The 560050-nt window shown below is 41.1% G+C and overlaps 7 protein-coding genes and 2 long non-coding RNA genes across 44 annotated transcripts; 5 read left to right on the top strand and 4 right to left on the bottom strand.

The window, feature by feature from the left end:
• The first annotated feature begins 11544 nt into the window (after positions 1 to 11544).
• ETFBKMT (electron transfer flavoprotein subunit beta lysine methyltransferase) lies at positions 11545 to 19689 on the top strand. Of its 4 annotated transcripts, none has more exons than XM_030040437.1 (4): positions 11545 to 11607; positions 14392 to 14832; positions 17921 to 18051; positions 18771 to 19689. In XM_030040437.1, exons 2-4 carry the CDS (start codon positions 14513 to 14515, stop codon positions 19133 to 19135), a joined length of 816 nt encoding a protein of 271 aa, XP_029896297.1. In that variant the 5' UTR covers positions 11545 to 11607; positions 14392 to 14512; the 3' UTR covers positions 19136 to 19689. The 4 variants fall into 4 exon arrangements, with proteins under 4 accessions (XP_029896297.1, XP_029896296.1, XP_029896298.1 ...); XM_030040436.2 differs by lacking the exon at positions 11545 to 11607 and adding an exon at positions 11723 to 11807 and having other exon boundaries at positions 13584 to 14832; XM_030040438.1 differs by lacking the exon at positions 11545 to 11607 and adding an exon at positions 12053 to 13278.
• Positions 19690 to 20588: 899 nt separating this feature from the next.
• Positions 20589 to 47701, bottom strand: AMN1 (antagonist of mitotic exit network 1 homolog). 8 transcript variants are annotated; one of them, XM_030040427.2, is made up of 9 exons: positions 47565 to 47615; positions 46453 to 46545; positions 44251 to 44361; positions 40083 to 40215; positions 36252 to 36396; positions 33830 to 34047; positions 30112 to 30168; positions 24842 to 24953; positions 20589 to 24216 (listed from the first exon to the last, which is right to left on the bottom strand). In XM_030040427.2, the coding sequence occupies exons 3-9, from the start codon at positions 44313 to 44315 to the stop codon at positions 24143 to 24145; spliced, it is 804 nt and encodes a 267-aa protein (XP_029896287.1). In that variant the 5' UTR covers positions 44316 to 44361; positions 46453 to 46545; positions 47565 to 47615; the 3' UTR covers positions 20589 to 24142. The 8 variants fall into 8 exon arrangements, with proteins under 8 accessions (XP_029896287.1, XP_029896293.1, XP_029896288.1 ...); XM_030040433.1 differs by lacking the exons at positions 44251 to 44361; positions 46453 to 46545 and adding an exon at positions 41483 to 41587 and having other exon boundaries at positions 47565 to 47665; XM_030040428.2 differs by lacking the exon at positions 46453 to 46545 and having other exon boundaries at positions 47565 to 47636.
• A 64068-nt stretch (positions 47702 to 111769) lies between these two features.
• On the top strand, positions 111770 to 144290 carry RESF1 (retroelement silencing factor 1). 6 transcript variants are annotated; one of them, XM_041129629.1, is made up of 7 exons: positions 111770 to 112280; positions 116093 to 116175; positions 134281 to 134365; positions 135265 to 135408; positions 135771 to 141163; positions 141954 to 142028; positions 143230 to 144290. In XM_041129629.1, the coding sequence occupies exons 5-7, from the start codon at positions 135811 to 135813 to the stop codon at positions 143370 to 143372; spliced, it is 5571 nt and encodes a 1856-aa protein (XP_040985563.1). In that variant the 5' UTR covers positions 111770 to 112280; positions 116093 to 116175; positions 134281 to 134365; positions 135265 to 135408; positions 135771 to 135810; the 3' UTR covers positions 143373 to 144290. The 6 variants fall into 6 exon arrangements, with proteins under 6 accessions (XP_040985563.1, XP_040985566.1, XP_040985568.1 ...); XM_041129632.1 differs by having other exon boundaries at positions 111770 to 112284; XM_041129631.1 differs by lacking the exon at positions 111770 to 112280 and adding an exon at positions 113065 to 113177.
• A 26908-nt stretch (positions 144291 to 171198) lies between these two features.
• LOC115352830 lies at positions 171199 to 178515 on the bottom strand. The gene is made up of 3 exons (XR_003927276.1): positions 178145 to 178515; positions 172850 to 175122; positions 171199 to 171315 (listed from the first exon to the last, which is right to left on the bottom strand). It is a non-coding gene; the product is annotated as an uncharacterized LOC115352830 (long non-coding RNA).
• Positions 178516 to 186638: 8123 nt separating this feature from the next.
• BICD1 (BICD cargo adaptor 1) lies at positions 186639 to 371109 on the top strand. 6 transcript variants are annotated; one of them, XM_030040984.2, is made up of 10 exons: positions 186653 to 186936; positions 279363 to 279575; positions 316038 to 316190; positions 319752 to 320189; positions 326869 to 327963; positions 335817 to 335968; positions 342584 to 342901; positions 343856 to 344046; positions 358595 to 358670; positions 365265 to 365478. In XM_030040984.2, exons 1-10 carry the CDS (start codon positions 186724 to 186726, stop codon positions 365350 to 365352), a joined length of 2937 nt encoding a protein of 978 aa, XP_029896844.1. In that variant the 5' UTR covers positions 186653 to 186723; the 3' UTR covers positions 365353 to 365478. The 6 variants fall into 6 exon arrangements, with proteins under 6 accessions (XP_029896843.1, XP_029896844.1, XP_029896846.1 ...); XM_030040983.2 differs by lacking the exon at positions 358595 to 358670 and having other exon boundaries at positions 186639 to 186936; positions 365265 to 371109; XM_030040986.2 differs by lacking the exon at positions 343856 to 344046 and having other exon boundaries at positions 342584 to 342791; positions 358585 to 358670.
• Positions 371110 to 382309: 11200 nt separating this feature from the next.
• Positions 382310 to 497914, top strand: FGD4 (FYVE, RhoGEF and PH domain containing 4). Of its 8 annotated transcripts, none has more exons than XM_030041014.2 (17): positions 382310 to 382472; positions 454529 to 454693; positions 461794 to 461974; positions 464919 to 465405; positions 471833 to 471922; positions 473988 to 474133; positions 477997 to 478153; positions 479282 to 479420; positions 480352 to 480410; positions 481132 to 481278; positions 482772 to 482944; positions 485753 to 485783; positions 485957 to 486052; positions 486457 to 486582; positions 489084 to 489224; positions 491454 to 491594; positions 491777 to 497914. In XM_030041014.2, the coding sequence occupies exons 1-17, from the start codon at positions 382343 to 382345 to the stop codon at positions 492032 to 492034; spliced, it is 2667 nt and encodes an 888-aa protein (XP_029896874.1). In that variant the 5' UTR covers positions 382310 to 382342; the 3' UTR covers positions 492035 to 497914. The 8 variants fall into 8 exon arrangements, with proteins under 8 accessions (XP_029896874.1, XP_029896877.1, XP_029896878.1 ...); XM_030041017.2 differs by lacking the exon at positions 382310 to 382472 and adding an exon at positions 416452 to 416544; XM_030041018.2 differs by lacking the exon at positions 382310 to 382472 and adding an exon at positions 424223 to 424534.
• An 8512-nt stretch (positions 497915 to 506426) lies between these two features.
• Positions 506427 to 548708, top strand: DNM1L (dynamin 1 like). Of its 9 annotated transcripts, XR_005934190.1 has the most exons (21): positions 506427 to 506664; positions 518008 to 518155; positions 524045 to 524083; positions 525275 to 525321; positions 526464 to 526535; positions 527100 to 527186; positions 527690 to 527852; positions 529833 to 529953; positions 530578 to 530709; positions 531003 to 531209; positions 531407 to 531527; positions 532881 to 533036; positions 533148 to 533237; positions 534240 to 534332; positions 535912 to 535968; positions 537264 to 537341; positions 539568 to 539735; positions 540415 to 540524; positions 540662 to 540750; positions 540892 to 540979; positions 543096 to 543185. XR_005934190.1 is itself a non-coding variant. In XM_030040191.2 (20 exons), exons 1-20 carry the CDS (start codon positions 506563 to 506565, stop codon positions 544746 to 544748), a joined length of 2208 nt encoding a protein of 735 aa, XP_029896051.1. In that variant the 5' UTR covers positions 506427 to 506562; the 3' UTR covers positions 544749 to 548708. The 9 variants fall into 9 exon arrangements, 8 of the variants coding, with proteins under 8 accessions (XP_029896051.1, XP_029896053.1, XP_040985417.1 ...); XM_030040191.2 differs by lacking the exons at positions 540662 to 540750; positions 540892 to 540979 and adding an exon at positions 544692 to 548708 and having other exon boundaries at positions 543096 to 543255; XM_041129484.1 differs by lacking the exons at positions 506427 to 506664; positions 540662 to 540750; positions 540892 to 540979 and adding exons at positions 507313 to 507334; positions 544692 to 548708 and having other exon boundaries at positions 543096 to 543255.
• Positions 538965 to 539568, bottom strand: LOC121233886. The gene is made up of 2 exons (XR_005934191.1): positions 539475 to 539568; positions 538965 to 539042 (listed from the first exon to the last, which is right to left on the bottom strand). It is a non-coding gene; the product is annotated as an uncharacterized LOC121233886 (long non-coding RNA).
• A 1862-nt stretch (positions 548709 to 550570) lies between the features above and the next one.
• YARS2 (tyrosyl-tRNA synthetase 2) lies at positions 550571 to 556280 on the bottom strand. The gene is made up of 5 exons (XM_030040197.2): positions 555448 to 556280; positions 554327 to 554494; positions 552254 to 552409; positions 551747 to 551917; positions 550571 to 551282 (listed from the first exon to the last, which is right to left on the bottom strand). The coding sequence occupies exons 1-5, from the start codon at positions 556263 to 556265 to the stop codon at positions 551123 to 551125; spliced, it is 1473 nt and encodes a 490-aa protein (XP_029896057.1). The 5' UTR covers positions 556266 to 556280; the 3' UTR covers positions 550571 to 551122.
• Positions 556281 to 560050: the final 3770 nt, after the last annotated feature.

Below are 560050 nucleotides of genomic sequence, written 5' to 3'. Positions count from 1 at the left end.
GAAAAGCATTTGTACAGCCTAGGAAGAGGCAGTGACTGATAGGATTGTGCCGTGAGGCACATCTCAGATGATTGGAGGTAACTGGGTGGGATTACAAGTATTTTTTCCTTTCACCAACAAAGCATGTTAAAGCTCCACAATGGGCATGGATGGGCTGGATGTCCCCTATTCAAAGCATATTAACAATAATCCCGGGGAGATAAGTCTTGTCCCTGGCACAGCAGAGCACAAAGCAGCGTCAGAGCACTAGGAGCTTCTTACGTGTTCCTCCAAGGAACAGGGATAAGGTAGGATTCAGAGTGGGATGAGCACAGAAAAACTTACTGGCATAGACCAGATCTGCCTGGGACCTTTTGCTTTGATCTGCTGTCCTGTGACAACAGCTTTGTCCCATCACCAGCTGGATCGCCAGTGGTGCAACACAGCAAGGGAAGGTTTTTGGCTTGGTGGATTTGTTCTTCTTCCTCAGGTACTTGTGTCTTCAGTTGCAGTGAATATTTCTATCAATATCAAGTTGGTTCAGCTTTCCCTCTCCTTAACCTCTCAGCGAGCCTTTGTTTCGCAGAACCTGTTAGTTTAAACTGGGTCAAATGCTAACAAGCGTGTCAGCCCCCCCTGCCCTTAGGATCTGCCATAAAAGATCAGACTACAGGCCCGTCAAGCAATTTGTCCTACTTCTGGAAGGAGCCAATGCCCTATGCTTCAGAGAGGTGGAAAAAACCTGCTAGTTAAAGGTTAGATCCCTTCTCCTTGCTGTGATGCTCTTGCTTCACTTTTTATTTTCTTCAGCGTTCTTCAATGAATTGGAAATCATGCTGCTGGTGATGGATTGCTCAACTCCTTCACACAGCCCTACAGTTTCCTGTAGAAGATCTTTCACCAGCTGCCAAGCCACATTGATTTTCCATTGAAAGCCTCTCCTGTTTTGCTCTAATATCTATGGGGTCATGAGATCCTGTAGGGTGGAAGAGAGGGAAAAACCACTAAGATGCAATACAAATGTCTGTAACACTCAGAAGAAATTTTCTACTTTTGGCTGACTTTCAGTCAAGCAGTTCACAGTGCTGCTTCACAAGAAGCTAAGTGTGAATAGTCAGCTGAAAAAAATGGGATAAGGATGGGAAAAGGATGGACTGTAAGACTGAAATTGAAGTCATTCTGGCACAAAGCAGAGAAGAGGATATAGCAGAAGTGGGAAGAAAAACAACAGCAGAAGATTTTATAGCAAGGTTCATAAAGAAAGCAATTCTTATTCTCTGCAAGAAGACTACTTAAACCATTGGAAAGGTATTGGCTGCCTTAGGGTTTAAAACAAAATAAACCAGATCACTAGCCATAAGGTATAAAGCAAAGAACATTTCCTCCAGTGCAATTCATTGTTGCTTAGAAAGCAGATACTGCAGGCACATATTCTAATATTAAATCAAATTATAATACCATTAAAGCAAGTAGCTCATCTTCTATACTGGCCTCATATCTATAAAGATTAAGCTTGAATAAAAGCACACGGCTTTCCTCTGTCACATTGTGTAATTATTATTCATACAGCAGAATTATAGATAACAAAGTAAAAGATGACTACTTTTCCTGCATCTCTGCCATAGGATCTCTGAAGCTTTGGTGATTTAAAATTTGAAGGTTTAAAAATCTCTAATTCCCTGTTGTAGCTCATTGCATTTTATTCATTTTACGTACATCCGTGATACCCTCGCCCTTGCATTGCAAACACATATAGATACATTCTGCTCTTATCCGCTTTCAGAGAGGATCCTTCAGGGAGAGGTTTCACAAGGCAACTGAAATGATTTAATAGTTAATTGCACCTTCTTCCCCCCTCCCTGCCAGGACTGGCCCTGTGTTCCTGCTGCTTACTTCACAAAAAATCTGTAGCCTCGTCTGCCTCCTTGGTGAGTGCATCCAGTTCACCATCAGAAAACAGATCCTAAAAACATGGGCAAAGACGGAACTACGTTGCCTTTCATCATTTGCGTGGTCCTTGTGCTGCAAGCCAGGCTTCACAGCATGCAGCTCAACGCTCTGCTGAGGAGGCACCTCCTCTTCAGGGCTGGCCTCCTCTCCTGTGTTTCAAACCTCCCCCCAGCCTGAATCAGCCTTCTCAGGGGTTCAGATCCCAGGGGTGAAGTGGCAATGACACCCCGGGCAGATAGGGCACACAGACTTTGAGCACCGCCTCAGAAACAACTCCAAGGCAAACCCTGCAGTTGCCATGCCCGGTTTCTGGAGGTTCGTGTCCTTTGCCACCCTGCCCTTTCCTCACCACGTGTTCGGTGGCACAGAACGGCAAAAATCTGTGGTGACTCCTGCCATTTCGATCCACTTCTGCCTGTGATTTTATACTGAGCTTGTGAGGTGCCCCTCTTCCTGCCAAACAACTGATTAGGTGGGCTTTCCTCCCCCCCCACTCCCATGAAGTCAGGAGAAGGAGCATATGCAGCCACTACATTTTGTATGATTCAGTGCCAAGACCCTGAGGTCAAAGACCATATTTTGCTCAGTGAGGTACGCCTTCTGCTCTTTGGATGTAGGAGACACACAGACTGTTCCAGCCGCTACAGAGATAAAACCTAATCAGCAAAGTACGCTGCTCGGATAAATCACTAGCATGTCACACACTAATGGAGGTGGTGTGCTGCGACCATCAAGCTAAAGCACCCACACAGAGATTTCCATCCATCTCTGACAGCATCACTCACTCGCTGCATGACCTTGGCCAAATCGCTTGTAGCCTGACTTGCAGAAGCGTCAGCCTCTTGGAAATCAGGTCAGTGCACTCCCTGTGCTTCAACTGCCCCCAGGAAAAGAAAGCAAATACTGCTTCTCCTCTGCCCGAACATCTGCCAGGCACAAAGCTCTATTGTTCCCAAAGCTGGCCCCGATGGCATCGCACCGGGAGGCAGATGGACCTCTACGCAGGCAGCAGCCCCGATGCCGAGTCCTTCCAGACCACGCGTCCCAACGACTTCATCTGCTGACAGATGCCTTTCACACCGGGCCTGAGATGAGGCAGGTATTCGGTGTGGACAGCAAACCTCTGTTCTTCATTTTGAAATTATTTTTGCTCTCTGCTGAGGGTGTTTGTTTCCCTGCCTCTCAACTCCAATTCCTCTGTTTTCAGTGCTCCAGGATCCTGGCACCTTACTATCTGTCTGCTCCGGAAAACCCCAAGGAGGTAAAAGAGTCTTGCAACATAATATACCAGCCCACATAAAGCATAAGGAAAGGGCTGTGGCCTTTCTTTTAAAAACACTAGAGCTTCATAGGTACATACTGTGGCAAGGAGAAAGGCAAGAGGAGATCCTGGCGAGCTGCTTGGACCACATGCCCACAGCAATATTGTCTGCGGTGGCAGGGGCTCGGGCACAGCTGTGCCAGTGGTCTGTGCTCCCAGTTAGCTGATCTCTGGTGCTGGGAAAGCTTCCAGCTCACGCTGTCACATCTACCTGAGTAATGGCATTGTGTTCAAAGCCTAGTCACAAATATTGTTTTCCTTTATCTCGGTTTCCAAAAATCAGGCAGTCCCATATCTGCAGATACCAGTGGGAGCGTGAACCAACCCTACATTTTCATGTGCTCTGGACAAAATCTGTCCATGAACAGCAGGTAAGCTCTTTGTCAAAATGCCTTTGGCCTCTGTACAAGTATAATTAGAGTCTGATTTCAACTTCCCTGATTTCAATTTCCCAACTTCCCTTTGAAGCCTCATTCAGTAAGAAGTGCCAGACACCCTGCATCTACATTACAATGCATCCTAGCACACTTGAAAGCCCAAGGGCATGCTAAAGAAATCCAAATCCACCAAATCCATAGCCAATATACAACATGAGATCAAGGACAGATGAAAAGTATTTCCTGCAATGAATATGCATCGTGAATTGTTTTGTCATTTAGCAAGGACTGCTGCTTTGCTGCATGCTCTGTTATAACACGTGTTCACATCATTGCAGCAATGTTACATTATGAATCTAAAAGCAGTTCTTGCTAATCGAAGCACTAAAGGGTCTGTTTCAATTTCCTTACTAGCATTTTTAGCAGAAGTCTAAACATTTATGTCCATAGGTTCAGCCATATCTCTCTGCCACTTATTCTTCATGCCTGATGACAGCACATTGCCTTGAAGTACTTGCTGCTTAGGAGACTTACTACTGACAACAGCTAGATTGTAGCTTTTCTGCATTAGCTTACTGCACTCCCACTTTACTGGAAATCTCACTTTGAACAGAAGGAGAGAGATCAAAGCAGTTCACTTCTCCTTGAGGATCGTGTTTCTTAGCGACTTCCTTGCAAACCAATAGCCACAACTTATTTAAGCCTGGATCCATGCTGAGCAATTCCAGCAGTTCCCATCAAGCACATCCTTTGGGGGTGGGAGCATTTGACACTGTCTGATGTGGCGATGGGCTAGCTCAGCACCTCCCTCCAGGCTAAAATACAACTATTACTGGGAAATCCCAGTAAAAAGTATTTCCCAGGCTAAATCAAAGCCATCAGCTTCCTGGTGCTCAGCACTATCAGGCAGGGGTGAAGGCAAGAGAGCAGCAGTGGTCTTTGGTGCCTGGCACTGTCAGCATGTCCGGCTGCTCTGACTCTGATGCCAGCCCACGGGTGGGGGCCAGGATCAGACCCAGTGAGGGGAACCTGGCTGAGAACACAGCTCTGGGATGGCTGTGGGGAGGGGGATGGCTTAGTGGGGCCCATGGACGGGCAGGGCTGTGGGGAGCTGGAGACCAGCCCTGCTGTGACATTGCTGGGGCAGAGACCGACAGCCCCAGGGGTGCTGAAATAGGGTCCTGGGCTGTGGGCAGGGTGGGGGGAGCCCCAGGGAGTGGGCAGGGCCAGTAAGACCCATTAGTGCCCTCAAGGCCCTGACACCAGCACACGCAGCTGAGATGTGCCAATTTCAGTTGTAGAAGTGCTTACTTTCTGGTTTGGAAGATGACAGAGCCTGTCTGCTCCGTTATCCTTGGGAGGTTTATTCAGACTGAGGATTAGCCTGCCTGCAGATGCTCCCGCCCTGGTTCCCCCAGCACCAGTTCACGGTGCAGCAGCCAAAGAGCTGTGCTGCAGGGTCACAGCAACACTGCTGCTTCCACTCGAGCTGGATGCAGCTGCTTGCACGAAGCTTGACACCTCAGCTGATAAAATCCAAGATGCAAGGTCACACAGCATGATATTGGGGGTTTCTTGGGCTGCCTTCCCTGTTAGGAGCCCTGGGGCTGCGACAAGGAAGCATCCAAGCAGCTCCATGGGCAACCTGCCCAGCCCTGTGGGTAACAGGTCCAGGTAGAAGTGAGCCTGCTCCCAACAAGCCATTTGAGTGTTGCTGCACCATGTCCTCTACTGTGGTGAAGGAAATTGCAGCGCATTGCCGACACGCCAAGCCTGGAGAAGCTTCAAATGCGCAAAGACATTATGTATGGGCTAATGTCAGTTTAAGTTGTTCTGTAAACAAACCCTACAGCATCATTTAGGCTGGAAAAGACCTTTAAGATCATCAAGTCCAACCATGGATCTGGTCAGGTCTGTATCTGAAACCTGTTAATACAAAAGTGACAGAGTTGCATGTGTCCTAAAGAAGAGGTGTGCCAAATGCCCCTTTGGAGCGTATCCTGCATAAGTATGGATGGGAAAGCCAGTGAAACTAACGCTTTGTAGGATACCACTGAAAATTGACAAGAGGTCCAAAGACTGAGGCCTTTTCCAGCCCCTTGTGACTATTCCATGCCTCCATGTGTATAAACAGTAGCTATTCTGTCCTCAGTCACATTGAATTTAAGCTCCAGCCTGTTCATCATGTGAGGGACCTGGCTGGTGTTGCAGGAGAGCTGCGTTTCCATCCCTCCGGGCATCCTTGCAATGGTATCATTTATTTTCCATGTCCTCTGGATACTAGTGCAAAATAGTGAAGAGCAGAGGTCCTGACATAGCATAATCCTGACTCACAACTAAGTTGCTTGAGGACCCTGAAACCCTCCCAAGACGCAATAGCAAATATCAGCCAAAAGAGGAGGTGTATTGTATCAGGTCCTTGGCAAACAGCTTCCTCTAGGAGCTCTAGAGAGTAAGCACCACCTGTCTGTCTTGTCTGTCTCAGATCTCCATCGTTTCCTCTGTCCCCAGGTCCCTGGAAGAGTCCAAATGTTTGGCAGACTACCATGTGGAAGGCAAAAGGAAGAGTTCAGCTAGTGCCAAGCTCTGAGCACCAGCGGGAAACTAGGAAATTTGAATTACAAAATCAACCAGCTGCTCTTAACTGATGCAGCTCTTTGAAAACTTGATTTGCTTACCTTATCCCTGGCACCAATGGCTGTTAGCATGATCCTTGACATCAGATGACCATAGGTATTACAGCTTCAGGCGCTGTTTCTGGAGCAAGCTGGAGCAATTAATCTGCCTGAAGAGAAGGAATTAGTCATAGGTTTAAACACAGTAGTGAATCCAGCCTACCTGGCAACAAAGAGAGCTAAGCTTGGGAAGCATCACTTGCATTAAGGCCCTAACCTGTGGTCATGGTTTCATGCTCCAGACTAAATGTTGGCTTAGCACTGTTGTTTGACATTGTTTCTGCCTGTCTGGGAAAAGCTAAGGTCTAATAAATACACTGAATTCATGAGACTTGTGTATCGCCCTTGGTACATCACAGGTGGAGGGGATGTAGGACAAAGCCATGCGGGGAAGGCAGACAGGATGGATTTTCCTGTCATAGGAGGTCAGTAGGGACGAGGACATGGAGGATGTCTTTGTTTCATTCAGGAAAACTTAGGCAGCTACGGGCTTTCTGGAGACCAGACTGGAGAGGCTTCACAGTGCCTAAGCAGACCCTTTCCCTGGCTGCCCTTTTCACTCAGCTTCCACCATCTTCCTCTCTCAAAGCTTTGCAGGAAAACACAGAAAAAATCCAAAACAACAACAACAAAAAAACCCACCAAATAAATGCTGTAACACCAGGCACAGCCATTGCTTGGCTCTATTCCCAGTGCTTCCTTTTCCCCCCTGCGCGCGTGTCCCACCTTGGGCTGGCTCCAGAGCTGGCCCACACCTTGGGGATATCCAAAAACTTCCTGCAGACTGCTGTGACCCCAGACCCCTGGCCACCCAAGACAGGACACTGGCATCCAGAAAGCTATTACAGATGACCACAGTAGCATCCCAACAGTACAAAGAGTACAACAGGGATAGTTCAGTTTGCGGAAGACCGAAGGGAGCTACGAAAAAAGCCCACTGCAAACTTCCCACCACCACTACCTCTTTCAGTGTGCTCATACAGGTAGTTGTATCACCAGAAGCGGCTATGCCAGCGTGGTGGCTGCGTCCTCTTTGTTGCTGCCTGTGCTGCAGCCTTCTTGCCATGCAACTAAAACCACCAGAGCACCTGTTTTTACAGGACACGTCTCTGGACACGTTCATTAGCTACAAATATGTTAATCAGGCTGGACTGCTTTCTGTCTCATTTTCCTCCACAGCGAGCCTTCACTCATGCTAGCTGATTGGCACAAAATATTGCTGGACCTGAAACTTAGGAGCCCAAGCGTCATGACTCCAAGGGATACATGGGAGTCAAAGGCCCACTAGTTCAAGGAGACTTCACCTGTTCAAAAACAGGGCTTGAAAATACGTACCCTTTAGTTTTAACGTCAAAACAAGTATCCAAACAACACACCAGAGAGAAGCACAAACCGTTTGACGCTGTACATCTTTCCAGTCTTCACCTATGCTACAAAAATGCTCCCATGTCTGACTGTGCATGAACACAATCAGCCAGCTAAGGCCAAGCATGCTTTAATCGCACACATGGACAAAACACAAAATCAAGAACAAGCTCAGAGATGATAGTTTTCACCTTCTTGGTCTTACCATCAAGGCTCTAACAGAGACTCCTCGTGTCAGTAACACTAACTCTGCAGTGCCACAAGGGTCAGATTAATACAGCTTCTGTTCATTTCATCACCCCACCTCCACCCCCCAAAAAAGCCACACCTTGCAGATTCTCCTTCTTGCATTCACTGCCAAAAGGTACTTGATGACTTTATCTCTGCCAGCTGCTGCTCTTTCCTGCTCCTAACCTAATGCAGCTGGCAAGGCAGCGAGGAAAGGTAATCCTATGAAAAACACATCTAATGCTTTCGGGACGTATTACAGGTAATGTGTGATTTTTATTATGTTAGGATATCTATTCTTCAGCTGCAAAAGATGTACCGTGATTCTGAAATGAGTAGGTGTGGATTGTAGCTGAAGGCACAACAGAATAATTGAATTGCCTCTCCCTTACCTAGCCAGAGCTCTCATCTTCAATTTTACCTTACCTACTAGCTAATGCGTCAGCTACATTTTGATAATGACTTGCTCTCACAGCCTCTGGGTAACATAAATTGATCCTGATGTGCAAAAACCCTGACTGTGATATTGAGTTGTTGGGATGCTTTTTACAAATCAACAGTGCTCTGAATCCACCCATCTTCCCTTCTGTGAAATCGCACTGAGGCCCTACCGCTGCAGCAAACTGTGGCAGCTGGCCTTGCAAAAAAGAGTTCTGGAAACTGGAGCTGTAACAGCTAGAAAAGAAGGAATGAACCGGGGTGATCACCTGGCTGCCAAACCACGGGTCTGCCTTCCTTGAGTTAAATCTTTGTATCTACCTGTGAAAATTCATGAGTCGTGGGCTGGTTAATGTGAAGGTCCTCACTGCCTTTCCCTTCTCTCTGTCCTTGTGCAGTTCCATTTCTTTGTTGTTAATTGGCTCAAATAAGATTTCCCCCGAGACTTGGGCAGTTGTATCATCAGCCAGTAATCTGCTAATTCCCTTGAACATGCAGAAGTCCCTGGTGTGCTACTCTACAACTGCATTTTGCAAGTGTTGCACTCCTCCATGATGCGCCAAATCGATGTTATGTTGTGATCATGTCCTTGTCCTCAGAGCAAATTCCAGCACAGTTACGGTAGTTGGCTGCACAGTATACCGTACATTTGAGCAGCAAAAATTCTCAAGATGTCACCATCTAAAGCAAAAAGCCTTTGGAAATGAAACATTTTTTTTCTCACAGGAGACAGGCTTTGATACTTTGCTGAAGTAATCAGCACAAAGCATGTCCTGAAAGTCTAAGTGGTTCCCCTAGACCTCGCAAGAGGGATGGCAGCTATCATTGGTATCAGAGCTTTCTTATGTTGTGCTAGGAGTCTATACAATAATAACTAAATATTTGTAGTTAAACAAGAAAGAGTGGATTTCTGTTTTTAACATCCCAGCCAATGTTACTCGGAAGCAAGGACTTCACCCCTCCTTTTTCACCTAAGCAATCCCCGAGCTGGGAGCAGCCAGGGAACATTTTTTTTTAACTGCCTCAGCGTGATGTTGGTCTGTATTAGACAGCAGTGGCTTCACTGAGGTTCACATAGCTACTGAGTAATATCATATATCAGGAGTTCAGAAAAACTAGACCTGAGAAGTTGTTTGTTAAAATACCCAATCAAAGAGGCTGAAGATCCAAGTGAAAAAGTTTTCCTGTCAGATTTCTCTGAGAAACTTCTCAAGCATAAACCAAAATGTGCAAGGTAGAGGTGTATCATCACCTGTCAGTATGCTTAAAGCTGTTACCATGTCTTACATGGCATCCTGAGCTGATGTTGATAATGATTTTCCTGTTACATTAGGGAATTGTTTATTCCTAGCATGGTGGTGTGTATGTAGAGGGCACAAAGACCGGTGTCCTGAATTGCACATTTTGTGCACAGGTTTGGGTGTTATGAGTGTTTTCAATGTCTCCCTCCTCGCAGAGGACCAGCAAGAGCTGCTGAAGGACTCAAGACCTTTGAAACTTCATGGTTCCCCTCAGGGCTCCAAGAAATAACGTCCTTCCTGACCCTAAACCACAAAGGCCCACACCTTTATATAAACTGGGGGGGGGGATAATTTCTAAAAAGACTGAGCATGAGCCCTGCTTTACAAGAGTAAAAGGCACGCGAGTGTCCCTATAGCTTAACGTGTCCGTGGACTTCAGGTTCCTTCATGTGGTAGATGGACACCAGCTTCAGCCTGGGTGCTGGCCGTGCCCAGTGCATGCCTCCAGCCCGGCCTCTCTGCAGCCCAGCATGCCGGGGCCACTTCTCTGGGGACACTGGGGATCACCCACCTTTAAAGGTCCTGCCGTGTAAGCACCTTTCACACCCTGGAGAGCGCGTTTTAATTGTGCTAAGCCGGCAGATCACTAGATGGCCTCATAACCTCAGAGATTGGGTCAGGCGCAGGTTTAGGCTGCGCAATCGCCAGGTTGGTTTTTAAAAACCTGGCACCCCAAGTGCTGCAGGACTTAGGATCATCACCTCAGGCAACGCACAAGAGCCTTTTCAAAACGCAGCGTGAGGAATTTGGGACGCTTCGTCCCGCAGCGAAGCTAGAGAAAACCACGTCTGTCCCTCTCGTTGTCAGAAGCTGCTTGTGTTCCCTAAATCCCGGCGGGTGGGACCGGAGACCCAGCGGGGGCCGTCGGAGAGCGGCGGGCATCTCTCTCCCCAGCCTCCCTCGGCTGGAGCCGGCTCATACCGCAGCGAACCGAGCCCCTGCGGGCAGGACGGCCGCGGGATGGCGGCGGCGGGCCGGCCAGCGCCCAACCCGGCAACCGCCGCCAGCCCCGGCCTGGCCTGGCTGCGCCCGCGGCGGGGGCCGGCCCTGGCCCCGGGCCCGCCTGGGCCCCCCGCCGGGGGAGGACGGTGGCCGGGGAAGGGTTCGGTTCCTCGTCCAGCCGCCGGCGAGTCGCGGTCGCTGCCCGGTGCAAACGCACTTTGGGGCCTCGGGGGAAACGCCGCTTGTTTGTGGGTTTGTCCGGAGCAGAGCTGTGTCCTCCTGAGTAACACCAACAACAGCGCGGTGCTTTGAGGGAAGGCCTCTCCCTCCTGCCCAGCCGGAGAGGGTCTGGGGAGGGCAGAAGCGAGGGGGTCATTAGAGCGGTGGAAATACTAACGGGACGGCTGGAGCGCGGGGAAGAGACACACGCAGAGGGGAAGGCAGGCTCAGCTTGCCTGAGGAACAGACCCAGCACTGGAGCACTGGCTGGGGGGTCTTTTGGTGGCCGGCACCTGTTCGCCATAGCTGTTGCTGTCTCAAAGAGATTGGGAAACCTTGGTTAGGCCATGCCAGATTTGACAGTGGCCTTGATCTGATGTGCAAAGGAAGAAAAAAAAAAAAAATCTCATTTTCACTGCTGTCAAATTCGGGCATGTATTATTACTCCTCTTCCCATGTGGATTTGTATTAACGTTCTAAAACACAGAGCTCGTTTACACCGACGCAGGTCTTATAAAAGTGCTAGAAAAGAAGCAGGAGCAGAGCAAGCACACGACACTGATCAGCGGTCCGGATTTAGAGAGGGGCAGGCCCAGGCCGCTGCCCCGAAGCGCCGCGGTACGGAAAACAACGACCCCGAGCACCAGCCAAGGCTCCCCGGGGCCGAAGCTGCCGGGACCGGGACGGGGACCGGAGCCGGGGCCGCGGCGCTGCCGCTTTAAGGGCGGGCGGAGAGCGCGGCCCTCCTGGGCCCGGCCCGGCCCGGCCCCCGCGCAGCGGGGCGGAGCGGCGGTGGCGGCGGCCGGGCGCAGGTAGGTGTGGGCCGGGCGCTCCCCGGCCCCGCTCCTGCCCCGGTCCTGCCCCGGCGGGGGGCGGCGTGGCCGCGGCCAGGCCCTGCGGAGCGGCGCGGCGCGGCCGGGCCTGCGCGGGGTGGGACGGCCCAGGCGGCGGCCTCGGTGGCGGCCTCGCCCTCGGCGTCGCGCCGCTGGGGCTGTCCGTGCCCCCCGGAGGGGTGCCCGGCCCGGGGCGAGAAGCCGGGGGGGGTCTGGGCGGAAGCGGCGGCAGCGCTGGGGCCGCAGGGCTGGGTGACGGCGCGGAGTTTGCCTCCCGCGCTGGAGCGGGCGGCCCTCGGCCGCCGCTCGGTCTGGCGTCTGCCGAGGGGAAGCGCGGGGTCGGTGTGGTTATGCTGTGAAAGGCACCTGCTGCTTTCGAAAGAGCGAGCTTAAATCGCACGAGAATCGGGTTTGGTTTTTTGGGTTGGGGTTTGGGGTTTTTTTTGGTGGGTTTTGCTTGGGTTTGTCCCCTTTTCCAAGTTCTAGTCGCCCACTGGTTTTATTCCCGTAAGGTGGGAAGGCTAGGAGTGTCAAACGCAAGGCTATCTATCCTGATGCCTTCCAGCACTAAATGCTTAAGCTCAGTTTGACATTTTGAACACAGAGCTCTTGGCAGATTATTTCTCTACCGACAATTAATTTAAAAAGAGTAACCATCATGACAGGCGATGCAAAATGTATGCTACCGAATCTCAGTCCTGCTAATTTGCAGCAATTCATGGGGAAAAACCAGCATATGGCATTAGCTGACAAGATTTATATTTCTGATTGATTTCCGTTAACTTCATGCTTCCCTTAGGCAGATGAGGATTATATAGCTCTGCCTTCAAGAAGGAAGGCATTCATTAATTACATTCATTAATTACACAGACACTGCTGAATGGCATTCTCAAATGTGGAGAAATGCAAAACGTTCAGTCACATGTATTTATTTGTAATAAAAATACAAAGCCTTTAGCCAATGATTTAAAGAAAAGACTTAACTGGACTATCAGCCTAAATAGCCAAGTGTAACAGGAGGGAAGTTCACAGCTTAACATTTTAGTAAGCCATCAACCTAAACCCAGTACCTGAAGCAGAGGCCAGCACACAACAAAAATGCCACTAAATGCATACAAACTTCTACTAAAGATACAGACAAATAAAGAAAAACTGAAGTAATGAAATTTTATATAAAGTGTTAAGACTTTGTTTTATTAGCATATTTTTCCTGTTGTCCCTTTGTCTAGTTTTTGTAAGGACAGCCTGCACAGCTGTAGATGGCAAAGCTGGCCACAATTCTTCTGTTGTGACAAATTGGCAGGGGTGGGCTGAAGTTGATTTTCTTCACGCATCATTCTGCTTTTTCATGAAAACCACTGCAGAAGGGAGAAAATAATCACAAAACAGAGAGCGTGGTTTCTCTTGTATCTGTTCGTACTTGCAGTCTTGCTGTTGTGGAAGCGCAGGCCTTAAATGCTGCTCTGGTCATCAGTTTAGGGGGAGGTTCAAAAGCTGTGCCCTGAAGCAAGTCAGTCCGAGTTATTGAAAAGAAATTAGAGAGCAAGATGAGGAAGGAAAACAGATACGGAAATATTAAAGGATGGATGAAGGAGGAGATTTGAGCAGGAAGGCAGGAAAACCGTTGCTCTCTCTTCAGGCCACTGCTTGGTAAGTATACTCGCAGGATCAGCGTAAGAAAGACCCAGGGTCAGCAAGAGATGGTGGGTGAGGAGAGTGTGGTGATGAAGCGCTGAGAGGCTCTTCGTTCGCCTGACAGCTGAGTGCTGTGGCTTTCCACTCTCCATTCTCCTGATTCTTTAATGAGTCTAAACTCTGACATACCAATATTCCATTCTCCTTTTCTTTACTGCTTGTGACCTGAAAACTGGCCTTGAGTGGTGTCAGAAGGCCCCTGAGTGTGAGCTCATCCAGTCTGAATGTCTCACCTTTTAAAAACTTAATTTCTTGTAAAGGTGTTGGATTCAGGTTCTCTCTCTTTAGACAGCTTGGAGCATGTTTATATAGTTCCCTTACAGGGAGTGGGCTACAGTGATGGAGGTCTACTTTCTTCTACAGCCGAGAGCATCCACATGAGACTATTGCACCATAAGACTAACTGATCCTTTAAAATACAGACTGAAATGCAACAAATTGGGAGTATTCTGATTAAGATCAGTTCTTGGGGACTTTTTTAAAGGGTTTTTTTGTTTTGGTTTTTTTTTTTTCATTTTGGAGCTGGCAGCCTCACAAATCTGAGGGAGAAAGAGGAAAGTCTTTTGAGGAAATCCTTTAATTGTTTGCCTTTAAAAAGATGCTTTCATATAAAAGACTCATCACCATTATAAAACTTGTAATTAATGGCATCTCTGAAACAACCTACTGGTAACCTTTGCTTTGCTCTGCAATGCCAGAGCCCTACTACAAAATGTTAAGATTCAATGGAAGAACCTTAAATGGGAGTAGATTGCTGTGTGTTTATCTTCAAGGCAGAGGGAAGGAGATGTTAAAAGGCTGCACATTTAACTTTTAGCTCTACCAGCTATCCAGCTAACTGGTTGTTTCTCACTGGATATGTTTATAGCACTCTCCTGAATGGGTCTCTTGATAGCTTCTTTCTTAAATACCACTTCTTTTGGACTTCAGAGGCTCTTTGGGCAGGGGCAAGGCACGCGTTCATGGTCACACAACAGCATGTCGACCTCTTCTTTCTAAAGCCCTGGTGGTGTATAGCCTTGAAGTTACTGAAGAAACATCACTTACGTAGCATTGTTCTCCTTTCAGGAATTGTCATCCATCACTATGAAAACCAACATCCTGTGAGTTTGTTTCAAGCTTTCTGCCTCATCACCCACTTCAGATAAGCCTTGCTCCGAGCTCTCCTGGGGTTTGTCCTTGGGGAGACATGGCCTTCCGCGGCTGGAAGTGGCTCCTCCTCTTGGGCAGGCAGAACACCTTTGCCAAGGCTTGGAGGAGTAGGAGGGGAGGCCCCTCTCTGCGCTGGAAGCGCTGCTGCCATTGGAGCGCCAGCAAGTCTCTGGACCCCGAGGTGAGAGCGTTTTTGGAGGAGAACACGGAGGTCACCAGCAGCGGGCACCTCACGCCAGAGATACGACTGCGCCTCCTCACCCCTCGCTGCCGGTTCTGGAGGGAAAAACCTGACCTGTGGCCTTACGGGGACCCGTTCTGGGCAATTTACTGGCCAGGAGGCCAAGCCCTCTCCAGGTACGCAGCATGCATCGCCAGAGTTGATAAGTCCAGCCTGCTGCGGGCCAGAGTGTCAGACCTGGCTCTGTTTGTAGTGATGCCTAACGATGTGTGTTTGCCTTGTACGAGAGTGCATATCCATACTCCTCTCTGCCTATACATGAAGAGACAAAATCTCTGCTGGTTGGCAGTGAAGTTTCAGCACCTGCTCTATACAGAATAACTTACGGCTCTTAAGTTGAAATCTGTTGTCTTCGGTGGCGATGCATGTGTTGACAATGGGGCTGAATTTGGATCTGTGCAGTTGCCATCAAAACCTAGCGAGGTGTTTAATTTTATCACTCACTGTCGCTCCAAACAGGAGGATTGCTGTTTTGTCATAACACGTGGGGTTTTTTTTGTAGGAGACAGACAGGAGTGTGGATGTGTGTCTGGTCTGTTGAGAATAGTAGGTTTATGCTGATGCACTTGGAGTGCTGGTTAGCCTGAATCACTCTCTTCATTTAGGATTTCAGCAGCCTTATTGTCAAGCTTTATTGTGGCTCTCTCTTAGTCACATCAGAAGCCACATTTTTATTTTGGCCACTTACTGTCAAAATGTCTTTAATGTTCCTTTAATTTCCAGGAATTAGTTAGAGTTCTTTTATTCTGTAAATATAAAATCAAATCTCTCACTTTGAACAGCAGAAAAAGTTCATAATTGTTACAGCAAAGAACAAGCTGTCAGACATTCCCTACATAGATGAAAGGGAAGGATCTGAATTGGGGCTTTGCTGTTTTTCTGCAAGAAAGCATAAATAGGAAGGCATTTTTGACCAGGAAAAAGATGAGACTTAACAGTTAAATTGCGAGTTGATTAGCCTGCCATGTAGATGAACTAGAGTGCTCCTAAAGATTGCATAATTAAATTAGGCAAGGTAATCTCTACATTTTGTTACTATATGATTCATATGCCCAGATATTTGGGTAGCAATAATAATTATCTGTCATTTCACCACTTTATTGACTTATTGTTTATGCACTTGTTTTGATGTATTGGGAATGTCAGAAATTAGCTGCATAATCTGGAAAAGTAAAAAGAAAAAGGGAGCATGAAAACATGCTGCTTCCATAACTGTGTTCATTTCACAGTTGGCATTTCCACAAGATCAGGAGTCTCCTATTTCAAGCTATTCCTCTCAGTGTAACCAAAGATACCTCATTAACCCAGCAGGGCAGACAGCAGTCTCCAACAGCAGCCCTGTGTGTGTGCCAGGGGATACAGTCGGTTCCAGCTGTCCAAAGTCACCCCAGTCATTAGCGGTAACTGGAGAACCACTCAGCTGGAAACAAGGCACTTGCAGCATTAGGCTGGATCATGCTCTACACAAGAAGTTACTGCTGCAAAGTAGTTGCAAATCCAAGGATAGCCCCTAGAAAGCAGAAACGGAGCACTTTCCATGGAGGTCCCACCCCTGTCCTCTGCCCCGTTGGTAAACTAGGGGCTGTCCTCAGAGGCCTGACGGCCTCGGGGGGAGCGCTGCCAAACAGCAGAGCTGCTGAGCCTCTGTACAAATGTCCTGCCTGGGTGCCCTCAGGAAAGAGAGCATCTGTAGATCTTCAAAGTAGCAAATAATGCTGCAACATTAGGGTAACGGTGCCAGACCTCATAGGAGAAGGTGATTTTCATTAAAACTGAGCTAGTTGCACTGACCGGATTCATAACCACATACTCAAAAGCACCAAGCTGTGCATGCCCGTGCTGTCTGGTAGGATTCCTTGTGATGACATGTAGGACAAGAGGCATGGGATGTCTGGTCCTCCTCATGTCTCCTGGGTTTCTGATCTGGGTATTTTGCATCTTCAGTCCTGGTCTCGACCTTCCTGCTATCATCTTGTAATGGCTCGAACTGTTTAATTTGAGGGTAGGTTGTCTTTTGTTCTCCCAGTCTGGGCTCCTGGGAATCTGTATACAGATGTGCTGGGATCTAGGTGCCATCAACACTTGACACTCTTATTAGGCCTCCTTCTGCCATTCCTGCTGGTGCTTCTAGGCCCAGGCATTCCCATCCATCCGCTGGCCATTTACACCAATCTTAACATTTCCATTACAGTTCCCTGCACTGGAATCCACCTGCAAAAGCTGTGCTTACCAGTAGCCCTGCGTGAAGAGTCAGCCATCACCCTCCATGCCAGAAGACAACACAAATGTAGAATCCTTTCCTGTTTCTACTTTAACAGATAGTTACTAGTAAATGGTAGTAAATTTATGGCAATTTGCAGTAATTTATGTCACCTAGGGCTCTTCCCCCTGTCACTTAGGGCCTTCCGCTTTGCAGAAGATTGGATTTCAAGGCAATTGTTGAAGTTCTGAACCCTCAGTAACAGCTGTATGATTTGTAGTGTTTAACAATAACTGCTGCTTGCTTTCTGTCAGTTCTTCTCCCTTTCCAGCCTAGAGGTTTCTGCTTGCTGATTCCTCTTGGCAGGTGTCAGCAACTAGATGAAGATACTCTTTCTGCTCACCACTGCTCTATTCTCATTTTCCTGTTGCTACTCAGGAACAACATTAAGCAGACTAGCAGTATTTGCATCTGTGTCTGCATGGCTCAGGAAAAGAAAGAGGAGAAATTCCTCTTCTTCCAAGCAGTTGCATAAGCAGTATTTTAGGGCAATGGGTAGGCCTTGTCTTTTGAGGGGCACAATATTCACTGCAAATACATTTTCATATTTCTTCAGTCAGATTGCTTTTCATTTCTACAAACCCTTACCAACAGTTTACTTTCCTGTTTCTGATGCCAAGCATTTTAGTCACCTTGCAGTTTGTATCCAGTTATTAGATAAGCTCACCTGTCAGAGAAGGAGCTGATTGAAAAAAAATGTTGCTTACTTGGCTGGATTTCTTTCCATTTGGGGGGTGAGGGGAGGAATAAGGGAGAAAGATGGTGGTTCTTGATTTTTGTATCAGCAGAGACAAATAAGGAGCTATGTACCAGCTGCACATGTGGATAATGTTTTTAAGATACCATGCTTCATTACATGTATGACAAGAACTCTTACGTAGTGTAATGAAAAACTGACAAATCTGCATAATCTTGTTCATTGCTTTAACAGTTTTTCTTTTCAGGTATATTTTAGATAATCCACGGGTTGTTAAAGGACGATCGGTTTTGGATCTTGGAAGTGGATGTGGAGCAACAGCAATAGCTGCTGTGATGAGTGGTGCATCACAAGTCCTTGCTAATGACATTGACCCTAGTAAGGCCTTTTTTTGTCATCTCTGTGTAAAGATATTTATTATTTTTTTAAAGCACATTTAACATTGACTTTTCTTTGCTCCATTTGGGTGCAATTCAGGTTCTCAACATAGTTCTAAGAATGCTAAAAAGATGAATGCATTTGGCTGGCATTAGAAGCTGGGTTGTACCAGCCTTTCCTGCACTGAGTATATCTCCGTAGCTCCTTGGAATGAACAAACAGCAAAGTTTCTATCAAGTGTTGCCTATACACCACCATGGCTGGTTTGGAAGAGAACTCCAAGCGCAGGCAGCAAGTTGGCTTCTCTGTAGGACCATAGCATTTTTCTGCACTTTCATACCCGAGGGCCTAGATTTTGCCTTTTTCCCCCTGGACTTTGTTTTCCTGTAATTGATTTATGAATTCAGCTTATTCACAATTTAATTACTCATTGGTTAGGGAGGAAGTATATCCATAGATTAAGGCAGTTGGATATTCTGGTTTGATTCTGTGATTGGTTTCCATTGGTATCTATTCCAGGAATAGTTCTCTCCTGTGCAATGAGGATAAAATTCCATCACTTTATGCCAGATTTTGACCCATAACAAAAACTGTGGAAGTCCCTAGAAAGGATAAACAAAAATATTTCTGAGATTAAACTGAAAGATGTGTCAAGGAAACGTGTAAGGGGGCTGAATGGCAGAATCCTAAAATGTAACTTTTGTTTGACTTTTCTTCAGTTGCAGGAATGGCAATGATCTTGAACTGTGAACTGAACCACCTGAACCCCTTCCCCATCACCATTAAGAACATCATTAATTCAGAGGCTGGCAACTGGGACCTGATTGTTCTAGGAGATATGTTTTATGATGAACAACTTGCTGATGGTCTGCATCACTGGCTGAGGAAATGCATCAGGATACAGCAAACTGAAGTGCTGATTGGTGACCCTGGCAGGCATCAGTTTTTAAGCCACAGCATTCACAGTCAGTTGCACAAAGTTATAGAATATTCACTTCCCGAGTATACTAGACAAGAAAACAATGGATTAACATCAAGTATTGTCTGGAGTTACCAGCCCTCAAATAGCTTAGAAAACTGTTGAAGCTGGTTTTGTAATGAATTTTGTCTCACTTGGTTGGCTTTTTTGTAATTATGTAAAATGAAAGTGGGAATTAAACATGGAACGTATCTGTTGATGCAAAGTAGATTACCTTCACTGTACTGATTTCAGACATACTCAGAGGCTTTCGCTCCATTTGAGGTAAAAACTACATGCAAACTATATTCAAAGGGCCCTGCGCTGAAGTGCAAATCCAAAGACAAGTTACATGTAAGAGTTTGCATGCTTGATGTTTTTCATGTGTATTCATGTCTTGCTCTCTAACACTATTGTGAAATGTTTTGGACATCCAGCATACTGCTGTGGGGAGAAGGCGATGGCTGAAAGATTACTGTGCTGCTTTTGCAGACTTTTGCAGCTCATTTACAGAGAAAATTATTGCTGTCCTTCATAAAACTCACCACTAGATTATTAGCTCGTACTACGCTCAACTTAAAGTGCCTTGCTCTTTTTCTGGATATCTCTTCTGAACGTCAAAGTAACTAATCTGAATCTTCCCCCTTCCTCTCTATAATAAAAATTCACTCTTCCTTGAAGCTGCCAGCGTGATTATTTAGGAGTTGCACACAAAGCTAAAATACACTTCTTGAACTCTAGCCAAAGTTTTTACTAAGTGGAAAGTGACTAAATAGTAATAGCTATAGGCTAACTTCATCCCCTAGAGAATAGGGTCAAATGATCTACATTCTCTAGCTTTTCAGGGTAAAAAAGGCAATCTATCACTAAGGAAGCTGGTGAGGGATGAAGAAATCCTTCCATGATGGTAACAGAATAAAAGTTGGATATAATTTTTTTTCTCTTTCTCCTGAGGAGATGCTGGACAACAACTTCCAGAATCATTCAGCTACATCTGCCAAAGAAGAAACCTCTGCAAGGTGGGGGGGGGGGGGGGGGGGGAAACTTGATCCGCAGTTAAGAAGCTGTAAATGCAGCGATTTGAAGAAGAAACCAGTGTTCTCAGTTAGCTATTGAACAGTGATGGGGAACTAATTGCAGAATGGAACACAATGCACCTACAACTATCCAAATACCAGCTAATGTGGTGGAAGCTTATAAACTTGAAAAAGTATGGGGTACTCAGAAAACCATGTTTATGAAAAAAGAGGTTTAGGAGCACATTCAGATGTACATAGTCGTAAAATACGATTTAACAAGTTTTCAGAACTATCCAAACGGAAGATTTACAAACTTAAATCTTCAGAACAACGTGTGAATATTCTGCAGTGCTCACCCAACAATTTACGACAGTAACAATATCCAAACAATACAGAATATGAAGTGGTAAGTGCACACATTACATTCTTCTCCCACTTCACCCAGTGCTTGTAAACGTTTGTTGAAAATTATGTCACAACCGGGGCTGGACAGACCGGGGAGGGGTCATGGTGAGTTTGGAATTCCCTCAGGCTAAATTAAGGTGAAACAACACCAAACGATCAGTTAAACATTTTATTTACGGCAGAAGGAGCCTGAACTTGGAAGGCGTAATAGCAGGTGATGTGTTTTCTCAGAACAGGAACTGGCATGAAACTACATCAGTGAACTGTGTGACCCGTGGTAACCATATACATACCAATTCAGGGAAGAAGGCGATCCCTCCTGTTGAGTCACGAGGTTCAGAGCCGAGCCCCTTGCTTTCTAGACTCCTTCTCAGAGAGGAGCCCAGGGGCAGCTGGATCCACTCCTAGTCCCAGAGTTGGTCAATGGTCTTACCTCTAAAGGGATGAGGTGCAGGGATTGTGAAAAAAGGAGAGAGAAGAAGAGAAAAGAGGAAAAGAAGATAAAGATGTCACCAGTCCTGTGTCCAGCATTGGTCCAGCCAGTCTAGAGGTTCAGTTCCGGAGGGTGTACATAGTCTTCTTGCCCCTCCTTCGGGCAGGCACTTGAACTCATTAGGTGCCCTGCACAGTTTGTACCTTCAGAACCTTCAAGAAATGGGTCGGTGGGCTTGATGTTGTTTGGGGAGTAACTTCTCCGTCCCTGCAGGCATAAGCCTTCTTTGACCTCTGGCCATATCTGGTGAACTGCCCCGCTCAGCGTATCAGAGCAGGGAACTGCACCCTCCAGCACGCCCTCCATCAGCTTCTCACCTGCGGTTCATGCAGGGTTCATTGTTAGCCAGAGTTCGTCGTTATGCAGAACTTGCTCCACCACAGTGTTTGAGACATTAACTTGTTCAGTCTCTCACAAATTACTGATTTAACCTGAATCAAAAAATACTCCAGTAGAGTTATGCTAGTAATAAACACATAAGAGAGCAGACTCAAGATAGTGAAGGATTTAACGTGACTTACATTAAACTTTCAAACCGAAAAATACAGCGTTAATTCATTGCAGCATTGTACAGATTTTTAAGCACAAGGTGAGAATATACCACTAAGTTACACATTTAGAAGAGGCTATGGGAGAAGATGGTACATCTACATGCACATTTAAGAACACCGTATAAGCTGCATTTGCCTTCAACATGACAAATCCAAGGTTACATCAGAAAGGGGAAAAAGGACAACTTTGCCAGCGAGGTTAGCATTAGCACAGTCCCACAGATGGAAATTTTTTTAAGTGTCTTTTGCTGTTACAGATGGTGGTGGTCTTCCACCTTTAGCTGCTTTACATTATCTTCATTTACAATTTTCTTTCTGGATGTAGCACTTGAGATGAGAGTCTGGTGACCATCACCGTGCTATGTTACAGTTACATAAGGACCTATGAGCAGCCTGCCCACACCTATGAGGAGGTTGTTGGGATGACAACCAGGCTCTTCCAGCAAGAAAGGGTGTAAGTTACAACAAAGTAAGGTCAAACAGGATAAAAGAAAAATTTTCCACCATTAATACTGTCAAGCAGTGGAACAAGTTGCCTCAAAAAGTTGTAAAGGCTCTGTCATCTTCAGTTTTTCAAGACTTGGCTGGATAAAGCCCTGACTAAGCTGGTCTGTGCTCGGAGCTGGTCTTGCTTTGGGCAGGAAGTTAAGACTAGAAACCTCCTGAGGCCCCCTCCCACTTGAGTTAGCTTACAATTCTACTTACTCTCTTTGTGGCACCCTTCCTGAAACCAGGGCTGGCAGCCTGATCCTTATGCTTTACTTACCTGACACGATTACTGAGCATGTCATTGCTGCTGCCTGATCAGCTAGATGGATCAATATGAAAAACAGCACAAAACAAATTTATTGCCAACTCATGTCCAAGTGTTCAAAGGAACAATGGGTCTGATTGATACCAGGGATTCCACAGGGCGAAAAAATAAACTACTCTTAGCCAAAAAAGGGAATAAACCATGGTCGATTAGGTTCTTAGGCCTCTATCTGGTCCAAGTATTTGCTGCAATTACAGCCTTCAGATGCTAGTTGCTAATGTAGCAAAACCAACTTCTCCTGTTTGCAGGAATAGTTTGTGCTGGTGCAGCTATACCTATAGATGTCACAGGAACACATTCATCACTGGGCTGAGCCATGGTACTGCATGGAACAAGAGTTAGGGATTTAGGTAGGCACTGGCGTTTGAAAATTATGCCTTCAGTTACACTTGAGCAAGTTTTATAAACGGACTTGCTCTTCCATAAACCATATAATCAACAGAAGAACAGAGATTATTGTCAGACATCATAATATCCTTTAATATTACTGGATGCAACATATATTATTATCTTCCATGCAATTTGACCTGATTAGAAGACTGGTTTGTTTCTGCAACACTTAAAATGAGTGTGGCTATGACAAGTGTTAAATTATAAAGTAAACACTCCTTATGGTTGCCTAAACTTATCGGATTCTAAGTGTCATCAGATCCATGTAAGACCACACTAGCTAAACCCTGCTACTTCCAGATGCAGGGTATCAACATAGTGTGCTACCTGCCCTGTATAATGTTAAAATTGCTAGCGTTTTTTAAAGTTTAATGTAGAATTCATAGAAGTCTTACTAGAGGTTATGCTGTTTCAAGAAAGCCAATGAACATGACTTATCATTGTGATGAGACCACTGCTCCATCATGTAATAAACTCATTCTACACTTCTAATTTTTTTTTTCTTTTCCACATACAGCAGAACACATACTCTGCTGAACTCTACCACCCTGAGATTCATGTACTCAGACACTAAATTTGGTCCTATTTGACTCACAGCTATGCTTATGAGGACCAATGTTTTGTTCCCTAAAAGGATTTTCATGCAGGAACATAGGCAAAAGCCAAAGCAAGTAAGTACTTGCCCATATACAAGATTCTTTTAATTGGTCATAGCTACTACTCTGAAATTTGTTAAGTTACAACAATTTCAAAGCAAGTTTATGTTTACATGTTCACAGACTGTACTTCCAGATGTGTAAAAATCCAGGAAGTACTTGATGGTAAATAAAAACAGAAACGTGCAGCATCAGTAACATCAAAAGAAAGGTATCCGTGGTTGTTCTTCCAGACCTAGCAAAAGTACATGGTGAAAGGAGATTGCTTGTTACTACTTAAAATACATTTGCATTGCTGTTAATGTCACCTCCATTCACCAGTTCTGTCTGTTGACTTTTGTCAGATTAAAGTCCCAACTTTACAGACACTTCTGCGTAAGCGTTAATACTATGTTTGGGCTTGGTACTTTTAGTTGCAACTACCCCCTCAGACTACAAACTCATAACACAGACTTACTTAAATTGGGTTTGTATATGTAGCTAAGATGCTAAAAGATGCTAAGTAGTAACCAAATCTGATATTTCAAGGAGGCTGAGCGATGACAGTGTAACATTAATTATAGTTTAACTTTCCTCTTAATGAGGTATGATCAGTGATGCAAAGACAGGCAGGGCTCTAAGTAGAGACAATGGGGAAGCCCAGACTCACAGGCAAGGACTGGAATGATAATGGAGACCTGTGGTGGGAACAAGTAGGGAAGCAATCTGGTGGTACAAAAGTCACCAGCTATTTCTCCAAGGTGCTTGTTTTCTGAAAGAGGTCTTCCATCTGTAAACTTTACACTCATATGTACACAACAGATAATCAGTAAACAGTCCATGTTACTTGCTTGATTTTGTTTGATATGACTAGCTGCTCTAAAACATCTCGGGAACGATCTGCAAAAGAACCAAGCAATTTCTTGTTATTCATTCAGTATATAGGTGGTGTTTAGAAATTAGGTAAACAGCAAAATAGTTCAATTATGTATCTGCATTTATGTTTATCTTGCTATTACAATATCCCACTTCAGATATACCTGTAGTAATTCAAACCCACTTGGTTCTTTCTCCAATCACATAACTGTAAAGCATCGCCAACCAACCAACTGAACTTAAAAACCCAAGACAGATCTTACTCTCTTAAGTTTGGGTTCTTTTCAGGCTGACCAGTCCTACTCCATTCCACTGTTTCTTGAATGGATGCTGTTCTGTACTTTTGGAAAAGAGTAGGGGTTTAAGATGCTAACGTATTTTTCTGAAGTCTTATCATCAACTCTGGGTCTTCATCAACACATTGAGGGAAGGAAAATGGGAAAGAAAAAAAATCCCTCTCTGAAGGTTGCCATGTTTCAAAGCAAAACTCTCGCCTTGCTTTGAAAATCTCAGTGTCTGATTATTGTTTTATCTAGTAAGTTACTATATGTTTGGGATTATTTACAAAGTATAGTGTGCTTTTCCAGAGAGCAAGAAGATGCTGTAAGGAAGTAATTACTCTTCTTACTCCCTGCATGATTTGACCTACCTGTTACCAATGGGCATCCATGGAACAGAAAAATGTGTATCTTTGGACAACAAGTAAGGACTGCTTCCACAGCAACATCAGTCAGATTCACACAGCGTTCCATGTGGATCTCCTGTTATGAAAATAGTAGTAACAAAAGCCTGTCAGAGCACCCACAGTTTTGGAAGCAGAGCTTTCCTTTGCCCAACCATTTTCAGAGATCCCCACCCAGAAGAAATTATGACCTACTACTCCTCTGTGCATTGACCCCTTATGTGGTCCTGTACAGACCATGAAAATATCCTGAGGAAAAATAAGACAGCTTTTCTATGAAGAGTTGAAACTAAAAACATAAACTCAAGTTTTCCCAAAACACATATATCACTCAAGACAACTGAGAAAACTTTTCAGGGAGATTCTACAGTGTTTGAGTCCCATCAGTTTTCCTATGACATGCATTCTCCTAGTAATTTGTTGTCCAGGATAAAAGAACCCAAACTGAATTCTGCAGTTTCCCAAAACAGGCAGGATTCACGAGTCTCTGCTGTATTTCCTAATATCTATCTATATGTCTACATAGTTCCTAAAGGAAGTCTAAGAACTTCTTCCAAGATTAGACTAAAACCTGCTCTCTTCTTCATTTCTGTGCAGTTGTAAAACTAGTACCTGTTGTATGTATGTAAAGGGAACTAGGCCTTAAGCCTCATTGTTTCTAAGACTATTCATAATAGACATATAACTAATGATTAGAGATTGCCTTAGATGTGATTAATAGAATGCAGGTGCTTATAAAACAATATGCATAAGCTGCTTATTTGTCCTATGTGTAGCCCCCACCATGGCTGGCTTAAAACCCAGTCAAGCTGAATCAACAGAAGAAGGATCATACATCTTAGACCTAAGACATGGGAGTAAGTGATTAACCTTAGAGCAAGATAAATTAATAGAATAGCCTGAGTGATTTTCAGAAATTCAAAGGTGATCTTTGATGTGTAAGAAGATAAGTGACTGTGGTGACCAAAGACCTTCTGCCTACGACCACTAACTTCAGAGGAACCGGGACAGGAGAATTGATGAGATAAGATGATGAATGATAACGACATGGGAACTGAGATCAACTGGAAAATTACAAAGACTTTGGACTGGGATAATGCATGGTAAAAAGGTATATAAGACTGAGAAATTTTTGGAAGCTTGCCATTCACTGCGGTGGTGGCCCAGCTCTGAGTTGTTAATAAAGCAAACCTAGAGAAACCCACATTTGAAAATCCTTTAACAATGTGCTAGAGAAAGAATAAATGCAGAATAAATTAACAGATTATTACCAACTTTTTTTTTTCCTCTGAACCGCCTTACATATTAATAAATATAACATACAAGAAGAAATGCAGAAAACAGACTATCAAATCTAATGAAAATAGGATTTGGGAAAATATACTTCAGGGATCTTGGGATAAAAATAAAAAACTCCTATTGTTTTATTGTGAAAGAGTGTCTTTCCAAATGATAAACTCCAAGGATCTTGAAAGAGCACAGAAATGAAAGGGACCTTTTGTAATAAATCCAACTTTGTACAGAATGATGACACAGAAAACAAGAACTGTATTCACAAAAGCAAGATATACAAAAGCTGATATATTTATAGTTTTTAGTTCATTTTACTAAGTGAAATGTGGAATCTGAATGCCTCTAAATGAAGTAAAAAGATTTATAAATCTGCCTGCTAGTTACAGTTTGAGAATTTTAAAGACCCTACTGTTTTCACCGTGTACCTGACATTAGATCACTGTCTATAAACTTGCACTTCGACACGACACGAAACAGAGGTATGAGGATTGTGAGACAGACAAGGAAAAGTTACACTGAAGAAGAGATTGTAGCAAATAATTCCATATTCTCTACTGAATTTCTTTGCCTTACTGCTTGTAAATTAAAAGACTGAACCCATTCTAGCTGTCTATAGTGACAGAACACAACTTTTGTTTTTAAAATTGTCATTCCACAGAAAAACATTAAATTCTGCCTTACTAAAACTGCGCAGACTGCGCCCACCCCTCCACCCCCCCAAAAAACCCCACCCCAAAAACCAAATGCAAAAGCACTTAAATACATGGCTTTTAAGAAAGTGGAAACAAGTACTGAGCATAGGAAAACAAACAAGCAAAATCCATAGTACTATTCAGTCTGGCATGACTGAAATTTCTCACTAGTTCTTCTGAGATCAAAACCCACCACCTCAACATTACTTTCTTGAAGACTTATAGATGAAGCAGGTCTTATGTAAGCTACCTAACTTGTTCTTCCTGTCCCGGTACAGCTTCCACAGGCATCCATGCGCAGCACACACAAAAGAAAACCTGTGCACTTTCAAAGAACTAGTAACGACAGCAACCTGATCAGGAAACACCAAAGGCCACATTTTGTAGCTGGAAATTTTTATTAAAAATAAATGGCACTGCGTTTATATGGCTTGAAGAAAAAGGGCTTACGCACAAGAATATAATTCTCTACAAACTGTGAACAGCAATAATACAGAAGAGGGGAAGATAATACTGACAGAATAATTACAGCAATATTGCCGGAAAATAGTTTAAATCCCACCAGGAAACCTCTAGAAACTTTACAGAACCCCGGTCTACTCAATAGCAAACCCAAAACTTACTACAATAAACCTATGAAAAAACTTGTTATAATATTTGTGTTTTAAGACATGTACTGAAGACTTTTTGAGAGTGACTTAATCCGAATGACCTAATCCAAATCACAGTGATACACGGCTGAGACGGGGAGCCAAAGGAACCTTAGCAGATATAGTAGATATATGGATGTAGATAGGAACTGTTTAATAATTATCTAGCTTGTAATGAAGTTAAAGGAATTTCAATAGAGGTAGACACGGCCCAAGGGGATGAGAGGTGATGTTTAACGTTTGCATTGTTGAGGCTGGCTGGGGCAAGAGATAGTCCCTGATAAGAAGCAGAAGTCGACCCCAAGAACCAGCCAAGACCTGCCTTGTGATTTGGATAAATGCCAAGGAGCGACTGAGTCTGAGCAGGGACAGAAGGTTAAGAGTTCACCGCGAAGAAGACATACAGCCGTCATCTTCACGACCCCCGACGACCACCACAAGGAGGCACTGCGCAGGCGCAGTTGGGAAGAACTTAGGGAAATGACTTCTTGGAACTAATTTTAATATGAAGCGGGATAGGTCATGCCTATGTATAGGCGTATTGTGAAACTCTATGTATATGTAAGACTTGACTGTATAAATTTAAAGTGAGCTGCCGAGTCAGGTGCGCACGACTTTGGTGGGACTACCCCCTGTGCTGCCCAGCGCTGAATGAACATACCTACTTTACAATCTCACTGACTGTGGAGTCTGTTTCCGCACCTCAGTTGATTTACATTTGTAGGCTGGGTATGAGAGGTGCCTTTTGAAGACTACCTGCATAGTCTCAGGGTTGTTTAGAAAATCTGGAATCAATGTTTTGCTACAGCTATAGGTGTAACCAGCTAAAAGACAAAGACATTTTCAAGTCACTGCTAGTATATAAAAAAAAAATCTCTCATTGCTATGGTCTGAAAAATAATAATTTAATCTTGTACCGCAAGACTTAACAAGACTAAAAAGATTGTCCAAAATAGACAAGATCAGCTGGAAAAAAACAAAACCAAATCTAACTGTTCGCCCTCCAAATAATAACAGTTCTATTTTTTGCAGGTTATTAATATGTGAGAGACTGAAAGAGTTAGTCTCAAACATTGTGGTGGGGCAAGTTCTGCTTAAAGACGAACTCTGCATAACAAGGAACCGTGCACACCAAGGAACCACAGGTGAAAAGCAGCCGCTGAGCACCCATCAGCACAGACATAAGAGGAGGGCTAGCCGGAGGGTGGGAAGCTCCCTGTTCTGATAAGCTGTTCTGATACAAAGATCAAACAATGGTCATGTCTGCAGGGAAGGGGAATCTACTCCCCAAACGACCCCCAAGCTCACCCACCCATTTCCCGAAGGTTACGCTTAATGAGCTCGAGTGCCCGCCCAAAGGAGGGGCAAGGAGATGATAAAGGACACAAACTGAAGCCCCAAGCGCCCGTGCCCACCCGAACGGGGCCCCTCGGCTGACTGGACCAACGCTGGACCCAGGACCGGTGAAATCTTTCTGTCTTCCTTTTTCTCTCCCTGTCGTCTTCTCTCTTTCTTCTTCCACAGTCCCTACACCTCATCCCTTTAGACATAAACCACTGACCAACTCTGGGACTAGGAGTGGATCCAGCCGCCCCTGGGCTCCATTCTGAGGAGTCCAGAAAGCGAGGGGCTCTGCTCTGAACCTCCTGACCCAACGGGAGGGATCGCCGTCTTCCCTGAATTGAGGTACATGGTTACCGCGGGTTACACGGTTTACAGAGGTACTTCCATGCCAATTCTGTTGTGAGAAACCACGTCACCTACTGTTATGCCTCCCAAGTTCAGTTTGCTTCTGCCATGAATAAAATGTTTAACTGATCATTTGGTGTCATTTCGCCTTAATTTAGGGAATTCCAAACTCAACATGACTCCCTGGTCTGTCCAGCCCGTGTTGTGACATAATACTGTCAGTTGACCCAGATTTGGTATTTTGTTTAGGGTTGTTTTTTTTATTAAACACTATAAATTTGTTTCCCATCTTAGTTTCCAGATGAATAGCTTGGAATCAGAACCAGCCTTTACAAAAGCAAAAAACCCCACACAGATAAGAAATGTAATATATAGAAAAGTAGATAATTTATGGTAAGAGGTATGGGGTGCCTCTTCTCCATCTTTTTATCACTAAGTGCTTAGAGAATCTATATGCAAAGACAACTTCATTTTCACTGTTGCTTTCATGAGTTAGAGATTCACCTATCCAGAGGTGCTAATTTCTTAAATCCATGAAATTATCCACATTACAAATTCTGCCTCAGTGTTCAACAGAATCAATAACTCCAAAGAAATCAAGGGAAAAAGTTAAGCATTCATTTGCAATTATTATACAGCGCTCTAAACCAACATGAGTTAAAATAATCATATTACATTCAACAGAAGAAAACACATTTTGAAAAGACTGAGGGTCTCAAAAAGCTGGTCTGGGGCACTGCTACAGAGAGACAGAAAATATTCAATTCACAATCAAAATTGGGGCAAGTGTGTATACAAACAAAGGCAAAAGTCAGTCAATAAAAACCATCCCTCAGAAGTAATACTGATAATAATTTAAAAATGCAGGTATTTGCTTTTGTTCATTTCTTTGTTACTAGGTTAAGTAAGTTACCTTTAAATTCTTTGAACAAGTTCCACTCACTAGTGCTACAACGCCATCATCTGTTACCTAGAGAAAAAACCACGTTGTTACTAACAATGGATTAAAGCTCAACACAGCTATTTGGGGGGAAAAAAATTACATTCATTTATTCACTCCCTGCAGTCACTGAATACACTTAACATTACAGTATTTTCTTTCCAACTAAGCTGGTAGAGAAAATTATCCAAGTATGGTTTTTTCAGTCTATTAAACACTGCTGCATTTTACTGCCATGTGATACAGCCTGGCCTTCTACCTGGATGTTTCCAACTGTGTAACTGCTATTTCTGCAGCTTCCTTGTCTCACTTAACAGTGGGTATACTACTACGGTCAGAACATAGCACTTTTAATTTATAGGGTTTAAAGCATTTCTGCTATTCCTAGACCAATTTTTCTCCTGTTTTCAGGATTGCTGGAGATGTTCCTGAAGTTTCTTGGGTTGGGAAAAAAAAAGTAATCATAGCCATCTTTTATCTGCTGTCTTACTTTTACTTATCTTGAAGCAAACCAGTTACATAAGACAAAAATCCCTCAAACAAGCAGTCTTACAGCAGTCATCATATGCTCACACTAAAAGGTTTCTCAAAGTGATTGGCTACAGCCAGCCACGAAGCAATGATTACCTGCAAGAGAGAGGAGAGAGACAAAAGACATTTCTTTCCTTAGAAAGGCAAGAAAGGCCAATTTATTCATTTGCTTCCAGGAAGAAAATTCATTAAACTTCCTCCCCACTTCAAAAGCTAGATTGGTTATCAGATCCGTCACACAGGTTTTTTTCATAGAGTTTATATTAGATGGCAGGAATAGTAGTCATCACATATACACAGTAAGGCTCAGCCAAATTTGACAGCTAGAATCCAGAGGCCACAAGCTTCATTTCTGTTAAAGATTTGATTATTCCCATTGCACAAATTGTCTTACTGCCTTCTGGCCCTCTATTGCAAGTCTACCATACAGAGCTGTAATAGAAAGGGTCAGATCTGTTCAGATCAGTGCAAACAGAGAACAGAGGAACGTCCCAGCATGGATGCACATAAAGACCTGTAAGAATGGCAGGTATTGTCAGTACCTAGCTTAGCAGGTCATGAAGACAACAGCACATTTAGCTCCTCAAGACATCCAGACCAGGAGACAAAGGGCAGTAAATGAATAAATTCTAGTAACTCCCATAGGTGGGACAGAATGTAATCACTGTCAGTTCCTAAAGGGTATAAAACAGCACATTCAAAACCAGTGCATGGTCACCAACCTAAGACCAAGCCGAGTAAAGTGATGAAGATTTGATAACCTGTGTCCCTTATCCTCCATCTCATCAAAACAAACCTGGATCAGACTGCCTGGTTGGTGCATGAACACCAGGAGACCATCTGAAAGCTACTGTCCTGATGCTTGTGAGCATATGGTTATGACAGCGTGAGAGCATGAAACCAGTTTTCTATCAAAGTCCCCTGACTTCCCTGTATGAGCTCACAGCAACCACTGTTACACTATTACTAGTGTTGCAGTATTGTCTCCTACTCTGTTGCGTATCTACGTGCATTGTCCGTAATGCCACATCTGCCCATCCTCATCAAGGGATACACTCATATTGGGGATAAACCACCTGCAGTTAGTACCAAGCCACAAATACGTCAGCTTCTTGGTACAGACCAGTTGTTACCAAACTCTGTATGCATCTCTAGCAAAGGCTTACATAGCCCTGTACCAGCAGTTACGTACATTAGCAACCCAGCTCTGTTCTACATGAGAAGCATCTGCACAGATAAAACTGCTAACCTGCAACACTCCTGCTTTTGCCAAAACATTCTGCAGAGAACTAAACTGTCCCATACCCTACACAGAAAACTGCTACAGTCTGCACAGCCTTTTCAGGCAAGGTTCTTCCCACAATTATTTGCCATACACCGAGTCAATGAACATTAAAGAGGAAATGTACTGTTTAATTAGTGCAGGGATTTGGATTCTTGAGACTGTGTTTCTACCTGTTAATACTGCAGGATTTAGAGCCCCCTAGACGGAGAGTAGTAAGTACAGGGTTTATGTATAAAACCTACCTCCTCAGAATGGTACTATAGGCATAGGGATAAGTAAACATATATTTCTTATGGGGTCTTGGGCCAGTGTAGCAGAGTTCTTCAGGCCAAGCTTCCACTCACACTCTGTGTGCGTACAGGAGACACAGAGCTACAGCTCCTTCTTAGTTCAATCCTTCCCTTGCCTCACCCACCCCATTTCTTGTTATTTAGTACCACTTACATACCTTCTACTTATTGTATTTCATCTCTGCAGTCACCAGATGAGCCTATTTTTAAAATGGCTACATCACCTTGAGGCATTTGGCCCCTTTGTAGTCTAGCTCACATCTGCTTCCTTGCTCCTGCAAGTGAACTGTGCCCTTCTTTGCCTGTTCATTTATGTCCAACGTTCTCACTGTTTTACTCTTTCATACAGCTTTGCCAGTTCCACTTGATATTTTTACTATGCATTCTGGCACTCAAACACAGTATGGTTAGGCCTCGCAATCTCTACAGCATGAGCCATCCATAGTTTCTCTGCTTCATCCTAAACTTATTTCATTTATATCTAGTATATGTTTCCATGTATTTTTAGCCAAATGAAATTCAGAATTCTAGTGTATTGTCACCATATGATTATCAGAAAGGAAAAAAAAAATGTGGAAATGTTTAGTTACTCAAGAAGCTTTAATCTCATTTAAAACATATACAGGGAAACTTAGCTATTTCCTTCCTATAAAAGAAGAAAGACGCAAAGGAATAAAAAAAGTAATGAAATAAGTTTGAAGAAACAGAGTTAAATGATAATTATGAAAATTACAAAAAAAAAAGATTAAAACACTTTTGATGCCCTACTTCTGGAAAAACTGAAAGAAGAATAGAATCTAAAATAAGAACCTGCTACATGTTTTCCAGATCTGGCACTTCCATTATGAATGCTCTGTGCTTGACTCACATTCAACATAATCACTCACCATCACAGTCAACTGAACACTACACTTACTGCAAAAAATCCTTTCCCTCACTTCATTATCTTACTGTAATTATGAAGTATGTTACAGTATTGCTGTTGCAGCTGTCTTCCCCCTTCTCATGCTAAATACTAACTGTTGTTAAATCCTCTTACCTGCCCTTCCTGACATTGTAAATGTCATTCTTTCTGCATTGACTGCATAACATAACTCTGACAAGCCATTCAGAAGGCACAGTCACTCTTGAACTAGAACTAATTATGAAGTGTTCACTTCTAGGGACTTACATTGTTTGACATCCTATATTATTATTACTCAGGTCAGTTTGTCCTAACTGAAAGCAGACAATAATCTGTCCAAGATTCTACTTTTTTAAATGAAATATTTTGGATTACTTTACAACTTGAAGATAATGATTGCACTAAAGAAAGATACTGAAAAAAATCTCCAATATTAGGTATATTCTAATAAAAGTTTATCTTTGGTCCACAATACATGCTGTAATACCAAAATGTTTATTTTTCTGGTTACCAAGATGCAAAGTGTATCTTTCCTTTTCCTTGAGAGGAGGAAACTGGAAGTGAACTGTGGTCCTAAATCTTGTCAAGAGTAGAGCTAAAAAGATCCCCTTTCAATTTTATCATGACAATCTTAAAAAATAAACAAACAAAAGTCAAGCAGCCAATTGCCACCATAGTTACCCGAGTAGATGAAAAGTCCACACTGTGAAGAAATTTGCAGTTTTCTCCTAGTGCCTGCAGAGATGCATCCATGATGCCTGAACAGCTGCCCAAGTTCACTATTTGTAGGAACTGGCAGTTGAGCGCAAGAGCAAGAACTCCACTGTCAGTTATATCGCAGCACCTTTTAAAAGACGCTTCACACAAGTAAGGACAGGATAAGGCCAGTGCTATGACACCTGTCAAAGAAACAGAGCAATTTAAAGAATTATTCATTTTTTAACATAACCACCACGCTGAATCCAATATGCTGTCCCCTGGTCATTGACTGTTCCAACTTTCACCTCATGCGTGGCAGCAGGACTGTACAAGGAAATAATTTTGTGGTTGGTTTCTTTTAATTCAAGGATGAGAAAAAGAAAATTACAATGAACAATGCTAGAATTGATGAAAATTTCTAAATGCTGAATTCCCTTCTGTACTGCAGAGGGATACCAGAGGGATGTTACATACATGAGGTATCACCTCAGTGAGTGCATGAAAAAAAGCAAATGGCTTGAAAGTAGACTGATGATAATGCCAGTTCCCACTGATGGTGCAGTGAGTATCAGGCAAAAAGCAAGGTAAGAGGTCATGTCCGAGGTCAATTCAAGAAATCAAAACAGTAGTTCAGAAGCAGGACAGGAACCAGGTACACCTATGACACAGCTCAGGCCGGGACTGAAGGTCCATGGACAGCTGGTGTAGGTGGGCATGGCAGGTGAGACCAGTCATGGGAATTAGGGTCTGTTGGTGCCCTCAGAGCCCTGACAGTTAGTAATAATCAAAATATTTGCACAGAAGTGTCAGGAGGTAGACAATAAAATAAAAGTACGTGAACTACAGATGCAATTTGTGAAAGGAATTTATTTCAAGGATGATGGAAACATTATGATTACAGCGGTACAGAAAATTGCATCACTTACGGATAGATAGAAATAAAAAGTTGAATGTCATTAAGATATGTTACTATGTAAGAACTTCAAAGAAACATGGATAAAATCGTTCTTGCTTGGGTCAGAATCACTTTGCAAAGAATACAGAAGAGACAGCAGGGGTAGTTGAATTTGACAGAGAAGTACTACTGGATAGTGTATTGAAGGACGCTATATGTTCCACGTACAACCTACAGAGCAAATGTTTCCTAGTAATGTCAGGGCTCAGGTATTTCTGGATGTGGTAGCCAGCAGGTTTCTTAAAGAAAAAAACCCAACAAAACCACACAAATGCCCCCCCCAAACAAACTAACACCCCCCCACACCTGTTACTGAATTAGTAAAAGGTAACACTGTTTTAAAATGGGGTGGTTTGGGGTCCTTTTTTCTGTATGTAATTGAGATGAATGATAAAGAACTGTTCCAGCTTAAACTAATGGCTTCATAACTGATTCTCAGTTTAAAAAGGGCTCAGTTTATAAGTAGTAAAGTTGGATGGACTAGGAACTTGCCAATAAAGAACTAGACTTCCCAGTTTAATTGCAAAGTAATCTGGGATCTCTATCCAAAGAGATGAAAAGTATACCTAAAGAGCTCTAGGCTTAGCTGGTACCTTAAGAACCGTACGAGAAATCAGTGGACAGATGAAGACATGGCGGGAAGACTATTGCAAACTGTATCTTAGGAGTCAAAAACTATAACAATGAGGTGACACTGAAAATAAATAAAATCAATTTTTAAGAGTTTAACCAATTACTTAAGTAAAAAGATAAGTGTATCACTATGCAGTGGTAAGAAAATACAAACCAAGACTTATCTAAAGTACAGTATACATTAGCTCAATACTAAATTAATATTTTGCCTCAATTTTCAGTAAGGATGAGTTAATGATGGAGCAAAGGAGTAAGTATAATTAAAAGACAAAACAAAGCTTGTGGGAAATAAAACTCAGCAAGCTTAATTCTTTTAAGCTAATAGGTCCTGATACAACTTGAAATTGGAGGTTACAAGTAACACCTGAAATCTTGAAGTCCTAAAGCAAGTCAAGCCTTTTAAGTCAGAGAAGATGCTACAAGCTTACTTGATAACAAATACATTTAATTAAAAAAGGGGAAAAAAGTAATTTAGGAAATCACAAGCCTGAAACTTCAGCCCCAGTGGTACTGGTAAGGCTCTGGAACAAGTTTTGAGGAAGGAATAATTAAGGTGAAGTGGAAAATACAGTCAAATGTAGCATAGTTTTACCAGAAACCTAGCATGAGAATAACCTGATAGGTCCTTTCATAAGATAATCAGTGCTCTAGGCCTATAATTTACACCACTGAAGTGACTTTTAATTAGTATTGGTGTGGCATTGGGGATTTTTTTTAAGCAATATTTACCCTATATATTTTTTGCAATTTATTCCAATCTAACAAGAAAAATAAACCAGAAATAAGATCCCAGTTATCTGTGCACAGATAACATACCTTCTGAAGTGATTCCCAATCTGTTTTCTTTGCAAGAATTTAAGTTGATTTTTTTCAGTTGCTTGCAGTTATAAAGCTGCAATAATGCATTATCTGAAATATCACAGTCTCGAAGGTCTAGAGACTCTACAGCAGGGTGCAATACCTGTAATGAAAACCTACCATTTCAGTCAAACTCTGCTATGTCATAGAACATGCATATTTTTATCTAAAATACTTGTAATGTTAGACATCACATAGAACTTCTAAAAATATTCACTAGAGGATGGGGTTACCAGTCCTAGGAACTAAAAACTCTAAAGAAAATACGGTGTATTTGCCACAACAGTTCATCTCCTACAGCACGAACATTCAGTTTCTGTGATCACATCTAGAGTAGGAGCACATCAACAATACTATTTAAACAGTGGAAGTACTATTTTGATGGTACAGTTGCTAACACTAGTGCTTCTGCCAGCACAGATATGTTTACCAAGGATAATACCCTCAAACTAGCACAACTTTGATGGCAGAAATCTGAAGTGTAAAAAAAATACTGTGATCAAAACTTAAATCCACTCAACAGGTAAGGGTAATATTTGAAAGATGTTTTGTCCCAGAGTATTTTTCTCACCTACACACACTCTTTTTCACATAAACAAGCAATCTCATTATCATACCACAAGGAGTTACCAAATCCTCATTAAATAGGCTCTTTCACTCCCACAAGACCATAGGTTACAGTTTTTGTGAAATCTTCCCCAGGAGGACATTTATGAAATTTAGACCCAAAGCAATGGAAAGCCTCAGATTTTAATAACAATAACCATGTATCTTACCTCTAATTAAGTTTTCAAGGATTCTCACTACTTTTTAATAAATACTGTTTATAGCCCCCTCTTGTGCAAACAATCTATACCTTTGCTGAGCTGTCCTTCAGACCAATAGGCAAGCATTAGATCAGGTTTTCACATTACCTTATATTACTTCCTCCAGCTTGTCATTCCCTTCCTTAACTCACAAGGATAAAAGCATATGGTAAATCTCCATACACAAGGAAACATAACAGCATAGCTGACAGGCTTGTTAAAGGCCTACTCCTTTCTCACACTCACCATTCTAACAGGTACAATAAAGATATTACCAGCAATACTGTTTTTCTGTTTTGCAAATATAGAAGATGCTAAAATCTTTACTGAGAAAGTCAAATAAGCCTTTTGAAAAAAAGTAAAAACTTCTAGTAGATTATACCTGCAACCCTTCTGCAAAATGAATGGCAGACCTCAGACAACTTTGACAGCTTTTTCTCCCCAAATGTTAAAATCCTCAAATATGTCTCTTTATGCCACAAAACCACCAACATATCCCACAATACACTTGTGAGTAGTTTTCACAAGAAAACATTCAGCTCTTATTTCAGTCATATTTCTGAATTCCTGTCTAAGGAAGTAAACCAGCCAAACCCAGAGATGACGTGCTTAAAGCCAAAGTCACCATCAATGTTTTTTCAGGATGCTTTCCTTGACTGTTGGCTTTCTTTCACAATTCCAAATTGCCTAGGACACAACAAAAGTGAGCAAACTGCCGGTTTTGAAGCCACATGGGAAATCTTATGAGAAAAAGAACCATTAGATGCAAGGAAGTCTAAATGAGAAGCAACAATAGTATCAGAATACCGCCTATATAAAGTACCTAGAGTATTAAGCTTCCCTAGGTCATGATTCTTCACACACTCAGGTATTACTTAGAGGTTTGCTTTCTACTGTTATTCACAGATTCATAGTCACTGAATGCATATACTAAAATCTAATCTGTCTCAAAGAAGATGGAATTTTAGACAGAGTAAAGATTGTTTGGATGCAGAGTACAGGACATTAAAGTATAGACTTATATCCTGCGGACACATGCTGATTGGCTTTATAGATCTTTATGGTAAAAGTGAATTGGAATAAGGAGCTTAGCATGCGTGTCATGGAAGGTTGCTCCAAGAAAAAAGCAGAGTAAGGGGAAAAAAACCAAACATGGTAACACAAATCTGGGCAAGAACAGGGAGGTAAGAAACAAAATAGAAGTTTATACATAAGTGCAGGTTAACAGAATTTCAACTGGAAGAAATTTAACTTTAAGCAAAATGCTTAAAACACCACCAAAGAAAGGACATGCATAAAAGCAAATGAGATAGCATAGCCTGGAAAATTCCAAGAGAATAGGTCTAGCCTGTAGTGTCAGCAGTACAGCAATACTGTGGAGACTATGAAAGAAAAAGGTAGGACGGAAGCAATGGCAAAGAATAAACATTCCTTATCCACATGGAAGACTAAGTGAGACGTTGCAAATGTGTCACATGTAGAATACTTTGGTTATACATGATGTGAGCAAGGAATAGTAAGAAGAGCTAAACAACATATGCCATTTTTACTATGCTGAGCAACAAGAATATCTGCAAGATGAAAGAACAGGAAAACTGGGGAGCGAAATGGTATGGAGAAACAGTATGAATTCAGAATCCAAGACATGGCTAGCATTTTTTTAAAAATGCAAGTGAGATAGACCTGGAAACTGTTAGCAAAGAAAGCTAAGGTATAACATGCCCAAGAAAAGCAATGACAGCTAAGGATAGAATTGCAGGAAAATGCAGGAAAAAAGGAAAAACACATGAGAAAAAGAACCAGAACAGAATATCCCAGTGTCAGATGGAAAACAGGCTCCAAGAGAAAGCACTGATCAACTGCTGAATGAAGACAAAGACAGATGAGATTTTACAAAGAGACAGAAGAAAAGATTGGAACTTAAACCCTCTAGTTTGTTTCCAGACTAAAGATATACTAATAGGTTTTGTGCATTTGTACACACACAATCATATGGTTTTAATTACATACATCTCTTAGGATGCTTAGAAAGGATTACTTACTGAAAAGATAGCCTAAACCGAATTTTGTCAACTCAAATTTTCCAAAATAAGATAAATTAATAAGACTCTGAATTTTACTCAAAGACTTATTTTGTACAATCAAAAAGTAGTGCATACTAAAGATAATTTTTTTTGTTCATAAGTCTTCCACAGTACTTCTGATTCTGCCTCTAGTCTTGGCTTCACTATTCTGACTCTGAGAAACTGATACCATTTGCCTCTTCCAAGTTACACATCAAAGCAGGAATGAACAGGGAGTCATTCATTTTCTGTTTCACCAAGGCCAACCTTTAGCTTTCCTCAATTCTCATGCCTCCCTTTGAGGCTAAACAAGGTAACAGTACAGTAGATAGATACCAAAATAGATGTGCCCCTGAATTTAGAGCTAAAGAAAAGTCATTAACTGGTTTCATTTTGAAACACTGACACACATCAGTGAGCAAAAGGCATGAGAGAATTTGACCTATCAATTTCTAGCCCTAGCATCATTGTATTTCAAAGAATCAAGATTTAAATAAATTATATGGATATCATGTGCATAATATTAATAGATGATAACAGAAATCTAACAAGTTCCTGAAATCTTTTCATTACTAAATTATGCACTAGCTTCTTGAAACCATACTACATTCAGGAACAGAGACTGGTTTGCAATAGAGGCTAGTTTCCTGTACTGAAAGGGATAATATATGTCAGCTGATTACACAGAAGTCAATTATCACTGAAGAGAGAATGTTTTTAATTTACTTGTCACTACAAACATAATCATATTGCTACTAACACAGGACTATTGACATTATGATGTTTAAGAAAAAAACTGTAAAGACATGGACAGAGTAAGCAGGCCTGAATTTATCTGTTGTCTCACGTAAACAGTTTTAATTTAGTTCATCCTTGTGTATTAAGTATCACAGACAGAATAGTTTTGAATGGGTTCTTACCTCACTGATATTTGAATCAGTTATTTGCCCTTGCCTACTCATTAATGTAATCAGTTTATCCTTTATGTTGGGTGGCAATGACTTAATATCCGCAGCATATCTGGAAAGGTTCTTTGTCAAACACTGAAGGCATCTGAAATAAAGGAAAGTTACAGTACAGTCAAAAATAGGTGTCGTGGTTTAACACCAGCCAGCAACTAAGCACCACGCAGCCGCTCACTCACTCCCCCCCACCCAGTGGGATGAGGAAGAAAATCGGGAAAAGAAGCAAAACCCGTGGGTTGAGATAAGAACGGTTTAATAGAACAGAAAAGAAGAAACTAATAATGATAATGATAACACTAATAAAATGACAACAGCAATAATGAAAAGATTGGAATGTACAAATGATGTGCAGTGCAATTGCTCACCACCCGCCGACCGATACCCAGCTAGTCCCTGAGCTGCAATTCCGCCCCCCCACACTCCCCAGTTCCTATACTAGATGGGACATCCCATGGTATGGAATACCCTGTTGGCCACTTTGGGTCAGCTGCCCTGGCTGTGTCCTGTGCCAACTTCTTGTGCCCCTCCAGCTTTCTCGCTGGCTGCGCATGAGAAGCTGAAAAAAATCTTGACATTAGTCTAAACACTACTTAGCAACAACTGAAAACATCAGTGTTATCAACATTCTTCACATACTGAACTCAAAACAGCACTGTACCAGCTACTAGGAAGACAGTTAACTCTATCCCAGCTGAAACTAGGACAATAGGCATTACATTATTAGTGCTAGAACAATCAAACCATAAGATGTCATTTTCTGCATCCAGCTATGCTGCCTGCAAGCCTTATCAGTTCCAGCTGTTCCATGCTACCACCAATTCAGTCGTTACCCTTTTGGGTCAATCTGCTGATCCTTCTGTGCAAGTGTTCCCCAATCAACTGTAGGCAAAAATTAACCTCATTCACTGCAATCATGAACCAGCTCACAAAATGAGTTTGCTGGAAGTACATTCATGAGCTCTAAGAAAAGCGTTTTTCACCAGCTAACCCTCCACTCGGTAAGCAGTAAAATCTTTAGTTGGGACAGCTAGTTCCAGAGAAGAGACACCTCTCTTTCACCTCAGGTAAAAACATCAAGGAGATATTTTCAGATGTAGTATTTTGTTCACTGTCTAGTTTGTAGTACTCTTTTAATACAAATTGTGCTGCATAACCCTGTGCACAACCCTTTTAACTCTGTGCTTAAAACTAGATCTGATCACAAAGGATTGTCACTTGAGGCAGAAATTTTTCTGTCTTAGTGAGGTCCAGGAAATCTCAGATCAACAAGCTTGTGGTCCTACAAAATAGATTAGGCAAATAAAATAACAAGTGGACACGTAGACAATATAATATATAGGACAAAGTGAATCCACTTGAATTTTTACAAGGTATTCAAAAAGCCTCATCAGCAATGGTTCTTCAAGAAATTAAGCTGCCCTGGGATGAGAATGAAGGTTCTCACACAGCTGGTTGAAATCCTATCACAATCAGAAACATTTGATTGGTTTGACTCAGTATAGGCATTCCTTTTTAAATAGCAGTATTTTAGGCCTCCTTCCCCTTGCATGTTTATTCATAAGAACAATTTATCAGCCTGAAGGAAACAGCCTGATTATCATACACACGGGCTAGAGATTCTGAACTAACAATAATGCCAACATATACTGCATTGTCTATACATCATAAACACCCTGCTCTCCGAGCACCTTTTGTATTAGGGTCAAAATTGTTTCCCCGTTCTAAGCAATCCGTTCCCTTGGCTAGATACTGAAACTTGACTTACACAAAGTTTCTATCATGAGATACTGCTGAATGAAAAATTGCAAACAAATCTCAAAGACACACAGGCCTTAAGTATTCATCTGAAAAGGAAGGACTAAGCAGAAATAAATATGAATAGGCCTACTAGAATCACAGAATACTGGGTGATGCTTTAAGACAGGATTTGAAATCCTAGGATTTTTTCTGTGAGAATGCAAGAAAAAGGGATCATTTCAGTCAGAATATGTTAAGAGACTCCAGATGGAACAGAGCTTTTTGGGAGAAAACATTAAGAACTTCACTTAAGCAAAATAAACAAAGAGATCAATATTATCCAGATATATGTGGAATAGTACCCAGGTGGAACACTTGAAATAATGCTTTTCGAGATCAAATATACAGAAGAGTATTCGCCTATGCAATACTGAGTACTATAGAGGGACACAAATCATGCAATCCTATTTTTTTGAAGATTCCTAAGGCACTTTAATATCTCATAGGATACATAAAATGTTAGTGTTCCAACCTCTGCAACTTTAAATTACAATCACAGGCTTACTGAAACACCAGAGGAAACTTGGGGAAGAGTTTATGAATAGCTTCTAAGCATCCTGAGCATAGTGACCTTCAGAGCAATCACCAATCGTTAATATGGTAAAAGACAACTGCTGGTCCTTAAGGAAGAAATTGCAACTCTCTGAAGTGAGATTTTATTATCACTACAGCAAAACTAGATGGGACTAGGATTACACTACAGCAAAACTAAAATGGAGGGAAGTGAAATGGGGGAGGAAGGGTAACTCCTCACTGTCCCCCTCTTGCTTAGGAACCTAACAGGAGTCCACATAAGTGATGGAGTTCTTTGAATTGGAGGTTCTATTATCTGTTGATCATGGCTACCTGAATAGATGCCCTAGGCCAACTTTTCTTTTTAAATCCTATCCAAAATTTTGAAAGAAAATATTACTGTCCTACAAAACATTTTGCTTTTGTAGAATCAACATTTTTCCATTAACTCACCCTACTAGTAAACTCAGAGCAGCTACTGTAATTGCACAGTAACTCTCTACTGTAGTTGGCCTCTATACTTTTATGTGATCTGGATACACACAGCAATAACTAAGACTGGTAAGTAAAGACTATAATGCATTCACCTGGCAGACAGATTTTGTCCCAGCCTAACTTAACGAAAGAAACCACAAATCCTGTTTTTCATGGACAGGGAAAACTGAGTAGTGCTTTACTCCTGTAATGACCTGATAAAAGACCATTCCTTCTTCCAAACCCCCCAACTGCTTTTTCCCTGCTCCACATTATCAGACTTGTTACACCAGCTGTTTGTAGTTCAGAGTTGTCTATAAAGTGTCAAATGGCATACTCACTTGTCCAAATGTGTCAGGAGGTGCAGAACAGAAAAGGCCTATATGATCTTTAACCTTAAGCTTTATGACAGGGTTAAGGCCTTGTAAGAGGAGAAATGTGTATATTTCCAATACATAAAACAGAAATTAGATCTTTATGACTAATTATTCTACAAATAGTCTAACTTACATCAAGGTGTAGCTTATACTAAGTTATGTCACATGAAATATAATAGCAGAACAGATATTAGAAGCAGGACACATCAGAAGAAGAAAGGAACCAGAAGAACAGATACTACAATTGGTTTAATGGCAAATAACAAAATAGATACATCTTCCTGCATTCTTTAGGGATGGATAATTCATATTCATAGTAAGACCACAAAAGGAAGCTCTGTTTTGAAACTGCTGCTCTACTTCTGTCCTCAGTTTTTGTTCATGCAGATGTACCCATCTGCAAATGTTATGATGCCTTTGTAAGACACTGACAAGTTAGGTAATGCATTAGTCTGCAATAGGCTGGCCCCCTGTTAATGATATCTGTTACACAGGAGCTATCTATCAATGACGCATGGAATAATCAAACCTATGCAATACCTAACTACATACTCTTGTGAAGACTTACATGTGCAGCACACTTCTTTATCATGTAGTGACAATCTCAGCACACTTCTTTATCATGCAGTGACAATCTTAATTAAAACACCTTTAAATCTGATGTTTTATTTGTGGTGTTCCAAGAGTCTCATGTTTGATGGTAGAAACACTCTTGGTTCTGAGCTCGTGTCTGGGCATGAACAAGTCAGCTTAAAATACCTGCCAGGGCTCTGAGAGATTTGTAACAGCAGCCTCCTAAAAGTATGACAGCTAAAGCTGTTATCTGCCCCAGCTGCCTCTTCACCTCTCCAGCAAGCATCGTTGCTACCAGGCATCCACTCTATTTGGCAGGCCCTGCAACTCCTACACTGTCAGTTTTCAACCAAGCATAATTATGTAAACCAACTACAAATTTGGCGTACCTCAGTATGCTGGCCTTAAAAACTGCATCAGCTAGGAGTGCAAGTGTAAGTTGGTCATTTCTCATCTTGGGAACAGTAACTTCAGGAAACAGAAGCTAATATAAGACATAACTTGAGCAAAAAAAAAAAGAAAAAAGAACGTTTCTAAATATTTCCAATATGATGCTCTTGCGCATGTGACCTCTGGAGTACTAAGTTCTCTTTTGGGGCAGAGGGCAAAGGCCAACAAGCAGCAGACAAGCAGCAGACACACCTTAATAAATGCACTTTCTGTTAGGTCTGGAGATCTTAAAAATAATTTCCTTATCAAAAGGACTAGTCCACACACTAATAGATTTGTTTCAGCTTTTAGTTTCTGCTGTAAGATCTACTAGTTAAACAATAAGCCTAAGGGTTAGCATAGGTAAGAAGCTTAAAGTACAGTCTGGCATAAATAGATGGCCACCACCTGACTGGCAGAAGACAAGAAACAATACACTAAAATTACACACATTTGTTTAAAAGTTGTATAATTATTAGTTTCAAGTATTAGTCATACTGGTATAATTATATTGTTATATTATATAGAAAATCACTGCACCAGTACTAATAAAGTAGTGTAAAAAGATTAATAACCAATCAAAAGTAGAAATTGTTTATGGTATCAAGTGCTACAGTACATGTAAAGAGCAATTACTAGGTCTAAGATCTAAGGTTAATCATGAGAACATAAGCAGGTAGCGTAATATGCATCTTAAATATCATTTTAACAGGTTAATCATGCACAACAAAAAAAGTATGGGTACTGCAAAATGAGAAGTTATTAGCAAGACAGAACCCTTGTAATTAATTTCTATTAGCAGTCCAGCTGTCATTACACACCACTCTAACCAAATGTAAAGTCCAAACAGAGGTTGAAAAGGCTAGTTCCATGCCCCCCTTGTCTCCCCAAGCACTTTTTACTGCACCTTCCTCATGCAGATTCTGAAATTCACAGCTGCAGCGTGGCATCTGATCTGAATGAAAATTCCCTTGACTAAACTGTGAGGTCACAGAAATAATACTGCCAAAACAAGTAGCTGAGGGCAGGGGGCGGCAGCAGCCTAGAGTTAAGCCAAATTAGCTTTAGCATATAGCCACAACTCTGTAGTCTCTGCAGACAACGTTTTTGCAACAGAACCTTGTCTGGCACCAGAATGCCACCAAATCACAGCAAAATAAACTCATACAAATTAAAAACTCTAGGGAGGTCAAAATATTAAGGCTCTATAATCTGAAGCATAGCACAGATTTAAGCAATGAAAGAAGCAAGATTTCCAGTGTGGAAGCACATTAAAAAAACAACACTAAAGCTAGCACAGTGTAACAAGAGCACCTGTAGCAGGTCACTGCAAAAGACACTGCAATGAGGAGACAGCAATTTAAAGCAGAATCTGGGCAGAGTTTAACCACAGGCCTTGCTTGCAGAGACCTGTATGTCAGCATGAGTGACCATTACATAACCTGAGCACACACCAGGATTGCCTTTAACTTGTTCCCCTGGAGATGTGTAGGAATGCAGTGTTTTCACTGTACCTCAGTGACTGCTGGGTGAACTTGGTTGACTGACTGTAACGGAGAAGCCCGTACATGGTTCCGACTCAGTATACATAAAAGTAGATTACACCACCCACATTCTTTGTCTTGTCTTGAGATTAAACAGCATATCTACATGTAACTTTCCTTTACTTGACTGCAGAAATGAAGAATAATTGTTTACTTCTAAAAAAAAAAAATCTTATCAAAGCTCTAAAGACCACGAGTGTGAACCTCACCACAGACGGGATCTGTAGAGCATGCTGATCAATGTGAAGGGGCTTGTCTCATGATGTTATAGCCAGGGTCCTCAGTATCAGAAGTGACTTAAGATTGCTATCACATTTTCTACTACTACTATTCTTTATGCAATAAACCAGTTAACTAGCCTTGAGAGCCCACACCTTTCCTACTGAGATCCCAAATGAACCAGAACCTCCTGGGTGCAAAACAGCACCCTACCTTTGGCTAGGGTAGTCAAACAGACTTTCTGGGCCTTTGGGGGGCCTGTGTCCACCTACCATGAGACTGTTCCTGCTTCTATGAAGGATCTCTATTGAGTCATGTGAATGGGCAAGCAGTCCTTTGTCATACAAGGGCACACACTTCAGTTACATGCCAAATAGATATTTATCGTATGACACCTACATTTTGGCCACTGGGTGAATGAACTTTTCTGGTTTTTCATCCTGAAGGAGGCAGATTGTCACTGTATACTGTAGTACTTAAAATCAGTTGTATCTAAAAAATTAATATGAACTTAAGATTAATTTTTTTCTCTTGAAGACACTAAGTGGCTAATGCAGCCATGCTTGAATAGGGACCTGCAAATCTAGACCAATTACTTAGCTAAAATTTGCAGAAAATATTCCAAAAGCAATGCAGATACACGGAAATCAATGTGAGCTATGCCAAATCTTCTAGTTAACATTTAACTGTCTCTTGCCACAGAATTTTAAATTTAGCTTGAGAGAAGAGCTTATTAAGATTAATCGCATTCTTTTCAAAAAGGTGGTTGATATTCTCAGAGTATATGACTGATCTGCAGTTTAAATGATCATTTAAATTATAAATGTTTTCACTGTTATTGTACTTTATAGGAAACATTAAAACTTATTGGCTACACCATGGCAACTATAATCTTATCTTCAGTGCTTTAAAAGAAGAATAAAAGTCTAAGACTAACTGTATTGTTTACTAGCTATTTTCATCTGTCCACTCAAGTATTTTATCCCTATGCTGTCTCTAACTCCCTCCTAAGCACAAAGGAATGTAATATAATGAAAAACTCAAAGCAAAACACCATTCAGTGGATTCACTGGGGCCAGGTGAAGCCAGGGATCATCACCCATCCCTCCACGTCCAGGCCTGTCAGGGATCATCCTGTTATCTACCTGCCAAACCCCATCAGCCCCCCCAGACCCTGCCACCTGTCCTGTAACTCCTCCCAAACCGTCACCTCTGCCAAACCCTGTCACCTACCCTGCCACCACTACCAAACGCTGTCACCCACTCTACCACCCCCACCAAAGCCCTGCCAAACCCTGTCCCCTGCCCTGTCACCTTGGCCAAACCCTTCCTCCGGGCTTCCCCATAGGAGGGTCCCGAGGGTTGCCTCGCTGGCGCTGCGTTTACTCGAGGCCGCGGCCCCGCTGTAAGGCCAGCTGTCTGACCCGCCCGGCCGCCCCTGAACCCCCCGGACTTCCCGGAGGGAAAGGGGGCCGCCGGCCACGGGGGGAGGGTGTCGGGGCGGCACTCACAGGTCCAGGAGGAGCTGGACTTCCTCGCCGGCACGGTCCCAACCGCCGCTCAGGCGGCTCATGGCGGCGGCGGAGAGCGGGGAACGCGGCGCCGCCCCGACCCAACGGCTCCGGAGTACGGTGCCAAAATGGCGGCGGCCCCCTCCGGCAGCCGGGCATGACGGGAGATGTAGTCCTGCTCCCGGCCCGCCCCGGGATCGCCTCAGGGGTTGTGGCGGGAAACGGCAGGAGTGCCTCACGAAGCGGCCTGGAACGTTGTGAAACTCCCCAAATCTCGCACAAAGGGGTTGTCTCTCCCCACTTCCAGCGCTTAATGTCTAGGACAGAGTATCTTCCCAAGCCTGCAGGAAGTACAGGGGAGCTTAACAGCCTTCAGGCGAGCGGCACAGTTTTAACTGCTGTTTCCCTCATTGCTGCCATCAGTGGAGTCGTACCACAGCACTGGTTTTCCTAATCTCCATTAATCTGCAGAGACGAGACCCTGCTGTCTGCCAGATCTTTCTACCTGCAATTCATTTTCTCTCTTTCTCTTTTTTCCTTCTGTTTTTTTACATTTCTGCCTGGGTAGTGTGTTATAAATTGAGACCACACGGTCCTTAGGAGCTAACAATATTACTAGCGTATAATTGCTGTGTCATTATCTTCAGACCCAAGACCGATTCACCTCTCCCTACTGTAAAGAACAAGTGATCCGCTAAGATAAGGAAACCTCCGTTCTCACAAAATTAACTGAAGGATCCACATCCAAGAGAAACGGGGGTTGCTGATGATGCCTGATAACTTTGCTGAAGTCAATGACTGAAACATCTGGATTAACAGCTAAACCACAAGGATGCTGATGGGTGATGATGTTGCAAGACCTACAAAATATACTTTTTTTTGATTGGATAATTAGAAATATGCATTAGTAGGTAATTGGATGATGCATATCATACCCTTATAGTGTAAGCTATGATATGAAAGAAAAACCGCTTGGATGTGCCCAGTTTGGCTGGGGCACATCATGCACATTTACCTTTGTAATACTATTCAGTCAGCATGGGCCAGCTGTGAATTTTGTAGCAAAAGCAGGAGGCACACAAAGACAACAGTGAGCTTTGTTTTATCTTCCTCCTCGACAGCCCAAGCGAGGCGTCCCTGAGGATCCTGAGCACCAGGGAGGCTACAGGAGCAGGCTGGTCTCAGCCGCCATGGAGGGGTATTTGTACCTAAGGAAATGCAGGAGAGATGAGTTTCCCTGAGTGGCTGATGGCTTGGAGGGCTAGTTCCCTGGAAGGACATGGCATGGCCATGAACAAGAGGAAATGTGATGCTTGTGAAGAGGAAGAAGTTTCACAGAGCATGTGTGCAGACTGTGCCTTTTTACTCTATTACATCAAAATAATTCATGACATCCTTGACAGTTTAGGAAAACATTTTTCCAACAAAACATATTTTCAAATAAACACACTAAAAATATTTATTCTAGCATTGGGAAGGTAGAAACCCACATGCCGGTGGGAGGCACTGGGTTGAGCAGGGAGTACTAGCAGACCTCCCTGGAGATCCCTTTCCTGGGGTCAGGAGATATGATAAAGCTGCAGCAAACTGTGTGGTACGGGCAAATTCTGTGTGCCTGCATGATGGACCTAACCAGCAGATGCCCCTGGCTGACAAGCAACCAATTCTCTTGCTATTTTTCACAAGATTCGCTTTACCGTATTTGCTTCTCCCACTAGCTAGTCTGGCAGTGGGTAAAGCCTAGTGGGTAGCAATGAGGCTAGGGTTGTGTTGAGGGTAGGTTTACTATTCCTCAGCTTGTGGGCTGGAAGTAATTACTAGCCCAGTGAGAGCCTTTAACTGTTTAACCTCAAGATTTGCTTCTGAAACAGCTCATGAACTGCCAAACTTGAAACACTCGTGCTGTATCTCAAACTGAAACCAGCACCAGGCTATCTCAGGGAGCAGGTACATGCTGCTCTTACACCGATTTGACTGCAGGCAGCTGCAGAAAGGACTTCAGTCACATCAGCCTAAACATGGTGAGAAACTGTACTGATAAAAAACCAGGCTGTAACTGGTGATTCACAAAGTGCTTGAACATAGACTCTCTGCAAAGCTGCTTTTAGTAAGTCAGGCCTCAGCTTGTACTGGTACATGGGGTTATTCCTCCCCAGGTGGAGGACAGCACTTCCCTTTGATGAACTTCATGAGGTCATGAGGTTCCTCTCTGCCCATTTCTCCAACCTGTCAGTTGTCTCTGTTCAGAGGGACACCATCAAGTACATCAACCGCTGTTCCCACTTTTGGGTCATCTGCAAACTTGTAAGCATGCACTTTGCCCCATTGTCAAGGTCATTAATGAAGATATTAAGTGGTATGACCCTAGTATTGACCACAAGGGACTGGTCTCCAGCTTGTCTTTGCGCTGCTGATCCTTTCAACCCAGAAGTTCAGGCTGTTTCCAGTTTACCTCACTATCCAATTATGCAGCCCATACTGAGCTGGATAGCAACGTGATCTACTTGAAGATGTCCCTGCTCGTTGCAGGGGGGTTGGACTAGATGACCTTTAAAGGTCCCTTCCAACCCAAACTATTCTATGATTCTATGAAGTCTAAGGCAAAGAAGGCATTGAGGACCTCAACCTTTTCCAGTCTGCTTTGCAGTGTGAAATTCCAGTTCTGGATCTCAAGAAAAAGGCACAAGATTCTTAAGAGAAAAAGATGTTTTTAAAAGTTACAGTGAGAAGTCTTACATGTCTCTTCCAATGCTGGAAAACATGCAATGATACAGCACTGGACAGTCCTCTCTGGTAGATACACTGCTGTGCAGAATTCTTCTGTGGTGAGGTTCAATGGCCTCATTGTTCATCACATATATATGGTATTCTTCCAAGTAAAACAAAGACATCAGTCTCTTACTTGTACAATACTGAATGTTCTAGAGGGTACACTGAGGTTTGCTGAAAGTGTTATGCTTTTACACATTCCCATGGGAACAAGCTCTTACAAAGAATACACACAGGATGTATCATTAACGGCAGTACATACTACTGTCATGTTACATGCTCAGGTTTAGCAGTCACTCATGCTAACATATGCATCTCTACAATCAAAATCTACAGTTAAACTCAGCCTAAGTTCTGCTTGAAATCACTATCTCTTCTTTATAATGCTTTCTGTGGTGGCCCACTACAGTATTCTTTCTCACCAGGTCCCAGCCCCATTCAGGAGTGGGCCCACATTTTCTCTTGTAGAAGCACTTCTTGTTGCCCTTCGCATCCCCCACCAGCTTCAACTCCAGATGGATTTGGCTTTCCTAACCCCCATCCTTGCACACTTGGACAGTGGCTCTATTCCTTCTGGGTCACCTGTCCTGGCTTCTACCTCTCGTATGCTTACTTTTCATAGAATCATAGAATACCTTGAGGAACCCATAAAGATCGAGTCCAACTCCCTGCTTCTTGCAGGACTACCTAAAACTAAACCATACGACTAAGAGCATTGTCCAGAAGCATCGTGAGTTCTGACAGGTGCCATGCCCACTTCTTTGGGGAGCCTGTTCCAGTGACCGACCACCCTCTCAGTGAAGAACCTTTTCCTAATGTCCAATCTGAACTTCCCCTGACACAGCTTTATTCCATTTCCTCACGTCCTATCATTGGTCACCAGAGAGAGGAGATAGAATAGAATAGAATAGAATCATTAAGTTTGGAAAAGACCTCTAAGACCATGCTTGAGTTCCATCAGGATCTCCTTGTTCATCTATGCAGGCCCTCCTGCCACCTTTGCAGGTTTTTCTGCACACCAGAATGGACCATTCTTAAGCTTGTAGGAAGTGATTCTTGGGGGGGGGGGAAGTAAACCCAACCACCACCAGCTCTCCTGGACCTCTCTTCTCTTCAGGACCTGTCACGACCCACTCAGAAGAGGGGGGTGAGTGACTCAGATTCACAAATCCCCAGCAGCATGAACTAAGGTGAGACAACTCTCAAGGTCCATATACAAACATTTCTTAAATTCCCACAGTGATTAATATATGTCTTAAACTAGATTTTCCAATAATTGGTTAGGTATATAACAAATTATGGCAAGCAGTAAGGTTACACCTTACATTACTTAACAACTCTAAGAGAAAAGAGAAACGAGGGGGGAGAGAGATAACAAGTCACTGGTCCTGGTTCCAGCGTTGGTCCAGCCAGCAGGGGGTTTCTGGTTCATAATAGCACTCTTCTGCTGATTCCCCACTTTTTCTTTTTCAGTGGCACCTATCTTCCCCCTTTATGTTCGCCATATCAGTACGACCTGCCCTCCTGCTACGGTGGCAGGTTCATTTCAGGTTCTCCCCCCCTACCAGGTGATGTGTAGCATGATTTGGCTTGAGAGACAAGTGCTGTAGTCACATATGTTTAGCATGATCTCCCTAATTTTCACTAGCATATGCAGCGGTGTCAACTTTAATATGCATTTCATGGATAATGAGGCAAAGGTCATTCATCGGACACGATGGCCCCAAAAACAGAGAGTTAACAAGCTTCACAGGTTGCACCAGAGCAGAACCATTCTGTTTTCACAGGGCTTCCTCCTTCAGCTGCATCCTTTGCTATTCCTCCCGCATGGGTCAAGTGTCAGCCTTATCAGTTCATTGAACACCAGGCCTACATTACCCAGACTCCACATTATCCAGCCCATGATGATAGTTTTGTTTTAGGGTACTTTGTGAGTGTTTGAGACATTCCTCAGAAAGCCTCAGAGGGCCTCCACCCCCCTCCTCCCTTATTTTACCAAGTTTCATCTTTCACCATTGTTTGTGCTTCCCTCAGGCTGCTTCTCTCAATCTTTGTTTCAGGGAGTTACAAGTTGTTTCTTACAGGATCATACCAACTGAATTAATCCAAATACATTGAACAGGCTAAAGTCCAGCCTCTTGAAGACCAGGACCATGACCCTAGTTCTTGACTTCTTCCCTCCCTTCATGATCCTGAACTCCATTTCAAGGCTGCCCCAACGTTCACATTCCTGACTGTGACTCCAGCCTGCTTGTCAGGATCACTGCCAGCAGAGCATCTCCCCTCATCAGCTCCTCAATCTCCTGTGTTAAGAAATTGTCAAAGCGCTGTGGGATACTAACAGAAGATTGGCAAGGAGGGTTATAAACACGCTCAAGTGACCTGCAGCTGGGGTGTAGAAAAATACATATGTCATACTAATTGTTGTTTTTCCTTGTGTGCTTGACAAGTAGAACGTTTGTGTTTAGATAACATAGACCCATGATAGACTTAAAGGCACCCTATCGGACATGCTTGAAATTCCTGCCCTGCTACAAAGAAGATCAAAGCACAGGGGTAAACTACGCCTGCGCGAATCCTTGATAAAACAGGTGAAAACAGCAGGGTCTGCAATCCTCCGGCATGGACCGAACTCAGCTTGTGTACCTCTGCCCAGGTGCTGCTTTGGGGATCCCCCAGTTGGTGAGGTAACAAAAATATAAATTTACTCTTTGCATTTCATCTGTGATTTTGTGGTTGTTCCTGTGTCCTGCCTCTGCTGACACATTTGGTGTGTGATAGTCGGCAGGATTCAGGAACAGCCATGCCACAGCCAGCAAAAAGTCAGTGACTCCACCTGTTCCAGGATGGCCCAGTACTGAGCACTGGACCCCTGTGGCCTGTTTCCTGGCTACATTGGCTCTGCCAGAAGCATAGCCTGAAATAGATGACAGGATGGTGGTTACCCCCAGACAATTGAAATGGCTATGTGCGGATTGCCATGGAAAGCAGCATTGGACCCTTCTCGCAAGTTAGCAGGGAGATTGGGATGATTATGACTTGTCTTAGGGCTCGACCACGAAGTTGTAGCATTATGGAGTAAAATGGGAGAATTGGAAAGGGAAGTTGGGACTTCACAAGATGCAAAGGCGATTGTACAAAAAGTAATTACTACTCAAGCAGAGCGGTGCCATGGGCTGCAAGGTACTCTAGAGCAGTTGGTAGCACATATTGCTAACAAACAAAGGGACAGATATGGAAAAAATAAGGTTTCAATTTCGCAAGTTTGTGCTCTCACCACAAAACCTTCATGGGGTCCCAAGGAACAGGATAGAAATATTTAGAGTCCTTGGACTCCAAGGTTGAGTCTGAGTCAGATTTAGAAGGCAGAGAGGTGGTAGAAGCATGACCCCTCATACAAATGAGGGGGCAGCAGGAACAAGAGGATGGGGGAGTACAGCTCACATGTACTTACACCCTGAAAGAGTTAAGGGAATTTTTAGAGATCTACCAGAAAAGAGTGGGGAAGGCATACTGGCACAGGTTTTGCAAGCTTGGGATAATGGAGCTGCATCTATCCGTTTACTAATGGGTGAAAAAGATTTATTAAGCCCTATAGCCAGTGATGACCAGATACAATGAGGATACACTCAGTTGCAAAATATTAGAGATCCTGATGGGCAAGATATTATTGCACCTATGCTATATCAATGGTTGCGTGCAGCAGTTTTAACTGCATATGCTGAACCTGCCAAATTAGTGTTGACCCTCAGAAATTGGCATACAATGGAATAAGGTATTAGTTTGGTGTGGCACATGGGGATGGCTCATGCATTGATTACAGGATCCAATCCTGACAGGGTAGCAGTAACAAGAATTATCAAAGTACAGCTTTTGAGAGGAGCACCTGCCTCACAAAACTCCTTGATTTACCAGCAGCCACAAATGCTAATGGTAATGTAGGCACCCTAGCAACCACCTTGAGGACATTTGGGCTGTAACTTCAGGACCATCCGTGCAGGTGGCAGATAAAGGAAAGCTGGCAAAACCAAAAGGAGTTCTATCATGGGTGACAAGGAAACAAATGTGGAATGGTCCTGTACAAACCAGCGTCCCATTATCAGAAATAAATGGGATCACAACATCAGAAATGTTTTGCCGATAGCAAAAGTTAGCGCCTATGCAAAAGAACTACCAAATACCCTCAGGCCTGCCTGCCATCTCAAGGCAAGACACTACCTGGCAAATGCCAAGACAGCAGAAATGAAGGTTTGGTGGGTGCCCCAAAATTGCCACCACTGTAGCCTCTTACCATGAGGGGGACTGATGAGCCTGTGTTCCTTTAACTATAAAGTGGGGGATTTTACATGTGTTAGCTTTGGTGGATACTGGAGCTGAAGTTACTGTATTACACAGTAATATTAATAATAAAGAAGCCACATCACAGATCTGTGGATTAGTGGGAAATCCAACCTCTGCCCTCTGAGCTAAGATTACCTTAATAGGAAATGCCACTCCATTTACCACAACCGTGTTAACTGCCCCAGTTAAAGAATATATTTTGGCTATTGATATGTTGGCAGGACAAACAGTTGAAACTTTAAACAGTCGCTTCAGGACTTTGCAAGTGGGATTTGCTATTCGATCTATAACTGTCTTGTGTGGATTCCTGAAGCGGGATCCTGTTGTGCTGCCCATGCCTGCCTAGGTGGTTAACTGTAAACCAACATTGTATTCGAGGGGAGGAGGAGGAAATTACTCAAACCATTCAGGCACTTCAACAAGTGGGAATTGTTGAGGAAACCATGACTGCTTTTAATAGTCCTATTTGGCCTGTTAAAAAACCAGACCACACTGGGAGAATAACTATAGATTATAGAGAATTGAATGAAGTAACCCCCCCCACTTGCAGTTACGGTACCAGACATGGTTACTGTTATAGAAAATATTAGCAAAAATTTACAGCCCTGAAAGGTGGTGATAGATCTTGCTAATGCTTCCTTTTCAATAGCCATTGCTTCAGAAAGCCAAGACCAGTTTGCCTTTAACTGGCAACAAAAGCAATATACTTTCCAAGTATTGCCTCAGGGATACAAACACAGTCCCTCCATTTGCCACCAAATGATAACAGCTGATATAGCATTACGGTCAGGTACCGTTACTGTTTACCATTATATTGATGATCTATTGATTATGGCAGAGTCACAACAAGAAATTGAAGTAGCTGCCTAATCGCAGAAAATACATTTACAGAACCGAGGCTGGGCAATTAATCCAAAGAAAATACAGGGCTCTAGTACTACTGTACAATTTTGGGGAACAGTTTGGCATGGACAGATTAGAGAAATACCAAATAGGGTACAGCAAACAGTCCAACAATTTCCTGTACCAACCACAGTAAAACAGCTGCAGGCCTTCATGGGACTTTTAGCATATTGGAGAACTTGTATCCCACATCTGGCAGCATTAATGTGCCCTCTGCAGAAATTAACTAGGAAGAAGGTGGTTTGGCAGTGGACCAAGCAACAGCAAGAAGGCTTTGATGCCTGCAAAAATGCTTTGAGCATGGGCCATGATACACTCCTAGGCAAGGATATCCTTTTAAATCAGAAGTAACAATTCTAGATTATATAGTCTCATGGGAATTATGGCAGATGACTGGGCTGAAAAATCTGAAAGAACCTGTAGGATTTTGGTCCAAGGCATTACAAGGCTCCGCTATATATTATACCCCAATGAAAAAAAAAATTAGCTGTAGGTTGGGCACTACAAGAAGCTGAAAGAATCACAGGCCAAGATAGCGTGACTGTACACACACCCTTACTTATTCACACGTGGGTTACTGATGATTCTGTTAAGGCCCATGCAGGGGCAGCTCAGGCAGTCATGCATTGGAAATGGAAACATTATTTACAGCAGCAATTTCTACCGGGAAGACCACGTGTAACCACTCCACATGCCACTGTTCTAGTAATTGTATCATTTAATCATATGCCCACACCAGAGGAAACTCTTGCCCTTGGAGATATCCCTGTATCTCTTGTGGAGGAAGCTCCCCCTTATGACAAGTTAACAGAAGAGCACAAAAAAGATGCCTGGTTGACCGATGGAAGTGCAAACATACATGGCAACTGGACAAAGACAATGGAGAACAGTTGCATATGCTCTGGTTCCAGGAATTATATTATGGCAAACAGGTGTACAGGCATCTAGTCAGTGGGCTGAATTGATCACAGCATCTCCTGCCATCCTAGAAGGCAAGGCACATTACTTATGTACTGACAGTTGGGTTGTATACAAAAGCCTCACAATGTGGTTGCCCCGCTGGGCCCAAGAGAATTGGCATGTACAAAAATACCCTATATGGGGAGCAGATATACAGCAACAAATTAGGCAATATGTACAAAGGTATCCTTTAAAAGTAAGGCATGTCCCAGCTCATCAAAAAGATGATTTGCTTGAGTCACAAAATAATAGGGAACTAGATAATACGACCTCCACCAAAGTACATGCTCAAGGTATAAATGCACATATAGCTTGTGGACATCGGTCAGCAAATACTGCACATGCATGGGACACTGCTCATAATCAAACCCCTCTGCCATTACATATTTATAAAGCATACTATTTGTACACGGCTAAATTTAAGGGCATTATATAGATCATGGGAAAAGATAAAATGGGGTCAGCGGGCCTTGAATACCTGGCAGGTCAATTCCATGGGCCCCCTGCCCCTGTCGAGGAGGTGGCAATATGTATTCACTGCTCTGGATACAGTGTCAGGACTGTTTTTTGCTAAACCCACCAAATATACTAATCAATGTCACACAATTGAAGCGTTAAAACAGCTCATTCATCAATACGGACCTCCTCACCAAATACAAAGTGACTGTATTGGGTTTCTGTGGCAAGGTTTTGGAGGCAGGCAGGGGGGGTTCCAGGGGTGGCTTCTGTGAGAACCTGCTGGAAGCTTCCCCTATGTCCAACAGAGCCAGTGCCAGCCAGCTCCAAGTCAGACCTGCCGCTGGCCAAGGCCAAGCCCATCAGCAACAGTGGTAGTGCCTCTAGGATAATATATTTAAGAATGGGGGGAAAAAAATCTATGCAACTCAAGCAGCAGTCAGGAGAGAGAGGAGTGAGAATATGTGAGAGGAACAACCCTGCAGACTCCCAGGTCAGTGAAGAAGGAGGGGGAGGAGATGCTCCAGGCGTTGGAGCAGAGATTCCCCTGCAGCCCGTGGGGAAGACCATGGTGAGGCAGGCTGTCCCCCTGCAGCCCAGGGAGGTCCACGGTGGAGCAGATCTCCACCTGCAGCCTGTGGAGGCCCGCACGCTGGAGCAGGTGGATGCCCAAAGGAGGCTGTGACCCCATGGGAAGCCCACACTGGAGCAGGCTCCTGGCAGGACCTGTGGACCCACAGAGAGAGGAGCCCATGCTGGAGCAGGTTTTCTGGCAGGCCTTGTGACCCTGCAGGGGAACCACACTGGAGCAGTCTGTTCCTGAAGGACTGAACCCTGTGGAAGGGACCCACGCTGGAGAAGTTCATGAAGAACTGTAGCTTGTGGGAAGGACTCACATTGGAGAAGTTCATGGACAACTGTCTCCCTTGGGAAGGACACCATGCTGGAGCAGGGTAAGAGTGTGAGGAGTAAGGAGCAGCAGAAACCTGTGATGAACTGAACACAACCCCCATTGCCCAGCCCCCTGTGCCACTGCAGGGGGAAGAGGTAGAGAATTCAGGAGTAAAGCTGAGCCCAGGAAGAAGGGAGGGGTGGGGGGAAAGGTGTTTTAAGATTTTGTTTTTATTTTCTCATTTACCTACTCTGATATCATTGGGAATAAATTAAATTACTTTTCCCCCCAAGTCAAGTCTGTTTTGCCTGTGACAGCAATTGGCAAGTGACCTCTCCCTGTCCTTATCTTGACTCTCAAGCCTTTCATTATATTTTCTCTCCCCTGTTCAGCTGAGGGGAGTGACAGAGCAGCTTTGGTGGGCGTTTGATATCCAGCCAGGAGCAACCCACCACAGTGATCAAGGAACACACTTTGGTGGACATAATCTCCAAGATTGAGCTCAAGGGCTAGGGATAGATTAGATATTCCCCATTGCCTACCATCCTCAAGCTAATGGCTTGATTGAAAGCATGAGTAGGATGTTGAAAGAACAATTCAAAAAGCTAACCAGTACTAAAGGTTTACAACATTGGAGTTCACATCTTATTAAAGCAGGTTTTTTTGTTAAACAGCCAGAATATTCATAATCAAACACCCTGTGATCATATCACAACACCTCCAGTACAAAACGTGTTAAGAATTGAAATTCTTCCAGGTGGCGTCTCTCCCAAAATATTAACTACAGGGGAAATGGAATTGTTTACACCGATGGATTGCATGGTAGAACCATGAGCTATTAGTCTAGACATGAATATTCATATAATAGTCCCCAAGAATGCCATATGGTTCCATACCTCAACTTCTCTTATTTTACATCCTCTGTTGATATCAGATTCTCAAGTTCTTGTATTTCAGTTATCTTTGACAAATACCTGTGCCTTATCTAGAGGAGATAGCATTGAAATTATGTTATTGGTGTCACAAACACAACATCAAAATGAAATTCAATCTGAAAAAGCATGAGCCATAGGTCTTCAATCTGTGTGGGCAATTACCCCCCATTGTGTTATCAAACCTGGAGTAATATTAACTAAAGGAGCTGGAGCAATTACATATGTATTACTGGAAGGAGTTGACATTCCTGTTTTCCTCCCTTATCACAAGTGGCCTCATTGTGCTTTGTAGTCTTGTACTACAAGCACATGCCTTCGTAATGTATTTAGTAGCAAATATAGACCACTTGGCTTGTGCTCTACCACAAGGTTTAAATTGGACAAAGGCAATTGCTGCCTTGAAATTGGAGGTAATGGCTGTACGCCAAAGAACATTACATAATCGATAGGCAGTGGACTAGCTCCTTCCTCAACACCATAAATGCTGCTCTGATTTCAAAAACATGTGTTACTTCAACATAACTGATGAATCAGCCAGCATAGAGGACAACATTCAACATCTCCAGGACTTAATGCATCAAATAAAACAATCTACTCATGGTACCTGGCTAGCAGAGTGGTTTAATTCCCTGACAGAATGGGTGGGACACCTGATTCAAAGCATTATTGTAGGGATACATTTATTTCTTTTTCTATATGTGTTTATTATATGCCTCTGTAAATCACCCTGCCCTACACTCTTCAAGCCCAAATGAACACCTCCAGCTTTGCCAGCCCCAGCTGAAGTGGTCCCTTGAGTGAAGGGGTTGAATGTGGGTTAATGATGGAAGCTTGGCAAGGAGGATTATAAGCACACTCAAGTAACCTACAGCTGGGGTGTAGAAAATCACATATATCATACTAATTGTTTATCCTTGTGTGCTTGACAAGTAGAACATTTGTGTTTAGAGAACATAGACCCATGATAGACTTAAAGGCACCCTATCAGACATGCTTGAAATTCCTGCCCTGCTACAAAGAAGATCAAAGCACAGAGGTAAACTACACCTGCACAAATCCTGGATAAACAGGTGAAAACAGCATGGTCAGCAGTCCTCCAGCATGGACCAAACTCAGCAGTGCCTGCATCCCCACTTGTGTGCCTCTGCCCAGGTGCTGCTTTGGGGAAACCCCTGGTTGGCAAGGTAACAAAAATAAATACACCCTTTGCATTTAATCTGTGGTTTTGTGGTTGTTCCTGCATCCTGTCTGTGCAGGCTCATACACAACTCCAGATGGATTTGGCTTTCCTAACCCCCATCGTTGTGCACTTCGACAGTGACTCCATTCCTTCTGGGTCACCTGTCCTGGCTTCCACCTCTTGTATGCTTCCTTTTCATGCTTGAGTTCAGTCAGGATCTCCTTGTTCAGCCATGCAGGCCCTCCTGCCACCTTTGCAGGTTTTCCTGCTCACAAGGATGGACCAGTCTTGAGCTTGTAGGAAGTGGTCCCTTGGGGGCAGGGTGGGGGGTGCAGGTGGAGCAGGGAAGAACAACCAGTTCTCCTGGAACTCTCTTCTCTTCAGGATCATACCAAATGCATTTATCCAAATACATCCCTGAACAGGCTAAAGTCCAGCCTCTTGAAGACCAGGACCATGACCCTAGTTTTTGCCTTCTTCCCTCCTTTCATGATCCTGAACTCCATTTCAAGGCTGCCCCAACGTTCACATTCCTGACTGTGACTCCAGCCTGCTTGTCAGGATCACTGCCAGCAGAGCATCTCCCCTCATCAGCTCCTCAACCCTCTGTGTTAAGAAGTTCTCAAAGCACTCAGAAGTCTACTGGATTGCTCATGCCCTGCAACAGACACCAGGGTGGCTGAAATCCCCTGTTAAGACAAGGGCCTACAAATACGAGGCCTCTAGTTGTTGAAGGAAGGCCTCATCTGGAACTCCATCCTGAAGAGGTTGTCTTTAGCAGACATGCACCACATTGCCCATGTTGGTCTACCCCATTAATCCTGAGCCATAAATTGTCATCTGGCTTATTATCTGGCCCCAGGCAGGGCTCCATGCAATCCTGCTGCCCTCACATAAAAAGCAACTTCCCCTTCTCACCTTTCTAAAAAGCCTGTATCCATCCATTGTAGTACTCCAGTCATATGAGCTATCCCACCATGTCTCCATGATCCCTATGATACTGTAGTCCTATAACTGCACAGTTCTCTCATTGCTCCCATTTGTTCCCCATGGTGCACACATTAGTGTACAGACACTTCAGAGAAGCACCCAATCATGCTGACTTCCTGCGGAGGACCTCGGCTGGACCTTGGGGCCTGGGGAGGATATTGACCTTGACAAGATTGCAGTGTTCCCATGAGAGAACAAGAAAGGATGAGAAGCATGCCTGGGAAACTAAGTTTAAGGAATGTGTTGACCGTTTACAGTTGTAATAAGGAACCTGCAAAAGTCACCCAATGAGGGGTGAGAAAAACAACTTCTGACAACTTTCTGACCAATAAGGGACAGACATATGTACAAGGTAACAAGTATAATGGGTATAAATTTGCTGGCTTGTAGTAATAAAAAACCTTCTTTGCTTGTACTATAAGAATGCGTACTTGTCATTTGTCCATCTCGACCACGATGACTTCCTAGAAAGGGTATGAAAGCATTCCCTACAATGCTGTCCTGCAAGCACTTGTTTGTATGCATGTACTTGGGTGACACCACTTCAGCCCTATTTAGGTGATGATGAAGTCCCCTCTGTTCACACAAGCCCACACCCTTTGCTTGATAACCTGATCCATCACTTCCTCACTTGATTATCATCCTCTTTCCCCTGTCGTTCCTAGTTTAAAGCTCTTCTTACCAGGTTGACCATCCTATTGGCAAAGATGCTCCCCCCTGCCTTAGTCCAGTGAATCCCAGCTCTTCTAAGCAGTATTCAGTCCTCAAAGAGCATGCTACGTTCATAGAAATCAAAACCCCACCATTGTTGACCAGCAGGAGTCTGGAGACACCAGATGGGCCCTTATGCCCTTCACCATCACCCCAGAGCTATATGTATCATATTTGATACTTTCCAGGTCTCTGCGGTAATATCATAGATACCCATGTGAAAAAGCAGCAGGGAACAATAATCAGGGAGCCAGAGAAGCCTCTGCAGGCTCTCCATGATATCATAAATCAGAGCCTCCGGAAAGCAGCAAAGCCCCCCAGACAATAGGTCAGCAGACAGGCCTGTTCCCCACAGCAGAGAAGTCCCCATCTACTAACCCTCAGTGCTTCCTTCTGGTGCTCCTGCATGGCTCAGGCTCAGCCAGCTCAGATGTTTCACTTGACAGAGCTCCCAGCCTCTTTTCTCTAAGCATGGCACTGAAGGTATTTTGTAGTTACAAGTCTTCAGGCAGAGCATGAGCCTTCCCCCTAGTACCAGGGGTCACCAGCTTCCAACATCGTGGGAGTCTCTACTTCCCCCCCCCCCCCCCCCCCCCCCCCGACAGACTCAGCCTGCCTCTCCTTCAGTACATACCTCCATGGTTTCTTGAAGCTGTAGGGTCTCAGAGAAGACACAGCCAGCCTCTTTCATGATCTGATGACACATAGTGTGTCGACCTCCTCATGCAGCTCCTTTGCTTAATAAAACATCTCAAAAACTATGTATCTCCCTTCAGGCTAAAGGAGGATCTCCCCCTGCTCCAGACCAGCACCCTCCTTCTGACGTTCTGTCAGAGTTGAGACCTCCAATATTACAGGGGAATTTTTTGCAAGAGCTGCTGAGGACAGTACCTTGTAGTACACCCCCACCACTGCTGAGGAAGTAGTGCACTGTTAGGAGATAAAGCACTAGCCCATCCTACACCAGCCACATTTAAAGACATATACTTTAGGCCCAGCTCTTATATAGGCCTCTCCTGAGCACAGGCTGAAAGGGTGCCACCCTCCCTAACTAGTGTCAGCTGGAACAAAAACTCCAAGGGCTCTTTAATCAAGGACAGCTGACAGAGCTCTCTAGCCCTGCTAGACCTTGCTAGAAGCCAAGGCTTCCTGTAGTTAACGTATTCCCAACAGCAGCAGGCACCCTCAAGCTCCTCAAATACTTCTCAAAAGGGTTTCCAGAGGTCCTTCAACAATGATCCCAGAAGAAGGTCTCAGAAGATCTAGAAGAAAGAGCCCAGAAACTGCTGTGCTAACTATTCACTGCATCTCTTAGCTGTGCTGACCAAGGAAGACTTTTGTGACTATTAGATTTTATTAGCAATGGTATTAAATCTTGCTATTGCTCAGTATTAACATGACTGAGAATTAAGTAGGCAAGGAACAAGGTACCAGAATGCATGTTGGAATAGCAATTTAAGAAAAAGCCAGTCTCTGTTGAAGAGCAAGAGCCTGTCTAGTGAGCCATTCCAGCAGACACCATTTTTATTCTGAACTCTGTGTAAGGATCCACCTAGCCCATCATGCCAGCTGATACTGTGATAGTGGGAACTGTAAGGGACAGGCGTCAGACATTTGCCTTAAACATTTCTTGGCACCAAGGAAACCACAAGACTGTACAAACATTTCTTGGCAAAAAGGAAACCACAAGCACCAGTCTACGGAGCAGAGCCCTGCGGTCCACTTGTACCCCAACAACGACACCTGCAGCCTGGTGCAATCTCTCACAACCTCAACGGCGCAGATACAACAAAAGTTTGGCTGGTAGTCGTGGCACTTAATCGGGGCACCCGGTGATCCCTCAAGCATGCACAGTGGACTGGAGAAACGACAGGATTGTCTTGTGGGTCTCTGTTGCCTTAACTACTCAAGTTGGAACTGGGTGGAGATTTTGGGGACTTGGACTGCATAAAAGGGCACCATCAGGAACAAGGGTGGGATACCCTGCACCACCCAGCCAAGAAGTGGGGAGACCCTCACCACCATGACACCAACAAGGGTGGGAGATGCCCCACCATCAGGACACTGGCAATCAAGAGGACCAATGGGATGTTGCTGGATCCTATGGTGGTGATACCTTCTGTCTCTCTCTCTCTCTTTTCTATCTTGCTCTTCCTTCTCTTTGTGGTCAGCACCTTGTCTTGCTCTTTCTCTTTCTCGCCGCATCTACCTCACTTTATGTACATAGTTTGATGTTGTAGTCATCTGAACAGTTCATCCATAGAGTTAAAGTTTGATGTTGAATCATTTTGTAAAATTGGGTAAACTTTTCCCCTTCCCTTTCCCTTCGGTTTTGTGACTCGCCTGACAGACAGCAATATCTAAAGTTCTCACAATATCGTATAGGCTTCGTTAATGTTTGTGCTCAATAAACAATTTGATTGGTCGTTTGGCAACGTTTCACCTTAATCTACTCCAAAGGGATTTCGAGCTTTACACGACCTCCCGCGCTACCCAGGGTAGTTTGCTGATTGGGTCGTGACAGGAATGCCTGTCAGTTTTTATGCAAGTGAGAGGAGTACTATAGCCTAATCTTGGCCGAGGGTCGAGTACAACGCAAAGAGAGGCTGAGAGCGGTAAGTTGTAACAAATGGGACCGTGGAGCCAGAACCGAGCAGGAGCTGTGTTGACAACTGGTGACAACTGACAGGAGAACACATTAGCAGGAACAAAAGGTGTAACAGTGTATAGTGGGAACCATATCAGAAGACATTGTAATGAGGAGTTAGTGATCCTGAGGTATATGCAACTATGACTAGGCCTTCCCAGCTGGTGCCTGTATGTAGCACTGAATGTCCTGCTCCACTTAAGTGAACACTGAATGACCCAATCTGCTTTGGGCAGCAGCCCCAATCCATGTCCTGTTATGCTAGTTTACAGATGTTACAAGAGGAGGTATAGATGGTCCTGATTGATGTTTTGACACGTATGACCTGTCCTTCATGGAAATTTCTCATTCTTTGGACAACAGATTAATGGTTGTATTGTGAGGAAAAAGTCTGGTCCAAACAGTAATGGAGTCTGACAACAAGTTATAAAACAAAGCTTTGCTGAGGCAGTGAGAAAGACGAGCAGCAACACGCCCATACAGCAACTCACCCAATCACCAATAGCAAACACGGGATCATGAGTGATGCCATGGCTCCAGCTGACTGCCAGGGACACTTGGCATCCTGGTCATCTGGCAGCCACATCCATCGTACGAATGCCTTCTGAATGTGGGTAAGAGTCGTGCCACCCCATGGCTCCGGCAATGGCAGTGTGATTGGAGAGAATCGTAGCTCACATGGGTAATGTGGGCGGCATCCTGCCTACGCTGCTGGTGTTAGTCAAGGGGCAGGGTGTTAGGAGAAAGGGTGTCAAAGACTTTAAAAGCAGTACAGGCAGTGAGGTATTCTGAACTTCACCACAGCTGGGAATTCCACACACCATGCCATGGCCACCTTGAAGAGGTCTCAAATGCCACACCTTTGGCTTCCCAGCATGAGAAAGGACATGAGATTGACCCATTACTCTTAGATTCTCATTATTCAGTAAGTAGCATTTAACCACGTATACTTGTGAGCTGCCTTTTTTATTGAGATCTGGAAAGAACCTTACGCCTGGTCTGGTCTAAAACATAGCATTGTCCAGTGGAGGATAGAGGTTGTAAATGTGCAAACATATATGGCATGATCCTTTAATAGCCTAAGCATTCAATCACATAATTACTATAAACTATGTAAAGTGTAGCAACATATAATTATGATAAGTAAGATCTCAAGTTCTCCTAACTTGTTAAGGTGTGCAGGAATGCCAGTGTTGCCACTAGGGTCCATGTTTCTGGCACAGTGGCTCCCAGAGTGTCCTGTCTGGCACGTTGAAGTGCTCTAGAGGACAATATTTGCTTCCACAGCAGTTGGTCCCAAGATACTGGGGTCTTCAATGCTGATCTGCTGCTGCTGCTGTGACTCCATAGTTTGTGAATTGATGTTTTATCCCCTTTAGTTTCTGTGACCTGTGATCTTTTTACTTTCTTTTTTCACTCACACTGATGTTCTCAGGTGAATCGCAGTCGGTGAGACTGATCCGGAGATGGCCAGTCCCTTTGTATCCAATACCATCTCCCTTATGTAGCCGACTTAATTGTTACATTATTTACCATATATCTTGCCGAATGCTGAATGCATTTTTGCTAAATCGGCAATTCATTTATGCTAAACCAGTGACTCGCCTATTGTCTCAACACAAAAATTCTCTGTATATTTGTGCTGGGTTGACAATTTTCTTACTGTACCATCTCGGTGCAAAGGTTCCCATAACCACGAGCCCGTGACCTTCTGCTGCCTTTAAATTTCCTCCTACAGAACACTACTTGAAACTGCTGGAAAGGTATACTGCAGTATCGTCACGAACTGATCCGACTGGCAGTCCATGCTGACATCTGGGTACAAAACCCCCTTAGCAGCAGAGGTCCTTAGGGGGAGGCCTGACACTGAGCACAGGCAGAGGGTGCGAGGTGGAACTGTTACACGCCAGAGCCAAGTTGCTGCCCAAGAGGCTGACACTGAGCCAGGTCAGAGAGAGCGAGTGGATGGTTCCCCTGGGCTCAGCCGCACCGTCTGGTCGCAGTGGTAGATGGGGCTGGTCTCAGGTGACGGGATGTGTGTTCGTGTGTGTGAGAGTGAGAAGCTTTTCTTAGCACAGCCTATCCATCGCTTGGTCTGTTGAATTAATTGAACTTGTCAGTCATGTTGTTTGGTGTTCCTTTCCTCCTCCTGAGAACTAGGAACTCAATATTTTGTTTGACAGAGTTATCAACAATTACTGGGTTTCCCTGCTCCACTTAGAGATTTGTGTCTAGCTTTTTTAAGACCAACTTTATTTGATTAAAACCTGGTTTCCAAAATAATTTCATAGTTTAAGACAGAGGTCATGATTCTGGAAGACTTTCTTAGGTAAAACTGAAGAGATCAGAACTTCAGCTGTAAGAGAACATTTTCATCCACTGTGAAGCTATACCATAGTCCCAACATATCTGTTAAGAAATACTAGTCTTTTAGCTTAAGTAGTAGTCATTTAGCTTAAATAAGTAAGCTTTAAATAGACTCTCAGAGTCAATCATTTAGCATTAGGATGCAGGGGTTACAGCATAATGTTGTGTGATTCGGTATACTGTTTGTTTAGCATTACTTACTTAGCACGAGTAGCTAGATTTGCTGAAGCCTTAGGCTGCAAGCTGTGAACTTTCACCTAGATATGATGAACTTTTACCTAGTTAAGCAAAAGAGGGCCTCCAGAGCCAGCGCAAACCAGAAGATAAGGATGCTACATCTGTCAGCAGAAGCTGCAATTTGACAAGATAAGAACAGTTATGGGCCTGCCTGGAGACAGAGAAGGAATCCAATAAAATGTTAGAAGATCCCAGACCAGAAATCACCATTGGACCAAAAGGTGTGTGAAAGGCGCATGAAGAGCGTGTGAGGGGCGGGTGCGTAGATCGTAAGGGTATAATTGCCCAGGGATTTCTTTCTCCAGGGTCCCTCTTTGGAAGCACCCAGCTCGAGCTGCTCCTACTGCTGTACCACTCAATTAAATTACTTCTTTTATGGAATCTGGTGCCTGAGACTCTGCTGCAGGAAACCTAGGGTCCGAACTGCAGGGAACTGGATGCCTGGACGGTGTGAATTACCTTAACAGTATCCTAATCCAGTGTTGCACTCACATTGCAACGAGGCCTTAAAGCTGGATACTAGATCCTACACAAGCGTTTGTGGTTTGTTTTCTTTAATGATAGCAAGATAATACTTGCAAACAAAGCATTAAAGAATGCCAGAATGTTTGATTCTGCATACCTCGTTCTGAAACAATGTCACCCACATAACTAGTTCATTTTGTTGCAGCCTTGTACACAATCTAAAGATCATGTTGTTTCCATCAGTTACACAATTATTCTTGTTCAAAAGTTACATGACTCTTGTACAGTGGTTGGCTGATTTTCTAACAGTTCTCTTTTTTCTTAGACGTCCTTCAGGATACGCTTTTCTGATAACAAAAACAATGTTTTCCAGATGTGGCATCTTGACAACCTTTGCACATGCTACTTATAGAGAGCATACATTCTTGTTCTAGGGTCAGTGAATACGTTGTGCACACATTCTTGTTCAAGCTTCATTAAATTTTTTTTCTACGAAACAATGGTTCATTAAGAGAATATATACATATATACAATGCTTTTGCATTATACTTGTTATTACTATTTGTCTAATTATGGCAGTGTTACTGTCACATCGCTCTATCAGTTTTACTTAAATGTATTCAGTTCCCTTCAGGTTATGACACCAGATGGACCTATGTTGAAGTGAGTAATCATAAATCTTACTTCACTTGCACTTCAGAGCTCTGTTTAGTACTTAAGGAGTCAGGAGGTCACTGAACCGAAAAAAAAGGACGTTGACAGATTAGTTTAAATATCAGTAAAATGGTATTATAATTTCTACTGTGTTTTGTTTGACAGCAATTTTTTTTTTTTTTTCACTTAGTGACACAGCATTATGGCTTGGTTCTCCAGGCACAAGAGATGATGGGATTCACTCAGTGAGGACTTTATTTTCAATGATTTTGAACGTACGTGCTGTGTTGAAGAAGATACCAGAGTATGTTTCCAAAAAGACGACCTCTACATGAACAACTCTAGCAGAGTCATGTGTACCTTAGCAAACAATTGAAATTCCCTTTGTTTTTCCTTTCTCAAAACAAATGGTGCTGTGTACAAAACTACTACTTCATCTCTCTTGTCTAAGGCCTAAGAGGAAGCAGAAAAGGAAGGGAGACTGCCTTAATCGTAAAAAATGCCTGTTTGAGTTTAGAAATGTTTAGGGGTGATGATAGATAAGTGGCATCTTTCAGAGTTGCAATTTTAACTTGATAAAATTTTGACAGCCTCCTACAACTGACCATGTCTATCCTCACCCACAATTCATTGTTTCATATGAGGAAAGGATTTACCACAGTGCTTACGGTGTTGCGCATGTATCCATGAACACTGGTGCTGCCGTTCGTTAGGCGCTGAGGAGTGCTTATCGTAGCAAGAACCAAACGTGCCATCTGCAAGTTGCCTGGGAGCCTTCCCATTCTATATGCAGGAGTCCCTTACTAAATATCCCATGACTCCTTTCTCCCTGTCTTATGACCATCTTTTTAAGAGGTGACACTGCTTTAACACTATGGAAGCACCAGCTAGGTCTCTGTTTCCCAGTAATGAGTAATAACACACAACATTTCCCTTAGTTTTCTCATGTCACCTTCAAGCGCCTGCTTTCTGTCAATCCTTCCATGGAGAGGAGGAGCAGGAAGGAAACAGCTATGGCTTCTAGTGCAGATATTCTATGTTACGCTGCAGATATTTAGCCAGGGGTTCCAACTAGTAGAGTAGGACTGTGAAGGTGAGAAAGATAGCAAGATTGCAGTGATGACTCGGATTCTTAAAAACAGCTACAGTCTTAGTTCTCTCTTCTGAGTCTGATAAGCAAGTGAGGGGGCTTGAGAGGTAAGCTGTAGCCACCCCAGGGCAGCTGCAGAGCTTCAGCATGACAGACGTAATGAGGGACCCATACAGACATCTCTGTGTGGGAGACTGCAGTTTTCAGACACAGTTAATGCATCACGTGTACAGGGTGCCTTGAATACTTCATCGTAAAGGATGAAATCTTTTCCTGTCTTCGAATAAGATACACAGATAAGCACATCTGGCTAAATAGCCTTGCAACCAAAGAAGATGTATTTGGATATCCCAACGTAATTTTCAATTGATTATTTATTTACAACTGGCAGACTTTTATTACCCTGCAGATTACATCTTATTCATCTATGACACTCAGCTTGAAACCTTCAGAATGGCTTCCATTTTTTTTATACTACAGATCTTGTGACTGTTCACGATCTACATATTACAACATTTTTCTTACGTAGTGCCTTTTAGCCCATAGCATGTATTAAGGAATTTTTAATTTCTCATGGAAGTTCAGATTTTTCTTGGACTATCTTGTATAAAACCACCCTGAGTTCTTCAGAGAGATGCAGCCAGTTTAACGTGTTCAATTATGTGCTTTGAGGTCAAGCAGAGTGATCTCACTGCATAATTTCATTTTGAAAATAACATTTATGATGCTTCCATGGATAGTTCATCACAGTTCTTGTTAATGCAAATCACATGGCTGCAGCTGTGTTGGCCTGATGAATCAATAAGGCAGTCTTCACCACCCCTAGAAACATCATTGTAAGACAGTGCTTGAAGAACTAGTTGGAGTAGGAAGTTTAGTTTTATTTTTGTAATATAAAATACAAACAGGTCACCCTATGCCTAATTACTTCCTATGAGCCTACAATTGCTCTCTCAGTATCAGTGTCCTAATTTGATCTTTTATCACTTCTACTACCTTCTTAGCTCCATACTTTCTGGTCCAGGCAAAACTACAATGGTCCTGATTACGCTACATCCACTGAATCCACAGTAATGACTAGAGCTTTGAGAAAGGTGTCACTCAGCTAGGAAGTGATTTCAAAAAGCAAGAACTATAATAAGGCCTTTTCCCTTTAGAGAAAGAAAAATGTTGATTACAGTTCCCTGTAATCTCCAGGAAAGGTCATGTGATATGAAGAGTGAAAGAAGGCAATCCAAAAATGTTAAAATCCTTTCCAAGTACCCGCTTCTTTATTATTGCAATATACAATGATACAGACATAGCATTAGTCCTCTAGTAGAGTAATAGATATTTACCATGGAGACAATGACAGTTTATAGGGACTGTGGAAGAGAGTTTGTTTCACATTTACTTAGAGAAGCTAAACACCCATATAGGTTTATTGCTTTGACTTCCTAACATCGAGATTTGTAGTAAAAGTATTAAGATTACTGTGAATGGATTATGAATGGAAACATTTGCACGTGAAAGCAGCAGGAAAAACAATAGAGGAAGGGTTAAAAGAATGCCCCGTGTTGGTCCCTAACTGGGGAGAGGGCTAACAGCAATAAAAGTGGTAAGCCCTGAGGAGCATGCTGTTTGTATCACACCCGAAGACCTGCACTCTAACATGGCTATGACACATATGACTTATCAGCAGAAGACCTACAGTGTCAGGGCCCTGAGGATGCTAATAAGCCTTAATAGACCTGACCAACCTCACCTGAGACCTCCTCCCCACAGCATGGGCTCAAGAGCTCTATTTAAGCTGGGCCTTTACTCCTTGCCTGAGCTGTGTTGGAGGAGTGCTAGCTTCAGCTCAGCTACAGCTGTGCCGGGCTGTGGAGCTCCTTGACCTAGCCTTCAACGTGTGGACTGGCTTAGCCCTGAACCTGTATCATTACCATGATGTTGTCTCAAGCTCTGGACTCTCGGCTGATGTCTCCAGGTGTGACCTGCTTCCCTTGCCCAGGCACTGGGGTCCGGGGCCCCGGCCGGTGAGGGCGATGGCTGTAGGATCCCCCCAGCTCCTGGTGCTGGTCCCTTAGGGAGCAGCTTTGCTCTTCTTGCTTCCTGATGTGCAGTCTGGCAGCGGGAGGGTAGCAACAAATTTACAGCACGCTGCGCTGTACTCTTCCTGTTAGATCAACACAAAGACAAACTGTAGCCCTGATGATATTCCTGTTTTTGTCAGGATAGGCCTGACAAAATAGGAAAAAGATGGTAGGCAGTAACTTTACTGAAGGCCTAAGGATCCAAGGCGATTAATTGCTCTTGCTAGAATTCCTGGTGACTCCTATGTGATCCGTCCAAAAAGCAACAAAAACTCCTGTCATAGTCAATCAAGAGGAGCCCAAGAGATGCAGAGAAGACTCAATAGCTGGTTTGTGTCCTCCAGGTGATGTGCAGGTGATCCTGGTGAGTTCATTCTGATACATATATCTTTGATGCCTGAAGTATGAGAAAATGAGTAGAAGTGAAATAACTTTTAAAGTAAAAGTACCTTCCCCTTCCATAATGTCTCACAGTGAGTTTAGTTACACTTATTTCCTGTATTAATAGCTTATAACAGATAATGCATTTGATAAGTCATCTCAGTTCCTGGACACTTCCATAAGTGAAGAATATGGCAGCAATGTGTACCATAATTAATTCTTGAACATCTACTGCTGGGTGAGCTCTGTTAGACTGGCTTGCACTGACTCCCAATTACTGATAGCTAAAGGGTACGGCATGTGCCTTCTCTCCAAAGCCAGAAGGTTTCTTTGCCCAATAGTCACTAGCTGTTCCTGCTTTCTGGTTCATTAACCTGTATGAATTACAAGATCCTCTTTCCATGATAACAAGTGTACTATTTCTGTTAGGACACAGTATCTCACGTTGTTAGCCAGTGTAGCTTGTGTCTGATCAGTGGACTCTGTTGTCACTTGAAACTGGACTTGATGCATGTCAGTAAGAAAGCAGACCTTGTGTCCTGCTTTTGTCCCTTCAAAGGATGAATGTAAGGTATTAATACGCTAATCTCCTGATTTGAGTGATGGTGGGCCCAAATCACAGATGATGGGCAGGTAAGGGGAAGATAGTTTGTATAGCTCCCTTTTCAGAGCTGGAGCTGAGGTGGTATTTGTGTAGGAGACCACAAGCAATGCTGGGGTACAGTGAGTTCTATAGTGGGTGAAGTAAAAACAATGTTTCCTGTTCTTTGTCTCCAGCAATTTCAGAAATGGTCTCACATAGGCAGAACTATGTCAGTGAGCATATGAGAACCTCATTAGTTCATACTGGGAGGAAATGTGGAGAAGGAAAATGTGATGATATGGAATTTGAGGTGGAAGATAAGTGTTGAAGGCAGGCTGTGTCGTATTTCTCTCTGATTAGTGTGGAAGTTGGTTTGAGTGACTAGTTAGTGTGTTACTGAGGAGTCTGTCTACTCTCTAGTAGCACAGTTATTGGCTATCTGCATCACAAAAAATGCTCAGCTGCAAATTATAAATGCAGTAAGCCTTTAAGAGATTGATAGGTGTTGATAAATGGCAGGAGGCTTCTGAAAGACAGTGAAGCAAGATGTGTGAGCTAAAATGGTTCTGCTCAAGACTGGCAAGATCCAGGTTGGAGGCAGCTTTGGATATCTGGAGGCAGAAGCTCAGAGTTGGGAAGGATGAGTATCAGCGGTTTGCTAACTAGCAAGTACCTATCTGAGATGCTTTACCAGAGGCCTAAGGCTTTAAGGGAAGGGCTTGCAATTTTACAAGCTGCTGCATAGGGCTGGCTAGAAGATTTCACTTAAGAGACTCACTCAATATGCTGGCAAGAATTTACAATCAGATTGAGTAAATAACATTTGTTTTGCAGTCCTAGTATAAAGCTACTGGGACTCAAGTTTCTGCAGGCTTTTAAACCTTGTGTAGAAGCCTGCAGTTTGAAAGTGTGGAATAATTACTGGAGGTGACTTAGAAATTAAGCCTATATTAAAGGTATGGCATTGTTCACACATTAAGGAAAGGTATAACATCGAAGAAGCTTTCAGGGTGGAATGCAACTGGTATGCAAGGAATCCATTCCACAGTGGTTCCCTAGACAACATTGCCTGCAAAATGGCATGGAGGGTGGAGCAGAGTGAAGACTCTGTGGCCAGGCTCTGTGAATCACTGCAGAGATGGGAACTTCATGGTACTATGGTACTGATAAGCTGCATATTTGTCACCCTGGGCCAATAGTCTGTCGTATTTTGACAAAATGCCGTCCTTTGTGTGAACTTTGCTCATTATAATGTCATTATAATACCAAAACACACCTCCATCCCAAAGACTACCCGCCTCCAAAGTGTGACCACCCCTCACTGAGCCTGCACTCTGAATTTTTGTTAATCTATACCTTTAAAAGCAAAGCGAGAGACTTTTATACCAATCATAATAAAGGTATGTGTGACTAGAGTCACTAAAGCTCCACCCTGAAGGTAAAGAATTGTATAAAAATGGCCTAAGAAAGGGGGAATGTTAGGGAAGGCATCATTGAAAACAAGTCAGGGACGATACCATCCCAGACTACATCTGACTCCTGGGATCAGTTGATGGGCTGAGCCACTCTTCCCCCCTACAGGGACACCTTTGGGTAAGATCCAGACTATACTGAGTGCTTACTTGGAAAACTTATAAACCTCTATATAGAGAGTCGCTTTTCTGATTTCACGCACTGTATTATTCATAATCTCAATGTTTGCACTTGCTTTTGCCGACAGTGTATTTATCACCGGCAATCCATAAGAACCTGTATTTCTGTTGCTTCAATAAACTTTACTATTCGTTAAGCTGGCCGTAAAAGGTTCTCATTGGGTGCTGCCAAACTCTAAGTCCGACTGTGTGAGTCGATGGAGCAAGACTAAGCTGAAAGTGCATCTGTAATTGTGAGAGTTCAATAAGTTGAACGTGACCGGACTAATAGTGCCAAACTGGATATCACTCAGAATCTAAACCTAGCTGCCCCCAGCCCCTCTGATATCTGAGGATAAGCTGGAACTCAAGGGGTTTATTCTCTGCCAAATTACCCTTTCACACGACAGAAAGTTCTGGTTGTTTAGTATTGTGAATTTTAAGCAATATGTGCCTGTAAGCTTCCTGTAGACTAAGGGTACAGTGCATGCTTGCTTTGCAAGTTTACTTAATTAAAGCAGCTCTATGTAGGATTTATGCCAACCTCATTGACTAGTACATAGCAGACAATAAGAAACCGAGCACTAATGAGTTGCTTAACCCTGGATTGCTTACAGTGTAAAGAGTTCAGGTATGTAGTTAGGGCAAGAATAGTTCAGGGAGCCAAAGAGCTGAGGCTGGCCTGGAGAAGGTGCTGGGATGAGACCAGCAGCACAGTAGAGAAGTGTGGCACTGAGATGGATCTTGGGCAGGGCTGAAGCGGAGTGAGTGAAGGCTTTGCTGGGGCAGAAGCTGATCAGCCGTCCTGAGGCAGTGAGTGGTGTCACTGTGGCAAAATGTTTCAGAGGAGGTGAAGCTGAGGCTCCTGGAGTAGCTTTTCTCTCCTTTCCTTTTCACTCATTTTCCCAGTGCTGCTTGGGACATGTGCTGCACTATTGGACTCCTTTCTGCAGTTTTGTGTTCGCTCCACTGGTCCTGCCCACGTGCTGTATTTTGCATAATTTCCTTGCAATGGTCCAAGCAACATTTATCACCCTTGTGCATCTTCTTTAACAGACATTTTCCGGGTATTCTTGTTTCCTGTTATTTTACATGTGTTTGACCTCTCGTGCTGTAGCCCTCACTTAAAATGGTCTGCCTCCCTTGAACACCCATGTTAGGTTCATTCACAAAAAAAGCTGGAAGTGCTTAATTGCTTTGTCTAGGTAGGAATAAGTAATTACCTTAATTTCCATGACCACCCACTAATTCAGAAGCCCATTGATTGTTTTGTGTCTAGTAATTGACAGTATGTCTGAAATGATGGCAAGACAACTGTAAGTCTCAGGGGTGGATTGCATTGCAGATGTTTAGATTTTTATTTGAACCTGTCTGTTGGGGGTTGATCTGTACAGTCACTCATAAATCTTGCGAATTATAACAAGGGGTTAGGAAATAAAGCTTTATCACTGACAATAACAATGTAATTGACTATAATGTAAAAGGAGAACAAATTTGAGACAAAATGGTGTAAATGGGACAGAGGTGAGAAGGGGTGACATGGAAAGATGAATACCTATAAACATTAGAAGATTTGTGGTGTCCAGTGAGGGCTTGGAGCTGGTTGACATGTATCTCCTTTGCTCTGTGTGGTGATGGAAATGCTGGGGCTGCAGTGCCTGTCACCAGGAGAGCCCAAGAGGGGCAGCTCCACAAGACACTCCTCTCCCTGGCTGCAGGAATTGGCTTGGGTCATGGGCACAGCTGGTGGACATAAGCTACAAGTGCTGAGCAATAAACAAAGTTTTGTGTGCTAAACTCTGGTCTAAATGTGCCTAGGTGCTTCCTAATTTTTCCAGTGGAGTCACAATATGTCAGTGCTTGTGGTTGTTTTATGAGGCAGGTTAACTTAAGGTGAACAAGATGCTCCTGCCGCTCAGGTCTTTGTGAATGACAGAAGGTAGCAGTTAAGAAACTATTTGTGAGGCAAATGTGAGTCTTCTGGTTGTTTTGCAAGTCTCAAACACAAGCAAGGGAATACTGCTTCACGCTGGATGCAAAATAAACATCTGGGAAAGGACATTGTCTATTGCTAGGAGCTATGCAGGCAAAAGATGATTGAATAGTTTGCACACTACAAAGGCTCTTAAATGAATTAAAACTTGAAGGGTATACCATATAAATGTGTGAAGGAAGTGGAGAGTAATTGGAGCAATGCAGGTCTCTTAAGAAATGTAACTGTAGAGCAACATGGAAAAGCATGTCTAAGAACAATTTGAGGACCTGATACTGATCAAAATAACTCGCCTGCAACCAAAGTCTTTGTAACAAATCATTTCTTCATTCTGCTCTTTGTGCTTGATTTGGAAACTGTCAAAGGTGACAAAGCTTGAAAATTCCTGCAAATGGAGTTCTGTTCTTAAACTTAAAATCAACATAAACCAAACTTTCACCAAAACCCCTGGAGTTCACAAGTGATTGCAGGGTAATTTGGCTGACCAAGCCAGGGATACTGGATGTGCATGTGAAGGAGAGAAATATGCTCTCAACTTCACTGCTTCTCTGAGGATGGCACCCATCAGGAGCTGCTGCACTTGTCTCCACTCCCCGGTTCTCTGCCACAACAGCATTTCTTTAGCTTAAGCTTAACTCTTTGAGACTGCCAGCCTGGCTATCATGCTCTTGTCTTCCCCTTCAAAATCTGATTAGCCTGTGTGTGTTATGTAATTGAGAGAAATTGCATAAATATCAATTATACTTCCAGATTTATTTGTTTCTATTAAGCTGGCATTAAACTTGTAACACTTGCTGCTGAGGAAATAACATACTAGCAAGACACAAAGGGATGGATGATCCTGTCCATTCATGCCATACAGAAGTATGTATTCTGTGCCAGATGTTATTACAAACATTTTAAAACATTGATTAGTTTCTGGGATATTCTGTTTAATGCAAAAGAAAAGCTGGCAGAAACAGCTTCCATGGGATGTTTCATTAATGGTTGCTGTAGGAAAAGCAGTTGGGACATGCTTGTCAATAATTGTGTATGTCCTATACCAGGTGGGAGACAACAACAGTAAAGTGTGTCATAGGCAGAAATCACAGATGCTAGAGATTTGAGGATGAAGCTCAGAGAAGATATGCTTTTGGCTGCTTAGGTATCTATGAGATTTGTAATAACTAGTCTAATCTATTTTACCTTAAATCAGGGGAAACTTCGTTAACTATGTAGTTGTACAATAGTGAAACTGTTGAGAAGAATTTGTTTCAAGTGTCTTCCTCTTTGGTGTGGGGAGGAAAAAACCCAAATGAAAAATTTAAGAATTAAATGTAGCTTGCCAAAAACTAACCACAAAAAACAGAATGGAAAAAGGTTACTTCTACTTCCCAATAAATTCAGCCAACCTCATTTTAGAAAAATCTAGTCTTATTGTTAGCAATGGGAAGAAAAACTCATCTATACAAAGTAGATAAGCAGGCACTTCTTTACTGCAGCGCTGGGGACACGGGGGATAGCTCTGCCCAACGTGTCCACCTTAGTTTTGAAATCCATCAGTTTTTATATACTTTTTCTGTCAAGTCATTGTTACATAATTTCTTTTACATAAAAATGCATAATATGTTTGCTATTAAATTTAACCTTTATAATGGTTGGTTTTGTTAGTTATATAACCTTATCAATACTCTTACCCCAAAACAATCATTGGTCAGTTCTACCTCAACTCTGTTGATTGGAATTCTTCCTATTCAAATCAAGATGGGAAGGGTAAGGGGATTTTCAAGGAGCATCACTGGTGTCCATGACAATCTCCTTAGTTTCTTGAAGCAAAACATAGAAAAACCCAGTAACTTCCTGGTGAGGTTTCTATGGTTAGCTATTTTTAAACTTAATCTTGTACATTATGTTTCACAATTTTCTACTTCTTAATCAAACCTAACTTTTCTATGAGATAAAATTTTGATTACTTTATCAGAGTATTTACAACATCATCACTCAGAACCACCCAGACTTCCTCACACTTTGCTTTATCTGCTGCCTAGTTTTGTCTTGTGACAATGCTTTGTGTCTAAAAATTAGCAGAAATATTAATTGTACTTGTATTAAGTTACAAGAGTATAAATATAGTATGCTCAGATATTCTCAGGTTTACCCTGCAGCAATGGGATAATATGACAGATACACTTGGCTCCTAGCCATACTTTGGTTCAGGCTGACCAAGAAGCAACAGACCTCACATCCTTGGGGTGCGCTTGTGAGTCGGAAAGCCCCTGGCTCATGTACAAGGGAGTGAAGGTGTTTTGAAAAATATTTTGAAAGGTGGTTTCAAAACCCGAAGGTACAAGATAGCCAAAAGTACAGAACAAAATACCAGAGCTAAAACAAGACACCTGTCTTGTTTATACTATTGACTAGCTGCCAGCTATTTCACTGGACAGCCTGTGGAAAGCTTTGAGCTCCGCTTGCTGAAGCAGCAGGCTGCCCGGCAGTGATCTCCCCGGGAGCAGTGACACCTCTCAAGGTTACTCCTTGAGGTTGAGAAATCCCTCACCCATGACAGACCCTTGTAAAGTGAGAGATAGCATGCTGAATTAATACTATGAAGCATTACTAATCTATGCAGCTACTCAGGTCCTATAAACATTGTATGAATAATTCCACTAGACATGAACCACTGACCAAGTCTCAGACTAAGATTGGATCCAGCTGCACCTAGGCTTGGAAAAGGAGTTTAGAAAACAAGGGAGTCCACTCTGAACCTTGTGACTCAATGGTAGGGTCCTCTTTACTCTTCATGCCTCTGACCCCTGTATGAGCCATTCTAACTCAATTTTTCTGTGTATGTTTCTTCTATGCAGTAATTAATGAGGTGAACTTTGTTGAATTCCATCAAACTTTGTCAAATCACTGTTTTACCTAAACAAAACATTACTGCTTCTCTCTTTTGAGTGAGGTGCATCCCTCTTCCACAACAGAATCTTTAAGTGTTTAACTTAATCTTGGAAGGTGGACCTGGTTTGCTAGCCAGTCTGTTTCTAAATGGATCTACATGACACCTATTGTAAGCACAATAAAAGTAGTAGGTGAAGTTAGACATTTTATTCACCCATTAAAATAAAATTATTCTCCTTTGTTGAAAAAGGGTTTCCAAGATTAATCAATAGAACTGTAATCACTGAGTTGCAGAGCAGAGTTTATTGGGTGTTTTAATTAGTCCTTTTCTTCTAAGTATCTTAATTGCTTTTTAACAGTTATTGCATATAGTAACAGTGGCTAAAGATGGGGAGTCACTTTTCAGTCATGTTCTGTAGGGCCTGGGTCACCTTGAATCAAACAACCGACACCTGGTAATGTGGGGCAGAACTATCGGTTTTATTGATCGTGTCTGAACTTTACCGTATGAGCACACTGAAGTCATTTAGTGGCAAGAATCCTTCTCCTGATATATTGAGTTCACTGTAAGATCAGGGATGGATTCTTCTGGGCTCAGCCTCTTTCTCTGGCTGAGAAGAACTTTATTTGATCACACTGTTATGTGCTAGAAAGAAAGGTTGTACAATGAGCATCCCTATTGTTTTTCACTGTAGCTTGAAGCAGGTATTAATAAAACTACACAGCTAGCTTAAAAATTACCTTCCCTCACTGACCTCCCCCCCATTTCTAGATGCAGCACCCAGAAATGTGTCTGCTTCTTTTGGTTTCTCATTCAGTGTTGCTGGCCAGCATCACGTGTGCCCCAAGAACTTTGTATTTTTGCTTGACCATAGAAACATTGCAGAATACACAGATAGGCAAGGTCTATATACTTCTCAGTGTCTGTTCTCCCTGTCTTGCTGCTTGTTTGCTAACATCTAAAATTAGGTTTTAGGAAGGGAGCTATAGCGTACAGCAGTGCACGGGAATCTGCAGTTTTCCAGTTGATGCGAACATGGGGTAAATATATGTATGAGCAGAATGGAGATCACCGTTTGGAACAGAATGAAAATGTAACTCGTGCGAAACCATTTGCTAGCTGTGTAATGGATAAGTCTTTATGCTGGATATCAGGAAGTAGTCAGCTCTGGGTTTCTGATGCCTTCTCCTAATACAGATTAAATTGTTTTAACTGACAAGTCATAGCACCAGGAGTCATCGCTACTAACAGATGGTGCCTGCTATACAAAAACAGAAGTAAAGGGTAAATGAAGATATCACCTTTTTCATATCAGTAGAGCTGTCTGAATATAGATGGCTGTGATGTACAGGCTGATTGTCCTTCTAGCATTTAAAAGCAAGAACTTAGACTGAGTATAAACTTGCAGAATACCTTTTATTTACCCTGTTTCCTTCTGGCCTTGGCTTGTGGATGTGTTGGTATATGTTCATAAGACAGAAATACTGATTGAACTTCAGCATGTGGATACTGAGGACTCCCCCAAAACGTGCTCCATTCAGGTGTCTTCCATACTCAGAGCCCTGGTGATATCGTGGCAGATGCTGTTGCCACAGAGCAACCAGGTGTCCCGTCCCCCACGGAAAGGCCCTGTCGTGGATTCAGCCCAGCCGGTAACAAAGGACCACGCAGCCGCTCGCTCACTCCTCCCGCCCCCTCCGGTGGGATAGGGGGGAGACGGAGGAGAGAAAAGAAAAAAAACCTGGAACCTCGAGGGTTGAGATAAGGGCAGTTTACTGGGACAACGCAAAAAAAGTTACAACAACAACAACGGTACTAATGAAAGAGTATACAAAAACGAGTGATGCACAGTGCAACTGCTCACCACCCGGGACCCGACGCTCCGCCACTTCCCCCACCGAAAGTCGAGAGAGAGCAGGAGAGCTCTCCCCCCGGCCCACTCCCCATTTATATACCGGGCATGATGTCACACGGTATGGAATAGCTCCTTGGCTAGTTCAGGTCAGCTGCCTCGGCTATGCCCCCCCACCTCCCAGGTTCCTGTAAAAATTAACTCTATCCCAGCTGAACCCAGGACAGGCCCCCAGATGCCAAAGGTGATGACCTGGTGGGTAGAGGTCTTGCTGACCGAGGACAACATATTAAACCCCTCTGCCTTTAAAAAAATTAATGAAAGGGCTAGGACAACTTTCTTTTACATTGCTATTGCTATTGATCAATATGTATAATACAATTGAAATAACCAGGGAGCTGCTAAAGTCCTGTGTACAGCCCCCATCAGTTAATATTTAAAATAGGGAAGCAGTAACTAGACATGATTTAGGGTTTAGGAACTAACTGTTAGACAATGGGGCTTTGTAAATAAGTAGGATGTTTATGTCAGAAAAGGTAATGGGTTGTGGTCTGGTCAATAAACCTTCAAGAACCACTTGGAACTGCCAAGATTAATGAAGAACTAGGCAAAAGGTAATTCCTACAGGGGGAGATCGTGACCACCTACTCAAATGATACCACCTTCTCAAAAGAAGACAATGAAGGAAGAAGACAGAGTCTGGGCACTAATTTACATGAGGGGTGATGTAAAGGGAACTAGGCCTTAAGCCTCATTGTTTCTAAGACTATTCATAAAAGACATATAACTAATGATTAGAGATTGCCTTAGATGTGATTAATAGAATGCAGGTGCTTATAAAACAATATGCATAAGCTGCTTATTTGTCCTATGTGTAGCCCCCACCATGGCTGGCTTAAAACCCAGTCAAGCTGAATCAACAGAAGAAGGATCATACATCTTAGACCTACGACATGGGAGTAAGTGATAAACTTTAGAGCAAGGTAAATTAATAGAATAGCCTGAGTGATTTTCAGAAATTCAAAGGTGATCTTTGATGTGTAAGAAGATAAGTGACTGTGGTGACCAAAGACCTTCTGCCTATGACCACTAACTTCAGAGGAACCGGGACACAAGAATTGATGCGATAAGATGATGAATGATAACAACATGGGAACCGAGATCAACTGGAAAATTACAAAGACTTTGGGCTGGGATAATGCGTGGTAGAAAGGTATATAAGACTGAGATTTTTGGAAGCTTGCCATTCACTGCGGTGGTGGCCCAGCTCTGAGTTGTTAATAAAGCAAACCTAAAGAAACCCATGACTGAAAATCCTTTAAGAGGTGAAGAAGAAAGAACCAATCACTAAGGAAAATAACTATGAATATGTATTAGTTAAGTGTATAATTATGAAGATTTTTGAGACAAGGGTGTGCTTGTCTTAGAATTCATGCATGTCCATGAAATAAGTTTGAAAATACCTTGACTCTGTGTGTTATTGGCTTGCACACTGGGTAAATGAACCCCATTTGTGGGACAACAATATGTTTGGCTGTTTTCCTTGCAGTATTTGTTAATTGGTGTTGCCAGCTGGGTATCAGACTTCGGCAGTGGAGATAGTAAGACTACTGATTTATCTTTACAGTGATTATTTCTGCATTTATAAATGAAAAAGGAGGGAAGTGGCTTATACTTCTAATCTAAATGCCACTAAAATCTCACTTAACCTTACACAAGGTTAGGTTGGCACATAGACTTACCGCTTACACTTATATACAGTGAACTTCTAAACTTTCGCTTTGCTGATGTTAAGCCTTGACTTCTTGGTGGGTATGGAGCTCTTGGTATAGAATGCAAAACTTCACTTACGACCAATTTTCCTACTATGATAATAGCCTAGTAAGCATGCTCCGAATCTCTTTCTGGAACTGATAATAGGGATTTTAAAAATCTTCCTTCAGCAGCCACGTTTGAAGTGCTGATGAGATTGTTTCTTTTACTTAAATTGCAGCCTGACATTTTCCCTCCATGTGTTGCTCTTCCGAGTGAATCTGCTCTCTCTTCCTACTGCCCAGGCTTGATGTGTTTTATTCTAGACCATGCATTCATAGCTCTGGTTCTCTGCCATCCTTTGGAGTGAGCTGGCAACCAAGAGAAGTCAAGTTAATGGAGAAATAACTATTTAATAACTGATATACAAACGTTAATATTTTACCTTCACGAGGTAAATTAAGAAAAATACAGAATTTACTAGAGCAATGAAGTCATAAAAGACTACTTGGTTAACTTATTTACTTATTTTTTACTGGATGTTACACACACAGCCTTTTCCTGGCTGTTCTGGGGCTAAGTTCTTCAGTTTGAATGAGATCGTCTCAGGTATGAGCTGATCTCCAGGAGAGAGATGCCTTGTTTAAAATGCTCCGGTTCAATTAATTTATCAATTATAATATGTAGTGAAACAAATGGCCATGTGTCAGCCTTTTAAAAGACTAGTAACAAAAGTGGTTGGACATAGCATGAATGCTGTGACCTAAGTCGTAGACATCTCTCGCTTACTGACAAAATACAGGCATTTTCACTGTATTGCTTCAGCCTCCAAACGCTTTCCTCTTATTCTGCACTCCGGAAATACTGATATTCTTTCTTCTTTTATTGTTGCAGACCTGGCTGTAAACAAAAAGAGACGTATTGGGTTTGCCGCCCGCGGTTGTCCTCCCTCGGCAGGCACGGCAAACCGGCGTTCGGGTCGCAGCCCTGTAGGACGGTGCGGTGGTGCCGTACCCCCCTCGCCCCCGGGCCGCTGTGAGATCCCGGGATAAGCCGCGGGTGCTTTGGGAAGGACTCCCGTTGTGCTGTTATCTCGGCTGCAAGCGCGGTAGCCTGGGGCTGGGGTGGCCGCGCCGCGACCCCCCCCCCTCCCCGGCCACGCCTGGGCCGCCTGTTGCCTGAATTGTCTGTCAGAACGACTCGGCACAAACCGGGGCCAGAGCGTACAACGCTGACCAAAGCCAGTCTTCTCCCCGTAACGCGCGATCCGAGGTGAGGCCTGCGGGGCCCTCCGGGGCCGGCGAGCCCGCCTCTGCCGCCCGGGGCGGGCCACCGCGGGCCGGGCGGGCCGGAGAGCGCGGAGCGGTGCGGCGAGCGGGACCTGAAGGCCTGGTGTCGCCAGGGTCGCCGGCGAACGCAAGTGAGTACTTCGTGGAACTCACAAAAGGGAAATTGTACGCGCGTGTGTGGTTAAAATTTGGTTCAGAACTGGTTTATCTGCGCGTGTACGTTTGCAGTTTGGTTCGGAACTGTTTGCCCGCCTGCCTCTGGGTGATGTGGTTCAGAACCATATCTCGTCTGCCTGGGCGGGTCGGAACTGTTTCATCTGCCTGTGCGTGCGACGGGACTTAACCTCCACCCGCGTGTGCCACCCTGCTGTGAGTTTCAGGCGGTCCTCGACGTTTTCGAAACTTTAAGTCGCAAATTTGATTGGAACAAATTCCATCGAATCACTCTTAAATCTATTCCTTTTCCATCCACAATAGAAATCGACGCGGCTATCTTTCAGAAATGTCACTCTGGCACGCAGATATGGTACGACACAGAAGTATGGTTTCTTAGCCCATTTCAATCTCTTGACAAAGGCTTAAAAATTTAACGGTGATGTATTGATATCTTGAATACCACAGGAACTAACAGAGTCCCTGATAAGAGATCAGCTTGCAATGGGATTTCAGTGAAAAAGGTCAGAGAGGGACAATTAGATTAATCCCTGACAAAGCTGATTATCAAATTATTACAAAGATTTACGAAACATGGAAAGTCACAGCAAAGTGGTGTGGCTGCACTAGTATTAAAGTTTTGTGAAACATGTTAAAGATGACCTATATTCCAAAAAAGGAAATAAAAAAAGAGTCTTTGTGCTCTCTTACTGTTTCTTTTTCTGGTATAAAGGATTTCAGTGTCTTCCCTAATATGTTTTAGCTTTTTTACCTTAATATCTTACCTGAAAGTTGGAGATAATGATGGAGAAAGCATAATGATGACACACAAAATACGCTAAAACTAACATTGCAGGGGGAAATGTAAAACTTTATTTGTAGAATAATGGTTGTGTCATCAGGATGGAAAAGGGCTCCTCTGAAGTCAATTAAATTGAAGACAATTAAAAGATTGGATTGACCTCAAGAGGCTTTGGTCACAGGAAATACTGGTGCAATATTGCATGAACAATGTAGGAAATACGCTTGTGTGACCTTATAGGAGGTAACTTTGTTTAAAACAAACTGAAATGCACCTACTGTCATTCCCCCCCACGTGCACCAGTGTGTGGTGTCCAGAGTCTGCCCAGAATCCAGGCACCAGGGCATGAGTGTTCCAGCTATCCGACCAGCAGTCAGGCACCACGATGCTTGTGTCCAGATGTAGTCAACATCTCTCGTGATGACAGGGAGGACAAGTGATACTCCATGTCAAGTCCTGCTCGTCTCCTGGGTGGTCCTTAGGTTGCTGACCATGAGCAGGGTTTGAATATGTCTTTTTGCAGTTTTGGATCTTAAGTGATCAATACGTTTCCCTCCTGTTTCTATCTCATTACAGTTGTCTCCATGTCTCAATGTCCTGTGAAACTGGATGTGCTACGGTCTTGATGACCTGCTAGTTGGGTGCCGATGACCTGCTAGTTGGGTGCCCTTAACACAGGCCCCCTTCCCTGGTGGGTACACTTGGCTGCCTCCACACCCAGACATTCCCATTCATGCTCCATTCACACCAATCTTAGCCTTTCGATTACGCTAGTATAACTTTGCTCAGGTAAAAACGCTGAGGATGAAGGGTTGTGAACTGGGGTGTGACTCTGGTCAGAAAAGAGGAGTGTTGTGTTGATGGTGGCTCCCCTGGGATCCATGAAGGACTAGTGTCTTCTTGTTCCACTGCCAGGCTGAGATATGCATGGGCAAGGTGTGATGCCCCTTATTCCCCAAAAGCAGAGATAAGAAATGCTGCACTATAACAGTTTTTGTGGGAAGGATGTCAGCAGTTGTTCCTTCCAACGGTAACAGGACAACGCTTATGTATGTAGCAATACTGATCAGGATCCAGAGTTCTGCACACCCAGTTCTGAAGAGGATAGGAATCCAAGTGATGTTTCTTGTAGTCTCACACCCACAGTGTAGAGGCATTTCTGCCCCTGCTATGAGAATGATTGGTTGAATTTTCACTAGGAGGTTGGCCTTTTCTTTAACTTGGTATCCTGTTTATCTGTAGACCACCCATCAAGGTAGCTAACAGTCTTCACATATGCTTGCTAATCAAGATAAGTTTGTTTACTTCAGATGCAGACTGAGTCTTTCAGATGTTGCATCTGTGTGATGTTTTTCCAAGCTTGGTTCCAGATAGCCCTATTACATTCTTTGTCTTGTATGCATTTGTAGCTTAGTTCCCAGATTTCTCAGGGTTCCTGAATGTTCCTATTACACAGCAATGCAAAACCCCTCTCTACATATGCATATCTACATGGGTGTATGTGTTTAAAATGCATTTAAAACTATTTATTATTGACATCTATTTGCAGCAATGTAATTGGTATGTGTTTATGAGTCTTTTGGGGTTTTCTTTTCAAAAGTTTTGAACCATATCTGAGGAGGATGTTCAATACCATGGCAAATTAGATCCAACTTGAAGTAAACCTCATGAACTGGAAGGAATGAGGGGGTGAAGAGCCTCAAGACCACCATATTTTACTGTTCCTGTTGCACTGACTTCCTTGCTAATGTAGACAAACCCCAAATCAACACCACTGAATCTCTTTTAGGTCCTTCAGCCTATTTTTAAAGCTTTCCAGAAGAAAACAAGCATGTTTTGATCCTATTTGAAAAGAGCTATTAGAGATCTATTAATAGAAGTCTGTTGCTTTAAGTGCAGAGATTTTACTGTCAACTCACATTATTTTCATAACTGTTCTCATTCAAAAATGTAAAATAAAAAATTTTATCAGTCTCACTAGAGCATCGCTCAGCAGCACATCCACTGTGCGCAGAAAAGCACTGCCAGGAAACAGGCCTTGTAGGAGCTGCGTGGGTATGTTTATACAGTACATGGGCCTCACATCAAGTAACAATGGAGACGGTTGTACTAGAGGGATCACTCTCTGCCTGCATGATAAGGGTGTGTTGTTGATACACAGATCAGTATGTATTTCTGGTGCGAGGTGCCAGACTCTTTGAAATGCAAGGGAATATAATATACAACACCTTTCATCAATATGTAAAGGAAGAGCAAACAAAGCTTATAGTTTTTGTTGCTCTTGCTAGAGGCACGCAAGTGTTGATACCTTCTTGAGACAAATGTGTTGGTGCCTTGAAGCTGGCCAAGTGTTTGCTAGCAGAAAAAGCCTCCAGTTGTCCCTTCTGAAGACCAGCTTTGGAGTTTCCTGGCAGTGATCCAATGGTGCTGAGATCCCTGAGAGGAGTGTTACTCCTTGAATTCTAGTGCAGGGCACCCATCATTGTTAAAGAGAAGCAAAAAAGAATGACTCTTGATTTTTCTCATGCTTGCTTTTATTTTTAGTATTTGAGAGTCCTTTGCAATGTGCTTCATTCGGTGCAGCTATTGCTACAAGCTTCCAGTTTCTCCATTTGTTTCTGTAGGGATTTCTCAGAAGTGTGTGTGGTAAAATAATTTTTGGAACTAAAGTGGCTTTCTTTAACTACAGTACTTTAAATGCTCCAGATTGTTTAGGACACAGAGATCTAAAAGAGCCTTTAGAGGTAGCAACACTGGTCACTGGAATAGGATGAAGACTAGGTGCCAATGGAAGTGGCGCTTGGTGTAGCTTTTAATTAAATATTCCTTCGTTAAGTTAACTTGACCAGTTTCTGTTGCTGTCATTCTGATTCTGTATCAGCAGAAGTTATTGTAGCTTATTTGAGTCATAAATCGATATCCTTGTAGCCCAGTAAATATGATGATTCCTTCACAAGTTACAGGTGACAGGGTTTGTATTAAGGTAACATCGCAGGTCTCGGGACTTGTCAAGCTTTGCCCGGAGGGTTTGGCTTGCCCAGAGCTTTCTGTTAGTTTTTTTTCTAATATGTAACAGCATTTTTCTAATGACCAGTTGGCTATTGCCCAATTTATTTTATTTTTACTTAGTTTTGTATAATTGTGCAGTATAACCATAGTTTTTAAACAGATGGTAGTAACAAGTGTTTATTCTGAGTGGAATGAACTATCTACGGCTCTAGCCCAGAGATGGAGTGTGTAGGGGAGTATGTGCGCGGGATAACAGAGGCCTTGAATGTGTGCACAGGATGGTGCTAAAACTACTCACCAGTGGCCAGTTACTGATAGTTAAAGGAATGAAAACTTAGGAGCTGGAAGAAGAGCAAGTTGCAGGTTAGAAAACGTATAAAACAGTGCCAAGCAGACTGTAGGATGAGGAGGAAGAAACTGTCAACCTATTCACCATCAGACCTCTTGTCCACCATCAACATCATATCCTTCCAATGAAAGGAGGGCCTAGAAGGCTGACAATTTGCCATAACCCCTTTTCAGGCTGAAGCCAGCAACCTTAGGAGCCAGATGGGCAGTGAAAGGGAGAGCATAACACCAAAGAAAAGGGCTAAATGCTAGGAAGCTTTTGTGTAACAGTTTTAATTTTAGTGACAATTTTAATGACATTCTTAGTGAGACTTCTTCCATATGAAATAGAAAATTTGGACTGTGCATATGAATATAATTGCAATTTTTCCACACTAACAATAACCATTTGTTGCATTTTTATTAGATTAAGGGTTAATCATACTAACAATAAATTCTTGACTTTGCATTCAAGATACATTTTCTTTTGCCCGTTCTAGCTTATCTGACCTGCAGTAGTTCTAGTCAGAAGAACTAAACACCTGATTGAGGTAAAATGGGAGTAAGACAGAGATTTTGACTTTGCTGTGACTGTTAGGCACCTGAGAAATTTCTGAATAATGGTGAATTTTCCAATAATGCTTCACTTTGAAATGCAATCTGTCATTCAAACAAAAAAGACCTGGCACGGATTGCTTTCAATCTGACCTATTTTGTGAGGGAGTTTCTATTCTTTCAGGTGCGCTCCTTGTAATCGTCTTTCTATGACAAGGTTAGTACAGAATATGCAGTTATTTTTCTCAAATAGCCACATCTAATAACTTTATTCAGCATGCCACCACAGAGAAATGGAATATTTTTGCTCCTATTCAAAAGCATTTACCATTCTATTCCTTTGTGCTAAGCCTCACATTCTAGGATAATCTAGTTGTTTTACAATCACTTTGTAAATCAGAATAGTAAAGGAAATATTGTTACCCATCTACTTGAACAGAATGAAGTCTTCATATTCCTTTTTTTCTTAATCTGAAAGAGTCTAAGACTGTATTTCCTGAGCTTACACCACCAGCTCAGGAAAATGGAGAACCTATGTAGTCTCTCCATACACTGTTTCTATCCAAGAAACTGGTTGTTTTCTCAGTTTCTGCACTCTTGGGAGGGTTTGGGGCATATCTGTGTGGGCAGATACGTCGTTCACTGCAGTGCTGTCTCCAGCACTTTTTAAGTGAGGGGATCCCAGCAGCAAATATTGTAGTAGACTTACATGTGTGTACATGCATAACGCAATGGAGTTCTAAGGGAGCAATATTTATTGAAGGAAGGACAGTGTAGCTTATTCACTACCAAGCTAATACTAATGAGATTAGAATATTCATTACATTGGAAAATAGAAAAAAATGGCCATTACCCATCACATGACCTTTCAACTTCCTCCCATGAACCACTATTCACACTCCGTCAATGCTGTTACTTGTTAAACACTGTACAAGTTTCCATAGGTATTTTTCATGAATGCTGTTACAGAGTGAGAAGGCAAGCTTAGCACCTAAAGGAACTCCTAGCAGAAGTTACAAGGTCCTCAGTATGGCAATAGCCTTTTTTCCTGTTTTCCAATGTATTGAGGCAGAACTACAGAGGAAAAATTTTGATGAGATTTCTAAAATTTAGGCAGGGTTGGACCCCCCTATCCTCAAGGAAGGAAATGCCCCTTTCCTGTACATGTGTGGGCTTCATTCTCTGCTTATGTCTCATCCTGACAAGCTCCTTGCAGCTGTCCTCCAACACCGCAGTAGTCTCCCCTGGTGTCAGAGGGCTACGAACAACAAGGACTCTCCAATGTTTTGGTCACTTGCATGCAGAGATGACTCAGCTGATCCTTCTGCAAGCTCACATGGAGCATCTTGAGTCCCACCTCTTCACTTCTGTCAGCACATGTCTCCCAGCAGGTGGCCTCTGAATTAGACTTGCAGAGAATTTGGCACCTCTAGCTGGCCCAGCACAGAGCAGGAGGCTGTGCTTCTACTCCTGCCTTGCTTCTGATGCGTTTCTGTGTGTCCTTCCCTTCTGGGCTTCCCGGCCCTGATGCAGCGTGGAGCTTTAGCCACCGCCAGAAACATCCTGGCCAACTGAAAGTGAGGTGGAGGGGTACCTTGAGATGCTTCTCAAGTGTGCTACTTGTCTGTGAGGCTCTTGTGCTGCAGCTGTATCTGGAGCAGCCTCACTTCTCAGGATAGGAGCACGTCTCCCACTTGGCCTCAAAACAGCTGCCGATGTCTTTTGTCTTCTTGTACGCATAGGTTGAAGCATTTGCTGTAGACTGCGCTAATGCAGCTCTCAGTATAACTGTTTATATATTCCCACTGTAAGATGCAATAAGAAGCTGCACCTTTAGGGAATTTCCAGTGACCCCTTTCTGAACTGAGTCTTCTTACCAGAGATGAGAGAGAATGAGTACATCCACTTGGGACCACCTGGTCACAGTGGATAACAGGCTGGATGAGCCTGGCATGTGCCTTCCTGGAGATTATCACCTCTTTCAGAAAATGCTTAAAGCGTATGGGGGATGGAGGTACTCAAGCCTGTCATTTGCGTAATCCAAGTAGAAGGGAAGATTTTGGCAATGATCAAAAAGCTGTTGAGGACTGATGTCCACAGCTGTTTATGGTGGCAGCAGGAAAATAGACTACTACTACCTCCTTTCTCTAGAAACAGAAACTGTTTTACTGGCTTCCAGTGAAGACTTCCTTGGATTTCCCTTGGAGTATAGCAAGCAGGGCCTGAACATGTTTCTCTGCAGAAGAGGAGACGTTAGTATATATTCACTCCAGAGTGTTCAAGACGAGGCAAAGGCATGATCTACTTGAAACAGGTAACCCAGGCCAGTGTAACTCTGGCAAACCAACCAGGCAACACAGCAGAGTTGAAAAGGCAGATGGTCAAACATCCAACAGAAATTGATGGTGCTGTCTTTTTTTTTTTCAAAATTAGATATAAATTGCTGAACTTGCTGTTACTGCTTATCTAAAGGCATGAACCTGTATAAATCCGTAGATTTTACTCTTGAAACTTATCGCAGCTTTTACATGCTTTGAAAGTTCAGCATTGAGAAAGTTCTATTCATCTGCTTTTTATTCAGTGCTTATAAGAACATGTAATGCATCTTGGGGATAGATTCTTCATTTGGTGTAGAAAACGTGACTGTACACCTGCCAGAAATTTTGCTTATTAATTAAGTGAGATAGTAAAGGACTGTGAGAATACTGTCTATATATACATTTTAGCATATGTGCCAAGCATTCTAGCAATGTATGACATTTGATTAATGGTGCAAAAGCTTTAGATGGATGGATAGATGGGTAAACAGGGTTTAGCATGGAATAATTGGGTAGTTAATCTATGTTTAAACTGTCAGGCTGCTTCTCCTTCCCACCTGATCTGACTAAATGCTCTTTGCATGAGAAAAATGTCCTGCTACTGATTTGTCCTATTTTGATGGCAGTGCCTCCCTAATTATCTTCAACGATAATATGTATCCAGGAAAACACTGGGATTTTATTAGTTTGTTCCCAGGAGATACAAGTAAATTGTGGCTTTGCTGTGTGACCTTGCCTCCCCATCTTGTTTTTCTTCTATCAAGGCAGGATGGTTTACACTGTGCTTTGGGATAACTCATTTAAGGATGGATTGTGTTAGTTGGCCTTTAATGAGATGCTTATATTCTGGCAAAAGAGAAGCTATTCACTCATAAGAAATCACAGCCAAGACCATGGCTATCACTAGCATTACAGGAGTCATGAGCTCAATAAAAAAGGCCACCTCTGACACAGAGTGGTCCCACCAAATACTTGAAGCCCTGTCTTTCCCCAGCGGATCATCAACTGTTACATGTAGGGCTTTTGTATGTGACTAAAAGCCACACATACACTCAGAGAGTGCAAAAATGAAACTGGTTTGGGGAAATTAGTTCAAATGGTGCCTACATGTTTGGTATCTCCAAGGTCCTGAATAGCAAGCACACAGGCTTAAGGTTCGAATTCCCAGTGAGAGACACAAATCATGATGGTCAAATTCAGAGTCTTATTTGACAGAAGATAAAATACAGGAACACGAATGTACAAGCATACACAGTTTGCTGCAGGGCTCCTTAAAAATCGTCGCTGGTATATCAGGAATTATACTACAAAGCAGCATATCTTTAGTCCGTTCTTTGACAATTTAGGAACTCTCAATTCGATCAAAGAAGGGCTACATCCTCAGGAATTCCTGACAAAGCAGTCCCCCAGAACCTGGGAGGTTATCCAATTCCAATGTAAAGAAACTACAGCAAAGGACAAGGGACTAAAGACTCAAGTCTCTCAATGTTAGGAAGAGAGAAAGAAAGTGAGAGAGAATCAGAGTAAGGCAGCTTCACTTTCTCATATGAGTAAAGTGAGGAGAATTCATACCTGTCCTTAAGTTTGTGGTGAGTGGATTCAAGGTCCCTGGTGTACGATTCAGACCTGCCTGCTCTCCCTCCTTCCTTCTGCTATTTACATTGATTCTTATAAAGCCTTTTCAGGTTTACATGTGTTAGCAGAAAGGGGCTCTTCACTTGGAAGCGGTGTTTGGGGCAGCACCAACAGAGAATCAGGGTTGCTGTGAGTCCCGGACTGAAGCAGGGACTGGTGGATGGCTGCTTCTCCTGGGAACAGAAGGGAGATAGGAGAGAGCCATCACCCTGGAAAGGCCACCCAGGGCAGGGCATCAGCAGCTAACAGCTTTCCCTAGCTCACTCCAGGCACTTGTCCCCATGCCTGGAAGGGGAACCGCACCACGATGCATCCCCAGCCCACATCCCCAGCCCACGTCCATCACCGGTGCTGGGATCCCTGAGCTGCCACAGCAGAGGGTCCAGTTGATTCAGAAGCACTTGAGCCTGACTGCCCATCCAGCCAGTCTACTTTTCTTTATTGCCAAAGACTCCCGCCCACTCACCCTCGGGGTGCAGCTGGGCAACCCTTCCCGTTTAACCCTTGCTGCTTTGGATCTGACCTTCTGCAAGTCAGTGGATTGCCCACGAGCAAGCTGGAGCTCTGCATTACACAGCAGTTGTTTTCATCCAGGGGGTTTGTGGGAGCGTTCATTTCTCCTCCGATAAGGTGCATCTCCAGAATAGTGTTGTCAGGATTGTAATAATTTCTCAGTTTTTTATTTATTGATAAACATTTATTGTCTGATGTGCATAGCCCAAGTTTAGTATTAACCTGGTGTATTTAGATTCACTTAGTTTTCATTCTGCATTACCTGGCTTGGCCCTAGTGAGATGCCTGTACTACTGTGAAGGGGCAGAGGGACTCACACAGCCAGTAAGATCTACAGAAATATATACCTAGGACAGGTATTCTCACAGTTTTTCATTCATGTAACTAATAAGCAAAACTACTGGCAGTTGTGAAGTCATTTTCCCTACAGCACCAAAGAAGAACCTAGCCCAAAGATTAAAAGACTGTGGTCTGGCCAAGATTACTTCCATATGACAAGGACGACGAGGGGTACCAGCTAGAGCATGGTCATCATATCTCTTGAGTTGCTCTTGACTGGGGAAAATGAACTGGGGTTTTGTTGTGGTTTAACCCCAGTCAGCAACTAAGCACCATGCAGCCACTCACTCACTTCTCCCCCACGCAGTGGGATGGGGGAGAAAATCGGGAAAAGAAGTAAAGCTCGTGGGTTGAGATAAGAATGGTTTAATAGAACAGAAAAGAAGAAACTAATAATGATAGTGATAACACTAATAAAATGACAACAGCAATAATGAAAGGATTGGAACGTACAAATGATGCGCAGTGCAATTGCTCACCACCTGCCAATCGATGCCCAGCTAGTCCCTGAGCGGCGATTCCCCCCCCCCCCCCCCCTGTTTATAATAATAATAGATGTGACGTCACATGGTATGGAATACTTCATTGGCCAGTTTGGGTCAGCTGTCCTGGCTGTGTACCCTCCCAACTTCTTGTGCCCCTCCAGCCTTCTTGCTGGCTGGGCGTGAGAAGCTGAAAAATCCTTGACTTTAGACTAAACATTACTTAGCAACAACTGAAAACATCAGTGTGTTATCAACATTCTTCTCATACCTAACTCATAAACACAGCACTGTACCAGCTACTAGGAAGACAGTTAACTCTATCCCAGCTGAAACCAGGACAGTTTTGAATGTGTCTTTCACTCTTGGGAGGTACTTCTGGAGTTGACAGTGATTGTAATCTTTTGTCTTTTCATCCTGTTCCACCTTCCTGAACTACTTTGCTGATTTACTCCTCTTTGTGTCTCCCTCTCTGGGTATTGTATAGATCAAATCCTGTTCTTTTATCTTCCTGGCATTCTTTCTTCACATCTTCAGTTCTGTGATGGATTTTCCCACTATGGTCACTGATGTGTGGGGATCTTGATCTCTATGCCACCAACAATCGCCAATTTTTTTTAACCCTTCTGTTACTGTTTCTGCTGGTGCTTTCAGACACATAGGTATATTTACCAACCTTAATGCTTCTATTACAAATCTCTGCATCAATAGATCCAACCACTATATAGAAATTGGCTTTTTTTCTATAGCTAAATTAGCAGTTGCTGTGTGTGGTTCCTACCTTTTTTGTATTCCAGGGAATGGATCCAATCACTTCCTTTTACAACAAAGAGGCAGTGGTGGAAATGTTAAGGGACAAGCCGCTGCCCGAGCAGTCACACACCATTCAAGGAGCTGCACATATATCACCCAAGACTTTAACTGCTAGGACCGGAGTGCCTTCGCAGCAGGCAGCTCCAGTGAACTGATGGGTGCCCCTTCTGACTCCTCATACACACACATTCACCCTTAGGCGCTGCTTCTTCCCTCAGGCTCGACCAGAGGTTTCCCAAAGCAGAGTCTCTGACACATGTACGTCAGATGAATTCATTGAGTCGTACAGCGGTATAGAACAGCTCGAGCTGGGTGCCTCTGGAGAGGGACCCTGAACAAAGAAATCTGTGGCCAATTACACCCTCACAATTTAAGTTCCCTTCCCCTCATGCAATGGTTTGGTCTCATAGTAATATTTGGGTCTGGGGTCTTCTTGTTCCTCACTGGATCCTTTTTCTGTTTCCAGGCGGGCCATTCCTTTTCTTATCTCAAGGATGCAGCTTCTGCCAACAGATATGGCTGCCGTATTTTTCACAGGATGCAGCTTTTGCTGACAGATGTGGTTACCCTTTTTTTTTTTTTTTTACAGGATGCACCTTCTTGGGGCCTCCCTTCATGTAACTAAGTATAAGTTCAGCATAAGTTCACCACTTGCGGCGTAAGGCTTTAGCAAGTCTTTCTATTAATGCTATACAATGGATTTCGTTTGAGCTAGGAAGTGACTATACAATGGATTCCGTTTAAGCTACTATAACAGAAAGATTTCCTCTTACTTTCCCACCTTCGATTCTCTGCCAACTAATGTGGCAATTAATGAAACAAAACTCAATACAAGACCATACAGATAAGGAAAGTAATTTTTATTAAACTTTGTAAATCAGCTGACTCTGTTTACTCACATTTTCACCAACAGAAGTGTCAGGATGTGTGTGTCCAAGTAATCTGGCCAGGACGACTTGTACATGACATGTAGGACAAGACATGCCAGTACTGAATCCTCTCTACATGTCCCAAGATCCTCTTCATTGCTGAGAACAAACTGGTTTTGGATAGGCCTTATATAGGCTTTAAGAGTCAACAGTTATTGTGATCTTTTGCCTCAGTATCTAGTTTCACTCCATGTGAGTCTTAGGCAGCACTCCCGAGTCAATGCTCTGCTTTTGTTCTCCGTATCTAGTTATCTTCTGGCTCCAGGCCAGTTCTTTTCATCTTATCTTATGGTTTCATTTTCTTGCTATCTGGTTATTGAATGAAACCATGCGTAGGTGGCACTGTGATCCAGGTGAACTGCCAACCTTAGGTAACAATATATGCCATTATTTTAGTCCTTATTCTACTCTGTCTTCTCATGTTTCCACTTGCCCAAGCACATTTCCACTCTCACTTCATTCAGAACAACCTGAGTATTTATGGCGCAAATGTCTGCATAAGTTCCAAATAAAAGTTTGGAGTTCACTTGCAGATTAGGATTTCACATTGCTTTCTTTTTGTATGTTAGCCATCACTAACATAATGTATATAAGTTAAATTGCTAGTTTTATTTGTCTATTCTGTTGTCAAACAAGTTTTAGCTGGACTTACTGTAGGAAAGCTCTTTGCTTCTGATGGTTTTTGTCTGTTATGCTTTCCAGCTCTGCTGTATCTTTTTAGTAAGAATGCTTTCAGTATAGGCTAACATACTGTTATAAAGCTTGCTAACACATATTCAGTATTTATGGACATATCAGCCTAGGATCATGTAGTGTCTTAAGAGTTGAAGCTTATCAAATACCCTAGAAGTAGGCCTATGGTTTTCTTGCCTTGCCCCTCTGAAGAACAAACATGTGTGTCATGCACAACATTGCAGAGAACTTAAAACCTTACAGAAAGTTTTGTGACAAAACAAGAGCAAAACCAAACCAGTGACTGTCAGCTACAACAGTCCCACCCACCATTTGTTCAGCTCCTCTCTTGGGTTTCCATAATTTTCACGTGGAAGAGTCCCAGTCACAATATAGTCTGATGGAAATACTTAATCTCAAAACTAGGCTGGTAATGCCTTGCCCGTGCAGGGCTTGGTTCAGAGGTAACTTATAGATCTGCCCCTTTCCTGTGTACAAACCCTCTTTAACATACTTGATTTATACCAAAATGCTAAACAGCATGCTGTCTTACACCTGTCAGCTTGCAGCCTAGTTTATTTGCAAATTGGTCTCAGAGAAGAGTCTAAGGCTCTCTGGAGTACCCCAGTTCTGAAGGGTGCCTTTGCCGCTTATTGTTTCAAACAGGCTAAGCTTGCCTGAAGCATTTGCAGAGCCTCAGCCTTTGGGATCTGTGGTGATTTAAACGTTGTGGTTACCATTTTCCTTCAGGTTTTTGTAATGGTTTGATATGATTTCTCTGCGTTCCCATCAACTTGGGGATTATCTAGTACCACGTGTGGTGGTGCATTTCTTCCCCCTTTCTGGGCTGATCCACAAACTCGGGAAGTCTCGCTAGGCCTTAGCATGAGTGTAATGAGTTGGGCGGTTAAGCATCCCCTGACCGTACCGGGAACTCTTACATGGCTAAGACGGAGTCATGCTGACCACCTCAAGGACTCCAGCTACCCGGCAGAGGCAGGGGACGGGAGTAGAGGTAACTAGTTCTTTCCTAACAACCTTAAGACATATTCCAGCCCTCTCCTGACAACCTTGGAGCATGCTGTATCTGAATATTAACTCATTCTCTGACAGCCTTAGAGTCTTCCTTATCTGAATCGTAACTCATGTGAAATGGTACCAGCGCAGCTGGCATCCCAGTAATTTGCTGATGACTAAAGCCAATCATCGCACAAGCGTATAAACAGTGGTACTAAGTGAGACCCTTTGAGCTCTCCTGGACCGCAGCGGGCTGCGATCAGCACCTCCCTCTCAGAGCTCGCAAAATCTTCAGTTTGCGAAGATCGAAGGTCCGTCGCCGAAAGCTGACAAGACTTGGGCTGATATTCTTCGTTCCTTGAGGCTCAACCCTTTGCCTGTTCAGAAACATGCCAAAGTATTCGACATGAATATTTTCACTGAACTCGAGGGGAATTTTTAACAGGTATACCTCTTTTACTCACTTATGTATATTTCTTAGTGTCTTTATGCATGTGTGCGTACTAACCTGAATATTCTGTAGCAAGTATATTACAAGTTATTGCTTTTCAAATCTATACTTAATTTACTGTCGTGAACTTTATTCAACTGTGAATGAATTTCAGGCTGTTATTATACCCATAATCCCTTTAGATATAAACTGCTCCATTTCTTGACACCATGAAAGTGTGTTTTATAACCTGTTATTTACAAATCAGTTGAACTAATTCTTCTGTGAAGTATGATTGGGTTTTATGACACTGGAAGTGCCTTCTCTGGAAATCATGTATTCTGTCAGATATGAAAGTGCATAAACCTCTATGCTATCCTTTTCTATGAGAGAGTTTCAATCAAGTTGGTTAATGATATCAACAAAGACAAGTAAATAGTTATTTCCACTTGCTGTAGTTTGCAGGAACCCTGCATAAGTGATAGAAATGTTATGGTGATGACCATGGTTCTGGTGGTACTGAGGATGAATCTTTATTCTCCTTTGGCTCATTAAGGCTGTGGTTCATCTGATTAATTAAGCCTTGGGGCATTGGCGTATTTTTGGTTTTTTTCTGAGTATAGGTATTTAGTGCTAGTTTGGAGGATTTTCAGGATTATTGGATTAAAGCCTGCCTGCAATATAGAACACTTTATGGCCAGTACAACTAGCTTCCTGCTTTTGTATAGGGAGTACTGTTGCTTCTGCAAATTTCCTGCACTTCTGTGGGGTTTTAAAACAATCTGTTATGTGCACATACGTTATGTCATATAGCGCATTTATGATGAGTTCTTTTATATCATTTGACTAATCTTATGGTGTTTGTCACAGGCAAGCTTAACCACAAAGCACCTACTTTAACCACAGAACTTGAACAAATTACAGCAGTTGTAAATGATTTAGGCACAAAGTTCTGAGTAGATGAGCAACTGGAGGTGTGTGTGGAGGATATGGCAGGGTGTTTTATGTCTCTTGCCGTGCAAGAAGTTTGCATGAGAGATGCCTTCCTCTGGAGTCACATCAGGGACTCTTTGTGAGTTTGATGGTATAAGAGCACGAGTGTGAATGAAAACAGTATTGTTTAAAACAAAAAGCACCTTTCCTTTCTCATTTTGCTACATTAGCAGCAACGTTATCTGAAGGGTGGCTTACTGGATAAGGAAAATGATAGCTCTGGGCAGACCAGCTGTAGGTATTGGCTGGTAATAAATAGGTTTAGAAGTAAAGAAAAGAAAATAGAAATTACATGATGGAGCAACCATCCATTCTCCTGAAGATAATTCAAGAGCAGGGGCCTAGTCATTGGACTGATAAAATGAGACCAGGCAGTGCAGCCCTACCTGACACTGAGAAAAGTTTTGATAGATATCATACTTTATACAAAATAAGTGAAAAGAAGCAAATAGCTGCTTTATGCCATCCAAAAGGGTATCCCCTCAGAGGAAAAGAGTATGTGCTTACTCTCAGAGATGGAATAGTCAAATAGGAAATACAATAATGTAGTAACGACACTCTGCAGGTACCAAACCAGGGAATACAAGATGAGGTTATCGACCTGCAGGTACACTTAACTGCTATTGCACAGAAGATAACTGAGTTGCAAGACTATCGGAAGCAGGTGGCAAGTCTGCAAGTTTTGATTTAAAAAGCTGACCATAGAAACCCAAGATGATGGTACTACAACAGATAAAGCAAAATGAATTTTTGCTAAATGAATTACATTATTGTGTCTGAGTAAAGCAAAACATAAGCTATAAGGAGGCTGATATCTTACACCAGTCTCACCCAAACCAAATGAATTGTTAGGCGCTGGTCTTTCTGTAGGGAAGGGTGATTTCATGATAAATGGTTCTTCGTTCTTTTCTCTCTTCAGGGATTACCTTCTTTTATGTTAGTGTGTTACCATGTATGCATTAACTCCTTTGTGCTACCTCACTGCATGAATGGTCTTCTCTGTCAAGACAGTGCCATCCTACTTTCATGCTAGTTTCCTATCAAAGTTTTCTCATTTTAAAAAGCTAATGACTTTGTATCAGGAGGTGTCAGTTCCTTTTGCTTCTCGACAAGAAAGGCACAAACATGCTCAAGAAAAATAGTTATTTTATTAATATCCCAGAAAAGGTGATAGCAAGTTAAAAAATCTTACATCCCTTCTGATATTGGGAACCCTGAGATGATACAGCATGAGACAGATCTCTGGTGATGCCATAGCATGCTGCACAGATCCTATCCGTGGTGAGGTTCACCAGGTCTGTGCTGCCGGGAACCCTGAGATGGCACAGCATCAGGTGGTGATAGCATGGCACGCTGTGCAGATCCCGTCCATGGTGAGGCTGGCCGGCTCTGTGCTCACCTGCACTCTTACAGAGCTTTGCTCACAATACAGAGTCATGAGCCCCAATAGCAATCAGATCTGGGATGTGGACTTAGCTTTGAAAAGTCCCTTGGCAATATACCCTAATATCCTTATCACATTAATAAACCTACAGTTCCTGCAGGATTAATATATGCAATTGGTGATCAAACGTTGTCCCACAAATGGTGTTCGTTTACGTGATGTGCAAGGCAATAACACACAGAGTCGAGGTATTTTCAAAATTATTTCATGGATGTGCATGAATGGGTGCCTGTTTCAAGGCAGCACACCCTTGTCTCAAAAATTCTCATAATTATACACTTAACTAATACATATTCATTGTTACTTTCCTTAATGATTGGTTCTTTCTTCTTTGCCCCTCATGTAAATTAGTGCCCAGACTCTGTCTTCTTCCTTCACTGTCTTCTTTTGAGTAGGTGGTATCATTTGAGTAGGTGGTCAATGAGTCGGTGGTCATGATCTCCCCCTGTAGGAATTACCTTTTGCCTACTTCTTCATTACTCTTGGCAGTTCCAAGCGGCTCTTCAAGGTTTATTGACCAGACTACAATCCATAACCTTTTCTGACATAAACATAAAGCCCCGTGGTCTAATAGTTAGTTCCTAAACCCTAAATCATGTCTAGTTACTGTTTCCCTATTTTAAATATTAACTGATAGGGGCTGTACACAGGACTTCAGCGGCTCCCTGGTTATTTCAATCATACTATACATATTAATCAATAACACAAAGAAACACAATATTTCAAGTGGACAGAACAATATACTATACATGTGCTTGTGATTAAACACTTTGATTAATTACACAATGATTAAATACACATCTGCTAGGGTTCAGCAACGGTCACATGGTATTCATGATACAGGGGCAAACACCTGGATTTGATATTATGTGGATCGCTAACTCCTCTCACTATAGTCTTACGGGCTGCCCACTACAAGTGACATACGTAGAAATCCTATACATCAGCAAAAGAGTCTCTACAACTGTAACTGTAAGCTTAAAAAGTTTATGGGGCACATGGGAGACTGGACAGGGCATCTATCATAAGCCTATGCTAAGGCATAGGCCTGTGCAGGCAAAGGTAAGGCTTTAGCAGAGTTAGAGCTACAGGAGATATAAAGCAGGAAATATGAACAAGAACTAGCAGGGTGTTAGAACTGATCAAACAGAGCAAATTTAAAATCAATTGAAGTAAAGCCCAGTTAGTGCAGATGGACATCGGATGATTGGAAATAACAACTGTTACATCAGGAATGTCAAACAGTAAAAACAAAGCAAAACCAAAACTAAAAATGCCAGTCCCTGTAGGGGATTGCTGGGAATGGTATTGGGAGAACTGCACCACCGATTTGCACCTGCATACTTCTAAATATGCAGAAATACCCCATCTGCTAACACAGTTTTAGAGAAGGAAACTGAGTGGGAATGGGGTCCGAGGCAGGAAGAGGCCATAAGACAATTAAAATTGGCAACTTTCCAAGCTGCAAGGCTAAAAATGCTAGATTCAACACATCCTTCTTAGCTACCATGCCAACAGCATAGATTATAGTCTTGCCATGAAAAACATCAGAAAGGCAATCTGGTCCCAGCTACAAATCCAAATAAACAATCAGTACTGAATCAGATGATACAGTCCATGTTTGGAAATGTTTGGACAAAACAAATATTCCAGGTATATATGGTCAGAGATCCTAAAACCCCCTTAAAGGTATAGCTTATCAGGATCATTGGCAGGAAATAGAGTTTCTTAGACTTGTATTGCCTGAACCAGCAAATACTCCTGAAACCTTAATAAGATGAAACAGAAATACATAGCACTGTAGAATGGCAGGGATTGATTCTGCACGCCTGATTCTGAGGCAATGGTGCCTGTACCATACATAGTTATTATTATATTGGAATTATAACTATTAGCCTGCTGATGGTGTGTGGGGTTTCTTGTTATTGTTGCAGTCTTAGGTGCACATCTAAAGATGGTTCCAGTTCTGATATCAGTTACACGCATCCTCAACAAATTCTGCACATGGTTAAATTACATGTCCCTTATGCAATGTTTGAATCACAAGTTTTTGGTTTTCTTCAATATCAGGCTGCAACATGTACCATTTGTGCGGACTAAAGAAATACACTTTACTAGCACAAACAATTTATTGTTTGCATAACTAAAGTCTTAACAGCAAAGCATTGTTATCAGTCTGGTGACAATGCTACCAATATTAATAGTCCAATTCATATAATTATTACAGAAAAAGCCACATTAATTAGCAGTTAAAACAGTTGTACAGAAACTTCCTAGTACCTACCCCTGTTCTCTGGTGTAACACTTGCCCTTCCACTTCCCTTCTGGCCCCAAAGGTTGACAGTGACAACTCTTACTTGAAAAGGAGAGTTATGGTGATTCGTTGGTGTCCCTTGTTCTCCACTGGAAAGAATCTGATGTTGATGGTGGGAACTTCTTCCTCACTCTAGGGTCTGTGCTTGGATTTATTTTTATATATTTTGTAACATGTACCACATCTTCCTCTTTCTTTATTGCTTCACAGTTCCTTATTATAAAAAAATTCAGTCCCTGATTTAGTTTATATTGTGTTGAATACTTGCTCTTTGTTCTCTTTGTTATACTTAAATCCGGTTTTATCCAGCTCCCAAGGCTGCATTCCTTTAGTGATCAGTAATTGACCACCCGCTGATTTGTTTATAACCCCGGGGCATCTGGTATCATCTGGTGCCTGTACTTTCAAGGCGTCTGCTATCATCCTGCACTTGTACTCCTCTACACTTCTAGGACACAGACAGTTCCCTCTACACAGAATAATGACCTATTTTCACTAACTGTAGTTACAGAAATACATCAAAGCTACTATAACGGTATAGCACACAATTGCACAAAGCTAACTAAAGTTAAAACAAGTTAGGTAATATTGTAGGTAATCTGATTGTAAGGCAACTGCTGGTACAGCTAAACAAGGTAAGACAAAGACCCAGGCAGGCCAAGACAAGCCCAGACAAAGCAACTGTTGACAAATCCCAGCCTTGAAGCAGTACAAAACTAAATCGTAGCCTCTGGTCTCTGTACCAGCAATGGCAACACCACTTTACCTGGGCTACAAGGCTACACCATCAAGATGAAGTTTCCTGACAGCATTTCCATTTGTGACTCCATGAGTTTGACATCTATCAAGATATAATTCCTTGGTAGCATCGCTCATGTTTTCTCTGATGTAGCTTAACATACTTTAACATACAGTATCTTGATAGTGTTATCTGCATGTAGAGTCTGGATGTGTGTCTCAGCTCATTCCAATATGGTCCTCTTCTAGGGTTAATGACTAGATACTTTCCTGTTCTAGTGACGTGTGGAAACAGACTCCACATCAGTGAGACTGTAAAGTAGGTATGTTCATTCAGCGCTGGGCAGCACAGGGGGTAGTCCCACCAAAGTCGTGCGTGCCCGACGTGGTAGTTCGCTTCAAATTTATACAGTCAAGTGTTACATATAGATGGAGTTTCGCAATACGCCTATACATAGGCATGATCTATCCCTGCTTCATATTAAAATTAGTTCCAAAAGTCGCAAGGCCGGTCTTGGCTGGTTTTTGGGGTCGACTGCTGCTTCTTATCAGGGACTATCTCCTGCCCCAGCCAGCCTCAACAATGCAAATGTTAAACATCACCTCTCATCCCCTTGGGCCAACAATGCAAACATTAAGCATCACTTCTCATCCCCTTGGGCCAACAATGCAAACGTTAAGCACCACTTCTCATCCTCTTGGGCCACGTCTACCTCTACTGAAATTTCTTTAACTTCATTATAAGCTAGATAATTATTAAACAGTTCTTGTCTACATCCATATATCTACTATATCTACTAAGGTTCCTTTGGCTCCCCGTTTCACTAGCAACCTTCAAAATTCACTTTATACATTAATGGTAAAATAATACATGCATACAACACCTTCTTCAACTGCTTGTCCTTAATATGTATCTAACTATGGCATATTACTGGTATGAGTTTAAATCTGATTCTCTTCAGGTTATGGTACCATGCCCTTAGTAATGAAGGACCAAACCATGAATGCCCAACCACTGTAAAAGAATATCCTATGGGTAGGAGGCTTTGAAGCATGAAGGCATAATTTCAGCACAAGCAAAATTTGGTTCACTGTTGGAAGCTCAATGTTAAGTGGAAGATGGCACATTGGATGTGCAGCCCTGAACATCCATGGGGACAAACTTCTGGGCAGGTAATCCCAGCATGCAGGCCTGCAAGTGATTTTAGAGATCGTGAGGTGATAAAAAGATGAGTGGTTTGAGATTCTGATTATTGTGTGCAGGGAATACAATTCTGGATATTTGTTTGAGCCAAAAGGTGGTGGAAGTCAGGAGATGGGAAAATTATTTCAAATAAGGATCCGTGGAAAGAGATTGATAAATGGATAAGTCAGTCTGGGAACCATTTGTGGATCAGACGTGAAAGCTCATCAGAGGAATAGGATTAGGAAACTGAATGAAAGAATGGTGGATATGCCTGTTAGAGAAATTGTCAGCCTGAGGCATGCGATACAATCAGTAACAGCAAACATCAGTGCCCAACAGAAACATGAAAATCAAGAAAACAGGAAAGGGAAAAGAACAGAGGAATAAATAAACATATAATGTATTACATGATAACTGGAAACATACCCTATGTGTGCGACTCCACAAGTCACTGACTCAGCTGGAGGCCTTTGCTTCAAGGCTTTAGTGACCATGACTAGTCTCCAAGGTCTGAGGATGAAGGAAAGGTTGCAAGTGCTGAATGACCTTCAGTCATCCTGACTGCACAAGTGGTACATGAAAACCAAACCATTCCAGAGGCACTACGGAAGATAGTGAATAAGAGCATGAGGGACTGAAATTACCAGTTATCCCTGATCATGGTGGTTTTAAGATGCTCCCGTTGATTGGCCTCTGGGATTTAGTTCTTCCAAACCCTTTTTTGGAATGAAGATGCTGTTCATTATGCCCTTAACTTCACTGGAAACTCCTTCAGAGGGAGATATTTTAACCTGGATAACTGCGATGCATCAGGAATGGTCAGAGATACAAGAGAAAATAAAGGAGAAGATTGAAAGAGTAGGAATGATAGAAGTGAAGGTGCCCCTTTGAATATGTATATATGTCGCGCTTTCACTGTCTCGACAATCTAGGAGAAACGCCGCATCGTCAGGGACTCGCCCTGGGGAGAAAACGGACCAACACAGATACTGTGGATCAAGCGAATTCTCCGTTTATTTGCTGCACAACACTCGGTTATATACTATAGCCTAAACCGCCCCCCGTTAGACCGCGTAAGCATGACGTGTTAGTTTCGTTTCCTAAACATAACGTGTTGCCTTGTGCAGTTTCGTTTCCCCGTTTGTTCCTCCCATAATATATGCAGAGGTTGGGGACACGGTTTTGTATTTTTGTATTTGTGTATGAAGTTGTTGACAAAACACAAGGATAAAGGTGAAGGTCCATCTGTAACTATAAATAGGATGGGTCCTCTGTCTTACCAAATCAATGAAATGCCATAATGAAAAATGAGTACGTGCATCACAGTTCAAATGTATGGACTCCTAAGAATATTCTGCTGTTTTATATCCCTTAGACAGCAATGTTATTTGTTGCGAGATGAGGACTCGGAAGACTGGCGAGGAGTCAAGGACGTGGCTTGGTATGCAGGATCTAGTCTCAGTTCACAAAGCGAACATCCTGCCCTTGCTGATAATCATCAGTTCACAGTGACCCCAGCTTCTAATTACTGCAACATTGAATTGTTTGGTGTGCAACCACGTGAGCGTGATAATACATAATCTGCTGTCAAAAGGAAAAGAGTATATAAGCAGAGGCAGGGACATCCCTGAGCTGAGCCTCAACTGGACGCCTGCCCCGACTGCTTTTCCCATGGGCAGCCGGGCAGGGCTGGCAGCTGGGGCCGTCCCACCGCCCCAACTGGGGAGCAGGGCAGCCAGGGGCAGCCCCAGCCCCTGGCATCGGGCACCGCTGGGACATCAGCCCATGGATGGGGGTCAGGGTCAGGCCCAGGGAGGGGAACCAGGGTCAGACACAGCCCCAGGACGGCCGGGAAGGGCCCTGGGGATGGGTCAAGGCTGGGCCAGGACGTCGACCTGTGGCTTGGTGCAGCTCAGTGGGGCCCATGGCCGGGCAGGGCAGGGCTGTGGGGAGCTGGAGACCGGCCCTGCTGCGGTGTCGCTGGGACAGGGACCGACAGCCCTGGGAGGGCTCTGAAATGGGGTCCTGGGCCATGGGCAGGGTAGGGGGACCCCCTGGGGAGCCGGGCAGGGACACTCAGGGCTGCTGGTGCCCTCAGGTCCATGATATGGATCTAGGTAGTACAAAAAAATGGATCCAGTTTGATGGCATCTCCATCACAAGCGAAACACTGTTTCTTTCAGTGAAAATAGATTTTCCACCTATTACTGGTGATGATCATGGAAATAACGAGTGTGTCTGCCTTCACTACTCCGAAAATTATGGAAAGTCAGTGCAATAGGTCAGTAATATTGTTTGTGTTTCAAGGTGCTGGGAACAACACTGTTACTAATGGAGGTTTTTGACTGTGTGATAAATTAATTTAGTCTCAAACAGGATTCCAATCAAAGTTTACAATTTATTAAATGAATAAAGGCAAGCAAACAGCGCTGGGTGCGTCGGGAGTCTCTGCTCTACCAAGACGCACACTGTGAAAAACAACCCAGCTTCTTTTATAGTCTAACATTAGTTACATATTCATACTCGGCGTGTCCTTCCAAAAGACTCTCCACCTCCTGGTTGTGCAGGTGCAGTAGTTCTCCTAGAAACTTCTCGAACTCTCCTCATTGGCTGAGGGGTCTTCGGTTCTCCTAGAAACTTCTCGAACTCTCCTCATTGGCTGAGGGGTCTTCGGTTCTCCTAGAAACTTCTCGAACTCTCCTCATTGGCTGAGGGGTCTTCAGTTCTCCTAGAAACTTCTGGAACTCTCCTCATTGGCTGAGGGGTCTTCAGTTCTCCTAGAAACTTCTCGAACTCTCCTCATTGGCTGAGGGGTCTTCAGTTCTCCTAGAAACTTCTCGAACTCTCCTCATTGGCTGAGGGGTCTTCTATACAATGTATCTCCGACCAAGCTCCTCACTGCTAGGACAGGACAGCAGACAACCTGTGCAACAGGCGACACCCTGCACAGCACCAGCTGTGGCCATCAAAACCAGAGCAAGTTCGCAACAGACACCTCCCCCCCAACAAATGCATATAACAAATTGCTTACACGCTGCCACTTCAATACACCCTCTATTCATACATACTAAAGATCACCCCGTTCATAACCTCGCTTAATACTATGATAAATGCCTCAGTTCTCCCCTAGGATCTCTTGTTTAACACTGCGCAGTTAACAACAAAAACGGTTTTGGGCTGGCAAAAAAGAACTATATACATATCATCTGTTTCCTCCTGGCCTGTGGTTATACGAGGACCGACAAAATGGTTAAAGATTACATCTATACAGTGAGGGTCACATTTTATTATGCGGCCCTAGCATTGTTTATATTGACACGAATCAGATGAACACATTTCACAACTGGAAGAAAATGAACTCTGTGTGGACTGAAAATGATAGTAACCTGACTTGGAGAGTTTATTCAGACTCAATCTTGTTAAAAATCAATGTAACATAGAGCAATTATAATGGAATCTGGACATCTAGATGAGCTGAAACACATGAACAAAACATGCCATGAACGGAGATTAGAATGAGTGTGAGACCCCAAGGCAGAGTGGAAATTGAAACCGAGATGTGTTTAGTCCATGGTACCTCCATTTTTGAATACCACCATCGAGAAGCACTCGCAGTTCTAGTGCCAAAAGATCCCACCCTTCTTTGTTCTTTACCTCATATTATACTAACTACCCATTTTCTCTTTCCTTGAGCCCACCTTTTCACTGTCCCTACACTTATCTGCTTGTCTCTGCCCAGATTCCTCCCAAAATAAATGCCACTTCCCATATTACTTCTTCCTCATTGGCCTTAATTCTGCTACTCCTGCTTCTCAGCCTGGTGTTTCCAACACTGTTACCTAGACAATTTTAGTCCAATGCAGGGTAACTGATAAAATTGCTGGATTGTATCAGCCTTCAAGTTGAGCAGGCTTGCATCCTGACACTACCTTCCAACACTTAATTCATGGTGGTTATGTTTCATTTATGTTATATGCTTTCTAAACAGAATTATATCACTTTATCCTTCACTCCCTTACTTTTTCAGAGTGCTCTCCTGTCCATAGTTCAGCCATGGCACACACCAAGGCTCATTACACACAGTTCCTATTTGCATCATCCTGCTGGTCACACCTCATTATAGGTAGCTCCTGTTTGCATAGTGTACTCAGCTCTTGACCAAGGATAGGCCATGCCTTACAAGTGGAGGAAGGGGGCAAGGATGCCACACAAACAGCATTAGGTTGGGAGGCATGCGCTGGTAGCTTGGAATCTGGAGAAGGCAAAGGTCAAGGATCCTCAAAAGATTAAGCATTGAGTGACGAAAGAAACCATAAAGCCTTGGGCAACAAGAAAACCAATACATGATAAGCACCCCAAGCCCATCTGCTGCAACAGACTCCTGATCTCTTTGCTGTAATGGGAAGTTGTGAAATACGTGTGAGTGTGTGTGTATGTGTGCAAGAGTAATTAGAAACATAGCATGATATTGAGCTTGTCTTAATAAACAAGTTTGAATTCCTCATTTGCATTACATCTGTTGGGCTCATGAAACCTGCTTGGCATGTTGGGGTGGCCTGGAGAAGGATATTCACCTCTGTAGCAATTGATTTTCAGATCACAGAATCATAGAATATCTCAAGTTGGAAGGGACCCATAAGGATCATCGTGTCTAACTCCCTGCTCCTTGCAGGACTACCTAAAATTAAACAATATGACTAAGAGCATCATCCAGACGCTCCTTGAACTCTGACAGCCTTGGTGCTGTGACCACTTCCCTGGGGAGCCTGTTCCAGAGACCAATGAGCCTCTCAGTGAAGAACCTTTTCCTAATGTCCAACCTGAACTTCCCCTGATGCAGCTTCATTCCATTTCCTCGTGTCCTGCCGCTGGTGACCAGAGAGAGGAGATCAGCACCTCCTCCTCTGCTGCCCGCCTTGAGGAAGTTGTAGACTGCGATGAGGTCACCCCTCAGCCTTCTCTTCTCCAAGCTGAAAAAAACAAGTGACCTCAGCCACTCCTTCTGAGTCTTGCCCTCAAGACCTTTCACCATCTTGGTCACCCTCCTCTGGACACACACTAACAGTTTGATGTCCTTCTTATACTGAGGTGCCCAAAACTGTGCACAGTACTCGAGGTGGGGCTGCACCAGTGCAGTGTAGAGTGGGACAATCACCTCCCTCGACTGGCTAGCTATGCTGTGCTGGATGCACCCCAAGACATGGTTGGCCCTTTTGGCTGCCAGGACACACCTTTGACTCATTTTCAACTTGCCATCAACCCAAATCCCCAGATCTCTTTCCACGGGGATGCTCTCCAGCCTCTCATCCCCCAGTTTGTACATATCACCCCGGCCCAGGTGGAGAATCTGGCACTTGCTCTTGTTAAATTTCATACAGTTGGTGATTGCCCAAGCTCTCCAGTCTACCCAGATCTCTCTGTAAGGCCTCTCTACTCTTGAGGGAGTCCACAGCTCCTCCTAATTTAGTATCAGCAGCAAACTTACTTAATGTACATTCAACTCCTATGTCCAGATCATTTATAAAAACGCTGAAGAGCACTGGCCCTAAAATTGAGCCTTGGGGGACCCCACTTGCAACTGGCCACCAGCCTGATGTAACGGCATTTACTATAACTGTTTGAGCCTGACCTGTCAGCCAGTTGCTCACCGAACGTGTTATGGACTCGTCTAGCTGTGTGGTGGACATTTTGTCCAGAAGGACACTATGAGATGGTGGGGCCTTCAATGCCGATTCTCTGTTGCTGGTACCACCTCAGTCTCTGAGTAGCCCTTTAATGCTTTTTTTTTTTTTTTTTTTTTTTTTTTTTTTTAGTTTCTGTGATCTGTGCCCCTTGTACTTCCTTATATCCTTTAGATTAACTGCTAATTGTCCCTGGCAAATCACAATTTGCATAACCAGCCCAGAGATAATCAGAGATAATTGGTCACTGAGCCCTTATCCTGCAGCTTTCTTAACATGCCTTTCAGATGTTAAATAAGCAATCTTTTAAATGTGCTAAACCAGCATATTGGTCTTGGTCTCACCACAAGAACTGCTAAATGCGCTTGTGTTGTGCTGGGAGTTTGGTTACTGTCCTGTGGTGGCACATGGTCTCATTTCCCCTTCTGTGGGTCTGTTGCCTCTGGCAGTTCTTAGATTTCCTCTTACAAGTGGGACCAGAGAGATTTTGAGGTTGTTTTAAAGAAAATGGGGATGACGCATTGTTACCTAAGGTCAGTGGTTCACCTGGATCATAGCACAAGCTACGCATGGTTTCATTCAATAACCAGACAGCAAGAAAATGAAGCCATGTGACTGGTATCCCCTGCTCCTGACACCTGGTACAGGATTGTGCCAGGACATGGTGACACCCATTATGGAACAGCGAAGCGTAACAGTACGTGAGATACTCTGGATTGCAAAACCTGTGATCCCCCGGTGGCCAGGGATGTCTCCTGTGATTGCTCACTCAACTCTTGCTCAGGTTTTGTTTAACACACAGCTCGTGCTTAAGGCCTGATGTGTGCTAGGAGCAGCACCATTAGGTCAAAGCCAGAGCAACACCAGGTAGGCAGGATGCACTGGACAGGAAGAGATAAAGATCATTATGCAGCCATTACCACCCACAGCTTGCCGTCTCCAGCAGCCAAAATTCTTGCATATTGATTTTCTGGCAGCCTCTTCAGAATCTACTACTTTATGGAAGTGGTAAAGACCACACTCCTAAATCAAGAGGTATAAATAGATCAGCTTATCCGAGAGGTTTTTGAAGCGGATTTAACAGCAGCTGGACTGCTAAGGCCTTCGTGTTTCCCAGGGTGATACAGGCACAGGGAACACCGGCACCCTCACTGTCGCTGTCCTGGTTTAACCCGGCAAGCAGCTAAACAACACACAGCCCTCCGCTCACTCCGCGCCCCCCACCCACCCCCACCCTCCACGGGGTGTGGGAGAGAATCAGAAAAAAAGTAAAATTCCTGGGTTGAGAAAGACAGTTTAATAGGACAGAAAAGGAAGGGAAAATAATAATAATGATGATGATAAAAGAATATACAAAACAAGTGATGCACAATGCAGTTGCTCACCACCTGCCAACCGATGGCCAGCCAGTTCCCAAGCAGCAGTCCCTGACCAGCTTTCCCTCCAGCTTTATATGCTGGGCATGACATCACATGGTGTGGAATACCCCTTTGGCCAGCTGGGGTCAGCTGTCCCAGCTGTGTCTCCTCCCAACTTCTTGTGCCCCCCCAGCCTACTCACTAGCAGGGCAGTATGAGCAGCTGAAGAGTCTTTGACCACTGCTTAGCAACAACTAAAACATCAGTGTGTAATCAACATTATTCTCATACTAAATCCAAACCACAGCACTATACCAGCTACTGGGAAGAAAATTAACTCTATCCCAGCCGAAAGCAGGACAGTCAGCTAGAGTATTGGCTTCCATCGTTCTTCCTCTGCGGGTTGAGTGGGTGACTCATGTACTTTTAAAAGTCAGAGTCTAGATTATGATTACCGTATCGTGCACTGATTATTAAGAATTTGACCCGATCTGCAGAGGAGGTCCAGGTGACTAAAAAGTCTAGTTAACTGAAATTTTAGGTAATAGGAAAGCTATGCCAGTTGCTAGAAATTCTGTGTAAGAATAAGCTACGCTGATTGCTGAAATCTTTATATAATAATGAACTATGAACTTGTGGCCAGTCCTCACTCTACCAAGGATCCTTAAAAGAACCTGCCTGTCACCATAGGGTAGGGTGACAACTGGTCTGGAGCCAGAGGGTAACTAGAAAGGGAAAACAAAAGCACAGCATTGACTCAGCAACGTTGTGTCATGTGGAGGCAGAGATCACGGTAACTGTTGACTCCAAAAGATTATATATATAAGGCCTGTTGAAAAGCAGTTTGTTCTCAGCAAGGAAGAGTAACTTGGGACGTACAGAGAGGATTCAGCAGCTGCCATGTCCTCCGTCAATTGCCAGTCTCTTATCCTACATGTCACACCAGCCCGCTTGGAGACACGCACCACGTTACTTGTGTGAGTGAGTAAACTGAGCTCATTTATAAAGCTTAATAAAAATTAATTTCCCTGACTATACAGTCATATAATCAGCTTTGTTGCCCTAACTGCTACTCAGGATACGTAACTTAGGTAAGATCTATTCAGTATAGGCTTGTCACCTGTTTAAAGCTTAAACTTAGACCTTTTAAACAGATCATAGCTTTCTGGTAATTTTGTGATGTGAAATTTAAGTACTGTACTGCTTACACGTGTTTTCTTTGCACATTAAATACCTAACCCCCCCCCCCCCCCATCTACCCAGTTTTTACTACAGAGCCTTTGTATTTATCAGTCCCCAGCTCCTCTCTCCAATTGCAGGCTCCCCTTGAAGTCTCAGCTGGTCCTCAACTCATGGTGGGGGGGGTAAGGAACCACTGTACTTTTCCTAGGAATTGTGATGTGCCTGAAGCAGGGAGCTGCGGGAGTTCTCCGGGGCCCTGAGAAGGCGGGGAGGCCAGGCGGGGGGCCCAGGCAGGGGCTCGGCCTGGAGGGATTTGAGAAGCCGAAACCCAGATCTGATGGCGCTGCACAGCTCCCTGTCAACGGCCCGCCGAAACCACGACAAACTCCTGCTCCCGCCCGCCGAATTCGTCCTCCTAGGCGGCACCCGCCAGCCGCAGCGTCCCGACCGCCCACCGCTGCCCGGCCGCCTCAGGAGGCCCCCCCGGCCCGGCCCGGCCCGGCAGAGCGGCGGGGACCGGCCCCGCCTCCCCTGCCCGCCCCGGGGTGGGCCTTGGCGCGGGCCCCGAACCCCTGGCCGCCGGCGGTCGCGGCGGCGCTGGCGGTCGCGCTCTCCGTCCGCCTCTCGCCGGCGCCCGCTGGCTCCGCCTCTGCGCGCGCGGACCGACCGGCCGGCCGGCCGCGCCGAGCTCGGTGAGGACGGGCGGCGGGGAGGGGGGGGGGGCCCCCCGCGGCAGGGGCCGTGCCGCCTTCCGCCCGCGGGGCCGGGGACCCGGCGGCTGCGGGGAGCCGGGCGGGCGGGGAGGAAGGGAGGGAGGGAGCCGCCGGCTCGCCGGTAAGGGCCGCGCCGCCCCGCCGGCGGGGCCGGGGGCGGGCGGGGGAGCCGTCTCCTCGGGCCGTTCCCGCCTGCTCGCCTCCCGGGGTGGCGGGGGAGGCCGCGGCGGTCTGCCGGGGCGGCTGCGGGTCTCTTTTGGCGCGGCCGGCGGCCCCGTCCTGGGGGGCGGAGGCGGGGGTTCCCTCGCGTGGAGCGGGTCCGGCACCGGGACGCGCGGTGGTCTGCTGCTCGTCCCGCGGAGCCCGTGGACATCGATTAAGCGCCGTGCGAGTGGCCGAGCGGAGACGTGAGATCTGCAGGCGCGCTCTTTGGCCGAGCTGTTTGCCTCCAGAAACATCCCCCGCCCCGATCACCTTAAGCAGGGGTTTATTTACTGTCTTTCTCCACAGGGTATGGCAGTCCAGGGAGATAGGACTGAAAAACGTTATTTAAAAAAAAAAAAAAAAGCAATAGCTTTCAGGGTTGTGGGCTCGCAGTGTGGGGAAGATCAGGTGTTTCGAGCCCCCCGCGTTTAAGCTCTGCGATGGAAGTCCGGTGTTCGCTGGTGATTTTTTTTGCTTCAGCCTTTCAGGTAGGCATCACAAGGTACGCGGTAAGGAGCTGGTGCTCGGCCTTGTGTAAGAGGGACACCTGCAGTCGGGTATTGTGGTTGAACTGACAAACCTGTTCATATAACTAAAGAAAAAAAAATGGTTTTAAAGAGGCATACGTTGTTATTGCTGCTTTGGGTTGTCCGAGTAGTGTAGTTGAAAGAATTATTTGGCTTATTATGGAAATGTGAGAAAAAAGGCAAGTACCCCCTCAACACTTCTTTATCAACTTTTCTTTATACGCTCTGGGAAATACGCTTCATATGCTCTTGGTATCGGTGAAGACTAGAGGTGTCAGGTAGAACGTGAGTAGGTTTTTCCCTGAAGCACTGGATATGCTTCAGAAGCCCATAGGAATGATGGAGGTTGTTTTCCTAGAAGTTGTTATGAGGTTGACTCAACTCTTTCTAGGAGCTCTGTGGTAATGTTGGGCCTTTCCCTGCTCTTAACTAGCCTCCTGGGATGACTTAAAAATAGAACAAAACAAATCCAGCTCATTGTGACTCCTGGTAGATATTTTCTAGCTCTTGCATCTGAGAATGATGGGAGTAAAACTTGTTACTAACATCAAAAGTTCCTAACTGGGCTCTTATCACCTGTTTTCCTTGAATTAACCAGCCAGTGTCCCAAAACAGCTTTCTGGCAGAGAAAGCAGACTTGTGTTAATGATCACTTTTATATTACTGTCTACAAAATTAAATCCTTTGCTCTCGATAGCTGTGCCAGTATAAAAGTTCCCCTGAGTCTCAAAGCAAAGCCTTAACCAATGTGCTGAGGTAGTTCTGAAGGTGTTTATCAGGAACCATTAGTTCGCTGTCTTCGTGTAGCTCACTGCAGTGAGTTGGGTGCAGCTTCAAAGTTAAAGGATGAAGTGCTCTTTGTAGTTCAAGCTTAAACAGTATTTTTTTTTTTCCAGGAAATAGTATATTGTCTGATGTTTTGGCAGAAAAAAAAACATTACAGCATGCTTCTTATCAAGTCTGCTATGGGGTGTTTTGGTTTCCTGCTTAATAGTAGCTAAAACTGATTCTTCCAATTCATTGGTTTGGCACGTTTGTAGAACAACTTTTATTTTGTCATTTCGGTTCTGTTTTCTGCTTTTTTGATCTACAGAAGGCTGTCCTTCAAACACTGGCTTTTTAAAAGCCAGCAAGTTATTGACTTACATGTTTTCTGCAGGTAGTAGAATATTTTTGTAGGTTTCTAAAAATTACACAAAACAGTGTTTCCCAGCTCTTTTGTTTGCCTTTTTTGGTGAGGAGAAATGATCAAAAGGGACCCCATTGTGTTTGCTTAGTCACCTCTGATGGAGTAGAAGTGTGATGGTGCACCTGGCCAGATGAGGGTGTGTGCCTCTCAGGCAGTCTTTCTTGCCAGGCCTTTTGCACATAAGCAGCTCAGCTGGTGCTGGTCTGCTATGATGACCTTCTGAGCCACCACCTGGGTCTATTGACTCTTGGCTGTGGATTGCAAAAAAGGGAAGTGGTTTCTTAAATCATGTATGTGCTGAGCTTGCTCAGTTTCATTTGCTGCAACCATGAGCAACTTATCAGTGGGTTGGAGATGTGTGACTTTGTCACAGTGTTTGTGGTCTCTCCTGGTCCTAATCAACTCAATAATTAACCTGTTAGTTTCATGGTGAGCCTTTCTTCTCTTTGTTGATGACTAATAATCAACACGTGGGCACAGGAGGCTGATCAATACTCCCCACCCCTAATTTAAAAGGGGTCAGGAGGGAATGCTGAAGACAGCAAAGAAAGAGTAAAGGGAGCAGAAGGCTGAGAAGGTGCCATTCAGCTATCTTAATTCCTAGAGCAGCTCATGGTTTGCTAAGCCTGACTATGAGAGCTTGTGAGAAACTGTAGAGCCTGCTGGTGACTCTTAAGAGGAAAGAAAAAAAAAAAAGACAAGGAAAAAATGGTGAAAACACATTATGGTTGTTAGCATTAGATCATTGCTGTTCTTTGCATTCATGAACTGATACTGGGCACTTATAAAAGGAAGCTGTTGCTTCACAGCAAATTGGATTTCAAAACCTGCCAGGAGATCTGATGTATTATTACTAATAATCAGGGACATAGGAGACTGTCCATTGATATTGTTGGTACAGGTCATTGTTACTTTGGTAAAAGTAGCACTTGCAGCTTAATGACTCGCAGCTTAATGACTCTTGTCCCTTCTAGGACCAAAGCACAGTAAGGAGCTCCTGTTCTTCCAGTGGGTGCTACACATCTGTCTGAAGGGACACACTAACGAGATTGCTGAAGTAAGTGATCTTACCTATTATCTATAGTCTGGATCATCCTGAAGCACCACAAGTAGCAGCATCAGTGCAACTGAAGATGTAGAAATGGGGAAGAAAATGGGGTTGGAGAAAATATAAACCTCTCAACCTGTCTTTGCCACTAAAAATATTTCTAAGCAATGCTTAATACTGTTAAAGCCACAGTTTTTCAAAGGACTTTAGTACTTTCCCATTGCTGACAGGGAGTGGATTTTTGCTTTTTCACACATTTTATTGTTAGACACTACTAGGATCTTTATGACTGTTATTTGTGTTTCTGATAAACATGAGAGTTGTAGGTTCTTGAACAGTTTCAAAACTGCAATGAGCAGTGAAAATGTAAACCAAAAAAGCTGCAGGATTTTATACTTGGAGGAATTGCAAGGAAGATCATTTAATGAGTGGAAGCGTTGATAATGTAACTTACAGTGTACATGAAACTTCACAAATCAGCAGAGAAGAAAGGCATTATCACAGCTATAAATTTTTTTTTAAAAGCACTCCTGTGATCTTGAAGCTAGTAATATGCCTTATTGCTGGTATAAATGGTCTCCATAAAATGCAAATAAGCCAAAGAGCTCTTCTAATACGTGTTTGTGAAAGATTACTATTATTCTCCATGACTGAAATTCAATTAACTTCTTAATTTGCACTTCAGTCAGTATTCTGTACATAGATTGCAAACTTTTCTCCGATTAGTCGTCATTAGGTGTTGAATGATTAGAGAGCAATACTTCTAAAAGGAGATATTTACAACTACTGGAGATGTAAGATAGTTCTTTGAATGTGCCTTAAAACTTGGAGGGAACTTGGAAAGTCTTCAGAGATTGAAGAGCATTTCATGGTTTCTGTGCATTTCACTGATGTTTCCATGAAGTGTGACAAGTAGAAATCTGCAGCTGTAGCATGGGGGTGTAGGTATTTTCTAAAAAATGTCATTCCATCCAAGAAAAAGCAACTTTGGACTCTGCTTTATCATTAGCTGACCTTTTCCATCACAGTAATGGTCACAGCTAGAAAAGCATGAGCTATAGATGTATATTTATAGGTATATATTTCAATTATATACATGAACTATACTACATAGGCAAGGACATTCCTATATAAAGAGTCTGATGCTAGTATTAGAAAAGCTTCCATCTATAGGTTTCTGAATAGAAATATTAGGAGATATTAATTTGTGTAATGAATCCAGTCCCTGTTACTAATGCCTTTTCCCTGGAAATCTTCTGATTTTGTGTTAAAAATTGCTTTCTCATGCTTATGGCTCTTAGTCAGAAGTGATCATAATTTTTGCCCTGAGGACCATAAGCAATAAATGCTTGGTTAATACCATCAAGCAATCAAATAAACCAAAATCTTCAAAATTTGTGTTCTGAACGGTGATGTCTCTTTTGCTGATGTTGGTATGTGCCTTGGTACCGTGGAGAACTAGAATTCTAAAACTTCTTGTGAAGCATGGCTCTTCCAAATGCCTGGAGTCTGTGGTGCTTGCAGAAAATTCACTTTGGTCTTTCAGAATAATCTCTTTGAGCTTGGTTTAGGTGCTGCTTATGTCAAATTCAGATTTTTCTGTATCTAGCACTTCTGATTGTTGATAGGTGGCATGGTGTTTATCTGTATTATCTCATTCCTGGTGAGAAGAATGGCCTCTTTCCTGCTGCCCTTCTGGCTGTGACTGCAACTCCTATGACTCTTGTGGCAGTGTTGTTGGGTACGATTCTATAGCTGTAGGACTGTGGATCAGGTCCATTGCCAAGTGCCATGGAGTGCTTTTTCCTTGTTTTTTGATTTTTGTACTATCTGAATAAGTTTTAAAATTGAATTACATAATTGTAATTTCTCAACTGCAGAATTTCCAATTTCCCTCCAAGTTTTAAGGCACATTCAGAGATTGAAGTGCATTTCATGGTTTCTCTGCATTTCACTGTTGTTTCTGTGAAGTGTGATAAGTAGAAATCTGCAGCTGTAGCCCTGCTTCAAATATCCCTATTGAAACATAATTTCAGATTTGTAACATAAATATTAAAATTGCCATGACTGATATATCAATGGAAGTGCGTGAGAAAGCAGCAGAAGAAATAGCAGACGAAGGGTTAAAAGAATGACCTGCATTGGCAGTGAAGGAGCACCATTTCCAGGGCACTGTTTCCAGCAGTAAAACTGGGGAATGTATTGAGTGTTAAGGGTACGTGGAAGGTGAGAGCATCTGCTTCGTTAAGGTTATCTGCTTGTGGAATAATTGCTGGATGTGGCTTATTGATATGTCCGCCTCCAGAGTGGAATGCGGTGGATGTGCAAGGAATCTGTTCTGTAATAATTCCCTAAGCAGCATAACCTGCAACCTTGGATGTTAGCAACACCAAGGGAGCTTGGTATGCTGACTGCCAAGCGGAACAGCACGGAAGGTGCAGCGGGGTGGAAACACCGCGGCCAGGCTCTGTGATCTCAGTGCGGGGATGGGAACTGGATGGTACTATGGAACTGATAAACCGCATAGTTGTTAGCCTGAGCCAGCCCTGAACCAGCCCATCCATTTTCTGTCAAAATCGTGTCCCCTGAGTGAACTTTGCTTATTATAATACCAAAACACGCCTCCATCCTAAAGGCTGCCCACCTTCAAGGGGCGACCACCCCTCACTGAGCATGCGCTCTGAGTTTCTGTAGCTTATACCTTTAAAGGTAAAGTGAGGAAATTTTATACCAATCATCATAAAGGTATGTATGGCTAGAGTCACTCAAGCTCCACCTAAGAATAAGAAAATAATGTAAAATGGCTTAAGCGAGGAGGAATGTTAGGGAAGATACATCATAGACAAGTCAGGAGGACACCGCTGACTTCTGGGATCAGTTGATGGGCTGAACCCGCCCCTCGCATAGGGATGCCTGTTGGGTGTGATTCGGACACTCGGTTATAGTGAGTGCTTCCCCAGGAAACTTAGAAGTCACTATAGAGTTATTCCATAATTTAATGTGTTTGTAGTTGGCTGTATTATATTCTTGGTACTTGCACGTGCTTTGCAGACAGTGTATTTATCACCGGCAATCCAAAAGAATCTGCACTTCATTGCTTTAATAAACTGTACTATTTATTAATCTAGCCAGGAGAGTTCTCACTGAACACGACCAAACTTCTTAAGTCTGGCCATGTTAGTTCATTGAACGCAACTAGACTGAAAGTACATTGCGCTATTTGTGCATCTGTAATCGAGGTAGTTCAATATATTGAACGTGACTGGACTTACAGCGTCAAATTGGGTGTCACTTGGAATCTAAGCCTAGCCTCCCCTGCCCCTCTTGATATCTGAGGACAGGCTGGAGCACAAGGGGGTTTATTTTTTGCCAAACTTCTTTACTCTTTAACGCAGCACTGCTCAAGGACATTTTCAGTGCAAAAGGAAACAGTAAGGGGGAAGGAATAAACCAGATGTTCAGAGACACAAACCTGGTGGACAAACAATACTGAGGATAGTAACAAGAAGCAAACCTCCTCAGCTATGCTAATTGGTAAGAGTGTGTGGGATGTGAGAATGTTTATTTCAGCAAGGTTATCTGATCATGGACCTTGTCAAATGGGATTATAGGGAAAGGGGGGAAGCAATAAAGAAGACTTAGAGAGACAAACCTGGCAGGCAAATGTGAAGGAAATAGAAGAAACAAACCTCATCAATCTTGCTAATTGATGGGCCATTGATAAACTGTAGGCAAACCTAAGCTTTTAAACTGGTGAGAGTGCCAACCTGGGAGCCCCATGTGTGGGTGGGAGGAAGAGGATGGCAGAGGGGGAACAGATAGAAGAGGCTCTGTCTGACTGAGCCCTATGCCTGATCCCTGTGGCCAGTCCTACCTTATGCCCTTTCTTAACTATTTCTCTGCATAGTCTCATTCTCTATCCCTTGTGTGTGAGTGCTGCAAGGACTAGATTGCCAGCCACTGAGGAGACCAGTGTGAGTTGATAACTGGGCCAGCAAATGGAGTCAGACTGGAGGTGTGGGCACCCCTGGGCCATGATGCTCTCAAGTGGAGCGAGAGGGTGTCTGTCAGTAGTTGGAAGGACCATAGCTCTAGGGAGTGTCTCCACAGGTCCCACAGACTTTGTCTGGAGTGCCAGCTGCTCGGGGGACAGATGTGGGGTCAGACTGGGGGTGTAGGCACACCTGGCCTGCAGCGGCCTCACCGGGGTGAGTGGAGCAAGGGGCTCCGTGCTGGTGGCTGGAGCGGGACTGCGAGTCACAACCCGTGTGCCTGATGCCGGCTAGTGGTGAGGGTGCGTGGGGCGTATCTTCCTCAAACTGGGTCTGCGGGGTTTGCCTGTATAATTTGCTAGCAGACTTCAAGGTGGACTAGCTGGTGGGCAAGGAGGCCCTTGGTCCAGGCAGGGCTATCGGATAGGCAGAGGGTCCATGCTGGTATTTCGGGGGGATCTGTGAGTGTGGAGTGCTTATGAAACAAGTGAGCGAGTGTGTGCATCTGTTTGCTAGTGAGCATCAGGCTGGACCAGCTGGCAAGTCTTCGATCCTTCGAAGTGGGTAAGAGGGCCTGGTATCCATGCAGGGGTATTGGAAGGGCAGAGGGGCTGTACCGGTACTTGAGGGATCTGTGGATGTGTGTGTGCTTGTGACTGTAGAGAGTGTGGGTTTTAGAGAGAGATGTTCAGTCTTGACCAGCCTGTCACAACGTGGGCTGGACAGACCAGGGAGTTGTGTTGAGTTTGGAATTCCCTCATTCCCTAAATTAAGGCGAAATGACACCAAATGATCAGTTAAACATTTTATTCATGGCAGAAGCAAACTGAACTTGGGAGGCATAACAGTAGACGTGGTTTCTCACAACAGAATTGGCATGGAAGTACCTCTGTAAACCGTGTAACCCGCGGTAACCATGTACCTCAATTCAGGGAAGACGGCGATCTCTCCCGTTGGGTCAGGAGGTTCAGAGCAGAGCCCCTCGCTTTCTGGACTCCTCAGAATGGAGCCCAGGGGCGGCTGGATCCACTCCTAGTCCCAGAGTTGGTCAGTGGTTTATGTCTAAAGGGATGAGGTGTAGGGACTGTGGAAGAAGAAAGAGAGAAGAAGACAGGGAGAGAAAAAGGAAGAGAGAAAGATTCACCAGTCCTGGGTCCAGCGTTGGTCCAGTCAGCCGAGGGTCCCGTTCGGGTGGGCATGGGTGCGTGGGGCTTCTCCTTTTATCATCTCCTTGCCCCTCCTTTGGACAGGCACTCAAACTCATTGGGCTAATTAGGTGTAACCTTCGGGAAATAGGTTGGTGAGCTTGGGGGTTGTTTGGGGAGTAACTTCCCCTTCCCTGCAGATGTGACCATTGTTTGATCTTTGTTTCAGAACAGCTTATCAGAACAGGGAGCTTCCCACCCTGCAGCTCACCCTCCCCTCCTGGGTCCTGTTGCTGATGTCCTGTGCTGATTGTGCGGAACTGCTTCTTTTGACCTGCAGTTCCTTGCTGTGCAGGGTTCGAGAGTTCATCTTTAAGCAGAACTTGCCCCACCACAATGTTTGAGACTTTAACTCTTTCAGTCTCTCACCCAGCCAAAGAGGAGGAAGGGGACTTGTCTGTCTATACTTGTGTTTTAGGTCAGTCAGATGTGTAGGTGCTGTTGAAGGCAGCACCTTGTCTGTGGCTGGCTGTGTCAATGTCCTATGTGTGTCTCTGGGATGCATGCTCAGCCTTGCTACTGGTTGAACCTGCAAACAGGAAAACAGCAGCAGCTGTGTCCATGGCCCTGCAATGGAGCTGCCGGGGTCACCAGGCTGGGCTCCAGCCTCAGAGCGGGAGGAATCACCAAGCCACAGAGCTGCTGGAGGTGGTCACTTAGGGCATCCCTTAACAAGCACCAGGGCTATGCTAATGAGATAATTTGAAGAGGATGATTTTGATGGGTTTTGTTTTAATGGCTGTTGCTTGGACTGAAAAAATCTGTCCTGTTTCTTCATCTGTTCTGAAGAGGTCCTGTTTGTTCCGAGTGCTCTTCCTGCTGTGCTGATGGCTTTGAGAATGAAGTGTGTTCCGTTAAAAAAAAATATCCCCAAACAAACAAAAAAACCTGCTAACAAACTGACTCAGAAATACTGTTGGATAATACTGAATAACGTCACATTAAAAGTCCTGGTGGTTGGAGGAGACAATGCTAAAAACATGAAGGCTGGAAGGAAGAGCCTGATTCAACATGAAGTTCGTGGGCGTAAAACTAAAGCAGGCACATCCAATAACCATTTTTGTAACACTCATCTGTAGTAGCAGACAGCATTAGAACAGCAAAGCCAATAGGTGAAAGTGGGAAATGCATTGTTGGAAATGGTGGAGTGGGAATCTACAAAGAGAAGTGACTAGTCTTCAGGTGCTTAAAGTTAGTGTAACTACCCTGTGATTGACTGTCAGTCTGAGAGTTAATTTCTAACAAATTATCTCCTACGTAACTGCTAAGAATCCGTGTACCAAGAAACCCCCCTGTGCGCTGGTGCTGCTGTGACATCTAAAATACAGTTACAAACTGAGGAAAATGAGAATTCTTGGTGTATATGTACTGTGTATGTGCTCTTTCCTTTGGGCACATGTGTGGTTGATTCAGGCCATCTTGTACCACAGGTGCAGGTCTTGCCAAGCTGCTCTAATCTTTCTATGATACCATATGTCAAAACATATGATTCATTTTAAATGCTTTTGGTTAACGGAGATGGGCTGCTAGAAGTCTGGAAGCAGGAATGGGGGAGCAAAATTGTACTGGCCTGCAGCTGAACTTTTGTCCTTTCAATTCTTGGAAGCTTGTGTTTGCTGAGCTCCATGTCCTGGAGAGGTGAGAAACAACCAAGATCAGAGTGGCTGGTGTTGAAATACGTATGTTTGGTGTTTAGAGTTTTGGTCCAATTAAAGGAAGCTTTTAATAATACGAATATTTTATAACTCTTGTGAGTGCCTCAGTTACACTTGTTGCAGGGCAGCTTTAGACCGCTTAAAGAACCACCGCCAAAGGTAGCAGCAGAAGTGGCTTTACTGAAGTAAGATATTGTAAAAGTGAGGCTTAAGAAAGTCTGATGGCAAGGTTCAATCTACTATTTCCTGTACAGAGGATATAATAATAATTCAAAAATACCTATACAAGATCTTAATGCACTGTGATACAAGGTTACGTGCTGTATCAATCACCAAAGATCTGCAGTTGGTAAGGCATCTCTCAACCTTGAGGAGTAACCTTGTGTGACAATTAACTCTATCCCAGCTGACACGAGGACACCTTGAGAGGTGTCCCAATTCAAGGGGAGATCACCACTGTGCAGTCAGCTGCTTAGCAGGGAGAGCTCAAAAAAGGCTCGCTCAGGCTGTCACATTTATGGAATAAAGTGGTTGGCTCGTAGTCAAATTACATGCAATGGAAAAGGTAAGCATGAGACTCCTTGTACCCACAACTTCATTTGTTCCTTGACAAATTAGTCTTGGAAGAATGACCTGCTATTCATGTGTTAATCGCATGATCGGTGTTCTGGTTTCCCAGCTCATGTGCATCAAAGCGTACCATGTCACCCTGTTCTCTGTGGGTTTTCAAAGAACAGGTTGGAACTAGAGGAGTTCTTGACCCGGTCATGGCTTAGGCCTTCACTTCCTTGGGAGCCTGAACCAAACTATCACTAGTTTGGTCATGGAGGTGAGTGCATCCATCACACTCCACCCTGTGACTACAGTCAGTCCACTTTATTGACTCAGGGTGGTAGTACAGTTACCTCTTGCCCCTGTGTCATAAATATGCGCCATATTGCAGATCAATAGTAAGGGAACAGTTATTTGATAAGTTGTTTAGCTTAAGCGTTACAATTAATGCTAATTATATACCATTGCACATACAGAATCAGTTGATTGCATGTGTTTTACATGTTGGATTAACATAATTTGTTTCATTATTTGCCCAACTTTGATATACAGAATGATTATAACCAGTAAACACAATAAAATCAAAACTAACAAAGCCGTGACTGGATATAACATCAAATTCAAAGCTCCAGTTGCTGTTGGTGACCATTCAGGATCATAGACACACGCAGCCGTTGCTGACATACAGGAGTACTGTCTCAGCTTGTTCGTCAGAGTGTACTGAGAAATGTCAGACTCCCCCAGGGGAAATCCCTTCACACGAGCCCCATCCTAGATGAGGGATGCAAGCTTCAATGTCTGCCTGTTGTTGTCCTTTATTTCTCTGCCAGGCCTGTTGTCGATCCATGGCATGATGGATCACAGATCTGTCTCAGTATAAAGCCAGAGATATGACAGGCTAGATTCGTTCAGTAGTAGCATCTCCTATAGTCAATACATAGGCAACAGCTAAGTCTGTGTTTGCATTATGTGTAAAGTTTACCAAGAGCTGCCAGGCTTGCAGGTGTTACTTGTTATCAGTGGCATTATTCCGGACAACTTTTATGAGTTTTAGCAGGTGAGATTCTGCTGTCACCTTCTCTTAAGGTTCCAGCAACTGCAGCTTGCACCCTTGGTTGGGTTTGAAGGCAGCTCAGAGCTGAGCAAATGTTTGCTTGGGTTACCCCAAAAGGTTTAGTAATAACGTGCAATCACGGTGTTTTGGACGTTCCCATAAAGGTAAAGTGTTTGTGGTCAACCACTGTCCGAGTCCCAACTTAAGTAAAGATAACTGTAAGGGAAAGTGAAGATTTTGCAGTGAGGTAGTGATTGTGTCTAGCTTATTGGTTGGGGCTTCTGCATCCATACTGTTGAGCACTCCAAATAGCCTGTACGGCCAGAGCTGTCGTTGCTTTTGAGAATGGTACAAAGCAGGTGAAACACCCAGGTAAAAGACCTGGTCTTCATGTGTGTGTATGTTCTACTGAGGTAGGATACAGCTGTGGAGCCAGGCTAGCTATCCTTCATAAGTGGTAGACAAGAAGGCGGGGCATGTGCAGTCAGTCTAGATACATTGGTTAGCAGTGTTAACTAGCATGCAACAAGTGTAACTGAGGCACTTGCAATAGTGATAAAATACTCTTATTCATTATTAAAAGCTTTCTTTAATTGGACCAAAACTCTCTACACGAAATGTACTAGTGTTGACTAGATGGGGCAAGGCCCTGAAACAGTCAGTTCAGACACCTGCTGCGAGGCTGGGGCTGGTCACCATGCTGTGTGCTGCATCCCTCTGTTGACACTGGAGTGGAGGGGCTTGAGGCAGCCTGGTCGAGTTAGATTCAGGATATGGTAACAGACACCAGACCAGCAGCTTTAGGGTTAAACAGTTTGTCTCAAAATAACAGTACAGTAACAAGTATCAATCAGTAGTATACTTATCTGAGTCAAAATGACAGGAAATCCAGTAATTCACTAATACTGGGCTAAACTTAATTCAGTAAATCCAACTTACTCCAAAACTTAATATTGGTGTCTGCAAAGACTTGCATGAGCATGGTTATCAGGCAGGCCAGCAGGAAGCAGGGCAGGGCTGTTTCAGATGAGCGACTCGACCAGCCGGTGGGTCTGAGGAATTAAAATTTTTCTGGTTGGACTGTCCTGCTTTTATTGTTGAGTCACAGAAGTGCTAGCTGGACTTGCTGACCAGGCATCGCATCCCATCCCACCTCTACTCTCTTCTGTGCTTCTTCTTTCCTTTGTGTGCTCGGAAATACTGTATAATACAGTGCTAACCCGACATTTCCACCCCTTCCTTACATGACTCAGTGGGGGGAAGCGTGGACATTGTGTCCTGCCTGTGCAATGCCAGGACTGATGTCTATGCCACACACGCCTCTAAGGGTGTCAGGTGCAGAGAAGAGTTTGGAGTCTCTTTGTCTATAGTTTCTCTTTGAAATGGAAGTACCGTGTTCTTTTCACAAATTGTGACATCTCAAATGACTGAAACAGCAGGAGTCGTGGCAGGAGTTTGTAGGGCTAAAACTGGATGTTGCCTCAGAGAATTGATCTCTCTCCTGGTTGTGCTACAGAGTTCTGGTGGGAAGATAGGAAAGTGATGCAACTAAGCGCGTTACAGATGTTGTTAGTCTTGTATATTTTGTGAGGTTTTGTTCAGAGCTCCAGCTTGCTCGTGGGCAATCCACTGACTTGCAGAAGGTCAGATCCAAAGCAGCAAGGGTTAAACGGGAAGGGTTGCCCAGCTGCACCCCGAGGGTGAGTGGGCGGGAGTCTTTGGCAATAAAGAAAAGTAGACTGGCTGGATGGGCAGTCAGGCTCAAGTGCTTCTGAATCAACTGGACCCTCTGCTGTGGCAGCTCAGGGATCCCAGCACCGGTGATGGACGTGGGCTGGGGATGTGGGCTGGGGATGCATCGTGGTGCGGTTCCCCTTCCAGGCATGGGGACAAGTGCCTGGAGTGAGCTAGGGAAAGGTGTTAGCTGCTGATGCCCTGCCCTGGGTGGCCTTTCCAGGGTGATGGCTCTCTCCTATCTCCCTTCTGTTCCCAGGAGAAGCAGCCATCTACCAGTCCCTGCTTCAGTCCGGGACTCACAGCAACCCTGATTCTCTGTTGGTGCTGCCCCAAACACCGCTTCCAAGTGAAGAGCCCCTTTCTGCTAACACATGTAAACCTGAAAAGGCTTTATAAGAATCAATGTAAATAGCAGAAGGAAGGAGGGCGAGCAGGCAGGTCTGAATCGTACACCAGGGACCTTGAATCCACTCACCACAAACTTAAGGACAGGTATGAATTCTCCTCACTTTACTCATATGAGAAAGTGAAGCTGCCTTACTCTGATTCTCTCTCACTTTCTTTCTCTCTTCCTAACATTGAGAGACTTGAGTCTTTAGTCCCTTGTCCTTTGCTGTAGTTTCTTTACATTGGAATTGGATAACCTCCCAGGTTCTGGGGGACTGCTTTGTCAGGAATTCCTGAGGATGTAGCCCTTCTTTGATGGAATTGAGAGTTCCTAAATTGTCAAAGAACGGACTAAAGATATGCTGCTTTGTAGTATAATTCCTGATATACCAGCGACGACTTTTAAGGAGCCCTGCAGCAAACTGTGTATGCTTGTACATTCGTGTTCCTGTATTTTATCTTCTGTCAAATAAGACTCTGAATTTGACCATCATGATTTGTGTGTCTCACTGGGAATTCGAACCTTAAGCCTGTGTGCTTGCTACCCAGGACCTTGGAGATCCCAAACGTGTAGGGACCTGTGAGGAGATGATCCAGATCAAGTAGGGCCCTGGGCTTGCCCAGCAACAGTGAGATGACACTGCTAGGTGGTGACCGCAGAAAGCATCGAGGAGAGTGATGTATAAATTGTTCCATGGGAGCCCCTTTTGGAATGCTCCTGAGGAATGGCTGGCCTGTACCTTGGTGATTCCCCCCCTTACTTAGGATGCCAGATGGGGATACTTTCCTGGGAACTGAGTGATACCTATTAGGTAGATTATAAGGAATTTGGAATAGAAGCAGGATAGTCCTCACTTGCAGGGTGGTGTAATTGTTACCTACTTAATGAGTGCCTTATCCCCAAAAAACTCACTTTATGCCTCAGGACCTTATTCCTTCAAGGGGTAGATAGTGGCAGAGGATCTGACCATGACAGAAATTTGAACTAATTTCCTCACACCAGTTTCATTTTTGCACTCTCTGAGTGTACGTGTGGCTCTTATTCCTATGCATAGGGCTTGTGCGTGTGACTAGTGCCTGGAGAGAGACTACTTTTTAATGCTGTTGTACTGGGTGTTCAGGTTAACAGTTTACATAAGTAAACTCAGAAAAGTTAAGTTGAAGACACTCTCAGTTAAGTTGAAGATGCTTATTCTTAGTTTATATTCCTAGTTTTTTATATGTGTATATATACATAAACTTTTATGTCCAGTTTGACTAAAAAAAAAAAAAAAAAGCAGGAGCTCAAAACACAATTTTAACTTCAGTTCCCACATGTAAGTGAAATGCATAGCACCATTATCAGCAAAGCATATAGGCTTGAATGTGATGCCATGTGCAGTTACCTCCAGGCTCAAGCCAGATTTTATTTGGCTAGCTGAAAACACAGAGCAAGCTTAGGTCAGTCTGTACTTAGCCAGACAGACAAGGCTCAATACTTAAATGGAAATAAGTAGTATGTTTATTAGTTAACGATTACTTTTAAATTATCATTTTGCAAACTTGAGGCAGATGAACTACTTTTATTCATGTTGCTTTCTATGCCATGCACTACTTCCTGTCTATTTATGTCCCTGATAAATTTATTTATACTTGTGTGGCATGGGGAGATTGTTGTAGGACAGCCTCAGTGCTGTCTGCGTTCTCCGCTCTCCCACCAGCTTGTCCCAGGGCAGTCATGGTGCTGGAGCACAAGGATCAGTTTGTAGGAGTTGATGCCTTTAATGCCTCCAGCATGCTGAATTTCATCATGATATGCTGGGACAGTTGATTGATTAGCACAGAAGTGGTTATGCCAAGGAAAAAGATGAGCCCTTAATTCAAGTATCTGTTATCTAAAACTAATAAAACAGTGATTCTAAATAAAGCATATCAGACGTATGTGGTGGAAAAAGACTTAACTGCAAGGTTCAAGCAAATAATTTATTTGAACTTCACTTACAGACTTAACACGCCACTATTGCAGGTTTTACAGATACAATGGAGGAATGCACTATTGCAATTTTTAAAGCAAGAGTACTACACTATTACAACTGTGAAATGTGTTCATCTGATTCGTGTCAATATAAACAATGCTAGGGCCGCATAATAAAATGTGACCCTCACTGTATATATGTAATCTTTAACCATTTTGTCGGTCCTCGTATAATCACAGGCCAGGAGGAAACAGATGATATGTATATAGTTCTTTTTTGCCAGCCCAAAACCGTTTTTGTTGTTAACTGCGCAGTGTTAAACAAGAGATCCTAGGGGAGAACTGAGGCATTTATCATAGTATTAAGTGAGGTTATGAACGGGGTGATCTTTAGTAGGTATGAATAGAGGGTGTATTGAAGTGGCAGCGTGTAAGCAATTTGTTATATGCATTTGTTGGGGGGGAGGTGTCTGTTGCGCGCTCGCTCTGGTTTTGATGGCCACAGCTGGTGCTGTGCAGGGTGTCGCCTGTTGCACAGGTTGTCTGCTGTCCTGTCCTAGCAGTGAGGAGCTTGGTCGGAGATACATTGTATAGAAGACCCCTCAGCCAATGAGGAGAGTTCCAGAAGTTTCTAGGAGAACTGAAGACCCCTCAGCCAATGAGGAGAGTTCGAGAAGTTTCTAGGAGAACTGAAGACCCCTCAGCCAATGAGGAGAGTTCGAGAAGTTTCTAGGAGAACCGAAGACCCCTCAGCCAATGGGGAGAGTTCCAGAAGTTTCTAGGAGAACCAAAGACCCCTCAGCCAATGAGGAGAGTTCGAGAAGTTTCTAGGAGAACCGAAGACCCCTCAGCCAATGAGGAGAGTTCCAGAAGTTTCTAGGAGAACCGAAGACCCCTCAGCCAATGAGGAGAGTTCGAGAAGTTTCTAGGAGAACCGAAGACCCCTCAGCCAATGAGGAGAGTTCCAGAAGTTTCTAGGAGAACCGAAGACCCCTCAGCCAATGAGGAGAGTTCGAGAAGTTTCTAGGAGAACCGAAGACCCCTCAGCCAATGAGGAGAGTTCAAGAAGTTTCTAGGAGAACTACTGCACCTGCACAACCAGGAGGTGGAGAGTCTTTTGGAAGGACACGCCTAGTATGAATATGTAACTAATGTTAGACTATAAAAGAAGCTGGGTTGTTTTTCACAGTGTGCGTCTTGGTAGAGCAGAGACTCCCGACGCACCCAGCGCTGTTTGCTTGCCTTTATTCATTTAATAAATTGTAAACTTTGATTGGAATCCTGTTTGAGACTAAATTCATTTATCACACAACCATAAGCCATTCACAGACAGCCACAAGCACGCATGTGTTTACAAACTTAAAGCATAAACAATATTCACTTACCCCTTCAGGTAAGGGCTCTCAATCCCAGGGAAGCTACCTTGGCCAGTGTCCCGATCAAGGGGGGGAAGAGTCTCCTTCACAAGCCAACTGTATAGTTGGAGAAGTGACTCCCCAGTTTCCAACCTGAATCTTAGAGTTTTTATCCCCTAACTTGTGAATGGTGTGTATGACTATGTCTGAGTGGATTATGATATATGCCTAAGTGGATTAGGTATATCTGATTGGTGTTTCCCCTTATCTTTCCTTTGCTGGTCTGTGATTGAATACACAAGGTTGTCATTTGAAACTGAAACCTAGGGTTTTTTTGCTTTGCTTCCTCAGGCAACTGAATAGTGGTTGGATTGAGACTCGGGGCATACTATTTGTTATGGGATTTCAAGGCTCAGTTCAGGTTTTGGTTCTTTGAATGGTGCAGCCACCGCCCTGTTTAGTTTAGGGTTTATCAGACAACCCAGGGCTAAGCTGTCTACACAGCTCCCCGGGAGTCTTCTCTGCAGAGAGACAGGGCCTCAAGGCAATCCAAGGCTGGGTCGCTTTTGTAACCCCCCATGTGTGCGCTAGACATGTTGAAACTCGTTTGTGAACTATGAGCCGAACAATCCATACACCATGAGCTTTACAGTTCGGTGCCCTTTGCAGCCCTGTACTGGGTGTGGCTGGGATGGAGTTAATTTTCTTCATGGCAGCTGTATAGTGCTGGGTTTTGGATCTGTGGCTAAAACAGTGTTGGTAACTCACCAGCGTTTTGGCGATTGCTGAGCAGTGCTTGCACAGCATCAGGGCCTCCTCTGTTTCCCACTCTGCCCCCCCAGCGAGTGGGGTGCGAGTAGGCAAGAGGCTGGGAGGAGACACAGCCAGGCCAGGTGACCCAGGTTGGCAAAAGGGGATATTCTAGACAGTGTAACCTCATGCTCACCGATAAAAACAGGTGGAGGAAGAGGGGGGGATGGCTTCCAAGGTGGCTGTTGCTCAGAGACTAGCTGGGCACTGGTCTGCTTGTGGGAGGTGGTGAGTGATTTCCTTTGTGTTGCTTGTTTCCCCGCCCCCCCCCTTTCCTTTGCCTGTTAAACTCTCTTTATCTCGACCCTTGAGATTTCTCACTTTTTGTTCTTCCAGTTTTCTCCTCTGTCCTGCTTGGGGGTGAGCGAGTGGCTGCATGGGTGCTTGGCTGCTGACTGAGGTCAACCTACCCGCAAGCCCTGCTACAGTTACACCAGAGGAGCTGAGCTCCCATGGACCCATCCTGATAGGTAACTTGGGGGGAGGCCAGCCCTATGCTGGCTGTCACACTGGTAAATATGAGGTTTTGCTGACCACAGTTCAAATCAGGGTACAATGCTAGCTTCCTCCTTATCAGTGGACCTGGATGAAGTAAACTTCAATGCTTTTGAAAAGCGGTGAAGTCTACTGGTTGCTGTTTCTCCAGAGTGATCAAAGGATCTTCCACAGAGCTGGCTTTATGCTGAATTTATATTACTAGTCTCCTGATCCCAGAGTTATGTGGGTCACCTGATCAAATACTCCTTATTTGTCATCATTCCTTTCATCTTCTGTTGCTGGTTACTTCCTCATGGTACTTTTGGGTTACTGATACTGCTAATCTCCAGGTGGATATTGTTTATTTCCTTCTACTAATCATGCTTAAGGTCATTCTGTTAGCAGGAGCAAATGTATAGCAGTGTTACCTAGCAGAGGATTGAGACCATGACTATACAAACATTACAGTGATTTTTTTTTTTTTAATAGTCCAGGCACTACAGCGTACAATTGCAATTAAAAAAATTGCACAAATACAGTAAAGTACAGTTATGGTAAACTGTAGTAGAGAACTATTCTGTTCATGTAGTTTATTCAGGATTGAAGCAGTTGATTAAGAACATGTAATTAACTGGCACTCACTCAACTATATCTTCAGAAGGAAAATTGGTAATATAACAAATAAACTAGAAAATGTGACACTGCAAAAATGTTAGGCACCTACAGTTTCTGGAAGCACCTGCTGTTTCTAAACACCCTTCTTTTATCTCAGGAAGTTCTAATCTCTCTTTGTGACATGCATTGCTCGCTCTCCACATTGTGACTCCTATGTATGTGTTACAAGCGCAAGCTCTCTTCTTGCACACACCTGTGGGAGATGGGGTTGCTCCAGCTTTATGTGAGCATTTACTGTTCCCTATAACCTGCTGATCCCCATGCTGGTGAGGAAACATCCCATGAGTTTGTGTGCACACAGCTGAGGTGTGGGTCCCTACTTGTTGCACCCTGCACTGTCAGTCCTTTAGCTGGATATGGTCCACAAGATCCTTGTATTGGCCCTTAAGAGACCATGCTTATGGTGTGGGGGCTACAGGAACACCTGTCCTTGTGTGTTGACATAGCCTGGAGAAGGGTGTTTGCCTCCATAACTGTTGATTTTCCAGGTGGTGGGGATCTTCAATGTTATGATCCTCTGCTGCTGGTCTTAGCCCACGGTTGGTGAGCTATCTTTTTATACCCTTTAATTGTGGCAACCTGTTGCCTTCTGCATTTGCTCACTCCATTTGAACTGGTTGTCTGTGTTCCCTGGTGAACAACAGAATAGAAACCGATTGACAGGCGAGTAGTTTACCTGATGATCATCATGCAGGTGTCTTAGCTGCTCTCTTTTTGCATTTACCATTTAACCAAAATGCTAAATACATTAATGCTAAGTTAGCGGTTTGGTTACTGCCATGCTGCTCTCTGCAGAAATGGTAAATGGTTGCTCAGGGTTGACCATTCAGTTACTGTCCACAGTAGTTGGCACAGTAGTTCCCACAGCATGGTTCTGCGGCTTCCTGCTGCGTTTGTTAACTTTCTCTTCCAGCAATGTGTAGGATAAGGGATGTAACCTCATGAGTTTACTCCATGTCGTACTATCCTCTTGACTGGTGACAGTGAACTGGTTTTGGGTGTGCTTTCTGTACCCTTTAGGAGTCAACTGTTACTGTGATCTTGGTTTGCCTCTCACAAGTCTCACACAACACTGCTGAGTCCCATACTCTCCCTATGTTTGCCCTGTTCAGGTGTTTTCTGGCTCCATTATGCAGGTGTACAGACTTTAATGTTAAGTTACAGTGTTCTGTGAATGAAGCATTAAATCTTTGCTGGAATGTCTTACCCAGTCCAATAGATCAAAAGCCTGTAACAATTTATTCTGTGTTTTAGGCTTCGTTTACTTTCCTCTGTGTGTGTTTTCCTAGAGGAAGGCCTCTCAGAAATAGTAATTAATAACAAACATTGCCAATAAAAACTGAGGTCTTTCGTATCAGAAATGAATTTAGATGTTTTGTGTAGATTAAGGCTATTAGAAAACTGAAGGAAACATAGCCTTCCACTCTTTGGATGTATTGTTCCTTTTCCCCTAGAACAGAAACCCATAATCAGTGAACTTGCTGGCCTTTTATACAGATGGCCCAAATACCCCTCACATCTGTGAGGTGAATATGAGGTGTCTCCACAGAGTGATTCAGGGACATCACATAAGGCAGAGGCCAAAGACATGCCAAAACTATCTGATAGAGAAGTCTAGGTGTAGGCATTTTAGTTGTGTGATAGATTTGTTGAAGAGCTGTGCTGTTACTCTTGCGTTCAATGGGGGTGTCTCCATTCCCTTTCTATGCACCGTCAATGAAAAATTGGCAGTTGCCTGTGTAGTAGTTGCTGATGATTTCTGAGGCTTGTGGTCAAGGTGAGAAAGTAGTAGATGGAGTGAAGCGGGCATGTGTGAGGAATAGTCTTCTCTTTGTCTTTCGTAGTCCTGTACTGTTAACCGAACTTCTCAAATGTTCTTCTTAAGACAAGCGCTTTCTGCCAAATACCACTTTTTAAAGTAGCATGTTTTGTTGCATTAAAGTTATAAAAAAATTTTAAGGTTGTGACCACAGTTGCAAACTTAGTTTTCTTAATCCAGCTAATAATGATGGTGATCTAAGGCTGTACTCACTTTTATGGTCTTGACAGTGACAAGAATTGGGTTTTACTTTTGGCTAAGTTTTGTGTTGCATGTAATCAAAGCTTCTCCTCTAGCAAAGATTTTACAATTACTGCTAGTTGGCATCTTAGTCTTGTTTACATATCTCAATCATGTTTCTGGAATGTATAAATGTCTTAAATTTCTTCAGCAGTTATCTAATTCAAAGACATGATTGTTTTATCCCCTGATTATTTTTCAGGAAATACCCAGTGTAACATTAGCAGTCTGAAATCTGTAGCTTGGATGCAAAAGCCTGTTTTCTCATCTAAGATTTCTGCATCACTGTAAGTACTGCCTTAATACTGTTGTTGATGTTTTTTACGAATTTCATATGTGACTTTGTTTTCCTGTTTTCATTTGTTACTGGTGTCCTTTGAGAGCAGAGAAAGTAAGAGAGTGAAGAAGATAGCTCTATCTTTGAATTTTAATAATAACACCTGGAAGATTGTAACTTTGTGACTCTTACAAGCTAGTTCTGAGTGATGCTTCTAATTCCTAAGTTTGAAATCAGGAGAGTCTTAAAATCTAAAAGAGTCCATGAAAGAAAGTCAGGAACCTTGGGTGATCTGAGAGAAATGACCTGAAACATTTTGTTGAGAAATTGTCTAACACCCTGCACAAAGTGAGCTGTTTGTTCTGTCCTAGGTGGTTTTGACCACACTGAGAGGAACTTACTGAGATGCAAACAGCATTCATGCTTGTAGGTTGTTATGGGTTTTTTGTGCTTTTCCATTTTTGAAGACTGAAAGAGTGTTTGACTTTGAAGATGTTGTCTCTAACAACATTCCAGAGGTCATTCAGAAGTAACATGCTCACCCAGTTGGGCTTGTTGGTAATCGGTGTAAATTCTGGAATATAACACATAAAGAGTTAGAGATTTGTGACACTGTTACCTCTTGGAGGTGTACTGACTGAAATAGCAGAGGTGATGATGTCATCTCCATGCTTCATGCCTTCTGCTGACTAAGTTAACACTACCAAACTGAATTAGGGGTGGTTTGCTTGTAGCTACATGTGCTGTTAACTAGAGTCACAGACTCGTGTTTCTCAAAAATTAGTAACTGCCCACAGTGTCAGGGAAGAGCAAATGACATGTAGAATAAAAACAAGTGTGCCATGTTATTATGAGAGATCTTTACTGAACCCAAATTCATTTTCTCCTTTTTTTTTGTTGTATTTGAAGGTATAATTGAAGTCAAGTCTTGTCTGGAAACTCTGACCTGTATTATATTGTGTAGGTGCTTCTTATGCTCAGCTCTTAAGCATTGCTTATTGTATCATGTTATACAAATACATTGGGCTTTTTCCATCATTTTTGGATGAGAAGGTAAATATAGCAATCTTGTTAAATTAAAAAGTTGAATGATAATAGAATTAGGAGGGTAATGTGAGGATTTTGTTACTCATTAGACAGTCAATAGAACTGTTAGTTGCTGCTCTGTCGTCTTGTACCTTAACTGTGTTCTGGGAAACAATTTATGCAGCTTGACATTGACAACATCGATGTCCATGGGATGTGCCAATGGAGCTGCTCTGCCTAGCAATTTAAGTTCAATGGTTCTGTTCATAATGCATTCTGAATCACTTCTTGCTAAGTGAAATAGGATCTGATCAAAAGATTAAGGTTTGGTTTTTTGTTGTTGTATTTTTTTGTTTGTTTGTTTTTTTGTTTGTTTGTTTGTTTTTTAGCATTTTGGCTTTTGGCTGAAGAAAAAGAAATTAAAAAAAGATGGACTGGAATGTAAGACCATTCCAGAATGCTGATGTAAAGAAGAACCTGCAAAGTAAAGAAGCATGTTACACTCAGTCGCTTTCTAATGCACATGCTTTTCCTCTGACAAATGCCAGTTCCTCTAAAAATGTATGCACTGATGCTGGAAATAACCAAATGGTGTATCTGCCAACTAGCAATGCTGCCTTCCCTCTTGTTGATGCTGAAAGATTCAAAACTTCATATCAGGCTTTACCAGGAGCATCTGCAGCTAGTAATGATTTTTTCATCTCAAAATACTCACTTGTTCGACATCCACTGTCCTGTGTACCAGTCACTCCAAAACCTCCCAGTCAGACATCGCTTTTGCAGACAGAGATGACTCAGACTTCTTGGCCAAACTCCCATGGCTACATTTATTCCTGTAGAAAGTTACCTCACCCATCTCAAATGAACGCTGGAAATAACATGAGGAATGTACTTCAGGAACCTCAGTACGTCCCCAGAAACGGTTACGCTGTGCAGCCACAAATACAGCAGCATAATTCTGTGAGAACTACAATGTTGTATCAAAGTAACGTTCATTCCCAGAATAGTTCTATGTCTCTTGGTACATCTGGGCAATGTGTCCAAAACCAAATATATCGTTCCAACAATCAGTTTAAAGTTTTACACTCACTGAATCAAAATACTGAAGCAAATGTACAGCTGCTACAGTATCGACCAAGTCAGATGGGATCAGAAGCTCCTAGCGGATGTTCTCCACCATCTTTGTTGCCTGCCAACTGTGATTCAAGAGCTGCAACACAGTCTTTAATAGGTGTACCACAGGCAGTTCAAAATGTGCCTAATGGATACACCCTTAGCCAACAGAGGCGCCCATCAGATCCAGAAAATGCTTCTGATTTTAACAGTGTTCAGCAACACTGTCAGAAACAGCAATCTGGAGAAGTCAGTCAATCAGTTAGGAACGTCAGTAATTCAAGTGGAAATGTGACAGCAAATCAGCCTTTTAATGAAAAGTCTGTGCCATACTCTGGCATTTCCAAAGAACTGTATGATATTGTGAAAGAACTGGAAACTCTTTCTTCGGTGGCTGCTTCAAAGCCACTGAGTGATAGTGCTTCAGTTCAGGAAAGCCAGACTAGTAGTTTAATGAATGGGCCTGTTAATTCTCAAACTTCTTCAGCAGCAGCAGATGGAAGAACAATTACAAAGGACAGACTAGCTTGGGAAGCTCAAAAGCTGCTCACTATTAAAAAAAAATGTGTCCTGCTTGAAAGGATGCATCATTATAGAAGAAAACTCTTTGCAGCTTCAAAACATGGCAAAAGTACTCCCCCACTTCCTCCAAGTTATCAAGCTGCTCTTGCTAATTGTCTTTCACGGGCGCCCAAACAAAATGTACCACCTTCCCCATCTGAAACAGCGATGACAGAGAGTCCAATACTTAACTCTTCACCTGAAGAAAGAAATGACAAAAATGTAGCCAATGCTGATAACAGAGGATTAGAGGTGACTCGAAGTAACCCTCAGGTAGAGCAGGGAAGCCTTTCATCAAGCTCTGCTCCTATTCCCTCTCAAAGCAAACTCCCAGCTCAACTAAATAATCCCGAGAGTACTCCCATCTTGGAACAAAGGGAGGCATGTGCCTTGGCCTCTTCTCAAAAAACTGTGACATCCTTGAACAACGCTTCGTGTTTTAGTCAAGTGGATAGCTCTATCAAAATTGCATCAAAGAATGTGCCAGCTAACCCCAAGAATTCATCATTTCTTCAGTTTGTATTGAGCAGCACAAATATATTGAAAGAGAAGACAGCTGGTGCTATTGCTGATAAAATACTGACTAGTCTCCTGCGTAGTGAAAAACCACTGGTAGATAGATCTGCCTCAGGTGGAAGCTTACTAAAAGACACTACTGAGAAGAACATAGAAAGTTTGAAAAGTGAGCAGGCATTTATGGTTCACACAAACTCTCCTGCCGAATCTGGTGAAGCTAAATTCCAGAGTGATGTAGCTCAGAAGAAAACGCCATTTACTGAAAATACATCTGGTAATCAGAGCAATTATAGTTACTCTGTGGAAGAGCTAACTGCATGCCTGGGCTTGTGGAGAAAGCATCCGTCAGAATCTGTAACTGTGCAAAATAGCCAGTCAAAGGAAAGCCCCACAGCAAATCAGATTTCGTCTTGCAGCCAAAACACAAAAAATAGAGAACAAAATAATGTTCTGGTTAGTACAGATGAAGCAATTTTGCCTGTAACAACTGCTTCTGTAGCACAAAAACTTGATACATTGAGTTGCAATTTGATAAAAAGTTTTGAACTCCAAGTTGCAGTTGTCTCTCCTTTAGTACTTTCTGAACAGAGAACACAGAGTGAGCAGGCAGACAAATGTCCAACATCTGCAGGTAAAACCTATCCAGTGGTTGACTCAGGAAGCATATGTAGCTTGCAAGAACAGGGGAAAAATGTTTTAAGTGTGGTAAATACCGATAAAGGAACAATAGAAACTGTTTGGTCATCACCCAGTGATTGTGTTCTGGTACAGAAAGTGGACTCTCATTTGCAACAGACCAAATTAGCTGATGGAAACAGAAGAGTAAAAAGCAGTGTGAGTGCAAATAATTCATACGATGAAAACCAAGGGAAAGTTGGTCAATTGGCACAAGATACCAAAGAAAATCTGCAGCTTGGGTTACAAAACAAGCCTTCTCTTCCTGAGTTGGTCATGAATTTTTCTAGTAAAATCTTTCAAGAAAGTGTAAGAGACCATAAAGACAAGCAAGCTGTGTTAGAGACAGGAGATACGTCCACAGCTGTGTTGGAAGAACAGATGTTTTGTATTTCTAGTGTATGTTCTCTTGTTGAAGGTCATATGTTTTATAATCCACAAATAGCAAGTATCTTCAGGTCAGTCCCTGAGACATGTGCATTAAGCGATACCTCGTCAGAAGGAAATGCATCTGACCCAAGGCAAAAGGAACAACAGCTGGACTTGTCTAAAAATGAGCTGAGCAGTAACACTCCCCAAAGAGAGAGCTTCCTGCAAAATGTGTTGGAAGAATCATCAAACTGCATTAATAAAGCAGGTAAGATTTGGGATGGTATCACAACTAGTCATTTGGAGAAAGAAAGCAGTGGCGATCCTCTTAAAACAATTTCTACCTCAGAACAAAAAATGTCATTCAATGCATCTTTGAAGCATCCTGAAAATGACTTGGAAATTTTTGCTAGGTTAAACCAGCAGTTAGCTCAAAATTCGCTAGATTTCTCAATCAGTGTAACTGCTGAAACGAATGCGTTCACTGTTCCAAGAGACAACAGTAAACAAAATTACACGTCCAGTAAAAATAGTACAGAAAGAGAGATGAACATTTTTGGAGCAGAACCTATTAAATATCTAAACAATCAGCTGTCTGAACTAGTGGAAGAGTTTCCATATGGCATTGAAGGTGCTGATGGGCTAACAAAAGAACCCGTACAAAATGATTCTGTGGCTGAGTGGATGGAGAACAGACCTCAAGAAGAGACTCAAATTTGTGACAAGAATTCTCATTTGAAGGACCCAGTAGATCAGATAAAAATTGAAGTGTTAAACTTTGATCAGATACAAGAACTGTTTCCTGAACACAACTGGTGTTCCTCTAGTGACGGCGAGAGAGTAGCGAGTCAACAGTCAGGAGAGACTTCAGCTGAGAAGGAGAACTTTGAAGGCAGTATTCAGCCTCGTCAGAGTCTATGTGAGAAGAAAAAAAAACAACAAAAAACATCTAACCACAGGGGTGGGGAAAAAAAAGATTGTTCTTTAATGGGTTGGCTATCTGCAGCATGTAAAATGCCACAGTGTCCCTGTATATTTGGAACGTCTGGTGCAGAGAAAAATGATGGTCAGCTTTCAAAAGCTGAAAATACTAGCTCTGCAGAGAGGCAAGAAAAGAACAGTAAATCTGATGCCGTAATGAAGAAAAACTGTGCAGTGGGAAACCTGCCAATTTCTGAAAAAATCCCAAACAATGTTAGCAAAAAAGGTATTTGCAAATACACCTCTGCAATGAACAAAAAAGCTAGGCTAAAGGTGAATAATGAATACAAACCACTTACAACACAACAGGAAATAATTGGACCAGATAATTCCTCTGAAAACCAGGATGCTGATAAATCTAACAGGAGCAGCTTGAAGAAAGAGCTGCAAATTGACAGAGAAATCCCATTGTTAGGCAAAGAATTTCATTCTGACAAAAAAGAACATCAGACAGCTGGTCATACAGATGCAGACAACATGACAAAGGCATCCAAAAAGAAAGAGAGAGTTTTCAAAATGGAGTCCCTTTCAAAAGATAAAACCAAAAGAGATTTGGCCATGAAATCCAAAACAGACATTCACAAATTTACAGAGTCAGAGACTGTTGAAATTAAGCATGCTGAAGTCAATGAAGGACAAAAAATTAAAACCTGTGAAGGGAATTCAGCTGAAGAACAGAATGGTAGGAAACAAAAGGAGATACTTGGGCAAGATGTAGGAATTAACATCAAAGAGAAAGCCAAATTATCAGCAGAAATAAAACATAAAAAGCTGAATAGTTACCGTGCTGATGCTATAAAGTTCCCAAATTTTGGCACTGTAGACTTAAAGTCAAGAAACCCCAAATATTCTCAGCCTAAATCTATTAAAGTTCATCCTTCACAGGAGCAGTCATACAAACGGAAGAGGAAGGAAAATAAGATTGGGAAGAGAGACCCTAAGAAAACAAAAGTGGAAGAGGAAAGACTGAAACAATCTGAAGCAAAGAATTCCAAGCAGCTTTCACATAATTGCATGATAAACACTGACAAAGCTAAAAAATTGAATGGAGAAAATGGCCGGAAATCAAAGAGTTCATTAGCAGATCGCTCTGTGCTTAAACTACAGAGAAAAAGGGCTCGATCTTCTACCATCTCGAACTACTTTTCTAACAAAGAGAGGCGTCTGGATGCTCAAAACAAAGACAAGTGCTCTGAGAAAATGTTTCCTGATAAAAATCTGCTATATTTAAATAGAAGAAATAACAGATTAAAATTGCATCTTCAAAAGGAACCAAAAAAACACTACCTGAACAGAGTTGCATTTAAACGTACAGCACAGGAACGCATATATCTGACAAAATTAGAGACATCACCTGTCAGACCCATCTGGCCTATAAAGCCCAAAGTGTCACAAAACAGCCCAGATGTGAAAAGAGATGCTTCTGTCTCAGAAGTTGAGAAATCATGCAAACTGGAAGTACTTGAATTTAAGCTGTGTCCAGAGATACTGTTCAGAAATCCAACCGCTGATGAAGAGAGCTTAGCTGCAAAGAATTCCTTGGAAAGAGAGAAAGCCATTGTGGCAGGTATGATACTATCTTGATTATTAATTTGTAAGTAAATTAATTTGCAAGTAAAAAGCGTGCACTCCTTGAATTCATGTTACACAAAACTACGGACGGTGAAAATGTGGGACTCTAGAAGCTGAAGGCTGAAATAGCTTAGCTAGCTTTCTGACAGACTGTAGGTGTGTGTTAAGCTGAAAAAGAACATGAGACTTCCTTCAATTTTACATTTTATTCTTTTTTCCTTAAGTTTTACAGAATAAAATTGGAGTAGTTCAGAGCATGGCAGTTTGAAGTCACTTTGCGAGAAGACTTTCTAACCTATTTGTAGAAGATAGCTTGGCTTGTTCATAGAAAGCAGATTCCCTTGGCATAGTTACCAAAGGTGATCTAATTTGTATTCAGTGTTCACCTGGTTGTGTGTAAATCTGGCTGGGTAGACAGTGGAGGGAGAGATCTTTTGTGGCATTGAGGAAGAGAGAGGGCTTCAGCCAGACATACCCGGTACACAGTCTCTGTAACCTTTGCCATCTTTGCTTTAAGCTGCCTTTTTTACTTTCTCTTCTTCCCTATCCCCAATCTTTTGACATTTTATGTGGTGCATTGTGAAGCATGTTTGTGTCAAGTGCTATATTTGATTTTAAATAAAACCAAATCTTAAGTTATACATACCAGCCCTTGCAGTCATTTTCACACCAAAAGGAAATTCCCTTTTGTATGTGCTAGTATATGTGTTAAAACTTGATGCTGAATAGAGATCAGAACTTGTGATATAGGATCCTCAAAAACATTTTTGAAATTTTCTCTTTAGGTGTCAAGAGTAAAAAAGAAGATTGGTTAAAATGTGATCCAGTGAAGCAAAAAAAGCTGGAAGAGATCTCTAGAGGTGAAATGACTTCTGATTATCTGTTTTGAAATACAAGTTAAATACTCATTGCTTGGTTTTAAGTTTTCCTTTATAACAGCAAATCTTAATAAAGTATTTTAACTTATTCTTTACTTGCTCTGCTGCTGAAATGGATACTGTAGAGTAGACATGAGTTTCAAAGATTTGTGGAGATTTTTATTGCCATAAGAATATGTTGTTGGAGATTGTTGGAATTTTCCTGCATATGTGTGTGCAGTTGAATCAGAGGTAGCACTGGTGACAAGATTCAAGTACAGTTTTAAACTGTAGGTAAAGACTAAGCTACCTCTTTCCCACTTCAAAATGTAGGAAGTGATGTAACAAAGTCTAGTGTGAGACTATAAAAACAGAAAGTGATTTTTAAATTTTATTTGGCTTTCACAGTTAAGTTGATGCTGTCCACACATACACGCGTGCTCACAAGTACCAGGACCTGTGTGTCCCAATAGTCTGGACAGGATTACTTGTATCACACACAGAGGAAAAGTGGTGCCGCTACTACATCTTCCTTATTTCTCTTGATTGGCAAATTACTTTTTGCATGGTCTTTTGTACCCTTTAGGAGTCAACAGTTAAAACAGTGACATCTTTCATCTCAGGATCTTGGTTGTTCCGTCCTTTGTAAATCTTGGGCGAGGTTACTCCCTGCTGCCTTTGTTTCTTTGCTTTGGGTATCTTTCTAGCTATAGTCTTGTTTTCTTACTGGCCTAATAGGAAGCAAAATGGTACAGTCAGCATGCTGTAACCTTGTTGCCATCCTGTTCTTAATCAGAGTGCAAGTCCTCTGCTGACAAGTTACCTGTGTTGTAGTCTTGATGAAAGCAACATATTTGGCAGTGTTTACATCTTTTATTGCTGTTGAATGTGTCCTAGGCTATTGATGTCTGCTATTATTTTATCCCTTCCTCTTGTTTTTTCTCTTACTTTCACAAATGCACATTTTCATTCACACCTTTCTTAATATTCTTTAGAAATCTCTTAGGAAGACACCCAAATGACCATTTGGTGCTTGAAGGTGCATTGGACATTGATTTAAGTCTGAGGTGCTTGATGATTTAGGAAGGAAGTTTGTGGCATCCTTCTTGACAGTGGGTGGCCTGAAGTGCCACATGCATAAGGAGTAGCATCATTTGAGACTCTTAGACTTTTGCTTTAACCTGCTTCTCTGTCTGTCTTTCAGCTGAGTACAGTATTCCACTTGATACAGCTATACAGATCCTGGATGGAGATGGCAAGGCTCTTCACATTCCAATCAAAGACTCAAAAGAGGTGTTTCAGACCTACAGGAAAATGTATCTGGAAAAAAAGATGCAAAAGCCTTGATATCACTCCTGTATCATAGGTCTTATTCAGTATCACTAGGAAAAAAAATGCCAACACTAAAATGCTTTTTCCTGTTTACTTCATATTTCTGAATAACTGTAAAAAAAAAAAATTTTTTTTTGTGTTGGCAATTTTCCCCCCTATTTGCCTTGTATTTGTGAATGATTGAGATCTTAGTCTGTATTTATTGCACAAATACGCTTTGGTGCTGAAAATGCCATTGTCAAATGTACTGTTTTCTTTTTGGGATATTTGAGGGGTTTTTTTGTTTTTTTTTTTTTTTTTTTTTTTTAAAAGATACAGGAGTTAGTTGAATCTTGACCAAAAAACCTCAAACTTATTTAAATTGTCATCGCCTGTTTTGTTTTCTGATTCTGGAGAACTTGTACTTGTGGTACTTTCCATTGCTGGCAGTGGAAAAATACTCCAACTGGAAAGGGATTGCAGTGGATTCCCAAGCATTACACCTTTATTTTCTACTTATGCTAGTCTGATTGTTGTGCTTCTAACAAGATTTTATATTTTTGTAGAATTTTTTTTTAAACTGGGAATACAAATATAAAACCCTCAAATTAAACATATAGATTGGGGATACCATGAAGTATTTATGCTGCTACCCAGTTTTCTTACATTTCTTTTTGTGGAACTTGTACAAATTGAACTCTTGAGTTCTTCATCTGAACACAGTGCTGTAAACTGATAGTTGACTGAAGACTTCTCTTGTTTTTTTCCTCTCTCTCTCTGCTTTCTTTACACTTGAAAGAAAAGTGTGATTGTTAAAGTGCAGGGAGTTTGAATTCACTCGTCTGGACTATGTTGCTCACTTTAACCAGACTGTAATTAATTTCTTTGTTTATAAAGTTAGATAATGTTTGGCTACATGTTCACTGTGACATAAAGGTTATATTTGTTGTTGGATATCTTATGTTTAAGTGCCTTTTCATTTTTCAGAATTTTGAATTGAATCATATTTTTTCAGAAATTTGGTACTTGATTCTTTCTATCTGTTTAAACCTTTATACTGAAAGTAAAAACTCTGTAGATATTTCACTGAACGGTTTTTATACTTGAAATAAACTTTTTAAGGTTATGCCTTGTCTTTTTTTTAATTTAAAAGTATAAAGTTGTGTTTATTGCAGTTAGTTAAATAGGCATTGAAGATATTCCTGTAGATGAAAAGCAGCTTTAAAATAAGTGCCAGATCTTCTTTCTTAAAATGTTTGCAAGTGAGAACTGGACTTGAGTCCAAGCTTTTTCTAATGAACTTCTAACAGCATGTACTTCAGAAAACACATCAGGAATGTTTTTCTCTTCAGCACTTTTTTTTTTTTTTTCTCCTGCTCTGACTTGGGAATGGATTGGCATGAGTACTTAAAAAGCCTTCAGTACTACTCCATTGCTGAAGACGTATGCTTGTAGGCATCTTGGATATAATTACCCAGTGGAGCATAACATTAAAATTTCCTACCTTTATCTGTATGCTGAATTAAAAATTGGCTTTTTTGGGGAGAAAAGTCCTCTCCTTCCATCATGTGTACATTTCTTCTCTCAAACTAGGGAACTATTTGGGAGGTTTTTAACTCCCTTCCTGTCTGGCACAGCTGTCCTAATAACTTAGATTTTTTTTTTTTTTTTTTTTTTTTCCTGGCTGGATGCCCAACTATTAGTCTGTGGGGAATGTTCCACTGGAGAATTTTGTAATAATATTGGCAACTCTTGAGAAGGTTTTATTTTGCATTTTCTTGGGAGTTCAGCACCTGTATTATACTGCCTGCATTAGGGAAGATTCATTGTAGCTTTAAGTGTACCCAGTACAAACAACACATAGCCTCTGTCAAGAATTTATTTTGGGTTTTGTTCTGCATAGTGATACATGAAGCTGACTTAAATGCTTGAGTGAATTCTTTTCAATAGGAAATTATTCAACCCATTGACCCATGATGATTATATTCTAAATATTTGGAGAAGTTTGCTCACTGACCCTGTGCACCCGCTAAGTGAGAATGCCAGTTTTGAGTCCTAGTAGATACAGCTACGTCTTCTTCCTCTCTTATACCAAAGAGTGAATCTTGGCTCTGTGACTGTGTTTACACAGTGACTTGTGCTTACACTGCTTTGTTACGGCTGGGATCTTTGGGATAGACTGGCCACATCCTTTCTGCTCGGTTCATGTGGTGGCTCAATAGGTATCTTGTAAGCCTTTGCACTTAAAAGTACTTTGCCCTTACAAATGGCTTCTAGCCTATGCTATGATTATTGCGTAATTGTTGTATGCACCTGCATACTAAGGGGGCTGTGCCAGATGCTCTTACTCAGTTGCCATTTCTCCTGCTCCTTATGGTGCTGACTGAAGCCACGATACTACAGCAAGCCCTTGGCCTTGGACAGGCAAGATGCTGGCATTCACCTAGATGTGGCTACTGTGAGAAAATGAGTTATGTTGCTTGAAGCAAGCTGATAAATGTGAGCATGAGGGCATTCGCTAGCATTTAAGATACCTATCACGGATGTGATGTGTGCCCGTTGTCTTGTGTGTTGCCTGTGCTTGAAAGGACTTGTAACATGAATGTCACCAGTGGGGTTACTTTGTAAAAACCATGGATCCTGTCAGGGCTCTGAGGGCACTAATAGGTCTTAATGGTCCTGATCATCCATATGTGGGACCTCCACTCACACCCCCTGCTCAGGGGCCCAGGAACTCCATTTAAGATAAGCCAGGGCTTCAGTCCCTGCCTGAGCAATGTTCAAGGTCTACCTGTTTCTAGCTCTGTTACAGTCATGCCTGTGTGTGGGCATGGAAATTGCCCATTGATCCAGACCCTGACCCGTGGATGGTCTTCCTGCCTGGACTCAGATGTATGTTACTGTGAAGCTGCCTGTCAGTTGTGACTATGTCTGACCTTGGTTGCCATTACTGGATCTGATCCTGTCCTGCAATTGACTTCCCAGCTTCACATTGGCCCTGCTTCATCACTACAAGCTTGTCTGATGATCTGGACTCTGGCTTGACCCTGGTTACCATACCTGTCCTGCTTGGGTGCTGTGGGGATGGGGCCTTGGCTGGTGAGGCCCCTGCCTTGCCAGTTGTGGTATCTCCCTTGGTTTCTGGCCCCTGGCCCTTAGGGAGGTGCTGGTCCTTGCTGAGCCCTGACAGGTACAGAACTGTGGGATGTGGGCGTGCAACGTCCTGTCCTGTTGGTGTCTGTCTTTTCTGTCCTTCCCCTTCCCTTCTCAGAAACTTTCTGTGTCAGTAGGAAGAGCTACCACTTCTATCATTCTTGCCTTTGTGGCCCAAGAGAGTCATGGATGAGGTTCCTGATAAGTGTAAAAATGTAAATGTCATTTGCCACCCATTTTCAAAGGCAAGAAGATGACCCACAGAACTACAGGAGACTGATCAGCCAGCCTGATCCCTTTCTTTGGAACGATTATAGAACAATCCTCCCTGAAGCCATGACTACCCAAGTACAGTAAGGATAAGCTGATTTGGAATAGTCGGCATGGATTTACAAAGGGTAAATCACACCTGACCAACCTGATGGCCTTTTATGATGAGGTGACAGATTCTGTGGACAAGGGGACTGTAGAAAGTGTTGTTTACCTTTAACAAGGCTGTTGATGTGGTTTCTTGCAGTATTCTTGTAGCCAAATTGGAGAGAAATGGTTTGGATAAGTGACTTGCACGGTGGGTGGAAAATTAGCTGACCAGCTGGGCTTGGAGGGATACTGTCTGTGATCAGGGGTACAAGGTCCAGCTGGCATCTGATTACTACTGCATTCTTCAGCAGTTGGTACTGGGGCTGTCATTGTTCACCATCTTCATTAATAAATTGGGAGAATGGGATGTAATGAACCTTGGCAGGTTTGCATGGAGAAATGGGGTCCTCAGGAAACTCAAGAGTAACTGTTGTGGTTTAAGCCCAGCTGGCAACAAAGCACCACAAACCTGCTTGCTCACTCCTCCCCTGCACCTGGCCCAGGCGGGATGAGGAGGAGAAAATATAAAGAAATGCTCCTGGGTCAAGACAAGGACAGGGAGGGATCACTCACCACTTATGGTCTCGGGCAAAAGACGGACTCAACTTGGGGAAAAAACAAAATCAGTTGAATTTACTACAAATCAAATCAAAATAAGGATAATGAGAAGTAAACCCCAAATCTTAAAACACCTTCTCCCCACCCCTCTCCTGGCTCAAGTCCTCCTGATTTTCTTTACCTCCTCCCCTCAGCAGTGCAGGGGGACGGGGAATGGCGGTTGGGGTCAGTTCCTCACACGTTGTCTCTGCCGCTCCTTCCTCCTCAGGGGGAGGACTCCTCACTCTTCCCCTGCTCCAGCGTGGGGTCCCTCCCACGGGAGACAGCTCTCCACGAACTTCTCCGGCACGGGTCCTTTCCACGGGCTGATCTTCAGTCACAGACTGCTCCAGCGCGGGCTTTCCCAAGAGTCACAGCCGTCTTGGGGGCCATCTTGAGCCCTGCTCAGCGTGGGCTCCTCTCTCCCCGGGCTGCAGGTGGGCATCTGCTCCCCCGCTCCCCTCCGTGGGCTGGGGGGACAGCCTGCCGCCTCACCGCGGGCTGCGGGGGCATCAAAACCTCCTCCGGCACACCTCCTCCCCTCCTTCCTCACTGGCCTCGGTGTCTGCAGAGGGGTTCCTCTCACATCCCGCTCCCCTCTCCGCTGCAGGTTCCCCTTCCGAAATCTGCTCTCCCGGAGCCGCTACCGCCGTCGCTGAGGGGCTCGGCCTGGGCCAGCGGCGGGTCCGGCTTGGAGCCGGGGAAGCTTCCAGCACCTTCTCACAGGAGACACCCCTGCAGCCGCTACCAAAACACTGCTACACAAACCCAAACCTCTAAGTTTCTGTGGAAATTCAGGAAAGGCACACAGGGTGTCTCCCACAACACTTGCTTCCTCTCACTTCCAACAGGTGAAACTGGAGATACTCAGGAGAGCTGGTTTCTAATGGTGTGACGAGGCCATGGCCCCAAAGGATGGCCTGTCCAGCAGCTGCCTATCTTTGGCTTCATGCAGCAATGCTTGTGTGGAAACTGGGCTCACATCTGCTCCAGGACCTGATAAGGAGCCCCTGCCCTAACCATCCAGTGAAGTGGTGTTCGAGAAGGTCGATAGGATGGAAGTCTGTAACAGCAAGATAACAAATTTGACATGGTTAACTGCAACACTGTTATTTCCTTTGACCAGATATGAACACAGATGCCATAAATTCAGTGGCCATTTACTTCACATAATTGTCATGACATGTTGTAAATCACACCCATTGTCTTGCCATGTGTCCAGTCGTGCAGTGACCTGGCCCCTGTAAACTGAGAATTGAGCCAGTCATCAAGAAAAAAAAACCACGCAGGAAAACATCCATTTCAAAGTGCTGGGCTTGGGAACTTGGAAAAATGTTACCACCTGTCGTGAATGGAGTGATGCACTTCACTTGTAAGAGAGAAGCAGCAATAGGTTTATTGATATAAAACAGTGATTTAACCAAGTTTGATAGTAAATGCAACAGTGGTTTAACAAGATCTGATGGCAATATATCAGATAAGAGCCATTGGTTAGTTTGCAATGCTAATAGAGAAGACCACAATGTGTGTTCTAATTTGTTTAAATCACTTGTGTTTGTGCTCCGTTTACAGTAACATGAACACAGCATTTCCGTTTGCCATCCTGCAGGGTGCTGGAAGAGAAAATAGAGACTTGTTTCAGCAGGGAGAGTCTGAACAAGGTACCCCATTAAAAAGAAGGAAAAATCCATAATGCACTAATTCTATGTTTTGCACCACTGCTATCAGTAGCTTCCCGGCAAGTGGGCCATAAGGTTTAGTTAAGGTCAACTCCTGTTAGATAGGTATATCATTTTCTGATAGTGGGGTTTTGTGCAACTCCTTCTGGGGGAGCAGTCACGTTTAGGATTGCTTCTAGTAAATTAAATGGTCCACTGGTTTGCACAGGTTGTCCCTGATGTATTTCCTCCACTTGTTTAACTGCTCGGACTAAAGGTAAAAGTCCCTTTTCCCATTCAGAGTATCATTGTTCTGTTTTTTTAAATGTGGTTGAGCTAAACAATAAAGGTGGTTTTGGCCCATGGGGGCCAGTTTGGAACAGGTTACAATAAGTAGTGTGTTTGGCGAAACCTCGTTCGGCTATAATAGGGTCACCAGGGTGTACTGGTCCTAGTGACTGATATGTTTTTAATTTTTCAGTTAGAGTTTTGACCACCTCTTTATGTTCTAATTTCCACTCTGAGGGTTTGCTTTTCCATAAGAGTGAGTATAATGGATGGGAAATGATAGAAAATCTTAAGTATATGCTTCCTCCAATATCCTAAAGTTCCCATTAATTGTTGTAACTCCTTTCTTGATTGGGGCATTTGCAGCTCTTTGATTTTTCCTAAGGTATCTGGAGGAATCACTGCACAGCCTGCTATCCACCAAGTACTTAAAAATTTTACTTCTTTACTCAGTCCCTGACATTTTCCAGGTGGAATCTCAATTTCTACTTTATTTAGTGCTTGCCATGCTGCTGCTGCCGCTTCCCCCACCTTCTCGGGGAAGTTCTTCCAATCAGAATATCATCTATATATTGGTACAGTTTCACATCTTGGGGGAGCGAGACTGTAAAAGTTCAGCAAGTGCGGCATGAGCAGTTGTGGGTGAATATTTATACCCCTGTGGGAATCTGTTAAAGGTATATTGTATTCCCTCCCAAATGAAAGCAAACTTCTCTTTGTCCTCCTTCTTCAAGGGAACCATAAAGATCATGCCTTTTACATCTAGCACCGCTATCCATGGGTGTGCAGCTGCTTCCAAAGTAGCTGTTAGGTTTGCAATGTTTGGTACAGCAGCTGTTCGCAGGACTGTATTGGCATTCAGGTGCCGATAATCGATTGTTAAATGCCACCTCCTGTCTGGTTTCTGAACTGGCCAGGCAGATGCGTTATATGGGGAGTGGGTTCCGGAAATCATTTTTCGTTTCTCCAAATCAGCTAGGACTTCAGAAATTTCATTTCATGCCACAACAGAAATCGGATATTGCGGTACATTAGTAATTTTGAATCGGGGAGTGCAGGGGCTGCATGAAGTACACGCACTGTGGCCTCCCTATTTCTACCAGGGTTGGGATCGATTTTTGAGCTGAAAGACCACACACTGCCATTCGGCAGGCACCAGGTTCGTCCATTTAAAACATCGAAACCTAAAATATTTTCAGGATGATCTTTAATTGCAAAGCAAGTAGTCGACATACACTTCTCACCCGGGAGCCATAAATTGACATTGGCGATTTGACATATAGCACTTGCTCTGTTCACACCAGTAATCTTAACTCTTTGCCGTCCAGATCGCACACCCAGCTTCTTGGCATCTTGTTGCATTAGTATTGAAATTTGTGCTCCTGTTAAAAACTTCACCAACTGTCCCTGAGGACCAACTGGAATTAAAACGTATGGGCCATCATCACTTATCCACTGATAAGCCTCTGCTTTCCGAACAGGCAGACCCAATTAACTTCCAGGCATTACTCATATTTTGACTTCATGTCCTGCAGTTCCTCCCTAAGGGGGAGGAAGGGCTTGTCTCCCTTTCTAGGGACTGGTGCTGGAGGAGTTGAAATACACTCCTTTCTTTCACTGTTATCTCAATTCTGGAATGCTTCAGTCGGACTCAAGATAAGACCAGTAGGCTGACCTTGATTCTTGGTTCTGGGAATGCGTAGGGCAACAGCTTCCCAATTACACCAGTTGTCACAGGCCCATTCTTCTGAGAAGCTGGGACTCGGATTCACTCTATGCCTCCATAAACAATCGATGATACTACTTGCCATTGTGCCAACTATGACAATTTGTCCTGGATCGAGTGATGCACTTCACTCGTAAGAGAGAAGGAGCAATACGTTTTTTGATATAAAACAGCAATTTAACAAAGTTTAATAATAAATGCAACAGTGGTTTAACAAGATTTGATGGCAAGGTACACTTGAGTATTTACTGCATAGAGGACAGGGTCAGACAAAACTGTCAGGGAGACCCTCCCTTTGAGTCATGAGGTTCAGAAGGGACCCCCTTGCGTTCTAAACTCCTCCTCAGAGGGGAGTTTAGGTGTGGCTGGATCCAGACTTAGTCCCAGACTTGGCCAATGGTTTATGTCTAAAGGATTATATATGCGCAATCAATCCTTTATATCACTTAGCTAAGATTTCAAAGTTTCAGTGTGCTTATTCCCAATTCACTTACTGAGTATTTGGCGTGATAAGGATTCTCTCAACCTCGAGGAGTAACCTTGAAAGGTGTCTCTAGTCAAGGGGAGATCCTGGCATGCAGCCCACTGCCATGCAGAAGAGATCAACGGGCCCTGGGCTGTCCACTATTTATGAAGTAAGATGATGGACTCATAGTCGTATTTGCGTACCAACTAGAGACATTAGTTTCTTCCAAACTTGCTTGAGTCAGACATTGACCATGTCCTGGTTTCAGCTGGGGTAGAGTTAATTGTCTTCCTAGTAGCTGGTATAGTGCTGTGTTTATGAGTTAGGTATGAGAAGAATGTTGATAACACACTGATGTTTTCAGTTGTTGCTAAGTAGTGTTTAGACTAAAGTCAAGGACTTTTCAGCTTCTCATGCCCAGCCAGCAAGAAGGCTGGAGGGACACAAGAAGTTGGGAGGGGACACAGCCAGGACAGCTGACCCAAACTGGCCAAAGGGCTATTCCATACCATGTGATGTCATGCCCAGTATATAAACTGGGGGGGAGTGGGGCTGAGGGGAATCACCAGTCAGGAACTAACTGGGCATTGGTCAGCAGGTGGTGAGCAATTGCACTGTGCATCACTTGTATATTCCAATCCTTTTATTATTACTGTTGTCATTTTATTAGTGTTATCATTACTAGTTTCTTCTTTTCTGTTCTATTAAACTGTTCTTATCTCAACCCACGAGCTTTACTTCTTTTCCCGATTTTCTCCCCCATCCCACTGGGTGGGGGGCAAGTGAGTGAGTGGCTGTGGGGTGCTTAGTTGCTGACTGGGGTTAAACCACAACAGACCAGCACTGTAGTTAGGTGGGTGCATTGGTCAAATTAGCCCTTGGCTATTGTGTTGTTATCTGTCTCCCAGATGCAGTCATCACAACCAGACGCATCCATTACAACTGCCGCTGGTGGTTATCACTTGAGCAGGGTTGCAGTGGTGGTCATCACTTGAGCAGGGTTATGGGAAATACAGGGCAGGTTGGGGGCAGGGGGAGCACGCTGTCACACCACCACATTTGGTGTTGACAGTACTTTCCTTCCCAGGTGTTTTAAGTAATCTTTTTTCCTACTGGTGCCTCATTAGCTGAGTGCTAGACAGGTGTGTCTTCTGCTTTCCAATCAAGAGTGATTTTCATGGTGGCAGACAGGTGGGTTGTAATCTAGAATACAGCCTTTATTCTAGAAACCTGGTCCTTTAAACAAAGTCTTCCTTTAAACTTGACTGTAGTGGCTACACTTACTACATCCCTGTCTCAGTCCTTGTCTCTGTGCCTTCCTAGACCTAAATATTTTTGCCCTTCGTTTTGGAAACCTTGCCTTCATCATCACTTTTTTCCCCTCCTGGGACTTCTTGTCGAATTTGCAAGGTTGCCACTGCAACCCTATTTTTGAAAATCTTTTTCTCTTCTCATCTTCCTGGGCTCCAACTTGTCTTCCTCTGCCTGCAGGCCCCCAGCCTGTTTTCATCCCAGCAAAGCTCAGTCTTGAAACTTTTCCTGGGCTCTAGCTCCAGTGCTACCAGCTCAACCATGCAAAACCTATCTCATTTTTACACTTCTGCATTTAAGCCAGGTGTCTTTTTATTTTTACTTTGTTTGCTGTCTGTTCATCAGCATTAAGACTACAAGGGGAAAATGGTTCCCTGCTTCCAGCTCTTACACTCATTGCTCTTAACATCTTCTAGCTGACAAGAAAAGCAACTGAGAATATTTGCATCCTCCCTCTAGGCTTGGGCTGGAGCATGCCCATGGCAGTGGGAGCTTTGGAACACTTAGCTGTGAGTATCGGCAAGTCCCCTTGGGCACATGCAAACAGATTATACAGGCTAGGGTGCTCTGATTGTGTTTGCTTGCCCTTTTTTTTTAGATGGGGTAGTGGTTTTGGGGAAGACCAAAAGGCACACAGCCACACCAGGAACCCATGGTCCAGGTTTCCAGCCCTTCATCGTCAATCAATAGAAAGATGCTGAAATTTCCCAGTGAATGCAGCACAATATTTCTAGAATCTTTTTTTGAAATGGCTGAGCTATTTCTGAAGAAACTTTAAAAATAACCTGAAGCTAAGTTCCATTCATATGGCATTTCAGATAAGGCAGTTAAAGTTTGGTAATCTGTGGTGGGTTGACCCCCGCCAGCAACTAAGTACCCACCAGCCACTCATTTGCTCCCCACCTCACCCCCAGTGGGATGGAAGAGAGAATAGGAGGAACAAAAGCAAGAAAACTCATGGGTTGAGATGAAGACAGTTTAATAAGTGAAGAAGAGGAAAAAAAACCCCACAAGTGATGCAAAGACAATCACTCACCACCTCCCACCAGCAGACCAATGACCAGCCAGTCTCCAAGCAACAGCTACAGAAAGACTATCCTCTAGTTTTATTGCTGAGCATGACATCACATGGTGTGGAATATCTCTTTGGTCAGTTTGGGTCACCTGTGCTGGCTGTGTTCCCTCCCAGCCTCTTGCCCACCCCCAGCCCACTTGCTGTGGCGGCAAAGTGGGAAACAGAGAAAGCCTTGAGGCTGTGCAAGCACTGTGCAGCTATGGCCAAAACGCTGGTGTGTTAGCAACGCTGGTTTAGTCACAAATCTAAAACCTGACACCACGTGAAGAAAATTAACTACATCCCAACTAGGCACAGTATGTAGTCAAAGATTGACTGAAGTTTTCAGTCCAAAGCTATGACACTTGTCATAGGAAAATGAAGATCCACATGGCTCTCTGCAAGCACCTCAGACCAAGTGCTGAGACTCTGTGAGCAGGACACCTTGTTATCATTAAGGCCGTGATGGTGGAAACTGGTGTCTGTTGAAATTCAAATGAATGCAGGCCTTGCTGTTTTCAATGTTAAAGGAAAAATTCACCCCAGTGTTTTCATTTAATGAACAGTAGGAAGAGAAAATTTTCTACCTTTATGGTTATATCATGGCATAAAGTGAAAGACATCCATACAGTGTAATGGTGGACTTTGCCAAAGTATCTGTTTTCTGTAGTGTTGCTTTCTATGGCTACACGCATAAGCGTTTTGCAGTACTGATTAGTTCATATCACTCCTTGTGTTTCTCCATGCAGTGCTAACTGATGAGCATTGCTTGTTTGATCTTGTAAATCTGGCTTAGATGATTCATAAAATTATTTCAGTCTTAAAATGTAAAATTTTACACCTCAGTGTAAAATGACAGAGGTTTGCTGCTTTTGTTTCAGTTTTATGCTGCTATGGCACTAATAATTCTAGTGCATGGGAAACAAACCCATGTCTGAAAGGGCGTTAGGACTATAAAACAGAGCCTGCACCATTGGGCATGTCAAGCCCTCTTATGTTCCCTGGGGGACTATCCTCTTTCCTCCAATCATCAGTGCTATTAAAAAAATCATAAATAACATTCTCCTTAAAAATAAAATTGAAAAATAAAGTCCCTCTGCCATAGCAGCACTTGTTCAATAGACTACAAGCTGAAAGCCAGAAGCTATAATCTTTGCAACAAAATAATCCTGCAGGAGATGATCTTCAGACCACAGTGGGGAGATATAGCTAATAAGAATTAAAAAAATATACTCTGCATGTTAATTGGCTCATAGTGCCTTTCTCTTACATCCCATTAGATATTTTTCAGAAAGAAATTAGCCTGCCACTGTGCTCTCACCCAGTAACTTTGGACTCTGTTGACCAATATCAAGTAAAAACCATATACAAAAACCGGTAACATTGATGGCTAGTTTGAGATGAGAAAAATGATGAGTCCTTCCTTCCTTCCTCCAACACTGCAGTAAAGGCAAGGAGAACTCAGCCCTCAGGTTAGCCCACAAATTAGCACACGTGTGGCTGCCAGCTAGCCACAAGAGATGCTGACTTGTACCCTATGAGTGGGATGAAGTTAGGGTGCTGTGTTTGGGCCACGGAAAATACGGGTCTGAACAGGGGATACTGTAGAGAGGTTGCTGATGACAGCGGTGGGGGAGCATCTCTTTGGAGATACTGGATGCACTTTGTTTATCTCACTACTTACAGGACTTCTCTGCCTCTCTGCTTCTTTAATGATTTAACTGCATTGATCAAAAAATTATGTCTCTTGCACTTTGGAAGTACAGAGACTGTCCTGAATCTCAGGCACTGCAGAAACAAGATGCAGTGTTGCCAGAAGCAGTAGAAGAAGCCTAGGCAAGGAGAATTTATTGCAGGATTCACCTTTAAACTGAACCAAAATTAAGTTTGGCATAGAGGAGTGCTTGTTCATGCTTGAAGACATAAGGAACTAGGAAGAGCAGTACCAATACAAACCTGAAAAAAGTTTAGTCCATAGTGTTCTCTCAGGAGGACTTCAAGGAACAGACAAAACAATATAGATTGGAAATAACAGGCTATAAATACAATGGATATGAATGAAGACTAAGATAAATACTCTACCTGTGCATGCAATCATTTTGCAAGTAACAAGGAAAAAGAATGCTCTTTTTAGACCTCAGCAGGAGACAGATTGTGGCCCACCATGCAAATTCATCTTCTAGGACATTTAATTAGAACAAAAAAAAAGTAAAAAATATTTGATAGGCATAGCAGACATATTCTGTAGGTGGATGGAAGTTTTCCTAATACAAACCAGCAGGACCATGACAACAGCTCGTCAGCTGGTAGAACAGGCGTTTTCCTTTAAAAAGTTATCTGCAGAATCCTAACTGGATCTGGCAGTATGCTTTACAGGAAACTTCTGCAAAACTGTCCATAAATATAATGTATAAGAGATTTGTGTTCCTTGCTGTATCCAGTTCTTAGTGCAGGAGGAAAAGACAAGTGGAATCATCATACCAATATTAAGAATCCCTGTGTCAGTAAACCAGCAAAGATCATCTAATTCCAAATATGAGCAAATATCAACATGCTAAGAAAAAGATGACAGCAAGACAGCAAAAATCATATAGGTAGAAAAAAAAGCAGTTTTTTTCTGTTCATTATCACAACTGGCTTGCCGAGGCACATTGACAAAGGGAAAATTGGCTGATCTTATCAACATGGAATAATTAGTTCAGTGGCAGTTATCCTCGAGATATGTCAGGAGTTGTTATACATTTGTAATTTGTCAAGCTCCATAAGCAAATGTCCTTTAATGTAATTTGCAGTTTGGGTTCAATGATGCCATATTCAGCAGGTTGCTGTTATTTTAAACCGCTCTATGTAGTTCCAGTCTCCAGAGTATTAACTTCATAGTGATTTTGCCAATATTTGAATCTCTCTGATAAATTGCTGTGACTGATAAATTGGCCACTGTCCATTCAGACAGCTGCTCAGAGGAAAATAGCTGCAAGGGGCAGCGTTATGGCTACAAGGAGTACCTACAGGGAGCAGCATAAAAAGTCTGAAGATCATCTGCTCCATAGAATAAGCAGTCTGGATATGTGCACAAGTGTCGCATGTTAACATCAAACCTCTTATTGTGGTCATGCTGGCTTAGCACAGACCTGCATAGCAAAGGACCAAACACGCCTGTCTCTAGTACTGTCTGTTTTACCTGTGGGCATCTCCAGCAACTACAATATAAATGGGCAGCTCGGCAGAAGAGCCAACACAAAAAGCTTTCTGTAGGGAAACCTGATGTTGCTCCTCAGCATTTCTGCTCTGCATCTCATATAGCCAACTGTGGTTGAACCTGTTTTGATGTACAAGTACATCCAAAGCAAATTCCTTCTCTGATAAGACCATAAACAGCTACAGACAAGACTTAAACATGCACGAGTCCCTAAACTTCAAATTTTAAAATGTTGTTATGACAAAAAGATACTCTTTATAGAAAGAGTATGGGAAAGAGAGCGTGAATAAAGCACGAAATTATGACATGCTTTAATATTTAGATGCGACTATATATAAAAATAAGGTTAGTTCTAAGGGTTTAATGGCTCTGTGAACTTTGCTGATTTTGTGGTATTAATGTTGAAAGACATCTTTATACTCTGCTATAACAATATATATTCTGGGTAAGTCACTGCTGTCTCTCGCAGACATATTTTGAAAAAACTTCACCATGATATAATGAGCAATATGAAAGAGATGTTTAGTAATGACTGTATCCTGAGGATACTTGTACTAGATTTATTTGTGAAGACTAGTCCCAGAATGCTTTTGACTTGTATTAATTTGGCACTGAGATGATAGGTTTCCATACATAGTGTAAAGAAGGGCTCTCGGGGAAAAAAAACAGAGTAAGATGAGAAGTCCCACTGCTGTCTGGTAGGGACGCACTCTGTGCTGGGTTAGTGCAAGTGGCTTTCAGCTTTTCTGTACTCCTGGGATGTTTTGTTGCAAGTGAGATAAGAAACTGCAACACCTGTGAAACGTAATGCTTTACAGTAGAGTGAATTGGACACTTAGAACTCTACTATTATGATTTTTACTGATGTTAATTTATAGAGGCAACACTTATACTAAATTAGACCAGATCATACCAGTTGGAAATAGTGCAGTGGGACAGAGCTCAGAAATGAGACACATCAGAATTGAGAAATGGGCCAAGACTTCCCCCCACAAAAATGAGCTTAACCATAAGTAATTATATCCACTTGCCTTACTTGGGAGACTTGGTCTATGTATTCATGTTGAGATTATAGAAAGAGAATTCTGCTCTGAAATAATTTTTCTCTTGTCCTGAATTCTGTTACCCCAGTGGTCCTTTCAACAGGGACAGGTTTCTAGTAAGAGCTCGGTGGCGGGGCAGGTTAGCCATCATCTCCAGGAGAGCAGCCACCTGCTAGCAAGGTCTAACACAGACTTAATTAAGTCATATCTAGTACATACACCAATTTCTGAATTCCTTATGTCCTTTGTGCATCATATCCTGCTTAATTTACTTGTTATCATTAAAGTCCCTCTAAATTCTTGGAAGTTAATTGCTGAAAAAGTCAGGTTTCTCTAGAGCAGGTTGCCTGAACTCTGCACTTTTCTGTACACAGCTTTTATCTAGGAGTCAACCATGAATGTGGCAATGGGTCTCTTTCCCAGCTAGATCAATACCCTAGCCTCTGGAACAGACTTTTTCTCAGAGTTTTTGGCAGAGGGTCATTAAAACCGTTAGTAAACTGGAGATTTCTATTAAAAACACCCTCAGAATGCACTCATGCAAAAAGTTTTTGATAGAGCCTCTGATGTGAATGCAGAAGCACAGTTTTAGAGAAGAAAAGCTTTTCCAGACTATTAGCTGGTGGTTTGTAAACTGTTAGACTAAACAGTGTTTCAAGTCTCTCTCCCCTTTCTGTTGCACGTCAATGGCCTCATATTCCTCCTTTGCAACCTCTGACAAGTCAGTTCCCATTCTCTCAGTTTTTGTAAGAGAAAAGCTGGAGGCAGTGGGGGCGTCACAGAGCCTTGCTGCAGAAAGGGGACCATTGAGCCGAGATGGGCCAGTGGCAAAATTGCCAAACCAGCACAAACATATTTTCTTCTGATGGGACAGCAACTGGCCAAATCACTGACTTAGTATAACTGTAAAGCAGTAGTGGAATTGCTGACCGGGCATTGATATATTTAGCTAATTGCTGATTTAACATCTGGTAGACTGTAGGGTTGATGGTGTAAAATCACTGCTATTAAAAGAACTGCAGAGTGGGGGTGAAGTGGTTGGTTGTCTCTGGGTGAGCCTGGGGAGCTGACTCCTCAGGAAGGCAGCTGCGGGATGCAGATGGAGTGACGGGTTGCCTTTGGGATGGATTCAGAGCTGATTCCCCAGGGATGATGAGCAATCTGGCTGCATAAATGAGGAAGTACAGAAGGTCACAGGTCACTGAAACTGAGACAATAAAAGGGAAAATCAAAGACCGAGAGGTAGGCTCAGCAGAGTAGGATCAGCATTGAAGATCCCACTGTCTGGGAATCCACAGCTATGAAGGCTAACATCTTTTCCAGGCCACCTTGACACATGAGGTGGGACACCCCTCATGACTGTGGATCCTAAGGGCTAACAGCTGCATCTTGCAGACCTTCTTGAGCTGGGAGAACTCAGGATTTTGGGAGTGCTTGTCATGCTAATAACACCACTTGGCTAATATTTATCGTATCTGCATACTGCTAAGTTTATCGTAGTTACATACTTGTTAGGTTTAGGCAAACATAGCTGGCATAATTGTGTGTCATAATTTCCTTACCCCTGTAGTACTTGAGTTTGTTGAGCAATTTCTCAGAGTAGAAGACTGCAAGCAGTGTGGGGCTGGAGACTGAAAAGGCAGGGATGCTGTGTGAAGAGACAGACAGGCACCCAGTGTGTTCAGCTTGTAGAGCTGTCTTTGAAGACTAGAGGGGGTATCAAAGGGCACCTACACCACTTATAGTAAATCTATAAAGGGTTTTACTCTGTCTTTCACAGACAAGAAATTTATTTCTACCTTACTGTAAGGAAAAGAGTTATTTTCCTAAATGAAAGGAAAGAAGATATTGTGCAGTCACTGGCTGGCAGTGGGGAACTAGCCTGCCTGGGAATTACAGTAACCCAAAGAAAAAGGGTTTATTGTACAAAGGGATTAAAATGGAGAGAATGAAATTATTGTAAGAGGGGGATTCAGAAAGGAGCAATCCCAAGTGAACTGGGTGAGAAAAGGCAGAAACTGCACAGAAAAAAAAAGTGTTTTAGCTGCAGTGTGTCCAGTGAAATTACAAAATAGTACTAAACTGAGCTCTAGATATCACTGCTAAATCCACTAGATGACAGTGTGGAGACTGCATTCAGCCCCACAGCAACATCTGTCCTTTACAGGCCTGTTGGCATTGTCTCACTGCTTTGCTAGAAAATCAAAGTTTGCAGTGTGCTTCTGCTCGTACCCAGGGGCTTCGTGTGTGTCCGTGGAGAGAAGGTGGTCTCAGTTGATATTAACAGTAAAACTGACATGAAAGAGTCGGCTGTCACTTCTCCAGCACTGGCTGTTTTTTCCTAAGCCTAGAGGTCTGGGGGCTTGGATTAAGTTGGGGAGTGATGACAGAAAGTGAGCTAAAGGATGAAGGGACAGCCACCATCTCTCTGCTGTGCCTTGCAGCCTTGCAGACAATCATGCAGGGCGACAGACTTTTTAGTAGGGTGTGTTGCGATAGGACAAGGGGTAATGGTTTTAAACTAAAAGAGGGTAGATTCAGACTAGATATAAGGAAGAAATTGTTTACAATGAGTGTGGTGAAACACTGGAACAAGTTGCCCAGAGAGGTGGTAGATGCCTCATCCCTGCAAGCATTCAAGGTCAGGTTGAATGGGGCTCTGAGCAACCTGATCTAGTTGAAGATGTCCCTGCTCATTGTGGGGAGGTTGAACTAGATGACCTTTAAGGGTCCCTTCCAACCCAAACCATTCTGTGATTGTACGATTCTATGCTTCTCTTTGCACACCATGAGCTCTCCCCATTGCTGCCTCAGTGCACTCCCACAGCATGTGGTGCCTGGCTCAGCCATCCCCCAGGAACCACCGACTGATACAGCAAAAAAAAAGCTGAGGGAAAAGGAAGAGACTAGAAGACAGCAAGTTGACAAGGATTAGATGCACAGTACAGTTTTGGCTTCTCCAATTTTGTACAAGGTAATGGGCAAAGCAAGGTAAGAACACCTGGGGAACACAGCAAGTTTCCTTTCATAGTACTAGGTTTCTCCACACAGCCTCTTTCCAGCTAGGATGTGGTGTGACCCAGTGTACAGATATTAGCACTGTAGCTACAGTGTGAAGGACCACTAAAAGTTATGACTGAATATTTAATACTCAACTGGGATTTACACTACAAGAAAAAGAAAATTGAAGCAAAGACTGTATATGAACCAAAATCAGTGCAAACTAGTTTAATGTAAATAAATCTCTCTATATATGTATTGTAATTTTTATGACAACACTGTCTGTTTTGAAAATGTGCTGTGAGTATACAGGCAAGATTAAGTTAATGAGTCTGCAAACCTTGGTTGCTGTGATTAGCCTTGCTTTAAGGTGATCTGTATTGCTTAGTCCTCTCTAATATCCTTCATTTTGTAGGACACCACACATTTTCACCCCAATATTGTCTATGTTTCACACCCGTTCCATGGGTTGATCTCCATCCCTTTCTTGCAACGTTAATGGTTTTTAGTGCGCTCCTGCAGCCCAGCCCAGAGAGGTTACAGTGGTGTCTTCTCGTGGTGGCCTCCCTGGGGCAGGAGCGCTGTGGGGGTTACAAACCGTCCGGTCAGAGGGCACAAACCGTGTGATTGCTGGTTATGGGGCTAGGGTGGTCACCCCCTTCCCTTCTGCTCTGTCTCTCCCCTATTAAAAAATGCCTTCGTTTGAGAGATATGAAATATTAATCTGTTGTGCCATTTATTCTAGCGCAGTTTACCGTGCACTGGAATCCCAAAGCATCCTCAATTTTGTCTTAGCCTGATACAGATGCCTTGAAGCTGGCACTTAGCAGTTGTCCTGGTGATTTTATAACACCCAGGGTTTTAGGATTTTTGATTCATGTGCTGCAGAAACTTGTCCTTATAAGGGATAACATGAAATTCCACGAGTGAGAACGGGTGGATTTTCTTTTGCTCTGCTTTTTCTTTCCATCTAGGGGAAGATTTGTCAGTCTAATTTTCCTTACCGCCCTTTCTGTAACTAGAAAGGAAAATAAATACTGTGAGTGATCTCACTTAATAACTGCCGATCCATGAGTCTTTCACGGCCTTTGGATCAGATGGCTGTGCGGAGAAGGATTTAAAATCAGGATGTCTGTGAATCTTCCTTTTCTTCTAAATTAACCATATATTGCAATTTCATAAACAATTATTTCAGTCTCTTTACTTCTTAAACACAGTATTACTTATCATTAAAGGCCGATTTGAACATAAAACTATTAGGATGCCCTTTATTAGAGTGGCTTACTGCAGCTCTCTTTCTAATGAATTTTTTGCTTTATGACTTCCTGGCTGAGTTTGGGCTCTTACTTTAAATCACACAATTGATTCAGTGTTCAAAGTCAGTTTATCAGACCGTGTCTTCATGAAATTGCCTGCCAGCAGAGCAGCCTAGGCAATGAAAAATTAGGATGGAAAACAAAGTAACCCTGTCATTTTTTTAAGTTGTCAAACATTTGGGGTCTGCTTCTGCAACCCTTAAACTGTGGAAGGGGGGGGGAGCTTCTGATGCCAGCCCAACCAAGCCAAAAGCAAGCAGTCCTCTGGGGTGACACCGCTTCCCTCTGGAAGGGGCAATGAACAGCCCGGGACTGGGGCAGCTTTCCTGACGGGTTCGTCACGTGGCAGGCTCCCTCCTCCTATTTTTCCAGTGAGATGTCTGCAAACGCCAACACCGTAAATTCATTTTGTCAGCGGAGCGTACGGGGAACGTGGTAGGCCCCAGGAAAGCCATCGCCTGTGCTATGAACGATGCGTCGTGAGTTGCCATGCCTGTCTTATAAAACTATCTAGCAGTAAAAGACATTTTACAAGATATTGTAGTTGAAATGATGATGAGAGAGATCATCTGAGAGGATGAGGTTGTGGCGGACACTTAAAGAAAAATATTTGTCTTCCGTTAGCTAGCCCGGTCTCACCAGTGGTGCAGCAGACATGAAGGGACGCTGGGAAGGGGACGTAAAACTGTGCTGGACACAGAGCTGGGGGGGTGTATGGGATACCTGCAGTCCTGCCGTCAAGGGTAAAAGCTCACCTGCCTCTGGATTAGGCAATCTAGGGTCTCATCACCTGGATAATCAAGTTGCTTTTATTTTTCAGTGCATCAGTCACAGCAGCTTGGCTGGGCCAAGGCCTGGTTTCACGCACACCTCGGCGGTTCGTAGGCAGGAACAGAATTTGACCCTTTAACAAAATAAAATGCCACGTTGTAAAAACTGATTAAGAATTATCATGTACTTCCTGAATGTGCACATGCTTAATTTTGGGTACTTGGACGTTGCAAGGAAAGCCTTAATGTAATGCGGTGAAGTATAAACTTACAAATACTAGACTGCACAATGCTGCCAAAATAATTTTTAATCTGCCAGCAGAACAAAGAGTTAAACAAGTATCCAGAAAATCCTGTTTTTTGAAGAAATATCTCATTTTTTGTCATCTTCTCAGAGAAAAATTATTCATGTTAAATAGGCATCAGATCTTTATACAATTTTTAGTCACTTTTAATTGATTTTCTTTTCGTTCTTTTAGAAATATATTGAGGTTTGTTTAATAAAACTGTGTGTACTTCAGTCCCTTGGTGCTGAAATAAAAACCACTGGACTGCTATTTATGAAAATAACTTTATTTGTAAGCCACAGTAGAAAGAATAATGACGCAAACTGTGGTAAGAAAAGCAGCACTGCAACGCAGAGGAGGAGTCCCATGAAAATAAGTTGCTCTAATGAAGAGGAGACCGATAGCTACCTAGGATCTCAGGAAAAGTATTTTACTCATCAGTGGAAGCTTCAAGGCAAGTGTGCAGGTGGAAATGTTGACAGTCCCCTAGTTCAACTCACATGGCAGGCTTCAAGACTGTAAGAGGTAATTTCTAGAGCTGGGTGAAAAAGAGATCAAGAAAACCTGATAACACAGCATTAGTTTTGACCTAAATTAGAATGCAAATACATTTTCCCCTCAAGATTTTGTTCTAGAAATGCTGAAAGTTTGCATCAAAACAAAGCAGCCTGATGTTCCTGAAAGGGAAACACATTTTGCTGTAACTTCTTATGAAACTACAGTAACACAGACCAAATTCTGGTTTTAGATAAGCTAGTGCAACCCCACTTAAAGTCAATTTATTGTGACTGATAACAGAACGTGGCTCTACAACAAATGAACATTGCTGCGCTGTATAATAACCATGTGAATAACTTCAGGACCAAGTCATATTATCTGAAAAATAGCTCTTGATTTTAAAAATGCTTTGCTTAGAGCAATTTGTCACATACAGCTTTCCCAATATTGTGCACTACATCTTGGATGTTGCTTTTGAGCAACCTGATGCTCACTATAATGCAGAATTTCCTGGTCAGACACATTTTCCATAGCACTATGAGAATCCTGTGGCTCCAACAATGCACCATCCATGTTGTTTAAATAAAGAACACACTGAATTATGTCAGGGAAACCAAGACATTAAGGAAGAATGTAGATTGGCACTCTAATTTGTATCATAAAATGCACTGCAAGCAACAATTGCAGTTTATCGTAGAAGTGCTTCAGAACGAAACATTTTGGGTCACTTGGAAGAATATTGAACTTTACTCCAACTTAAGTACATTCCGCATGGAGTTCAATGAAGATAATATTTAATTTAAATTATTCTGATTGTAAACTGAAATTTTTCCTGGTGGAAAATTTTAATTCTGCAAAAGTTGCTTTTATATCAGGAAATGAGCTAACTGTTCAATCCCCAAAAGACTTTGCAATTGACTGTTTTGTTAGCAGTATACGGCCCATACTGCAGAAAATATGACCTGTTGTCATTGATCTTATTTGGGTTTCATCAGAAAGAAGGAAACACATGATCAAGACTACTCTGAACTGTAATTAAACTTTGTCCTCCTGTTGACCCAGTTATCAAAAGCTACTTCCCCATGTGAACTGGAAAAATCAAAGTAAGGTTAATATGACACAAGTGACACAGCTGGGTTCAGAAACTACCATGTAATAACCATGCCATTCTAATGGGCCAAAAAAAAAAAAAATCAGAAATATGTGAATTGCCAGTTTGATTGTAATTGATGAAAAATGTATACCAGCAAACCCAGAAATAGTCGTAATGAATTATTTTTAACTAGAACCTTAAATCTTTGGGTGTTGCTTTAATATTTTCTGAAGAGTAAATAAACAAAGAGCTAATTAAAGTAATCAGGATAATTGTGGCTCCTGTCTGAGGAACCTATCCAATTATCTAAGCTTGTAACAAGCCTTGCATTACCTGGCAAGGCATGGAAGTCCTTGAGGAAAGCCATCTGGTAGCAGAAGACATGGAATTTTTAAAAAGGAGTTCTTCAATGATCCATTTCAGGAGAGAGTAAGAAGGCAGAGATCTGGCCTGGAATCAGGTAGAGCAAAGCAGGTGGCTGCCTGGAAGGGTGAGGACTGGGGGGGTGGAATGTTGAAAAAAGTAGAGGAAAAAAATTGCCTGCTGTTCTTGCTGGCTTTCCTTAGCTTTGTATAATTTCTTGATCAGTCTTTAGAGTAAAGCTTGTATTTAGATATTCCTCTGAGGGCTCTGTGAGTGACTTGCTCCATCATCACATCACCCATGAACAGGGAGACCAGACACAGCCTGTGTTCACAGCCTGGGGTACCCTCGGGCTGTGCAGAAGCTGCAGGTAAGATATGAATGAGCCAGTACTTGTTTTCCAGGTTAGGTAGTTGAACTACATCAAGTTGTTGGCTACAGATCATTTATTGGACATAAGAACTACGAGCCGTGGACGTGAAGGACACAATGGTGAGGAACAGCCAGCCCTATTTGCACAAGATACAGAAAAATCAAAGTTTGGGGTCAGCATTGTAGCTTCTTCAGATGAAGCTTATCCAGGGCTTTACTAGTTGTATTAAAGTTTGTTCATTCTGGTAAGAAACTGGGAGAGTAGATGATAAATGGAAGAAGAGACAGGAGATGGCAAAAAACTATTAAAATCTGCAAATCATTATATGGGTGCCTGTTCTGGATTTAAATGTGTTAATATAAATTAATTATGAACTTGCAATCAAAGTGAAAAGTTGGAGTATTTATGGAAGGAGTACAAAGTGGTATAATCTAAAAATAAAATAGTTTGGGCTGAATAAGAGGAAAAATGGGGCCAAAAGCTTCCAGTGATCTATCCCCAGCTTCCAAGTTTTGATGATCATTTGACTGAGTTTGTTCTCCAGTGTTGCAGAATATTATGAGATCAAAAAGGCTGACCCATATGGAAATTTCTGTTGGAAAATAAAGCCTGATCCTGCTGCTTTTCTGACACCAGTGAGGTTTGATAACAATGCAAATCACAGAAGCACATAAAAATGCAGCTCAAGAAAACTATTTGAGAAGAACTTCTTCCTTTTCCAACGTATCTTTCAAATATACGTATACCCCTTCTGTCTGGGCACTGACAGCAAGGATACAGGTCTGTGGGGGTGGGAAAATCCCATTAAAAGAGGCAAATGGAATCTATTAGGATACCCTCTAAAGATGTATAAATAACCCCCCTCCCAAGCAAATATGCTGAATCCTTTCGGTTGAAATATGCTGAAAGAAACCCAAATAAAATATCTACCACCTACTCCTAAGTTTTAGACTATGAAAGGATTTAAAGAAATACAGACATTAAATGGAAGCAAAACTTTCCTTTGTATCTAGCCCAATTAAGTGGACATTGCATTGTATCAAGATATTACTTAGATCTTCATACATGGTAATGTGATTTAAGTTTCAGTAATATGCATAATAACAAAAATGATAAATAATGACCCTCTTTAAAGAACAACTTTCTAAAGTTGCAAGGCTCAGTGGGGATACAAAGAATCTCTAGTATGTACCTGAATAATCTGAAATAATTTTTAGATTGAAATAATTAATCCTAGGTGTCCTGTGAATGGAGATGAATATTAAAATCTGTCCTAGGCATGTATTATTTGAAGAATATTTTCTCTAAATCTGTTACAGAGACACTGAGGTAAAACAGTTTATTATTTTAGCCGAGGAAATAGATTTCTCTTCTAGTAAGACTAATTTCTTACATTATCTATCTGTCAGGATGGTCCTAGTAATTATCATTCCTTATCATAATGGAAATCAGATCTCTCATTGATCGATTTCCTAATACATTTTTGGCATTGGCTGAGATGTGAGCTGGAAGGTAAGTTAAATACTGATGCATAAGGTAGTACTTTGGTTAAAGTCGTCTTAAATTCCTTGGCATCACCTTTACAAACAATGTGAAGAAAATGACTGGCTGTACATGGGAGCTCCAGTCTTTAATTCACCTTGTCATTTCTGTGCATTTGCTTGGCTCATATGGTTTATCTATCAAATTCTGAGTTCAGTCAGTTTTGGGGAAAAAAAAAAAAAAAAAAAAAAAAAAAAAGAAATTCTAATTTTTCCTCCTACCCCTGGTTAGGGAGAGAAATGACAGATCTGATATTGTCATTATTTTGCCATACTGACTCCTCACAAAATGTAATCCTCCACATGAAATGCTAGTCTTGCTGCAAACAATGGAAAAACTTATAATTTCATTGGAGTACTGATTTCAACCTCACAGAGGAGATCTACTTCCTTGTGTTTTCTTTTTTTTCTCTCATTTGTACAGATTTCTATCGTTCTCATGCTTCCACTGCTCCAACTTTAAGATTTTGAACTTTTTTTATTATTCAAGATATGTAGATTATCTTCAAGGGAAAAGTAGTGTTGCTTCTGCATGTTTGATTGTCTCATTGAAACAACATAAATTATTCTAATGACTTCCTATTTCTGACTATATAGTGTTTGTAAATAGTCATTCTGACCAAATAGCAGACGAACAGCTGTAGTATATCAGAACAAAGGTCCATATACCCTATCTGATATATTATGCCTCTACTATAGCCAGTGGTAGATAGTGAAGAAAAAAAAGCCATAAAAGCAGGGCAATCTTGGATTCATATTTTTTCCAAGATACTCCTCCAGTTTCCAGCAATTTCTGATTTGGAGACTTCCTGATCTACAGATTGTATCTACATCATCTTGTCCAGCTGCCCTTGACAGAACTTTCTTTTATGAATCCATCTAGTAGCTTTTGGAATTTATTTCTACTTGGGCATCCAAACAAAACAGGATGTTATGCCCTGCAATGCAATTAGGCACTGCATGTGAAAGTGCTTTCTTTCATTTGTCTTTGACCTGCTGCCTGATGATTTCATTTAGTGCCCCATAGTTCTTGTCTCATGAAAAATAATGACTAATCATTCCCTCGCCACCTGCTCCACGTGATTTATTTTTTTCTAGACCTCTATCATGTCCTCAGTAATCTCTTTTCCAAGCTGAGGAAACCAAATCTCTTCACTTTCTCCTACAGTGGAAATAATTTCCTATTTCTGACCAATCTGACCCTCCTTATCTGTATACTTTCTAGTTGTAAAATCTCATTTTTGAAGTGACCAGAGCTTCACACAAGATTGGGTACACCGTGGCTTTATGGAGTACTAAATGATAGTTTCTATTCCCTTGCTGGTCTTTTTGATGGTTGGGGAGTAGGAAGCTTCATCTTCTAAAGAGCTATCTGTAATGACATAGAATACTTGGTGATAAAAGCTGACATGAGAACTCACTATGGGGAACGTAGAATTAGGGTCACTCTTCAGCATGTGCACTGCTTTGGACTGATCAGTGCTGCATTTCTTCTGCCACTTTGTTAGCCAGGCAGTACTGGGAGATCTTTCTGTAACTCCTGGCTAGCAAGTTCAATTCTGTCACTCCGAAGCACCAGCCCTTCTGGGAAAAAAAAAAAAAAACCAAATCCCAAAATGGTAGAGGTTTTTATGCGGCATCTCACATGTGAAAAATGATCATGTCCAAAACAGGTTTCTAATTAAAGTCTACAATTTATTAAATGAATAGAGGCAAGCAAACAGCGCTGAGTGCACCGGGAGTCTCTGCTCTACCAAGGCGCACACCGTCGGGTCTAATTGTGCAGGTTAAGTACAGGTTCTACATACATATTCACTAGATTTCTGAGAAATGTTACACATATTCATTAGTTTTCTGGGAAACTATTAGCATATGCAAATGTCCTTTATGTAGGCACATTGAAGGTCTCTGGTGGTCTTCAGGAGTCTTCTGGTGGTCTTCCATAGTCTTCCTCACTTGTCCGCTATTTGACCCTCCTCAGGTGATTCTGCGCAGTATGGTCCTTTACATGTTTCGATACATCAGTGCTTGTTAGTGCTCTTATTATCTAAGTTCTCATTAGTGGTATAGAACCATATGGCTAGTTTAAGCTAAATTATCTACAAGGACAGGAGCAAAGGCAGGAGTTCTTATCTTTTCTGGCCTTATCTATTCAAGCAAGGCCTCTACTTGTGCCTTCTTAACAAGATCGTAAATTCATCAAACACTTAATTAAGTCTTGTGATCGCTCATAGTTCCTTCTTGCTCATCATTCCCAAGTACCAGTCTCTGACAGGCTTAATCCTTGACAAACACCAGTCCTTGGTATGTAACGTTACAGAGAGACAATCATTAAGCAATAAGCAGTTTGTTCTCTATATCAATCCCCCCCTTTTCTTTAAACCTTTGCAAATTCTTTTGCAACTATAGGATTCCACTACTTCTGAGAGACCGTGTAAAGTATTTTCCGGTTTCTACTTGGTGTCTGATTTTATTTCGTTTCCAACTTTCATAATTTCACTGTTATATGGCTTTTGCAGGAAGCAAGAACTGTATACATACCCTCCTACTTCCCTTAGGCCTACGGTTATACAAGATCAAGCAAAACGGTTAAAGATTACATATGCAGAGAGGGTCACATTTCACCATGCGGCCCTAGCATTGTTTTATATTGACACGAATCAGGTGAATATATTTCACATCACAGAAGAAAGGTTTTTTTTCTTGTGTTTGCTTCCAGTTCTTAAACAGCCTCGAGTAAAAGAAACAAAAACAAATACAGGAATTCTTTTTTCTTAAATTACTTTGCCTCTCAAATTGTCAGGCAAACCATTTCCTTCAGTTATAAACCAAAGGCAGAGGCTACAGATAGGTTCCCTGACTGTGGAGTCTCCATGAGTAAAATTTTCAAGAACAGGCTAGGCAGACAGCTGTAAGGAATGGCAGAACAACTGCTGTCATGGGGGGAGATGTACGAGAGTCTGTCGGGGATGTCCTCCGATGCTGCGACTAGAATAGCCTTAAACATGGGATCGATACATTCACAATGAGTCCTTGCTGGCTTTGGCACATTTCATTATACTGAGTGAAAAGTAATTGGTCTCATTGGTATATACTTCTTTTATATGCGTTTTTAAGGATGGGGATACATCACATGTATGTTTTATCAGTGTCCTGTCAGTACATAGCAGCTGAACCCAGCAGTGATGACAGTATTATTTAGATTAGAATTTATAAATAGAAATGCTGTGAATTTTCACTTTATTAGCAGCTTTGCAAGAGACAGGCTTCTTGTCTTTTATTTTATGCTGTATAAATATGAAACTAAATTACCTGAAGAAGTGTAGCTTCTGTAGGGCAACTTAGTATTGTCAATGGCATGGTGGCAGGAGAAGCCTGAGGAAAGCAGAGAGTATAAAGGGGAACAAAGAGAGGACAAAAAGAAGAGCAATATGCAGAACAGAGTGCTACATAGTGTCAAAGGGGATTTAAGAAAAACAAAGCTACTCAAAGACCAAACAAGCAGATTTTTTGTCTCCCAGGAAACTAAATGAAGTTGCTTGGGAACTATTGACATACAAATCCACGAGGAAAAACAGAGAGCAGAAATCTAAAGCATTGATGCCTATGGCAAATAATTCTTGCAGTAGGCATGAGCTGTCCCTACCTGCTTCTACCTGTTCAGAAATGTCTGCAAATGATGCAGTGGGAAGTGCAGAAACACATCTGGGATTTACCACAGAAACCTACCTTCATCATTTGAAAGACCAAACACTCACCCTGGGCGTTGTACAGTTCTGCTGTCCCTGTGGGTCAGCACGGAGCTGCTTTAGTGGTTAAGAAGACGAGATGTCCTGTGGTCCGTGGAACACGTAAATGTGATCTTTCACGTATATCAGCAAGTCTGCAACATTCAGCATGAAGCATTGTTTAGAGGGGTACTGATTTATTTCAGACATCATTCCTAACTCAAGGAATAGACAACATTAATACAGAGCCATCCAGTGAAAACATCAGATCTCTGTGATGTGGAGTAAATGAAACAAAAGGCAGTACAGACCTTTATCTTTAAAGGCTTTTTTAAAAATTCACACTGCCAGTCAGTACCTCACGCTCCAAAGATTTAAGTATTTAGGTGTGTAGAGGTTTAACTGCAGTCAGAGGATGCAGTTTAGCCATGCTAAACTAATCCTCAATTGGGACAGCCTGTCAGGTTTAGGTGGGAGATGTTTGTGGAGCGGTGCCTCAAGCAGTGCCTGCTCCCAAAGTCCCAGCATCCCGATCCTCCCAGCTCCCTGAGCCAGCCTGGCAGCTTGTGATGCTGTGCACTGAACGGGGTCAGGGAAGTGGTCTGCAGGGAAATTTTGGTCACCTGTAATATTTTTTGCTTTTCTCTTTAAGCAGATGACTTGTTAAAAAGAAAATTGGGAATCTCAGAGCAGCTAATGTAACTTCTACCTACATTTAGTGCATCCAATCATTACAACCACAGCTGATTAATAGCAATAGTTTAAAAGAAATTTTGCTTAATAGTGACGTTTCTTTTCCCCTTAGGCTGCCAACAGCTTTCCCATATATAATCTCATTTTTCAACAAGTTTCATCTACCAGGCTGGCTATAATAGGGCTTTCACTACATTTTTTTTAGTGCTTAGTCACCTAAGTAAGTTTTCTCTTGATATTTTTATTCAAGTGTCTCTATCGAGACAGTAGAATCTGGAGCGCTTGAAGCCCCAGACTGGAGAGTGCCGCGCACCAGGGCAGGTGGCTGGCTTGTCATCTCAAGCAGCTCCTTTCCTGACATCTATTTCCCGTGAGCATGGGAGCAGCAATGTACCTGTCATGAAAATGAGTGGTTTGGGCCGCTTAAAGAATCACTGTCAAGGGTATTAGCAAAAATGATTTAATAGGAATTTATAAAAGCATGACTTCGCAAAGTTTGATGGCAAGGTTCACTCTATGACTTAATACATGGATAAAATGTACACAGGAAAATCAAGTTAGAATCAAATTAGAATTATTTATACAGAGACCAAAGACACAAAAGTGTAAGAGAGAAACATACAAAGGAAAATCAAGTTAGAATTGATTTTTCATCATTTGCACAGAGATTGGGGATGTAAAAAGGTAGGGGAGACCCTCCCATTGAGTTATGAGGTTCAGAGAAGACCCTCTTGCTTTCTAAACTCCTGTTAGAGCTTAGGTGCAGCTGGATCCACTCCTAGTCCCAGACTTGGACAACAGGTTATGTCTAAAGGAATTATGTGTGTTAGAGCAGTCTGAGGTTCATTCACAGTTTGGGGTGAATTGTAGGAAAAAGCAATATTTATACTATACTTGCTATAGGATATCTGAGTTAATTCACACACGCATGCACACTATATATATATATATATATATATAAAAATATATATATATATAAACAAAGCAAAGGTATACCTGTTAAAATTTCCCCTTGAGTTCAGTGAAAATATTCATGTCAAATGTCTCAGCATTTTTCTCAACAGGCAAAGGGTTGAGCCTCAAGGAACGAAGAATATCAGCCCAGGTCCCATCGTCAGCTTTCGGCAACAGTCCTCCAATTTTCACAAACTGGAGAGTTTGTGAGCTCTGAGAGGTGTCCCCCTCAGAGGGAGATGCTGGTCGCAGCCCACTGCAGTCCAGGATGGCTCAAAGGGTCTCACTTAGTACCGCTGTTTATAGGTTTGTGAGATGATTCATTTTAGTCATCAGCAAATTACTGGAATTCCAGTAGCACCGGTGCCGTTTTCACATGAGCTACAATTCAGATAAGGAAGGTTCCAAGGCTGTCAGGGAATGACTAATATTCCTGCTCCCATTCCCCACCTCCGCCAGGCAACAGGAGTCCTTGGTACGGTCAGTGCTGCTCCCCACCTTAGCCATGCAAGAGCTCCTGGTACGGTCAAGGGACGCTTAACCGCCCAACTCATTACACAAATGCTAAGGCCTAACGGGAATTCCTGAGATCATAGAGCGGCCCAGGAGCAGGGTGGAAATGCACCACCACAGTAGTTGGCCGTGTTTCCTGAAGGGCCAGGAAGGGAGGACCCATTTCACTTTCCTGTCATATCCCCAGGCACTGCTGACAAGGATCAGATGGCAGGTTGCCATTCCTGAAGGTTGTGGTGGGTGGACGAAGCCCTACCGCCCTCGGTTCTGTCTCTGATCCGCCGACAATTCCCTTCTCAGCCAGTCACTGAAGTCTCACACATTTCCCATACATTTTCTCATTTTCTTTTTATTTTCTTCTTATTGTCCTATTGCTAAAGTCATCCTTTCATCCCTCTTTCTCTTTTTCTCTATTTTTCTAGTTCCCATCTGTCATAGGTGGAAAAGAAACACCAGACAATGCGATATTGCCAAGCTCAACTTAGTTCACCAAGCAAAGGGACAGGCTGTATCAGGAAAAGCTACGCACACGGGCGCGTACACACACAGAATTAACTGAAGCCTTCACCGTGCACAGTGAGTTGGCACAGTCAAGCCCAGGGGAACATGACGCTCGCTCTGCCCAACCTGTCTCTGTGTTGGGCTCTGGGCAGCAGCTCAGCACCATGTGTGATGGTTCCATCTTGAGCAATCTGCTTCCACGAGGTGTTGCACATCTTCAGAGCAATGCCTCCGTCTAGTCTCTATTACTCTCTAGTGCTGGGGACTTATAGCCAGATGTCGACACAGGCTACCAGCCAAATCTGTCTACAACGATACCACTTTCCCAGCAGTTTCAGATGTTGTTCTCTAGTTGCTTGTTGGTCCATGGCCTGTCCCAAGGCTCATCACACTCAGTCATTTGCATTATCCCATCAACCATAGCTCATTATGCTCAGTAACTCAACCCTTGATCAAGGCATAGTCATGATGCTCCTGTAATAGCATTATTTATAAACAAGTATATAAGTAAACATGTGCCTGGCGGTGTTCAAGTCTTGTTTTGTATTTACTTAACACCAAATCTCAACTGCTTGTTGTAAAAGACAATGAAAAAATCATTCCGCTTGCCCTTTTCTTTGGATAACCTTGAAGCGTAGGTGTGAGTGTGTGTCTGTTCTGGCTTTCCACGGATTGGAGTCAAAGGATGCCAGCTAACGGCCATAGAGGTCAGCCAAGAGACCTGTTTCCCCTGACCATTCCTATGAGGAATTCCTTGTTCAAAACAAGTCCCTCATCCTGCTAATTCATTTTCAAAACATGTTTCTACTCTGACAGATCCCTTGCAGAGAGAATCTGTGACAAGTTTGTAAATCAAACTTCCTTTCTGCATCTAACATCAGTACATTGCCAAATCTCTTAAAATGCAGCAGCTGCCATTTTCTCACAGTATTAAGGAGAGGGAATATTCTTGAAGTAGGGAGGAGAGGAGGGTTGGTGTTTGGTGTTCTCCTTTTAGCTAAGCACTTGTGTTGTCTTCTCCATGCTGGTGAATTTTCTTATTGAAGGATGTTTCGTATTTATTCAGTTGCCTGTCAGCAACAGCTTTGAGTGATCGGCAGCAGACATCAGAGCAGCTGGAAGTCAGGCAGAAGCAGGACAATCAGGTGCCCACATTTATTTTCCCACAGTTGTACTGAATGCTCCAAAGTACAATCTTTCTTTCAGATAAGTTTATGTCTCTATCTGTGTTTGCAGAGCTTGTTCCATTCATATTATATAGATAAATGTGACGATAATAGCTGCCTGAGTTTTCAGACGGCCTGAAAATCAGAAAGATTCATGAACTTATTAATCTTAGAAGGAATAATAAATGGTAATCATCAGGCATCAATGGTAAATAATATCAAGATATATTACCTCTTTGCTCATCAAAGCAGGCACGAACAAGAGGTGCGATCAGAGACGATGTCAATAGCAGAACTGAGATGTTCTGCAGGACTGTACAGTCTGGTATCACAGCTATAGTATGATCTTTGTGTGGACTTTGCTTGTAACTAGGTTTTCAGAAGATATTATCACTGTCTATTCAATGTGGCACATCAGGGAGCAGTTACTTTGCGTGTTGTCCTATATAGCTCACTTGTTTTGGCTTTTCACAAGCCTATTTTGGGACTTAGCAAGAGCTGAGCAGAAGCACAGCTCCCCTTCTTGTCATGTCCCCTTCCACAAGCAGAATTACTCTCTCTTCCATCTTTGCCTATACAACCCACATTCACATTTGCCATTCACAGGCTGTCTCTGAGCTTTTCCACATAGTATCTCCAGGAGCTCGTGGGGAAGCAGTAGCAGATGGATTCCTTGCATCAAAGGAATTACCATCTGTTATTTCTCTTCCCAATTTTGTGCAAAGCTGGCAAGAATGTGATTGTTTCTCCTATTCTCCCTTGATCCTTTGCTGCCCAGTTGGGCAAACAAAGGTAGGCAAATAGCAGCATCCCTCTTGCCTTTTCCCCTGGTTATACTAGGATCTCCTGTAAGCGATGGTAACATTCAGCACCCAAAGGCGGTTATACCCCCACTTCACAGACTCCCCATGCCAAGCTCCACCTGCTGCGCTTTCAGAAACTCCTAATCATCCAACAAGAAATAAAAAAACCTTGGGAGATAACCTGACAGGAACTCCCAATTAACTTTATTCCCCTCCCAAATGGTAGTACATATCAGGAAAGGCTCTGGCACTGTGGGATTGGTTTACTCTACTCTTACACCGTATTACTGTTTCCAAGCTAGATACATTTGGATAGCTATTGTTAAAATACAACACAATACCTGTCTACATATCCTCATTGACAAGACTTTCTTCTGAAAGAAAAACGCCTCACCCAAAAATCTTACCATGTTTCCCACCAGGAGAGCTCTAGGAATTCAGTCGTGTTTTCTGGTCTGTAAGGTCAGGATTGGCAACTGCTGCATTCTCATTATGTCTTGCTAATTTGCAGGTTTAGTTACAGTCCATCTCTCCTGGACCTCAAAAGTTCATTCAGTAATCTGGGGTTTTGGGTTCTTTTTTTCAAACAAAGCTCTTGGTTGTAAGGAGAAGCTAGAACCAAATACCAGCCAGTTTTGACCTGGCTCAGAAAGCGTAATACAAATGAAAATAGCCCAAAATATTGTGGCAAAACAAACCACAAAGAAAATACCCTTAGGACTTTTTTATGGGTTTCAATTTTTTTTTTTTAATGGTCAGATTTGACAATACAGAATTAACATGAAATATTTCTATGCAGTACTTGTTTCAGCTATTCCAATCCTTGTGTGTGTGCTGAATAATGTGATTATTGTAAGAAGAAGCATTTCCAGTATAAATGCAATTATTGGAAAAAAGTTCTAGAGAGGTTTTTACATAGTTAAGCTTTTGATACCGTGCCTTATGATAGACCAATCATTTAATCCAAGACGTACAAAGCATGAGTGGGAAAATTCACACTGAAGTCAATCTCCAGTTCAAGATCTTAATCTCTTAATTGTGCTTTGACTCCTCTCTTACCTGTGGAAAATAATTGTAGGTTTGATCCAGATGCCTTCTTTGTAAGCCTTTATTTTAGCATTTTGAATAGACACCAACTATTCTGTATTAGGTATTGTGACAAAAAGCTAATAAACCCCAATTTTATAGGATAGCATCGTAGATCTGGCACCTTTCCCAAATGCCACACTCACTTAATAGAAATGTAATGTAATTTCTTTGTGTGGTGTGTTCTGCATTCATTGTAATGTGTGTTTAGCAGCTGCATTGGAGAGAAGGCCACAAACAACCTATTCCTGAGTGCTGAAGTATTAGCTTATAGCTCTTTAAAAAAAAAGCTAAATCATATGCCTTTTTTAGTATCTGAATAAATTTTCCTAATATTATCAACACAGCATTATAATTAGAGTCCACACAAAAATTTCAGTTTCTCTTTCAGCCATCATTGTCTGTAAATATTTTTAGTCATTGATGCATGGTAAGGAATGTAAGGCTAAATGCTAACTTTAGCAGAAATAAGTGCTTTTTGAAGCTATATTTAATAGGTGCACTGCAGATCCTAGACTTTCAATTTCAGGACAAGGCACATTGTTAAATACAAATTTGTCTCTCTCTGCTGGTTTGGGCTGGGATAGAGTTAATTTTCTTCCCAGGAGCTAGTATGGGGCTGTGTTTAGGATTTGTGCTGAAAACAGTGTTGGTAATTCAGGGATGTTTTTGTTCCTGCTGGGCAGTGCTCACCCAGAGCCAAGGGCTTTTCTGCTCCTCACCCCACCCCACCAGCGAGGAGGCTGGGGGGGCACAAGGAGTTGGGAGGGGACACAGCCGGGACAGCTGACCCCAACTGACCCAAGGGATATCCCACACCAGAGGACGTCATGCCCAGCATATAAAGCTGGGGAAGAAGGAGGAAGGGGGGGGACGTTTGGAGCGATGGCGTTTGTCTTCCCAAGTCACCGTTAGGCGTGCTGGAGCCCTGCTCTCCTGGAGATGGCTGAACACCTGCCTGCCCGTGGGAAGTGGGGAATGAATTCCTTGGTTTGCTTTGCTTGTGTGCGCGGCTTTTGCTTTACTTACTAAACTGTCTTGATCTCAGCCCACGAGTTTTCTCACTTTTACTCTTCCGATTCTCTCCCCCATCCCACTGGGGAGGAGTGAGCGAGTGGCTGTGTGGGGCTTAGTTGCTGGCTGGGGTTAAACCATGACACTCTCCCACACCAATCACTTCTGAGGAGAAAAATCAGTTAAAATGGGATCATAAGTTGCAGTTTGGTTATTATTTCATAGTCAGCTCTCATTTCAAACTGGGGATCTACCTATTAATCTGATTTTGCCAGCTGCTTTTGCCCATGCTGCGGTGGTAGGAGGAAGCCCAGGAACTGGACAGCTCAGCACATCCCCTCGCTCCAAAGATGTTGGTGGAGACTTGACATAATAAAAGGAAGGAGACCAGAGGAATAATGTACAGCCTCATTTCACTTCCCAGAAAAACACTAAAAATGATAGAACAATTGATTTGCAAGCATCTGGAAAAAAAATAAATCAAGTTTAAAAAGTGCCGGGGTAGACTTGCCAAGAAAAGAAGGCATCGGACCCATCCCATTCTGCTTTAAGGAGAGCAGCTGGCTGGGCAGGTAAGTGGCAGTGGGAGGCTTGGGTCACCGCTGCCGGAGCAAAAAGATGCTGTTGTGTGGAGGGACCGGGTGCTCCGGATGGCAAAGCCCCTCGCTAACCTCTACAGGTACTTACCTGTCTTGGGGAATTGTTACTGACGGCTTGATGGCAGTGTGCCATCTTCACCCAGGGGTGCTGGGGAGCAGCGGGTGGGCTGTCTGGCAGCCATGGGGAGGACTCCCGTGCACCCAGGGCACCGGTCTGGAGGCTGCCAGTGGGGCAGAGCCCCCAGCCTGGTGCTGGGCTGGTGGGGACTGGGGGCAGCTGCGGTGGGAGGGAGGTGGCCATTACCAAGCAGGGAGACCTAGGGGCTGCGGCCAGCGGGCAGGCCCTGAGAAGTTTGAATTACATGCAGATTTTGGAGTATTTCTGCTTAAAAACCCCTCAGGTGTCGTGATGGCAAAAAATTAACATGCTGTTATCATGCTGGATTTGAGTTAAATGCGGCAAACTCAACTGGGTGTAGTGAAGAAACTCCCTGACCTGATCCTGCTCTCTGGGAATGAAAAGTTTTTAGACAAAGAGCAGCTGATCACACATTTGTATGACTTTGTTGATGCCTCTGTACAAGAAACAATCATCGCAGGCCTTTTGGAGGAGGATATTAAAAAGGATCTTGACATACTGAATAAGTGATCCAAAATCAACAAGATGAACCTCAGCAGACATAAATGCAAAGACGTAAGTGGCTGGAAAAGCAGCAGGGCAAAAAAAGATCCTGAAGCTACAGTAGACTGCAAAATACATACTAATTAACAATGTGTTGTGGTTTCTTAAAACATAGGATGGAGTCCTAGGAGTGGTACACTGGCAATGTGGGAGATAACTGACCCATGTTATTCAGTAGCGGGGAAGACTTCACCTGGAGGGACTATGGTCAGCCTAGAAGAGCAAGAAATAAACCAGTTCATAACAGGCCATCCAGGACTCTGGATGGGATTAGAAGGGATGATTTACAAAGACAAACTGAGGGGTCTGAGGAAAAGATGGAAATTTGCTTAATGAAGAAAAGAGAAACGTGACCAGCCTTCAAACGTTGAAGAAACTGATGAAAAGGGCATGGTGCCTACTGAAGGAGAGGAACAGATCATTTTGATAAGGGGTGAAAAAAGTTTAAACTCTACATTAGAAAAATTTCCATTTGTGATGGTGATGAAATATTGGAAAAGGCTTTGTAGGCAGGAAAAGGCTCTGTAGGCATATTGTTGTATATCTGTCACTGGGGGTTTTAAGAACATATTAGATAACTCTAACCATGAAGGGTCTAGATGCATTTGATCTGACCTACATGTGGGATTGGACTCAACTAAGACATCTTCTAGCCCTCCACATCTCTAATGCAGAGACAGACAGGCTCGGGACTTCTCAGGAGTGAGTGGCAGGTGAAGATGCCGGGGGGGACGATACGAGGGAGGGGGAAGGTGCAAAGTGCAGACGCTGTCCCGTGCTCTGGTGAAGCTCAGCGGGAGGGAGTGGAGCTGACCTTGTCACTGCTGGAAGGACCCAGTCTCCCAAACATGAGCCGCCTCGCCTCTCCACGTCACCTGTCTCTCAGTGGGTGCAGCAGTGGGTGCCTGGCTTTCCGAGGCTCTGACGAAAGTAAAAAGGTGTTTCAGGATATAGTTATTTTGCCATCATCTCTCACAACAATCTGCTGCCCTAGACGGCCAGCTACTTTGCGGTTTGCCTGAGCCCTGATTCTGGTGGTTCTCTAGGCAATGGATGCTTCTGCTGTTCGTCTGAGATAACTGTGTTCTCCCCTCTCCTCCCAGTTTTAAATCTGTCCAGTAAGGAACTGTTTGCACTGTGACACTAATTTATCTAGGCTAAATTGCTGAGAAACTGTTTGGATAAAGTATTCTAAGTGGACATGTCTTCCTTGTGTCCCAGGAAAGTGCCTAGCAGTTTAAATAGGCATACTAATCCTTTCTGTGCTTCTTTCAACCTTTTTTTCTTTTGTACTGTGAGTCTCTCATACAGTGGAGGAGCTGTGTCCTGGGTCTTGAGCCCGGAGGCAATGCTGTCAATTAAAAGACTCAGCTGATGTCTGTGGAGCTGAATCAAGACCCATGTGCAACACTCGCTGAAAGCAACACCCTTGCAGGCTGAGGTGGTATTACTCAGTTTAACAGAATAATAATTCACATTCTTTGCTATAGTCTGTAGTTTTTCTATACTGCAGGTATCAGTTTGCCGCTTAGTTCTTGCTGACTGTTTTCTAAATGTCCTTACACTTTATTTTATACTAGTTTTCTTGTAAAATCATTTTTGGTTCTCCAGCCCCTGCTCATTACACACAAAAGATCCTGCCAACCATTTTTGTACAGTCCTTTTTTGTGATTTCCTTGTTAAAGTGTTCTGTTCTTCCTCTTGGATTCTATATGTTCTACAGTAGTGGTTTTCAAACTTTTCAGGTTTTTGGGGCCCAGAATTATTCTGGTGGGGATACAGGATCCTGTATACCAAATTTAAGTCTACCTGATAATAGGCTTTTTAAAAAAAATGTATTTATTTACCTTTGCAGATCCTTTAAAGGTACTTCATAGAGGACTCACATAAGGACACTACTGTTTGAAAGCCTTTCTTCTGAATACTGACACTCATGTTAATCAGCATAACATCATTACTTTTCATTATATGCATTATTGTTTATTAGCTCCTGTGTTTTATTTCTCTTAACATTCTCTATAAACTAATTTTCTTAAAACCTATTACCATTTCTATTGCACTAGGATCTTGAAATATCTTTTAAAATGTCATTTTCTTCTCAGTGCCTCCCTTTTATCTCTAGGATGGTCATTCATTACAAATGTGGTGCTTATATTCAGCACTCAAGAAAGATGAAGCTTTGGCAGTACAACAGCCACTTGTTTATTTCCAAACCAGACCCAGCACAGTTACCGAACTGCCTTCCCTCAGTGCTTTCCCCCTCTTTTCACTTTCAGGAAATCAATCCTATTCTTACTAACAGCAACAGATTGGTCCTCATAACTTTTTTTTTTTCCTTTGGTCACTCTGGTGAGCCTGCCAAACACTACTAATTAGCAGTTGTTAGATTTGGGCTCCGGTCCTCTGAGATGCTCCATACAAATGGACTCAAAGTGATTTCTGTGTATGCTGTAGGTGCAGGGATTCAGCCATCTGCAATATACACTACAGGGTGGCTTTTATAGCGGCATTTCCACGAAGATGTAGAACCAGTAGTTCATTTCATATAGGTCATTAAATGCTTCTTAAATGGTTTGAAATTTGGATAATATTCTCTGGAGCAAGATTTGAACTGTATCATTTTGCCTGTTCTTGAATATCCGATTGTCTCTGTATTGGCTTTGTGTGGCAAGGTTTTGGTAGCAGGGGGGGTTACAGGGGTGGCTTCTGTAAGAAGCTGCTGGAAGCTTCCCCTGTGTTTGAGAGAGAGCCAATACCAGCCGGCTCTAAGACAGACCCACCGCTGGCCAAGGCCGAGCCAATCAGCGATAGTGGTAACGCCTCTGTGATAACATTTTTAAGAAGGAAAAAAAGTTGGGACAGACAGAAAACGGCAGCTGGAGAGAGGAGTGAGAACATGTAAGAGAAACAGCCCTGCGGACACCCAGGTCAGTGCAGAAGGAGGGGGAGGAGGTGCTCCAGGCGCCGCAGCAGAGATTCCCCAGCAGCCCGTGGGGAAGACCACGGTGAGGCAGGCTGTCCCCCTGCAGCCCAGGGAGGTCCACGGTGGAGCAGATCTCCACCTGCAGCCTGGGGAGGAGCCCACGCCGGAGCAGGTGGGTTCCCGAAGGAGGCTGTGACCCCGTGGGAACCCTGCGCTGAAGCAGGCTCCTGGCAGGACCTGCGGATCTGTGGAGAGAAGAGCCCACGGAGCAGGTTTTCTGGCAGGACTTGTGACCCCGTGGGGGACCCACGCTGGAGCAGTGTGCTCCTGAAGGACTGCACCCCGTGGAAGGGACCCACGCTGGAGCAGTTCGTGAAGAACTGCAGCCTGTGGGAAGGACCCACATTGGAGAAGTTCGTGGAGGACTGTCTACCGTGGGAGGGACCCCACGCTGGAGCAGGGGAAGAGTGTGATGATTCCTGCCCCTGAGGAGGATGAAGCGGCAGAAAATAACGTGTGATGAACCAACCGTAAACCCCATTCCCCATCCCCCTGTGCCGCTGGGGGGGGTTGGTAGAGAAGCCGGGAGTGAAGTTGTGCCCGGGAAGAAGGGAGGGGTGGACGGAAGGTGTTCTGAGATTTGGTTTTATTTCTCATTACCCTACTCTGGTTGATTGGTAATAAAGTGAGTTAATTTTCCCTAAGCTCAGTCTGTTTTGCCCGTGACGGTAATTGGTGAGTGATCTCTCCTGTCCTTATCTCGACCCACAAGCTCTTTGTTATATTTTCTCTCCCCTGTCCAGCTGAGGAGGGGGAGTGATAGAATGGCTTTGGTGGGCACCTGTCATCCAGCCAGGGTCAACCCATCACAGTCTCCAAAAATGTGTAATCACAACAGCATTTTTGGTACTGGAACATACTATCCTTGGTTTATGAGTCCACTAGTATCACATGCCAGGAATTCAAAGGGCAATTTCTGCCCATGAAATGGATGCAGTCGGAAGGAGGCTCATTTTATGAGGGTATGTTGAATGTCACTAAATGACTATAGATTGGTTTGAAATATTCATGTGAAAGGGGTGCCGCAGGGCAAAATGAAGGAGAAATAACAATGCAGGGTGCTATGCCAACCTTTAATAAGATTGGGGCATGTTTTTTGAGCTGGGGGAGGCAGAAAAAGTAAGAGCATTGTAGCAGGACTTAAACCAATGTGAGATCATGCACACCCGGGCAGTGAAATTATCTAAAATGCCCATATCGTTGTTTAGGGCTATCTGCACTGATAAGTAGGCTCCTAAAGGTACCAGATCTGTGACTGAGATCAGCTCTTTGCTGGCACCACTGTATAGTCACTTGAATCCATGCATTATTATAGGCACTCCAGAAAGCAAGAGCTATCCATCGAAGGACGTCCCGTTGCTTCAGTTATGAGATCTTCACTAGGGAATGACCAGCTTTGAGTCATGCTGCAACACCTCCTTCTTTAATGATGTCTTTTCCTATAACTGTGATATTTTTTATAGCACTATCCATCTTTTCACATCTCCACGGAGTCAGGAATGAGGCAAACCAGAGCTCCTTATATCAGGGAAAGGAGGTTGAATATACCTCAGATCCATCAGCGTAGATGGAGGAGTCTTGACAGTAGAACAGAGGTGCTAGTTTTAACCCCTAAGAAAAGATACAGATGCGAAACGCGGGATTCATTTAATTAAATGTACATGTCTGAATGTATAGCTCTGTGCCTGTGCTGGCCACCCCAGGTCTTCTGTAGTCAGTGGAGAGAAACTGACAACTCTGGGGACTTTTAAAAGAAGACTTTTAAAGAAGTAGACTTCTAAAACAAAAACAAATATCACCAAAGGAGCCAGATTGGGTATGTTTAGGAGGCAAGATGCAGAATAAAGGGGTACTAACAAGCGCAAATCAAGGGCGTGCTGGGTGTTTTCAATTTAGAGTAGCTACAGGACCTCCAGTTTACAGAAAGTCTCCCACAGCCACTGAACTTCTGCACAGTTCACAATAGCTGGACTTCACTCCTCGCTTTCTTGTGAGGTATTGCAGAAATATTGACACATTTTAACATGCCAGATTTTCCCTCTGGGGTACGGATGTTCAGACATGTGGTGGGGCTGCCCTTGGGTTGTGAGTGAGATTGCCAACTAAATGATGTTAAGTGGAGTTACACCAAGGCTAGGTTAGCTGTAGGCATCTGGTTGCTTCAGCCAGTTTCCACACTGGGCTTGACCCAACCGCTCATTTTCAGCACTGGTCTTAAGCTCTTTGTTTTCCGATCCACTCCTGAATGAGTGTTCATGAAAGGCTTGCTTGCACAGTGGCCTAGGTTGAAAGCTGAGGAACACAGCTAGACTAGAACTTGTAAAAGCTCTTGAGACAACATTTTGCTCCTGCTTTGGGTTTGGTTGTTTTTTTTTTTCTTTTGATTTGTGGAATCTTTCATCCTCTTTTAAGAAAAAGATGTTGAGGTTAGGTGTACAGTTGGAATTACAGTTGGAGTACTGGTGTTTTCCTCTCTGTTTTGACCGTCATCGATGACAGCCACTCAGTCTCCTTACCTATTAATATTCACACTTGTTTATTTGCTATTAATATTCATGCTTGCTTCTACACTAGAATTTATTAAAAATGTGCATTTTTGGAAGCTGCTTTCAAGCTACAAAATTGACAGAACATCTATTACTTTGCTTCTTCCATTTATGTTCTCTAGGCAATGAGAAGTGTTTATGCCAGCTAGATTACAATGTTAGTCACTTATGCACGCACATATATGTATAAAATAAATATCTGTTATATACTGTATCCATATATTGTATAACTAGTGTTAGCGCTTCCAGTTGCAGATCTCAAAGCACTTTGCTGTGGAGTCTAAACATTTTTACCGCTTTCTTAGACGTGGGGAAGCTGAGGTAGAAAGGGGATGTGGCTTGTTTAAAACCGCATTAATAGGTCAGCAAGAAATGGAATCTATGTCTTTGATTTCCAATAGAGTGCTGCATTGGTGGGCAGCGATATCCATCTTCTATACGTAGCTTCTTTTTTTGAAAAACTACCTTCCTTTTCCTGGAAATTCTTACTCAGTTGTTAAAGACATAATTTTGCTAGTATTTTACAAAGAAAACCAAAGATGTTTGTAAAGCGTGAAAAGCTGATCCCACTAGCACTCAGAACAAAACTCGGTCGGTATCAATAGGATCAGGTCTCTGTTTGCAGGCCCTAGTTTGAAGAAACAGTAAATTTGGGTTTAATACTCCTAGTACCACACAAAAAAGGCTGTGCCATGGGACTTTATGACATTGATCCAGGATGAACTCACTTTTCCAGTTCAAATATGTAAACACACTGGATTAGGGGCGGTTAACTTTTTACTGGCAGGCTTTGTATGAGATCAGTTACTGTCTGTCTGCAGCACTCTAATTTTATGCTGGACAAGTAGCATCTGTCTCTCTGCAGCCAGCATAAAGCCAGCATAAAACTGACATAATCTATGCATCAGGTCCTCTGGTCAATTTGACAGAGAAACAATGGTGTGACCGCATCTGATGCGAATCAGTTTTGCCCTGCTGTCTAACCAGTAGCGCAGAGATCTTGCGCTAACTGACGGCCATGGAAGCGTGGCCTTAGCTCGATGCCCCGTCGCCGTTTCACACCCAGGTTTCCTCGCCCGTTCCCGTGCGCATTCAGGGGGACAGGGAAGGCAGCAGGCAGCCCTTCCTTCCCAGTGGCCCGAAATGGCAGGGGATTACCTGAGGCTGTCCTCCTGCTCCCGCAGTTTACCGGGCTGCGTCTCCCTTTCTATTTATACCAGCCTCGCCGCAACACGCCGAGAAAAACCGAGAGGCGCTAAAATTGCACCACGGCTGGCCAGCCCCGCTCCGCTGCCGGGAGCGCCGGGGGGGGGACGGGGACGGGGACGGGGGGGGTCAGAAGCGGCCCCGCGGCAGCGATGGCACAAGATGCCATCCCGGCGGGAGGGGCGCCGGGCTCCGGCTGCGTCCGCCGCTCCGGGCGCCTCTGCCTGCGCCGCCGCGCTTTAAGGCTGGTTTCCCTCCTCCCCGGCGGGGAACGGCAAACCTGAGGACGCTGTCGTCTTAAAGAGCGCAGGGGAGGGACCGCGTGGAAGGGAGGCGGAGGTGCCGGCGGCTCCCCGGGAAGAGGCGGGCGCCAGCAGCAGCATCTCCCCGGCAGCCGCCGCACCGAGGCGCGCTCCCGGCCGCCCCGCTCGCCGCCCCGGCCTCCAGCGCGGCCTCGCCGCCTCCGCGGGCAGCGGCGGCTCGCCCGGCCGGCCCAGGCGCCCCCGCCGCCGGCAGCCGGGGCCGCCGCAGGGCCGGGGGAGGCGAGCGCGGCCCCGCCGCCTCCCGGGCGGCCGGGGCGGGGGCGGAGAGGAGAGGAGAGGAGGCGGGGGGGGGGGGCCGCGGCTGCGGCGGGGCGGCCCGCCCCCGCGCTCGGCGGCGGCTGCCGCAGGCGGCCCCGGCCCCCGTCTCCATCCCCGGCCACGTCCCCGGGCCGGCGGCGGCGGCGGGGCCGGAGCCGGAGCCGGTGCCGCCCCTCGGCCGCGCCCGCCCCCTGGCTGCCTCGGCGGCGCGGCGGCGCGGCAGTGCCGGCGGGGCTATGGCTGCGGAGGAGGTGCTGCAGGGCGCGGACCATTACAAGAGCGAGATCGAGCGGCTGACCCGGGAGCTCTCCGAGACGACCCACGAGAAGATCCAGGCGGCGGAGTATGGGCTGGTGGTGCTGGAGGAGAAGCTCACCCTCAAGCAGCAGTACGACGAGCTGGAGGCGGAGTATGACGGCCTCAAGCAGGAGCTGGAGCAGCTGAAGGAGGTGAGCGAGCCCGGGCTTTTGTCTCGCCCCGCTGCCCCGCGCCTCGCAGGGGCGCGCAGCCCCGCCGGGTGCGGGGAGGTGCGGGGGCGCCCCGCGCGTGTCCCTCCCCGGAGCCCCGGGCCAGCCCCCTGCAGGCGGGCGAGCCGGGATGTCCGGGCCCCGGGGTGGCTGCGGGGATTCGTGCCGCGGGGAGGAGGGGTTTCCCGGGGCCGGAGGATCGGCCGGCACCGCGGGCGCTTAAGGACGGATTACACAAGGCTGCAACCCCCCCCCCCCCCGCCTCCCGCCCGGGGAAATTTCCCGGGAGCCGGGGCCGAGCTCCAGCCCCTGCCGCCGGCAGCCCCAACTTCTGGTACCGGGCGTTTGCAGCGCCGGAGGGTGGCTCCGGGCGTACCTGCATCGGCCGGGGCTCGCTTAGGAAGAGGGAGTGAAAGAGCCCGTGGGGTGAGCGCCGAGCAAACCCGGGAGGGAAGGACTCGGGATCTATGTAAACAGTTGTCTGCAGTGCGTGAGGAGGGAGACGGTTCCTTTCGAAGTTATTTATAGACCTGCTGTATTCTGCCAGGGAGGGCAATCGCTGCCGTTAAGGGGGGGCGAAGTAGCCATGCGATAGCCTCGAGGTCACCCCCCACCAGTGGAAATTAAACTTCTGCGTCATGCTGAAAGGATAAAATATTTGAGCGGAGCCGTGGGTTGGGTTTATCTTTCAAAGGCGTTTTTGTAACAGCCAAAGCATAAGGTGGGTGAGTGCTACACCTTACCTTTCAGCTTTGCTAAACATGACTCTGAAAAATCATCGCTCTTCCTCTGTTCGTCATTAAGGGAAGTAACTTGAGATTCATACAGGGCACGTACACGGGAGCTACAGAAGGGGTGTCTGTACACGCATATGCACCACTCGTAGCTCTACATTTTAGGGTATTTTTATACTGTCTTAGAATGTAAGTAATTACATATTTTATAAAGAGAAGACGAGTATCAAACAGATATTCTCCCAAATTTAGAAGGTATCTTTTCGTTCTACAAAAATATATTGCTGTATATAATGTGCAGAAATTCTCTTCGGTTAGAAATCATGAATGTATTCCATATTGAAGGAAGCCACTTAATAAACTTAGATTATATATGAATATATTCTTTAGAATACTAACTGATGCACTTTTAGAGGTATTTTTAATAAAATAAAGGTTTCATTTTACTTGCAGGTAAATGAGTTATGCTACAGACTTGGTTCAGTGTCCAGAAGAGTTGAAAAAATTTTATTTTCAATAAGAAGAATAAAGCTGTTTTTCAGAAAAACCTACTGATCTCCTTAAACTTGATCTCTGCCTCCCCCCCCCCCCCCCCCCTCAAGCCTATGCAGTAGGCTCAGGACTTTGAAACCAGTAATCACAGGTTGAGGGATAGAGATACATAACTTGCACTGGCATGAAGGCAGTGCTGTTTGAAATGACCTGGCAGTAATAGAGGAACAGAGTTAAGGGGGAAAAGTGCAATGCAATTTCTAGGGGGGGGGGGGGGAAGATAAGCGGAGCTGCAGCTAGCTGTTATCCCATCATAATAATCTACAAAAGAAGACTGATCAGAAACCAGGACGACACATGGGTGCACATGGTCACAGATAGAAGGGATAGTGCAAGGAACCGAGTTGAAATTATTAAACTAGAGGGATTGGTCAACACAATTAACTGAAAACAAAGATGGGCACAAGTTCTCTTCCTGTTCACCTCCCCTCGAAGTAAATGGGGTTGCATGCTCTGCAGCCCAGAATGTCTCCCGTGGGGCCGTGCCTGCATGCTGTGCCAACCACAGCATGGACACTGAGGATATCCACGGAGAGAGGAAGAAGTGAAATCCTGTAGCTCGCCTGATGCCAAGCAAGAGTGGAGCCTCTCCTGTTTCCAGTCCAGGCCCGGGACTCTCAATTCCAGAGCTCTCCTTAGCTGCAGGTAGGGCATTGCCATCCCCCACATAGGCTGCAAGAGATTTTTTTCTTGCTTCTAACCTTTATAGGAGAAACCACACTGATTCTTGCTGCACATGCAGCCCTGCAAAGGAGAATTTACTCATATCCCTTCCTGTTGCTGTAATGTGTTCTCTAGCTTCTCTGTTACCACCTCCATTATGACTGTTCTCTGAGCAGATCAGACTCGTAACTGTGAGACAGAAGCAAATGGTGCCTCTGATGACACTAGCGAGGCAGAATTCAGGTGGTTTGGGGAAACCGTCTTGTGGAGACTTGGGGGCGTAGATTTTGGGGCTGTAGGGTTCTGTCTGGAAGCTCTCAAAGTGGCAGAAGAAGTCCGAAGACAACTTTTCAATTAAGGCTCCATCCAAAATGTGTGGAGGAGGGTCTTTGTGTACCTTCTCCAGCAGGCCCTGCAGAGGATGTGCTGGACAACGGCCTGGGTGGACATCGAAATGCCATGACTGACTAACGGGAGCTAAGAAGACTCCCGGTATGTCAGGGGAGATCTGTGCTTCTGCTCTTACCTCGATACATCTCCAGCCTCTCTGAAGTCGTATTGGGGTATAGAAATTAGGCCTCAGGTTTGCACTGAAGCAAACAGTTTATCTATTCACGAGGAATAGTAGGCGCAAGAGTGTGGGCAGGATTATGCTTAGGACTATTACCTCTCCTTCTGTGCACCTTCTCTGAACAGATTCAATTACTGGAGTCGAATTTTATTGAGGCAAGTCTTCATTTTTTAACTGTTTCATTATTAAATTCTTGTGTTCTCTTGTTAGGAGCTCCTTGTATTTATTGCTCAGCAAACAGAGCTGCCCATCTTTAACTACTCAGTCATGGCTTAGCAGTCTGAGATCTGAAGTCTTCTTCCATTCTCCTTGGCAATTCAAAACTCCAGTGAACTTCAGCAGGGCCTTTTCCATATAGATTGCAATACAGAGCCTCAGCTATACAATAATTTCCATTGTTGGAGGGTGAGATGGGAAAGTAAGGCCATTATAGGATGTTGAAATAAAAGCAAATTGCAATACATTACATTAAATATTAATACTTCTATACAGGATATATGCTATCCACCATGCAATATGAATTGTTTTAGTAACCTCTGATGTTTCTTGTGCTGTATTCAGAGGTCTCTCCTTTAGCCTAAGACTTTGATGTTTTGGGCCATGAGATTGATTTACATTACAAAAACTTTGAAGTTTTAATCAGTGACTTAATAAGGACTTCTTCCAAATTAGAGCAGTTATTACACATGTAAGCTGTCCAGGAAAGAGTCGAGACATCTATTAGCTACCAACCTTATCTTTCAAAAATGAGCTGAATGGTAGGAATGTGAAAAGGTATACTCTGTTGTGTTGACTTTAACAGCTTTCAACGTTAGGAGAGGGAGTACTTGTGGTCCTGACGCTAGGCAAGATTGTAGTGTTAAACAAAGCATTATTATTTTTAAAGCTTTATTAATTTTCATAGGGTGGGGTTTTTTTTTCAGTCTGTAAATGACATTTCTGTGCCTCACTCAATTACATCTCAAACTAGTGGAATTTTGGGCCTTTGGTAAAAACGCTACAGTTTTAGGGCCCCTGTTCAGAAAGTTACTTTAGCAGATGTGCCTTTTAACCTGCAGTCCATAAGAATGCAGAGAATAAGACTCATTGGTATTAGTCACGGGATTGAAGGTAGGCTGTTTTCACTGTCTTGCTGAGTTGGAAGTTTAATTACCAGCATATTTCATGGAAAACGTTTTCCAGTGGTTTTAGTATCTGTGGTCTTAACATGTTCACATTGCATTTGCTGTAAGGATAATCATTGTTAGTTTTCATTCTTTTAATGAAGTGTAAAATGGCTTCATACTGATCTTCTTGCCTGGGCTATCAGGTGTAGCTGACCCTGCTTGAGCAGGGGGGATGGCTGAGATGATCTCAACAGGTTCCTTCCAACCTCAACCATTCGGTGACTCTGTGATTAGTTACTGTGCACTGGTGGCCTGTAATGTTTTTAAAGGGGAGAAATACCAGTCACATCCAGTCATGATAGAATGGGGATGGAAGGCAGCTTTGGTGTCCAACTCTGCAAGACATTTCGGCCTGGGAAATCCTAAGCAGAGATTTCTCTTTGGGAATCAAATCATGAACATAGCAGCTGAGTAGATCCTCAAGTCCCTCTCCTTGACTCCCTCTCTGACTAATTCAGGCAATATCTCACTTGGCTTCTTGGCTTTTATGTATTTCATTCTATGGAGACAAACTTCTGCTGGATTACACATAGCGCTGGCTATCTGATTTCCAGGTTGCAGATGCAGTTTGGTGTTTGCTTTACTTTAAACCCAGTTATCCTTGGTAAATTATTGGAAACCAGGCTGTTGGTGAGCAGCCCTATCCTTGGCAGGTCAAAAATTCTTGTTTTCTTTACGTCACAGAGATGTTGTATCAATTATTATGAAGTGCTTAGTTTACTAGTAGAGCTTCCACAAACAATTCTTGGTCTGTGACTGAGAAGGGTTTTTGAGGAATAGAGCTGAAGGTCTGTCTGGCAGCTGCTTTTCTGTTCTGCTCTTCCCTGTACTACTTTAATGCAGGTGACCCAAGCTCCATCTCCCCTCTCTTCTGACACAACGCTGCCCGTCCAGCTCCCCCACTGTTCACCGAAGCCTCTTGCATGCCTGCTGCCGGAGTCACCTCTGCCTCTTCCATCTTTGAAGTGTACAGTTGGTGGGACTTCTCTGGATCCAAAAAGGGCAGAAGAGGGGGAGACTCCCTATCCCAAATACAGCCCTGTTAACCGGGGATTGCTTTTCACACCTGTCTGCATCACAGGATGCTTAGAAAAGTGTGAAGCGGCTCAAATCCCAGTGAGATGTTCTGAATTCTCCCCAAAGCTGAATGTGTCCCAAATATGTAACTTGGGAGCCGTGAACTGATGCCATGTCAGTATATCTTACAGTGACAGCATCTGTGGGCTGGGGCTGGATGAAGCTGAACATTTCCAGCATCTCATCCTGATCTCAACACTCTGTCCTTGGTGTCTGTTCACGTCGTGTCACTCAGAAAGGCTGTGCTGCCTCGCACCCAGCTCAAAGATGAGGAAGGGCAAGGGTGAGTGAGCTGCAGACCTGGAGGGACAGTACTCAGCTGCTCTCTGCAGTGTTGGCTCCTCCAGAGCCCAGTCAACACTACCTTTGTCTCTAAGGCATACGCTGCTAACGGAAGAGCAGTTCATTTGGGGAGGTATGCTTATAAGGAACGCCTGAGCAAAATCAAGCAGCAGCTTGCAAAGCTTTCATTCAGTTATTACAGGCTGGGGACTGACTGGCTGGGGATCAGGTCTGTGGCAAAGGATTTGGGGATCCTGGAGGACAGCAAGCTGAACACGGGCCAGCAGTGTGCCCTGACATTGAAGACGCTAACAGCATCCTGGACTGTTATTAGCAGAAACATAGCCGGTAGGTCGAGAGAAGTGATTATGACTTTCAAATTGGCACTTATTAGACCCCACCTAGAAAACAGCATCCAGTTTTGGGCTCCCCTAATACAAGAAAGACATGGATAAACTGGGCTGAGTTCAGCAGAGGACCACCAAGATGGTCAAGAGCTGAAGCACTTGCCCTGTGAGGAGAGGCTGAGGGGGTGAGCTTGTTCAGCCTGGAACAAGAGAAGGCTGTGGGGGACCCAGCAGCAGCCTGCCCATACCTACAAGGAGGTTACGGAGAAGGCAGACTGAGGCTTTTCACAACGGTGAATGGTGGGACGACAAGAGACAACTGACATAAATAGAAACCAGAGAGGTTCAGACTGGATTTAAGATAGAACGGTTACCCTATGAGGACAAGCAGTGCCACGGGTTGCCCAGAGAGGTTGTGCGGTCTCCTTCCATGGGGGTTTTCAAGCCCCGACTGGATACAGCCCTAAGACACCCGGTCTGAGTTCAGAGCTGACCCTGCTGCGAGCAGGAGGTCGGACGAGAGAAGAAAGGAGGTAGACAGCAAGGGACCTCGAACAACGCAAGGTCTCTGAGGGTGCCCGCTGTGTTAAATTCCAGTAGCAGCTTGCTGTGAGTTACCCAATACATAACAGCGTGCTGCCTGGAAACAGTGACCATTAGCAGAGCTATAGCCTCACTTCATGCTTGAATTTCATTTTCTCTTACTTGTCATTAAGCCTGCATTGACCTGAGGTTACTAAGGGTGTAGTTTGATGTGCTCATCTCTAGCAAAGCAACCCCGCATCTCCCTTTGTCATTCCTGCCCCTGTTCTGGCTCTCAGTTGTGCAACTGTTTATACTGTCACACCAGGGTAGAAAACTGACCTCAGTTAAAAATAACCGAGGAGGGGGTGTATGCTATCTGTAACCCAGATTGGTTACCTGAGCTTGTTCACAATACATTCCCATAAACTGTTTTAGCCCTGTATTGCCAAAAAGTGAGCATGAGGCTAGGAATCCATGCTGAGGAAAGAGGGGGATGGGATGAACTGCTTAAACAGGTACTGATGTTAAAAGAGATGCTCATCAAATTATGGCAGGATTGCTTCCTCTAAGAGGAAATTAATCCTGTGCATTAGCCTACAGAAAACATAAACAGCTGAAATAATCTTAGGGGAAATTAGGGCTATTGTTGGAGCTTTGGCAGCATGCAAAGAAAAATGTAGATGAACCTTTTTTTCCTTTTTTTTTTTTTTTTGTTCCCAGGGACCTGTATTGCCGGTTGCTCTCAGTAATTGCGTTGTATCCTTATGAGCCAGTACAGATAAACATGTGATTTTAGTCCTAATAGCCATCCCTTAAACAATGATAGTCAGCTTTAAACTCTGGGGGCTCACATACTCCCAAAATAATCTAAATAGAGTTCAATTTGTTTTCTCCCAACAGTTAAATTTACTTTCACTCTTTCATCCAAGAAATCTAAGCAATCTCTCTCTAATCTGAGAGATTGTCATTGAATCAGTCATCTGGGTTGAATTCCTCAGAGGTAACTGGAAGTTGCAACTGGATTTTATGTCATGGAACAGTTAATTTTTTGTAGATTTTCTAGAAAATATTGGATTAGTACCAAATCTGAAATGACTGAGCTGTTAGTGGGTGAGCCAGGCATTATTATTGTGAAGTACTTCCTGTCTAAGGCTCGAGAATGTAAAATTAGGGCTCACTGAAGAGATTTTAATCTAAAGGTCCACATCTGGTTGGAATTAGGCCTTTTGTAATGGATTAAACAAACTAGTTTGCTACCATCTTTTCACCTTCCTTTAGGTGAAACATTTTTGCTTCCCTTCTGTATTGCATTGTGGATTTTCTTTCTAAGGGATGTGCATGCAGTCTGTATGCACAACAGCAGTCAGATCCAACACCTGGCTTTATTGAAAGTGCAACTAGGGGCAAAACAATGGGGGAGAAAGTCAGATTTGGCATAAAACAGTAATTCGTGAACATTCATCATGGTAAAATGAGGAGCATTCTCAAAGTCAGATGGATAGAGTAAATCTGCACCTGGGCAACTTTTATGTACCTTATGCAGTTGGCAGTTGGAGGGAAATACATGCAAGATCATACATTTTTCTGGCTGTATTGAGGGCTTCTAGAAAAAGAGCTTTCTTCCTGAACAACCTCTCAGTTTTTCACATGAGCTCAAATATGTTTGTTCTTCAGCACCTCATTTTCTCTCATGTTTTTGCATTGGTGTTTTGTTCAGCGTATGGAAAATGAGAATAAAATTTGATTCACTGCTTGTTCCTGCATCCCTCATGGCTCTGCTACATTGTAGGGCTTTGCTGCACAGTTGCCTTTGCTATGGATTTCCCTTCCATATTTGTCTGATACCTGAGGGGGTAATGTTTAATTCAATACAATTCTGTACCGTACATTTTTTCTTTGGGATGATTTTAATTTATAATGGCAGAGACTGAAAAGCATGCATTCATTTCTGCTGAATGTGGCGTGACTTTCATAGCCCTCTTCTTTCCTCATCTCCTTGTGAACTCGACACCACCCTATTTTATTGGGGAGGAGAGAGGGTATTTTCCTAATTTAGAGGAATTGATATGGCATGTAGAAGCATGAATGTGCCCTTTGTCCCTTTACCCACTTGCATCACTAGCAGCAGATGATTATGAGGAGAAACCAGCAATTTTTCATACTGTACTGTGAAAGCAGACCAGCTACAGATGGAAGTAGTTAGGACTAGTCAGAGGGTGAAAAATGTATCTCGGCAAGGGCAGGTGCCTAAAGCTGAAGTAAGCAGGTAGAAATAAAGCTAGATTGCAGATTAGTGTTTTAATGGGGACTCTACTTCTCTGTGGAAAGTAGCATTAAAAATAATTTCAGGATTATAGTATTTGTGTTTCTGAATTTCTCACTACCGAAGTTTAATTAACTTAATAGTTACAAGAAAAAGAAGGCCACTGTCCTAAATCTGTGGTTTTAAGACAGGCCTATGAAAACTATTAACACCAAAAGACTATCACTAAGACTGAAATTGGTCCACTCCTGTTTTTTTCTGCATCTCTCTTGTGGTTCCTCCCTCTCTGCAGCCCATCATTCTCTGCCTCTCATTCTTGTATAGCATTCATCTCCTGTCCATGATGGTTTATGTACTTTTAAATCTTTTTTTCAGTCCTTGCCCTACATCTTAATTAGTGTTGATTTGCTGCTCTGTAAGACATGGAGCTGAATTTTTTATATTAAAGACCCTTTTTGTCATTGTGTGAATGTAAGAAATATGGCCATTTGTGGCAGACTAGACCTTCCATACTGTGCTCAGATATTGCAATCACATGAGGGAATCCTAGAGATACCTAGAAATGTTGTTTTAACATGGGCTGAAAATGAAACAGCAGAGGATTTGTCAGCTCTGCTTTGTAGCAGCCTCACCATTAAAATCATCCTTGGAAAGATCACTTTCAACACAGCTTTAAAATTGGGTTGGCTGCATGTGTTCACATGAAGATACCTTTTCACAAGGTTTTGCAAAAATCAATCCTTTTTTTAAAATTATTGTATGGTTTCTGGGGTTGTTTATTTGTTGAACCCCAGAGGGGAAATTGATGCCCGGTGAGGTGAGATAATGCACTCGGTCCTTGTGATCAGCGCTGGGAGTGGGGCCCATTACCCACACAGTCGTGCCATACCCTTTCCATCGCTCTCGCTCCCCAGAATCACACCTAATTTGCCTCTGCGCTGTACAGCTGTGTTAAATCCATCTACACAGCAAGTAGTTTTCCAGTGCTAGCAGGAATATATACAACACTGTGCTTAACCAAGAAGCATAAAAGATGTCCTCGATGACCAGAGGTAGTCATCTTTCAGTTCAGTCAATCACTTCTGGGGACATTTCAACTAAGTATATAAACTTCATCTTTCCTTCCTGTTCTTTTTTGTCTGTGTTTGTTTATTTTTCATTTTGTGATCTCTCAGAGCTCACAGGTGACACGGGGTTAGCAGGGGCGATGCCATGCGTTCAGTATGCACTCTGGGAAGTTTATCTGCACCAAACAGCCTTTCCTTGGTTCCCGTAGTCCCTCTGGGTGGATTTAAATGTTTGGGTACTGAGAATGAACTGTGAAGTGCTGTTTGTCATCACTGACTAGTGGCTACATCCACTGAGGGAAGCTGGAAGTTGTTAACAGTTGCAGTTTTAACTCCTGTTTTGGATACTTAGAGGAAAACCGGCTCCTAGTAGTTGTAAAGCTCAGATAGGAAGACGGAAAAGGATTAGCAAGCCTCTAAGTATAAAGATAGGAATTTGGGTCAGGCAAAGGGAACAGGTGGCTTGGTGAAATAATTCATTTATAAAAGCTTGGCTGTTGGCCAAACATGAACACAGCATGATTTGGATTTAGTCTTGCTCAGGACTGGAGTCTTGTCTACTCACATCCACAAGGATGCCAAACTGCACTGAATCCTGGCCCCGTATTTCCAGCAAGACAGAGCTCTCAACCTTTTTGGCATTTGAGTTTTAAGAGAGCTAGAGCATTTGATATGGGGGTACATGGAGAGTTCACAATTGGGTTAAACTGTCTGTGTAGGCATAGCCTCTGGTTCTCAATTTGATGGCTAATCCAGGATACTTAACAACTATTGTCCAACTGAGTCTCTGATTCCTCTTATTAAAAATGTGCTCGCAATAGCTTGTAGTTCATGTAATTCATGGTATTAATAAAGACAAGTTGGGGTTTTTTTAAGTGGGTGGGAAAAGTTTTTCTCATACCCTGAATACCTCACAGAGTTTTTACAAAGCATTAGAAGGTTGCACTGTTCTGGATAATTCCAGGTGTCTGCACAGCAATGGCAAACATGCGGAGCTTGTCCGAGTTTAGTTGAGGGGAACATTTTCATTCAGTCCTTTCTTTCTTTGATAACTGCATGTGATTCCCACCTACAAAGAGGAAAGGTTTTATTTAAGCATCTCGTGAAAAATGCTGTCTCTAACAATAGACCCTATATTCAGGATTGCGGCTTGGGGTCATTTATAGCAGGTATGACTTGAAGACTGACGTTGAAGTCCTGGCTACATAGGTAAGTCAAAGATAAAATGGGGCCATGACTTAATTGTTAAGTCTGTGCCCACCACCTGCTGGCAAACAGCGCTGTCATCAAGATGTAAGTGATAAAATGTGTTATAAACTGAGAATTCAGATTTCTTCCCACCAAAGAAGGGAGAACTGGCGTTAACTATCATTACTGTGTCTCAAACATGTGATCTTATTCTTGCAGTTTAATGAATTGTCGTAACTCTGCTGAGCTTCAGTAACTGATCATGTGTGTGCAGTTGGCTAGCCCCAAATGTGTAAGGGCAAGGTAAAAAAAAAAACAACCCACAAAATCCAGCAGAAACCTGAAGGAAAGAGTTTTCAGCTGACATGTCTTCCATCCACAGTAAGCTAAAAACATGCACTAGATCAATTACTAATCCATAAAATCTCAGTCGTAAATCTGGGTCCTTGGTGACAAATTTTTAAGTAAAAGGTAAGGATATGGTAACAAGGACTCCTCCGTGAAATAAAGTGTATGATATATAACTATATATAAGAGAAACAGTGGTTAGATGGAATATAATTGTCTTTGTATACCAGTATGGGAGATGGAGGCACGTGATGTCTGTTAGGAGTGCATTACTTTGGGCATTAGGTAATTTCATTTCTTGGGCATTAGATAAGTTTTTATTTTTTCTGCCAGTTAAGGGCTGATGGTTGCCATCTGGCAATAAACTTTTGACTTAAGATGCTGTAAGCTCAGCTGTGTAAAAATAGCAAGTCTGGAACAACACAGTTGAGTGATAACATTTTTTTCCAAATGTGCTGAATTTGAAGTTACAATGATGCTATATATTCTTAGATGCTTACTATTCCTAAAAGAAAATCCATATTAAAGTGATAGAACTGAATTATCAAATTTAGATACCTGGAAATTTGGATCCTAAATGCTGTATTTTAGTTATCATGGAAAACATTGGGTTTGCTTTATTAAGCAGGCTGAGCAACCTCATATTGAAAGCTGTATGACTTTCTTTTTGCCCACATACTTTGAAATTACAGATCACACTTGGGATACACATTTATACTCCTGGATTTAAACATTTTTGCTGTAATCTATTTAACACTGCTTCATGATTTGTGATTTCAAGTATTTTCTGTCGTCTTGCTTGTGGAGAGAAATTTATTCAAGAACAGAAAATGCAGTGATGCTTTGAGTATAGCTTTAGCACTTGGTGTTTGAAAAGTACTGTACTCACTATTCCTTGGGCTGACATTAGAGACATTCAGAGTCATGCCTATGTTTAAGGCTGTTGAATTTTCTTTTGTAGCAGATTAGACTGATGAGAAGACACTTAAATCTAAAATGAGCATATAAGCCTTATTTGGGTATAAATAACCCTTTCCCTGGGTATAACAGGAAGAGTTGCAGTTAAAGACCATGCCATGTACGCTTCTTATTCTGTGAAGATCTCTTATTTGCAAGATTCTTCTTCAAATGTGGCCCCTGGTTTCTTTACTGGTGAGAACTAGTTAGGCACCTGCAGCTGAAGCTGGGCTGGGTACTGACAGTTGCTGCTTTCTTGCTGTTACCCAAGGATCTGCTTGTTAATTATTCCACTCTGAAGAACTGGGCTTGGAAATGGAGGTCCTGAATTCTGCCCCAAAACCCTGTGGCAGAGAGTCTTCTGCCAGGTTCCTCAGCTCAGCTGTTCCCTTAGGAAAGAAAGCTCTCTGGTTAAGAGCGAGAGGCCTCTATTTCAGTCTTTTATCACTTATTTTTTTTAGCAGAAAGCAATCTACCACTTGAAAAGGAGTCCAAAATCTGATAAGCAACATTTTTAGGAGCTTGCAGTCCAATACTTTGTGCTGTCTGTGGAGAAAGGAATTGCAGCTTTGCAAGTGACAGCGTTATGAATAGTCAAGCACTTACCAGAGCCCTGGCACTGGATGGATGCAGGGGAAAAGCCAGAGGGAGTGAGTCAGCATGACCTTGGCTGCTGCCAGAGGGATGGGTACCGCATCCAGCCTCCGTGGTCATTGACATTGGTTGGGGTCTTTAGCGGGAAGAGCCTCCGGTGAAATAGAATTCACTAGAGTAACCAACGCTGGTATGTTTCTGACAGGTGTCACGTATATAGTAGTTATGGAAGCATCAGCATAAAACAGTTTCTAGTTATTAAAAGATAATTTTGTCAGTAAACAGGTCTAGTTCTTTGTTACCCTGTGAAAGAACAGACCCCGCTCTGTTAAAGCAGAAACATTCTGAAAAATCAAAATACTGCTTATTTCATGAGCTGCTGTTTTGCCTACTAGGTCTGAGCAAGGTGGGATAAATTGTTATTTATTGCATGACAGTAGTACCTGGGCATTCTGTGATGCCTGGCACAGTGAGTTTCAGGCATAAAATAAAAGGTTAGAGATTTTACAGTGGAAATAGACAACCTTGTCAGGGATTTGCTATTAAGGAATAGTAAGGGGAATTTACAGATGAGTAGTGGAGGCCAAGAAGCTGTGGACGGGTAGCCTGTTCAGCTATGGTTTCATAGGAAATCTGTGGCTAAATCACAAAGAAAACAGGTTTTTCTCAGATCTAGTGCAATCATTTATCTTCCAAAGATCCTTCCATTTTAAAAAGCCGGTCAACCAGAAAGCCAAAGCAATCAACTGCCCTATACTCACTGACCAGTGTGTGCACTGGCAGTACCTCCCACTGGTGCCAGTGTGACCAGTAAGGCCATTTAGGAATGGTGTTGCTGGTAGTTTTGCTACTGTAACACAATCAAAACTTAAGGAAAAACAAGGATGACAAACTTACGGACAAACCTCTTTGGTTTCTTAATTCATTATTTGGCAGCATTTCAGTGGCGAAGCCCTTGTCATTAGAGACCATCAGTAGCTCTTCGCCTGCATCCTTCCCCTGTGGAACTGCCCCCTTTGCCTTACCATCCTTCTGTGGTCCCTCGCCCACGTACTCTGGTGATCCCAGAGCACATGGAAAGTACCTGGAATCCCAGAGCACATCACCATTCCTCACCCCCAGCTGCCCCTTCTGCTCTGTCTTCTCCCCCTCTGGAAGCTGACTGCTCCTGGCTGCCATCCCACTATTTCTAACAGTCTTCCTACTCCTTCCCACTTATCCCTTTCTGAACCATGACTCTTCTCTGCTGTGACTGAGATTTTCACATCAGCATTTACTAATCCCTACAGCTGTTGAAACACTTCATTTTTCTTTGCTCTTTCCCCACATCTAGTTGTTCTTTGTAGGGGAGGCCAGATTCCAGCCGCCTCTCCCTGTGAAGAATGCATCTCGCCTCTCCTCGCCCACTGTCTCCGGGTAGCCTCACCCCACAAAGTACCCCTTGTTCCTATTGCTGCATGGGGAAAAGTTAAATGACATACTTTACTGTATTGAGCTCTGGCATGTGGGATGCCCTTTATAATGAGAATATGTGGGAAATCTTCATTTAAATCTGTGAGGAGTGACTTTTGCAGTTCTTCGGGAGCTCGAGCTGGCTAAAATTTCACAGAGTGTGTTGAGCACTAAATCAGGCTTCTTGCAGAGCTGGCAATGGTTAATGTGGAGCTTGGACTGGGAGTTTGTAGAGAGCGAGCTCTGTGGGGCAAGGCCTGCCCTTGCCCTCCTGTTTGTATTGAATGTAACACAGTGAACCTCTATTCTTGTCTGGGACAATTAGGTTCTATGGCAATATGAGTAATTAATAATAATAATGGGGCCTCTTCTGTGGATGGGCTGTTAGAAATAATTTCCTTCTGCCAGTTGCTTCTCTAGAATGTGGTTTTGAACTTTGAGATCCTGAAAGAGATAATCGAAACACAAGCAGCTGTCACAAACCTTTAGCTTTGTTTGTGTAGGCAGTGGTGAAAATTGCCGAAACTAAATCGTCAGATGGCTCACTGGTTTGTACATCTTTTGTTGCAGCATCGAGCTCTTATGCAATGGACCCTTGTTTGATTAAGGACCCTTCTCACTAAGAGGGGGTTTCAACTGTCGCTATTTTTAATAAAGGGAAAAGAAGCAAAGTCATGCAAAGCAAACCATTGATCCCCTGTTGCTCTGCACCCATTTCACTTACGGAGCACTCAGAATTAGCTGTGCTGTGCACTGCCAATGCCGTGCCATCAGGGTGATCCAGCTGCTGCAGCTGCAAGAGGTAGGCTCTTGTTTCCAGGTGTGGTTTATGAGATGGTGGTGACTCTGAATCCTGCCTTCACCCGTGCGGCAGCTTGGGCCTAAAGGCAGGATGAAGCATTTGGTTGCTTTGGCACGTCACGGTCCTTTTTAGCCGTTCTTCATCCCCTTTGCAGGAGGGGTGGCGTCTGGCCCACAGGTTGCCATTTAGCTGAGCCTCGTGAGTGGTGGTAGTACAACGTAAGGAGCAATGTAACATGGGTCCTCCTGTCCACATGGTTCATCAAGGTCTGAAGGCTCCTTCTGTCCATCTTCTTCCTCATATGTAAGGGAAGCTGAACTGTAGAGGCTTTCAGAGACCTCTTCCACAACCATCTTTGCAGCCTTTGTCGGAACTCTGCCAAAAAAGGCATTAGTGACTCTGAAATTTAAAGTTAGGCATCCAAAAGATAATTTATTCCTCCAAATTTTTTACTGCTAATAAAAACCTTATTCCTTCAATGAATGCAAACCTGACTTTTTCAGGAAGCTGACAGCTGGTGACATGATGGTGAAGATGAGTATGACTGAGAATGTCACGTCGTAATTCAGGGTTTTAGAGTACTGCGTTCCCAGTAAGCAATGTAAGAATGCAAGTGCCCTCAGTAGATTGTTGCTAATGAGGAGGATAGTAATTTCTGAATTATTTTTTTTTCAATCCCTGTTCTATTTCTACTCTGGTAACCATAGTAATTACACTACAATTTTGTGGTTTTAATCTATCCATGACCAAAACCTCCTCTGGTGACCAGTTTGTTATTATAAAGATCATGTTGTGGCCTGCAGCCAAAGGCACTGGTACTAATACAGAATGTGATTTTTATCTGTCCTCATGAGGTATGCAAAGCCAGGTACAGCAAGTATTTTTTCAATTTCTTTTAAAAATAAAAATACTGGGCTCCATCACAACACTGTGAATTATGATCTGAATTCTCTGCTATTGCACCTCTCCTGAAATCAACAGAATTATGCTAGCAAAGAATTTGGTCCTTCGTAGTGTTAAGTCACACAATTCTAATAGTGACTGTCATGATGACATTCCCAGAACTATAGGGTATTTTGATGGGACAACTTGGCAGCAGACTAGAAGCACTGGTGACTCAGTGGCAGTGCTCTGCCTTCTGAGTCAGAAATGAGCTGGTGCCCCAGCAGTGCAGTTTGTAGTTTGTTTTTTGTGTTGTTCTTATGAGATGTACACCCATCTGTTTTCATAAAATTATTACATATTACTTTTTCAGAAAGAAAATTAGTATTCTTGCTACTTTTTTGTAAATTTAGTGTCAAGATAGCTACCCTTGGCTGTCTGTTTTTACTGAGCTGGTGGGAGACATTAATCACCTTTGCAATCTTTACCCTTCAGTCAAATTTGGTCATAATTAGCCAACAGATTCCAAGTTATTAGAAAAGGCGAGACTCAAAGAGCCCATAGGAAACAGTCTAAGACTTGCTGTTTGTTGTTTGCCCTGGATACTTAGGTGTAAATTTGTGTTACTGAACTTTGGTCACCTTCCATGCTGCAATGAACCCTAATGAGGTTTAAAGACAAATGTCTTTCTCATTTTCAGGTTTGGGATCCGTCTGCAGAAAGGAGATTTTCTTCTGTGATAGTTGTGAGAAGGCTTTTTCCTCAGTGCCGTGTGGCATGTGCAAGTGTCAGCTTTGACAAACCAGGCAGCTTCTTACACTGGAACAGATAAGAGCAGAATCTGGTCCTCATGGCTAATCGAGAAGTTGTGCCTTTTTGCAAATGTTAGCTGAAACATTTAGCTAACATATTTTAAAACTACCTCCAAGTGAACAAATGGTCTGCCAGCCAAATTCCTAACTCTGACATAAGAAGGAAACATAGGCACATCAGTCGGTCCCTAAGTTAATCTCTCATTAGTATGTCACAGTACGTCTTTCAGAATCTGTTCAACATAACTCGAACTAACCACCAGAAACATTGTATAGCTAGTCTTTTTCTCTAATACCTATATTGAGAGTTATTATGAAAATACTAAAGAAGTCTAATTTTAAGTTGTGCGAGCTGGGGGTGGGGAGCGGAGGAACTTCTATGTTATGTGGTTCGTGAAAGATTATTGTACAAGTTATGTCTGAAACCCACTGACTGTAGAAGCAAACAGGGATAAAATGTGCACTTCAGAGATCCACTTTACCTCAAAAGGTCTCAAATAGGTAAGGTTGCTTTAAGAGTCTTATAGACACAAGGCCTTTTAAAGCAACATTAAGTTAGCGAAGAAGTGTATGGTCTTGAGCAAAGAGCTTTGGGTGGCCATACTTGAGCAGGGGGTTGGACCAGATGACCTCCAGAGCTCCCTTCCCCCTCAGCCACGCTGTGAGTCTGTGAGTCTACGTAAAGGAGTTCTTAAAACTGGCTTCAGAACTCCAGGTGTACGTGTGAAATCCATGGAGGATCTTTGCTTCTCCATTTGAATTCCTTCATCACTTTCATAAAGATGAAATAAAGGAAAGCAAGAGATCAGATTTATAAAAGGAGCATCTCACCAGAGAAGGCTGCACACTGGATTGTCCTCAGCAGAATTAGCTTTAAAAACTTGTGGAAGACCTCCTGAACTACCTGCAACTGGGATACAGGTGTTACATAAGCACAATACATTCATTTGGTTTTGTTTGTATGATCTCATTGCTAAAGATTTGTTTAACCGTATCTTTGATGAAGTGTGCTGGGCTTGTTATTTTTCCTTTTAACTTTATCCAGTAATAAATGTAATCTAAATATGAAACTTCTACAAATGCAGGCCTCTGATCCCACAGGAACAGACAACATTAAGAGGGTAGATAGATACTCATGGAACAGCAGGACCCCTAAAATGTACATCCTCTCCACCGAGCTGCACAGGGTTGTATCTGCCATGTCCATAAACTGAGATCTTCTGTGGGGTCTCTGAACCACGACTGCCAGGAGCAAAGGGAGACAAAATGGAGAATGTTGGTTCTTTTTCCCCTAAAAGCAAACAACAACAAATAAACAGCAACTCCCCTGTGCTGTCTGTATGTACAGTGATTTATAAAAGTATATAAACATCAGCAAGACCTGGAATGAGGTGGCGTCTTAAATGAATGTAAAAATCTTATTGTTTGCAGCAATGATGGCTATATTTGTGATCACAAAAATTTTGGCCGTAATGTAGAAGTTAAACATGCATCCGTAACTGGCTGAAATGAAACAGTTTCTAAATTAAGCTTAACAAAAATTGCAGTATTTCCTTTCAATTCCAAAGGAAGCCTTTTTTATTTCCCAGGCTGTCTCAATTTTGTCTACATATCTATGTCATTCAGAGTAGGCAGGTTTTTACCTTCTTCATAACAGAGGTACAAAGTAGTTTGAAAAAGCATGGGGAGGGCAAAGTTTGCAGTAATTGTTCATCTAAATTTAAAATATGATTTGTATGTTCTGCAACAGATTTTTTTTTTTTGCTTTGGCCATAATTTCCTGATTTTGGCCATAATCACATAAAGTATTTCTAAAATATTTCTCCTGTCTGAAAATATTTTTAGTGACTTGGAATGAAAGTGAACTGCATTGCAAGATTTTATTTTTTATGATAGTCTTCATAAGATGTACAGGTAATTGTACTCTGTAATGTTTGCAACAGAGGAGAAGAAAGCAGCAGAAAAATAGTTGTAATTTACAGTTGGTAAATTGGACTGCCTCTGTCAGCATCAAAAAACGCTGTGTTGTTTCATATCTGCTAAAGTTCTCGTCCAAAATAAACTAATCAGTTATTGTAGGCTTTATAATATTGACATTTTAGTAAGGCATTTCTAAGTAAATATTACATTTCTGCATAGTGTTGTATACCTGTGGTAATTACCCTGGCTTGAAGAAGTCTTGTTCATAATTTATGAATGACACAGACATTCCCACAAGTTCTGAATGTTGAAGTCTTTTATTATAGGTATACGCAGACAGTCATGAAAAAGCTCATTTTAAATTCATATGGATTCAGTATTGCATAAAGTGACAGTTTTTAGTGCCAAACATGCAATGAGATGATCAGGGGAATATGCCTACACGTGTACGTGAAATCTGGTGGTGGCTACTGCTGCATTGCTGAATGCCTTACTGGAAGTGAAGTCATTTGTGTGCTGCTACAGCTGGGTCCCCCATTTTCTGGATGAAGCAATATCTAAAGACCCGTTGAATTTTGATGGCATTTTTTCTAGAGAGAGCACCTCAGGATAAGAGGCTGGTTCGAAGCATTTGAAGAAAACCAGGCTGACCCAGTTTTTCTGCATGATTGGGGTTTACAGGAATGAATTTATGGCAGTCCAAAGAGACCAGGTATTCTCACTCTCCTTGAAATCCCACCAAGAGAGCACAGGGATAATTAAGGCTGCAGTCATACACGTTCCTCCTGCTGTTGTTTTACCAGAAGAAGGGATTATTGCCTTTACCTATTGATCTTCCCTTCCTCATTCCTCACTGTCCGCTACCAATTGCATGATTGCTCCTTAATGCAGTTCTGGAAGAAGCATGTGAAAAGGGAAGTCTACAGCTCTTAATCACAGCGTTTTAGTAATATTGTGTGGAAAAATGTAGGGGATTCCTTTCTTTATGGGCTTGGCATAGCAACAGGATCAGACGAGGACTAAAACGGGCTGTAAAGGAGAAGGGAAAGGAGGTAGGTCTCGAGGGGTGGTTACAACAGAGAAGCCGTGTGGATCCTGATTAAAAAAGCTATAGATTGATCCTAAGCAACATTCAAGGAGCTATTTCCCTGACTCAGTTTTCCCACCAGTGCTGGTTAACTACGGCTTTGATCTGTACGTTTCCAGTGCTATGCAAAGTAAAGGGCAGCTGGTTTTGAAAGCTTGCGGCAGTCTATCTGGTTCAGCTGTGTGTCCCTGAGGGCCGGGCCAGCCCAATGTAGGCCAGCTGACAGCACAGGAGCTGTGATTAAGGGTGTGCTTTGGCTCAGGGTCTGTTGTGTTTATTCTGGAGGTTTTTGATGCTCCAGGGAGGTTAAAACAAATAAATAAACAATTCTGCACTTTTGCAGTAAAGAAATGAGGCAAAGAAGTCCCGGCTGCCTGCTCTGCTCGACTTCAACCTGCCAGTGCTGAAGTGATGCTGCAATGGCAGGGAGCAGCACTCGGAGCATCGGCTCCTATCGCAGGTGAAAATGGGTTCACACTAATGCAGTGGGTTGTAAATTTTGCTGTCTCTTGCAGGGAAGGCTGTTGGGGTTGCCTGCTTTTTAGTGCTGGAGTCCTGGGGCTTTTAAGAAGGTTGTGCTGCTTTATTAGTACTGGAACTATAAAGACCCATCTCCCTGTGAGAAAAGAAGTAGGGGTACCCAAGGAGAGTGGTGGAGCATGGATTTTGTTTCCAGCTGGGTAAGTGCCAGAGCAGTAGGGGTTAACTGGGTGGGATGCCTGGGGAGTGTTTTTAGGGCTGTGGCTTGTGCTTACCTTGGGAGAAAATTTTTCATTTTTCTTGGTATGTTTTTATTTGGCTTTGTATTATTTGCCATGTGGTCACAAATACTCCATGTGCAGGCTGCAGGGCTGTGGGAACTGCCTAGTTTTTTTTTTTTTTTTTTTTTTTTTTTTTGTATAAAATGTGCTGCTTCTGCTGCTACATCCTGGAAGACATCAGAACCTTCTCAGCCGTGTTTGGGTAAATAAGGTCCTGAATAATGCTTGTTCTTCAGTTCTACAATTGAGTAGTTCAGCTGTGGAAATGTAACAGAGGTGGTAACTGAGCTTCTTGAATCCTTTTTTCTGAGAGTGTTTGGGAAGTGGTGAACTCAGTGTGACTTTCACCTCTATTGCCAAGGAGTTGGGAGTGACATTTGGAAATGTCTTGGTTTTTTTCTCCTATACTGGTAGCTCTACCATAAAATTTTAAGAACAGAATCCTCAAATGTCACTTTTTCCTATCCTCTCTTCTGAGGGGAAGAGAGGTGGCAGTGGAAGAGAAAAAAACTTGGTAACTCAGCACAAAACTGTGCCTTTATTTTGGCTGCAGTCTTGGTTGATCCCACAGGCTATCCAAGTGTCAGACACATGGTAGAGCTGAGAGAGAGACCAACTTCTGTGCTTGTTAGCTGATAATTTAGTGATGTTTCTGTGTCAGTGCATTATTTGAACATTCATAGCCTATTCCCCAGGAGTGAATGTATGAAACTTAAGTATTTTGATGGATCAGTGTTTCCTTTTCCCTTTCCTTTCTGTGTTTTCCTGCCTTAATCTGAGACGTGAGGCTTCTGTATTCCATCGGGTGCTGGATGAGTTGGGCAAAGGGACTTTAGTTTAATGTTTAGTGTTATGTATCTCTGCTTGGCTGACCAAGGAGCTGGACACAGCTGTTGTTTCATCATTGTTGGTCTTCAAAGAGATTTCAACTGATACTTCAGGATGAGAAGTCTGTTACAGCCACCAAGTAGTCTTGTTTCTAGGCTTCAACTTTTTATATTGTGTGTGGCATGATTACGTTTTTTTCTGCCTACCTGTATATATTAAATATGTAAGGCTTGCCTTAAGGGCAGCATATGCTGCTAGGTTCGTGATAGTTTCTGCAAAAGAAAACGGGAGAGAATGCTTACAAATATTTAGAGTTATTGCCTAGCTGCAAATCTCTGTACTAGTGGCTCTGATTAAATGGAAAATATGCTGAAAAACTGTTTTCTGGAGTCATACAAACACCTATTTTCATTAAAAAATTAATTGTTCATAAGACAGGGTATTCTTCATAGAATGATACTACCAGGTTATGGCTCTGTCTCATTTTCCAGTTAATTAAGCCTGTGTTTTAGACTAGTCTATAGCAAAGCTCTTAACTTTAGTCCTGTCCTTACTACTTGACTGCATGCATCAAACTGCTAATAGAAACCTAAAATGCAATTGTTCTTCCAAATTATTGTTTAGATTAAAATGTCAGTGGGCACTATGAAGACCTCTAACACTGGAGGTATGAATTAAATGCAAATTCATCTTGTTTTCATTTCTATTATAGCAGGTTTTGCTAAACACCGGTTAGAAGGTAATTTTTGTAATCTCAGAGTTGTTAGTATTTCAGCATTGTTTACTGTATTGTCTGACTTTTTTATTTTAGTTTTTTTTCTGCCTCAAAAGCTGAGAGGAGATATCAGCTGCTCAATGTCAACTGATCATTCTTTGAAAATACAAAACACATTTGTAGCTTGAAAGAACTTAAAGAAAAGAATGTAGATTTTTGTGTGTGTTGCTGTGATTTTTTGTTTGTTTGTTTTGTTTTGTTTGGTTTTGCTTTTCTTTTTCTTTTTTTCAGTTGCAGCTGTATCCCAAAGCTCAGGGGCTAGAATTAAGAGAGCCCTCCCTGCATGAGTGCAGAAATGTGCCCTCAAAGCCAGATGTGCTGTGACTGTTAACAGAACTGGGCTTAACAGAAAACAATAATTTTCAGGTTTTAGACCTTACTTCACTTGTCTCCCTTAGGTCTGTGGAAGTTATCTACTATGTCTTTTTTCAAACTTGTAATGACCTGTATCTGTCCTTTAAAATTATCTCTAACGATCACATAAGATACATGTCTTATTTAGTTTCAAATCGCAGATAATTCCTGATGCATATATTATCTATCCATTTTTCCTGCTGTGTTACTTGAGTCTCTTAATTTCTTGTTCTTCAGTGGCTCTGTCCTCTTTTTCCAAATACTAGGCTCTTCTCTCTCAAGTGTTTGGAGTAAATTTCTGGAAAACTGCATCATGCACAGCTCTCTCAACTTTCCAAAATACTTCTTTGGCTTGTATTCAGAGACTACTTTAGTGGCAAATAAATTTATGGAATTATTTTAGAAGAGAAAACACTTATTCAGTAGCTATTTTTACATATGTAAAGGCATATTTAAAATTTTGCATTTAGCTTCGTGAGTTGTTACAGAAATGAGTTCTGTAAGGCAAGAAACAGCAAGGAGGGGGAAAAAAAATCACAAGGCTGTTGGATTTTGGGGGGGCAGGGAGGGAGGTTTTAAAAAAAAAATTATCTAGCAGTTGGGCTGGAAATCTGGGCTGTGGTGATAGCGCATCAGAAAATGAGCTGTCATCTTGCAACATCGCTATAGGTTACTGCTGTGAATTTTCTTCGTAAGGAAGCACTTCAGTTCAACTGCACTCTGCTACACATGTTAAATATTTAAATGTGTCATTGAAAAATAAATTCAAATTGCATGATGTTGAAGTGTTATTTTTGCTTTAACGGGTAATGCCTTGTAAAATGAATTCACCACGCACGTTTGGGAGAGATGTTCTGTACACCTCTGTGAGGAATCTCATTGTCTTCCCTTCGGTTCTTTTCACAGAGTCTTTCTTTGGAGTAACGCTGGTGCTGTTTGAACACTGTCTAACACATCAGCAATCAGTTCTGACAAGTACTCTCTGGTCGCTTCCCTTTGCTCCCCAATGCCCCCGTGTTTCTCTCTGCTGGCTCTCATTTTGGACTCTGAACCCCCTGGACGAGGGTTCTGCCTTTCCACTCTGAGGAGCACCCTGCCCCGTTGGATCCCAGGCTTTGAGTAAAAGACTAGTAGGTGCGACTGCCATACAAATAATTCATAATAGGCACAAAAGTCCTACAGTCGCTGAAGTCAAAGGCGAACCTCCCCTTGACTTAAGCCGGGAGTTTTCATTCCCAGCATCTGAGTAACCAATTCGTGCTTTTGTCTTTAGTAGTGTTACATACTGTCATGAAAGTTTTTTGGATTCATCTTGCTGACCTTCTGCCACCCAGATGTTAAGCGCGTAGCCCTTGGGGCTCCCTTCTTACCTAATGGAGGGAGAGGCATGGACAGACAGACAGTCAGACTGCAAGAGGTCGCTTCTGGAAGTGCCTCTGCTGTGAGGAGCTAGCAGCTTTTTTAGGGTGGGCAACAAAACTTTTAGATGACTTGATGTTGGGGAAGATAAATCCCATCCAAAGTGCTTACAGCTACGCCATTCAGATTTACTTTTGGCTGGATGAACAAATTCAGAGAGTTTAAGGGTAAAAAAAGTGCTTATGGTTTGCGTAGTCTGACCTCGGGAGTAAGAGCTGGAGTATAACTCTCCTATTAGCTTTGTGCTGAACCCTATGGTTTGCGTTTGTTTTGTGGGCATCTTCTGAAAAGGCATCCAGTCTGGATGTGAAGACATTGAAAGGCAGACTCTACCATTTCCTTGACAATTAATTTTAGTAGTTAACTCCATCTGTGATTGAAAAAAAATCTGTACCTAATCTCAGATTTCAATGTGTTTGGTTTACAGTTCCAGCTGGAAGTTCCTTTTTATGCTTTTCTCTGCTTGAATAAAAAGCCCCAAGGACATTGCAATTTCTGCCTGAGGTGATTTTTTTTTTTTTAAATTATTTTTTCTTTTGGATGTCATAGTCAAGTCACCCAGCCATTGCTTTTCAAACAGAGCAAGCTCCTTACCCTCAATGCTGAGTTTTCATGTAACCTTGAGACAGTATTGTAATAATTCTCAGCATCATCTCTAAATTTTCAGTGTCCTTTAAATGAAACGAGTTATTGGAACTCTCAGTTAATCCTGCATCGTGTAGATAATAACTTATTTGGGGAGAAAAATTGTATTCTTGCTTCCTAATTCCTTTCTATATATCTGAGGATTGTGTTTGCTCTTCTCTGACATAGAATCATATTGAGGTTTGTGCTGAATTGCTCATCCTCTACTATGTCTCATTTCTCTTTAGAGCTTTTGTAGCTGCCAACATTATTCATAAAAATACTGGATAGTGCCAGACCTGGACTTTGTTAATTAGAAACAGCCTCTGCAGTCTCTACTCTTCAATAGAAAATGGTGGCGGAAGTTTAATGAAAAAGCATATTTGACCTTGTGTTTTATCTCTTGTATATCATATCATCTGCCTGCAGTTATGCAATTTCATTTGGAAAATACTGTAAAATTAAGGGAATATGAAGATTTTGACAGCTAATTTCTAGTTTTTTAAATTGCTCTTCAGAAGAATGAATTATGAAAAAATTAACTGCTTCATATCTCTGAGATATAATGGGATGAGTCTGGTAGTAAAACCTTTCAAACAGCAGCATGAAAAATACTGATTCATATCTCCATTCTTCCTTATTGCATAGCTGCAGATAGTGGGTTTTTTTTTTAGAGTTTTGCAAAAATGCTGTGTGTTGTAGAGAATTCCAAGGTTGCAGAGTTTCTTTTATAAAGGTACACAATGAATTAAAAAACACAAAGAAACAAATAAAAAACCCCAAACCCCCAAAACAGCAGTATTCACAATCATATTGTTGAAAGTACAGTACTCTATGTTGCTTAACTAACCTAAGAGGGAAACAGCTTTTTGGGTACTAATGTACTTAAGCAAATCTGCTTTAAGGTGGGGGTGGTGGTGCGTGTCTGAGTCTGCATTCATGTAAGGTATTTGGATGTCAATGTAAAACACTGAGCAGGATTTAACTAGGGCTGTTTGGAAAGAAGAATTTAACTTTGTGAATATTGTAGCTTAAATCAGAACAAAGCTGAGCTTTCTGTGCAATTAAGTTTATTTAGGGGAGAGAAAAAAAGAGAGAAGAGGTGTCAAATGAGCTAATACCATAATGGTTACATCACTCCCAGGTGATCTGAAAGGTCTAGAGTCAAGTACTTCAAAATTAAGCAAAGTGCCAGCCTGAACAAAGGCCTCCATGTGCTATGTGAGTGGCTTGGCTGAGTAACTACTTCAGGGTGGGCCCTCTGCTATGCTCTTTTTTGGGTGGGAATCATTGTTTTCTGAGGAGGAGAGGAGATGGGGTGAAGGTTGAAAACAGTTTGACAGCTCTTTAATGAGCTTGTTTGTTCACAACAGAAGACCATTAGTGCTCATAAAATGCAAATTTTTTTTATTGGAACCGTATCTGTTTCAAATCAAGTCTACCAAAGTTGAAAATTATGGTAATTGAATGTGCAATTTCTTAAGCAGCCATCTTCTGTTGTTCTGAGAAGAAATGAATAAGGAGCAAGACTTGCATTGTGTTTGCAGTGAACTGCTTCAGCATGAAGCCTCAGCATGTGGCTGGTAGTATCTTAGGGAGGTGCAGTGCAGCCTCTGCTCTTTCTTAAAGACCTCAATCTAACTAACCTGGGCTACTTCAAATTAACAGTTAAGGTAGCTAAGACGATTAAGAGGATGCTACCAGATTCTGAGTGGAGGGCAGTTGTGAATGTTATGGCTAGGTAATAACCTGCCATTATACCTTTACTGGGTCTGTCCTGGAGTAAAACCTCAGGGCCTTTTCTACAGTTAGGTATCCCTTGGTGAAACCAAAAAATGTGGTAGTGAACAGGTGGTGGAAAAACACCCTTCTGCTAGTGAGGGCGATGGCCTGGGAGTGGCACCTCAGGTGGCAGCAGATGCTTCTGAAGGTCCTGCCGCCGGTTGATGGGAGTCCAACGTGGCATTGGCTCCCAGCGGCGTAGTGTCGTTTGGGTGGTGTCATCAGCACTTGCTTCCCCACAGCTAAGGTGTTTGACAGACCGCCGTGGAGAGGGTGACGTACCTGCTCAGCCCGCTGTGTCAGCTGAGTGCTTGTGAGCTCAGTGTGGCCAATTACACCCCTTCTCTGAGGCTGAACACCGCTCTAACCTTGGATCATCACCTCACGAAGGAGGTGCCGTTGCTGTTCTGCGGTTTGCCTGAGGTGTACGAGCGGGATATCAGCACCGTGATGGGGCTGTATCGCTGCTTTCTCTGTAGAGACTGTTTAAGGGAGTGACGGGTTCCGTGAATAGGAGGTCACCAGCCTCTGCTGTAGGTGAGCGCATCTCCTTATTTCACACCTACCTTTTTCTGCTTGGGAAGGTATATGGTATCATTGCTGTTTATTATTTGTGTTACTATGGCCCAGGTGATTCTTGGCACTGGAGCAGCACCTCACTGATCGAAACACTGTGCAGGCACAGAACCAGATGACGACTTCTGTCCCTGAAATCTTGCAGCTCTTCAGGGTATGAACTAATGGTGAAAACTGATGTAACTAGACTCAGGGGTTTTTGTATGAAAGCATTTAAACTTTGCTGAAATACTTTTTGCAGTATTGAAGAAACTGCAAGCTGAGAAAAATCCCATTTAAAAGATAAAAATGTTTTTTATTTGGAAACATTCAAATATGCATTTGATTTTAACAGAATAAATATATTTGTATAGGCAATCACGCAGATGTTAGGTTTGGAATTTTGTTGGAAAAGCTTTCTCGTTTATTCAAACTGATATTTTAGTTAAAATGTTACTAGTTACGCCTTACCACCATAATTTAGTTCTAGTCATACCATTTGCTCCCAGGAAGTGAACATAGGGCTGTAGGAGAATCACATTTCCTTACAAGTCATCAGAAAGAAGTTGTTTTTTTCCTTGTTATCACAGGAAATTCATCAAAGTTTTGATCCTATTTGAAGAAAGTTTGTATGGAGAGGGGTGTGGTGAACTTGTGGTATCTTTTCTTCCTCTCTCTATATATCAAAGTAAACTTTTTAAAATAAAAAGTGCTGTGCAATCTGATGCAGGAGGAAGAAAGATGAGGAAAATCTGTAAGTTTAGAAGACAGTTGTACTAGGGTGAAAGGCTTGTGGCCATCACTAACCAAGGTGTAAGCGTACTTAAGCAAGTGGACAACAAACTTGCTCAGGCTTTAGAATATTCCCCTTTGGATATACTGAAGGCATAACAACTCCATTGTGCTTTCTGTCAAGAGGCTGCGCGGGAGGAAAGAAACAATAGTGCGGCCGAGGTCCACCATTTGGCTCAAGGGGAATTTGCCTGTAAGGGGCTTGGGACGGAACAATTAATTGGAAAGTGCTAAGAGTCCTTTGGGAAGATCTCTTCTAAGTGACTATTTGCACGGGAGCAATTGCTTCCCTGCCTGAGTTGCAGAACAGGGTGGAAGCAGAAATAAATCTGTATAGTTTATGAACCTATGATTGTTATATATCCCTTTGAATACTAGTAGTTATATACTGGGAAAGCTCGGGGTAGGAGTCTGCCTGGCAGCTGGCTAAGTGTAGCCACATTGAATCTTTCATTTGCAAGGGAATGTGCTAGGTGTAATGGACTGTGGTGTCCTACCAATCCAGTGGGAATTATAATCCACTAAATGCAAGTGCTGTTGGTGTGTCTGGGTATCGCTACCACTGTGCATCACTCAGTGAATGGCAAGATGCACATTCTCCCTGAAACTCAGCCTGCCTTTATTGACCGTGTTTGACTAGGCTCTGGAGTTGCTAACCTTGCTGTTAGAACAGCGTATTTAACTCAAGTATCAACTTTTTTGATGTTTTGTTTTTTGACTTGAACTCATTGCAGGTGATGTTACCCACTGGATTTATATGCAGGTGCCATTTAGCCTGTGAGTCTAAAGATAACTGCCTGATATGTTCAGTGTGGAAACCCTGGTATGTTTTGACCTCTCTATAGCTAATGAACTTTGCAATCGGACCATAGTTTAAATCGCATAAATATGATGCCTTGTGGATGGATGTTTTGTTTGGTGGTTGGTTTGTTTGGTTTTTTAAATCTAGCATTCAAATTTGTCACTGAATTAAACATGGAATGTTAACTACAATGCCTCTTCCTATAGCCTGTTAATGGTTATTTCTGCTAAAACAAGGTAAAATATTGCAATTGTTTTGCTTCAGAAAGGACATAAACAGTTTAATTGGAAACTAATTACTTATTAGATTTCTAACTGATCAACAGCGTGTGATGCCAGAAACTAAGTGCTGCTCTTTCTCTGCATTTCGGTCCCTTAGTGAAGTCCTGGAGGTTAAGGGTAGGTAAGCCAAGGTACACCTCTTCACACCAGTAATTCTGTGTGTCTCCACGGTTTTCAAAATATCTTTTACAGGTGACAGCTGCATGCACCTAACTATATTTTAAAAAATGTTGATGTTGAATGGGAAAAATACTCTTTTCCTGTGGTGTGCATTTTTGTGAAGCAGTTTGATGTATAACAATGCTTCAAAGGGTTTTACTGGCAACACAAAGAGGAGACATTGATACGTATGTAACTCTTTTGTGACAAACAGGAGGTGCATTAACTTCATAGATTGAGATCATCTCAAGTGGAAGTAGCACGTTTCCTCTTCTAGCTTGGTTCAGCTGCAGCAAAAGGGGTTTTTACCTTGGCTGGTTCAAACTTCAGAATATTCTGATTTGGTTTTGATTTTGGGAGACGTAATAGATCCCCAATACTAACAAGAAGCTATCTGTAGTGCTCTTAAAATAACATGGCTATTTCAATGATTAATAGCATTGCACAGTACATCGGAGTGATAATACTAGACAGTGTGATTATTTTTTTTTCCCCCTCTGCAGTTTCAATGTTTTTTGTTTGGAATTCCTTTTTTTATTCAAGTGATACTTTTGTTGCTAGCAATTCAATTTTGTTAAGTATAGATTTTTATTTTCTTACAAAAATGTTTCATAAAAATTACTGAGTGTAAATGCAGGAGTAATCTGGGTCTGACCTGCATAAATGCTCACTGTTTCACCTACATCATGAAGTGATTGACTGCACAGGTAAGATGCACATCATCTCGGACTCCTGCAGAACTGTGTGGTTTTTTTTGTTTTTTTTTTTTAAAAACAAAGCACAAAAGCAAAACGCAAAGCAACTGTTCCCAGCAGTTGAGTAACTTAAGACATCCAGTCTCCATGGTCCAGAAGACCAGCAGAGAACAGGGAACAAAGGCTACCCAGAAAAAAATGAACTCTGAAGACCTGTTTAGGGTTGCTGAGGTGGAGGGAGTATGTATGAGCTTTTTGTGAAGGTTTTCCTCTTCTGGGCACAAACCGTTTCTTCTATGACCAGGCAGGAGCAAATCACAGATTGGTACCTTGAAGATATAATGCTGCTCAATGCCATGGCTGCTATTGAAAGACCCAGCTGTGCAAGGTGCAGTGCCCCTCTGAGTTTGGCTTGTTTTAACTACAGCGTGGTGTGGTTGCTGTGATGCTCCTGGAAAGTGTCATTATCAATTGGGTGGCCTGCATTTTTACTTTTTAGAAGTGTTATCTGTAAAGGCATCTTCTTATTTTCAATGGTGTTGGCAGCCTCCCCTCTGGTGCAGCTTAAGCTTCCTACTCAGGAGAGCAAAAACTGGCAGAAGACTTGTATTCTGACCAGACTGGAGACTTGGTGGGTAAGATCACGGCTGCCAGTCCGTCCCCTCTACCTTGCTCTGATGGCCAGCTCTCTGGGTTACCACTCAGGCTGCGCTAAGTTATGTTAAGGTCTGACTTGATTGGAGGATAAAGATGCCAAAAAAGTTGGCTTTAATGTGCCTTCTCTCTAGGGTCCTGTTCCCAATAATGATTAGTAGGTAGAGCAGTTGGGGCCCAGCAGGACTTGAGGAGCGCGAATCAAACCGCGCAGGCTGTGCTGGGATGTTTGCCTGACCAAGAACAAAGGGGAAGCAGGCACCTGAAGTTACTGCTGCAGACATTCTTGTGATGTTTTTCTCCAGGTCTTACTTTTTAAGTAAAAGATGTGCTTGCTTATGTCTTGCAAGCATAGTTAGTGTTAATATGGCCATTAATATTGTAGTTATTACCTCAGAAATGTCAGTCCTGCAGCCAGGATTGTAATAGATTGTTTATGATTTGGGAAGAGCGATTGACTGAATCTTTATACCTGAATGTCTAGATAATTAGCGTAGCTCAAGGGAAAGGATATCTAAAGTATACCACTTCTACAAGCAGTAACTAATTCCTTTCCAGCAGTTCTTGGATATTTATTTATTCCATACGATGTGCAGTCATTGATTTTTCTGCATTTACTGTCCCATCAGTTTAAAGATTGAAGTCGGGGAGAGACATGCGACAATGAAAAATATTTTATTATTACTTCATAAAGCAAGTCTAATTATTTTTTTCTTGTATAGAAATGTATTTTGCTTATTGAATGATCCAATATGCTATTAAGTACAGAACTTGATTATTTGCCAGGTTTTCATCATCATGGCTGATGTTACTAATACTTGTTAAGCAAAACTACTGTGAGCTTATTCTTGCTACCCTGCTGTGACAAAATACATTCAGTAGCATTGCCAAAATGTCCACGTAGAACTGCAAGCTGTTGTGTTAAGTTCTGTTGGGACTATTTATCTGCTTAAAGGTAGGCTTTTACTTAAATCAGCGATGAATATACTTGAGGCAGAATATAAACAGCGATGGAAATAAAGTATTAGAGCAACTGCATGCAAAAGTGTATACTATAAATTATTAAAAAGAGACTGCAGGGCAAATGGAAACTTTCCTAGTGTGCAATGATGAATTGCAAAAGGGATCATGCATAGATAGGTGTGGTGGTGGTGGCAGGATCTGTTTTAAGTGGTTTGTGTATAGCTCCAGGCCTTCCTTATTTAGGCTTTGGTCAAACCCAACCTTTTTAGCCCATGAGGACTGTGTGCTGTTGTCATCATCGTTTAGGTGGGAGTCCTCGTCGGTGTTAGGAAACACTCCGCTCTGTGAGGCTGGGCAGTGACTCCATTTTGAATGGTGGTGGGAATCAAGTCAAGTGGAAGATAACAGGACTGAATGATGAAAGCTTTAACTAGTTCATAGCTTTTTTTTTCTTTAATTAGGGTAGATCATAAAGATGCTAACTTTCTTTTTGGTGATACTGTATCATTCCTGTGCTGCAAGTCCTCATGCATCTGTGCGGAGGAAATGGCTTATAACGTGTACATCTCCAGTCAGACAGTAGCTTAACGGGACATAATGGGAGTCTGAGTGCTTCAGATTTGTTGTGGAGAAGGCAGAGTCTGTAACAGCTGTTCTTTGAAATATAACTTCTCCTTCCACCAAGATATGAAAGAGATGAGGAAAACAGTATGTGGAACTGCAACCCCTGCCAGTTAAATCCCATCTCTTACTGTAGTTTATTCTATGTTGAGCACCTTTGAAAGTGTGGATGCTTTATTTCTCCAGCTGAGGTGAATGGGATAATTTCTCTTGGATCAGACTGTGCAGTTTTAATTAACCAATAAGGTGATAATTGCTCTGCCTTTGGAAATCCCCCTCTCCTGGGGGGTGGAACATGATAGCCTCAGTGGTCGGGGTCCTCCTGGTTCCTGGCTGAGGGCAGAGGGATTTGATCTCCCTTTCAGATGAATGGTTTGCTGCGCTGCTAACGCAGAAGCTGGGTAAACTGGTTCTGCCCAGCTTTGTGTTTGCCAGGGGAGACCCCGATAGCTGTGTTGGTTATGCTTATGTGTTGGGGAGGGGTGGTTCCTCTCCCTGGCAGTGATGTTACACACCTCACGGCGCTTGCCCCAAATCCACACCTAGGTGTGGTGCGATATCCACCAGACTCTGAGGTTCTGCATTGCTCTTCTGCTGGTGACACCTCTCAGTTCAGAGGTCCCGCTTCCCCTGTGCTCCTCTGAAAGGTTGCTGCTTCCACCAGCAGGTCGGTTCAACTGCTTTCAGGGAGGGTCTGCACAAAGATCTGTTTTCACAGATGCTTCTCAGGAAGGTATTTTCTCTGAGTTGGGTTAAGACATGGCTCTCCGAAGAGCCAAAGCAATGCTGGTAGTGGGCAAGAGATGGGCCGGAGGGGCACAGCTGCAGGCTCCTCTCCACTCATCCTTTTGCTCTCCAAGGCTGTTGCTTACTCCCACTTCAGCAGGAGGAACCTTGCCTGCCTGGGTGAATTCCGTGCTTGCTCTGTCTCCTCTGTGGAAGCGTACCCATTTCTACCTGTGGCTGTGCAAGTGATACTGGAGGGATAAATCGGAAGGAAATCCTGAATTCATGAGAGATGGGAACAAATCTGCTTACAGCTCTCTTAATGAAGCTGCAGACCATTGTGCTGATGCCTGAGCTAGTGGTTTTGTGTATCTGCATGGGGCTACAGAAATGGGGGAAGGTAAAACAATCGTGGCAGCCTAACCCGTCTGTAGGTTTTCTATTTCTGTATTTCCTGGATCATTACCTACCCCCGCCTGGATCTCTTTGCTCGTCATCCAAACAGCTGATTTCCTGAAAACGGTTCCTGTCTGATTCCAGCCACCTCCAGCTCTCTTGCTTGGACGTTTCTGGAGAGGAGCCCTGCTCTCAGCAAGCACTTAAGGATTAACCACAGTGGCGGTGGCTTCTTGTCGGCGCTGAAGCCCCGAGTGGCGACTCCTCGTTTCCCACACCTTCAGCAAGGTTTTGCTTATTTCTGCCAGACGAAGGGATGGCTCTGTAATGGCACAAACCAGATCCAAGTCTTCAGTCTGGGATAGCGCAGTTACTCTCATCCTGTTATGCTGGCTGAGAGTGGTCGCAGGATTACATGCAGAAATAAGGCAGCTTCTGTTTCATAGCAACAGCTTGTTCTATGAAGTGTGTGCCTCCAATTTCTTTTATAGACTGGCTTTATGGAAAGGAGGAGAATTCAGCGATAACCTCCTTGTTTCTAGTGTTAACAAAAAGTATTCATGTATCTAGTTATTTAAGCTATTTAGGAACAATCTGGTGAGTGAACTGTTTAAAGGAGGATGATTAATGTATGCTAACCACATTCTCCAGCTGAAATTTGTTTACCACACTAAAATGTCAATATTATTATCCACTATTATCTTGAAGTGGTAGTATTTCCATCTTCAGACAATGCAGCATTTCTAGAATACCAAAGAGGCAGACGCAGTGAGGAGGCAGAGGACTTCTGAAGCTCGCAACTCCATAAGTAAATCTTTACTTCATACCTGTTACTTTGGGAAATAACAAATGAGGTTTTGGTGCATATTTCTTAAAGTACAGGCATTTTCTCTTCACTATTTCAGGTGTCTTTATTTACATAAGCAGGAATAAAAAACCCTATGGAACTTCAAAATAGTTCTTATATAGTAGATATGAGGATGTGATTCATAATCTCTAGGTGGGAAAACAATCTGTTTAAAATTATGGATAGTATTTGACGTATTCAGGGTCTAAAGTGGTATGTGTGGGTTTTTTATTTATTATTTTTAAATTTGGGCCTTGCCCTGGTTTTAGGGACAAAATGCTGCTCTGCTTCTTAAGCCTAAACCGTGAAGATACAGTCAGGAAACCAGTTGCCCGAATAACAGTAACAGAGTGGGTACTTGCAGATATCTTAAGGGCTCAGTTATTTAAAGGCCAGCCCCTGTTTGACTTGTCAACACTTTAAAAACTCTGGCCAGAAATAGTGAAACTAGTGAATGTTTGGTCGCAAAGGATGAAAGTAAAATCCCACTATGCATCAGAGCAGTTGCTGCAGTTGTGACAAACCTGTCTGTCTCTGCGGAGGCAGAGGAGGCTCCGTTGGGATTGTCCGACTGCCACGTCCCAGGAGGAGAGGTGAGGGCTGGGACAGAGCCCCTGCGAGCCCGCAGGAGGATGGCTGCGAGCAAGGGCTGCGTGCTGCTTCATAGCCTGGGTCTCTGCGCTAATATGTTTAGCGAGAAATTAATCTGAAAAGGCAGAGGTTTTTTGCTTGCCAGTTTTTACCTTGGCAAAAAACCCGTAAAGGTGTATTTGTGCAGGATGGGTGCTTGCTGACTGAGCGCTGCTCATTACAAATGACAGGCCAAGAGGGGAATTTGCAAAGTCTTTACTGGACTGATCCTTTGTCTCCTCGTGTGTCTGTGAGCACCCCAAACTGATTTGAAATAGTATTTCAGGAAATCAGTGGGTTTTGGGGGGATTGAATGGGAAGGGGAGGGTAGAGAGGAAGCATCTGAATTAGTGTTTTTTTTTTTTTTCTTTCTGTTCAGTAGCTTTTTCTGTTCCACAGTGCTGGATAATTTTCCAAGACCATCCCTTATAATAAGGGATTCTTTACAGTGTGGTATTTTAGGAGACTTTTAAACAATACTGGAAATTAATGGGAGATATTAATGGCTCATCATTATTGCTAATTTATATTCACTGCAAAAGCCTCTCATACTAGATATCTGGAATCCTAGTCGCCCTCTAACGTGTTTTATTGCATATCTGATCTGGAGGATAGATACTGATTATTTGTGCCTGCAGTTGTTATTACATACATATCTCCCAGCCTGATCTGGAGGTGAGAATCCAAGTTGTTTGAATGTAACACCCGGTTGCTGCAGGAACTTTGTGGCAACAAATTTTGCAAAAGAAAATGAAATCTTAATATCTGAAGGCTGAGCTGAAAATTGAGCCTAGTCTTATCTACCAGTGTAATTTTAAATCTTCTCAGACTTGTTTACCAGAATTGCTAGCTCTGGTGCAAGAGGCTGTGCAAGGCCCTTAAGTGCTTGGTCCTCTGCCTCCAAATCCTGTACTAGGGCTGCAGTGTGAACCCTCTGCCAGCTGGTAATAGCAAACACCTGTAAATGAAGAGAATGTTAGAGAAAACACCAACCCTCTCAACACTGCAGACATCAGGGCTTCTGAATGGTATGGAAGCTTCCAGATATTTCTATTGCATGATCTCATCCTGAACTGGGGTTTTTCTGTGCATGGTGCATGAGATGAGACGAGTGCTGGGGAGGAGATGCTGGAGTGCTGACTGAGATGCTGAAATGTGGTTTTAATGGCATAGATGCTCCCGCAGCCCTCTTCAGTTCAGTCTGCTCCTTAGCAATTGCTCTGAGGTGCCGAAATACGCTCTGCAGCCACTGCTGAACCACCTCCAGCCCAACTCAGCAGTTTTAAAGCCTCCAAGGGTCTCTTGTGATGCTTGCTAGCTATAGAGGGGTTTTTTGATTGATTCCTGCTTTAGTGCCTTTGTGTTCTTAGCCCACAAACCTCACTGAAAGGACAAAGAGAAGGGATGATATAGCTCAGTCAATGAATTAATTTTAGAAAACACATCTTTCAGAATGCTAGCTGTCAGCGAAACCTTTGCCTTTTGGAAATATCTCTTAGCCATCTCCCTGAATTGCTACTTCAAAGTATTTCCAAGGTTTCCACTCTAATTTTTTTTACCCATAATTAAACATCAGCAGTTTGCTCTTAAGTGCTTCCATGGTTGCTTTAGACAAGAATCAGTGTGTTTGAAATCAGGTGTTGCTATATGCAGTAAGGAGAATTGTGGGCATAAGTGGTCAGAAAACAACATCTTTGGTCTGAATATGAAGATTTAAAGATCCTTCTTGATGATCCTTCTTGGATGAAGTGTTGTTGTTGATTTATTCTACCTGTCTGCCTATATCTATCTTTTGATAACTTAGTGAAACATGGGACACTCTTAGTTTTGTGTTTCTAAATAGCATCTAGCACAAAGTGAGAGCTGCTTTGTGTTATAGTGGTCCAACTAGCAGCAATTAATAAAACTTCCTGAGCTTTCCCCCTGATTCTGCCTCCAAATGCCCTGAGACACTGAACCTGTTAAAAACTAGCATCTCTGTCTCCTTCCATTATTCATATAATATGCCTTTGCAACTAGTGATTTTTGTTGTTGTTACTGGGATATAAACCAAACTGTTGAAATGTTTTTTGCATAGGCTTTTCTGTATGATCTGCACTTGGCTCTCCTTGGGTAAGAGATTGCTTTGCTGAGCTGAAATATGCAATACCTATCAGAGGGGCAGAGGCCTTAGGGATGGCAGCACATTGGGATTTAGTTTGCTGTCTAAATCTGAATATTTGCAACATTTGGGAGTTTGGATTTTAAGGTTTGATACACACTGATATTTTAAACTAAAATACAGACAACGTTATAGGGAACTAAGAGGGGAGAATCTAATTAGATGTTAAATCTGAAGCATACTGGTGTGACTAATCCATCCAAGATGTGCATGTTTGGATTATTGCAGAGTGACCTTAGGGCATTATAAGGGCAATAAAAATTTGAAAACAATAAATTATATTGTGATTTGGCACACCTAATATACTTTAGCTGTGCACTGACTATTCCAAATGAGCTACCTTCTGTGTTTATAAGCCAAACAAACCCTTCAATTGTAAAATTTTCTCTACTTCATCTTCCCTGTTGTCTTGCAGATGTCTTTTTGAATTAGACTAGTATTGGGTAATTCTGTGTCAGTGATGAAGGGCTTGGTCCAAACTACTTAAGGTCTGATGGTTTTCATTCAATGCAACTGTATGCGGTAAACCCAAATGCATGTTTGGTGGATGTATGTTAGTTTGCAGCAGGTGATGTGGTCTATTTGTGCATACATTCAGTTATTTAAGAATTTGTAATAAACTGAATGGAGCTTTGTAAAATTCCTCTAATTTTCAGGAAGTGTTGCAAAGAAATTGCCACTATGAAACTAAAATTCATAAGCAGTCTTTAAAAAAAAAAAAAAAAAATCCCACAAAAAGTAATGCTTATTCTTCTGGGATTAGGCAGGTATGCACTCTCTATATCCTAACCACAGCAGTATTACTGGATTTAGAAGTTGCAGAAATGAGCTTATAACTTTCAGTAGGCTTTCAAAGAAGGCTATCACAGTTACAGTAGCAGTAGTAAGGCTGCAATAAGTGAGGCTAGGAAGGAAATATGACAGCTCCTGTTAGAACAAATGAAAAAGTGGTGAAAAGCAAACAAACTTTTCAAGACCAAAGCCTTTACTCAAGTCTGAAACCAAAATATTAACTTCAAGCAAGCTACTGACTGAACAGTTGTCTTGTGTTTAATTTAACTATCACCTCATAGCATCCAGTCATGCTGCAGTAGGAGTACTGGGAGATGTGCTACCTGCAAACAAGGAAGATATTTGTAGCATCTGGCAATATTTCTTACTGGGCTGACAAAACAAGGAGCCGTGCTGTACTCTATTGTAGAGTGCCTTCATGTGGCATTGAATTTGTTGACAATGTTGGCTGAACACCCACATAACTTTTTTTTTTTAAAGAATATGTAAATTTATTCAAGTGCATTCATTTCCCAAGAAAACTGTGACAATATACCTAGGAAGTTTTCAGTAGTTTATTTTGACTTCTGTTATACTTTTTATGATGTCTGTCAGTGAAGTGGATAATCTACATTATGCTTAGACATGTAGTTAAGTGGGGAACCCCAGGATTGGCCTGAATAGGGACTTTTAAAAATGAAATTTTAGGATCCAGCAGAAAACATTCTTGCTTACAAGTATGTGATAAATCACAGGCAGAGAGCAAATTGTAGTCCATTTTCTGTTTTCTGTAGAGATGACAAGAAGAGATATCTTTAAATTCTGGTGGTTTACATCTCTGCCACAAATAGATGTAACTTATGAAATTGAAAATTTGCCAGTAAGACCATTCCTAGGCTTTCTGAGCTGTATCGCAGCAATCTGCAAAAAAATAGACTTCAGGAAAAATGGTTTTAGGTCAACACTGAAAGCACCTTACCAAGACACTTTGATCCATTTGATTTAAAAGAAAAAAAAATTATAAACAAATAAAAAAATTCTAGTACTGTGCCTGCAACTTCATGTGTGGAAAAGCCTAGGTGCAACTGTAGTATGGTTGTTTCACAAGTGCAGACCATACTCTCATGTTTTAGTAGGTTGAGCAGAAGCCCCTTGGAAAATGTGGTTCAATCCTTTTACAGCCTTTGTGTTTAGCACATCATGTTAAATGTATTTGTGACCATCCGTATGGCAGTGACAAATGGCTTACTGGATCAGAGGTCTGTGATAAATTGATAAGGAAACTTCTTCTTCAGTATGCATGTATCTGCTGATACCTGGAGGGATGTTATTGAATATCAGAGATGAAGGAAGGAACTCTCTAACAACTGGCAAACTGCTGCTTTTATCAGATAGGTAGACAAGAGTCTTGGAGGCATTAAAAAAAATTAATTCTAAGCAATTTAGTTGTAAAGTAGATCAGTAATCACTTTGTGTAACATCTGTCAAAGAGTAAGACCTCTTGCCTATTTCTAAAAGCAAAAGTTCAGTGTAGCTAGTGGAGACTGCAAAGCTTCTCATCATCTAAGCAATTACCTGTGTCAGCACCTTTTTCTGCAGTCAGTAATATGAATAATTTAGTTCTTTGGTAATGGCGGTAAGAACTGTTCTCAAAGCTTCCTTTACATTACTTTCTGGTTGTTATATACAGGCTTCCCCCCTGCACCCCAAACTTACGTATATAGAGATGAAATCCTTCCTTAATGACAGCACCATTGGAGTGCAGGAGTTGCGGAGAAAGAAGTGCAGTGGTGGTGAAATGAAGTCCAGCTCCCATGCTTATTCCCTGAAGTGCTGATGCTGTGGCTTCTCTCATAGCAGCTTGGCTCTTTCTCTACATTGCTAATCTGAATTGCTTGTGGAAGATGTGTTGCTGTATATTTTTAGGGTGCTTTTATGTTGCTTGTGGTGATGGAATGCCATTATAATTTTTGTGAAAGATTCAGCATAGGCTGTCATTGGGGATTTAGGAGTATCAGCTGCCAGGCAAAAGTAGGGATATTTAATCTCTTTCATGTCTGTGCTTTCTAGCTTCCCTGAAACTGAGAAATCTTCCCTGAGTATACTCATCTGTGTAAAACACTGTCACTGAAGTTGTGTTTCTTGGTGCAGGAAAATGAGAGGAGGAGGGGGGTTGGAAAAAGAAGCTTTGTATTAAGGGATGAGAATCTTGTTCAAATTTGAGTCAGTGAATGTTGCTCAAGAGAACAAACATGGTGGCAATGAATCTGTCCATGGTCCCAAGCCAGATGAACTATGTATCTGCATTGTGGTCTTCCAGCTGCAGGTAATGTGATGTGTGCCTCTAGCAGGCTTGTTTTATTAAGCAAACCTAGGTAACCTGTGGAGATGATGTCAGTTCAGCTGTCTTCGGTATTCTCCTTCTCAGTGTATGAGATTCAGGTAATTCTGCATCTCAGAGCCATAACCCAACTAGAAAGCTAGTTGAATCCAAATATGTTGCGTGGTCAGAGGCTAGTAAGTTCTCACTCCCCAGTGTTGTCAATGAAACACGAAAATTGTAGTTAAAAGGATCGTGCAGATGCAGACTAAACTAGCAATGGTCTCCTCTAAATAAAATGCAGGCAGAAGGGCCACCAAGGGAGAAATAGGTTCTAAATTTCGTGCTCTGAGTTTCGAAGGCATGGTTTATCTTTGTTTCTGAGAATGGCTCAGGGCTCTCGGAGCCAAAGCTCTTCTGAGTTGAGGGTGACTGAACTAAAGGGAAGCAGGGGAACGGAGGGGCTCACTGACAGCACTGTTACAGGGCAGGGTCACTTTTAGCTAAGCAATGCTGATGTTGCTGAGGGAAGGGGAAATGAGACGGAGAAGCTCAGTGAGAAGCGTGTCGGGGCCTAAGGATGGCAGTCCCATCTCTAAAGTAGCAGCCCCAGTCTAACAGCAGGAGGGCAGTGACATGGTGGTGAGGAAACTGAGTGTAATAATGAGTCTTTCTCCTTGTAACATGTCCCATTGCACAGAAAATATCTTCCCAGACCTTTTGAAATAGGAGGAAATACTAAATTATGAGGACTATATTAAAAACAGGTTCTGTTATTCAAGGAAGGGCTACCTGGTGACTTGCTTGTTGGGTGTTGGGGTGATGGTGGGCATTACAAGGTGTTTGGACAGGCTGCTAGGAAGGAAAGGAGAGGACCCAGTGGTCAAGGTCTCTTGCCTGTATCCTTGTCACAGTGAATTCAGAGGTTCTGGAAACAAAACTGCCATGCTCTCTAATTCCTCTTTTGTCCCTTAGCAGTAATTAGGTAGGAAATAGAAGGGAAGAGTGGAACCAAATGGAATGCTGCTTAAACATGCAGAGGAAAATAAAACCAAAACATGGTATACTTTTTTCTGCACTAATACCAGAAACCTAAGTAGTAAAATGTGGAACTAAATGCTTGTCTTTAAAAGAGGATATCGACATAATATGCATCTTAAATGCGGTAGGAGGATGACAAATGCTGGGATAATGTAGTATCAAAGTACAGAGAAAGACAGAGTAGGCTGAGCCGACAGAGAAACTGTGCTGTATGTTAAAGCTTAAAGTCAAGTCAGATCAGCAGCCTACCACCAGTAACATAAAATCCCAGTGAGTTTAAGCATAGAAAAGAAAAATATGGCAGTAGGACTGTATTATTGCCATCAGTGAGGTTGTACCAACAGTGCTATGGAGGAAGATGGGAGAGGCTGTAGAGAGACGAGGTACGACGGCTGTGTTGTACCTCGTCCCATGTGCCTTTTAATGTCTGTCTGGATTGGGTACCTGTCAGATTGGGATGGGACACTGAAACTAAGCTTTAGACACTGTCAGTGGCATGGGCCAGCTAGTGAGGGGATTCATGAGGGGACAGGCAGCATCTGTTTCCTGAGTATTCCGAGCAATTTCAAAGTGTCACAGTAGAAAAGCTGCCCTGTGGTAGTAACGACAGCATCTCTGCAGAGCGCTAGCAGCATCAGGCATAACTGGTAGGCTACAGGTTCAAAGCATATGGTTTAAATCCTTTTCTGCGCAGTGTGGTTAGGCTGTGGAGCTTGTCATGTGGCACTCTGCATTGTTTCACAAAATGACGGAACAGGTTTCAGAAATATCTGTTGAAGGCTGATAAATAGGAAGACGGTATTTCTGGCTCCGGAGGTCCCAGATGCGCAAGCTAGCGTGTATTCTGAGGATGTCTTGGTGTGTGCTTTGCTTCCTTATGAGCAGCTTCCCTAGGGCTCTGCTATTGCTGGCTGTTGGAGAGCATAGGTGGGCTTCTGCTTGGCTTGTACGGCTTTTCATACCTCACTGAAAATAGGAAACAAGTGTATGTACAGACAAATATCTGTAAAATACACGAATGTTCTGTAGATTTTGGGTTTTTAATAGCACTTACAAATAAATCCTCTCTTCATCCCTTATATTTCTAGGGCTGCTTTTAGAGCTGCTGTCTTGAAAGAAGCAGGCAAGAGCTCGGCTCTGCTGTAGGTAAAGCGGGTAGGACTCTAGATCATGCCTGTTGACCTAGAGCAAGCTCACCAAAGAGTAGACAGGATCATTGGTGAATGAGAAGTGAATTAAATGCTGTTTTGTTTGGGGTTGGTTTGGAGTTGAGCAACAGCTTGGCTTTTTTGGATCCCTGATCTGGCAGTCGGCGCAGTTGCGTGCATCCTAGTGCTGATGGGAGTGTGAAAGTGGGAATGGGTGGTCAGGAGGAGGAGGAGGACCAGGGAAGGCTGTCCATGGAAGCAGACTGAGCTAGGCTTAGACTGTCAAGCTGTGCACCTTGGCCTGCTAATGGAAGGCATGCGCACCTAATCTTTGCGCAAAAGTTGTATTTATTCAATCAAAATTGTTTTGCTTTTTGGAAACTGGTGTAAAATCACAGGTAGAGTTTCATAAACCTATGTGATCCTGTTAGCTAATAGAATAGCCTGCAATAGCAAATAATATCATTAAGTTAAAATGTTGCTAACAATAATAAAATTATAATTAATGGCAAGAGGTTTGCAGCAGTTTTATGGTAGGAATTTTAAAAAAAGTAATTTGTAGGTTAGGCTGCAGATACATTGTGTCTGTATTGCCACATGGCTCAGAAGCCTCAGGAAGACTTCTTTAGAAATCTCTCGTGTTCTTTCATTGAGACTGTGACCCAGCAACTGTTTAAAGAGCTGGACTCTTTAAATTATTTCTATTTTGGGTGTTTTCAGGGCAGAACAGAAGAATAAGGTTAGCACCAGGAAATGTAGGAAGAGACAGGCCCTTTACTTCATACAAAATAGGTCAGTGTTCCCCGCTGCCCGGGGTAAGCTCTCGGCTCCCCAGCATCCGTATCCGCTGCAGACGGGATGGGGAGTGTAAACTGTGCATCGCCCTCTTGGCCAAAGGACTGAAGTGACGGAAATGGAGAGGGTCCTCTGAGGATGAGTAGCAGATGATGGAAGTTCACTGGTTAGCTTAAAGAATAACTGCATGATTTGCTGAACATTATAGTGGTTAAAGAAAGTCTATGCTGAGTTAACACACGCTTAGCAGTGTGAGAAGCAGCTTTAAATAATGCAAATACTGCCATCAGCTAATTAGGAATGGTGATCTATGAAGTTGTATGTGTTGGGGGTTTTTTTTGGTTGTGTTTTGTTTTTGTTTTTAAATAGCAAAGTGTTTTCCAGTACAGCCTTGAAAAACATGTTGTCTTCCCTCAAACATGTGGTAAAAGTCTGTTCCTGCTGGTGGATCTTCCTCTTTCTTTTCTGATGTGTATCAATGCCTTTGATCTCTCCTGCTCCCTTCATACAGCACATGGGAGTTGGTGTTTGTGTTCTTAATGATTTAGGGTACTGGAAACTGACCTGTACAGGGTATGTATGCGCAAAATGGATAACTTAAAATCCTATTTTTGAGCATACCTAATCACCATAATATCTTTTTTTAAAGGAAAAGAATGAAAAATAATATGTATTTCTTCAAAAAGCAAAATTTTTTGTTTTAAAGTATTGCAAAAAATGCTGACTATTTTTACTTAAAGCTAGTATCTAATAATGAAGACCTACAGAACAAAGTATTAATTGTCCAGGTCTAAAATAGTCATTATAGAAATTCATACCGTTAATATTATTAGTAGCTAATGCTTAACATATAATCAGCTTTGTAGTGGTTTTTCACTAATTCTCCTAGTCTAATTTTGTGTATGTTTAATTGAGCTAGCATGGCTAATTCAATTTCTTTTATCAACTCTACCCATGGCAAAGGTCTGTGAAGCTATTTACATTGTTGAGCTGGAATGTGAGGGAGACTCTTCCCTCTCCATAAACTGATCGGTTCCTTTAATGCTGCAAGGTGCCCTGAAACCCATTACTTGTGTTGCAAAGTACATCTTGATTGAATTACGCTACTTACATTTCTGCCTATGCAAGCTCTTTTGTTCCTTTTCATCTGTCCTACGAAACTACTAGAAATGTTTTCAGGTTTTGCTTTTTGTTTCCCCTTAGGTTTGTGATTTTTTTTAATTTTTTTTTTTTTTTTTTTAACCTTGTGGTTGCATGTGAAAGGGAAAAAAATATCTAAGGACTGTGTGGCAGGAGCTACCCAATTCCTGTTAAGCTCCTTCACATGCTGGATGGTAATCTCCTTCCTCAGTACTGTGGATGACCACAGTTTGGTGAAGCTCTTAGCTTAAACTATTACCATGATGCAATAATTTGAGGGGATACTGCTGTCAGGAGCAGGACCCTGCGTGCCTGTTAGGAGGCAAAGCAGCTAGAGAAACTGTCCACGTAGCGCCTGGGTGTTAGCACTGAAATCCTTGCCCCTGGGACTGTGTTCTCTGGGCTTTGGAGAATAAGTTTCCTGCCTGCTTGCTTAGCTTCTGTAGCATCGTTACTGTGCATGGAGAGGAGAGGAGGGACTTGTTTATTTTTCTATGTAATGTAAGCTTGAAAGGTGCCAGGAAGGTTGGAAATTGTGAAAGCTCTGAGGAATTAAAGAGCAAGAGTGAAGACTGATACTGCACTAGATGGATTTTTTTTTTTTTTTAAATTGCATTTAAACTTCCTTTACCGTAGAAGCACTGTGACTCAGCTCATAAATCGTGAAGGATAGAAACTGTTTAGAGAATCTTCTTGAATAAAGGTTCTTGGTTTATGATGAGTAGATTCATTTCCCTGTAGGTGTTCTGGCTCTGTGATGACCCAGACAAACTTTTGTACAAAATATTTCAATTATTCTTCTTTTCCTATGCTCACTTCAGTGAAAAAGGAATGGACTCTCTGAAACACTTGAGTTGTGATACAAAACAGGAATAAATCTGACTGATCTAACTAAAATGAAGAGGTAGAGTGCATTTGAGCATTCCCTGGTAGTATCTCCTACACAGACATGAACAAAAAACCAACCCAAACCAAAACTCTAAACCATTTTAAGATCACCTCAGATTTTAAGTGCTTGGAAGCAGAGATGGTACTCTGCAAATTTTAGTGTGTGCTTTAGATGTGTTTTTTTCCTGAGAAAAATAATTGCACCTAAAGTAATGAGTAAAATGGTTCAATAAAGTAAGGTTTTTTCTAAACTTCATAAAAGCTCTGTGGCTGTCATACATAGGATTGCAGGTCTTATGCTTGGAGCATAAACTTTTTTTACATTAATCTTCCTATAGAATCTTCAGTTCAGTGATAATGTAGCTATTCAGATAGTGTTTAAACAGCAAAGTAGATATTGTTTTATCTGTTTTCTAAAGTGGAGAGTATCAATACTATTACTTTTACAGCAGAAATTCCTGGGATCAATGAAGTCCATAAGGCTTTCTTTGCTTGAGAGTATTTGCCATCTTAAAAAATAAAATAAAAAAAAAAAATCCAACAAACAAAATCTTCCCCCCAAACTTCCCTGCGATAACACAAAATCCATGTCCTATATGTGAATATATGTTAAAGCTTCACTGCACTTGACTATTAATCTTAAATTATATTTCTGCATGAATATTTCTGAAGAAAATAGGACAGCTTATGAGTGGCATAGTTTTTTATGTATGTGTAATTTCTAGTAGAACTACATTTGCACAACTAACTACCCTCAGAGGTGAAGTGTATTCAACCCACTGCATCCTTCATTTTGGCCACCTGGCAGAGGTCCCTTTACTGGCAAATGATGATTACTTCCACCCCCATGGCTTTTACCTGTTTGCAGCTGGATAAAGTGCAAACAAAACAAAGCAATCCTTGTTTGTAGTGGGGATCATCCAAAAATAGTGTGTTCTAAGCCAGAGAACAAGGCAGGTTGCTATTTTAGAAAAGATACAGATTTGGCAGGAGGGTTTTATCTGAAGGAAAGTTGTATGATTTCTATATAAAGTTCCCAGCTTCGTGGATCTGACAGATGGGGGTGTCATTTTTCAGGATCATGACTCATCTCATATATTCTAACTATAGTTATAACACTTTTTGAGAGGCATTTCATAATTTGTTCATGACAGGAGTTTTTGCAGTTGTCTGCAGAATGAAGATTTTTCTCAGCAATTCAGAAGTGGGGCAACCACTTCTTTAAGTGGGATCCTGCTTGGGGCCCAGCTCTGGATTTTGGAAGAAAGGGGTAAATGGACCAAAGGTGCATTGTTATAGCTTTTCTTGTTATGTTAGCTTTCCAAACCTGCCAAGGTCCCTGCTGTTTGCAGAGGAAGTCAATGAGAGGGGTAGTATGTATCAACCGTGGGGGAGGAATAGGGGAATAACCTCAAATACACCATACTGAGGTGTATGAGATTATCCACTGCTTTTTGCTTAATGAGCTCATCTGCCTGCAGTTATGGTATAAAAGGCAAAGACGATGAATAACCACAAATGTTGCAGTTTTCAAAACCTGGACAAAAAAAGGAAGTTCTTTAGACACCTGGTAGGGTTGCACCCCCAAAAAATGAAGATGTTTGTCACTTCTCTTCTCCTTACTGGAAACATGATTCTATTAATCCTGATGATACAAGAAGGTGTGAGATGACAGATGAGAGCTGACTGTGATTCGAGGGAGGGAAAGGAATGGGACCAGAGCTTGTCCCTGTCCTACAGGGTATGGGGGAGAAGAAAAGAGCAAGAAACCTTTTGCCACCAGAATTTCTGTGATCATCCCAATCGGTTCTGAGTTTCCTGTCTCTGCAGCTTGGTAACAGAAATAATACAGCTCTCCTGAAATCAGTGGGAACTGGTGAATGTTCAGCATATGATTTAAAGCGGGCAATCTTGATGCTTAAATACAGTGGGCATACTGTTAGCCATTTGGTGGGACAGAGGTGGGAATTGTATTTGACTCGCATGGTGAGAAGAGATGGAAAAAAGAACAAAACCTCTGACCGCATGAGCACTGAGCACCGAAATGTTGATTTAGTGCTGCAGCACCTTGTTCTGTAACTTCTGCAGCTCTGCCAGTCTTGCCTGCTTGCTTAGCACATGCCAGCTACATTGAGGTGTCCTCTCCTTAGATGAGGTAAGACACAGTGACTGGAATTAGGCATGACCTGTTTTTCTCTCGGTGCTAATAATGTTAGCGACTGCCTTTTGACTGCAGGATTTTAAACACCTTTTGTTGCTTGAAAAAAAGCAAAACAAAACCCCCTTCATAATGATATTGGCTATTGTACTGCATGACCCTGAGCGTAGCTCACTGTGTAACAAAGAAGTATTTTGCTTCCAGATGCCAGCATGGAGGAACATTAGCGGAATCAATATCGCATTAAAGATTCAGGCTCCATTAGGTTGATATGACAGATTATTTTCTCTGAGTGCTGACATCATGCTTGGTTACGTTCATTCCTGGATTTTCACGAGGTAGCGATAGAGCTGACTCAGCCCTACTGAGAACTTCAGTCTCTCAGGAGATCCTCCCTTGTGCCTCCTCCCGCGGCACGGTCGCCCAGTTATCTTCACGGAGGCTGCAGCCAGTGCTGCAGCCGTCGGGATGTCCTAGCGCCGCGGTCTGTCCTGGTCTTGGTGCTGGCTGGGATGCTCGAGGCAGTCCTTGCAGCCCTTGCCAGGTGGCAGAGTTATCCAAAAGTGGAAGGTAGGTTGGAAGTGGTCTGTAGAAAGCCACCAAAGGAAAGGGTGATGTTGGGGAGGTCAACAGGAGAGTGGATTTCTTCATTGTCATTTCTGTAATGATTTGCGTGATGAGGTGTGCTGCGATAGCAGGGTACTGGAGTGGGACTAAAGAGCCTCAGCTTTGCTCCTTGGTTATGTCTATGGCCTTGAGAAATTTGCTCTCAAATTTCCCCATAAGTAAATCAGAAAAATAATGCTTATCTTTCTATAGTACTTTGAGATGCCCAATGGAAAGGTGGTGAGTATTATTACTCAGACTTGGTTCTTTTTCCCGTTTCTCTTATTAATTTTTGTACATTAAAATTAAATATTTACATCTCTTACTCTGGGAAGATTAATTTCTCACTTAAAGATGACGTTGTTTTATGCTTGCCAAATTATTTCTTTAATGACGATTACGCCAGTGTGCTGTAGGAGAGGCTACATCAAAGGAAAATGACAAAATGGTTTGAATTTCAAAGGCATGATGTTTACTGCATTGTTTGCAGTGGCTGGTAGGAAGGGACTTCCCTGATTGAGTATTCAGCTGTGTTTCTAGGAAACTGTTGGTCTCCATTAACACAGTTCCTTCAAAGCCCAGGAGTAAAAATTCGCGGTGTCATTTATGCAATTAAAGAGCTTTCATAGTTATATTAGCAGGTCTTGTAGAGCTTTATCAAGTAGGGAGGTAAGGCAACAGTTTGTAAAAGCAGCTGCATAAATTGTTCATCTACAAGTACGGTCAGTAATTTCAGTTTCTAACTATAGATTTAGATTGTCTAACACTATACTCTTGGTATTTAATTTTGGGTGTGTCACTGGAAAACTTTAAAATGTGATTTTTAAAATGTCTTATCAGCTATTCCTTCTTCAATTCAATTCTCCATCAATGCAGAATTTCATCTTCCCCTCACTAATGAAGTAAATAAATCGATACAAATGGCTTGCATCCATAAAGTCTACTGAGTTCTAAGCTTACGCAACACCATGAAGTCCACAAATGCATCATTTTAGTGCCCCGGCTCTGGCTTATGAAGCAGCAAATTGGTAAGGGAGGTAATAAGGCTGGCAGGAAAGTTAACAAGGCAAAATTTCCCTTCTGGAGTGGTCCATTTTGGACTCCTTCCTGCTGTTCTATTTGGAACGTGCTCTATGGGCTTCCCAGCCGTTCCCGTCCTCCTCTGTCGGGAAGCGTGTGAGCTGAGGCTCCCGGTGCCGGTGCGGGCTTCCAGCGCTGTGTGCTTCAGGCCTCTGCTCCCGCCGCCCCTGTCCTGAGGCGCTGGTCAGTGGTGGTAGTACTCTCCTCTCCTTTGGGACTTTATCATCACTTTCTGCTTCTGGTACGCTCAGTGGTTTTTTTTCCTTTGGAAAAAGGATCGCTTCTTTACAGAGAAATGGATTTAACAGTTGGGAGGAAGCAGGTGACCAGTCACCGTTATATACTATAAAATATATGTGAAGTATATGTATATATGTAAATTTTACAATACACAATATTTATAAAATTATAGATTATATATGTGTAAAACATGAATTTGGGGGGTGTGTGTGTGTGTATATACATATATATACAGCCATACATACATGGACCATATACAGGTATATAAATAAATAAAAGGTTTAAATCCTGTACATAAATGTTTAAAAACTGCTAAGATGAAGACATGCTCTGAATCTGATATAACTTCTCATTTTATTATTACCAATGTGTTTATTTTTCATTGGAGCCTGGAGGCTGTATGCAAGACTATGGCGCTATGTAAAATACATAGTAATTTCTCCAAGACAGGAACTGAATAAACAAGGTGAACTGAAGGTAGAAGACAGGCATGGAAGAGACACCTGGACTCTGCTGCTCTTTGCTTTTACCTACTCACTTGCATTAGCTTCCCAAAATTGGGATATAACATAATGATATGCTGTTAGCTCATAACATCACCTATTCTAACATTTGGTGATCTTTAGTTGACTGATTTTTTGTTTGTTTGTTTAGGTTTATTAAAATTATTTACTAAAACTTTTCAGTTGTAGTGAAAACAATTATTTTTTTTAATTAAACTTTTCTGTCAGTAAAGGAAAAACTAATGTGGTTTTGGAGAGCAGTATGTTACTTTGTTGATACTTCTGGCTTTAGAGATTAAATCAATGGGAATTATACAGTGCCCTGGGGAATTTATAGCTAGCAGTAACCAGGCAGAGACTTAAAACCTCCCCAAGAAGTTGCACATCTGCGTAAAGAGGTGGTGCAGTGCTGGAGGTGGAGCCCAGCAATGTGGCTGTGGCAGTGCACACTTCGTCTGCTAATTGGTCATGGTCTGATGGATTTCAATTTGTGCCTAGATTGGCTCAGCGGAAGAGCTGGGAAGGGAACTGAATTTTCAGTCTCATTCACTTAAGAAGCTTCAGCTTGATGAATACTAGAAATATTTGGGAGCTCACTTTGTCTCAGGGTGCTGTGATTCAAAAAATTATTTGATAGACTTGTCTGAAGGCAATTTCTCATTGCATTTAGTATGATGTGTGCCTAGCAGAGCTTGTGCTGTGACTGCTGAACTGCAGCAGCCCTACTCAGTCTGTCTGCCGATGAGCTGTTGCCTCCTCTAATTTAAATTTCGGATTTGGTTTCCTAAAATGGATGTTCCCTGACTTCCTAGGGCATGGCTCTATTTTTGAAGGAGTCGGTAAGAGACACTCGTGTTTGATTGCCTTTTGAGTTTCTTCCACAGTGCAAGCCAGTTCGCAACATAGACGGTTGTTCCCATGGCCTTTTGTACTCTGCCACAAAAACCAAACCAAAAAACAAATCGGAAAGAAATGCTGATTTACCAAACCCCGATCAGGAATTGGAAAACAAACAAGTGATGCAAAGGCAGTCACTCGCCACCTCCCAGCAGCAGACCGATGATGAGCAATGGCCGTGTTGGGCAGACTGTCCTCCGGTTTTATCGCAGAGCCTGACGTTGCGTGGTCTGGGACGCCCCAAAGCTGTCCCCGCTGTGCCCCCTCCCCTCGCTGGGGAGGGGCAGACTGGGAAACGGAGGAGGCCTTGGCACTGTGCAAGTACTGCTCACCAGTCGCCAAAACACTGGTGAGTTATCACCGCAGATCCAAAACCCAGCACCATAATGGCTGCTGTGAAGGAAGTTAACTCCATGCCGGCTGTACCCAGTGTACAATGATAGGATTAATTTGAAGATACAAATTACATCAGTATCTGTAAGCTAGTATTTAATTGAGGGCAATTTTTAACATTATCTACTTTCATTTAGCTTATTGTAACTGTGGGTAGTAGGTAGAAAATAAATACTTGGTTTCTTTTCTATTGCTCTCAGAAATAGAGAATTGTGGCAGATGAAATCTAAGGAATAGAAAGAAGAAATGGTTCCTTTTAGTAAAGGCAAGCTTTATACTTTTCTCTTGCCAAGCATGCAACTTTCATAGCTGGAATGTTTTTCCATTCATGCTATCTTGGGTACAGACAAACTGTTCATTGCCACAACTGAAATGTCCATATACAGCATATCTAACAGGCAAATTTGCTTCAGAGGGCTTTGTAAATGAATTTTACATGGAAAAGTTCAGATGAAAGAGCCCTGAAACACTGTCTTTAACATCATATTAATTCACCAGGACATGAGTTTGCCACATGTACACACATGTACAATGAAACTCTTTCTTAAGGTATGCTCCAATGATAACACCTAATATATTGTGTTTCAGTGGGACTCTGTTTCCACTCTTCAGTTCTCTGATGACTGTGGATATTACAGCGCTCTGCATGCCTTAACCAAGAAGTTACACTGCTGTGGTCTTGGTCTGCTTCATTGGTTAGACATTGAATAGGATTAAATTGGAGTTTATTGATGCAGAAGATATAGTGCTGTGTTCAGCAGCTGGATAAACGTCTATTTGGAGAATTGAATATAATGTTTTCTGGAATATGCCAGTATCTTTTTCTCTCTTTTGTTGTCCTTGCTTCTATTGCAATAAAAAAGGGAATTTGCATAAGGTTTAAAAAGCCATAACATTAGTTCAGAATTCATAAGGTAAGAGGGTAAAGTTACTGGCTTTTGCAGATTTAAGACCATCTATAGAAGGACAGATTCAAAGCAAGGTTAAATGCACCATGTCAAAGGAAACATACCACATTATTTGCTCCTTATGTTATTTATGCACTCTCTTGTTTCTGTTTAGTCATGTCTTTTTAGGCTGCGCTAAGGTGAATGGATAACTTTATTTGAGGGGAAGAAAAAAAATTGTTTGTGTTTTATTTAAGCTCTTCCAGAGAAGGCTCTTACCTGGGGAAGCAAGAGGAGGTAGTTGAAAGGGAGGAGGTGTATTTAACCCTCTGCCCAGGAATTCACAGCCTTGTCTGATCAGCAGGCAGATGCTCTGTGGATGTGAGAACCTGTTCTCTACATCTGTTCCTGCCTCATCCTTCCCTGTGGTACTCCCCTTGCATGGATTCATGGATTCCTCTACAGGCAGTGAGGAGGGCTTCATAGGACTTGGTCTCTTCTTGGGAAGATCAGTGGGGGATATAATGTCTGTGATGGGCACTGCAGAGTCCTCAAGAACAGTTCTGTGGGGGGTTCTTCGATATAAATTTTGGGGAAATTGTACCTTAGTGGCTGGCCCTACAGGTTGACCGAGGCAGAGAATCTATAGTTGAGTAGTCTACCGTTAGCAGACTTTCTACCACTTCCCCTGTTGAAATAGTACAGAATAGAAATTACATAGGAAATATAACATTGATCTAATTTTCATCAGCAAAAGAAGTAACGTGCTGCCAGATGAGGAGAAACAGATGCAGGGCTTCTGGAGATCTGGGCATACCATTCTAATGTGTCTTGAGAACATGCACTATGAATGCTTGCATTCTTCTAGATGGTGCTGCAAAACATTTAAGAAAAATGGGTCAGCTTTTTTTTTTTACTACTATGTCTGTAACTTGTTTAATATAATGATGCAAGAGATCCCTTGAAATAGGGGCTGATCCTGCATCTATTAAAGGAAATGGAGAATGAATCTCATAAGTAAAATCTTCCAGTATTTGCATCTTCTTGACTTTTATTGGTAATTAATTTTTATAAGCGTATGCGAGAAGCAAGTAATGATGAAATCAATGCCTTGACATATTGTCAGAAACTGTTTACGATACATCCAGGTTTCTTAAACTAGTATTTGAGTCTTGTGGAAAGATGGGAAGGTATACTCACCCAATTCATGGGTGAGGTAGAATGAGAAATTTAAACTGTTTAAGTATGTGTATAAGTCTCACTGGTGAGATGCAACTTCTTGTTTCTCTGCCATCTGTGTTGTAATTACTGCACTTTACCATGTGGTTGGAGGAGGTCTGTTTTTATTTCAATTTCATGAAGCAGTTCCATTGCTGCTTCAGATCTGGTATCCTCAGTAAAACATGAGGAGCTGTTCTTCCTGCAATTACAAGCTTTTAAAATGTTAATCTTTCATGTTTTCCTCTTCTTTTCTCTGCAGTTAAGTTGTTGCCATCATTCTTGGCAATTAACTGTTTTATTAGCAAGCTCAGTGTATGCCCTTAATTCCTTCTAAGCTTAAACAGTCCTTGATTTAAAGCTGTGATGGCAAATAATAAATGGGAAGTCATTCCTTCTAAATGATGATGTATGGTAGCCTTGCTTGGATTTATATCAAGTGTGGAATGACTTATCTTTTGGGACAGCCAATAACAATGTTATTCTATGCCTTCAAGTAAGTTTGAGATGGTCAAGTAAGGAAACTTAAAAAAAAAAAAAAAATAATCCTACCTGCTGCCTCCTCTCCCCTTGAAAGCTATGGGAATACTAGGCTGGATTTGAGTAGCCCACCATCCTCCCACCCCCTCATTGGCTGTACCTCTGAGGACAGCTTCAGATGACATGAATGAGGTAAAGCCTCCCTTTCTGTCTTTAGTAGTTTGGCAGTTAGTTTAGGCTTCAAATGCAAGTTTGATTTCTGACTTTTTTTTTCTTATGTATTTGATAATGTTCTCATGCTGAAAAGACGTACTCAAGCTAGTCTTTGATCTCAGACATTGTTAAAACAAATGGAAATTATTCTCTCAGGGGAAGCTGGAAATTACAGGAGACTAACTGTAGGTGAATATATATTTTGCAGGTGATTATTCTTTAAACATAATAAATTCCACTAGAGAGTAATTTTCAATGTATTCTGAATAGATTGATTTATTTTTATTTTTTTAAAAATCTGTCATCTGATATCTGGAACTCTCCATTTCATGCTCACCTGCTGGCTGGGGCCAGCAAGTGAGGATTTTTGCAGGTGAGGACCACACTGAGGCCTGAGTCAAGATCCTCTGAAGTCAGTCAAGTGACTCCTGCTGGCATCCACAATCTCTTGATCAGAGTGTATGCAAGTGGTGGTGTGATATATGATGTGCTCTGGATTTAGGTGAAATCAGTGTTTTCAGTGACTTCAGTGGCATTTTGGACTATACCTTATCCTGTATGGCTGAAGTTTGTTTTTCAGTGTATATGTGTGTACATGTACACAGATATTGTTCCATGCCTCAATGCCATCTAAACTGAACAATCTGTGACTGGTTAAAAATGTTTTTAAGTTGAACAGCTGTTGTGATTTAACCCCAGTCAGCAACTAAGCACCACGCAGCCACTCACTCACTTCCCCCCCACCCAGTGGGATGGGGGAGAGAATCAGGGCTGGGGGCAGGAAAGGTAAAACTTCTGGGTTGAGATACGGGTTTAATAGAATGGAAAGGAAGAAACTACTACTAATAATAACAATAATAAAATGACAGTAATAATAATAAAAGAATTGGATTATACAAAACAAGTGATGCACAATGCAATTGCTCACCACTTGCCAGCCGATGCCCAGTTAGGTCCCAACCAGCAATCCCCTCCAGGCCAACTCCTCCCAGTTTATATACTGGGCATGACATCACATGGTATGGAATATCCCTTTGGCCAGTTTGGGTCAGCTGTCCTGGTTCTGTCCCCTCCCAACTTCTTGTGCACCTCCAGCTTTCTCGCTGGCTGGGCGTGAGAAACTGAAAAATCCTTGACATTAGTCTAAACACTACTAGCAACAACTGAAAACATCAGTGTGTTATCAACATTCTTCTCATACTGAACCCAAAACATAATGCTATACCAGCTACTAGAAAGAAAATTAACTCTATCCCAGCCAAAACCAGGACAATGGGGAAATTCCATAGCTCAGCCTCCATTTCAAATTTAGTAGTGTTTTCCAAATGGTTAAAAGAAAGAGGAAACACTTTCATTACCATGGCCTCGAAGGGGAAAAAGTGAATCTCTTAGTCAAGAGAGAAGCAAACAGATTATCATCAAAATCCCAGTATTGGGCTGAAGCAGACTTGAGTGAGTACAAAGAGCTGATTTTCATCTCTCCTGCCTTTTTTAATCAAAATTATTTTTGCCTGAGTTGTGTCACAGACACTTCTACAAAGGGAAGGACAAAGTGTCAGGGCTGAGACTACTGTGGGGAGCAACAGCTGAAAGAGCAGAAGCACTTGAGGTGTCCTTGTGACGAGAGAAGTCCTGAGGATTGGTAAGCTTGCAGGGCAGGGTTCAAACCCAGGCAGACGCTAAATGCAGATTTGCAAACAAGAACTACTGGCAGCTCCGGGAAGGGTAAAGGGGAGGAAAGCCGAGTAGTGTATGACTAGAAGGACCCAAGGGATGCTTGTGTCCTTCTATCCAGGGATGCTTGGAGCAGCAGAGCTAACGTTACTGAGGGCTGCCAGCTCAGATCTAATGTCTTGAAAACTTACCATGCCTGGATTACCTTGTCAGAAGCCGTCACTGCAGAGCCTCAGGAACTAAAATTGGATTGGCATTTTGTCTTTAGTGATATTGAGGGTTGCATTTGTTATGGATGTGAGGATATCTGGTATTTTGGGTATAGAGAATGGTGCAGAGGACTGTTGCTCAAGAAATAAAAATAAGACACTCCCTGAATAATGAAATGGCTGAATTTTAGGCTGGACTTCAAGATGGCTTTCCATCTTGATAGTGTTAGTAACTGATTAACCTTGTTAGCTGAGGGATCAGTGAAGAGCCAGGTGGAAGCCTTCCCATGTCATTGAACAGTCCTTGGCAAGGCATTTTGACTTTTAGTCTGATTTTTATATGCTGTTGAGGGAAGGATTGCCAGTATAGTAAGAGTTTGGGAGAAGGAAGAAGTGACTTTAAAAAAAAAAAAAAAAAGCCTTCTAAGTGCCAAGTCTATCATCTGCTTTATTAGCATGTCATTTGCTGTGTTTACTGAAAACTCCAGTCGTGCTGGGAGTTATCCATCTGATATGATGCATGTGCTGTGACTGTTTCTCCTAATAAATCTGATTTTATCAGCTCTGTTTACAATATGGAAAATCGTGCAACTTATGCTAAAGCCTTTACTTAAAAAGAATGTCACAGTTAAGGTGTACACTGGAAATACCAGTTCTGAGAAGGTCTTAAGGATGAAAAGGAAATACAAATTTCATCCTCTGAGTGAGAGGAAAACCAAGTCATCGAGGTGTAGCTAGTATAAGTTCATGCATTTCTGTTGGATAAAATAACTGAGAGACATAAAACATAAGAGGACAACAGTAAGAGAAAGGGCTCCCTCTTCAACAAACAGACTGGAAACACATTAATACTGTGGTGGAAAGGACAGGTTTAAGAAAACAACAGGCTAGGAGTAACTTCAGGTACACTCCATTGCCATGGGCCCCTGAAGTGTGTAGCAGAAGAGGGGAGAAAGAAATACCCAGCTCCTCATCCACAAACTGAAATAAAAGAACAACTCGGAATTATTTTTGTGCAAGAAAGTCTTAGCATTATATTTTATTTTTTCATCTATGTTACTCTAAGCTTGAAGTATTGAAGTACAGTCTTTCAACTTAAAGACAGATTGGGCTGCAACCTACTTAAGGCAGAAGTTTATTCAAGACAATATATGTGAGATTAGCCTGTCAGTGCTATAATTACAGAAGTGAATCCTGTATTGATTGGTTGTTCCACCAGCTGCTGCAGATCTGTCCCCTGGACAGAGACTGCAGGGCTTCTTCCTTGCTTGCTCGCTCAGTTTTGTGCTAGTTCAGGCTAACCTTAACTCTTACTGCACTGCTTCCCTCTTGTTCAGTATCTGTGGGTTTGTTGGATGTGTTTTAAATTTGTTAAATATGTGACTGGGCAATAACTGTAGCACTCTAACCATCAAAACCTAGGTAACAGAAAAGCTGTTCTTACCTCTTTTTCCAGACGGAAGAACTGCCTACGAGTTCCTCATTTCATGTCTTTGTGCTTTTCCTGATGACTTCTTAAATCTTCAACTTATACAAACTAAACCAAGGTTTATGCCTATGTCTGGTAACAGGGCTTTGGATTTTGTAATCAAAACCTTCTTGCTTGTGAGAATGAATCGTGTTTTCATCCTTATTTTTGTCTAGTGCTCAGACTCATCACAGAAAAAAATGTGAGGGTAGAGGGCATTTGTTTTTTTTTAGGGGAGCACCAAGGTTGACTACAAAAGGATGCTGCTAACCTCTGTGTATGCACTGTCCAGCACAGGTTTTGTTGCTTATAGGATTTACAGCATGTTTCCCTGCCATGCTAGTTTAAACTGGTCCTTGAAGCCTGTAGAGATATTAGTACTGTGTCAGCAGCAAGAAATTTCCCTTGAGAGCTGTAAATAAGAGTCTCTGATTAGTGTCTGGTGGTGGAGACATTTATTCCCATGGATGCACCCGTGAGCTCTGTAATAAAGCTAGTGCTGTGGGCTGTGTCAGAGATGCAGTTGTTTTAGCCACTGATTTATCTCAATATTTTTACCTGTTCAAATCCCTTTATTTTGTTTTGAGTTTCTTTAGTTGTCCTGGATCATCAATGCGATTGCCAGGCAAAGTAGTCTTTGAGATGTGTTCAGTCAGGGCAGGTTAGCTGGGTCTTCCCACACCTGAAGAAACTCTCAGGTGATGACAGCCACTGTTCTTGGCTTTGCCAGCTGAAATGCCTTGTGCAAAGGACTGACACCTGTACAGGGCTGCACCTGGACAGCCTTGCAGGGCATGACTTCAACCAGATGCAGGTTGTGAAGCCACTTGCAGTTACACTGAGCATTTAAACAGTCTTTGCCAGTTCTTGGAATTAGGTCAGTAAAACACATCTTCTGACTGGCTTTTCTCAATTTTGGCAAGCTGAACGGTAGCGCAAGCTCAAGGTCTGGTATTTGCGCAGCTAGCGTGTGGGTTGGGACCAAAGTAGCCTCAGAGTATCCTGAGAGCGTTCCTGTTTCTTTGTGAGGTGAGAAGCCTTCGTGGCTTCAGACAGCCACAAAATACCTGATGGTTCAGGAGCCACAGCAGATCTGATGAGTGCATCCTGTCAGGAATTTGTGCCTCTTCAAAGTGGCTTAATGGTAACTTCATCATGTCTCTCAACCCAAAGACAGTGACACTTAAGTATGTTATGAATACTTAGGCAATGTTAGAAATACCTTTTCAGGCTTTAAAGTTAGCAGGATGTTTATATGCTCAGCTGAATGATGCAGAACTTCCATAATCTCAGTTCAGCTGGATGGATGCCCTGCTCTGGGCAGGACTCTGAAGATTTCTTCTCAGTTTTTTTTTTATCCCCCCCCGCCCCCGGGTTATTTTATTGCTTTGTAACTGTGGGGAAAAAAACATTCTGTCAGAGAACAGTATAAGTGATGAGCACGCATGTTGGTTGCTTAATGTTCTTGGTAGTTTGTTCCGTTTTTTGCAATTATAGGATCCAATAGCTTAGAAGTTGTTCTGAAAGCTTTCGGTTAGGGAAACTGATGAAATGCGGTAGAAGTTTGTGCTCACATATGGATACTACGTTTTTGATAAGTGTTTTTGTTGTGGTTTAACCCCAGCCAGCAGCTAAGCACCACACAGCTGCTTGCTTACTCCACCCCTCTGCAGCAGGATGAGGGAGAGAATCAGGAAAAAAAGTAAAACTCATGGGTTGAATTAAAGACAGTTTAATAGGACAGGAAGGAAGAAAATAATAATAATTGTAATAATAATAATAGAATATACGAAACAAGTGATGCACAGTGCAAATGCTCACCACCTGCTGACTGATGCCCAGCCAGTCCTGAGCAGTGGCACCCAGCCAGCTTTCCCCCCCAGTTTATATACTGGGCATGACATCACATGGTATGGAATACCCTGTTGGCCAGTTTGGGCCAGCTGTCCTGGCTGTGTCCCCTCCCAACTTCTTGTGCCCCTCCAGCCTTCTTGCTGGCTGGGCATGAGAAGCTGAAAAATCCTTGACTTTAGACTAAACATTACTTAGCAACAACTGCAAATGTCAGTGTGTTATCAACATTCTTCTCATACTGAATCCAAAACACAGCACTATACCAGGTACTGGAAAGAAAATTAACTTTATCCCAGCCGAAACCAGGAGAGTTTTTTATATTCTTTATCCTACTCCAGTAAATGCCAGTTCCCTCTTCCAAAGTGTTTGCTGCTGTTGTTGATGGCTGGAATTGAATCCTGTCATTCTGAAGTAACTGTGATGGAGAGGAATGTATGTTCCTTGTGATCAACAGTGGCCATACTGAGTATATCTCATGCATGGTATTTCCACAAACAGAATGTAGCCACTGTTTTGGTTTTTATACTTTCATGTTGCTAGCATCTTACTTGAAAGATTAACTTTGTATGAAGTTTCTTTTACTTCTTAAACACTGTTAATACAGACCTGGATCACTTGAAGCACAGAAGATTTTAGTTCCATAAAAATGCATAATACATTTGAGATAATAAATAATTAGCCTTCTTCACTTTGAAGTTAATATTCCCCCCCCACCCCCAAAGAAAAAAACCCAAAACAACAAACCCCCCCACGCCACCTTCAATTCTGTTGACTAGCAAAAGGTAAGATCTCACTTGCTCACGTGTTATCTCAATAATATCCCCCTACAGTTTTCTTGGGGGCCAACCCAATGCCTTTGCTGGAGCTGACTGACTCTAATCTTAGGTCAGAATTCAAAAAACAGGCTAAAAATAATCTTAGTGTAGATTTTTATTCCCTTCCACAAGCCATAGCAGCAATACTACATGAATATTAGTTATGTTAATAATAACTGAATAAAACATTTGAATCGGAGATCCATCTGATTTCTGTGAATTGGAATGGTGAAGCGTACAAGAATATTTGAAATATAATAGGATGCTCTTGGAGAGCAAGTTACTTTTAAATGGGTGGAATACATGCATAGGCAGCAACTGCAACTCTTCTGTTAATTGCTCTAGACTCCTGAATTAAAGATGCAAAGTAATCTGCACGTGCCTCCTTGGAAATATTAAAGGACAATGATTCATTAAGTGGTTTCTCAAGAGAAAGCTTTTCAGTTTGGGCCACTGTCAAACGCATCAATTCTCTCTTGAAGGAATTAGCAAGAATTTGCTTTTGCTTGTATATTTTGTTGCATTTTAAATAAAGGAGGGAGAAGGGGAAATATAGACATGTGCCAAAAGTATGCAAGTTGAGTGAGACATCCTGCCAGCTGACCAAAGGCTTTCTCTGATCCTGCTGAATGTGTATTAGTAAAATGCAAATATTTCTCATGCAATTCTATCTCTTAGCCTCAAGTTCTGTATTTTAGCTGACTCTAACACCAGAGAAACTGCAGTGGGATAAATCAACTTGGAAAAAAGCTCTCATCACAGGTAGGTGTTAGATAACTGAGAGGTGCACTAGAAAGAATCCTTGGACTGTGATCTCCAGGCAGTGGCTGTCCTTTATACTTTTCACTGTGCCTTTAATACCTTTATTGATTCATAGAGCTATTACATTTTCCACATTGCTCACTTTGAATCTGCTGCAGATTCGTCTGTGTGAGAGGTAAATGGATGATTGTACCAGAATGAGGAGCTTGACACTATCCTGTCTCTTATTATAGGAGAAGTGAAATTGCCGTTTCAGGATATATACAGAAAACAGGAAGTTTCACTGAGATAAACAAGCTTGGATTACATTAGAAATATAAAATATTCATGAGCCATATTGATGCAGCTTTTATTCTAGCGATTTACTCTAGATCTGCTCAGTGAAGACATAATAGACATATTAAGTGCTTTTCTTTTTAAAGATAATGTTTGGAATTGTCAAATACAGTGCTTCAAAATACTTTTTTTGCTTTATTAATCTACCTTATGAAAATATTTTTATTTGGTTTGTTATCACTGGAAGAAGCCAAAAAGGAACTCTGAAGCTGTTCTCTCAACTTTTGAGAGCAAAGTATAGAGGTTAAAGAAACCTTTTGTGTGTTTGAAGAGGCAAGTTGTTCTAGACTTTGGTTAAAAAACGACTCTCTTCAGGAAGAAAGATGCTCTATGATTTTTTTTTTTTCCTGGATCAACAGTTAAAGATAGAAGGATGATGGCAGCCTGGAATCACGCGTCTCAGACCCAAGCAATGCACAGTTATGAGTTACACTGTAGAGAAAGGCGTGGGGACCTACCATGTTCTGCCAGCCCCAGTCCCTGATTCGGGGTCCTTTTGCTGGCAGGTTACAGCCCTGAATGCAACATGCTGGATAAGAGGGATGCTCTGTTGTGGATGTCTGTTTCACTCTTATTTCTATCTTGCTTATCTACTCTTGGGTAGTTTGTGGAAGAGGGCTGCATAAGGACAGCTATTCAGGACTGCTCAGAAGAGTGTGGACCCCAAAAAAGTACTTGGCTTTGGCTGTGTTGGCACAGTAGGATAGACTGAGTAGAAACTTGAGTACATGTTTTACTCAGGATTGTTATGTTTCCTAAATTTGTTGCGGAAGCAAAACCAGTTGATTTGTTTTGAATTTTTGTGTTTACATGACTTTAGCTTTTTCTTTCAATTGAGCTTGACTAAGTTATGCTTTGGATACTAGTGCAGATGGCAAATAAAACTCAATTAGCCAAAAAAGATACTGTAGTCTTATGAGATCATCTAGCATTTCAGTGATGTTATTAAGCTTGATTCTAATGAGCACTGCAGTAGCAGAACCACAAAAACCAGCTGAGGTTATCTGGCAGGTGTGTGCTTCTGAATACGTTGCTGTGACATGCCAATGATTCGGCACGTCTTTAGAGAGGGGTGTGTTAGAGGAGTGGAAAAGTGTGTGTGTGGGGCAGGGGGAATCAGCCTTGGCAATGGATACGTGGTTGACTGGGATAGATTCCAGTGTTCATGAGAAATAAATCTGTGAAGCAGGAATCTGAATCAGAACTCTATCCATCTCTATCTCAACGGGCAGGGCTGCCCATTCGGCAGGGCATTTACTTTCCCTGCTTTACTAATAGCATGGAGTTCTGTTAAAAGCAGGTGTGCATTAATCTTTCTGTATTAAACAGAAACCTAAGCCTCACTGGGGGAAACAGACCAAGAACCCATTTCTTCTGTGAAATATTCATTATGGTATATTACTGTCTCTAAAAGACAGTTGGAAGATTGGCTGTTTTGAAAGAAGTTAAACAATTATCTGATCCTTCCAAGATACTATTGAGGGGAGACTAAAAGTACCCAGAATTCTGTTACACCACTTCTTATTTAATAACTTTAACAAAGGTCATTTATAGATGATACTGTATTACTTATACTGCATATTTAGAGTTTATGAAAGTTTCCTTGAAAATTGAATAACTGAGAAATTTTCAGTTTTAGAATTGTGAAATACACACAGGATAACATTGGTTGGTATATCTGACTGGTCATTTTTTCAGGTAATAGTGAATCTGTCTGTGAATATCCTAGACCTTATTCAGCCTGAAATAATTACCTGAGTAGCTGCAAGGAGAAAATAAGGAGTTCTGTCCTAATCCAATGAAACATCTTTTTTGTTATTAGTGCCATGGAAACCTGGAGGCCTATTTACATGCTAAGGTTATCACGTGCTTAAGTGCTTTCCTGGATTGAGACGTCTTTTGCATCTTTATTGAAAATCCACTTAAAAACCAACTAGATCAATCTTGTTGCTGTTTTGACTCCTAAAACAGGGTTTGCAGTGCTGCTGTTTTTCCTCTAATAATGCTGAGTCTCTTTCACACTGCTTTTATTCTTCATGACTTGAAGTGAACCCACTTCCTTTTTTTACCCCTGATGATTATATTGATGACAACGTCAGTGCAGGGAGCCTGGTAAATGTTTTTTGGATGTTTACATTCATCTTGCATGCTGAATAAAGAGTAAATCTCCAGCACTTCATATGACCATTAAGTTTGTGTATTTAATAAGTTAAGAGAGCAAATCTGCATCTTAAAACATCTGCTGAGATGCCTCAAGCTTCCATTTGAGTTTGGTAGGACTGAAACCTCTAAAATCTAGTTTAGTCCTGAGTATGAGATGCTCCAGTGTAGATGACATTCTCCAGGTCTGGGTTAAGATAAAAACCATGTTTGACAGAAACATTAGCTATATTTGGGGGGGGTGGGCAGATGAAAAGGAAGAATGGTTGTTTTCTAACACGCGAAACGGTGTCCTGAAGAAGCAAGATTAATGTGTAGATACTTATTCTAACATCTTGAGCCCCTAGGGACTTGAACAGCTGTTTCACTATGCAAATACAAAGCATAAGTATGGTTACTAGTCAAGATTTCTGAAAGTGTATATGACCTTGCCTGTGATTTAATGCTAGGCCTAAGCCAGTGGGATGAATCCAGCTCCCCCTAAAGACTTTGATCAATGTGATTATTTGAGTGTAGTAATTGCTACATCTGACTTGCTTTTGAAATGAGGTCTCTGTATCCATGAAAAATTTTATCTGCATATCATGGCTATATAGTGGAGGGGGAGTAGCTGTTTCTGTAGTAGAGAAGGAACACCTTTAATGGAAAGTTATCTGTTGGGAGAGTGGTTTTTGTTTGTGGTTGGGGTTTTTTGGGGGGATGGGGCGTGTTCCCCCAATGGGTAGACCATACCTCTGGAAAAGAATTAATCATACCTTAAATTGTGTCACCTGAACTTAGCAATTATTCATAATCAAACTTTATTTCATCACCTAAAGGAAAACATAGCAAGACAAAATCTGTGGAGCCCAGTAGCTTTTAACAATTTGCGTAATAATGTTTCATGTAATCCAGCCACCTAAATGAGAGCTTGTGAGTGGTTTTCAATGCATGATGTCTAGCAGCTCTGAAATGACTTCTCTTAAGGGGTGAATGACTAACTAACCTAAATGTAGACTTAATGTCGGTAGACTTAAATTCACTTTACAGCAAAGTTCTTGTAGGGATCTGGAAGAAGGCGGCGGCAGGAAATCACTTGCTTAGATTGATTCTCAGGAATCTCCAAACCCTATGGATGAATCTCCTGTTCCAGGACAGCAATATATAGGGTATAGTAAAAATAGTTTTGAATAAGCAATGAAGATATCTAAACCATGAGCAGATGTTCTATTTTCTTGTGTTATATAAAGTTCATATGACTAGGAAATCCATTTTTTTGGCAGGGATATTTTCTCATATAGGAACAACAATTGCCTGGCTTAATTCTCACCTTCTGTCTTGCCTTTCTGCAACTAGTTGGAAAAGATTTGTTTGAAACACCATTAGAAATTCTCTTTTCTTTCCTTGCCACTACATTCAGCTGCTCTGTCGCACCAATTATTTCAGATGGGCAGATGCATTTCCTTTTCTAAGGCTAGGCATCTTGCAGTCCATCCATCCCTTACCCTGAGCCCTGTAAGAATGTGGGCTGTAGGTAACAAACTGTACAATTTATCATTCACTTGAAAAATACTTTACACAAGAACCTGGAAACATCTGTGAGTATGAAGGGGAACAATATACCAAGCAAAGCTGAAAGTAGGTTATAACCTTATTTTCTTTAGCAGGATAAATGAAGAAGGCTTCAGGTGTACCTATCTTTAGTGACTGTTATACCTTCCCAAAACTGTTAGCTGACTTTTTAAGGGCAACCTGCTTTGCTTAATAAGGTCCAAATGACTGGAGCAAAAGATTTCATGAGATCCCCAGAAACTGGACAAAGGTCTGGATTTTGTGCTTATTGCTTTCCTTGAGGTTGTCCACTGGTAAAAACTGAATCATTTGTACATCAGCCTTTCTAAATCCACATCAGCTCTCTGGGAGACTCTTGTGTGATACATGCTCATGTAATGACTTAAGATAGCAAATCTGACAGTGTGGAGGGAAAAAGGCAGTCTTTATAAGCAACCTTTCTTTGTGGCTTTTAAGTACGTGGATGATGGACGTGCTTTTGAACATCCTTGGAGGTGACTTCCTTTCCCATATCAGCTGGAAGAGGCTGTCCATGGGGAACTGTAGGTACACCTGCACAACAAAGTGGCATGTGAAGATCCACATTGACTGAAAGGCTGTCATGGATCCTAGAAGCAGCACAGTACACCGATGTGGCATTCTACAAGGCAGCTAATTCATAGTGAGCTCTGAGTTGTGACTGGCTCAAGCTGTGCACCATGCCAGCACAATCACACTCATTCTAGTGCCTGAGCTAGCTCGTTCATGGCTAACTGGGTGCATTGGTATGGCACCAGACAGTGGTTTACTTATCACTTTGTTGTGTGCTATCAGACTAATATTCCCATGGACCCCATCCTGCTGGGGGAGGCTGATACAAGTACATTCTGTCTTTTGGAGCTGTAAGAAAGGCTTTTGTGCAAGTCACGACATACCTTCTGAGGATCTCTTTTATCTTTGGGATAATCTAAAAAATAAAAACCCAAATCCCCCAAACAAACAAAAAATCTAAGCTGACAGAAAAAACCAAGCCGCCTTTGCCCCGACTTCTTAGCAGGAGCTATACTTTGAGCATATTCATGTCGTGCCAGATTTTTATCTGTGGGTGGCACTTCATGCTCATCCTTTCCTTGGAGCCAGAAGGATGTTCTTGGTGGCTGTAGCTTTTCCCAGTGCAATAGGTCAGTCAGTTCCTTGGACCATGGGTCTCCTGTAGCCACCTGAGCAGGTACCTTACCACGCTGCTTCTGGTTCAGTGACTTGTTTTTCCTATAAAAACTTCTTTTCTTGCTTGAGACCTGGAACAGCTGAGCTAGTACCCTCTCGTCTTTCTCTGTGCTCCTTAGTTCATCCATGGTCAAAGCACTAGCTGGGAAGCTGGGGGCTGACAGGCAGCACGGGCTGGTCTTCCTGCCGCGGCGAAGGTAAGGCTGTGCCCTGTCTTCCTTTAGCAGGGCTAACTGCACAAAGACATGTACAGTAGTTGCTTGTAGCCTGTTTGATTCAGGACAATTGGTTTGACTTCTTAAGCCATACAGAGCTCCTTTTTACTGAACTACCTAATTCACTGAAGTATCAGGTTGTTTTTGTCATCTTATTTCTATAGCATTTATCAGTACATAAAATAACTTTCTGTCTTATCTTTTTTCCTGCGATTTAGCAGGAGGGGCATTCAGTCAGATTTGGTGTTGATGGCAGCCACAATTCACAGCTTCATCTCTCTTCTTGTTTGCCTGGAGCTGCTCTGCATTACTGAACAGAAGGCTGATAAATCCCTGCTGAATTTCCAGGACTGCTGAATGAATAAATTGTGTAGGGGAGTGAGTGGGAGGGGAAACACTTCTCTGTGATTGCTTTTTTTTTTTTCCCTTTCTTTAATGAAAAATGTATTATCTAAAACAGTGAAGCAAATCACCTACAAAAGTGAGCAGCACAAACTATAAAATTAGCCTGAAACGTGCAGGGTGTAACTTCTGAGTATGGCTTATCTACAGAACAACCATATAACTTTTTTTTTTCCAAAAGAAGTTAAAAGCAGTCCATCCTTAATATATGCATGGAAAATAATCTTTAATATTTCGTTTAGGCTACTTTGTATTACAGGCTGTCAACTTGGACAAAATCCAAGCAGGGAGGGGAGTTCTTATAAGCAGTCCTTCTCCCATCTCCCTCCCCTAGTTCAATAGAGTACAAGATCTAACCACCTAAATGTATTTGCATACTCTCATTGCAGTAAATATTCCTGTTCTTTATAATTACTACATATACATACTCACGCATATTAGTATTTAGAAATATTGAAAAGTATTCCTTACCATTGTCATAAAGCAACTACTTATGCTGTTACAACTTGGTTTTCCTAGGATGATGCTGATGTATACAAGGGGAAAAAAAAAAAAATCCCCAAACTCTGCAGAATTTGATGCTGTCAATTTGATGCTATAAAAATACAGGCTGTGCAGGCATGAAACCTCCATGGAATAATAGGACAGATCTTCTGAAGTAATACATAGAAAAGGATAGGTGATGGAAAACAGCTTGTTTAGTCGGGAAAGATGAATTCAATCCCAGACCTTTATGGAAGATATTGTGAATAAAACCAGAGGGCACCTGCAAAAGGAAATGAGATGTTTTCTGGCTGATAGTGTAAGTGGATTAATTAGGTGTGAAAGTACACTTATTACAAAGCAGCTTGAAAATATAATTGATGGGTCTCTAATTGGCTCCTAGAAAGGAAAGAAGGGACAGTAAATGGAAAGCAAAATAAGGGAAAGATTTTTTTGGCAGGGATTATTTTTAGCGTTAAAAAGACAGACTGCAGTCTCACGTGCCCACCATGCTGACACTGTGGGCTTATGTTCTATGTGGTGATTTTTCAGCTGACCCATATATCAGATGAAGTTTTAATGTAGGGGAATGATCATCTTTGTAGGAGCTTTTCATTTTACATAGTGTGCTGTGAGATTCCAGATGTAGGTTTCAGCTACCTATAAAGTCCACGACATGCAGGGAGTTAGTGGTGTTTCATAACGAAAAGCAGAAAACTAGTCTGAAATTGTCAGAAATGCACTTAGAATTACTGAGTGATTTTCTGTTTTATTTTTCCTCACATGTTTTCAGAAATGTGGTTCTTCAGTTCCTTTCAATAGGTTAAAATGAAATTAAAAACCTAGCCAGCCTTGAAACTGAATTTCCTTTTAGCTCTCTGTCAGTATCTCAGGTGCTTATAAGCAGCTGTCTAGCGCTCTGTTTTTCTGAAGAGGTGAAGATGCTTTTGTAGATGAAGAAATGTGACTTTAAATGTTTGAGCTTCACTCCTTATTCCACTTCAAAAATGATAAGAAATCTATGCTAAAGAGGCTTCTGGCATACTCAGCATTGATTGAACTTACTTAAAAGAAGCAGTTCAGGATGTTTCTTACAGATACAGTTTCGGAATGGACAGCAGCTTTGTTCAATAAAATTGATCAAGGTGTTAAGATGCACAAATATGCAGCTGTCCCTGTCGTGTCAGTAGATGAATTGCTGTTGCAGCATAACAGTCTGTGGATTCTGGGTAAGCAGTTATCACAAAATGGATGTTAGATACGCTATTAGTGAGAAAATGGGGAATGCAAATATATGGCCTTTGTAAAGGTAAAAAGACTGACTGCAGAAGAAAGGGTATTTGGGGTTTTTACAGCACCATGTATCTTTTGTACTCCAAAATTAAGACTGTTCTTGCTCAGAGCAGCTATCACAGCAGTGGGGAAGTTAAGAATCTGGAAGGATCTCTGTCTTAACATATATACTTAAACTGTATTTTAGGGAAACTGACTGTGCCTTCCTTATATGATTTCTGCATTAGACCTATCCGTGAATAATAGTCGTGTAAAAGCAGGTGGGACCATACTGAAAAAGCAGAAATAGCATCATTTTTTTCTGACCCATTCCAAGCTCATGTTTGTTTTGGATTTCTATTTCTTGCACTAGTTACTGAATGTGCTTGAACATATTTTTATACAAGCTGTGTAAGAGTTTTTGGGAAGCCTTGTAACTTCAACACTGTACTTCACAATAAACCCCAGCTTCAATGTCACCAGTGCTGGCTTTTAGTGCACCATCATCTGCTGATCTTTCAGTAGCCATTGTAAAGAACTTTCAGGTTGCACTAATGCGTGTTCCTTATTTCAGGTAGTGTCTTATCTTAAAACGCTTCTAGTAATGTACTGTTATTGACATAAGGGTTTCTTTCTGGTTCAGCAGAAATAATAGGGCAAGCAGCCAGGCCATCACTCACTGTCAGTGTTTTAACAGCTCAAAATCTAATTAGTTTATCTCAAAACTGCTCTCTATAATAGGGATTTGCCGATTTAAATTCTGTGTACAGAAATGCGCTAACTCTTATGGTTTGAGTAATAGTCACAGTTGACATCCATGGTACTTTGGGTGAAAAAACGTGGATATTTTCTGCAAATCGGGAGGCTATTTCAGCAGCATTAAAATGGGCTGTGTAATTTTACTGTTAGGATTTTGCCTACTTGTACCACAATTGTTTCAATGGAGAATTGTGGTAGCATTTCTGTCCTTCCTGCTATGTGATTTACCTTAAAATATTTATGTGGATTTTCTGAAGCATTCTGACAAGTCGGTAAAAATACACAATTGCAGCATCAACTGGTGACTTGTACGCACGCAAACTACTTATGAAGTAAAAATTTGGAGAGACTGAGGGAATGTAAAGCTTCTGGCTCTTTTTTTTTTTTAAGCTAAATGTTTTCTGTCTTCTCACTTATAAACAGCATATAACTGTTCTTTTAAAGTGTAAACATTTGTAATTTCCTGCCATTGCCACTAATAATGCTTATAGTGTGTGTCTATTTAAAAACGGAATGAAAACTTTTGCTTTGGGACTGCCTCTAACAAAAGTTCTGTAAAAAATTAAAGCAACCGTGTTGAAGATAGTAACACTGTCAAATCCAATTTGATAATTTAAACAACAAAATCAAAGTATGATAAATAGTATCCCCTGTTTTGAGAAATAAGAAAATGTTTACACAGCCCTGGATTGTTGAGATGAGTGTAGGGAAGGGATTTTGATTCTTTCCCTTTATCAGACCCCAGGCTCCTTGCTCTTCAAACTGGAAGGTTAGTATGTCTTTTGCATTTAAAAATATGAATTGTCCTAGAGCTAGAGAAGGCTTTCTGCTCCATTTTTGAGGGGAAATACTAACTAGAATTAATCTTTCCAGGAAGCTTCCAAAATAACAACAGTAATAAATTACTTATGAGTGCCCAGTTTGAAACTAGGTTACAAGGGACTTGATATTTAGAAAGCACTGACCTCCTACCTTTTATGATTTAAAGGCCTTTGAAGTATATAAATAAAGGTACTTGATACTCTGAAAAATGTTGGCTAGTGTCTTCACTTCAGTATTGAAAAACATTATCAAAATGATGTGGTGATGTTTAAAGCCATGATCGTTGTGGGTATCTACTTAATGTATAAAATGAACATTGATCTATCTCCACCATCTTCCTAACCAAATGAATACCATATTCCTGTCAGTATGCTATTATTTATTCATATTGAAGTGGTATCTATAAGTTCCAGCTATCTAGAAGGAAAAATAATCTTTATTAGTTGATGAATAATTAACTTAGTCAAGTAGTGGAGAGGTGGACTAATCCACACAGAAAGGTAATGTGAAATGAGTGTGGTTACATAGGAAGTTTTCCTGAGTTTACAATATAGTTTCTTGGTTTCTTTTTTGTCTGATTTGTAATTCCTGTCTAACTTTTAACTCTTTTCTGTGAAAACCCATTGGTGATATCCGATTTCTACTCAGGAAGTATTCTTTGCTTATGAGTTATGTTAGTATCTAAGCTAAAAGATGGGCTTCTGAAGACAGTGACAGTATAATTACAGGGCAGCACAAAACCGCTGCTTTTGGTTAACTGGAGTCAACTCAGTAGTTACCAGTGTAGGGTCTTCAGTGTTAAATTTATGAAAAGAGAAAAAGGATAATGCACTCCTTCCAGGTATGTTGTAAAAAGGCCGAGACTATTAAGAGAAGAATAAATCTGAAGGCCAGAAGAGACTGTTATATTAACTATCTTAATTTGCTGTTAAATACATGCTATAAAATTTCATAGTTGTTTTTCTGTTGAGCCCAAGAGCTTATGTTTGACTAATGCAGGTATTGCATTCAAACTTTACCATGTCTTCAAAGGCTGGGTGAAGAGACTGACCAGGCAAACATAGCCCCAATACTAGAAATATATATCCCTTTCAGTGGTAATAGGACAATACGTACATATGCAGCAATGCAGACCAGGATATCGGAGTACTGAGCACATATCCAGCTCTGAAAAAGAGTCCAAATGGTGTTTTTGCAGTCTCGTATAGACAGTCTAGAGGCAGCTCTGCTTCTGTCAAAGTAATCAAGATGTGATGTCTCGTTTTCTTTTCTTTTTCTGGATTTTCAGCCACCTCCAAATATTACTAATTGGGTGGGTATCACTTGGTTATCTGTGTGAGTGTAATTGTAGCATGGTAGGTGGACAAGGAGCAGGTGCATTTAGGAAAGCCTGTGGCCCATTAAGACAGTACTGCTTCCCTTGGAACAATCAAAGCAAATTTATAGTGGCATTATTCTACTAAACTTGCTAAATGTACTGCTGAATACCATTTTGCCCTTCCAACATTCATAGTGCTTTAGCTGCAGCTGGAGCCGTTTGTGGAGTTAAAACGTTTAGGGCTTGTTCTATTGGGTTTGGGACTATTTTGCGTATTTAGGATTCAGTCTACTGGCTGCTGCAGCACTGGCCAGACTAGAGAGCTGTGTGTAGTACAGAGCTGCTTGCTGATCTAAACTATCCCTAATAAACGGCAGCTTCTTCAGCTTCTGTTAGATATCTGTACTGGCACTGTGGGACTGGGACTGGACCAGTAATAAGTACTTCCACTTGGACATTCCCGTGTTTTTTGTTCTTTTGGGCTGGGTGCTATTATTGCCCAATAAGGGTGAACCATAGAAATCCAGTTCTCACTAACCTCATTCATAGACATCTGTTGGCTAAATCAGCACCAAATTATTGTCCCTTAAAAACAAGCTGCCTAGTGTGGCTTGTTGTGTTCCTTTGGGTCTGTCTTCCTTCGAACACACAATGGTCCTTTCCCTTGTTAATTATAATTTTTTTCTCCCCCCCCCCCCCCCCCCCAGCAGCTGTAACACCAGGCCCTTTACATGTGCTTCTGATCTGTGTGTGAACTACACCTACTGTCTGTGTAGTCCCTCTGATTCCCTTTGGTACTCAAGCCTGTTAAGTACTATTTACTCTGGCCCTGGAATCAGTTAACATAAAGGCGTGGTTCTGGTTGGCATTTATTTATTGTTTCCCCAGCCCTCCCAAAATAACAATTAACTTCTATCCTAATCTGATCATAAAGGGTTTTTTGCTGTATCTGTGGTCTTCAGTACTTCATGTCCCTCATAGTTTTCACTAAGCCTCTTTGCTAAAGCACTGGTTTCTTATGACAGCTGTATCCTCTCCCCATCCCTCTGCTCCCAGATGTTACCGAGTGTTTCTGTTTCTGGTATCCTTTAAGGACAGGGTCAGTCTTTTAATGCAGATTATAAGATATCTACATCTTTTTATTTTGGTTTCTTCTTCATCCGTGAATTTTGCTTGACTCTCTAGGCCTTCATTGTAATAGATTATCACTTAAATAGGCTCTTCTTCATCCTTATTAAAAGAGCATGCAAAAGTTCATTTCACAGTCTTCCTATGCAAAGTTTCAATCTTTCAGAAATTATCTACAAGCTCACTCGAGCTAGCTACTGCTATCTGGTGGGGCAATAATCAGCTTTAAGAGGTGACTTCATCCTTCATATACTGTTAGTTTGAAGCTATCTTCATTATAGTTATGTTCCCTCTTGTTCTCGAGCACAAATGCAGCTGCAGCTCCCAGTAGTCGCTTCCTTGCGAAGAGCAATAAGAAAATGAGCGATCTGAGGAATGTATAACGTTTAGGCAATCTTGATAATATAGCAAAGTCTTTAAAGCACTGCAAGACTCATGAAGTCCATCTTATCAGTTCATTTTTAGTTATTGGATTAGCTTGCATTTCTGAATTAAGCGCAACCCTGTCATCTACTATTCTGGTTGCTTGAGCAATTTGATTTTGATCTATATTTTACTCTTCTACTGCAAATCACTCATGTCTCCCTGTTTAAAAGCCTAATATAATTTGGTATGGTTCTAACTTGACTGGCATCTAATTTCATTTCAGTAATAATTTGCTCATTTCTGCTTTGCTCGTGATCCCTGGCGCTCTGTGTTTAATAATGCGCTCTGTCACAAAGTTTTTGCATTTGGTTTATTTCTTTTCTAAAGGAGTGCAGGGGGAGCGTGTACTATAGTCTCTAGGACACTCAAAGTCCTGCAAAATGTGAGTCACACTAGATGTTTCTGTTCCAGTTGTTTGAATTGTCCCCAACTTTTGTGGCTGTTACTGTACTGGTTTTCCTTGCTAACTTTCTGAAGCTGGTATTTGTTCGTTACCTGTTTTTGAGATGACAAGACAAAGGATGGAGATCCTTTCAATCCATATTTCCTGGGTATTTCCTGAGTATTACTGGTCAGGTCACCACCCCTTGGGTAATTCCGTAGCTCTCAATCATGTAGATTACTTGGACATTTGCTACCTTGCAGCGGAGCAGTGAAAGCAAAACAGCTTCCTTTCCATTAATCATTTACGCTGTAGACACTGCTGCAGACTGACAGTGAGATGGTGTTTTTGTCATCCGTGCAGACTTTCAGCAGTCCTTAATTGCTTAGGCTGTCAACATTCTCTATCAGTTATTTCATCCAAGCTTTACAACTAGTCTTCAGAAGTAGGTAACCAGACTGGTGAAGCGTAAACAGCAAACTTAAGATCAAATAGTTGAAATGCATTTTCTTTTTAATGATAATAGGACAATACTTCATAGAATTGTAGAATGCCAAGTTGGAAGGGACCTCAAGGATCATCTGCTCCAACCATTCTTGGCAGAGGCATGGTCTAGACAAAATGGCCCAGCACTGTGTCCAGCCAAATCTTAAGTGTCCAATGTTGGGGAATCCACCACTTCCCTGGGGAGATGATTCTGATGGCTGTTCTCATTGTGAAAAATTTTCCCCTTGTGTCCAGTCAGAATATCCCCAAGAGTAACATGTATCCATTTCCCCTCATCTTTTCCATGTGACTCCTTGCAAAAAGGGAGTCTCCATCTCCTTTGTAGCCACCCTTTAAATACTGGGATGTGGTGATAAGCCTTCTTTTCTCAAGGCTGAACAAACCCAGTTTGTATACTTCCATATATACTGATACAGACCAGGAAACAATTCTGTGGACCCAGTTTTGAAGGAAAAAAACAATGAAATGGTGTTTCTTGCAGTGTCTTATGGGCAGTCTAAATGTGCCATCAGACTGGTTGATTTATTTTGTTTTTTTCTTAGAGGTGCCTATTTTCATCAGCTTGTTTATCTGTAGACCACCCATCACAGTACAGGAACTTAGTGTAACAAGGCTCAATGAGATGCCTCATTGGAAGAGGAAGGTGATATTTATTTCACAAAATTAACTTAATTGGTTGAATAATTAACTTAATTGGTTAAATAATTAATGCACTTGCTTTTTCATAATTATATCTCACTTATGCTCTCATACCCGTGTGGTGGGTACACCCAGATGTGTATGCTAAGTGGTCTGGCCAGGGCCGCTCATGTGGAGCATAGAAGACAAGGGACTCCAGCTATTAACTGAGTCCTTGTCATGTCTGTTTGGTTCTTCATGATTTGTGTAGCAAACAGGTTTTAGTCAGGTTGTTTATTTGTTTATTTATGATGTGATATTCCTTTGTTCTTTAGGGTTCTCAGATTTCTTAGGTTCCCTTCGAAATGCATGCTACACAGCAATATCAAAAGAATATGGGTATACATGGGTATATATAGACAAATTCTTCCTAATAACTTCTTATTAACTTCTATCTGAATACTGCTATGGTACTGGTATTTTTGTCCTTTTCAAGTTATAATACAGTGACTCTACAATTTGAATGTTGAAGCTGCTGTTGTTGCTAGTGATTTGCTCCATTGCTGTCACTTTTTGAAGTATTCATGCTGCTTCTCATTTGGACTTGTCTAACTTTAACTTAATATCTTTCCCTTTTGATTGAATAGTTATTGTTTCATGGTATTTTCTATTCTTGAAATAGGTTCACTTCTTTAGGTAAATGACATATATTTGATAGACGGAGTAGATGAGTCCCTTTGCAATTGAAATTAATTGGGAGTAGTTTATATATAGTCACTTCTATTGAAGCAGAAATGAAAGGGCAGAAATGTGTTCCCCTCTGTTTGGTTCTTTGTTTTTTCTTTCATCCCCTCTTTAACATAGTGGTAGTCACGATGCAGTTGAAAAGAGGCCACAGGAAGAAAGTCTGGGTTTCCTCAGAGGTGCGATGGACAAAGAAGGTGGCCAGTCACAGGACTTGAGTGACCTTCAGTCCCTTGGAAGAGGCTTGGCCAGGTCCCTGCTGAAACAGGCTGGTAGCTCATGTGCAGTGCTGCTGCTGCTGCTTAGAGATACCAAGCGAGTAACACGTTTCCAGGTACTTAAGTTACCATTTTCCACAAGAGATCAGTGTTCCTAAAATCAGGATGTCTGTCGTAGGTGACCCTTCTACAAGGTAGCTAATAAATGACTTTTTTGTGAAAAGTTTTTCATTAGAGATGCACTTCTCCATGCCACCATTTAAACTCTTTTATGTAGGAAATGTTTCCAGCAGCACAAGTTACAAGTAAGAATCATTCAGTTTTTAATAATTGTTACAACAATCTGGTCTAGTTGCCTGGATAGTGCAGGACATATAAAACTTCGCTCTATGTTGAGCACACAATCTCAGTCTGAATAGTAGCAAATTTTATGATGGTATCACAAGATGAAATCTGGCCACTTTTTCTACTTTTTCTGTATTTATTTTCAGTGCTCTTTTTTCCTGAGAAGTATAGCCCATCAGAGCTTTCAACAAATGGCATTATTCTTTTCCTACAGAAAATATGCTGTCTTCTTACTCTGACCTTGCCAAAATCTGACCTTTCTCTGTGATATTTCGCTAAAGTTAAAAGCCAAATTCCCTGCTTTTGTTTCCAAACATACCTGTTTGTCACCAAGGGTTGCTGTGTGCTGTCATTCTAATATTATTTGTATTCTGTGCTGTATTGCCAGGGTCAGCAATGAAACATGATTATCTTGGGATCTAATGAAATAGTTTCCTGCCTTCTGTAATTCTCGCAGTGGCTCAGACATTTAACCTTTTGACCCATTGGGACTAGTGGCCTAATAAATATACTGCTATGACAGCAGAGCTGTCTCAATTGTTTGCTGTATTTCCAAGAAGTCAAATATTTTAAACTTTTAAATATTTTGCACTTCTTTTATTTCTCCCACATGATTTTTTTTTTTCGAACACAGCTCAATAAACCTAGTATGTGTTGAATTTGAGTCTTGCATAGTATCTACATGAATTTTATAGTAATAAGTTACAGCATGCCAGGTAATATCTGGAAGAACTTTTAAAGGCAATAATTAAAATACTTTCTGTTATACTACATCATTATTTCTTTTTTTACCATTTTTCTTTACCTTTATCATCTCTCTGTCTTTGGCATGTGTATTTAATCAGGACAGCATAAGTGGTGGATTTTATCTTAGACATGGCTCTGACAAGGTTCCAGATACTTGATTCCTCTCACTTTTATTACCATTCCTCTGATCTCTCTAGGCACAGTTTCAGCATGTGCCTGTGTTTCTCAGCTGTGAGATGCCATGCCACACGTGGCTGGCCCAGCTGAGCTACAATGCTGCTCCTGCTGAACAAACCTTCAAAAAATTGCTTGGAGCACATTAGCAAAAATGGATTGAGTAGGCCTAAAAAAAATGAGTTGCTATTTTCAAAGCAGCCTAAGGGTTTTGGACAGTCTTTTAAATCACAAATCCATCTCCATTTCCTGGAGTGTTATGAAATCATCAGCACTGGTGTGTGATTAGGTGTATGTAAATACACAACATAGTGTCTCAGTGCTATTTGGGTAATAAACAGCAGAGTCATGATGAGTTAAATTGATCTTTTTTTTTCTTTGAACTCTGTCCTAATCGATTTCTTTTTGAGATATAGCATTATAAATCTCTGGGTTCTATATATTGCTAGCCTTTTCTAATTTGCATTGGGCCAGAGATATATGGTAGCATAATACTATAAATTTACTAAAAATATTTCATTCGCTTCTCCTTTCCCTGATTTTTCCTTCCAAGCCATGCTTTATGAAATCTTGTCACAACTCCCAGTGATGTGTTCACAGTTTCTGGAGGTTGCAATTCATCCTGTAAAGGGAAACCAATGCTTGAGAAACTCTTGGAGGTAGCTTAGATTCACCGACTCAGACAGCCTTTTGTGCAAAAGGGGCAACTCCTGCCATGCGGGGCTAGCTCAGAAACCGGTAGTGTGGGGCAACATGGTACAGAGATGGCTGATTAGCTTTCTGCAGAGGCAGCCTGGGTTGGCTTGGCCAGTGTTGAATTGGGTGAAGAAAATATTGCTGGTTCTTACCGAGGCTTTTGACTGTGCTCTGCCATTTGAGGGCGTTCATCAGCTCAAGTGCAAGGTCACGCTTCCTGGACCTTCTAAGCCCAGCCTTTCTGTTTCACTAGCAAGCCCATGGAAAACCTGAAGTGCTGAGAAACATGGTGCAGAGCAGGCTGGCTGGAGCTGCAGTGATCAGGGCAGGTCTGGCAGGGCTCATTCATTCTGGTTCACAGCTGCCCACGTCCCGTCCCGGCTGATGTGAGAGTCTCCTCTCTGCTTTCCTAGGGATCCTGGTTAGGGGGGCACTGCACAGCCGCATGGAGTGTGTCAGTGTTGCTATACACGCAACTGTGCTTGCATGTAACTGTACTTACAGGATTTTCAGAAGTGTGTTGAGAAGCACATATCCTTCGAGTTTGCTAGGGTCATTTAGGTGGGGTACCCTTTGGGTACACAGAGACTTGAGAGTGGTGAAGTTTGACTTAAACATCGTCTGCATGGATTTTTATATGCAGTCACCACTGTCTTTTAAAAGACTGGCTTATAGATTCCCAACAGTAAAGGTAGTTATAACTATATCTTGACACAAAGGAGTATCTATGAATCTGTTGCAAAAGAAATGAGTCATTTGATGACACAATGTCTTCTTCACTTTGTGTATCTTTCTATTGGTGTGTGTTTCCTACAAATCTACAAATTGTACTTGTAGATGTGCTGCAGTTCAGGGGTTCAGGTTCAAGATGTTTTGTGGATATGCAGGCTTAAAAAAAAAAAAAAAAAAAAAAAAAACAGAAAAAAAAAAAAAGGAAACCATCAACCCTCTCAGGAGTTGCCTCAAAGTGGGAGTCAATAGGGAGCTCTCTGTCCCCTTCTGATGTTAAAACATTTCAATTAACTAACAGATCTTCCCAATGTGGAGTTGTCTGACATTCTCCAAAGGCTCTTTGTCTGTAAAGCAAGGAATGGAAAACAAGCATCCCTGTAGACAGCTTCACCATCTCTGTCAGGTGTCGTGTTGTGGTAGTATTTTTTCATCTAATGAATTGTTGAATATGATTCAGTGTAAATTGCAAATGTAGATTAGAAATGCTCTTCAAGTAATGGAGGTGTTTCATAACACAGAGTACGAGAGGCTAACAATAAAGGAAAACTGCTTATGATAACTTGTTTTGTGCTGAGGAGGTCCTGGTTCTTTTGGGATATCAGTAAGAAAGGCACCCAATGCTTAAAGCTGGTTAACTAAGTTATTCAATAAAGGATGGAAATTATAGAGTGCTAGCAATCTTGCATCCCTCCTGATGCTGGGACCCTGCCTGCTGTGGCATTGGATGAGCCCTGGGTGGCTCATGGCACGCTGTGTCACTTCCATCCATGGTGACTGTCACCAGCCTTTCTCTTCACTTGGTACCCTTACAGGGTCTTGATCACAATACACGTCCATCAATCACTGATGGGCAGTCAAGTTTGGAAGATGGATTTAGTTTTGAAAAGTCCCTTGGATAATATGGTCCACTACCTTATATCAATAAAGTTATAGTTCTTGTCCTTGAAATATGTGCATTTGTACAAGACAATGCTCTATACACGTATAATTGAGTATGCATTGTATGTATACACCTTGATTATCTGTGCATTGATTATGTGTACACAGATTAATCATACTATTGTGTAGAGCAGTCCCACGGTATCTGTGATATGGAGGCATACACTGGAGAAGTAGTCGTGGCTACTCTGCCATGGCTGGCTGGTATCACAGGCTACCCAGAGCGCACCTGCACACGTGAGAAGGAAGCAAGGGTGCGGATCACCGACTCCTTGTACCACAGTCTTCAGCCGCACCACTGCAACACTGAGGGATGAATAGAAACTTGCGAATGGTGATGTATGCCTTTTGGTAGAATACCACTGTGTTAGACTCATTTGCCCAGTGAAGCCAGTGTAGTTCAGGTAACATGAAGAGGTCTTGTAATGAGTTGTTAATGTTGGAGGGGTATACTTTTTTTTTTTTTAAAAAAAAAAAAAAAAAAAAAGCCATCTCCAAAGTAAGACATGCTGCTTCTGGAGATGTTATGGAGGGAGTAGGTGATGCTCATTTTACATAATCTCCAAGATGCCTGACTTCTACCTGCCACACTCACTGTTACAGATTTCATTCACTCATGTTCTCATACGCACATACTTTCAAGAACCAAGACATGTATGTGTGCACAAGTAGTCACATCGGGATCATTTGTGTGACGGGATGTTGGGTACTCATAATGTGTTTTGAGTTCTTATTGACTGGTAATGACAAACTTTTTTTGACTATATGCGTAAGGAGTGGATGGTGGTTTCGATATTGTGCCTCATTTTGTTTCATTCCTCCACAAAAATACTGAATTTCAGTTTTCTTTTTCCTTATCTGGATGTCTTATGACTCCAGTCCTGTTCTTCATTATCTTGACACCTTATCTTCAGTTATCTTAAGGTCAGTTTGTTCTTCCTTTTACACAAAATCACATATATGGCACTCGGTAGCAAATAACTACTAACTTTCCTTTTAACCCCTGTTCTGCTGTTTCTTATGGTGTGCATGTGAGCCCACGTGCACACATACACAAATATTTTCTTTTGCACTTCATTTGTACCAATCTTAATACTTTTGTTTTAAATCTCTTCAGAAACATAGGAAATCATTCACCTTAGTCATTTGTGGAAGGCATTGATATTTGCATTCTGATGTTGCAGCTGTGCAAATGGCCACCTGACTCGTACTGGAATACATTCCTTTACAGTTTGCTAAGTATCAAGTTCAGACATGTGTGAAAGCTTCCTTTCTGGAAAAGAAAAGGAAAGCTCCAGCATCCGGTGCCGCGACAAGATTTAGCTTGCTAGCTAAGCATTCCCTCGCTGGCTGCTGACTGGTGTGTTCTCCTGTCTGTGTTGCTGATCCTCCGCTCTGTGGGAGCATGGGCATCGCTCCTGTGGATGGGCATCAAGGGAGGAAAGACTACTTCGTTTTCCATGAAAACTGCTGTTGAGAGAAGGAAGACTCCAAAGGGAAAATTCTGATGATGCTGGTGAAGTAGTTTAAAAGCTTCTGCGAAAATAGGACTGCCTCTGAAAGAGCTGAGATTGATGGGTTTTGCTGATTTTCAAAAGTTAGTTGTTTAAACTGTTTGCAATTTGCTTGCAATTTCCACATGAAACAAATATAGTGAATCAGGAGCCAGAATACAGTATATCATCCAGAAATAAATACCCAGGGGTAAAATCTGGGCTTCACTGTAGCCAATGAAAGCTCTTGTTACTTTCTCAGTAGAACTAGATAAGTCATGGATGCCTGATTTGCATATACTTATGCAATTATTTTACAGTTTGGAAGATAGGTCACCCTGAGACAAAGCTGCTGACAAAGCAAAAGCATATTATCCTCTTAAACTTGTTATCCTTTGCAAATTGCTTATTGGGAGACAACTTATTTCACAAATGAGAGTTTTCATCATCAGGCAGTATTATGTATTTAACAATGTGTCAAAGAACAAGGCTGAGAACTACTTAAGATTTTGGCTGAGGCAAGATGGGCCCATCCCATAAACGTGCCTGCAACTCTGGATGTTGCCTGCTGATTCCTGATCTCACTGTTTTGCATGTGGTTTTCAAATCCTGTCCTCGCTGCAGCCGCCTTCCTCTGTGTTTGTGCAGTAAAAGGAAAGTACTGCTAGGGACAGCTGAGTCCTTAGGCAAAAGCACTGGGAGAGCTATGCCTGGACAAATGGCTTAGATTGCAGGTTTCTTGCTTATAAAGCTAAATCTTGGTTGAACTATTGCCTTTTGCTTATGTTGGGGTGCCACATGGGAGCCTGATGAGTCTGGAGCCCTGCTGCCCTAAGACAAGTAGGTATACAAATGCACAGCATGGGGCATGGTCTGCCTTCTTCAATTTATCATCAGGTTGGCTTTGGACAGATGTGTTTGGTGTGAATGCAGTAGTACTTGGAGGAGTGCCAGGCCATCTACCTTCTCATGCAGCCTCGTGTGTCAGACAAGTCCCTCTCCTCGTTAGTAGATCTGCTGGTCAGCAGTGTACACCAAACTCCTTTCCTCACTGTCTTGTCTTTGGTTGAATAAATGAGCAGGTTTTTTTGTTGGGTATTTTGGGTTTGTTTGGATTTTTTTCCTACTCTATACAAAATGAATTAAAGCTCCCTAAGGATTACATTGGGGACAATTTATAGCAATCCCATTCTTTGAGTCTTTTTTTTTTTTTTATTAAGTAGGCAAGCTGTTGTTGCTGTAACATGATTATCAGTACCACCATATGCCTTAAAATCTCACTTGCTCTGGAGGCATGAGATTATCCAGCACTTGCAGTAAGCACCCAGCTGCAATAGCATTGTGTGGAACAGGTGTGTGCACTGCATTGATCAATGCTGATGGAAGCATTAAAGTTCCCCATGGTAAATCTGTGGCTGGCAGCACTCTAATTAAACCTTCCTCTGAACATAAATGAGAGGTCTGTAATTTTGGTCTCTTGTTCTGAAGGTCACGCTTTTATTTAGAGATTTTTCCAACTTAAATTTTTAGGAGGTTTTATAAATGCATGAAGCAGCAGAAATCTCTGAATTGTCTGTCTTTCTCCTTTAAACCTTTGGTTTAGAAATTATTTTTTAAAAGCTAATGTGTGCCCTCTCTGAAACTTAAATATTCCAGCCCTAGGAACTAGAACGTGAAGCTCTTCCCTTGCACTCCATTGTCCAAGCTACTTGTGCTAAACCCAACTCTGGTTGACATATGCTGATGTTAAGTATGTCACGTGTGGTCACAAGGAGAGAGTCTGTTCTTATTAATCACATATAGAGTAGTCAGAACTGCCATGCTGACAATTCACAGAAAAAACTGCAGAGAATATGAATATAAGTTAAATACAGTTAAAACCACAATGGTCTTGCTTTTGGTCATCTCCATTTTTTAGACTGATGTTGAAAATACCTAAGAAAATGGCCAAGCATGAGTCATAGTGTTGTCCCAAAAGTGGGATCGTTTACCCAATGTTCAAAACGCCAATATACACACAGAGCAGAGGTATTTTATTCCAGTTCACGTTTGCACAAAGATGGGGGCTAGGTGGTAATCCACAAAGCTAGCACCCCTCATACCTAAACACGCAAGCAATTTATACAGTTAAGTTATACATATTTAATTTCTATACATATTTAATTTCAAAAGTTCTTCCCCAAAATTATTATTGCTAGTTACTTCTCTAGCATAGTTTCTACTGGGCTAAAGTTTTCCCTGCTTCAAATTAAAGATATAGTGTTCTTTTATTCTACAGCATGCTCAAGGAGAGTGGTGGGGGTAAGTCTTTTAGGTCTTGAATTGAGTCGGTGGTTGCGATCTCCCCCTGCCACCTTTACCTGTCCCCCAGTTACCGAAGATCTTTGCTGACTTCATGCCTATTAGCAATTATTCAACTTTCAGGCGTTCTGGGGTGTAGGATGTTCCCTTCTTATCAGTCTTTTAGTTCTTCTTCAGGGGCACAGTCCTTAGCAAGGCATGCCTTGTTTATACAAAGGGTATCCTGTTTCACAAGACCTTTGTGGCCTTTTTAAGGTGGCTTAAGTACATCAATAGCTCTTTCAACTGTATGGTCCCTGAGAAGTGTAGTGTGTACCAGTCCTTCCAGCATATGGAGTTGCTCCCTTAATCATAACATAATTTAGTTTGGAAGAGGTTCCTGAAGGTGATCTCGTCCATCCCCTGCTTGAAGCTCAAAGTTAGGTGTTGCTCAGGGTCTTGTCCCAGACAAGTTTTGAAAGTCTCCAAGGATGGAGATTACCCAGCTACTCTGGGCACTTATTTTGGTGCTGTGCCACTCTCAGGATGAATTTCCCTTTGTCTTGTGATAATTTCCTTGGTTTCAGGTTGTGACCATTGTCTCCTGCCCTTTCCCTGTGCACCTCTGAGAAGGGTCTGACTGTCTTTTGTATCCCGCTTTAGGCAACATAAGAATACAAGTAGGTCTCCCTTTCCTTAACTTCTTCTACTTGTGCTGAACATACTCAGTTACTTTAGCCTCTCCTTGTATGCCATGTGCTCCAGATCCCCAAACATCTTAGCCTTTGATCTGCCTTAATCCAGGCAGTAAAGCATGTACTTCAGTATTAAAAGTCTCAGACTGATACCGAAATTCACAGCCTGTAAAGAAATACTCTCTAAATATTAGAGAGTATTAGAGTTTTAGAAAGCACGCATTCTTTATTGCAGCGCTGGATGCAGGGGGATAATTCCACCTAGTGTGCATGCTACAGCTTCAGCACAAACAGATTATATGGAGTAACTAGTTACATATTAATCAGATTGGTATACATAATCATAAAAATTATTGTAACTGATTATCATAGTACCGCCTACATCTGATCATGCGCAATGAAGAATTCATTTGAGTCGAAGGGCTGCTTTTGTGACCACTGACCCATTTGAGATTCTGTTGGCTGTCCTTGAAGTCTTTGTTCTTGTCCTTGTTCTTTGATCTTGAAGCTTAATGCAGTTTCAATCACATGCAGTCAGTTTCAACATTGTTCTCATCTAGTGTACAGGAACATCCAGTCATAAGAGCAAAGAACTGTAAAACTTATGAGTAACTACCTCTACTAGTTAATTGCTTGGCTACACTTTTGTCTATTGTTTCAATCATAGCGTTAGTATAAGATTTCTAATAATTATTTACCTAATCTCACTTTTACAGTCATCTAGCAGCAAACTAGTTTCCATGGCTGGTACAAAATATTAAAACCATAAAAATATTTAGACTTACCATACAGAATGTATGGACATATGCTATCACTTTGAAGACAAGATTGTGCTTGTATTACTTGCTTTCTTATTCAAGAAGAGAAGTTTTCTGTTCTTAGAGAAGAAAATCCTTAATTTTGCTGCTTGGCAAAAATACTATCGCTTACCATATACTCAGAACACATAGGTTTAGATCTCTGCTTTTTTTTAATTGAAAGAAAATCATACAAAACATTAAGAGAAAAGGATCTAAATAAAATGGGTGTTCTATTGCTTCCAGGATATATGTAAATACAGCTAAGTGTTTTGCAGCAGCAGCATACCATTTTCGTCTAAATTTGAGACCAAACCTCAGAATCCCTCCTAAGGTGAAGCCCAGCTAGATTAAAGCTTTCAGGTGACTCAGTAAGCAGGTAACTTACATAGCTCTGTTTTTCAGGGGTGGTGTGGGAAAATAACAATTAGTTGTTTTATAAAATTGCATGAATGTACTTGAAAGGTAGCACAAACCTAATATTATGACAATGAAATTACAGTTTTCCACTCATCATTTTTTGCATCTGTGTTGAGGCATACTCCTTACATTTGCAGCAGACACTGATACAGTATTTCTCCATTGATTATATATTTTTTTTTTTTAACTCTAATGTGCAAAGAATGTTATTTTCTAAGCAGCAGCTTTCTCTCTCTTTGCTCCATCTGACTTCACTGATTGGTGTGCATCTCTGTCTAGGACGTGGTTGTCCCCCTACTCCTTATTTCCTGCCTTCTAAGAAGAGGGATTCTAGGCATGCAGCCTCTGCTTCCTTATATGCTGCTCTGGGATAGTCCTGATTTGTTGTGATTAGAGTCCTTCCTCCCCCTTGTGCCTTTGCAGCTGGAAATAATCTTTCCTTATAGAATACTACCATTGAAACTTTTCTCCAGCAGAAAACTATGGCAAAAGTAGTAGCAGCAATGTAGAATGCAGCTGGTATACTTCATGGGTTGTTTTTATTATTCACTAGCAACATGAGTTTTCTTAGACTACTCCTAAAATGTGCTGTAAAGGTGCTCTTACTATGGAATGTGAGTTTATATATGGGGAGCTAATGTGAAATGAAAATTGTCTCGGCAGGCCGACAAGTCTTATAGAATTGGTTTTTGGTGCGCATTCTTTGCAGCTTTATTCAAGCAAGCACAGGAGAAGGAATTACAATTATCTTGGCCATTTCATAGTTAGAAATGAAAGAAAAGCAGTCAGAAAAGAAAAAAAAAAATCAAGTTTTAGTTAAACATGGGATTTTGCCATTTACTGCAGAAGTAATAGAGCCTCCATGGAAGGCATGTTCCATCTCAAACTTTAGACACATTTTGTTTAAAAAACAAAACAAAAAAACCAACCAACCAAACAAAAAAAAACAAACCCCAAAAAGTTTACCGTTTCTGTGTTTGTTCTGGTAATGCTTCTATTGGTTTTAATTGGAATTTTGTAATAGCTGGAGGTTGGCCTGATAATATTGCAAACTCATATAAGCACCAATATAGACATTGGTGCAAGTTTTTAAGCCACCTTATCTTTCACTAATAATGTGTGAATTATTTTGTTTGTAGAAATAATTTAATTATTGGCCATATTCATTTTGAGCAGAGCCGCTTAAAAATTACCAGCATGAACATAATTAGTTGTGTTGTAGATAAGTGGTGCTCTTTGTTACAAGCTTCCCTTTTCTTGTATTTTCTGTGCCTGGAGGGAATGCTCAGGATGGGGAATTCAAATCCTCATCTAGAGTGCTGTTAAAGGCAATTAAATGGAAATTCTTACTCACTCCCCCTTTTACTGGATTGCTGATGAACAATGGAGGTTAGTATTGAATGTTCATTTTCAGGGTAGTGCTTTCTTCTTCTTGTCTATAAATATTTCCTAACTTTCACATTTAGGAGTATTTTTGTTCCTTATTTATAAAAAAGCAGCATGGTTGCCTAAGGTCTCACACCGTGGCATATTGATTGAAATCAGCACAATATGTACTGAGACTGCAGAAGTGCGGCTGTGTCTGTAACCGAGTTGAATGTAAATGCTCATCTCCCCCAGTATTTTCTGAAGGCTTTGTTGATTAGCATCTGATGTATGAGTTTCAACAGGCCTGTAGACACTGTAGGGATATACTGAGAACAAACAGAAGACGTCCACATTGTACACACTTTTATCCAAAGCTTCCTTGAGGAAAAGACTATGAATAGTTGACATTTGTCCTACTGCTCTGCATCTGTAAACAGTCTCAGTATTACTTTTGTTTTCCATGTATCTGATCTCCTCAGTATTTTTGGCACAGATAAAACCTCCAGCACGTTGGTTTGCAAGTCTTTTTGCAAGTTAACTCTCTCATGCAGATATTAACTTACATGACTTTACCATTGTACCAGCATTTGCATTGTTATTGAATTGAGTTCATTAAGTAAGCTGGTATTTGGAAATGAAGTTAAATGCTTTTTGCCTTTAGGAGACAATAAAATATCTTCTTAAAGTAACATTTATGGATTTATCATGGTTATGAGCACAGTATAGTTAACTATAGTATATTGTATCTCAGATTGTGAATGAGTGTATCGTAACAGTCGTTTTCACTGCGTAGCAGATACTGTCCTCTACATTTTTTAAGTGGGAAGTTGAGGAACAATTTCCTTAAGGTCATATCAAGTGTCTGTAGTAAAGCATGAATTGAAAACTACTGTCCTTTAAAGTTTAACCTTCACCTTTTTCAGAAGGCAGACCAATCTCATCAGAAAAAATAAGGAAAACCCAGTTTGTCATCTTGCTTTAAACAGAGTATAAAACATTTAGCGTTTTTTCTCCAAGATGGGGCATATGAAGTAAAAAACAGGTTGTTACATTTAAAAAACCAAACCAAAACAAAAAACCCCAAAAAAACAGCCAAACACACACACAAAAATCCTATTCGTGTTGTGTGGCATAGAGCATAAAACTGATCATCTTGAGTCTGGAAATTATGAAATGACTAATTCTTAGTTGCTTAGCTACAACTGAATTTTGATCAGTTATCTCATATTCCTTTTGACTGGGGGACTAGTTAAGTCTAGGAACCTTGTTTGCTATTCTGAGCTGACGGAGGAATTAGTGATGGGATCGAGCATCTTTCTGTCTTCTACCTCTTTGTAGGAGAGTTCAGCATCCTGCTTGCTTGAACACAGGAGGAATCAGACAAATGGGACACTCCTGTAGCTGTAAAACAGCAAGCTGTTTTCAGCTAGCATGTCAACCAAAAGTTCATGGTCTAGTTTTCTTGCCTGTATGCCCATGCTGATTCCGGCTGTGTTCTCAATCTGGTTTTGAGTTTCCAATCTGCTTCCCTGCATGGGCTGTCCATCTCACATGCACTATCCACATATACCTATTAATTTTTTTCTTCTGTAATCATTAAGCATGCATCTGTCTGTGTTTTGATTGCAACATGCCTATCATTTGCATTTGAAGACTTTAATCGCTTCAGAATTGGATTCCAAAAGGAAGCCTATTGACCTCTCTCAGCTGTCTTAAATTAACATCAGGAGGTCATGTCAACTACATAAAGATTTAGTCTAAATTATGAATAAATTTCAGAGGCATAAAACTTTACCACTTTTTAAGAAAACAGATATAACACGATTGGAGCCCTTCAGTAACTTCTGTAAGAGTGGTGGTGTTTGCTGTTGACACCGCAACGCTGCCAAAAACCACAAGTTGGGTTTAGACTCAGTGCTACCTCCTGTGTTCATCAAGAATAAAACATGGTCCTTGTCCAGGACCCTGGACAATCTGTGTACCCACAGTGTGAGGGAGCAGGGAACGACAAACAGCCACGTGATTGGAACTGAGCATATGCCTGTAAGAAAGCCCACGGAGATTCCCAGTTAGGCTGAATGCTGGCTTGGATTTACTCGCAAAGAAACTGCTACAGGCAGCGTTTAAGCGGGGCAGTTTTGTACCGGCTAGTTTTGAGGGAAGGGCTAGAAGCCTGCTCAGCCACTTGCTCCCCTGCTCAGCCTTGCTTGGAGGGGATTTCCTCCCAGACCTGTGTCTGCTGCTGATTGCTCCTTAGCAGAAGAATGTCACAGAACCATGAGCTTTGGATAATGAGTTGTGAAGACAGGGAAAAAAAAAATATATATAGTAAGTTTAAAAAAAAAAAAAACAAAATCTGAGACACGCGGAATTGCAAGTGACTAAAGGAATATTCAGTGATAAGTGGGCATTCAAGCTGTGCCACAAAATAAGGCCTGTCCCTGACATTAATCCCAGTTAGGCATTTCTAGCAAAGGTTTCCGTTTGTGGTGCCATACTGACGTTTGCCTAGGAAATACGCTACCCTCTTGGATAATCCCAAACTGATTTTTTTCCCTGCTTTTGTGTTGGGAATGGGGAGGTAACTAATACATAATACATTCTGCTTTGCAGCAAGTTAGCAGCTGAAATAGGTAATCATTTGAACAAGTTCAATGCTGTTGCATTATGCATCAGAAAAACTACATTAAGTGTCAAAGCCATAAAGGTAGGCTGCCTGCTTGTCCTGATAGCAGTCAGGTCGTGTTTTATTGCTTATTAGTCATCACAGACTAGAAGAGTGAATTTCTATGCAAACACTTCAGAATTCCTGCCCCAGGAGGTGGCTAGTAAAAATAAAACTGAAACTCAGAAATAGCATCCTTCATTACCTACTTATGTTTTTAGCTGATCTTTTGCATATGTGCTGCTTTCTACACCTAAATTAGACATCTAGTTTCTCTTTTTTCCTTTTTTTTTCCAAGTACTAAATATAATTTTCATTTTACAGACATCATTTCATGTCACCCACTGCTCATGAGCTTTCTATTGGTGTTTATATTTGTCATATAAATATTCTTACATATGTTGTTTGGAACAGTCATATTTTTCTATTCCTCTTTTACAAATCTGTGCCCATTTTATTCACTGCTTGCTTTCTTTCTTTCATGCTAGTTTGCTTCTGACACTGTAATTTCTATCTGGGGTTATTTAGAGTTCAATGGCAAATGGGCTTTTCCTCAGAAGTTACACCTTTCTCCGTGATCACACTGACCTCTTACCTGTGTGTGCCCACTGTTGCCATCCTTTATCATGCACTCAAATACTGATCATTATTTTATTGTTCTCAAAGTTCAAATTTTAAGAAACCCCCTAAAAGGTCATGATACTGTTATACAATTCTCAGCTCTCAGAATATATATACAACATTTAATGGCATCTTATTACTCAGCTTTTATGACCAACTTAGCAAAAAAGTATCTCCTAACTCAGTCGAGAGCATCCTTTCAAGCAAAGTCTTGAGAGAAGTACTGGGACTAGTGTAAGGTGAAATTCAGACTGGTTTCTGTTAGGACAGTCTTTGTCAAAACAGTAAATGTGCCTCAGTCTTTGTAGCTGACTTTTTTAAGCTATTGCGCCTACGCTGGGAGGGTGTTTCTCTGGGGGATAGAAGCCATAAAAGGCTATACAGCCCTGTCTGAGTCCTGACTTAAGTTTGGGAGATGTGCTTTGTCAGAAAAGCTCTGCAATGCGATTGCTGAAACTAAGGGCCACCAAGGCACCAGTAGTGATTTCTAAGTGGTTTTAATGAGTAGTCATACCAAGCAAGGCAGCACCATACTGAAAAGAACTGTGGTAATTAACTAACATGTCTGCAAGATACAGTACAGCACCCATCCAAATACTGTTGCAGAAACAGTGCAAGCGAGTTGGGCACCATTCCCGCAGTTACAACCACAGTTCTTTGCTTCTGCAGTTACTTCTTTGTGGCTAGCTCAGAGAACTCCGTAGCATATGTGGACGTACTTGTCCTAACCCATTTGAAAAGATGGAACAGAATGGAAGAGCCACCCCTGTGGTCCCCTCCCCTGCTACTAAAAAGACTCGTGCCACACAAGCCCATAACACACTGCTTTTACCATCCTGGCATCACCTGAAATTTGGGTTAGGGAGAAGCTGGTGTGGTACTAATATAGGTGACAAAGTACTTTTAGGCAGGAACAGTGTATCTCCAGGAGCCAAGCTATATACCTTTGCTATAAATACCTGACTAAAATATCGATATCTTCATCAATGGTGAACACAGGGAACATCTGCTCTTCATTTGCATGGTCCTCCTTCCTCTTCCTTGGTGTTGCATGGTGTCAAAGGAAAACTATTTCCCCAGTCAGGCTTCCATAGCAGGCTAGTATTTTCCCGTATGCAATACCATAAGATACGTTCAGCAAACTAGTTTGTACCCAACACTTGACCCAAATGCAGGTGAACTTTCTTTAGCTTGCAGTCCAGGTAGCCACCTTGTCATGTTTTGAGCTTCACCTGCTGCTTCTTCCTTCCATACCTGATACCAATACGTTGCATCCAGTTCTCACATATGAATGCCTCTGTGCTAAATGCTCGTCCAGTTCGTATCGATTACTGGCTTTCACTAATACGGATTTCCCAGCTCCTGGGGACCTTTTGACTCTTTACTGTCCAACCTGCTCAGGAGGTAATTGTGAGGACTGAAGTGGGCTGTTCCAGCTCTCGCAGGCTGCAGCCCGCTCGTGCTGTTGGCTGCGCGTGCTGTTCGTGCGAAGCGGTGGTGTGAGGTGTACTGCCCCTTCCAGACCTGGAAACCCGGAGTTGTTGGATGACAACACTTGCGCTTGTCATAAAGTTAGTTGACCTGAAAAGTTTTTCAGGTGACTAACTTTTCCTACTGCAGGGATGGCTTCAGGGAAATAAGTGAGCACAGTTAATTGAAATATTTCTATCATAGCAAGGTTATAAGGTTTTATAAATAAGTAAACATATTAAGCAAATTATTAAAACATAAAACCAAAATAGAACAAATATCTGGCTACCAGCTGAAAAATATTGATGTACGGCTGAATTTAAAAGTGATCAGTCTCATGGAAGGCCTTAAGTGGGTATGTCTGGAAAGTTTAAACTTTTTGGTGTTCTATACAGACCATGAAATACGGAAGCAGGACTTTTTACTTGCTTTTTAATTAAAAGACATCTTGTGTTCCTCTCTTTGTTGTGTGGATCTGCAGAATTTCCATCGATATGGAAAGAGAACTATGCTTCCTTTCTTTCCTTCCCCTGATTTTTAATGTTTAAGAAAGAAATTGACTAGTATAATATATGGTAATGTTCAAATTTACTTTCATAGAAAAAAATGTTTAAATTATTTTCTCTGACATTTTCTGTAGTCATAGCTACAAGAAAATGTTAAGTACACACTAATTTTCTGTTATGCTATGCACCCTCCCCAAAGTGTGCATTCATGGCTATTCTCAAACATCACGTGCTAAAATGCACCTTCAAAGTATGCTTGAGGAAAATATAGTACATACCTGGAAAGCCATCATCACTGTGTACTGGTATTTACCCATAGTGCTTTTAATTGTAGTTCTCAGGTAGAGAGGGCTCCAGCTCCCATTTCTTCATGAGCTTCTCCAGCCCTGTCAGTCCTACCTGCTGTTCTGCTGTGTTTTGACTATTTTTTTTTTTTTTTTTTTTTCTCCCCGCCCCCGGATATGTGGTGTTTACATTTGTCTTGTAGGTATTAGACTGGTGCTTTTTGCTCAGTCTCAACTTAGGAACAGTGAGCCATTGAATGTAAGTATGTAGAGTAAGATATAATTTATCAGTAGTGTTCCTGAAACAGTCGTCTTAGTCACAGATATAGTTACTGAATCAGTGCTTAACAGTTTCATTACACTGAATTTCTTGTTACTTGGAAAATCCTATTTGGCAAGTTGCTGATGCTTGCTATTTCAGTAACTTGCAGTCTTTTCAGAAGACAGCTGGGTTAATACATTATTGAATATTTTTAGAATCCTTTAATGCTGAGTTCACAGGATTCTCTAAGTGAATTAGACTTAAAAGCTAAAAAGTTTTTGAACAGGGTTTTGCTTTGAAGTTTCTAAGGGGTGGCTTCAGTTCTAGTGCCAGTAAAATGTAGAATGTGTTCTGAAAGGCTATAAATAGCGGCAATAAAACAATGGATTTCATTTGGCAAGTAGTTCTTATCGACGGGAAGGCAAAGGAGGCCACAGCTTACAGTGGGTACAAATGTATACTCTGCTTTGTGGTTTCATAAAGCTGGGTAGAAATTAGGCTTTAGGGGAGAATTTCCCACTGAAAGAACATATATAACCATGACATATCTTTCCTATATTGGGGAAAAAGAAATTTAAAATCATGGTCCTTCAAAAATACTGTCTTTGAATTAAGAGAGCTTTTGCCTACATTAGGCTAAATATTCTTAACACTAGAGGCCTTCTTTTGGCTTTTTCCAGAATTAGGCCATGTAATTTTCAACCAAATGTCTGTTTTTAAAGGCAATACAAACAAAACATGCTGTGCTTTTATTTTACTTTATATATTATTTCATTACTATTTTATTTTTATTTATATATTATTTTGTGTTATTACATTATTTTTTTGTGTTATTATATTATTGCAGGTTTTTCCCCTCTGTCTTTCATAGCTGAGTATCTCCATCACTTCTACTGTTGTGGCTTGTACTTTGCTTTCTTCTGGGTTGCTTCAGAGCTGTCCAAAATAACATCGGAAATTGTCACTGAGAAAATATTGCCTTATTAAACTAATCACTCTAAGCCAGTAACAAAAGGAGGAAGAGAACCACTGAAAATTACCTATGTATTTAGAAACTTCTTGAATACTTAAATATTGTTTCTTTTCAGTAGAAGCAGAAGACACTGTGTACAAATGAAATGAAGGGGCTTTCAAACTCTGTGTTTAGCTTACCAGCAGTATAAATGGCCACTGCTTGAAACAGCTCATTTATCTGTCTTTCGAGTTATGGGAAGCTTTTTTCCATACCATGAAGTCAGCTCCTATAATAAAAGAATGTTGAAAATGGAAAGCAATTTATAAAGATTTGTCAGCTACTTATGCTCTTTAAAAAAACCCAAACACCACCTTTTGTTTTGCAGAACTAGAAAAGAAAGGAATTGACGAATTATCAGCTGCCCTCATGCAGGAGAGTTAAACACTGGCACTAATTAATGGCTAGTTAACAGAGTACCATCCTGATCTCAGTGGAGGTCGCCTGGATAGGGGCCATAAATCCATACTGCAAATGAGAACAGCTTCAAGATGCTTCATTTCAGCTAAATGAGATGGTGGCCTTCAGCTGCTAGGAAGCTGCTAAGGCAGTATTTATTAGGTCAGAGTTTGGGACTCGCAGATCTATTTCATTCCTGCTGGCTATGCATCTGCTTGTTATTGTTGATAATTTTTCTAGGGCTTCAGTTGTTTTATACTGTGTACTGTTTTCCTCTTCCAGGCATTTGGACAGTCCTTCTCGATTCACCGCAAAGTGGCTGAAGATGGTGAAACACGTGAAGAAACTCTCCTCCAGGAGTCTGCATCAAAAGAAGCTTATTACCTCGGGAAGATTTTGGAGATGCAGAACGAGCTGAAGCAGAGCAGGGCGGTGGTCACCAACGTTCAGGCAGAGAATGAGAGACTCACTGCTATTGTCCAAGACTTGAAAGAGGTAAATGGGGGTGTGCAGGGAGCAAGGGGCTGAATTTTTTTGAGTATCATGGGTGGCATGGCTCTGAGTCATAAAAATACTACAAGAAGTAAAAATGCTCACCTACCAGTCTGTGATCATCCCAGAAACTACCTGGCCTGAGAGGCTTAGAATTTAGAAAGGAAAACATGTAACTCTTAAATTATTATATTTGTAGGGTTTTTTGTTCTTCTTTAAAAATAAAACTCGGTTCAGGAAGCTATAATTTCCAAAGCACTCTTAGCATTTTGTATTGTATTTTATAGCGCCTACGTATAAGTTAATGTTACATAAACACCTTTTCTGCACACTTCTAATATTCACGCAACTCCTGTCTTTCTCAACACTCGCGTAATTTCTTAGGTATTCTGGGTTGGCTAGAATTAGATAAAGCTTTCACCAGTTTTCTTCTACTGTAAAGCAAAATTAAAATGCATGCTCATGTTTAGAAAATGGGTAATGGTAAGGAAGCCAAATGTAGTTAGTGGCCATATGGGACACAGTGATTATTGATTAATTTCAATGGAGAATTTAGTAGTATTTAGTAACTAGTCTTTTTTCGCTTGAAATTTGGAAGTTTAGATAGAAGGTTTTTTTACTTACTATTGTTCCTATATCCCAGTTAGTGGAGGACTGATATAATTTTACTAGTTTATTCTTTCCATATTGATGGTTAGTTTGCACAATTCACGTAGCAAAGCTTAACACAAGACCGTACGTGAGAGGAAGGTGACTCTGTTTCCTTCAGCTTTGCTAGCAAATTAGCTCTTGCTCACTTTCTTAGACTCTTAGACACGCACAACTTAGACTTACTAAGATGCGTGTGTCCCACCACTCTGGCCAGCATTAATTATGGTGAAATGTAGGATAAGGAATACTGACTATCAAGTCCTCATCACCTGTCCTGGGCTCCTCATAGATTTGTGACCATGTGCTCATTTTGGATGTGCCTTTGTGCCCCTAAGGAGTTGACATTTATCGAAAACTTTTCTCTTCAGCTCATGCCACTCCTGTGAGTCCCTGTGCAACACTGCTGATGTATTTGTTGCTCTCTAGTCTCCTTCCCTGGGTGTAGGCTGTTTTTGCAATCTGGGTGTCTGAGAAATTGCACACGAGTCTGCTATGATTTTGATGGCCTGTTCATCAAGGTGCCTTCAATGCACACTTTTCTTTTATCCTTCTGCCATTCCTTCAAGTGCTTTCACACACACATTTATACCTCATTGATGCCAGTCTTACTGTTTCTCTTGCAAACCTCTACAGATTCAGTTTTTTAAGCAGAGCAACTACGTGCAGGGGAAGGCAGCACTTTGAAGTAACCCTACATCTTCCCTGCTTTCCCCAGGAATGCTTGGACGTAGGGGCTCTCCCGACTGTCCAGCTGCTGGAAGAGATCTTTCCTAGGTGATTCTGGAAAGTGATTCTTTCATGTGAATTTAACAAAGATTATCATGGGGAAGTGGTGCAATCACCATCCCTGGAGGTACTTAAAAGACATGTAGAGGTGGCACTTAGGGACATGGTTTAGTGTTACTTGGCAGTGTTAGGTTAACAGTTGGATTCAACGATCTTAAAGGTCTTCTCCAAACTAAATTATTCTATGTTTTCTGTAGCTGAGTGGAATGGCATCCTTTTAACCTACAGAAACCCCTGGGACAGGGTCTCCCTGGGACTGGGTCCTTTAATCCCATTGAACATTCTTATTTAACGGTTGCACTGGACTTGCCCATAATACAAATCAGGTTTCAGTAAGAAGTAAATATATGCAGTGTATTCACAAGTTCCAATTAACATATGTGATTGTAATTGCTGTTGCAGTGGTTAACAAAAAAATTAAAATCAAGTTTATATCTACTCATCCTAAAATCATATCCTAAAATCTTCTTGGTAGTAGGCAACCAGCTGCTGACACACCTACCTAATCATTTGGTGAGAGAATATACATGTTTGTTTTTGTAGTCAGTTCCTTCCTTTGGGATCTCCTTGGGATTCCTTCAAATGCAAATCTCCCTTCCATTTTCTACCATGGTTATTGATCTGGAAGTTATTCAGGAGGCAGTTTCAGTACCTGTCCTCCCTAGAGTATTGATTGTCCTCATTTCTTTGGAGATAATAGTAACCCATAGTGTGAGAACAGCTGCAATTATTTCCTGTTCCAATGCTAAATAGAAACAAGGCCTAGTAGTTAAAGTGCAAGAAAAGAATTTACTTGAATAAAAATAAGGCTGATAAACTGATTGTTATTATTAAGATGATGTTGGACCCTGTGTGTAAAGTCCTTGACTATGTTGAACTTTTATTTTGTGGAACTACAATCAATGTATTTAAACATAAATGGGATTAGTGCAGTTAGTTCATTCAAGCTTACACCACACATATTGTGATTAATTACCTGAACATAATAAGAGATAGAGGGTGGCTGACATCTGCCTCCAGGCTCTTGAGGATGTTGTCACACTGAATTACACTGGTATCTCTCCTTGTGCTCAAAGGAGTCTCACCCTTGTACCCAGCTCAGTATACCTTGGTCCAAACACATAAATCCTAAGGCTGTGATGTCCAAGTGCCTGCAGAAATGCGATGCCCTTCTACTGTAAGTGTTTATGAACTTTGCTTGGTTCTGGGTACTGCTAATAGAAAAAGGCAGGCCTAGCCTACTCCAAATCTTAACAAGCACCAAGGTGAGAAAAAAAAATATGAAATGTCTGGTACATTTTGGGGTAAAGACAGTCATTAGAAGCTGCCACAGGTAGATTGCTACAGTGAGAAAGTAATTTGTCTCTTTAACCAATATATTTAAAAATCTACTTAGAGAAAAAAATGGAAGAAGAAAGGATGGTCTTTATGTGAGCTACTGTAGTGAGTGATGTAAAGATAGATTCTGGATGGAAGCTACCTGGCTGTATACTGTCTCTTCCCCTCCCTGCCCCCCTCCCCTGCCCAAGTCAATATGCTTTATAGTTGTTTTTTAAAACTTACTAAGACATCTTATAAACTAAACCAAAAAATTATATTAAGTCTGAAGGCAAAAGGAGTGATTAAAAGTTTGAAAAACTGCTGTGTGGTTCTGGGAATAGCGTTTTTGCATAGATGATGGAAATTTATGGTACTTTATCCATGCACTCAGTCCCTTATGATACTGAAGACTGATAGCTAGGATTTCAAAAAGTGACCCCTGTTATTGGTACCACATCCCTAAATAACACAGTCAGTGCTTCTCCGTTCTCTCGTCTGTCGTGGGAGTTCTCTTCTGAACACACACTGCTTTCTCAATTTGCACAGAAATCCAATGTCATATGAATGTGTATGAGCATTTTGTGAACCATCAGAATACACTCGCATGAATGCTGATGGCTTTTAGGAATCTTGGGAATTCCATAGCCCCAGAGTTTAAAAATTCATGCCTTTTTGCAAGTATCTGCCATATAGTCACAGCTGATGTCTGCAGGGCAGCTTGACCTGGATCCCCTCTTGCTATTGAAGGGAATGTATCAGGCTCAGGTCTCTCGAGACTATGCATCGCAGTCTGGGAAAGCAAACAAACTGATTTCAATGCTCATCACTAGAAAAAGACATATATTTGAAGAACTTGAGCATTTTTTTCATCCTGATGGTGAAGGATGAACCAGGAATCTCTACAGAGATGGCTTTCTAGATTCATGTTAAAATGATCAAAAGAGTAAAACACTAGCAGCATTATTTTTGATGTAATAAAAATCCCTAGAGTTTTGGATAGGTATATTATTAACTGTCACCTACCTAAATAAAATATACATTTTGGAAAGTAGGTAGCCCTTTTCATTCTTTTCTACCACCAAGACCTCAGACAGGGGATGTAGAAGGTTATTTGGAGATTCTTAAAACTGTTGTAATCTGAACGAAAAAATACACTGATTTTAAAACTAAGGCCAGCAAGATCATTTTTTAACAGTCAGAGACCAGATTTACAAACTCTGTATGTTATGCATCACACAGTTTATGGTAGATGGCCTCTCTGTGTGGAGGGATCAGTATGGCAAATAGCTCATTTAACCTTTTCTAACTGCATATGAATTGCCTGCCTATAGTATCACTGTTAAAGAAATACTCTTTTTAAAACATATTTTAAAAACACAATCTTTTATCACTTTCTAACTCTCCAGTGTTTGGTTTTTTCCTATTTAAAAACACTGTGCTTACTTATAGTTGGGAGATAAGTGACTGGTTCTTCCATTTGTGCCACTGAAAAATCTTTCCTTATGGTAAACATAAGCACTTTATAGATGGGTAAAGAAGATGAAATCACTACCTTGAGAAGTTGATAACTGACAGAGGTGGTTATACAAGCACAGATGACCCAGCTCAGAAGTTGGAGCCGAAAGCTCTTGTGATGAGATCATACTCTTCCTTCATGAGGAGGCTGAATGCCTTGGAGCTCGGCATCTGACTCAAAACAAGTGGCAACTGGAGGGGAAAGCATGAAGCAAAGAGAGGAAGCAGGTGAAACTGTAGAAAATGGAGATGAAAGGTGATGGTACAGTTTGCGTCTTGTAGGTGTTATGAGACTAGAATTAGGAGTTGTGAGGTGGGTAGATGAATGCTGTTGTGTCTGAAGAGGCTGGCAGGTATGGGTCAGCTCTTTCTTCCCAACAAGACTAGTGAAAAGGAGGAATAACATAAAGCCAGGAAGCAAAGGGTTAAAACTCAGAACCTGTGCTACTAAATGTCACTGCAGCAGCTGCTGGCGTTGCAGAAAGAAATCAGCACCTGGGTACCTGCAGCCGAGGAGATAATAGATGAACAGGGAGGTTTATGTGATGGCAATGTTTATAGACCACAGCAACAGCACACACCTGTGCTTCTGGAGCACAAAAGCAGGGATGAGGGCAGTGGAAAAGTGAGTGGGGAGAAAAACACAAATTGGTGAGCCATTATGTTCTGAAAACAGGTGATAAAAAAACTAGGATGAAGTTGTGCAGCCCTGCTGCCCTTGAAATCAATAGTTAAACTCTTACTCATTTCAGCAGTACAAAGATCTTGTGGTTCAGGCTAATCAGGCAATGTATGGGTGTGATAGCCTGGACTTTTTCGGAGGGCAACCTATGTATGATGCAAAGCATGATCACTTGTGCTGTGTGAATAATTATAAGAACATTTACTGCTAGCTATGGCCATTTCAGAAATGTAACCTCATGCTAAGTGGCCACATCTCTATTCTGAAAATACATAGGAAACGGAAAAAATTTACAGGCATTGTGTTCAAGCTGACTTTCATCTAGAAAAATAATATTAAGAACTGGTATTTCTATACCATATTATCTTCAAAAAAATCCTAATTGGCTATTTGCCGTTTAGAATTTATCATTTCTCAGTCTGAAGACTTAGGGTGTTTCTCATTTTTGACAATTCGGGGTAAAGCCTAAAAACTAAGTGTGAGCACATGTCTAGTTAATACCCACACCAATTTCAGGTTCTTGTTTTGTTGCTCTAGGGTTAGACCGTAACAGGATTTGGGTACATAGTGCTTCCTGTTTAATGTAGGATGTAGTTAGGTCCAAAACTGAGATCCTCAATACACTCAATTGTCATCGACTCCTGGAGGCTCCTACAGTCATTAGGTGCCGAAGTTTCCTCATGTAAAATTTTCTGCCCGTGTAAAGGTCTGCTTCCAGATGCATTCAGGAAGACCTCTGGCTTGGACTGAGGTCTTACTACACTGTTGCTGGATATTGAACGCTGCTGTAGGTGCTACTGGGATCCTCCAAGGAGATGTTTCCCTAGCTGACCTCATCACCTAGTGATGTCCTTCCACCCTCTGGTTCTGTGGTTGTGGCAAGGTTTGGGGCTCCAATTTCTCCTCTGTCTGAGGGATTATGAATCCACTTCTCCCTCTGAAGAAAGTGCCCTAGCAGTCAGTTGGCAGGCTCTTCATTCCTTCAGATGAAGGTGTTCCACTTTGTTGGGGGATAGTTAGTATTTTGTGGGTCAGGGAGAGCGAGAGTGATCAAACTCATAAGAATGCCTGTAGCCTAAAGGCGAAGCCACTCAGCTGGGGAATATGGAACTAGTTCTAGTCCCTATTTCAATTAATGTTTAATAAGATATACTTAAATATTAATTGGGGCAAAGACTAGAACCCCAGTCTCTCCTCTGTGAGGTGACAGCCCTTAGCAAAGGCTGTCTCCATCCCTCAGAGAAAGCATGGTCTTTGGCCTGGATCTCCTGTGGCTACTGGTTTGACTACTGAGCTCTTGGAGGGAGGTAGCTCCAGATTACCAAGTGAGGTAACTTTCTCCAGCTCTGTGTTGAAGAAAGATGGAAAGGACACATCGAGGAAGAGGAATCACTGCTATGAACCATGTACTGCAGGAAGCACCTTTTAGCAGCCTGGCCGTAGTGACAAAGCTCTCTTGGAGAGTAGTGAACTCTCTTCGATGTTATTAGCTTGCTTTCCCTCATAGTTGTTTAATTCTCTTCATGCATAGAATGGGCAACCTGTGATTGTGCTTTGACGATTATCCTAGATGGTGAAGTGGTTTAAGTGACTACAGTATTGACTGTGACAATGCATGCAGCATCCTTCCGTGATCTCGCCCGCTCCCTCATTGTGTTGTCCTGTGCTTCCCAGTGGCCGTATCTACTGAAGAATGGAAGTTTCTTTTGGCATTTATACTGATTAAATAAAGCCTGCATTATAAATATATTTACCCTCTTACTAATATTATGCTGGTACTTGCAGCATGGCTTCATTTCTAGAGGCAGAATGAGTAAGGAAATACAGTGAAATATTCAGTGTAGCCATTGGTAATGGTGTCTTCATCTTGATATACCATCATGCAAACACTGCTTTTTGAAACAAAGCTGTAGGAATGTGATGCCAGAGCAGCCCACAGAGATGACTTGGGGGGTCAGAGCTGCCTGAGAAACAAAGTGCAGTCGAGGCCTGATAGGGAGACGGCAGAAGTGTTTCTTCTGTCAGGAGAGCTATCTCATCACATTTTAGGGTAGTACTAGCATGGTCAGTCTAATTAACTATATTTACATTCCTTTGTTTTGGAAGTTTCCTTCAGTTGGCTAGAACCGGCTCTAAATTAGGCTTAGAATATAAATTTGTTACTTTGCCCACAGGGAGGTGTTTTTCTTTTCTCTCTCCTGTTTTTAGAAAAGCCTGCTGAAGGGAGACTTTCCAGCTTGCTGGTGCCTAGCCACCCTCATAAATTTTTCTCCCTACTTTGCTGACAGTGCTAATGGGTGGGGGTTTTTTGTCCTCAGAGGCTTAAAAGTTTGCTAAAAATGTATTGTTTCCTTCTGCTTTCAGGAAAAGTTTTCAGATTGACCATAATCTTAACTATCATATAATAGCATAATGTTCTGTAACATGGGAAATTTTATTAGGTGTTGCTGACCTGCTTCAAATTGAACTCCAGTATATACTTGTGTCTTATCTGGACCTCTTTAAAAACATGTTAACAATTTTTCTGTAAGCAGTAAGGTGTTAATGCTTTTCCTGTGAAGGCACTTACTTGTCTATGTTCTATCTAACTGGAAAGAGCTGCAGGACCTCTGGGGGCTTTAGGCTGAAGAGGGTGGAGCGTGACCCTGTCTTTGCTCCAAATTCCTGTTCTCTTGACACTCTCTGTAAAATCAGCAGTGCGTGTTTGTAAGTGAAGGCCACTGGTGGGCCATCATTGCATTGACTGCAAGTGGTGCCCTTCGCTAGCACTGCAGGCCATTCCTTTAACCCTTGTTCTGTTTTTAATTTCTGACCCTTACACACACATTTCCATTCATACTGTGTTCATATCAGTCTCACTAGTTCTCATGCAAGCGCCTACACCTCCTCGCTTCAGAGTGATGTGGACCAAGGTGTAATCCCTGTAAAAGAGGTCCACTGCAGGTTTTCTCTTAACAGGCAATAAAGGCAGTTTGCAGATGGGTTTGGTGACTGTTGTCACCACTGGCTGTGATGGGAAAAGGTAGCAGCAGATCACCCTGAAGTGTAAAACCTGGCTTTGTGGCACGAGGCAGTCTGGAAGGTACAAAACTGTGGAGGTCATAGTCAATGGTGTTTTCTGGCAAAGATTTTTTTTACTAATTTTCACATAGTTTGTACAGCAATTTTGTGAGGGTGTTATTTCGTAGTGTTAGATACTGATGCTTGTTAAATGGTTTTCTCTGCCCTGTGCGTTTATTTTCCCTGTTCACAGAATTTTACTTCTGAAAAGAAACAAAGTGGCTTTCTTTATATCTTGGAGACAGAAAAATAAAGCAAGCTGTGACTTGTAATCCTACCAAATCTCTCCTCATGCGGTGAAAGGGATAGATATACTAGTAGCTGATACTGTCTATCTATCAAAGAGCAAGCCTTGAGTATAGGCAGCAAGACCTGTCCAGCATAGACTGCTTCTGAGTGCCCTTGTTAACAGATAAAGGTTTAATTATAAATCTGCCATTCAACTTCATCTACTACTTGTTTACCACCAAACGCTTTCTTGTGGTTCTTTTTTCACGCATTGACCAACAAACCACTTGCTTCTGCAGGTGAAAGCAAAGGTGGCCATGTGATATTCACCCTTTTATTTCCTGAAATATGGTTTATAATCCTATAATTGCTCATAAAATGATAGTGTTTCTAAGCACACACTCCTCATAAGCACCAACTGTAATACAATAGGGAGGTCAACAGTGCAGGATAAATGCATTTTGTTGTGGCACTGTTTCCTCAGGGTAATCTTCAGCTCCTTGTTCTGCTGTTCTTGCCCTCGAATATACCTGCAAGCTACCAAAAGCAGCTTTGGTTAGTTGTGTTTCCTGTTAATGAGCCTGGAACAATGACTTAGGATGTAAATTTGTGATCTGACATATGCATGACACTGTTTTCTTTGGCAAGGTTTGGGCATTTAGCTCTGCTGTGAATAACAGAGTCAAACAATGGACAGTAGGGAGGTCAAAAAAAGGCCAGGCAGGATAATGAAGCATAACCAAGGGACTGTTGCATAAATACATGTTGTGGTTTAATCCCAGCTGGCAACTAAGCCCAATGCAGCCACTCGCTCATTCCACTCTGGTGGGATGGGGGAGAGAATTGGAAGAGTAAAAGTGAGAGAACTCGTGGGCTGAGATCAAGACAGTTGAACAGGTAAAGCAAAAGCTGTGCATTCAAGCGAAGCAAACCAAGGAATCCATTCCCCACTTCCCATGGGCAGGCAGGTGTTCAGCCATCTCCAGGAGAGCAGGGCTCCAGCACGCCTAACGGTGACTTGGGAAGACAAACGCCATCGCTCCGAACGTCCCCCCTTTCCTCCTTCTTCCCCAGCTTTATATGCTGGGCATGACGTCCTCTGGTGTGGGATGTCCCTTGGGTCAGTTGGGGTCAGCTGTCCCGGCTGTGTCCCCTCCCAACTCCTTGTGCCCCCCCAGCCTCCTCGCTGGTGGGGTGGGGTGAGGAGCAGAAAAGCCCTTGGCTCTGGGTGAGCACTGCTCAGCAGTTATGAAAACATCCCTGAATTACCAACACTGTTTTCAGCACAAATCCTAAACACAGCCCCATACTAGCTCCTGGGAAGAAAATTAACTCTATCCCAGCCCAAACCAGCACAATACAGAATGCCTTATTATAATCACTCAAATTCCCAGCTTCTTTTTCTGAAAGAGTCCTTTGCAGGGCCTCAAATAGAAAATGAAAGAGGGTGTACTTTCAGCTGTGCTCCATAATCTCTAGGTGGTAATTAACCAAATCGGTATCTGGCAGTGCTTGTTCTTATATAAGATCTCTGAAATAATGACCCCTTATTTGTGCTGAGGTAATGTTTCAAAGCCCTTTATGTACACCCCTGTACAAGGTATTGCGTGAGAATGTGCTGAGAGCATAGCTGTGGAGACCAGAGGTATACCTGGGTTTAAAGAGGAGCGAGAGATTTCGTGGAGGGTGGGGCCATCAGTGCTGCTTATACCTGAAGACCCAGACCCAGTGCCCAGCTCAAAGTTCCTCAACCCCCTGATACAGGGGGCTGGGAGGGGATGCTGGGGAAAGCATCGTCGTATAACATCCCCGTTTCTCGTGTGTTACCCACCTGTGAGTGGCTGCTGCCAGAGGCAGGGTATTGGACTAGCTAGCAGCTCTCTGAACTGAGAAAATATTAGTTTTGTGCTGCCTCAACTTTCTTAAAAATACATAACTTTGCTAACTTGTTTTTGTTTCTAGATGAGGAAGCCCTCATAAGAACAGCTTGTGCTGACTTACTCTTTTCAGTACTAATTTGCTGGTTAAGAATAACTTGGGCTTTTGTCTGTTCAAGTGGTGCAGAGTAAGACGGTTTTTGGCAGCACTGGCATTGGCTGCGTTGCCAATTTTTAAAGGATCCTTGCAATGTGATCTGGACTCTCAGGAGCAAGAGCCCAGGAGCTGTGTTGACTTGCACCTTGTGACTTCATTCATTTGCCTGGGATTAAGCGGGAAAGGAAGAATGCCCTGGGTATTTCTGAAGCTCAAGTCCAAAAGCTTAAGCACTTTTCCAGATAAAGGAAGGTCATAACAAGAAGAAGGAGAAATTTTTGCTGGAAATCTTCACTGCCTGAGTGCATAAGCAAATAGAGCATAAGTTTCAGTGAGATGTGCCATGGATAAAGATTATTAAACAAAGAATGAAAGTAAGTTTGTTGTTCCTGTTCCAATTAATTCCCTTTGGTTTTTTGTTTTTTTTTTTTTGTTTTTTTTTTTTTTTTTTTTTAAATATCCTGAGTGGTTTCAAATTTAAAAAACAAAAAGAGTTAAAGCTTCTCCAAGAGACTGATGCTGTTCTTCCTAGTCATTCAGTGTTAGAATGTACCTGGCAATTGTTGAATGTTTTATGCCTTCAGGACTCGTTGGGGTTACAGAACAGTAATCTTGATGTATTCCCAGTTGTCAGTACACAAGCAGTGCAGTCGTATTTCTCTTCTCCTGGGAGTCCCTGTGTGCATTGTAGCTCTGTGTGACTTTACCTTCTGTTACTGACTTTCTCCTGTTCTCTGCATACGGATGCATCACTGCTTGTTTTCCTAACCTGCTTCCTCCTAAACTTTTGACATTGCTCATAATTAAGCAGTGCAGAACTGATGGCACTGGAGATCACCGATTCAGAGATGAGATCCACCAAACAAAACTGAAAAACCTAACGATCTCGTCTGGTGCTGTGATTAGTACTTGGACCTTGAGAGAAACTCATGCATGCTGATCACACGTGGACAATAATTGCCAGCGAAGGTACTTGAGCTTCCACATTTGCTCTTATTTGTTCAAAACCCACATTTATTTTCAGTGTATTTTTTCTTGTCCTTTAATCAATACTGATTTATTTGTAAGAGTTTCTCCCAGGATCTTCTAGGTAATTTTGGGAAACGGGGTTTACCTTTTTCTAGGGATGTCTTGGATACTAGGGCACAGAGCATTGCTGGTGCCCTGACCCCAGAAGTGGATGATTTCTGAGGTGCAATCAGAGCGAGACTGAGCATGACACATCTAATACATGCCTTTGGATAGTTAGTGACTACTAAAAACTTCCTTGGCAAAAAACCACCATACAAATAAAAAGAAAGAAACCACACAGAAGCAAAACCGATGAAACCCTGAAAAATATGAGAAAAGCAAGCATTTTGGGGGGTTGTATTTTTGTGCTCTGTATGTTGGCATCCTCTCATTTGGATTCATTCAGCCTGCATCTTACAAAACTGAAGTCTGCTCTGTGAGGCAATGTGATGCTATCCTTAAGTATGGTCCTCTGTGGAGTATGTACTCCTGTTCAATTCCCTTTTCTGCCTCAAAACTCATTACCAGTTTGGCCCTGGTATGAAATCATTAATAAGTTCTTGGCTCCCATCATCTGTGCTAATTGTGGTTTCTGCAACAAACTCTGTTCCCAAGGGGAAAAATATAAGAGGAGGATGACAGGAGGGTGAACAGCAAGAAACTCAAATATACCACCTCTTTTTCTCCCTTTGCCCTTATTACCATATATGAGACAAGCTGGTTATTTTTAGTTATTCTCAACAGTCAGTGCCAGTCAGCATCCAAGAGGAGGGCAGCAAGTCAGGCGGAGGTCAGACAGTGTTATCACCCTTTCATTGTGATGGTCAAATCCACTTTTAAGCTTCAGGATTGAGAGAAATGCACTTTTGCTGGCAAATGTTTTAGATGTGTACGTGCAGATGCTCATACATAATCAGAGCTTGTCTGCTTCTGTGACATTATTGTTCCAAAAACCCCATCAAATAGGTAGGACTAGATATGAATGCAATTTTTGTCTTCACTGCTTATTCATTCTGCCTGCATAGCCTTTCCTCTCCTTCTGAAGCACGGTACGTTGGCTCTTTCAGCCAAATGTGCCTTGAAGGCATCATCATGGATACGTGATTTTCACTTCGGTGAAATGGTCAGGATGTCTGTTCTGATACTGGCCGTGAACTATACGTGAAGAATGGCTGTAGCATTACGGTGTCGGCTTCAGAGTGAGGTGGGTTAAAAATGGGCTATTTCCCATCAGTCCTGCATACCTAGTCATGAAAAGGGGATGTAAAAGCAACTGTTAGCAAATACAGTACTGTGAGTTTCGGTTAATGATACAGGGTAGTTTACATTTGTTGCTCATATTCCCACCCGTCTCACTTTCTCAAGGGAAGTGGCAACACAACAGCATCGAGAAGATAACAGCTTCTGGTTCTGTGCTTAGTAGCTGTACATGATTAAAATGGCAAGGGCAAAATTCTGGTCAATGTGGAGAAAGGAAAGTGATTCTTTCCCAAATAGCTTCTCTCAAGTGGTATTTCATGTGCAGTGACTATCTGTCCCTCTCAAATAAGGCATGCAGAGTGCTCAAGACAGATTAAGAAAAGCAGGGAAGAAAAAGTAAAAAATCTGAAGAATAGGTATAGACAGGGGTTGGTTGTCAAGTAGTTAGGAATATATTAAAGAGAGAAAATCAATATTTTGGCATACATCACGTCAGCAACAAGGTTTCATAAACTCACTCTGCCTTGGCTTGCTCCAAAAATCTGAGAGGAAAAGGATGGCCTTGGTTCATTGTCCAAGTCTTCAAATGCAATGAAGAAGGGCTGAATCTGCAGACTCCTTTGCAAGATGTCAGAAAAGAAGTTCCAATCCACAAAGAGATCTAAGCATGTTTTAAAGCAGAAGCATAAAGGGTATCCAAGAAAGCCTATGGATAGGACTTTCAGACACATTCACAGACACTCTTTGGAACTGGTCCTCACCTTGTTTTGGCACCAATTCTCATAAGCATTTTACTGCGCAGTAAGTTGTTAAGCAGGTAGGAAATAGCTATAGATGTAGATTTATGTGATTAGTGTATTTTTTGACATTCATTTTATTGCAGATCTTTGAACCATCATCAGGATATTTTTGTTTTGGGAGCTAGGAGGTACAGCTGGTTTTTATATAACTTGGTTTGCCCATACTCTATAAATGTCAGTGGTGATTTGAAGTCAGTCCCTTGACAGCTTTCATATATTAGATTTTTGCATTGTTTTTATCCCTTGCAAACACTTTTAAAAAGCCCGTTACGAGTTTTCCATTACCACTTTTTTTGCCCTCTAAAAGTTATGACTGACTCTTCCTTCTAACCTGACTACATAATTTCTTCTCACCAAATTTGTTATGAGATGGAGTTATACACCAGAGCCATAACTCTGTTTTAAAATAAATCACTTTATAGGCTATAAATGAAATTAAACCTTAAATTGCTAATAGAGTTTAGAAATACTACTGTATTGTTAATCCACCTGAAATTGTATTAACGTCTTCAAGGGAAAGAAATAATGACAGTGCATGTTCTGAAGTTTAAAAAGTGAAAAAGTTTTAGAGCATTGGGAAGGAAAAAAACCCTACGTGGGTCTGGAAACTTAAAATAAGAAACGTACAACCTTGCTAGGTTTCTGTTTAAGAAATCCTTCTCCTTTTAGCATGTTATCAATAGTAATAAACTGTTCTTGTACAGTCAGCTCTAACAGGACAGCTACACCACCTGCCTCCTGCTGAATTCAGGCTGTGAATTGCCTGGGTGAGCTAAGGTCCAGATTGCAGAATTCGATGAATACTATTACCTAGCTTCTCACTGCAGCAATCAGAAAGGCAAGGCGAACCAACTACCAGCTCAGCTTCAGCAACATTTATGTAGATTAATCATTCTTTTATACCCATTTACTTTGGGCAACCATATTTCCTTTTCAGACCCAATAAATGCATGTTACAAACTGAAACTCTGAAGTCCCCCTAACACAGTCTACATTTTTGTTCTTAGCTGAAGTCAGAAATATCAGAGATATTGATTCTTTGCATAGTCAGGATAACCTGTGCTACAGCCTCTGTAACTTTGTGCCTTGAGGCAAAAAGAGCCATGATCATCTATTTAAAGGCAGGATAGTTAGCAAAAATTTTGTTCTTTGACTAAAACTGGAAAGCTTCTTGCTTCCAAAGGTGGCAAACTCATTGGAGATTGTTTCGAACCCTGTTGTCATTTGATTAAAAATCATGGCAATAACTTAGAGTGAATTGGAGACTTAATCTTTCCTTCCATCAAGAACCAAATGCAAAGACTAGATTATCATTGTGGTTTTCATATTGTATTGCACTGACCTTTTCACCGGGGGTTGTAAGCAAGCCCGGGACATTAAAAACAAAATAGGCTGGTTTCTTCTTTATTACATGCTGCTACTTAAGGAAATTTAGCCATGACTATTTCTTTCCTGTCTACCACTGCAGCAAAATTCTGGTGTGGGCTACACCATCTTGCAATGTTTGAAATATCAGAGCTCGTCTTATTACTGAAACCTAAAACCACAGTCAGTTTTTGTTATGTGTATTTAAGCATTTTTGTTTAACAGTTTTTTTTTATGCTGTGCTTCATAAGGAAACTCCCTCTCATAGTTGTGCCTTGAAGTAGTGGGGGCAGCTCTAAGCATCATTCGCATCTGAGGTCTGGAAGGTCAAGTTATTTTTAAAGCTCATGTTGCAGCTGAAAAACAGTTCAGGCCCTATAATGGTGTCATTCAGTGGTGTGGTAAAATGGGTTGTGAAAACAACAGTAAAGTAAAATAAACACGTGTCACTTCCTCCACTGAAGCACATAACTCAGGGGCTATTGGGGTGCAGAGCCATGTGCCTTCTCCTCTGGCTTTCTGCTTTCCATCTCCCATCTGTAATCCATTAGAAACTTTCATTATTTCAGCATGATTGGGGTTAACTTCTAAACGTGATTTATTGCTGCCTCTTCTCATGAATACACAGATGGAACCTGTGTTTTCAGCTATGCTGTTCTCCAGTTAGATTCAGATTTTTTTCTTGCTGTAATTTTCACTTTACAGTGTGGGGTTTTGTTGCACAGCCTTGATAGCCTATTATTGTTCAACCAAGGGTCGGGGAAAATGATTTGGTCCGAGAGAGATTGTATATAAAGTAAAAGACTTGCTTTCAGTTGTTTTGGGAACAACTTTCATGTTCTTCAGAAGACAGATTTTTATTATTATTATTTATTTAGTATTTTCCTAGAGTTTTTACTGCTTTTCTTTTAGAAAATAAGAACCAGCACTGAAGCACTAACTGGGCCCTTCAGCAAAGTGCACCTGTAATATGAAGGCTCTCTCTCTCCCACCTTTCCCTCTGTGCTGCAGCTTCTGCTGGTGCGTGTGGTGGTACCCTGTCCTTGCAGTTGGCCAGCTGAACAGCACATCCATGCAGTACCGGTACCTTGCATTTTCACACACCTCTGACTGAAAAGCTTCACTGAAAAATAAAAATGTCATTTATTTAAAGAAATTTTGTTATGTTATGCAGAATAGATAAAGAACAGACAAATTCTTTTAATAGCAGAAATAGTTTACCCAAGGTGAACACTTTTCTATATTTATGTACTTCAGTTTTTTTTCAAAAGAGGCCTCAGACTTCCTTTAAAACAAATTATTGTCGCACAGTCCAAGCCACATCCTACCCCTTCTCTTAAATCCAGCCAGATTTAAGATGTAGTTGTACTGGGAGGTTTAAAAATGATGACGGAGACGTGTCTGGGTGTGTGCTGAGCTCCCTTGTGCATGGCTGGGCTTTCAGAGGGCACCGACTGCAATCAGTGTGGTCCTGGTGGAGGTTTCCCATGCTGCCGGGTACCCGGCTGGTAGCTAGCGATAGCACTCGGGGCTTACGCAAAGAGGATTTTTCTCCCAGAGGAGACGGATGGATTTCCTGTGGCTCCAGCGTGGCTTTTCTGGGAGCGGATAAGCAGGGCAGCGGTCGAGTTATGAGGGGACGTGGATATGAAGGAACAACCAAAGCATTAATAGAGCATCTTCCCTGATTAAGATAATGAACATTAAGGGCTTGTATCTGGGCCTTGTACAAGCGTGCTTGTCTCTGGATTGATGGGTTGGTAGGCTTTTGTGTGTTTGCTAAGATCACTGCTGTATAAGGTGAGTAGGATTGGTGTTTGTGTTTTAAGAAGAGCTAATAAGGCAACAAACGTTCAGAGCTGATACCACCAGGGTTTTTTTCAGCCAGGAAATGGCTCTTGCAGATCTCACTTGCTGTTGTTTCTGAGTACAGGGAGAACTGCAGATATGTCTTCTCTTGTGTACTCAAACATCTTTTCTGTGCATCACCTCCCAGGACGACTCTATTCCTTTCTTACCTGTGCATTATTGACTTTCAGTATATTTTGTAGCCTTATACTTCTAATAATTTTGTGCCTTACTCGGGCCAGACACACGCATTTCAACTATCTTCGGTGTAGAAATAGCCTGAAGGCAAACCCAGGCATGCATTGCATCTTCAACTAAGTTAAGAAATCCCTTATAAGATTCAGGGAATGCAGTGGCTATACCCTCCAGCACTATGCCATCATAGAAAAGTCACCATCCCTCAGCTTTGTGCACTTGCCTTGATTCAAGGACATTCAACCTCATAGTTATTGTGAAAAAACGAATGCAAGATTTGCATTGGAATAAAGTTCTGCAACACAGAGAACATTTCCAACCTTCTTACACTGCAACACTTACCCTGGGAGGCTTTTTTTCTGTAAGGTACAGACAGCTGGCTACAGGAAGCATCTTACTTGGTGCCAGATCAGACTTCAGAAGCTCTGTTCCAGTCTGTGGCCTAATTTGACTTGCTCTTTTCAATTGCTTATGTGAGGGACAAGTTTCTGAGACCTTAAGTGCTGTGCTTTTTCTTTTTTTTTCTTGCCTTTTTTTCTTTTTTCTTTTTTTTTTTTCCCCAGAGCTGGTCTCATCTAGATATCAAGAGGCATCAAAGACCTGTTTGTCTGTATAGTATGTTTACAGACCTTGGCCAAAGTTAATCCCTAATGCATTACTGTTGACCTCAGCTGAACTGTATCTAGTATATATTTGCCTTATTGTTCACAAATTGCTACTAAAAATTGCTAAATTCTTCTTTTTAACCATTTACGTAGTGGCACACTAATTCAAAGTTAAAAAAAACCCAGACAAACCCTAAACAGAGACTCCACACTGCTCTATTCCATTCAGTACTACTGAGCTAATTTTCTCAGCCTCAGTGTGCAACGCTGCACTTAAAAACTCATTTGTGAGCTCTAGCTGCTAATGAAAATAGTGATAAAACCAATTCTTTTTCTGAAAAGGCTCTGCTGTGCTTTGTAGGTAGGGAAGTACTCCAGTAACTCCTGTAATTAAGACCTTTCTCCTTTGCTTTGGAACATATGGCAGGATAGGATAAATAAGCAGGAAGAAGGAAGCTTTGTTTCTCACTATGACCAAGGTATTTTTTTCCCTCCGTATGTTTTGTATGACTGTATAAATTCGACAGAGCCCAAAACCAACTGTGGTTTGCCCTCTGCGGGTAAAAGATTGACTCCCTATAAATGCTGTCATGCATGTTTTGGCTGGGCACACTAATCATGCTCTAAACCAGTCGTCTTTATGGGTAAGATAAAGGTGTGTGTGTAGTTCAAGATAATCTTATAAAAAAAAAAACAACAAACAAACTTGCCTACAAAGAAACAAAATAACCTGAAGCAGCTACCAGCAGACTGCATGTAGTTCACGTACATTCTGAATAAACATTCTCTATCAGGAAGTGGTCTTTAAAAAAGAAAGCCTACAAATTACCAGAAATGGGGTATCTCTGTATGTGATTTTGTTTTAGAAGTACTAACAGTATAATGCTGATGTCTAGACAGTCCATAATCTTCCATTCCAGGGGGAAAAAAAGGTAAATTTTCTGCCTCATCCTCAGAACATTGTATTTCATAGGTAAGTCATTTTCTAATGTTATGGAAATGATAAAGATCATCTGGATAAGCGAGGACTAGTAATTCCTGTTGCTACCTCAGTGGTGCTGCCATCTGTTCAGCTCCCTGCATACTTGGTGTGATAATTTAACCAGCTTGTTCTTATAGCGCACATTAATCTTATTCATACAAAAGATAAAATACTATGAAAATAAATTATGTTTGCAATAAGACTTTTTTTTTTTTAAACCAAGACATGTTTTACAAATTTCTTACCTCTTTATATAAATGCATGTATTGTTTTACCTGGTAATCAAATTTTTGCACTGTTTTAACTGCTCTAAGTTCTTAAGGTCAATAATTTTTACAAATTTTTTATAATTAGATGAGTTTTTTCCTCTAATGGGGAAGTTGAAACACAGAGGCTGAGATCCCAGTTTTTAATAACTGACTGCCCTCTTGCATTTTTTGGTTCCTCTGATGCTTGGTGATCTATGCAAGATGATGGAGGAAGTTTGTGTTGCATCCTGAAGCTCAAATTCCTGGGATTCTTGTATCTGCAGCACTAACTGAAATGTAGTTTTCCTTACCCAAGGTTCAAATATTGTAATTTTTTTCTGCAGTGCTTCTGATATTCAAGAGCTTTTAACAGTGCTAGTATGAATCTGTTGGGTTCTTTATATCGTGCAAAAGAAGACCCAGACTCTGTCACATAGCAGCTGTCTTTCACATCTATTTTGTGTGCTTAAACATAGAAAATACTAGTAACATTCTGCATTTTCCCTGATTGAGTATTTAAAGAACCTACCATACTTTTTGGTTTGCTATTAAATTTAGGGTATCATAACTTGCTTTCTCTTCAAAGAAAGGTTTTTTTCACTTTTAGAAAACCCTTCTTCTGCATCGACTCTGCATTTCCCAGTTGCTCTCAAAGCTGTGTACTGGTGCTAAATCCAAGTTTCTAATTGAGATTCTAAGCAGAAAAAATTGCATCATTGGCTTTTGTTCTGCCGTGAAAGCCCATATTAATGGAGACTGCCTTATATAAAGCAGTCCCCTTTCACCTTTGAAAACAAAGAAGAGTTCCTGTCTGAAACAAGTACTGAGGCATTTCAGTGGTTTTAAAGAGCCGTACTGAGCTTTAGCCAGAGCCTTGACTGTTCTCCTTACCAGTGCAATGCACAATCAGCACCAGTAACGGTGTGATGAAATATATGGTACAGTCAGAAGGAGCTCCATCTCCGAGCTGGTTCCCTGGGCTGGGAGAAGGGCAGCCTTTGGTCTTGGCACAGAGCCTGGCAGAGAGATGGTGCTTCACCTCAAGGCCACTGCAAGAAAATAGCTGTGCCACAGGCTGGCATATGCTTTGCGATCTCCTGCTCTCTTACCTACCCCTTCCAGTCCCATACTTGCCAGAAACGTGGGATCCGATTCAAAGCTCACCAAACCGATGGTGTTTTAAAGTTTCCTATCCATATTCTTCCCCTGATTACCCTGGATTTGGATCAGACTTAGGATTTCTGTAGCAGAGAAAGGGGCCGATGCTAGAGCTCATGGCATGGAGAATCTCTTACTGCAGTCCATTACACCAAAGTAAAAAGTGTGAAGGTAATTCTGTGGTAGGAAAAAAATAAGATTCAGGTGTGATTAGTCAAGCTCTAACTAACCTTTACTTACTACCCTTCATTTCAAGAAAACATTCAGGGCCTTGTCAAACATAGAAGAAAGAAGAGATGTATTTTTTTTCAGGTGTTGTCTGATAAGTGTTAAAATCCTCGTGCTAGCAAGTTACATTGGTGACCCCTGATGAGGCCGAACTCAGCCACGTTACATGCAAGGATATTATGACTGACTTTCTCTGTGGTACGCTTTTATTATGTGCTAATTAACATACACTAGCTAATATATGTTAAAATATGCATTGTCACCTAGGGGGGTCTGCACTGTGGAGAGAAAAATTTGTGTCCACTGTGGTTCCCCAGCCTCTCCTTCTGCCAAGTGGAGAGCCAAGAATATCACAAGTATTTTATTGACAGTTGGGTTTTCTTTTTCAAAATTAAGATTTGGTTTGGTTTTGTTGGTTTGGTTTTTTTTTTTTCTTAATTAGGTTTTTCCCATCAATATGAGAATATGGTCTTAAAATGAAGGGGGAATTTGAGAGAAAATTTTGATATAAAAAGAAAAAAAGACTTTGATTGCTAGAAGGTATCCTAAGGTTCATAAAGCTTCAGCGGAAAATGGTATTATAGACCAGTCTCTCTGCCCAAAAGACAGATAGCACAGTGGCATAGACTGCTGCTGTTGGTTTCTGTTTCTGATTTTTGTCATAGCGGTATGATACCATCTTCTTTTTTAGCTAATAAATAAACAGCTTAAAACATTTGTCATCACTGAGGTACTAATGCACTTTGTTGATGAAGTTTGGCAAATGAGCAGCCTGCAAGATTAGCAGTCTTTTTTATTTTCTTGCCACTTTGAGTTTAGCTATTATACATCACATTTGTATGTCTTTCGTTAACCCCTGTTTAACCCAAATGACAGGTATTTGAGAGAAATCAGTATTTGTTGCAATTCAGCACACTCATGCCTTTTGTTGAAGAAATGGGGAGTAAGAAGTAAGGATTGGAGAGGCAGAAGAAAGAAACATTTTGGCAGTCTTCAGTGGGGCAAAAAAGGACCACAAATGGTAGAGGAGAGAAAAAATTGAATTGTTAGTGTTATTAGGCAGGGTGGGATGTTTTTATTGCTGGGTATAGAACAAGTCAGGGCAGGAGAAGCTTTCAGTACAATGTTTACATTTGAGTAAAATGGTTTTAAAAGATTCGCTAGGCTTTCTCTGGGTTACCCAAACACTTCTCCAAGGGAATGAGAAGAAAGAAAATGAAAGCCTGTTTGGAACAGGAATGTTTAGTTTTGTTTGGGTCTGTCTGTCAGGAATCTGTCTCCTCTGTCAGGAAACTATCATGCCTACTCCTAAGTAGGTAGTTTACTGAGAAAAGCAGTCCCTAAATAAAACACCAGCTTGGTCAGGGTCAAACATCAGTCTGTAAGAACAGTGCTAAAGCGGCTCCAGTCCCTTAATGAGACTGACTGAGGAAAATCTTTATGCTACATTTAGTTATAAGAGCAAGCAAAAAAGGGCCCTGTTAGAAGACACAGTTGTGATACCATAGTGTGCTAGGCTAAAAACAAAGAGTACATCTGAATTCTGTCTTGATGCTCCTGAACCTCAACTAACATGATCTCTGAGGGGCCCAGGAGTGTGGGGAGAAAACATTTAGGATTCAGAGGCTGATGTCTTAGTCATCCTTTTATTGCTATGTGAGAGCTGTCTCCAAAAGCTTCCCATTTAGTGATGATAGCTGGTCAGGTCCACAGGGAAAGCAATAGTTCCTACTTTCTCAGGACCAAGGCCAGAAATAAAGTTAAAAATCTAACCTGAGGCTTTGAATTGCACCTAGAAAGGAATCCATGCTTTATGGAGACCCAGGGATTTTGACTTAGTACTTCCCACACCGTTAACGTCGCTGGTTCGTTGTGGGGATGTTTTTTTCCTAAAGTGGCTCAGCTCTCTTCCCTGTGCTTGCTGCAGCTATGCCATTCCTGCAGCAGATACTAAACTGCTGCAAAGTAATGCCTGCCATACTCTGGAACACCAAAATGGGTAGCACTTTTATTTCGTATACTGGGATCTGTCGTGGTTTAACCCCAGCCAGCAACTAAGCACCATGCAGCCGCTCACTCACTCCCCCCCCCACCCAGTGGGATGGGGGAGAAAATCGGGAAAAAGAAGCAAAACCCACGGGTTGAGATAAGAACAGTTTAATAGAACAGAAAAGAAGAAACAAATAATGATAATGGTAACACTAATAAAATGACAACAGCAATAATGAAAGGATTGGAATGTACAAATGATGCGCAGTGCAATTGCTCACCACCCGCCGACCGGCACCCAGCTAGTCCCCGAGCGGCGATTCCCCGCCTAGGCTGAAACTAGGACAGGATCACATAATGGGGCAGTTTGGCCACTCGATCATAAGGAGCCTCCATCAGTGGATGCAAGATGAGAGCAAAGAACAGACAGATGTGGCTGCAGGGTTAGTTTTTCCTGCTCATGGTTGCAGTCTTTCACAAGAGGTACTTGTACTCTGTACAAGTTCAAGAAAAATTACCTGTGCCACAGAAGCTTCATGTGATCAAAGGTGAAAGGTAGAGACTACTAAACAAGTGTGCAGCCTCTGACAGGGGTGTGCGTTGCCAAAAGTTGTGGTTACACCAGAAGTTTTGTTTGGGTTTTTTTTCCCATTCTGCCACTGTATTTGGCAATGTCCTACATTACACTGCACAAAGAGCATGGCACAAGTATGTAGATGTGATGCATATCCCCTGTCCCATTATATATATATATATATATATGTATGTAGGCACACAAGATCAGGAAGATGCAAGGTCGATTCTCTGGTTGAGATGCTGGGTGAACTAAGCCTCAGTATAATAAAGATCCCAAGGAATTGTTAGCAGTCTGGATCATCTTCCCAACAGACACTGGTAGCAATATTCCAAACATGAAAAACCTGTGAAAGGTCCACAACTGTGTGGGTATATGACATGGAATATATTAATCAATTAACAAAGGGGAGCTCATAAATCTCATCTTATTCCTGTTGCTTGTCTGAATTCTGACCTAGTTCAAGTGTGATGGTTTTTTCCTCCCTGAGGACAGCTGTTGTTTTACTAGATTGATTATTCTGCTGCACTTTTTTTGCAGTGTATAACTGAATTCAGTTGTGCTCTGTCAAGCCATTGGGCGTGCAACAGAATAAGAAGTGAAAAACTTGCATTTAGTTATTTGCTGAAACTGATATTGGATTTCATTAGTAACGATGTTACATCAAGGTCTTGGTTGAGTACTTAAACTCAGAGGAAAGTTAAGAACGCTATAATGAGCTTGGAGCCATCCTCTAGTGTTTTCTTATATTTTATATTAAAAGTCAGTCAGAAAAAACCAAAGGGAGGATGAGCTATCAATCAGCAGTGGCCTGCTGGGATGTTAGAAAGCAAAGGGAGCAATTAAGCCTTTGGACTGCAATCCTTCACTGTCACCTAAGTTTCTCACCAGTAGCTGGAGATTTACAGTCCAGCACTCCAACGTTATCCATGGGTGCGCTTGCACTCGGGGGGATCGCTGCCGAGGGCTAGATGGGGAGGCTGTAACGCTGCCGGCATCTCCCCCGGGCAGTCAAACCTGCCAGGGCTGGCCAGGCTGGCACCCCTGTTTGCCCCAGCTGCCGCCGGCAGGCTCGAGGGCTTGAGTGAAGGCTGGGTTCAGAATTTGGAAACACTGAGATAGATAAGGCTTAGGCGAACATGTCTTTGAAAAAAATGTTTTCCCCTCTACTTGTCACGTGGGCATGTTGTTCTGGATTTCCATAAATCTGTAAAAAGGGTGGTTCTTTGTTCATCAAGGTCCTTAAGCACAACATCAGCAAGAACAAGGAAACTGCTTCCCTCTCTTGCCGAACCTGGGACTTTGCAGCCCAGCTCCAAGAGCTGCCGAGTCCCTTTGCTCATGTGCGCTTTAACGATCACCGAAATCTCTCGGTATTTGCCACGAGATACTGTCCTCCTCGTGCCACAGGGTGTTCGTAGAAAATTATCGGTGCTTTAGGGAATATTATCTTTAGGTAAATAAAGGGCTGGTTTAAGATTTGTGTGGGCGTTCCGAGTTCAGTTCTTTTAACTGTATCTTATTAATAATTCAATAATCTGTTTCAGCAGAAGGCTCCTGTTATCAGACCAACACCCATCATGAGCAGGATGGAAGTCCAGTGGAAACATATGTTGAAAGGAAAACAGCAATGGCTTTAAAGGGGAATACAAAAGAATAGAAAAAAATAGATTTAAGCATCATTTTAATATCCAAAGTCAAACAATCCCAGAACTTGACTAATATTTTACTCTCTGAGTAAATATGGTATCTGATGGCATTTTTTTTTCTGTTTTGTTGCATTGCAGGCAGTGAATAATATTCAGTGTTTATTCAATTTCCAAAAGAATAATTTAATTCTAAGGCTGTGCTGCCAGGAGCAACATGCTTGAATAATCTCTGTGAGAGTTACAGCATTAATAGTCAGCCCTTGCACTGTGTTCTTATGGCATGTATTACATTTGTATTTCTGAACCATGTGCCGAGCAATGAGAATCTTGTTTCCTCAGCCTTTTAAGGACAACGGAGAAAACTGTCAAAGTAAAAATTACTACTGTTGATGGTAATATATATATGTGTGTATATATATATATATATATGGCAAATCTGTGAAATATGCAGTCTGTATTAAAATAAATAAAGGAAAGGGCAGATTATAAAAGCCAAGATCAGGTTTCAAACCAATTTATATTGAACAGTCAAGAGTACTACAACGTTAGAGACACTTTCTGAGGACAGGTGTTTTCGCTGTCCATATCAATGAATTCAAGTAACCTTTAGTGCAGTTTACTTTATCAAATCTTCTATGTAGGCATTCATATTCATGAATCACCACGTGTGCTGTAATGAATAAAAATTATGTGTAAAATTCAGTCCTAGGGGGTGTAGTTTTCAGACAGGTGATGTACTTATCTTTGGCTGTATTTGCCACCTAAGTCACTCAAATATATTGCCTAAAATAAAAATGCTAAGTCTTTGAGAAAAAAAGGCATTAGTCATCAAGCCATTTTCATCTTTTTAATATTAAACAACTCCTGTTTCTGAATTGATGTTTCTGCTCATGCCAGAAGAATAAGCAGGGGTGGGTGGGTGTTCTGCACACAAGGTCAAATAAGCTGCAGAATGCCGTGCTGCTTTTTGCAGCAGATGGGTAATGTTACATGGATTTTAATTATTGAAATTACTCCTGACTTTGAGGAAATACTCTCTCTTAATAATGACAGAATTGGCCACATGATAACATTTGAATTTTGTGGCACAGATATTTTTATTTAAAGATGTCATGTCTCTGTCCTTCTGGAGAAGATTTACTGATGTTTAACTTTCTTGTTGCTCCTCCTTTCTTAGCAACCTTTTTTAGCATATTGATATTTTTCAAGTGGAACTTGAAATAGTCTGTTGTCATTGGGTGGGCGGTGGGTGCAGATTCACAAAGAGCTTTTAAACACCTCTGCAGCTGGCAATCTGCAAGAATAATTTTGACAAGGGAAGCTCTGCTATGAGCATGGGCTTACAGAGCTGCTTTGATGCTGAGCTCTCACAGCTCCTCTGCAACCGAGGAGGAGAATAGAGAATGTCCCAGCAGATGACTACTTGAAATAGATTCGTACCTGTGAATGGTTTCTTTGTATCCTCTAGCTATTTATTCACACTACTTTCTAAAAAGTACTAATGGTTTCTTCTTTGTTTCTTTCAATATATTTCTTCTCTTGGTCCACTGTGAGGAACCAGGTGCTAGAGGGAATGCGGAATGTTAACTGAGGTCTCCTTTTTCTCGTTTGCTCTGTGGCAGGAGCTATCTGGGATCCTCACTTCTCAGGTGCTTTTCTATTTGTAGAGGAGAGAAAGGTGGTTGAAGATGAGTACGGTGGGTAAATGGAAGAATCCTGCAGAGAGAAATAGGTGCATTTATTTTTCGGCCTTTTATGACTGGAAGAAGTACTGTTTTCCAATTGCAGCGTGAAAGACTTGGGTTCAGATTAGACATTCAAAAGAGGTTTCTGACAAAGGCAAAAGTGAAGTCAGGAAACAGGTTTCTGGGAAAAGTGATGGGATCTGTCACTGGAAGTGTTTAAGAAGAGATTAGGTAGGTTCCAGGAATGACATAGGGGTGGTTACCCCTATCCTGGGAAAGACGAATGGACTAGCTGCTGCCATGGGGCCCCTTTGAGATCCATTTTTCTATTATTTTTATGATCTTTTATGAGCTGAGGACAGGGATTAATTGCATGTCTGATTAATTTGAACTCAGCCCCCTACTAATTTAGCTGCACTGTCCTGAGGACCAGATTTATTAGTACTGCTGCCCAGCCCTGGGTCTGTGTGTCGACATGCTCTCGGTTTCCTCAGCTCTAACATGGCACTGCAGCACAGTCCTCCCACAGCAGGAGAAGGCAGAGGCACTTGCTCACAGACATCGGTCTTGCAACTTCTAGCCTGTATTTACAAGACCAAAGATTGGTTCAGCGTGCAGATTGAAAAACCAGAGCTTGGATAGTATTGTAATGCAGTGCAGGATGGTGAAGCTGAGCTGAGATCCCTGGCCTGGCACGTGCATCCCTCGACAGCGTGGCTTGATTACTGATATAAGCAGTATAAGGAATGTAGGATTGAGCTAGCAGCGAGCTGTAATTAAAATAGCTCTGAGTCCTAAGGAGGGGAGGCAGTTGCCATGGGGAATGGAAAGCTTACAAGGAGCGTAGCTCCATGCCTGGAAGCGACACCAAAATTCATGGCCTGTAAAGGAATACTCTCTAAGATTCGTTTTGGAGTTTTAGAAAGCAGGCATTTTTACTGCAGCACTGGATGACAGGGGATAATTCCACCTAGTGTGCATGCCACAGCCTCAGTGCAAGCAGGTTATATAGAGTAACTAATTACATATTAATCAGATTAGTATACATATACATAAAAATTATTGTATCTGGTTATCATAGTGCTGCCTACATCTGATCATGCGCAATGAAGAATTCATTTGAGTCGAAGGGCTGCTTTTGTGACCACTGACCCATTTGAAATTCTCTTTGCTGACCTTGAAGTCTTTATTCTTCATCCTTATTCTTTGATCTTGGAGCTTAACGTGGTTTCAGTCACATATGGTTAGTTTCAATATTATTCTTATCTAATGTACAGGAACATCCAGTCATAAAAGCAAAGAACTGTAAAACTTATGAGTAACTACCTCTACTAGGTAATTGCTTGGCTACACTTTTGTCTATTGTTTCAATCATAGCATTAGTATAAGATTTCTAATAATTATTTACCTAATCTCACTTTTACAGTCATCTAGCAGCAAACCAGTTTCCATGGCTGGTACAAAATATTAAAACTATAAAAATATTTAGACATACCATATAGAATGTGTGGACATATGCTATCAGGAGAATGGAGTCACTGCCTGGCACGCTCAGAGACGAGTTACTACAGGGAGCTCTCAAACCATCCTGACATCAAAAGTTAGACAGCAGGAAGCAATGCAAAAGCAAGCAGTCAATAAACAGAGACATTTTTCCATGCCAACCAAGCATAATGGGTCCTAAAATAGTCAAGCTCACCCCTCTTATTTAGGTGCTTTGGTGTCTTTTCTCTTTCTTCTTTCCTATCCTCAGAATTTCACTTTACTGCTCCCTGCTCCTCAGCATTTCAGTGCATATAGTGAAATCTTAGTCCTGCTGAAGGCTATATAAATTTTACAATTTACATCGATGGGGCTGGGTTTCCCCCTCTAGTACGTGGAGTAGATCATATAGATGTTGCTGAGCAGCAAGCATATCAAAAATAGAAATGGCATGTCTTGCTATTCCCTACCTCCTGCTAGCACCAGTGTGTCCACGCTGTCAGCAGTGTCAGGGAGTTTAAATACCATTAAAAGTAACTTTTTGTTTGTTTGTTTTCTGGGGTGGCTTGCTGCCCCTGATCTGGCTGATGATGTGAAAGCTAGCGCTGGCCCAAGGGAGGGTCAGGACCTGGGAGCAGCAGCTGTGATGCTGCTGAGCTTAAACTGATCACAGCCCCATACCCCGTTAGCACAACTTCTCTTTTGTTGGTTAGCTGGTGCCCCTTTGGGTCTAGAAGGAAATTTGGCACTTTGCACCTGACAGATGGTCTCTCAAAGAGATACGTATAACTGGCAGATGCCTCTCCCAAGCGATCAGTTAGGCTTTAAAACCAGCTCTTGGTTTCTTGATGAGCTTGAAAAGGCCTGTGTGGCTCCTCCATCAAAAAGCCTGCCTTGAGGCATTGTTATGTAGAATCACTGCTGTTGGCTTCTTAAATTGTGGATAGAAAGAGACAACCTTCATAGGAAAGGTTGTAATTAAAAAAAAAAAAAAAAAATTGCCATTCAGGCCAAAATGCCTTAGATCCCCTCTCCGGTTTTTTTTGGGTTTTTTTTTTTTTTGTTTTTTTTTTTTTTTTTTTTTTTCTTTGAGCTAATCTGGCAAGAGCAATTTGGGTTTGGTATCTTTATAATAGTACCCAGTCAGCTGTGGGATAATCAGTGATGTAGAGTGGGCAACAGCCCTGCTTCAGAGAGTGCAGTCTTGAGCGTTTGGTACTCAGGCACTATTCAGTGCAGTGGGAATAATGAAGATGTGGCAAAATAATTCAGCTAAAGTGTGATGTTAAGAGGTAGTGCCCTGTCCACAGCTGGCTGTGCCCCTCTGCCCCGTGCTCTTCACCCTGACCAGGGCGCAGGGGTCCCGGGGGAGCCCGTCCTGCTCCCACAGCAAAGGGGTTGGGTGGATGGCAGCAGCAACGCGGCATGGGGGAAGCTGGTGGAGGGTCCAGAGCACAAGTCTTCCGAGGAACGGCTGAGGGAACTGGGGTTGTTTAGCCTGGAGAAAAGGAGGCTGGGGGGAGACCTTATTGCTCCCTACAACTACCTGACGGGGGGTTGTAGCGAGGTGGGTGCTGGTCTCTCTTCCCAAGTAACAAGCGGTGGGAGAAGAGGAAATGGCCTCAAGTTTTGCCAGGGGAGGTTTAGATGGGATATTAGGAAAAATTTCTTCACCAAAAGGATTATCAAGCACTGGAACAGGCTGCCCAGGGAAGTGGTGGAGTGACCATCCCTGGAGGTATTTAAAAGCCACGTAGATGTGGTGCTTAGGGACATGCTTTAGTGGTGGACGTGGCAGTGCTAGGTTTATGGTTGGACTCAATGATCTTAAGGGTCTTTTCCAACCTAAATGATTCTATGATTCTATAAGCGGGAGTGGGATTGGCCTTTAGGCTGCGGCTGGCCCCTGGGTAGATGTGGTTTTGTCCATTGGTACCTGGAGACATATAGGCCTGGATGGACTGAGGAAAGACTCTTTGTGGAGGGTGCTGCATTTGCAAGATGTTGTTATCAGCCTGCTCCAAGGCACAGGTATGTTGTCATCTTTCTTTTACCCAGTCAGCATGGTATTTAGAAATAAATCCTCCCACTTCTCAGAAATGTTTAATGCTACTAGAGCTGCAGGAGACAGATGAGTAGCAGAGTCTTAAATTTAAACAAAATGACCTCCACAATGTCTTTCTCATGGCAAAACTTTTTCCAGCCAATTGACATTTTGCTATTTGCAGTTATCATATGTTAACGTATGATGTCATTCTGCAGATATGCAGAAGGATCATATTAACTGAACTATGCTATAACCCTGGAGTCTGAATTTCCTCTCACACTGTTTTAAAATAGTTTAGTTCGGTAAAGTTTCTTTGCCTTTGAAGGAATTAGGAATATTACAGCAGTGTTTGTTACAGGGTGCTAATATTAATTAATTATAATTAATACATCATATAGAATTGATATATAATCAACGCATTAATTGCTATAAATGCAGTCAAATCAAAACATTACTTTTCAGATAAATATGTATGATTAGAGATTTGTAGTTTATATCAGTTTATAAAGAAGTCATTGTAATATTATGTGACCATGATACTCAGCAGGAAAATTAAATACCTAAGCAACCAGAACATTCCTTAGTTCTATCTTTTTATATATACTTACATATAAGAGTCAATAAAACAGATATTTTGTAGGGATTTATATGTAGCAGGATTTACAACATTAAATATTATGGGTTTCAAACTGTGATAACTACATCAATGGGCCATTTAATTGCCCTTGATAGAAATTCACCTTACTACTTTAGATTTAGTGATTCCAATTAAATGCATTGAGCATTTCAGATAATGAAATTATTAGAGGTATTGTAAATGCTTTATTTAAGAGCCGTTCCTGCTGAAGGAACTTGAAACGTACATTATCTTGATCTGGCTTCTATTCAATGTGCTATAGCTAACAAATATATGGGTTTTTTTCTTCCTTGTCTTTGATAGTGCTGTCATTCTGTAAGTAAATCCATGGAAGAGAAAGATTATAGGTACTTATGTTATTCTACGGATGTATTTTCAAAAATATCTCGTGCGCAGTAACATGTCTGCTTTTTTCTTGTTTTGAGACAATGAATGATACATCAAAAGCTAAGGAATGTCAGAATTGTACATCATTTCAAAAGTTAGTAGTTTCTGGTTTTGGACAACAGGAGCTGCATTTGTGCTCTTAAAGTGGTATGCCAATACAGCTGGTTAGATCGGATACAATATCATGAACTCTAATAATAATGCTACCTGAGTGAAACTTTTTGAAGGATGAGATCAGATAAATTCAAATTAAAAAGGAGGATGCAGACTTTTAACAATGAGGAAAAACAATCTTTGAAGTAATTTATTTTGGGATATAGAGATATCTGTGTATTGAAAGGGAAGCAAAGATGGTTCTGCAAGAGATAATCTGTCCCTGCTTAGCTAGACATCTACATCTATGAATCAGGAGGATTGGGCTGCAAATTCTGCAAAAGGGTCAGACCAGGTCACACTAGGTCATCCACAAAACCCATTATGGTTTTTAATATGTCTGGAAACACGGAAAATTTCGTTCTTTCAGTTCAAGGTGAGTATTCCTGTATATGAGAGAGGGAAAATTTAAGACTATTCTAGATGATCTTCTCTGGGGACTTAAAATAGTTGATGGTAAATAAAATAAAATGGTCCTTGCTCTTCTATTCCCCCTTCTGTCCTCTCTTCTCTCAACTTCCCTTATCCCTTCAGAATTAAAAATCAGGATCTGCTGGGGCAAGCTGGGTATTTCTGCAGTGTTCCCTGGCTGCCTCCTCTCTGGCATGGCAAGTCTCTTTCTGGGTCTTTACCTTGTACTATTTTTCTCTCTGGATTCTTCCATCAGTAGAAAGGAGGAGGGGTAGCTTTCCAGTGGTGTCCTAGTGTCCTGCTACATCCTGCTGGTGAGAAGAATTCTGTTTGTATGATGCAGAATTAGATTTTCCATTGTTTATGGAAACAAAGAATGTACTAGTAACTCACATTAGAGGCTTCTAAAGAGGATATATAATTGGGCTTTAAAGTTTCTAACGGTATATCTGTGTATTCTAAAAGTAATGAATCAAAGATACTTTAGGGTTTGGTTATTTTTTCCTCATTAATTTCTCATGAATTTACTTATACTTGCATGTTGCCAAGAAGATACAAACAATATATTTAAAAATAAGCCAAAATTATTTATAAGTGGGGTTAATTTTGTGACGGAATGATCCTGAAGGAAGCCCCAAACCTGGTTTTGGCCAAGGCTGTGCTGGTGGTGCTTCCCCATACGAAGTTAGTGTGTTTGTAATTAAATATGAGCCCCAGTTAAACTGTATTTTCTGTGATATGCCTATTATTTATCTTCATAAAAAATACACCTCTTATTTTCCTCTGCAGAGTAAAGTAAACATGACATACAAATTTACAGTAAGACTTGTCAACAAACACATGAGATCATGGATATTAGTCTAAGCATAAACTTTCTATTACATTCAATTTACTGCTAGTGCAATAAAACTGTCATCAGATCGAACAGGATTTTATACTGCATCAGCTATAATACAATGCCATTAAATTGGAAGTATATACATTTTCCATTGTTCTCTTACTCATGAATTATGAAAGTTAGAGAGTTATGCACAGCATCATGGTACAGCTTTCATATTCCAACAGATAAGTGGTGATTTAGTCAGGGTAGTTTGGGGCAGGTAATTAATTCCTGATTATAAGGCTGTTTTTCAGTGTGAAAAATAGTATGTTTTACTGCAGTAAGGACCTGAAATCTTTTCATGAAAATTTGTATGAAAAAAATGTAGGGAAAAAGCCCAAATACCAGTTCCCCATTTTTGTTTGGGACAAAATCCAGTAGACAGAACCCAGAAATAATATCCTTTATGTACTTCAAGATAGGGGAGAACCAAAATAGTTAATGGAACTGCATTCGCTTTAAGAAGAAAGCCTTAAAACACCACCGATTTCCAAGAAGGGTCCACAGTTCAGGAAATCAAGAGCCACTAGGGCTCACTTCTCACCTTGGAGATGAGAATACCCAACTTCAGGTCACTGTCCCTTGCCCAGTTTGCTTTCCTTAGGTATATTGATAGGACACAAGTGGCTTCCTTGGGCAACACTGGGGATTGACATAAAAATGATCCTGAGGGAATCATATATTTTTTCATAGTTCTTTCTCATCATTTTCAACATTAGATGTTTCCATTCTTTCATTTTAAAATAGCTTCTCACTTGCAATTATTTGATATTACACTGTGTATTACAATGTATCTACATACACAATTAATACAACATGCTCTGTAGGTAGCATATGGAATACAGCATTTTAAAAGTCTACACTGAATCAAAAATGAATAATATATTCATATATATTGCATTTAATTTTGGTAAGAAGTACAAAAGTTTAGTATTTAATATTTATAGTCCACTGATGCTCAGAGACCTATAAGAATTGAAGTGACGGTTGTACTATACAGGTACGGTCCTTGCCACTGTAAAACCTAGAGATGTCTTTCACTTTTCATATACGGCAAGTCTGAAAATATGTCTAAGTACTAGTGGATAGGTGACCTGAACAGACTTTATCTCAACTGAGCCTTCTGTTTTTCATTTCTCATCATCTGTTCCATTATGTGTAGGTTCATTAGACATGCTGTGTGACTGACGTCTTCCACAATTAGTGCTCACATATAATTAGATGCAATGCTGACAAGGACTCTGTTGTTTTCTATAGTTTCACAGAAAGGCCTTTTCCTTCTTCTTTGGCACCAATCCATTAAAACCGTCGCACCATGTTCAGCTGGTGACTGGGACTGAAAATAATTTACAGCCTTTAAAACATTGCTCATGTGTCATTAGCTCCACCTCTTGGATTAATTTTGTTTTTACAGATCCAGTAGTTAGTCCATAGGGGAATCCTCTCTGGAAATGTATGAAGTCCTGAGGCAGTGCCCTAGTAAAAGCATCTGGCTTTATTGCTCTATCCTGCAAGTTTCATGTGCAGTGCTTGATTACCAGTAAATTTTAATTACAAATTATTTTACTAATAATTTGGGTTACGTTGTCCTCTAGTGGCTCATATAGATAACTGCCCTGCTGACAGACTCCTTTTGCCTTGTGTTTTAAATCCTCTCATACTGTTTTCATACAAGTCCAAGTTACCTCGGAAGAGGACTGATGCAATGGCCAAATAAAAAGTTTGCTTCTTACTGCCACTGTACCTACACAGCAAGTTTTATCCTCTATAACTGCGCATTATCTGTTTAAGAAATAGGTATTTAAAATAGTTCAAAGAAACAATAGAGAGTTGTGAGAAGATACTGTATTTAATCAGAGCATTTGATGGAAACAAATATATCCTGCTTAGTGACAGTAACAAAGAATAACCTCAGCATGAATTTTTTTAAATAGGTTAAAGATTAGTTTACTTCCACAAAACGCGTCAAGATCTCATACGAAGGAAAACAGAACAGCCCTCCAGCACATCCTGTGGCTACTCACTCATAAACCTCAATTAACGCCAGGCTTTTGCCTTGTAACGTGGCAGCATCCCCTTTTATAGGAAGCAGCGAAAGCACTAGAGTGCTTTGCAGCTGGACGTTTGCCAGCATCATGCAGATGTTTGTAAATAAGAGGAGGGATCTGGGAGCATGGAGAAAAATGCCAGGGTGCCTGCAGTGACAAAACGCACATATTGCGTCACTTTGGGAAGGTGATACCATATTGTCTAACATGCTGAGTTTGTTTTGCCCCCGTGGCAGGGCGGTAGGATCGCTTCCAGCGGAGGCCTGGGCCCTGGTTCTGGGAAGCGCGGCAGGCAGCGCTGCCGCAGGCACGGCTGGGGGGATGCTCCGACTGGCGAGTCTTCCCTTCCCGTACTGCTGCTTCCTTGACCAAGTGCCATGAGTAATGAGGAGTAGAGGTTGCTCTGCAGAGAGAGCTTCTGTGTGTGTAAGAGGAGGAGGAGGAGAAGTGCTATAAATGCTTCTGTTTATGCCTCCAAGATTACATGGGAGAAGGAGCAGTTACAAGTGGTGAAGAAATGTGGTTTCTGTCTTCTTAAAGAAATCATGGTGCGCTCCAGCAAGATGACAGCTCACGTTTTCTTTTGCTGTTTGCAGTAATAGGAAAGACAAAGGAGTACTCTGACCTTACAGAGTTAATATGAGAGGCTTTTTCAAAGTAGTGTGCCTTGTACTCTTTCAGGGAAATAATATATCAGGATTCAGTAAAAATTCTTTGCTCAGGTCCTGCATCTCTGGCCACCTTCTTTCTTCCTCCCTTTTTGGAGAGGCCTTCCTTTCAAGCAGCAGTGTGACTGTGTGCCGGTTGCTATTCATTCCCTGGCCTCATCGTCCTCCAAACACCGGGAGAGTTGCCGAGTAGCTTAATTATACTTGACACAGCGGACTCGTGCATTTGGTGTTGTCCACGTCCTGCCTCAGACTCGCACGTATACCCACACCTAGCAAGCGTCAATAACTGCCACAGCTGACAATGTGCTGACAGAAACAAAATGTATAAAGGCAGCCCTGAGGTATAAAATGCCTTCACCTCCTGAAATCATCTGCTGTGCCATTCTTACAGTTCACTCAGAAGTTTATTAGGCAATGATGGATGTAGGAGTATTTGCAGAGTGTTACTTTTATCTAGTGCTCTGTGACTCTTCTGCCACTGGGGATCTTTTAAACCAAAGGCGTGCCTTCAGTTAAAAAAATTACATAGGGTCTTTATTTCTTCTTAATTAGCTGTCAGGAGGGGGAAGGTGATGGATTTTATTTTTCTTTCACAAAAAGCCTTCATTTTAAAAAGTGCTTCTGTAACTCTTACATCAACTTTTTTTTTTCTTTCATGTTTTGCAATGTTATTTTTCAGGGGTTTAGAATTGTTTATTTTGCCTTAGGTGCTAAGCAAAGTTCTGTTTACCCTCAATTCAGAACATGGGGTTTTGTCCCTTATGTACCAGAGGGTGAGTTGTACAGATTGATCTATTTAAAGCTCCCCGACTACAATTTCTACTGTAATGATTTCTTAAACATTTGACTATTTGCAGGTAGCTGTCAGTGGTTGCCCTCCCTCCACACGGGAATCTTTTACAGAAACCCATTACTGCTCTCCAGGTGTACCCTTTCTGACACGCCAGCAGCGAGGGGGCTCTGCCCCATCATTAAAGTCGCAGTAGTGCTTCCCTCCACCAGCTGGTGCGGCAATGCTTGGGTTCCTCCTGCACGCAAGGAGAAGATGTGACTGGTTATGCCTATTCCTATTAATCATGAAAATGCAGGCTTCTCTTCAAAGTAGAGGGGGAGGTTGCTCCTACTGACTGTGTCGGTCACTGTTCTCTTCCAGCTGCGTGTTAACTCCATCTTCCCGTAGTGCATTTTACATCGGGGTTATGTCAGCAGAGTCTTTCCAGACTAACCTGACCCTTGATGTCAAACTCAGTCAGAGCTGGAATCTGATGGAAGCAATTTTTCGTGAAACTGATCCCTCATGACCTCTCTCATAAGCTGTCTGGGAACCGTATATGCTAATGGGAAAATAAAAGTGGTGACCTTGTGTGTTCTCAGACTTGCAGGGTGTAATCCTGCTCAGCACAGCAACGCATTTGTCAGGTTTTTGGTGAGCACTTTACAGCCGTCTGCCCGGCGGGTCCCCCCTGCCTACCTGTGTGCCTCTCTAATGCCTGCAGATACGAACATGTGAGTGCACCTTGCTCAGTAACAGATGTCTTTCCAGAACAGATGCCATTACTCATTGCTTTTGTGTATGGATATAGAAAGCATCCTTCAGTGGAAAACAGGTGATAATTTTATTTAAATCCAACTGTTATCATAGGGCAATAAAACTAATGAGATGATAAAGCCTTGCCAGATTTTCCGTTTCAATAAGCATCTAATCTTGAAACTGTTTTAATCAAGCTTCCTTATCAGATGTTGTCATTTCTGCACTGCCAGCACACACCTGAAATTACGGCTTGGCATCAGATTAAAAGGTGATGCTGTTTTGATTTGCACTGTTAAATCATTTCTATTTGAGGATTAATTTTTTGTTCGGCCTTTTATAAAGGTAGTGTTCATCATTATAGCGGCCGTGCATGAATGGTAACGTACTTGCATTTTCTCTCATCAGAATAACGAAATGGTGGAACTACAGAGGATACGAATGAAAGACGAAATTCGAGAGTACAAGTTTCGAGAGGCGAGACTGCTACAGGACTACACCGAGCTTGAAGAAGAAAACATCACTTTACAGAAACTGGTGTCCACACTGAAACAGAATCAAGTAAGCATCGAAAGATTCAAGGCGCTATGCTGAAAAATGACACCATTTATCTCCAATTTCCATAATGTGATCCCGCAGACCACTTTGATAGGAGTTTCTCTGTATGTCTTTTTCAGTTGGGTTTTTGCTAAACACTTATTCTGAAACAGTGTTATTGGCCATTTTTGATGCATGGGGAGGCCCTTACCTCAGTTTTAGGAAAATCCTGGTGGAGTATTTCATTGCAGAACTTTGTAATAGCAGAGGAATTATGAAAATAGAGAGAACTGCATTTTTCACTTCCTGCTTTTCCTCTCCTCCCTCCCTGCACATTGAACTCAATGCCCAGCGGCAGAGTTCAGCCCTCTGTTTCCTCTCGGTTGGTTTCCTGCACGTCCTTTCCTCTTCTGAAGTGGATAAAAGGGGAAATAATCTTTTCCTCATTCTCCTTTTTTTTTTTTTTCTGCTCTTTGGGTTTTCCTGTACCAGTGTTGCTCTCTTCTCAGCCATGCTAACCCGCACGTTTAGCAAGCTTCAAAAGTAGGTGAAGGGATGTCATATGTTCCTAGTTTGTCTGTTGTGTTCCTCCTATTGCAGCTGATGACAAACCAGCACACTGTAATTGTCACTGCAGTGCTGAATGCACCCCGAGGAACCAACATAAACAACAGCCCCATTGCTTCCAGATGCAAGCGGTCGTGGGGTCTGTTCTCTCCCCCTTACAAAAGCACAGCTTCCTTTGCTGCGGGATATATATACTGCTGAGGAAGCAGTCAAGAACACAGTTGCCCTTTAAATTGAACCAGAGAGATTTGTTCTCATGTCAGAAGAGTTGACTTGCCATGATCAATAGTTAAGTATCCAGGTTGGACGATGTAACGCTTTCTGGCTTTTAGACACTGTCCAGCCCAGCGTAAGGTTGCGCTCCAGGACCCCATTTCCTTAACTGCTAGCAGATGGTAACAGCACTGTGTTGCAGCCCCTGCTTTACGTCCTAACCTACTGCCTGCTTCAGTTGGGGCTTTTATCAAATAGCCAAGACTTGTCACAGTTTCTAATGGCAGCCTGGTAACAAAGCTGCCTTATTCCTGCAGGAGTATGCAGTACTATTTCAGCTATCTTTTACTGCTATTTTACTGCTCTAGCACAAATGCAATTGAAACATTTAAAACAAAGGAGCTGGGCTGCAGGGAATACGCAGATAGTAGAAATGAGTACATGGTTTCCTTATTTATGAAGATACCTAGACTTTCACATTCCTGAAACTGAATTTATAGCAGATCATCCTTGTGTCAGAGTTATTTACCAAGGCAGCAAATTATCCCTTTGAGGCACAGATTTTTTTCCTCACCAACCTCATAGGAGGCATTTTCACACTATCAGGAAATTAAAGACCCCTTTATGGACTGTCCTAGTTTCCCCCAGAAGAAAATATGTTTGCAAGTGTTTATATTTGTCATAATATTTCATTCTTAATGAAACCAAATGCCAGCAGTCTGTGGAGAGAAAAAGCATTGCCACATTTTGAATGGCTTTAGAAATGAGACATTTTGCATCACTTATCCATTGACTTGTGATTCCTACAATAACTTTGATCTACAAGGTAAAATTTCAAGACCATTTTATACTTTAATGCTTTTAATTTACAAACCCATATGTTACAAGTCTTAGTGCTAAACTGTCATTATCTGGGTTGGGGTTTTTTTGTAGCTTTTGTAAGCAAGAATCTATGAGATAGTTACCATATAGACAACGTAGACCTTTGGTTTTCATATGGATCTAAAATTGAAAAAGGGTTGGTTTTTTTCTTTTTATGTCCTGAAGTTATAAACATAGCTACTTGATTGGATTTCATAATTTTTCAGATGGACCTGTCCCTCCAGCCAGAAAAGAGTTCAAGTTCCTAAATGTAGATTTGAAAATATAATGGATTTTCCTTTTCTGTTTAAGAATCCCAGTATGACTTTGGAACTTTCTTTGTTGTTTGATATGTTTCCATTTTCTGGGTTTGAAGATTAGTGCTTCAGTTTTTAAGTTTGCCTTTCCAAATGTTTATGAATACAAGACTTTTGACAGGTTGATAAATATTCTATTCCAGTAGGAATGGTGGATATTTCTATTTTCACCAGAACCTTGTTACATTTTGTTTAAATATCTATATATGTCAAATAAAAAAGTATTCTAGACAGTGCTTTAAAAGTGCAGATAGTAATGTATTTGAGTTATAAAAGCCTCAACTGCAAAAAGTTTTTTTTTATGGAAGTGTGAAAATTCAGTATTTCTTTTTCTCTTTCACCAAGCTATTAAATTATTTCACCTGATACGGGGATTTTTTTGCATTTAGAAATGAAAAGGTAGATGAGTAACATGATGAAAATTAAATTAAAAAATCAAAGCGTGACCATTTTTACCAGAAGAGTTCATCAAGCATGGACATGGATCTTTACAAAGCTCTTCCTTTTCATTGCTGTGGGATTTTCCAACAGTGAAAAGGAAGATGAGGAGGGCCAGAAAGGGAAGGCATTCTGCAGTGGGGATCTGCTGCACCATCTAGATATTGCCGAGCAAGTGGTTTTGAGCTAGATTGGGTTTTCCTAGGCTTTGCTTCTTGTTAGGGGCAATAGAGAGGACTGCGTAAAGGCAGCGGGAGCTGCCTTTAAGGAAGAGAGAAGCAGCTGTTGTTTTCCTCAGCCCACAATGCCTATAAATACTTCGATAAAATACTGCACCTTGGTGTAGGGTGGGAAGCCTGCCCTCTGAGAAGGAGAAAGACCAGCAAGTCCCTCCAAGCCTGGCAAGGCTGCACTAGGTCACTGGGACACACTTCAGACAACGCTGTCGGAGCAACAGGTTGCCGAGTGCTCCAGAATGGCATCCCTACATGCAGTTCTGGACCGCGTGGCTGAATGAGCTGGTTACTACATTTTTCTGGTAGTTTAAAAATCTCTAACAATTTGGGGCATCTTAGAGTTTAAACTGATTGTATGAATAGTTTGCTGTTTGATTTTTTAAATTAAATGCTTCTTGAATAATGGAGAGTCTTGTTTGACGCAGAGAAGAGAGTTGAGGCTCTTCTACCATCCATATTTTTGAAAACTACTAAGACACCAAGATACTCGAGAGTGTCTATGCCCGAGTGACTTTACATCTGGTAAGAATTTAGATATGAAGTCATCTTCAGAACACTTGCAATTAATAAATCGGACTATATTAACCTGAGATCTATACATACCATGATATACCAACATTGCTTATGGTAATTCATAACAAATCTATGGTTACAAGGACATCTGCTACTAAACAGCCTTCTTTCTGTGAAATATGTTATTTATCCTCATAAGCTACTCAGAAGAAGGTGTTATATTTCTTGATTCTCACATGCTGAAAAAGTGAGCAGTGGAGTATTTAACAGAGCGAGCTCCACTTGCGTTTTCTGTGCAGCCAGTTCTCTGCAGCCGCAGGCAATGTCTGGTATTTCAAACTATAGTTTCTGTAACACCTATTTCAATAGGGCTGATAAATGGCAGGTTTTCATGACTCAAGTTTTAGTATTATGAATGTTCTTTGTCTTGTCTAATTCAGGTTGAATATGAAGGCTTAAAGCATGAGATTAAACGATTTGAGGAGGAGACAGTGTTGCTTAATAGTCAGCTAGAAGATGCCATCCGGCTGAAGGAGATTGCTGAGCATCAGCTGGAGGAAGCCCTGGAAACTTTAAAAAATGAAAGGGAGCAAAAGAACAATCTGAGGAAGGAACTCTCCCAGTATATCAACCTCAATGATAGTATGTATAATAACCATATTAATATATCAGTAGATGGATTGAAGTTTGCAGAGGACGGGGGCGAGCCCAACAATGATGACAAAATGAATGGACATATCCACGGGCCTCTTGTGAAACTCAACGGTGACTACCGAACTCCCACGGGTAGGAAAGGAGAATCTCTGCACCCTGTCTCTGACCTCTTCAGTGAGCTCAACATATCGGAAATACAGAAACTGAAGCAGCAACTCATGCAGGTAAGAGCTGAATTTAATGTCCTAAAGTGTTTAGACACACATCCTATGGACCCTAGTGCCAGCTTTTGCAATGATTTCCCCTAGTAAAATTCTTGACCACCTACGTTCTGTGCTCCGACTTCTGCTTTGGTGTTTCTTCATATCCAGGTTTTCCTAGAAATATCCCTAGCAAACAGAGTATCTGTCTGCAAAAAGTCAGTGTGATCTGAGCAGATGTTTAGTGCAGAAGAGAAAGGGACCTAGTTGCTGTTGTTGCAGATGGTTAGATTCTTTTTTTCCTGCTTTGATAATGGGAAATGTCCCTGAAATTGCAAGTGGAATAGAGTACTCTTCAATATGACCAAAACTATCTGCAAAAAAAGCCCGCTAAAATACAGACAGACTTGATGATGCTCCCTTGCAAGTCAGAGGGAGGTTTTGCCGTTAAATTCAGTTTGAACAAGATTTGGCATACCATCAAGAGAGAACAAAAGGAGAGGAGCACTCCTCTTAGTAACTGTGCACTCGAAGAGCATGTGGTGTGTGAGATGTCACAGAGTGCCCTTGTCCACGCTGGCAGTCCCGGCGGATGCGCAGGCTGCAGGGGGTGCCTTGGGGACCGTACAGCGAGCGTTTGTTCTCTATTCATCCAAGCCCAGCCCAGGCATAACCAGAATAGGAGCCTGGGATGCAAGCCAGGTAAAAACTCAAGCTGCCAGCCCCGATGCTGACATCATCTTAGAAGGGGTACGGTGCCACACAGAAGAAGGGTCCTGCTGCCCAGGCTGTTGAGCATCTTCTCTGCCGCAAGAGCTTGAAAGGTTTTGGCACCATCAAGGAAACATCCAGCGTTTTCTAGCTGCAGGCTTCCAAAAAGTATTCCAAAGAGAGGAAATGTAAATCCTTTACTGCTTAAAATGTAAAAGGCAATATGGAAGTGAAGTAGAGCAAACCCAATTTTCAGTGCTTGCTAGAGAACAATAAATCCCTATGTGGTCTATCCTATATTTGTTGAAGAGTTAATTGTTTTATTTACTTCATTGCCAAACTCACCGTGGGAAGTTTTGATCTGAGCTCTGATGTGGCAAACACTGATGACATGTAGTGCTTTACACAAATAACTTTGATGCAAGACATACATAATTTAAGTGAGAAAGCTAAAATTCAGAATTTATTTATGTGAAAAATTCTGTCAAACTTTTCCAGTATTAAAATGTAAACAGTGTGTGTATTTTGTGTATATGTGCGTATATAAAAATACACATGCGTATGTATGTATACATTTGTGGATATAATATATGCACATATCTATTATATGCAACTTTTGATTTTATTCAGAAATACAATGGTAAAAATTAAAAAAACCCATGTTCAGAAGAAATGCTTTGAAATGTTCACGTTTTAAAATACAGCGTAAGCATTTTCAACCATAATTTACAATGAAATGTATGCAATATAAATTTGAGTGAAAGCTGCTTGGGAATGAAAAAATAAGATTGTTTGGGGTATGTTTTGTCTTGATTTTATTAAATTAAATATTGACCTTGATGAATCAGCAAGCTTCTACTTCAAAGATACTGCAACTGTATTTGTCACCTCTGACTTAAAAGCTTTTTTATCTTACACCTCTTAAACAAAGAGGCAGCCTTCTGACAGTCACTAGCTACAAACTTAGGACCCTAGAAGGACCCTAGAAAATAAACATGACCATTTTTTCGGTTACAACATTTTTCGATGCTGGGCCCCAGCACCCTCACACCAGTAGTCTCCACCATTGCTTGGCATTCTAATCCTGTTAAAAGGTTTGCAGTTTAAAAAGAAAGACTAGACCTAGGTGGAAACCTGATTTCTTTAGATACTGAAAAGGCTTACTGCAAAATGCTGACGTGTACTTTTTATAGAGTAATCATCTTCTCTGTTGAGTTGCATCAGGTCACCTTGGGTCACACAAATTAAATGTGAAAAATTCGCCCCAAAATTTTCCTCATAGTAGATGGGAGATTTAATTGTGTTCAACCTGACAAAAGGTAATTCTTCAGCAAAACTGGATTTTTTTTTTTCTCTCCTCTACAATGTCTTTGCCACGTGGTGTTCATTCAGCCATATCTCAATATTTGGTATGTGTTCCTCTTGTTTTCTCTGAAGAGGCTGTACTGTGACAGAGTTGCTGAAGGAACTGACCCTCTCTTGGGAACTATTTTTATGTCTATAGGACAGCAGGCTCCTTTTTTGAAAGAAGCAAACTTCAGATTTTGTATGTGTGTGGCAAATTTTTTCACTTCTCAGTCTCAAAAAGAAGCCTTCACTAAAACAGTTAGTATGACAGATATAATTCCTTCTGCAGCTTTAGAGTGCTGCTGCTCCATGATCTGTGCTGGTCCCTAGGAGAGATTTGATTGTAACTGTTCCCGTTCCATCTTTTCAATCCACTAGGTAAGAAATGTCTTGCTGAAAATTCTCATATTCCGAGATTTTCTTGGAAAAGCTCAAGGCTTTCTGCTCTTCCTTCATGTTTGTTTTCCAGTGGAAACAATTCTCTATCTCATCTTTAAAGCCTAGGACTCCTCTCTTCCTTCCATGGTGATGCCTTCCTTATTCCTGAGGCCAACATCATATTTGGAAAACTTAGATTAAGTTCTCTTAAAAAAAGAAGAAAAAAATAACTCATGCAGCCCAGTTTCTGACACTCTTCCCCAGCTGCCTGGTATTCTGACAAATATGATACAGCTGAGATTCAGGGTTCTTGAGCTGAATTTTCCTGTTAATTTGTTCCAGTCTCCACTAGGAACTGTTCACTGACATTCTGATGTTAATAAAAAAAAAAGGGGGGGGGGGGGGCAATAAATAGTAGTGGTAAAATTGGTTTCCATAATTGCAAACTATAGATCACATTGGGAAGGAAATCTCCTCAAACTGAAGTCTTTGAAGGGAAGGATGCATTGCAAATAGGTACAGCTACTTGTGAATTGCTTTTGTTTTAAGATGATAAAGATCCTTACTGCAGCTACTAATTTCAATGTCAAAAAAAACCCCACCAACTGGACTGAAAAATAACTGCAATTCCCCAAAGTTTGCTCTGTGTGGAAATAAGAGTATAGTGTTGTCTAGAACAAGAAATATAATTATCATACTTGGAAACAGCAGAGTCATTAATATGCAGAAAGTGTGCTCAGGGCTGAGTTGGAGCTTTGGGGTTTTTTTCCATTGGAAGTAGGAGCATGTATTTATAACTTTAAACAGAAGCGGATTAGCTTAATCCATAATTACTGGACCAGAATGAGTAAAATTTAGTAGATCTACATATTTAATTTTACCTACTGTCCAAGTTGGTATATAGGTTTTAAAAGTTGCATATTTTCTCTGGAAAGAATCCTTTCTATTTGTAAGAAGTATTTGCTTCCAGAACCCATTTATGTTCAGCAGAGAAATGATCATAAAGATCCCCATTAACTCTGTTATAGTTTTCCTTCATGGTAGAATATGATGGCTGAGATCAGTAATCTGGCAGGATCAATTCTGTCTGATTAATGTAAGCAGACACTGAAACACTGTGCTGCTTTAACACTGAGTTGTTTCCTCAAAGGAAAGGCTCTCTGGCTGGTAAGCCCTGTATTTATTTTTACACTACTGCAATCTACAGTTAATTTCCTACTTTGGTGTGAACATACCCACAGCGGAGCCATACACCTCAAAAAGCACAACTGCCTTTTATGTGTAATGTATGGATCTTTATTATCCATATGACTTCTCACCATAAGGTGAGGTGATCCTTTAAGTTAACCAAAACTCATATTTTTCATGCAAATGTGTAGCTCACCTTACCAGTCTGAAGGAATAAATACCTTTATTATCTGATGAGGGTAATGTAATTAACACTTAAGCCTGCTATACCAGGTGGTAACAACTAGAGTTCATCTGAAAGTTTCTGGGGAAAGCAGACCTGGGGCACACTGCTTGATGGAAAAAAACCAGAGGAAATGAGTGAAGAGGCTTCTGCTGGGTTGATCTCTGAGGCTCCCCAGGACAGGTCTGACCGAGAGATGTGTGGAAAGCGGTCACCTTTTAAGAAGATGCCCTTGGCAAAGGGGAAGGTTGCCCTGTTTTGGATTTTCTCAAGAAGAGTGGTTTCTCAACTAGAGCACGGGGGATGAGCAGTAAGGGCGATGGCCAGCAGACTGAGGCAGCAACAGGGGAACAATATCAAATGGAGAAAGGTACCAATATACTCATGGTACTCGTCTGTCCTCTTCTGCCCAGACTATGTAGTGCCTAAAATGGAGCTATGTGTAAGGAGACAGACTCTTCCTGGATCATAAAATAATGATGTTTGGCCCTGTTTTTTAATTCTTAAGCTGTCAGTCACCTGTACACAAAAAAACTAGGCTGATTTTTTTTTTTTTAGATGTTTTTAACATGGCTTCTATTTTTACAGTTTTTGCCTGCAGTTGATTGCAGGTTCTAATAGAGCCTGTGTTTTGAAAGCCTGTCAGTAAAACCAGGGGATTATCGCATGCTTTAGTGCCTTACTACTTCTGAGCAGCAGCCACTGCTCAAAAGCCTCGTTATGAGAAAATAGGAGTCTGAAGCACTGCTTGGAACATTTTGTGAGATGGCATTAATACCCTCTAGGTCTCTAAAAGGCTTTTCTTTTCCTTCAGTAAGATTTGTGGTGGCTGACCTGACTCTCTTCCAAATACTACCTGGGGGAATACTGTTAGGGAAGGAAAGGTTTTTTTAAAGGGTTTTTCACAACTGACAGGTTTGAATTCTCGAATTAGTAATTCAGCCACTCATAAAGGGAACGTGGAGCATGCCATTTTCACTGCATGTGTAAACATGGGGCTGAGATACTGAAACCATGGGAGAGAAAGAGCAGTAAAGCTGATAGGCTCAGGGTCCTATTGCAAAAGCCATGAAAGCAAGAAGGATCCCATCTCTGTGTGCCTTCCTCTGCTTCCCAATTGACAACTCGGAACAGGACAAAGGCACAGAAAAAAAGTTGGAGCATTACACTTCAAACTTGAAATAGGAGTCTTTCAGAGGTGTTAGCATGAGTAGCAAATACCTGAGCGCATCAAACTGTGTCTTGTTCACTTGCTTTAAGATGCTGTGTGGTAAAACTTCTGGTGGAGTCCTCCATGACATCTTCTGCTGTTCAACATCCACATATCTCTGTGGATATTAAGAAAGGAACTTACTAGGTCAGAACCAGTGGTTTGTTAGTTATACCACAAATTCTGTTTTTCCTGCCTTGTCCTTAAAAGGATGGATTTTGCTTACAGTTAAGTGCTGGGGATGGGCAGTCCTGGGAGTTGCACGTGCTTAGTGTCCTGATCTGTATTACGTTCCCACACAGTGGGTTATTTAATCTAATCTGTGGAAATGTACATGGACATTTGTTTACTGTATTTGCATTCAGTAATCAAGCCTTAATGAAGTTTGCAACAGTCCAAAGATATAAATAAATTTTGTGAAGGATTAGTAGAGCTATTCATGGGAAATGTAGATTCAAACTCCATTGAGAAATATATATGTACCAGTGGAATAGCTTATAGTTGACAGTGATGCAGTTCATATGTTCACGGAACGTATGTTGTAATAAATCCCATATCATCACTCTAGCTGACTAGGCACTTAGTGTTTGGGCACTAACTAATTCTTCAGCGGGCAACACGTACAATCATGACCTAGTGATGTTGCAAATTGTAACGGAGGCAGGGACTTCATAACCCTCTGAGAGTTTGTTGTGGTTTAAGCCTAGCTGGCAGCAAAGCACCACATAGCCGCTGGCTCACTCCTCTTCCCTGGTGGAATGGGGAAGAGAAAATATAAAGAAACACTCGTGGGTCGAGACAAGGACGGGGAGGGATCACTCACCACTTACGGTCATGGGCAAAAACCAGACTCAACTTGGGGAAAAAACAAAATCAGTTTAATTTGTTACCAATCAAATCAAAACAGGATAATGAGAAGTAAAACCAAATCTTAAGAACACCTTCCCCCCACCCCTCTACTCCCGATTTTCTCTACCTCCCCTCAGCAGTGCAGGGGGACGGGGAATGGCGGTTGGGGTCAGTTCCTCACACGTTGTCTCTGCCGCTCCTTCCTCCTCAGGGGGAGGACTCCTCACTTGTCCCCTGCTCCACCGTGGGGTCCCCCCCGGGCTGCAGGTGGGCATCTGCTCCCCCGCTCCCCTCCGTGGGCTGGGGGGACAGCCTGCCGCCTCACCGCGGGCTGCGGGGGCATCAAAACCTCCTCCGGCACACCTCCTCCCCTCCTTCCTCACTGGCCTCGGTGTCTGCAGAGGGGTTCCTCTCACATCCCGCTCCCCTCTCCGCTGCAGGTTCCCCTTCTGAAATCTGCTCTCCCGGAGCCGCTACCGCCGTCGCTGAGGGGCTCGGCCTGGGCCAGCGGCGGGTCCGGCTTGGAGCCGGGGAAGCTTCCAGCACCTTCTCACAGGAGACACCCCTGCGGCCCTTCCCCTGCTAACAAAACCCCGCCACACAAACCCAATACAGAGTTACACACATCTCTCTCTGACTTAATTTTATGGTTTAGGTATATATGGCTAGAATCTATTGGAAGCCCTCGAGTTGTGTACAGAGAGTGGGGGAGTGGAAGAGATGAATGTGATTGCAGAATTTTGTTTCCATCACGGGTAGGACGAGATCCTGGGTTTCTTACTTTGGCTCTGTTGCAGGTGGAGAGAGAGAAGGCCATTCTCCTGGCCAACCTGCAGGAGTCTCAGACGCAGCTGGAGCACACCAAGGGAGCCCTGACCGAGCAACACGAGCGAGTCCACAGGCTCACCGAGCACGTCAACGCCATGAGGGGGCTGCAGAGCAACAAGGAGCTGAAAGCTGAGCTTGACTGTGAGAAGGGCCGAGAGCCCGGCGAGGAAGCACACGACTATGAAGTAGACATCAATGGCTTGGAGATCCTAGAATGTAAATACAAAGTAGCTGTTACCGAGGTGATAGACCTTAAAGCAGAAATCAAAGCCTTAAAGGAGAAATATAATAAGTATGTAGAAAACTACACCGAAGAGAAGGCCAAGTATGAGAGCAGAATCCAGACGTACGACGAGCAGGTGACAAGCCTCGAGAAGTCAACCAAGGAAAGCCAGGAAAAAATGGTCCACATGGAAAAGGAATTGCAAAGGATGACAAGCATAGCAAATGAAAACCATAATACCCTCAACACCGCCCAGGACGAGCTGGTGACGTTTAGTGAGGAGCTGGCGCAGCTCTACCATCACGTCTGCCTATGCAACAACGAGACACCAAACAGGGTCATGTTGGACTATTACAGGCAAAGCAGAGTGACCCGCAGCGGGAGCCTGAAAGGACCGGACGACCCTCGAGGCCTCCTTTCCCCGCGGCTCGCCAGGAGGGGGGTGGCATCACCCGTAGAAGCCAGGACCCCGACCGAGCAGGTGACGAAAGAGGCCACAGAGCCTGGCAAGGAACAGAGCCCGACGAAAACACCTACCATTTCTCCCGTCATCACGGCTCCTCCTTCCTCCCCCGTCTCCGATACCAGTGACATCCGCAAAGAGCCGATGAACATCTACAACCTCAATGCTATAATAAGGGACCAAATCAAGCACTTGCAGAAGGCTGTTGATCGGTCGCTGCAGCTGTCGCGCCAGCGCGCTGCAGCTCGGGAGCTAGCACCCATGATCGATAAAGACAAGGAGGCCTTAATGGAAGAGATACTGAAACTGAAATCACTCCTGAGTACGAAGCGGGAGCAGATAGCAACCCTGAGAGCAGTGCTGAAAGCCAACAAGCAGGTAAGATGCTAATAAAGTAGTCAGTCGGGAAGGTCTGTTATTTATACAGGTCACTTACAAGCTTTCCCAGGAGTATTTCGGGGGAGAGATTTTACTCACAGGTTATTTAGCCTCTCACTCAATCACGGTGAGGGCAGACCTTTCTTCCCTCCCTCCCCACCTCCTCTTTAAGCTCTTCAGCTCTGCTTTTCTCAGCACCCACCATTCACTGAGGGCCCAGGCAGAAGAGCCTTTCCTGTGGAGCGAGAGAAAAGCAGAGGGGCAGGGTGGGAGCAGCTACTTCCCAGCCTGACGCACGGGCACGTTGCTAGCATTATTGCAAAATGCTAAGATTGCTGACGTCGGAAACCAAAATGGAGCGTGCACCGAGAGGCTCTCGGGGATGTGCTGACCCCTCGCCAGGGCAGGTACTGCTGGAGCGGTGGGGAGGGCAAGCGTAGGGGACGCTACCTGGGCCGGCACCTCAGCTGCTGCCGGTGGCCCGGCTGGTGGGATGTAGTGGAGCGGATGGTGTAAACAACCCGTTGTGTTCTTCTTGGCTCTTGGTAATGCTCCACAGGCTGCAAAACTTGAATGCCCCCCAGCAGGTTTAAGGGGATTAAAAATAAACCCCACAAAAGCGAAAGCACGCCTCAGGCAGAGAATGACAGGTGTAGGAGTGTGACCAGTGGCTTTGGACCATACAGAAGCTGGGCATTTCTTTGATAAGACAGCAGGTGAAATGCTGACTTATTTTCATTGCAGGTGGTTGGAATTTTTTTTAAATGATTTTTCTTTTTAGTCAGAAATAATTTCTCCTGCTGTTGTCACATTTTTTTATCCTTTCAGAAATAAAATAGGGTTTTCCTTTTTTTTTTTTTTTTAAGAAAAAGGACATCACTACATGATAAAGCTGACTGAAACAGTAACTGCAATTTTTTCTTTTGAGAAGGATTCATTATAAAGTTATATTTTAAGAGAATAAAAAAATTCAAATTATTATTTTGAAAATTTTCACAGCTTAAAAAAATCATCAAACCACTTTATTTTTGATGTTTCAGCAATGTAAATAAGCTGAGAATTACTGCATTTTATATCAAATGCCCAAAGAGGACCATGTAATGGTCTGTTTTTCAAGAGTCCTGTCAATTTTTTTGCACAGTATATCCTCCCAAGCCCTTTGTATCCATTAGATTCCAGGTCTGCAAACATTTAAAAAAGTTAAATTTAAGCATGCAAATAGTTTTATTTACTTCGGTGCACCTCCTTATGCCCAGAATTAAATTGGAATGCAAGAGGCTGCATCGGCAGTCATCATTCCAGATTGCCCGGGACTTTTCTCATCTAAAACCAGTGCAGTGCTCACCACATGGGGGCATGAATCCTGGTTAACAGCTTGGGATACTATTAACTGATGACAGTGATGGGATTTCAGTGTTAAAATTCCCAATTGTCAAGCAGTCTGAAGTTACAGTTTCAAGTTTAATTGATTGTTGGATCTGTAACTGCATGTCTAGAGTACTGGGGATTTTTAAATTGCAGCAATATTTCAATATACATTGAGTCTTTTATAGCATTTTCCCTCTCCAATACAGCACATGTTAAATATTAATTCAAGTAATTAAATACCATTTCTAGCTAAGCAATAATAGCTCTGAGCAATTATATGTGGATTTTCCATGTAATTAAAATGTAATTAAGATGTAATTGAGGTATATGGGTTTAGATTCCAAATTAAAGATTTTTTTCCATTAGCATAGAGCTATCGTTTATGTTTTGATACTACCAGAAAATCTAGCTCCATCTTGCTTTTTTATTGCTGTCAGAAATAAAGCATCATCCTAAAGCATGCTCACTGTAATGGGAAAGATAGATTGCTGAGTAAGGAGGTGCTATTAACTAAACTTTTATTTATCGGATGGCAGCATAGGTATTGGTAACTGTACAACTGGGTATAGAATCTTGCAATACAGTTAATGCAAACCAAGTATCAACATCCTCAAACTTTCAAGTTAAAAGACATAATAATAAAAGGGAAGGAGAAATTTAAAGTTACAGAAGGAGGGGGTGAGTTTTATTATATGCTAGCGGTACTGTCAGCCTCAAGTGATGGGTGGATCCTAGGACCCAAAGCACATCTCATGTTCAAAAAACAGGCGTCAAGATTCATCCCCTTGAGTTCTTCCCCTCCCAAATAACAAGTTTTTAAGCAGGAATAAGCTGGGGATATTTTTCCCTTGTGGGTTTGAGTTTAGATGAGCCTACAGAGGACATCTGGTTCAGTTTTTCACATTTGCTCCAGAGCCACAAGAGCTAGAATTTTGATTTCTTTAAAACCCTTCCTTGATCCCTAGTGAAGCTGGCATTAATACGAAACTAGGTCTTTTCCTGCAGCTGGCGGGCGGCTGGATGCCCTGGCCTGTCCCCAGCCCCCAGAGGGGCCACATCCCACCTCGCTGTGCTTTGTAGCAGTACTATTACAACACACCTGTATTTGTTAGCGCTCCGGAGACGCTTTAGGTGAAGCTTTTTTGGTTGGAGTAATATGGGAAAGCAAGATGAGCGCAACAAGATGCACTGTAAAAAGGGCAAGACCTGGCCTTCCTAGGGCAGCTCGCCATCCAGACCCGGGGGGGGGGGGCGGTGAAGAGCAGTAGCAGACCCCCGGGTCTGGTATTTCGGGCCGTGTTTCGGTGGTGAAGTCACACCCTTAACCAGGGAAGCACGGCTGCTATCTAGTGACCACCAGAAGTATTGCAACATCAGATTAAAACGAGAATCGTGCCGTTTTCCTGGCAATACAACTGGATCGCCGTGCACTGACATCCTCTGGTATCCAGGTACCCGGGAGCGAATGGCTTATCGGAAGAGAAAAAGAGCAAATGGAGTTTCTGCTTCCAGACTTGAATTGTGTTCACTTTTCTTCACAGTGACTCACCCGACTGCAGGACAGCCCTGAAGGAATCTCTCTTTCTGCCTCCTCCTTTGCCGTGGGCCTGGCACTCCAGCAGTGCAGTTGCACCTTTTAAATCTCTAACAGCATACAATAAATTTCTGTTTGAACTGGACAAGCTGTTGCCTAGTCTAAAGCACTTGGCAATATGTGATGATATTTCTTTTTATTCTAGCTGTATTTTCTTTAGTAATATTTTCAAATAAGCATTTTCCCGCTAAGCTGAGCTGCAAATAAACTACACAAAACTCTGTAACACAAAAAAGAGAGCAAGATTTGCTCTAAGAAAGTGCAAACCTAAGCCTGGGAAAATGAATTATTAAATCAATTGCTCAAGATAGCAAGGCACATATATCTTCCTAGCTTGCTTGCTTACCTTGCCTTGATTTATGTATCCATTTGTTTGTAGGCATAATTACTGTGTCAGCACCAGTTTTGTGGAGCAAACCCAAGTAACATTAGCATTAACAAGTAACATAAATTGTAAAGTAATATCAAATTAATGATACGACAACTTTTAGGACCAGTTCAATAATGGTTTGGATTTTGATTTCTAATAACATTCAGAAAGCAAAGCTGCCTATGAGGGGAATTTAATATCCTGAAGTTCTGACTGAAAAATGATCAGTTGTTCTCATAGGTAAATAGTTCGATGGGAAGGAGTTGAGTCAGCAAGACCTTCCCATCTGTATCGGCAGTAACTATGGTGTCTCCAGCTCCCATAACTGAGATACCCATAAAAGTCTTTCACAAAAAATAACTTGATAACCGCAGACATACAGTACCTTATCTATAAACAAATGCCCTATATAGACAGAGTACAGTAGAATTTCCGCTGGGGAAAGTGAGTGCATGGAAAGATCCAGTACCACGTATGATTTCTGCACTAAACTAACAGGCTACTGTTCTGCTTTCCTGTGTGAAAAAATAAAGTACTTACCACTGTAGGACTTAATATTCTTTCAGCAACATTTTTTTTCCTTGGTTTGCTTCTCACACTGCTAATGTAAAGTAAATGGGATATGAAGTTGTCTTAGAATGTGAATATATAGAGAAAATTATGTTTGTTCACAGATTTCAGGATTAAGGTGGCAACCTTTAGGCAGCTGGATTTGGGCAAACATCTCTTTGGTAAGGATAAGGAGGGGGATGAAAAGGATGTTAGTTCTGGCAGTGCCTGGGGTCCTGGGGCTCGGATATGTGCCCACCTCAGCCTGTGTGGCTCCGTGGCTGGGTTTTGAGGATGAGGGGGCTGAGCTCTGCATACCCCAGCTCGCTCTTCCCAGATAGTGTTTCACACTCTGCAGGAGTCCAGGTGTTGGAGCTCTCTGCTCCCTCCCAGCCTTGCTGTCAGCTCCAGGTGATGTCCTCTGCACAGCAAATGCTAAGTGGTCTGTGAGTAATTAGTCCTGTGTCTCCAGGTGGCTCACTGAGGGGCTGGGTAGTGTGTTCACCCAGTTCCTCTGCATGACTTGTCCCGTCAGGACTGTAATTAGCCCCTCTCCTGGCTTACTGCATTATTTACTTCACTGAAGAGTAGTCACATATTTTTCTGCATTTTCATCTTTTTCTTGTGCTCTCTATTTCCATGTGTGTTGCTCAGATGTTGCACTTTTATGTGGAGCGAAGGTTCTCTGATACATTTTTGTAGTTAACTACAGCTTAAAACTAAATGCTTCAGAAAGAGCTGTTGGAAGTCAAAGCCAGGTCCTGGGCATTTGCTTGCTTCTGGCACCCCCTACTTGGAGATGCAGACTTTAATTTGCCCCATGCTTCCCTTCAGAGCGCTCTCCGAATGCACCGTTTTCCCCAGGTCATTCAAATCTAGATTATCCTGCAGAACTGGTTTCGGGCACAACCACACATATACGGCTCAATGGGTACAATTTTGGAGACTGGCTGAGAGGGGGAACAAATAGAAATAATTTAGACTAGAGCTGGTGCTGCAGGAAGAGTAACATGAAGCTATGGCTTTGGTTCATTTTGTGCCTGTTACTCTTGGCACAGTCTAGCGGTACAGCTGAGGTGACCAGACACAGAGGTACCTCTGAGAGACAAAGTCCAAGTTCCCCTTCTCCCCTCAGCCCCACTCCCCATCACACATTCTGGCTTCAGGGTGCTTCAGGCGAGTTTTCTGTCTCTTCAGGCTCCCCAAACTGGCTCACAGTAAGCACAGAAGAAAACCGTCAGGTGTGCAAAGGGTAGGGATGGGGAAAGGCTGAGTAATTATTCTTTTGGTGGCAGCTAGCCAATATAGATTGACTTAGCTGCATTGTAAAATGGCCGCCTCTGAGGCGAGGAGTCTGACAGCAATCAGCTTCAGTCAGCATCCAGGTCCCAAACTGATGAGCTGTACGTAAACTGAGCATCTGCACCGTCTGGTGCCCGCTGGCTCTTACACGGACCTCTTGAGCGTGCTGTGCCTCCTGCTAAAGTGATACACCACTGCTCTGCTGGCCCTGGCTGCAGGTTTCCAACAGAAGCTTCCCCAGCTCGCTTCCCCCTTCTTTCCTTTGCCTATTAAACCCACATTTTTGCTAGTCTTATTTGCTTCTCTAGTAGAGCACTTGTACCCATCCTTTCTTCACTTAGGAGAGTTTCAGAAGGGAGACCCTCGACAGCCTGCAGAGGGGTGTGTTCAAAAGCTTGTCTGGTGCGTGGGGAGCCACCAGGCACTTCCAATAGGTTTTGCAGTTTATGCTTCATTTTCTATATGTTGTTTTATGGAAAACTGTAATGGGAAGAAAAAAAAGGTTTGAAGATTTCACACAGTCCTTCCTCTGTTACCTTTATTCACCAAGTAAATTATATTTCTAAGTTATTTTTCATCCTGCAGTGTTACATGTCCATTTAACTTACTCTGACATCCAGACTAAACCGTAGGGATCACAATGATCTGTCTGATCATTGTGCACAGTTTCAGTGATGTGTGAATTATTGGGTTTACATGGAATATATAATCCCACTGCTGAAACAATCTAACTATTTTTTTTTTTTAAAGTCTAGCATTAGGTGGCACATATCTTTAACTCATTTTCATTCCTAAACAAAGGAAAATCTTTGCATGAATTCTGTATTCAAAGATGAGGTATGATAGGTTAAGGAACGTGGGGCTGTATTTCTCTTACAAAGCAAAGACATCTGAATTCCTGCCTTAGAGGCAAAGCAGAACTCAATTTGAGCTATAGAGTCTACCTGTGCTCACATAAATCACTTCTGCCTCATTAGTGACCTGAAAATTCTTACAGATATGATTAAATCAGATTTATTTTAAATAGGAATTTGTCCTTTGATGCACTATTTCCTAGATTTCCCTTCAAAAAAAGTAGTTTTATTAAACATGGTTAATCCTTCTCCATATACATTTTTGCTTATGGCTGAAAGCAGAAAGCAAGCTGACAATTTCTGCTTTATCCTGCGAAGGTGTAGGATGGTGTCTACCATCCTATGTTGAGAAAAGCTGCATTCATTTGGATATACCCCTAAGTGATTGATTTTTTTTAACGTGTATTGCTGATGATTTCAAATTTGGCATGGAAAACCCCATCTATTTAAAATGACAGGTAGTTACTAGTGATTTTTAAAAATCTTTTCTCTCAATGTAAATTAGTGTGAAAGTAGAGAAAACATTGGTGAGTGTACAATTAAAAAAAAATTGAATTATTTTAATGCTGCCATTTCTAACTGTGCTATTTCCCCAGACACAAATGAATAAAGTTGTATTTTAGTAGGAGATGCTAATATGTCCTTTTGTTATGAGACATTGTTAGTGTGAAATGTATTGAGTTTCAGAAAACTGAGTTTAAAATAGGTTTCCAACTGTTTGGTTATCACCGTCTTTTATCACGTCCCCTTACTGGTTGCTTTAAACTAATGTTCTTCTACACTTCTCTCCCCTGGTGATGGCTCGAAAACCCACAAGATCAACACGGGAAATTGATTGCCTATATGAAATACTGCAACTTATTATGCACTAAATGAAGTGAAAAAACAACCATAACTCCCTCTTAGTAAATGTAAAAGGAAACATTTTTTTCTTCATCTCATTCAATGGCAATAACTTTAAATGTCTTATAGCAGCAGTAGGTATAAAGCCTCTGCAAAACTATGTATTTTGAATAACTTCAAAATGATACTAAACTTCATAGGTAAAGCAGAAGGTTCAACTCTTGCAAAAATAAGACAAATGTAACTGTTAAAAGCAGTAGAGCAGTAAATTAAAGAGATTTAATGGATGAAATTGAAAAAAGAAAGGAAGGAGCAGAAAAAATGAAGGGAATAGGATGACTACAAAGCCTTGCTTTCCTGTTAGGTGAAAATTGTAATTTACACTTTTTTTGTTCTTTTCTTGTAGTGGTTAAAACTGCCGAAATAATGCTGGTTTGCACAACAGTAGGCATGGCCAGTGTTCAGACGTAGAAGTAAGCTGTCAGGTCCTGGCAGTCACCTTGCCCAAGGAAAGCCTCAGCTGGCAGGGAGCATGAGGCGAAACACGTTAGTTCGCACCTTGGCTCCAGGGGCCGAGTCTCACGTGCCGTGCGTCCTGTTTGCAACACGGTCATGGGATGCACCTGGTCGGTTACTGCAGCTCAGATGACATGGTAGCAGCTCCTTAAGCTGTAGTAACTTACTTGCCTGAGTCCTCAATGTGCAGCTGCAGAGTTTTGCAGAGCCATTTAAGGTGTCGAGTTGGTGCCAGTGCATTTAAATTGGCTTTGTCCTTCCAACTGCTTTCTCCTTTTCCTGGTCTCATGGAGTGAAACTTAAAAGAAGACATTAAAGGGTGCAGTGCAATGAAGCTCAGGTCTAACTTCTTTTACTGTGTGAATGAAGAAGGAAATCAAAAGTAAAATCAAACATGGCATCTTAGCTGTTATCAGATATTCGTCTGATAAGCATATATCCTTGTTTGTCTTTTCAGACAGCTGAAGTGGCACTAGCCAATTTGAAGAATAAATACGAAAATGAAAAAGCAATGGTGACTGAAACCATGACCAAACTACGGAATGAATTAAAGGCTTTGAAGGAAGATGCAGCAACCTTCTCATCCTTGAGAGCAATGTTTGCAACCAGGTAAGGGAAATGGTTTCACCGTCTGGCTCAGCACTGTAAAAGTAAATATGTGTGTGCTAAGTGAGAACAGACTTAGCTGTGTATGTTGGGTGCTTAGGACGAGAGACAGAAATTATTTTCTGCAAGGTCAGAGGTTTGCTGGATGAAGGTGAGTGACTCTTAGAGTGCACACTGTGCAAAACCTGCAAGCTTTCAAGTGCTGCTGAGATGCGTGTCTTGGAAAATAAAGCTGGAGTATAGCAATGTCAATACAACCTTGAGTAAAGTGTTATAAATGCCAATATATGCCTCTGGTATATTTGCATTTATAGGGCTTTTTAAAGTGGAAATCAAATAGTAGATTTATGTGGCTGAGTTTCACATTCAGAAGTATGCAGTGATTCTTTCATGTAAAGCTATCGATGTAAAGTTAATGATGATCTTCAGAAACCCATGTTTTCATTATCGTGAGATTTATTACTTACCACTAGTAAAATCTATTTCATCAACCAGCCTATGCTGTAATCCAGCACTAATAATTGTGAGGCCGCTGCAATTTCCCACTCCAGCATGAATTCTTATTTTCTCCCTCTGTGATATTCAATTTATTATCTTCTCCTTCACAGGATAAAAGTTTCACTTATCTTCTGTAACATTGTTCCTCTTGGCAGGACAGTAATTAATCATCTCTCATCTTTCCTTCTCCTACACCTTCTTCAGAAGACCTTTTGGTTTTAGCTGCTTTTTAAAAGTTTACCTAAAAATTATTTTTTTAAAAGATCCAACATTTTAATCGATGAACTCTTAATTCCCAAATACGCAAGGAAATTAGTATCCTCAGGAAATTATTCTGTTATATCAAGGCTTTTTTCTCCCCTTATGGTCAAAGACAACATAGGTTCGTTGCTTGTGCTTTAGTCCATAAGTGATAAGATGTCTTCATGCCTCATGCCAATATCTCTCCAGTGTTCCCTGTGGTATATATAGGTGCCATCTCACCTCTTCCAGCCTTCTAAGGTCCTTGTTGCTTAGTGACAGTGGCAGCAGCAGCTGGGAGAGGTGGGAAGGAAGGAGAAGGGACATTGACATGCCATGACATTGGTGCTGTGTACAAATTCATCATAGGTCCATCGTCAGAAGAGTACGTGTAGTGCCATAATGGAAATGAAGAGCCAACTCAGCAGGTGGTGTGAACCAAGGTAGCTCCATTGATTTCATTGGCATCTAAAGATTTTCTTCAAGAACGGGAAGTTGTGTGTGTGTATTAGAAATGCATGTGTCAATCTTTATTTGCAAGCTTATTAGTCTAGGAGATACATGAATGTACTAACCCTATAGACTACTTGGAAGGCTACTAACTCCAGAGGAGAGGAGTGGCATCATGAGCATAAAGCAAAAAAGGGTCTTGCATGGACCATAAATCATCAACCTACAAGGTAAACGAAGTTTGCAAAGATTTAGAAGTTGTTACTTAAAGGGAATGTTAGGTTGTTGGTGTGCTGAATGCTCTTTATCCTATTTATGCATCCTGAGTGCACACTTCTGTTGGGTTTAAGGCTTAAGGTTGAATATCTTCTGCGAGAATTAGGCTTAAATGATGCCATTCATCTAGGTGCCTTTTCTAGGTGTCTTGTGTGCAGGACGCAATGAAGCTTCTGTTTCTCTTCTATGAACTATAAAGGGAATCTGGGTGACTTGCTGAGTTACAGATTTCCACTTTGTAAATGTCTAATATTAACAGAGATACCCGCCCCCCCCCCCCGCCCTCCCCCCAAGCATCTACTGCTGTTGGTAAACTCCATGCAGTAGTGATTAAACACTCAGTGCATGGCCTATGGAATGTATCCCTGCCCTTGAGGTCATAAGTTTTGCCCAGTATTTTCTGAGCACAGTTATAAAAAGTTATTCACTGCAAGGTCTTGTGCATCAGTGTGCTCCTATAGATTTTTCTGTTGTAAAATATTTCTTTTCCTTCCTTGCTGTGGAATATAATGGCCTTTATAATCAAATCAATCTTCCTAAATGTTCAAATCATTGACTCATTCTGAATAGTCCATTTGGAATAGCATTTGCTTAAATGACAGAGAGCTGATATACTCTAGATGTCTGTTGAAGAATAGAAACCTGTTTGAAAATACAAGACTCTAAGATTCTCTATGCCGTAACATTAGATGCAATAGCAACCTTCAGTATATAAAAGCAATCGTTTAGTCTTCTGTTGAATAAAACAGTGGTTTCCATGGTTATCCTGCATCGCATGGTCCTTACTCCTGAATTTGTACTGTAGGGAGTACATCCCTCTGATTGTAGAGTTATATTATAGATCTGAAAATAATTTCATATATTGTTTGATAGAGCAATATCCTTTCTCTTTCATAAACCATCCTTTTCTGTTCATTTGGTGCCCAAATGGATGTTCATTCTGGTGCTGAACTTGTGTGGTTTCTTCCTCAAATGCACTGGATAAAGGTCATACCACATTATAAGGAGAGCACAGCACATCTGTTTCCAGTCTGAACAGCGAAGATAACACTTTTCTCCAAAGCTTCTCTATGCAGAAAGCGGGAGCCATCTTTTTCTGTGTTTTTCCTTGACACTTGTGCATCCTTCCATTCCTTAATTTCTTTCTTCAGTTCTTCTCTCCCCCCCCCTCAGGTCCTTCCGTCCTGCTTGTACCTCTACTTTTGCTCTTTTTCCTTCAGGGACTGTTTTTTTTTCCCAAACCAAAAATTTCTGTGGTTCTGATCTCTACAGCTTCCTCCTTCCCTCTTTATTAGCCTTGTGATCCCTTTCTGAATTGATTTCAGACCTGTCAAGAATATGTCTTCAATACAGTTCAAACTCCCTTTTCCCCAAACACCTCTCAAAAAAAAAAGAAAGCAACAGCATATAAAACCTTCTTTTCTGTGGGATGCATGGGGTTGGCAGAGCAGAGTTGAAGTTTCTGAGCGATGCCAGGGCCATGTGCTGCCCATCAGATTTGCAGCTCCTGCCTTTAGCCTGCTTATTTTGTCCTGGGCTGCTTCTGGTGAGACCCTTTCCTGCCCCTCCTGTCATTTCCCTTCACTCCAACCCCGAGTCGCTGACCCAGGGTGGGAGCTGTGGGAGTGGGAAGCAGGGAGATGGGCAGCCAGCGCTCATCCAGTGGGAAAATGAAAAATAAATTCTTTAAAACATTAGTTTTCCAGTGTAGAGTAGGGGTTGCCTTGGGAGAGAAAGGGAAGTCTCATGCTGAAGGAGAGAAGGAACTACTTTTAAGGCAGGATCCTAAAAGGATTCAGAAAGCTAATTTTACATATCCCTACACATGCTTGCTTTCCCAGCCTAAACACAGATACTCAGAAGGAGAGAGCAAGAAATATTATTCATTATATTGTCACAGTCCTGACACTGCATGCACTGATTTTATTCTCTATCCATCAAGATGTTTTCTTATGGTTAAGAGTTAAAAAAAAAAGTGTGCTGAAGAGATGGACTAGGAAGTTTGGACAGGTCCTGGAGTTATCCTGCATGAGAAAACATTTATAAGCAGACGAGAATTATGCTTATATGGCTGGAGCAGGGACCTGTCATTGTCAGTGTCACTGGGTTTTAGCTCAAGCTCTGCTATGATTTATGTTATCTAAATTATGCATAAGCCTGACTCAGTATTTGGTTTGCATTCCTAGACGCAAGAGATAGATGGAACTAGAAATCCCTTAAACTCCTATATAAGCTTCTTGGATCAGTTCATACAAAATAAGTGGGCTTATGTGTTTGTCTGCTTCCTTTCTGAGACAAGAGAAATGAGAAATAGGCAATAAGTAGACCAGCAGACAGCAAGATAACAGTGATGTTTATTTAATACTCACTTCTAGCTTACACCCATCCTGGAGCAAGGGGGAAACTGGAAAAGAGCTCTGACTCAGGAGGACATAACCTACCTTCTGTTACTCACTACTATTTGAGTACTTCTGAACGACCTGTTCAGAACCCTGGTGCATCCTGGAGACCTGCTTGGTCCGCAATGGTGTGTGCCATGCCAGAAGTCGTCTCTCCTAGGAGCTCTTAACCTTTTTCTTCCTCGGTATGCTGTGAGCTTTGGATGTTTATAAAATGTGTGGGTAAAAGGCAATATGGATGTGTGTTATGCTTTTTTCTTCTTTAATTGGAAACACTTCTCTTTCTATCCTACTCTTGCATGTAGCAGGGAATATTTCAGTGAAGGGAAATGCTGTGGCTGCAGGAGTAGCTACCTCCCACTACATGGAATAACTTGCACTGCTGCAGACTTCAAGGAGATCTGAGGCTGTTAATTCAGCAGTTTCTAAAGTTTAATTATGGTCTTTACTTGACTGATTTAGGTTTAACCTTTCTGAACACTGTTTCTCAAAAAAAGCCCCAATGTGCTTGAGCAACAAAACACAGAGACAATAGACCATGTGTTTGTGAAAAATAATAGGAAACTTGGAGTCATGGTGGAGGTCAGATGACTGGAACCACCCAAACACTGCAGTGAACTGCCAAAAATGCGGGGTTGTTGTTATGGGGAGACTTCTAGGAAGGGCATGTAATTAATCAGAACAGTTGGAAAATGTTGTATTAACGAGATTGGCTTTTGTCTTGAGTTTGAGGCCAGCTAACAGCATCTAGTATATCCAGATTTCTAGGGCCAGCTTGTTATAGTTCATAGCAGATTACGAGAAGCAGGTTTGCCTAAATCTGCTTTAGTAATATCCATCTTCACGGAGCTTATGTTTCTTAACTGCTCGTAGCTGCTTTTACAAAGCAGATGTCTAGATACCAAGAACACGTCCTAAAGCCTGAAGAAAACCAAACTTTTTCCAAAAAGAAAATTGGCTTATTGGCGTACTAAGGCAAGGCATTTTGTTCCTCTAGCGGCACTGTGCAGCAGGTGTAGCTGCAGATGATACTTTCTTAAAATTTTCAAAAGAAAAAAAAAAGGTGTCTTCTAGACAAAGAGGAAAGCAGGAGGGAAGAGGGATGGATATGGGATCTATCTGCTTACAAGAATGAGTCTTAAAACTCTCATAACACAGATATTACAGTAATTCCTATTTCAAATGAATTTAATTTAATCTCCAGAATGCTGATTTCATTCTAATGTCTCTGTCAAAAACACTGCCTGAAGCATCAATAGACATCTCATGGCTTGGAGCAGAAATAGGTGTGCAAGCTGGCTTTAAGCCAACCAACATTGCAGAAATATCTTTCTTCTTCAAGGCTTGAATAAAGACAGTCATGCTTATTAAGGTCCTGTAGAGGAAAGATAATACTGAAACTGTCACTGAAACTATGGCTGACTTAGTCATTTTGCCTCCAGTGCCTGAATTATTCAAAAGGAGAGAGCAATATATAAATATGTGTGTGTTTGTGTGTGAAGAATAACTATGAATTTTTGAGTATACTTCATTTCTGTTTCCCAAGGAGAAGATTAAGGTTTCAGGGAAATTAGTTTCATCCCTCAGTTTGCAATAATTCAAAAGTTTATTGTGTCACACATTTTGAGGAGGAAAACTAAAATTATTTTCTGTGCCTGTTTCCCATGAGTGATACTGATTAAGTTAAATCCTCATGCATTACACTATTGTAATTACACAGCAAAGCTATTTAGATTTATTCGGATCATGTGGGGAGGAGATTTGACAAAAGGTGCATCATTTAATGTGAAAAATTCTTGGATGTTGCCACAAATGTCCGATGGTCAGACAGTACTGCTACCTGTGAATCATTTTACTACTGGTATACGTTTATCACTCTTGGTTCTTACTGATTAGATGGTCCATTTTTAACAAACTGAAGCTATTTTATTTCAAAAAGTGACTAAGACCAAGCTGAAATGCCTTGCTCTTCCTGTTAACTTTAGGAATTGAATTCAGTCTTAAATGCTAACAAAATCACGAGAAAGCTGTTTTTGTTTCAAAATCTGTCTCAGAGTTCTAAAGAAAATGAAAAAGATACAGTTTTTCATGCAGATAAAAGAGGCTGAGGGTTAAAAAAGAGTAGGTGACCATAGCAGTGGATACCTGAGCACACCTCCAAGAGATTCAACAGTAAATGTGAAATAACTTCCAGGCATGGGTTTTCCTGAATAGTACCTCTTTAATCAGTTAACAATGGCAAACAACTGAGGGCTTCTCACTTCACAAAATCTGAGTTGTCAAGTGTTCAAAGTACTTGCAGTCGTCTTTTCATCATTTTTGGTAATATTTTGCAGAAGTGGATATTACTGTCTATGGAAAATAGTATTATCTAATTAGTAGACGTTCTTATCCATGGTGAGTTACTAGCAGAACCAGCACCCAAAATTGTTATTTATGGTCTAACCTGGAGATAATCCCGAACTTCCCCTCTAATTACTTGTTATCTGCATTAGGAACGTATTATATTGTCATAGACTACTCTGATATTATAGATACAGGTTCTCCTGCTGAATGGGAAGTGTTGTCATTCAAATCCAAGTCCAAATTTATTCAAAGTGGGAACAGAAGAATTCAGGCTGTCTGCTTCCAGGATCAGATTTGGCAAAAGCTTGGATCTGAATCTACCCCTGCAACTGCAGCCCAGGAATATGATCACTGGTAGGGTTGGTTCTTGGACTGGTTCCCCAGATTTCTGCCTTGTTTGTTTTCCCAGGTGTGATGAGTACGTCACGCAGCTGGATGAGATGCAGAGGCAGCTAGCAGCTGCAGAGGATGAGAAGAAGACCCTAAACTCTCTGTTGCGCATGGCTATCCAGCAAAAACTTGCCCTTACCCAGCGGCTGGAGGATTTAGAGTTCGACCATGAGCAGTCCCGACGCAGCAAAGGCAAGCTTGGAAAGAGCAAGATCGGCAGCCCTAAAGTAAGTGAGGAGGCATCAGCCACCGTGCCAAGCATAGACACTTTCCTCCTGCATAGTCAGGGCCCACAGCAACCAAACTTACTGGTCAGCAGTGGCACTCAGAGGAAAAGGTATGCATGCAGTGATCTTTACAGTACAGTGCAGTGGCCAGACTTTCATTAAAGTCGTTCACTGAATTGTAACTTTTTTTTTTTTTTGTACTTTGACTGGGGAGAAGGAGGTGGGGAGGATATGAATATGAAATTCAAAGCCTGGCAACATGTGGTTCTGATCCACCTACTCACTATGTTATTTCCTCTTCCTTAATACAGTGTTTTGAACTATATTCTGTCAGTGTCTCAGTGCATCTTGTATGTCTTTAATATTAGCGTGAATGTATTTTCTTTAACAAGTTTTCCTTAAGTTTTCCTTAAGGTTTTCCATAATGAGCATCTGAAATAAAAAAAGGATTGTGGTCTATGAGCATTTCAGTGCTTAACACAAAAGAAACTGCATCTCTTTGTTAAGCTCTGGTGCTCACTTGTTCTTCATCAGTGCGAAAAGAATATGGATGCGTTCACTCAAATCAATTTTTCTACATGGGAGCAAGCAACCTTTTGAAGGGGGATGGCTGCCATTCATAACCTAATGCAAATATTTCGCTGTTCAAGCAGTGAGTTCTCATCTTGTCTTGTGACTGCCCTGCCAAAGCTCTATAGGTGTGGGGATCGCCACGGTTCTGAAGATGAAGAGGACTCTCTGTTAGAGAAGTCCTAGATAATCATTCCCTTTTCTTGTATGCTCTAGTCACAATGCAAAACCAAGAGAACATTCAGGGAGCCTTGTACATGTCGACTCCAGGATGCTGAGATATAACTCAACCTCATCTCCTCCTCCCCTGATATGAACCAGGATTTCCAATGCAGGCAAGGTGCCCTGCTGTGGAAATGACGTGGGGTGGCAACGCTAGTTGGTTTTTACCTGTTAAGCAAATTAACCTGATGTTGTCATTCATGAGGCTTTGAAAGGTAATTAAAGTAAAACTCTTTTGTTTCCATATGTATTTTTCTTGGATCTCCTGCAAGACTATTCTCACCTTCCCTTTGTGATCAGAGCCATCCCAGGACTTCAGGGACCTACCTCCAGAAATTATTAAGAGCCCCCCCTCATCCCGCCTCCACAGAATCATATCTTCTGAGGGGCCCCCCTTCCATGAGTGAATTCATCCATGGGCACCGTCTCAGCAAGGAAAAAAGGTTAACCGTGGCCACACCAGGTAAACATTTTTTCCTTGGGTGCATGTGGTGCTGAGTGGTTAGCAGAGCAGGGGACCCTCCCAGCACTGCAGATGCAATCTAATTTGGGCATTTTCTTGAGACCTGAAAAGCAAAATGTCTCCTCCTGTGTCACCTGTGGCAGGAGATGACATTGTGCCGGCAGCGGCCCAAACTGGTTCCAGATGCAGTGGGGAAAGTCCTGCTATGGTATAGGTGGGTGCAGTCCTGCTGGGATCCACAGAGGCTGCACCCCTGTGCCTGGGTGCTGCTTAGTCTGGTGGTTGTGGTGGTAGTCCCCATGGAAGACGCAAACCCAACGGGACAGAGGAGTCAGACGTGTGAGGACCAGCAAGGGAGTGATTGGCAGCATGCAGGAGCCTACGCAGCATCCGTCTTCTGTTGGCCCCGGAGCGTTCAATCAGGTTTTTCTAAAGGGTAACGTTAAGATCGCAGAAGGTTTAGTTTATATAAATTGAGTCATGAAGTTTATCTTTGCAGGAAGCTTTTGCTCTTCATTTCCTGCCAAAATGTAGTATCTGCTTCGAACAAGGTGTAGAAAGGAAATGCAGACTGGAATGCCATTTTAAAGGTTGTGACATCTTTCTTCTCCTGACAGACAAGCTAATAATTACTTTTCTTCTGCGTCTGAGCAGAACTTTTAGCATTTAAATGTGCACACTCTTGTCTGGTGGTAAATTATTTCATTCTATGTTCTGAAATTTGTTATACACACAAAGCATAAGTAGAAAATATAAAAGCTAAAACCCATAAAGTGGTTTCTGCTCAAGTAAATGTTCATTTTGGAGAGCTGAGCAATACCCTATAGTACATTCTATCTCTCACTCAGTGCCAGCAATATCACAGCTGCCTTTGAGTAGTGCCATACAAGTAACACCCACTCAGAGGACAAGTACGAAACTGCAGAGAGTCTAAACAAGACATTTTCCTAAAGAGTGTTGCAATAAATAAATAAAAGAGCTGGCTCCTGGGGACAAAAAGGTGGGGAGGGTGAAAGACACAGACTTCAAAATATACAAAATAAGTGGTACTGATCTTTCAGCAATTCCTTTGTATTTTGTTGGCAATTGAAGACCACGTGCTCGTTTTCTACCCCATAGACAGGATTCTATTTCCTAAACACTGGCAGCATCTATTGTATTCTTTCCTCTTCATTTTACAACAGAATAAGGATGATTTTCTTTCTGATGGACATCTCTTTAAGGAACTGGATTTTGCATTTTCTGTATAGTGAAAATCCCCAGTTTGGAAATCCAAGGATCTAGGCCCCAAAATGGTAATCTTCTAACATACAATTTACAAGACTCTTCTAATTGTAATTGTACTTCCCATATACAATTTACAATAGTGTCAGGCCAAGGAGAACCAGATTTTAATCCAAGGACTGGATGATCTGTATGTGAAGAACTCTTGACTATATATTGTAAATGCAGTTTAGTGGTTGGAAGAAGTAATGATTTTAAAAAAGAATTGTGCTCAACAGATAGGAAAACACAATTTACTGTATTGCAAAATTGTTAGTAAAATGGTAAAATATGAGATCTTTGAATTTGGGACTCTGAATCCTGAATGTCTTTGTGCATTAAATTTTTTTTCACCATTTTTGTGATCCAGCATCTGATATCTCACAGAGTATCACAGATGCACGGACCACAGATTGAGAAACACTGACACAGTCTCTGACTTTTTCCAGCAACAGAGGCCAAAGGATGAAGCAACCTGAAAAGTAGAATTGTCCAGAAAATAACGTTTGCCTGGCACTTTAGGTACATCTCTACATATTCAGAGTATAAGGGTCTTGAGACAGCATTATTGTTTTATCTTACAATTGTCCCTATGAATCTACAACAGTCCCAGCTTTCTGAATGCATTTGTTAGAATTTTATGCCATCACATGGCCTTAGTCTCAGCCTGTGAGACTGACAGGTTCAAACCAGAGATTCTTATGAGCACTGAGATTCGTGTATTAGCAGGGCCTGTGTTAGGATCAGGTTGAGGATTAGGTAGGGAATTTTTCAGCATTGTTCTTGCCAATTTCTGGAAGATTTCTTACTGCTGTTAACAGATCAAAGGAATGATGCACAACGTGGGATTTTTCTTGCTATCTTTCTAATTATCAGTTTCCTGAAAGTAAGGAACAGTGAAGGATGTTATTCTGCTGCTTTTATAGGGAATGTTTAAAAGCCTCATATCAGAAAGAGCTTCTTTTCCCAGATGATTTGTGCAGTCAAGCAAGCCAGCAAGAAACGTAGCAACCCACACCTGCTGCTTCATCAGAGAGGATGCAAAAGAACAGCATCCAAACTCGAACACTATGGAGCAGAGTATAGCTTGGCTTGAGGCTGTGTCCTCAGAAGTGGAGGAGCAATGAAGCCTAAATTAAATGCAATGAGGTTTGGGTTTTTTTCTTTTAAATTTGTGAACTATTTTCTTTAGATGAATATTTCACACACGTGATGTGCAGGCTTCCCTATCCTTTCCTTAGCTCCCAGTGTTGTGGGGACTGGGAGGCTGTAGCTGGGAATGCATTTGATGGAGAGGAAGAGCCAAAATAACTAAAGTTGGTAGAGGGAGAAACCGGGCAGGCTCCCCTGCCCCATGCTCCCCAGGCAGTAGGCAAGGTGTGCCTGTCTTTCTCTTGCACCTTCTTCTGGACTTGGTGCTTGACAGGAGAGGGTACCTTCACCGTGCACTGGCCCCAGCTTGACTGCTGCTGGATACCTGGTAGAGGAAACCTGGGATTACTTTTCACTGCCTTCATCAGAGGAAGACCCTGGCATGAAGACTGACTAGTGAAGATCAGCTGAGTTAACAATCTCTTTATTGAGAGGTCTTTATTTCCTACTTGGTGTCCATTTGGCTGCCTTCAACTTTAAATCAGCATCCATGTCCCTCTGACATCAAGCTGTGGCAGCATGACTTTATCTGAGCTTTCTAATTGAAGTAATAGTTCCTAACTGCTGCGGCTAAAAATACCACTCAGTCCATTTCCAAACTATCATGTTCCATTTCCCCTAGGTAGTAGTATGCATTAAGCTTTGCTGTGTGTTTCACTTCTTCCGTTATTTTCTATCATTTTTACACTGTAAAGTCTTTATTCTTCTGATAGAATCAGCCGGTGTGTGCCCAACACAGTTCCAGCCTGCTTTTGCATGTGGCTCTTTTCATAACTACATGAAGAAGTCAGGGCATATAGAAAGCCTAAGGCGGGGTTTTACAGTGTGTAACACTGTATTAGAAATTACCTTTCCTTTGCGGTTGCATTCAAACTCCTTGACTATAAAGTCACTAGGTGCCTCTTAATATCCCACAGTCCCAGATATGAAATACGCTTCTCTTGACTTGTTCAAGGAAAGAACAAGACAGAAAAAGTTTGCTGTAGGTGCCCTGATACCACTCTTTTCTCTAGTGGTTATTTTAGCATGAAAATTCTAAAAGTTCTCTAATTTTAGCTTAAAATTAAATCAATCAAGATCCTTGTGTGGATGATGCATCTGAAGAAAAAGGTTTCCCAACAGGCTTATGAGATGGAGAGTAACTAATGGCTGTAGCCATCTGCCTTAAACAGGGACGGTTAAAGGATCAACTATGATCTCCCTGAGAGTCTCTCCTTCGTTGAAGTGCCCCCCAAAACAAACTGTGGTAGATGCTTCTTTTCCATATTATTTACAATTGTAGGTACCACAGGGCAGATTTCATTATTTAAAATCCCACCCAGGAAAACACTTTGAATAGTAAAGTGTTTCATATTTCCTAGGAAATCAGATCATAAGAAGCAACCTTTTCCCTTCTGTACAGTCACATATTTTACTTTATTAGAATAGAAAAAGGAAAAGTAGCCTTAAAATGTGACAGATTTATCTCATATTCAAAGCCTGGCTGAGGTCAGATGCTTAGTTGACATAACCCAGGCTAGCCCCATGGGCTTCAACAGCACTATGCTAGTTTACTCCAGTCCCAAGCTTCTGTTTTGTAGGGTTTAGATTTTATTGTTCTTTATTGGTCTTCGTGTGCAAAACCACTGCAAAATTAGGTAATTTTGTGGAGTTGCTCATTTCTGAAAGCACATTAAGCCTGAAAGTTTTCTTGCTTTTCAGTTGTCTTTCAAGGCTGATTTACAGAATGGCATTTGATTCTCACAAGAGACTAATGTGGAAGATAAAGACAGCACAAGGAGTGACATATAATAGTACAGTAACTGCTCAAGCACTAAGCTCACCACCTCATCATACATAATTAAGAGTATATAGTATATACTTATATAATATATAAGTCATCCAAGATTAATTTCTGCTATAGATCTATGCTTACAGGCAAATCAACTATGAATAACAATATGATACAAATAACTAGCTTTTATTTGTTGGTTTGCATTCTTACCATAAAATTTAACTTAATATACAGAAATTCTATGCTGAAGGAAATTCCTATAGAGAGTTCTTAGTAGTGTTTCTAAGAGCTAACTTACAGCATCTGTAGGTAGAAACTATTTCTTAAAGCTAACAAGGAAAATGATAATGAAAAAACTCAGTCACCCGAATATGGAGGCCCTAAGAAGTCTTCCAATCAAGTCTTTAAGCTGGCACTCAAGGGGAATTGCTTAAGAGTTGTCTTTGTTAATTGCCCTTTATACTGAAAGTGGTTTCACCTGTGAAGAATAAGTTAGAAACCTTGGAATGTTTGATGTAGCACAAACACAATTTAACACTACAAGGAGCAGAGGGTCTGCTGTGTGGGGCGGTCCTTAGTATTACGGGGAGTTAAGGGCTTTTGACAGGCTATGCAAGCTGTTGAGGAACTTCTCCTGATACAAGGGATGAGTAATATGCTCTACTGCTATTTTAATTTTTTCTTTCTGGATTTTGAGTTTTTTTGAAGTGCGGTGTTTAGGATATGATTTTCAGAAATTTTCTGTAAAAGGTTATTCTTGGTGTAATCAGAAGCTCACGTTCTTTCTTACGTGTTTTTTCTTAAAAGAATGTTAAAGTAGAATTTATCGTGTGGGCCAAGATTCTTGGCTTTGGCTCCTGCTTCTTGCTTCTTGATGCTGTTTAGGCAATGTGAAGATATGGGAAAGTGTCTTCAAAAGGAATATTATGTGTAGAAGCCCTTGGTAGGAAAAGAAGCTGTCTTTACCCTCCCCTCTTGGATGAAGGGGTTGGGAAAATGACCACAGGAGGCTCAGGCTGACACTACTTTCCACAGCAGAGGCTGTCTGCAAAGGTGACCCTGTGCACCTTACACCATTGGAAAGGTAGGGGAAATAAATTTTTGATAGCGGGTTTGTGTCTTCTTTTGTTGTGTAGTGGAAAGAGTTTAAGTTCAAGGTCTTTGGTTGTGCACGTTTTTTGTTTATTTAGGAATATTTTGCTAAAGATAGTTCCAGCTTTTTTTTTTTTTGAGGTTAAGTACCAATGTCAGAAAGCTGCTCATGGATTTCTAAGCTTTGCTGCTATAGACGTTTTTTCAGTACCTCAAGTTTTGCTTTTTTATGAACTTCTCAATTTTGAAACAGCAGGACTGCTAGAAATCTGAACATAGAGGAAAGAACAGCTTCTTTTAAAAATGATTGTGGAGGAAGTCCTTTGAGGAATACTCTCAGCTCAGGCCTGAGTTTTGCTAGGAGGCTGCTTTGTAGATCTTTATGATTGTTCAGGTCACCCAGTAAGCAGTTTTAAATATTTCTTACTTCTCCTTTGTGAAGGAATTTTATAGATTAATGAAATGGAAAATCAACATGACTAGGATCTAGATACCTCTTTCTATGCTGATTTTTTGTTAAAGAATTTTATTCTGAATTCTAGTTCATGAACAATGTGGATTTATCTGTACATTAAGTGAAACAGTTTATTCTTGAAAAAACAGAGTAGGCAGTTAACTGAGCCACCACTACTAATTTATATATGTAGCCATATAATATTTAACTAGTCGGGCTCGTCTGCTCTGAATTGTTCAGTCAGGTAAGTTTGATTCGCTTCATCCAAGCAATGCAAAGCAGCTGGAGCATGAAAGTTCTTCAGAACCATTATTTTTAAAAACCCCTACAACTTTATTCTGATAACTCAGATTTATAATGCAAGTGCAGATTGCCTTTTGACTCATTAGAGATCCATGGATGATTCTTCTGAGTCTTCGGCTATGAACATGTTGTATTTTTATCTACCAAGAATGTACTTGTGTTGATGGTGATCCTGTGCCTGCAAGATGTCTCTGAGCTTGTGTAATTAGGCAGCCTACTAACTATTGCAAGACTCATGCGGTATTGGTCTAATCTGTCTCTGCTTTCAGTGAAAATTGGATTTTATGTGTTTTTAGCAGGGTTTTTTAAAACTAGGTGTAGTTGTGTTTTGGTTTGTTTTGTTTGGGTTTTTTTGTTGTTTTTTTTTTTTTTTACCTGAACATGATGCTCTTCACAAAAAGGATAATTCAGTCATTATTAACTTATTATCTGTGTTCACTTTTTGTTCTGCATTGTTCTATTTTCTGTGGGTTTTGTAAATGTGCCATATTTGTGTATATATGTGTTCATTGTTTAATGAGCGGTATTAGTGCATATATACAGATATATGTATATATCTTCCTGCTCTCAGGGCCATGTCCTGCATCTGATATGCTCATTTAACGAAGCTTAATGAGCGTTGCATATTTATGCCATTTCAAGCATGGTACATTGTCCTTGTGGAGGCCGTTTTGAATTTGAAGAACAGTATCCTTGCCAAGGACATTAGTTGGCTGTAACTGATGAAGAAGTCAGCTGGCTAAATGTACTTTTACCTCTTGGTGCCACTGTGAATAGGACCTTTTTGCTCTATGCTTTTCCTCTCTTGCATTTAGCTTCCCGGTTATCACTGATGAGGCCAAACCCATACATTTCATGCTGATCAATATAATTTAGCTACTTCGATATAATTTAGCTATTATGGCATGAATTCACTGCAGTTCTACAAGCTTCATTTAAATTCTATTTGTATTTTTCACTATATAAAGAAAACAGTTCCGAAATAAAACCCATTTTTAATAGAAGCCCCAATCTGTTTGTTAAAACATTTAAAAAACAAAACAAACAAAAATTGCAGTGAAATCCATGCCTTACTGTTGTATATTTTAATTAAAAAGTTATTGACATTTTTCTCTCTGTATCTAAGTTATGACATCATTGCTGGATGGAATGGTTAATACTAGCATCATTTGTTGAAGTTCTCTAGTAAAATCTTATTAGACTTCTGGTTGTTTCTAACTAAACAGGTATGCAGGTGACACATCATATCTTTGTGACGTGTTACCAGATACTTGTTGCTTTCTATGAAAATTTTGGGCTTTGGAATCCTGTCTTATCAATTAACTAAAACAGCTATTGAAATATCTTGACAATGTTGGTAATAAAAGCCATCCATCTCTATCTTCTTTTATGACAAGGTTTAATGTGGGTTCATGACTTATTGATTTTCACCATGAAATATACAGGAATATTCAATATTGTGCTTCTCATCTCATAAAATAGGCAAAGCTGAAGTGAGTCTCTGTTTAAATTAGACATGCCGATATTTTAGCTCTCTAATAGAGCAGTTCCTTGGAAAGTTGTGATGTATGGAGTAAGCTCACCAGCAATTCTTTAATCAAGACTAGTATCCCTGATTGTAAGTATCTCCCTGTCTGCATTTTTTAGGGCTATGAAACCTTATAGTTGTACCTTTATGTTGTTTCTTCCAAAGCCTACTAAAGTTACTGTTCCCACTGACTTCGACTTTTGGATCAGGCCCTTCTTTACCTGTAAAATAGTGCAAGTATTTTTGGTTTGGATGTATTTATGGCTATCTGAAATGGACCCTAGACACTTACATTTCCATGAAAGATGGGTAACCAACAAAACAGAAGTGTGATGATTTCTGTATTTTTAAGACCTTTCTTTTCCTCTTTTGAAATGTTTAAAATGTGTGTGTCTTTTAGTGAGTATCTCATCAATTATCAGACCTTTCTAAATGTGCTTTTTATGAACTGTATATAAAAGAAAGGAATATATATTTTCAGCTTCTACCATTTCCATTTCTGCTACTTTACTAACCCATTATTTAGCTTCTCAGTAGATTTAATGAGGAATTATTTAAAGCATTCACAGAAACCATTTGAGAAATAATTTAAACACATCATGATATAGAAAGTGTGAAAAAGCCTACAGACCTGACAAGAAACCTCTTAATGTTCTTAGTCTGTAACTGGAGAAAAATGCATTTCACTGATTTTGTTACTGACTAGGTTTTGTTTTTTTTTAATTATTCTTAATATGAGCTACAGTAAAGGGCAAGTCTGGGATATAGCTTCATCACTACACTTTGGGCTAGCAGTCACATTACCACTGAAGAACATGGAGTGATGGGGGAACAGCTCTCTAGCTTGGGGGTAATTCAAGTCTGAAAGAAAGTAGAAATCAAGTCATGCAGAATAAGGAAATAAGGGGGGAAAAATACTCCGTATAGTGTAGTTGTTGTATAGATGAAAGAACTCACTTGAACGTAGCAAAGAAACCTGACGTGTTCTGGAAAACCACTGAATCAGTGACCTACTAAACCATGTCTGTCTGTGTTATGTGTCAGGTAGCGCATGAAGTTGTTAGTGATGCTTCATGAGTTGGTTTGTGGAAATTGCCAAGACAGATAGCATTTCTCTAAATGCGATAAGAAAATGGTAATTAAATCCCCTACCTGTTCCAATAAGCTCAATCACCGGCTCTTATTCCCGAGAAGCATTTAACAGAAGGCTCTCTTGTATTTACTCTGTCTGACCTTGTCCTGAAGATAAAGAGCTGAGAGGAGGAGGAGCAGGAGGTGGCCTGTGTCAGGAGCTTGGGAGTGTAGGAACAGTGGGACATTCCCAGGCCACCGTTGCAAGAAAAAGAATGGACATGTTGCGAAATGGAGTGGTTTGGACCGTGGAGATGACAGGAGATGAGGATTTTAAATGCATCCTACTGCTGGCCTATTGCATCTTAGTGCAATATGTAGATATTGCTGATGCCTCCAGCTCTGTGTGCAAATTGGGGGTTCAGTAGCATGCTCGTATCTCTTAACCTTTATTCTTCAAATAAGTTTTGAGAAGACTAAGAAATAAGTAGTGGAAAAATTCATTGTTGAAACTTCTCCAACCAACAATAATCTAAGACACCAAGTTTCTCTGAATATTAAGCTTAAGATATGAGTTACCTGGATGTTTGCAAGACTTGACATAGGAATTTCATATTAAATCAGCTTTACCATGAAGTAAGCCAAAACTGATACTTGGCTGATGACTTTGTCTATCTCCAATCAACAATCCATTATTCAGTTTAATGGGAACAGAGGTGAAATTCAGACAGCGGAAAACCCAGAGAATGGGTGCTGGAAAAACGTCCGTGCACCAGCTAACTTGCGCCTGGTGAAGTTTATTAGGCTGCCTGCGTGCTAGCTGTGCCAGACTCGGGCTGGCTCTCACGGAGCTGTACCATGGCTCTGTACCATGGCTCAGTCCCCCTGCGCTGCTCGTTTTGCTCCCAGGCCAGGACAACCTGAGTCAGTCCTGCTCCAAGAGCGCTGGGATTAATAATGCCGGCCAGGCTCCACATGGAACCCATGTGGTTGCTCCACCGTAGTCCTCTCCTTCCAGGGACAGCCCACAGAAACACAGAGCTGCACCCAGTTTGCAGCTGGCAGACTGACCAGCTGGGGCTCTGCCTAGGGCAAAGGTAACTGTGTTATTTCCAGACCAAGCTGACCCTGGAAGCAGGAGAAGGGAGAGACTCTTCTAACCTTTGACCTGTACCATTGTTCATGCTTTTTTCCAAAGGTAAGCCATGGCTGTCCTCTCACCAGCTGTTCTTCGTAATAACCATTACCACTTAAAGTTCCTCTTGGCCTTAAGGAAGGTCAAAGTTTTCTTGGCATCCATTAGAAAAACAGAGATAAATTATAAGTGAAACCAGCTAGTCAAATAATAGTATAATGTCCCCATCACCCCTGGATATAAACAGTTTTGGGACTCTTATCCTGTCAGATTACAGTGTGAAAGCATTTCTACAAATCTCAACTCAGCAAGGTGGGCAGGTGTTTTAGTACCCTCTGCCCCGTTCTTCTTGACATCTCACGTTTGTCTTTTGGGTTTGGAAGTTTTCCTTGTTTCCCACCTTTGAGTAGAGAGGATTGATTTATTGTCTTTGTAGGACTTCCTGTGTGATGCAACGTTGCTGCCTCTGCACAAGACTACTGATTTGTTCTTTGCCCAAGACTTTTGACTCATGCTATTAACCATTCATTCTTTCCCAATAGATTGACCTCTTGTGGAAGAAAACAATTCATTACCATATAAATGGAGACAGCTTCTCTTCAAGTAAATTGCCAATAATATCTTCGTAGACATGTTATCAAATTCCTCCAACTTTATGGAGCAAGTTCAGTTGATGTTGGGTAGTATGACACAAAGTGAGATCACTTGAAAAATTTTAGCTAGGAAAGAAGGACTTTCTGTTGGCTCGGAGTGGTCAACAGGGTGCTAAGGAGAGTTTGTTTTAAAAGACTGAAAAAGCCTCAATCTCACAATTTGTCGTAAGAGTTTCTTGACAGCTTTTCTTTTATCAAGAACGGATTTTCCCCTATGTTTTTCATATCAGAAATACCAAATACGTAACAGTACCTGTAAAAAAAATGTTTGATTGGTTTGTTGTTTGACACTCAATTTTACCCTTTCAGATAAAAGGGAAAAAAGCTCTCCATTGATTAACTGAACTAGATGTGGTTAAAAGTAGGTTATATATCAGTTACTCATTCACAGCATCCCCCAATGCTTATCTTGGGATTCTTACTAGTCTCTGTCTTTGACAGCACTGTGTAGAGATTAGTAATTTACTGAGTGTCAAAATGTGCTGAAATGTTCCATTGCAGTATGCTGGGCCCTGAGCAGGTGGGACTGAAAATGCTTGCACGTAGGTTTTTCACTGAGGACATTGCTGATGTCAACAGAAGGCATGCCCATCTCTCGGACGCTAATAACCCAGTTAAGCAGGCCTGTGTTGATTGGAGTCACCCAGTTCACAGACTGGGGGGCAGAGCACACCTTGTGACATGAGGGAAATGCTTTGTTTCTGTGGCTGAGCCAAAGGGAAGCACAGGAAAATGCCTTTTTTTTTTTTTTTTTTTTTTTTTTGTGAGATTTGCTCTCAGCAGATAATTTATAGCAGCACATTTAGTCCTCATATGAGCAGACGTAGCTTCTCTGATCTTCGTATTTTTAATGCTCTTGCATCAGGATCTGATTAGCCTGATTAGGACTAGGCATTAGATTCCAAAAGAAAACCAGCACTGGCTAATCTGTGATTATACCAGATTTATAATCTTTATACCACCATTGCCAGTGAATGGCTTAAATATTAAGAACTGGAAAATTGGAATAGGCCTAAAGTATAGCATGAGTCAAGCCTCAAAGCTCCAACAGATGCAGTGGTGATACTGCCACAGGACTCTGTACAGACTCGAGTCCTGCTGAATTCAGTGAAAACTGGCACATGAATTTTTGTGTACAATAGCTCCTCTTTGCCTTTTGTGGTTGAAATGGTCACTGAACTTCATTCCTTGGTTATAGGTTCACAGAATCATGAAAGGACTCTGAAGAGATCAGCCAGCATCCACCCCTACCCTTGGCCTCCAGTAGTTTATTTTCTCACAGCAAGTGGAGATGATGGAGAAATAAGATAGTTTGTATTTAATAACTTTATTAATCATTTTGTTGGTCGTGGTCTCGGAAAACATACCAAAAAAGTCCAATCTGTGTCTGTCCCCCAAGTGTCTTCTACACAAATGACTAACTGTCCTTTCACTCTGTAGCTTGACTGACACTCCCCGAGATTTGAAAAATACTTGGAACAGGGTTCTTCCAATGTAAATTTTTTTATTTATTTTTATTTTTTAGTAAAAGAGAGCATGTCTTTCTCGCCTTGTCATTATGGTATGTGACATTGACCACAGAATCAGTAAAGACATCTTTGAAACTTTTAACCTTCAGCAGAGTGTTTCAGAAAGAAATATTTACTTGGTAGAGGCAGGAGTTCCTTAGTAGAAAGGAAGGACTGAATGTTGTCTGCTAGTTCACCTTTAAACACAACATAACAAGAAGTCATTTTATGATTGTCATGACGTTAGAGACTAGCGTTATAAACCCTCCAAAATACTTAAAAGGATTGAATATAGAAGGAATAAAGTTAGCTCTGGCACAGCTACTTGGACAGAAGTAGATAAGAGCTTCTTTGAATTTGAAATGCGTATATGTAAGCCATATGCATTCTGCTTAGCTCTTTCATAGCATAATCAAAAACTTCACTCCTGGAGGATGTAGGAGGACAATTCAGCCATTTTAAGTCACGTGGATCACTAGATTTCATGCTGATGTGTGAGCCAAATTGTGCGATGCCAGGTAGAACTGTTGTTTCATATGAAGTCACGGGATTTTCCTCACATCAAATAGTTATTTTCCAGCTTGCATAATGCTTGCAGAATCTGGTGCTCTATTCACGCATTCTGCCAAATCTAGTAGATGAAGAGGCATCATAGAATATTTGCAGGATGTTTGAGATATTAGAGTAGGATCATAAATTGGGCATTTGCGTTGTTCTGGAAAAGCCTGTCAGAACAATTTCTTCTGTATTTATGAAACCTGTCCGCACCTTTTCATCACACAGCATTCTGTTCTGTATTCCTTTTTTCACTGACTACCTTCTATAAGCTGTCAGCAATGACTTTGCTTTGGACTTCTGCAAACTAGTTTGTTTAGCATAAGACATTACTTATTTTTTACAATCATTTTCCGTCTGCAGTTAGACTGCTCTGTCTGTCCCCCCAGACACCTTTTCTTTTAATTTAGCTTTGTGCAGAAATGACAGACCCTTCTATTCATGGCTCAAATATATTGCAGACTCTTGCACTTCTCTGCTAAAAGACGTGCCGAGGACTGTAGTGACCACCCTGGTAAATGAGAGAATGGCACGGCAGCCTTTCTCATTCCATTTCTGCTTCCTGACACAATGGTGCCAGGACTGGCTGTGCATATTTTTTTTCTGATGTAGATACCTCTGCACTTGGAAATAGGTCCAAAACCCTCCCTTGGCTGAAGCAGGAAGAAACTAGTGATTTGGGTACACTTGTTTCCACCCACTGGAGGTCAGCACAGATCTTCATAGGAAGTAGGAAGAAGCGCTCTGGGCCTGTAGTGGATATGATGCTCAGTGTTGCTAGGAAGGTGTGTTGCTCTGCATTGTACCTGATGTCATCTCAAGACTCTTGACAGCAAATTACTTGTGCGTTCTTCCACTTGATTGAGATAAAGAAAGAATAGAAGTGGGTTTTGGAAAACATCTACATTGTAAAGAGAAATGATTACTGGTGTTGAGCTTCAAGTAGCAACCAACTGAAAAAAAAAACCAGAATCAAATTCTTCACAAGTATGTGAAGTCCAGTTCTCTCATTTTTAAGGTTCAGGGGAAAGTAACTCCTTTCCACTGAAGAGTCAGGTTGAGAATCAGGTTGAAGCGGTCAGAGAGGATGATAGGTCTGCAAACCTTGCTGGAGACAAAGTAATCTCCAGTAGTTTTCCAGATGGTCAGAATTTCACCCATAGATTTTAATTTTAGAAAGGACCCTGATGACTCTATTGTCTGACAATCTGAATCACACAGGCAGTGGAATGAAAGGTCAGACTGCTGTGGGGAAAATGAGCAAATCTTGAGATCTAGAAATCTTGGTAGAAGCTAGTGAGATAGAAAGCAGGCTTGTCTTGTTCAACTACTTTCATAAAGTCCCATAAATATTATTGAGTTTAAAGCTGTCTTCATATTCCAAATGTCACAGTAAAAATGTAGCAACAAAGGATTATTTGGGTTTACTGTTATTTAGTGATTTAAGAACTAGAATACAGCTTTGCAAGTGATTAATGTGGAAAATGCTTTGGCAGAGAACTGATAAAATAATCTACACAGAACAGTGAAAAACAACTGTATCAAGTCTTCCCTTTTCCCTGCAAAAAACAATCTCACAAGCACTATTCAGAAGTTGCAAAGACTTTCTTGCAAGCTTTTTCTCAAAGGCCATAATAACATGGCATCTGTAATTGTTGTTATATGGGTTTAAGTTCTCTGGAGAAATTTTGAGTAGCTTTATTGACACTTTTTATATTAGATGTAAGCAAAACAACTTCATCACCAGCAGAAGAATGAGAAGTACAAGGTTTAAACCAGATCCTGAATACAGCCCATTATTGTCTGTTTAAACAAAAATTTGCCAATGCTAAGGGAAGACAAACAGAAAAATGTCTCCACTGCTGCTTCTGAAAAGAAAAAAAAAAAGGCAACAACTAATGTTATTACTATCAGAAAAAAGGTGTTTCTGTCAGATAAGGAATCAAGAACACATTCCTCACTAAATCTCTCCATCAGATGCATAGCCTGTGTACTACTGTTACTAACCCCTTGCTCTGTAATCTCTCTGTATATATGTCTAATTTATCAGTTTCTTGTAGATTGTCAGCAGCCTGCTGCCTCCATACCGCCACACGGCTCACAACTAGCCAGGGGGCCAGATTGCCAGACTGTCAGGTAAACTTAACTAACTCTCTTCTCTTTGCACATAGCTGCATGCACGTCTGCAACTCCTCTCCTCTTCCTTATACAAAAGCTCTTCCCTACACTTTTTCACTAACAGAAAACTTTTAATAACTTGAGGAACAGTGATAATTTCTGCAGTGACAGTGCAAACATGAATCACAGCATTCACACACTTATATCTGTGCAAAAAAATGGAAAATAACACCAAGTTGGATCTTGCAGTCCTCATTTGGTCTTTTGATGCAGACAGTTTCTTAATGATGCCAAGATAGTAATGGTTTTAACTTGTTGCTAGATAAATTTACGTAAATGGGGGACTTTTATTAATTTTAGGGGTAGATGTAGGCTTCTCTTTTTGTAAGGTGGTATTTTAAAGGCATTTGCGAGATTTTAGCAGAAAGCTCTCCCTGACCTGGAAACTCGGACTCACCACAGTCGGTTCTTAATCTTGTTGTTAAAAGTAAACTCCCGGTGTCCTTGCTCGTAGGTGGTGCAAAGGCTAAATCACGCTTCTGAGATGGTTGAGTTAATCAAGGCACAAAGACAAACCAAAGCAAAATGAGATTACCATACTTTTCTTTATCTGTTCATGGTATATTCTGTGCATATATCCACTTATGCCTATACTCTCATTTGAAATAGGTTACATTATTTTTAGACGTTAGCCTGATCTGTAGTGACCAAGTTGATCTATAGCCCTGCATACAATGAATTTATTCCCTGCCCAGCGCTGAACTTCACGTGCGTGTAAGTCTGCAGTGGTGCCCACGGGGGAATGGGTGTGCTATAGCTTTCAGACTGCACATCAGGCATTGCTGAGTACTAGTTCTGTGAGTCACAGGGGATCTCTCAGTGGCCTTGGAGCAGCCGCTTCATTTGTGCCTTTCTTTTATTGCCTATACAGCAAGCGGCTGCGTGCTGCTTAGTGGCTGGCTGGGGTTAAACCATGACAGGGTATTACAACATTTTTACTGAGAAGCTGGTGAAAGCTCATTATAACTGATAAGTACCAATTACTGGTTTGCAGTTTGGAGTTTTACAGCACTGAAAAAAAAGTTACTAGTTCCATTTAAAATCCTTAAAATCCCTGTCAAGTGGTTTCTGCTGTACTTTAGATGTTACAACAATTTGAGAATGTCATTAGGTGCTTTGAATACATGGAAATTTAACGCCAACAAGTCTTATTTTAACCCTATTTAATTTACCATCACAAAACCAAAGCCTATTCTGTTCCCTCCAGAGCAACTCTCCTGGTAGAGAATATACTCTAATATCATCCTTCTCTAAATGCTAACATACAATTGTTCCTGCTATTTCGAACATTCTTACCAGAATAGAAGACCTAACTGATCTAGTCCTGCTATACATTTGTCTGCAAGCGTTACCTTGTTCTGCTAACAAACCCACAGAAAGGGATAAGGTCCAAAGGAACATCTCAGACTTTTCTGTTTTATCCCCAAATTCTTCCTCAGTTAGGAAGACCTCATTAGCTACAACCAGAACTGGAAGTATTGTTCAAGACTCCTTTCTTGCCATGTTTCCAAATCAAAACCATTGTATATGGAAAACAATAATAATTAAAAAATATGGTTAACATTTTGAAAAAGTCAGATCAGTCATCCCACAAACAACACACAGCTGTATACTTAGCTAAACTATTGAATTTCAAATTACTATGGGCTTTTACTGCTAGATTGATACCCTTCTGGTGAAGTGAACACACTATTTTTGATATATTAACACTGTTGCCTGGCTTGTCTCAGCCGCATAGCTGCACAGCCTCATAAAGCATTGAAATGTAACTACAGATTTAATGCAAGTCAGCATGATGGCATAAGTTGCTGAGTACTTTAAATAAAGTAATTGAAATCTGGAGTAAAATTTGAAGGCATTTAAAGAACCAGGTAGACTTATTGAGGTTCAGATTTTCTAAATCCAGCGGAGGAGGAAGACAGGAGCTTGTATTGCCCTTCCTCATCCTCTGAGAGTCCCTCCTGGTATGGCACATATGCTTTCAATCAAATGGTCATGGCAAACGAGGCAGATTAAAGCTCTGCCCAGCCCTGAAGTCACCCATTTTGAGAGTGAGGTATGCTTGTTTATCTTGCAGTAATGTGATCTCTCAGTGGCATTTCACCCCGGATTAAACAATAGCTTGTTAAGACTTATAATTCACACAGATGTTTTCCGCATCCTGCAATATGCCTAATCATGTTCAAACAAGTTAATATGCCTGACCATACCACAGATAGATTCACCCTGAACTTTAACATCAAATACAGAGTTTTCCCTCATCCATTATCTATACTGAATCTTAAGTGGGACTTGTGTAACTCTGGGTTTTCTAGTAATTGTGATTCCAGTGCATATGCTTTGGTGAATCTCACTGGATAAGCTATGAACAGATTCAAGCCAAATGAAACTCTAGGACACCTCTAGTCAATTTATTTAGCTATACATCTGTCTGTGTCTTTGCTTAATTCTGCATATTTCAGCTGGAACCTGATTTGGAGAATCTTAAGAATCTTAAGAAACTTTTCTAAAGAGATTTTTTTTTAAGTAAACTGATGCAACAATGCATGAAAGTCTTGCTCTGCCTTCCGTGCATCACCTTAATTTCTAGGTCCAGGAGTGTGGGGCAAGCAACCAAATTTAGGCCTACCCTGAAAATTACTGGCTGATGTTCACCCTCCCTAGCATCTGTAGCTGCCTGTCTGATGGACTATATTGGACAAGGCTAAAATCTTGCCATCATCCAATATTAAAAAGAGCGTGTCTGTCTCTGGAACGTATTCAGGTTTCTGCTGAATGCAGTGAAAACCTCATTTTCATTATCAGAGGCCAAACTCTAGACCAAAGTTATCTGTTAATAAAAACAAAAAACAAACCCCCAAAACCTGATACTGCAAATGAAATTAATATTAAATTTTAGTAAGAAATAATGCTTTTATTTCATATAAAATAGGAAATAAATTTAAAATAAGGTAAAATATTACTGCATGCAAAATGGTTGCATTCTGAAAATATCACTGGTCTGTTTATATTTTCCATTGCTGACTTGTTAAAGTTACAATCAGTGCCAGACAATATTGCATGCGAATGGCATCTTTAAGACAGAGAACAGAGTACTTACTAACACTGAAGGGCTTTGCATGCTATTTTCCAACTGATTTTAGAAATACATGATTAGCATTTTGAGTGCTGGGGAAAAGAAGAGCTGCTTAAAAACAGACAATAATACTAACACAAAAAATGACACAGACTTCATTCATTAACTGAATGAATAGATCCCCAAATGATCCTGGCCTTTAAGGAGAGGTTTACAAAAATGTCTGTTAAAATCAAATGTTTTAAAAGCTGCACATATCCCATAGGGGGAATGTAACAATGTTCTTCCTTATTCTCAGTTAATACTCAACAGCTTCAGGTTCTTCCATGTCTCTCTATTTCTTTGTGTTATTAATCTCACCTGCCATCCTCTACTGCCTGTGACTGTCTATGTGCCTGACAGCTCAGCTCCAGGACCTGCTGCCACGATCACCTATACTGCCATAAAAAGCACACTGAATGCCATGTGTCACTTGCTAATTCTGATGTAATTTTTGTTTATATACTGCTACAGTAATCTGCATTAATGAACTGGATGTATTGTGTTTCTGAGGAGAGGATGGTATAACAGTAGCATTTTAGGAAAAGATTCAAATCTACTGGGACTGCAAGTGATGGGTGTATATATGTTGCTGCGAAGGTGCCTGATGATCTTGTAAATTTTTTTCTCTTCCTAATGCCCCTAATATTTATAATTGGTTGAATGGGGAATGGTGAGACAAAGTTTTACATTTCTTCTGTGCATACAAATGTGTTTATATTTCAAAGTGAGAAGAAATGCAGAATTACTATGAAGAGAAAACGAATATAATTCTACACACAGTGCTTTCTAATCTGAGCGTGGTCTGGGATAGTTTGTATTACAGTATTTGCAGTCAGGGCTGGCTTTGTACTGAAGGTCATGCCAAAACATTATTATGGTTGTGCATATTTGTGTAGAGGAGACTCTTATGTGTCTCAGAGAGGCCCTTTCCTCACCAGTCCTCTCCCTCAGAGCACGAGTATCTTGTGTTGCTTATTTTTAAAGCTGGGAAGGAAGCCCCAAAAGACAAACGCCTCTCTGCTAATGAGCAAGGAAAATGTCTGTCGAGTTTCTGTTCCTTTCTGACAGTTACAGAAGTCCTTTGAGAAAAGAAACGGGGCAGCAAGGGAGGAGAGTAAGGCAGTCTTTGTAGAGTAACACGACCACCTCCTTGTTTGTCTTCCCCAAATGTGATGTTAAAGTTCTAATTCACATTTATTTCTCTGAAGGACTTAAGACTAGTGCTGCTCCTAAGCCTATCTTGAAAACAGGAGGTGCTGAAGCCAGGAGCTGGCTCTTGATGAGTGGAAAAGTTTGAGAGTAAATGGAGATCTTTTGGGTCCATCTGCAGTCACTCCTGATGCAGACTCATTTGAGTGGAGTAGGCAAAGATCTCACTCAGATCCCTCTTTAGATGCTGTGTTTTCATCTGTATGTGGCAGAATATGGCAGAAGAAAAGGATAGTTACAGCCATGGAAAGAATTACTTAGAGAAGATGGGTTTGGTGTCTTCTCAGAGTGTTTGATTAAACAAGTTCAACTACTAAGCTTCAAGAAAATATTTTAGATGATTAAATATTTATGCCTAGGTGCTTAGGGTTAGACTAAATCTATATGTAAACTGAGGAGTCATAGTCTATAACACTAAACAGTTTGGGACTGACCTGCTCGGGCAGCTGAGCACAAAACAAACCTTGTGAGGTCCTGAGCTCCTACAACCCACTCTCGCCAGCCATTTTGCAATCAAGAAACTCATCTTCAGGAGCATTAATGTGAAACAGAATCTGACTTAAGACGTACAAGTCTATGATCTTGAAATAAGCCCAGAGGTGCACAGACTGTAGCTCCTGCTGAATTGTCATACCTGTGGATTTGTGGTCGTAGTCTCCTAGACTTCTCTGATTTGAAAATGTGAACATTACCATCTACTTTCTTAATGGTGATGGTGCACACTTGTTTCTGGCTTCAAGTAAGCGCAATGTCGTTTCTTTGTTTTCCTAAGTAAATGCTCTATATGGAACTACATTTTTAAGGGCAGATTTTCAAATACCTCTGGCATTTCAAATTGATTCATTTTCAGCAATAGACTAATTGCATTCCTTCAGCCAACACTCCAATAGTCTGTGCTGCAGAGATAATATGTAACGGCACGCTTTCTAAAAGAGAATGGAAAAGGCAAATTTTCTTGAAGGCAGGGACATAAATGATTGTGCTTCATCATACATCACACTGTTGAGCTTGGACTAACTTCAAGACTGTAGAACATCTGAAACATTAGGGAAAAAACTCTTCCCACACACATTAAAGAACTGGCTTTTGGGGTGGTTTTTATAAATTGCATTTACTTTCATTCTAGTTTGGTATCCTGTTTTGCCACATGCTTTCCTTGAAAGTTTAATGGCTGTCACTTAGCTTGACATTGGCAAGATGAGCTAAGTTCACCCTTTTAAAACAGGACAGGCCAAGGCTGAGGAATCGTACAGGACTCACTTAAGCTGTGTCCACATTACCTACTGCAGTGTAGCATAGGCTGCTGAGCTGCCTTTAAATGAGCAAACCTGATTATCCGAAGCTTTTCTAGCAGGAGCACCCTGGAACTCTGCACCAAGAAGCGGGGTACGTTTGCATTAGCTGCCCCTTATCTTTGTGCTGGCACTGCTAGGCTGCTACGCCAGCCCCACCTGGTTTGCTGGGAGCTGGTTCAGACCTCTCTGCGCTATATGACAGTGTACACTATAAATGCACATTTAGAGGCTGAAGGAGTGAATGCTGTTATCAGACAAATTGTACGTGAAAAACAGTCAAATGACAAAAGTATACGACAGAATTGAAGAGGATTCAAACAGTGCAAAACCAAAGGAAAAGAAAACACACACACACACACACACACACACACACACACACCCCCCTTTGGAAGTGTTGATTACAAAATATGTAATACTTATGTTGCCTGACGAGGAAGGTTACACTGTATTTGTGTGAATGTACTAGTAAATAGGTCACATTCAGTAAGAGATCACATTTTCACAAAGTGACGAAACCCGCTTTCCAGACTGGCACCATCCTCCATTTCGAACAATTCGTCAGTTGCATATAGAAAATCTTTAATGCTCACAGAAAGATGGCACCTGTATTTTGTCATTCAAATTTGCTCCCCCATTTGCACATGCATTCATTTCTCTACACGGCATTTTTCATCAGAGCATGTAAACAGCAACCGTGTACATGAACTGGCAAGCAGGATATCTGTGCTACTTCATGTGTGCATCCAGGTGTCACTGAATGTGTGCGCGCTGAGGATTTTCTTTATGTATACTGTGTATCTGGGGATACAGGTTTAGAGATGAGGATTCATCCCCTTTTAAAGTTTGTTTCCAGCCCTGTACTATTTACGTGCATGTAAAAAGTTTGCCATGTATTTTAAGCACTCTTTCTCTTTTCTTTTTAATTTTCAGTCCTAATGCTCTTCCAGAAGAGCAGCCACATTCCAGCTCTCAGTGTGCCCCTCTCAACTGTCTCTCTAAGCCTCCTCCTTACCCCTAATCTTCATATGCAACGTAAGAGAAAACGCAAACAGAGTGGAGTTCATGCAACAAAGGTTGGGGTTGTTCCCAGCAAGCCGGTAGACAATCCTGCCTTGTTGCTGCATTGACAAGTCTGGATTCATATCCCCTGCTCTGGCGACTGAGGGAAGGTTGAGAAGAACAACACAAAGCACAGAGCCCAACCTATCAAGAAGACTTTTTATGGTTCCTCTGATTGTATTCAAACTTTGCTATCACAACTAAAGTGTAGTGAAATTTAACATCCTGAAAAAAATGTTCCTCCCAGCTGCTTGGCTTTACCTCCGAAATAATGAGAGACTTAAGCCAATATTAAAAAAAGTATGTTAGAAAAATCCTACCCTCACATCCTCTAAGTTCAGCCATAGGAACCAGTTCAAATTTCCTTTTGTCATTAAGGGTGTGATATTTATTTCTTACTTTATTTGGACCAGAATTTTGTGTTTATAAAATACAGTCTCTTTTTTTTTTTTTTTTTTTTTGAGAGAGAGTTGTATTTAATTGATTTTATTTTTAAAAAACAAGCAGAAATAGCTTAAGTGAAGAATGACTGTGTTAGTATTAAAAAGAGGCTTGTTGCATTGGCCAGTATATGGCCAATTTTTATTGCACAAAAATGTTGGAAATGGGTTGAATTGGAATGTTAACATGACTGTATATTTTGCTGCTGCACTGATATTGTTTATGCACTTGTTTTTTTGATTCCTATTACACTAGCTTCTGGTTTTGTTGTAGCTCTTCACTGAAAGATAATTATTAAGCCTAAGAAGGAGATGAAAGGATGATGTATTGATTTGTTTTCAGTTGTTTGCTTGCATTGTAATTATAATTTTGCATTTCAGACAAGTAGATTAATTGGTGCTGTTTTTTGAGGTTACTTTCTATTTGGTACCTGAGAAAGAAAATCTAAAACAAGTAAAATGCTGTGTGCTAATTAAAAACATTCTTTCCTCCCACTCCCATATTCAGGATACTAGCTCGAGGCCTTACCGTGAAAGGCTAGTACGAATGGCGAAGTCGTATGTAACTCATGTGAAGTATTCTGTGGCGAAAAAACTCATGCAGGTAGGGTTAATGGTGTGGATCAAAGTTAGTAGGACTTTACTGTAGTGCATTTTTTCCTTGCCAAAAATCAACAGACACAGAACCTTAGCTCATGTCAGTTTATGACAAATACTCAGGTGATCTACGCTACGCAGACTCTATCGCAACAGTGCACAGTGTTCCTAGTTAAAGATTCTTTCCTGTAAAAGCTGAGTAAGTCTGGGCTTTTTCTTAAAATGTAGTGGGTTTCAGAACAAAATCAAGGATAGAGGAATTTATTTTGCACAGTACCTGACAGCAGGGCAAGTAGCTAAGTATGGGGTCATGGTTCAGCATCTATGGGCTTCCCGTCTGGTCATCAGCTAGAAAAAAAGTCTGCAGTACTGCCTGCCTGCCTACTTGTTGGTAACTAGCAGACTCCTTGCTTTGTCAGGTGGCCTTAATTTATTTACAGAAGAAAGGCTTAGATACTACCACATGTCTTTATTCCTTTTCTGCAGCATATGTATGACCTACAAGCGGGAAACACAGGACAGCCTAAGGTACAGACCAGCTGGGGAAAAAAATTGCTGCAGGTGTGGTTGGAATAATTCTTTCATATTCTGCCTGAATCTGAGAAAATGAAGTTAGTCTTCTGTTAGTAACAGTGCTTACCAAATGTTACGACACAAAACATCAGCAGAGGAAAGAATCGGTGACCACTCAGTGTGCCTAACAAATCATTATTACCGTAGTACCAGTAACGAAGGTGCTGTAAATACAAATACTCTATGTCATCAACAACGTATGTCGTGTAACCTTGGCAAAGCAGCTGAGCTATTGTAACAAAACATTCAGAGTCAGAGGTGGAGAAAATGGGAATAAACTGATATCCAGTTCTGATCTGATCAAACAGATGACACTCGGCAGTGTTTCGACTTCAGTTTCCATGCGGTTCGCATGAGTCTTCTTGTATACATTTACATCGCTATTCAGTATCATACTTAACCTACCTGTTGTCTTGTCATAGAAAAGTCAAGTGAAACCCCGTTCAACTCTATCACAATGTCTGACACTGAGATTAGCTGCTATTTTGATTTTTACTTTTAAAAACCCAACATTTTGTCTGAGGCAAATGCTGCCTTCAACAAGCATCTCAAAATTCCTGACCTTGTCAGACTGGTGTATGAATATTGTACAGTGGCCATGTCTGTGTCCAACAAAGACAGCTACTGTATATTGTTAAGAAGAAAAAGAATTTGCATTGCACTTTGAATACAGTTACTGCAGGCTGCACTTGGAATAGTTTTTTCCTATTTTCATATGCAAATCAAATGCATTTTCCTCAAATTTAAGTTAAATTAAACAGAAATTCAGTGAAATATATTTCCTTTCTATATAGATACGAATTTATTGGAAAAAATGTTTTATCGGAACCATTGTTTAGAAATGTATTTGTTTCCAGTCGTGATTTGCAGATCAGCTTTGAGAAATAGAAATGTTGTACTGGTATGTCCATGTGGATCAAGAGTTATGAAACAGCATCCAATGGTATAGAAATTGTGGCCCTGTTTTATAGAAGTAAGTGGGTTTATTAAATTTTTTATTCTCTTAAGCTTTAAATTCTTCATTTCTAAGTTTTCAATTTACATTTTTTTATATATAATAAAACTTAAGTGTTGGAAATGTAAGAGAACTAGAAACAAACCTACTTAAATGTACAAATGGCTGTAGTTATTGCATTGTAAGTTATAAAACTGTGTAGGTCCCTGGGACAACTTTTGTCCGTTAACCAGTACAAAATAAAGTATATATCTTGAACTTGAGATGATAAATTCTTCTTTATTATGTAGTGATTGATAACATACACCTTTATGAGAGATTTTGTAGGAAATATTTACATGCAGACAAAACCAGAAACAAAAGCCTGAATTTTTAAGGGTTGCAAAATACTGTATTTTGCCCATTTAAAATTAATTTATGATGTGTTGATACATATTCTGATTTTTAAAGATTCAGAAAAACCAGCACATATATTTTTTAATCGTTGAGTATACTCAGAAAGTCTGGAATGTGTCCTACACAGTAAAGAAGAAATTCAAATCCTGCTCCCACTTTCACATCTGAAATGCATCTTTCGTTCTCTGTGATGGCCTTGAAACTTCTTTGGATTTGGAATAGCCTGCTCAGTTCTGAGGCATTCTGGCTTGGGTTTTGTTTTCTGACGTAGTGAAAAAAAATATTGCTTTTTCAGTGACATGATCCACTTCTGGGAATCCAGTTTATAGGAAATGTGTGGGGAAAAAAATAGGAAAAAAAAAATCAAATATAAGGGGAGAAAAAGTTGAATAAATAAATTGTAAAATGTAATAATATGGAAAATATATTTTCTATCAGTCAGAAGATAAATGGAGGTTTTACAGAAGAGGAAATATTACCATTTTTCATGCTAATCGTATAGAAGTTTCTGCCTTTTAGGTGGAGGCAATAGTGTTATTCTTTCTGATTGATCTGATTGACAGGTTGGTATCTCTGTGCTTTCTCCATTCATGTTTTTCACAGTAAATTAATGTAATCATAGCTGTACAGTAGGGTTCATAGAATGAAACTGTAATTAACGCTGCAAGTTTTAATGCCAAGGTGACTTTCAGTTTATTTTTTATTTTAAAAACTGTGAACTTGTTTAAGCCATTTGCCATATTTAAGTGTGAACAGAAAGGACATGTTATGAAATATAACCTCACTTATGATATATGACCTCACCTATGAAGGCTGCTCATGATAGTTATGTTGGAAATACTTAAGTAAGCTGTTAGTAAAATAAGACCCAGTCCTTACCACACTGGGAACGACACCCACGAGCCTGGGCCCTTATTTTGATACCAACCTTATCGTTCAGCGCGCGATGCCAAAGTCAGTAGTTGTGCTACCAATTCCACTATAGCTGGATTGATCATCATCATAAGGTATAGATTATATCAGCCCTTCTGAGGTCTGTTCCTTTCTTTGGCAGAAGATGCATATCCACTAAGGTTACAGTAAATTTCTTTCTTTTGTACTTCAGAAATCTTTGTTTGAGAACGGCAGGCACTGAAGTTTTACCTTTGAAGTATGATAATTGCTACAGTTACCTCTTTAAAATTTCCAGTCTTCACTTTTCTTCAGTTTTCCTTTGCTGTGTGTGCAGTGAGTCTGAAAGGGATATACAGTATTCAGACTTTTTTAGCCATTAAGGGTTTTTTTAGTATAATTAAGCATCCTGTGGAAAAGAAACAAAAAAGCAATTGCCTTTCGCCTTCTGGCACAAATGCATCTAAATATGCAATGTAAAATGTGTGCATGAGATTCTTAACATCGTGTAGCTTTCCCATATCCATAACTAAGCTAGAACATTCTTATTTCTTGTGCGATCTGCATATTCCTCTTGCTAGAAAGGTAAGAGGACTATCACAGAGAGTCTGTATCTTTCTTTTGGAGGTGCATGGCTTAAATCCTTATTGGATTTGAATCTGTTTCCTATGCAGTTCTTGAAAATACCCTTCATGAAATCTAATGGTAACCAAGTGACAAACTGATAAAAGGTAAAGGAAAAATCCTATATTTCATGACTGGAGTTAATGTGTGGGCAGACTCTGGGTGATAGGGCCATGTGTTTCAAAAATGTCTTTCTACGAAGCTCTGTATTTGTTTTGATTATCATGATTTGCTGTAAAAGAAAGAGTGGAGAAGAGTGTATGTTTTTTCTCAGCATTAGTAATCTGAGTTAAACAGTTTTTATTAAGTATATGGTTATTTGATTTCAAAAATATTTTGGAAATCAATAAACACAAGTGATTGATAAAAGTTTTAAGTAGACTGGCTTGCTAGCTGAGTTGTTATTTTATCAGCTATGAAGAAGAAATAAGAGTAATCTAGCTTTTTTTTTTTTCCTCCTGTTCACAGATATGGCTATGTGTGCTATGCCAGTGGATAAATTAAGTCCATTTTATTAGTTACTGCCCTATTGATTTTCAGCCCTGTGGTTTGACTGTTAAAGGGTTAATTAACTTGATCCTTTGTAAACAACTAAAAAAAAAAGAAAACTGATGTTTTGTGACTTTTGTAATCTATTGAATGTTTCTGTTTGCATGATGTTCTGTATCTAACGAACCATACAGATTGCTGTGTTCCTTTCAAGAGTTTTAACATTGGTGGAGTTTGTGACAAACACAAATTTGTATACTGTATGTTTACTGCTGTAATAACTCAGCTACTCCTATGTTGAATTGACATTATGTTGTCCTGCCTTCTTGGGGTTAAATGATGGAGTGTTTCTAGGTGGTGAAGAATATAAAAGTATATATGTTCATTTGCTAAAGACTGAATATTGGAAACTCTTCTTGTTGCTACTTTATGCTAAAAGCAAAAAAGTTAAATAATTCTTGTTTCCAAAAATGCATAATTTGTTTTTAAAATTGAAGTAATTCCCATGTTAACTCTTTCTTGTCCTTGTAGACAATCCTAGATTAATGCCTTGTGAGGGATTCATAAAGTCTGTGCTTGTACATGTGTAATATGATCATGCAGTCAAATGGTTGGGAAAAACACTCTAGTGCTGAAGAAAATAATTAAAAGAAGCCAATATACTGATTCTTACATCTTTATGTTCCAATTAAAATTACAGTGTAATGCATAACTGTTCCAGTGAATAAACTGGCCATTTTTGTTCATTTAATGCCATGCTGTCTGGTCTACTTCTATTTACATCAGTTTGCAGTGCGTTGGCTTAGATTATACTTTTACATTTATTTAGTTCTTAAAGAGCCATAATTGTAAGTTTAAAAGGTATCAGACAGGAAATTGAGAAGGGAAATCAACATTAAAGGAAAAGGCAATCGGAATTAAAGCAAAGATGCTTCCTCTGTTTTCTGAGATCGAGGCAGATACTAAAATACTGATTCCCCATATAGTGTTTCCAACAGATTTGAGTAATCTCTGAAGTGCTGCAACATCTGCATAAAGTCTCAGTACAAGAACGCTTTATAAGATGCAAATCTCCACCCTCAGGGGATGTGGAAGCAAAGGAAGAGCTGAAGTCAGCATAAAATTAGCTTGGGAGTGCTGTGTACAGTACAGTGTACCATACCTGCTTTTTAAAGTAAGAAACATCCTTTTCCCTTGGGGAAGAGCCTTGCTCTGACAGCAAGGGGGTCAAAATCCTCCCCCCGCAGCCAGTCCCGCAGTTGTCTGGGAGCTCGGCCCGGGCAGGCGGGTGGCTGCTGCAGCTCCTCCGGTCAACTTTGCTGCTCGCAGGGTCTCTGAGGGGTGGGTAGCAAATGTCCAGCTTTTAGAAATGGGCCAGGAAAAGGGAAGAGCCTGGAGGAAGGATTGCACCTCCAAGCCTGCTGCCATGTTTGACTCCATGGGAACTATTGGAGCGCTGGCTTTGTTTTTGGCTGGCAAGGTGCTTTGGATTGTAACAGGATTTGTGAATGGTGACAGAAATGCAGTTCAAGAGCTGTTACTTGTCCAAGTTCTTCCTACTTATCTCTTTTCTTCCTTTTTCTCATCTAGCAGGGATAGGTCTCCCACCATATCTGTGTTCGTTGCAGAAGTGCCTTTGGCAATGGTGTTGCACGATCATTTTAGCAGAAGTGTGACTGCTCAGGATAGAATTTTCTTATACCGGGTGATCCTCCCCTTTGATTTTAAATTATGAGAGTCTCTGAGAGTTAAAAAAAAAAAGGAGGAAAGCAGACTTTTCTTCCTCAGCGTATTTTTTTCAATAGCAGTTTCACAGAGGGTTGCCCCTTGTGTGAACATTGATTTGAGAAGCTTGTAACCCATATTGCTCCTTCCCCTTCCTCTGTATCGTCCCTTCAGCTGGTCCTGTGCAGCTCTCTGAGAGGCAATGGTATGAGTAAGGTCGCTGAAATAGTCTGGGTTAAAAAAAAAACAAAACTACTCCAAAAAAATGTATCTTTTGTTTCCAAAGAAAACGTTTGTGTAGTATCTGCCTTGAGAAGCACCGTTACCCCTTGTTCTGGAGCAGGAGGTAATTTCTGACGAACGAACTATCGGTTTTCCTATAGGAATATGGGAAATGATAATGGAAAAGATCCTGAAGCTAAAGTTTACAGGAACTGCCACTGCAAGCCTTTGTTTCTGGATGCCTCCCTTGATAAATCTTCCAGTTACACTTAGAGAAATGCAGAGCACTCCCAGTTATACCTAAAGGCAGCAGGAGCCATAGTTTGACTCTCTTAACACCATAAAACACTGACAGGCCACTGGCAACTCAGGTTGAGCACAGAAAATTACTGCATAATTTTTGAACAATGTTGAAACCTATATTTCATGGGACTAATAATAAGAACAGAGGTACTAATTATGAAGAGGGCCATATCGAAGGGCCTCACATCCACACCTTCTAGCAGCCTGTGAATGATAAACATAGAAGATTTTATATATAGAACAAACTACATGGGGGAAATGGAGCTAAAATAGATAATAATAATAATAATGTGCATCCTGGGAAAAAATATTTGGAATAAAGCCAGCTCTCATCTATTTGTGTATGCTAAAGGCACAGGCACAACTACTTTGCTCTCAGTGGAAGGTTTGAGTGATTGCCTGAATGAAAGAAGAAAGTCCTAACCTTGCAGAAAAATAAAGCTCAATACTATAGTTGGCAACTCAGCAGAAGCTCAATAACCCAGTAAAAAATATTGACCTTTGCAAGAATGATTCCTTCCTGACTAGAGCAGTATATTAGAAAACACACAATTCACTCATTATTTATAAATTCTCTTATATCATATTGGAGTTACCTAACTTCAGGAATAAGGTTTGGTGGCTGGTTTTAGAGGAAAAAAAAAAAAGCATTTAAATAATTGTTATAATAACACATGATTGAGAAAATGTTATTTGTAAGAAAGCTTCATATGAGGTGGGGGAAAGAAGCCCTTTCATCTTCCTTGAGTGAGTTATCCAGCAAACTTCGGAAATAAATAATGAGACAGTTGTGTCCATTTAAATTAATTAATAGGACTCCCTATGTGGGAAGGGCTGTCATCTTTTTAAGTGTTGATCACCTCTCTCAAGGAAATTGATATTTGCTATTCAATGCTGTCATATTGGTTAAGGTATTAAAACTGAGGCTATTTACTCAGATTAGGAATATAATATGGAAAGCTACATGAGTACAGAGCTCCCTTGATGATCAGATTCTGAATGCAGAGGATGTGGGCCCAATATTTGGTTTTCCCTCACAGAGATGGGAAAGGCCTATGATCGCAGGAGAAAAAGACCTGCTGTTTTTATAGCACACAGGTCTTCTGTCCCCCTATACAAGACTAAATGGCTTTGCTATAGCAATAAGAAACCTCTATTAGAGATAGACGACCTCTGTAAACTCAGATGGCTCAATGCTGATCCATCCAAGGTAGCTCTTTCTATAGTGATACAGCTTGTTAGCGCTCTAAGATGAAGCCGCAGCTGTCCTTCATGGCTATATGGATGCTACCATCAGGCCCTCGACCAGGGAAGTTACTTTAGAATCAGGTGGGGTTTGACCCACGCCATTCACGGTTGGGAAACTTGCTTCGACCTGAATGAATGGACCTGCCATTCAGTTCATTCCTTTCAAATCTGATTTAAAGAGATCCCTGGGTTGGAGCAAAGCACCACAGACTTTAGTGGATAACATGGAGTATCTTGTGCAATTTGAAGATGTGACGGACGAGTGCTTTTGTGACCAGCTTGCATGACTTCAGCCATGCGAAACGTAGAATTAGAACTTAGATAAATGCACTGCATACAAATACCAGCCATCTCAAAGTCCTACATTACTTAAAAAGAAAATGCCTCTGTGAAGCCACCACTGCTTTCAGAGGTTTTTGTTATCTAAGCCAAATGCAAAGTAGCTCTTTTTATCTTCAGAGCACACTATGCATATTAATTCATTCCCAAAACATTTTTGCAAAATGGGTACTGTTATCTCTCACCTACAGATAGACAAATTGAGACTGTGCAACGGGAAAACATCAACACTCAACAAAGTGAGCCAAGTTTCTTTACTTGTAACCCTTCATCTCTCCATGAACATCCACCCTGCACACACTGGAACACCAAAGTGGGTTTAGAGATGGTAGCCAGGTGCTCTCAGCAAGGTGAGTTATTTAGTCCATGTGTTACATACCCTGCTCCAGAACCTGCATTGCTCGAGTGCTTGAGTTGGTTCAGAACTCATTCCCTATTTCTGCGGTGCTTGGTATTAATAGAGCCTCAACATAAATAGCTGAGGTTTAACATCCACTTTCTGGTTTTAATTTCCTTAGACCTATGCCCTCCTTCTGACTGTCTGCCAGGCCTGTAAACCAAAAAGGCAATTTGACTCACTAGGCCTAAGATGAAAACGTTGCCTCAACATGGGCAAACTTTTCTTCCCCCAACAATGTTAGCTCAGTAAAATATAGATGTTCTTTTTCTGGTGGAGAACTTGGATTTCCTTTAAAGTGACTACATCCCTTTAAAGACTCTGTTCAAAATCATGAATATAAATCTGCGACAGAGCCCAAATTAAGGTTCTGGAGTTTCTGAAGGTTCAGACCCCTCGTCTACGCAGTTTAGCTTAGTGCTATTTATGCTTGAATATAAAAGCATGGCACATTTCGGTATGGTGAAGTTACAGCCATTTGCAGTGCATAAACCCTCAGATATATACTGTAAAGCTTGCTTGAAGTAATGAGTTCCAAAATTAGACAATGTTAGGTCTCTGGAGATAAAAATACATTTTAAAAATTATAAATATGAATGGAATGCTATTTTTGAGATTCAGGAGTTTAAGTGGAACAGGAGCAGCATTTATATCCTTTTCACAGCCTTTGCTCCAAATAATCACATTTCAGCCCCGAAAGATCCAAGGGAGTCTGTGGAACGCGGAGCAGAATGAAGGAAAACAAAGGTGGTTGAAGCTAACTTAGAGGAGTCAGCAAATGCAGCAACAGCTTTGAAGTCTCTCTGGTGTAAGTCACTGTAAATTATTGAGAAGCATGCTGAAACTCCTGTGCATGTACCATATGCCTCATTAGAAGAGATCTTAAGTACCCCACAGCTTGGTTTTTACAATAAGGAAAAGAAACAAAGTTATGGGAGTATTGCAATATTGAGACTGGTATATTCTCTTCCAGAGCTGGAAGTAATAATTATGCCTTTCTTTTCACAACATGTTTTATCAGCCAATTGCTCTCCAGGTGTTGATTTGTTAAGGAGAGAACCAAAATATTTTGCTTTACTGTTTAGGTAAGCATTCATAGAGAGACAATGGTTAACATTTAATGTATACAGCACCTTAGCAGTACATGGCTTTTTAAACAAAGTATGATCCCATACGTTACAGCCCCAATGAAAGAGAACGGACCTTGGCATTGGGAATAAATGCAAAGCAATGGCAAAGAGCACTGTGTTTCATGGTCGCACATTTCTACGCGGACAAAGGCCCTGCAGCCCTTCCCGGAGCTCGGGCGTAGGGAGCATGCCAGAGGAACAGCTCATGGCAGCCACCAGCTCCTTCCACACAAGCTGTCATCTTTTCCCCAGGAGTCACTACCAACTTTCCCATCACCTCAGTAGGCACAGGCCCCTCTGAGAAAAGGGAGAAGCTGCAGGGCCGAGGAGGGATGGTGGTGAGGAGCTGGCTGCTGCCACCATCAGCGGATTAGCACAGCCCACCGCCAGCTCCTCGACAGCCCCTGGGAAAAGCACACCAAAGATCTCGCTGGCATGTATTTTCCTGTTGGACCACAAGGCACCTGTGGGCCATATCAGGAGCAGCTTGGCCTAATTTAAGCAATTTTCAACAGTGAATTTAACTTGATCTGGCAAAAAGCTAGGGACACTATTGATTTTGGATGTGGGGTACACCTACGAGAGTTGGCACTCCTGCCCTGGGAATCAGACTCCACTAAAATGTCTCAAATGGGGAGCTTAGACCATGGTTTTTAAGCTGTTTTTCATAGTGGCTGTTGGCTTTCATTGCAGAAGGAAAGAGCAAATGGAAGGAGAGTAGAACATTTTTCTCGAGCATAGCTTGCTTTCTCTCTCCGTTTTACTAACACAACCTTATAGAAGTTTGTTTTCACCTGTAGTTAATCCAAATCAAAGCTAAAGCACTGTTGTTAATGGTATCTAAATGTCTGACATTAATTGGATAGTAGGAAACATGTTACATTAACCTGTGGTGGTGATAATGAAGAGTATTCTGACTTCTAAAAGCAATCAGTCTTTGTTAAATGAATGCCATTCTGCAAGACTTACCTAACAAAATGGATTAAATAGCAATTACTCCCTCTAAGCAGCAATCCTTCAGTAAAACTAAGGGATATGTGTGGTAGCTTTCTCTCAACATGATTTCAATAAAATCCAAGAATTTGCTTGCAATAGGCAAAATGATTCTGTGCAGCAAAAAAGGGATAAGACGAAATTAACATCGAGGCAGTATGTAGCAGGAATGTTTCTTTGGCTATGATAATGCTCTTCTTGCAGACCTACATGTTAGCATTCATCTGGTGGTCTTCTGTGTGGTAGAGGAAGAAAGTCTTTATTACAGTGGCTGAAAGTGGACAAAACCTGCTGCTGGGTAGTCCCCCAAACTATCTTTGATAGGGCCCAAAATGACAACAGGGGGAAACAAATAAAACGTAACAGTGTTCCCCCTTACACAGTCAAGCAAGACAGAACAGAGATCTGTATTAGAAGCATTATTATCTGGGTGAAAAGAAACTGCCATGGATTTTCTTCTGAAGGCTACCTACCCACCCATCCTTTTTTGTTCTAGCAGTTAATACCTAGGATTTGTCTAATCCCCCATGGAGTGCTTGTCATGGGTTACTTCTGATGTTTGACTCATAATTCACACTGTTGACCCTGCAGCTCCTTCTGACGGGGAAGTAAAGCCATTCCTAAGATATGGTGAGTTCTAGACTTTTCAATGGGGAGTAAACAATGGAAGAGCTGGGTGTATTTGTTGGTGTAAACCAGCATAATGCTATAAATTCAGGGTCCCCACCCTGTTCTGACACACACACTGGGTGCTGCACAAGGAAAAAGTATTGGGCTTGAGTTGCTCTCATCCGTGTAAGCCACTCCCCAGGGTAAGAAGCCAGTCTCCAGCCTCAGGCTGAAAGTCATATTATGTCTTTGAATGCTGGATTCCATGTTTGCCTGCTGATTTAACTGAGGTTAAGTATCTGCCTCGCATTTGCTTGCTTACTCTGTGTATCTCTGTTGCACACACTGCAGTTGCTTTGTGCATTGTAACTGCTGCTGCCATCAGAAGAGACTTTTCATTGCGAATGTGCATGAGGGCCTGAGATGAGTGAGATTCTTCTCTAATTAGTATCCTACTCTATCTTTTGCTATATCGGTTCTTGTTCTTCATTATACTTCCCTGCTGGCTGAACTGGTTTGTGGGTTATACCATGTGCAGTTCACAGAAGATTCGAAATGTACGATGAGCTGTACCCTAACTTAGGCAGGACTTGGCTTGGTTAGCTGCGTATGGATTTTCTATATTATAAGGTGCATTTTAATTTTAGTTTTTATTTGGATTTTCATACCTAACAGAGAATGGCATTTTTCTGTCAGATGTCAGAGAAGGTCTAACTGTCCAAGTTAGTTCTAAATAAGCTACTCTAAAGAAGCTAATGTTTGTAATGTTTAGAAACATTTATACATGTATTTTTGTTAGGTGCTGAGTTTGTGCATCTTCTTTCTCAGGGTCCCGTAGATTAATGCTCTAAAAATGTTACCCCACAGATTTACTGTGGGCTACAGCACAAGGTAGTACTCAGAGGAATCAAAAGCTAGGGGCCATAAACTGAATCCAGGAACAGATTTATCATGTAACTGAGAAGAAAATAAAGTTAAGCTCCAGCAGAAGTAAAGAAACTTGACCAGAGGCAATAACAGAAAGAGTCTCACTCAAGGAATTAGTCAAAATCAAGTCTTCTGAAGGCTGTTTCCATTAGGAGAAGAAAAGGTTAATACAAAGAGGTTTACTGGAGGAACAATGGTTTACATACAAAGTGAAGCATTTGTTTTCTCACAAACTAAACAAAGATTGCTTATAAAGTTCTGTTTCCCTGAATGCTTTGGGGCTCCAGCAGCATGAGATGAGCGCTTGCAAGCCTTTCACATGCCAGAAGCACTCTTTCAACTTTTTCTTAAGGCTAAACCTTGCCAGCTGTCCTTGCCTTCCTTCTACACCTGTGCACTTCCATAGGGTTCCTGTTGTTCCTCCCGCATGCAGATAGGTATAATTAAAGCAAGTCTCCACCACTGCATTTCTCACCACCCCCACAGAAAGCTTTAGAGCCAGATGGCCCAGCTATTGCCCACACTTGAAGGGGTTAGCTGTGGCTCACTGGTTACCTCAGTTACCATACAACAGAGGGGTATGTAACTAACTCTTCCCGCACTTCACCTCGGGTGGGAGGTGGGCTGCAAGGCTTTTATTCAAGTAGTGTCATTTTCTGACCTTCATATATTTTAAGCAGTATTGGCAGCACTGTCTATGTTTAAGCTTATTTTTCTGTTCTTGGATCCCTTCTCCAGTTATTACACTAAATTTTTAATCATTTAGGGTGATATTTTCCAAGATAATATCTCTCTCAGATTCACTTTTTACACTTAGAAAAATGTTTATCTTCTTGCTGACATTGCCAAAAGACTCTCTGTCTCTCCCTGGAGATGGGGAACAAGAGAGATTGAGAGCAGTATATAAAACAGGAGGAAGGGCATGCCAGAAGGGGCGGACGGCTGTTACCCTGTTAAAGCAGGCAGAACAGCCCCGTTGCTGGCATGCAGCAGTTCAGAGCCAGCTTGAACCAGCTGCTCCAGGTCTGTGCTGTAACTAACCGAAAAGAAAGGGACAATAAGCTACTCTGAGAAACCCGTACTGCACTGCAGTGTACAAATGCTCTACAGTTACCATGAATTTACTGACTGTGTGAATTTCTTCTATCACAGGCTGTCACCTCGCTGCTTTAAATACATCAGTGTGACTCAGGAGGATTTTCTCAAGAAAATGAGCTTTTGTGACCAATCTCCTGATGCCACAGAGTTGTCACGATTCTTTTTTCTGAGCTGACCTTTATTTTCCACAAGGACATTGTAATAAGTTACTGCTCACTGATAACATCACAGAAAACAAAATTAACATAGTTCCTACCCTTTGGTTGGGATTTGTGGGTTGTGCGCATTTGCCCTTGCTTCCTTAGCTGTTTTCTTTCCAGAAGCAGAGCTCCAGGTTTAAAGAAGCAAGTACAAAGTTCAGTAATAAGTGATAATTGTGCCTGGCTAAAGATTGGCTGTTGAGCAATCGGCCAATATTTGGGTTAATCTCGGTTAAGTTATCACCTATAAGAGAAACAGGGAAAGGCCTTCTATTTTCAATCTTATTTTCATTCCCATAAGCTAACATTTTGTATTTTACTACTGTATTGACATCTTGGACAACTTTGAACAAATCACTTTGCCCTGTATTACCTCATTTTCCTGCCCTGTCAAAAGAGGCTGATACTTCCTCCATGGTGAAGTGCTCTGAGAATTATTAATAAGAGGTTCTCTGCCTCTCTTGCTCTCTCCTTGTTAAAATTGGTAATACTAAAGATTACTCAGTACTAGAATTGGTCTGAGTGCATAGGATGATTTAAATGCACACCAGTGTTCCGGAAGAAGATTTTTATCTGAATGAGTTAATGATTGATCCTTGGTCCACATCCATGAACTATACCTAGCTAAAATTTACAAGAATCTCAAGCCGTTGCAATAAAGTCAGCAGGTAAGTCAGCAGGTACTAGTGCTTTTCATACCATAAGTATATTCATCTCCATATGCCTAACCCAGGTCAGGTGACTGAAGTCAGGAAATAAATCAGTCTTATATCTCTGAGTCACTGCTTTTTTGTATTTTGCAAAAGTAAAACCTAATGTTTGCAATTGCAAGCACACAAATAAAATCCAGGAGGTGATCTGACTGCCTCAGTTTTAGTGGGAAACGAAAGGGGAGGCTGTAAGATATCAGCCGTCTTCTGGAAGAGAATGATTTCACAAAGAGACCAAAAGAGTGAGGTCCTTGGCATGTGGTGGCAGATGTCGCAGCTGCACCGGTTCCCCCGCCGCGTGCTCACTGCTGACCTGCTCTCTAACACTGAAAGCAGAAGACCCACTCATTTGACTTCCATCTCATGATCCTTTGCTGCTGCATATGTGGTGTGGGGACCACCACGGCCCCTCTGTGCTGCCGTGCCTCCCGTGGGTCAGACACGGCTGGTGCTTCACACGGGTGGTCCCCTGACACCAGGAGGAGGTGTGTTACCGGCGGGTCCTGCACGCCAAGAAAGCCCGCTGGAAAGGACTCAGCAGGAGCCTCACGCTGTAGCACAGGTCTCTGGAGGAAGGAGATGCCCCGTCACGTAGTTCCCCTGTGCAGATGTGGCCATGTTACGTGCATGACTCTGTGGGTGCTGACGACAGGTATCCTCGTCCCTCAGGAGACAAGGAAGTTGCAAAGTCAGCAGTTTTCCTGAGCAGTCCATAAAAATCTTACTACTGAAGATGTAAGAGCAGCTGTATGGGTCAAATGAAAGGTCTCTCTTGTCCACTTCCCGTCTCTGACAGTGGCCAAAAAAAGCCATAAAAGGAGGGCAAGTGCAGAGGGGTACTTCCCCAGAATATTCTTCCAAGCCCCAGCAATTCATGGGCTTCCTGGCAGCTAAAGGTTGTGTTGGACTATTGCCAAAGGGAGAACATACCTGCAGTGTAGCTGACTGCACTCCTTCTCTTTTGTGAGGAGATCCTCCAAGTATGCCTGATGGCAAATGAGGCAGCCTGTTACAAAACAGGACGCCATCTTTTAAAGAAGCCCCAAACCCTCGGGTTTCCAAAGCCCAGGAAACCCCTGTATAGTGGGAGCACCGCTTTGCAACTGTTTTGCCTCTTACTGCACCACATCGAGCTCCCTGACAGACTCAAAAGCTCTCATCCTGGCTACCACAGACCGCTGTTTCCCACTCCCATGGTGGCACAGGTGGAGATGTTCTGCCTCTGAACATCATGTCTCAGTTAATCAGGTAAATAGATGCTTTCAGACACTGTTCTGTATAAATGAACCTAATCCCAGGTCTCTCGGCAGCATAGCGTTCCGGTTGCCTTTCTCAGTTAACGTTGATGAAAATTTAGAGAGAGAGTCAGCAGCTTTGGCCTGAATGAACCATTTTGGCTGGAAGTACTATTGATGCAAGTATTGCAGCTCGGTTCCTGGCATCAAAACTCACTAAGTGCTAGGACTCGGACACCTTTGAGTTTTCTCCTTGGAAGAGGGGGACTGCAATACGGCCAACTTCTTCTCCGTACACTGATAAATCTCACAGGCATGGGGGCCTCCAGGGAGGAGGTTTTCGGAGCGGTAGAGGTGAGAGGGGCGAACAAGAGGAGGTGGGGTGTCAGAGCGGGGCGCGGCGCGGTTACCCGCGGGCCCAGGCGGCGCGCCCGGCCAGCCGCCCGCGGGGCCGTGGTCGTGGCCGTGGCCGTGGCCGTGGCGGCTCGGCACCGGCCGGGAGGAAGCAGAGCAGGTGCGGCGCCGGCGGCACCCACTTCCCTGCGCGGCCCGCGGGGGGGAACTTGCGCCGCGGGTGTCCGGCGCGGGGAAGTTGCCGCGCAGCTCCGGTCCGGTCCGGTCCGGGAGGGGCGGCCGCGGGGCAGGGCGGCGGGAGGAGGCGGCCGGGCAAGGTGCTGGCGGGGGAGGGAAGGGGCGGGGAGCGGCGGGGCAGGTGAGGGGCCGGCGCGGGAGGGCGGCGCTGCCCTCGGGACTGTGCCGGGCCCGCCGCCCCCGGGTCGGGAGGGGCGCCGAGGACCCCGCGGCTTCTCCTCACTCCGTCTCTCCCCGTCTCTCCCCCCGCCCCGAGGATGAGCGGAGCCGAGGGCGCGCACTTCAGGCGGGCGGCTATCCGCAGGAAATCCAGCCCCGCCGCCGCCGCCTCCAGTGGAGCAGCGCCCACCTGGCCCGCGGGGCCCCCCGCCCGGAGGACGCCCGCAGGTAACGGCCCCGACGGTTCCCTCGGCCCCGGCCGCTGCCCCCGGCCCCGCCGTCAGGGCGGGGGGGCGCGCCGAAGAGCCCCACCGCCGGGGACGGGACGGGACCCGGCCCGGGGCCGGCTTGCCCCGGGTGGAGCGGGGAAGGCGGCAGCGCCGTCCTGCCCGGGTGGCTCTGCCGTGCGGGTTCGGTGCGGGCTGGCTCCCGCGGGCTTCCTCCGCCTGTTCGCCCGGCGGCGGGCGGTTTGTGTAAATGGAAGGTGGTGGTTCCTCCTCAGAGCCGGGGGGGAGGCTCGCTTAATCAACTTCGGCCGTGCGTGCCCGTTGCGGTGAAGGTGGGGGCTTGCACCAGTGCCCCCGCGGGCGGCCGGGGCGGCTGCGGAGCCGCTTCTCGGAGGGGCTGAGCTGGGGCGGGGGGACCCCGCCGGGCCCTCGGAGCCGGGGGCGGCCGGAGCTCAGCTCATACCCTCAGCCCCCATCTCGCGGCACGAAATGTTCTCAAGTTGTATTTTCAGCAGCCCTCAGACTGGCAGGAGAGCAGTCTCCCTCCCCTGACAGACCCGTGCCTCACGCCTGCCGCTCCCCGATGTCTCTTTCTTTGCCCCCCCCCCTTCAGCAACAAACCCGCGTTGGACCCGTTTGACATGTTACGCTTCAGAAGGCAGCTGCTGCGACATCAGCGCAGCACTGTTAAAAGGAGCGGTCAGCTTAGGCTGGTTATCTGTGTTACCTTGGCCGTGCCGTAAAAAGTAAGCTGTCATAAACTCCAGACTTCAGAAAGTTATTGCTTATGAGCAAGTTAACGCACATGCCCATTTATATGTCTAACCCCGGCGACTCTGTGGTGTGACAGCAGGTGTGACGTGCTGTGCTCATGCTTGTGTTGTCACAGGAGCTTGGTTTTATGGATGTGGAAGGGCAAAGTTGGCGAAATAAAGCTTGAAATCTCTGACATACACTTATTATATTGTTGGGAATGACAACATGTCAAATATAAGGGACGGGATGTTTTGCTTGGGGAGTGTCTTTTCACCCATTCCTGGGCACGAGGCCTGCTTAATTTAACAATGAGTATGCACAGATAAGAACAGACTATCACAATGCTGTTCATAGTGTGCTTTGTTTTAGCTTTAATGTGTAGTGACTTATGGATAAGTGCCTGAATCCAGAATTTTTTATTGGTGGGATTTTTTTTTTTTTCCCCAAGGCTTTACTTGCGTGTTTACATCAGGAAAGAGGAATTGGCAGTTGTATTTGTAGAATGCAGACTTAATGGATTTCATTCTCCTCTAACAGAGGTACACTAACAATAGGAACCCTGTGTTTTTTAACAGTTTCATACTCATCCACAGTCTTTTATTATTGCTCTTTTCACCTTTCACGGGGTGACTTTTATTTACTAAACATATGTGCGATGCGTAGCTTTTCAGTGTTAGCATTCTTGTGGCTTTTGGATGGCAGGAAGGTTGTGAGGGCCGCGACAAGAGCAACGTGCTGCTTCTCAAATGTCCCTGCGCTGCAATAACCAGCTTCATAGTACTTTCTTGCATCATGATTGCTAAATATGATTGCAATATGAAAAACTCACAAAATTAAGATAAGGAAATGAATCCCAAAGATGTGGGAAATAAAAGGAAGACTCAGTGATGATTTTAGGCTTTTCTCATGTAGGTATGTAAATCCTCCCTTTTTTTCATTCATAATCCTTTTCTCCTAGAAAATGAGGTGAAGAAACCTTGTGTATACAATTTCTTTTATTTTAGTGGAACTTTGGCTCCCTATCTGCTCCTCCTGTTGGCACTAGCCACTGCGGCGTGTGCTCCAGCATCCTATAATCCCAGGATAGCTTCGTAGTCTCCCTCTCTCTTCTTTGTAGTCAGAATGTGACTGCACTTACTTCTGCTGCTGACAAAAGGTGATCAGACTGCCTTGATTCTGCAAGTATAAACTTTAATCCCCCAGCGCAACATAAAGCTGGGTGTGTTCTTTCTCCTGTTAAAAAAAAAAAAAAAGGCAAAAAAGCGCAGGTGTTTACACTTTTCTGGCTTACAAAATGCTAGCTGGATTTTTAAAGGGTTTTTCTAATGCAGGAGGATGGCTTTGACCCCCTTGAAAACCTTAGGGGGAAGGAGGAATTAGTGTAGCCCACACATCTCCAGTCCTTGTCTCTGCCAAATGTTGTGAAATATGCCACTTGCTTACGTTACTGCTTGGGGGCAGGACACTGGCAATTGTCTCAGATCTGGATCTGGAAAGCAACTGGAGAAACTAGATGTGTTACGTGAGCCATATTTGCTTATAAATGCATTAGAGAAAATCTGGATTATTTATATGGCAGGCATATCAGAACTCTTCTCAGACTAGTAAATTCGGTGTTAATTAGTGCAAAGACTAAATAAGACCTATTATAATTCCTGTACACTCAATAGTTTCCTTGCAGCCTTTGAAACTGCCCTGATGAAGTAGGGAATATCGCAGGTTTTCTGTGCTGGGAGGCAGAGGATCAGGGAGTGTTTCCATTCTTGGTGGTGTTTGAAAACATTTCTAATGTTGAAATGGGCTACTTAAGGTGTCTGTTACAGCATCAGTCTTTTGTTGTGCATTGCAATCTGAGTTTCTGACTTTTAGCAGAAAAATCTTTCTGCTCTTCAAGATACTGTAGTCCAAGTCATTCAGGTTCATTGTCGTGCAAAATTGCGATTGAATTTTGTTAACATTTGAGTTTGAAAAAGCTTGGTGTGTTTAACTGCTTACAGGACAAAGCAAAAATTATTTCCTATTAGAAGTTAACATTAATTTAAAGTTTTGGACAAAAGAGTGCTTGAATCTTCAGAGATACTTTGAAATGGCTGGAAAATGTCAAGGCTAATATCTGGAGACAGTTTAGAGAAAAGCGTTCAGTGGAGTAGCATGATTAATAATCTGGTTTTGAAGGGAATAACTAATGTGGATTTGGTGTCTTTTTTTCTGCTAAATTAGAATTCAGAGTTGATACTAACTTGAACAAATCTTTACTTCAAATGCATGTACGCACGTTAACTCAAAATTAGCTGTCTGCCAAGAAGCAGGTGTGGGCTGCTGCTTGCTTGTTCAGCACCTTTCACAAGCCAAGAGCTCTGCAAGGTGTGAGCATGGCACTACTTTGATTCTGCATGGGATTAAGCTATCCTAGGAGGTTGTATCTTCACTTAGTCAACTTGATTTAGATAGCTCAGAACACAAGGACACAGTAACTCACTTTCATAGCAAGAAATAACATTTCTGCCATCAGTACAGTCACCTCTGTCCTTGCTGCACAAAGACTAGGTTAACTTTTGTGCCATTCAAATCTTGCACTGGTTCCTTGGCTTTGTTCACTTAAATACAAATTTATACCCTTTCTGGACTGTTTTCTTCTGTTCCCTTGTTCCTAAATATATGTCTGCTGGCATTGTACTGTATATTGGCAGTCTCAGACATTGCAGTGAGCCTCTTAGGGAGCTGAGGTAATTTGCATTCAGGACAGTATTCACTGCAGCAAGGTGTCTGCAAACACTGACAGGAAAAAAAAATAGTTCCCTGCTGCTACTGCTGTATCTCTGCCTGTTAAATGGATATGATTTTATGGGATTATGTTAACAAAACTTCAGTAGTCTTTTGGGTTTCCGTCTTGCAGTGGGAGATAACTAAGTGAGACTCTAATAGCATGGTGTTCTAGTCTATGAAAAATGTCTTTATTGTTCAGGGGTTTATTCTTTAAAAGCTAGAACAAGAACTATGCCCTGCCTGATAGTTTTTGTTGGTTTTTTGTTTTATTTTTGAAAATAATTAACTTTGGACTATCATTCTCCTTGCTTCTGGCTTTGTGTTACCTGCTGCATTTTGTTGACTGGTCTGCAGTGATTGAAAATTTTGTTCCTGTACAGTGTGCTCAGGGAAAATCTATATGATCATTAGGGCTAATTAGTGATTTGAATCTGTAGATACATTAGAGACCACTGCAAAAGAGAACTGATTGCCTTACATGCCTTCCTGGTGAATGCAGGGTTTTTGAAATTTTTCTGAAGCTGAGATTTATTAAGGAGAGCTGATACTTAAAAATGCTGAGAGACGAAGCTGAATATATAGGAAACTGCTTCGAAATATTCCTCTCCCTTCAAAAATGAGGGAAAGTAAAGTATAAAAAATTGCTTTATGCAGAACTTGCATGAAAATACGTTTTCCTGTCTGTTATTAGAGCACTTCCTGTTTCTGTGGGCCAAATTAATCCCAGGTGCCTCCCATTGAAGCAAATGTGTTATGTGAAAGTGCCAGGAATTATAATGTTTTTTTATTCCCTTCTTCCCCCGCTTCTCCTTCAAATATTTAGGATCAAAATGATCCCTTTAAAGCCAATAAGAGTGTACTGTTTGGTTCATAGACTATCCAAGACTGAAGTCACTTATACGTGTATCTTGGGTTGGCTTGGTGTGTTTATTTAGCCCTTGCCTAACAATGTCTACTTTACCCGGTAATTGTTGTTGGTCTTGTAATACTGACTTCCTGGTGATCAGGATGGCGATTTCCTTAAATAAATTAGAATTTGTATTATTCATTGCTTGACTTGCTAGTGACAATACACAAGGGGTTTCAAAGAAGAGTTACAATTTGACATGGATTTGCTGAAAATAACATAAGTCTGCTCCTTGCTGGAGAGACTTCTTTAGAATATACCGAGAGGGCAGAATTGCAGAGGTGCTGGTAAATGCCATTCCTGAAATGGTTTTAGGCATAGTTGAAATTGGGAAAGTAGTAGATTGCACACACAATACAAATAAGTTTGCTGTACAAAATCACAGGAGCAGGTTGCTTTTGCGGATAAAGTAATAAATACGGTTGGGAGTTTTCTGAATTGGAAAAGGAGAGCTTGCTTGAGGAATGTGTTACTTTTGGGCGACCAGTAAAACACAAATACTGAGAAAGGAAGCTGTTCATTTAAAAAAAAAAAATAAAAAAAATTATGATTTGCCCTTGGCTATTATTTTGTCCCTTGTCTGTCAGTACCTGTGCTGCTTAAAACTGCAGCGGTCAGATTTTTCACCCACTTCTTAAGTCATGGTGAGGAACTATCTCATGTCCCAGCATTTCAGTCAAAATCCCATTCATAATTGGGCAGTATTTGATGCTGTTTGTCAGTATGTCTTGGGTACAGTGTGATCTGTGATAAAGCACTCCAACTGCTGTATTTTGCACTGTTATGTCTTAAAGTAGTGTTATGCATTTGCTGTGTAAGACACAATATCTTCCCAGGATGAAGGATTTGTCAGAGGGAAAGGAAAAATATGAAGCAAGCAAATTTTAAAATAAGATACTTGTGGGCTTTTCCCTCTAGTTCCGTTAATGCTGGGTAGATTTTCTTCAAAATGTTATTGTCAGTTCAACATTTTAATCAAATTACTGACTGCGAATCTTGTAGCCGAGACTCCTGTTTCTATGAGGGCAAAAAATGGCTTTCTGTTCCAGTATGGGATATTGTATGTAATATCTCTCCTGAACATAAGGCGATCCAGGATGAATAGTTACATTTAGATGATCAGAATGATCCCTTCCATCATGTTAAATCTATTAATAAACTTTGCCTCCAGCTCTTGATGGTCGAAACATTTTAATCAAATGTGTAGCTGTGGACAGCTCGATATATTCAGGCCGTTATCAACAAACTCCTGTACTTCTGACGAGGGGAGAGAGAATTCTGTTTAGAGAGGGTATCCTCAGAGCAGTAGTTTTGTCAATAACCCAAGCAAGTAAAAGGAGGAAATTGAAAGGGGAATTTTTAGTGGTTTCTTCAACTAGCTGCCTTGGAAGTAGTGTTTTAACAGAGATGGCTTTAGCAGAAGAAATGACTTTTGAAACTAATGTAGGGAAGGGAGGATGGGGCTTTGAAATGTTGATGAACCAAGTTAAAAATCTGAGATGTGGTCCCAGCGCACAAATACACGGCAGTAAGGCAGTATCGGAAGATACAGGGAAATGGGTAAAGGCAGAAGGGGAGAAAAGCTAAACTGCTACAGTAGTCTGCAAAGCCAGACATGTAAAGAAATATATTTTTAATGAGTTTCAGGGCAATTTGATGCCTCTGATTACACAGAAACTCAGTAAAATGGAGCATAAAATGGATTAAAATTGGAGGCAAAAGACACTCAGTAGAAGGTAGGGCAGAGCAATGAAACAGTGTTACTTACTTAGTATTAATGCTGAGCGCATCACAGCTATTAATGTAAAATAAGTTAAATAGCCTGCAAAGAAGGAAAAACGTGGTGGAGCTGTAATGTGAGATGTGAAATCCTGTGATTTATTCCTGACTTCTGAACAAACGCTGTCTTGCGGCAGAGATGATAATGCAGCTGACTTACAGGTCTAGCCTTCCCCTGGCGAGTAACTGCAGGCGCTTGCCCTCCCTCTCAAACAGGTGCTTGTGTGCCCAGATGTAGGTGAGATCTGGGCGAGAAAGTGGTGGCCGACGATTAAAAATAATCCTGACTGATTCAGTGGCTGGATTTCTTCTGGCCTTTTTAAAGATCTGGCTTTTTATTAGTTGAGCAGGTGATGTTTCCGTGCCAGGCTTTTGGTTCTGTTGGTTGCTGTTGTGACCGAGCCCTCACGGCAGGGACTTCCAGCTGCCGTAAGGGCACCCAGCCTCGTAGCTGTACGATTACGGTGTACCTCCGTCCGGCTCCCCCCGCGCGACACCGGCGGGGCCTCGGCTGCCCCGGGCGCCGGCGCTGTGGTACCGGGCCGCTCCGCGAGGCCCTGCCGTAGTGCTGCGCCCTTCCTCCGGGCCGGCCGCCGCCTTGGTGGGGCTTCGGTGTGATCCCTTTGGGGACTTCGTGGCACTCGAAGCAAAAGCCGATAGAGGAGTTTCTCACCGCATCGTTGGTACGTCTTCCGTGTCCGTGAAGCGTGCGAGGCCTCGGACCGGAAAGCTTGCGGGCAGACCCTCCTGCCCGTGCCCGGTGGCTTCTGGAGGTAGGAGAGGGAGGGAGAGAGCGCGGAGCTCCCTGCCGCCGCTTCGGCTTCTGGCTGAGGATCCTGACCCGACGGCCACGGCGCCTTGCGGGGACTGTCGAGTCTTTAAGGTCCAGCTAGTACGCCGGGGTAGGGTGATTTTTTATTTATTTACTGAAGGGTTGTACTGGTAGCCTTTATCTGCTGACGACGCTGAGGCATTCAGTTGCTTAAGCTGTTTCAGACTCCTAGGTTCTCTTCCACCGGGAAACAGGTGTTTTGAATAAAAAAATCAAAGTTAGGGTCTACAGCAGACTTAAAAAAAACCCCTAGAAATTACCTGAATTGTAAAATTGTTAAAGCAAATAATATTTGGAGATAAGTTTCTTTTTAAATGTTTTGTCCTGTGTCAGAAGGGCTTGATGACAGCTTCTTGCAGTTACTAATTAGAATGTTCTCCCTCTTCGCTCTCACATACCACCATTCGCTATTTTGTCTGTGCTACTTCAGTTTCCTAATTGAATATTAATGTATGTGTTATTTGTATTAACATCAGTAATTGAGTTAGGAAATGAAACTTACTGGCTAATTACATTCATCTTCAGAATTGGTGATTTAAGAAGCAAAACAAAGTCACTGATACAGAAAAAATAAATTGTTTTTGATAGAATTGAATTTTTTTTCAGTTTTATGCAATTATACTGCTAGCCTTTTCTTCAGTTCACTCTTGCCAAAATGTCCCTATCTTAATACAGGCATACTGTACATTCCTTTTCATTCAGCCTGACACTAACTCTCATCATTAAGACATTACATTACATCTGTGAAGGTACGATCCTTTTGTACTTCAACCATTCTCCTATGGGCTAGCAGTACTGTAGCATTCAAGAAAGTTATGCGGGATGACAGACACCTGAGGATGGTTTTCAAGAGTTCTTGGGGATCCTTTTTATTTGCCCTTTGAAAGATTATAACTCCTTAATTCTTTAAAAAGAGGCCTTTTATGTCTTTAAAACAAAAGCTTGGAAATTCTCTGGTGAAAATGTGGCTCTAGGGGAGGCTTTGCAAAACACCTGATTTTTGTAGTATATACAATAAAATGAGAACTGCAATCGGTGCGTAAAATTATTCAGCATTTGTGCTTTGGCTTATTTTAATTCTAAATGTAGAACTACGTGAATTTTAGTAAGATGCATTTTAAATTTGAAAGCAAGTTGCATCTATTTACTACTAAAAATAATTTTCCATTTTATAAAATTGAGTGGTGTTTAACGCAGAATCTTAAATTGACTTTCAGCAAATTCTGGTAATATGACCCAACTGTTGCTTTGTAATTACCTTCACACTCTCTTGAGTTATGCATGATAATGCAGTAAACAGTGTTCTTTATAACTTATTAGTCCATATCTTATCCAGAGGACAAATACACCGACCAGGTTTACAAATGAAGGGCATGCTAATGCCTAAGCTGGCTGTTCACATGCTGTTTAGAGACTGCCAAGCTAGGTCAGGTAGCAGGAGGTAATTGCCATAGCGCTCTACGGTGGCTTTTGCGGTGAGGTTGAATGGAAAGGTGTAAGCAAGTCAAAACACAACAACCCAAGCGGCTGGTTGTGCACATAGTCTATTTCTAAGCTTCCTTATATCCTTTCCCTGTCCTGTATCAAGCACACAGGGTATCTTCAGGATAACATTCCTGACACGCAGTCAAAGGGGGAAAAAAAAGTCCATCCTACATGCTGTGTATAGCCAGCAAGAGACCTGGCTAGTATTGGCGTGGGCTGCCCTTGGCGTTCAACTTCAGTGTGGAGAATTGTCCCTTTAAGTGTTTATCTTATTTATTTTCTGTATAAAGACTGCTTGTGCACAGGATATAGTAAAAGCTTTTTGCTCATAGAAATGAGAACAATATTAACATTGTGTGTATTAATACGGAATTTAAAGGAACTTCAAAACCCAAATGAGTTACCTCTTCCAAGGATTTTGATAGAGCTTAAACGAACAAGTGTCTGTTCATCCTAACTGTGGAGAATTGTTACTTTCTGGTTTCAACAACTGGTAACTCTTAACAGTATAATTTCTGCTTTTCTCATGTGGCTGATACCGACTGTGTAGTTAACTAGTCTTATATGGGGGGTTTTTTGGTTGTTTTCAGCAAATGCAGTTGAGCTGCAATAGAAGAGTAGGCTTACCATTTAAAAATCTGAGTAATATCAGGATGTTGGAATGTGGTACATAATGTGTGTCTTACCACCATGAATATTATGTCCTCTTTGTTATTTCCTAAATGCCGTTCAGCAGTTGTGTGGACTGGATCCTGATTAAAACTAATCTTAATCATTTTTTGTGCCTCATGTAACTTACAGAAAATGTTGAGATAGGAAGGTGATAGGTTCTAAATGAAAAAGGGGGGAAAAAAGGGATTAAGTAGTGTTGTTGTGCATGTCTTTTGATTCAGTGATTTAAATATTTACATCATTTAGAAAACTGGAGAGTATTTCTAGGGGTGTCTCATGCATCTCAAATTGTCAGATTACTTTTTTCGTCACAGGGTTAAACAGTGATGTTTAAAAGCATTTGCCAAGTCCTTCTTGATTGCTTCTGTTCTGCTGGAGTCAAGGCATATGTGTTCAGCGTTTGTCTGAAGTAGCCTGTTACCACATGGGTATTTGACAACTGTGAGCAGGACCATGATCTCACATGAGACGTCAGAAAGACTTCACAGTCTTCTAAAACTTCTTTGATACAAATAATTCAGACTCTTATTCTCTAAAAATCGTGACATTCACTATAGTTTTCTGAGAGAATATTTACATAGTCCTTTCAAAAAGGAAAGTGGTTTTAAAGCTGACGGAGAAAAATGGCCAGTGTCTGGAAGACTGGGTTAGTAAGCTGCTTGATCTGCATGGGCAACGGCTCTGGGGCACAGCAGTTTAACATAACTCTTTTCCAGTTAATGTGTCTAGGCACGATGTAATGAATACTCAAATATGGTGAAGTTACAGAATCCAAACCCTCACTTGCAGAGAAGCAACTGTACAGCACTGCAAATGAAAATTCAAGTTACGTTGTTCAGGCCCAGCAAGTGTCCTAAGTGCCCCTTTGCAGCACCAGGCTTTCCGATTGTTTCCTTTTGCCTGGAGGTTCTTGGTGTACTCTACATACAGATCAGGAAAAAATTAAAGAAATTCTCTATTAGTGACATTTTGGAGAGAGTTTGCTGCAGGTAAAAAAAAAAATCCAATTCCCTCTGCTGCCCTGTGGCATAGAGTGCTATTGCTCACACCAATGCTGGCTTAAAAAAACCCCAAACACCTAAATCTTTCACTATTTCCTTCCTTTTGTCCCAGGGAAGGAGATTAGAGACCTGAGCAGAAGTAGATTACTTGTGCTCTGTGAAGACTATGGGAGTGCATATATTTAGTCTTCTATTTTCCACACTGCTCTGCTGAGCTCTGTTTGCTAGTACAAAAGTACGCATTGAAAGAAAAAAAAACACTTCTGCCTCTCTCTGCTTCCCATATGTTCATTCTGAAGTAGTCCTTCACGTCGCTAATATTTGGGCTGCCTTTGTGCCCACGTACCACTCTGAATCTATAGTTTGGGATGGAAATGGAGGAATTTCTCTTAAGTATTCTTGCTCCCTCAAGAAATTAAACAAAGTAGCTGTTTGCTGTCAAATGTTAGCTTTAGTTTCAGGAAGCAAAAATGCTTTTTACGTATGAAAAGTGAGAATATATCATCCTTGCTAAGATTGACAAGGACTGCATGCTTATTATAGTTGGTGAGATGACAGGCAACACTAAATATGAGTAAGGCTAGCAGACCTGGAAACTGAAATACACAGAGCTGAGGTGTCTGAAGTACTACAGTTGCATTTTAAATTTTTTTTTTTTGGTACATGTGGAAGGGCAGGTTGTTTGAAGTTAAAATACAATGTTTACAGTGGCTCAGGGCGTAGAAGCAGACTCGGCTTTCTGATAAGGGTTTTTTCCAGGTATGGTACACAAGGGGTTAGAAAAGCAGAAGCTATTTAGTAACTGGAAGTAAGGAGAGAGGACTGCAAGCTGACTGCATGGTGCTGAAAGGACTCTTTATCCTAAGGATTTTTTCTTTTTTATTTTTCTTGGTGTGTGGGCTTACATTGAGAGAAGGCAGGAGAATTCTGATAGCTGGTAAGCATGTTAAACTTTAAATGAAAACTTCTGAACTGCTTTACAGCAGCTGCTAACAAGCTGCATAGAGTAAAGCTGGCTAATCCTGTGCTAATGAAGAACCACCTCCATTTTTACCATAAGCTCTTGAATGACATATTCAAGTAAATAGAAGCAAATCATCTATGTTTTTGTGTGGAATGTACTGTCTTCTTCCCCTATCTTTTTTTCTATATGTGGATGTTATACCATTGAATGATCAGCTGTTGAAATTATGATTATATAATTAATTATTTGGGGAGTATGGTCCTTAACTGTAGGATGGTTCCTGTTAGTGTGGGTTGGTTGTGTGGTTTTTTGGTTGGTTGTTTTTTAATCCTGTTGTGGAAAACATGACTTTTTTTAAAAAATAACTTGAGTTAAAATCTTTTAGCAAATTGGAGATCAATTTGACAAACTGTAACTTTGCAGGTCAATTGAGAGACTTCACTGTTACGTAAGGTCTGATAAAGAGGTCTGATACTCATATTTTGGGTGGTTTTCTTTTTTGTTGTGTTGTTGGTTAAAAGGATTTAGGTGGCTTGCCACAGACAGAAACTACTGTACTGGGGAAAAAAAGGATTTTTTAAAAAACTTTTTTTAATTTTTTTTTTTTTTTTTTTTTTTTGCAAACAGCATTGGGTCAGTGTTTAACCATTTGGGACATAATGGCAATCCACACAAATATTACCTAAAAGTTCCTGGAAAATAAGGAACACCTTCAAAAGCTAAAGTAGAAAATAAGGAATTGAAAATTGTGATTAAGAAAATATAAAGGTCTCTGAGGAGAATCTGTCTAATGCTAGGTGTCTGCCAGCTCACAGCGCTCTTACTGCACAGGCTGCTTCAGCCAGCTGCCGTGCTGCACTGTTGTAGCCAAGGGCCTGATTTCTCAGTGCTTTGGGTTTGTCATGGGCATTGCAGTATAGGTGGTTCTTCCAAGGCAGTTTTATTGGTAATCTAAAAATATTCCCTATGTATAAAACGGCAGGGGGCCAATCTAATCCCTAATGTAATTTGATAGACTGTACTGGACCTAAGCATTAGGATATGGTTGGATATGGATATGGTTTGGACATAAGCATTTGGGTATGGTTAATACCTTCAAGTATTAAACCTTCAACTGTATAATGTGATTTATTTTTTTTTTTTTTAATTTTTTTTTTTTAACTGACATTAAGTCTGATTTACTGTTCTTCATATTAGCAAGTAAAGGTCAGGAGCAATGCCTCTTAGCCACATCTAACTTGATTTTTTTAACTCCAGTTCATTCAGAGGCTTTCAGTTAATGCTTTTTGTCTTGTGTTGGAAGTAACCATGTTTGCCATACATTTATGGAGTAACACGGAAAAAGACAACACAAACTGAGGTTGTTCTTCAGGATTATCTGCCCTCATGTATGTTTTAAGTAATGCTGCCTGACTACCTTGTTAGCACAGTGGCTACTGCAAGCATGAGGCCAAAGGTAGTAGACTGACAACCAAGTCCCCAGTGTTTTAGTATTGGCTTTGGAATATTTTCTATGGATGACAAAGCTAGTTTTTCTTTTACATACCATATTGAATTTGTGTAGAAAATGTAAACTGAGTGAATTTTTATGTTGAAGGTAATAATGCATGTCTGATACTGTAAGATAATTTAATAGATTATAGGCAAGTTTCTAGCAGTCAGAATTTCATGTCAGTTTTGATTACCTGACTTCGTTAAAAATCTGTGATAACTCAGCAGAGTGAATTGCATTTGTCTTTTACTACAGCAATCAAATCTAGAAATATATCAAGAGCCTCAAATGTTGTCTAAAGTGGAAATTTTACCTTTTCAAATGGTCACTTCAACAGTGCTTTTATCTGCATCATGCAGTTGGCAGCGTGCTCTCTGGCTGATTTTTCTGCAGGCGATCTGTCGGACGGTGACTGCCTCAGCTGCTGCCTTCTGCAGGGTCTCGAGGTACCAGCACATGAGTGCTCGTGTGGCACTGGAGCCTTGTCCACCGAGATTCTCCTCCTGTTCCCGTGCTCTTCACAGCCTCCTCAGCACTGTGTAGAAAGAAAACAAGCTCTTTGTTCCGAATAAGTGGAAAGAATAATGGAAATACAATAATCTCTTTTGCAGGATAATCATCTCTTATTTTGCTTATATGTTACATAGCATGATGAGCTACAGATCAGCTGGGTACAATAAGAAATTATCAAAGAATTCACTGCCAAGAACTTAATTTAGCAGCAAACAACTATAGGCTGCCTTTTTTGATTCTGCTGTTGTGGTTCCCACAATGATTATAATGTAAAAGAAGTAAGTTGAAGATCCGTTTTGCACAACCTGTTGAGTCAATGAGAAGGTTTTTTTGATGTGACCTTAGACTGGTTTGTTTCTTCCTTCAACTCATCGCTCCCTGTGGTTACTTTTCCTTAGCAAAAACACCATGCGAAGAGTAAAGCCAACTCTCTTACTATTTGTTCCTTATTAACTTGGAAGGTGTGGGTTTTGGGGTTTGTGGGGTGGGTGGTTTTTTTTGTTTTTTTTTTTTTTTTTTTTTAAATATTATCCTGTTCCCTAATTAGGGCTTAGCCGACACATTTGGGAATATACAGGCAAAATAGCTTTCTGAAAAGAAGCATAATGTTTGTTTCCTGATTAGCGGATTGTGGAGAATGTCTGCATGTCCTCTCTGATTCACTTATCTGATATTAAATAGAAGACAGGTGTGGACTTTTTCTATTAATTCTAATTTAGGTGTTTGAATTAAAAAAATGAAATAAAAGCACACCTGTGTGCTTTAATCTCCTCAGAGGTTAAAATGAAGATAATTTTTGTCATGGTTTAACCCCAGCCAGCAACTAAGCACCACGCAGCCACTCACTCACTTCCCCCCCCACCCAGTGGGATGGGGGAGAAAATTGGGAAAAGAAGCAAAACCCACGGGTTGAGATAAGAACAGTTTAATAGAACAGAAAAGAAGAAACGAATAATGATAATGATAACACTAATAAAATGACAACAGCAATAATGAAAGGATTGGAATGTACAAATGATGTGCAGTGCAATTGCTCACCACCCGCCGACCGATACCCAGCTAGTCCCTGAGCTGCGATTCCCCCCCCCCCCACACCCCCCAGTTCCTATACTAGACGGGACGTCCCATGGTATGGAATACCCCGTTGGCCACTTTGGGTCAGGTGCCCTGGCTGCGTCCTCTGCCAACTTCTTGTGCCCCTCCAGCTTTCTCGCTGGCTGCGCATGAGAAGCTGAAAAATCCTTGACTTTAGTCTAAACACTACTAGCAGCAACGGAAAACATCAGTGTTATCAACATTCTTCTCATACTGAACTCAAAACAGCACTGTACCAGCTACTAGGAAGACAGTTAACTCTATCCCAGCTGAAACTAGGACAATTTTACACGCTAACTTTATACATATGACAAGAATCTGAGTTTTGAAATCTAAAGCTGAACTTTATTCAACTTCAGTTAAGGTAATTTAAAGTTAAGGTAATTCATATTTAAGTAATTTTATTCAACTTCATTATCTTTCAAAACTTCAACTGTTTTGATTTACACGCAGAATTGTGCCTTGCTGTGTTGAAAATGTGAAAATTCAATATTAGTACATGGTACCTATGGAAACTTAAAATATGAGCAGCTGCATATTGCTCTTTATTGACAAATATCAGTAAAACATTGTATGAGATCCAACAATATGTAGGCAAGTCTTGACAGATAAATATTTAACTCCATGTCGGTACACAAGCTTAGGTGGGGATCCTGCACTTCATAGGCTCAAAACAGGCAGGCAAAGTCCATGCAGTAATTTCTTTGACTTCACATTTGAATTTAAAATCACCTTGTTTCCCTCATGGCAGCTCACTGAGTTCTCCACCAACTTCTACTAAAAAAAAAAAATAATAAATTGCTTCCTTGCCGGAACCAGAGTGCATCCAAGGCTGCAGCCTGGTTTATTCTCTCTTCAGTACGTCCACCACAGCAGCTATACAGACACAGCAATGGGGAAGGTGAGCTTTAGATGTTGGACTGTTGCATTTTTCCAACTCTTGCTGCCGTTCTTTGGGCCAGAGGTGGTGGGGTGGCCGCCATCACTGCTGTGGTAGTGCTGTGCTCCGATGGCAGGGCTTACTGCTGTATTTCCAGCTGGCTGCAATTCCGCACACTTGGGTCTGGTTTTTCCTTCCTACTAGCCATTACGGGCCTGGCCTACAGATTACGTTTTGATTTAGCATTTGCTAAGGGCATAATTTTAAAAGCTGGAGAAGCTTCTTAAAGGTTCTGAGCTTTTCATACCTGGTGAAAAAGGCGACCTGGTAACAGTATTGGTTGTATACGGAGTGCTTGTGACTGTATGCAGGAACATGCTCTCTGATGGATTACAGCAGGTCCATATGTCTCTGAGTACTGTCATCATCCCATCTGTCTGTTATCAAACTGTTTTGCATACTTCCCTATGTCTTCTTCGATATGTATGTTCAGATGAAGCTCCTCACTCGGTGTAGCTTTTAACAAAATGGAAAACTGGCTGACATGGCAAAGAACTGCATTCAAGATGAATGTTCATACATTGAACTTTTTTGAACTCTTCGAAACTCTTGAGAACTGACCTACAGCCAGTAAACCAGGTTTAGTTTCCCTAAAGTTTAGTTTAATTGTGAATCATTTGCAAATACTCTGTGCCTGGTAATGCTATGATTCAATAGAAATGGTTGTGCTGAGTAAATTGGCCATGTGATATGAAAGGTAAGGGGATTTCTACCCTATCAGCTGTATATTTATATCTAATCAGACCTGGTCTTTTTTATGTTCAAGGTGAAAGAAATACGACCAGGTAGAATATAGGTTTGGTTCCCACAGAATTCATTCAAAAGATCTCCCTTTCTCAGATTAATCTGTGATTAATCATAAAATGGTTACATTTAGCAGTAGCTTAGCATGTTAGTTTTCTATTCTTAGTTCAAAGTCTAGAATGAAAACAGAGCAATTTACCTGCATAGTTCTTTCTTTGTGAGTGGCTAACTTGGAGCTGGAAATCAATGACAAAAATTTGGAATTGAGGATAAACTGCCTATGGAAATGGATAAAGATGATTATTGCTGGTAAAAGACTCTTAACCTTTTAGTGGTCAGAATTCCTTTTGCTTTAATTCCTGCACCATCCTTTTCATACGTGGAGTGCAGTGGAGTGCAGTTACTTACGGTGAATAGGGAAACCTTTCTAAAACTTGGTTTTGCTTTCTGCTTCCATGGCAACAGATGCACTTACAAAAAAGCAAGTGCAAATGCAACCTTCTTCTCGTTTTCCCAGGCTCTAAGTAACTTAGCTCTTCACAGTTGCCTTTAGAGACTGCTCCGAAAGCTTAGTGAATCCAGCTCTGAATCTGTCAGTGAATCTGCTGATGGTTGGAAAAATAAACTTGTCTCAGCAACTTTCTCTCCTGTCCCTCCTTCTTATGACTGAGCAGCATTAACAAGAAATGATGTACAAGCTGATGGCTATATTTTTCGGAGTTAAGAAGCAGATGTACTTGTCAAGTGTGCTTCCATCTAAATAAGAACAAATGATCCCTAGGACTGTTTTGTCAAATTGTAGGCCAAAAAACTGCATCCTGAACTATATCCTGTCCAAAATTAGTAAAAACATCTGACCCAAGGTTTTGAATTAAGTGTGCCGCTATACTAAAGCCACTTAAAAATCATACTTCATCTATCCCAAGTATATCTTGTTGCCCACTTCAAATCATTGACCTGACTGCGAAAGTCAGCCCTGGTTTTACTAAATTATCACGCTGAACAATCAGCAGTAGCCCTCAGGACAGTGAATATAATTCTCAAGTTGACATGGAGCAATCTGAGTTCAGTGGCACCATGAGCTGACCATTTCACACGACTGAAATCTTCTACTTGTCTGCAGTTGGGCATTGTCTGGCTGCTGTTAGATTTCTGGGATTTTAAGGGAGAACTGTGGGCTATTTTTCAAGTGAAATGGAAAACTAGTATTTTTTGGTCTCATTGAAATAAGTGTCTTGATATTCCAAATAGAAATATTTTCATGGTTTAATTTTTTAAAAAAACAAAACAACCTATTGTAGATACCCAAGATTTTCATGAGATACTGGGTCTGTGTTGCTAATATAATACCTAAATTTTGATTTTATTTTCAAACAGCTCTGTATTATAGCAGGTAATACAGTTTTGAAAGGATTGAGACTTTTTAGAACTTATTTCTTCCTTTGTAATGTTCCCATTTGGATATGTATTTTTCATCTCGGGAGCAAATCATCAGCCTTCAAAGGTTTTGCAAATATTTCCTTTGATAAAATATTTTTGACCTATTTGTTGTAGTCTGTATGATGGGTATAGTTTTACTTCCTGAATTGTCTTCTATGCAGAAGAAACCTTAAAGAATCAGTAGCACTCCCTCTCCTTTCAAAAAGCAGGAAGCAGCTACTATTTTTATTAGATTGATACCTCTATCTTATTGGACAAATAAGTTTTAAAGTATCATGTTGTTGTATAAACCACTCAAAAAGACTATGGTGCACAAGATTGAAGGTGATGTTTCTATATATATTTTTAGGGTGTTTTCACACCACAGACTATTGAGTTAGAGAAACCAGAACTACTTAGCTGGTTATCACTTTTGGACTGCTCTGCTAATACTGAGACTGCTTCGACAGCATTGTGGTGAAGAGACATCCTGCAAAAATATTGACCTTGTGTACAATGAATACAAGATGTTTCAGCTGCAGGGCTATTCCAAAACTGTTTGATATGATCTTATTACTATAATACTTGTGAAACTGAGAAGAAATTACTGGAAGCTGTGGTCTCTTTTGTGTCCTGGATTTCCTATGAAAATGACTCTTCCTTCAGCCAAATACCTGGAGTTAGATAAAGCGTATTTATGACAATCTCTTAAGTATTTTCAGTGTGGATGCCTTGCTTTAAAGATAAACTGGCAAGGATTAGGTGTCTTAGAAAGACGTGGCCCTCAGGTATGGGTGACAAAAAATCCCACTTGTTACTGATGTCAACTCAGGCTTTCCTATAGAAATGATAGGCAGTGCTCAGCAGGCAACGAAATTACTCTGTAAGGAATGGTGAAGTGCAGTCTAACAATATATTCTTCTGGTAGCTCTAGAAGTGTGTTTTCTGTCCATCCAGACAGACTTTTAATGTTCGCTTAAGTATCTACTTTCTGGAGCATGTTACACATGCGGAATGCAACAGTAAGAATGAAGGGGAGGTGTTCTGAGTTTGTGTTGGTTCTTGGCATCTTCCTATGAGTCCCTAGATAGGAGCAATTCAGTATGAGAGGATATATCAGAAGGTAGGAGTAAAGCTCTCGCTTTGAAAAAACAGTATATTCATAAAGTAACTGAAAAAGTGCAGTATTCAGGTGAACAAAAGCTCTTCATCATTTTAGCCTTGAAAGCCACAAAAGGAAGTGAAAGACAGCGAGCCCTTCAGCGTGTAGATTGTGCAGCCACTTTGGGTGTTGGTGTTGAGGTTGCGAGCAGGAAGTCAGTTTGGTGTAGAGAGAAATATCTTTTGACCTAAGGAGAAGAAATGAATCCATAATTTCTTAACAAATGCTCTTAGATGTCTTCACTGGTAAGTAAATAAATTACCGTGAACAGACAAAAGTGCTTCAGAATAAGGGTATGGTATGGGTGTCATAATTTTCCACGGTGCATTTTTACTTAAGGCAGATATTTAATGTAGTGGATACTTAAGTGAAAAAGTAGTTGGGGATTTGTTTACCTACAAACATTAAAAAGCAAAAATAAAAAAAAAAAAAAGAAAAAGATTTAAACTGTATTCTATTCTGCTGACAGTTTTATAGAGAATTAAAATAGCCTTTTAAATTCCTGCCTGTAGTTAATTAGGATTGATTGTCTGTTTCTAAATCATGCATAGGGAATGCAGAAGTATTGCTCAGTGTGGTTAATCAGAGTTGTGAGAGCAAGGTGGAAAGTGTTCCATTCTACAGCCAGGATTTTCTGTACAAATGTAATAGCTAAATAGCCTGTTTTTCTGAGGTGCTGAGTTTGAGCTCTTCTGAAAACCAGTTCACTAATTTACAAGTCTAAATACTGGATTTGTATTTCTAACTTTAGGCAAACCAACAGATTACGGTATATAATTTGAAAGATCAGTATCAGTAACTACATTCCTAGGTATTGTGGCTATTTTTTGAAATCCAACAGAAGTACATATCATCTATTAAAAAAAGTTTGCCTGCAGCTTTTCAGAGTGTTAAATTGTCAGTAAGAGCAAAATGTAACCTGGGCGAATGGCATCTGCAGACAGCTGAGGTTTGTGCTGCAGTGAAAATGTGAGGTCTAGAATGCAGTAATTAGAGACAGTAGTCAATACTTGTTAATGAAGGCAGTGCTTGTGATCTGTCTTTGACGGGGGAGCAAAGCAGCGCTGCCCTTCCTGCAGTGCCTTATTGACCTGTGACAGCAGCCGCTCTCTGCTTGCATGGCTCATCCATGGAGTAATTGGCATGCTTTATTTAAGAATAAACCCCCTATTTTCCAAAACTGCCGGAAGCAGTGCAAGAAAAATGGAAGACATTTATGACTGCAAGGGCTATGTCTGGATACATTACAAGTATGCGCAATTACAAGGTTTTTTTGGTGGGATTTACAAGGTCCAATTGCTGCCTTTTAAGAACAATTTTCACTTTTTTTTAAACGTAGCTTTCATTTTTTTCAGCCTAACAGGGTTTTACACCTCATAACTTGAAGGAGAAGTATTTAATCTGTGAATTGCTTGCTGCTGTGGTAGGATAAATGAAATACGAGGTGTTTGGCAGGCAAGCTTTAGACATTCTTCAAGTGATGTAAAAAACTCTCTGAGAAAGATTGCTGCCGTGTAATTCCGTTAACTGTATGGGATGCCTTTGCAGTAGTCAGGCATGTTACTGCCCTTGAATTTGCATTTTGTCCACTCCTTTATTTGTGCTGTTCCCATGATCTGTTTTTCTGCTTTTTTTTCTGGGATGCCAGCTTCTAGGAGGTGATCAGAATAGTCGGCTTGTGGCAGTAACCTCTTCTTTATTGTAGCTGTCAGAGCGAGTTTGCCAGGATCAAAGATGGAGAAAGGGTTTCTATTAGAAAATGAGTCTTGGCATCGCATTTCTTTTAAGGCTATTCTAAATCTGGCTTGAGATGAAGAATGTGTCACTGAGGTCTCTGTTACGCTGTTTAGTTCCACAGTTACAGAAGAAAGTACCGAAGATGGAGAGCTGTTCATTTTCCCATGAAAGAGAAAAGCTGCTACTTTTTTCCTTTTGGAGCAAGGTAAATGAAAGTGTGAACTTTCAGGAATTCCTCTATGAAACATTAGTAAATCATTTTGACCAGTTTTATTCAAGGTAGGTACACTGCTGTGAACAAGAAGAACTACTACAAAACCCAAATTCTGCTGCTTCAATTTATCCTGGTTGTTATGTTTATTAGCATGATTTGGTAGTGACCAAGGCTGTCCTCAGAAACTCTCAGAGCAGCGTATAAATGTGCCGGGTAAGGTCATGATATAGTGCAGTACTCCCAGAGCGGCTCCGCATAAAGCAAAATGTCCCTTCCTGCTGATTCCTGGGCTTGCAGTGTTCATGGTTCCCGACTCTATCACTTGCAAGCCTACATTGACGTATATGGATTCACTTTTTTTTATTCTTTAAAAAAGCTTCAGATATTTAAAATATTTTCTTTCTTAATTAATACTGAGAACAATGACCATTTAAAATATTGCTAGTATTTTAATGGAAAAGGCTTTTTGGAAGTGACTTCTGTCAGGACTGCTCTAACTTGATAGTTGCAAGATGGTGCAGTGACAGACCACTGGTGCTAATGGTGAGCCTAATCTGACAGACATTTAAAACTTCTTTGCTGTAATGTTTACAGGATGCCCACGTAAACTTTAGTGGGGTTGAGCTGCTGGTATGTTGAAACCAGTTGTAGACCAGTATTTATCAATGGCTTGCTTTGTAGATGGTTTATGTTCTGATGTTTACAGTCCTTTATGTTTTCTGCACTGAACTTAGTATGGTGTGATCTTGATCTTAATATGGAGGCTACTGCAAATATTGCTTCTGTGTTCACAGATAGAAGGTTGTGAATTCAGCCAAGCAGGGGCTATAGGAGAGGTGTCTTTTACACTGGTACGACTGGGGAGAGAAAAAAGGGTAGGAAGTCAAGCTTTTGAGTACACTGAACTTCACCAAAATTGAATGTTGCAGTTCAGGCTGATTTTTCCCTCTTTCTCTCTCTGGTAAATCTGCTTGCAGTACTTAACTTTAAGTGCAGCTGGGGCCTTGTTTGGGAAAGCGTAACCTCAAAGCACAAGTCTTGTATGACTAAAGAATGAGCTATATTTGTCTATCTGTTTGTACTGTTTGACAGATGAAGAGCCTTATTTAGGTTTAGATGCTTCCTCTCTGCTGCCTTGATGGAACCATGAAGTCCTCCTTCAACGGGGCTGTGTGTGCTTTGAAGTAAGGAGGGAAGAAAATGATGCTTTAAACAAGGCGTTTGTGTTCTTACAGGAGTTCTGGGAACACAGTAGAAAGAACTGATGTTCTGAGTATGAAATACCATTTTCAAGGGAAAATGTTTGCTTAGAAGAAAGTATATTAAAATTATATTGCTAATTCCCATTCTGTAAATTTTACAGAAGCCAGGCATAGGGGGAGGAGAGTGAGTTCAGTTTTGTTTTTGTAAATCCAAAGAACAAAGCAGAGTTGACTGATATTGTTTCTAGATGAAGTGTTCTCTGTTACGCATAAAAAAACCCCTTCCCTTCTTCCTAAGCTGCTTCTTGTGTGTCTAAAGTAACTGGGATGAACCAAGCTACCTACATTCAGAAAACTGTAAAAATGTCCACTTGTGCCAATCCTATATTCACTTCTTTTGTAAACTTATCAAATGGGACTTCAAAATTCTTAGTAATAAGCACGTATTATCTCTGTATTAACTTTGACAGTGAACCCAGAAATACTCAGTTTTGGCATTAGTCAGGTATATGACCCCAGGGCCTGCAAGAGTCTCGGGTAAAACTGTAAACACCGCAGTTGTTAGCTGAAGTTTGTAGCTGTAATGTGCTTTAAGAAGGAAAAAGGGATGGAAAGGAAAAATGCAAGTTCTTTCCAAGCACAGAGTGCAGGTTTTAAGTACCTTGTAAATCCTGCGTTGCATTGCTGTTCTGCAGTCTGCTCAGCAAGGCCTTTGCAAGAGGCTTAAGTGTTGCTTTTGCCATACTTCTTCCACCCTTTCTTCCATGGGCTGCAGGCTGTGGAGGAAGAAGTGCGGGGTTAGTAGTGTGAGTAGGATGTAGAGTGTGTTCATGTGCTTCTATGTGGAGGAGAGTGCTGATACTCAGACAGACATGCAGCAAAAGAAAGGAGTGTCTTGAGGTAGAGCGGATTGGAAGAACGGATAAAAGAGAACAGAAAAGGTTATGTGTGAGGTGGTAGGGTAAGTGGAGTAGGTAAGAAGGTAGACAGTCTAGCAGTTGTCCTTTCTGTATAGAATGAGTTTTCTCCTTTGAAGTTTGGTTTGGAAGCAAACATATGTAGGTTCTACTTTGATTGAATTCGGCAGCTAAACGTGCTTGCACGCTATTTATTGTCAGAACCCAAATGAATCGTGGAGATATAACATTCTCGTCTTTCTAGCTTATTTATACACAATGGGAAATATGCCAAGTTTGTTCGGTTTTTAGACTTACAGCTCAATACCTTTCAGTTTCCGTACTCGGCCTCAGTTGCTGCTGCGCCCTTCCCCAAGCTGTTGTAGAAGGTGTGAAAGCAGCCAGCCTGCTCCTTCTGTGCAGCTGATGGCCCTCTGATCCTACTGGTGGCAACCTTTCCAGAAAGGTCAGTCTACTAAGGTGATTCTGTCATGAGCTCTCCCCCCGCCCTTTTTTTTGGTCGTCTTTACTTCCGATTCCTTTAATGATCTGGTTCAGGGCTTGCCAGATATTGCTTTGTACAAGGCACTGGCAGGCTTAAAAGTTAATGTTCTTTCCTGGCCTCCTGGGTCTATTGGAAGTCCCTTTATCTGAGTTGTCTGCCGTAGTTCATGAAGTCCCAGCTCTTGGTCATTTTTTTGCATCAGACTGCACTGTAACTGTGAGATCTGTGGAGCATAGACTGTGGTATGCAGCATTGTAACTGCAACGCAAATCAATTCTGATGAAATACAGTCTTTATGTAGTGGAAGTTCCCAGTGATCAGAGAACAGCTTGTTTCTTTGTGAAACTTGACTTGTGTCCAGTTTTAAAAAAAAAAAAAAAACCAAAACAAAAACCAAACTTTATCTCTCTGTAATAGTCAAAATGAAACTGGTGAGCCAATGTCAGCATGTGTAATTAGGTTTATTTTTAAAACTTCCTTCTTTGTCTTGAATTTATTCCAGATACGTATTCTTATCTTCATACCTTTGGAAGATACAGCAAGTGTCTGATAGATAACTCTAAACTTGATAAACTTTCTCTGAACTCTTGCACATCTTGACACTTGAACTTTTAAATATCATTGTTTTATATGTACGTGTACCAGAGGAAAGGATTGGCTAAGAAACACATCTTCCGTTAAGAAGGCATTTTTTAACCAAGTTGTACAGTGTGAATGTTAAATTCTATTTTTTTTTTTTTTTTTTTTTTTAAGTTGCTCTCGAATGTAGTCAAGCCACTCTGTACTTACGACAAACCTCTTTGGTGTCCTGTTGTGTCTTTAGTTTTTCTCTCTCATTCTGTGTCCCTACATAAGATTCTTGAGGCTGAAGTAGGATTTTGAGGTTCCTGTTTTGTGGGCCAGTTTGTTCTGCAAATAGAAAAGTAAACGGCTGGCTGGCCGCTCTTTCAGCAGGAAGTGTATACCGCCTTAGAGATTTGTCTGACCGTCGCTGAAACTAACAGCCATGCTGATCGCTCTGAAACAGCAGTGAAATACAATAACCATGATTGAATTGCTTCTGTTGTGATAATGGTGGAGCGGAATGCTATAAAATAATGAACTGTCAGGTAGCAGTAGAATTCTGCCCTTTTTTTAGTATAATGTTTGTTGTTTCCAGTGGCTTCTACTTTTTGTCATGCTTGTTACATAGATATTTAAGCTTTTATAACAATACCTGATGATAGTCATCTAGTCTTCTGGCAAATAACAACCTTCAGTGTGGAGTAGCTCCCCACACACACTGGTCACCCTTGTAACTACAGAGGAACAAAATTACATCTGCCTGTTCCCTCGGAACTGGTAAATTTTAGATCATTCGGTTGCTTCCAATTCAAGAGAACAGGTAGCAGAACTTCTGGCTAAAAGTTTATAGGCAGGAATAAATGTTTCCTGGTTGTCTTGAGTGGTTAAAATAAGTGTCAGCTGGTCCTGGGGGTGTTAAAGGACATGACACTGTGCTTGTGGATCTGGGTTTCTTCCTGTACCTGTCTTTTTGCTATGCTTTTTCCAACTGATGGTGTATGTGATATATTTGAAACCTAAGTGCAGATGTTACATAATGAATTACTTTTTTTGTCCATTTGGGCACCTTTGCATCACTTCTTCCTTTTCCTTTATCATCTGTTTGAGGGGGTTCCTGTTAAACACTCAGAAATATCACAAAGGTGGTTTGATCATCCTTCATGTCACTTTTGATATCAATGCTATGCCATCCAGACAGATTTTTCTGTTTAAAAAAAAAAAATCTGAAAAAAAAGTCATACTTTTATAGTTTAGTTGCAAGCACACTGTTATGTGGGGAAAACCTTGATACTTTTTCTTGGGTTGCTTTTTTACTGGATTTAGCCCTTTTAAGTCCTAAAATACTTAGAAGTATGCTTATCAGCAATGCTTCTGTAAAATCTCAAGGGAGAGCATTGCTGAGAGCCCTGTACATGAATAATCTTAAAATACTCAGAGAAATTTTATATCTGCTGTCTTCCCAGAAGCATCATGCATCACCCAATAAAAATAGATTTGTGATGATACAGTAGTAGCAACATTCTCAGTTTAGAAGTTGTTCCCTTTGGAGTGGGATGTGCGGAACTGAATTCAAATGGGCACATGGGAGACTGGCAACTCTGTGGGTAGAGATGTGAGCAGGAAAAAAGCAACATTAGTTTCATTTTTGGAATAGCTGTTTTGATGATGAACCTGGGAAATCGCGAGATGACTTTTAACGAAATCCCTGGTATCCTGGAAGTTGCTCTCTTCTCCATGGAATTTTTTCCTTACAAGGTCAGTACTTAAACTCCCTGGTGACATTTTTCAAATATACTTTTAGAACAGCTAACTCTTTAAACTTGGCAGGGGCAAGCAGCTGCAGCCCTAAAATGATTTTTGGCAATTGACTACTGCTTTCCCCAGCTGGCAAGTTTTCCTGTTGTTTTCCTCTTCCCTTTTGTGTCAGGCCGTTGATGATATTTGTTTGTCCTGTAATGGGAAAGCAGTTTCCTCCATCCCATATTAGAACAAAGTCTGATTTTTATTTTGATTCCTGTGTCACTTTCCCCCCCACCCCCTCATGTAGCTGCTTAAAAACACCATGGGTGCCATCCAGAACTGCGAGTTCATTTTTCTTGCTTTATAAATATCTGCACAGCCTCAAGTAATTACTGTTTCCTCCTTGTACATTCGTAGTCGGTGGGATTATTAATGCTATGGTTACCCACACAGAAGTCTGCACAGAGAATTAAAGAGTATGTTGAGGACAAAAATTTCATTGTAGAGCCAAAGAATTTGAACTTGGATTTCTTGAAGTAATTCAGTAGCTTACCATCAGACTTCTTTTCTTTTGTCATGGAATTTTTGACGTTTTAAATTCTCCATGTAGGATATAATATAGTAATTCCTTCATTGATTCCTGTTTGGCTTGCAGTGTTTCCCAGGTTTTGTCATGGATAGCTTCCTGTTTTCTTGGTTCAAAGCATCTCTAAGACAAACGCAGATATCTGTAAACTGTTTGTGCACTTGGATGTGAGGAGGACATAGTGGTGGTGTGAACTTTCTTCTCTGAAAAAGATTAACGTGCCCTGTGCTCCATTCTAGTTTTTAATGGAGCTCATTTATCTCATAAAAGGTGAAGCCACCTTTCTGAATCAAAGGGTTTATTAAACTAACTTTTACATGTTTTCTATGGTATGGTCTTGATAATCTATGATCTCTTGTCTAAGATGAATCTTTCTATTGCCCCAGACTACTTCTGTAAGTTATTCCTCTCTACCCTAAATAAACTATTTAAGAATTAATAGTTAGACTTAAGTAAAAATTCCAGACGAGTGAAAAAGAGTCCAAATTAGTTTTTTCTGAGGTATGAACTGCATTGTTTTATGGGATATTTTAGCAGCTGTGAGTATTGTTAGTTTCCAGATTCATGACACATGTGATGTTCCAGGGAATTGGCTTCTGACTTTAGCTAAAATCCAAGGTGGTGGTGCGCTACATCCATGGAAATTGTAGGCATGCTTATTTTCTGTGAATAATGATAAATTGATATTGCTATTATTTATGCTTTCCTGCTTCTTTCTAATCCCAACCTGCCCCCCCCCCAAATAAAAGCCAAAGAATCCAAACCTAACATGTTAATCTGACATTTAGTATTATTTTTATACAAATAGTTGTGCCATGCCTTCATACACCAAAAATGTAAAAATTCTTTCTGTTCTATGAAGTTATTGAACTCCAAAACTCTTCAAAGGACCTTTTGGCAAAGAAACCCACGAAAACAGTTTTGCAAAGTTCTTCTTGGCTCTTTCTTGTTTACATTTTCTTTGTCACGTACACAAACAGTTCAGGTCAGAGAAAAACTTAAAACACTTGAAACTCAGCAGATGAAGAAAGATAGTGACTAACAGTTACTGATGACATTCTTGTGGTACTTTAACACTGTGCAAATTGCTTTGCTTGGAGTATAATTTAAACTGTGGTGTTTGAGCTTGGAGGAGGAGCCACCTCATGCTGCTGTACTTAACGTTTTTGGAATGTTGTCCTTTGGGTAGGGACAAGATGGTCAGACAGTGATTCTGGGGATGGCTCTGGCTCCCAAAGCAATTTTAGTAGTCCTCTGGAGGACACTGGTCAATTGATAGGCCAGCCAAATTGCACTTATTGCCTGGAAGAGAGGGAAAGGAGAGGAATTCCTTTTTCCTGGGTTAATGCCGTGGCCGATACTGTTCCATGTTGTCATTAACTACATGGACAAGGGAAAGAAGGGCATTCTCAGCAAGTTTGTGGATGATACTAAATGGGGTGGGAGCAGCTGGTATAGGTAGTGTAGGGATGCTTTTCAGAAGGACTTTGTCAGGCTGGAAAAACAGATGAAGAGAAACCTCATGCAGTTCACCATGGGCAAATGAAAGTTTTACTGTCTGGGTTGGAAAATCTCAGTGTAATAGTACAGGCTGGTGGTTGGAGAGCAGTGCTGCAGAAAAGGACATGGGGAGCTGATGAAGAGGAGGAGTGTGAGTCGGCAGTGTGCCCTTGTGGTGAAACAGGACCAACTGCAGCGGGTCAAGGCAAGTGAGTCTTCCAGTGACGGTTCTGCAGCTGTCAAAGCACATCTGGAATACTGTGTCCAGTTCTGGGCTCCCTGGTGCAAGGAAGATGCTGACGAACTGGAGCAAGTCCAGTTGACATAGATGATCGGGGTCTGACACGTATGACATAAGACCCTGACAGAACTGGGTTTGTCCAGAAGAGACATCTATGGAGTAACTACTATTTTCTGTCACCTAATGGGGGGATACAGAGGTGACAGAGACAGACTCTTAGACATAAACAATGTTAGCACAAGAGGCAACAGGTGCAACTGCAACAAGTGAAATTCCAACTACACATCAGAGGAAGAAAAATTTGGCATCAGGGTGGTCAAACACTGGAAGGGGTGCCCAGAGGGCCTGCGAGATCTCCGTCCTTGGAGGCACTCAGACCTCAACTGCCAAGGCCTTGAGCAACTTGATCTAGGCTGGCCCTACTCTGAGCAGGGCAGGTGACCTTAGAGGTTCCTTCAAAACTAAGTTACTGTATAAGCTGAGGTAGGGGGAAGAGTGGCTTGAACCAGACGGGGTCTGACAACACTTGTTAGATTGCCTGTTGTGATCTGCAGATGTTCCTGTAAGAGTGTAGATGCCTGACTGCTTAGCTGGAAAGATAAATGGCCCAAAGCATACAGACTGTTTCCTTTTCTTTTATTTTTTTCTTACTTCATTCAATAATATGCACTAACACTTAGGGAAGTGACTGTCTTACTGCTGTAAGACAGTAAGAATATGTATGATGGGAGGGGCTGTACTGAAGAAGCCCTTACTGAAATAGTCTTTGTCATTGGCTCCTGTTCTGCGTAAGGCAGATAAAGTAGTTGTTTTGCCTCCTACAGAGAAGAAAGAAGCACAAACTCCTTTGTCTTGGATAGCAAAAGAAACCATGCAGGCTGTTGTAGTTGTAATTCATGCTTCCTCTAGTTGAGCACCTTAACTGCAAGAGCTTTTCTGCTGTGGATGATTTTATTTGCCTTCTACATCTTCATTTCATAAGGAATTATTCAATTATATACTCATTGAATGTATCATATAATATGTGATATTATACCTTGAGACATCTTCCTTAGTCTTTTGGTTACTGAGATAGTCTGTCCTGAAGGAACTATAGACTTAATATAAAATTTCTTCTTGAACAGTCATTTTTCATTTTTCCTTCTAGGTGTCCAGGTACATAATAAAATGCCAGATAAGATGATAATGCGCTTTAGGATCCAACTCTTGCAAAAGTGGATTCCTCAAATGGGAGCAGCAAATACAAGCCTGTTATAGCTGGGTATTTAGTAGCTTGATTTTTTTAATTGATTGCCCAGCTTCAGGCATGTGCTTTGAAAGTCTTTTATGAGAATATCATCATACAGACAAATAGTTTCAGTTCTGGAAGAGATAAGTCATCATTTACACACACCCACCCACACCCACCCACACCCCCATCTCCAGTCAGTCATGGTAATCGATAGAAAGACTCAACAATCTATTCTGACAAATGAAAAGCCTAGGACATATTGCAATACCATAAATATGTTCGAGTCCTGTTCAGAAAAGATCAAAGAAATCCTTGGAAAAGGCAGAGCTGACTGGGTTGGTTTTGGTTGGGTTTTTTGTTTGGGTTTGGTTTTCTTTTTGTGGTTTGTAAAGGCTTTATTTTTTTATTATTATTTTTTAAAGGTGTGAGCGTATACCGCGGAGCTCTTCTGGATGCATTACATCTTTCCATGTGCAACTGATTTCAAAGTCATGATGAGGATGTCCTAAACCATAAAAAGATTAGGAGGCAGCTAAAGAATAAGTAGCAATGTTTGCACTCTAAAATGGTGAGGCAGTGTCATGCGTGTATGTGGCCATGGACTTGACAAAATGCAGGACATCTGTTCAGAATCTGTAGTAAAGGGAGAGGGACCCAAATGAAAGTGGGTTGGTTTTTGTGTTTTTTGTTGTTGTTGTTGTTTTGTTGGGTTTTGTTGTTGTTGTTGTTTTTTATGGCATTGATCACCTAAACACTTCTGTATTTAAAAACAAATTTAAAAAAAATTTCCAGTGTGTATTTGCTGAATAGTAATGTAGATAGCACAAAGGTTTTGGCATGAAGTAAACTTAGAGTAAAGAGTTTTTCTGCTTGTTTAGCTCTGTGAGCTATTTCCAGTTTACTTGGCTCTTGCTGCATGAAAAAGTCTTGTGTGCTGCCACTGCTGATTAGTATAATTCACCATTTTAATTCAGAGGGACATACACAGAGCATACAAGTGTACGGACAATCAGATGTTGACAACCTGATGTGATTTGAACATGATAAATAATAACTCTGCAGGGCCTGGCTTGTTTGTAGATTTAAAAACCAAACCAACAAACAGCCTCCCCACCGCCCCCCAACCCTCGCCTCCTCTGAAATGAAAACAAACTTCTGCACTTATGTGCATGTCAGTATTCTCTAGCAGCTCCTCTTTTCCTTTAGCTTTCTTGCTTGCAAACGTGTGAGCCAAATGATGGACTGGATGAGCTTCAGTTTTTATTATCAAAATTTTCTGTTGCAAGGAGTTAGCTTTTTTTTTTTTCTTACTGGCTATTTTACTGAAATTGGATGTTGAGTAGATGAGTCTAAAATTCTGGAAAGCCACTGTTTCCTGAATACCTGAGGCTTTGTCCCTTAGCTGTGATGTAGTGCATGAGTGACAAAATCTAAAAAGGGAATACTCATTCATCTTGGTTGTTTGTTAAAAAAAGTAAGTTTATTGAATATAATCAAACATAGCCATTGTTTTGTTATTGCCCTGGAAATAGGAGAGACGTGGTGTGAACATGGAAAAATTCCTCTGAACACACATAATATTTTTGCTTAATTGGGGTTAGAGGTTGGTAGTCTTCCTAAAATACAGGCCCTTGGCAGACTTTAGTTTCAAAATTCGGTGAAGATACATGCTTTCAGAGGGGCGAAGGAAAATAGCAAGAATGTTTGCCATCATGTGCTGTACTCATGTAGGCTTCCTGTGTATCCCAAGAGAACTTCTCAGATCTTTCTGCTCTCAAATCTAAACAACATAATCCCTCAAATCTCCAGAGAGATTGCTGAGGAAGACAGTAAGGCTTCTTGTGGTTTACAGTGTCCTCATAGTCTAAATAGCTGAAGGAGACTCCAGTCACAGTTATTTCTTTAGTGTGTCCTGAGCTCTTGGTGCAAACAAAATGGTTGAATTTTTCTTTTTGAAATAAAATGTTGAGCAGTCTCTCGCTCCATTCAATAAGCAACATAGGTGTTTCTAGCTGCCAGCTGCTGCTTTAGAGGGAGGTGGTAAATGTACAGGATGTATATTGTCTTCAGAGGAACACACTTGTGGCCAATTTGGCAGTCTTCCCCTGATTCTGTGTTGTGTCGAGTCAACTGAAGTATTTATATCCATTTTTAGCATCACTTTTGATAAATCACAAACGTAGATGCCTTTGGTTTGACAACTGAGTGTCTTAAATTTGGATGTGCTAAATCTTCTCTGAGTTGAGGAGTGGGTGCATTTTGGAGGTTATTTCTTTTGGGTCATGCAGGACTGCGTTAAAAATTTCTTCTGGGGTTCTCTGTCTCCATTTTGTAGCTTCCAGGTATGAATGTCACAATTTATTAGTCTCTACTTGTTATGGAATAGAGTGACTGATTAATAGCTGAATCTGCAACCTGTTAGACTACAGATTTTGCTATATTGTGTACCATCATAGTATAGGATTGCCTTAAAATTAGATTACAATTTACTGAAATAATAGAAATTGTCTATTTGAAGAGACAAAAAAAGTCACTGTCTTACAGTGCAGCCTTAATTATTTGTCATAAAAGGCTTAATGGAAGCTTAAATAAAATAATAGCAGTTTAAATAAATGGCAGTGTAATAAATGATATAATGCTACTGAATTCTAATTGTGGTCCAGATGAGTAAGTGTTCTTTGTAGACTGTCGGATGCAGGTGTTTTCCTGTTGATGACAGCAATCCCTCCTAATGGTTATAGTGCTGAAATCAAATGTAACTCTGCAAAATGAAAAGCAAATTTTTTGTTTCATTCATTTCTGTTCAGCTATCACTTCCTTCTATAACCTGAAATTGCAGGAAGAAAAAGAGTGTGAAAATTCAGTGTGTCTGCTGTAAAAGTTGCAGGAAGTTGGTAGAAATAACATGACCAAAAAGATCATTATAATTCATACTGAGCCTTCAAATACTAGTTTCAGGGCTTGAAGGAAAGGGTGAAAAGAGTTTCTGGGTGAGATAGTGGACAGCATTAGAGATGATTATGTTTAAACTCCATTTTCTCTGGGAATGCTGAGGATCTTAGCCCAGCTAGTAGTTAGGAGAAAATGAGAGAGTGGTTGACTTATGCTAGTAGCATCAGGTGGCTTTCTAGTGAAGAACCATTAAAAACCAATTCATAAATTCATTAGCTGAACTGTCTGGCTGCACTGTATTTTTCTTTCTCTTCTGTTAGGCTGAGGCAGGTGTAGTGCATGCGTTTGACGATGTAGTCTTGTCACAGCCATATTCCCAGGATGGACTAGGCATACCAATTACGCTTCATGGCTGAGCATCGGACTGTGTAGTCTCCTACTATTTCTTCCATTCATGTTTTTCTAGAACTGTCTTATCATTAAATGACAATTTTCTGAAATCTAAATTTTCACACTTCATGAAGCAATAGTGTGGTAGATACATGCTCCACTTTTTATTTTAGCTCATAGTGCCTCCTGGTTTAAAAAATCAATTTGAGGAGGAGTTACTCCAGTGGGTGTCACTGGAGTCCTCCTAGTGCAGCTGTTTGTGAAAGGTACTGTTTTGCAGGGACCCTTAGCATGTATGGGGCAATTCGTCTTGACATTGCAGGCATTTATCCATTTGTTTTTCTGCTTTGCATTATGATTGTATCTTACTGTTGTGAAAGTCAACAAAGTCTTCAGTAGTTTCTCAAAATAAAATACCAGAAACCCCCAAACTACTGTAAAAGATTTTGTCTTTTTATTTGCTTAATTTGTCACTTTTTTATGATTTCAAACTTTTCCCAATATGAGGGCTGCAAAACTCTTTCATGTGGCACCTCAGATTTGCTATGATTATTCTTCTGTTGCCAGGAGTTGGGACTTTGAATATATTGAGAGATAGTGATACTAACTGGTTTTTCAAGTAATCCTTTTCTGCAGCTGATGCCTGTAAGTTGTGCTTCTAAAGGGATTCACACATTACAACTTCAAAGGAAGAAGACTGTCTGAAAGAGGCAGTTAGTTAGTTACACATGGTGGTTTGTATGACATAGCTGACACCTCGTGTCTTTGGAAATCTGTTGAAATAGGGTTTTTTTCTGCATGTAATGTACCCAAAAATGAGCAGTGGAGTATTTAGTGGACTTCTAAAGAAGCTGTGTGGAGCAGGTAGTGTGATGGGTGAGTATGTGGCTATCTAGAAAACTTTCTAAGGAAAGCTGCTGGCATCATGTCTGCCTGATGCCATGGGATTTTGTCATATGGGTTCATTATATTGGCGTGTTGGAAAATGTCGAGTCTTTTATTCTGCCTGAAAATTCTCTAATACCACTTCAGTAATGTAATAGTCAATGCAGAAAAGAGTCAGAAGGTTTTGGCAGTCCCTGCTTACGTGTTTCTATGCTGAATTTTGCGTGGCTCAAACATGTAGCAGTAGAAGGCTCAGAGGCTTTCTGCTGAAGTTGGGTATAAAGACCACAAAGATGAGAAGCAAAAATGGAAGAGCATCAAATGCAAATTATAAGATTGTCGTGTTTACGAGTTTCCTAGTACTGGAAGATAATAAATAACTCACTATTAGACAGTTTAATACAATGAAAAGAGTAGTGAGACTACAAGTGGAAGCATCTTACACAAATCCTTTGTCTGAATTTATTCACGTGTTTCTAGTTCTTCACAAACTAAAACACAGAACCACTCTTCTACATTGGGTGACAGCCATTGCCAGAGCTGCCCATTATTTTCTTAAGAAGTGAGGGTTCTTAAAAGGTCTTAAAGATGTGACTGGAATGTAGCTTATATAATGTGGAATAGAACACAGCTATAGAGTTATTGTTATTGATGGCACTGAGTCAAGTGAATCTTGACCTGTAAGGATTTTATTTCTTTTTAAAGAAACATTTTCTTTAAGTGCCCACTCGCACAATCTGCTGTAAGTATGTGTTGAAATATTTCTTGTTGCTTATTTCCTGAGCTATGTCAGTAAGTTATGAAATTCAGAACTTCCTTTTATATATAATGAGTTGATGATGTTCATTCTATGCCCAGTTTAAGGACTGTCTCCTAGATGGGTAGAGTTACTTGCACGAAAACATTGGAATGGAAGGATATCTGCTCACGGTAATGACGTTCCTATATAAGGCATGGGTAGCTGTAAGTAAACCTCTTTTTGCCTGTTTTTTTAATAGTTTACTGTTTTTGAAGTAAATTTGTGACCTGTGGGCGAGTCTCAGGAATATTTGAAAATAAAGATACACATAGTTTTCTCATCCTGGCCTGTAGCTGATATACTTAAGATATCTTTTAAAGAATTAGAAGACAGCAGGAGTCAAGTAAGTTCTCCAGTAGCCTGTGATCAAACTTGTCTGTGCAGGAGTGCATTCTGTAGTGGGGATCTAGTTTTTCTGCTAATATCAACAAGAAAGTATGTTTCTTGCCATCATTGAGGAAGGAGAAGTCATCTGTCAGCATCCAAGGGCAATTGCACTGAACTGAATTCTCATCGCTAGGATGAGCAGCAGCGGAAGCAGAACACGAGTGTGTTGATCCAAGGCAGCTATCCCCGCAATGAGAAGCTGAATCTTGTGACCTTCCTCACAGCACACGATGGATTTGTGTTCAAATTTGAACTTATTTTCTGACACTTTCCTAACCTTTCCTTCCTATTTTTCTGTCACATGCAGTCTGAGAATAGTGATGATCTTTGAGACTATGGATGGAAGTGGTGCATGTCACTACAGCCCACCCACATCATTAGCTAGCAGTGCATCGCCAAATGTTCTGTTTTCTTGAAAGTAAAGTTTACATAATACTTATATCTACTAGAGTGCCTGTATTCTAGCTGTTTAAAATGTAAGTACAGGCAGACTGGATGGAGAGTATTTCATTGTAGTGTATATATACACTATATATATATGTTTGCACTATATTGTATTAGTTGAGGGACATAGAAATGCTGTTAAATATTCACCCCTGTTTTTACTGTGTGATTTTGACTCCATGAGCTCACCAGTGCTATAGCAAAGACAATCAAAATTTCAAAAGTGTTTCCAAAGTTTTTTTTGGTGAGCAAGATCAGTTTATTAGTTCCACTTTGTACGTATGTATGTCAGTCAGTCATTTCTCAGAATGTGTAGGAGTCTTTCTTTGTAGGTATGTCTTGATTTATGTTGTTTAATTTTTTCCTTATCCTTATGTGTAGTAAGTACTTCTGCAATTAAAGACAAACATGAAAAGTCTAGATCTCTCAAGGTATTGGAGTGACCCCATGTGCTAATATCCTTCCCCCGCCCCTTGTAGCAAAAGAATAAAATCCTTGAAAGCTATGGCTCCCTCTTTGTTGTGTTTTATGATAATAATAATAAAAGCCTCCATGATATTCTTACTGCAAATGAAATGCTGTACAGTAGTAGGCTATCCTGGGCCTATTACTTATATTGCAAATAATCTGAAAAAGAGATAACCTGTGGTTTTGTGCTGTATGCCTCTAATGCCATATATCTGTCGTGGGTCCACCTGGAAGCCCCAACTGAGACCAAGACCCCCTTCTAAATACTCTCTGCCAAAGCCTTCATTTTTTTGCAGCTGTGAAACTGGCTGCTCGTCTTTGTGGGAGGAGGTAGACTACAAAGAGAACTTTTGAGCCATTGAAATATATACAAAATAAAACCAGGAATATTTGGGGTGACTCAGAGAAACGCACAGTTACTGTCGGCCTAAGTGGTACTATAAATTTGCGTCTTAAAAAAGCTAACTCACTTGTGCGAGCTGGCATGGGAGGTAGGTGGAATTTTTAGCTTTTGGTGGTGTGGCCCTCGCAGCTGCCATTAAATCCTGCAATACTGCTTTTCCTTCCTCTTGGCAGTGCTGTCAGCTGTGGGCATGGATGGGGCATGCCCCACGATTGCCTGATCAAATACCCAAGCCTGGTTTCTTTAGATGGTTTACTGCTGGCTGATCTGTTGACCTGCTGAAAGAGCTTCAGGCTAGGGAAAAGCAAGGTGTTTTGTACAAGTGATCTGTTACTCGGTCAGAAAACTGTTACAGGTTGCTCAGAAAAGTGTTTGTGTTGGATCTAACACAGGTGTTTCTAGATCTTAGAAATCTGTGGCAAAGTGGTGCCTGCCGAGTTTGGAGAGGAATTTAAATCGAATCAATGTGAGTTATGTGAGTGGGTCTGCTAACTGCATTTTAAGAGTTTTTCTGGGTTCTTTGCCACTAATAGGTTAGCCACCTGCAGTGGGCTAAAGCACAAGGATGCTGATGTACTATTTAGTACAGCTCAAATACCACAGCTCCTGCTGTACCTCAGATCACCTCTATGAAGCATAAATTAAAGTTCTGGAGTGATAACAACTTTTTTTATTCCCAAGTTTCATTGATGAAATACGAGAACTTCCTGTATCTGCATGAAGGAGACTAGCACACTCAACAGCCATAACATCTTTAATTATTTTATGGTAGCATGGTTTCTTTACATTTCCTTACTCTCCTACTGTTCGTGGTTTTTACTTAAGGATACTTTATAGCGAAGAGAACCTACAGGCCATTCTTCTTCCAGACACACCATTTCTGTCTTTGTTTACAAGTCCTGGTGGGAGTTGTCCAAACCAGAGTATAGAAGAGTAGTCCAGCGGTTCCCATCCAGACTTCTCAGAAACTGTTAGTAAAGCCTAAAGAGAAAGGAAAGCCCCGTGGCCACAATTCCTACCCATGTGCTACTCTGATGTCTATTCTGCTTTCATTGGGATCTTAACTGGTAAGTAAAGAGCAGAGGGCAGAGCCCCTGGGGTTAGGCTTTCCTTCAGAGATGGTTTTACTCTTGCATTGCTCAGAACCACGTCCAAAGAGCTGTCTGCAATCTCTCTTTAAGCCTTGCATGTCTGAGCTTTGGCTGGTTCAGCTGTCAGACGCTGAATGTCAAACCTAGGAGGCTGCTGCTTTTCCATGGAAACGCTCTGTGCAATTGCAGAAATAATCAGACATGTCTGGTGGTTGCTGTGCCTTATTGTTGGATGCTTCCAGACACTGAACTGAATTGTCCTACCTTGACAAACTGAGTTTTCAGCTAAAATCCAGCTCTGCTTTTGTCATCCCTCTTACTTTTTTTTATTGAATGCAAATGGATTGAAAAGCATTAGTGCCACGGTTTATTCTGCTGTTGGAATGTAAGCCCCTTGATGTTGGCTTTCCCTTTCTCTCTGTTCATGCACATCTTGCAAAAGTAGCTCCAGACCTCTTGCTTCTGGATAGGTACCATCACTATGAGCTGTCTCATGCCTTGTACGTGCAAGGCCTGAGCTGCAGTATCCTCTTCAGGGAGACTGTGCTATCATACATTCTCCTTAACAACTCTTCCGTGCACTACGTTTTACTATTGACATACGAATATTTAATGTTTACAAAAAATCCTATTAACTAACTGTTTCTTTGTGATCATCAATTTCCAAGAGGATTGCCGTTACTAGAGAAAGGAGTTCTAATCTAGGGTCTTTGGCTCGATGGATTCTTTATTTTTAAATTGCTTTTTACATAATTTACTTTCCATAATACTTTAAAATTATATTAATCAATGTGCCTGACTAACTCTAGATGTGCTTTGTTGTTGGCTTTAAAGAAACGACAATGTCCTTTTCTACAGGCATTACTAACTTGGAGGCACTACTGGTACAGCTCAGTGGGAGAGGTGCTGTAAAGTATTTGGAAACTAGAGTAATTCCAGTTCATGGAATAAGTGTTTCAGTGTATTGGGCTGGTGCTGTTCCTAATCTGAAAATAGCTATCTTCGGAGACATAACAGTAGAAGTTTTATTTTTTCTATTTCTATAAGGAATTTAATTTCATAACTTGAAAGTTATTCTGGAGGACTGCCTATGAAGGAAGGATAACTTTCAGGCTTGTACACCAAACAGGTCACTAAGATGGCCTAGTACGAGCTCTGTCCATGTTTCTTTGTTGTCCTTTAATGATAGTTGCCAAAAATAAACATCCACAGAAACAGCTGTTGTAATATTGGAAGAATGATTGCTGCAATGGATGGAGACAGTCCGTGTTACTGAACCAGTGAGAAGCAGATAGCTCATCTCCCTTCTGTGAATCCCACTTTTGTAAGCAGTACCAATTTGGAAGGGAAAGGTTTATCACTCAAAACATGGACATCACTTAAACAGTGGCCATAAGAACAAGAGCAAAACAGTCGCTGCCCTTTCTCCCACGCCCAGCACGCACAAGCTCCCAGGCTACATGGGCACCCTGTGAAAGAAGAAGAAACTCCATAGTCTTGTTTCTTGTGACATTGAGGAAGCATGTGCCGATGCAAAACCGTGGGATCTGAAAACACTTGGGAAGTAAGGGGAGTGCAACTCTCCAGGCATGAGGTCTCCATTTGCTTTATGACTGCAGAGGTGCTGCTGAGGAAGCATTTGCTGTCTGCAGGGCTTAATTCATTGCTTTCCTTCTGCAAAGTACCATGTTTTTTTAATTGAGGAAAACAGCCAATTGAGGTAAGACTGGAAGAACATCTCTGGCATACAAAGGAATCTTAAAGGACCAGTGTGGAAGCCTTAGCCCTTCTGTGCTTATCTCGATATGTTAATTCTTGGGATTCTGGACAAGAGGAAATTTTACACATTTCAGCCCTTACCATTGCTTACAGAATATTTTTTTATACTCTTAAAAATGTAGACATCCTGTTTCCCTTGAAGTGAACTTCCTCAATAGCAGATGGTATCAAGTTAAAAGAAATACGTACATATTATGTTGAAGTTTCTTCCTTTTTAGAAACAAAGATGATACTATAATAGAGCAGATCAATGATCTATTGTATTGCTTTGTCTCTGGCAGTAACATACAGTTGGTACAAAGGTTGTTTTACTAGAACTGTAAAAACAGGTATGAGAAATGGGCAAAAGTTCAAAACCGTGCATGTGTGAGGCATGTGTGTCTATTTAGATGCTGTGGTTGGCTTTATAAATAAAGCTTTCAAATCTTATGCAGAGAATGGAAGCTAACTTCTGGCAATATGCCTTATTGTAAACCTACGTAACTTGTTCTGGATGAACAGATTTTAAGTGGTCATCACCAAAAAAAAATAACATATCCAATTTGAAAAGCATACATTTCTAAAGCCTAGTTTGAGTCTCCATCAACTTCAGTAAAATACCAAAGTCTTAGTGTATCAGATAGCAGCTGGGACTGGAAAAACCTGAAGCACGTGGTGTCATCGTTACAAAAGACAATTCCTTCAGTGGAATCAATTCAGGAGGCAGGATGTCAGCTTGTTGTTTATTTTTCATTAATATCTTCCAGCTAAAACCAATTTATTCCTAAACTCCTATCTGTCTCAGACTGGGCCAAAGAATAAGAGGAGATGGCTAAGTTTCCTTTCCCTTGTCCACCCCTCCTCAAAAGAATTTTGGATGTGCTGTTTTCCTCTCCCTTTCAAGTAGTTTGAATGAAACATTTGTCAGATGTACAGAAGATACATGGAGCAACGCTAAAAAAGTAACTTACCTATTGCTCCTGCCAAAATTTGTAGTGCATCTCATTGCCCCTTTCTTTGTGTGATGGCTGCTCCATCTAGTTTATTCAAATTTTTGCATTGTATCTGTGTAAAATCAGACTTAAGAATTAAAGAAATTCCAGGTAAGAAGCTGAAATGGATTCAGACTGCTGTTGCCTTTATTCTGCTAGCAATCCTCCTATCATGAGTACAGCTAGTACTTGTTCAAAAACAGACGGTCTAAGTATTTTTGTCAGTGTCTGGAACAGGTTTTCCAATGCCAAAATTGCTTATAATATTTCAGTAAACGACACCATATTTTTTTTAATACAAAGTTAGAATTAACATAAATCTAGAAGATTACTTTGTAGGAGGTGTCTTTCATGAAGGAAAAAAAACAACCTGAAACTGAACTTGAATCCCTGTAATTCTGAAGTCAGTCTGTCTGCCAAGAATTGTAATTGCTACAGGTTTTTTCCAGAAATGCATAAATATGTGAAATCTATTAGTATATTAAAACTAATTTCTGAGCCATGGTCTTTATTTTTAAGAGGCAAAACAAGAAATGCTATTGGTGTGTTTCATAACGCCTAAATGCTGAAAAGTTTTTATTATTAACAATTGGCAAGTTAAATAGGAAATTGGCTTCCTTCCTTACATTATTTTACCGTTGTTGCTGATGGATGATTAGGTTAGGTGTCCGTGGTTGCTTAAGAAATTTTTGGTGATGTAAAGATTGCTTATTTAGAGGAATGAAATGGGTTTAAATTGGCAGCATGAGTCAGAATGATCTACTAGACCTGGAGGGGAAGCTGACAGCCTTGGGTTTGGTCCCATGCCTGTCACTGGTACCCGCAGCACCCTTGTGAGCTGTGTGAGTCCCCTCCGAAGTCTGGGTCCTCTTTAGCTGCCACGCTTTCCGTGGTGGGGACTCTCCTACGGCTTATGGGTACGTAAGCCCTGTCTGCAGCGATCTGAGGGGCTTCCAGTGTTAATGCGCTAGCAGTTTAATAGTGGTGTCTCTCACCAATGCAACAAAAACTTAACTGTGCTTGGTGTGAAATAAAACTAACTTCCTTATGCAGTGAGGATGAGGAAAACTGAAAATTTGGGGGTGGGGGGAAGAAAATTACTGAACTCTGTGCCTGGAGCCACACAGAGGAAAAAGATGGGCGTTTTTGTAATGATAGGTTCCAGCACAGGGTTTTTCAGTCTTTTACAGGAACAAACTGCCCTGCAGGACCAACTACAAGATCAAAGGTGCCATTAAGGGTGAAAGGAAGCCATTTTCCCTTTTTCAACAGAATAACTCAGCAGACCTAAGTTAGCATGTAGGAACTTGAAGTCCAAATTTGGCTCAGCTGAGTAAAATTACCCACGTTTTTTTGACGCACTGTTAGTCATATGTGCTGCGTGGTTTTGAGAGTGAGGGAGAGAAAGTTTGAATGCGTCAACAGAGTCAGTCCACAGACTACTGTGCTGCGTGCTTTTTCACATCCAGTGGTTTGAACCTTAAATATTTTGAGACATTGTGCTGTGCAACTCGTCAGTATTTAAAGCCTTAATATGTTCTTTCAAAGCTCTTTCTATTTTGCAGACAAGATCATTATCAGTTGGTTAAGAAAAGCCATTTCCCTTTCCCCTCCAGATAATGTTGGTGGGAATTTCACCAAGCTGGTGCATGCCATCGGTGTAGGTATGTAGCTGCGCAGGATCTGGCCCGGTGAGAGCAGTGGTTTCAGGCACAGCTTTGATGCAAAAAAAGGCTTTTCCAGACACGCCTCCCCCCCCCCCCCCCCCCCGCCCTTAGCAGCCTGGTTGTGCAGCAGAGAGAGACAGCAGTTTTGCCCGCTGCTGAATCAGCATTGGTCTCGGCAGATGTGGAGCAGATAAGCCTGGCAGAAGCCCGCAGACCAAAAGCAAGGGGCTGCGCAGTTCCTGTTGAGGAAAACCCAGGCTGGGAGATTACAGTATTCTTGAAGGGAGCAATTTCAAGGTCCGGGAGATAGAGATCAGGCAGCAAACATTCCCATCGTGCTGAAATCAAATGCATTCGGGGGAAATAAGACTGCCTTCAGAAAACAATCTTGTCAGGGAAAAACAGTCGTCCGCTAATTTCTCTGAGCTCTCTGTTTTAATAGTAAATGAAAACTCTCGCTAGCTTCACCTCCATCTTAGCATGTGTTTTACCCCCCGTTCCCCCCTGCGCGACGCGGGAATAGGCAGCGTCAAGGTTAAACCTGGTCTCAAGCTTTTGTGAAGGTGTTCTGCCTGCTTGCGAAGGCAAGGCACCTGCTAGGCATGCCCAGTGAGCGTCAGGAGCTGGCTCTCCCTTCACTAAGGCTTTGCAAGGCTGAAGCACAAAGAGCGCTTGTTGCCCAGTCCCTGAGAGTCTCCCAGTGCTACCACTAGCTGGGGAGGACTGGTTACCATGGAGGCTGCCATCTGTTCGCTCCCCGCTGGAATGTGATTATCCTTGCTGGGTTGGGAACCAGCAAAAGCAGGGGAGCGTGTGCTGTCGGCAATTATCTGCAATGGAGTGCGTTAATGGAAGGCTGGAATTAGCTAGCTGGAGGAGCACATAAAAGGATTTTACCAAAACTATTAATGATTTCTAGCCAAGAGGAGTAAGCTTTTTGCAAGGTCAGTACTAAATTCATTATGTATGTAGGTAGGTAATTTTTAATTGGTGCAGTGGCTTTATGATTTAAGGATGGTAGCACCACGGAAATAATGCTTATTGTTAAGAGGGTGTGGGGGGGAATTGTATTTTAAAGATCTTTGTTTGTCTGTTTCAGTTCAAGCAGTTTAATTTGGGGTTGTTAAAGTAGTAAGTCAGAACAATAACTGGCCAAACTGACACAAATAGAGCAATTCGTATCTCTTGTCTTTATGAAATGCTGTTCGCTGCCAGATCTGTTTGATTTACATGCCTTTTCACGCTGATTGCTTTTTGTCTGAGTGATTTCTTTTTGGATGTGATACATGTGTGGTTTTTGTACTGGCATGAAGGGTGAGATGAGGGGAAAATGTTCAGAGCTGGCGATACAATAGATGTTTAGGGTGTTTTATGCAGTTTGCTCAGAGGAAGCAGCGTAAGGGAGGCAGAATGCAGGAGCAGGTTTTCCACTCTTCGTTCCCACCCTCTGCCCCTCTTTCCAACTCCCCAGCTGACCAAACATTTCGGACTCTTTCTCTTATAGAACTTAATTGTATGGAGACATGAGTTTTCAGGATACTCTGCAAATATTGTGACTGTTTTGGTGGCAGGATTTCATTTAAAGGGGAAAATAAAATTAGAAATATATGCTTTTAAGGCTTTTGTGTCCTATAAAAGACATTTTTTGTTGTGCTATAGTAGCTAGGAGTATTAAATTTTTTCATAATAAATGCATGATGAACATTTGTGTGCAGTTCAAATTACTGACTTAAACGAGGGGCATTAAAATTGATTTGTAGCCCAAGTAGACAAAATGTTACTTCAGCAGATATTTTTAGTCACGTATGGGCTTTCCCTTTTGAAATAAAGCTCTTACGCTGCATCCTTCTCGCCAGGACTGCCATTTTTATTTGGTACAGGGGAGGACACTACTAGAGGCTTTTAATTAAAACTGTGTCAGTCCTAATCCCACTGATCTGCCCTCTGCTTTTATGGACTTAAAATGCCAGTGCGTTGGAGTCTGGGAGCGAAGTTACCAATGGAGTTAATAAGTCACGACTGCAACATATTTGACTAGGATGAATTTTTAACCTACAAGATGCTTTCCAAATCTAGGTCCCTAACAAAAGTGTGTGTGTGGGAGGTTGAGGGCGGGGGTTATTTCTTGGAGTACTTTACCTGTTTGTAGTGTATGAGCTTTTCCTGTGCTTGTGCGAGCCTGGTATATATACCTGAAGTCTTTTCAGACATCATGTCACACTCACATGTTGGTGGAACTGGGTGAGCGCTCTTAATAGAAGCTGTATCATCTTGTAATTAAAAAGAACCTTTTTTTTTAACTGCTTCCTTCTCCAGAATTTAAGTATTGCATGGCCACTGAAGTGGCCAGTGAAGTTGCTTTTAATAGGGTGTAGTGCACTTGTTCACGCATGCAAGTTGCAGGTCTGTAATTCTGTTGTTAAAAAGAGCACAGGAGGCAGATTGGCTTTTGTGCTTGAAAAGAGATTAGACTTTCACCTTTCAGACCCTATGCTGAACCTAGCTGGAGGGAAGGGCAACTGCCCCAAGGTTATTCATAGTAGCTGGTGTGGGATATGTTTCTGTTGCCCAGTCTGTTTCTAGTAAGGTAGCTGTTGCCTACAGGATTCGCTGTCGCTGTGGTTGTGAATTAATGTCTCATTGGCAAGTCTTCACAGACAGCAACAATCATATCGACATAATCTAATGGCTTGGATACCCCTTCCGGAGGTGATTTCTCCTGATCGCTAGCTGATGGTGTGCTGAGAAGCTTGCTTTTCCACGGCCTTTGCTAAACCTGTTTCAAGGATAAATAGGGGACTTCACGTTTGGCATTCTCCGGATCTTATTATATTCTCTGATGAGCACCGTGTAAATATCCAAATAGTCTTGAGCAAACAAATTTTTTTATTTCCTTCTTGAATAGTCTATATGTGGTTGTTGAGTATTATTTTTTTTTCTTATTAATTTTTACTTTAGGTCACTAGGTCAGCGTTGATTTGTGGATGCAGGATTTAAAGGCTAGACACTCTTTAATCCATTTGAGCATCTGGCCTCTCATAGTAGACATCCCATTTCCATGTAACAGAGGAACTGTTAAATGTCTGTTTGAAATTAATGATCTTTTTTTTTTAAGATTTTTTTTTTTATCTTTGGTGGATTATTACAAGTGGCTCTGATGTTTATGCTTAATGCAAACAAATGAGGGTCAGTGTAATCTGCTACATGATCACTTGAAGGAGATTTATTCTAAAACACAGGCTTTGGGGCCAGCAGAGGTGATGGGTCATACTGGGTAGTGATTTGTTTTTAAGAGGGTAAGCTCAATTTAGGTAGATCATCTTGCAAAAAAAGACATTTTGAATGAGCTCCCAACTAAATAGTGTCTAGAAATACAACCTAGTATACAGTGGGCTCATCATAATCTTGTTTATAATATCTGTACATACTAAGCTTTCAGGAAACTTGTCATTAAATGGTAAAATCCTGAGTCAATATATAGGAAGCTGGCTTGCATATAAATGGTCACAATTGTTTTCTTCAAACAGACAAGTCTTTCTGCTTTTCACTTGACACATGACTGTGGAATGCTGTTTGACATGACTTGGATTTATTTATACATTGTGTTCAGGCTGCTACTTGGCAGAGCTTTTAAACATGCTGAGTTTTCAATACACGTTTTTTTGTGCTGTTTACTTGTATATTCTGAACATTAAAAGAAACAAACAAAAAAGCCCAGGCTCTGTAGTGGCTCCTTATAGCAGTGTGGCTATCTGAAGGTTAAAGCCTGCAGCTCCCTCTGAAGGGTCAACTGTTTTGGAAAGTCCTGGTGCCTGTTTACAAACTGTTCTCTTTGCAGCTCCCATGAAATAATGGAGTCCTCAGGATGCTGGGTGTGGGAGGATAAACCTGCTGACACAGGCACTGCTGCTGTTGGTCTGTTTGCCGGGCCCTAGTCATGTAAAATTGCTTGCGTCTTCTATGCTTTGTATGGGTGGGGACAAAACGCAGGCATTAACACTTTTTTCACGATGCTAGAAATTGCTGTACCAGATTTTAGAAAACATCAGATTTGTTGAATTTGTTCTAAAGCAGATCACTGTACTAAATCGGTGCAGTGAGACTGTAAGTAACAAAATGTGAGGGACTGGCAATGTGCACATTAATGACAGGTCTATGAGCTGTGGCAGGTTTTTTCAGTCTTTCCTAGAGGGGCTTACATTTAGTACAGAAGTACTTTTGTCCTTCCTAGTTGAAGAACCAGAAGACTCAGAGCTGGTCTGCAAATGATCTCAGAAAACATTCCTCCCAGGTAATCCTTGTTCACAGTTGGGAGAAGAACAGGGTGGGGATAAACGACTGCATGCCAGCAACAGAGTATCTTGAAGTGGAATTATTTCTAAGTTTTTTCTCAGTTCATCCCGTTGTTTTTACTATATGCAATAATAAGCTGTTCATTTTAAGTGTAAAAATACTACTTAACTGACTTATACTGACTTAACTGACTTACTACTTAACTTGACTGATAGCGACATGGGCATTGTTTACTTTTTGATGAATATCTGAGAAAAGTGAGTACTTGAGTACATTTGGGAATGTGGAGCTCAGGACTGGAAGGAGCTGTTTGGTCACTGAGGAGTTTTTGTGTGGGTTTTTCCCCCGCCCTCCTCAGTCACAGGCAGCCATAAAACTTAAGTCTCATTTAGATGTTCAGTAGACTTTTCTTCTGGCACACTGAGAATTACAGACTATTACAGGCTATGGGAAACAAACTTTAAACAAAACTTTAAACTGTAGTAAAAGACCCAAAGCCAATGTTATACTATGCTTCAGAAACCCAGCAAGAAAGATTGAAGTCATTGCCAATGTCATGAGATCACTGTTAGCAGAAAACTTTAGCAGGCACTTGAGAAATGCACTCTACTATTAGCATGATGCTTACCTGGACTCAATAGCCACAACCAGTCTCCAGTGCTTCAGAGGAAAGGGAACCCAAAGCAGCCAGATTTTGAATCAGAGGGAAGAATAGTCTAGTCCTGATAGATGGCTACTAGAAGTGCTTTTCCAAGTAGAAGTGCTTTTCCAACTACGGATCTTTGGAGGATCCTTCACTGCAGCTTTTTTTATGCTTGTTCTCGACTATCTGTAGACATCTGCTGGCTTGTGTATCCCGTGGACTGTACTTTGGTGCTGTGGTTTTCCCACCACCACAGAAGCACTTTACCTTCATGAAGATCATATAGATGCAGCTAACCCTGGTGTTGAAGGGTGTTGCAACTTGTCTGTTGCACTCACATTTGTAGTAACACTTATTGAAGGAAAAAAAAAATAAAACCATGTTCAGGTGCCCAATTAAGTAGTGTTGTGGTTGTTACAGTTCTGAGTATCTGGTTTAGATTTGATAGCTAAGATTGAAACAAAGTATTGTGCCAGCCTTTTTAGCAAAGGTTCATGAACTGGGGATTGAGGCTTCAGAAGACCTGAATTCCAGTCTCTTCTACAGCTAAAGGTTTTGTTTTGCAGGCATTGAGTAGTGCCATGGGTGGTGGTGTAGTGTATTCTCTGGAGTGGTGTCAAACATAGCTGCTGTTTGAGTAGTAGAAGGAAAATTAGCTCAAGAGTTTGTAATATTACTTGAAAGAACAAGTTGATTCTGTAATGAGTTATTCCTGCAGGGCATGACCTGAACTTATCACTTGGAATTTTTCTTCCTAGTATCTTCTCAGTCCCAGCATCTCTTGTGTGCTCCTACAGCCCTGTCCCATTTCCTACACAAGTTAACGTTTTGGGTTTTTTTTCCTTCCCTTTCTTAAGGAGGTCACTGATGCTCAGGAAGATGAGTGAAAGCATGAAGTGCCTTTTCTGTAGTTCAAAGTAGTTTGATGGCTTCCCATATAACGCTTGCAGCAGTTACATTGAGACTGAGATCTATTACCTAGAATAAATAATTTGATGCTAGTTTTACTAGCATTCAACATGGTCAAGTATTGTATACCTGTTGTTAAGCTCCCTAAAATATCACAAGGGTTCATAGGTAATACAAGATTACCTGTTGCCTTTCTTTAAAGATCCTGTGCTACTTTTCTTTACAGCTGTAGTAGTTCTCTGGCAGTTCTATGTGCCAAGGCAGTTTTAATGTCTGTTCTTTTCGGTAGCTCTTGTTCACACCATTTCCTGGGGGCCTTAAGTTGCTGTTATGTCTTGGCCACCCACTGTAATGCAACTGGCAAGTGTTTTTGTCCCTTGGCTTGTCAAGATTCCTGTGCGTAAGTCAGTTTTAACTGTGGAAGCTGCTACAAACAATCTCTTAGATAGCTGCTGTATATGCCAAAATAAAATAGAAGATTTAGTGGTGGAATTAAGGCTTTACCTAAGAATTGAAACACAACAGTTAAAATCTAATTCGATGAAATACAGTTAGCAGTGTGAGTACTGTTTGCCCTTAGTAGAGGGCAATGCTGCACCCCTCTGCTGTCTGCTAGCATCCTGTTATTTTGGGTGAATGCTCTTTTTAAAAACTTAGTCTAGAACACTGTAGTTGAAGCACCTTGCGCACCAATTGTTCCCCATTTTACCACTTGTTCTGCAAGCTGTGGCCTGGTCTCTGCCATAACAGGTTAATTACTGCTTGCATTTTTTTTTGGTGTGTGTGTATGTGTGTGTATGTGTTTATAAAGCTGATTTTATTGATTGTAAAACATCATCTTTCTAAACAATTGACTTAAATTTTCCAGACTTGTCTTATTGCTGATGTTACTTGTCTTATTGCTGATGTTTCTCTGGTTTGACTGAGAATATTCCAGAATTTTCCTACTGTTGAAAAATTCTGAAAACTATAGAATGCGTTTTTGCTTGGTGCTTAACACAGGAGTAAAACTTCAGTTGGTAACTGAGGGCTTTTTTTTATTTATGTGTGTGTCTTCTGTGGAATGTCTTCAGCTTGTGTGAGTAGAAGTGTGATATTTCTGCAATCTGATATAGGCATTTTCAGTGCAAAACAATGCATAGGACACAGTCATGATGAGAGGGAAAAGCTGCTCAATCAAACGTGATCTACTTACAGTTCTTTGAGACTCTAGTCTGTTTATCGTGTTTTGATGGAATAAGATTTTCTTTGTAGATCACTGAAACTGCTTTAATCCAGTCTATTGCAAAATCGGGTGGCATTTTAGAATCTTTTTCTGTAGGAAAGACAACAAGGAAACTTGTCCGTGTCTGTTTTATAGCTGGCATCATCTCTGATTCTAGGTTTTCAGAGTTCATAGATAGCAGTACAAGAACTGTGGGGAAAAGCTTATTGATTGCTTTTGTGTTAAAATAAATGATGAAAAGCTATTACTGTCTGGCTGATGAGGTCTGGGGTGTGGATAGCAATAATTTAAAGGAAATTATAGTTTCATTAGTGTAGATGTGGTTTCTGTGAAGGCTGTGTTTAACTATCAGCACAACTTCACTATGTAAAACAGTCACAGCTGTCTCTGATCTTGCACCCTTATTGGACCAAAAGCTGAAATACACTTCTACACTCTTGTATTTGTAACCCCTGTCTATATTGTTACCTTCCTTTTTTGAAAGAAATTGATTTGAGGAATTCCTTTTGATTACTTTTCTCTGGTCGCTTGAGATATGCAAGGCTGGATGGACTGGAAAAAAGCAGTACTATGTATGAATGGCAGGAGAAAAAGCTCTGTAAATAAGGTCCCGATTTGCTGACAATCCTATATGTACTAGATTAAATTGACTCTAACAGGACAAAGTTAGGACACTAAAGCTGTTTATATATTTGAGGCAGAAGGAAATAGTCATGAACAGATACTGGAATTCTTTGTCCTGAGACCTGATCTAGTGAAAGATGTCCCTTCCCATGCAGGGGAGCTGAACTTTAAAGCTCATCTTTAAAGGTCCCTTCCCACCCAAACCATTCTATGGTTCTATGATTTTTAGGAACTGATGTGCTCTGGAGAAAGTTGATCTGATACTTTTTGTAATGTAACAGGGAGGACAGAGAAAGGTGGAAGGGAAAGAGCAAATGTGTTGTGCCATCAAGTTTCTCTTCCCCAGAAGCATGGAATCAGAGTTAAGGTAGTTAATACTAGATTGAAAATGCCCATATTGTCACATATTCTGTGCAAGAAATATAAGTGGGATTCAGAAAAAGACTAAACAAATTCATGGTGAATTTCCAGCAGCTGGTAAAATACGGTTGCACAAATGCATCTGCTGATGTGCGTGATCCCTAAACAACTGATGCTGGAAGCCATGGGGATTGAGGGGAAAGATCATTGTGTGTTTGCTGCCTTCTACTGTAGGTTACCCAAACATTTGCTACTGCTTCTTTTCAGACACAGAATATTTGATTGAATCATTTTTTAATGTATTTTTTTTTTTCCTGACCACTGTTCATATGCTCTTATCTACTCCAGAAATGTACCGATATATTCCACTCTGGTGTTTAATGTGAATCTTCCATCCTGTTTTTTATTAACTCAAACCAAGAATAATTTGTACTTTATTTTTAGTAGCTATTACTGCCCAAACTTGTTTTTTATATGGAAGTAAAATCATGGTCACTGCATTCTGACCTGTTTCACTTGTGAGTCTCTACTGTTTGGATTTCTAATGTGACAGGGGTAATTAAGTTATGGATTCAGCCTTTCACTGTACTGCTGAATGTAAGGAAAATCCTGTGTGGTGGTCTTCCTGGCTTGGATTGTGGGGGTTTTGGCGGGTACGTGTGTGTTTTGTGTATGTGACCAAAAGCTAAATTAACAGGAAAATGAGAATGTGTGCTCTTAAGCTGTTTTGCAAAGATGTTATATGAGTGATATGTTTAATCTGTGAAGGTGAATAAAGACGGGTGGCACAACACTATTAAGGTAGGTCACAAGCTTTTTCCTCTTCCCTTTTTTCTACCTTTCCTTAAAGAAGGGTGTGGGTTTCTGTAGTAACAGCTACAATATGGTCCCCAACTGGTGGGGCACCAGAGCTGCTTTCCTGGCCTAGCACCACCCAGCTCTGCTGGTCTAGCTCTATGTCCTGGCTGGCAGGAGAGCACGGTGGCAAGCGGGAATGGCACTGTCGGAGGTAATACTGTCACTGGGGAAGAGGCAGCAGCTGCGGTGGAGGCGGGAGGCCTGAAGAAACAGCATTCTCAAGGGGGAAGGCATGGGAGGGAGAAAGCAACGAAGACGATGTGAGAAAAGGCAGAGCTGCAGGGCCAGAGGGTCTTCTCTTTGTATTTATTTGCTAACTGTGTGTTAGTGTAATAGAATGGATAACACTATAAATAGTAATTTCCTCTTCCCTAAATCATAACGTGAAGCTTTCTCTCAATTTTGTAATATATATATGTATAAAAAGGAGGTATAAGAAACAGTGAACCGTTAAGCCATGTTTTTAAACAGGAGAATTGGCAAATCAAACCCAGTTTGATAAAGGCAAAGCCTTTGACCACTTCCCCCATCTAAAACCAAAAATACTTTAACAATTGCTGATCTTTCTTTGCTTTTTTTTCAAGATTAATTGAAAAATGAACCACAGGTTCCTGGATTATTATTTTTAAGTATGAGAAATACTTTAAGCTACAGAAAAACAGCTTTATATGGTTAGTATAAAACATACAATTGCCATAGCAAAAGCACTCCTTTTGTAAACGCTAGTAGAGTATGTGTCAGTGATGTGGCACTCAATGATCTTTAATATAGTTTTTTGATTTTGTAGAACTACAACCATTTAATTATTTGGAGAGTTTTGTAGTTGCTTGTATTACTCTTATGCTTGGACTAAATTGCAGACACCAAGATGCTACAATGACAAATGCTGTACAAATGTAGGACAAAAAGGCAGGCTTTTCCCCTAAGAACTTTTATTATGTGTCTTTTGGGTTTTTGTGCAGCCACAGGCTTTACCTTTGGGGCATGTGATACAGGTGAGCTGGAAGAAAAGAAAAAAAAAAAGTTGGAAAAATACTGCTATTTACTTTCTAATTATGGCGTGGTAGTTGTTCTTCCCACCTGCCTTGCGATTGCTTGTCTTAAATCTCCTTGCAAGTGAACCAGGAAAGCTAGGGGAGGGAGTGGTGGAAGGGTTTTGATTTCAAAACTGGGAGGGAAAATGCCATTTCAAGAAGCTTGTTTCTGTTTGGGCTGCAGATCCAGAGTCACCCACAGCATTTCTCACTTTGTTGGGGCTAGTTACCCCTCTTTTTTAAGGTACTATTGTTACTTTTCCTTGTTGCAGTAGTCTTGAATATCCATTCCTAAACTCCCTCCCCACCCAGCCCACTTCTATGTGGACTTTTCCTCCTCCCTCCTTTTCCTGGTGGTCACTTGTTTCTGTAGGTCATTTGCTTAATCTAGACATTTTTTCCCCATCTTTTTATTCATTATATACCTGAAACTCTTGAGTTGTCCTACAGCTGTTTCTTCCTTCCTTACATGCCTCTGTGGCAAAGCTTGAAGGATGCAGCTTAACAAGACAGCAAATAACTAGGTCTGCTACCTGGAAGGATTTTGTTCTTCTCTCTCACTTTCTCCTTCTCTTGACACTGATGCTCATCTGACCCCATGGGTTACCTCAGCCTGCTAAGTTAACAGAACAATCCAAAAGAAAATAAATGCATTTCTGGCAGATAGCAAGCTGAACGGGCTTGCTGCAGTGCCAGACAAGATCAATGTAAGGAATAAAACCAGGCTCACTAGAGAGAAGCCTGGGGGTGGCACACCAATGTTTGAGGGACGGTGTGCTAGTGAGGTCCTTCAGTCTGCTGTCTCAGTGGAGGTGGGGGATGGAGGTCCATGTGGCAGCAGACACAAGGATTATTGATGTGTTAGAAACCATGGAAGTGCCTGAGAATGGTTGTGCAGGAATTAGGGCTTCTCCTGCCAAAAAGGTGGTGGGATCAGTAGCCCAATTGAAGTGCATTTACACCAATGCATGCAGCATGGGCAGCAAACAGGAGGAGCTGGAAGCCATTGAGCTGTAGGAAAACTATGATATAGTTGCCATCACAGAAACATGGAGGGATGACTCACACAACTGGCGTGCTGCAATGGATGGCTATAAACTCTTCAGAAGGGGTAGGCAAGGAAGGAGGGGCAGTGGGGTAGCCCTGTGTGTTAGGGAGTGTTTTGATTGTCCAGAGCTTAATGATGATGATGATAGGGTTGAGTGTTTATGGATAAAAGGGGAAAGGCCAACAAGGCACAGATATCATGGTGGGATTCTGTTATAGACCACCCAACCAGGATGAAGAGGCAGATGAAATATTCTATAAGCAGCTGGGAGAAGTCTCACAATCGCTAGCCCTTGTTCTTGTGGGGGACTTCAATTTAGTAGATGTCTGCTGGAAATACAATACAAAGGAGAGGAAACAGTCTACGAGGTTCCTGGAGTGTGAAGATAACTTCCTGACACAGCTGGTGGGTGAGCCAATTATGGAAGGTGCCCCACTGGACCTGTTGTTTGGGAACAGAGAAGGACTTGTGGGTGATGTGATGGTTGGAGGCCGTCTTCGGCATAGTGAGCATGAACTGATAAGAGTTTTTGATTCTTGGAGAAGTAAGGAGGGGGGTCAGCAGAACTGCTACCTTGGACTTCTGGAGGACCGACTTTGGCCTGTGTTAGGAGACTGGTTGACAGAGTCCCTTGGGAGGCAGTCCTGAAGGGCAAAGGAGTCCAGGAAGGCTGGATATTCTTCGAAAAGGAAATCTTAAAGTTGCAGGAGCAGGCTGTCCCCATATGCCAAAGGGCAGGTTGGTGGGGAAGAACACTGGCCTGGCTGAACAGAGAGCTTTTGCTGGAACTCAGGAAAAAAAAAAAGGAGAGTTTATGACCTTTGGAAGAAGGGGCAGGCAACTCAGGAGGACTACAGAGATGTCATGAGGTTATGCGGGGAGAAAATTAGAAGGGCCAAAGCCCAATTAGAACTTAATCTGGCAACTGCCATAAAAGACAATAAAAAATGTTTCCATAAATACATTAGCAAAAAAAGGAGGGCTAAGGAGAATCTCCATCCTTTATTGGATGTGGGGGGGAACATAGTGACAGAGGATGAGGAAAAGGCTGAGGTACTTAATGCAGCTTTTGCCTCAGCCTTTAATAGTAAGACCAGTTGTTCTCTGGGTACCTAGCCCCTTGAGCTGGAAGACAGGGATGGGGAGTGGAATGAAGCCCCCATAATCCAAGGGGAAATGGTTAGCGACCTGCTGCACTACTTAGACACACACAAGTCTATGAGGTTGGATGGGATCTACCCCACAGTACTGAGGGAGTCGGCGAAGTGCTAACCAAGCCACTTTCAATTGTTTACCAGCAGTCCTGGCTAACTGGGGAGGTCCCAGTTAACTGGAGGTTAGCAAATGTGACACCCATCTACAAGAAGGGCTGGAAGGAGGATCTGGGGAACTACAGGCCTGTCAGTCTAACCTTGGTGCCGGGGAAAGTTATGGAGCAGATCATCTTGAGTGTCATCACGTGGCACATATGGGACAACCAGGTGATCAGGCCCAGTCAGCATGGGTTTATGAAAGGCAGGTCCTGCCTGACCAACCTGATCTCCTTCTATGACAAGGTGACCCGCTTAGCGGATGAGGAAAAGGCTGTGGATGTTGTCTATGTAGACTTCAGTAAAGCCTTTGACACCATTTCCCACAGCATTCTCTCAGAGAAACTGACTGCTCATGGCTTGGATGGGTGTACTCTTCCCTGGGTAAAAAACTGGCTGGATGGACGAGCCCAGCGGGTTGTGGTGAACGGAGTTAAATCCAGTTGGGGGCAGGTCACAAGCGGTGTTTCCCAGGGCTCAGTATTGGGGCCAGTTCTGTTTAATGTCTTTATCAATGATCTGGATGAAGGGATCGAGTGCACCCTCACCAAGTTGGGAGGGATGGTCGATCTGCTGGAGGGTAGGGAGGCTCTACAGAGGGATCTGGACAGGCTGGATCGATGGGCCGAGGCCAATTGTATGAGGTTCAGCAAGGGTCAGTGCCAGGTCCTGCACTTGGGTCACAACAACCCCATGCAACTCTACGGGCTTGGGGGAGAGGGGCTGGAAAGCTGCCTGGCAGATAAAGACCTGGGGGGTGTTGGTCAACAGCTGGCCGAATGAGCCGGCAGTGTGCTCAGGTGGCCAAGAAGTCCGATGGCATCCTGGCCTGTATCAGAAATAGTGTGGCCGGCAGGAGCAGGGAGGTGATTGTTCCCCTGTACTCGGCACGGTGAGGCCGCACCTCGAGTCCTGTGTTCAGTTTTGGGCCCTTCACTACAAGAAAGACCTTGAGTTGCTGGAGGGTGTCCAGAGAAGGGCAACAAAGCTGGTGAAGGGTCTAGGTGGTCTGCAGTTTTACTATCTGCCCATGGTGAAAAGAGGCAGGAAGCCCCCATTGTGTCCTCAGTTACCATCAAAAGAAACCACAAGGCACCAGTGGTAGGCCTTGCTTGAGCTCTTGCACAGTGCTCAGAAATAAAGTAGAGGATAGTCATCACTTCAGTACAGCAAGAAGGCGCAAGTAGGAAGGGCAGATGGTCAGCTTCTGTTTAGCATGCCTGGGGCAGTGCAGCTTTCTCCCAAATTTTGACCTAGACCAGTGTATACTTCTGCATATCTGCAGTTCCAAAGGTGTCCTTTGTTTCGTGTGCCTGCACCGCAAGTGAATTTTCAGACCTTTTTTTTTTTTTTTTGCCTTGTTACAGAAGTATCTGTTCAAAACTACAGTATTTAGCAAGTTGTGTGCTTTGGAATTTTTTTTTTTTTAAGGTATGGTTTATATCCAGCCATCCTTCTGCATAAAATCACTTGTTACTGGTTTTAGACTATCCCAAGAATCATGAAAAATGAAGCACATGGAAGGTCTGACAGAAGTGGGGGTCACTTTGGGACAAGGGTATGTGGTGTCTCAGTAGCTAATCCCATTGCCCGAAGAATAGCTGGAAGCCAAGTTGAACCCCTCTGCAGACTACTGCTGGGCTTTTGAGAGAAGCTTTTAATAGCACCTCACCTATTTTGGGATAAGGACAAAACATGCTTTCATTTTTGCCCAGGACCAAACTGCTGTGGTTTTGAAGTACTGGGGAGTAAGGAAGAAGGGAGGGGGGTAGATAAGTGTGAGTCAACCATACCTACTTTATGGGAGCCCTGTGAAAGGTGCCGCCTTAGTTGTGGTTTTACATCTCTCGGACTCATTAAGAAGTCTAAAGATCTTTCACATGGAAAAAAAGTTGGGGGTGCTTTCAGTGCAGAGTACTGATACACTGAAATTCAGAAGTGCTCATGCTGCATTCTGTGCTGGGGCGATATGTGGGTTACTGATCCTTTGGATGGGACAAAAATCACTCTCCGTCACTGGCTTGCAGAAGCTTCATATCGTGTCCTAATGCAACATCCTCAGCAAACCTCGTCAAACACTTTGTGCCTGAAGTGAGTCTGCAGTAAGGAGGAGCCAGCTGAAGTCAGCCATACTGAATGCTGGGCTGTGATTCACTGTCACATGAGCTAATTTTTTTTGGGGGGTGTGTTTCAGTGTGGCATGCTGCCCGTGTAGCTCTGTAATGTTTAGCCAGGTTTCCTAACAGTACTTAATGTGACTTCCTTCTCAACTCCAGCTTCATCACATTAATAATATTCAAATGAGTCAGGCACATACTTTGAGTCCCCTTATCTGCAAAATAGGGAAAATACTGAGAGAAAGCTCGTGACGTTTAGTTTGAAGAATGCTTGGAGGTGGAAAACAAAGTGCAGTGTATTTATTGTGAGATGTTTGTAAAAACTTCTAATTATTGGAGTGGTGAAGTTATACATGAGCCAAGAATTTTGATTTGAGGTAACTTAGTTTCATAGAACTAGTCTACTGTGCAAGTCTCTGGACTAAAAACATGCTGGTTTTAGTTTCTGTAGTTATTTTATTAATACTAAATGATAGCAACTACTCATCTTAGTAGTATGATTTTAATTACCCACTGATGAGAACGTTTTATTTAACTAGTTTTTCTCCATGCCTCTTCATCTGCTTTTTAGAGAAGTTTAATAAAACTAACTTTATTTTTTAATTAACTTAAAAGTTCATAGGCATGTTATGGTGACAGCTAAGACATAGCTGCACCTATTGTCAATGAGTTTTCAACTAATACTTGCCAATATAACTGTATTGTGTTGTTTGTACTTTGCATGTTTCTGCTCCTAGAGTAAGCAAAGTTGGATATAAAACTCATGTGAAACCAGGGGAATCAGTTAATGAGATGTCCCCATTGTATCGGTTTTAATCTCTCCCAAATCCCCTTATCTGCTAGCTAATCAAATAAAGATAAAACAATTAATATTCTACCTTTTTTTAAGAAGGAGGAGTTAAGCATGTGTTTTAAAGATGGGTTTTGACAACTTCCTTATACCTGTTTTAAGGTTGCTCCTCCTGGAAATGAAATAAAATCCAGAGTTTCCTTCTTGTGTGTAAAATTCCTTCTCTCTGCTTGAGCGGTAGCAGAGCTGTGGTTACTCTCCGTGGGCTGTTGTGAGCCAGGGGTTTGCCTGTGTGGTCCAGGGAGGACCTTTTGGGGCTGGTTGGAGCTCTGACCTCTTGCCTGTTCTCTGCCTTGTCCGGTGCAGCAGGGATGGATAGAGAGCAGAGTCTGGTAGCTCAAATGTCATCCCTCCCACATGCATCATGTTACAAAGTTTGTCACAGTTATTATATATGTTTCCCAAAAGGGAGACTTGATTTTCTGTCCGGCTGCTACTTTTCCTCATGTGATCCCTTCTCTTCTCTTTTTGCTTACAATGGTCAGTAACTAGCATTTATGTAGCTGCTTAGCTGAACTAATTGTTTCTTGTATTATTTTGAAGCCATTTGTCTTACAGTTTTCCAACCTACTATGTTGCTTGTGTGAAAATTGAAAATTGTATTGCTGATTCCATCTGAATTTAAAATGTGTCATGTATGACAGGCATTATCAGTGGTTTTCCTGGGTTGGGAAGAGTGTACCAGGCTGAAGAAAGGCTGACAAAGCCTCACTGGCAGGTGGACGAACCAGGCTGGGTGGGTGGGCAAAGTGGTTTGTTTCAAATATGGGAAACTGAGCAGAAACTTTATCTTCTCTGCGAAAGCTTTTCTGGAGAGAGAAGGTGTTCTGTTGTAGATGTACTTCATGTGGAAGCCCAAGCAAGGGGGCAAGCTTTGAACTCCTGGAGGTGAACTTCAAAATAGAAATCTAACCTATGCATTGGAGTTCTCTTAGTCTGGTTATGAAACTCATCTGCTGTTATTTTTTTGTTTTAATGATGTGTTGGTGACCTGGGTGAATAAAATTTGTATGTGTCTTTAAGGAGCCTGGGATTACTTGCTAGAAGTACAAAGGATGGGGAAATGCAAGTTGCTAGCCCAGCAGCTTAAAAATAAATGCTCAAAACAAAAACAACACATGCAAATCTTGGTTAAAGTGCAAAAAATGGTTTCCATTTAGATTTCAAATCCATATGCATGGAACTTGCATCTGCTCATCTCAAGAAGAAAAATGCACCACACTGTTGAAATAACTGGAGGAAAATAGTTGTTTTTACTGTTTTTGGCAATACCCCCTCTGTTCAACATCTGTAATAGAAAGGAAATAATTAGCTGCCCTATTCCAGAGGGCTGTCTCCTCAGTGAAAAACAGATATTCATAACAATGGATTGTTTTGCAAGTGTGTTCCCTGTAACCCTTGGTGCTCGTCCTTCAAAGAAGCTCTGCAGCGCTGTGCTTCTACATAGCCTTGAATGTGAGGACTGTGAGCGGCTGGTGGTGGAAGGGGCTGTAGGGACCTGTGGTTTGGACCAACGCAGTGGTTGAAGATGACCTCAGCTGCAGCGAATGACAAGCTGGCTGCTATATTCTGATTCATATTATCCGAATTGACAGGGCTGGATTTAAATCCCAGTTTCTTTCTCCTGCTGGGATGAAAGTGTGCCAGCCAGGGATCACATGGTGTGAGAACTGTGAACAATAAAAGAAATTACTTTCAGTAACTTCTCTTTTCAGCTAATCCTTTTGCTTTTTAAAAATGCGCATTTTCACAGTTCAGAATTCACTCTAATATCTTTGTATTCTACCCTGGAGCACAATATCTAGTTCATGCCATTTAAAAATTGATTTTAAATTATTCCAGTGAATTTTAATCTGTGCCAAATAAGTTAATGTTTTCATGACATTTCTTTAATGTGGACTTCTTTTGGTCACTGCTCCGGTATCCTGCGTGTTGTATTTACTTCATCCTAGGCATAAATTTAAATACAGATTATGCAATGAAAAATATCATTAGAAGTGAGCATTGTGCAGTATAAAGGGAGAACAAAGTACCAACCAGAGAAATGTACTAACTTGTCCTTTAACCTTGATACTGCTTTAATTTCAAAGAGCAAATGCAAAACTTTTGTAGTAGCCGAGGCATTAGACAAAACAACTTAGAGTAGTCCCTCCTCCTCCTCCTCCTCCTTCTCCTCCTTTCTCGAGCAGTTTGTAGGTTACATAAGCTGATTTCTTTGTTTTTCCTTTTTAATAGTGAACAGACTTCACTCTTCTCTAAGTGGACTGGTTTGCATGCTTACGTTTTTCCTCTCGAAACAGGCTTGCCTTCAAAGAGGAGGAGCATAGTGTAATTGAAAACCCAGTATGTAAACTGTCGGCATATACGGAACATCTGGTGAGAAGTCCTTTCTGGCAACTTATAGGTCTTGTAAATAGGATATATGTGAGCCTGTCAGGGTTATTACCGTTGCGAAATCAATTCCTCGTGCGGTGGTACTGGATTATATTTATAAACAATGTCTTCTGAACCAGGTAAGACTGAACGGGATGCCTCTGTTAAAACTTAATCTCTTCAAGACTTGGGGTGTATTTGTGTCCTGAGACGCCAAGAGTTAAACTTTCTCATTTGAAGCAAATAAACCGGTGAACATCCAGCTGCCTTGTGATGCAATACAGCTGGAATTCTCTGGTGGCTTTTTTCCTCCTATTCTCAGTAAATGAGCTTGCAGTCTTTGAACTGCCTGCCTGATGCATCTGCCACACTGAGAACTCTGCTCATTTTGCTGCTGCTTTTGGCTCGTTTTGCTGCTGCTTTCACCAGCTAGAGACTTTCTTAAAAGCAAATCAGTTTTGTGATGTTTATAAGTGGTTTCTGTTCCTGGCTTATTTGCCAGATTCATCGAGCTCTGTTTATAGCTGTAAGGCTTCTATAGGACATTTCTATAAGTAAGCATTGGCTCCAAGAATTATATCTCTCATTGTTTTAGGAATTAGGTGTACGCTTCTGACTTATACTCAGCTTTTGATGTATAATGTTGCAATAATCCATTTAACTGATGCTTACACTACATTTAACGTACAGAATTGGCTTCCAGAATTAAAGAATGTTTTCTTTTATTGCACCATCCAGTGAAAGGTTTGGATTTTTTTCATTTCAACGTAACTGAACTTTTAAGAATACATTTGCAAATACTGCTTCACTTGTAAGTGAGTGCATTTTTCAGTTCTGAAAAAAGTTCAAGTTAGGGTAAGTTAAATTAAAAGGCTTACCCAACAGCAACAGCTTAATATAAGATACTAAATATTCTGAATTAAGTTTTCCACAGAGAGAGAGATGAAACAGATCTGTGGAAGATTTGGGTTCAGAATGCTGGTCTCACTCTGGAAAGCTCTCCGACACTAAATAGAGGGAAGAGAGTCACTGGCTGAGTGAGTTTGAGAGATTTGCTAAAGAAGCTTGGAGTAGATGCATGCAAATAGCTTTACCCCAGCTCTCCTGATTTCAGTACTTGTGGGCATCTGATTTTTCTTGGGTACAAAGAATACTTGTCTTAAAATCATTCTGTTGGCTCCTTATCTGTTTTATGATCACGTGTGAAATTGCCCTTCTCCCTCTAGCTTTTCATAATCAACCAAAAGGATGGGAATCACACCTTTCCTCCCACTCTTTAGGTATCATTTTGCTGTATCCTGAGATGTAGAAAACTTTTTTTCACTGGTCTAGCTCTTAAGATCTGTTTTCTAGGATCTGTAATGCATATTCTTTTCCTGTAAATGTAACATTAAACCCTTATGGATTTTCAGGAAGTTCAGTGTGGTGCCATAACTACTATTCTCAGTATTACAACTCATTTTCCTTCTTGCCCTTTGGCTTACTTTGCATTAGTTTGCTTTGCAGAGACCTATAGCATATTTACGTATATCGGTGGCAGTCTGAATGTCTGTCGTGGTTTAACCCCAGCCAGCAACTAAGCACCACACAGCTGCTCACTCAGTCCCTGCATCCCCCTCAGTGGGATGGGGGAGAGAATCAGAAAAAAAAAAGTAAAACTTGCGGGTTGAGATAAGAACAGTTTAATAGAACAGAAATGAAGAAAGTAATAATGATAAGAATAACAATAATAAAATGACAATAGTAATAATAAAAGGATTGGAATATACAAGTGATGCACAGTGCAATTGCTCACTACCCGCTGACCGATGCCCAGTTAGTTCCCGAGTGGTGATTCCCCCCAGCCCCGCTCCCCCTCAGTTTATATACTGGGCATGGCATCACATGGTATGGAATACCCCTTTGGCCAGTTTGGGTCAGCTGTCCTGGCTGTGTCCCCTCCCAACTTCTTGTGCCCCTCCAGCCTTCTTGCTGGCTGGGCATGAGAAGCTGAAAAATCCTTGACTTTAGTCTAAACATTACTTAGCAACAACTGAAAACATCAGTGTGTTATCAACATTCTTCTCATACTGAACCCAAAATATAGCACCGTACCAGCTACTAGGAAGACAATTAACTCTATCCCAGCTGAAACCAGGACAACGTCAAATATATTGGTGAAGCTGTGATCTTTGATTTTTTTTTTTTTTTTTTTTTTTTTGAGATCAAATATATGAAGTACAGATATATTTATGCGTGCTTTAAGGTGACAGAGGTTATACTATCATGGTATTTTCAAGGCAGTGTATTTCCCAGGCTCTGGTTAGAAGTTGTATGAAAGCAGTTAATGCAGGAGTGGCCTATGATGCAAATACCTGGCTTGAAGGGTAAGAAGGGGTGAGCTTCTACCAACCTGTGGAATAGCATATAGATACCTCCTAACGTCACCTCCTCAGAATGGTGTAGGAGACCTACGGATATAGGCAGTACGCACAGAGAAGGTGACAGCAAGTAGTTCCACCTGCGTGGGTTTGAAATCGAGTGGACAGATATCCCTGGACACTCATAAATAGTATCTGAGAGAAGCAGTGAGTTGCTTGCTGAAGCACTGGCTGCCTCCAGTCCGAAACAAAGAAATCCTTCCCGTACTGACTGCTGGGACTGGGTGAGAGGGGAATAGCACACCTGAAGGGACAGTGCCTATAGAAAGGTATAAATTCACATGGCAGTTTATTCATTGCTATCACAATGTGCAATTGAGACTGTGTCCAGCTGCCTGAGCAAAGCAGTTTTTTTCAAGTACTAAAGGTCCCTAACAAATATGGAAAGTATGTAGAATGTACCTTTTCTGGAGCTTTGATGTTTTTGAAGACTCAGCTTTATAGATTTTTTTTTTTTTTTTTTTTTTTAGTAGTATTCACTATAGGAGGAAAGCATCACTGAAATACTGATTTCAAGCAATGTCATTTTGAAAGGTTCATAATACTGTGACCCAGAAGTTAACAGAGACTTAAGTGTTTTCATTAGTACCATCACTATGCTTTGCTTTGTGACTGCAGCAGCCTGAGTCTTACGTTAGTCTTTTATGTGGTGGACAGAGACACAGTCTAATAGTTTCCATCAATGGTTGTAAACCCAGTGAATTTGTTGAGTCTTCACTAAAAATTCAGAATAGTTATGGAATGTTCCTCTTCCCCATCTTCCCCCCCCCCCCCCGCCCCTGCCAGGTTTATAATTATTCTAAAACATAAGTATTAAATTCCTTTAACATTAAGAGTTTGGAAATGTAGTGCCTGTGTGTTCCTTACAGCTTGACAGGTGATGCTTGACCTTGAGAAGGATAGGTAGTTAGGAAACAAAATCTTTCCTTTAGATTGCCATGAAATATTTAACACATCGTAACTGCTCTTGCTTGCTTGTAGAAAAGCCCTTACAATCATGAGCTGTCACTAAAAAAAAGGGAAAGAAAAAGAAGGGGAGACAACAGCTGGGTTAGGTCATGTAAGGTGGGGAAGGATTGGAATATTGCCAAACCTTGTATTATAAAAGAAATTAAATGTTTAGCCTTTAACAAATGTTATGTTTTAAGAGTAATTTCATAGATTTTATTTGCTCTCCGTTTTGGAAAACTTTGTTCCCCAACATGGAAGCCATCCGCTTTTTTTAATGAATATTTTGATACTCTTTGTTCTGATGCCAAAAACTGAGGCTCTAAGGAAAACAGTAAATACTGCATAGGACTCAGCAATATTTTGTTGGGCTGCAGTTCTGTCAATAGGTCAAGTGATCCAGTGGGCAGTTGCTGCCAAAAGACTGCCCAGTCCCTCCCTGGGACTTTCGCAGACTTTTGGTCTCATCCACGAGCCAATTCAGCTCACTCACACACAGCACAAAACTCCTGTGATAAAACTACCATCCGCTTGCCCGCTAGCTGCAGGGGATTACACTGGCCTAGAGAGAAACCCAACGGGTGTTAGAGCTGGTAAGACGTGAGCGGCGGGAGCTATGGGGATGTGGAGGGATGGAGGGGATAAAACTTTCTCCTCTTGCTGGGGGGCTGTCTCACCCTGTCTGGGTAGCTGCAGTTAGGGTTTGAGCAGCCTTTTTTTGGTCTGTCCTGGGGCCTTCAAACGTTTTCATTTTCAAAATGTTTGCAAAGTGGACAAAACTTGAGCTATTACAAAATTATTTCTCTTCCTGAAATGTAGTTGGCTTTAATGTATTTTTACATTGCATGACTTTCTCTTTTTTTTTTTTTTTTTAAAAAAAAAAACATTTCCTATCCATTTGCACACTCAAAGATAAATATTCATATGACTATCAAGCTTTTTGGAACAGTACAATAAATAATCATCCAAGACTGCATAAAAAATTATTTTAATTCTCCAACTTCAGAAATTTTATGAAATGACATTTTAAATTCATAATACAGTTCTTTTTTCTTTTTTTTTTTCTTTTAAAAGAAGTATATTTCAAATGGGGGTCTGGAAAAGAGAGGAAAGAGGACTAAACAATAGAATAGTTCTGAATTTTTGCCTCTCGTCCAGTTCATAGCATAAAATGTAAAGCCATTTCAGTCTGTATAATGTTCAAGAGGCAATTGCACTGATGTGCAGGTCTGTCAATCCGGAGTGAATTCGGTGGACAGTGTGAACAGTGGTCATCTCTGGCAATTTAGGGCTAAGGGATTTTTCCCCATTTGGAGTCCAGGCAACTTGTATTTGACATCCTTCCATAAGGATGGTTATGAAGTGATGAGTTAGTGTGAAATGGTGATCCCTCTTTTGTTGCTTATGGACAAGAGACAATGTAAAAGCTGGCATAATTATGGTAGGCTTTAAAGGGACTGGACAAGGAAGGTCCTTCTTGAATGATTTCACAGGAAGGCCCTAAATGTACTTAAACCAGGCTTTTTGTGGCTATTCTTCCTTTTTTTTTTTTTTTTTTTTTATTTTTTTTTATTTTTTTCCCCCCAACCAGGTCAAAAGCAGGAAGCACTTGAATTCTTGTGAAGTGTCCAGCTTTGGGTTCTTTATATTTCTGGTTTGGTGCAGTGAGCATTCCCAGGGAGCTGCTTGTTTTTCTGTGTTTTGTAGATGATGGTTGTTAATTACTTGGCAGGGAGACTGAAGTGCTTGGGGAGCCTGACAGCAGGCTGCCTGCCCCTGGCCTGGGGGAGGAAAGGCATTCGCCACCGAGCAGCCGGAGTGCCGCGCAGCTGCACCGCTGGTGCTGCTGTAAGGGACAAGCAACTGCGTGTTTCTCTCCGTCCGCGCTTTGTTCTTCATCAAGTTCATGATTTTATATTTACTTGTAATCTTTCACATAACAGGGAGTAGTGCCTGGTAGCCTGTTGTGATGGTATCGTGCAGTTAATACCCTGCAGCCTGTTTTTTGATTAGGGCATATTACTTTAAATTTCGAGCCACGTGTTTTTAGAGAATATTTTTTTTGATATCCGCCCCCCCCCCCCCCCCCCGCCCTGTTTGCTCCAACCCCGTTGAGGTGTGATTCAACAGAATTAACGTTATCTAGTGGCTACTTGCTTCTAGAAAGGGAGTCTTGTCTTCCTTTCCCCATCAATAAATTTGCATCTTTGCCCGAGCTCCAGTGCATCTAAGGTGAACGAATGCGTGAAACCGGCTGCTTTATTTTTTTTTTTGCGGGGTTACGTTTCTGATTGCTTAATTTTCCCGACTGCATCCTGGGGCTAAATGCATGCCAGCGCTGATGCACAGAAAGTGGTGGGAGCAGGCAGCCAGGAGGAGGGAGGGGAATGGGTGGAAAAACTCTGTCCATGACAGCTGGCTGCTGGCCGGACTTTGGGTTGTCAGATGCTGGCCGGATGCACGGACTGCCTCAGCAGTTGGATGTGGGAAGCAGTTTCCATCTATCGGTGATAATTTTGTTGGCTTGTATTGAATAATTGACTTCTGTTTGGATCTTTGGCTGTTCTGCATTTTGGATATATATTATATTATGTATTTATATCTTTAAATTACTTGAATGCTATGAGTGTGTATGTTTATACAACTTCTTCTCAGATCTTCTGAAATAATAGGTCAGTTACAGTTTCAACCTTCTGTAGTTAGGGTTTTTTTCTCCTTTTTTTTTTTTGTTTGGGTTTTTGGGGTTTTTTTTAGCATCCTGTTTCTAAAAACGCTTCTCTTAGTCCTTTTATCAACAGAAGTAGCTGATTTCATGTCTCAAAGCATACAGATATTTTCTAAAATAGCTCTGAGTTGAGGTGAATACGAAATAACTGTACAGAAATAACTAGGCAGAGTAGAAGTTGAAAATATCTGTGACTGACTTGTTAGAGAAGTCTTCTGAAGCAGTGTATGCTAAGCAAAATGGTGACATTTCTAGTTAGACCAAATTTATAAATTTTTTTTTTTTAAAACCTTAGTGTTTGTCTAAAAATCTAAACACTGTTATTTCATAATGGCTTACCAATTATAGAAGGGGAGGTCTTTTTGTCATTGTCTGAGGTGTCACTGCACTTGCCTGGTAAGTATATGTTACTATGTCCTTCTAGTGGTTTGATAGAGTCACCTACATTTTTCCTTCACATGACCCCAGCAGTGCCTCAATAAGAAGTTAGACTGTGCTGCCCAGCATGGTGTCATGCTGTTTATCTGATACGTGATAAGATGAAGAAAATAAATCATCTTAGGACTTGACAAATAAAGCGAAAGAAACACATAGAGCTCGGTGCCACAGCCCTTGCTCAGACAAGTAATTCTTCTGTGATCAGTGAGTCTGCTTATACAAATGGGGTGTCTTATTTAGTAAGTAGGAGCTCGGGACATTTAAAAAATTATGATTGCCATCTGTGCAAAATACGCTGGTGTCAATTAAAACCTCAGTGAAAAAATTTCAGTGTTCAATAAAGTAATACTTGAGGGGACATTGCTCACCTCACACAGCTCTACACAGAAAACTAAAAGGGAAAAATAGTTTGGGGAAAACTCGGTGGAGGTGCGTCCTGTTCATCTTTTCTTGTGCTAGGGTCCATAATCAAAATGGTTATTAATGCAGCAGGAACTCAAGAAAGCCGCACAAACCTTACTCAGCCCCTTCCTTCATCAAACGTGTCGGAAGCTGTAAAGAGCTCGTGGGAAGAGGAGGAAGTGACCCTCGGATACGGGGCTCACCAGCGCTCCCGTGATCGCGATGGGAAAAGAGGTTGACGTACGTAGTCAGGACGGTCCCGTGACTTTGTGAAATACGGCCATGTGAGAAGCAGTTCTTGAGCCGAAAGTTGCCATCATGTGATGGCACTGGCAAAAGGCTGCGCTGACAAGGAGGGAGGAATTACCTGAAGCTACCTGGTGTAGAAATGAGACAGCAACAGCAAGGTAACCGACTGGTTACAAGATCAACTTACCCTGCCTTATCCTGGAGCGATGAAGCTGCTGCTACTCACTGTACCTGTTTTCTTTCTCGGTGTTTTTTTGGTGGTAACCTTGTGGTTCTTAACTACATGAAGCTCATGGTACATGGCTTGTAGGGTCAGGAACTGTGGTCACCCTTAAGTCTTGTAGATAGGCTTAATAAAAAGAAAGAAAAAATATTGTCCAAAATTGCTGAAAGAGTTATTGACATTATTTTACAGAAAAAAAGCCATGAAAAGTCTCTATAAGTAAAAGAACACTATTGCATATTTTCTCTTTAGATTTTGGGCTTGATAATACATGTTCAAAGACCAAAGTGAAAAGAAGGGTTTGAGGGAATATTTTGTAATACAGGAACCAAGTATGTGAAAGAGCCGTGCTTGGTTCCTGTAAACAGAACTCCTCATGCTCGCAGCTCTCTCCCTTCAATCATATGTCTTTCTGGAGATGTGGCTTGAACAGTTGCTTGTCTCTGTTCATATAAGAAACCTCCATTATTCATTAAATAGTTGACGAATGACTACCATTAGCAAAGCCATTGTCCCAGCGTGTATGAGTGTAGGTGACTCATAAGAACCTTAGCGTAAGGGATGCTGTGTTTTTGGCAGACGACCTCAGTCATAAGCTACTGCTTTCAAACCACAAGCTGCACGTTGGCAGCCCATTTGAAATCGGCGATTTCCAGTGAAGGGAGACACCGGCGTGCTTCGGCCACTGCGCTGGGCAGTTCTGCCTGCTCCCTCCAGCAGCCCTGCTGCGCTGTGGCGGGGGGAGCAGCGGTGGCAGGTTTCTGGGGGTCCTGCCAGCTCGAAGCAGCTGCTCAGTCAGTCGCAAGGCCTGAAGGCTTGCTGCCTGTCCTCCCTGCGATGGGGGAAGAGGTAGGAGTAGAAAGCCACAGCAGCAATGGCCAGGACTACGGTTGTCACGCATTATCTCCGTGACTTGCAGCCTTCACAGCCTGTCTCATGAGCAATGCTCTGTAATTCCACCCCTGTGGCTGTCAGCAACCCTCCAGCTCCTCTATCCTTAAGGTGCCTCAGCATCGATTTGACCACCAGTCGCCTCCAAAAATTGGGTGATTAGTGAGTGGTGGCACTGCTAGACTGTGGATGACAGTATAAAAGCAGTGGTCCTGTAGGGAAAAGGTGTAGAAGGCGGTGATTGCAGGGGCCCTTGTTCTCAGAAAGGTCAAAACTGTGCCTTTTTAATAAAATTTTAAAAAGCTGTCCACTGTTCCTTCTTCTGTTCTATTTTACATGACCAGTTAACATTCATAGTGTAGACCACTTGGACTTCTATCAAATTAACTTTGATTTTAAAGACTCCACATGCTGAAGGTGTTTTTTTTTTTACTTGCTTTGCATTTCCTTTCCTCACATTGCCTCTCCATATTCCTGACTCCAGAATGTGCCCTCTCTGGTGCGGAATGCACTGTAATCAGTGCATGTTGCATGGAGAAACCATAATTACTTCTAAGGAAATAGTTTTTTGGGCTCAGTCTGGGGAAAAAGCTATTTGAAGTCCTGTACAGTGCTTTTTGTTTTATTGGAACAGCACCAGCAGTGCATGTTATGTTATTGTGCTAATCCAAAATTTAGACAAACTTTGAAAGATAATCCCATTAATTGCTGACTTACTCATTTTAATAAGATTCACAGCAGATGTGCAGGTCTGCCTGCATGGAAATGACTATTAGATCAGGGCCAAAAGAAGAAAGATCACAGCCAGACAGGACAACAGACTAAGGCACACTGAGTCTGCCTGCTGTAGCCAGTGTTGGCAGGACTTTTGTAGTGAATGTGAAATTCGCCATTCGGTCCTTTACTTTGCATGATATACAGTATACTGAGACTGAGATCAGGAAATTATTGATAAATCTTATTTTGTTAATATTTCTGTGCTTCAAAGCTCGGACTTTATATCTTGAAGCAGGTAACCTATGTAAATGTGGTGGCATCTATAGCTGGTAACTTGGCAAACTGTAGTTCTTTAGTAGCAGTTACTACAAGTTCTGTTTCAGTCTAAAAATGAAAGGTACTGTGGGAAAGATGCGTGGTTTCTTCCAACCTGAACAACTGTAAAGCTTGACAAAGCATAGAAAAGGCAACACTGAATGCTGGAGTCTTGTGAATACCCACAAACCAAACCAGTGCAGTAGTGTCTCATCTGTAACCAAGCAGATACAGGTACATACCTGCTTCGAGTTGGATTCTATCACTGATGCTCTGCATAACCCACCTTAGTTTATTAGAAATGAAATTATTTCAAAAGTCAAAGTTGTTTCTCTTAGAATATCTTTTGTGTGTTCTGCACAGTTAAACTTGCTGAAGTTTGTTTCGGTTCTCCTTCTGTGTTACTGCTCTATGTATTGTTGCAAGTGGTTCACATACTCGGTGTTATGCATATCACGTTTTGGAAACCTCTGCTCTGTGTTTCTATGTAAGGTAACATATGTGCCAAGAAGTTGAATATTTTCTAGTTCTTAGCAATTATTGCGTAGCAAGTGTTTGGCCTGTCAGTTTTAAGTGCAATATTGTTTCATCTCTTTAACTTCACCATCAGATGTTTTAAGTTCACAGGGGTCATTGAACTAAAAGAGCAGTATCAATACACTTTTTGCCATCTACAATTTATACCTACCATATTTACTTGCAAGATTTATTTACTCCATGCAATAAATGCTATGAAAGGGAGGATAATATTTGGTAGTTCTAGGAATGTTCCCATGCACTGAGAAATAAGAGTCTTATATGCTTTACATCTTCATTATTCCCAGAAAGTTGTCTACCTTCTTCTGTTGAACTTAGAATATTTTTGCCTGTTTCTGGAGAATAGCTTTGCAGGAAAAAACCCTACATTTTTGCATTTTGCCAGCATACGTATCTGAACTAATCCTTTAATAGAACCTGATCTGTGTCCTACGCTTTGCCAAGATTCCACTTTTCAAAGATAATTCCAAATCTTCTGATATTTGCCTTTTATTTTTCTGGCCAGCACCTTCTTGCAGAAAGAAAACCAATTTCTTCAGCAAGACAGCCCTCCTGACTTCAGCAAAAGTTTTTTTTTTTTTCCTCTTTTTACAGCATTGGGTTATCAACTGTTTGCAGTACTTGAGCAGTGGTTCACCACAGTAAAGGCTGGCCTGATGTTTAACCCTTAGAGCTCATCTGCACAGAACAGAATATCAGTATGAAGTTTTTATACTATTCTGCAGCTGCAAAGCATTCACATCTCTATCACCACTGTGATGGGAGAGGTGAAGATACATCAAAACACAAATATGTAATTAACTTGAGAGGATAGCATTTAATTGAATTTGGAGGAAGATAGATTTCCCCCCCCCCCTCCATGAGAGAAACTTGGACCTCCAGACTTCCTACGCTCCTCCTCCATACTCCTGATTTTCAAATAGTTTGGGCTTAGTCCAGTTATTCTTAAAATGTGTTTAGGTATGAATCAGCAGTATAAGCCTTTTAGTAACATGTTGGTTCCTCTCACAAACAGGACAAACCTGTGAAGGGTAGGTACCAAGTTACTAGAAACTTAGTTTTGAGGGCAGGTTTGGACACAATTGTGGGCAAAATCCATGACCCGGTTTAGTAGATTTCCTGCTCGGGCCTCAACAAATCTCTTGTTGTCACTGCCCAGGTGAGAGGCTGCTTTCTGCCTTCTTGTTTGCACTCAGGAAGCTGCTCACTCTTGTCCTGGCCTTGCTACAGCTCCTGTAGTGTTTGGTAAGTTGATGGGTGAGTAAGTGGTTAGGTTGAATTAGTCTCTTTTAGCATCAGTGCTACTTAGCGCTCTTCTGAACTGACCAGGAGATTGCATGGCTAGGTTACTGTGGCTAACCCAATGCTTTGGTAGAGAGACTATTAGCTGAACCTCCACCTATATCCAGGGATGAGGAGGAAGGGTGAAGCTTTGCACTGATCTTACATGAAAAGACCTAGCAGTAGCACATCAAGACCACAACCATTATGGCAGTTCTTCTTGGGACTTAACACACTAGTTATGCATAGCTATATAATTTTAAGAGTAATTTGAGACTTAAATTTTGCCTCCTGGCAGTCACAAGAGAATGCTTCTTTCCCATAGACTTTGGTTACATTCAGAAATGCTGCATTTCTTTCATTCAGAATGTATGATTAAGAGCAGGATCACAATAGCAGTAAAGATTAGACAGTGCTGGAACAGTGCAGATGCGCAATGTGCTACAATTGCGACTGACAATAAATATAACAGAGACCTAATGGTGTTGAGATTGTCTTCCTGAAGCTTGTGGAACTGTTGATGGAGGACCTATCCAATACTAAAACACTAGTTTAACCTTTTGTGAATATAAAGAAGCCTTTTTTTTTTTTCATGTTACTGGCATTTCAAGCTGGCTGATTATGTTTGTCTAAATGTTCATGGCTCCAAGTTGTTTCTAATTAGAATGCTCTGAAAAAATAGATAATGCGTCGCCTAGCTTCAAACATTCTTGCAGATGCAAGCATGTTTGCAAGCATTCTAGCTTCTCATTTCCTTGCAGATGATAAGCAAAATAATTAAGTGCTTATCAAATTTACAGTGTTTATTTCTCTTTTCTGTTAGTTATTTATTACCTCCTCTTTCTTGCTTACGTTCTTGCCTGCCCCCATTTTAAGTTTTTTTTTAAATCTTTCCCCACCTTTCTCTATTCTTCAGTGTATTTAATCATCTCCAATTATAAGAGGTGGTATTAATCATGTACTAGTCAACACAGTAAGTGGCTGGTAGTATTTTTTTGCGCATTGCATTTCTGACTTCAAGTAAAATTTCTCAGTTATTTTAACGCATAGGAATAGCAGTAATACGCAAGTATTTCTTTAATCAGGTCGGAAATAATCACAGTAGGATCAGCCCAGTAAAAGCTGCAGGTTTTTGCAGCATGTCTGACTTTTTGCATATCTAATGGGATTTTAAGGTGTACTTACAGGGTAACAACTGTGTTTCTAAAAGATAGACTGTGTTACTGCTTACTTAAATGGACAGACCTACTGAAATGCGTGCTGCTGATTGTGGAGCAAGTATTTGGTATTTTTGTAATGTGCTGAAAATTACGTGTTCGGGGCTTTTGTTATAATACACTTACATACAATACACTAGATACAGGAATTTTCACCACAGACTTGTATTTCTGCCACAATTTTCTTGTCTACGTCACCTGGAAGGTAATATCTTTCATTGGCTAGAAACCAGGGCTCAGATTTCCAAGGATGTTAAAGGATGCTTTTTATCTGGGCCAAGTGCTTTTATTACCATTTCCATTGTTTGAATATGTGTTGCTTTATATTTTCTTCCAGCTTTTTTACCAATAGCAGCATATTGATCCCCTTAATCAGAATAAATTCCATTCTGCTAGGAAGAAATGAAATAGGAGAGTCAGCTGGCTTTGTGCTTTGCTCTTTTTTTTTTTAACTTAAAATAGGAACCCTTTCCTACAAAAAAGTTGTAATACATTTAGCTAATTTTTGGATGCTACCTTCGGTAATAAAATAAACTATTTGAATGTATAACATTTTGTAAACCCTTTGAATACAGAAATGGAATGGCTGAACAAAAATGCTGTTTTTTCTATAGTTCTTCTGTTGAACAAGCACATTGACAATTCAGATAGGAAAAAGTCTGTTAGAGATTGCAATCTTTCTATAGAAGAGCTTAGGCTAGTCATGGTGGAAGTCTTTTTTCATATCCAGCTCTTCAAGGTTTAAACAACACAATAAACTTCAGCGAAAGGCCAAGTGTGTTTTTAGGATGAGACACTCTTAAAGGGAAGACGAGTATTCTAATTTTCTTGTAGAGAAGTGTTAGCACTTAATAAATGTGTTTATAGTCATTCTGCCTTATATTTAATCCTGTTTCCAACTCTTGTTTTTTTATATGTATTTGTTTTTCAGGCAGCAGCATCTGTCCAAAGTCCTTAATATTGTCTAGATCTTGTACAGCGAGTGCCACAACCAGGCTAGTTGAGCAGAATGTACACAATGAAGCGGCTCAGGGAATAAATGGAAGTGTGCCAGTCAAACAGTCCCCACGTTCAGCTTCAAATCCAAAGCCACAAGGTAAGTAGTCTCAAATATTTTTGTTAGGGAAGTTGTTCTTCATCTCAGACTTAAAGAGAAATAGAGCACCTTGAAAGAACTGTATTTGTCAGAAAGAAAGTAGTGGGACAAAAGCTTGCTACTGAAATACGAGTGTTCTGTAAATGCCTTATGAATCTGTAATTTCTGATAGTATATTGCTGAAACAGGTTCTCAGAAGAAAAGTTGGACTTACTAATATGTTACAAGCTCATAGGTCTAGCTACACTTTTTATCTCCAATGTCTAGTAATTTGTTGTGCACTTACTGCCAGGCATCAAGCGTTAAATTTGTTCTCTGCCCAAGAATTGGCTAGTAGGTAGAGATGGGTGAATGTGTGTAAGCCTCTTGTTTGTATCAAACTATTGCCAGGGCTTATTTTTCAAAAGAATTACTGTATTTGAGCTGGAAGGTTTTGATTCCGTTTCTGAATTGGAGTGTTTGGCAGGCTGGCTTCAAGGCAGGGGTAGTGGGGAAGATATTCAGGGCCTTTGGAGTTCTAGCAGAGCTCGAGAGGAGCCCTCCTGCAGAAGTATGTGGAAAGTTGGGAACTTCGTGTTTACGCAGTAAAAGCTGACCAATAATGTCTGCAGAGTAGAAGTAGATTTTCCTTCTTTCTGTCCATAAATAGTATCTTCACTTTTAGAAGCTAAATAGGTCAACCTACATGTTGACTTCATACATCTAAACCTCAAGCCATCTTTTTATGTGGTCTTCTCAGGAATATTGATGATTCTGCTGAGGCTGATCACAACAAAGAGTCAGCATGTTCTGGAAATCTTGGATTCAAAGCGAACCTGGACTGATGTCTTTTAGGAGTGACATGCAATAGGAACTTCATTCATTTCAAATGTTAAACAAAAAGAGTGAGTTTAGGAGACAGATACTATGATCCTGCTCAGTGAATTGGATTCTGAGATACATTGCTGATGTGACAGAAACTAGAATTACTTATAGAAAACTGGATCACATCTAATCACATAGAGAAACTAGAATCACATAGAGTCATCATGTAGTGGATTTAACAGTATCTGTATCAATTAATGGAAAATACATCTTGAAGAATTTTGCATCAGTCCCAAGTTCATCTTAGAGTTAAGGAGGGAAGAAATTTATTGGGGTGTCAAGAAAGTTTTGTTTACTTAGGGAGAATGAGAGCAAAATAAAGCTGTATTTTTTGTATGGTTTGCTTTTATAGAAATTTTGCCAGTGCTGTTCACTGAACTAAGATGTTTTTATCAGTCATATGTAAACATTACTTATCTGAGTAGTCCTTCTGCACCAGTTCCTAGGTCTCTGAAACATGTTCTCTGAAATTAAGTTAACATGAGAACATGTGTTCTTCCTAGGAAAAATATTTTAGAAATCTGTTAATGGACAAATAGAAATAGGCAATCAATAAAAAGATTTTAAGCCTTACAAAAACAAAGCCAGCCCACTTATTATAAATTTCAGCTGTTAGATAAATTAGGAGTTGGATATTGTTGGATTCCATTCATTCAAGTAGTTACGCAGCTGTTGTTGCTCTTCCCTAACCATGACTTCTGTGTTTGTCAAAATTGCTTGCTCCAAAATGTGGCATAGCCAGGAATAGTGTTGCAGTCTAAGAAATGCAGCTGTATAGATTATATTCAATAATACTGTTGTAAACAGTGTTTTGTGCCTGCTTTGTTCATGGGTCTATGTCTTTCTCCATTTATTTCTGTTAAATATGTGCATCATATTGAAGTTATGTAGTATATCTTTTTGGCCTTTTTATTTAATGGAAGCAAAACGAAATAGAATGAATAAGATAAGCCTTTGGGATTCCAAACGATCCAAGCAAACTAAATTGCTCTAGTTTATTCGTTTAAATGTGGTTGCTAATTTTTTTTTTTAAACAGCTTTTGATGTACAGGTACAGAAACATTTTTGGTTTATAGTGGCAGGAAATGTTTTTTCCAAATGGTTGTTCTAGTCATGCAAATACTAACTGTCCTTTCATGGTGAAAGGAAATGAGATGACAGACCTGAATTGTAATGCCAGTATATTTGGTTGTTGATGAACTAACTGCAAAATGACCTTCATCTAACCTACCATGATGTATATAATTAAAATGAGACATATAAAGATGACTTTGAGGTTGCATTGTAAGTGGGGTACAGCTATTTTTAGTAAACTTAGCTTTAACGGAGGAAATGGAGCTTTAATATAGAGGAAAAATGTCCAAAGTCTTGCACTTGAAGTGAACCCTGGACTCTGAACCTGTTTTGTCTGTACTTGGTCTCTGAGAAGTAGTTTAAATATTTGGAAACAGATCACTTAAGGTAGCTAGATCAAGTGAATAAATTTCTGCACAGAATCCAATATAAAATTCTTTCTTTTCATTTTCATTTTTTTCCCCAGGCATTTCAAGGAGAAAACAAACTATCTGTCTGATACACTGACAGTAAAAGAGCAATTTTTGTTCCCCAGTAATTCCTTCCATCAACAGTTTAGCAATTCATATGTCAGATTTCTGTGTTGAGTACAGTTTGATTCATGAAAATCTTAGCAAATTTTGAACAAAGCCTGAAACTGACTGAAAGCCGATGAGGAAGTTAAGCAAAGAAATCAGGACTGTGGAGAAAAGCAGTCACCGTCTGTACCAGCTGCGAAACATGGTGCTCCACCTTTGCATCAATGCAGTGCATTCTGTGATAACGTGGACTAATACAGACTAGAGGTGGTCACTGGAAATAGCAAAATACGCTACTGAGTTCCAAGGCAAATATGATGCACGAGAGATGAAGCAAGTTGTTAGATAATTTGAAATTTGCCCTTACCTACAAATATTTGGGCAGTGATCTGAACCTAGCAATAGCAGAATGCATGTAGAGGGACATGTACAAATTGACCAGTTTTTTCTAGTTTCTTCTATTGCCTGCTCTTTGAACCTCTTGCATGAGTTTTATATGATGTGCAATTACTAAATACTGGGCAATGAAACTGTTGTCTGTACCAGGCAGTTTTATTGTAGAATGGAAAATATGTTGAAATGTCAACACTTCTTCAAAGCAGTGAAGTCGTGTCAGTTCAAGACTGTGCATCAGTTGCTCATTTAAATTTTTCTAATGAGTGCTTAGGAGTACTTGTGAATCTCCTGCTGAGGCTGAAGAGGAATTTTTGTTTGGGTTGGAGATGATTTTCCACTCCAGAAGACGGCCTGGTTTGTGCTACTGTGAAATGGTATGGATGCAAAGCATTCAACACGTAGACTTCAGCAGTCAGTTTCAGCTATCTACTGTGTAGCATCAATTCTGTCCTCCTTTCTCAGTTAATTATAATATAGTCTGTGGGTTTGAAGGTATTCAGTGGCCTGGGCCCAGAAAAGCTGAAAGACCTCTTAAACGCCTGGGATGTAGACTGTACTTCTCTGGCAAATGAAACTTCTACAATTAAAGGTGAATTGAACTAACACTGGGAGCTGTTTCTAGCTAGACTTCTCCAATCTCAGTGGTGCTTGGAGAAATGTGTAGCAATGTCTCTTTTATCAACAAAACTGCTAAATCCCAAACATTATCTCCAGGAAGAAGAAAAATGAGAGAAAAAAGCACATCTGGTTATTATTGGTCTTCTTTCTTAATACATTATTGGAAGATACTTGTTCTGATGTGATATAAAAATGTGGAAATGTACATCCTAAAGAGGAGATGACTTTTTCTCTATTTCTGCTGAGTCTTGGTTACTAGTTATTTTGTACTGTTCTTGGGAGTGTAAATCTTTGGTATCTATCCAGCTGTGCTCATTTGATCTTCCTGAAGATGATGAAGTATGCAAGGAGGTGATGAAGGGTGACTTAGCCAGGAGAGCTGTAGTTGCTTACCACAGGAAATTTTAACTGTGTATTTTCATTGAATCAAAGCGTAGCAGTGTTTTTAACCAGCAGAAGTTAAATGCATCCTCCCATTTCCTTATGTATATGTACAAAGTTGAATACACAACTAGGCACTGCAGCTTAATTCTTGATTAGGTGTTTTGGCTAGCGTTATATAGTAGCAGCTACCTGAGTACACTGAGGGGTTTTCTTTGGGCAGAATATGCAGTTCGTATCTCCTAATGACCTCAAAATTCTACAGTATAGAGACAAGAGTATTTATAGACTCCAACAGAGCTCTGTATTATGCAGGGTATTACAATGGGCCAGTCTTTTCTCTTTTTTTTTTTCTTTAAGATCCTTGCTGTGTGCACATTGAAAAATAATCTGATTAAAACAAAACACTACAGAAGTACATTGAGGGGAGAATTAATGGAATTTGTTTTCCGTAATCCCTGTTAACAAGGCTGACCTTACAGGAAGGTTTGCAGGTTTTTTTACACTACTGGTTCTTTTCTTTTCATCAGTCTTGTGACTATGCTTTTCCCATTGCTCTATTTCTAAAACTTAGAGTAGCTACAGGAGCAGCTGATTAGGGTAAATGCTGTCTGTTAGATGGTAATGGGGAGTAAAGAAGAAAATATCTTACATTAGTGAATTGGCGTGGCTGGTTTGTGGTTCTCCTCTGAAGACATTATAGGGATTTTCAATATACTGGGATTGTCCAGTTTGACCAGAGGTTCCTTGTGCTGCCCTACTGAAATGCTGCTAAGCTGGGCTTTTTTCAGTAATAGCCGCAAAAGTGTGCGACACCTCCACAGAATGTCCCAGAATTTAATTTTTGTCCCAGTGGATCCAGTATAAAAATAGCTTCCAACTAATTCCTTCTGCTTTATCAGTAGACATTAATTCCCTCCAGTTTAGTATTAATTCCCTCCAGTTTAGTAGTTTTAATATATCCTTGTGAGACTATTAACATTTTATAAGATGTACAAAAGAGTTTAAGAGATATACAAGTCTAATAAAGAAGAGAATTCACAGGACCGCAGGTTATACAAAATCCATTACAAGAGTAAGAAGTGTTTCTACAAACTAGCGTAGTGCTGGTCAGTAAATCCACCCAGCGTCCCCTTTCCCTTCCATCTCCTCCCCGAGGGAATGGCAGTGCCCATGCTCAATTATGTGTCCTGCTTTTTCCCAGCCTGCTTGTGTCGCCTTTTTCAGCTGTCCCATCGCCTTTGTCAGTGCAGCAAGCTATTCAGCGCTTGGACAATTATCTGATGCTCATTGGCCTAATTCTGCCAGACCTTCTCCAAACTCGCTGAGAAGAGGGAATATAGGGAAAGCTGCTCCACTGCACTGCAGCTGCAGCTGAGCAAATGTATGCGGCTTCTCAGGAGGGGCTTCAGTTACTACAGATACTCAGCAGTTACACAATTTCATAGTCTGCTTGTTTCAGGATTGCACTGTAACTGCTTGAAAATTGCAGTATTTTAAGTCATCCTTTCTGCACTGCATCCTGCCCCAAACTTGCTTTTTTGCTTATGTTAATAAATATGAAATAAAGCTTGAAAGGACCAAAGATACACATATACACAGTAAAAGCATCTGATCTACAGTAATTCTCTTCTTCTCCCTCTGATTATTTCATTTGTCAGCATTTGTAGCTGATATGGTTGAAGTCTAAAGCTTTTTGCGATACATTTGTTTCTTCGTAGAGTCCCTCCTGGTACTTTTCAGACTGCAGCGATCACTATAATCCCATTTAAGTGCAATTAGGTTATTGGAAGCACAGATGAATGTTACCCTCCTATAAATTTAACGAAAGGTAGAGATGGAAAGTCACCCTTAATCAAGTGTTCCTTCAAGTTTATCATAGTCAGTGATAGCATATTTGCAAGAATTTTTTCAACAACTCTTTCAAATGTCAGTTGATGGGATTTAAGCTAATTCCTGTGGTGCGCAGGTTTTCCAGGGTAAGTCAGCAAGCTATTCTAGAGTCAGCGATGCAGGGAACGTGGCTTTTTCACATCCATCTATTGCGTATCCTGTACTAGCGCTTATTTTTCTGCTGTGAGAGTTGCATGTGATTCCTAATGCCAATTCCTGTCCTCCCCTTCGTGTTTGCTCCCTGGCAGGTCTGTGTAGTTACTGGAGGGCCGGTGCCTGTGGCACACCGGAGCACGGTGCCTGGCGAGCGGCGGCTGAGCCGCTGGGGCTGCTGGTTCCCCTGGCAGGGCATTGCCTACTCCTGCTGATTTATGCCTGCCTTTTATTAAAGGGCAGATATAGTCTTTATTTTTCAATTTCATATCAAATGCTTTCACTTCTCCCCACAATATGTTTTGGGAGTGTGTGTGGGAACAAACAGAGTTATGTTCTTGGGAATTAAGGACCTTTCCATTAAGTCTCTTTTTGATGGAGCGGGAGGTGCGTTGCTCTGATAGTGGAACACGTTCAGACCCTGTCTGTGAAATGCTTTTGCTGCCTACAAATGCTTCACAGTCGTGTAAAGGGATAAAAGTTAAAGATTCCCAGCACTTGTGACTCCAGTTGCTTTATGTGTCACCTTGTCTTTTGTGTTTTAGTCACTGCTATATTAAACAGTGGTTGAACATTAACAATCTAATTAGAAGCACTTATGGTAGGGATGGAGAAAAAGAAAGAAGAATAAAAAATATTTTCAGGAGGCCAGGTTTTCAGCAGTATAAATAGACAGAGGTTCAGTGAGTAAAGGAAGCTCAAAGCTGAAGGCAAAAACCTTTTCTACTGACTATTATTGAGGTCATGAGGGAGAATACAAAGAATGAGAGCACCACAGTTTTGGGGCAGCAATTTAAATCTCTTACGAGCTCCACAGCACAGCTAGATCCTTTGATTATGCTTAATTCTTTTTTACAATAAAACCTGCATTTAATGAAGGCCACATATGTGTTTACTACAGTACACTATAAAAAAACCCGAACAAACAAGAAAACCCCCTAATTTTCTAGCTTGTTCAAGTAGCACATGGTTTGGCTTTTATCCAAGAAATATAACAAGGTGCCTGCCTGATACCAGACAGTGCATAAAAAATTGTATGAAGTCCCTGTATTCATAAAGCAACTTTAAGGTTAAGTAAAGCCAAGAGCGTCTCTTCTTCATTACTGTAGTAAGTTCTTAAGCAAAAATCTCACATATGTTCTGGCAGTTCAAAGGAACAGTTCATGAGCGATTGATTGTTGTTGTTGTTGTTGTTGTTTGCAGTGCCTCCAAAGCCAATTCATCTGCAGAAGGTGTCACCTGTTACATACCAAACCCCTAGGCATAAAGCTTTATCAAATCAGAAACCAAGAATGGAGGAAGAGACACCCACCCCTGTTTCTAGCATCGCAAAGGAAAAGTCCAGTAAAGTGTCAGATCTTATCAATCGTTTTGAGGGAGGCAGGTATGTAATAGAATTTGAACTGGTTTGTAACTCTGTTGTGTGTGGATTGTTGGAACTTGAACCTGTGAGGAAGATCGTTGGTACCGCAGTAATGCTCAAACCCATCCCTGCCAGAGGAGTTGATGGCAAAACTGCACATTTTGAAATGGTGCAAGCCAATTGTATGTTTGGCCTGTACAAGGTGTGCTTTTTCATGAGGTGCTAGTCTTAATTTTTCTTTAAAAAACAAACAAACTTGTAGCATTTTTAAAACATCCTGAAAAATGTCAGCAATTCGAAATAAGTGCTGATTTTAGAATGAAACATTGGAGCTAATCTTAAATTATTTTGTTCTTGCAGAAAAAAAATATTTACTTTTATAAGCAAATAGAAAAACCTGAAATCCTTATTTTCCTTTTATACTGTCTTAACCTGGTCATATCATTCATGTGGAGAGGGTGAACTGTATGAGTTATTTGTATTGATATGGCATACATTCTCTGAACTGTTTGTAGTACTTGATTTTGGTGGAATAGCTTGGTGCTCATGAGTTTTGATACTGCCTTTTACAGGAAACATTTGGAACTTTGAGAAACGTGAGCCACAGTGAATTCTGCTTTCGCAAAATAGTGTTACTTGTGTGTCTTTAATTAGGTGTACATGACAAGCATTATAAGCTCTGGAACCTAAGTTCTGAATATATCTGCTCTGTATAAAGAGAGCAACCCTCCAGAAAGCCCATGACAGAAGAACAGCTCAGGAAACAGTCCAGTGACAGTTGAGTGTTGCAGATTTGGGACATGGTTTTCTTGTGTTTCCTCGGGATACTAATGTTCTGAAGGGATGCCCCGTACGGGAGTGAATACATGGTGTACAACAGAGCATGTCCTTCTGATGAGCCAGAGTATTAAGACTTTCATTGAAAGAATTTCCCCTTAAGATGGGGGAAACTTAATCCCTTATACAGAAGCAGCTGAGCATTGCAAAATGTTTGTCTAGTGGAACAGAAATCATTTCAGAGCTTCATCTGTAGGAAACTTCTGTCATTAGGCAGAGACTTAATTGCACTCTGTCATGACAGCTGCTCAAAGATGGGAAAAAGAAATTGCTGCAGCACTGGAGGTCCTGTGAATTCTTCTAGCACAGGTCTCTAGTCCTGTTATCACTTTGTTTTCCAGTCTTCCTCCGAAGCATCACCCAAGTCTTTTTAACAGTGTAGTACCCTTAGAAAAACAATTTTAACCTTTCTGAAAGGAAACTCTGCAGGTTCATTGTGCCCTACACCAATGGGCCCTACGTTTCTTCCTCCTAGACATGCCTGCTGCATTGTACAGGAACTTTTTCAATATTATGCAAATAAAGGAAGCTATAAAGAAATAAAGGAAAACTTTCTTATTTGTAGACTTCTAAAAGTAGGGACATTTTGTTTTGGGGACTAGGGGAAGCTGAGTTGCTTTTTGGCCAACGACATTCATTAAGTACACCCAATAATGTCTGTCTAATGATTAAATTCTCCTCAACTCTATGATCCCTGCTTATAAGAAACTTCCGTAATTAGCATGCCAAGTTCTGGAATACCCTGCTGCGGCCATGGAAGCAATTCCTGGTTTTTGAATGAGCTCAGCTCACAAAATGTGTGTCTTCCAGGAAGGTGAATTTTGCTTTTAATTATTGGTCTTCAGATGACTAGGTAGCATGTTCATGAACTGCAAACTGTGATTCTCAATTATGATAACTTATTTTCATTAGTCTGTACAGCCCACAAACATGTAGGCATGGCAAAAAGTTAATTAAACCTCTTTGCAGTGTGCATGCAATTGAAAAGCGTAAATGAATTCTATCTTGGAGTTAAGTTTATTTTTTAAAAAAGGCATAATCTTTACACAACTAAAGGAAAACTGGTTAAAATTTTTTTTTCTATGTTGGAAGAAGACGAAACTAGTGTAAGATTTTTTTTGAGCTCTGTGTATGAAAGTGCAGAATACATTTACAATATTTGTGTAAACCATCTTATAAATAAGGAGTAAACATACAGTTTATAAGTAGTCTTCATCTTTCCCAAAGATTAACGGTTCATAGTAGGAACAGTATGTTAGAGGACAGTCATGGTATTGTTTTGCAAGTTGAATATGGCTTGTTAAATGTACTTCAGACAAAAATGTATAAGTTTTATTTTGGTTCCAATTATTTTTATTTTTTTTAAAACTATAATGAAGCCAAGCACTTTTACAGAGTAGGCTACCATTTATATTGGCCTAAAATACAAAATCTCAAAAATAAAACAGAGAAAGAGATAGTGAAAGGTATGAACAAGGGATAACATGTTTAAAGCAGAGATAAAATGTAGAAGAAAAAACCTTCAGAAAAGATGCAGCATGATGAAAGAACACTGCTAAATAAGGAAACTGGGGGAAGAAATAGGGTAAGAATTTAAAGCTCCTCTTGTAATATGCTGAACTAAGGAGAGGGATGCTAAATGTTCTTGGATGTTTTTCATGCATTTTGTGTAATTAAACAGCAATTAGGGAACAGGCTGCTTGTTAGCTTAAGCATTGGACTGGGACTTGGGAGACCGTGAGTCTGTCTCCATTTCCGCCAATAATCTACTGGGACTCTTTGGGCAAGTTGCTTCATGTATTGGTGCCTGAGTTCCCTTGTCTGTTACGTGTAGCTGATAATGCTGACTTCCATTTTAAAAGTGAGATTCAAGACACATGAGGATGTAAGGAATCAATATGGGTGGCACTCTGGGTTTCCAGTAAGAGATACATGTTTGTGTGGGTTTCAATGGAATAATGCCGTTCAAGTCTTGGTGGCCTGAACTTCCTAATATTAATACAGGAAAAAATGGTTTGGGAGGAATTGGTTATATGGTGCAACTCTCCTACTCCCCGTACCAGGGGTTTTCTATAACACCATGATTAACTTTTCTCTCATCTATGTTTTGTTTGTTTGATGTTTTTAGCCCGTTAAATCCTAGTGATTTGAAGAAAGATTCCTCTGTTCTCCACATTTCTAAATCTCAAGGAAGATATGGGTCAACACCATCACCTCAGCCAAAACTCCCCTCCCAGCACCCACTACAAAAACAGGGAAACAGTAATACCGACAAAACTCAGGTTGTACAGCTACACACAGCCAACGGAGTAGTAGCACAAGACCAGACGGAAGATGAGGACAGGAGATTACCAGATCGTGGCTCCGCTATATCCACCCCGGTTCCAGATAATGCCATCAACAGCAGCTTGATAAATGGGGAAAGAGAAAGTACTTCCAGAGAGTCATTGCAAAGTATGACTGCCTGTGAAGGACAGATGCTTAACAGCTGCTACAGGACTCCAAGCAGTGATACACTGCTCCCATCTGAAAATGAAACTCTAGAAATTAATACTAATGTGAAGGAAGAACCAACTGAGGAAATGAGTAAGCAAGATCAACCTGTAGAAACAAAGGTAAAAAGAGAAATTGTTTCATTCTTGCTATATTACTACTTTGTGTACTTTCTCTTGGGTTTTATTTACAAAAATAAGCTTCCAAGAGCAGGTCAGAAAGTTGAAAATCTTTTGTTTTTTTCCTCTGAAAAAAAGACAGGAAAAAATAAAAAGTTTTGCTTGCCTTTTCCCCCCTTTACTACTTCCCCCCTCTCCTTCTTCGCATAAGCTATCTGAAGTTTAAAAAAAAGTGAAACTGAAATATATGTACATGTTCAGCACTGTGCTTCAGCTGTGCCAGACTACAAGGGACACATGTTAGCGGTGTATAAAATAAAATTCCATGTGTAGTAAACTGCAGCAGCAGGGCTTCAGGCGGAACTGTCATGTGAATACTTAACTTGGATGTAGTTGTCAAGTCAAAGCTGGAAAGGCAGTGGCAGTCTGCTAGCTATCAGATAGACGCAAGGTTCAGAGTATACTAAATATATGCCTTGTTAGCAAGAACAACTTATATCATGATGAATTTGAGCTTCCTCGTAAGGAAGGTTTTAAATAATTAAGGGAACTAAGTGGGTGGAAGAAAATCTGTCTTGGGAAATTAATTGCTCAAAAATTGTGCATATTTCCACTTCTAAAAGTTTGATCATGCAGTTTGCCTTCTCATGCTGAAGCATTCATTGGTGGCCAGTGAACATCATTAGCAGTTCTGGTCCAGCTGTGCCATGTGTGAGTCATGGCAGGGGGGCTGGAGCGGACCCTCCTGGCCTTCCTCTTCACCGCAGAGCCTAACAAACAGCTGAGCACCGATAAAGCTCATCACTGCTTGTCAGGAGTACACCTGCATCAGTTAACTACAGACCTCTCCAAGCCCTGGAGTTTGGTTAGCTAGGGGTCACGAACATACCCGCTTGAGGGAAAATTCTGTGTGTAGGAAAGGTGGGTCTCAAATTCTCATGTATCCTGGGTAACGACAAGAAGGGGCTGGTTTGTGTGGATTTTCTTGTTTGTTTTAAGGGTTGTTTTTGCCAGTAATGAATGAACATTATTATTCCCATCTAAACATAAGCCTGGTTGCTGTCCAAGGCACCTTTAACCTGCCACACCTGTCATAATGTTTCTATCTCCTGTTCAGTAATGCCTGTTTCCCCTCTCTGTGCCAATAAAGTGCTGAATGCTCCATGGGCAACGATGTTAAGCCTGAATCCAAGTCATGCAGTAAGGTGCTGGCAGCACTTTCAGGAAAAAGCAGAAATGGGAGGCACTTCTGTTGTAAAGTCCAGGAAGGAACTGGGCAAATGCTAATGGCAGCAATCTCATCAAAAATCTGTCTTTGAGCTGCAGCAACCAACACGTGTGATCTGTCCTATATTGACCAAGAGTCAAATTGTGAGGTGTAATGTGACTGCTACGAGATATATTGTTTGCTGGTGCTTGAAGGGTAAAAAACCGAAACAAACCACACCCATGCAGCATGACTCTTAAGTCAGCGTCGGCGGCGAACTGCATCTGTAAAACTGAAGTGGGTCACAGCAGCACTTCGTGAGATACCAGCTTGCTTGCGATACAAGGACATCCCCTTTAGTCTAGTGAGGTTGAGAAGCATGTCTACCACAGACTGATCTAAGGGCCATGCTGTACAAAATCAAACCCTGATTTAGTTTGGGTTAATGCAACCTAGAGATTGAAATCAGCCCTGTGGAGGTCTAAGTAGCTGCTGCCATGCTGTCTGGAATAGGGGGAGGGTGATGAGGAACAGGAGAGGTCTGGTAGAGCTTTAAGCTGTTTCTGCATCCAGGCAGGCATTGGGAAGAAGTAAGAGCATTTAGACATTCTGTGATTCTGCTAAGCACCCACTTAGTAAAGAATCTTAAAACTGGGATGCAGTCCAGTTGAAGTTGCATTGCACAGACTAACAGCACTCTTCTGCCCTTTTTAATTAAGCAAGTGTAGGTACAATTGAGTAAAAGCAATAGGAGCAGATGCATGTGAGTCATAGACAAACTTTAAATTATGCATCTGATATATGTATTTTGATACTGATGCAAAGTATCTTCTTTGTCTCTTGCATGCCATATTTCCTAATTCAGGGAAGAGAGAAAAGTGATGCTATCTCTTTGTAAATGCATACATGTACAGCAGAAGTAAACCAAGTCCACTGCTGGAAACAGTGAATTAAATTGGGGAATGGTGCAAAACTAGAGCAGATATTACTTTTTAGACTCGGAAAAGAAAGCTTATTTTGAAATAATGTTGCTTTTACAATTATTTTTTTCCCTTTACGACTATAGATCTGACTAAAGTCAGATTATTGTTGGAGATTCTGGAAAAGTTGAGGCGAAACTCACTAGATTTGGCAGTGTTCTGAAACGTTTTCCCCAAATGACCAAAGTAGAGTATGCTTTATTTTTCTTATTTACTGAATTAGATAGTCACAAACCACAAATATCACAAGCAAAAAGACAATTAAAAATGAAAAGTTTCTTGCCTTGCAGCAGAAGCACCTTCTGTCATAAAAGTTGGTTTGCCTAAAACGTGGTGGCTGAATAGTACAAGAACACCCCAATCAATTAACTTCCTGAATAACATCTTGTGAGAAGTCTGCTGCTAGAGCTAACTGAAGACAAGGAGACAAATGCTTTGGTATTTGTTGTGAGACTGGTAGGAAATGGGGATATAGACTGCATGCATGCCACAGATGGAGAAGAATCCATTGTGCATCTTTATTAAAGTCCTTACTTGATGTCTTCTCTCAATGGCAATGTTGGAGGCTCTGATGTTTCAGATGCAAAACCTGGTGGAGATGTGTATTTGTAAATGTAAGGTGTAAGTTTTGATTTAAATAGGGTGAAACTTTGTTGCAAAGTTAACTTTCTGCCAAGAAATCTTTTACTGTTGCAACACTTGAGAGCTTCTACCAGTTTCTTCCTGGTTCTACAATTTAATGGTCTTCTTCAGCAATAGTAAATCGTAAACAAAGCTGTGTATCTTTAGCACCCAATATAAACGTGGAAATCCTCTTGAGAAGAATCACTTCATTAGGGGTACCAGGATCTTTACTGCTTTTCTTGGTTGCTGTGCAAGAAACTCACCCATCATTTGTGCAATAGACCATTGCATAGAGTTAATATGCCAGACACTGATGGTAGCACTCAGGATTTTCATTGCAGGTCTTGCACAACTTAGCGCTTCCCTTGATTTCAGAAACTGAGGACTCAAGAGATTAAAGGAAATCTTAAATTCTGCTGCAAATTTACATTTATATTCCCAATACTTAGGGAAGAAAGCTTTGGATCATGAAGCAGCTATGACATGAATGGTTTTAGAAGAGAAAATCCCCGTTCTTACTTGAGACCAAACTCAGCATTACAAACAGACAAGCACAACATGGATTGAATGATATTTGTTCATACTCTATATCTCTCACCCCATCTGTGTTGCTTAATATATTACTGCAAAGCCCTTGGGGCAAGGGCTACACCTAAATAGGAGTGAATAATATTCAGCATCACTATCATGTTGTTAGGTATAGTTTCATTTCTATTATCTTATCCTACTTGTGAGAAGAGATGTATGCATTTACAGTTATATCCTGTGAAAATAAAGCTTAACTTGTAACTTGAAAGAGAATTAAAATTCCCTTTTACTGTTAATGATTAGATTTGATACAGTAGTTCTTTAGAGAAGCATTGACGTTCTCAGAAGTTGAATGCTAACTTAATGTTTTCCATGGTTTTTAAAGATTTTTCTTTTAAGAATTTTCTTCCATTATCTCTACGAGGTTTTTTAAGGCTCTTTTGTTGAAGCTCTAGTAACGAATGGCTCTGTGTCATTCTCACTGTCACAAACATCATTCAGGATTTCTTTCCAAATTATGTTGTAAGAGTTGCTTCCTGCTATTTGGAATAGCCAAACTTGGGTCTGCAGAAGCTGAGCCCCTTCTTGGGCTCTCTGCCTGCCCCGAGCCCATAGCTTGGCTGCTCCCCGCGAGCCTGCTTCAAGGTGGGGGTGGGTGGGCAGCTGGGGGTAAAGGTGCAGCTAGAGGTGCAGCACGGTGTGGTGTGCGCCTGGCGGAGCTGGGATGGCTGCGAAGGAATTCCCTGAAAGCAGAAAAGAAATATATATCTGTATACACACCCATGTACGCCAGCTGCAGCACTGGCTTTGCACAACGGTGAGTCTTTCCACCAAATGTGCCTTGCTGCGTAGCATGGCGTGGCCAGGACTCATGTGTCCACCCATGCATCTGGTCCAAATTCACCCCGTGTGCTCAGGACCAGTGGCCGCCACTTCCATCAAGAAAAGCTCCTCAGGAGACAGATGCCACAATTCACAAAATAACCCATGACCTGTTGTTTGTGACGGGAAGGAAACTGGAGTGACCTTGTGGAAACCAGGTGCTTTTCTTTAGATATAAGACACTGAAGTGGGTGAATGAGTAGTGAGGAGGATGGAGCTAGTAGTAGAAAACGCAGCTGGGCGTTCATGTAACATGGGCAGATACTGAGATGGTGAGGTGGGAAACTGAGGTCTTCCCTAAAAGGAAACTAGCGATACAATTTTATTCTTGCACTGGTATAGCCCTATAGGTGGACGTCCTTATGCTGGAATAAGAACGTGCCACTGATTAAAAGATAACTTATCAGTGGTGTGGGGTTTTTTTCCCACATAGAAGATTCCTGTGTCAGGTAGTGCGATTGATATAGAAAGGAGACTGAGGTTTAAAAATTAGGAAGATTTGTAAGGTTGATACTGAGAGGATGGGAAAGCTGGGGTAAGAGTATGGTGGGAGAGTAAGAGGGATTGAGGAGTGAGGATTAAATGCTTTTTCTGGATTGCTTATTTTGTGTGGTATTTTTGAGTCTGCTATGCATGATTTTCCCCTCTCTTAATTAGTTCAAGTAGTCTTCTGAAAATTGCAGATTGGTTCTGTAGCTGTGCTTCAGGGACAAAGTGGGGTTTTGGGGAGAGAAACCAAAATAAAATTGCTGAGGAACCAGTAGCCTTGTGGTTTTGTGCCTCAAGTCCACATGTGAGATCCCTTGTAAATGGCTGCACTAAACGGTATGCTGTAGCTGTAATAGCTAATCCTCCAGCTCCCTGCAATGTCTCTTGACAGCACTTAAAATGCTATTCTGTAGGTTACTGTGGTTGCTATGCTGATTTAAACAGATTTAATGAACAGCTTTGAAGTCACTATTGAAAGCCTGTATTTAGGGAGGAGGCTTGCCGTGTAGCAGTGTGACTGTTAACACTGCAGATTAAAATTGAAATGTGTTCAAATTTGGAATACTTATTGAATACTGAAAAGGGAAAAAAGGCACTGAAGTCCTTTAAATGAAAAGACTGTACTTTAGCATTCAGTATTCTGCAAACCATCTTTATAAATGTACTTGCAAATGTTTATCATAGTCTTGTGGGAAGCAGTGTGCAGTCTGAAATCAGAAATAACTCTTTCAAGCTCTCCTCTTTATTTTTCTTTATGAAGACTTTCTATGGTTTGTCTAGAAAACCATTACTTTCCCATAAGCACCATGATAAGACTGCCATTTACTTAGGAAAGACTGGATGTCGTTAGATGTGAACACTTTTCAGCGCTAGCACTAGATCTGGAAGAAAAAAATCTTGTAATGGAAGTGTCATTTTGTTGAACATGACATTTGTGAGCATGAGGCATTTCTCTAGTGTTCTAGTACTGTAGAAGGCTGTCCTTTCATTGTTTGTTTTGAAGTAACTTCTCATAGCAGCTCATAATTTTATACTCTAACATTTAGTTTAATATTGAAATTTGAATGAATGTTTTAAGTTTCTGTTCAGCAGAAGAATCAGAAATATATTTTGTGGAATGAAAGACTTTAAAGTGAAAACTTCCCTTAAGAAATAAAAGTGACTTACATAAAGACCTAGCAAAGGAGTCCTCTAATTGCATCAACAGTTAATCAGCAATGAGTGTATTGATGAACATAAAACATTTTGTGTGGTATTTTTCAACAATTCTGTGATGCAAAGAACATGCAGTTCAAATAACTTTTGAAACGGGGGGCGGGGGCGAACACCGACTAATCCCATCTGTTCCCTCTTACTCTGCAAATCAGTTCTTCCAGCTCTGAAAGGTCAGTGGTACTCGATTACCAGGATGTGAGCTGATCCGTTAAGCAGGGAGCTGGTGCTCTGGCAAAGATCCCTGTACCAACTGGGAAATATTAAATGTTTTAGGCTTTGAGTTTTGCTCTGCAGTTTGATTTTTATCCTTCTTTGACTTCTGTATTTGTTGATTAAACTGCTGGAAAGTATGTATTTTTCAAAATGGGGTGTCTATTACTAAATGTAAAACTTGGATTTCAGTTGCTTTTTGGACTGTAAGGAAATCATATGTCTTTTCGACATTTTTTTAGTATTACATTATGTTTTCTCCAGTATCCTAAGAGCTCTTCTTATTTTCCTCCAGGAGACAGATGAACAGAAACGTCACAAAATTGCCAGTGAACTTCTGCAAACAGAAAAAGCCTACGTTAGCCGACTTGACCTCCTAGATGGGGTACATTTTTCTTGAATTTGTTTTTATTGTCTTGCCTTGAACTCACTTGAATGGCTATGCATAAGTGTCTATATAAATTACATAAGAGGTAGGGTGTTTTTCACATTTCGCTGACTTTTCCAGTCAGTCATTTGCTTTTGCCACATAACTTTGCCTGTGTTTCTATTTAAAGAACGCTACATTTTAAAAAATATTAGAATTTTGTGGATATTAATGCAATATGTTCTGTGCGTGTAGATGTCACCATAAGCAATAGCAGTGCATACCGGTAGCCCTTCCAACAAAGAGGATGTATAACAATTTCTTGGCTTCTGGTGAAATGGAGAAGGGTATCGTTTTATAATACTGAAATTGCCCACCCACTAGAAAATTACTAAATCTTTCAAATTTGAGCCACCTCATCAGAATTTTTCTTTAGTGCCAAAGAACCTAGGAAGATGCCCATTTTAAACTGTATATCCCTTATTTTCCCACTATACGTTTAGACTAAATCCTATTGAAGTGAACAGAAATTACTCTTCTTGCAATGAAAGGACTGAATTCTTGTGCTCTGTAGAATCAAACTGATATATATTTCTTAAATGTGAAAGTCTGTACTTCTTGAGTATTTTCCTTTTTAATTTGTGTTTACTTTCTCACATAACACTTATATCCATTTTACCTGGATACCTATAGCTTTGCATTGCCTTACTCCGTGATATTTTTCTCAGACATCGTTGTTTAAATTTCTCAGGTCTAATGCGTACGTCTTCTAAAAACACTTGATGAAAAGTAAATAGTCTCAACTGATAACAATAATTGTTCAGGCTACTTGGGGATCTAAGTAATTGTCCTCATGAAAGTGGATTTACCTAGTAGACCCACATTGGGATGGATATATGGTGTGTTTTGAAAGACAAAATATTGCAGAAAAAAGAGCTTTGATTTAGAGAAGTTTAAAAATAAAAAAGGAAAATGTTTACTTCATTCATAGTTTTTTCTGGTGGGTCAATTATTTTCCTTGACGCGATCCTAAGTGCATTACTCCTATGCCTGTTTTCCAAATATTAACTGGACAGAGTTCTGAAAAATTAGTTTCGAGCACAGCTGCTCAACTGCTGCTCATGAGAGGAAAGTGGAAGACGGGGAAGCAACTCTTACGTTTCTAAACTTGGTTAAAAAGTTATGTAACTATTATACTCTTCAAAGTAACTTGTCAAAATTAACTAGCTGTCCTCTCGGAGATGCAGCAAAGTGAGCATGTTTTAAAGTATATGTGAAAGTATATGCCTTTTTTCCTTTTAAGACACTTTTGCTGTCTCAGTTGGGATTATCAAAGTTCCTGTCTTCAGACTTTTTTCTTCTTTCCCAAGTGCTTACCCAAACTTCTGAAGCCCTTTCTAGGGAGATGCAGTCTGGTCAAGCATGGGAGAGGGAGATAAAGGGACCACAGCTCCCCATAAGCACTGTCTTATGTGGTGTGCACGTTAACAGCTGCACATGTCTCTAGCCATTTTGTAGCTGCATCTAGTCAGGTAAAGCCTGCTGATGGGGAAAGAGTATTTTTTTAGAGAGACTATAGTAGAGTCCACTCAGAACTGGTCCCCTTTTGTGTTTTAAATGGTATGTGGGGACCGCTCATAGTCTGCCAACTACTTTGATTTCAAAAGGATAAGGGGATACAGCATAAAAGGAGAGTGGTTGGGCTAATGGTGATCAGACATCATGCTAACTGAAAAGAAAGCAAGAGTGGAAAATACAACTGGAAGACTGGGAAAGCTGAGATGATCTAGCTGTTAAAACAGTCAAGGTGCCTGGAGTCAATTCAAAATGGCACTACTTCAGTTTGGCTTTCCTTACGTCTGCTCTGCCTGCAGTGCTTTCCTGGCTCACAAGAAAAAAAGTTGGGTGTAAGGGGAGGAGAAGCTTTTAACTTCTGGTGAGGGAAAGACAATAAATGAGTTTGTCATTACCTGTCTATTTTACTAAATATGAATCTTGCCTCGGTCGGAGGGGTAGATAGGTGGTCTTCCATTGATTAAAGATAATGGGCTGATAGGTTTGGGGCTCTTTTTCTGTATTGCAGGTATTCTATTCCAGACTCCTTGAGGAAGCCAACAGAGGTTCATTTCCAGCTGAAGTGATTAACAAAATCTTTTCTAACATCTCATCAATAAATGCCTTCCACAGTAAATTCTTACTTCCAGAACTTGAGAAAAGAATGCAAGAATGGTAAGAGGTGATTCACTGGCTAAAATACTACTAAAACTGCGTCTGTAGAAACTCTGTCAGAGGGTTGAGGTAGGGAAGGTACCTTCGTAATGAAGTGCTCCCAGCCCAGGAAGTAGTGTGGGTAGGAGAACATCTGCTCTTCCCCTCTTCATCAGGATCTGACTCAGTAGAGGACTTGCATCATTTGCTCAAAATAAAGGACATGTATCTCGCTGAAGCCAGTGACATTACTCATGATTAGATGCCTTGCTGAATTAGAGGTTCAGACTGAAATTGCGCTACCTGGTGAATTGATTGCACTATTATTCTATTAAAATCGAATAGTTCCCATGCACAAACATCTGGTAGCCCTGTATAGTCTGTAGTGCAAGAAAGTACATAGAACCTAAGCATCACGGAATGTAGCAAAGTTTACACCTTAAATTATGTTCCTTGCAAAATGACCATGTAAGGTAAATCCACTCTTTTCTTCTGATTAATTGAAAAAAAATCTGATAGGAAATATGAATGCCTGGATTAAAATAGAGTGCATATTCATGAAAGGTGGAGTTTAACTTAGTCTAACGTTGTTTAAAAAGCAGTTTACGCTACATTACGTCAGTGCTGTATATATTTGAAATTAAATTTGTGATGTACTCTTAAAATTTTGCTCTAGACAGTTTACAGAGCACAGAGGATGGGTTGCATTACCTTAGGTATTTGCAAAATGCTAAATTACACACTCATAATGTGTGTATAATTATATACTTCAAAGGTTGAAAAGTGCTTTTGCAGATGAACTTTGTTAGTGCAAAACTAATAAATTGCATCGTAAGGATATTATCTTTCCCACATTGCTTGGAAACAACCTCTGTGCTGTACCTGAGACAGCTTGTTTAAATTTCCTTACAACATTTTGCTTTTGGAAGGAGTTAGAAGAAAGGGTGCTGTTGAAGAGAACAATTTCTGATCATTGCTGAAAGAAAAATCTGGGGTAATTTTCTGTCTCCATCACCAGTGTTTGAAAAAACAGCTTCTGCCAGATAGAAAGTTCACTTTCCTCAGCAGTTCCCTTAAGTGGACATAGAAAATACTTAAGTATGTTCTGTTGGTAGGTTTATGTAGCTCTTCTATTGTTCTTTTGTTTCTAATAAAGATAGCTGGATAAAAATTGCTGACACTTTCCCCGAGTTGTGGTTTGTTTTGAAAACTTAAGGTAAAAATATATAGCTTTTGAAACTGGGAAAGCAGATAAGAGGCAGATTCTTCTTTTTTAGCAGAAAATGCAGTGTGAATCTAAGCTTATCTGGTGGAAATGAAATTGTCTGGCAGTTGCATTTTGAATGACTTGAGCAACAGCTGGAGCTGAATATCTCTTTTACAACATATGGCTTGAAAACACCGGAAACAGCCTTGTTGCAATATATTTCCCATGAAAAGAGCATAACAGAGCATAACAGTGATCCCACATCAAATAAAATACCCATCTAACTCTGTCTTTTGTACCCGAAGATGACCAGTAGCAGATACCTCGGGAAGAATATTAAGAACACAGTGTGATAGGCTCGGGGTGGGGAGTGGTGGTGAAGAAATTATTTCACTCTTTCAACACAAAGTTTTGGAATGTGTGGCAATTACAGAGCTGACCTACTCATATGATTTGTTTTGCTTTGAAACTGAAACTTTCAGTTTTGTTGGATGCCTGTTAGCTTAGGTATTGGAAGAGAAAGCAGTCGTTCTGTAGTCACCTTTGCTGTGCTGGGATTTTTATAGACCTTTGCTTACTTTTGTTGTAGCCATGATAGTTTTAAATGAGATGCTACAAATCATGATTATTAAGTCAGTGATTTCATGTTTGAGCTTTTAGAATGCAAATGTGAATACTGTTGTGGTCTGATAACACAGAAATACAAAGTGTTTCTGGACCTGCGTTACAATGTGAAGTCCTATTTCTTGACCATATAATGATGCTATCTGTGTTGTCTGGCAATAGTGCAGTGCTGATTTGGGTCCATGGTAATAGTTCTCTTTCTGATCTCTCTATCCAAGAGAACAGGAACTGTCCTGGACCTGACAGCATTATATTTTGGCTCATGGTGCATAGTGTTTGAGCAAGATGAACTAGTTACTTGTTAGTCCCTCAAGGGAGGATGCTGCTCTCAGAAGGTTCCGCTTTCTTCAACTTTCACTGTCTTTCCTATTCTTTCAGAGCTCTTTGTGTAACGTGGATCTTGTCTTTCTTACCTGAAATGATGACAAATTTGTGGTGTTACAGCCTCAGTCTTTGGACTTAAAAAGGCCTTGCATGAAAAGTAGTTGTGAAATTTTTTTTTACCTTCAGAGACAGTGAAATTGCAGCACTCTGTGTAAATGAGCTGCTGTAGGTATCCAAGGAGCAGGCGTAGCAAACTGTTCCTACTTCTTCGTTTATAAAAGTTTTAACATTTTCTTTTAATGTCTGTCTAGTAATGGTTCTGAAACAGTTAAGTAGAAGTATTCTTTCTTTGTGCCAGTTTCTTTAGATACGAAGGATTGCCACAGTCTTTTCTGCTTCAACTTTTTGTTTAATTGCAAAGTTTTATAATTACTTATCTGTTAGAGTTATCAGAAAACTTCAATGTCTGTGTATTTTTTCTGGTGACCTTTAGGAATGTGTTCATAATTTCTTTGGTTCTGTTGGAATTGGCATGATTCGTATTTTATTTTCAGTTTAAAAGTATGCTGCATTGCAATAAAATGACAACCCAAGGAAATAGCATTCAGAGAATCAAAGCAGAGGGTTTTTGTTTTAAATTGTTATCTTGCCTTTGAAAGTGTATGTGTCTGCTTGCATATGTAGAGTGGTTGAACAAATACGTGAAGCTAATTAAGGGTGGAGAGCCTCGGTGATTTCAGAGACCCACTTCCCACTCTGTCTTGTCCCCTTCTCTAGTTGCCAGGCCCAGCAGTAGCTCAGACCTCTGCCAGGTCTTACACGAGTACCCTCTGCCCCCCCAGAGGCAGCTGGAGCTGGACCAGCGCTTGCCAGTCCTGGCAATATTCACTATTCAAACAACTTTTCCCTTCTGCACAGCTTTTCTCTTGGAGAAGTGGTGTGTTGCAGTAGACTGCTAAATTGCAGTAGATTCCTTCACTTTAGACCAGTACCACAACATTGATTTCAGACTTTCAGAAATCCAGAGATACTGATACAGTTGCTGAGTCTGTCCTTGAAAATGAAATGTGAAACGTGTTTCGTATTGTAGTTCTCGGAGATGCATGTGTGCCGTTCCGCTTTCTTTGTGTGCGTCGAGAGTGCAGCTTCTCTCTGCCTCTCCATCAATTTCTTTACTACTCTGTTTTATTTGAAGATGCTATCAGTATGAAGATGTGGGAAAGGTCTCACAAAAGAGTGGAACCCAAGGGTTTCTCTCTACTTCATAGGTTTTCTTAGATAAATAATGATTTTTAAAAGTTGAAAATACATGTATTTATATAAGGCACAGAAGGGAAGCTGTACAGTATGGATTTAGTCCTCAAACAAAACCACAGGTTAGATATTTAGAGGGTAAAGTATGGTCAGAAGAAGATAATGTAGTTTTAAGGAACTGCAAATAAAATAAATTAGGCCATGTTTTCTAAACAAAACCTTTCAAGATTTTCATTATGGATAGCTTTTCTTTCTTTAGTGCTCTACGTGACCTATAATGCTTATACATCATCAAAGAAGATACAAACACTCTTTCTATGTTAATTCTGGTCAATTTTAATTGTTACGTTGGAACTCTATATGAGGTGATCCCTAACAGAAGGATTCTCTATTAAACGTTTGAAACCATTTTATAACCTTGTGTGACTTTTTTTCTTTCCTGTTTGCTCTGAGATTCCGCCCTCTTACTTTGCAGGACTACCACCCCCAGAATTGGAGATATTCTGCAAAAGTTAGCTCCTTTCCTCAAGATGTATGGAGAGTATGTGAAGAATTTTGATAATGCAATGGAATTGGTGAAAACGTGGACTGAACGGTCACCTCAATTCAAATTCATTATTCAAGATATTCAGGTAATGGGGACATCTCCAAGTAATACAAGCATATATAAAAATATGTAGGTTTGTGGGTGAAAAAAGGATTAAAGAGAAAATTAAATACCAAATCCCTTAGAATTAAGGGTTGTTGGGTTTGTCCACTTCACACTGCATTCTGTTTCTTCTCTTTCTCCCTCCATATGTGCACAAATACCCACACAAATCCAGACTTTCCACTGCAAAATAGAGGACCAAAGTATAAGGGTTGAAACATGAGAAGACTAAAAAAATACATTTTGTTGTGGATACCAAAAGTGAATACAGTTTTAGGATAAAGTGACCTATCAGTGCAACTGTAGATCCTTGCACTGAAGCCATAAGTACTCTGTTGGCTCACACCAAGTGCTGTTATGCAGAGCACTACACTTTGGAAGTAAGTATATAATCCTAAATGCTGAGCCACAAAAGGTGAAGAAAGCTTAACAGCTAAGCAATGTACCATTCTTTTCTAAGGTGCGTTTTATACCCTCTAGTGCTCCCTGTAGGTTTCTCTGTGAATTGGCAGGTATGGGTCTTCCTGCTGCAGGCTGAGCAGCTAGAAACAGGATAAGGTATTTCTGCTTAAATTTTACTGCTCTGTAGGGTCTTGTGATTCCAAGCCAGGGAAGACAACTATGTGTATTTTAATGTAATCTTTTACTTGCATCTAAGATTATGAAAATGAATATGCATCCTAAAACACTTCTAAGGGGGGTCACACACAAGAAAGCAATCCCTTCTCAGATAGATAAATGTGCTGTAAAGGTATATTTTAAGAATTGTTTTCTAATACGTGGTCATGAACTGTTCTTACTAATTCAGTTGTAGTTCTTCTTTCTGAGTTATTCCAAAACTAAGTTAAAATACACTGGAGTTTGGGAGGGTTTTTTGGTAGGACTTTTATTTGTGAATTCTACTGGATACTTAGAAAACTCTTTTTACAATTATTTTTAGGGAAGAATTTCTAATTATTTGGTTCGGTAAAGTAGTTCTATTTTCTTTCAGAAGGTCTATCATGCATGTTTCAAAATACATTATTTATCTTTTATCAATCATAACTTTTATTTTACTATATCCTAATAACATTTTTGCCTACTACATTGAAATATGTTTACAATTTTTTAGAAGGAAAAAGTGTGTGGAAATTTGACATTGCAACATCACATGCTAGAACCAGTACAACGCATTCCACGCTACGAGATGCTTCTAAAGGACTACCTAAGGAAATTGCCTCAGGATTCTCTAGACTGGAAAGATGCTGAAAGTAAATATCTTCTAGCCATTAAAAGAGCTGTAATAAGATATTAGTAAGAGGATACTGTAAATTAAAGCTATTTTCAGGAAAAATAAAGTGAGAAAGCAAAGTCCCTCTGAAAAGAATGATAGAATTTCTTCAGTGTAGTTGTAGGATTCTTTGCAAAAAAATCTGTTTGAATACTGGATGAAGTTAATATAAAACCTATAAAGCCTTTAGTATTCTCCTCCTGGAACACAAAAGTTTTGCTTTAGTTTTTGCACACAGGTTTTGAGTTCTTTGCTTTGTGGATGATCGGGGGTTGTGGTTTTTCTGTGGTTTTTTGGATTTGTTGGCTTTTTGGTTTGCTTTATGCACATTTGGAATGCATGTCTGTTATTTGTAAAAAAGTGGCATTAGACTCATTATTGTATTTTTAAGTTCCTGTAGGGAAAAAGAACAGCCCATTTTAAAATTTATTCTTCTCTGTATTTACACAAGAACAGTTCAAGATATTTCCATGGATTATTCAAAATTACTTGCCAGATAATTTTTTGCAAATATTTCATTGTGAGTACTATTACTGCAAATATTTGTAATACGAGTTGTTTCAACTAAAAAATATAGTTTCACATTCTGGACCACTTTGAGAAAAGAGGGGAGAGAACCATGACTGTTCATGTCACAAAAAATGTGATTCTAAGTGCTGAAGCTCTAAAGTAATCTGCAATAATTCTCTTCTGATCTTTCCAGATCATAATTTCTATTTTGTAGCTGACTTCCTTATGCTTTCCACTTTGCCTTGGTTACTTTTTATTGATAGTTTAAGAAATTTATTGTAGTGTGTAATTTACATAAAAATTACAATTTTGTAGAATGATCCATTTTTTGTTCTGTGTAATATATAAATATGTAAAAATGCAGTTTTTTGGTTTTACTTTTTTCTTTTTCTTCTGTCTAGAGTCCCTGGAAATTATATCCACTGCAGCAAGTCACTCGAATAGTGCAATAAGAAAAATGGTAAATGATCCTTGTTTTCCTGTTCACTTTTTAATGTATTTGAGTATTTGGTGAAGCTAGGAGTGTGAATTGCAAATCTTCCCTAAAATGGCAAAAATGGGTTTCCTGGGTCCAAGTGATTGCTCCTACTTAATGTATTTATACAGCTCCAGGAATGATAGAGAAAATCCGGCATTGCACTTAATTCTCTCGAGTGGAAAATGGGACAGACTGGGTTCCTCTCCTGGCTCGAGTAGCTGATACTGCGCTGGACTCTTAACCTTGTTTCGTCTGTTTCTGTCAGTGGGAAGGATAATGTTTGTAAAGAGTATTTACTGTTTCTCTACCATATTGGGCTGGCATGATAGATACTTTGTTAAGTATGTGAGATATTTTAGTTTAGTGGGCATGGTGGTGTTGGGTTGATGGTTGGACTCCATGACCTTAAAGGTCTTTTCCAACCTAAACAAGTCTATGATTCTATTTTGGAGAAGAAATAATGCAGGCCGTATGTATAACTGCATTTGTAAAATTACAAAGGAGATAACATTTCTAAAAGTACTTGTTAGTGTATCAACCAAATTAATCAATCTGTATGGCTGACTATACATACCGGGTGTAGACATATTTTTCACAGCTAACCTTCTCCAGACTTATGCAAACTCCCATCATTTCATTTAAACATGCTTAAAGATCTGTGCTTTTAATTAATAAGTTTTATAACTGTATTTTCACTGTGAAGGAGAATCTAAAGAAATTGTTAGAGATATATGAGATGCTGGGAGAAGAGGAAGACATTGTGAACCCTTCAAATGAACTGATAAAAGAAGGACAGATCCTTAAACTTGCTGCTCGCAATACGTCTGCTCAAGAACGGTATCTTTTCCTAGTAAGTATGGTAGCCTGTGTTTGCAGGAGTGGCTGTATCACCTTTCTGGACTTGAAAGAACTACCAAAGAGAGAGAGAAATCCTCTCTAGTTGATGTCACTGCCTTTCCACTAGTGATATTAGAGCATGAGTAAACCTTATACTGCTTACAGAAAGGCTTGAAAACACCGTTTAGAACAGAATACATGGTTTTAGATAAATGGAACCAGTGTCCAGCAACTCACGTTTAAATAAGTGGCTGCTGATTATAAATGCAGGTCCTGGAGCACAAGAACTTTGACATTCTCATGAAACTGAAATGTAAAAGCTTAGGATTTTAGTCCTGACAGATTGTAAGCCTCATGGTCCTGTGGGAGCTTGTTATCGTCGCAGGTCATCCTCTTGTCAGGTGCCTGTGTCCTGTATTGGAACTAACAAACTACAGCCATGCTCCCTTGTAACTCCCTTGGAAAAGGTTTGATGTAGTTCATTGCTTCCATGCATTAAAAATTGCTAATACATTTTTGCTTATGCGCCTCTGGCATTGCATATCTTCTGGTTAATAAAGACTAGTAACGGGTTGTTGAGGCACAACTCCTGCTTATCTGTGCTTCAAACAAAAGGAGAAATCATTGAATAGTAACGCCTCAAATGGGGCTAGACAGCTGATTAAAATGATGTGCGCCTCATATGAGAGGAGACAAGTTCAAATGTGCTGCATCTGTGATATAGACTAGGCAATAGGCTAGACAGGATTTCTATGAAATAGGATTTGACTGAAGTGAGTTTCTCTTTTTAATAATTAATTTTGAGAAGAATGTGAGGGGAAAAATGTGAGAAAATTAAAACACTATAGATCTGATTTAATAACTGCTTCTAGGCTGGGCCGTTAGACATTTAAACATTATTTAAAGTTCTAATCTTTAATAAAGGAATATATCTTTGTCTTGCTCATGGTTTTTTGTTTGGTTTTTTTTTTTCCTGTGATATCGAGGGTTTCAGTGAATAAAAACTCTAAGAATGTTCTTCTGTCTTGGAGAAAAGACAACTTATGTCCTCAAATAATATTAGTTACAACTTCTACAAAACCAAATGGTTTTGGTACAGAGTAAATACAAATGTATACACTGAAGAAAAGAGTTCTTGTTCTGCACTTTAGAGTAGGTTTTGCAGAATTGGGACATAAGAATGGGTTTTTCTAACGAAAGGTTTACAGTGGTATAAAATACCCAGTCTGAGTACAGTTGATAATAAATGCTATGAAGACTGCTACGTGTACAGAGCAATTATTCTTATATCCACTGAAGCTGTCCTTTAATCTTATTTTAAACAAATAAGAAAAAGACATTGTCTTGCATTAGAACTTCGGTCTTCTTGTATATCAACTGAGGAGGAAAGCACCTCCTTTCTCACCCACTAAGTCTAGCTTTGCAATATTTTCCAGCTCTCGGTAGAAACCGTGGCTGTATCTGTGTTTTTGTTAATGCAAAGCCATGTGTTTATTTTTTCCCCAGTTTAACAATATGTTGCTCTACTGCGTCCCCAAATTCAGCCTGGTAGGATCAAAGTTCTCAGTTCGAACCAGAGTCGGCATAGATGGTATGAAGATTATAGAAACTCATAATGAAGAATATCCACACACTTTTCAAGTGTCTGGAAAAGAGCGAACACTGGAGTTGCAGGCCAGGTAAGCAGCCTTTTTATCTAGTTTTTGGAGGATTAAACATGTACACACAAAAGATTGGACTAATAGATTTGGAGAAAGATGCAGCGGGCTTCATCTTAATATCAGTGTTTTGAAAATAGCCTAGGCTGCCAAAAATCATAAACTGTCAGTCCAAGAATCTCTTGGAGTAGAAGATGCATCTACAGTGTATAGTGAGTGCATTGCCTTACTTTGCAGAAATACCTAAGATAGCTATGAATGGGCTGGCTGGAAAATTGCAAGCAGCATACCTAACTGATGCAAAGGCAATCCATCCGACTTAAGTGTTTTGGGACACTGAGTGTGTTAATCTCTGGGCAGTGCTGCTGCCTCTGATACCTGAGCCACCTTGGTACAAATAAGCCCGTTCACCTCAGGGTGTGCCCACCCAGCAAAACTCTCCACCCTGGTGGGTTTATGTCCACAGAACATAGTTTTCTGCAGTGGTACATGGGCACCTGCTTTCCTCCATTCCTCAGGCCTGTTTCCAGTCTACTTGTTTTCCTCTGGTCCCAGGTGTCAAACTTACCCTGCTCCTTTTAGTTCTTGACTCCTTTTCCTCCAATTGCACTCTTCTGACTAGCACTTTTCTGCTTTCCTTATTAGTCCTTGTATCCTCCTCTTGCTGGGTTACCTTCCCATTGCTGCTTTTTGCATTGCCTAGACTAAGCCTTCCCCATCTAGACTGCCCCACTCCAAATAAAGTGGGGTGCTCCACCTCTCCTTTTGGACCTGCTTAAAGATCCTATTCTTAGCAGTCAGGATTTTATTGCAGAGAGGCAAGGATTAAATAAGCAGGAGGATGTCCACGGTGGATGCAGTTCTGTGTTGACACGTGTATTTGGGAACAAATCATAGCTTGCTAGCAAACGAGCTTGCAAGCTACTTTCCTTTATGGAAAAAAACTTGTAATTTGTAATGAGAGTAACAGCAGTGAGTATAGAAATACAACAGCATATAAAAATTTACCTACACTATCACTGAACTTGAAACTAAATACATACTTTGAAAAATGACAGGAAAAAGCTTTCCACTAAGCTCTGCAAGACTTTGGGGGCATGTTTTTGGCTATCAATCCCATCTCCTATAAATTGCTCTATGATGTCTTGCTAAGTATTTGGCAAGTTGTCATACCATACGTCCATTTCAATGGTAAAAGATGGCATCTTGCTGTACCGTTTGTGAAGCGCTTTTTAATTGGAAGAAAAATGCTGCAACAAAGTAAGTTTATTCTGTCAACTTTCTGGACTTATCAGTAATTTAAAGTGTACTGCATTAGTTTGTTTTAGATGTGAGAAGAACATGTTTTCATGTTTTGTTTTATGAACATTTTTAGAACGCACTAAGTCGGTACAAAATTGTGAAGGAATAAGTACCGAACAAGATCTTATTCAATTATATTAGAATAATCTTGATTTATGTATGAGTATTGCATGTACCCTATACCTTAATGTCCTTAATTCATGAGCTTATATTAACAGTATTGTGATGTTTATTTTACCCTTGGGGTTTTATTTACTAGTAGGCTTCTATTTATTTTTGAGAATACTGTTTCAGTACATTTTCAATCACTGGTTTTAAACAGCTGGTAGATTATTTCTTTGAGAGGTTGCTGATCTGGTATGACATTTAATAGCTCAGCTTTTGTTTTTTAATGTAAGCAGGTAGGGAGAATTATTTTGGCTGTTTAGACAGGTTTCTTCTGCCTTGTATGCAGATGGTAGGTAAGATGGGGAAACACTTGTTTAGGATTCTACCTGCTTAAAAATTGTACTAATACTGCAAAACATCATGTGAGGAGCCATTTTTACTGAGATGTTGTAAAAGCTCTCTTTCACATCCTTCATAGCAATCCATAGAAAAATAAAATTTTGCATGGCTACAGAAGGATTTTTTCCACATCATTATCCAAGGAGGAGGCCACTTTCAAAGAGCCAGATATACTGTGGTGTTAATTCTCATCTTTCTGACAAAGTTTGCAGATAAACTGTTTTCATTACTAGCACTAGCCAGTAGTTTCTAATAGTACTATTACTTTTGATATAAGATGCCTTTCCAAAGATTTAAATGTCAAAGTCCTGCTGATGTATTTTAAAGGCAAGACTGTCGTACAAGATCAGAGTTGAATATGCTTCCTCTCTCATCTCTGCCTTGTCTGTGTGTCTGATCTGTACTTACTGTTAGGTCATCTGTATCTGCTGTAATGCATAAAAGGGAAATTTCTGCCTTTGGTTTATAATATTAAAATGTATTTTTCCTTTTTTTTTAATTGGAGACTCTTTTTGCCACTGTAGACAACTTTAAACAACAGCAACAACAAAAAAGCATCAAGGAAATTACTTCTGTTGGGGAGGGAGGAAGGTGTAAGAGATACACAGGAGAAACATGTGTTAGTATGTGAACTTAGTAATGCATGAAATGAGAGGAGAAAAAAAACCACCTACACCTAAACTTTGCATTGTCCTATTTTCCTCTCCATCCTGTTCTCAGGAAAAAAAAAAAAAAAGTCTAATAATGCAAATACTATTACTACCTTTAAATGCATTTACATTTATCTTTCAACTTGAATTCACTGCTTAGTGGTTGCAAACTTGTGAAGCCTGACGTCTGCTTTTGTTTTCTGGTTTGTTTTGTTTTGTTTATTTTAAGTTGGACAGTTAACAATTAGTATTGTTTAAATTTAAATTCCTGAGAATTACTTCAGAAGCTTGGCTTTTGCAAGAAGTTGTTGATAGTGAGATAATGTTTCCTGAACTAGTTTTGGACTAATGTGTCAAATATTTCTTTTAGTTCTGAGCAAGATAAGGAAGAATGGATAAAGGTAAATTCATCTACATTCTTTATTTTCTAAACACTTTTTCACTGAAGCAATCAAAAAAGTAATATTAATATTTTCTGGCTGTAGCTTCCCTCTGCTAAACAGTAACAGATCAGAATGCAGAGAGTCCGTTTGAAATGTAATATGTTTGAAGAATGTTTCCATTGTTTCCTTAGGCCCTTCAGAATACTATAGAAGCTTTTCAGCAGAGGAATGAAACTTTCAGAAACGCTATTGCTAAAGAATATGAAGACATACCTGTTGAGGTTTCTGTAAGTTGCCATTATTCCTTTGCAACCTTCTTAGTACCCATTTTGTTCTTCAATAACTGGAAAAAGTTTGGCAGAAACTTTGTTTTCAAGCTCATCATTCTTATAGCAGAGGAATTACAAAGTAGTCATTTTATTGGTAATTGTTTTTCTTCATAATGCCAAATCTTACAAACAAGCCTCTTTTTTTTTCTTGAAATGCATAACAGAGTACCCTTTCAGTGATGCATAATGATTTTAACTGGGTTCTTTGTTATTTCTTGTATAGATTTCAAAATGCATCTGGAGCTGTGTTTTGCTATTTCCTTTCTAGAGGAAGAGAATAATTATTTTCTCTATTTAAAGTATTGCACAACTTTTTATACTGGCTCTTTTTATTCGCCCATCCTCCCCCTGCCCCCCTTCAGAACGCTGAGCTTGGAAAGAGAGCACCGAGGTGGATACGAGACAACGAAGTAACCATGTGCATGAAATGCAAGGAGCCCTTTAATGCACTGACAAGGAGAAGGCACCACTGCCGAGCATGTGGACACGTAAGTGCAAAACCCCAGCTGCTGTAGCCGGCGAGCACGCTTGCGGATGGGTCTAAGCACCTACTTCTGGTGGGGGCTTGTTATGCTGCGGAGTTTGTTGCTGTGCTTGTGGCTGGAAGCAGAAGCTGTGGATAGCATACCACAAAGGATCCTCTGTCTGCTTTAGTTGTCGTGGTAAATTTGGAAGTAATTTAGAGCAGAGGAAGATGCATTTTTGTGTAAAATGTCCCAAGCCCCTGGCCATACTACACCGTTACTCCTGAGTGGCCACTGATCTCAAGTTTCAAGACCATGTTAAACTGGCGTAAGCCAGCGTTATCCCTGGCAGCACTGGCTGCCTCCTCCTCCCATTCTGCTGCCTTCTCTCTCCTCTTCACTAGAAGACCACAAAGACCCGCAGTTAAAACTTTCTCAATGGATTGACTTGGAGCTGTTCCCAGCTGGGTTCAGTGCGTAACTGCCTGAACATGCGTGAAGCATCAGGGAAGGAGGGAAGGTTAGAAAGGGGAGAGAGTAGTACTGCTGTTTTCCATGTATGGTGCTACAGTAACATATTGTCATAGTTTAACCCCAGCTGGCAACTAAGCCCTGTGTAGCTGCTCGCTCACTCCTCCCCGGTGGGATGGGGGAGAGAATTGGAAGGGTAAAAGTGAGAAAACTCAGGGGCTGAGATCAAGACAGTTTAACGGGTAAAGCAAAAGCTGTGCATGCAATCAAAGCAAACCAAGGAATTCATTCCCCACTTCCCATGGGCAGGCAGGTGTTCAGCCATCTCCAGGAGAGCAGGGCTCCAGCACGCCTAACGGTGACTTGGGAAGACAAACGCCATCGCTCCGAACGTCCCCCCCTTCCTCCTTCTTCCCCAGCTTTATATGCTGGGCATGATGTCCTCTGGTGTGGGATATCCCTTGGGTCAGTTGGGGTCAGCTGTCCCGGCTGTGTCCCCTCCCAACTCCTTGTGCCCCCCCAGCCTCCTCGCTGGTGGGGTGGGGTGAGGAGCAGAAAAGCCCTTGGCTCTGTGTGAGCACTGCTCAGCAGTTACGAAAACATCCCTGTGTTATCAACACTGTTTGCAGCACAAATCCAAAACACAGCCCCATACTAGCTACTGGGAAGAAAAATTAACCCTACCCCAGCCAAAACCAGCACACGTATGCCTCTTTAAAATGACTATGATATAGTGATATGACTTGAGAGTTTTCAGAAATTACTAGAAGATGAACAAACATACTGTTCTTACTTTTCTTGCCATCCAGCAGCTCTACCTTTCTCCAGCAGGTGGTAGTGCAAGCCCAGGTTTAATCTTTGTCTTACAGGTTCTCTTGTATGATTTCTTTATAATGTTTTTATGTGGTATGAAGGCTTACTGCATTCACAGTGCAACTTTTGTGCTTTGGAGGACTCCAGAGACTTTTTCAGAATCTCTGAATTACTGATTATACAGATGTCATCTGGGGTTTTTTTTCCAGATCATTCTGTTTTAACTCCTCTGTTAATCTTAAGATCACACCCTTCCTTCTTATTCCACGTTTTGTTTAGTCTTCTAACGACTTCCTTCTATTGTAGTTCCACCACATCTCCTTGCACTTTAATTTTAAAACATTTTTAAATGAGAATTTATTTGGGTCAGTGATGGTGTCTTCCCAGTAGTGACTAATTGGGAATACTTAACTAGTATTCTCTAGAGATACTAGTTGAAGGTAGTGATCTAGATTAGTACTGCAGAGCCCTGGTCCACAATATAATTTTGTTCAGGTGTTTTAGTGGTTCAATTCCATTTGTGTACCTTTCTTTCTTGAGATAACTACATTCATATTTTTTTATGCAAGGCATGTTTTTCACCTGAAGGAGTAGTTCTGTGGAAAAACATTTCTAATGAAAGAACTTCTCTCAGCTCTCTCTTGCATTTCAGTTAGAGAGAGAGAGAGAGAAGAAAAATTAGTGTGATATTGGTTTATTTATTCTGTGTACTTATGAACAGATTCGAAAACTGTAAATTTAATATCTATTAGCAGGTTAAAAAATTAGCCGTTTCTGATTTTACTAAATTTTTTTTGTCATTAAAAGTGCATCTCAGTTGTACATTTCTGAGGTTATGTAGAAAACAAAATGGTAAATGTACCTTTTCAGGTTGGCATCTAAAGTAACCAGAGGATTTTCTTCCTGCAGCACGGCTTGTGCTATATTCTGATTCTATTCCTAACTTTAACCTACAGATAAAATTGAAAGCCTAATGTGATTTTGTGCAAAGTACAAAGTTCCACCAGGTAAATAATAAAAAGCACTTCTAGTTAAGAAGCAGTGGCACAAATTTGGAAAATCATTATTTTCAATTAAGTTGTTGCTGACATGTCATAAAGGCATTATCTTTCTTGTTCTGTATAATTAAACAATATATTACTAAGTAGGTAAAATAATACTAATTTTTAATCCAATTCTGTGTCTGTAAAGTTTTGTCAATACTTAAATTTTATATGTATGTTATCTTTTTTGTTTCTAAGGTGGTTTGCTGGAAATGTTCTGATTACAAGGCACATCTCGAATATGATGGCAATAAATTGAACAAAGTCTGTAAGGACTGCTATCATGTTATAATTGGTTGTACAGACAGTGAAGAAAAGAAGAAGAAAGGCATCTTGGAGGTATGTAATTTAAAAATACTATATGTGCATAGTTGGAAACAGTTTTGGCTAATCAGCAGGTGAAAAATGGCAGCATTCTTGCAGGGCTGTTTGCTGTTTGAGAAATAAAGTGTGTGGACCAAATTCATCCCATCCAATAGATTTTAGTTTTTACCATTCATCTTTCACGATACTGTTTTGCTTCTTAGAACTTTTTTTTAAAGGGGGAATTTTGAACCTTAGAGCTTGTTTGCTTCGTTCCAGTTACATCAGTTAATGTGATAAAACATTAGCTTTCCGTATAAATCTTCAGTTTTCTTCTTCTGCACTTAAGCTGTCATAGCAACAAACCCCACTGCTGCTACAATGACACTTGAAAACATACACCCAAACTGAAAGAACTGGGGATGGAGGAGATGGCAATGGGGGAGAATTTTGCTATTCAGAGTCTGAATAGTAAGATACTGTTTTGATCAGTATATACAATGTACCTTTAAATCAAGTTGCTCTCAGCTTTTGACATATAAAAATTCAAGGTCTCAGTCAGACAATAAAGAACCATGTTTCTCTTGTGATTGGGGGAGAAATAGGCATCTTAGAATTGCAATTAACCTTCACATTTCTTAAATCCCCCTTTATAGGCCCTTTTAAAACACATGACATACATTAGAGAAATATCATCCTAACTTTGTCAAGACATATATTTATCTTGGGATGTAGTAGAGAAGGATTGACCCTTAACCTAAATACCAACAGAAAAAGAAGGCAAAAATAAGATACAGATTGTAATTCCATATACAGTTCTTAATCCATGTTGGCTTGACTACACTCTTAAATGAGAAAGAGTAAGGCAAACAGAACTCCACTAGCTTACCTTATAGTCAAGAGGCTGCTGTTTCTTGACATGATGGCTTTTTTAAGGTAGCTGAAGAAGCTATACAGTCTCTTAGAAACGCCTGTCTGCATGCCAGATCTCATGACAACGGAGTGGTTGGTACCATGTTGCAGCATACAGACGGCGTCACTACTGGAAGAGGAAAAAAATTGATGCAAGCCAATTTTAACATATAATCATGTTGTGGGAACATATTTAGCTAATGGTCACAAGAGCATTCCAGACACCTTTAGAAGGCCTTAAACAAAATAAACAAGAAGACAAAAATAAGAAAGATACCAATTAGAAAAACACAGGTGCATATTCCACGATAAAGAGAACTTGGCACAAACAACCTCAATTCGGCAGTTTATCTTAACCAATTAGACTGAGATAAGTCTTGTATGTTTAGTTAGTATGACCAGTTATATTTTATGTTTATGCGCGTGTGCAGTGTTGATGCAGCCAATCATTGAGTGCAACTGGACGCGTGGACAGTGCATGAATAGTGTGTGTAACCAATGGGAGCTAGTTGGACATGAGGAGGGGGAGATGTAGGGAACACCGTTCGGAAGATCTCGCGATGTCACGGAAAGGTAGAAGGCTAGTCGTCGCCTCCCTATGACATATCAGTAATCCCACCTACCGTTGTTAGTATAAAAGGAATTAACTGCGCAATAAAGGACAGAGTTGGCACTCACACCATGTGTGTTATGTGTCTCTTCCCTGGTCCAGACCGACCAGTCATCTAATCGCGACACCTTGATATGTAGCACTGCTACATAATCATTTTCTGTTCTTTCTGATCTTCTCAGATTCACTTTTTAATATGAGTAGCATGTCACTCTCTCTTCAGATTTTAAGCAATTCACCTAATCTTTTTCTCTGGGATTAGCGCTTGCATTCTTGTTATTCTTAGAAATCCGTTTGCATCTGATCGTGTCATAATATTGTGACTGCCAAAATAGAGTAGTTGTCATATTGGATAGTTAGTAGCACTTCAATGCCTAACATGATGTTATTTTAGAAATCAGACATTGTTGTAGGTACTACGATACAGAGAAAGGCTAGCTGTTGTGGCAAAATGAAATTTAGAGTGATCTAGAAGTGTAAAATCAAAAACTATTGATGAAAGAAGGAACAGATTACACATGTTAAGGGAGTACACGTTGTGATTGTATGTATGTAATATATAAATATTTTCCATAAATCCAGTCCTTCGTGATCTTATTTGGGTATTTGCTCAAGCTCTTTTGCAGATGCTATCCAAGATTTGATATGAATGGTGATGAATTTCTGCTTTTCTGTTCTGTATGTTTTTAGTCTCTATTTAAGGAAAGTTTATTTTCATTTTTATGCTTTATACTATCTCCTAGATTGAATCTGCGGAAGTCTCTGGAAATAGTGTCATATGTAGCTTTCTTCAGTACATGGAAAAATCAAAGCCCTGGCAGAAAGCGTGGTGTGTTATACCTAAACAGGAAGCTCTTGTGCTGTACATGTATGGTGCTCCCCAGGTATGTACAAAGGAAATGGAAAAGATTCTAGTAATTATTGTCACTGACATCTGAGGAAAAGAAGTCAAATAGCTTGGGAATGGAGGAAAGACCCAAGTGTTTTCACCAACCTGTATAGTAAACGAGAGGTAGCAGGCAGATTAGTTGGCTGTTCTTAATTAAGAACTTCTCCTTCTTCTTAGGATGTTAAAGCTCTGGCTACAATTCCACTTCTGGGCTATACAGTAGATGACACTCCAAGAAGTGCTGACCTCCCGCACAGCTTCAAACTGACCCAGTCTAAGTCTGTGCACAGCTTTGCTGCAGACAATGAGGAACTAAAACAGAAATGGCTAAAAGTTATCCATTTAGCTGTCAAAGGTGAGACACCAGAATGTCAAAATGAACTGCAAGTGAATTTAGAAGAGCAACCTGAATCTTCTAAAACATCTGAATGCTGAAGCTCAAGAACATATGGCATTTTTAAAAGACTTCAATTGAATTTGTGGTTAACCTTTGTGTTAACCTTTCTTTGCTCAATCAAGAAAAAAAAAAAAAAAAAAGAAAAAAGAAAAAAAGAAACTTCTTACTACCGTACACATCTTAGCACTTTATGTTTGGGAAAAATTCTGGTCTTTTTAGGGATCTTTTTCTTATATTTATGTTCTGCCAATAAAAGTGATGTACAGGTCCATTTCAGAGAATTTTTAAAAAAATGTGAATGCTATTAAAAATACTTACTAACTTTACTGTACTACTTGTTTGTCATGATGCAAATTTTTTTGAAAATCCAGTTGCTCTTTGGTTAACATTTGCTACTTTCATTAAGAATGCAAATATTGAAGCTTCCTACTTACACGTTAGGACTTGCAACAGGATAAAAGATATACCTCCACATTGCCAAAATAGATCTGTAGTTAAATATGCAGGGACAGTTTGGTTTAATGTATGTAGTTTATAGATTGAATTCCACAGATCTGTACATATGTTGTATTCACTTGTCTCTTTTTAATTAATGCAAATTGCTTTCACAGGTATATTGGCTTTTAAAGTTTCAATTTATCAAGGAAACAATCTAATAATTTTCAATCTAGAAATGAATACCTAAAATATGAGAAAATATATATTATATGTACAGTATTAAAAATGTACAATACTTGATTTTTGCTTTGATTTCATGATACTGGGTTCCTATTAGTGGATAATTTATTTAAAAAGCATGTTTTCTATTTGAAATTAAACAGTCCTAAATTAACAAATACTGTTCAGTGATTTGTTTTAATAGCTGACATTTAATGATCTTGATATTTTTATGCATTAAAAAAATAGCAGTAATGTAAGTGGCATGCAATGGACAAATAAGTTCCAGTTGTGTTTAAAAGAGTAGTCACATTTCTTCAGTGTCCTATCACTGTTATCTTTTAAGAGTGCAGTAGTTCATTACTCAAATGCAGTATGTGGTTTGAGAAAACCAACAGATTCTAGTAACCTATTTGCTATTATGGTTATTGGAACAAAAGAACATTTTGAACTTAAATCTTTTAATTTTTGCACAAGATTAGATACTGTAATACTTATTTATGACAACAATCTTCAAGGATTATTGTTGTAAAGTGGAGCCTGCTTTATACGAATTGAGTACGAGGTCTGAGCCTGCAAATCTCAAGTTGCATTAACTGACATTATTTGCATTCAGCTTATGGGAATAAAGACTTGTTGGCCTTACAGTATTAAGTCCCTTATGAACTTCCATTCCTATTAGGGTTTTTATACATAGAGGCAAATGACCTCCCTAAAATTTTTCCGGTAACATCCTTGGATGAAATGACAAATTCAGAGGTAATGATTGACTATCGAGTAGACAATTAAAATCATTGCTATCTTTCCTTCTCTGACCCCTCAAAGGAAGGAAAATGTGTAGCTTCTACAATCAACTTGGCATAAGAACATTCAGGAGTCTTACTGCTCAATATAACTGCAATCTATTTTAAATCATGTCAAGCTGAAGAGCTCAGGTTCAAGTCCAGTTTTGTTAGCAGCAAGAGGGCAGAGTTAAATTGTTGCTTTTTTATAATGAGCTTTCCAAACAAAGTATTCACTGAACTCCCACTCCCACTTTACTCTTTCTGTGACACTATAGGGGAAAAACAAAAACAAACCTCATTTAACATTTAAGAAGGGATTGTTAGAGTAACCTCTGTTTTTAGTGTCAGGCATACATGACTATGTAGTGTCTATCGTTCTTTGGTAAGAAGAATGTCATGCAACTTAATGTTAGTGGGCTGGATTTTGCTCTCACCTCCACAAATCCAAAATCTACCATGGCCTTCAGACTTCTAAGCTTTACACTAGTGTTAGTAAATATCAGGACGTGGCATTGTAGAGTACTAACTCTACAACTGACTTTGTGCATGTCAGTTCTCAGTTCTTCCTCGGGTGCTCCATGTGTCCAGATTATTCTGCATGCAACCCTAGTATTACTTTTATCTGATGTGCAAGCTCTTCTGTAATTCTATAAGAGATTTTAAGTTACTTCTACTGTCAGCTGTGTTTACCTTTAGTTATGGGCAGCTCAAGCCCGTTTTGATTCACATTGGTGAGTACCATCAAATCTTCGCCAAGGTCTCTCTAGCTAGTACGTGTTGTCTTGTGTATACCTTGGCGAGGGATGAGGGAACATTCAGGTAAGCAAGAAGAACTCTCCATGGCTAACTTTCTTTCATGGTCATCTCCTGAAAGTGGGTATCTTCTAAAAAAGTCTCAGTTGCAGTTGTGGGATCTGGAGAGTCGTCTTACCACACCCCAATGTATAAAAACCTTGTTTCCCATGCTCAAGTCGTTGAGTGTAAGGGGAGAAGTTGCCTTAAAGGAGTTCCCAGATAAGACGGACTGAGCTGTACTGAAAATAATATGATGGTGTGACTGTATTCGTGTAGTACATTCTATTTTCTAAGCTCCTGCAAACTTAATTCTGAGCCAACTAGGAAGACCTATTCCAGCTAAATGATTAGGGAAATGATGAGAAGCAGCAATTTCTGGGCTGCCTTATTATTATAGTGGTATTGAGTAGCTGAAGCTGCTTGAATGGTTTCAGTATCTCCCAGATGAAGCCCTGCATTTGGGCATAAACAATTTGAAACAAAGTTAGCATTGGGAGTTATTTATTTGAATGTTAGCCTCATGTTTGCTCTCAGCCATTAAAGTTTTTATAGCACAGGATATTTTATTGACCCTAGTGAAACCTATTTCATGTTCTCAGAATCAATTGCCTGGTCAGAATTGTTCTCTTCTGAGTCAGAATGTCTTGGCACTCAAATGTATGGTTCTGTGTGTATTTTGTACGAAAAGTATGTACCACCAATATTAAAGGAGATCAGAAGATGGAGAAGTTGCTTCTAGATTTAACCACCCTAACTGTTTTACTCCATTCTCCACAGACAAGCCCTCCTATAGCATCCAAAACTTTAAATTGTAAATTATGACTGCAGAGGAACAAACTCAAAGTAGTAACTGCTGTGGCTTAAGTATCATGATGAAAGCAGTCAAATTAAAACCATCATTCTAACAAGGTATAGGGTGTTCCCACTTCAGCTGTTAAATTCTTTAAAAAAAAAAAAAAAAAAGGCATTACATTTATTAGCACAAAGCTGTGTGTGTAAGGAATAAACTATAACTGAGCCTTCATTCATAATACATGAATGTATGTGAATGGCTCTGCTGAATTATTTAAGCTTTGCGATTCTTGTGTTCAAGAAATGCTTGTTTCTCACTTTAAAAGTGATCAGTCTTCTGTGCAATTTAAAGCAGACCAAAAGTTATTTTGTGCGTTTTTATCTGCGTTCAACCAGAACAACGGCTTAATTTTATCATGAATATGTTTTGAACATACTAATATATTTTTCAAAATGACTTAATATTTTTCCCCTATCATGGAAAAATAGTGTATCATGATATCTGCATGTCTGCACCATTCTTCCAAATCCTCTAAAAATTGTTTTCTGGTATTGGGTACTCCTGCTTGGTTGAAGATCTGCTGTAAAACCTATAGCATCTACTACTTTCAAATCCCTTTACACTGAGTAGTTTTGTTTATTCCAAAATGTATTTAATTTTTATGTGCAAAGTAGACACTGAGAATACAAAACATTCTCTTCTATTTGGAGTAGAATATTAAACCACTTTAATGCATGTAATATATAGTGGCACCTTTTTATGCAAAACCATCTCAAAGTGCTTTATAAATCTCCTCAAAGATTCTAAATCCGTTTCATAGAAAAGAGGATTTTTATTCTTCATATTTTTAAATTATGGATGTAGCCAAGGCACTGATTAAATGTAGAATAAATACACTACCACCTGAGTAAATTTTAGATGAGGTTACAGAATTACACTCTAAAGAGTTCCAAGTGGAGTCAGGAGGAAAAAAAAATAATATATATGTATATATAAAAATAAGTGGGAAAGATGTGGAAACACTTGACAGGTTCTTTGGGTTTTGTTGGTTTGTGGGTTTTTTTTAAACCTACATCACCACATAGCTGGTATAAAAACTGGTCAGTTTTTCATTTCAAGACAAGATTAAATAAAATGAACAGAGGGTAGCGGTTCTTTTTACTGAAGAAAAGGCTTTCAGGAAAGAAATAAACATTCCATGTAGAAATAATTCTAAGCAATAAAAAAGGAGCTTTCTCCATAAATTTATTTAGAGATCTTTAGCTGGTGTAAACTAGCATAGACCTGCTGGAGCTATTACACCTTCAGTGACTTAAATTCATGTAGAATCTGCCTTACATTATATAAAGACACTTGTGGAAAATCAAGATTTCACCAGTTTGAGCGCTGCTCAATTGAACTCCAGATGGGTTTCAGCTGGAGATAAGTGATGTAGGGATGAATGTAAACAGCTGGAAATATATATCAAAAAAAAAAAAAAAAAAGATTGGAGAAGAGAAATAATTTTGTGGCAGAATTGACTACCCTCAAGATAAATCTGTTGGTGAAATGGGCATCATTCTTAGTTTGTGGTGTACTGTTATTTGAAATCTGAAATGAAATGTATGGAGTTACGTTTTTTTCTCCAGTCTGTGGCCCTGTTGGTATGAGGAATTTACCTAGCTAGTTCTGACCCATGGGACTGTAGTGAAGTATGTTCCTTGCATAGGAGTTTTAATCTGCTGTTTCCTAAATCCTTTTCCTTTAATAGAACATAATGTTAACTTAATGATTGTATATGTGTGTATATATACACATATGCATATGTATGTGTGTGTATATGTATATATGTGTATTTATATATTTGAGACTATTATACAGATGGCCTGTTTTCAAGCAGTATTTTACAATCAAAAAATACACTGTGCTGCATTCAGAATATAATGTATAGTGACTGTGTTGAGTAAGCTTTTCAGAAGAAATATTCAACAGAAGTAGATCTACTTTTGTGGCATGTTTACTATTTCAGCCTAATTTAAAAAAAAAAAAAAAAAACAAACACAACCAAACACGCTCAATTCAATAAGACATTCAATCTGCTTCCTTTAAAACCTCATGATTAAATTCCTCCCAGACTCAACTATGGCATTTTGCTTTCACCCCTTCCTCTTCCTAGCACAAGGGAATGTAGAATGTGGTTTTTCTGTACTAAAATCTTCAGGCAGATTTCTTTGAATAAAACATGTTTTCAGCCACTGCGTAACACCAGCTTACTTCAGTTTATAGTGCATCCTTGTAGCTCCATTAACTGTTTATGGTGAAAACATTCAGAAAGGGGGAACTATATCAAAGTATTTTTGCATGTATGTGCCCCAGTATTTTTAAGAAAGAAGCCAAATTTGTTGCATATAGGGAACAGTTTGCAATAGAAGTATTGTTTTTTTTCTATTAGCATGTTTTCTATTCTGCAGCCCTGAAGGCAGATTAATACATTAATTTTAATAGGAGCTGGATCAGATGTAATGTTTGACATCAGAATTACAGGCTATACATGTTAATTCCCCTTCATTATGGGAACATTTCTGGGTTTAATTGCAAAAACGCTTTTTTAAAAAAATACTAATATTTGGAAGAGGTGTAAATTTGTTCTGGTTTTGCAATAAAGTGAGGAATATTAAAGGTGAAATATAAATGCCGTTGTAAGTGGTGCAAATGTAAGTGGTCATTTTTATGGTCAAGAAATATATGAATGTAAAAAATTTTCAGATATTGTATATATTTTCTGTAATATATGTATATTTGGTCATAAGGTGGGTGGAGAATTGTAAAAATTAAGCACTTTAATTCCTGTTGAGTACTTAAAAAGAAAATAAATTTGTATCCTGTAAAATAAAAGCATCATTAAATAAGTATTGCTGATTGACTTTTTTTTGGGGTCCACCTACTGTTTAGTTTGCTAATGAGATCTTTAAACTGCGTTTCCAATTGTGTGTGACTGTAAGGACCTATCTGTTTTGGAACACTGGTATCTAATTTGCTGAAGTGCTGGCTACTCACAAGTACTGCGAAGTCGGTGGAAGATATTCTGAATATATAAAGGGCTGTATATAATGCCATGACATCTTAGGTTGGGAAGATAAAAGACATGGTCTCTGCAATCCTTCACAGTTTAAATCCAGATTTCTATAATGGGAATAATAACGTTCTCTCATGTGACCAGGACGTTATGAGAGAGAGTACTTTATGGGCTTCTACATTGCCACCCCCATAGAAAAGTGCAGAAAGAAAGGAACGTGTTCAGTGTAGCCCCACATCTTTCTTACTATTACTCAGGCACTGCTCTGAACAAAAGGACGAAACAAAACATTGAGCAGCTGCTCAGCATAATCTCTTGTGCACTCAAAGTGGTGCTGCAAAGCAAAAATGATCATTAATTAATTAGCTGGATCATGATCCTAAGCATAGGCAACTTTGATTCTTTACATTCATTCGCTAGCTAAGCATACATTCAGTTTATGGAAGTGCCACTTAAACTGCAGCTACACCTTTTTTAAGTGTCCCTTACCAGACGGAACCATTTGCAGTTGCCTCCAATTTCCATCGTGTACACAGTAAACCTGTTTTGCCTGTATCTGATTTATTCTTGGTATTCTTCTGCAGGTGGGCACAAAGTTGCAGAAAAGACTTCCCCCAAAAGATAGAGAAGAAAAATTACTGTATTACTTGTTCGTTCCTGTCTGGAAGGAGTTGCGTACAAGAATTTTGTTTAGTTTCTACTTTTTCTTCTCTTTGCAAACACAGTAAACAAATTGGTATTTGAAATAAGTACTGATGAAAGTAATGCTTCCCTCTCCATTTAGATAATTTTTCCACTAATTTTTTTGATTATTTTTTTCCCCTTGTGATTAACTCTGTTCCAGCACCATTATTTTCCTCATGAAACACAATGAAATGCCTTCTACATGGAGACAAAAATAACAGAATTTACCCTAACATGTGCTTTAATAAGAAAACACAATTATAAAGTTGAAACTACAGGAAATCTGTAATCACAGCTCCTACTTAATTCCTTTATATCAGCAGGTCTAATAAGCACTGATACTTCTACTTGGTAGCAAATTGTCCAGGAGCCCGTCAAGTGCAGGGCTGGTAAGTAAGTGGTAGGCGTCCTCTCCTCTGGCTCTCCCCAAGAGCCTGACTAATACTGCCCCATTACCGGAGAATTGTTCTTGGCATTGTATGAGCTTCCTGACACCAGAGAAATGGCGTGCCTGCCTTTGGTAAACACAATACTTGGAGCTTGTTTGCTTTAAAGGAATTGCTCTGGGGGGTCCTGTGGTGTCTAATGAACAAGCAGAGGGATCCTTATGACGGTGACCGTTTTGTCTTGGAGCCGCTCACCCTCTGCCTCCTTGGCCCTGCGCATTAGGCAGCCCTGGCAATATTAAGTTTCATCAGCCCCGGTTCACGTGGTAAATCAGGATACACCCAGCTGAGTTTATTTGCTTGAGGTCTACCCCATGTCTGTGTTGCTGCTTTCTGTTTCTGTCTCAAAAACATAATGCTCTGGTGTCGTGAGCAGTATGTGCCACCTGCTCTCTATCTCAAACTGTTACATTTCTTTGTGTTACAGCATAGTTTTCAAATTACTTTCCCTGATTTAAAGGCTTAGGTTAGGAAGAATCCATCACATACCCGGGTAAGTTTTCCAGTTGTTAGCTACACTCTCCGTAGTTGTTTTTTTTTTCTTTTTTGTTTTTTTTTTTTAATTATTCTTATCATTAGTTAGAACTCATGTAGTCTCCAACCATGAGGATCTTTTCAAGGGAATTCATTAAGAATTTCAACCACCAAATCTCAATATATTTTTGTTTGCTAAATGAAGGAAATCTCTGCTGTCAGAAGCATCTGCCTGTGGAATACAGCCTTAGCTAAGAATCTAGGGTGAGACTTAGTGGGCTGCAGATGGATTTCTAGATCGCAAAACTTCTTCACAGTAGTTTTACTGAATACCACCCTACTTAACCTGAAGATTCCAGAGGTTTCTAGATTTGGTTTATGCATTTGTAATATTAAAATAGCCCATGGCTCAAGAAACAGAAATTGTCTTGGGAGCAGAATCCAGCCAGGATTACCCTCTCTTTCTTTGGCCTCTCGTAGCCTCACGTTCTCTTCCACCCCTTCCGACTCCTGGCCGTGAGCCAGGCAGTCGCGGCACTCTTGCATGGGAAACGTGGAAATAAACTCTTGAGTCCACTGGACACTGAACTTGTATCTCTGACTTTGTGAGCTTGTGTTCTGAAGTCAGGCTGGATGTTTGTGCTCTCTTTTGAACACGTTTTAACACAGTATGCCCAACTCATTTTTCCAAACTCTAGGTAAGGGTCCCCGCTTCAGGGAAATGGGTTCTGGACTCTGATTGCTACTGAATAGAGGAGCCTTCCCAGAGTGTGAAATTAAATGAATGACCCCGCAATGGAAGAAGATAAGACTTCAACTGTAATTCTGTTTAGATCTATTGCCTAGCTATGTAGAACTACCTGCTTTGCCTGTTCTGCCTTACTCGCGTGTTTATTGGCTCCCAAGAGGGAATCCAAATCTTTGGTGGTCCTATTAACTGAATGCTCTTCACTGTCTGAAGTGCATCTTGCAGTCCTGTTTCACATGAAAAGACTCCCACCCGTGTGCTCCAAGACAGCTCTGTGATGCAAAGCAACTAAGTGTGCAAAGCATAACAGGTAAGACATCAAGTGTCTGCTCCAGAACTGCAGCCCTGACCTGAACTAAAAAGCTTAAGATGGATAGACTTGAAGCATCCATTAGTTTTACATGCAGGCTGTGATGTAAATCACATATGCTTGATTGTTATATTTCCAATTTAAACTTAAAATAGTGCCAATCATGATATAAAAAGCAGCATGCACAAGAAAACATGTATTATAAAAACAAAAAATTAAAAATGCTCCTCTTGGCATACTATTTTATCTTAAAAAGACCACCAGAGATAGCCTTATTTAAAAATACTAGATCCAGAAGTAGAAGATACAAGCTCAATTGCTCCTGAATACCAGCAAGTTTTGGTTGGGGTAAGGTTTTTTCTTTTCCTTTCTAGTTATATTGCCTCAGCTGAACACTAACTAAGTGTGCATTTTGTTTTCCAATAAAAAGTTACTTTCTTGATAGCAGGCAGGAGGTTATTTTGCCTTTATTCCCAAAACCTTGGTCCTTTAAGGTAAAAAGTCTTCACCTTAAAATTGGACTGCAAACCACTGGAGTGGTGAAAATCATTCATGAAGCACCTGTTACTATTGTGTTTGTTATTCCAAGAAGTCTGACCACCCCAGTTGCAGGGGTGAGGGAACACTGTTGTACAGCAGCTCAGAATGATACAGCGATTATTTTCATCTCCAGCCAAAGCTTTTATCTCTATTGGCCTTGTCAGAAATGCTGATGTCTTACAAACACCAGAGTGCTCGAGCTTTGTTACCGATTGATGAACTTTGACTGTTGTTTGCCCTGTGGCTATTGCCCTTTGCGCCCTGCCCCTTCCTTAACTTGAAACCAGCTTTCAATTCTGCAAGCATGTTTTACAAGAAGTGTGTGACACCCCAACTATTCAATGAATTTAGATAAATAACTTCCCTGTGGGTAGGCTGAGACAATATAAGGAACTCTCAGTTGTTTAGTTCACCATACTGTCCAGCAAAGTTGCATCCCTGCCCCAGGATTATTTTGTTTTGTCAGAGACTGGGTCTCAGCACAGGTAACACGTAACTCAGGGATTCCTATCATCAGCACTGTGACCTTGTTACAGCCAGCTGAACCGTGTAGGAGAGCTCACTTTGCCAATTCAGCAGAATCCCTGGACTATGGATTTGAAACCTCTATTTCTGTTTCTTCTGGAAAAAAGAGCAAGTTTTAGAATCCATCAGCTTGGGAAATCTGTGTAGAACATCCAAACGAAGGGTCATTCCATCAAGGGATTTCAGGAATTTATTTATCACAGGTTCTAAGGGTGTTTGCTGTGCAGATGTCTGGTATAAGTGCTATGAGAAAGTGTTACAGCTACATCTGTGATGAGGTTGCTCTGGAGAATACAAACCCACCATTCAATCTGGCTTCACGTAAAAATCAGGCTCTGCCAGACCCATATAATCACTGTATTGCATGGTTCCAAAAGGTGACGTTACCAAGGAATAATTTACAGAAGTATTTTGCTAATCGTGTTTGTGCAGAACAAAGTAGTATGACTATGTATGCAGTGCAAATGCTGTGTTACATACTTGATACATTTCAGTGTGGTAATCAAATATTTCTTTCTCTAGACAAATATGATGGCAAGAAAATAGGCTTTACTGAGGTGCTAGTTTGTGGTCTTCTTGTCTGGCATAAATTAATTAAATGGCAAATGACTTGTCCACTACTGTCAGTATGTCAGTATAAAGAGACTCCAGCTGTCTGAGCAAAAATGGAAGCAAAACATGTGCAAAACTATGAAGAAACTTGTATCATGGAGAAGAAATACTGGAAATCTTGTTCTCCTGACTTCAAACATAAAACCAAGGAGGCTTATAATGAAATTAGAAGATGACAAATTTAAAACTGACACCAAATTGATTTTTTGCACTATGCATAATTAGATCATGAAATTTACTGTCACAGGATGTCATTGGAGCCAAGAATTTAGCGTGATGGGACAAAAAAACTATTACACGGTAAATAAAGCAATCTAGTTTCCAGTAACATAAACCAGAAGAAATATTGAACTGTCTACTTCAGATCTTACAGCAATATCAAAATCATTTAATACACAGTTTTGTAATCAGAAGATCTTATTACTGCATTTTTATATTTTCCCCAGAGGGCTGATGCTGGACGGTCTTAGAGATGAGATTCTGAGGCAGACAGATGTCAGGTCAGATTCAGTGTGGCAGTTCCTGTTTCCTCATGTCAATTAACTTTTAGTAAATAACCAGTCTGACTACTACTGCCTTTTATCAGATCTTTGAGTTTCTTGCTCAGTACAACATAAGTCGGCCATGGAAAGTTAGAGTTAAAGCTACAGATGCCCATTGCTTGCTGAAACATTTATTGCTTTGGCACAGTCCTCAACTGGGCTGAGGCAAGTGCTGTATTTTCTAAGTTGGTACAGGACGTGACACCTCATAGCAGAGGTATTTCCAGCTCTCACTTTTTAGCCAGAAGTGTACAATGTGTTAAACTTTGCATTCTGATGTTTCTTAGTCTTATCTCTTCTTTAGTGCTTTCTTCTTGCTTTCCTTCATTAGTTCACTTCCTCCATCTGTGCTGTGCTTCTCCATTTGGGTATCCAGCCCTTGGTAGGCCTTTCGACATCTCTGCTGGGCAGGCTAGGTTATCTCAACTCAGTTCAGCAACGGATAGTTTCTCTGTGTGTTTCTTGAAATATTATACTGATAAAATTCTAAGAATAGCCATACTGGGACAGACTAAAGGGCAGGCACACACAGTACTTCTGGATGATACCCTCCCAGCTTCCAACCATTGTCAGCTCAGAAACATCCAGAGCTAGATTTGATTCCTACATAGCTGTTTATTTACATGCAATACATTTCTCTTCCTTAAACTTGTCCAAACATCATCTGAATCCATTTCAACCTTTACTGTCTCCAACATCCTTTGGCAAGGAGCTCAACAGGTCACCAACTCACCCACGAGGGGCTACTGTCTTTGTTTTGTTCTGACCTGGCTCCTAGTTTCATTAGGCGCTCCCAAAATACTTGTATTGGAAGGGAGAGTAAACAAAACCGGTGGTCTTCCACCCACTCCAGGCTGCTAATGATTACACAGACCTCTAATCCTCCCTACCCCCCGCCTTTTCTTTTGTACAGTGAAGACTCCTAGCTTACTTAGTTGGTCTTGATATCAAAGCTGTTCCACACCTTTCACCATTCCTATTGTCCCTCTCTGACCCTTTTGCAATTCTACATTCTTTCTGAGATATCTCCTTTCTGGTCTAAATTAAAATATAAACCAGGTTGCACTTGCTCCATTTCACAGTGGTGTCCATGAGGTCATATGGCAAGATGAGGCAGGAGAGGCAGGAGAAAAGAGATTCACATAGAGAAATAAGCTGGTGTTATCTATCTACTTTACGTGCCAGCAGCTTCTATTCCTGTGCAACTGGGATGCTTTTTTCTTCTTCTTCTTTCCTTTCGTTGCGGTTTAGCCCCAGCTGGCAACCAAGGACCACGCAGCTGCTCGCGCCCCCCCCCGCCCCAGTGGGATGGGGAGAGAACTGAAAAAAAGTAAAACTCGTGGGTTGAGATAAAGACAGTTTAATAGGACAGAAAGGAAGAAAAAAATATTACAATAATAATAAAAAAATAATTGGAATATACGAAACAAGTGATGCATAATGCAACTGCTCACCACTCACTGACCGATGCCCAGTTAGTTCCCAAGCAGCGATTTGCCCCTCCCCGGCCAAATCCTCCTGGTTTATACACTAGGCATGATGTCACCTGGTATGGAATACCTCTTTGGCCAGTTTGGGTCAGCTGTCCTGGCTGTGTCCCCTCCCAACTTCTTGTGCCCCTCCAGCCTTCTTGCTGGCTAGGCATGAGAAGCTGAAAAATACTTGACTTGGTACAAACACTACATAGAAACAACTAAAAATGTCAGTGTGTTATCAACATTCTCCTCATACTGAATCCAAAACACAACACTATACCAGCTACTAGAAAGAAAATTAACTCTATCTCAGCTGAAACCAGGACACTTTTCCTTACAGGGACTCAGGGAAGGAAAGGAGGCTCCATGCTAGACAGGGAATGGCAAACCCTTTAGGAAGAGTATTTGCTGTGTCAGGTGTACAATGTGGGGCACGTTTGCTATTGTCCTGGAAGCTGGAGAGGCAGATGCCAAATGGCATCCTGGTATTAATGATCTCTGAGAGCAGTTGGCTGCGGCACGCTGAAAGCTAATGGGTGAAATGGCTGGATAATCATGGCTATGACAAGAATTCCTCATCAACAGGTCATTCAGGACCTTCTTCACAAAATTTTACACGTGTTAACTGTCTCTCTGTGCTGAATACACTGATTTTTGAGTGTTTCAATTTGCTTAGCCATCTTTATGCTTTTATCACAAAATAGTCCTCTCATAAGCAGTGTGAAATTTCCTGGGTAAGAATGAGAAACTTTGTTGTAAAGATATACAGATAAGAACATATTTCCTTTGTATGTTCTTTCCATCAACATTTGAGGGTTTCAAGACATGAAGGCCGGAAAAGACTAATTTGTATAGAATAAGAATACAAATTCTAATGCCATCCAGAACTTGAAACTTTTGGAAGCATTTTTACTCTGTTGGCTTACAAGAAAGGACAAAGCCAGAATTCAACTCAGTGCTAGTATATTCATAATTTATCTTTGAGGAAATGCACTCAATGGAAAAACAATTAAAGATCAAACAGCTTATTTGTTGTGATCTCGCATCAGAAGTCATCCTCTGGTTTCATTCTTTTTGTGTAATGCAGCTGAGGATTAGATCTCACGCAGTTTCCCACTTCTCAAGCCCTGCCAGACACCCCAACCAAACCTACTAGTATGCATCTGAGAAAATTCCAGATGCAGAGATTAGCCGACAGACTCGCAGTAAAAACAAAAATATCCACAAAAAAGCAAACCGAATAAATATAGCTGTTCTAAATGTGTCCACTGTAACTCTCAATCTGTGAACAGAAATGTGAGAGTGCTCTTTTCACTGCACAGTTAGTAGGACCAGACCTTCCCCGGTTCTTTTCTCCCCCTGAAGAGACCTCCATAATGCTTCCTCCCTGTCCCCAGCAGTTTTATTTTCCCGCTCCGTTGGCGTTGTGACACCAGATGCCGACAAGGTCTAGCCACTTGCCATTCAGCACCTCTCCTTGCTGTATTCAGGCAGCAGTGCCGCCACACCTGGCGAAGCAGCGGCGAGGCCGGCGGGGGCACACGTTTGGTTGTTTCCCCGCTTTTCAAGGGTTCTCCTGACCACAGCGCCTCGAACAAACGGGGGCCGCTCCACGCCGCTTGCTGAAAACGGCCTCCGGCAGCCGCCCCGCGGCGGCGATGAGGCCTGCCTCCCCCCCGCGGGCTGCGCGGCTACTGGTGAGGGATCAGCTTTATCGCACCAAAAGAGAGAACAACACCTGGGAACGGCCTGTAACGCAAGACCACAGCGACCACGCTGCCCGATCGCCAAACGCCTTCGGGAACCTCCGCTTCCCCCGGGCCGGCGGCGGACGAGCCTCGGCGCCGCCTGACAGACCCTAACGGCCGCCGCCGCCGGAGGGGGCGCCCGCGCGCGCCTCCCTGGCGGGCCCGCCCCTCCCCTCCGGTCCCCGCACTACAACTCCCATGATGCCCGGCGGCGCCGCTGCGCCCGGCGGGCTCGCACAGCCTGCTGGGGGGCCGCGCCGTGCGTGGGGGCCGGCGCCAATGGCGGCAGGCGGAGGGGGCGGCTGACGGTGAGCCGTTGCCCGTCGCGCCCATTCATCGCCGACGCCTTTCGCGGCCCTTGCCCTCCCCTCGCCGCTATGGAAGCGCTGATCCCCGTGATTAACAAGCTGCAGGACGTCTTCAACACGGTGGGGGCCGACATCATCCAGCTGCCGCAGATCGTGGTGGTGGGCACGCAGGTGAGCGTGAGGCGGGGCCGGGCCGGGCCGGGCCGGGCCGGGCCGGTGGTGGGCGAGCGGGAGGCGCGGGGCCCTCACCGCCCTGAGGGCAAAGTCGAGGCGTCCATCGCGCCGCCGGTGCCGCCCGACCCGCGGTCGCCTCCGCCAAGGGCACGGGGGGACGCGGGCGGCCGAGGGCGGCCGGGGCGGGCGTCCCGCCCGCCCCGGCCGCCCTCGGCCGCCCGCGTCCCCCCGCTCCTCCCGTGGCCCCATATCGGCCCCCCCGCACCGGGGATGTGGGTGGCACCGTGGGCCCGCAGCCCGGCCCCCGTGCTTCAGCGTGACCGCCATCGCCGGTCGGGTGGCTTCCCCTCTGTGACAACCGCCGTGAATAAAAGGGATGTGGTAGCGGAACGGCGTCTCGAAGGCGTGGATGGTTTTGCCTCGCTGCGAGTTCTCCTGCCGGTTTGGACCTCTTTGTCTTAGCGGATGATGGGGAGCGAAGGTGAGGGGCGAAGCCAGCCTTTGTCGGCTGTAGCAGTTGCAACGTGTGCGTCTCAGCCCGGTAACGTTGCCGCTGGGCTCGAAGATATAGCTCAGACCCTTTCAGATCTGTTCAAATGGGACGCCGTTCTTCAGCACAACTTTTGGCAGCAGAACGTGTGTGACCAGAACTGCAGCAGTCTTAAGGGTATTGAAAATGAAACGTTAAACACAACTAAAACTTGAAGTTAGTGGATCTCTCTGGTTTTGTTTCTGTGAAATTAACAGTGTGTATTGAGTGTGTGATGTTACTTGGTAATAGCATGCCTGCCTGAGACAGTAATACCAAGGACTCTGCAGTCTGGGATTTCATTATATGCCTTAAACCACGATCTCTATGTTTAAAGCTTGCGCATTGCTGAAGCATGGAATAGGTTTGCTCAAAGGCAACTACAGTGTCGAACTGGCTGAGAGGCAACCGGCTGTTATTCTGTTTTACCAATATAAATCAGATAGATTAATTGACTTTATATCAGCCATTTTATAAAATAGTTCTAAAATACTTGAATTGGGTGGGAGAGATTTTGCACTGGTAAGCTATATTAGGCACTTTTGTAGCTGACAGGAGTCCATCGCTTTATGAAGACATTTAATCTCCTTTACATTAAAAATCATATAAGCAAGCTGGGTATTTCCCCCCCCCCCCCCCCCCGGTTTTGTTTTAGTTTAGTTCTGCAACAGAAAGTGCAAGGCAGAGGTGTGGCATTTTTCTGCGTAAAATCAATATTTTTTTCAGTTTCATTTTATGAAGTGCATTGAAGTGGCATTTTTAATTATCATCCTTTTAAACAACTTTCTCCTAGTTAACTTTTCATAAGTGTGTACAGTAGATACTGAGAGTTAAGACAATATTGACATGCATTTGACTCAATAGTCTGTCCATCAGTATTAATATCCATTCAGTGCTGTATTCAGTATATTCATAAAACCCCTTGAATTAGCGTGATATTTCCTAGCATGCCAAAACAAAGTCCTTTACAGACTTAAGGAAAATATATAGCAAAATGACTAGCAAGCTGTATCTTGGTTTTTTTGTTTTGTTTTTAGTCAGGGTTGTTGGAAGGAATAATTGTCTTTACTGACATGGTAATTCTGTAGATGGTTATTTTATGCAATTAGTTTTAAAATAATTTAAATAAAATTTTATTATTTTATTCATTTGAAGTTAGTTTATTGTAGACCAGATTTCTGGAGACGTCTCAAATATGGCCTTAGATCTGATAGTTTTGCTGCTGGTAGCTTGCTTCCGTGGTTTTTTGAAACGTGCCTTGAAATAATCTTGTTTCTTGAGATATTTTTGATTAAGTGCTATGTGGCCTTTAAGTTTTCACACGGTTTTGTTTGTAGCCTACTGGCATGTGCAGTCTTTACTTTTTCGTCTTTTAATAATATTCACAAATGATTTTGAAATTTGCACCTCCGTTTTTCTTTCTAGGCAACAAATGCTACCGGTTAAGATTTCTGTAACTCTCTGTTAATTGATTTATGCTTTTTTATGCCTTTTTTTTTTTTTTTTTTTTATTACCTTGCAGTTTGCCTGTTGCTTTTCCTAAATGACCTTTCTACATATTCATCAAGGAGAAGAAAAATGCTTTTTAAAGTAGTTTTTGCTATTTATTTTTCTCATCTATCTTCTGTATTTCTTCTCTACCCTTTTATTGTTTTGTGCTTGTGTCTTTCTTCAGTTCTCATTTATTTCTACTTCTGTGCATCAAGTGAATTCTTTCTTTTCTGGAGCATGTAGAACTAGAAACTGCTTATAATCCTTAATTTAGCTTTGAATGTTCTCTGTTTCCCATGTCCCCTTTGGCCCCCCCTCTGTTGTTTTGGGATTCATTTCCCACCATCCTTGTGTTCTGACCAATTGAAGTGTCTCAATTTTTCCTCTTTCTACATGGATTTTGGTACTAATTACAAAATATTTCTCAGTAAGTTTTACACATTTGGATGGCCTCTTGCACTTCTAGTGGTGTTCCTGTGACTGTCATACGAGAATTCCTTCTCATTCTCTACATAAATACTGTGTAGGTTATTTCTGTATCCTAGTACAGGGTCTATTCAGAAAATTGAAGACTCTCCTGCTGGTAGGACTCAGAGCACACCCTCAGACTGCCAGCATTTCATCACTATTTCAGGGTTTTTTTGCCATTCCCAGATATGTGTTCTATTTTTTTTTTCCCCAATTCAGTATTTCAGTTCCATTTTTAGCAATGTATTACTGAAGTGCAAAAAAATGTCCGGGCTGGGAATACTCTATAAACAATATTTGTTCAAGAATACTGTAATACCCAACCTTCTGATGTATTTTATACAAATGCTTTGTGATCTGTACTTGTAAGGGATAACAAGGTGATATTGAAGTGCCTCAACCAAACACATTAAAACTATAATAAAAGGAAGCGAGGGGAAGAAAAGAAATTTGGTTAGTTATGGCCTTCTGTATGTTACGGGCACATAGATGCTATCACAAAAATTAAATGTCTACACTACGGGAGTGGGCATGAATTTTAGAATAAATTTAAAAAACAAACAACAAAATCTTTGCCAAGGGATGTGTAAAAATGAATTACCTTTGTTTTTTTCAGGTCATTAATTCTTGGAATCTGTTTTGGGTTTTTAGAAGTCATTGACCTAGCTATATACAAACTTTAGTGTCAGTTTTGTAGCAAAGTTCTTCCAATACTGACATTATAAAAACAAGATGTGGGCTTTATTTGCACTTGGTAGTGTTGATTCTAGTAGAGACATCATGGTGAAATTGATCTAGCAACTAATGAAATTCACAATGAGATTTTTAAATGACCTTTCAGGCGTATGTTTATATAGTACTTTTGCTCAGTCTTCTGTTAATGCTATTTTGGGATTTTAAATGGGAAGGTGTAGTTTACAATATTTAACCTAGACTGTTCTGTTGGATGTTTCCATCTGAAAGAGCTGTTTTGCTAGCCTCTGTGACTGGCTCACAGATGAGCAATACATTTATTTCTCTTTTTGCTGTTTGGAATAAGTATCATGTTTGATATTTCAACACTAAGCCAGTTTTTGTTGCCAAGGAGGAAGTTTTCTTGATCTGAGATAACAGATAGCCTGAGCATTTGAATATGTATAACTATATATTCTGTTAGGCTAAACAGTTAGGATGGTAATTTGCCTGTTAAGAAGCTGACAGCGCTGCGAAGCTGATGTACGGTCCTGGCTACTGGGATGAGGAGAGGAATCCAGTGGATGCTCTGTCAAAGCATCTGGTTTGAGAGAGACTGGCATTGTGGTCTTGAACTTCAGATGCTCTACAGAGCTTCTGTGACCTTTCCCTGTCAGGGAAGGTCAGGGGAACAGAAATTTAAGCCACTTCAGCTTATTCATTTTATTCAATGTATCCTACGTTGTGTTGGCAAAAAGCCCGTTTTGGGTGAAGGAAACTCCAGCTTATACCAAGCAACTAGGAAAACTCCATGCCAAGCTTAACTCAGGAATGTCTTCCTCCCTCCTCTCTTGGGTTTTTTTATTTGGTCCAGGGATCTTTCCTGGGTTTTCAAGCAGGTGCAAAAAGGCATTTGTATCTACACTTGTAAAAGGGGATGTAACTAGAGCATAGCTTCAGTGCTGGCTGGGGAGAGCTTGGTTTTTTTCCCAAATGTTTTGCAAACTTACTTCCTGCTTTGTTTTTTTGTTTGCTTTGATATCTGACATTCACTGTATCTGGGTTTGGGTGCAACTGTTTTCCTTTTTGCCATCCTTTCCTCCTGTCAAATCATGCCCTGACTCTTCTGGTGTCTGTTTCAGACAAGCACCAAAGCGAGGCTGATGTTAATTAGCTGTTTACATTTACCAGACATAATAAAAATTTTGCTGCTAAAGTTATATAGTGCAAACAACATTTGCTGTTGTACTGTTTCTTTTCTCTGATGTGCCCTCTCAGTTTCTGAACAGCTATACTTTTTAGGTCCGGAAGGCTTCTATGACTGGAAGGATCGCATTTTCACTATGTCTATGTGCAGACTTTATATGAATTAAAATAAAATTATAGGTCTAATAACTGTGATCCTGCCTTCAATCTCTATAGATTTTTAATACGAAAGCAATATTAAGCATCTTTTAAATGAAGATACTGATTTTATTGTTTGCAAGTGCCCAGTTATTTTGGAAGAGTGGAGGGAATGCACAGTTGTAGAAGGATGTCAGTGAAGTTTTTTTTTGTTTGTGTTTTTTTTTATTCCCCTCACTAGTTTTGTATTCTTGCTGCCAGGGTCCTGTTCATCTTGTGACTGGCAATTGTTTTTCTTGGAAAACTTGTATTTTAATTAGAACGGATGGTTCTTTAACTTGTCCGCAGGGGACAGTGCAAAGGAAACATCTTTTCAGGAAAATTAAGACGAAGAGTGTTACAGCAGACAGCCCTGGCGAATGTGTTTCAGAATCTGGAGAGAAAATGGCTGTGTAGTTTTTGGAAAAGATTTGTTCGTGTAGTAGCCAGAAGGTTGACTGGCTTTCTCTTAAATTTTTTTTTTTTTTTTAAATCTCTGTTGTTCATAACTTTTTTTAACTTGAAGATACAAATTGGCTTTGTTTTTGATTCATTTTACTGAAAAATAATGAATATAGTAGTACAAGCAATACTATGTAAGGTCAGTCTTACATGGCTTTGAAATGTGGAACTTCAGATACCACAGTTCCATGATCTAACTTAGAGAAATTCTGTACTCGTTGATTCTAAGTACATGAGGTATTTTTTTAAGTGAATTATTGGAGGACTTTGGGAATTGATGTATTGAGAAAGAATATGTCTGCAAATCTTTTATCTCTTTGCTGTTGGTTGGCATGTATCTACATTTAGATATGGTGTAAATACAGGATACCTGAAAAATTTTGACTGAGCTGTGCAAATTCTGGCTTTCCTTACTACTTGTACATAAACTGTCTGTTGTGGAGGGAGTTCCTGTGGCTTCCAGTTTCTTCCTGACTGATTCAGGAAAGCTCTCTGCTCTAGGGAATGGGGAATGGCCTGCAGGAACAACAGTCTTGTAATCCGGACAAGATCTTTCAAAGATAAAATGTATTTTGCAACAGCCATGAGTGCATTATGCTGGTTTCACTGCTTTCTCAAGTTGGGATCAGCCTCTTAGCTCTTCTGCATCTTTCTAGAAGTATAATTCTGTTTCAAAGAATGTCTTAAAATAATTCATTGGGCCTGCTTATAACTTCAAAATTCTCTTCTGATTAGTAAGTACATTTTAAAATTTGTTGGCTGTTTAGAACCAGCCTAGCTTGGGTTGTCTCTAGTTCACATAGGAGAATTTTGCCACAATACCTACTCTAACCAAAGCAGTTCCCTTATGCAATTCCAGAGCAGTTCCACATGTGCTGACCTTTTATTTCAGAATAATTCATGTCTGCAAAACAAGGAAAGAAAAGAAAATCTTGCTGCTCTTTAGTTATAACATGCTGAACTCTTCCAGGATAGCTACTGCAGAAAACTTTTCAAAGCACCTATCTGGGTAATATTCCTGTGGATGAGATCTCAGCAAAAATGCATTAGCTTGTATTTCCCAATAACAGAATTAAAATTTAGTAAACCATATATGTATATATTGCTAAGAGCAAGATATAGCCAGCAGGACTTTTATAATTCTTGTATGGCAGAAGCTGCAAAATTGCCACCATTCTGCCTCAGGTGTCAAAGTAGATGCATTGCTTTTCTTAAGAGAATTCTTCAGGAATTATTATGTCTCCCTGACAAATCTCTCCTACTTCGTAGTTCCTTACTGTCATTCTCAAATGTTTGTTATTGTTGTGCCACCACAAAAGTCATAGGGAATACCGATATCACTGCCTCTTCATTTTCTTGTGCTGTCCTGTAGTAAATCTGTATTGTGTTGCAGGAGCTCTTGGCAGTTTTTTCCTATTTGATGAGATAATAAAAAATTTATCAGTTTGTCCTATCAAAAGCAATGAAGAAAGTTTACACCCCTTTCAGCCAATTTTCTTGTTGGAAGTTCCCCAGTAGTTTATTGGACATGTTTCCTTAAAGGTTTTTCCCACAGATGATTTCTTTTACATTGGCTCCACAAAGTGATTATGAAGTCTGAAGGTAGACAGAAGGAAGGCAGCAGATTCTTGTAAGACGACTTGAAATTTGTTGCAGCCGACACAAGTCCATTATCATTTTAATAATACTTGAAAAAATGCAAAAATCAACAGTCTGAGCAAATGACTGTAAAAAATCTCATGGTTCTTGTGCATCAGTGAGACTCGAGGTGAGTCTTGTGTTTATTGCCTTCTTGCTGCATGGACTTCATAAGAATAAGAGCAGACTTTGGCTTATTTACTGAGCTAACTGGTGGTATCCGGTGAGTTACAGGACAGTGAAGCTTAAGAGACCTGGCATGCCTTTAAGGACAACCTCATTGAAGCACAAAACAGTAGTCCATACAAATGCTCAGGAAAGCGAGTAGACATGTGAGGAGAGCAGTGTGTAGGGAACTCACGACTGAGCATCAGCGCAGAAGGCTCATGCAGGAGGTAGAAGTGAGGACAAGCTTGCTCAAGGATATAGAAATACTGCCTGCATATGCAGAGATGGTATTAAGAAAGGCAACATTCCAGTAGAGTTGAAACTGGTAAGGGACATCAAATGCAACAAGAAGAACTTCCAGCACTGCATCAGCAGTTAAAGCAGAAAAAAGAGAAACGAGGGAAATACAGGCTTGCTGCTGACCGTGACAGGTGATTTAGTGACAGTGAATATGGACAAGGCTGAGGCACTTGGTGCTATCTTTGCCTTGGTCTTCACCAGCAGGGTCTACTGGGCCTTTGTACCTATAGATGGTGCTCAAAGTGGAAGGTAACTATCAATAGTGGAAGAGGATTGGGTCAGGGTTCTCTTTTGGATATGGAGAAGGCATCTTTGCATGCTGTTGGGCATAGGGCGCAAGTCTTCTAAAATTAGGAATGCTAATGAGGACTTGGAAAAAGAATAAGAAAGCCAGTGAAGTAAATGTTTGGGATGAATATGAACGGTTGTGCATAGTGTTACTTCAAAATTTTCAATACAGAGTCTCTTCCATTTGGCTTGTCAACAAATCTGAAGTGTTTTTGAAAGTAACATCTCCTGCTGTTAATGAAGCTGGACAGTTATAAAGTCATGCACTGCTGTCTGCTGCTTTGAATTCTTGAAAAATGTGGTTAGTAATACAGCAGGTTGCAAACCAGATTTTCTCATAAGAATTAGTGTAATGGATGGGAGCAAATGCCTTTTGATACTTAAGAACTGCACACAGTTGATAGATGCAGGGACAAGTAAAGAAGAAATGAAGGATAGGGAGGCAGAAGCAACATCATTAGGGCTGTTAAACAGTAGAGATGCTGGCTTTTTGGAGTGGATCACAGTTCTTATAGATTTCAGCTTTTTAATTTGTGAGAGTAAGTACACAATCATTTCCCTATTATTCTGCCCTTCATCCTTGATTGTTTTAGATTAACTTGAAGATGATGTGGACAATGATGAAAATATAACCGGTGAGGAGGAAGTAAGAAAGCTGATAAGATTAACATCATATATACTGTCAGTGTGTATTGAAACAAAATATTTAAGTCCCTGTGTGCATCATCTCATCCTAGTAGTTCTGGAAAAAATGGTTTTACCATCCATCAAACTCAGGTGCTTATCTGTGAAGCTCATGGCTAACTGAGCAGAGTGCTCAACATTCAGCAATGGAAGTTTGACACAACGGTTAAAGAAGCAACAGACAGTAAGATGTTCCTTTATCTGCCCTTTTTTTCCTGAGCAATCTATATAAAGTTCCTCTAGATATCACTGCTTTTAGATATTTCAAATTAGGATCAGGTATTAGGGTCCAGAGGAAAACCTGACTGATCTGCCACAAAAGGTGAGAATTTGTTAATGCTTTTCTGGACCCATCATTAAATGAGTTTATGGGTTTCGGTCCATGCTTAAAATCGTGACGAGCATTCCAATGAGATGACAAAATAAGCATGATGCTGTTGCAGACTTACTCCTAAAAATTCTGTGGTACCTTTGGTCATCAGTATTAGTCTCTGTCTGTGTCTGTTGTATGAAGGAAGGGCTGAACTGAATTTGTATTCTGAACAGACCCATATCTCTCACTTCGCCCCGCTGGCAGAAAAAGATCAGCTTTGTGTTTACTGCTTTCTTTACCGCGTTCCCAGACAATTCTTGGTAATAGACGTGTATGGGGCCCAGATTAAGGAGTGCGTCATTAGATACTGTATTATGTTTCAAGAACAGATTGCTTTAATAAGGGAATGTAATGCAATTTGAAACAAATTTCCTGATGCTTGGAGTACTGTAGTCTCTCATCTAATGTATGACTTCACATTTGCAAAGGATCCAGATCGTTCGTTCTACATCCAAAGATAACTATGGGAGTGGTGTAAGGCATAGTGTTTTAGTTCCATACGTAGGTTGGTGTGTGCCCATCTCAACTTCCTGCAATATCACTCTTTCGGAAAGACCAAGCAATGAGCAGTAGTGTACAGCAGTTTGTCCCATGGATTTTGATTTCCTGTCTTGATGAGGTTCTTGGTAAGGACCAGCTATTTATTACTGTCCCTCCTCTTCTTGGATTATATGTTCAGGAGAAGCCACTTCACCTAAGTCTCACCTCCAGCCCTTCAAGACTGAGTGATCATTCTACCCATGTGTAAGAAATCTTGCTCAAGAGATGTTAAAGAGATTTTTAATAAATGAAACCCTGGTGGCTTTGTTCCCCGCCCCCCCCAGCCCAGTGCAGCTGATGAACCTTCACCATGTCTCATCTTTTTGAGCAGGCATTCCACTTGTTTTAAATTATAAAGTTTGTTAAGAAGTGGTTTATTGTTTGTCATTCTGAAATTTACGTTTTTTCACATTCTGTAATATCAGTAATTCTTCAGAAGTGTGCTACAATGGGAGCTCTCTCAGGGAGGCTTCCAGACCTAGTTCGTGCTTTGGCCAGATTGTTCTTCGGTTACTCTTTGGTAAGATTTCAGTGCCCAATGTCCTGTCATAAGCTCCTTGCATGGAAGGTGCCCAAAGTTGATTGGAGAAGGTCAGCTGAAGAAGAAAATTATTCATTACTTTCTATGGGAGTCTTTTGAAGTAACAAATCTTAATAAGGCTATCTTTCTGTTTCATGTGACCCTGTCCTTCTCCCTACTTTTTCTAGACAGTTGACCTCACTGCTGTCACATTTGACTTAGATTTACTTTGAAAAATATACAAAATCTGCATTGGTTTGTTATTCACCTATTGAGACAAATGACATTGTTGATAAAACAGCATTTTTTTGTGCCATAAAGCATAGTTATACAGTAAAGTGTTAGAAGAAAAGAAAGCTTTAATTTGTTGTCAATTGTTGAAGCTTTCTAGGGGTTTGGACTTGTATTTTAATATTTATTTTGTGCTTCTGCATACAACTCCTATTTCAATAGGTTCAAATGCTCTCATATGATATGTTCCTGTCTTGTCTTACTGCACTTGTAGAAATGTGCTGTCTGATAGTGTTGTCTTGCTTGATCTCTGCTGATCTGTTTCTCATTTTTAGAAAAGTCACCTAAGATGTCACTAAAGGTATGATAGTTAAAAGATATCCAACACTGCTTTTATTTCATGTTATGCTAGGTTATGTACTCATTTTATGATTTACTTAAAGTCTTGAATCTGTTCGTTCAGAACTGGTAAGCTGAATTGAGGTTGTATAGCAGTAATACACATCCTAGCTGTCAGAAGCATCTGGTGGTGGTTTTGGGGGTTTTTGTTTTGTTGGTTTTTTTTTTTTTTTTTTTGTAAGATAATTGTTTGGTAGTAGCATTAATATAGAAACATTTCCTAGCTGATGGCAATGATTGTCAGAGTAGGTTTTCTCATGGCATGCTCATGTTGACTTCCCAGCTGCAGAAAACTGGAAGAGTTTAATACAGTTCTATTAAAAAGCCAAAATCTTATCAGTCAGACTTTCAAAGTATTACATTGACATATCTGGGTCTGTTGTTTATTGTTAGTTTTAACATGGTAGTAGTCTTGAATCACTCTTAAAACCCATGTGTTCACAGCTGCTTATTGGACCACGTAGCCCAATTCTGCATTTTATACAGAGGTGCAACAGGACAACATTTTAAATGTAGACTCTCAAAGCAAATTTGTAATTCCACACAGCCTTTAAGTATTTCACAATAGACAGATGTTTGCAGTCAATTCAGTTGTAAATACTTATATATATATATACACACACACAGATTGGGAGAGAGTATAAAACAATGGGGTTTTTAATATATTTAGAGTATAAAACAGTGTCTGCACTTATGAAGCTTATATAATACATTATACACCACCCCCCCCCCAAACTGAAAGGAATATAAGATTGTAATAGCTTAATGTACTCAAGTGTACATAGTTAATATCTTTTTGTATAATGCTCCTGTTAGTATTAACATGAGCTGGCCATGTTAATACTAACAGAAGGTTAAATTCCTTAGTCTACAGAGTGAAGTGTTACTGCAAGATGTAGAAGACATAGAATTTGCTTCTGAGTATTATAAAGAAAAAAATTTTTTTCTTTTCCAAAACTGTTTCTGGAGAGATAAATATTTGGGATGGAAAATGTTAAATAGGATATTTATTTGGGATGGAAAATGTTAAATAGGATATTAATTTTTCTGAGTCTATCAGATGCTCCTTCAGGCACTGAATAGCAGAGGACAGAATAGAGCACTGTTTGCAGGAGTGATGAAAGCAAGCTAAAACTAAAATATTACAGCATTTTGATGTTTAAGAAAATCATGTAGCTGTATTCCAATTTTCAGAGCAGTGGAAAGAGTTCTGTGTTGGAAAGTCTTGTGGGGAGGGATCTGCTCCCACGAGGTACTGGAGTTGTCACCCGGAGACCCCTTATTCTGCAGCTGGTGCATGTTTCCCCAGAGGATGGTCGGAAAACAGCTGGAGATGAAAATGGTAAGTGTGATCCAAGAGTGTGTTTTGCCTTGTAGGAAAGAGACTTTTAAACTTTCTTGTTCATTTGACTGAAAAATCAGTTGTAATCTTAAAACTCATGTGTGCTTTTAAAAATTTACTTGGAAGAAAACACAGCTGTTATCACATCTGTTCTATCCATTTAGCAAATGTCATGAAGTCAAAATCTTTTGGATATTCAAAATATCTTTAATGTTTTAAGTTTTCCTGTTTATTCTTAGGAAACGCTTTTGAGAAAAGCAGGCCAAAGAAAGCATTTCACTTATGATGATGATTGTCTGGAGTATAGAAAACATCATTTTCTTGTGTGTGCTTTTCTTCCCCTCTTCTTTTGCTGTATAAATAAGGTTTTGCCTTGAGCGGATGAGTATGTGACAGAGAAATGAAAACAAACTTGTAGTAGATGCAAACAATTTAATAGGCACATTCTGTAGCTTACAGATGCTGCCTTACTTGGCTGCACTGAGAGGTTCCAAGCACATCAAAAGCAACACTTTAAATGTTCTGAAGCTGTCTAGTTTGAAGCTTGTGTCTTGTGTAGTGTTTCTATATTATCCTTCAGCAGATCAAGAAAGTAATTTCAGTTGTCCCTTGGGAGTTTAAACGCTCATTCTATACTAACTAGTGCTCTTGATCTTATGAAAGAGCAGCAGGGGCATAGCCACCTTCTGATCATAAGATAAATCTTAGCTTTTTGATGTAGACAGTAAAAAGTACACAGGCTTTTGATGGTGTGATAAACTAGGGGCTATAATTATTGATTCTCATTGTGTTCGGACTTTTTGGAATTTATTAGCAATAGTAAGTCAAGGTATCAAAAAAGTTCTTCACAGTATTCATTTTCATGTAATATTTGTAGCCTTTGGTTTCTGAAGAACAGTTACTAATATTGTGCAGTTTGAAAGGTTTAAGCTCCAGTTTTCATTATTGCCGCAAGCAGAGAGCACAATTTGGGTTCATAACAATTAAGAACTTTTAGTGTGCAATCTAGGGTGTGCTGGATTGTGAAAGGTTGTAGGACAATTCAGGTTGGAAATGATCTCGGGAGGTCCCTAGTCCAACCTCCTCCTCAAAAAAAGGGCTGACTATGAACACAAGACCAGGTTGCTTGGGGCTTTATCCAGTTGGGTCTTGAAAACGTCCAAGGGTGGAGAACTCAGAGTCTCCGGGCAACCTCTTAAAAGCGGCACATTTGTTCTCTTTAAGTGTGGTTTTATGTTACTTGCATTGTGTAGTGTATAGTTTCTGGTACTTTTCAGAATGCCTTGATTATGAGTTGTGGGATAAAATATGATTTTGTTTTGCTCTGCAACTTTACAGGTATAAAAGATGGTTTTGTAATTAGAGTATTCTGAGTCAAGGCAGAGCCTTTCTGTTGTGGGTTGCATTTGATCTGGGGATTCAGATTTTAAATTTAAAATGGGATAATGATATTATTGCATAAGGATGTTGGGCTAAATTAATATTTATAAGGCCCATTTAGATCTTTGGGGGGGAAAAATCAATATGTAAGATGTACATGTTATATTCTCTTCTTGATGTTCCTTTGAGAGAGACGTGGGCTTGTTTGGTAAGAACAGACAAACCTTTATGACTTACCAGTTGCGTTTGAAATGCCTCTCTTCTACCTCCAAAATTCAGGCAAATTGCAGTCTGGTTTTGTCACTGATCTTGTTTACCATACGTATAGATTGTGGTGTTACATCTGAGAAGATGGGATCAAGTAGCTTGGAAGGAAAAAAGATGGCAACCTCTTATCCTGGCTATGCTGTCTGACATTGCAATAAGTCACTATACTATTACAGGTCATATTTTTGTTTGTTATGAGTTGGATGTTGAGGTAGGGTTGAATATGTGTTTGGGATTTCCCAGAGGTAAATCTATCCATAGTCTTGCAGAAAAGGATTTTCTCCAGATGAGGGGTTTCTTTATAAATTGAATATTGGACAAGAGAATATCAGTCTCGGCATGCTGCTTTCTGAGTGTGCTGGTAATGAACTCTCTGTGTTCACAGATACTTTTATGCAACTGCCTCTTTGTTTTGTGGTTTGTTTTGTGATTTGTCACCTTTATCCATCCTAATGCTTGGTCTAGATATGTACTAGTATTGCATATTGCCTTGTCTTTATGACTATGAAGGAAAAAATTGTGTCTCTGCAACAGCTTAATTTTGACATCTTCTGATGCATGTGAGCTGCCAAAGAGTATCAGTTCATATCAATTTAGGGTTTTTGTTTGGTTGGTTTGGGGTTTTTTGGTTTTGTTTTTGGATTATTTTTTTTTTTAATTTTATTCTTGGGAGCACATTGGGAAAGACTGTTGAGAAAGAATTGCAGCCAGACATTTGAACTAACTTCTGATTTTCTAACATGCAACTTTAAAGATCATCTCTCCTGTTCCTCAAAGTCACTGATGAGCTATGTGATACCCTTGTACTGTGGTCACTGCAATAATTCAAGGTAATCAAAAAACAGCAGAGAGATTAATTTTCCATTAAATATGAAGAAGTGCTGTGTTTTCATAACATGGTATTTCAGACTGGTACATATATTCTTCAGAGGTGTATGGTTTGGTGTGAAGGAAATGTTCTCATTATGCTTTTTTTGTTTATTGTTAGCCTCTAGTGGCTACATGGGACATATAGTGGCACATATGGTATGTTTGATGTGGTGATACCACACTGTGGGGCTCTCTTATCAAACTGCAAGAGAAGCAGTGTTCACGAGAGAACTGGGCCTGGTCTCGTGAATTATTAAATTGGTCTTGTAGCTAAGACCTATTCTGGTAGCTTATCCATTTGCTAGGAAATGGAGAAGAGGAGGAAATGTATGAATGGTCAATTAGTAAATGTTTATAGGTTCTTTTTTTTGTCCAGAATAGGAACCTGAACATTGTTCTGAACAGATAGAATTGATATGGAACACAGGAATAATTAATACAGATCAGTTGCTTGCTAAATCAACACTGTTTTGTCAGCTTTTTGTGCTCTACTTCAGATAGGAATCTCCTACCCCTAGCTCCCAAACAGTGTGGACTGCTTGATTGTACTTCGTTTTGTAGAAGCACAAGAGAAAAAGAGCTTTCACCCAAAAGAGCTTGCCATCTAGTTAGCGTCAAGGGTGGAGAAAATGGTACAAAAACTAGAAGGGATTGGAAGATGTGCACATGTTTTTTTCACAAGTTGGATTTTTTTTATTGCTTATTTTATTTAGAGAGCTAGGAAAGGATGAGGTGATGGAGGGTGGGTAAAGAGAGTTCAGATGGTAGTCTACCGGGTCCAAGAGCTGTGAAGGTATGGGAACTAGAAAGCTAGGAAAACAGGTAAGATTCTTCATGCTTTGCTGATTTTTATCCTTTTTAGTATTTGGGAAGTTCTCATTGCCCTGCTGCAAGAAATCCTCGATGGTGGTAGTCTTTTATAACTGAACAACTTCTTTGTGTTTCCATTGTCTATGAAGAACATTTCTACTGCTTTATGAAGGGAGAAGAGATACATGAATGACTAAAGTCACTTAGCATTGGACTGTATTTGAACTTCTTAAAGGAGCATTGCAGTATAGGAGTTAACAGTCCTGAGAAAAATAACATAATCATGTCTAGTTTCCCAGTATATTAATTAAAGTTTTCAGGTCTCACTCCAAGATATGAAAAGCTAGAAAAGCAAGCAGACTGTTGCTTTATTCAGGAGATGTTTTTTTTGAAAGGCAGGGTCTGTTTATTCTTAATAGCTGCTGTTTTAATAATTTCTTACAATCTGTAATAATTTTATAATGACCAAAATGTCATTTGTACACACTTTTATCTAGCATGGAATCTTGAGTATAATCAGGAGATTAATTCACCTGAAAGTCTTGTCCGAAAAGCTTCCAGAAAGTAACATAACCAGGGGAAGACTGATTTACCAGTGAAACTAGTGATAAAAAAAAATGTTCTACATGTAAACCAGAACATTGGGTTGTTGAATGTAGGCTAATTAAAATATTTTCTCCTTGTCTTGATTGTCCTTGCATTTTGAGTAATGCAAATCCCTCCTCCTTTCCTAAAATCTCCTTTGCATTAAATTAGAGCTGTTGGGAAATTTTTCTCAAATATTAAAGGAGTGTCAGTACAGACTTCCTCTGAAGAGTGGGGCAAGAGTTTCCCTGCTGTATAAAATGAAACTTCTAAAAGCTTATACTTGGACCAGATGAGATTTTTCTGTACACCTCAGGAGACTGCATTTATTCCTTAACTTTTTTTTTCTTTTTTTTTTTTTAATGTGCACCAAGACTGAGGTTAGGACTAAGCCATTTATCATGGCTTCAATCTTCTCTTGTGTTATATATAGCAAAGAAAACTTGTGGCTTGTTAAAGCTTAAAAAATTTTCAGTCTCCTTTGATCTGTAGATGTTAACAAGTTAAAATGCAATGCCTCTGACTAGAATGCATCTTTTTTTTATATGTATTTTAAAAAGTTAATAGATTATACTAAACCAAGACATTTCTTTACATGTAAAACTAAGCCTAGTACCTAGCTGGAAATTCCTATGCCAGCACAAACCCAGTAATTTAAGACTAAAACAGTGTGTCCTAGGAGGACATCATCTCCCTAGGAGGGACGTAACAGGAGAGTGCTTGGTCCATACCTTTCACATGTAATGGTGGCAGTACCTTGCTGTATCTTTTTCTTCTTGGCTTTATGCCTGTGTTTACTTTCTTAGATTCAATTTTTAAGAGGGGAAGGATGAGCGATACAGTCTTGAAGATACTGTAGTTTCTTCCTGTATGTGCATTTTGCTTTATTTCCTCTGAGCTGTAAATAAACTAAAACTGTTTAATAACCTGGAATTAATATGCCCTATCATTTTGCAATTATTTTGGAGACTGGTATGTAATTTCGCCTCTTTACTAACCAAGACAAACAAAAGCTGCCTCCTAACAATGGTTTCTTCATAGCTCGTGTGCCTGCAGAACAGTAAGGATAAAAGAAGTTGGTTTTTAAAATTTTTTATCTTAACGGATCCACTCCATCTAAATCAATGTATTTCCACTGATGATAAAACTTTGACTTAACCCACCTAAGCAAGACATTAAAATAACTCCCCAGATGTACTAGGCTTTCCAAACTGAATTGATTGTTGCTGTGCTACTTGCATTTTGTGCCAAACAGGCATGTGTCAAACATGTCTTCACCGGTTTGTTTGATTCTTGCATTTCCATGGTGCTCTACTAGCATCACATAAAAATATGGAGTTGTAAGCTAATCAACCCTTCAATAAAAAGGTTTTTTTTTTGTAATGGGATTTCCATAAATATTTTGAGAAAATTAAAAGTTGAGAAGGATGATAGCTAATGTTGTCTCTTCTCAAATCTGTCTCAGAACTGCCATAATGAATTTTTTTAATTGAGCATTAGAAAGAGTGATAAAAAACTTAAGATTTCTTTCCCATACAGTAATACGATTTCCAGTGACACGAAAAATGTTTCCTTACTCTTTGTCATTCTTGCCATGAGTAAATGACGAGGAACATATTTTGCCAAAGAAGTTCAGCTTTGTGGAACCTAATGGTGCTCTTTTCTGTGCTCAGATAAAAATATTGTGAGCTGTTGGAATTAGATGAACAGCAATAATAAAGTCATCATCAAGTAAACTTTGTTGTATAGAGTATCTGATTAATATGCATCATTTATCAGTGTTTAGTTAAGATCTTATTTCTGTGCCTATTGTTAATATGTTACACATTCTCATCGATAGTAGAATAGCATGAACATCTGTCTGCATGCATTTGTGATCTTTGTAATACAGTCTGGTACTGAAAGTTAACAAAATGCTATATTAAATATGATTAAAAATTTTAAACATGATTCAATGCTGTTTCTCTTTAACTGCAGACCCTGCTACATGGAAAAATCCAAGACACCTTTCTAAAGGTTGCCTTTATCCACTTGCTTTTCCTCCCTCCACATAAAGTGCATGCTTATATACACTAAACCACATACATTTCATGCCACTTAATTGTTGATTACACTTTTACTTTTACACTTTGGCTACTGTGTTGATTGATTATTTTGCTGAGTCTTGTGATCTGGTTGATTTTTAGTTTTCTGACCTTGTTGCGTTAGAATGAGATGATTTTTGCTTTTCTTCTGTGCCGTTGCTGCTTCATAGTTTCCCGCACTTTTAATTCCCAAATCGTTTAAAAAAATCTCTATTGCTCAGTACCTTGAAATTCAACTTGAGTGGCAAAAATGTTTTGAAAGATGACATGATTGTAAGTAACCAGTGTGTTTGCCAAACGGCCAAATTTCTTGTAGACTATTCTTCTAGAGCAGATTGCTGTATCAGGGAGCAGAGAGGAAATGACCACAAACTAAAAATTTGAAATGGAACTTATGACTAATGCTTGGAAACCTAGTTGTGGAAGTGTGAGTATCATGCAGCGTGACTCAAACCGCTGCCTGCGCTACAAAACAGGAATTGACAAAACCTCCTTTGCTGTTTCTGGGACTGCTCTTGAATAGCCCCCAAGTAATTCCGGACATTGGTGGTGACTGACAAGAGTTAAGATGTTCAGTCCTTGGCAGATTTGGGAAGAGACATGTTCTCCTAAGACTTCATTGTTATGCAGAGTTCTTACTTATTTTCTGTTCGCTTGGTTTTGGTTCTACAGGTTTTTCTAACTTTTTCTTTCAGCTGTAATTTGATCTTACTTGCATGGTAAAAGAAAAGATGCTAAAAGCTGGTATTTTTTTCAGATTTTTTAAGCTATTGCTAATAATTCTTTTGTTTTCTGTTGCAAGCTGATATTTAATGGACTAGACCATTTCTGAAAAATGGTAGGATAGCTGATTGGCTCAGTCACAATTAAGAAGGTGGACCTTGTGTAAGAGAGACAAATGAAAGAGAGTAATGAGATGCAGTGTTTAAATAGGCAGAATCATAAGCAGAATCATAAATTTGTATTGAGCTATCTACATCTAACAGTAGAAAGCAGACTAATTTTTCTGTTGCTGCTTGGAAAAAAAAAAAAAAAACATTGTAGTTTTCAACAAACAGGTTCTTGGAAAAATGTCATTGTACATTTGCTTCCTCTTCCTCATGTATCAATTCTTTGTTTTCAGAGATAGATGCTGAAGAGTGGGGTAAATTTCTTCACACCAAAAATAAGGTATGTTTACTCTGTTGATGGAGTAGCGGTGTCGTAAATATGCTATCATATATATACTAAATTCTGTATCTCTTCCCTTGACTTTCCCAAAAAGGAGATTATTCTACCTGCTATACTATATGCCAGAGTATTGAGGATTTTCTGTTTTGCTTTTTATGAGTAGAAAAATTCTGGAAACATTCTTTTAAACTCAAGACAGAAAATTTATCAATGGTTGTCTGTTGTGTGGGTTATTGATTCTGCCGAGTTATTTATCTTAATCCTTTTTGTGTTATTTTGTTGATTTTTTTTTTTTTTTTTTTTTTGGTGTGTGTATTGGAGAAATTAAAATGGAAATTGCAAAGACAAGGAAGTATATAGTCACAAGTCATTTCAGTCCACTGAAGAATTGGCTACTTCAGAGGTTTATTAGAGAGCGCTGAAGAGGAGGGAAGAATCTAATGCTCATCAAGGGGGAGAAGCAGAAACTGAGATGACGTAGGACTTCTATAAGAGAGTCAAAGCTTAATTCTTTGCTTGAAGACAGTCATCTTTTTGTTGGCAGATGAATTATTTAAGTGCTTATTACTTTAAACTTATTTCCTCACCTTCTAGGCAGTGCTAGAAATTGAAGGATATGTAGAGAGAAATGCAGAGGGAACCTGTGCAAGGGTAGCTCTGTGCTAAGTTATTTTGGACTGATGGAAGGAGAATAGATTTGACAAGAGTGGAAATGTTTTGAAATGAAACTCTGTCCTTGTTGTCCCCTTTGAGATGAGAAGGGGTTCAGACTACATTTTGTTTGTTAACTTCAAGGGATTGCAACTAGATTAGAAGTAGAATTAAGTGTTTGAAATTCTCTGTAGGTGAACAATATTTTATACCTTGTCTGACATTGATGGGGTAGTAAGTGCTAATAACTGCCATCTCACAGTATTAATCAATAGATTAAATACCAAGATTCTAATTTCTGTAATTTTTAGCACTGATGATTGCTGTTAGCATTATCTTAAGGACTAATAGTAATTCTTATTTTTCCTCACCTTCTGTATCCTTAGTTACAGAGTTTTTCACTATCTCTTGGAGAAGAGAGCATTATTTTGTAGTTAGGTAAGCGTATGTTGTCTTTGATTTTTAAACAATTTTTTTCTTTCATGCTTCAGATCTATACGGATTTTGATGAAATTCGTCAGGAAATTGAAAATGAAACAGAGAGGATTTCAGGAAATAATAAGGTAAATGTTGCACTGTCCATCTTTGTCTTGCTATAGATTCTTTTGCTGCTTAAACCTTTCTTAAACAGTTTTGGCAGCTAGAAGTGAAAAGCATTGAACTATTCTAATGAAGAACACAGTAATGCTGCTTGCTGTCTTGAGATTTTTTCACTGTGTTTGTGAGATAAATGACTTCAGCTAAAAGAAAATCAGAGAATTGCTGTTGCTTTACTTCAAAGCTTCTGTAGTAATAGTGGAAAAAAATGAACTTTGAGTTAAACTTGTTTCCATTTGTCCACATACATGGCTTTATGTGTAATTATAAAAGCAAGTATTCTATTCTTGCCTATCTATATAATTGCTGAATATAAAAGCTTCTATGCTTATATTGAGGGGGAAAACATGCCTGCTTCCAAAGACAAAGGAATTAGTGGACAGATGTGGCTGGCTTTTTTTTTCCTCAGTTGTAAGGTGTATGATGGAAGAAAGTTTTTTCTCATATGAAACTACAGCTTTTGGCTTTCTAAAGGGTGCATTTGAACAATCCAGTACAGTGATTAATTTTTATTATTAATATATTTCTAGGGGATCAGTCCTGAACCTATTCATCTTAAGATTTTTTCATCTAATGTTGTAAATCTGACTCTTGTGGATTTACCTGGAATGACAAAGGTAAGATGTGGAATGCTTCCTTTCTGACTCATTGTGAACAGTGTGTTTTGAAATGAGTGTGTGTTCACTATTTGGCATTATTCTCTATTGTTAGATAAATAGCTTTCCTCAGGTTAAGTAGTTGGTTATATAAATTTGAGATGTCACCATCTTCTGGTGTAAGATCTGGTTTTCTGGTGCTGGTTTCTGATGACAAGATGACTTCTTTCCCTGCCTATGCACATGTACATACCCCACTCTGCCAGTTGTGCAGGTGGTTCTTGGATACCAAGTCTTTTTGACTACAGTATCAAATAATTTGAATTGATTCTTATTTCTAGAAGAGTGGTTTTGACTTCTATACCTTGCAAGGTCTTGGTTTTTTTCATGTTTTTTGTGAAGGGAGAAGGAAAGGGCTGGAAAACTTTATCTTGTACCGTGGTATAGGGTATGAACTTTCAATGAGTGGTCTCACATGGCATAAATACACAATTTTGAACAGTTCTATGTTGTTTTTTCTCTAGGTGCCTGTGGGCGATCAGCCTAAGGACATTGAACTTCAAATAAGAGAGCTAATCCTTCAATTCATCAGCAACCCAAATTCAATTATTCTGGCAGTTACAGCTGCTAACACAGACATGGCCACTTCAGAAGCACTTAAAATTGCACGGGAGGTAGATCCAGATGGTAAGCAGCAAGAAGAACTGGATCCTGTAATTCAACTTATTTTTTAAAATTAAATCCTAAAATAATAATGAAGTCATTTGGGCAAAAAGTAGTAAGAGAAACAAATGTAACTGCATTTCCTAGAAAATACAATTACTATATTTACTTAAAGACTTTCTGCTGCAGTCTCTGCAACTCAGAGGATGCTGTGATGAATTAATATCTAATAGATTTCTGGCTTATGAACAGGCCAGATAACTATTTTAGTAGTCATAGGAGCCGATTCTGTTTCCAGAGCAGCAAAATAGCATTACAGAATGTTGTGGGTTTTGTGATTTTTTTTTTTTTTTTTTTTTTTTTTTTTAGTAGTTTACAGAGGTCTGTTAGGATGACTTCATGCTTTATTGTCCAATGTTGTTTCTTTTAGTAGAGAATATACGCCATCCTGCAGCTAGTAATTGACTGTCTAGCTGTTAGTTTAGTGACTTTTAATAAGAATAAAATTAATATATGTTGTCAGTATCCATTTTGGTGCCCTGCATTTATGTGACAGAACTGACTGATTTGATTTACTCTAAAAAGTGGATTATCATTTTATATTTACCTAATGACTTTGAAACAGATCCGAAGTCACTGGGTACCTGCTTCTTGTGTGTAGAAAGTCCTCTCAGTGTCATTGACTAATTAATGGCACTGTGTGATTTGAAAGGATATGGAAAAGTATACTCTAAACATAGGTATACTGAAATTAGGCTAAAATTTGGTGTTGGTATGCTTTACCCTCAATTTTTTCTTCCCATAGAGTGTAACATTTCTTGCTTGTTTTCAATTCCCAAGTCTGCTTTGGCCTGTCCTTAAGCCTTTATGTGTTCCACAGCCATGTAACCTTGAGGGAGAACCTCTTCTGGCAGTCTTCTCAGTCAAATTGTCCTGGTTCAAGGCAGCAGACCCTTTCCTTTTAATGTACCCTTGTAAAAATGATCAGCTGTGACTTTTGGATCACTTCCCAAAATTCTAAACCTTAAAGATCTGGAGTGGCAGCTTATGTTGCAGGTTCTGTAGGAATAATGGTATGTAATGAGAACTCAAAGTACTAAAGTAGGTAGACTCTCTGACTTGCATTATTCTGAAAGTTTCAGGACCCAAGAATCTACTGATTTCAGTGAGGTACTGGTTTATTTTTAGACTTGAGAATTGTGTTATATTTTAAAGAAAAAGTTCTCACCATGTTTTTTTCAGACCCAAGAGCCAAGGAAGTATTAAAGTCCCAGACAAGCCCTGTACATGTTAGCCTACCTGTTTAGATGTGCCATATTTACCTATTTAATGAATTTAGGTCAGTTTTTCCTCCACAGTGTCTAATACGAAGCTTAGTTTTAATTCGAAAAACATTCAGTCACATATTCAATAAAAATATGTTTCATTAGCAAAATTAAATCCCCTAAAGCTTCTTCAGTGGATGGATTTCAAGCCATTCAGTCTTGGGGCTTTCAGTTATGTATTTGATGCACTATGCTGGGAAGTGGGCCTGTTGCCTCCTTTAGCAGCTTCTCCAGTGGGTAGTGGTATTTCAAATATAGTTCCAAACAGATTGCCATTACATCTGATCCTACGTATATGCTAGAAATATGTTCAGTCCACTCACACTTGCGAGTCCCCTGCCTTGCCTTACTTACTCTTCTCCACAAGTGCTTAGTAACGCCTCTAACCTCATGCAAAAATGTTTGTTGTAATAAGTAATTACTATAATTTCAAACTGTATGGTGCCTAAACCTTTTTATTTAACCAGATCTGTGTGGGAAGCAGTACCTGCCAAGTACTTTCTTATACTCCTGTTAATAAGGGGCTCCAGATTGACAAATAACACATGTTCTTGCGCTAGTCTTTGCTGGTTGGCAGTATTAAACTTCATGCAGCTGTCTGAGGAACTTTTTGAATGATGAGTTTTAGCTAGCTTGATCAAGACAAAACATCCCTGTGAGTGAGTTTTCCTTCTGGTAGGTCGAAGAACCCTTGCTGTTATCACAAAGCTGGATCTCATGGATGCTGGCACTGATGCTATGGATGTGCTCATGGGAAGAGTGATTCCAGTAAAACTTGGCATCATTGGAGTAGTGAACAGGTCTGTCTGGGCACATTGATGCTATTTTTAAAACTGTGTTAATATGAAGTAATGCTTTTGGCTTTTTTAACCATTAATATGGCTTTAAGAATAAGGTGACTTGATGCTGAAATAAACTTCTGAATGAGCAAGCGAGAAGCTTGTTGCTCACTTTTCAAAAGCCTGTCTGTTCTTCTTCCACTCAACCAACTGCTAATCTAGAAAGGAGTAGGGACACTTCTAAAAGAACTTCAGTGTCACTTCTTTCCACTGTTGTTTTCTAGCTTGTGCGATGCTGCTGGTCAGCTGTTCACATTAGCACTGATCCCATACAGATCTTGTATGTATTAGTGCTAACTGCATGTGGCTATAGTACTGTTCACTTTATTTTTTGCATTAGCTAGGTCAAATCTCGTGTAGTTTTGATAAAAGTGTTGCTTAGTCTGTGTACAGCTCCTACCCATACTGATTTGTTGACTATGCTGCATGAACAACAAATAAAACCGTTCATTGTCTAAGGAAGATGAGTTACATGTGTAAAGCAAAAACCAGCTGTTAGATGTCCTGTCCAGAAAAGCAGAAGTGTAAATTATTTTTACTTTGCATCTATTAACTAGTGCGTAACTCTGCCTTTTTTAACTTCAGGAGTCAGTTGGATATTAACAATAAGAAGAGTGTAGCCGATTCCATTCGTGATGAGTATGGTTTTCTTCAAAAGAAGTATCCTTCCCTAGCCAATCGAAATGGAACAAAGTATCTTGCTAGAACACTGAACAGGTATTACATATTATGTAAAATAAAATAAATGTGTGCTTTTGTATTTAAGATATAAATTGGTGTGTTAGAAATCTGCGTAAACATTTATTTTTATCTTTCCTTTCTCTTCTGATGCTGTACAGTGATACATTAAGGAAAACTCTGTTTGGTTCCAAATTCAGTTTCTGAATTTACTGTAATTTTCCTGAGTGTTTTCCTTTGGTGATTATTTTCTGTCTCTTCTCTGTTTTGATGGAGGTGATAAAGCTGAAACTTTTCCTCCCTTCTAATGAGGCACTGTTTTCTATTTTTAGACTACTGATGCATCATATCAGGGATTGCTTGCCAGAACTGAAAACTAGAATCAATGTCTTAGCTGCTCAGTACCAGTCTCTGCTAAACAGCTATGGGGAACCTGTTGAGGACAAAAGTGCCACTTTATTGCAGCTTATTACCAAATTTGCCACAGAATATTGTAACACTATTGAAGGAACAGCAAAATACATAGAGACTTCAGAGCTGTAAGTAGCGAATGGTTTTTCTAGAATATTGACTGAACAGTTAGATCGACCCAGTGGCTCTTGCCAATGAAAGCCAGCAATAGTATTACACTAGCGCATAACATACTCAAAAACGTTTGAATCGAAGTAACTGTACAAAATCTTTACAATGAGAGCTTTTTTCTTGTTTGCTGCTTCAGTTGTTATTTTATTTTCAGATGCGGTGGAGCTAGAATCTGTTACATTTTTCATGAGACCTTTGGAAGAACTTTAGAATCTGTTGACCCGCTGGGTGGCCTTAACACAATTGATATTCTGACTGCCATTAGAAATGCTACTGTGAGTGTTCTTCCGTATTTATAAGTGTTGTTGCTGTATATTGGATTTGAAGATAAGGTTTCAACAAATCTGTGCTCCTTCAGTCCTGTGAGTTAATGGTCTCAGCTGAATGAGTTAATATGAAGAGGCTGGATCCTGCTTTTTGGTATTTTAATTCGAATCCAAATTTGCAGCCATTATCCTATATGGAATGAGTTTAAGGTGAATGCTTACATCTCATTACTATTTACAGGCTGAAATAAAGCTCAAGCCCAGCTTTGGCAACCCTATGCTGAAGCTATTATGTATTACAGAAATGGTGATGGAAGACTGCCTCTGCATTTATTTTGCATTAAGCCCTTCTGTTAGTTAGGAAGACTCAGTCTGAGATGTATGGGCTAGAACACATTCAGATATTTTAATTCTCAACTCTTCAATGGTTCAGTATTTACATGACAGGTTCGGTTTCTTGTGAATATGGGAATTGGTGTTACTAAGAATTAACAGAGTAAGTTCGCTTTTAAATTTTGCAGTATATAGAATGTTCACTCCTTAGAGCTGGACTTTGGATGTCAAACACCTGTCTGCTTCTGTATTTTGTTCTGTTGGGTGTGGACAGACAGTCAGGTTTCTGCATGGTCAATAATTACTCAAATTTCTAGCGGATTAGGTACCCTGCAGCAATGATCTGTGTGTGTGCTCTTATCCTTCTGTAAATGTAACATGTAAAACAGCATTTAGTAACAGCAGAGATGTCTTGTTTTTATGTGACGTATCACATCTTTGTGTTTCTAAAGCTCATTTAATTTTCAAAAAAAGGAAATTTCAAGTAAAAAATGTTTCCTGTATAGCTAAGCATTTGTCTGTATAGTCATAAATGAAATTATCCAAAACACTGTAAATCAGTGACACTGTATTATGATTATACTTAACAGAAAACCCACCTACCTTACAGTAAGAAGTATATACCCAGGACTGTCAAATAAATAATGGTAACTTTTCTCTCCGAAGTTAGGAAGAGAATGTCCTTGCCTTTTTAATAAATTTCATTTAAACTTGAATCTACAAATGTGAAAAGAATTGTTCATAGTTGTAAGCCTAGAGTGACATTAGTGGGTAGAAATCCTCAGGATTCTATAAGGATGCTGGTTAATCATTATTTACCATACAGTTTGTCTTAAAGGTAATAACTTTATATTTTATAGCTTTTATATTTAAATATTCTTGTAACGTATTTTAAGACCTGTTCTGAGTGTTCTTTTGGGTGTGAGCAGTGTGACCTGATTTATTCTGGGCTTCATCAGATACTACTTCTTATAAATACATATTGTTTTAATACACAATTTAGCAGCTTTTTCCCTCCTTTTGAACTAGGGACCCCGTCCTGCCTTGTTTGTTCCTGAAGTTTCATTTGAATTGCTGGTAAAAAGGCAAATCAAACGTTTAGAAGAACCTAGCTTGCGCTGTGTGGAGCTGGTTCATGAAGAAATGCAGAGGATTATCCAGCATTGTAGTAATTACAGTACACAGGTAAAAATGCATATTTTAGAATTATGTTTCTAATTATTGGGCTCCCCTCCCGCCCCAACTTCCCTAAAACATTCTGGAAGTCTTATCAGTAAATTTCTGTTTTGTTTTTAGGAATTATTGAGGTTTCCTAAATTGCACGATGCCATAGTTGAAGTAGTAACCTGTCTTCTGCGTCGAAGACTTCCTGTCACAAATGAAATGGTAATTTTCCATCTACTGTAGTTTTGCTGGAAAAAGTGTGTGTTTTCTGGAGTCTTTCTTGATGATTCTGTTTGCTCTGTAATGTCAGGAACCCAAATTATTAAAGGAATCTTAACTTATATTTGTTAAATAGCTAGGGTTTTAGTATCTACACAGTTGGAAACTACTTCTGTATTAGAAGATAGGTACATAAAAAAACAACAGGATGGGGGGAACCCTCTTCAGCTTATTGTCCCCTATGTTTCAATTTCCCAAGAAGAATTTTACTAAAACTTGGATTTAATATCTCCTACTCTTTCTGATATAGGTATATTTTCCTCCCTTGTAACAGAAGCTGTGCATTTACTGTAGATGGGATGCAATGATGAAAATTAAATTGTCCTTATTCTGTGTGTTTTGGAGATAAAATCAACACAAAATGTTGATTTTGCTTGTAATGCCCTTTGGCTAGTGAGAACTAAAAATTCAGTTTCTAGCTTTGAGTAAATATGTTTTAATAAAGAAGACTGCTTTGGGCTGCTTATTGGGGAGAAAACAAAGTGTTTCAGTTATTGACTCTGTGTATGTTTGATGTGAAAAGCAAAAATTGTTCTGTATGCTCGCTATCCCCCATAGTGAGCCATCTTTCATTGGTTCAAATGTTCTATGTGGCTTGTGGCTGAAGGCTGGCTATATAGCTTGCTTCATTAGTATTTAGCTTACACTCATTAAATTGCTGAGTTTTGTTTATTTATTGCTGGAGAGGGGTTAGCTTGATGAAGCTAACAAGTTAAACTGATGTAACATCCAAAATGGCTGAAGGTCTGAATGTATTGCAATGAATGAATGAATGAATTCCCTTCTTGCCTTCTGGATCAGAACTTTAATGTCTTTGGGGCAGTAAGAATGGTCTTTTGCTATGGACAGTTAGACTACACTTTCGAGCATTGTAGGTCATTGCTCTTCACTAGCATTAGTTTTACTCACTGAATTTTTTTAACTGTGAATGACATTGCGTTGCAGGTTCATAATCTAGTGGCCATTGAGTTAGCTTATATCAATACCAAACATCCAGACTTTGCTGATGCCTGTGGTTTAATGAATAACAACATAGAGGTAAGAAAATACATCCTCTTAAAAGGTCTTCTGACTCCTTTAAGTGAGAGCATAAATAATTGGTAAAGGAACAAATGCTTCAATTTCTTTCATTGAAGCACAGTTCTACATTTTGAAGTATAAAAATATGATATATTACAAATATGGTGTATACTCTTTTATCTTGTGATCTGTTGATTTGTTAGATTTATATTGTATATTACATTCAGGAACAATGGTTGATATTTCACTGAAAACAATTCTGCCTGTATTTCTGTCTGGAAAATATAAGATGGGCACCTAACTGAGTATTGGCTATTAAATGAAATTTTTGGAAGAGAAACTTCAGATAGAAAGTTGTGAAATACTCTTGAATGTTGAAGTAACTGCATTTTGTCTCTGACAGAATGTATCAATATCTATAATGTTCCTGTCATTCATGAAAGGATAATACAAGTATTGTTTCCTGTATTCAGGTTCTAATTTCTGTTTCCTTTCGGCATTGTTCTTGAATCCCTGTGTTACCACACTTCAATCTCCCTAAGACACTTTCTCCATCAATCTCACATAAGCCTTTTACAATTTCAGTAGTCTTTCTGTTTTTCAAGCCCAGCTTTGATTGATAATAGTTGTTGCTGTCATCATCCTATAGAAGCAGTTGTTCTGCAACCGATCTGCTCAATTCTTTCTTGCAATCTGATTTTGTTGCAGTATTTCATCTATCTGGCTAAGACCTCACTAATATTCTTGTGTTGCCCTGCTTATCCAACACATACTTTTGTAGTAGTGTTCTTCTTAAATGCTTCTGTTACAATTTCTGCTCTGTAGTTCTAACCTTTTACCTTCTTCTATACATAAATTTTGTATTGACCGGGTATGCAATTGAATTTGCCTTGGTAGACTGCTCTTGAATCTAGTTCAGAAGCAGTGTGTGTGCAAACTGCTGTGAGTACAAAAATTAGGACTTTGAAGTTGAACATATGAGTTTATTGTATTATCATGTGTTACTTAAACTAGTTCTTTGCCAACATTTTCCTGAACAGGACATTGAAATTTTTGAAGAAACAAAGCATGTAAAACATGCTTATCCTTATTCAGTGGACAATCAATTATTAATTTCAAGAAAAATCAGATCTTTGTTTGTCCTGATTGCTTCAAATTCTGTTTCGCTATAAAGTGAATTCTGCCTCCTTCCTTTTGGGCTAATCATAGTTAACCCTGCTGGCCACAGAATCAAATCCTTTTAGATTACTGCGAAGATTTAAAGCTTAATGAGGCCTGTAGGGTATCTCTGCTGAGCCAAACTGTGTAGCTTTGATCTTGTTTTTTTAAAGGCTCTAGTTTTGATTATGGAGTGTGTTGCAAAAAGTTTTGCAAAAGTTTTCATACTGAGAATTTACTTTCGACCAGGTAATCAGAGTAGTTTTATCCAAATAATTGAGGTTTTCATAGGATCATATAGCATGACTACATGACACTGCATGAGTTGAAATTACTAGTGTTTGTCTCTAAAATGTAAGTCATCTGTAAAATATGAATCTTGCATATGTGTTGATACAGAGTAATACATAATTGAGGTCTTGCTGGATTGTTTTTAAAGGAACAAAGGCGTAACAGGTTAGCCCGGGAATTGCTTTCTACTGGGCCACGAGACAAGGTAAATAAATGTTGATTTTTATTTATTTATTCATTTAAAGTTGATCAATTCTAATTATTGGAAACTTTGATGTGCTGCCCTAGTAACAGTCCTGGGACCTTCCAGGTATTGATTTTTTTTTCTTTCAATTTCATAAGATAGAAGTGGAATGTTATTTTCTTCTTCCAAAGATGCAATTTTTGGCAGGTTTTAAATCTGGGATTTCTGAAGACTTGCCTATAAATTTACATTAATATTACCCTTATTACTTGAATGTCATCTGAGGTAAGGGTTAAAATACCTGCAGATGTTAAAGATGGAGTCAGAACTTTCAGCCATAAATTTAAGCATGCGACACACTGATTTCAAAAGATACACAAGTGATTTAAAATATTCAGTGTGCCAACATAGTGACTTGGTGGTGAGTTTTTGTGGTGGGTTTTTTGGTTTGTTTGGGGTTTTTTTGTTGTTTTGGGTTTTGTTTTGTTTTGGTTTGGTTTGGTTTGTTTTTTTTTTGCAAGTGGCTTTTAAAACTGCAATTTATTGCAGTCTTGCTTTCTTTGGGAGAAGATGGTGGAGGTGATGTTTTCAGTTGATCATCATAATCCAGTCATGTATTTTGTCTCTGGAGCTTGCTTAGTTTTACCAGGTTTTGGGGATTAGTTCAATGACAATTAAGTACATGGGTGGAAGAACCAAGTGTCATGGAAAACATTGCCTGGCTGTAGAAATGAATGGTCTGACAGTCAGCTGGAATTTTAGACAGTTAGGTATTTAATACTATGTGACATATTTGGAATCCAAATATACAGAATACAGTTTAAGCTCCTCACAGATTGTAACAGGAGTTACTACAGCTGATAGAAATTGGTTCATTAAGTTTGTTAGCTTAAAAAGTGAGACAAAGTCCCAGAATGGATCTAGTATTACTGCCTTTAATCAGTAGAAGCCAGCTGATGGATGAACTGGGAATTTAAGATAGCTATCTAGAGATTGCTTTCAGTGCTCTTTGATCCTTCTTTTTATTGACTTGGTATTTATATCATCAGTGTAGGAGCTGAAATGAAATTGAAGGCCAGATAAGCCGAAAGTCTCTTAATTGTCTTGGAGATACTTTTTTTTTTTTTTTTAATTTTTTTCTGCTTATATTACTGTTCTGCTTGCGAATTCAAAATAATTTCTTCTCTGGATTTTTAAAGATACTAGTAGGTAAAAGTGTATGAAATTTGCTAGGTAAATTTGGTGGTCTTCAGTTGAATTTCATTTTATTTTATTTTATTTTTTTTTCCCCTCCCTGCATTTTTTACCTTCCTTAGTCTACTAAAGCTCCAGGTGCATTGACACCTGCCTCCCAGGAGACTGTTACTGCTGCTTCTGCTGAGGCTGATGGCAAGGTCTGTCTTGATTTTTCCTATAAGCACTGCATGCACATTTCTGTTGTGGTGCACCGCAGATAGTATGGAAAGCAGTTTGTATTTAGTGCTCTGTCACTGACGCAGTATGCCCTACAGAGTATAGACTACTTGGCATTACTGATACTAGTATGTGCAGTGGCAGGTAAAGATGTGCCATTAGGTGGCAAAGTCACTGCTTTCTGTTTGAACTTTTGGTTGCAATATATTGTGGTGCAAGTATGCAGCATAATTTGCCTCAAACTGTAGTCAGTAGATTGTTTGGTGCAACAGTATTGTAATCAAAAGTGTTCAGCATGGTTGTTAAACTGCATGTTTTTAATGTGTTGACAGTTAAAGAAGGAGGACAGAAGATAAGCTAAAAATGTGAGTTTCCTGCTTCCTGCAGGGAATCTTTATAGGCTGTGTTCAAACTGAACCTCCTTTTTGTTGTTTCACGTAATTGTTCAGTCCCTGATTTACTTATATTTGTGAAATGTGTTCTGCAGTGGTTTTTTACACTTTAGGTGTGCTGTCTCTCGTGTTAAAATAACAGCTCATTATTGTAAAGACTTTTTTGTTAATTGCCTTCACTTGGAGTCAGAAAAGATGGGTAGTCACAAGTTTGTGTATTGGTAGTACCAAGAGGAGTTAGGCTTTCAGCTTTTTGCATATGCACATTCAGCTTCTAGTGCAAAGCTGTCAGTCTGTCCTGAACAAAGTCAAAATCTAGTCAGGAGTAGAATTTTAACAATTATTTTCGTCAGAGTATTAGAGGTTCTGATATGCTGCAAATGTTAAAAAGAAATCAAGAGCTACTGTGAGGATACTGTTGTGACTTAAGAAATTGCAGGAAGCTGCCAAATTTGGTTTAATTTGTGTTTCCTACAAAACCTGTCCTTTATTAGGTGGTACATACCCAACACGTTTTCTTGTGAAAGAATGTAGCTCTGTTTCTGAAACTACTTTGGAGATAGAGCAGGTTCCATAGTAAAACTGGATGAGAGTGGCATAGGGGTTTTTTTGCATGTTGAATAGCTGACTTGCAATCAGAAATAATGTAGTGGAACTTTCCTCATCAATGGTTCTCTCTTATTAGCAGGGATTGATTTGAATTCTTACAGTGTATTTTTACAGCACCTCTGAACAGTTGTGCAATTTTAATAAAATTTCTGATGTGCACAGTTTAGCTGGGTTTCCTCCTAGTATGCAACTGTTAGTATTCTATTTGCTGTGCTTTGTTTCTCACTCTTTTTTTAGACTCAAGATCAGCCTGTGGTGTTTTAATCGTAAACACAACAAATAAATTTAGCTTATTTCCTCCTATATCTGAAACAAGACATAAGTAGTAGTAGTTCAGAGCATTGAATGACCTTGAATGTTTTTTTCATGAAAAGGTACAAAATAAAAATTACCACTGCTCCACATCAAAATAAACTGTTTGTGTTTGTTTTTCAATATGAATTTAACATGTGGTGGATACCATTTACTAATATTTCTTTTGTCCAGTGATTCCTAATGTTTAAGAGTTGGGTGTTATCCTTTTCTCAGGAGATCAGTGAGTCATTCTTTGTCTGGAACTTCCCAGAAACTCTGATCTTCACTTCCAGAGGATGGAGATTTTTGATTTCTCTTGTTTTGGTAAAAAAAAAGCCTTCTGTAAATTGAGGTCTGGCAGCACAAATATATTCATATCTGTGGTACCTGGAAACATAAATGTGCATATTTTTTTAGCTGTTATTGTAAGACAATTCAGTTTATATTTAAATAAAATACCAAAGAATTTAAATTCAAGCCTTCCAAGAGCTGTGGTAATCTTCAAAACACACTTTCAGAATGATCCTGATATTATAGGTTGTATTGCTCCAAGGATGTATGGTAAAAGTGGTAAAAGCGAAATGATTTAGGAAGACCATTCCATATTTCAGAAGTGATTTGTAGACCCTTAAAATGCTGGGGAGCTTCTCTATGTGAGGCATCTTCACACCATCATTAGGAAGAATACGAGTTTTAAAAGCTTTCATTTTACTGGTACTTTGTCAGCTGTAAGCAGCAAAGGGAGGACAAAGGTGGGGAATGTGAAGAATAGAATGAAGGGAATATACATATGAAAATCTAATTTTTAGTGAGTCTTACCTATAGCTCAGTAATAGTAGATTTGATCAGACACTACTTTGCAATGCCTAAGTTCTAACTCTCCAACGTTTCTTCATTGTGCTGTTTGTGCAGGCTGCTCCTGGAGCGGGAGATACGTCTCAGGAGCCTGGAACAGGCGTCTGGAGAGGAATGCTGAAACCTTCAAAAGTGGAAGAGGTATCAGCAGAGGAAAAATCCAAGCCACCTGCAGCTCTACCTGCTAGTCCTCAAAAAGGACATGCTGTAAACCTATTAGATGTGGTGAGTCATGAAAGACAAATACCTCCTCTTTGTAGTTCAGGCTCAGGAAAAACATCTGAATGTTGTAATTTTGATTACATCCAGATCTTGTAATTTTGCTACTAATGTAGGATATCTTTGTAAATAAACACCACTATAGGGACAGGGAGCTCTAGCCAGTCTCTTCTGCTTTCCTGCTTGCCCAATCTTTCATCCTTCCCCCCGCTCCAGTTTCAGCCTATGATTTGGGCTAACTGGCTTCCTTTCACAAATTCCTGTGCAAGTGCACTCCTTGTCTAGATAGCTCTTTGTAGAGAAGCAATCTCAGCTCATGTCTCAACTCAAATTCCTGCTTTTTTTTGCTGAAGTTGAATATTACAGGAAAAGAATCATTAAAAAAACACTTAAGTTAAAAATAGATTGGAGATCCTTTAAGTGTTTGGAGAGCTTAGTTCTTTTAGTGAGCTTTTAACAAAAAATTTAGTAGTGGTGCCCTCTGACCTTTGTTTCACAGATCTGGATTTTGACATGTCTCTAATTTTATTTCTGAAGACTTAGAGGTTTGTTGCACGACTGGTTACATCTATCAAACTATCAGACTAAAAGAGCAATAGTTTATTTTAGACTCCACAGTTTGAGTTTTATTTACTTACGCAAATGAGCAGAGTTGGTAAACTGCGATTTTTATTTTTTTACATAGCCTGTACCTGTTGCACGCAAACTTTCTGCCCGTGAGCAACGAGATTGTGAAGTGATTGAACGACTTATTAAATCTTACTTCCTTATTGTCAGGAAGAACATTCAGGACAGGTAAAACAAAACTTCCTAGAAATACTTAAGGCATACAAATGTTCTGGTATCTCAAGAGTCATGTATATAATCTTGTTATTTTATCATGTTCGTATGTTTGTAAGCAGAGAGAAAAAAATGATTTTTTTTCTTTTTAGAAGGGGCAGCAACAGTAAAACTTGACCCTTCACAGAATTAAGAAGCCTGAAGAAGCACTTGTTTTCTTTAATGGACTGAGTTCTGTATTATATTAAGTAAAAGGTTTAATTAATTATTTAGGAGATGCCTGCTTTTCTGGAGAATACTGCAATTCAGATGGACAATTTGCAGAAAATAACTGGAATAAACTCCAGGTGCTGTGTAGCCCTGACAGAACTTAGCTTTGCCGTCCTCCTGTTTCAAACAGGAAGGTGGAATAGGAACTACTGCAGCTAAGTTTTCTAGTACTTAGCTATAAGGATGGAAATAGCATAAAAGTAATGTTTCTGCTGTGTGCCACTATGGAAAATGCCTTTGAAGTTTTGCTTAAAAATTGTTATACTTTTTTTTTTTTTTTTTTTAAATGAAGAATGATGTAAAACTTAGCTTTTCTTAAGTCTTTGAGGAAAGACCTAACATATATATATATATATATATATATATATAAAAAATATGGGAAATTTGGGGGGAAATACAGGAGTTTGGAAACCAGAGTTTAGAGCAGATTAGTGAGGTCATAGAAGTTTTATTCTATCCAGTAAACTAATATTCTCCTCATTATAATTTTTAGTATTTCATGGCAAGGAATTGGTTTGTTTACCTTAATTTTACTGCAGTGTTAGTACTAGTAGTGTTACCTCCTTGTGTACTCTAAACAATCCCTTCACATTCTTTGCAGTAAATATGCATACCTAAGGAAAAAAATAAAATGTATCTCAAGTATTATAAATTTGATGTATTAGGACATCCTCACCTAATTCAGAAATATTTTTAGGTAATACCTTTCAAAGATGGTACTCATGTCCGTCCCATATCATACTTGCAGAACTAATTCAGGCTCTTACTTGGATGGTTTGGATGGTATCTGTACCCACACAGCTTTGAACCTGAGTTTTGGGTTGCTTTCACACTCAGCCAGGTGACTTCCAAAATATTCTAGGTTTCTTTCTTAACCTCTTCTTTGGTAGAACTTGCAATGTATTGGTTTGAAAGGAGGATGTAAATTGAATTACTTGAGTACTAATAGATCTATATGGTCTCATCATGATTTCCCAGAAGTCTTTCCACAACTGGCTAGTAAAGAATCATAACGCAGCAGAATGTAGCGGCAAAATTCCCAGCCAAACTTGGGAGTATGATTCCAAAAGTTCAGATGTGTTGATCTTGGGTCTGGCTGTTCAGACTTGCATGGTCCTTGTCAAGTTAATTCTGCGGTGACAATTGCAGCACTCTAAGCATGAGCAAAAACTCTTGATCTACCATGAAAATTATTTTGATTTAGGTGTAGGGCTATGGGCACGTTAGAAGAGTGATGTGGTCGCTACTTAATGAGTCAGTACTGATGATATGTCAACTCCCAGTCCACTCTAGTTGCAAAATACTGCTGCTAAGAATTACACCAACAAGGTTGCCTAAACTAGTATGTTTTATTTCTCAGTTGGGAACAACCGTCAGTATTTTTATTGTCAGTTACTGTTACTCTGAAATAACCTGATGTGCACTAATTCAATTTTTGATGCTGTGTTTATATCCCCAGATTTTGGTATGCATTAATATGATGATTTGATTTTGTCAATACTCATGTAAATATTTTCCCTCCCTTTTTCAGTAGAGTACTGCTACACATATCCTAAGTCCCAAAGACAATCAGGTTCAGCTAGATTCAATACTTGGAATTTTTTTCAGGACGCTCAGTGGCATGGAAATCAGAGCTAAGACAGTGGTTTCTTTCAGGTGTTTTTAGCCTGACAACAGAGCTGACTGAAAAATGTTGCTCTACAGATTCTGTAGTGTCTTTCTGATGGATTATTCTTGATTCTCACTGGTTGCTGCCTGTCCCCATTCCAGACACATACATTTTTCACACTTAAACTCCATCTGCAGTTTTAATTTGCTCTCACATTATGCTCTTTGATATCAGAGATAATGTGGCCCAGTGTTTGAACAGTGATCTTGTTTTCAGTTCATCTGCCAAGATCAGATATATGCATTCTTTCTTTGCCTCTTTCCTTTCTCATTCTCACATTAAGATTGATTTTAGGGTTAAATGGTTAGCTTTTTGTCATGCCTAGCACAGTGGAGACTTGGGTTGGTCTCTAGTGAGCAAAGTAATTTATTCTTTTTTTTACACTATATATATATATATATATATTCATGTATATCATATATTCATATATATCATGCAGCTATCCTATTTGGAAGAAATTCAACAGCTCTTAAATTGCACAAGATACTGCATTTATTTGAGAGAGAGTTTTTATTTATAATAGTGGTATATTCCTGGTAGTTTAAGCCAAGGCTGTGTGTAGCTGCTTACTTACACTGTGCGTTCTTCAATCTAGAGCAGAACTCGTTTTGAATAATTCTGAAGAAACAATCTTTATGTGCTTGCAGTGTGCCAAAGGCAGTGATGCATTTTCTGGTGAACCATGTGAAAGATACTCTTCAGAGTGAGCTGGTAGGCCAGCTGTATAAATCCTTGTTGTTGGATGACCTTCTGACAGAATCTGAGGACATGGCACAGCGCAGAAAAGAGGCAGCTGACATGCTAAAGGTATTAAAAAGATCAAGAGCTCATGGAAGTAGTTAATTAAATTGAAACCATATAAATGTGAGATTTTGTGAAGACTTGCCTTCCTTTTTTCTTTGCTGCTTTTTAAGAGTATGCCAGTGTATTACTCTCTCTGCTAGAGGAATTAAAAGCAATATGTGACCAGAAAGTATTATGTAGATTGAGTACTTGGGAAGAAGTGACTTAAACTATATTTTGGGCATAAAGCAGAAGCTCTAATCTGGTGTTATTTTCAGTTATACATTTGCTTTTAATAATTTGCTTTTATTTAACTTTATTTTATAGTGTTCAGCAGTTCTCTTTTGGGGGATTAAGCTTACAGTGTTTTAAGTGCTGTATGCTTCACACAGAGCCTGCTGGCCAATGGCTGGTGTATCTGGACAGTAACCCGTAATACGAACAGTGGCAATGTTGGGATTCACTTATGATGACCCCTGTGTACATCTGTATGACAGGGCGTTTGTGACATGTCCATGTTACAGAACTCTTCGTTTTTTTCATTGTTCAGTTACGTGGTGTATCAGTGTCTGCATCAGCTGCATCAGAAATATGCTGCTTTGGGTTAAACTGCATAGAAAGAGTCCCTTTGCCAGTTCAGCTCACTGAAGAAGTAGCAAGAGGTGCTTCTCCCTCACATGCAGTATGGTCAGACAGCACATGTTTGAGAGATTGGATACTCTGAGATACTGCTTGTCCAAGACCACCTGCAGCAAGTTTAAGCTTTGCTATTATATGATCAACATTTGAGTGAGGGGAACTGTCTGTTAACAGTCTTCTAAACTGTAAACTTCACAGGGCCAAACTCATAGCTCAGATTTCCCCAAATTGGGGTAATCCTTTAAATACTGTTAGTATTAGTTGGTATTCTGAGCTTTTAAATTTGCAAAGTTTAGCAGGCTTGACTGTAATGAATGCATCAGAATGCTAAAAGCGATATAAAATAGGTACAGTTTCCCTTTTTACTTTGAGGAAGGTTTAAAGCATTAAAACTGTGTGTGGTGAGTCAGCCCTTTTTGAGAATTTATTTATAAATACCAAATGTTAAGAGGCGTTATTTGGAACACTGAGTATGTAAAAGTTGTTCAAAACAATGACAATGAGCTCTTTTTGCTTCTAACTGGAAGTTCAGTTTTCAATTTTTAATTCTTACCTCTCTAGAGGAATGATTTAATGACACCTATGCTATGTTTTACCATTACCTTTTGCTTGGTAGTAGTATTTTCCACTTGCCTAATCTTTTGCAGATGGAAGGCTTCAGAGTTGTTAATGTTGTTGCAGGTAGTTAGCGCTCATTTCATAATGAAAATGACTAGCTTTAATTTGATTAACATGACACTTCCTAGACTGCTGCTATTCTCTTTGAGAAATCTCTTCAGAAAAACTAAGTAACTTTGGCTTTTCTGTCTTTCTGTGTGCAGGCCCTGCAGCGAGCCAGTCAGATCATTGCAGAGATTCGTGAGACACATCTTTGGTGAAGACTGTACCAGCCACGCTATTTATATGCATTGGAGGTTACATTGACTTGAAAATTGCTAGGCATGGTATACGGAGTAGAATTTTTATTTATGAACTCTTATCTGTGTACTGCAACTGTGTAAATCTGCTCATGTAAAGACAGTTGGTTTGATTTGCAAACAGAAAAATATGCTGTATTTTGCAAAATAAGTCGTATTTAATCCACATAATAAATGGCTCTAAATGTTTCCTTACCAGCTTTCTGGTGCAAATTAAAGCAGACCAAGTCTACTGTCTCAGTGACAGTCTCATTTGAACTTGGGGAAAAAACATTAAAGTTCCAGTGCCTGACTTGCTAAACAGGTTGCCTGTGGTTAAGATGGACGGTGTAGTCTTGTGGCATAGTTTTAAGCTGCTTTTACAACAGAAGTTTAAATACTGTGAAGAGAAGAGAGCACCGAGTATTTTCTTTCATGAATATATTGCATGCACTATGACAGATGGAGGTATCAATTTTATAGCACAGTAGAGGTGTCTACCGTATTACTATGTATGTGTGTCCCCATTTTTTTTTCCCCAAACATTAAAACTGCAGACAAAACTCTGAACTTCATTTAATGGAGTATCATGTAGGAAGAATTAGCCTGGAGCTTGCAAACGATAACAGCCTACTAAAACGTGGGTGCAAAGTTATTCATGTGCACTGGAGCTTGTGTATAAATGTTGGGGTTTATGATCAGGTACAAGAACACCTTCCCCTTCCTCCGCCCTGGGACCAAGCCCCTGGACCACCCGACAGTAGATTTGTCCTGGCAGACCTGAAAAATAAAAACGGATTTCAAAACTGTAACGGGATAATAAGTGTTTCTTTTAAAAACAGATTAAGTTGGCCAGGGAGAAGGGGATCCCCACAACTTCTTCCAAATTTTGGAATGTATGTCAGTATGAAAGAAAGTCTGTGGGATTGGAATATTTATACCAGAGATTACAGTTACTTTTGAGGAAATTGTACTGTGCTGTAAGTAGCTTCTTTTTTTTTTTTTTTTTTTTTTTTTTTTGAGGACAATCCTAAAATTAGGGAATTTTAGGTTGGAAATTAAGTTGATGAGTTATTTTCTTCTGTTTATAATTCATACAGATAAATATTGATCACACTAGCCTTTAAAAAGTAAAGATTTTAATTTTTATGAATAAAAATTTATTTAAACTCCAGCCAGCACACTTGCATGTACTTTTCAAGCAGATTCACTTTTTTGTATAAAGTAAAAATGTTTACTATGGTGTTGCTGATATTTTATCTTTAACACCACTTGCATGAAAAACAGGACACTGCTGTTAACATCCATGGCTTGCTTTTATGATATTGGGCTAATATAGTGAGGTTTTTATTACCATATTCAGTTCCTTCCCCATTTCATCAGTTAACAGAAATGGAATTCCTTTTGTAAGCTGCTAAAGATTGAAAATTTAAAAACTGTTAAGACCTCAGTTTACAAGAAGGTCTGTTTAAAAATGTGTTTTTTCTCATGGGAATCTTCAGTTTGGCACCAGTATAAGCACAAGGAATTAAGTCTGACATGCAACTTTTGGGTACTTTATGCATGATCTGAAATAACTTGTGCAGAACACACAAATATATTCTGTATTTTTAAACAGCCTAAAAGATCATGATGTACGCTCTACGTGTAATGAAAACAAAGGAAGTAATTTTAACTTCTTGCATTGTATCCGGGGACAGTAGTTCTCAGATTTAAGGAATGTGACTGTAGTGAAGCGCAAGCCACTTTTCAAATCAATTTTGGTGAACAGTGAAAGCTTCTACTAGTTTTGTCAAAAGCATTACATTTCTGTTTGGAATTCACCTGATGCCTCTCTCCCTTTTACTTTCAACCCCTAAAAAGTATGTTTTCAACAAGGTAGAGCCATCCATAAGTGAACCGCTATCTAAGCTTTAACTCTGAAAGTTCAGTCAACAGTCTCTTGTGAAGAAATATTCTGACTTGTAAAGTTTTCAAATGCTGCATAAAGCAAATGAATTCCATTTATTTAAGAAATTCCTGCAAGTGTTAACTGGCTCTGTAATATCACGTGAAATTTCCACAGTGTTAATTTGTTTTTTGAAATGTTATGATTTTTTCTTTTTAAGTTTCACAAAAATTTTCGATTTGGTAATGTTTGAGTGCCAAGAAATGAACTTGATTTGTAATCCTTAATGCAAGTCTTTAAACATCCATGCTGTAACAATCCTGTTATTAAATAAACAGATAATACACAAAGTTAATTATCCCAGAAATAAAGTTTTGAACTGACTTGTAGTTCAGGTGGCAGGACTTACATGGTCTTACAAGTTAATAGTACAACTACCTATATTTGTACAGACTTAGGTATGTTTGCACTTGCCCTTATGCAATTCTACATTGTTAGTTGCGTAAGTAATAGTGTAGACAGGCTGCTAGTGGCTATTAATGGTTTTTAAACAATCTGTTGTCTGGAATTGAACTAAAATACTTAAAATGCTACTGTTACTGCAACCATTAAAATAAATTACGGGGAAACTATGGAAAAAAGCCTAATGAAGGCTTTCAGCAACTGAAAAATTCCCAGATTAGACTGATGGTTTACAAATGTTTTCTAGTCAATCTTATTTAATTTAAACCTGAAATACTTTTGTCATCAATGCACAAATTTCAGCTAACTTAAAATAACTTGTGTTCCAGTGAAACACACAATCATGGGGGAGAAAAACCACTGTAGCTAAGTTTAGATTACTAAATGTTTGACATTAATATCTGACCTATGTGTGGTACTACTGTAAATAAAACATAGTATCCCTATGTGAACAGTTTGTCAATAAATTACTTGGGTTTTTTAGTAGTTGGTTTCAAATTTCACTTAGTGGAATAGATGGTTAAGGGGGATGTCTGTGTGCTTCAAACTGTATTCTGAAGTAAACATAACAAAACTTACATAAAACGTGCTTTTACTCTATGCTTTATGATGGAGGATTGAGTTTGAAAGATGCCAGATTGGATATTGCAAACTCAGGTCCCTGCTTTATGGAATATAGCAGGGGAAACAACATGCCAATCTGTTGTTCCCCTGTTGGTGACTTGAATTATCTTATCTTGAGTGTTTTGGGTTTTTTTTCCACAGTTGAAATCCTTTAGCGATGAGAGCGAGTGTGAGCTGGTATTTTCTGTAGATACTGAAGATCTCAAATGCATCTGCTTTTTAACTTGTTGCCAGTAAAACTGTGCTGAGGTGAGAGATAGATGATTAATACTTCAAAGTTTAAGAGAAAAACAGAGTAGACCACCTGAATATGGTTTTATGCCCAGTGACACTGTTTAAACTAGCAAAGGTGCTTTCATGCTCTTGAGAGCTCCCTTTTAGTTTACTTGCTGCATGCCCTTTCAGCCTTTACCTCTTCATTGCTAACTGCCACAATAATGTTAAATTCAAGCCCTCCAGATTTTGCTGTCCCTAGATACTGTCCAAATGTTTTTTTGTTTTGGGTTTTTTTTTAATGTCTGGCCCAAATAATTACTGTTCTTCTTGCACTTCTCCAAATCATACATTTGTAGACATGTTAAATACTTTAATATTCGTTACTACTTGTTTACATTTGAACAAGCTATGTCTCCAATTACCTGAACATACCTGTTTTGGGGTATATGAGAAATGAGACCAGGCTAAGAAAGAATACTTGATTTTATTTTTTTTTTGGTCATCCTTGATTCTTGGCCTAAGTGTTCAAATGCCCAGTTGTGATATCCTGTATGGTCATGAAAGTAGTGGTTTCCAAAGTGTTTCTTTGGAAAGAGTCAGGGAAGGGTGTGGATTGCTAGGAGTTGGTCAAAAAGAAGCATGGACTAAATTTCCTGGAGTTTATGATCTTATTAAAAACCTTGTATGCAAAGAATTTAATTTCCTTTTTATTTTGTATTTGTAAAAATAAATAAAATCCTTTTAATACTTGATCCAAGTGGCTAGTAATGGTTTAAAAAAAAAAATTTGAAATTTGTGGATATATGTGTATCTGCACCATTTGGAGTTGAAGGAAAAAAGGCAGGAGAGACTTAGTCTACTCCTAGGAGTTTATTTTCTGCAACCAGAAAGTAACTGTCAGATCTGATCTGTTAGCCTCAGAGAAATGTAACATGGGTGTGTACTGCTATATTTTTGTTCCTAGGTGCATGTTTCTGTATTGTTATAATGGTTCTGCCATTTAAGAAATGAGACGGCTCTATTATTAAGTGGATGAATGCAACATTCCCTTCCCTTCTTCTAGCCTTTTCATGTCAAAGTTGTGATTTTTCTCCTCCATATGCTTTCTTTAGGATAGTGCTGATCATTACTGCAGCTTAAGGCAAAGTAACAAGCAACAAATTGGTCCTGAGAGCTAACAGGGTAGGTAGAGCTTTTTTTTAAGGTAGGAATGACTCAACTACTTTTTCTTTATAGAGCAGAGATTAGGTTAGAGAGATCTCATTATCAGGCAGATAAGTGGGATCTAGAAACTGATATTAAGAACTCCATGTGGTGAGGTACTGAAAGTGCTACCATATTACAGTTTAATAATCTGAAGAAACTGTGATGTATAAGCAGAAAGCCACTATAGTTTATCACTATTGAAATCTTGATTGACAGTGCAAATAAAGCCAATGTCAAGTTGATCATGTCAATTTGATCAACATCAAGTAAAAAAAAAAACCAAACAAAAACAACCCACCTAAAAAAACTAACAGAAACTCCACACCCAACTGTAGAATATCTGGATTCCTGAGACTGACTTCTTAGAACTTCCCCATTCTTCTCATAGGCTGGGTGGTTTTAAACCAGCTGAAATGCCATGACTTACTCTAACAACATCAGAGATGGTGATGAGTTCCCACATTCAGGTAGCTAAGATTAAAGCCTTTCCCCTTGTGGCTGCAAAACTGTATTGTAGGAGTTTCATGGACTAGGAAATGATTCTCTTTGGCCTAAGTGTGAGGGTTACCCTAAACCTCAAAAACAACACTACAGCCAAGGCCCAAAGCAATCAATCACCTCATAAATCAGACTGAGGGCTTCACATGTGTTTGCACTGGGGCAGGGAGGGTCCCATAATAAAAAAGGTCTGAGCCAGCCAGCTACATTACTGTGTTCTAAGTTAATTAACCAGTTCTAAGTAATTAAAATACAGGCTTGTATGACAAATAATCTTGGTAACATGTGGGTTGTGGTGGTGTTGCTATTCTACCAACTCTCAAAGTACATTCTTACTTTCATGCTGTCTTTACAAGAAAATGAGGACGCTGTGATCCCAAGTGTTGGCTATGCCATAAGCAGTAGGATCACTTTCTGCTCTTTTATGAAGTGCAGCTTTTGCATGTCAGACTTTTTAAATTGCAAAAGCCTATAGCTTCCCTCACGTTTCCTGGTCCAGATAACCTTGTGGTGCTGTTCACCCACAATCCCTAGGCATCCAAAATTAAAAAAGCTTTCATGTACATGCTTCAATTCTTCTGATATGCAACTGACAGCAGACAGTACAGCAACTGACTGTATAGAGCCCACAGAACTAGTGCCAGGATATACCTTCAACAAAGATTCTAGATAGTACAGATGCATCCATGTAATTCACAAGACTAAGTGGAATGAGTGTCACCCACATTGTAAGTCACACTAAGTACACAGAAGACATAAAAGGGATTTATCAATCATCAGGGTGATTTAACCTTTGAAAGGCTCTATATTCTTATATTTCAAAAAGTGAATTTGCTATTTATTACCACATTAAGGCTGGAAAGCATTTTTGCAGTGTGCCCCCATACATAACCAATAAGAAGCTTACATATTACAGCTTGATCATGGTACTCATTTATTGTGAATCTTCTACAGCTTCCTTCAAAGCAAACCTGTTCAGAAAAAAAAAAAGGTTGATCGTAGGTTGGTTGTCCTTACCCAATTATGCAGGTTTTACTGTTAGAATGAAGTCAAACTGACAGCAGCACACATCCTCTGTAAGAAGTACTGGTTTCAGGTATGCTTTTGCTCATCTTGCTGTGGGTTATGTTGTAGAGTACCTGGCCACTGTTCTCCTCCTACAACACAGAAGGTTGTTAAAGGAAGGGAAAAGCATCTCCATCTTTGGACTCTGAAATCAATCTTTTCATCTTCTTGTGCACATCCTCTTATGGTGCTTTGAATAAGGCAGAGTATCTAAAAATCTCTGCAGTGGTATAACTTAGCTGCCTTTATTTGAACTCTGTTAGTGTATTTTGAGAACGAACTACGGTAGTGGGCAGTCCGTGAGCTGTGTAGTCACACACAGTATAGAAACATCTTCAAGTACATCTTCAAGCAACAGAGTCAAAACGATATATCATTTCAGGGAGAAGTTCTGTTGTCACAACTGCAGCCATTTTATAATGTAGTAATTTTTCTTTCCAATCCTAAGCAATGATACTCCATTCTTGAGAATGTGCTGTCCGAGAACAAGAACAGTCTCAGGATTAGTTACTCGAATCCCATTTACTGAAACTCCACCATCTGCAATTTTCTGGTACCTTAAAAAAAAAACAAAACCAACAATTGGTAATTGCAAGAAGCAGCTATTTATTGCTGTTAAGTATTGAAAGTTCAGTGAGGGGTTTTTTGGTTGGATCCATAAATGAATAAATTTTAATTCTCTTGCACTTTACTTTCAGTCCAGGTCAAGAGTGACTGAAATTAACCTTAGCTCTACCACTCCAATTCTTTCTGAGAGGTATGAGGAAACTTAGGCTGTTGCCTTCAACTGTCCCTTCATCAGGTGTAGATTTCACAGCTAAGGTACGTAAGACTGCGTTACCCTACACTTTCACTTCAAAATGGAATGAGGATGCCTGCTCCCCTCTTCTTTAATGCTGGTATGTAGATCACTAGCCTGTTTCTACTTGATTTGGCTGTCCTAATTGTTTAACTTCTGAAAGCATACCACTACAACCTGCTTATGTTGAGGTACTACCAAAGAGCACAGGTGATAACATACCCACTAGGTCCATCTGGAATGGCATTTGCTTTGCGACACAAGTCAAGAATGTTCATTCCAGGTTCAAGCATCAATTCAGCTGAAGGAGCTTGTCTAAAAAGTTCCTGTAACTCTTGGTCACACATAGCTTCCAGTGCCTCCAGGCTGCTGTGATAAAGGGCCTTAGTACACCTGTGAGAACAAAGATCATTCAAAACACAGTGCTAGTCTCATCTTCACACAAAGTGCTACTCTAACTAATCAGATCCCCCCCACCCCCAAACTTCTTCTGAGGGTCCACACAGTAATGGAAGTACTTAAAGTACACCCCATTTTTTTTTTTTATCATAACCCACTGCATTTTTTTTTTTTATACTGTTAATGTATTTTTAAGTCTACAGAATTACTACAGTCTTCTCTTTTAACAGCTGAGCAACAACTAACTACATGAAAATAGTCCCTGAAAAGCTATGGATAATTACCATTGAATAAATCTGAAAGAAAACTGCTCAACAAATCAAACTTCACCTCTTAGCCGATTCTAGCCCCTCTCTACCATGAACAAGCTTGGTTACTTCTGCAGCAAGTCGTTTCTGAGGGCCCCATTTTTCAGGTTCTTTAGCATGCATTTCCATGATGTGGTCAATCTCCTCAAGAGGAAGGAAGGTGAAGAGTTTCAGGTACCTACCAGCAAAGAAAAAATGGTTTTGTCTATACAGTCATCATTACAGACTTCCTGCCTTTGTCATTCAAACTTCATTAACTACACTAAAATGATTCTTAATCGATTTAAGAAATCCATATTACAGATATTCTGTCCTTTCAAACAACAATTTGGTTTTGCCCACATGCTTCAGCTTACCAGGATAACTCACGTTTTATTTAATATTCCACTTAGGGTAATGTCTTCAGACATAAGATAGTGTCAAATGCTCTTTTAAAGCTTGCATTGCAATCAACAACTCGGTTTTCTCTTGAAACATTTACTTTACAGGATTTATTGCAATTGTGTATCAACTAACAATGTTTTATATTACATTCTTTGTAGTTGCACAACATGCTAATGCAAAATACCACTGCCATTCTGTGGTGATCACGAGACAGAAGTATGCTATGTACTGATGAGTACCTCAACAGAAAGATTATTTAGGCTAATCAAGAATTTAAAGGTGCGTATCTAAGCATAGTCGCATTTTAATGGGCTTGCAGTAGTATGAAATGCAGTGCATTAAAAAAGGTACTTTTACTGTTACCAAGTCTGAAGGCATGAAACATTTTAATGCTAAGTACCCACATACCCTTCTTACAGTCTGAAAAGTCTGGATGCAGAACCTAAATTTGAAATATCGGGGCATAAACCTTTAACTGAGTTATGAGACAGGTTACAATACGAAAGGGAAATACCTGTCTGAGGTTTATCAAGATTCACATTTGACAGCGATATTGGAGCTTAAAGAAAAGCAGATTGAGAAGAGAACATATAGCAACTTACTAAAATTAACATAATGCCCTGAATAAAGCTATCATCGGCTATTTGTTTTCAGCCATGTAACTGGCACACCAGCATGGAGGCTAGCCGTCAATGAAGGCAACCTGTCAAATGGTATTTCTCATATTTCGTGTTCTTAAATATTTTTACACTTGTAAGAATATGAGTTATGTGTGGTTGACATGGATTCAGAGATAGCACAATGAATCCAAGACCACGTTTTGCTCGTTGCAATTGCTCTACCCCAAGTAATGATTGCTCAGAATCGTGTCTTTGTACGTGCTAGAACTTTAAGTAGTAGTTGGGCAGTGTTACCTGTCTCCTAGGCATGTTTTTATCTAGACCAGTGGTCTCCAGAGTGGGGTGCCAGCACCCCAGGAGGTACGCAAGATGATCCACTGGGGTGCCAGAAGAAAATTTCAGAACTTCAGTAGTACATTTATATAATCTATAAATAAATATACAAGTATTGGGAGTGCATGCTCAAAATTTTTTTTTTTACTGGTAGGGACACATGATCAAAAAAATTTGAAGACCGCTAATCTAGACAGTTAATACAATCATAAATAGGAAATTCCTGGCTTTTTCCTAACAGGGCACTATTTCAATTTGCTTAGGGATATGCAGTTTTTAATGTGATGCAGTTCTAGAAGCTGAACTTTACGTGTTTGTTTATAACCAGTTAAGTAGCTTCTTGCAATTAGAATGTGGTGTTTCTGGATACCTCCTACTAGGTAAAAACTTGTAATAATTGGTATCTATTAAACTGCAGTTGCTTATTATATTTCATTCAATACTGTGATGTTACAGTACTGAAACTAACATAGCTCATAAGATAAAGTCACCCCACTGGCAGAACAAAATGCGTTGTGCTTTACTTCTTCGTTCATCCACATTCTAATTTTATGATGCGTATGCCAGCATATGGAGACAGGTTCCACTATCCTGTATACTTATGAACCAGTCATGCCTGTTTCTTTAATGACCGTACAGTTATAATTAACCTATACTTCTGCAAGGAACTCGCGTTGCACACGGAACAGTTACAGAGAACAGTTAGGATCAGGTTTTATAAACAATGACAAAAAGCAAGATGAAGAAAAAGTACTTACTTTTCAACTATATTATCTTGTTGCCTGACAAAAAACTGATATAGCTCAAATGGAGAAGTCTTATCTCTGTTTAGCCAAACTGCATTGCCTGCTGTCTTTCCCAGTTTATCTCCAGTAGTACTGGTAATAAGAGGTACAGTAATTCCAAACACATCTGTTCCTGTCATCCTGAGAAAGAGAAGAGTCACTGAGTGTTAAAAAAAAAAAAAAAAAATCACTTCTTGGTAAAATTGACAAAAATATAAGCATTCTGTAAGATTCTATCCTTGATATAAAGCAGTTAAATAAGACAGGGGGGCGAGGGGCAAAAGATGCCAGAACACTGTTTTGCGAAGAGTGCTTTAGGGAAAAAAAAAACCTACCCCACCTTGAACTTAAAAAGTTTAAGTTCTTTTGTGTGTAACAAAGAAGTTTACACACTTTGAATAAGCAGTTTCATGAGCAACAGCACTAGCAAACGCAGGTGTCCTGTACGTTTTGCGTTCCGCTCTGGGCGCTAACTGAAGCTGCTGGTGTGGCTGGGACGCTCGTAAGCAAGGCTTTTCTTCTGTGCTGATGCTCTCACGTCTCCCAACAGTCAAGCGCGTAACATGAAGCAGCAGCATTGCCACGTGCTCCCCGACCAGGTGCTTGTACGCTTCTGCGAATTTTCCAAGACTCGCGCCAAGTCTGGCGGGTAAGCGAATGCTCATCGTCATCAGGCTTACTTCGGAGAGAAGAAACGGGACCACCTTCACCAGCAGCGCACCACGGCTGCCCCTGCTTCGGTGTGACGACGCCGGCAGGAGACTGGTGGCGATTTCGCCCCGCGTTTCGGGACATTTTTGGCTCTTGGATTCGCTAATGCGAGAGCCCATCCTTTCCGTTAAAAATCCACCGGCGTTTCGCGGAAACGGCTTAAAACCGCGGCCAGAAGGTACGCGTGTGCCGGGCCCACGGCCTCGTCCTCTTCTCAAACCCCGCAGTCCTGCGCGACGCCAGCTCTCCGGGGGAGCGACCGCTGCTCCCGCTGCTCGGGGGACCCTGGCCGGGCCGAGGAGAGCCGGCGCCCCCCGCCCCCGGGCCGCAGCCCCGCCCGCCCTCCCCCGGCCCGGTCCGCGGCCCCCGCCGCCGGCGCCCACCTGGTGACGAGCTCGTAGCCGGACATGATGTTGCCCATCTGGTCGGCGCCCCCCAGCTGGATGCGGCAGCCGTGGTGCCGGTGCAGGTGGAGGAAGTCGTAGGCCTGCAGCGCCGGGTAGAGGAACTCGGCCAGGCTCATGCCCTCGGGGCTGCGCAGCCGCGCCTGGCAGCTCTGCCGGCTGAGCAGCGCGCCCATGCGGAGCCGGCCGCCGGCCCCGCCGAGGAAGCCGAGCAGCGGCTGCCGGCCCAGCCAGCGGGCGTTGTCGAGCAGCTCGGCCCGCCCCAGCCGCCCGCCGCCGCCCGCCCCGAAGAGCTCCCGGTGGTTCTCGAAGAGCCGGCCCAGCCCGGCGCGCAGCGCCCGCGCCTGCGCCCGCACCCGCTCCGCCGGCGGCGGCGGCTCCCGCGCGCGCTGCCGGCCGCTGGGGTCCCCCAGGCGCGCCGTGGCCCCGCCCACCACGGCGACGACGTTGTGGCCGGCGCGCTGGAAGTGGAGCAGCGCCATGACGGGCAGCAGGTGCCCGACGTGCAGCGAGTCGGCCGTGGGGTCGAAGCCGCAGTAGGCGGTGAGGGGCGGGCGGCCCGGCTCCAGCAGCCCCGGCAGCTGCTCCTCCGCGCTCTGCGCCGGGAACACCTCCTGGAAGAGGCCGCGCTCGCACAGCGCCGCCAGCAGCCCCCCGGCGCCCCGCGCCCGCCGCGGCTGCTCGTGGGCTCGCCGCCGCAGCGGGGACAGCGGCGGCGCGGAGGGGGGGGCCCGGCGCAGGCCGCCCCACAGCCCCGCCGCCCCGCGGCCGCGCCGCCCCAGCGCGGGCGCCGCCATCTTGCCCCGGGGACGCTGGGAGCGCGGCGGGGCGGGGCTCCCCGCGCCTCCGCCCGTCGTCCCCCCGCGGGCCGGGCCGGGCCGGGCCGAGGCGGCCCCGGGCGGCGGCGGGAGCGGGGCGGGCCTGCCGCGGGGCGGCCGCGGCCCTTCGCGGTGGGAAGGAAGAGCCGCGCGGAAACGGGAGGAGGCGTCGGCTCCTCCTTCGGTTGTTTCACAAGCCGCCAACCCGAAATAAATAACGGGGATGGCAGGCTGCTTTCAGGCTCCAATAGCGTGCGTTGGAAACCGGGCCTTCGGCTTCCAGTTGGGCGTCTGGCAGAAGCCGCGCCGGGTGCCTAAATGAGGAACTTCGCGGCTTTAGCACCTACAAACTCCAGAATTTGTAAACTTTAAAAGCCTGAGCCTGTTTAAGACGCTGCCGTGGTGGGACTTAATAGGAATGTGGATTCGCTGTCTTCACGTGTATTTTACTTGCCCGTGAACTTCCTCGTTCTCCCCAGTTGTGGCGTGTGTTGAAGTAAATCGCTTCTGTGGGCATGGCAGCAGGGCGAGAGGGCTTGCACCGGTCACCTGCCACTCTGAGGAGCTACCAGTCCAAGAAAAACAACGTTCGTGGTGTTATTTTTCTAGCATTTTCCCTGACTGTTCATCCCTCCTGTGACTGACTTCCTGCTTCAGTTTAACAAAACAATGGGTCTACTTCAATTTAGTGAGAGTAGTAAACGATACTGGAAAAACTTTGGAAATCCCATGTGCTTGGTACACTTTGATGCTTCCCTAAAGCACTGCAGTAGGATGAAGTCAGTAGTAGTTAAAAAAAAAGAAAGAAAAAAGGTGTGAAGAGCATGACTGAGTATGGAAAATAATAATAAGTCGTTTAGTGATCAAATGACATAATTTTTGTAACAAGCCCTTCCAACCTTGGACAGTCCTGCTTTGATATTGATTAGATAGGTGAGTATTGGCCGACTGTTTTTCAGAGGGGATTATATATCATCAAACAGGAGGTATTTAGATGAATCGTGAGTTCACACAACCCGGAGAAGATGTTTCATTAGAGATTTGAGCAGTGCTAAATAATGATACCAATACCAATCTATCTTTTAATTCATCCCTTTAGGTCTGGGGGAGAGCATTTACCTGTGCGTAGTGGTCGTAGGTCAATGCCTAGTTGTCCTGGTCAACTTCTCTAATTCACCAGACTGCTCTCTACATGGTATACAAATATTGACAGGGTGGGTCCAAGGTGGTGTCAAAGGCGAAACAGAGTATGCATGACTCCTATGACTCACAGGAGAGAAGGAAGATATAAAAGCATTAATTTTGCCACTTGAAAGCTACTATCATTGAAGACTTCTTGCTAGCAGACCTGCGGGTAAGTGAAGTACAGAATCGTTCTGTTACATCACACTGAGGGTAAACATGATGGAAGAAAATCAGATTTTGGTGGAAAATAATGAAAGAAGGAAAAAAAGTCCGTTAAGCATTAGTGAGCTAATCCTAAAGTGATGAGGTATCTGTCAATGGGAAATACTTAATGCTTGTGCTAATGGTGTTTTATATGAGAAGGTGCTGTGAAGTACTTTGTCATTGGTCTGGTAGTTGCATACTTAACGGGGATGGTACAAATTGTTTGTATTTTTCTGAAGATTTATTGCGCTGACAAAAAGAAAGGGGATCGGCAATACAAGACACCAGATTTTCCTTTACGTTTTGTTTGCATTTGTGTGGGGCGAAGGGTGTTTATTGTTTTTAAAACATGAATAAACACAAGCAAGTTACCTGTTCATATATACATTTTTATATATATATATACACATGCACATACACATATATTCTCTTTACTACAGTGCTTTGCTTCAAAAGTAAGTTAAAAGGAAGACTTGTTTTTTTCCTGGGAAGGGGAGACCTTCTGGAGCCAAGGACATGGAGGATGGTTTGTATCTCTCTGCTCCGGTTAATCATCTCAATATAATCAACTGAAACGGGTACATCACTTCAGCTTCAGGAAATAATACAAAACCAAGACATCGTAACTGAAGTTTGGCTACTTCTTTGTAGACAGAATGAGCAGCAGGAGTTTAACCACAGCCCAGAGCTTTTCTTTGGGTATTAGTTTCTGTGGGGTTTACTAGGTCTGTTATTTGCATGATGGTATTACTTCATGGCTGTTAACCAGCTCAGCATTGCTTAGCAATAAGTGGTGCGCTCCTTGGGCAACACCAGCACAAACTTCTCTCTGTCTTACTTGTATTTTCTGACATTTAATCTGTATGTGCAGTATGTTAATAAAAAAATAATTTTAAAAATTATATATTTCTATGTTTTCCTTTACCCAAATATTCTGCCTTCATTCCCCATATTACCAAAAGTGCAGCAGTCAACACTCTTTTCTGTAGCATGAACCTATTTGAATTTGCCTGCTAATTATGACCTCTTTATTTGGACCCGTTCAGAAAGTCATCCATGTGTACGCTTAGAGAAGAAAGATTTGTGTATGTTTCTAGCTCGTCTTATGGAGGAGTCTCCAGAGTGTCATGCCCCATCTGACGAGGTATGTAACAAGTTATCATTGCTAGGAAATATTTTAACTGCTTGTTTTACTGAGAATTATCCTTTAAAATATCTAATGACATCCCTCAAACAAAACATTTATAAGCCTCTCTTGTACAATTGCTCGCTTTTGTGGGGGAGTGAATTTGCTGAGGTAGGTGGTCCATTCTAGTCTTGTGTTTTAGTTACTGGTAATAATCGATGCTGTTAAATTTTTCACTGTCATCTGATAAAGTTACATAAAGATACTGGATTCCTAAGTATCGATCAATACCAATTTTTTCACTTCCCATCATTATGTCACATCACTGCAGCATACCAACATGCCCTAATTGTTAACGAACCCTGTAATGGAATGGGAAGAGATTGCCTTGGAAAAGTGCCACTGTCTTGTGTTTGCTCTCCCTACTTGAAAGATGGGGATAAAATGATACTCAGTTGTCTACATGTAGGGACATTGTGAAGATTATTTTGTGTTTACCTGTGATTTAAAATAGTAAATCAGTTTGTGAGACAGTTGTTAGCCTCCCTCTGTCCTTCCTGTGGGTAGTGAACCCAATTCGGTTTCTGTTCCCGATGATCCTGGTGATGCACATAGTTTCAGTCATTTAGCCAGAGCTGTCGTTGCTTTTGGGAATGGTACAAAGCAGGTGAAACACCCAGGTAAAAGAATATTCATATATTCAAATTGACAACCTTGTCAATAGCTAGAATGGTACTAGACAGCATGGATAGTGGTAATATGTTTCCTCCGTGGAGTTGTTAACTCAGGGAGTATAATTCTTCATGTCTCTGAAGACATTTTAATACTTTGTCCATGTATGTTATGAGAATAGAGCATATCACAGGTAGTAGCAAGCCCAGCATGCAACTCTGCCTTTTGTGTGCCAGACTTTTTCAGTGTTGTGAGTCTTCCTCGGATGCATCTCAGCAGAGCTGTAGGCTGTGAACTCATTCATGTGAGGATCAGTTTAGGAAGGACATTCAGTAGGCGAGAGAAAACCGAAACCTTTCTCTGCGCTAAGCGCGGCTGTAGCAGCGGTAGCTTGTTAAGCAGAGCTTCTTAGTCCTTTCCTCACAGGCCAAGAGTGACAGGCTTTGCAGTTTGGGCTTGGATGGTGCTTTAACAATAGCTGAATCAGTCCCAGATGCTCTAAGGGCCATTGTGCTTTTCTGAAAAAAATAACTGAAACTCCCATTTTATCATTTATTTGTGTTCTCATTTCCACAGT

This window comes from Aquila chrysaetos, chromosome 17 (assembly GCF_900496995.4).
Source record: "Aquila chrysaetos chrysaetos chromosome 17, bAquChr1.4, whole genome shotgun sequence".
Lineage (NCBI taxonomy): Eukaryota > Metazoa > Chordata > Aves > Accipitriformes > Accipitridae > Aquila > Aquila chrysaetos.
This window is presented reverse-complemented; position numbering and strand designations above follow the sequence as displayed.

Excerpts from the sequence above, each read along its gene's own strand:
- ETFBKMT (XM_030040437.1), top strand. The coding sequence starts at position 14,513 with ATGGCCTTCCGCGGCTGGAAGTGGCTCCTCCTCTTGGGCAGGCAGAAC. Across the intron at positions 14,833-17,920 it reads GGAGGCCAAGCCCTCTCCAG|GTATATTTTAGATAATCCAC; the intron begins GTACGCAGCATG and ends TTTTCTTTTCAG. Across the intron at positions 18,052-18,770 it reads TGCTAATGACATTGACCCTA|TTGCAGGAATGGCAATGATC; the intron begins GTAAGGCCTTTT and ends ACTTTTCTTCAG.
- AMN1 (XM_030040428.2), bottom strand. The coding sequence starts at position 44,315 with ATGAGAAATGACCAACTTACACTTGCACTCCTAGCTGATGCAGTTTTT. Across the intron at positions 40,216-44,250 it reads TTTAAGGCCAGCATACTGAG|ATGCCTTCAGTGTTTGACAA; the intron begins GTACGCCAAATT and ends CCTTTATTTCAG. Across the intron at positions 24,954-30,111 it reads CTTGTTCAAAGAATTTAAAG|GAGATCCACATGGAACGCTG; the intron begins GTAACTTACTTA and ends TTTTCATAACAG.
- RESF1 (XM_041129634.1), top strand. The coding sequence starts at position 135,811 with ATGGACTGGAATGTAAGACCATTCCAGAATGCTGATGTAAAGAAGAAC. Across the intron at positions 141,164-141,953 it reads AGAGAAAGCCATTGTGGCAG|GTGTCAAGAGTAAAAAAGAA; the intron begins GTATGATACTAT and ends TTTTCTCTTTAG. Across the intron at positions 142,029-143,229 it reads GCTGGAAGAGATCTCTAGAG|CTGAGTACAGTATTCCACTT; the intron begins GTGAAATGACTT and ends TCTGTCTTTCAG.
- BICD1 (XM_030040983.2), top strand. The coding sequence starts at position 186,724 with ATGGCTGCGGAGGAGGTGCTGCAGGGCGCGGACCATTACAAGAGCGAG. Across the intron at positions 279,576-316,037 it reads TTGTCCAAGACTTGAAAGAG|AATAACGAAATGGTGGAACT; the intron begins GTAAATGGGGGT and ends TTCTCTCATCAG. Across the intron at positions 344,047-365,264 it reads GTTAACCGTGGCCACACCAG|TCCTAATGCTCTTCCAGAAG; the intron begins GTAAACATTTTT and ends TTTAATTTTCAG.
- FGD4 (XM_030041014.2), top strand. The coding sequence starts at position 382,343 with ATGAGCGGAGCCGAGGGCGCGCACTTCAGGCGGGCGGCTATCCGCAGG. Across the intron at positions 479,421-480,351 it reads AGACTGGAAAGATGCTGAAA|AGTCCCTGGAAATTATATCC; the intron begins GTAAATATCTTC and ends TCTTCTGTCTAG. Across the intron at positions 489,225-491,453 it reads AGAAGAAAGGCATCTTGGAG|ATTGAATCTGCGGAAGTCTC; the intron begins GTATGTAATTTA and ends ACTATCTCCTAG.
- DNM1L (XM_030040191.2), top strand. The coding sequence starts at position 506,563 with ATGGAAGCGCTGATCCCCGTGATTAACAAGCTGCAGGACGTCTTCAAC. Across the intron at positions 518,156-524,044 it reads AACAGCTGGAGATGAAAATG|ACCCTGCTACATGGAAAAAT; the intron begins GTAAGTGTGATC and ends CTTTAACTGCAG. Across the intron at positions 531,210-531,406 it reads TACATAGAGACTTCAGAGCT|ATGCGGTGGAGCTAGAATCT; the intron begins GTAAGTAGCGAA and ends TTTTATTTTCAG.
- YARS2 (XM_030040197.2), bottom strand. The coding sequence starts at position 556,265 with ATGGCGGCGCCCGCGCTGGGGCGGCGCGGCCGCGGGGCGGCGGGGCTG. Across the intron at positions 551,918-552,253 it reads GGGCTAGAATCGGCTAAGAG|GTGTACTAAGGCCCTTTATC; the intron begins GTGAAGTTTGAT and ends TTGTTCTCACAG. Across the intron at positions 551,283-551,746 it reads ATTCCAGATGGACCTAGTGG|GTACCAGAAAATTGCAGATG; the intron begins GTATGTTATCAC and ends TTTTTTTTTAAG.